Source organism: Stenella coeruleoalba (genome assembly GCF_951394435.1).
Source record: "Stenella coeruleoalba genome assembly, chromosome: 21".
NCBI classification, from domain to species: Eukaryota; Metazoa; Chordata; class Mammalia; order Artiodactyla; family Delphinidae; genus Stenella; species Stenella coeruleoalba.
The window spans coordinates 21,093,060-21,669,775 of NC_137167.1; the positions used below are offsets into that span (position 1 = coordinate 21,093,060).

At 37.1% G+C, this 576,716-nt stretch overlaps 1 protein-coding gene, 3 long non-coding RNA genes and 1 pseudogene across 12 annotated transcripts; 2 read left to right on the forward strand and 3 right to left on the reverse strand.

The window, feature by feature from the left end:
• Window positions 1-58,922: 58,922 nt before the first annotated feature.
• On the forward strand, window positions 58,923-408,352 carry LOC307179867 (uncharacterized protein). 6 transcript variants are annotated; one of them, XR_013825568.1, is made up of 10 exons: window positions 58,923-59,002; window positions 149,297-149,358; window positions 293,312-293,445; window positions 370,507-370,578; window positions 386,443-386,523; window positions 393,084-393,239; window positions 394,201-394,328; window positions 394,430-394,643; window positions 397,132-397,273; window positions 408,280-408,352. XR_013825568.1 is itself a non-coding variant. In XM_079909578.1 (6 exons), exons 1-6 carry the CDS (start codon window positions 139,435-139,437, stop codon window positions 393,093-393,095), a joined length of 390 nt encoding a protein of 129 aa, XP_079765704.1. In that variant the 5' UTR covers window positions 139,371-139,434; the 3' UTR covers window positions 393,096-393,339. The 6 variants fall into 6 exon arrangements, 1 of the variants encoding a protein (XP_079765704.1); XR_013825570.1 differs by lacking the exon at window positions 58,923-59,002 and adding an exon at window positions 139,371-139,463; XR_013825571.1 differs by lacking the exons at window positions 58,923-59,002; window positions 394,201-394,328 and adding an exon at window positions 139,371-139,463.
• On the reverse strand, window positions 407,259-414,987 carry LOC307179869. The gene is made up of 5 exons (XR_013825575.1): window positions 414,684-414,987; window positions 414,418-414,577; window positions 413,008-413,164; window positions 410,690-410,713; window positions 407,259-409,185 (listed from the first exon to the last, which is right to left on the reverse strand). It is a non-coding gene; the product is annotated as an uncharacterized lncRNA (long non-coding RNA).
• A 200-nt stretch (window positions 414,988-415,187) lies between these two features.
• On the reverse strand, window positions 415,188-472,467 carry LOC307179868. Of its 2 annotated transcripts, XR_013825573.1 has the most exons (5): window positions 472,284-472,467; window positions 472,109-472,201; window positions 470,900-470,984; window positions 464,820-464,944; window positions 415,188-415,700 (listed from the first exon to the last, which is right to left on the reverse strand). It is a non-coding gene; the product is annotated as an uncharacterized lncRNA (long non-coding RNA). The 2 variants fall into 2 exon arrangements; XR_013825574.1 differs by lacking the exons at window positions 472,109-472,201; window positions 472,284-472,467 and having other exon boundaries at window positions 470,900-471,210.
• Window positions 472,468-494,595: 22,128 nt separating this feature from the next.
• LOC307179695 (large ribosomal subunit protein eL33-like) lies at window positions 494,596-497,009 on the forward strand (annotated as a pseudogene). The gene has a single exon. The product of its transcript is annotated as a large ribosomal subunit protein eL33-like (transcript).
• An 18,513-nt stretch (window positions 497,010-515,522) lies between these two features.
• Window positions 515,523-564,890, reverse strand: LOC307179690. 2 transcript variants are annotated; one of them, XR_013825513.1, is made up of 7 exons: window positions 562,193-564,890; window positions 549,728-549,859; window positions 542,030-542,098; window positions 541,161-541,215; window positions 526,061-526,124; window positions 516,660-516,786; window positions 515,523-515,966 (listed from the first exon to the last, which is right to left on the reverse strand). It is a non-coding gene; the product is annotated as an uncharacterized lncRNA (long non-coding RNA). The 2 variants fall into 2 exon arrangements; XR_013825512.1 differs by lacking the exon at window positions 526,061-526,124.
• Window positions 564,891-576,716: the final 11,826 nt, after the last annotated feature.

Genomic DNA, 576,716 nt, shown 5'->3' on the forward strand with positions numbered 1-576,716 from the left:
ATTGGGTTTGAGACTGGACTGTCCATGACTGTAAACCATGTACGTACATACTGACTTAATTTGTTTCATGGGTTTTGATTCGATTCTAATTGTACAGTGGCAGTACCTGATTTTCTGAGAATCATGATTTATTTTTTTCAAAACACATGTCTATGAAAAGTTTAATTTCCAACAAGACCCCATACTCCACTCCCATTACTGCAAATGCCCAGTAAACTATATGGCATGATGGTGAGCACTTCTTGAGTTTGAAGACCAGTTCTGCTGCCGAGGTGTTGTTGAAACTTTGAGCTGAAGGTCAAATCATTTAACCAGAATGAAGTTGTCTTTTCTAAGTTTCACTTTTCTTGTGTAAAAATTAAAATATACCTCTCCTCTTTACCATCAGAGGATTTGATAACAAGGTCAAATGAGATCATTTCAAGTTGCAGAAGTCCAGAGTCTTGAAAATGGTTTTCTCCTCATTTCTCTACCTTAAATGCCGATTCCTTTGTAACAAATGCCTCTCTATGCTTCCACAGCATTTTTCTCAGGTGCAGACAGGATTATCTGATGATATGTTTGCCTTTTCCTCTAGAGTCTGTACTGTGAGCTCCCTGAGGGCGGGGATTTTGTGTCTTAAGTCTCTGGCATCTAGTAGAGTGCCTGATATGCAATAGGTCTCAGTTAATGATAGTGAATTGAGTCAAGTGGGGAATGCTTTGAGAAGGGCTTTACAAATATAAGGTACTTTGTAATAATATCGTCTGTGTAGGGCTCTGCATTGTACAAAGTTCTTTCACATATATTATTCATTTGCTCGTATTTGATCTTGATCTTCCCGGTGGTCATGTGAAGGCAGTTATTAATATCTTTATTTTGCAGACAGAATTTAGAGTAAGATAGGTTTTGGGGTAAGAAATGAAAAAACGATTTGCAGTTTATATGAACCTATGAACAGGAGTCCCTTGGTTATTGAGTGTCGGATAGTGTCATTTTGAGAAACTGAGGCACATTCTTTGGCACAATTGAAAGATGAATAATCATCTGGTTTCTACTCATTTTTAAACATCTTAATGAACTAATGAGAGATATGAATGAAATAATTCAGTGCTGTTCTTTTAGAATAATGAAAGCCCTATTCTGTCTTTATAATAAAATGTTTTAATGTTTAGTTCTTGTTTGTAATTTGCTCCCTTTACACTGATGGTTTCCACTTAATTTTGTATCTCTTTTATCCATAATCTCTTTACCTTTAAATGATCTTTTATCTTTCCTGGAAACAGCTGACAGTACTGTTTTTCAGTTCAGGACGTTTTCATAATTACATTTTTAACCTTGAGGGAAAAATTGTATACCTCATCAGATCCTCTGGCTCTGCAACTGAGTAAGTTTAACAGCTCCGAATACCACTTCCTGCTATTATAACTTAATTGTAAATTAGGAAAAATAAAACTGCTTTATGTTTTCTAACAATGTTAAATTCAGCTTAAATGGAAGCGTTTTATATAGTGTTTTAATGTTACCAGTAAGTAAGTAATACGGACGCTCTCTAGTGTTCATTTTCATTGAGAGACCTTGACCCACTGGACCAATATTCATAAACACTGATTTGATTTAATTGCTTTACATTTTCTGGTACAAAACCATTCCTCAAAGTGACAACACATTGCTGTTTTTGTTGTTGTTGTTTGTTTGTTTTACAACAATCTTTTGTTTGTAAATTCAAGACTTCTCAGTAGTGTATTTTAGTTGGGCTACTTTCTCGCACTTTGCATGCCAGCTGGGTTTTATGAATATGTGTAATTGGGGCTAACTTCAGTGGACCTACCATGTAGCTGCAGTGATTTCTTCCTTTGGGCAAATAAGCTACCACAACTGGTACATATAGAAAAGTCTCTGTTAATTTTGGTATTCACCAAACTTCCTTCTCTTTTGCAATAGTTTTATATTGGGCTGATTATTGCATTAGTCTCTGTCATTTTTCCATCAGAGAGGCAAAAAGAGGATATTGTTGAAAGTGTTAGCAGAAGGAATTCTGACTTGCACATTTACTTATATGAAAACATAGAGCATACAAGGCTCTTCACCATGTGATACACATACAATTAACTGTATGTTCTCTCCTCCAGTTCTTGTCCTTATAAATCTTATGCTTCAGGCAAACTGATATATGATGCTATCAACATCTCAGGTACTAGCATCCTCCTGCCTTTCTTCATGCTCCTTCCTCTCCAGAAATCCCTCACCTAGCCTTGTTTTTCAATGTCCAGTCCAAATAGCAACTCCTCTGCATTGGTTTTATTAATACTACTCTGTGCTTTCCCAACTATCCCTTACCCCCTGCCACTTCCACGTAAAGTAGGTTTAAATGTTCTCTCATTAATGGTAAGTACTGTTTTAATATATTATGATTATTTGGGTTCACGAGGTCTAATAGAACCACATAGAGATGAAATTTCCCTCTAAGCATAGCATTCCTTTCCCTGCATCCCACAAATTTTGGTATGTTAAGTTTTTACTATCATATTCAAAATATTTTTTATTTCCCTTTGTTTCCTCATCTTCTTTGACTTGGTAATTTTAATTATATTGCTGAGTTTCCAAATATTTGGGGGTTTTCCAGATTTTTTTAGTGTTAATTTCTAATTTAATTCATTTGTGGTAAGAGAATCACGAGTACTGTCATGATTTCAATTATTTTAAACTACTCAAGCCTTATTTCATGGACCAGCATATGATCTGTCTTTGTGACTATTTCACGTGCCCTTGAAAATGTGTAATAAGCTTTTGCTGTGTGCTATATTCTGTAAATATCAGTTAGGTTGTATTGATTGATAGGGTTGCTCATATCTTCTTTATTCTTACTGATTTTCTCACTACTTCTATCAGTTGCTGAGAGAGGAGTGTTAAAATACCCAACCATAATTATGGATTTCTGTTTATTTTTCCTTTCAATTCCATCTGTCTCATTCATGTATTTTGAAATTGTTTATAGATATATATACATTTAGGATTGTTATATCTTTTTTTTTTTTAAGCAACCATTTATTTTTAATGAAGGCGTTTTTTTTGGGGGTGGGGGGCTGCTCCATGATGCTTGTGGGACCTTAGTTCCCTGACCAGGGATCGAACCTGTGCCCCCTGCAGTGGAAGTGTGGAGTCCTAACCACTGGACCACCAGGGAATTCCCAAGGGTTGTTGTATCTTCTTGATTTATTATTTATTATTATGAAATGTTCCTCTTCACCTGTGTTAATAGTCTTTGTCTTGAAGTCTACACTGTCTGTTGTTAATATAGTCATTTGATTAGTGTCTGCGTGGTATATCTTTTCCTATCCTTTCTTTTTAACCTGCCTATATCATTATATTGAAATGAATTTATTGTAGACAGCATGTAGTTGGGATTTGTTTTTTATATGACAGTCTCTCACTTTCCAACATCTTTGCCATATCTGAGTCTGGTTCTGATGCTTTCTCTGTCTCTTCAAACTGTGTTTTTGCCTGTTAGTATACATTGTAAGTTTTTGTTGAAAGCCAGACACAATGTACTGGCTAAAAGAAATTGCAGTAAATAGACCATTAGTGACAGGATGGTAAGGTGTGGGGAGAAGCATCCTGTAGTCTTATGATTGTGTTTAAGTCTTTTGGTGAACCTATGTCCCTGGGCTGTGACCTTCACAGGTGCTTCTTAGTGCCCCTTCCATTGGTAGGACAGAAGTCTAGAAGGGGCTGAAGTTGGGTGTTTTCCTTTCCCCAGGTTGGTTAAGCTTGATAAAACCCCAATAGATTAGGTCTGGTAAGTTTCTCTTGAGGGAAGGCCTTGTTAAGAACAGAATGCTCTGGGCATATTTCAGAAAGGCTATTTTCCCCCTCATCCTGCCAAAAGCACAAGGGTTCTGTCCTCCAGTCTTAACTATGAGAACCTGATAGGGCTCACGGAGGCAAAATACAAAAGTAGAGAGGTACCCCTAATACCAGGCCTGCTTGGAGTCTTTAACTCTCAGCCTTGTCCAAACAGAGCCTCCAGCAATTTGTAACTTAGAGTTTAGGTTTTCCTGTCCCAGTACTGGTTCCTGTGGCAGTTTCTGCTTTGGTAATTCTCTGTATCTACTGGGCTGTCTCTCCAATTTTGAGGGCAGCAGTTTGCCCTGTGATTTCAATTCCCTGATAGATCTAAGAAGAGTTGTTGATTTTCTTTTTTTTTTCGGCTTTTTACTTGTTGAGGAAGAGTGATGACTTTCAGGCTCGTTACATGCTGCACTGGAAAGTTGAAGTCAGGTTCTTACTTTCAGTTGAAATATTAGGTCATTTACATTTATTTTAATTATTTATATGGTTGAGTGTAAGTCCACCATCTTGCTATTTATTTTCTATGTGTGCCATACTCTCATTGTTCCCTTTCCCTTTATTTTCTGCTTTAGTTTTGATTATCTTTTAGTGTTTTATGTCCGCTTTTAGCTTATTAGCTATGCCTCTATATTTTTAAAGTGGTTGCTCTATGGTTTATAAGATAGCTTTGACTTTATTATTTATTTATTGGCCATGCTGCACAGCATGTGGGATTTTATTTCCCTGACAAGGGATCGAACCCATGCCTCCTGCATTGGAAGTGTGGAGTCTTAACCACTGGACTGCCAGGGAAGTCCCAAAGTAGCTTTAACTTTAAACACTCTACCTTCAAATAAAATGATACCATTATATCATTCTATATATAATAAACTCACAACAGCAGTTCTCCCTTTTTGTTACAAGTGCTGTCTTAGATTAAATTAACTATTGAAATATCCATATATTTTTAGTGGTAGAGAGTGACTCTCTTTATAAAAGGGAACCGAAATTAACAAATGATAAAGTAGTATACTAAAGTCTAGCCCTTAAATTTTAAATTTAAATATAGAATTATCATATAACAGAATATAATGTATTGAGAATAAAACATATTAACAAACATAGAACCCATATATACACCATTTCTTAATTGTTTGTGTAGTATTTTCATTATTTTTTCACTCAAATTTAATACAACTTATACTTCAAGCAGGTACTTTTCAATGTCAGTTTTTTTGTTTCACGGGAATAATATTTTCCCTCTCTGAAGTTTTATTTGCATTTCAAATATCATTTTATTAGAATAATATTTATTTCATTTTTAAAAGGAATATAAAAAATAGGATGTCTTTACTATGTAGATTCAATGTAAAATTTCCTAAGCAATTTTACATTCAAAGTATATGGGAAAAAAGTTAAGATCAGCTCTAAACTTATATCTCTTTCTCAAGTAGCCTGATTAAATCTCACTGAATAAAATGACATTTTTTCCATAAATTGAAGAAAATGTCTCCACGAATCCCATCTGCATTCTATCCTGTGGACATTCTTTGCAATATAAAATTGGAGCGTTGTAAAGTGTACTCTCTCTACCACTTCTTATGCCTAATATGGCATAGTTTTTAATCTGCATTCTAGAGTTTCTTTTTCCAAGTGTATGATATTTTATCTAAATATTTTCTGAGAAGTGCTTTATTTTGTTAGGAAAGAATAAAATAAAGCTACAGCAATGTAAAGAATCTTGGCCAGAAAAGAATAGAAATACTTGCGCTGGTTCAGATACAAATCTGTTCTGTAAAATAATGTTCCAAAAAATCATATAAGAGTATTTTAACTTTTCTTTTTTCAATCAAAGTTAAAAAATATGAATTTAAGATTTGGAGTTGTTGAATGTCTTAAACCATATTGTCAAATGAGTTACATATAATGCCAAATAGTAAAACAAGTTTTTTCCTTGATTCTTTCTTTTTTTAATAGATCTGTATTGGAGTATAACTGCTTCACAATACTGTGTTAGTTTCTGCTGCACAACAAAGAGAATCAGCCATATGCATACACATGTCCCCATATCCCCTCCCTCTTGAGCCTCCCTCCCATCCTCCTTATCCCACCCCTCTAGGTCATCGCAAAGCACCGAGCCGATCTCCCTGTGCTGTGCTGCTGCTTGCCACCAGCCAACAGTTTTACATTTGACAGGTGTATATATGTTGTTGCTACTCTCACTTTGCCCCAGCTTGCCCCTCCCATCCCATGTCCTCAAGTCCATTCTCTATGTCTACCTCTTTATTCCTGCCCTGCAACTAGGTTCATCAGTACCATTTTTATTTTATTTTATTTTTAGATTCCATATATATGCATTAGCATACGGTATTTGTTTTTCTCTTTCTGACTTACTTCACTCTGTATGACAGACTCTAGGTCCATCCACCTCACTACAAATAACTCAATTTCATTTCTTTTTATGGCTGAGTAATATTCCATTGTATATACGTACCACATCTTCTTTATCCATTCATCTGTCGATGGACATTTAGGTTGCTTCCATGTCCTGGCTATTGTAAATAGTGCTGCAGTGAACATTGTGGTACATGTCTCTTTTTGAATTATGTTTTTCTCAGGGTATATGCCCGGTAGTGGGATTGCTGGGTCATATGGTAGTTCTATTTTTAGTTTTTTAAGGAACCTCATACTGTTTTCCATAATGGTTGTATCAGTTTACATTCCCACCAACACTGCAGGAGGGTTCCCTTTTCACCACACCCTTTCTAGCATTTATTGATTCTAGATTTTTTGATACTGGCCATTCTGACCAGCGTGAGGTGATACCTCATTGTAGTTTTGATATGCATTTCTCTAATAATTAGTTATGTTGAGCATCTTTTCATGTGCTTCTTGGCCATCTGTATGTCTTCCTTGGTGAAATGTCTGTTTAGGTCTTCTTCCCATTTTTTAACTGGATTGTTTGTTTTTTTGATTTTGAGCTCCATGAGCTGTTTGTATATTTTGGAGATTAATCCTTTGTCTGTTGTTTCATTTGCAAATACTTTCTTCCATTCTGAGGGTTGTCTTTTTGTCCTGTTTATGGTTTCCTTTGCCATGCAAAAGCTTTTAAGTTTAATTAAGTCCCATTTGTTTATTTTTTGTTTTTATTTCTGTTACTTAGGAGTTGGGTCAAAAAGATCTTGCTGTGGTTTATGTCAAAGAGTGTTTTTCCTAGCTATTTCTTTTAGAGAGGAAAAAGTGAGTAGAGATTAAAAACGGGATGTGATGGAAAAGCATAGAGATGGAGGGATACTGGAAACATTCTGGTTTTAGACCTGTGTGGTGATTACATGTGTGTCACTCTGATAATCATCCAGCTGTATACTTAAAGTTATGTAGTTTTCTGCATGTATTTTGATTAAAATGTTTATAGTAAAAAAAAAACAAGGTGTTTTCCCTATGTTTTCCTCTAAGAGTTTTATAGTGTCTGGTCTTACATTTAAGTCTTTAATCCATTTGGAGTTTATTTTTGTGTACGGTGTTAGGTAGTGTTCTAATTTCATTCTTTTACATGTAGTTGTCCAGTTTTCCCAGCACCACTTATTGAAGAGGCTGTCTTTTCTCCATTGTACGTTCTTGCCTCCTTTGTCGTAAATTAGGTGCCCATATGTGTGTGGGTTTATCTCTGGGCATTCTATCCTGTACATTGATCTGTATTTCTGTTTTTGTGCCAGTACCATACTGTCTTGATTACTGTAGCTTTGAGGTATAGTTTGAATTCGGGGAGCCTGATTCCTCCAAATCCATTTTTCTTTCCCAAGATTGCTTTGGCTATTTGGGGTCTTTCATGTTTCCATACGAATTGTAAAATTTTTGGTTCTAATTCTGTGAAAAATGCCAGTGGTAGTTTGATAGGGATTTCATTGAATTGATTGCTTTGGGTAGTATAGTCACTTTCACAATATTGATTCTTCCAATCTAAGAACATGGTATATTTCTCCATCTGTTTATGTCATCTTTGATTTCTTTCATCAGTGTTTTATAGTTTTCTGAGCACAAGTCTTTTGTCTCCTTAGGTAGTTTATTCCTAGGTATTTTTTTCTTTTTGTTGCAATGGAAAATGGGAGTATTTCCTTAATTTCTCATTCTGATTTTTCATTGTTGGTGTATAGGAATTCCAGAGATTTCTGTGCATTAATTTTGTATCCTGCAACCTTACCAAATTCATTGTTTAGTTCTAGCAGTATTCTGGTGGCATCTTTAGGATTTTCTATGTATCATGTCTTGTCATCTGCAAACAGTGACAGCTTTACTTCTTCTTTTCCGATTTGGATTCCTTTTATTTTTTTTTCTTCTCTGACTGCTGGGGCTAGGACTTCCAAAACTATGTTGAATAAGCGTAGTGAGAGTGGACATCCTCGTCTTGTTCCTGGTATTAGTGAAATGCTTTGCTTTCACCACTGAGTGTGATGCTTGCTGTGGGTTTGTCATATATGGTCTGTATTATGTTGAGGTAGGTTCACTCTGTGCCCATTTTCTGGAGAGTTTTTATCATAAATGGGTGTTGAATTTTGTCAAAAGCTTTTTCTGCATCTATTGAGATGATCATATGGTTTTTATTCCTTAGTTTGTTAATGTGGTGTATCACATTGATTGATTTGCATATATTAAAGAATCCTTGCATCCCTGGGATAAATCCCACTTGATCTTGGTGTATGATCCTTGTAATGTGCTGTTGGATTCTGTTTGTTAGTGTTTTGTTCAGGATTTTTGCATCTATGTTCGTCAGTGATATTGATCTATAATTTTCTTTTTTTGTGATATTTTTTACTGGTTTTGGTATCAGGGTGATGGTGGCTTCGTAGAATGAATTTGCGAGTGTTTTGCCCTCCACAATTTTTTGGAAGAGTTTGAGAAGGATCGGTGTTAGCTCTTTTCTAAATGTTTGATAGAATTCGCCAGTTAAGCCATCTGGTCCTGGACTTTTGTTTGTTGGAAGATTTTTAATTACGGTTTCAATTTCATTATTTGTGATAGGTCTGTTTATATTTTCTAATTCTTCCTGGTTCAGTCTTGGAAAATTGTACCTTTCCAAGAATTTGTCCATTTCTTTGTGGTTGTCCATTTTATTGGCATATAGCTGTTTGTAGTAGTCTCTTATAATCCTTTGTATTTCTTCAGGGTCAGTTGTGATTTCTCCTTTTCCATTTCTAATTTTATTGATTTGCATTCTCTCCCCTTTTTTCTTGATGAGTCTGGCCAAGGGTTTATTAATTTTGTTTATCTTCTTAAAGAACCAGCCTTTAGTTTATTGATCTTTGCTATTGTTTTCTTTGTTTCTATTTCATTTATTTCTGCTCTAATCTTTATGATTTCTTTCCTTCTACTGGCTTTGGGTTTTCTTTGTTCTTCTTTCTCTAGTTCTTTTAAGTGTAGGGTTAGATTGTTTATTTGAGATTTTTCTTGTTTCTTGAGGTGAGATTGAATTGCTATAAACTTCCCTCTTAGAACTGCTTTTGCTGCGTCTCATAGGTTTTGGGTCATCGTGTTTTTGTTGTCATTTTTTTCTAGGTATTTTTTGATTTCTTCAGTGCTCTCTTGGTTATTTAGCAGCGCACTGTTTAGCGTCCATGTATTCGTGTTTTTTACAGTTTTTTTCCTGTAATTGGTGTCCAATCCCATAGCGTTGTGGTCAGAAAAGATGCTTGATACGATTTCAGTTTTCTTAAATTTTCTGAGGCTTGATTTGTGACCCATGATGTGATCTGTCCTGGAGAATGTTCCATGTGCACTTGAGAAGAAAGTGTATAATGCCACTTTTGGGTGGAATGTTCTAGACATGTCAATTAAATCTATCTGGTCTATTGTGTCATTTAAAGCTTGTGTTTCCTTATTTATTTTCTGTTTGGATGATCTGTCCATTGGTGTAAGTGGGGTGTTATAATCCCCTACTATTATTGTGTTACTGTCGATTTCTCCTTTCATGGTTGTTAGCATTTGCCTTATGTATTGAGGTGCTCTTATGTTGGGTGCATAAATATTTACAGTTGTTACATCTTCTTCTTGGATTGATCCTTTGATCATCATGTAGTGTCCCTCCTTATCTCTTGTAACAGTCTTTATTTTAAATTCTATTTTATCTGATATGAGTATTGCTACTCCAGCTTTCTTTTCATGTCCAGTTGCATGGAATATCTTTTTCCATCCCATCCCTTTCAGTCTGTGTGTGTCCCTAGGTCTGAAGTGGGTTTCTTGTAGACAGCATATCTATGGGTCTTGTTTTTGTATCCATTCAGCCAGTCTGTGTCTTGGCTGGGGCATTTAATCCATTTACATTCTAGGTTATTATCGATATGTATATTCCTATTACCATTTTCTTAATTGTTTTGTTTTTGTTTTTTGGGTCTTTTTCTTCTCCTGTGTTTCCTGCCTAGGGAAGTTTCTTTAGCATTTGTTGTAAAGCTGGTTTGGTGGTGCTGAATTGTCTTAGCTTTTGCTTGTGTTAAAATCTTTTGACTTCTCCATCAAATCTGAATGAGATCCTTGCTGGGTAAAGTAATCTTGTAGGTTTTTCTCTTTCATCACATTAAGTGTATCCTGCCACTCCCTCCTGGCCTGCAGAGTTTCCGCTGAAAAATCAGCGGATAACCTTATGGGGATTCCTTTGTGTGTTATTTTTTGTTTTTCCCTTTCGGCTTTTAATATTTTTTCTTTGTATTTAATTTTTGTTAGGTTGATTAGTATGTGTCTTGCTGTGTTTTTCCTAGGGCTTGTCCCGTATGGGACTCTCTGTGGTACCTGGACTTGGTTGACTATTTCCTTTCCCATATTAGGTAAGTTTTCAACTATAATCTCTTCAAATATTTTCTCAGACCCTTTCTTTTTCTCTTCTGATTCTGGGACCCCTATAATTCAAATGTTGGTGCGTTTAGTGTTGTCCCAGAGGTCTCTGAGATTGTCTTCAATTCTTTTCATTCTTTTTTCTTTATTCTGCTCCTTGGCAGTTATTTTCACCATTATTTCTTCTAGCTAACTTATTTGTTCTTCTCCCTCAGTTATTCTGTTATTGATTCCTTCTAGTGTATTTTTCATTTCAATTATTGTGTTGTTCATCTCTGTTTGTTTGTTCTTTGGTTCTTTTAGATCTTTGTTAAACATTTGTTGTATTTTCTCAACCCACGCCTCCATTCTATTTCTGAGATTCTGGGTCATCTTTACTATCATTACTCTGAATTCATTTTCAGGTAGATTGCCTATTTCCTTTTCATTTATTTGGTTTTGTACGTTTTTACCTTGCTCCTTCATCTGTGACATATTTTTTTTGCCGTTTCAGTTTTATTTTTTTATGAGTGGGATTGTGTTCCTGTCTTACTGGTTATTTGGCCTGAGGCTTCCAACACTGGAGTTTGTAGGCTATTGGGTAGAGCTGAGATGAGGAACTCTATGAGACCTCCCTCCAATGAATATTCCCTGGGGTCTGAGGTTCTCTGTTAGTCCACTGGTTCAGACTCAGAGCTCCCACCACAGGAGCTTTGGCCAGATCTCTGGCTCATGAACCAAGATCCCGCAAGCTGTGTGGGGTGGCAAAAAAAAAAAACAAAAAAGAACAATAACAAAGTAAAAAATAAAATTAGACTAGGAAACTAACAGATATGTTAGAAAGAATATAAAAATAAAAATAGAGATGAATCAACCACCAGGTGGTGGGGGGAAAAGGCCTTGGCTGTGGAGGGCGTGGCCTAAACAAATGCGAGGTTTGAGTGGTGGACGGGGCCTATGCCTAGGACCCACAGGGCTGGAAAAGGCCCTGGGGACTGTGGGAGGTAGGGCTTAGGCTCAAGGAACAGAAGTGGCTCAGACGTGCCCCCCACCCATGTCTCAGAGAGCAGGGGACCTCACCTGGGAGCCCAGCAGGCTTCCTGGGCTTGAGTGGGCGGGGCAAATTACCTCCTCTCCTCTCCTGCTCCTCCGGTCTGGGAGGGCCCCTCCTGCCTGTCTCTCCTGATCTCCCCAGCCTCCCTCCTATGCCCCCAGGACCCATGCGGCCTGGATGGGGCTTTGGAGGGGGGTTACCAGCTTGGGAGCTCAGCAGGTTCCCCTGCCTGAGTGGGCCTGGCGATTACCCTCCGCTCCTTTCCTGCTGTTCTCAGAGAGTACCTCCCGCTTGCGTCTCCTGATCTCCCTGGCCTCAGGGGCGCCGATCCTGTCTGGCCTCCACTTCTCCTCCACGCTCCTCCCCCGGTTCACTTTGGGGTTCCTCCCGTCTCCTTGGGCGTCAGAATCCCCCACCAGTGTCTGGCAGGTGCCCAAGTTGTGGGGAGACGCTAACTCCGCGTCTTCCCACGCTGCCATCTTGGCTGCACCCTTCTTTGATTCTTAAACTGAAGAAAGATAGTGAACTCACCAAATGTCACACTGTAATCTGAGGCTACATTCTCAGAGTACTCTGGGTTAATCCCCATAATACAAGACAGTGCTGTGGTTTCCAGAGCTGGCCAGTTTTACTTTCAAGAGGGACCAATTAAAAAAAAAATTATTTTATATTGCGGTAAGATTGGTTTATAACATTAAATAAGTTTCTTGTGTACAACATTATATTTCTACTTCTGTATACACTACAGTGTGCTCTCTACCAAAAATACAGGTTTTATCAGTCACCATAAAGTTGATCTCCTTTATCCAGTTTGCCCTCCCCCCCCTTCCCTCTGGTAACCACTATGCTATTTTAAAGAGACTGACTTTATCAGTGTGTTTTGAAAAGACTGTTTAAATAAATCCAGGGCCTCTATATATTTGTTGACTCCAACTTTGGGTGGACCCTCAGTTCTGTTCTGTAATTCTTCCATGTTCTGTAGCCTTTTATATTTCCCTCAGTGGCTTTATCCAGACTCTCATGATTCTCCCTCAAGACCTAAAAATCCTCCCTCTCTCTCCACTCTTCTCCCCAGATGACATTGCTTCATACTTCAGAAAAAACAATTAAGCCTATAGAATCATACCTATAGCTGCATCCATCCCTATCTGTTTATCTCTGACTTTTGTCCTTTTTAAAGATAAGTCCTTTTACCTAGAGACCATATTCCCTTCCCACTCGCCTCAGAATATTTTCCTCCTATCACTTTTGTTCCCCTCACTACATTGTATTGTAAAGATCTGTTTATGGATCTTTCTCATTAGACTGACTTTTTGAGGGAAAGGACCCTGCTTTTTTGTTTGTTGGTGGTTTTCTCTTTGCATTCTTCAGCCCTAATACAGTTCCTAGAACTAATTCTTTCATTTGTTCTTATCTTTATAAAATATTTACTGGTATCCTGCTATGTGCCATGCACTGTTGTAGTCCCTAAGCATACTGCAGTGAACAAGACAAAGTCCCTATCATCATGGAGCTTACATTTTAGTTGGTGAGAGAGAGATATTTTAAACGAATACATACACACACACACACACACACACACGTTTGTGTGTACATATGAATATACATAATACATATATATGTATTATTATATGTCAGTATTAGTTATGTCTCTTAGTGTTAATTACTCTGCTAAGAACTAAAATAAGGTACTGTGATAGCAAGAGAGAGACTGGCTATTAAGATTGGGTAGTCAGGACTTCCCTGGCGGTCCAGTGGTTAAGACTCTGTGCTCCCAATGCAGGGGGCTTGGGTTGGATCCTTGGTCAGGGAACTAAGCTCCCATATGCCACATAGTGTGGCCTAAAAAAAAAAAAAAAAAAGATTGGGTAGTCAGTGAAGACTTTACTAAGGAAGTATTATATAAACTGAGGAGGTTTTTATTATTATTGTTATTTAAAATACCCAAATAACAAGAAAGAGCCTGATATGGGACAATCTGAAGAGAGAATATTCAAGTAGGAGGAGGAGCTAATGCAAAAAGTCCTAAGAGTCCTAAGGTAGAAGTGAATGTGGCTTGTTTGAACATATTGGGCAAAGATATAGAATATAAAGATTTAGAAGATGAAGTTGGAGAAAGAGGCAGGAATTGGACAACGTAAGATTTAGTAAGTCAGGGAAGGAGTTTCAGTTTTAGTAAGGAAATGTCATGAAAGGATTTTACAACATAGCCTAACATTATTTACATTTTATTTATTTATTTTTGGCTGTGTTGGGTCTTTGTTGCTGCGCACAGGCTTTCTCTAGCTGTGGCGAGAGGGGCTACTCTTCGTTGCGGTGCGCGGGCTTCTCATTGCGGTGGCTTCTCTTGTTGCAGAGCATGGGCTCTAGGTATGTGGGCTCAATAGTTGTGGCGCACGGGCTTGGTTGCTCCGTGGCATGTGGGATCTTCCCAGACCAGGGCTCAAACCCGTGTCCCCTGCCTTGGCAGGTGGATTCTTAACCACTGTGACACCAGGGGAGTCCTATTTACATTTTATTTTATTTTATTTATTTTATTTTGCAGTACGCGGGCCTCTCACTGTTGTGGCCTCTCCCGTTGCGGAGCACAGGCTCCGGATGCGCAGGCTCAGTGGCCATGGCTCACTAGCCGCTCCACGGCATGTGGGATCTTCCCGGACCGGGGCACGAACCCTTGTTCCCTGCATCGGCAGGCGGACTCTCAACCACTGCGCCACCAGGGAAGCCCCTATTTACATTTTAGAAAGAACATGCTGGCTGCTGAGTACAAATATACTGAGGAACGGTAGACTCTCGGAGACTGATTAAGAGATTATTATAGTCCTTTAGATGAGATATCATAGTAGCTTGAATGAGGGTAGTAGTAATGGAAATGGGATAAGCAGTCAGATTTAGGGTGTGGTTTGGAGGAAGAGTTAACAAGTTCCTGAGGATTAGATGTACTGTAAGGGAGAAAGGAATCGAGGATAATGCCTAGGTTTGGGGCTTGAGCTTTAGGGTGGATGGTGATCTTATTTGTGGAGATGATCCTCTCCACTGCTGGAAAAAAGAAGCAGCCTCTAAGCTACTTATGTTCCATACTACTTATGTATGCGGGGCCATACATTTGTACCCACAAATGAAGAGGCTGTTACCACACTGGTCCCACTGCCTGCCTTTAGAGAGACAGGATCCTCCCATCATTTGGTTCTTCAGGCCCCAGAAAGACTGTTATACACCTGTTCTCTCCTTGGTTTCATGGCACTGGCACCTGCGGGAAAGAACAGTCAACCTCTAGACCCATAACATCCATCTTGAACAGGCTCCGCACCTTTGCAGGAAACAGCGCTCAGCTCATTGTGCCTCACATCCCTCTTTACCTCCTTCACCCAGAAACCAAGTCCCCAAGTCTTCTGCGATCATTCAGGTCTTCAGCCTTGTACTATGTATATATCCACTAATTTGACTTGATTTTCCACACTTCCCTCTGCCCTTTTAAGCACATGCTCTACCATTTCTTTAGGATATTGTTTGGACTTTCCCTTCATTTTTTTTTACTCTAATTGAAACCTGTTTATCCCTTGAAAACACTATTTCGCCTGAAGCCCTCTAAATGAGGGCTGGTTTTCCAGGTCCCTTAGGGCCACACGTGGGGTAGGATTCTTTCATTTCTGTTTTCTCCCTTCCAGCAATTGTATTAACATACTTTGTTTTTCTGTTTTCTGTTTTAAGTAGATAAATGTTCCCTATTTCAATAGAAAGTCAATTCCCCCTCTTGCACACAGATACCATCCCCTCCCTGCCTTGGAAGGACATTCATTACACCAACAATCCCCCCCCCCCCCCCCCCCGCCCTTACTCATCTATTCAACATTTTAAATCTTGGAATTGGAACATTTTCATCAGCATGTCAACCTGCTGTATTCTCTCAATCAAGAACAACAACAACAGGGACTTCTCTCATGACACAGTGCTTAGGAATCTGCCTGCCAATGCAGGGGACATGGGTTCAAGCCCTGGTCTGGGAAGATCCCACATGCCGTGGAGCAACTAAGCCCGTGCGCCACAACTACTGATCCTGCGCTCTAGAGCCTGTGAGCCACAGCTACTGAGCCCGTGTGCCACAGCTACTGAAGCCCAAGTGCCTAGAGCCTGTGCTCCGCAACAAGAGAAGCCACCACGATGAGAAGCCCGTGTACCGCAACGAGGAGTAGCCCCCGCTCGCCGCAACTAGAGAAAGCCTGCGTGCAGCAACGAAGACCCAAGGCAGCCAAAACTGCAAATTAATTAATTAATTAATTTAAAAAATACTGAAAAAGAACAACAACAACAGCAAAAAACCCTTACCTTGACCCTACTTCTCCCACCAGCTACCACCCCATTTCCTTATTCTTTTTAGTGAAAATATCCACAAGAGTTGCTCTACTCTCTTTTTCCAGTTGTTCTCCCTCTTTAGTTCCCTCCTCCCCACTCTTTCTTTTGGAAACTTTTAATTTTGATCTACTTTCCACCATACATAAAAGTTAAATGAATAGTATGAGAAACTCCTATATATCCTATACCCGAACTCTCCATTTGTTCACATTTTTGCTCCGGCTTGCTTTATTCTCTTACCTAACTATCTATCTATCCATCCATCCATCCACACACATACACACACTCATGGCTTGTTTTTCCTGAGTCATTTGAGAATGAGTTGGGATGCTGTGCCCCTTAACCCTAAACTCTTTAGGTTTAGTATGTATTTCCTAAGAACAAGTACATTCTCTTTCAACACCGCAGTAAAGTTATCAAAATCAGAAAATTAAACTTTGGTACAACACTGTTATCCAATATACAGTCTACATTCAAACTTTGTCAGTTGTCTCAGTGCAACCCACGATCATGCATTGCATTTAATTATCATGCCTTGTTAGTAGCCTTTAATCTGGAACCATTCCCTAGGCTTCCTTTATCTTTGTTGACTTTGTCATCATTACTAAATGAACTCCTTTTAGGTGTTTTCTCTACCATTCTACTGAAACAATTCTCCTTAGCATGATCAGTAATATCCACAGTGTTAATTCTAGTGGTCAGTTTTCCGTCTCATCTGACAACAGCATTTGACACAACTGGTCCACTCTATCCTCCCTGATTGAAGCTAATAAAATCTATGAGGACCCACTGTCTTTTCATGTTTTTCCTACCTCCCTGACCTCCTCTTCTCAGTTTTCATGGCGGGTTCTTCCTCTGCTCTGCCACCCCTTACAGTTGGCTAGCCCCAAAGGCTCAGTTCTAGGGCATCTTCTCCTTACCTACACTCTGTTCTTAGTGGATCTTACACCATCTCAATGGCTTTGTATTCCATCTACATGCTAATCACTTCCAAAGGCATATTTCTAGCCCAGAAGTTTCTCACAAACTTCAGGCTCAAGTATCTGACTGCTTACTTGACATCTCCATCGGTGCTGAAACCTGTCTTCTAAAGTATTAGTGATGTTCAAATAGGCAATTCCAATGTTTCCTCAGTTCTCCTCTTTCTGGAGCTTTAGGCTGCACTTATTTCTGTTGACCAGTGCTTCTGTTTTAAAACTTCAGTTCTTTGGTGTTTGCTCTGTCACTCTTTTTGTTTTCCTCTTCACTAACTCTTTTGCTTAGTAACTTTCAGGTCTTCTTTTGACCCCCTCCTCCTAGCTTCCTATCAGTTTTGTCCTTAACTACTTTCTTTTCTCTTTAAACATTTTGGGTAATTTCAACCAGAATTTGTACTATCCACCATTTTTATATTGATCATTTCCAAATATCTCTTTAGCCTCCATCTTTCCTCTGAGCAATAAACTCATATATCCAAATGCTTGATTGACAGTTCAGTAGCTACAGAGCAAAAATGTCCAAAACTCATTATCATTTTTCCATAGCCTCCTAACTTCTCCCCCCCATCTCCTACATTAGTAAGTTTTATCTTAAATAGCCAGTCACTCAAGCAAGAAATTATGGAACCATCCTAAAGTTTTTCTCATCCTTTACATCCAGTTAGTTACCAAGCTTGGTTGGTGCGGCCTCATTGAAATCTCTTATTTCCCCCTTTCTCTTCTCACCATCTTAAACCGGACCCTTCTGTTCTCACTAAGACTATGGGACAACAGTCTCCTATTTTTCATGCTTCCTATTGTTAAAACTCTAAATACTGCTGCTAGAATGAATCCAGGTGTTCAAATCATAGGTTTATCAACAAAGCTAGTCAGCAAAACCATTTACTATTGAGAATGCTTTTATTTTAATACAACATTATTATTTTATTACAAAGACAGTAAATTTCTTTTAATTTAAATTAAAACACCACAGTAAAGTATGGTTTGGGAAACTTTGAATGTCCATTCTCCATATTACTAAGAACAAATTTACATTTGATTCTCTTTCACAAAGCCAAGCAGTTACGCTAAAATATCTAATATTTCTAAGTTTCCTAGAGGATTATTTCATTCAATTCTTAAGTAAAGAAATTTTTCATGTTTAAGCTATGTTTAGTGTTATCTGTTTTAACTATAAAACATAATTAGTTTAATGTGCTTCCCATGAGAAAATAATATAATTCTTTCAAGAAGGTTTCTTTGGTAGCATGAATAATTGAAATAATGAATTCCAGGAAACTGGGCCCAGGAAGGAAAGTTTCTTTTTATGTTTCCTAAGAAAATAATTCTTATGGTGAAAAATAGTTGACAAAATCTGCAAAGTTTTGTTTTCCTTATCTTCTCGATGTTTTTTTTCTGTTTTTTTAAAAAGTTAAATAAAGACAGAAGAGTGCCAGTTATCCCAGGAAACCAATGAAATATTTAAAAGAGAAATTTGGTTTTGGTGTCTGGAATAGGCAAATCCGTAGACACAGAAAGTTGATCAGTGATTGTCAGGGAATTGAGGGAGGTGGGATGGGGAGTGACTGCTGGTAAGTATAGGGTTTCTTTTCGGAGTGATGGAAATATTCTGGAATTGGATAGTGGTGATGGTTGCACCACTTTGCAAATATACTAAAAAAACACTAAAGTATGCAGTTTAAAAGGGTGAACTTTTTGGTATGTAAATTATATGTCAGTTTTTAAAATTTGTTTTGGTATCAAAATAATTACATTATGTTGAATTCTAAAAGCACCTTGAGCTCCTGCCAGATTGACAATCCTTTCAGCAATGGAGAACTGCTCCTCAAAGGCTCACATCTGGAGTACAGAGTCACTGAGTAGGTTTAACAATCCTATAAGGGAGTAAGAGTGCTCATTTGTTTACCGATATATATATATATGTATATATATATACTCCCTGACCAGGGATCGAACCTGTGCCCCCTGCAATGGAAGAGTGGAGTCTTAACCACTAGACCACTAGGGAAGTCCCTGTTTTACTCATATTTTTGACCCCAGGGCAGATACATTCAATTTCTTCATTTATCAAGTTGTGATATGAGTCAATGATGAAAAAATTAGAATTATGAGTTGTTAATAAAAGTGTGTATAAGAGCAATTGAAATGTTAAGCTATTTATATCCTGGATGAAGTGGGTAACATTTAATGATTCTTCAGGAAATCCTCTAAAAGCTTAACCTCTGGGTGATGTTAAAAAATGGCATAACTGGTCATTTTGAAGAAATATCACTAGAGCAGTTTTTAATGATGGCTATGCACTTTTTTCTAGAGGTCTTGATTCCATAAAACATTTTTTTTTCTTTCAAGTGACATCCTGAGAGAGTTTGCTTTATGTAAAAATTGTCATATAAAGGGACACATTAGGGGAGGTGAGTATTCATTTTCTAAATGAGTTCATTATAGGTTATTTTGAAAAAAGTCAGCTTCTCTAGGACTTTTAAAAATACATGTCCTGTCTCTCCCCACAAGACTGATTCTTCAGAAACACATCTAGTGTACATAAAGATGGGCAATTGCCTTATGCTGGGGACTCCCATTCACATCAAGGAGAATTGCTTTGAAATGCCACAGTCCATTTTACCATCCAAGGTAGACATAGAAACACTTCAAAGGAAAGATGTCAAACTCAATACCTTTCTCTGAAATCTTAGCCTTTTATGTTTTGCAAATTAAAGGATCTCACAGTCTACTGAAATATTTTTCCTAGTCCTCCTTCGTTTCTTGATCACCTCTGACTTAAATCTAAATAACCTTTCAAAATACAGTGTTGTCTTTCCAGACTTGGATAAAATCAACGCCTGTATATTTCTCATTTATGTTTGATGAGTTAAAATACTACTCTTGAGCTAACAATTTGCTCCTAACATTTAGTGAGGCAAAAAGACCCTCATGTAAATTTTTGATTAAAAATTGAATCTGCTATACATACCTACAGTTCAAATAAAGACAAAGAAGGGGAATTTGATATTGAAATAAAATAACTTTGACATCCCACAATACTTCTTTCAATTAAAAAAACTACAAATAAAATATATTTAACTTTAACATGAAATATTAAAAAATGCATATGGTAGCTAGCACCTCAGTTACTTGATATTCAGACTTTTAACAGTTGCACCTATTTAAAACAAAGACATAAGCCTGGACATAAATAGAAGATGATTTCAAAGAATAAGTGAAAAATATGTTGCAAGTATTTGAGCTTTAATTATTTATTAATTCATGCATTTCTTTATTATCATTTTTCTAAATTAAATTGATTGCCAGTGATGTGTCAGGTCTCAGGTACACAGTAATGAACAAATATAAATTATATAGAGAACTCACAGAACTTCCCACAGGTTTTCAAAACGAGCCTGTTGAATTTGAATTTTTTTTAAAAGTTCATGTAATTGATTTAACAACATGATTTCCCTTGGTGCTATTTAGTTCTTCATAGGCTACAGTGAATGGTAGATTAAATGTGGAGTAATTAGGAGTGAACAAAATGCTAGAAATTGACATATAAAAAAGCCCAGTAGCCTGGGGCCACTCAGTATAGGGATAATATTCATTCATTTGGCCATTAATTATTGTAAAACTGTATATTTTAGAAAAATGTATTCGTCATTCTGTTACTTAAAAATAAAGTTCTAATACAAACAAAGCATTATGAAATATTTTTAAAATGTTACCATTAAAGATTTTATTTTTATCATCCACATCTCAAATTTGATGAAATTTGTCATTTTAGATTTAGATAAGAAATTATCAGAGAATTTCCTGCTTCTGTCCTTTGAAATGTCTCATGAATCTTTTAAAGTTTTATTTTCCTTTTGACCTTTTCTCAGTGCTGATTATGTTTCTGTATTTAGATTAAAGCCCATACAGTGACATTTTTATAATGTTCTAGTTTGTTTAAATCAAAAATGGTATGTTGTTTTATAGATGATCATTTCTATTTTTTCTCCACGCAGTATCTGTTTTTTTAAAAATATATATTTATAAAATGCAATGTCAAGGTTAATATATTTGTTACTATTTCAGGATTTAAGTTGATGTTTCTGTGTGTAATTATTTTTATACCATCTCTTCTCCAAATTCCTTAATATTGTGCTCCGAATCCAAATGACACTCAATAAATGGTTGTTTACCAAGTGCAAATTAATCAAGAGTAGGGCTTTTGAAAATGAAATAAATGTTCCACAAAAAGGAACCAACACATAAATGCTGAGTACAGAGGAAATCTCTGAATTGTGAAAATGTGACACAGCAGGTGGTTTTTACCTTTTGACCTTCAATGATTCCAGTCACTGGAATTAATAGGCTGGGTTTTTGCTGAGCACAAAGCTATTTCTGTGGCAATATTTTACATAGGGCCAAAGAGCAAACTAAAAAGCAGAAAATGACTTTGTGTGATTTTCTGAGCAGCACAAAGACGTCATTGAATTGTTTCTCCTTGTGCAGTATAAGAAATGTTTAGCTCCATTGTAACTCTTCTTGTAAGCTTTCTGATTGTTTAGTCAGCAATGGAAGGTATTTGGCACACTTTTCCAGTGCTTCTTGCTTTATTTTAATAGATAATACTTGAGCATCTAACAACACTTGCAGCTCTGAATTTCAGAAGACATTATTTAAATTTTTGAAGATGCAGTACTGATAGGTTTCCCTGTATCCTTTGGGTATTAAAATTTTCAGTGACCTAGTGAAAAGAGATGCATTTATTTAAATGTAATACTTCAATCTATAGGTTTATACTTCATACTACTTAATATTTAATTCAGTGCTAGCTTTTGTGATCTAGAAAAAGTAAAAACTGTAAGGGAGGAAAGATTCATACAAAGAAGAATTACTATAACATGAAGGAGGATGCAATTAAACACCTGATTTAAGTGGAAGAGAAGTGAATGCATCAGGAGCTCAAAGAAAAAGACCCCATACAAGGCATGGAGTAGTCATCAAGGTTTTCCAAGGAGTGGTAAGTCTTGAACTAGATAGATCTTAACAGATGAACATAGTTGGACAGGCAGACGAGAGAGAGAAGGAAACAATTTGTCCAGGCACAAGAAGTGGAATTTAGTTTGGACAAAGTCTTGGGGGTTATCTGGTAGAGCGCTCTAAGTGGAACACGAACTTCCTTTAGTTCTCTGATCATTCTTGCAGTTGTTTTAGTTTAAAAATGACCTTTAAAGCCTCCTTTCAAGTCCAGTCAGTCAGAAAGTGCCATTGACTCCTCTTTTCAAATGTCACTCCTATCCATCCTTTCTTTTCCAGTCCTGCGCTGCCACTGTAATCGTGGCTCTTTCTCATGCTTGGTTTACTCCAAGAGCTTTGTAACACATCTGGCTTCTAGTGCATACCACCTCACATCTGGCTTCTAGTGCATACCACCTCACATTTATCCTGAATACTAAAAGGCACATGAGATAAATGATCTTAAAATGACTCTTTTCATCCTATCATCAACCACAGTTTATAGAATTGTCTTAAAAGCCTAGGATGTCATTTAAGACTCTCAACATACTGAACAAAACTGATTTTCCTATCACTTCTCCCACCCCTATAGGAATAGTCTTCCTTAGTGAGGCTAATCTATATTTCTCTCTAAATATGTTAGGCCCATTCCAGACCTGGTGATTTTTCTCATGCTGTGAATACATTCCTGAAATGCTTTCTAATCTCTTTTTCATCTTGCTAAATTGTATCCACTTTTGAAGGTACAAGTCTTTTTCTCCATGAAATCATCCAAGACTGTGCCAATTGTAGTGAATCTTACTTGCCTGAAGTCCTACAATGCTATTTAATTGACTTACATGGTATTTATACATATTGTGCTGTCTTGTTCATTAACTTTTTAATATTTGCCTATCCTGTCTCTCTATAATTTCCTCCAAGATAAGTACTGAATATCAATAACGTTTATATGAATATTATGCAACGTCTAACTGAACTCTGTATACAGTAAGTGCTTAATTAAACACTTAGGTCATTAATCAAGTGGTAACTGAAATTCGCTCTTCTATGTTAGGACCAAATTTGGAGAACTTTGGAAATTTCTTTTTATTACTGATACATGAACAAGTAGAGAGAGGTCAGTGTTTTCTAAGTTTTAACTTTCAGACTCACAGACTAAAATCCAAACCCTAAATCTCAAATATATAGAAAGTGTCAACATCATCTGAAGTTGTACAGTGCAAATTTAGTGAGCCAGAAATGGGAGAAAGAACTTTAATCTTTAGCACTAATGACAAGCAAACAACAATTTCTTTTTAGTACTATACTCTTCCCCTCTCCCATACCTTTTCATATGACCTTTAAGAATGGGAGAGGCTCTTAATGAAAGTACTATTTATTTTCTTTTGACACAGTCATTTTTGGGTAATGAATATGCATTAGTTTTGGTTTCCTTATTATCTGAGCCTATTTCTATAATTACGTCATTTAGTTACTCATTCAACAGTTATAGAGTACCTGTTATAGTACTTATTGCAGGCCAACGTCTATGGACAGAGATGGAGATATAGTAGGAAAGTAACACAAACATGCTTCTTGCTTTTGTGGAACTTATCACAAGATAAAGTGATATTTAGTCAAATAAGTGGTTGGTCATCATGATATTGAATTCATTTATACTTTAAAATATAAAATCCACTGCCATTTCTATATTTCATGATATCATTTATCATACCTTATACAAGATGGACCAAAAATTATAATTTGTGAAAAAGTTACTCCCAAAGCATAAAATAATGTAATGGTTGCTTTCAATAGGAATCAATATATATTCTTTTCATTTCTTTTTATTTTATTTATTTATTTTTTTGCGGTACGCGGGCCTCTCACTGCTGTGGCCTCTCCCACTGCGGAGCACAGGCTCAGCGGCCATGGCTCACAGGCCCAGCTGCTCCGCAGCATGTGGGATCCTCCCGGACCGGGGCACGAATCCGTGTCCCCTGCATCGGCAGGCAGACTCAACCACTGCACCACCAGGGAAGCCCGGAAGGAATTCTTAATGGAGGAGATTTATCTTTTTCCCTGGTAGAGTGAAAACCAAGGGTTTCAGTGAAAAGGGATACAAATTCATTGCTTTATTTTGCTAAATTAAAGGGATCTGCCAAAGGCAGAGTTTCTAGGAAACCAATTTGGTTTTTAAATTATTTAAGTATTATTTTTTGCTTTACTAAATCTATATTATCTCATGAGATACTTCTTTAATTACCTGATTTCAGTATGGAAATATACAGAAAGCCTTATGTTAAAGGCTGCAGCCCTTTTGCTACATAGCTGATCAATATTAACATGTACCCATAGTGGAGACTGCCAAAAAGAAGGCTGTCATTGAGATTTAATGGCACATACCCAGACTTACGTGCCATGAGCATACCCTTTCAGTAATGCCCAATTCTGCCAGGTATAACAAATTTGAAATCAATTCAACAAGCTTTATAGAAGCTTAAAGTGTGGCTGATTAAAACAAAAACACTAGGCTGGAGCATAGAGTTTTCTTTACATATCTCATTTGTAAACCTTGAAAGACAGTTTAAACATATATATTACTTCTGTTTTCTTTATTTCTTTTTCCATTTTACTTCAACAAAAAAAATAACTTTATTATGAAGAAGTATGTTAAAACATCTGACTGGGTTTTCAGAAGTATACACCACCTATTCTCATCAAGGTAATTAAAATATCTTATTTAAGGAGATATTTTAATGGCTTCAGGCAGTAAAAATATTGGGTCTGTACTAGTTATAAATATGTGAAGTATATGGTAAATATAATGTACATTGTCTTCAGAGTTTACACACGCCCTGTCTGCAAACCATAGGGCAGTCTTCCGTCTTGCAATTATTTTACGGCATCTTAATTAGTATGATCTGTTGAAAGCCTGGTCTTGGTTAATATTTATACAGATGTCTATGCTTAGCAGCCTCCCAGTTGTGAACAAATGTCAGTGAACTTTTGGTAAAACGTATGTAATATGGTCATTCATTTTGCATGCACTCAAACTATTTTACAGCATCACTACATGCATTATTTATATCTTTCTCCTATGCCTTGCTGATGTGAAATGAGCTCAGAGTCAACTGTTTACAGGCTAAATCTCTTAGTATGTGCTCTTGTAATAGAAAGGATGAAATAAGACCGATAAGGTATTACTAAGCAATAATCAGTGATAAGCTTTGATGATGGCATGTTTAGGAACAGCATTTTTTAGACTGGTCATCCACTCTTACTATGAGCATCGTTTATGTCATTGATGCCGCTCTGAGGACAAACTTGTTTCCAGGACAGACGCACATTTAAATTGGTGGAGTATGCCTATTTGGGGACCAGAGAGAAAGTTTCTGTATCCAAACAAATGTTTCTGCTTAGCAGTCTATACCTGAGGCTCTGCCATAGCTGAACCACTTCAATGAGGTTACCTGTAGTCACCAGCTGCTCTGGTTCTGGGTCTAGAATATTTTCTTGGTCACCAGAGCTTCATCTTTGTTCTGCATTTAACAAAGAATAATTGTAAAAATACACGATGTCTTTTTGGTTAGAAATTTGTTCTCATTCTCTGGTGAAATAAATAATTCTGTTACATGTGTTGGTATGTATATAGGTATCTCTGTGTACATAGCTTCATTTGTTTTGAAATCTGAAGCTGTTAGTGTTCACCTCAATATGAAAGGCTCTGTGTGTGTGTGATAGTGGCAGTACTTTTTTAGAAATAATCTGCTGTGGTTCGGTATTTCTTTGTCTTTTGTAAGGATTTTTTTTTCCCCTCCTCTCTCCGTGTGCTCTTTCACCCCATCACAGAAATTTGGGAAAGTGGAAATGGAGCAAAGGCGTAGAAGAGACAAGGGCAGTGTCAACAGGGGCTATTAGCAATAAAAGTCTGAAAAACAGCTGTTCAAAGTATTTTGCATTTAATTGTAACTTGATGTAAAAGCTATAAAATGCAATAGAAATATAGACCCTAACAGGAGGTGGTTTCCAGCGTTTTGTTTGTGTGTGTGTTTTGTTTGTGTGTACATTTGAATTAGTATTTCACATTTTCCTTTAAAGTCATATCCAACTATGGAAATTTGAATAGTGCCTTTTTTCCTCCTTTTATAATCCCTATGTCCGTATAATCCCTATGTCCATTCTAAACTCTTTTATTCTGGCTTTTAAATACAGAAAAACTGTCATAGAATATATCATCCTTATGTCTCAGGATCTGAGATTTCTGAATTATTATTATTATGTAATAGTATACAAACTGTGGAAGGAATACTATATTACATATATTTCATCTCCATATTGATGGTAAGGACAAAAGTAGACTATTCTATAAATTATTCCTTTTTCTCCCCCCTAGATGTAAGGAAGAAATGACCTTAAAAAACTCTAGAAATTATTTTATACTGTCTATGAACTTTTGAAAACAAACTCAGTGGCTTATTTTTTTTGGTATTTTCTTTAGTACAAGCATAGTCCTTGCTCAAAAATAGTCAGTGTTTGTAGTATGAATAAATAAACGATTGGATGGGTAGATGAATGAGCTATGCCTTTGGATCTTAGGAAAGGAGGGGCTTACAACCTGTGAACAAATGGGATAGTAGTAGTTTTCCTAGGGTCAACTACTTTAATAAGCACAATATCACCAAGTAGTCATTCATTTTGCCCGTTGCATGTCCTAGATTAATATTTCCTAATTAGAGGAAATTCTTTGGTTTCCACTGAGTGAATTCCTGTTTAACTTTTCTTGCCCTCATTGTGTAAGAAATGTCTCCAATGACACCCAGCTGCTCTTTGCCTAGAATTTGAGTGCAGAAACAAATTACACACTGGTCTGGGATGAATACCCTGCTAGGAGCAGACAGCTGTAATTAGAATGTGCCCCTATGTCAGGGAATTTGATTACAGATGAGAAAGTTATAAAGTTTTCATGGGAAGAAATTATCTGATAAAATAAAAAATTACCTGTATTTCATGGATATTCTTTCTCTTCTTATCCCACAAAGTTGCTAATGCTAAACCGTGTGATACAAAGGTACCTTAATAAACATGTAAAAATGAAATTGCCTAGCAGAAAATAAATTTTAAAATATACGAATCTTAGAAATTGAGACACAGATGTAGAGAACAAATGTATAGACAACAAGGGGGGAAAGCGGCAGGGGGTGGTGGGGATGGGGGTGGTGATGTGATGAATTGGGTGATCGGGATTGACATGTATGCACTGATGTGTATAAAATTGATGACTAATAAGAACCTGCTGTATAAAAAAAAATAAAATTTAAAAATTAAAAAAAAAATGAATCTTAGATCCCACAATAAAGACAATGGTTAAAGATAGTGGTGAGAAGCAGCCATTTCTTCTGCAATTGGTTTGCATATAATCTTTTTATGACACAGATATATATTAGAAGAGCAGCTCTTTTTTTTTTACTATTTAATTTTTTTAAAATTTTTAATTAATTAAAGTCTTTATTGGAGTATAATTGCTTTACAATGGTGTGTTAGTTTCTGCTGTGTAACAAAGTGAATCAGTTATACATATACATATGTTCCCATATCTCTTCCCTTTTGCATCTCCCTCCCTCCCACCCTCCCTATCCCACCCCTCTAGGTGGTCACAAAGCACGAGCTGATCTCCCTGTGCTATGCGGCTGCTTCCCACTAGCTATCTGTTTTACGTTTGGTAGTGTATATATGTCCATGCCACTCTCACTTTGTCCCAGCTTACCCTTACCCTCTCCGAGCAGCTCTTTTTTAAACTTCTTTTAAAATTTGTGTGGATGGGAACAACACATAACAGGAGCAGTAGTGGAGATGATTGAAAAACTTGGTGATGGGAAGTTATTTAAATATATTTCAGCTTATAAGAGGAAAACACACCATACCTACAAAAGACAAAGAGATGCATTTCCTTTTAAAGTTGTATGTTCTTTATGTGCTAGCCCCCATATGCTTCTGATCCTTTCCCTGACTCAACTGTAGTCTCCTTTCCAGCCAACTCCACCTTTTGTATATACTGAAGAATCCAAGTGTTGGGAAATTGTCCAGAATTTTCATATCCTGGCTTTCCATGCAATTGAAGGAATTATAAGTGGTGAAAGTGTTTCTGTTACTTAAATAGATACCCAGGACACTTAAAGCAGATCAGAAAATCCTTTAAGAACATTGGTACTTCAAGAATTGTGAGGAAAAAAACCCCCAAAAAACTAAAACTGAAACTTACAGCTTCTCTGTGGAATTGAAGAATCCCACTTTTCATCAAGGACTATAGAGAATTTGACACCTTTTAGAAGCCTATAAATAATGAACCTTATAAACATTAAGCATGATTAAAGACTCTATAGACATTATAAGGCATTAAAGGAAAAATATCAACCTGTAGTTTCAAATTGGAGAATTCTGACTCTTAATTGCTAATCCAGTAGTGGGAATAGAATAGAGGTGAGGTGTTGCGGGGAGGTATTCATAGATGTATGTGCCAGGCATCTATTGTTGTGCCTATTACCTGATACACTGTCAACTGCTACCCCCTGACCACCTACTGTCTGGGTGACACCAACTTCCTTGTATTACTTTTTATTTTCCTATTGCCCCTCATTAGAAATTTAGCTCTAGGACAGTGGTTCTCAATGGGAGATTCCCTCCCATCCCAGGGGATATTGGGGAATGTCTGGAGAAATTTTTGGCTTTCAGACAGTATAGGTGTTTGTATGTGTACTACTGGCATCTAGTGGTAGAAGCCAAAGATTCTGCTCAACAGTCTATGATGTACAGGACAGCCCTCAAAGACAATTATTTATCTGACCCATAATGTCAATAGTACCAACGGTTGGAAAAAAAACTTCTCTAGGCAGAAACAGCAAAGAATCATAATTTTATCACTTTGTGGAAATTCTGTCTCCTACCAAGAGCATTTTCATGTTTTTTTTTAAAATAAATTTATTTATTTTTATTTTTGGCTGCATTGGATCTTTGCTTCTGCACGCGGGCTCTAGTTGCGGCGAGTGGGGTCTACTCTTCGTTGCGGTGCACGGGCTTCTCATTGCAGTGGCTTCTCTTGTGAAGCACAGGCTCTAGGCACATGGGCTTCAGTAGTTGTGGCACCTGGGCTCAGTAGTTGTGGCTCGCAGGCTCTAGCGTGTAGGCTCAGTAGTTGTGGTGCATGGGCTTAGTTGCTCCATGGCATGTGGGATCTTCCCGGACCAGGGCTCGAACCCGTGATGCCCTGCATTGGCAGGCGGATTCTTAACCACCGTGCCACCAGCTTCCCCGCATTTTCATGTTTGTTGCAAGTTGAGTTCCTTGTAAAGCAGACTCTGAGATGGAAATTAGCAAACAAGGTGTTTTTTAGGGAATAATTTAAGGATTAGCACCTGTGGAAGGATACCTTCCTTTCTTCCTTTCTTACCTAGAAAGCAAGATTGGGCAGAAAAAGTTGAGCTGAAATGAAGTTCCAGTGAAGGAATTAACCAAATCTGCCAAGAGCTATGAAGTTGGGGTGAACTTTCAGAGTTGCTCCAAGTGGTGCGTGAGCAGGTCCTTTGTACCCCGCTGTTGGTCAGTCATTAGATGTGGGCTGCCCTGGATGGAGCCATGATTTGAGTGAAGCAGTGTTCTTCAACTGAAGCAATCCCCAGCAAGACTTGACAGCTGAGGGCCATCTTTCCAAAAAGCACTTCCAGCCACTGGGAAAATAGGTTCTTCCTGAAATGGGAATTCAGCTGTGGAATCCAGTGTCCGCCAGTTTCCTACAGAGTCCTATAGTGAAGCTTGCAGCCTATACTGCTATAGGGAGAGATAATCTTTACGAAGTTAAGATTCTGACTCTAAGGTTCAGTTTTTTGATGCTTTAAGAGAGTCAAGGTATTTCAAAGCCATTATACCTTTAATTAATATGATGACAAACAAAGTGCAACGCTTGTTTTGCAGAAGGTAGATATGTCAAAATTAAACTGGTCGATTAATAAGAAACAAAATAGAAAGACACAAGGCAAAGAAAACAAAAAATCATTTATTTACTACTATATGTAAAACCATGGTAGATATTTTAAAGAATGAGTTTTTCAGGTTATCTCCAATATTATTAACTGGTAAATACTAACGTTACCATATTTTTAACTTAAAGAAGTCATCAATAATTAAATCACATGTGATGTCAAAGATACCAACTCTGTTTTCTGGAAGCAAATATCATCTGTTTATAATAAAACTTTATTAATATATTACTCATATAAACACTAAACATGTTGGGAAAGACTTCATTAACAAGGGAAATATATAAAACAATACAATGCAATTCAATTCAGTAAATATTTACTGAAAAACTAAAATGCTCAGGGAAACACTAAATATATCTCAATGAGTAAGAGAGTAAGAAAGATGTCTTTTGTAGAGGGACATTCATAACCCAGCAATATCATAAAAGAGGTGCATAAAAAGTAATAAATACGATATACCCCAGGAGCAATATGAGTTGTCTCTGGAGGTTTAGAGAGAAGACTCACTGTATGTTGGATTAGGGTGATCAGAGAGAGTTCCAAAGAATGCAAGTATAGACAGGATTTTGACATATAAAAACGAAAGATATGCGAGGCTATCTCAGAAGAAAAAGCATAAACATGTGATTTAAACAAAGATGCACAGTTTGGGGAATAATATCAGCTCTATAGAGAATTATCTTTCCCACTTGACCTATCTATTTAATAAAATGAAAACTCCAGAATAGGTAGTTTGACAGTTGTAAGTATCTACTATGAAAAAGCAATATTTCTTTGGGTCAAAAGCCTCTTTTCTTCATCCTTATAAGGTTGTGCTTTAATGAGTACTTGTATTTTCTTAAATCCTTATAAATCTTTTTGATTAGATATGGACCTTCCATTGGGGAAGAATTTATGAGAGGTAAACTTTTTTGTTGGCAAGTATACACCTATCAGAACTAGGCTCAGACATTTTCAGGATGAGTCAGGTCAGAATAGGTTACAGTCAGGAAACCAGGAAGACCCGAAAGGGTCAGGAGAATGGCAGATGTTGCGATATTGGAATGAGACTTGGGGTTGGTTATTTAGGAAATCAGTACAAAGAGGTATGTTCCAAAATCAACTATGCTTCAATTAAAAAAGAGAGAGAGATGTTCTAAACATTAGGTCTGAAAAGCAGTTATTAGTTTATGGGGTAAATACAGATGTGGTACAAGCACTATTAGCCAAAGATACAAACCAAGTCTAAATTCCAGAGTAGCCATCTAACCAGTTGTTGAAGATTAGTAGATGAAGATTCAGCAGCAGGAAGTCAGTAAGTGTACACAAGAAGCATTCGTGTTGAGAACCCTGTCATTCAATTTGAGAATCAAAAAGTAGAATATTTGATTAGTAGGTATGAAGGAAGTATGTGTAGGAAATAAAGGGCCAAATTACCAGGCAGGTATTCAGGTGTCAAGAACAAGCCTGGAACATAATGCTCAAGGAACCAAGATATCAAGGAAAAAAATAGGGAGAGAAAGAGAGAGAAAAACTGGTTTATCAGCAAAATGAGGTTCTAAGCATCTCATTTGATTTTAAGGCTGAGATAGCAGATAATGATGGATGAGAGTGATCCAGAAAGCACTGTGGCAGATAGGCTCTAAGAGGCCCCAGTCTCTGCCTCCTGGTGTTCATGTCCTGGTGTGATGCCCTTCTCTTAAGTGTGGGTGGGAACCCGTGACTTGTTTCTAACCATAGCATACAGCAAGGGTGGTCAAATGTCACTCCATGCTTATGTTACATGAGATTTTGACTTCGGTCTTGCTGTCGTACTCTCTCTTTGGCTCTCTCCCTTGCTGGCTCTGATAAAGTAAGCTGCCATGTGAAGAGGCCCACGTGGCAAGAAACCAAGAGCCAGCAAGAACCAGAGGTTCTCAGTTTGACAACCTCCAAGGAACTGAATCCTTCCAATACTCGTGCAAACTTGGAGGTGGTAGAGTCTCAGATGAGACGCCAGCCCTAGTGGACACTGTGATTACAGCCTTGTAAGGGATGCTGAAGCAGAGGAAATAGCTAAGTGGTGTCCAGATTCCTGACCATATAAACAGAGGAATAGTAAATGAGTGTTGTTTTGAGGCTAAGTCATGGTAATATGTTACACAGCAATAAATAACTAATATAGGCGCTGAGTTGGTGGTGAGGCTAAGTGAATACGGGGTTAAATGGCCTCGGAGGCAAACAGGGACTGAGAACAAGGTCATGGCTGTGTGATCAGTCACAGTCAGCAGTGCAAGGTTGGGCCACGACAATTTTCCACAACCCCTCCTCTCTCCTTTTCTTGCTGGGATGACACCATTTTGTTGTATATACTTTCTGGTTGCAAGGCTATAAACCAACGAATGGGCAATATACAAAGATCTACTTCTCTTTTAAACAAATATCAGGTCCAGTCCCACTGCTGTTACATGGAAATAGAGTTTTGAGTAAAATCCAATTTTGTGGAATCCAATTTTAATAGCTGGAACAAAAAGAATTTCAGTGATGTTAAAAACACGTTCAGTGTTTGTAGTGAATTTAAAAATAAACTTTTTGTATGATGTTTTCAAGTCCTCATATTCTTGATTCCAGTTTCTTTTTCCTCCTCTAATCTGTAATGGAATCAATGATTTTTCATTTAGGCCCTCAGAAGGGCAATGTGAAAAGTCTTGATTCCCAGAGGGTATTATATTCTAATAGTTTACTGGGGTGAAAAAAGTAAAATGCTTTTTTCTTTCCTGTAAAAGAATACTATATTTTAGGAAATGAACAGAAATTAAGTGTTTATTAGATACAACCATCAGGGATGAAATCTGAATTAAGTTCCTTGTTCTACCGCTGATTCATTTTGTAACCTTGGTAAACTTCTCAACCTTTTTGGTGTGTGTGTGTGTGTGTGTGTGTGTGGTTTCAGAAATAAACACTACATAAATAGAAAAGGTTTTTGAAGATCTTTTCAGTGTATTGTGCCATGTTTGATTACTTATTTGAAAAAGTTAGATTGTAAGTTCTAACATAAGATCAACAACAACCATATATATATTAGTTCCTTGTTATAGAACTTTGTATTTTTCCATAAATAAAAATATAACCTTGGACTAGGTGTTTAAGATTAAAAGCTAATTTCTTTTGTTTAAAATTTAGTCACAGTAGTGGAACAGGTCATTAAATTCCTGCAACGTAGAATTGTGAACATTTAGAAATCCCTAATAATAAGATTTGTCTTATTTTATCTATTTTTATAAAGTCTTTCAATTAAAAAATTAGGTATCCTAATTATATATTTTAGTATGCTTTTAACTTTTTACTGTATTAGAGCTTGCTTTTGTTTATATCAAGGGGGCGCATTTTGCAGTATTGGGACATTTTTATGTGGTTGGAGAAGAGGAAAAAGAAAATGAAACTAGAAAACCTAATTAAAAATTGTCACTAAATCAAATCAGGAGTCATTTTTCACATAAACTAAAAGACCTTTCTGCAACAAACAAAATCTGATAAGAAATCTATAGTGACAAATAGCTTCTTTTCAAAGTATAGTGCAATTGGCATTCAGTGTTTTTGGAAGTTGGTTATAAACAACTTTAAATAAAATGCTCCTATGACTTAGGTTCTGGTAAAGACTTTTATGGAGCATTACAGAGAAAAATTCTCACAGACTAACAACCAAAGAAGGACAATTTTGAGATGATGTTTTATATAGAAGTCAAGCTAATGTGTATTTCAAGATTTTGGAAGGAGAAAAAGATGAAATAGTTAAACTTACAAAAATTACTACTAGCAAAAAACAAGAATTCTCTTGATTTTTAATGTGAAAGAATGCTATTTAAAAATGACTTAGCTTTATTTTAGAGAATAATTTTATTTCGGATAAAGTTATACATACTTTATCCAGTCTTTTTTTATACACAGTTTGTATGAAAATTATAAATGATAATAATATAATATATAAACAATTATTACATGTAATATATAAACAAAATTAAATGTAACAGAGATGACCATATATAATAATATGTGTATTTATATATTTATATACAGTTGATTCTCATTTATTCATGGCAGTTATGTTCCAGAAAGTTGCCACCAACACTGAATTAGCAAATGCTGATCCATTGCTCCTGAGAGGAATAGATGGATGGATAGTTAGATAGATAGGTATAGATAATAGGTATATAGATACATAGATAAATATAGATAGGACTTACATAGTTTATAGTCTTAAATCCTGGAAACAGCTCATCCTGGTACATTCTATTTTCTTTTGCTAATACCTAGAATATTTTTCTATTCTGTTTTACAAAAGAGAAAACAAGGTTCAGAAATGTTGAGGCTTACTTGAGGCCACTCCACTAACAAGTGCCAGAGTAGGGATTCAAACCGTGGTCCGAGTAACTCCTGAGCTGGACCTTCTCACACTACACTGCGCAGCACTGCCCCCTACCGTCCTCATCTCTGATCATCTCTATCACAGCGGAAACAAGGCCGAGGTAGCTTTGGTGACCTCATCTGCGAACATGTGAAACAGGGGAGTCAAAAATTTTTCTCTCCCTTTGTATGTCCATGATTGACCAAGAAAGCACCATTAGTATTGATTTTGGGGTTACAAATAAATTTTAGTGAGTAAACAAATTTGTAAATGTAGAATCTGTGAATAATGAGGATGGACTGTGGTTAATCCAGGAAGCTACTTACAGTCTTTACGAACCGTACCACTCAGGCATGGACTTAACCAGAATGGATGTGTGCAGTAAGTAAATGGCATGGCTCTATTGGCCTGTACTAGCCATCATCCTGAGTTACCCCAAAGTATCACAGTCGAAAAGCTTTCCAAAACATATTTCTGCTTTTCCATATAAGATTGCTTTTGTCCTCACAGCTGTTACACAGCAGTTCTACATCGTGCAGGTGTACTAGATAACTTCTCTTCCCTTATTTTTCAGCTTTGTGCAAATCTCTTCCATTTAATTTGAGGTGTACAAACCCTGAAAAAATATTAAACTATTGTTTTTCCCTTTTACTCTACAGCTCATTATATAACTTAAGTTATTTTCCCTTAAAATTCTTAGAAACTTGTATTTGAATTAAATGTAATAATGATTACAAGTATCTGAAGATAACTGGGTTTCAGTAAAAATAACTGTGAATCAGTAGGGTGATAAGTCTCAGATGAAGGGCAGCCGAGGTCAGTTCCATTTTATATGCTGTATTACTTTAAATACCTAAGATTACTTAGATTCATCCAGAAAATGCTTTTAATTTTTGATTTACAGGTTTTAAAGTCTAAGGGACAGCAATATCATCTACTTAATTTTTTTATTTTTAGGTGATTTCAATGGCAATTTTCAATTTTACATATTTACAAAAAGCTACATGTCATAAATCTTGAAGTGTGAAGAACAAATTTTCTCAATACTCTAAATTAAGCACTAGTAATTATTAGCAGGTCTGTGTCTAAAAATAAAGTCAATAACTTACAAATAAAACGTCAGTATTTCATTAATACTCTACTTGAAAACTTTTCTTCTGATAGCAGGAATTTGTAGTTTCTTTTCATCATTCACTTTCCAGTAAAAATGTTTTCCCTTGACATTGGGATTTTGATTTCATATATTCAATTTTAGTAGCAGAAAGGATATTCAAGAAATATTTCTGCTCTAAAGTGAGCAAGAAGTCTCAGGATAGAACTTGGCACTGATGCCACCCATCATCTAGAAGAGGTCTTTTCATTCAAAAGAAGACCAGGCATGCAAAAGATATCATTATTAGCTATTTTATTTGCATGGAGTGCACCAGGCAGCTAGAGTGCGGATACATCCTAGAAGTGATTCTCTGCTGATCTGAGAAATAACTAGGAATGCTGGTCACTGTGATAATCCCAGATACCCAGCACATTTCCATTAACCAGAATTACCTAGATGGTGATCTGGTGAATGTCTGTCAGTCCTTCTGCAGTACAGGGCTTAGGGCAATGGAGATGAGCCCTGAAGCACCTCCTGCTCTCCTATAATATATAGGTCACAGCTCCATTTCAAACTGTAAAAAGGACTTGGCAATACAGATGCTTTCTCTGGGCCGGGTCAGACCTGCATCCTCTTCTGGCCTATGTGGATTATATTTATAATTTTCTTTCTTTTAAAAAAATTTTCTGGCCTTCTCTATTGTTAATATCCACTCTGCTGAGCCATTTAGTGTCTTGTTTGCCTAGACCAGGTCTTCTCTAGAATTAAAGTATGTCAGTCACTTGGAGATCTTGTTAAATTAATAGATTCTAGTTCCATAGGTTTGGGGAGGGACCTGAAGTTTTCCGTTTCTTCCGTGCTCTTAGATGCTGCTGATGCTGCTGTACCGCTAGCCAATCTGAAGAATCTGGGCCTAGGCTATTCCACCTGCTTGTTCCAATCAAATGCTTTCCCATAACGCACTAAAGTGCTTCCTGTAGTCAAGAAGTTTTTCCTATAGAACCCTCAGAACCCCTGCACATCACTACCCCTTTCTTCCTTACAATGGTAACTTCTATCCTGACTTCTCTAGTTATAACTCTCCTGCCTACGCCCCACTTTGTTAGTGTTTTCCACATAAGCATTCATTCCTACACACTGTAATTTAGTTTTGCTTGTTTTCGTGAACTTTTAAATGAATGGTATTTAATAAATAAAATCACAATATGACATCATATGTGCCTGGCTTCTTTGCTCAAAATTATCCTTTGTGAGATTTATCTATATTATTGTATATATATTTTTTTCTTTCCTGGATAGTATTACATTGTAAGCATTAACACTGTCTATGTATCTTTGGACCCTTGATGAGTATTTGGGTTGTCTTTAGCTACTACCAATAATGTTGCAATAAACATACTAGTACATGCACTAGAATACATTTTAGTTTGGTATTTACCTAGGAGTGAAATACTTGACCTATAACGTATGTGGAGTATATATTTTTTGCAACTTCAGTATATAGAACCAAACTCTTTTTCAAAGTGATTAATTTGCTGACCCAGCTTCTGAGTATAAGAGTTCCTGTTGCTGTATAATCTTACCAACACTTGCTATTGTCTATTTTTAATTTTAGGAAAGTCAGAAGGGTATATAAATGGTATCTCCTGTGGTTTTAATTTGCTTATTACTGAGGTTAAACACTTTAAAAATACGTTTATTGGTCATTTACAATATCTTCTTCTGTAGGACTTTGTTCAAGTTTTCTATCAGTTTGTCAGACATTTTCTTATTGCTTTGTAGGAGTTATGTTGCTTTATATGTGTTGTAAATATTTTCTCCCACCTGTAGCTGGTTTTATCACTCCCTTAATGGTTTCTTTGGATACACAGAAGTTCTTAACATAGTCCAATTGAGCAATATTTTATTTTAAAATTCAGGCTTTTTTGGTCCTATTTAAGAAATATTTTCCTATTCCAGTCGTGAAATCTCATATTATTGATATCTTCTAGAAGCTTCACAAATTTGTTTTCATTTTTAGCATTTAATGTACTTGGAGTTAATTATTGTGTATGTTATGAAGTAGGAGTCAAGCTTAACATACTTTTTTAAACAGATATCCAGTTGACCCAGTGCCATTTATTGAAAAGACCATTTTTTCCATACTGCTACTTTTGTCATACACCAAGTGTACATATAAACATGGAACTGTCTATGGACTTTCTGTTGTAATGAATATTTAATTGATCTCTTTTTTAAAAATCCTAGTGCCAGTATAACACAGTCTTAACTGCTGTAGCTTTTTTTTTTTAAGTTTTTTTTTTTTGATGTGGACCATTTTTTTTAAAGTCTTTATTGAATCTCTTACAATATTGCTTTTGTTTTATGTTTTGGTTTTTTGGCCACGAGGCATGTGGGACCCTAGCTCCCAGACTAGGGATTGAACCCACACCCCCTGCATTGGAAGGCAAAGTCTTAACCACTGGACCGCCAAGGAAGTCCCTCTGTAGCTTTCTTTTGAGTCTTGATATTGGATAGAGTAAGTTCAAGAGTGCCTTGACTATTGTTGTCTCTTTGCATTCACATATAAATTTTAGTATCTGTCAATAAAAAAAAAAGCTTGGATATTTGTTAGATTGCATTCAATCTATAGATCAATTTGAAAGAAAAGACATCTTCACCACACTGACTCTTTCAATCTGTAAATATTTTATATACCTCTATTTATTTAGACTTTCTTTTAACTTGTTTCAGTAACGTTTTATTGTCCATATAGGAGTCCTGCATGTAAATTGTTAAATGTATTCCTAATTTTTATTCTTCCATAAATAGCATTTTAAACTTTCTTTGCCCTTAGAACATGTGTTTTTTTAGTTAGTTATTTTTGTCATAATATTTTAAAATTATAGATGTAAATAGTATTTTTAACCAATTAAATTTTCTTTGTTGCTAATAGACTTTGGATCTACTAATACTGCAACATTTACTTATTATTTCTAATGATTTATCAGATAGAAAATAAACTCAGATGTGTTTTTAAAGAGGTAGGTCAAAGCCTATCATAATTAACATCATTTAAGCTTATTATTCCATATTTAAGTTGCCTGTTTCTACTTATTTAAGTTTATGCAGTTGTAATAGAAGTACGTACTTTCTACAAGTTCTGTACTTAGGCATCTGAACTAAAAGATAAGACATATGATCCATAGCTGGCTCCTTCTCAAAGAGGTAAAGGTCAGTAATGCTAATAAAAGCAATAAACACTTTTATACTCCTCTTGGCTGATTTCTCCATCAGGTGATTGAATATAAAGCAATAACAAATTGGGATATAAACACATCAGTATATTTTGTGATTCCACAATAAAATATGGACCTGAGGGACCAATATGTGCAGATTTAAAAAGAAACCTGGCATGATTTAAAATAAATTGTAGGAGAATAAACATAACAAAATATCAAATGTTAAGTATGCAACTCAATGACTTTTATATACTTTAATTATATTTTATATTAGAAAATTTATTTTATATATCCATGTAGCCTCAGCACATATTAAAACAAATTTATGATACTACAGAAGTTTATCTTTTGTCTCTTCACCAATTGCATACTCCAGAGAAAATTAGTATTCTGAATGCAATCCCTGGTGTATTATACTTGGGTATCATACATTATCATTTTTTAATGCACTGCTGACTTCACTTTGCAAATGTTTTATTTAGAATTTTAAAAATTTATGTTCTAGATGGTCAAAAATTTCTTTTACTCTCCTTTTTTATCTGTTAAATATTTTTCAGTTTTATTGAGGTATATTTGACAAATACAATTGTAATATATTTAAAGTGTGCATGATTTCACATACATACACATTGTGAAAAGATTCCCACAATTGAGTTAATATATCCATCACCTCACATTTTTGTCTTTATTTTTTCTTTTACTGTTCTTGTCAGTTACATTATCTTTATAAACCAAGGTTAATTTTGCCTCACACAATGAGATAGGTAATTTTCCCCTATTTTTTTCTTCTCTGAAAATTTTGTATAAAATAAATTCTTCATAGACTAAATGTCTTTATTATTTATTATGTTATTTAGATTTTGTTTTTCTTGAATCAAATTTAACATATTTTCTAGAAAATCATTCCTTTGTTTAATTTTGAAATACTCATTTCAAGTTTTTAAATAATCCCATTATGAGTCTTTAAATCTTAAAGTATATCTTTAAAAAATTTTCTCGTATTGTATATTGTGTCTTTTCTTATTTTGTTATTCTAAGAGAGCTGTTATTCAGCTCCCTTAGAATGTTATATATCCATATCCCATATTTTCTGTTTCTCTGTAGAGCCCTGACTTCCCATTCCACAGTTTTATTTGCAGAGCAGCTAAATCCAATCCAGTGGAAGCTACACATTTTACCGCTTAAGGAAATGTATAGCTATATGAAAGAAAAAGCAGCGCACAAGTGATTTAAGAGAGGATGGTCCATACTTCCTCCCTGACATAGTGTTACTCTGGGTAACTGTTATACCAAAGTCATTATGTCAAGTTCACATTAAATGTTAAAGTTTCCAGCTGAGTTTAATAAGGGAGATGGAAATTCTAGTAAAGCTAATGGAAAGATCTGGAAGACTATTTAAAAAAAGAGAAGGATTTCCAAAGGGGAAAAGATGGTGGTAGTGGAGGGACTGCTCAGTTATACACAAAAAAGGAGAAAGAAAAAAAGAAACGAGAGTGATGAGATATGGTCAAAGCCACAGCGCTGGAGTCGGCATCACTCTAACAGACACGCGGAGTCCAGAAGGAAGGGAGGAAGGAGCCTTAAGATTCTAAAAAAACTGCTAAATTGAAGGAACACGGGGAAGCCAGTGTGAGCAGATAAGGAGGCAAGAGAGCCTAGGGATCAGAGGCTGAGGGCCTCCCGGTGGATCACAATTTGGGGCAATCAGGTGGGAGTTAAGATGTTACAGGCCACCAAGTCTGTGCCTTGAGAAGTGAGAGGAAAACTGAGAAGAGCTGAGAGACGGTGGAAGCCCTCTCTGTTTTTGCTCGACTCCCCTGGGAGTGCCAGCCTTCTGTTTCAGCTTCAAGGGTATTTTCATGTTTACACTCAAGGCACCATCTGTTATTTTGCTGCCTGACTCATTATGAAATCCCCTATGTGCTGGAGCCGCTGAAATCTCTGTACCTTTACTCCCTCTGGGAGTGAACGTAGTGAATGGCTAGGAATTTAGAGCTGCATGCAATTTTCTCTCTGATCCAACCTGTCCGTTGCCCTGGGTCACACTGGGTGATTGTGACCGCCCACATCTCCAACTGCTGGTCATCGGCAGGTTGCTGCAGGCTTCTGCCTGCCCTGATTAATGAGAGATTGCTTTGGAATGGTTTATAAGCAAATGCAGCAGTGGATACTGGAGGAATGTGACCAACACCTTGCTCTAAGGGATAAGTAAACTGGGATGTATCACAAGCATCCCAATTACATCTAAAGAGCTCAAGTAGGTATTGAAGATCTGCCCCCAACCGTATTATTTAAGTGTAGGGAAAAAAGACTGGGAAATTAAATCTGAGCTCTACTTTCTTAATAAATGCTTAGTCTCTGAACCAATTTTCCCAGCTCAATGTAAAGGTAAATGTTTACATACAACTGATAAAACTCATGTACAAGGGAGCTAGGGAAGGAAAGGATTAAAAGATTATTGGTGACAAATCTTGAAATTAGAGTGTAAGTTGAAGCTTCTTTATGCATCTTCTTTAGATTAAGAGTTTTATTTTTTTTTTAGGGCTGGAAAAAGGAATACAAATCATAATAAGCTAAGGGTTTCTAATCTAATGGCATTAGTTTTAGGCCAAGGGACCCGCAGCAGAGCCAGAATGTGTGGTGTGTAGCACAGAGGCCTCTAGGGCCTTCTCTGGGCTCCACATCTGTCAGCATGGTGCTCCATTGTCAAAGGCTTCTGTTGTGGTTTCTATCAAAATGGCAACACCGTTCTCTCTTGTAAGGATGGACATGGCAGCATCCTCTAAACCTTTAGACAAAAATACCTGGTTCTGATCCTGAGGAAACGGTGTAAGCATTTGACTCAAGTACTCAATGTATACCATCTCACTCTACCCCTGGGAAGACAACCAAGGATTTATGTAGGTATCAAAGAGGAGAACACATATAAATTTAGAAACTTCTATAATATATATCAGTGTGTACACTTGTACATTTATATATGTCACTGTAATGTATATATATGTAACATATACTTTATGTGTAATATATATGTAAAAATCTCAAAAGGATACTTTTGAGACTTTTGACCTGTATCTCTAACAAACAAGAAGCACAATTCTTAAAGAATCACAACTGCAGGATAAACATTTAATCTTTGAAAGAGGAGACAAACTCTGGAGCATAGTACAAAGAGATGAATGACATTGTCACAAAATTCTCACAGATTATCATGTTCTACCAGAAACTGTTTTCAGTTCATTGAATTTTCTAGTTTTGATCTGAGATTATTTTCTCTGAAATGGTAGAAGGACATGTTAGGCTCTGAAGACATCCATATCCCTTAAGAGTGACAGGTATCATTTGATTAGTTTGGTCTGTTTTACAAACTCTGGCTCCTACCTATTTACCACAGTACTATGTTACTATTTTTTCATTCAAGCATTCTATGGTACTTTCTGGACATTGGAGACTTTCGAAAACCCTAGAAAAGCAGCACATTTCCTTGACTTGAACAGAAAATTAGTTTTTATTACTTTTCCTGCTGCTTAATTTCTTAGTTTCAGGTCAACAGAGAGCAATAAAAAATAAGCAGCAAACTAAGGAAAAAAAATATATATCAGTGTTTAATGAATAAGTCTATATTTTCAATAGACAGATGGCATTGTGAATTCTAATACTTGCTAGGTTGCCTTCTGTGTGCTATTCTGAAAAGTAAAAAATTAACAGAAGCATTTTTATACTTTCCAGCAACATCAGCAGGAGTGTGAAATAATTCTTTTCAGTCTGCTCATCTTGTACTTGGTTAGTCTATCATGCTATATAAAGGCTATGAAAAAAAAAAAGCACACTTCAAGCATGTTGTCTGGCACATCCCAGACTGGGAAAGGGTACTAGACTGTTTGCTCAAGAATATAATTTTTCCCTTTGTCGTAATTAGCAGTTGGAAGACTGCAAGGCATAAAAATGGGGTGACATAGAAAAATAAATGCATACTCACCTGCAGCCAGCAGTGTTCTAAATTATTTTCTCTTTTTCTGAAACTGACATAGTCATGCTAGAAAAAGAATGATCTGACTTAAAAATGTGAGAGAAAATGTATGAACCAGAAATATAGTATGAGTATGAAGATCTTTCTGTGAACCACATAAGCATTCTTCACTCTCTACATTTTGTTTTTTATTGTCACATTTGAATAGTGTGATTATTCAGAATTTATTTAAAAAGAGAAAGCACTGCCTCTGACCTTTGAAAAGGCACTGCAGAAATATAGAGAACATTGTTATTTTGGTTTTAATTATTGTTACTAGTGATGAGATTTGTGTCTAGAATCAGATTAGAGTCTGATGACATCCAAAGGTTAGTGAAGCCATGATACCACGCCATTAAGTGGAATTGCAAAAAGTGCCATTCAATATTCAAATAGCATTTATTGAACATGTCTTCTATGGCAGGACTGCATTTGGCAGTTATCTCTAAGTAGGGTTACCAGTTTAGCAAAAAGCAAATCAGAATGAAACAAACCAATAACCAGAATAGGATGCCTGGTTAAATTTGAATTTCAGATTAACAATAAATTACTTTATCATTATGATCATATTCTTATTCCAGTATCATTCAAATACTGCATGGGCATACTTATACTAAAATGATTTATTTACTTGAAACTCATATTTAATTGAGCATCTTGAGTTTATCTGGCAAACTTGTTTCAAAGAAAATGTCGTAATCTCTGATGAGAAACTTACTGTATTGAGGAAGTCAATGTGTACGTATTACTGGTTGGAGCTGCAATAGAAACAGAGCAACATGCTTTACGCACACAGGGTAAGGTGTAAACTAACTTGATTGGCCCAGCCCTTTTTTTTTTCCTCACTAGAAAAATGCCTACAGCCTGATCAAAAATATTTTGTTGTCCTCCAATGCTGAGGTCTTCCAACCCTACGTAAGACTGATTTTTCTCCCTGCCTCTACTCTTGGTAAAGTCATGTTCTCAAAAACAGCACAGAATTGGAAGTGAATAAATAAAGCCAGTTCATCTCATCTGGCCAAGGCTGTGGAACTCTCCCTTCCCTGGGTTTGTGTAACTGGGAAACTTCTGGAGTCATGATAGCAAATACTGATTTTAAGCAGCATATAGTACAAAAGTAAAATTTCTAACTGATCTGGAAGTTGCATCTGGTGACATGCTTTATTTCTTACCTTTAAGAAATGGATTGTGCCATTAGAACTACATGTTTGTTTATCACCACCAACACCCACAGGCCCTAGCTGAGTCCCTATCCAAATGCTGAATTTCTGTCATGAACTCATAACCACCCAGTTGTTGACCCTCAGTGAGATGGAAGCTAGATTTAGAATCTCTGCAGTCTAGCCCTTGCTCTGCCTAATTTGCTACATGCCTCGATTCTAAATTAAATTAGTTGAAATAGATGCTTTCTAAAGATTTTGTAACTCTACAAATTCATAGCTTTAAAATTAAGAAATACAGATCTAACCCTCTATTTATCCTCGATTTAAAGCCGGGGCCCCCAAACTCAAATGCCTACAGGGGTCAGTTTGGTAACTAAACAAGTGACAAGCCAAACGGAGTCCACCGTGGCTTGGAGGCCATATGCAATTTCAGGCTAGTAGGTGGATCGTCAGCTCCAGACAATGGTTATGATGAGGGAATGAGGGCCTTTTAGGCTAGATCCTGAAAAGTCAGCAACATATTTACAGAAGATGAAAATGTATATTTTTACATGAAATATTCTGATTATTAAATGGGAGTAATTAATAAAATAATTTTAAAAATGGAGAAGAAAAATTCTGCCTTGTAGATGTGGTCTTTATACCTTGAGTTTGTCTCTGATTAAAAGCATCATTACATCTATAAGGTTTTTTTACGCCCCCCGCAGCTTTCAAATCACTGGAGTTTCTGTCCTACTTATTGCCTTTTTCTTATATTATAAAGTAATGTGCAGATTTTAAATAAATGCTCTAGAATTTGCATGTGTATATTAGTGTTGTCTTCTTCCAAATAGTTATCTTGTAGTAATAAGTATGATTAGCATCTACTGAGCATTTATTTGGTCCAGAAACTGTTCTAAGTATATATGTATATTTTCATTTCATTTTCAACAAAACCCTGTTAGATAAATGTTATTATCCTCTTACACAGTGTTTCACTTGATCATTGCTCTTTAACAAAGTACTCCAAAACTTAATGACTTAAAACAACAATTTATCATTTCTGATGATTCTGCAGATTGGCATTCTGGATGGTTCTTCTGGTACAACCTGGGAATATTCATGTGGCTGCCATCATCTGATGGCTCAACTGAGGCTGGAGGCTCTAAGATGGCCTGGATTACATGTCTGACTATTGACTGTCAGTTAGGGTACCACATGTCTTCTCCGCAGGATCTCTCATCCTTCAGTAGGCTAGATGGGGCATCTTCATAGCATGATGGTCTGATTTCAAGAAGGTGAAAATGAAAGCTGCAAAGTCGCTTAATCCTAGACCCAGGACTTGCATAATGTCACATCTATTATAGTCTGTTGGACAAAGCAATTCATAACGCTAGCCCAGATTCAGTGTGGGGGAGAAGACTACACAAGGGCATGCATTTAGAAAGGTGTATTTTATCCAAGGCTGTTTTGTAGCAATCTACCATATACAGACAACTAAACTGAGGCAGAGAATGTTGAATAACTTGCCTTAGATTATCCCGTTTGTAAGTAGCAGAACCAGGTTTTGAATCCATATAGCACTCTTGTGACTTCAGGCCAAAAGTTGTAATTCCAATAGCATTGCTATTTATTCAGTGTAACTTTCTTGAAAGCTAACACTTATTTAGAGATATGTTTTTATATCTTTGTTTCTAAAATCATCTTATAATTTTTCTTGGAATGCCCATTTACTTAAAAAGCTGCCTAGGGAGAGTTTTAAAGTTACAATTAATACTTAATGTTATGCACTTTGGTTTAAATACCAAGAAAGATAGAAAAACATGGATTCACATTTAGATCTTCATTTTTGCCTTTATAGATAGAAAAGGTGAGTTAAATGATGCAGAATTAGTTGCATCCATTTGTTCCATCTAGAACAAGGTGAGGGAGGGGGTGAAGGATGGTAGTAAATATATCTTCTATTTAAAAGAAAGATAAAAAACTGATCCGTAACCATAGATAATTCTGAGAAATACCTTATAAAAATGTTCTTAGCTTGTCTTTAATGGGGTTAGGTGTACCTTTTGAAACTTGAATGCATTATTGGAAATGATTTCTCCAAGCAAATAAAGATTTCATATCCTAGAAAATTAAATTGCTGACCAGCATGTCAGATTAGACCAATGTGATATTATTTCTTAACATTCTAGGAAAGGTATTGGGATATTTAAGCTAAAAGGACTGTTCATTGGTAAGGTGGACTGAGTGTTTTATTTTGAGATACTAATCAACCTACAAAGTTCAAGTTACAATACTTTATTAACTGCTCAAAAGTTGACCTAAACTTTTCTTTATCAACTCTTAGGAAAGCTAGCTTCATTTTGATTGGTCATCAGTTATTTATAAATTGCTTTCTCCAAATACTATTGCATATTTTTTGTGATTCTATTTAGATTTGTATTCAGGGGAACAAACCAATGAGAGAGTTAGATTGAAATGGGTTTAAAAAGAAGAAGAAGAAGAAGTAGGAAACTTCTAGGGCTGTAAGAATTGTCAAGATTTGTGAGATATCAGAGTTCACAATTTGAGTCAAAGACACAATACTTATTCACTTCTTGGAGATGAGAAAGCTTGTGCTCCTAGGATAAAATATAGGAAAGTCAGAGGCTCTGTGTTCTCATTCCAATGTCATTACTGACAGCTTTGAACTTGTCAAATAACTTTCCTTTATCCCAGTTTCTATCCGTTATAATGCCCATAAATACCTGAGCTTGCCTTAGTGACAGGGCAGGATATTTTTTGTTCTTCCATAGACTTAAAATAGCCTCAAGTGACCGGTGAGGAAGACTACAGGCCTCATAATGGCATTGCTCTGGTCCTACCTGTGTGTCATCTGTACAGGACAGTAATGGGTGGAGGTCAGGGTGGTGGTTCTGGTACTCCTGAAATTGGAAGAGTGAAAACAGTGTCCCCACAATGGACAGAATAGGGTGAATAGGCCATTTTTCCCCTCCACTGCTTTGTGAGTCTACCCCCTCAGGGAAAAGTCTAGATGCTTCTAGCCTGAGAGCATAACTTATGACTGAGGCAGATATGTTTTCGTATAATAGTACAAAGTAAACTGAACTCTTTCTTGGAAACTATGATTCAGTCTTGATATACTATTAAAGAAAACTTAATCCACCGTACAATACTCACACTCAAATTCCAAGACATGCTCACAGATTTTGAGGAAAACTAGTGTAGCTGCATCTGCACTTAAAAAAAGCAAAATCATGAAAACACCAGAAATCTTTAAACTAGATATTAATTATTCATTTATTCAACAGATACTGATTAAACAATTATTACATTTGGGGTACTATAATTGACATGGAGATACAGTCTTAAAACAAGACGTGGTCTCCAGGTTCATGGGACTCGTATGTGAGATGCTGCTTGCTTCAGAGGAGAAATCTAATACTTGCCAACATCAGTTGAGTGAAAACCGTCCCCAGGATCCAGAGAACAGTAGTCTTCATGTAATGTGATTCTAAACTACATCATCATAAACGTGGCAGTATATATACAGAGAATATTTTGTTTTATGTAACAGGGACGTGTACTACAGTTTATTACAGCCTCCGCACAGATAATTTTTCCTGAGATATTTCAAAGGACCAGCTTTAGGAATAAAAAAGAAAAGCAGCTGTATTTATTTGCATATATTTGCATGAACACTGCACATCCCATCCTTCACTGGAAATTAGAATTCTTAAAAGTTACCTCCAAGATGTAATTTCAAAGCTTTCTTTTCTCAATACTTTCTTAGAAACCTATTCATGGTTTCACAAGTATCCACACCAGAGGTTTGGAATACATATTTAAAAGCTTTTCCTCGCTAACCATATTAAAAAGATACAATGTTTACCTTTCATAAATGTCATAGATGTGCAAACCTGCTGAAATTTGAGCCCAGAGAAAGTGATAGCCAGAGTAATTACAGAGTATCTAGTGCTGGGGATGATGAAAGATAAAATAGTGATCCCACATCCCATCTTTCTTCTAAATTGGAGTCAAAGTTGTGATTCCATTTGCGTCAAAGATGTGATTCCATTTGTAAGTCCCTTCATATTGAGACAGACAACAACCCTTTAGTGTATTTTTGGATAGTTCAAGCATTCATTGATGGTCATTTCTCTTTTTGTTTTCCAATCATGGTTGTTGTAATAGTTAACAACAACAATAATAATAACAGCTATCATATATTATTTCCTTGATGTATACCAGTCACTTTGCTAAATGCCTTTGTCATTTTATTTAATTGATAGGGAAAAAAAATCCTATGAGGTGGGCAGTATATTTATGTTCAGAGAAAAAACCTGAAATTCACAGAAATGACTTGAACAAAGACATAGAGTTAATAAGTAGGCTAGCCAAGGTTCAAACTAGACCTGTTTGATTCCAAATATTGGCATGTTCACTTCTACTTACCATCCTGAGAAAAGCAATAGGCAGTAATTAAAATAGAACAAATCATGCGTGTAAGAAAAGCAAACCCAAACTATTAAGATAGGAATAGAGATAGGGTTAATATATATGTAAAGTGTCTATGTGAAAACATGATTCTTTACATAAACTATATTCACACAGAAATATAGATAGTAAAATAGATTTTTAAAATTCTCACTCTCTTTATTGAAAGCAGCAGTTTAAAAAAAAAAAGCAAAATCTGAATGATAGCCAAGTGTTGGATAGGTGGATATGTCTGGAATACTAAATCAGCCTTCCTGCCCCTTTCTCACTGGTTGCTCAGTATCATAATAAAGCATGTCCACTGCTTGAACTGAAAGTTTCAACGCTTATTGGTACCAGTCTGATAATTCTTAAATAAGAGAATCATAAAATTCACATGTTATAAAGAAGAAAATTAAAATAAGATTGCAAATCCAGGACTATTACATTACAACTTGATTTTTAGCCCTTTAAATCATTTTGCTTCAAAAGAAAGTGGCAATTTTCATAATTTATGAAGCAGTTGATTTGCTTGCACACTATGCTCAGACTTATCAAAAATATGTTCTTGTTTAAATGTAAATATTCTTGAAAAACTATAACAAATCACCAGCCTGAGAAGAGGTATGACTATCCTAAATAAACATTGCTTTTATGTCTTCAGTGCTCCCAAACCTACAGTTGTCTTCCCCATCAATTCAGAAATTTGGCTCCAAGTTCCTCTACAATCTGGCGTCCCTATACATGCCTCACCTTCTCTCCTTTCAATCAAGCCAGCATCTTACCTCTGATGCTTGCATACACATCCAGTTCCTGCCTCACACCATTGTTTATAACACAATGTTTATTTATAATATTGATACAATGTCTTTTCTCCTTTTCTTTCCCTACTGTAGATTCAGTCTTACCTGCGACGCAAGACACATTCTGAAGAGTTCTTTTACGTTTATAACCTATTACACTTATAATTGTTAGCACAAAGCTTATTATATTGTGTGTGTGTGTCTTCTGTCACTCAAACTGACCTCTCTATAATCTGCTCAGTAGCTCTAGGATGGAAATATATGACCGATATCACATTTTGCCATCTGATTTCTGCCTACAGAAGGCACTAGAGGGAGACAGGAAGTTATCCCTTTATCCCCTTGTTCTCTTTCCAGGCCTCCAGTAATTCCCTCTGTTAAAATGCTGGCATGGTTTCTCTTTTCATGACAGCGCTCTGACTGAAACACTCCTGAAAATGAACTTGAAATAAGTTCAAAAGATATTAAAAAATGGGAGTAATGCAGCACCACCTGAATATTCTATAGGAGAAAAGAGTGCAGTGTTTTAAACTGCAGGCTTTGAAGTTCAGCAGACCAAGTCTGCATCTTGGCTCAGTTGCTTGCTATGGTGTGAGACTGATATTTTGGAATATCTGTTTCCACACAGCTAAAATAGGAAAATACTTATTTTCTTGGGCAGAATCAACAGTAAATAAAATAGTAGATGTGAAAGACTTGGAACAGTGTCTGGCACATAATAAGTATTCAATAGTTGTATTTAACATGTTAGAAATAAAAGTTGACTAAAAGTGGATATCTGTGTTCAAATTGATACAAAGTCATACATTTATATTCTGTGTGTGTGTGTGTGTGTGAGAGTGTGATGTTTCCCTTTAAAGACTTAATAGATTGTTGTATTATTACTATATATTCAAAAGGATTACCTTATCAATTTTTGGAAAACTTAGCATTGAAATTGAATTCTAAAAGAATCTATCTAGTGAAGGCTCATTCACATATGTGATAGGTTCCTGTCTGCCACGTACTTGCTTCTCGCTGTCTCCTATTTTCTATTTTAATAAATTCCCTTTCTCTTAATTCATTTCCTTCTTCTCTATGTCAGGCATTTATTTGTATTTTTTAAGCTCTTAGTCTCTGTCCAGCATCGAGTTAGCAACAAGTCACCGAAATAAACCAGGGCTGCAGATCTCTTTCACATTTGATTTAATCATCCTTGACAGTCCCTACTGCATATTTTCTCACAGGAATGGATAAACTGCATCATACAGATAATAGTTTGAATTTTGGAGCATTTAAATTTTTTTGAAGTTTCTAAAAATATATATTATAAGCCTCAATACTTACAACGAACCTGTTGTGGAATTATACACGTTTTACAAATAAAGGAACAGTGGTATTTTGAGTACCCTTCTCAAGGTCAGATGTATTTATTGGAGAGTCAGGAAACCCAGTGAAGCCTTCTTTCTCACCATATAAAGTCATTTGATTATCTGCTCCATGAACTCTTAAGGTTACACAAATATGAGCTATTCCTCCTTGGCTACAACAGTCATTGAGGAAATGATTGAACTGAACTTTTATTTATGTCCAGTTTCTCTACTTTTATGTCTTGTTCTCAGTATGAGGGTTGAAGTGGGCAAAACATAGCATGTTTGAATCATCTGGGAGACTTATTTTTCCCAAATGATTTTGGAGAGTGTGTGTGCATGTGAGCATATTGGGGGGTAGCTAAGGGGCAAGGACAGTGAGGGTTGAGAACCTCTGTGTTAGAGTTGCCAAATGAACCCATGGAATGTCCTTACCTAAAAATGTTTTTAAACTAGAATATTCCTCTGCCTAAAATGGGTTAAATTATTCTCAATTAAAGTTAGAGAAACCAGTTTATATTAAAATAATTGCAGATACATCCATCATAATGTTTAATTTGCTTTAATATTGCTCTTCTATAAGCGCTTCAGAATAAATTTCCAGGATCACATGTTTATTAAAATGAGTTATTTCACTAGTTAATTTTTATGTTTTTCAAACAGCTAGATTAACAACAACACAATTAAAAGGATAATACAGTGCCATTTGTGAGGCAGTGCAGTATGTTAGAAATAGAACTCAACTAAAGATTAAGCAATTCAGGCTTTCTTCCCATTTCCGTTACTCATTAGTTTTTTGGCCCTTGAAAGACAAGTGCTTTCCAGTATATTATTTGTTGCATCTGTAAAATGAGGTGAATGAATGAAATGGAGTTTAAAGATCCCCCAGCACTAATTCTCTAATTTCTGATCTAAAAAAAAAATAGGTTTTCAAATACCAGATGAGTTCAAAGACATTCAGGGATGTAACTACTAAAACCCTGTTAACATATACATACCACACACATACACACACACTAATACACACATCTGAGTGGTTTTATGGGTTCATGTAAATGAAAAGTATAGATGATCATTATTTTATATATTTTATATCTCTCTGTCTCTATCTCTATCTCCATCTCTACTTCTATCTCTGTCTACACACAGAGTGATCAAACAAATTAGCCAGAGTGCAGTCTTTTGAATTCTAACAAACAGATGAAGGGTTTAATTTGTTACCTTGCTCCACTGCCCCCAGAAAATGGGTTCTCTATATAGAGCTGTTATTTCTAGCTTTTTCTTAGGAAGGAAAAAATAATAATTTCTGTAATGTTTTGAAGTAAATGTTTTTGGGATAAATGTATATATAACTCCATGTGTGTATATATCTTTATATATGTCAGATGAACCTGAGGACTTTTCAACATATGGAAAAATTTCTTAAGATCATATTTAACTAGAAATTTCTCTCTCTGATATATATATTACATATACATGTAAAAAATCGGTTGTATAAGCATTTAAATATTTAACATAAAATTTAAAAATTTCTTTGCACTTTAAAAATTATGATATTAAAAGTCAAGAATTCATTGCCTTTGTAAAATGTGATATAATGTACTTTATTACACTCTGACAAATATCTTTCATGATAGGAGTAACAGAGTAGAGCCACATTAGAAGATAAATAAATTATTTAATTAGTATAATAATCTGTATAATACAGAACCAAAAGTTTTATTTTGAATTATCCACACTTTTTATCCAAGCTTTATTTTGACACAAACATCTTTGAACACTCTCACAAGCGAGAATTGAAGATTCAGAAAGGGGTCAGAAAGGAAGTCAGTTAGGATGAGTGACCCCAGTTTGGTCTATTCCCAATGGTCCATGTGGAATAATCAAAGGTGATAAAGAATAGAATTCAGTGGAGAGCTCTGAACTCATATGTACAGAACAAGATAAGACTCCCTGTAGAACCCGGTATTAGTTTATCTCTCAAGTTCCTAAATCATTTTGATAGAACCGTTAGACTTCAGTATCAAATCAGATGCATTTATGAACACTATCTATTTGTTCAGCTTGCTTCCAATCTATTTCCTATTATATCTTTACTATTTTTAAGTGTACACAATCAAGAGTGTTAAGCAATGACAGGATAAATTGTAATGCTTTTAAAATGCTTTATTTGCATTTGGAGATCTTAAAACTAGGCATGTTAAAAATATGCTATGCTTTTTGATATAGTTCTTTATGATAGCTAGAGGTATCATTGAAGTAATTTGCTGTGACGTAGTCAAGAATTACAGCTTAAATATATTTTGTTTACAATATTCTACATAATATTTTATAATCATTCTATAGTTTTGTTTCCATTTGTGGCATTTTGTCATGGTCTTGTCTCATATAATGTGGATAGAAGACTCACTTTTTACAGAATATGAAAGGCAGTTAATTTCATTTAAAATACTTTTTGATAAAAGTCTGTGCTCAATTAAATTACATGTATATTCCTAAAAAGAACATCTTAATATTTTCTTTCTAGTCATAACATCTCAGTGCTCTACTACTTGTAGATTTTTGGTAAATATTTTGTGCTTAAGTTTGTAAGTTGACCTTTGCCAATAAATGTAGGCTAAGATCTTAAAGATCTTAGGAGTAAGGGTTGAGCCAAATAGAAGTTTTAATTCCAGCACAGGGACTTGAATTTTGTGTTGTTCTGGTTTCCAGCAAGGGTCACATTTTCCAAAGAAAGCAAGAAAAATAAGTTGATCTCTTACTCAGTAGTGTTAGAAATCATTTGTGGGAAGTATTTTTGTATCCAGATATTTCAAAGGAAGAAGGAAGAAGAGGGATGAAATCATTGAAAGATAACTCAGGAGATTTGATCAAAGGAAGGTTTACTCAGAGAAAAATGTGGGTGGAGAAGAAAGGGACAGTGGAGTTGAAAAAAAAAAGGTAAAGAAATGACAGGGAGATGTCAGGGAAAAATGTAAACTTTGGGTCTGAAAAGTTATTAATAAAATATTGTGAGAAATGCATAATGAAGAACAATGAAAATTGCTTTATAAAAAGTAAGTTTCATATTAATTTGAATGATTGTGGAAGAACTAATGCTTCACCCTGCAGACCTTGGAAACATTCCTGAGTCCAAGAGCTCTAATACTACACACACCATCTCCACTTGAAACTTGCTTTTATTACCATATATTTCATCCTTGCCTCCCAAGTTATTATGATAGTAATTGTTGAATTTCTCATTACAGAAAGCCAGCCTTTTATAAATGTTATATGTGGCTATTATTGGCAGACACAGTGTCAGTTTTTAAAGAAATATGGAAATTCTGTAATTTGAGGTGATTCATTATCTTTTTTATAATTTTAATGAATACAAGTGTCTCTTATTCATTAAAAATAGAACAACAGAAATATTCATCTAGTCGTTATCCTCTTGATCTATCGTTCCCATTAAGCTAAAGATCCAAGCAGAGCACCTGAAAGCACCTTAATTCTTTTGCAGAGATCATCATCACACAAAAATTATTTGCTTCTGGAGATCATTAATTTCTTTTTATGGATATGAGAATTTTTTTCTGGATTGAGGTAGATTAGCATTCCTTTTCATTCACCCCATTCAAGGAATTCTTAGTAATGAAACAGAGCTAAATGGCACACATTAAACATCAGTCATTTAATCTTGGGGGAAGGCAGTTCCAAGGAAAGTGAAGAGTAAGTTGAGAATAGTTCTCTGATCTCATTGTTGGAGTGACAGGGTATTTTGTTTTATTTTTTAGAAAATACATAGCTGTATATGTTACTTGTGCATATCAAGAGGTATAAAATGATCACTAATTACTCATCATTATTTAGATGCCGGAAATTCTGGGTATTGACACTTGTGCCCCTTGCTCATCTTTTGAGGAGCCTCCTGGCTACTGCAGTGTTGCCTCTTGGTGGTCCTTAGAATGACCAGTCACTTCCAATTAAATCCAAATCATTCTGCATGAACTGCTATTCTGACAGTTAAAGAAGGAAGAACTTCTGAAGATGGTTTGGCGATGGGAAAATATTTCATGTGATTGTAAAGAAAATACACAATTTGTAAAGAAGTAATCTTCACTTCTCACTTCTACTTTTTGTTAGTTACCATATGTACCAAATATAAGGCAATTGTCTTTCTGCAAAATTATCCTTCAAAAGACAGCACTATCTGTGTCCCTAAGAAGTCTCTCATATAATATGTCTCTCTCAATCATTTCATTTTGAACAACAAAGTTCAGGTTTACCTGAAATGATTTCAGACTTTGCTGGATTTTGATGTATATAAAATTCACTTTACCTAGTGGGTGAAAAACGAAGGAAAGGTATTTAAAACAGATTTAGTGATTATTCCTAGGGGTAAAGTCTCACAATTGCAAATGTGGATGTGGTTGTACACGAGTCTTTTAACAGTCACTTGAAAATAATTTGCAGAATGAAAGCCTTCGTCATTCCCTTATGGATCCTTTGGTTCCTGAGAACTTGGAAGAACAAAGTACTAAACCCCAACGCAAGAGTAGGACTGTTTTCAAAGAAAATGGTGCCTGAATTTCTTTCTTTTTTTTTTATAAATTTATTTATTTTATTTATTTATTTTTGGCTGTGTTGGGTCTTCATTGCTGCGCGCGCGCGGGCTTTCTCCAGTTGCGACGAGCGGGGGCTACTCTTCGTTGTGGTGCGCGGGCTTCTCATTGCAGTGGCTTCTCATTGCTGTGGAGCACGGGCTCTAGGCACGCGGGCTCAGAAGTTGTGACTTGCGGGCTCTAGAGCGCAGGCTCAGTAGTTGTGGCACACGGGCTTAGTTGCTCCGCGGCATGTGGGATCTTCCTGGACCAGGGCTCGAACCCATGTCCCCTGCATTGGCAGGCGGACTCTTAACCACTGCGCCACCAGGGAAGCCCCTGAATTTCTTATTGTGCATCTTGTCTCCTCTCCTCAATCTCATTTGATACGTAAGAATCAAGGACACACTTTTCTTGTTCTATGTTCCTATCTTTGCACATACCATTTTTTCCCTCAACCTTCTTTGTATTTTAAAGCAACTTAGAAGTGAAAAATTACATGCTGTGGAAAAGACTAAATAATACATCTAATGCCACTGTAAAGATAAGGAAGATGTAATGTTGTCTAAAATGTATGTGAAGAGTTTGAATGCGAGTGGAAAAGAACAACGTTTCTAAAGAAAGCTTTAATTTTCTAGTGCCATGTTGTCCAACTTGGTAGCCACTAGTCATGTGAGCCAATTTAAATTGAAATTATTTAACATGAAAGAAATGTAAAAATTCAGTTCCTCAGTTGCACTAGTCATGTTTCAAGGCCCAGTACTGCACGTGGCTAGTGGCTACCATATTAGACAGACTAGATACAGAACATTTCCATCGCAGAAAGTTCTGCTGGATGATGCTGTACCAGAGTATATCTATCTTTTTTTTTTTTTTTAGTAAATTTATTTATTTTATTTATTTATTTTTGGCTGTGTTGGGTCTTCGTTGCAGTGCACGGGCTTCTCATTGCAGTGGCTTATCTTGTTGCAGAGCACAGGCTATTGGCGCGCTGGCTTCAGTAGTTGTGGCCCACGGGCTAGTTGGTCCGCAGCACGTGGGATCTTCCCGGACCAGGGCTCGAGCCTGTGTCCCCTGCATTGGCAGGCAGATACTTAACCACTGCACCATCAGGGAAGCCCCAGAGTATATCTTTAAATATCTGGGTAATTAAAATAATTTGTATTATAAATAGACATTTGACTTTTTTATTTATATGCCTATATTTCAAGTTGATTAAAAACATTTTGGGATAAAATACGAATTACACTTGAGGTCATTTTGTATTTGGGCATGCATAGTAATATATTTAAAATATAAATTGACTGTGTTTATTTTATTAAAAGTCAGTGCCTTAAATTCTCAGTGCACTTTGTTAATTTTAGGACATCGCTGATACTGTCACCAAATTTTGAAAAGTAAGTATTAAAGTCACTGATTCTAAGGTAGCGCATGTAGGATTTCATATTTAATGAAAGTTTCACAACTTCCATAATCCCTCATTTCATTTCATCATGACATTTACTACTGTAAGCTTCTGTTCTACAAAAGGTCCCAGGGGCACCAAATAACATGTTATGTGAAAATGTAATATAGAACAGTAAAATTTCTATTTAAGAAAGGGTGAGAATTATACTGCCTTTAAAATATTTTCTCCCTGCACCTCATAAGCAATCTTGTAGGATTAGTGTTTTCTCCTACCAGTTGATACAGAGCGCAGCCTCTATACTGTGTCTTAATAGAATTTAGAAAAAATATGTGACTAGTTTCCAAATTGAAAAATATTAACCTGCCTAGCGTTCTAATCAGAAGTTCAGGAGGTTTTTTTGCAAGTAAATTTCTTTAGTTATATGGATTTCTGGAAGGAATATTAGCAAAAGCCTTTCACTGTAATGAATCTTCTGATTCCTCTCATGCTGTTGCTTGCCGAGTCTAAAATCCTCCTTAACTTTTGTTACATTTTGTTACATTAGTATTGTATAGCTAAAATCCTCTTTTCTGTTACATTTTGCTTTATTATTTGTGTGAAGAAGTAAGATGATTAACTTGTCAACATTCTCACTGTCTCCCTCTGCATCCGGATCCCTTAGCTTCATTTTACTCCTCTATTTTTGAATTTAGAAAGGACAACATTTGCACAGTGAAGTGGAAGTTCTATGCACTTCCTCCCCAGGGTGTTGCCCAGAGATGTAGAAAGGAAGCTGAGGAGGAAGTGACATCAAGAAATGTAGTGCAGGGCTTCCCTGGTGGCGCAGTGGTTAAGAGTCCGCCTGCCGATGCAGGGGACACGGGTTCGTGCCCCGGTCCGGGAAGATCCCACATGCCGCGGAGCAGCTGGGCCGGTGAGCCATGGCCACTGAGCCTTGCGCGTCCGGAGCCTGTGCTCTGCAACGGGAGAGGCCACAACAGTGAGAGGCCCGCATACCGCAAAAAAAAAAAAAAAAAAAAAAGAAATGTAGTGCAGGTGCAAGGAGGGCATTCTGAGGAGGGATATTCATTTATCAGATATTAATTGAGCCCCAACCATTTTACTGTGCACTGTGTAGGTTCCACCTAAAGCCATCAGCTAACACATAAGCTTCCATGACCCTGTGGAGTTAACTGTGAGCTAAAGGAGAGAGAGAATTTAATCATCCCACAAACACGTGCAGCAAAATGATTTCAATGACTTCTGAGTGTCAGCCACTGTTCTAGATTCTGGCAGATAGCAATGAACAGGCAGAAAGGACTCTGCCCTCAGCAAACATATGTTCCAGTGAGGAGAAGCCAACAAGTGCATGCAAACAACCAAACAAAGAAATAAACAAATAGAATGTAAACCTTGGAGAAGGGTTATAAAAGAATGATCTATAGACTGTTCAGAAGATGGAGCAGAGGTTTCTGACTTGCTCTGAGGGTTTTGGGGAGTCTTCTATTAAGAAGTAATATTTGAGCAGCACTTTAAATGCTGTGAGTCAGCTAAGATGAGGAAGTAGGAGGGGAGGAAGTGAGATTGAGATGAAAAGAACATCCTGAGTAGAGGGTACATCATGTGAAAAATCCTAGGAAGGGTAGGACAAGGCACATTGGAGGAGATAAGAGAAATTCGGTGTGGTAAGAGAAGGTAAAGAAACAGGAAGGGTAACTGAAATGACACTGGAGAAGTAAGCAGAGGACCGGTCATTTGGGGTCATAAAGGCCAAGTTAAGGAGTCTGGATTTAGAGTTTATTTCATGCGCAATGAAGCTTTAAAGCAGTGCAGGATGGGGTAGATTGGGATGGGATGGGGCATGAGTGGTTCTGGGGAGGTGAGTTAGGAAGCTTTGTGACATCAGATGAGAAATGTGGCAACTTGGCTTGGGGGAGTGGATTTTAAAGTTATTTTCAAATTAGAAAAGTTGACTGAATTATGTTTTTGGACTGGGAAGCATTAAGGAAGCCTCAGAAATAGCCAACCTTTGAGAGTAGAGCTCCACTCTAAAATGGAGAGGAGATGATTTTTGGAGAGAGATGGTTCTTCTTTCCTGTCCATCATTTTGGATACCATGGTTTATTGTAGATTGTAGATTGTAGACATTTCATCTCTGAAATGCCATAGATGTCTCACATAGCTGGATATATTGCCCAACTGTTTAAAACATGTTCAGTGTTTTACAAGTGCTATCTAATTAAATCCCACAACATTCCATGAAATAGATACTATTATCACTATAGATAATATTATCATTCATACTTAATGAAGAAATTGAAGTTTGGACAGATTAAATAACTTACTGATGGGATTATGTAACCCAGCATCCTCATTTTACAGATGAGGATTCTGAAACCAATAGATGAGCATTAATCTCCCTGTGGTAGATTGGTTTGTCTTTAATTCTGCACTCCCTCCCTCTGCCATGTGAATTTGCAGAATGAAGATCGGGGGATGACCAGCAGGAGGTGATCAAGGATGATGAAAAAGAGGCTGAGGACGGAGAGGATGACAGAGACAGAGCCAACGGTGAGGATGACTCTTAAGTGCATAGTGGGGTTTAGAAATCTTGTCCAATTATTTCTTTACCTGGGCACTTGTCTAAGATCAAAATTTTCACCAGATCCTCTCTCCTGGTATCTTCAGCACATGCTCACTGCTCTCCCCATCCTTGTCCTTTCCATGTTCGCTAATTGATACTGTCCTGCTCCCAGTCCCATTTTCACTTCCTTTGACACCCTTAGTAGTTATGTTAAGTCTCACCATGTAATTTTTGCTTTCAATTTTGATACCTCTTTATGACTTAACAATAAAAGGATGTATGATTTAAAATAAAAGTATATTTCTCCTTTCCTCTGATGTTGGGCTTGACCCCATAACTTCATTCGGCCAACACAATATTAGTAGCACTGTGCATAGTGCATGCCATGATAGCGACTTCCCTTCTGCCTTGACCCTGAAAGAGACAAAGGGAGCAGAACCAAACCTAGAGCCTAGAGCCTAGTCGTGCGACCTGCAGGCTGATGCAGAACTGCCCCAGTTGGCCTGGAGAGCACTCTTTTGAGATACGACTAATACACATTTGTGCATTCTTTATACATTGTATTTCAAATGAACTCATAAATTTTACCTAGAAGCAATTACTTTGTGAAATTTTATATCATGCTTTTCCACTTGTAATTATAAAGACTTTACCCTATTTCTATAGATCTTATCGTTTTTAATGGATGCTACATGAAGTGAATTAATCATAATTTACAATTTATTTCCTGAGAATATGTTCCATGCTTGTTCTGAGATAGAATTACTGACTTAAATAGTATAAAGACTTTTAATTCATGTTGCCAAATTGTTTTCCAAATGGTTGCAAAAATTTAGGATGTTACCAGCAATATGTGAAAGTGATTCTACTTCAGTGCTGTTTTAATGTAAAACATTTCATATTTATCACGTTTCAACACTTTCCCACATTTTAAAGCCAATATTTAGTTAAAATGTGCTATCTCTTTTGTGAATTGCATGTTCATATCTCTTTTCCATTTAACTAATGAATTTAAAATTTTTATTTTTTTTGTTTTTTTTCTGATTTGTGTGTTATTTTAAACATAAAAATCTCTTTTTTGTTGTTATCCTCAAATCTATTGATGCTTTTATTAGTTTATGAAATAAAAACTCAGGTAGAGATTTGGGGAAACAATGGTAGTATATCTGCAACTATCTTTAAAACACTTTAAATAGAGTTATTTTTGGTTTATGGTGTGAAGTATGGTTCTAAATTGATCCCCCCCACCCCAAATTGCAAAGCACTTAATTCAAACAATATTTGTTAAATACCCCTTCCATTCTGCATAGTTTTGTGATGCCTCTTTTAGTATATGCTAAGTTGTTATGCAGATCATTTTCTCTTTTTAGGTTAGCTCTTTTCTTTCCGATGGTTTGCAAAGCTATTCTTTAATGAGTTCCTTGAGAACAGAAAATATAAGTAACATTTCCTTTTATTTCTCAGTATTCTGCACAGAACACAGACAGTAAATGTTTATTGTTGTTGACACTGGAGTAAAATACGGAGAAGAAAAAAGTCTCTGCTACTCCATCCTGTACTCTGTATCTGTTCCTCTCACCTAAGTCAGCAGTAACACAAGGCATTTTCCTACATTAAGCAACAAAACACTGATTATGTGATAATCTTGATATATAAATGAATCTCACAGGTGGGTCCAGTTGCTGAACATTGAGACTTATTTTGGGACTTTTAAAGTGTACTGAATAGGGGAGAATATAGTCAGAGGATTTGGAAAAGATTCAGAACAACAGCCCTGGAAGAAAAAGATAATTGGAGTTTTAGAAAAGGCTGATGCAAAGAAGAAACACATAAAAATGGAATTAGTGAGGTTGCTAAGAACCATCAGTTTTAGTTTCTTTGTATGTCAAAGAACAGGAATAGTAAGGTAAAGCAATTTAAGATTCCATTTAATTTTTATAATTTGCTTATTGTTTTTATTTTTAAAAGTCCCTTTCTTTTTTCATGTAGTATTTATTAGTAAAAATTGTTTTAAACTCAAAATAAATTCTATTAAGGACGAAGGGAAAAGAGAAACTAAAATTCATTCTTAGTGTATCTGAAAGATGAAAGTCTGAGTGCTGATAACAAAGAAGTGGACCAGACAGACCAATCATCAAAGCCCAGAGAAAAATAGCAAGAGAAAGCTTTGGAGCTATCCCAGGAGCAGAAGTGGTGCTGAGATGAGAGCTTCTGGGAGGCCTGGGTGCATGTAGGATCTGTTTGCTATTTCCCTTCCTTTATGGATCCTTCTGTGTCCTTCTCTTCTTTCTTCTTCAGCATTTTCTGCCTGGTGGATGTGTCTATCTCTTGGACCTTCAATTTAAAATATCTTGCTGGGTGATATCAACTATATGCAAACCATCTTCAAATTTATGGCACTGAGTTTTCCTATTCAGTTCACTTAAATGTCTCAGACTTTGCTTCTGAGATAATTTTTGTGAGGGCCCCACAGGCAATTCAAATGCAGTATTTTCAAAGTCAAGTTCTTTATTCCTCGCCATTCTTGACCAGCTACTTCTCTATTCCCTTTCTTAATTAATAACTTCAGTAGCCACACAATCAGTCAAGCAAGGAATATTGCAGCTTCCCCAGTTTCCTGCTATTTCATACCTCAAATTCAAATGTTTTAACCCCATATTCAAGTCAGCCCTCCTCTTTGAAATGTCTCTCAGTTCAATCTTAACCATTTTTATGAGATGAGCCCTTTTTAAAGTCTTGCCTGGAGGATCACAATAAGTGCTTATTTTACTCATCTTAATCTTTTCCATCTCTGATTCATTCTTTCCACTGGATATGTATTTTTTCTAGAATACATATCTGAAATTGATAGTCTGTTTTTATTTTTATTTTTTAAAATTTATTTTTATCTTGCTTTGATTTAGTTTGGTTTGTGGCTGCACCATGCAGCTTGTTGGGATCCTCATTCCCCGACCAGGATCAAACCCAGGCCCTTGGCAGTGAAAGCGAGGAGTCCTAAGTATTGGACTGCAAGGGAATTCCTGATAGTCTTTTTTTAAAAAAAATTAATTAATTAATTGATTAATATATTTCTGCATTGGGTCTTGCTGCTCGCAGGCTTTCTCTAGTTGCAGTGAGTGGGGGATATTCTTCATTGCGGTGCGTGGGCTTCTCATGGCGGTGGCTTCTCTTGTTGTGGAGCACAGGCTCTAGGTGCACAGGCTTCAGTAGTTGTGGCACGTGGGCTCAGTAGTTGTGGCTTGCAGGCTCAGTAGTTGTGGCGCACGGGCTTAGTTGCTCTGCGGCATGGGGAATCGTCCCAGACCAGGGCTCAAATCTGTGTCCCCTGCATTGGCAGGTGGATTCTTAACCACTGTGTCACCAGGGAAGTCCCCCGATAGTCTCATTTTAAATAACCATTAATATCACCATTTTGTTTATTGTATAAAATCCAAAACTGACCTCCACCTACTTTTCCACCTTACTAATTGCCACATCCATTCATGCACGCTAAACTTGAGCCATGCCAGGCTATTTTCTTTCTTTAAATACGTTATGCAGTGTCAGTCTCCCTGACAACATGATTAATTCAAACAAACTCATCAAAGTAGAGTTAATCCTCTCACTTTTGTTCTCCCATAACACATTTTTTTAATACTGTGTAGCACTCAACATTGTTTTACAATAGTGCTGTTTATCTTCGTACATTACAGAAATACGCACTCATGGAAGGCAGGGCCAGTGTGATACCTCCATTTTTGCACCCTCCCATGTCGTCTATAAAATTTATTACGACAGTTTGCACATGGGAGGTGTCCAGTGATTTTGCTTTACTAAATTGAATCTCACCTTCTGTTTACCTAAAATATTCTACATTAAGCCCTAGCTCTCATCTGTTCTCTACAGGGCTTGGCACTTCAAAACCCACATGTATATGCACATAAAATAACTCAAAACGATACACAAAAAATTCCTAACATTGGTTATTTCTGAAGAGGGAGATTGGGTGGACGAGTACAGTGGGAAACTGGAACTTTTCACTGTGTGATCTTCTGTACAGTTTACAATATTATACTACCTACTTTATAATAAAAGCACATGAAACTCCACAGCCCCTGACACAGACCCAGTCACGCTTGTTTAAGGACTTGAATATACTTCAAGACAACTAATGTTGATTCAAGAGTACATTTCAAGAGTGGAGAATTATGCAGTTCTTCTTTTCTAATCAAAAAGTTTTATCATGCTAAATTCTAGAGGAATGAATGACATGAGAAGAGTTTAAAATTTATTCTTTCTTTAAAAAATAAATTTGTTTATTTATTTTTGGCTGCGTTGGGTCTTCGTTGCTGTGCGTGGGCTTTCTCTAGTTGTGGCAAGTGGGGGCTACTCTTTGTTGCGGTGTGTGGCCTTTTCATTGCAATGGCTTTTCTTATCGTGGAGCATGGACTCTAGGCACGTGGGCTTCAATAGTTGTGGCTCGTGGGCTCTAGAGCGAAGGCTCAGTAGTTGTGGTGCACAGGTTTAGTTGTTCCGCAGCATGTGGGATCTTCCCAGACCAGGGCTTGAACCCATGTCCCCTGCATTGGCAGGTGGATTCCTAACCACTCTGCCACCAGGGAAGTCCCTAAAATTTATTCTTGAATGTGCATATATCATATATATAAGATATTATTTCAGATTTTAAAATAGAAAAGGAGATAAAATTGGATGTATATAGCTAACTAATTGCTGAAATTTTAAAATATATTAAAAGATAACTGTTTGATTTTTATAATTACATTATAATTTGAGTAACTTCTATTTAAGAATTGAAAAAAAAAACCTCCCCATAAGGCAAAGAAGAAACTAATTGTAGTTTACATATCTCTCCCAAGATATATTGGGGCATTCATGCTTTTGTTTTAAAAAATAGTTATTTAGAAATATATATATATATATATATATATATAATCAATTTATGCATAATTTAAAATGTATGAACAGTAAGACCATGAAAATATTACTACACACAACAGAGTTAATTAGCCATAAACTTATCCTGAGCAAAAGTTCTGTCTCTGGATGGGTCTTATACATAATTTGTAACTTCAGTGATATGATCTTCCTTCTTCATTTTACCATACTATAATTAGAGATGTATGAAATATAAATTATACTTTTCATTTATTGTGCATGTTGAAGAATTACATGTCATAAAATCCCTTGACATCATCCTATTTTACCAACAGTGATTGTGGGATATAAAAGATGGTTCTAAGAGCAGCTTGCACTCCTTCTCAGAAGTTGACACTAATCTCTTGAGAGCAAATGTAGAAAGAGAAGCAATTACCAAGGAAACTATAATCTTTTCACTAGGCATGCAATGTACAGCCTAACTAAGCAAGTATTATTTCCCTCTGTAAGAGACTCTTCATTATTTTAGACACATAAAGAACATCAGTTCCAGCATTTTCGTGAGGTTAAAATTTTGGTAAGTCTGATATCTTTGATATCCTAATTAAAGCAGAGTTTGGATTCTTGAAAGAAAATAATTTCATTAAGACTGAGCTCTGCCCACCAGAGCAACAGTCATCTCTACCCACCACCAGTCCCTCCCATCAGGAAACTTACACAAGCCTCTTAGATAGCCTCATCCACCAGAAGGCAGACAGCAGAAGCAAGAAGAGCTACAATCCTGCAGCCTGTGGAACAAAAACACATTCACAGAAAGAAAGACAAGATGAAAAGGCAGAGGGCTACGTACCAGATGAAGGAACAAAGTAAACCCCCAGAAAAACAACTAAATGAAGTAGAGATAAGCAACCTTCCAGAAAAAGAATTCAGAATAATGATAGTGAAGATGGTCCAGGGCCTCAGAAAAAGAATGGAGGCAAAGATCCAGAAGATGCAAGAAATGTTTAACAAAGACCTAGAATTTTAAAGAACAAACAAACAGAGATGAACAATACAATAACTGAAATGAAAAATACACTAGAAGGAAACAATAGCAGAATAACTGAGGCAGAAGAATGGATAAGTGACCTGGAAGACAGAATGGTGGAATTCACTATCATGCAACAGAATAAAGAAAAAAGAATGAAAAGAAATGAAGACAGCCTAAGAGACCTCTGGGACAACATTAAACGCAACAACATTCACATTATAGGGGTCCCAGAAGGAGAAGAGAGAGATAAAGGACCCGAGAAAATATTTGAAGAGATTATAGTTGAAAACTTCCCTGACATGGGAAAGGAAATAGCCATCCAAGTCCAGGAAGCACAGAGAGTCCCATACAGGATAAACCCAAGGAGAAACACGCCAAGACACATAGTAATCAAATTGGCAAAAATTAAAGACAAACAAAAATTATTGAAAGCAGCAAGGCAAAAATGACAAATAACATACAAGGGAACTCCTATAAGGTTAACAGCTGATTTCTCAGCAGAAACTCTACAAGCCAGAAGGGAGTGGCATGATATACTTAAAGTGATGGAAGGGAAGAACCTAAAACCAAGATTACTCTACCCAGCAAGGATCTCATTCAGATTCAATGGAGAAATCAAAAGCTTTACAGACAAGCAAAAGCTAAGAGAATTCAGCACCACCAAACCAGCTCTACAACAAATGCTAAAGGAACTTCTCTAGGTGGAAAACACAAGAGAAGAAAAGGACTCACAAAAACAAACCCAAAACAATTAAGAAAATGGTCATAGGAACATACATATCGATAATTACCTTAAACGTGAATGGATTAAATGCTCCAACCAAAAGACACAGGCTTGCTGAATGGATACAAAAACAAGACCCATATATATGCTGTCTATGAGAGACCCACTTCAGAGCTACGGACACATACAGACTGAAAGTGAGGGGATGAAATAAGATATTCCATGAAAATGGAAATCAAAAGAAAGCTGGAGTAGCTATACTCATATTAGATAAAATAGACTTTAAAATAAAGAATGTTACAAGAGACAAGGAAGGACACTACATAATGATCAAGGGATCAATCCAGGAAGAAGATATAACAATTATAAATATATGTGCACCCAGCATAGGAGCACCTCAATACATAAGGCAACTGCTAACAGTTATAAAAGAGGAAGTCGACAGTAACACAATAATAGTGGGGGACTTTAACACCTCACTTACAGCAATGGACAGATCATCCAAAATGAAAATAAATAAGGAAACAGAAGCTTTAAATGACACAATAGACCAGATAGATTTAATTGATACTTATAGGACATTCCATCCAAAAACAGCAGATTACACTTTTTTCTCAAGTGTGCACGGAACATTCTCTAGGATAGATCACATCTTGGATCACAAATCAAGCCTCAGTAAATTTAAGAAAATTGAAATCATCTCAAGCATCTTTTCTGACCACCACACTATGAGATTAGAAATGAATTACAGGGAAAATAACGTAAAAAACACAAACACATGGAGGCAAAACAATACGTTACTAAATAAAGAGATCACTGAAGAAATCAAAGAGGAAATCAAAATATATTAGAGGGCTTCTCTGGTGGCGCATTGGTTGAGAGTCCGCCTGCCGATGTAGGGAACAAGGGTTTGTGCCCCGGTCCGGGAAAATCCCACATGCCGCGGAGCGGCTGGGCCCGTGAGCCATGGCCGCTGAGCCTGCGCGTCCGGAGCCTGTGCTCTGCAACGGGAGAGGCCACAACAGTGAGAGGCCCGCGTACCGCAAAAACAAAACAAATACTTTATGATTTCTCTTATCTGTGGAATCTGAACAAACAAACAAAAAAACAAGCTTCTTGATACAGGGAACAGATTGGTGGTTGTCAGAGGTGAGAGGGTGCAGGTTGCACAAGATGGACGAAAGAGGTCAAAAGGTAAAAAAATTAAAGTTTCCTTCCTGATTTACATAAATAAAAATAAAGCCTATGGCTCAAATTGCGTAATATATGTAACACAGATTTAACAATTACATAGGGAAGTAGAGTGGTGGCCATAAATACATAATAAAATGTCTCATTCAATGAATCACAAACATTTGTATATATTTCAGAAAGTCGTCTCCTTATAAATATGGCAAAGTTATCTTCCAAGATAGTGTTTCTTGATATTTAAAAAGATCACAAAAAATAGGTAAAATGGGCTGCAATCCGATAGGGGTAAATAAAAGATGTCCAAAGAATTTAGCTCTCTGCTTCTCAGGAATCCAGTCCGAATTGCTTCCCTAATTGTGCCATGGATATATATGCTTCCTCAACTCAGGATCCATCTCTATATCATTTCCCCTGAATGCATTTGGGAAGATGTTTCACCACAAAGCTGATGTGAATATTATCTATTTAAAGTTCATTTTAAAAAAAAAGGTTAAAAGGAACGAAGCATGAAGCAGTGCCTAGGGTATCGGTAGTTACTTAATTGAGAGTGACACTATTGTCAGAATTAATGCAAGGCCTGTGGCTTGTTGCTGTTAAACATACAAGTTTTGCACCTCAAAGAAAAGCTTCTTTCAACTGATCGAGTTTCTCAGGGATGGCTCCCTTTATTTTGCAGACTCCTAAACTTCAGTAAATGTGTTGGAAGAATTCTTATTTAAAGGCACATTACTGGGCTTCCCTGGTGGCGCAGTGGTTGAGAGTCCGCCTGCCGATGCAGGGGACACGGGTTCGTGCCCTGGTCCGGGAAGATCCCACATGCCGCGGAGCGGCTGGGCCCGTGAGCCATGGCCGCTGAGCCTGCGCGTCCGGAGCCCATGCTCCGTTGCAACGGGAGAGGCCACAACAGTGAGAGGTCCGCGTACAACAACAACAAAAAAAGGCACATTACCTTGAAAGAAATAAGAATGGAAAGTGCGAGAATATATTCATATGTATATGTGTATATACACATGAATATTCACTGCAGCACTATATGTAAGAGGCCAAAAGTGAAAGCTACTAGAACGGGAAAGTGACCTTGGACAAGGTACTTACCTCTGTTTTTTGTTAATCTGTAAAAGCAGGAATCATAATAGCACATTATTATTATTATTTATTAGGGTGGCTTTGAGGATTAAACAAGTATATGTAACACTTAGGACAGTGCCTTGTGAATATTAAGTGATATATAAATATCTATTATTAAGATGAAACTCAGAGCAACAAGAAAGGTTCTGTTGGTGTCTTAGGTTTCTGCTATGGTGGGAGCACGCTTTGCTTTTGTTCAGAACTATTTGGGGAAAACTGACAAAGGAGAAAAATCCATGTGTGTACTGCTTGTCTGATTGTGAATCAAAGAACATCCTTAATTGTCTCTCCACTGTGCCAGGCATCATCATTATCAAGCCAGACAGCAGCATTTATTACCTGCTCCCTGTGTGCAGGTGCAGAAAGGAGTATTTATTAAATGTCCATTTTCACATTGTGTCATGTTCTTTCTAAAGCTAGTCAAAAAGCAGAGTCCCTGCTCTAAAATAAAATCGTGACTTACAGTTGTATAAGAATGCAGTTCCTGTGGCTTTGAATAACACCCCGAACAGTGTGAGTTCCAACTTATAATTGTGACAGACATATTCTTCGTATTACTTAGCACTTAGAATGATGCTTCTGTAGACCAGTTAGCAGCATTATACTGTCAGGTGTAATGCAGTTGAGACTATAATATTGATCAGCTCAGTTAGTCTTGAATTCTCTGCAAACAGAAGTATTCACAGTCAAGGAACTTATGATTAGCTGGTGTCGTACTTCATCATTTTAAGAACCATTCAGTTAGAATAGATACAGTGCTGGCTAAGGTGCAGACAGGCGTGGAATGAGACATAGCAGGGCAAAGGAGATTTCTGAAAGGCTCTTTACAAGTGGTTCTGAATCTCAGTGTTTATTTCAGGGGCTTTGGTTAATACTAAGGTGGAGACCATGGCTGGAGACCAAATAGTGTTCTCCGTGACTTTGAGTTGAACTCATCCACTGTAGATCTTTTATAGACGTTGCACTAAGTAGGATCTTGATGAAGTTTCTGGACACAAGCCAGAGGACTTTGATTTCAGTTAAGGACTAATAGATGAGCTAGAGAAGTTCTTTCCACTTATTTATTTGTTTTTTGTGTGTGAGATATAAAACCAGTGATAGTAGTACCTGCTTCCTTACTAATGAAGAGACATAAACCTTTAGCTCAGATTCTATCTTTCAAACCAAGATATAATTTAATTTCTTATTTCTTTCACTTTTTAAAATATGTTGATTCTTTATAGATTTGAATGTAATTATCTTTTGAGATTATTAATTCTGTATTTCATAATTGTTATGCAAACTAGTTCTAAAACTGAAAAATTTGATTAGAATTCCAGAAGGAATTCCAATTTGTTGACTCAAGTACCTCCTTCTAGATATAATTTCCCTCTCCTTGTGTCCTAATTTGCATGTTAAGAACCTCTCTGAATAGAGAGTATAGTATTTTCAACATATCTGTTGAATCTATTCATTTATCCTTTCCTTTATTCAACAGATATTTAATGCTCATCTATTATTAAAATAATAATATTTTATTTATTAATAAAATATTAAGAGTAACATTTAATGCTCACCTATTATTAATCACCTATTATTAAAATTACCTATTACTTTTGTAGGAACTAGGAGTAGAACAGTGAGAAAGACATACCAGGTCCCCACTACCATAAAGTGAGGGCAGAGAGGCGATGGACAAGTAACCAAATACATGAACGAGATAATTTCAGGCGGTGATTAATATTGTGAAAATGATTAAATAAGTGATATTCCAGAGAGTTCCTAGGGGGTATGCAGCTGTTTTCTATAGCATCACTAACGAGGAGCATTTGTACTGATGTCCAAATAAGAACCCAGCTATGATAAGGTCTTGAGGGGGAAGATGATTCATCATTAGGTTGCCCTTTATTCAATAAATGTTTGTTAAAGGTCACAATTGGGGGCCAAATTGTATGACTTTATCCTGGAATGTCAGAATTGTATAAGTTGATGAAAAGAAAATATCTGTATATACTTACGTATATACATGTCTGTGACACGAACTCAGCAGCTCCTCAAATCTCCCTACATTAGTGAGCAATGTAAGTTTCACAGATACTTGGTGCTGAAGGAAGAGGAGCAAATCCATAATAAGCTTCATCAGTCATGTCTTTCCTTTAAAATCTGATTGTTCGACCATCATCACAGTTTTCTGGGGTTTTTTTTGCCCTTTCCCCACACAGCTTCAAATTGCCGTCTTCATCTCCTTCCTACTAAATTCCTTCCCTTATTCTCACCCTTCACATCTCAAATGGCTGCACCCTTTATTATTTAATCCTGTCCCAACTTCTAAATCTTTGTCTCTCCACATCTATCACTGGTGCTAACCAAACAAAGGGCCTCACGGAAGACAGAAAGATATTATAAAAAGTAATGCTTATTTTTCTACCAAGTCATTATATTCACAATCTCATCAGAAAAGGTCATCATTGTTCCTCCATGAGATGCCCCTTATTGAATCTCCTGGAGTCCTCACTTGGCTTTGGGGAGTGAGAGGAAATTGCAGGCCAATAACTCATGACTTCAGTGATTCTCTTCTCTTTTATTCCCTCTAATGTCTGTACATAGATTGTGAAGTGTGTGTGTGTGTGTGTGTGTGTGTGTGTGTGTGTGTGTGTGTGTGTTTTGGGGACAGGCAGGCTTGTATGCAAGCATGCACATGGATAAATGTGGCAGTGGGTGAGCCAGTTAGGAAACTTCTTTATAATAATATGGTGACTAGCATTTATTTAACTTGTCATCTGAAATCATCCCTGCATTCCTGAGATAAACTCCACTTGAGCGTGATATTTTTGTTTTTTGGCATATTCTTGGATTTTACCTGCTAATATATATTTTTAAAGAATTTTTGCCTTTATGTTTCTGAGAGATAATGGTTTATAATTTTCTTTCTTGAAATATCTTTATCTCATTTTGGGTATTAAAATAGTGTTGGTCTTATAAAATGAGTTGGGCAGCATTTCCTCTTCCTGTATTTTTTGAAAGAGTTTGTGGTTTGTGGAAAGATGGGTGGTATATTCTTCATAAACATTTTGAATAATTTACAAGTAAAGTCACCTTGGCTCAGAGTTTTTATTGTGTGAAGATTTTATTACAGCCTAAATTCCTTTAACAAATATTAGGCTATTTAGGTTTTTAATTTTTTTTTTTCTTGTACAGTTTTGGTCAGAGGAATTGTGCAAAGAGTATGTCCATTCCATCTAACTTGTCAAGGTTCTTGTCATAACATTGTTCATAATAATTTCTTATAGTCTTTTAAAATCTGTAGGCTCCATTGTGATGTCCTCTCTTTTATTTCTGATGTGGTAATTTGGCTCTACTCGCTTTCTAAAGTATTATAATTAGAGGTTTATCCTTTTTTTGGTTATTTCAAAGAACTAGCTTTTGGTTTCATTGATTTTTCTTTATTGTTTGTCTGCTTTTCATTTTTCTGATCTCCAATTTTATCTTTATTTTCTTCCTTCTACATAATTTAAGTTTAATTGTTCTTATTTTTCTACCTTCTAAGATTAAAGATTTTAAGATAGAAGTTAGATCTTTCTTCTTTTTCAATATTAGTATTGTTTTAATATTAGTATAGCAACAGTATAATAGTAAAAGATGTTATATACTTTTTGTTATATTGTTCATTATCATTCAGTAAAAAATGTTTACTAATTTCCCATGTGTCCTCTACTTTGCCCATGGATTATTTAGAAGTGTATTATTCAGTTTCCAAATATTTGGAATTTCTAATTTAACCCTATTGTGGTAGGACAACATGCTCTGTAGTATTTTAAGGCTTTTAAATTAATGAGACTTGGTTAATGGTTCAGCAAGATCTTTCTTGATATTGGGCATCTGTCCTATGAATATCAGTTAGATCGAGTTAATTGATAGTGTGATTCAAATTTCTGTACTTTTCCTGAGTATATCTCTATTTGTTCTATCAATTATTAAGAGAGGAGTGTTAAAGTCTCTGATTAAAACTATGAATTTTTAAATTTGTGATTCCAGTTTGTCTATTTTGCTTCTATTTTAAACTGGATTATTACTTATAAACATTTAGGATTTTAATGTGTTCTTGATGAATTGAAGAGCATCAAGAAGAGTCCCCCTTTGGGACTTCCCTGGTGGTCCAGCGGTTAAGACTCTGAGCTCCCAGTGCAGGGGGCCCAGGTTCAATCCCTGGTCAGGGAACTAGATCCCGCATGTGGCAACAAAGATTCTGTGTGCCGCAACAAAGACCCTGTGCAGCCAAATAAATAAATATATATAAAAAATGAGCCCCCCTTTAATCCTGGTAATATCTCTTGGCCTGATGTATACTTTGTTATTAACAGAGTCAATTCAACTTTCTTATATTAATGTTAACATGGTATACATTTTTCCATCCTTTTACTTTTAATGTACCTGTTCATTTATATTTAAAGTATATTTCCTATAGACTGCTTATACTTGTCACTTGTTTACTTTTCCTTAGTCTGAAAATGTATGCCTTTTTATTGAAATGTGTAGACCATTTGCATTTAATGCAATTATCAATAAGGCTATGTTCAAGTCTATCACTTACTCTTTGCTTTCTATTTGTAACATTTGTTTTTTTTTCTTTTTTTCCCTTTTAACTTGCCTTATTGTAGATTATTTCTTAGTATTCTGTTTTATTTCAACAATTGAATTTTTAGCTAGATGTCTATTTTGTTCAGTGAATGATCTAGTGTTTACAGTATACATATTTAACTTATCATGGTTTACATTAAAAATATTCCATTTCATGTATATTTAAGATGTATACTACCATACACTTCCTTTTACCCCTCGTTCTTGATGAACTCAATTTTTACTTTTACATATATTACTTTACTATTATGTTGGTTACATGTCAACTTGACTAGACCACAGGATGCCTAGATATTTGGTCAAACATTACTTTGGGTGTGTCTATGAGGGTATTTTTGGGTGAGATTAATATTTAAATTGGTAGACTTTGTAAAGCAGATTCACTTCCCTAATTTGGGTGGGCCTCATTTAATCAGTTGAAGGCCTGAGTAGAACAGAAAGGCTGACCCTCCTCCAAAAAAGAGAATTCTGTCTGTGTGAGTGCCTTTGAACTGAAACATCAGCTCTTCTTGGGTCTTGAGCCTACTGACCTTTGGACTGAAACTGTACCACTGGCTTTCCTGGTTCTCAGGATACATACATATATATCTGGTTCTTTTCTCTGGAGAACTCTAATAAAACGATTATACTTTTGCATATGTTACTAATCTGTCGATTCATTATTATTATTTTCATTTTAAATAATCACTTATCCTTTAAAAATTAATAAAAGGAAACTATATTTTATATTTACCTATACATTCTGTTTCTGACATTATTTATTTCTGAGATTTGAGTGTCATCTGATATTATTTCCCTTTCTCTTGAAGAATTTCCTTTAACGTTTCTCATAGTGCATATCTGCTGACAGTAATTTCTCTTAGTTTTCATTTGTCTTGAAGTGTTTATTTTGCCTTCATTTTTGAAAAATATTCTTACCAGTTATATAATTCTACTTTAGCAGTTTTTTGTTTTTTGTTTTTTAATCAGGACTTATTTATTTATTTATTTTTTGGCCACACCATGCAGCATGTGGGATCTAGTTCCCTGACCAGGGATCAAACCCACGCCCCCTGCATTGGAAGCATGGAGTCTTAACTGCTGGACCACCAGGGAAGTCCCAAATCAGGAATTTTAAGATATCTTTCCGTTGTCTTTTGTCTCACATTGTTTTTGATGAAGTCAGAGATCATTGCTGTCTTTATTCCCTTATATGTACATGTATTTTATTCTCTGATTGCTTTTAAAATATTCTCTTTACCTTTGATTTTTCAGAATTGTGATTATGATGTGTTTTAGTGTGATTTTCATTTTGTTTACCCTGCTCGTTGTTGAGATTTTGGGAAATAGGGTTCATAATTTTCATCAAATTTAAAATGTTAAGCCATTATTTAAAAAATATTTTTTTTACTCCTCTCTCTCTTCAGGGATCCTAATTATATGTATATTAATTCACTTGATATTTTCCTCCAAGTCCAAGACTCTGTTCATTTTCTGTTTTGTCTTTGTCCCCTTGTGCTTTAGTTTCAGTAATTTCTATTACTATAATTTCAAGTTCACCTATCTTTAGTTCAGAGTATCTAAAATAAAGTCTAGAGTCTTGGCACCACTTGGGAGAGGTATTTAGCTCCACTTTTCTTAAGCTTTATTTAGAAGATGGAAATGTTAATATTCTTTTATCCTCCGCTTTGAATACTACTGACCAATTTGGGGGCAATAGGAAAAGTTTCACTCAATATTTAATTTCATATATTCCTTGTATATAACTTCATTGAACATTATATTAATCACCCTAAACTTTGATTAGGTATTGGACATGAAATAGTGAATAATAAGACTCTGATCCCTATTGCCAGGAACCTTCAGTCTAAGAGATAATCATACAAGTAACTAAAAGTTCCCTAAAGAAAGTGATAAAGAATGCAGTAGCGGTAGAAATAGAGACCATAATCAACCAGCTAATAGCATTTTTTGAGTTATGGAAAACTTTCTAAAAGAGGAGGTGTTAAAGCCAAGACCTGAATGATAAATATGGAACAAGGTAAAAGGGGGAAGGGGGAAAGGAGAGATTCAGGTTGTGTGGATTATTTGAAAAAACCCAAGGGAACAAGGGAAGATATTTATTTTATAAACTCAGAGTTTCATAATGTAAAATTTAGGCTGCCAAGAATTATAGTAGTGGTAAAAGGGCTTGTTATGAAGCTTATAGAGTTTATAGAGTTATGCAATGACTAAACCATGAAAGACATTCTAAGCTGTGTTAAGGAACTTGTATTTTATCCTGAGGACAATGGGGGCCTATTGAATATTCTGAAGAAGAGAATGATATAACCAGATTTATATTCTAGAAACATAAATTGGACTCCAGCGTGGAGAATGGATTGGAAAAAAGTCAGGGGCAGAGAGATACGTAAAGAGGCCATAACATTATTCTAAGCAAAATATATAATAATCAAAAATACAATAATGGCAGTGAAAACAGAAGGAGTGGAAGAATTATAATTAGAAGGAAGAAAAGAGAAATTTGTATGATTGGATGTATGGGAAGTGGTAATGAAAAGAAGGGAGAAGTCGAAGATGATTGCTAGGTCTTCTGCCTGAACATGTGGGTGCCACTTATGAAGTAGGGAACACATATCAAAACCGTCAAGTTTTTGTTTGTTTTTTGGTGGGGGAAAGAGGTTGAGCCAAACTTAGACTTTCATTCCTTTATATACTTAAGTATTCAGGCATTTAGCGAATAAATCAGCACCTATTATATGCCAGGGACCATGTGGGTCACCAGGGATATAACCATAAACTGGCAGGCAAGATCTTGCTCCATGGAGTTTATATACTAGTCAGGGAGACAGAGAAAACAAGTGAACAAAAGAAAAATGTTTTTATAAATGTCAGGTGGCATGTTGAGTCTGAGGGGCCTGTAGGATATTTATTGATATGTGGATAATACACCCCAAATTTTACAGACTTATTTCCGTTTTCCTTTTTTGTTTTTCACAGATTTTCTCCTGCTTAAAGCAGCTTTTTCCTGTTCAGATAAGATCTAGCCCCATTTCTCTTCTATCCTTGAAATCCTTTCCAGCTACTTCATCCCACAGTGATTTCTCTTCATCCTCTGCACTTCTGCACTCACTATGTGTGCAACTCATTTGGTGCCTAACATTTGCCCCCTTTGCCATTATGTGACGTGTTACAGCAGGAGAGGCAATAGAGTGTAAGAAATAAGAGAATGAACCCAGGAGACAAACCAGTTGAGTTCATGTTCCAATTCCACCATTTCTCCACCATCTCTTCCTTTTTTTTCTCAGTTTCCTTATCTGTAAAATGTACATCATCATAATAATTTTACCCATTCTGTAGAGTTGTTGTAAGTATTGAATGAGTTAATATAGGTAAAGTACTTAGACATGCCTGGCATATAGTAATCATTATGTATTTATGTACTAGATTGTGTTATATATAAGCATTGTATTACATGTATTTGCTTTGTTATTATCATTATTACTACTATATAACTTACCTTAACTGGACAGTAAACTTCCAGGCACCTGGATACAGGTTTGGTATGTCTTTCTACACTAAGTTTCTAATGCTCAATGGATCTTTGATTAATATTTTGGAATGTGATTGTTTCATTCTAAGAGTTATTTCACTGAATAAAACCTCACATTATTAACATAATATTTTAGTGGGCATATACTGTTGCCTTGAATCAATAAGTGTTTCTAAAATTTTATATTTTTAATGAAGAAATCATAACAGGGATTCATCAGATGCAAAAAGAATTATTTTTCATATATATTTTATAAGTTGAAGGGAAGAAGAATTTAAAAAAATTGAAAACTCTCAAGTGCTTCCAAAGTGATGCAGTTTTAGAGCCTGGAGATTTGACAGATGTATAATTTATTGTAGAATACTGGAATAATGTCACTTGCTGCCTTCCCTTTTCCCTTCTAACTCTAAATGGGGACAGTGCTTATATAAATAATGATATGCAGCAGGGTTAAAGTTTGAAAAAGAGCATTATTTCAACTTGTATATAACTTATTAAGGATCTGGAGAAAATTCCTTGTGCTAGTAATGATAAGCCCTCAAAGCAGTTTTAAGAAAAAGTTACTTAAGTCCTTCTCTGCCAAGAGTGTAAACGTAGCTTGGCAAATGACAAATGGTTGTAGTTTCTGCACCGTTTATGACTTTATTAGTATTCTTTTCCCATGTGGCTTTGTATGAAAGCCAAATTTAGTTCAGTCAGTAGTATTTGAGACAGTTTTTTCAGTAGATGGAAATACATTATGTGCTCAAAAAAGGAGATAAATGCAGAAAAGTAGAAGACTATGGAAAATGTACAGTAGTATATAAATGTTTTGCTTTTGCACAAGATTTAAAAATTGAACTTTGAAGCAGAAACTTTCTCTACCCCCTGATGTAGATGGAGATTTCATTTTAGTTCAGTGTTGATATTTGGGGGACTTGGATTTACATTTAGAATATTATATTTTATTCTTTTTACTGGAATCATTCTCAAAATGAGAGGAATATATTTAAAATTTAACATAGCCCTTTTTATTCTCTCCTTCTCAAGTCATATGATATTTAGTATATGTCAGCCCAGTGAATTTCAAATTTTATTTTATTTTATAAATGTTAGCTTTTTAAATCCAGCCCTACCTCATATACCCTATACTTAGCTTTGTATAGAGATTATTTTGTCACATTTTTAATAGAAAACCCATATTTACTTATATTGTATCTCCTGAAACCAAAATATGAATCTTTCTATGGTAAACAAAACACATTGGCTAAGTTTTGATTTTCAGAATGATTTCACAAGTACAATCATTTTGCTTATACAATTCTATGGAATGCACATGACTGTTGTATTTAGCTATTTACCCTTGTGAATGAAGTCTGACTGGACTTTTGAGCTTACTTCTAAGTCTTTTGAATCGATTAATGTTTTTTCTTGTTTCCCATGAGCTGGCCAAACTTAGTGATCTATGGAGTTCACTAGGGGTGTATTCTTTTGAGATAATCCCAAAGTTCCAAAAAAAAGCTATCATCATCATTATCATCATGTATGTTACTACATCTATAACTTATTTAGGCTGTTGATGTAATGGATTACAATAATTGATTTTCTAATATTGAACCAGCCTTGCATACCTGGAATAGATCCCAGGTATGATCATTGTGTATAATTATTTTTATACATTTTTGGACTCAATTTCTAATATTTAATTGAGGATTTTGCATGTATGTTCTGAGAAATATTGTTCTTAGTTTTTATTTCTTGTAATGTTTCTCTGGTATTAGGATAATGCTGGCCTCATATTGAGTAAGTTAGGAAGTGTTCCTTCTGCTTCTATTTTCTGGAGCAGATTATAGAGATTTAGTATCATTTCTTCATTAAATGTTTCATAGAATTCGCTAGTGAAACCATCTGGGCCTGGTGCTTTCTGTTTCAGAAAGTTATTAATTGTTGATTTAATTTCTTTAGTTGATACAAGCTGGTTATTTTCTTTGTGTGAGTTTTGGTATATTGCGTCTTTCAAAGAATTTGAAATAATTTAAATTCATCTAAATTATTAAGTTTGTGGTTATAGAGTTGTTCATAATGTTCTTGTATTATCTTTTTTTTAACGTTTTTATTGGAGTATAATTGCTTTACAATGGTGTGTTAGTTTCTGCTTTATAATGAAGTGAATCAGTTATACATATACATATGTCCCCATATCTCTTCCCTCTTGGGTCTCCCTCCCTCCCACCCTCCCTATCCCACCCTTCTAGCTGGTCACAAAGCACCAAGCTGATCTCGCTGTGCTATGCGACTGCTTCCCACTAGCTATCTGTTTTACATTTGGTAGTGTATATATATACATGCCACTCTCTCACTTTCTCCCAGCTTACCCTTCCCCCTCCCCATGTCCTCAAGTCCATTTTCTAGTAGGTCTGTGCCTTTATTCCCGTATTGCCCCTAGGTTCTTCATGACCACTTTTTTTTTTTTTTTAGATTCCATATATATGTGTTACCATACAGTATTTGTTTTTCTCTCTCTGATTTACTTCACTCTGTATGACAGAATCTAGGTCCATCCACCTCACTACAAATAACTCAATTCCATTCCTTTTTTATGGCCGAGTAATATTCCATTGTATATATGTGTCACATCTTTATCCATTCATCTGTCAATGGACATTTAGGTTACTTCCATGTCCTGGCTATTGTAAATAGTGCTTCAGTGAACACTGGGGTGCATGTATCTTTTTGAATTATGGTTTTCTCTGGGTATATGCCCAGTAGTGGGATTGCTGGGATATAAGGTAGCTCTATTTTTAGTTTTTTAAGGAGCCTCCATACTGTTCTCCATAGTGGCTGTATCAATTTACATTCCCACCAACAGTGTAGGAGGGTTCCCTTTTCTCCACACCCTCTCCAGCATTTATTGTTTGTAGATTTTTTGATGATGGCCATTCTGACCGGTGTGAGATGATATCACATTGTAGTTTTGATTTGCATTTCTCTAATGATTAATGATGTTGAGCATCCTTTCATGTGTTGCTCATGGGAGCATCCTTTCATGAGCATCCTTTCATGGCAATCTGTATATCTTCTTTGGAGAAATGTCTATTTAGGTCTTCTGCCCATTTTTGGATTGGATTGTTTGTTTTTTTAATATTTAGCTGCATGAGCTGCTTGTAAATTTTGGAGATTAATCCTTTGTCAGTTGCTTCATTTGCAAATATTTTCTCCCATTCTGAGGGTTGTCTTTTTGTCTTATTTATGGTTTCCTTTGCTGTGCAAAAGCTTTGAAGTTTCATTAGGTCCCATTTGTTTATTTTTGTTTTTATTTCCATTTCTCTAGGAGGTGGGTCAAAAAGGATCTTTCTGTGATTTATGTCATAGAGTGTTCTGCCTATGTTTTCCTCTAAGAGTTTGATAGTGTCTGGCCTTACATTTAGGTCTTTAATCCATTTTGAGTTTATTTTTGTGTATGGTCTTAGGGAGTGTTCTAATTTCATTCTTTTACATGTAGCTGTCCAGTTTTCCCAGCACCACTTATTGAAGCGGCTGTCCTTTCTCCATTGTATATTCTTGCCTCCTTTATCAAAGATAAGGTGACCATATGTGCGTGGGTTTATCTCTGGGCTTTCTATCCTGTTCCATTGATCTATCTTTCTGTTTCTGTGTCAGTACCATACTGTCTTGATTACTCTAGCTTTGTAGTATAGTCTGAAGTCCGGGAGCCTGATTCCTCCAGCTCTGTTTTTCTTTCTCAAGATTGCTTTGGCTATTCAGGGTCTCTTGTGTTTCCATACAAATTGTGAAATTTTTTGTTCTAGTTCTGTGAGAATTGCCAGTGGTAGTTTGATAGGGATTGCATTGAATCTGTAGATTGCTTTGGGTAGTAGAGTCATTTTCACAAGGTTGATTCTTCCAATCCAAGAACATTGTATATCTCTCTATCTATTTGTATCATCTTTAATTTCTTTCATCAGTGTCTTATAATTTTTTGCATACAGGTCTTTTGTCTCCTTAGGTAGGTTTATTCCTAGGTATTTTATTCTTTTTGTTTCATTGGTAAATGCGAGTGTTTTCTTAATTTCACTTTCAGATTTTTCTTGTATTATCTTTTTAATGTCCATGAGATCTGTAGCAATGACCCCTGTTTCATTTCTAATAGTGATTTGTGTCTTACATCTATTACTTCTACTGCTTCCTTTTTCCTAGGGCATCAAAATGCATCATGTATCTAGAGTCAGAAGGGAACCCAAGAAATTAATGGTCATATGATCCTGTTGGTGGTGGAGGAACACAATCTATCTCATTTTAAGGATAAAGACATTAAGGCCTAAAGAGGACTAGTGAGCAGCCCAAGTCTGCTGGCTGGTTCCAGGAGAGCCCATGTAAGACCCAAGTCTTACTCAGTAACTGCACAAAATTTTCCACATATGCTTCCCTTTTCCCTCTTCTAGTATTTTTTTTTTAACCCCACATCTCCCATTCACAGAATTTTGTTTACATACTTGCGACTGGTAAACCTAAAAACCTGGACAACTGAGAAACCATTTTCTATAAACATTTAAAATGTTTCTCGTTCTCAGGCTACATCATGGGTCATGCCAGATTGATAGAAAGCTTCTTGAGTACTTGATTTAGAGGGCAAATATTATTTTCCCAGGTATTGATTATCTAACTAATAGCCGATACTTATTATAAAACACACACCATCCTTGTTCAAGAAATGAAAGCAGAAGCAGATGCTGGGGTGTCCCAGAATGAAAGGATTCAAGTTCATTACTTAATTCTAGCATTTAACGAATCAGTGGCTTTCACTCACCCTCTCTGAACTGACTATTTAGAAAATCTGAACCCATAACTCCCTTATTCATTATTAATGCAGCTCAACTTTCTTCATTGCATAAAGTACCATTTTTCATTTCTGTGTACCAGCCGTGTAGCAGGGAATGTGTGTGTGTGTGTGTGTGTGTGTGTGTGTGTATGTGTCGTAGGCTATGAGCTTCATAGGTTAAAAGGAATGTAAGGATTATAAGAGGGGACAAATGAGTAGACTGGAAGTGACTAAGAAGAGATGAATAACGGGAGGATGTGATAAGAATGCTTGATTATTTCCCCTGAGAAAAAGAAAGTCACAAAAAATTTTACCCACTTATTTCTAAATCTAGGAATAGCTGTTTTATAGAATAGGCAGAGAAAAGCTCCATAGAGATTCAAACAATTTAATTGGATTTGGGCTACAAACAGGAAAAAAAAAACTTGATTAAATAGAAATTTCTTGACAATTTATAAGATATCTAAGTTACAATACAGGCATGACAGACATCTTGGTTCTCCAACAATAGTTGCCTATAAGAAAAAAACTTTTGATTCTCTAAAATAGTTTATGTCTAATCTCATATTTGAAGGCAGGACATTAGAGGTACTAATGACGGAAAGATTTATAATGACAGATATTAGTGGCAGTTGCCTTGGAAGTTTCTCCCTAACCTAGCAGTTAATAGTTTTGGGATTAGTACACACATGATTCTCATCCCTGGACTTCACAATGGTGAACACCCTGCTCTGGTTTCCCTAAAATCCCTCAAACTGACTCAATATTTAATGTTGATAAAGTGTTGCTACTGTTGAAGATGATGATGTTGATGATAATGATGGTAAAAGATGATGATACCTTTTCAGGAACACTGAGTTTAAAAGGAATACACCCTCCATAAACTCCGTAAGTCCCTAAGCTTAGCCAGCCCCTGGGAAACAAAAAAAAAAGCAAATGATTTGATAGAGCAGGGTTTTTCTATCTTGACACTACTGACATTTTGGGCTGGATGGTCATCTGTTGTGGGAGGCCTGTCGTCTTCATTACAGAACATTTGGCAGCATCCTGGCCTCTACCATCAAATAGCAGCAGCACCCTCCCACTTATTCCACTCCCAGTTTTGAGAAACAAAGATGTCTCTAGACGTTACCAAATGTCCTCCCAGTGTTAAAATCACTCCTAGTTGAAAATCACTGATATACAGTTTAGATTGAGAGTCCAGGTCAGACTTCACTTTTAATGTACCGTTTAATAGACTCCCTAATTTGACTCAAAGTTACTATTACATCTCCACGAGTATTTTTATCTATAAAGTCAGGATTCTTATTCTTTGAGAGCTGTTTTTGAGTACCTGTTACTGTAAGTTCCTTTATGATTATGGCTGTTGTACTCAAGCAGTTTACAACTGAGTAGACAAAATGAGATATTCTTAAATGACTGGAATGCACCATAGTCTATGGTAAATAACATAGGAATGGATAATAACATGCACTAGGTGTTCAGGATGAAGCAAATCTAGTAATAAAATAAGCCTCAAAAGAGTAACATTTGAATTTTATCTTGAAGGTTTGGATGGGATTTTCAAGAGGTGAAATAGAGAGTAATACATTCCTGACAGTAGGATTGTCCTATGAAATGACATTGATCTTGAAGGAGTGTCTAGTCAGTCTGATAAGGTGACTTTATGCTTAGGTTGACTCCATGAGAATCTGACATTTAGATGGAATAAGCCTTCAGTGATGTATATGTGTCCACTCTCAAAAGACCAAATTATTTTTAACATGATAACAAAATCAGAGTTCTGAGTGCATAAGGCTGTGTCCTCCAGACTCTGCTGAATCACATTTAGCACTTTGTGAAGCATCTTCTCACTCAGCTGGCCACCTCTGTGGACAGGGCCCCTGCTCACTTTAATATTCAAAAGCAGTGGTAGAGATTAGAAATAATATGTATAACGAATACTCATTGTGACCCCCATCTCTGCTGACACTCCCCCTGCCTTTGGTAGTTGTAACTCTTTGGAGTATTTATAAATGACAAAGACCAGTCTGGTTGATAGAAGCTGAGGAAATCTCTGAGTGACATGGGGGGCACTCAGGCACCATGGAGTACCGTCAGACCCCCTCTTCCAAGCCCAAGACAACAGCTCAGTTAAGTCAATCTCGTGACAAACATCTAAATATTTCTGAATAGGTAAAATGATTGAGCTTATAAAGTGAGCCCCATCAACAAATTAGATGTCAACAGGAACATTATTGGTATTTTGCGTGGGACAGTTCTCCATTATGCAGATCTGTTCTGGAGATTATAAAGTGTTTAGCATTTGTGGGCTTTTATCCGCCAATATCTTTAGCAGTCTTGAGTCATTGTGACCTCAATTCTCTCATTTTCATGGCTTCTTTCATTATCGCCCCATTGAAAACCGCTGAATTGTATGTTTGACTTTGGGATAAGGATGTGGGTCAAATGGGTACCAGTTGGAAATCTTCCTTTTGTTCTTCATCTCCTCCTACTGCCTTATTAGCCTCTGGGCCAAGGGGGTTCGGGGGAAAGGACACACATATCCACACGTGATCATTGGGAAATCTCCAAATGGCTCCAGACGCAATTGACATTTTGGCGTCAAGGATACTAATATATTCTATTGATTGAAATATACACCGTTATTTTATACTACTAAAATAGAGAAAATGTGACCAATGAATCTGTGAAATAAATTTTTTTTATCACACAGACTTTTTTTTTCTTTTTTTTTTAACATCTTTATTGGAGTATAATTGCTTTACAATGGTGTGTTAGTTTCTGCTGTATAACAAAGTGAATCAGCTATACGTATACATATGTTCCCATATCTCTTCACTCTTGCATCTCCCTCCCTCCCTCCCTCCCTATCCCAGCCCTCTAGGTGGTCACAAAGCACTGAGCTGATCTCCCTGTGCTATGCGGCTGCTTCCCACTAGCTATCTATTTTACGTTTGGTAGTATCACACAGACTTTTAAAAAAATTTATTCTTATGAAAGAGCTCCTTGAGACTTAGACAAGATTTTTATGATGCATTATTTTTGTGGATTAAAAAAAGAACGTTGAGACTTCCCTGGTGGTGCAGTGGTTAAGAATCCGCCTGCCAACGCAGGGGACATGGGTTTGATCCCTAGTCTGGGAAGATCCCACATGCCACAGAGCAACTAAGCCCATGCACCACAGCTACTGAGCCTGCGCTCAAGAGCCCACAAGCCACAGCTACTGAAGCCCACGTGCCTAGAGCTCATGCTCCACAATAAGAGAAGCCACCGCAATGAGAAGCACGCGCACCGCAATGAAGAGTAGCCCCCGCTCGCCGCAACTAGAGAAAGCCCGCGTGCAGAAGCAAAGACCCAAAGCAGCCAAAAATAAATAAATAAAATAAATAAATTTATTAAAGAAAGGAAGGAAGGAGGGAAGGGAGGAAGAAAGGAAGAAAGGAAGGAAGGAAGGAAGAGAAAGAAAGAAAGAAAGAAAGAAAGAAAAGAAATTGTTATAAGCAATATAAATTAGGAAGGTATTCTCAACTTCTTCACATTGAGTATGACTTTTCTAAAAAGCATTGTCACTTAGTGTCCATTTTTTTCTACGTGATATTACTCACCATGACATCAAAAGACTGTTTTATTATCACCACTGAGATTTAGCAGTGTCTTCTGCCTTCCGTTGCATTTTTTGACCTGTTACAGGTATTAGTTTTGCCTGTATGTCAATACTAAAATATAACACGTCTCCATTTACCTGTGGATATGTTCTTTAAAGCTCTTTGTTGTTGATTTGCAAGAAAACATGGAATTTTGGTCGTCCCTCAGTGTCAAACATTTTTTCTTTTACTTATATCAAGTTTATCCCCATTTCTTTATTCTTGTGTCTTCCTGTGAACACATCTTTTTCTTTCAGAAACAAATTATAGTGCAGTCCTCCTGAAGATATTTTAAGTGTTAAGTAAACAAGAAAAGAGGCTAAAAGCAGGTAGCAGGAACCCAGTCGAGGGCCCTGTCTAGTGATCCAGGCTGGAAGAAAAGAGGAGGGTGAGTAGGGCTTCAGCCTCAGCAGAAGGGAAACTGAGAACCAAGGTGAGTGTTAGAGACAGCTAGTTCTCAACAGATTGCATTCACTCCTTCCCTTACAAAGAAATCCAGAAAGGTTCTTTGCAGCACTAGAACACTGGCCAGTGAAGGCCCTGAGTGCCCTCGATCGCAATGGACTTGCAGTGCGCTTGTTGGCATCTGGAGGTGGTCTTCCTACTGATGATGAGCAGACAACTGGGCTGGAGAGGGAGGGTCACGGAAGGGATTGGACCCATTCAATGTGCTCACCCCAAAGGCAGCTTTGGGCACCAAGGAAGACCCTAATTTAGTCTCCATCAACAACAAGTGAATAGTGGGCTGCATCTGTGAAGAAGACAGCAGTGCCGTCATCTGGTTCTGGCTGCACCAAGGCAAGACTCAGTGATGCAACTGTGGAACCTACAAGCTGGTGCCCCAACAGTTGGCCTACTGAGCCCCTGCATTAACACACTCAAAATGTGCTATAAAGTTCTTTCTTTCCAGTAAAGACTAGCCATTGCATTGGCTCTTCCCCCAACCGCCAAAAAAAAAAATGCCAAGTCTTTCTTGGGCTCCTGGCCTTTCAGCCAGAGGTATTTTCCATCGTTCCTTGACTCCAGGTGTCATCAAATATCTAAATGGAAACAGACAAAAGTGATGTGGTGGCCGAAGCATTTCTGAAATAAATGGAAGTTATAAGTGTAAAGTTAGTAACCATTAATGGAAAAAATGTAGAGGGACAAGAGGCTGCAAATAGACCTGTGAAGTGTGGGAGTAAAACAGAATCCAAACAAGATTCAGAAAATACATGGCAAGAAGGAGGCTGAAGGAAAGAGGTTAAATTGCATGAAAATCAGGTTATGCTAAAAGCAGAGAGGATGTTTCAAGGGTCAGAGAGGGTCATGGGCAGAGAGATAAAGGCAAATGAGAACTGGTTCTAGCTGCACATATTTCTGTGGTGGCGGAAACCAGGTCTTTCCGCGGAGTGCGCTAGGCTTATTATTTTGGCCTCCAAAATATAACTGGACTTAATATATACATCATGGCTTTATTTCACATGAATTAAGAAATTAGTTTATGTATTTTCATGTACTCCAAGCCTATTCCTGCTCATTTACCCCATTGCTTATAGTTTCATTACTCTTTTCATAATTAATTTTCTTGTATTATTTAACATGATTCAGTATAACTGAAATCAGGCAAAAAAGTAAGTGTCTTAATAAAAAGGTTATTTATCCAGACATGGGTATAAAGGTCTGCTTAATGCATCCTCAAAGCATTCCTTATATGTTAAGCTTGAATATTTCTTTAAGTGAGGGGCAAAGAAAGAAAAACTTATATTTTGAGGCTGAAATTATTAATGGAAAATAAAATTTTAATATTATTCAATCAGCCCGGGAGAGTTTCGACGTCATATAAAATGAACTATAATATTTTTTTGAAGTTGGCACCACTCAGTGGGAATATTCTCAGTTGAACAAACATGTAATAATGATGTATAACATTTATTAAGCCCTTACTCTGTATTAGAGACCGAGAAAAATGCTTAGTTCACTGCTGCACTTTGACCACAAACAATAGGCAGGAAAGCCAAGGCTTAGTAAAGTCAAGGGAAGTGTCCAAGTTTCCCAGGTGGTGAGTAATGAGATGGGGTTCAGACTCAGGCTGTTGGATTCTAAAGCTCGTTTAATTAACCATTATTATATATTGCTTAATTTGAAGACAGGTGTGTTTTTGCTATTAGCCTTTTATTGAGATTGTTAAAATATTTTTCCAGGTACCTTTTAAGTGTAAAAAATCGTCTTTTCATACTATAGAGGCAAAACACTAAATCAAGTATATTTCTTGAGAAAAAGGAAAGTGTCTGCTTTTAATTTTCTCAGAAAGGAGAATTTCATTAATGCACTAAAAATAGCCTTTGGATTTTATAAGGTAGTTGCATAAGGATATTATAGATATTACATGAAATTTATCTAGATTAATAATTTTATTTATTTGGTTAATTCTTTCAGTAAATGAATTGAAGTCCTATGTCATGTTAGGAGGTGTAGAGAGGAATTACAGTCTAGCTTTTGCACTGAGGTCCCTCACATTTAATATATAATGGAGATAACTTGTCAATTCTTTATTTTCTTCATTAGAAACAAAAGAAAAACAAATTCTCTAAATGTTCCATGTGCAAGTAATGCTTTTCAGGAAATTATTAAATAATCCTAAACTCTATCACATGACTATAATTTAAATAGTTACTAATACAACAGTACTTGCAAAAACACATTAAATTATCAAGAATATTATGAGATGAAGAAAATAACGTAGGAGACAAAGGCTTACATTACAGTGTATTGCTGTGCTGAACTATAAGTTCTTTGTTTATTCTTCTATCCCCAGTCCCTGCTGGACATGATATAGATGATACCCAATAAATACATCATTGAAAAATAAATAGGGATACAAAAGAGAATAAGAATTTCTAATGACTGGGAGAACAGATAAGTAGATAATTATAATACAGGGTGATAAGTGCTTTGATAGAGTTAAAGCAAGACAAGGAGTGGGGTCCTCACAGGTAATTTCCAGAAGATAATGCTTGAGATAAAGACATATATATATATATTTTTTTTTTTTGTTTGTTTGTTTGTTTTGTTTTGTTAACTTTTTGTTTAAAAGAAATTATTAAGAATTATTTTTAAAATACTTTTTAGCTGAAAAAAATTGCTTATTAAAAGTAAAAGTACCATTTCCCTCCTGAATTGCAGTTAATGATGTGAACATATCTCTTTGTTTGGGGCTCTAATAGTATAGTTTCATGTTAATAGTATTTTAGTGTCGTCTTCACTTTCAGGTAATTTCAATTGTCTTTAAATACAAATGCAGTATTTCCCTATAAATATCTTTAGTTTTCAGTGTTCTTAAAGGGAAAAGGCATTACACTTACAAGGCTTACTTAAAGTCTTAAATACTCCTATATAAAATTGAGCCAAAACAGCTTTAATAGAAGTGCAAGTCTCCTTTCTAAAGTGCATACATAACCTAAGCTCCTTGAGGGCAAAAATTTCATTTGATTTACATCTTCAAAAGGTCCCAGTACTATGCTTTGTTGTAGTAGATGTTCAGAATGTATTTATTGATCTCTATTGTTAGATCAGTGCATCTTCTTCAAGTGTTTCCACTGACAAGTGATAGATTGTCTATTCTGAGTAATTTCTTTCAGGATTATGTAAGTCACAGATTTTTGAGTTGATGTTTATTGTTGTCTCCAGCAATTAAAAAAGTTGAGGGCAACATGAAGACTAGAGTTAACAAAATAATACAGAATTACAGCATTAGAAAAGACAAAGTGTTCTGCTTTTTTTGTTTTCCAGTTTTTCTGGGATAAGGATTTCATAATTCTAAGCCCGTGAATTACTAAATTCCCTTAAAAATCTTTGAATAAAGTTGTTTTTAAACAGTGGCAATATATATGTACACACACACATAAAGTATACTTACTACTGGCAGAATAGTTAAAATATGAAAATGATATCAATAATTTATAATTTACATTGTTTACCTATTTCTTGTGCTCAACTAGTTATCTTTTAGGTCATGTTTTTTGATTTATTTATTTACCTTTTAGCATTCAAAGTTGGTCACTAAAGCAATTTTAACTTTAACTCAGTAAGACAGATTTAATGCTACAAAAGTTAAGGATGAAAATATTTCCTGAAGTATTATCTATTGGGAATTTGCTTTGCTTTATATCTGCAAGAACAGGCTCAAGATAATGTGAATATTTAATGTTAATTACATGTGATACTTAAAAAACCTACACACACTTCAGAATTTTATGGACACTGTACAAATCTCACAGGACCACGGGATGAAGTAACATAACACCCTCCAAAAGGATTCTGAAAATTAACATTTAAATAAAAGTCATGCCCAATCCAGTAGACGAATAGCCAAAGGAATAGTTCGTGTTTCACGTGGCTACACAACATAATTTCCACATCCTATGGAAAAGTACACATTGAATTTTATATCATCTGGTGATTAACACAAACACATTTAATTTTCATAACTAAAACAGACTCCATATGTTACCAAAAAGTTCTGAGTTTTAAAATCAATGCTAAAAGCAAAAACATAATAATAATTATTTTTTTCTCACATGGATAAACTGAGAAAAGATTTCTTATGATATAGTTCTAAAGGTTTTATATCTATCTGTAGGTCTTGGGGTCTTCATGGTTTCTAGCGGGCTACTGGGTGAAAGCTTTGAGACAAATTTTGGTTTAGAGATTGTAACCTTGGTAACTAATCAAATGGGTATGGCCTGAGGAGGCAAGAATTAAACCAACAGCCTAGAGAAGAGAAATCCTGCCTATTACAACTCTGGATCTTTGACTTCTTGCCTCATTCAAGACCTTATTATCTTAATAATCAAGTTTCTTCCTGTTATCTCCAAATTTTCTCTTTCCATCTGCTTGTAGTGGCTTTTTTTGTTTGTTTGTTTGTTTGTTTGCAGTACGCGGGCCTCACACTGTTGTGGCCTCTCTCGCTGCGGAGCACAGGCTCCGGACGCGCAGGCTCAGCGGCCATGGCTCATGGGCCCAGCCGCTCTGTGGCATGCGGGATCTTCCCAGACCGGGGCACAAACCCGTGTCCCCTGCATCGGCAGGTGGACTCTCAACCACTGCGCCACCAGGGAAGCCCTCCATCTGCTTTTTGTTCTCTATTTCAGACTGTATACAGATGAAGTTTTCAATAGAGCATTTGCTTCTTCAAGTTACTCTCCCATTTTTATCAAACTATTTAAAAAATATTTCTTAGACATCTTTACTGTACTTTGTAACCAGCACTTACCTTTTCATTCCCACATTGGCTGTCCTGTTTGGAGTTTCAGTCTAATCTTGGCATGGTTGGATTATAAGAATAATTTGTTTTTATTGATAAAACTATAAAAGGAAGTTTCATTATTTACAGTGTTAAGAGCAGTGGCTTTTCCCCTCAGTTTGCTGTTTTGCTTACATTTGTCTATAAAAGTTTATCAAAACCTCTTAGATGCTACTCACTATTAAAGTGGAGGACACACAAGTGAAAATGCTGGAGAAGCATATTTATCTGAGGTCACGTGAGCAAGCACAGAATAGTGCATTAATTCAGGCACTGCCATGAAAAGAAATTATAAAGAGGTGAAGCTCAGTTTTATATTTTTCAACAGCTTCTGTCATCTGAAAATTAGTGTTTTTTTCTGCACATGACTGTTTAAGCATGAATTTGTTTAGACAATGTTGACATCATGAAGGTCTGAGTTCATTGTTTTCACTGCTCTTCCATGGGTGCAAGTAGCACCTCACAGTCTTGGAATCATGGAGACGTGCATTTGGTGCAAGGCCTGCAATCATGTCCTTGCATTGATATAACAGAATACATTGTTAACTGCCACTGAGGCTGCTAATATGTCCCTCTCCTGGGCCACAGATTTCTACCCATTTTCATTAATCAAAACTCATAGATTCACCAAACAGAGCTAGAATTACTTTCGGAGGTCACTTTTGTCTTTTACAGACATGTATGGAACCCAGAATTCTTTCCATCTATTGTGCGTTAGAATTAAGAAGGACTTATTTCATGGGTTTCCTTTTCCTGGACAAAAGTTTATCAATATGCCTCAAAAGGAAAACCAAAAAAAAAAAAAAGAACCTTTATAATTAGAAGATGTTGCCTGGAACACTGTGAGAATGATTATCTGACCCATTTTTGGTTGCATTTAGTATTTATTTCCAAGACTCATAAGTGTATATGCTTTGATGCTTTCATTTTTTTGTCCCAGGATAACATTTAAAAAAAAGAATGATTCTAGTAAGTAGGTCCTGCTCAAATGTTCTTCCAACATTCTGAGGTGGACATATTCCAAAAGTTGATGATTATGAGGATTTTAGTACATCATTCACATCAAGTATTACGTAGTTCACCCTTTTATGAAGGTGGACTTCTAGACTGCAACCGCAGGTTTCTGCTCTTAACACGGAGGTTGTTTCCTATTCTAGGTAGAATGGTCACAAACCTGCTCTCAGAATTCTGTACTTAGATGAATGAATAGAAAGAAAATAGAAATTTCTTGTAAACTGTTTTATATTTGCCACCACATTATAAAACTATTACCAAAAGCTCTTTAACTTGAAAATATTTCTAAGCTCACTGAAAAGGTAAACATTTGCAAACTGTATTTTGTTCAATGAGTTCTTCAGTATGAAGCACCCTTTAGCTATCTTGTTAGCAGCAAGACAAAGTTTCTTGTAGAGCTGTTGAGTTAGATTCAATATCTTTTAAAAAGGGGATTATTGTAAAAAAAAGAAAAACCAAAGAGCACTAAGAGGCTCTTAAAAAAATACCGTTACAATAATGACACAAAATGTCATCTAGGGTGTTAGAATTTGTTTGTTTTTAAAAAATATTTATTTACTTATTTTTGGCTGTGCTGGGTCTTCGTTTCTGCGCTCAGGCTTTCTCTCTAGTTGCAGCCAGCGGGGCTACTCTTCGTTGAGGTGTGCAGGTTTCTCACTGCGGTGGCTTCTTTTGTTGCGGAGCACGGGCTCTAGGTGCGCGGGCTTCAGTAGTTGTGTCTCGTGGGCTCTAGAGCACAGGCTCAGTAGTTGTGGTGCATGGGCTTAGTTGCACCGCAGCATGTGGGATCTTCCTAGACCAGGGATGGAACCTGTGTGCCCTGCATTGGCAGGCGGATTCTTAACCACTGCGCCACTAGGGAAGTCCCTATAATCTGTTTTTTAAAATTTGTTACATCCTCTTATTCTTCCAGAAACAAAGCTGCCTAGGGCCCTGGTCCTGCTAAGTCGCCCCTGGAAACCACTCTTGCATTCTTGTACTGCAGACGTGTTCTTCAGGTAAAAGCTCCCTTTAGCACTGACCAAAAAGAGGGAGAAAAGGAAAAGAAAAACAGCTGAAAATAACTAGTCACACAATATTAAATGACTCATGATTTCATCATCAAAAAGGGCTACTTTACCTCTTTCACTGCACTGACAGCAAAACACCTCACTTCATAAAGGACCACAGGCCCGTTTGTTGCAGACCATAAACCTTTAGTCCTGTGCATAGGCCTGAAAATTGATGCTGGCCCTGGTTCAGATGGTAACGACCCTCCTGAACTCTAATCTGTGATACACACTGTCCAAATCCTGATAGCATCTGTTATTGACATCCTATAAGCAAACTTAAATCTGTAGACAGAAAAATGTAGTTCATTCTACTAGAGTGCCCTTCTGACAGATGGAATAATTATTTTTGACCCAGCTTTAGAGCTAGTTTTGTTATTTTAAACAGTCACATTGATAACTGTTTTATAATTTGCTGGGTTTTGATATTTTATGGGTGCATAATAACTGTCCTCATTTATTAACTTTATCACTGCTTTATAGAGGCATGAATACATTTCAATTAGATTTGTATAAAATGCTGAATCACAAATTCTTTTCAAATAGAATGAAATGGTCTGTCATCTTAGTTCAACCCACTCAGATAATTTGATCCATTAGGCTTATTACACATGTAAAACAAATTGCTCTAGTAAATTTGCATGTAAAATAGCATCAGTCCTAAAGGCTCTAATATAAACAATTAGTTCCGTGTTTTTATCTTGCAGAAACACTGGTTTCCCACACAACAAAAAACAACCTTGTAAAGTTTATATTTCAAAATTAGGGAGGAAACGGTACATGACACAAATAGTCCACCTTTTCTGCTTTCCTGTTCAACAGTGAAAAGTTCCCTAGACCATTTCGAATATATACTAAAGATATCTGCTTGCACTCATTAAAATCAGGGGCACTATAATTCCTATAATTCTGAGTTTACCTCATTATTCACATTGAGCAAAAATTCTACTGGAAATACCATTTAATTTTTGAAGGGTGCTAGGCTTATCTTAATATGCAGGTCTACACAACCTATATTTTAAAACTATAAAGAGTTCATGCACCCCTTATTGAAACAAACATTAGAATATGCTCTTGAAGAGTCTGGAAGGTCATGAAGCCTGAGGAGAGTTTATTTTTAAAAACATGGTAGTGGGCTTCCCTGGTGGCGCAGTGGTTGAGAGTCCGCCTGCCGATGCAGGGGATGCGAGTTCGTGCCCCGGTCTGGGAGGATCCTACATGCCGCAGAGAGGCTATAGGCCCGTGAGCCGTGGCCGCTGAGCCTGCGCGTCCGGAGCCTGTGCTCCGCAACGGGAGAGGCCACAACAGTGAGAGGCCTGCGTACCGCAAAAACAAAAAACAGAAAACAAAAAACATGGTAGTGTAGCAGTTTTTCCTTGACTAAAATGGGTTCAGAATATATGGGTCATTAAACAAAGGATATTGTATTTAGTTCTTTGAGCACCTTGATGACCCAGCGCAGATCCTCGAAGCTGATTACAGAATTCACAGTGGAATTTTGTTACATCAATTTCAGTCAGTAATTTTTCTAACCTGGAGTATGGTGTGGCATATTGATTGATTGATAGATAGATAGATAGATAGAGTTTACCCTCATTTGCATAACTGTGGACAGCTCTGACATGCTTTAGAAATTAGTATTAGAAAATCTTTCCAGCATTTAATATGCTCTCTAAGAAGACTTTCTTATTCTTCACAAATCTTAGCATAACAAAGTCAGTAACGGACTGACAGTAATATACAATACAATACACCTATAGGCACAATGTTGCACAGGAACTCTCTAGAACTTATTCCTCAGCAATGATTAACTTTAAGATAATTTTCCAAGTTATAAGTTTAAAGAAATATGTTTTTTTGGATTTGACCAGGAGTACATTTTTTGGTTTTATTATTATTTTTTTTAATGTGGCTGCTTTTTTTCCTCAGGATAAAGCTCTTTATCAAATCATTGTTTTTACTATTTGAAAATAGCAAGTAGTGTGTCTTCCCACTGGATACAGTCTGATGAGGCATACAATTTCCAGAGCTCTGTATTTTACAAACTAATTAGCACTAACTTCCTGCAACACATACTTGTTATGAGAGTAAAGGATTATGGCAGGAAGTTATCCATTTTATCATCTGCTTTCAGCAAGCCTAGTAAAATTGAAGATTTACTTCTGTTAAAAATACCCATTAAACATTTTCAACTTCCAAATTTGCTTTCTTAGAGCTTGAATAGCTAAAAAAATTCTCAGCAAGCAACAGTTTCAATCCAGGTAGCACTGGTTGATATTTGATGACATTTTTAAGATTGTTCCTAATTAAACCAGGAATTCCCTCCAGGTTTAACCAACTAGAGAATGACAAGAGAATCTATTATAATCTAAATAATTTTTAAGTTCTTTTTGAATACTCTGTCAAACATGGGGAACTAGGCATGGTTAAAATTATTTAGTACTTCTCTAGCTGGATGGCAGGATTTATATGTTTTGATAAAATGCAGTGCTCAGCTCAGGGCACAATTAGCAAATTTCTGGTTGGCTGATAGTGAAAGTGATGATGCCTAGTAGCAGCTTTTTGACTTCAGATAAAAACCAGTTAAGGGCTTCCCTGGTGGCGCAGTGGTTGAGAGTCCGCCTGCCGATGGAGGGGACGCGGGTTCGGGTCCCGGCCCGGGAGGATCGCACATGCCGTGGAGCGGATAGGCCCGTGAGCCATGGCTGCTGGGCCTGCGCGTCCGGAGCCTGTGCTCTGCAGCGGGAGGGGCCGCATCGGTGAGAGGCCCGCTTACCGCAAAAAAAAAAAAAAAACAAACAAAACCAGTTAAGTTTTTTCCATAGCAAATGTTTTTATTTGTTAAATAAAGCTAAAAGCCCATTATGGTCTTCCTTGATCAGTCCCTTGCTAGATTATATATATTATTTGGGACACAACTTTAAGAGAAGCTTAAATCGTTCTCAAAGATAAAGGTTGACAATGATCTTCACATACTTTAACTCATTTGATTCCCTTTCCACCAAGGTAACAGATAGTTAAAGAATATTTAATATCAGAAGTGGGATCAAAAATAATGTATGTTATCTTGCACTATTTTTGTGACCAAATTCATATATCCACTTGGATTTTCACAGTGTCTGGCAGGCAACTGACATATATCAGGACATAGATTAATTTCAGAGTGAACCAAGTGGGACTTTGGGCAAAATTTTGATTTATCAACAAACTTTTCCAAACTGTGTTTTAACAAATATTAGGGTATTTCCTTGCTCAAATAATTATGGAAGATATTTGGGTTAAGTAAAGTTAAACACATCTCTTTGCAGGACTTCTCAGAGCCTTTAGTACATGAATATGTATGGCAAATCTCTAAGGATGCCATATGGTTTGCATCTGCTGGTGCTGCCTTCAGGAGCAATTTCTTTTTTTTTAAATAAATTTATTTATTTTTGGCTACGTTGGGTCTTTGTTGCTGCGCGCAGGCTTTCTCTAGTTGCGGAGAGCAGGGGCTACTCTTCGTTGTAGTGAGTGGGCTTTTGATTGTGGTGGCTTCTCTTGTTGCTGAGCACGGGCTGTAGGCGTGCGGGCTTCAGTAGTTGTGGCACATGGGCTCAGTAGTTGTGACTCATGGGCTCCAGAGCGCAGGCTCAGCAGTTGTGGCTCACAGGCTTAGTTGCTCCGCGGCATGTGGGATCTTCCCGGACCAGGGCTCGAATCTCTGTCCCCTGCACTGGCAGGCGGATTCCCAATGACTGCGCCACCAGGGAAGTCCCCATAGCATTTTCAGAATGCCAGTTTCCTTCCTAACCACTTGGCCAGGTAGGCTTTCTTTTGGGTGAAGTTTCTCAGAGGGTAGCATTCTGATAAGCTGACTCTGATCCTTAGCCACTGGCTTGCCTCTGTGAGTTTGCCAGTCTGCTGAGACCGCCCCCCACCCCCACTTCTTTTCCTTCAAAATGTCTACGCAGGGTGGCCTAGTTACCATTTAGAGTTTATAACTTTTAATCTAATTTAATTTTATTGCTGCTAATTGTTATAGTTGGCTGTTATTCTTTGCAACTTTTCTTATTACTGAACTGTACAGAAAGAGAGCCTCTTAAATCTTGTGAAAAATAAGAACTGACATATGCTGAATCTGACAGTGATACAAGGTACTTGATTTGATTAGCATTTCTAAAACTTACATTGTCTTTTAATATTTCTCTAGCAGAGCATAATAAGAATTAACAGACCTAGAATAAATTGTTAGACAACAGTGCAAGGAAACTATAATCTCACATGTCACCAACTTGTGTCTCTTCCTAAGCAAAATGAACATTTTTAGGAATTAAACAAACACAGTCGATTTAAGTCGAGGAAATGAGGGTCCTTCTATCTTAAGTCACAGTGATGCTGTATTTTCCGAACTTGAGAAATAACTGGAACAGAAAGATTCTGGAAGGGACCTTGATGTTGCAGGAAATCGGTGAGATAGGGAAAAAAGGATAGTCTCTAGATCATTATTTTTGAAGGTGATTATATTGAGTCATCTAAAAAATCCAAGGCATACATCTTTAGCATTCATCAGTAGAGGAAGACTTCATGAAGCACACTAAATACTCTTTTTACTTTTGCCTATAAATTCTTAATACATTAAATTGTAGGTTCTTGATTTGATTATTTGATGTGAATATCTGCAGCACTGACAAATTCAAGAGATGCACTAATACTGTTCTCTTACCTTGCCCATGCTCATTGCTCAAATTACCAGGGTCAATTGAATACACAGAGGAAAAAAAATAAAATTTCTTATAGTGCTATTTTAAAATTCCATTTTTCCTCCTAGCCAAGTTGTACTTAAGAAATCAAATCTCTCCTTGCCTGTGATTTTCCAATACATGTGCAATAAGAGTGCTACTAAATGTAAAATTTTTACATTTTCTCCCCTGTATCCCAGCTACAGTGTTACATCGCTTTCTGATTGCAACCGGTAGCATGTCCACGCTCTAAGTACGTGACTCTGCATCTACTACCCAAATAGTAGGAACTTTTCCAGGATTCCTAAAGATGAAATAATATACTCAAGTGAAAAGCAAGCCTCTGTTTAAAGTCATGAGCCCAGTTCTTTATTATTGTTCAATCATGACACAACAAAAGGACACTTCCTGAATTAAAGAGCACTGTATGTACAAAGAAGGAAATCACACTGATGATTTCAGGAATAGTTACCTGAGGTCGAACTAATTATTATGACCAGGCCTGGCAAATTTTAGAAAGAACGAATTTGATGATCTATCTCAAAGTCTAAACTAAATTTAACTAATCAGATTTTGGGTCAGGAATGTGTTCTTGACATCAGTGTGTGGAGTGCTGAGCAATTAGCCAAATGCACTGTGGTGTGTTCACAACTTTTCCCCAAGAATTTGAAGGCAGCCTGTTGTGACCTGTAACTGTTGTGTTCTCTAGAGTGCGAATCCTTTGTTTCCAAGGTGGCCTTCGTGGTTGCTTTGATGAGTTTTCTTTGTTTTGACTCCAAGGACAGTGTGCATTTCAGCTTTCTTTCTTTCTTCCTTGTTAAAAAGAAAACGAACCCATCGTTAACTTTCTTAAATGCAAGTCTGCTATTGTTTCTACTCAGCTGAACTAATAAAATGAATAGCAATGGGAAATTTTCTGATGGATGCCTTCTGAATGATTACTATTATTGGATGCCTTTGAACTTATGGTAAATGGGGATGGCATGCTATCAGACAAACTTTTGCTATTTTTAGTATGTAGATAGGAAAGCACAAGAAAGAAAAAAAGTTTTTTTTTCCTTCGTAATTTAAAATAAAATAAAACCGGATTGTTTTGGCAGTTTTACTAGCCATTCATTTTTTTCTGTATTGCCTAAAACCAAACCAAAACAGAACAAAACAATAACCTGCTCTCATATCTATATATCAAGGATTAATCTTTACAGAGTTTCAGACTATTCTTTATGAATCTTCCAGACTTTATTGTCAATATATATTATTTTTTGGCAGAGTGAAATTTACTCATTTTTTCCTAACATACTTCTTTAATAATATCCATCCTCAAACTAATCACCAGAATTTTAATTTTTTAACAAAGAACTAATGCAGACACAACTATTATCAAAATCATCTTTGTTTAGCTAGTCATATTTTAATTGGTAACTTTGCAATGTCTAAAATATTCATGGAGTATCATTTGTAGTTTGGCCATAGGTATATGGTAGGATTAACCAGCTTTCAAACAGATTTAAAACAGCTGAAAGTAGCATTAAGTTAATTCCTGTGAGGCACAGAAGTAATTAAAAGGAATGAATGTTCCTGGTGTAGCTTATCAGCAATGCCTGTTATCTCCACCCAGAGAACACACCCCAAATCTATTCAACTCCATATTTCCACTACTTCCCCTTTAGTTCAAGGCATCCCATCTCCCCTTACACTACTGTAATTTCTACTCTCTGGTCTCCCTGATAAGACTCTTTTCCCTGCTTCAATTCTATCACAAACATAAATAAGATCCAACCACAGCCTAGGAAAACCCTCCATTGATTTCCTTTTGTACTTAAATCCAAATCCTGAATTTGACCCACGGTTAAACCTACACTTTCTTGCCTCCCTGACTTCATCTCACATCGGCCTCCCCCATTCTCCTTTTGGGAGCTTGGCTGACCTCCTCAAATATGCTGAGCTTTTTCCTTCCTGAGGTCTATGGCACTAGCTGCTTTCTCTGCTTAGAGCTCTCTTCCCTCAGAATTTTCCAGGGCTCACTCTTTTTTGTCAGTTCATCTCAGCTCAGTGTGATTTTTGGGAGCTTTACCTAACTGTCCAACCAAAAATAATACCCCTTCCAATTACTCCTTGTCTTGCTTTAACACTAGCATAGAATTTATCACACTGTATTACTCCGCATCATTCCCTGTCAATCATTTGTTTTTATTTTTCTTATACCATTTATCATTATGGTCTCCGAATTTTCAGTTTGATGTTTGTTTGCTATATGTCTTCTCCTGCAGAATGAATTTAAAATTACTTTGATAATCTTGTATCCTCAGTGTTTAGACTAATGTCTTGTACCAGGATAAGTTTATTAGATTGAATCATTGTGACACAATAGATTACTCCCTCCTTCTTGAACCTTCTCCTGGGAGTACTCTACATTTTGTTGTTGTTCTTGGGGGTTGAGGGGCAGTTTTTCTATTTTACTATCACTCTTTTTAGTTTTCTTTGATAGTTGCTCCTCTTTTCTCCAGCTTTTTGTGTTGGAATGGGCCCAGGTTCAGAGATTGCTCTTCCTTTTTTTTCTGTCTATGCTCACTCCTTGGATAAACTCATTCAGTATCGTGACTTTATAGACCATCTGTGGTAGGCTGAATAATGGCTTTTAAAAGATGGCCCATCCTAGTCCCCCAAATATTTGAACATGTTACCTTACAGGGCAAATAGAACTTTGCTGATATGGTTAAATTAAGGATCTTGAGATAGGAAGGGTACTATCTTGGATTATCCAGGTGGGCCCGATGTAATCATAAGGGTGCTTATAAGAGGGAGGCAAGAGGGGAATAAGCAGAAGAAGGAGATGAAACCACAGAAGCAGAAGCTGGAGGAAAACACTTTGAAGATGGAAGAAAGATCTATGAGCTGAAAGAGGCAGGGAAACAGATTCTTCTGGAGCCTCCAGAAGGCACACAGTCCCACAAACATCTCAGTGTTGGCCCCATTAAGACTCATTTCAGATTTTTGACCTTCAGAACTATAAGAAACAAATCTGTGTTGGCTTAAACCATCAAATTTGCGGTAACTTTTTACAAGGGCAATAGAAAACTAATAGGCTACCTATATGCGGATTTCTCTTAAATTTCTATTTTGAGCCCAAATCTCACTCCCAATATACATACTCATATATCTAACAGCCTACGCAACTTCTTCATTCATGTTTCCAAGAGAATCTTCAAACTCAGTATGTCCAAAACTAAACTGATCTTTTCCCCAAACATATTCCATGTGAGTTTTACCCATCTCAGTTGATGGCAAATCCATTTTTCCCGTTCCTCAAGACAAAACAGTGGAACTCTCCTCTTCCATTCCACTTCCACATCCATTTTTTAAGGAAATCTTATATGTTTCTACCCTCCAAATATATCCAGGGATCAAATATTTATCATTACCTCCATTGTTACAGCCTTGATTTAACCATCCTCATATATATACATGAATCACTTTGTTCTATACCTGAAACTAACTCAACATTGTAAATTAACTATACTTCAATAAAAAATGGTTAAAATTTAGTTTATATGTAAAAAAAGAATTATCTGAAAAATTAATAAAAATCCAGTTTACAATAGTATCAAAAAAGAATAAAATACTTAGAAATAAACTTAACCAAAGAGGTAAAATATCTGTACAATGGAAACTATAAAACATTGATGAAAAATTGGAGAAGAAACCAATGAATGGAAAGATAATCTGTGTTCATGGATTGGAAGAGTTAAATTGTTAAAATGTTCATACTACCCAAAGCCTTGTATAGATTCAGTGCAATTCGTATCAAAATCCCAATATCAGTTTTTAAAGAAATAGAAAAAATAATCCTAGAGAAAGAACAGTGCTGGAGGCATCACACTTCTTGATTTCATACTATACTACAAAGCTATAGTAATAAAAAATATGATACTGGCATAAAAGCAGACATATAGACCAATGGAATAGAATAGAGAGCCCAGAAATAAACCCAAACATCTACAGTCAACTCATATTTGACAAGGGAGCCAAGAATATTCGATGGGTAAAAAGGGTAGTCTCTTCAATAAATGGTGTTGGGAAAACTGGACAGCCACATGCAAAAGAATGAAATTAGACCCCTGTCTCATACCACTACAAAAAATTAACTCAACATGAATTAAAGACTTAAACATAAAACTTGATGTTATACATTTTCTAGAAGAAAACATGGAAAATACTCCTGACATTGGTCGTGGTAATGATTTTTTGGCTATGATGTCAAAAGCACAAGCTACAAAACCAAAAATAAACAAGTGGGACTACACCAAACTGAAAAGCTTCTGCACAGCAAAAGAAACAATCAGCAGAAGAAAAGACAGTCTATGGAATGGAAGAAAATATTTGAAAACCATGTATCAGATAAAGGGTTAATATTCAAAATATATAAGTAAGTCATGCAACTCGATAGCAAAAAACAAATAGTCTGATAAGAAAATGGACAGAGAACCTGAATAGACATGTTTCCAAAGAAGACATACAAATGACCAATAAATACGTGAAAAGATGCTCAACATCATTAATCATCAGGGAAATGCAAATCAAAACTATAATATCACTTCACACTTGTTAGAATGGGTATCATCAAAATACATGAGTTAAGATGTGTTGGTGTGGATGTAAAGAAAAGAGTTTTTGCGTGGTCATCAAAGAAATGTGAGGTCTTGCGTTATCCTGACAGAAGATTATGCGTTTTCTGTTGACTAATTCTGGACGCTTTTGGTTGAGTGCAGCTTTCAATTGGTCTAATCAGGAGCAGTGCTTGTTGGAATTAATCGTTTAGTTTTCTGCAACGAGCTCATAATACAGGACTCCCTTCCAATCCCACCATATACACAACATCACCTTCTTTGGATGAAGACCAGCCTTTGGTATGGTTGGTGGTAGTTTATTTCACTTGCTCCACGATCTCTTCCCTTCCACATTATTGCACAGTATCCACTTTTCATCGCCCATCACAATTTGTTTTAAAAACGGAATGTTTCATTATGTTTCAGTAGAGTATCATGTGCAGAAATATGATCAAGGTTTTTTTCACTTATGTGGAACCCAAACATTAAAGCAATTAACATAACCAAACTGGTGCAAATGATTTTCAGTGCTTGATTTGGATATTTTGAGTATGTCGCCTGTCTCCTGCGTTGTATAATGTTGGTGGTTCTCAATTAATGTCTCGATTTGATCACTATCAAATTCGACTGGTCTACCCAACTGTGGAGCATTGTCCACTGAGAAATCTCTAGCGTGAAGCTTTGCAAACCACTTTTTACACGTTCAATCAGTCACAGCACCTTCTCCATACACTGCATTAAATCTTTGCGTTTTAGTTGCATTTTTACCTTTCTTGAAATAATAAAGCACATTATGCCAAAAATGTTGCTTTTTTTCTTCATCTTCAATATTAAAATGGCTACACAAAAATTCACCAATTTTGATATATTTTTTAAATGCATGCTGATATGACAGTTGTCATGTACAATCTAACAAAATTGTTTTGAATGAAGTTAAAGACAACTAAGGGCTACTTAGAGCCATCTTACAGAAAAAAACTAACGAACCTTTTGGCCAACCCAATATATACATGAGTGTTCATAGATAGGAAATGGAAATGGCTATATATATGACGTGAAGGCTTGTTACCTCGTGTAGTTTATGTAATGTTTATATTTTCAGGACAAAATCATCTTAGTACATATTGATACGAATTATCTACATCAGTAAATTTGAATAATCAGTCTAGAAATGCTGGCATTTCTAGTGATGTCATCTCCTTGAAGGTGTGTAGAAAGTGAATTTTAGTTATAGTTCAAAAATGTTCTCTACAGTTTCATCTTAAACAATACTATGAAAAGTCAAACGTTTTCTTTCTACTTAAAACTTCAGCATTTACTTTAGCTATGCTGATGAGCAGATTATCAGAGTCTAAGAAATCAGGAGTTGACTTCATAATGTCTATAGTTTTTTTTGCTATCTGCAATGACTTCCTGTTTAAATGTGGGTTGGAGTAGTTCTTCACCAAGGAATAAATGTTTGAAAATTGGTATCATAGAGGATGAGGCATATGAGATATGCTTTGTTTCAGTGTGAATGTGAAATAGCACATTTTATTTTACCAATTCCCATTTTGGCTAGAGACTTCCAAGCCGGTGCCATTATATGTGTTAGAGTAAATGTTCTACCATAATAACCAACATGCTCTCAACATGCTCTCAAAATCAGGTTGATTTCAGTAGTTTACTTAATAGAGGTGGAAATAGGGAGTGCCCAGGTCTAAAACTTGTGAGAGAGACTGAACAGCACCTGGAAATATAAAGAGAGTGCATTCAGAGCATGTGTTTTTTGCTGAACTTTATCTTGAAATAAGGCATGAGGCCAGACCAGATGATGCTTAAGGAAAAGGTTTGCCTAACTCCTTTCCAGACAAGGACTCTTCCAGTATGGTGTAGGCATGTGAGAATAAGATATCTGGTATAGCTAAGTTAAAAATTTTAAACTCACTGGTCTTGAGACTTAAGAGAAATTGTTTAATATTTATAAATAGATTTCTTCAATTGTTGAATTGAGCTTCTTCAAAGAAGGATTGTTATTTATACTTGTGAGATCTAAATAAAAGATACATGTAAAGTAGCCAGTACATAATAAGAGTGCAATAGATGTTAGTGTTCTGTCCTGTCCTATTATTCATCTATATTTACAGTAACCTTGGGGAACTTGTATAATGCAGTGAGCAGCTAGGAGGGAAGTCTCTGGAGTCTATATAACAGAAACATACCCAAACAGAAGCAAAAATAACGAAAGCAAAAGAAACAAACTGGGTTTAAGTCTAGAATCGAACAATTAGTGATTTATTTTCTCTGAGACACAGTTTCTTCATCAATAACATAGTGATGTAATAGTGTCAATGCTCTCAGCTTCAGAGCATCAGGAAACCTGTAATTGAACAAAGCTGGTTCATTGACATGTTACAATGAGGAAGAACACACATCCTGGGGACCAGGGGACGTATCATTAAGAGAGTGTTAGAAAGAAATGATAGGATTTGGGCTTTTGCTGAGTGATTTTGGAAAAGGCTCAAAGAAGCAAAGTTTTGTTCTGGATTGGAGGCTTTTGGGAAGCAGAGGTAGTTCTCTGATTTGGTCATGACAGAAGGAATAGAGGGAGGATCAAGCAGTAATTGTTAAAGGAGCAGCAACCTCTCATTTTAGCCAGGCTAAGAGGACGTTGGCTTATTTTCGTGGTTTGGAAAATGCTCTTGTTTTTGTCTGGATTCAAGCTTGATTATGGAGTGGGGATATTTTTGTCCTGATCCATCCTCATCACAGAGTGATCCTACCGGATGGTTCTCTGTGAAAGAGTTTATGTTCACCAGGAGAATGTCCAGGCCAGCTCCCCGCTGTCTGGGGCTGCTTTTGTCTTTCTCAATAGTAATAACCATAGTATATTTTAATTAAAGAGAAAATCCACTTTAACAGCCTAAGATGGTGCCTGTTACTTCAAAATATGTTATCTATTATTATTTTCATCATGGATGCCAGGGTTTTCACTAAGATAGTCCTATTTTGAGATATTCTGTCTTGTTATGTTTAGACTTGATTTCTGATTCAGGAAATAGGGACTCATTTCCTACATCCTAAAAGAAGCCCTCAAATAGGACAATGACATCTACCATGGTTATTTCTCTCTTTCCTAGTTTCTAGCCCAATTTAAAAGACGTTGAGAAGATGATAATATTAGGTCTTATAGTGCTTTTAAACACTGAATTTAAATGTTATTCTTGTAAATAATATGAATTATGGGTAATCTCTGAATATATTAGTAGGTAAAAAGTATTGAATAGGGGTTAAGAGCATGGTCTCTGTCTAGACGTAGTCTGCCTGGGTTTGAATCCCGCCTCAATCTTGTACTGACTATATATCCTTCATGTAAAGAAAAAACACCTCTGTTTCTTCTTCACACACTCTCTAATTCTGACATGGATGTATAGATTTCCCACACATTAAGCAATTCTCTGACACCAGCTGGGTGTCCTACAATTTAACTCTATTCTGACACTACCTGGAGATAGGGTAAGAGCCCACAGGTTAAAGGCTCAAGTCCCACAACATTGTCCCCCTTGCCCACTTCAGATGCCAATTGCAAGTCCCAGGTTGTCACCTATATTTCGGACCAACCAGCTATAAATTGGGGTTCCCATTACCCCCTCCTTGGGTTTGATAATTTGCTAGAATGTCTCACAGAACTTGGAGAAATACTTACATTTACCTGTTTCTTATGAAAGGATACAGATGATGAAAGAGATGCATAGGGCAAGGTATGGGGTGAGGGGCATGGAACTTCCACGCTAAGTCTGGGTGCATCACTCTCCCAGCACCTCCACGTATTCAACAACCCAGAACATTCCAAACTCCATACTTTGGGGGTTTTTAATGGAGGCTTCATCACGTAGGCGTGATGCGTCATTAACTCAATTTCCACCCCTTTCCCACTTGCAGGAGAATGGGCGCTGGGGCTGAAAGTTTCAAGCTTCTAAATATGGCTTGGTGACCTAGCTCCCATCCTGAAGCTAGCTAGGAGCCCAGCACCTTATTAGAGCAAAAGACACTTCTGTCACCCAGGAAATTCCAAAGGATTTAAGAGCTGTGTCAGGAACTGCGATCAAAGACCAAGTATTAGAACAAAAGATCCTCTAAGTGCTCTTATCACTTAGTAAATTACAAGGGTTTTAGGATATCTGTGCCAGGAACTGGCGGCAGAGACCAACATGCATAATTTCTTTTATTTCACACTAGGAAAAGTTTTTTTTTTTTTAACCTTCTGTGCCTCAGTATCTTCAGATCTAAATGAATTACAAATACCTACTACCTAGAATCAGTGTGAAGATTAAAGGAAATAAAACATTGAAGTGTTTAGAACAAATGCCTGGGACATAATAAGCATTAACAGTAACATATAATAAATGTCAGCTCATTAGATTATGTAGCCTTTTAACTCTGGTCACTTCATCCAATGCTGAAAGAATTTTAGATGAACAACAAATATTCATTGCTAGCGGCTCTGTGCGAGAAATTGTATTAGATATGTAGAAATAGCTGCAGTACCTGCCTTCAAGGAGCTCACTATATAGGTGAGAAATGCATGAAAAGATATCAATAAATACCTAAGGAAGCCTATAAGAATTCAGTACAGATGTCTGTCTGTACGATAAGAATTGCAATGCTTTTGAGGAAAGAGAATTAACTTCTCACTGGAGTAGGCTGACAAAATGTACTGATACAGATGGTAGATGAGCCGAGTCTTTGGTGACTTATAGAATTTGCCCTCAGGGAGATGATGAAAGAGCACTCTAGGTTGTTGGAACTTCAAGGGTAAATATATGAGAATCAGATGATAAAAATTCCAACAACAACAACAACAATAACATAGCCACAGAAACAAAGTAGGACACATACTGAACATAAAACCAAGCACTCAGCTAAGTGCTTAAATTTATTATCTCATTTAATCTTCTTTATGACCTTATAGAAAAGGTAGAATCATTATCCCCATTTAGTGAGGAAAACAAAGCTTAGGCAGTTTAATTAATTTTTTTGAGGTTACTAAACTAGCAAATGCTGGGCTACTTTTTAACCCTGATCTGATGGACTCTATGTCCCTACTCTTAACCTCCACTGTTAGGTTTCCCTTAAATAATCTTTGTATACATTATACCATTCAAGGTTCCCAGTAACTAACGCAAATCGGTGTGACCGTGGTCAGATTATGCAAAGTATTTAATGCAATGTCAGAGAATTTTTATTTTCTCTTGTATAGAATGACGAATCCATTGCTATTTGGAGCAGTGAAGTGGTGTAATTTTTTTTTAAAGATTTTTAAATCAATAATCTTGTCTTTCTTATTTACACAAATATTCTTAAAACACTCCATCACTGCATTCCCTATTATTTTACATAGCCAAACTGAACTGATGTTTCTATAAAGGAAAGAGCCTAACAGAGTGAGGGAGAGATTGTATTAAAAAATGTTTCTTCCATTTGCATTTGCAGAAAAGCCTCCCACAAGATTGAAGTCCATATCATATAGGTATATTTTTTCGTGAGGCTATGAAGCATGTTTTTCTCAGGTTTTAAGCCTCACATTTAAGGATTCAGTCCACATACCTATGCCACTGAGAAAGATAAAACACCTTAAATCGTCACATTTAGTGATGGCTATCAAAGAACAAATACATCAAGAATTACTCACTTTAGTTAATTGTGCACAAAGTAACAAAGGGGCCAAAATTTCTTGGTTAAAAAAAAAGAGAGAGAAACAAGATGAAGTTTATTCCAAGCAATAAACCCATCTGTGTTCAAGCAACCAGCTGCTCCTTTTCCATTTGGTACTTACTGAAATGCCCATAATTGATTCATCTCAGGTTACACTTATACATCTGTAGAATCATTACTTTGGCTTATTTAATTGTCTTTGAAATTAAATAAACCATTGAACAACATAAAAGGTAAAACTCAAGGGAGAACAATGGATGTAGGCAAAGTTGTTCTTGAGTGGAAAATAAATTCCAAAAGTAAAGGACTTTTGTCAAATGGTCTGTAATAACCATTGCATGCCTTGTCAATCAATCATGAATTTAAATCCTCTAAATTTACATTTGTAGCACTTTGGATTATATTGCATTCACCTTCTGATAGGTTCCTCCATATTTCAGTTATCTTTTAAAATGTCATAAAAGCCAAGTTCGTAAAAGTAACACTATTTTCCAAGTGCAATTCTTAGCTACCCAGGACTGACTCTGATAGTTCAAAGTTGAATAGGAATCCCAAAGGCTGTTCCAAGTGGAATACAGATCTGCATTCCACACATTACACGCGTGGTTTGGAATTTGCTCTTCTGACTTTTAATTTGCATCTATTTAATTAACTTCTTGACTTCCATTTTTCTGGAATATTCACTTCTATGAAACCTTTACTAGGCTCCCAAGCAACCAGTAGTAGAACAAGATATTGGGAATGTGCTGAGTCTCCATAACTGGGGGAAGGAGCCAAGGATGTTATCATTCCTGTTGGTGAGTCTGTTACCCCCAGTGGAGGGCACAGGCCTTAGGTAGGAAAGACTGGGGTTTGTATCACTGCTCTGTCACTTACTGGTGGTGGGATCTTGGACAAGACAGTTATGTACTTCTTCTGAATTTTAGTTTCCTCATTGAAAAAAAACTCACCTCCTGAAATTGTTATGTGAAACAATGAATATATATTTTCAATATATATTCTCAAAATGCTTTGCACAGGACTAGCACAATAACACACATTTAATAAATGTGGACTCTTATTTCTTAAATTACTTCTCTGTACCTACAGTTCTGCACCCAGTTTCAGTGTGTGTGGGTTTTCTCCACAGCACCAAGCTATTATCTGGCATTAGCTGGGTGTCCTACAATTCAACCCAGTTCTGGCACAATCTACAAAGAGGCGGCATCAGATTCCACAGGTTAAGGATTCAGTTCCACAAGACTGCCCTCTGCTTCAGATGCCAGTTGTGAATCCAGGTTGTCATGCTTCTGACTTACTGGCTATATATCAGGGGTTCCCACCATCCCCTCCTTGGATTCCATTAATTTGGTAGAGTGGCTCACAGAACTCAGGAAACTAGTTTACTCACTAGATTACTGGTTCATTATAAAGTATATTAAAGGATTTGAAGCAACAGCTAGATGAAGAGATACATTGGGCAAAGTCCTGAACAAAGGAGCTTCTGTTCGTGTGCATTTGGGGCACAGGGGCATGTGGAAGTGTTCTGGTTCCCTAGCCTGCAAGGTCTCCAAACTCTGTCCTTTTGGGGTTTTATGGAGGTTATTATTACATTGGCATGATTGATTAAATCACCTGCCATTGGCAATTGACTCAAACTTCCAGCCCCTGGAGGTCAGGCTGTGGGATTAAAAGTTCCAACCCTCCATTCCTGGTTGGTTCTCCTGGCAACCAGCTCCCTTGGGTAGGTGCTATCCCAAAGCCACCTCATTAACATAACAAAAACCTTTATTATTCTTATCACTTAGGAAATCCCAAGGGTTTTAGGAGCTCTGTGCCAGAAGTAGGGACCAAGAGCAAATACATACTTCTTATAATGTAAATCACAATATCACAGTACTTCTTATTTTGTCTGTAACTCATTCAGCCCCCCTTTTTTTTTGTTATTTGTCTTTTCAGATGTTTACCTTATCTTCACCTAGATAGTAAGTTTCTTGAGGGCAGGCACATAGTTCCCTGGGTACTGTGGAGCATAATCTCCTGTATAAAGATGATTTTCTAAATCTTGTTTCCATTGATGGTGCTGATAAATATGTTTGAAAAACTTTTCCCCCAACTTGTCATTATTAATTAATTCAGCTTACATGGATGTTTTTATTATTCCTAGCCAGTAAGGTAGGTGCTTTGGAATATGCAGAAGGAGTTCTAAATATCTTAAAGATTCCTTTTATTCCCAAGGAATAGTTTAGACCCCAGAAATATCTGGCTCATTAAATGAGTGTTTACACATTTTCTGCATGAATTTGCTTAAAGATTCATAGAGCGACAACTTTGCACCAAATTATACTTCAGTGGCTTCCAGCATCTTTAAAACTGAGGAAAAAAAAAATCCCTTTTTTTTTGTTTTTTTTTCTGATACTCTTAAAATATAAAGGGTGGTTTCAATACTGATTTGAGAAAAGGAACAGGACTAACTGCAGAGTACAGGTGGGCTCCAATGAATGTGCAAACATTGCCAGGATAGACTAAATTCCGGAGCATCCCAAGCACTGTTTTATACAGAGAGAGCTACAGGAAATCTGCTCTTGAGAAGTCTTCCTGAGCCTGTATTTTCATGGGGAAGGGGGAAAAAAATGCACTGTGCTTGAAGGGTCCTACAAGGAGGAATCATCCCAGTGTCTCAAAGAATGGCAAGAACAAAAAATATCCAGGGCTTCCCTGGTGGCGCGGTGGTTGAGAGTCCGCCTGCCGATGCAGGGGACACGGGTTCGTGCCCCGGTCTGGGAAGATCCCACATGCCGCGGAGCGGCTGGACCCGTGAGCCATGGTCACTGAGCCTGCGCGTCCGGAGCCTGTGCTCCGCAACGGGAGAGGCCACGACAGTGAGAGGCCCGCGTGCCACACACACACACACACACAAATCCAACATGTCTGCCAAAACATCATGCCTTCCCCATGTTGAAACTTATATCTGCAGAGATTGTTTTAGATAGTTCTACAGTGTGAAATTCAAAAAGTGCACTGATTCTACTACATTCAGTCATTAGAAACCAGTTTTCTGCCGGGCCTTCTGAGATTTTTCTTCCACCTGCAAAGTTGTCATCCTATACTTCAGAAGGAAAGATTTGGGACAGAAGAGAAGGAAAATTTTACCTTTCTGCAGATTTCCCCCTAGAGTTAGTGGTTCACTTCAAAACACAGTTGTATTCCTCCATTAAGTGATCAAATTGATGCTTATATTCTGTGCAACTCAAGGCAACCATAATAATTGGAAGGGTGTCACTGAGGCTCTGTTTACATACTTACCCCTGCCCAATCTTTTTGTTCAATACTCATTTTTGAGTTTGCCCTCCAGTGCTATCTACCTTTCAGCACTGGATCCATCCAGAGTCTGCCCTTTCAGACACTCTAATTTTCCTGCATTTAACCTTTAAAAAATTGACAATTTTTCTTCTCTTTACAATTTTATGACTTTGAGTCCATAGAAAGCTGGAAATAAAATGCCATTTCCTTTCTCCAAATAAAAAAAGAAATTTCAAAAGAGAACAGAAAACGAATTGTTAGACTGTCAAGGTCTTCCACGTTAAGACATTGGTTAATGAAATCAAAACAGATCATAACGTATAGGTCAACTCATTTGCATTCAAGAGTTTCTTTAAAATAATGTGAAATAGGAGGATGTTCTGCAAACCCCAAATACAGGTTATTTTGAAATCATCTTCTAAAAGGTACTATTTATATTTAGCCATTGTTTAATAAATATTGACTTGCAGGAGAATGTTAGGAAATACAAGAGTAGCTAAGAATTATGACCTTTAAGTCATTATTATTCATCATATTTGTCTAGAAATATTGTCAAAGATTTTCACACAGTTTATTAATCTGTGATTGTTGAGTTCAGGTATACAATAATGGGCTCAATCTCAAGTGATAAGAATACATAAAATATAGAGTAGCTATATTTGGACACATGTCAGATATAATCTAACAAATGAGAAGATATCTGAAATCAAAACTGTCTTGGAAAAGTCTAGACTTTCTAAAGCATTCAGTTACTCCAAAAGAATCTATATGTGTGTGTGGTGTGTGCAGCTGTATTAAAACAAGCCATTCGTTCTAAGTAGAAGTCCTGTAGCAATGTTGGACAGGTAATTAACACTAAGGATGAAGACTTTGCTTAGTAATACAATGCTCACAAGAGGCCTTGTTAGGAACTCTGGTCCATTGTTTCCATCAGATTTTATCAATCACAAATTACAGGTAACCATTTCCCTTTTAGTTTTTCATATTTTCAAAAATCATTATGAAGTCAGATAAACAATATTTAGAGCTATTATTATTCTACATATTAAAAATTAGCAACAATTATGAGCATGTTATGTAGAACAAGATATTAGTAAACTGAGGTCCAGCTATGGAAGAAACTAAGTGGGCATCTGTAGTTGCTACAGATTTTTCCTCTCACCCCATTGTGCTTACCTTGACTTGGGTCCATTTTGTTGTTGTTACTTCATTTTTTTATTAACATGTATTGCTTTTGTAGTGTTTTGAGCAGGCAAGGATTATTGGGGTTGGGGAAAAGAAGGTCTTTCTTGAAATATACTCTCTTAGATTATGTAATTTGACTGTTATTTTTGTAGAGTACAGCATTTTTAATAAAACTCAAACAAGTGAAATCAGTATTATTCCTTTATAATAACTTATTAGTGTTCAGTTCTAACCTGATTTTTAGCAAGATAGTATTTGTCTAGTCTCTCTGTACAAGTATAGGGAAGTTTCTGCAGGATCTATGATCTCCAGTTTTCCAGTTATCTGTTCACATGTGTTATTAGATATTTGGTAATGGTATAAGTGTATAAAATTATAGGAGATTGGTGTTTGAAGGGTAATTGGAGCCTGTACACAGACAGGCACACGCACACAGGCATGTATACACATACATGTTGTATTAGCCTTCCCAAGGCAGAAGTCTTCCACTAGTTGCTTTTCCATATAATTTCCTCCAAATGAATTTTTAGGCCAACAGTAGTGGTAACTAATCATCCACGAAGCATTGCCTTCTCCAGTGCTACTTCAATTCTCCCCTCAAAAACCTCTCTGGGGAAAAATAAGGTACTGAGGCAGAAAAAACCTTAGACCTAGGAGCCTAGGAATCTAAAAAGACTTATGACACTTTTTTGAGAAAGGATTTGAGATCAATTTAACCTAATGCTACAGTTGGCTCCTGCCACTATTTTTGTTCTAAGGACAACATTCTGCTAAGGAAAGAGACAAGTATCTAAAACCTTCAATCATTCGTGAATAAAAGCTCTCCTATCGGGCAATGTTATCTGATCTGCCTTGGTGTCAATTCCTATTTTCTTTGTGCCTTGCTGATATTTTTAATGAAACACCTGATTATGATATTGTTCTTACTAAAAAGCCAGCTCTTTTATGCTCTAAAGAGTTGAAGAAATTTAACTTTTCTTTTAGCCAGGCTATATAAATGGTGTAGTAGTGAGCTTTTCATGACTGTGTAGGGAATGATGAATGGACCCATTTAAAGGCAATTCCCCTGATCTCTCTTAGCTGAATATAGAAGGGAGTGATCTAGAAAGTTCTCTGGCTTGGCAGAGAAACTGCTATTAAAATAAATTGGTTACCAAGCATTTATTATGTTTTATGTTTGCCTTTCATCATAATCCTTCATAATGTGTTTAAACAATTAATTGCCACAATATCCAATCTTCTGAGACTTGAAAAGGGACCCTAGGTAGATCAAAAGGGCTATTTGGGCAAGAGGAAGAAGAAGTTTTTTGTTGTGCTTGTTAATTAGTCACATGTTAATTTTGCATTTATTGAACATTCACAACTTAACGTGAATAACCAAATGTACTTAGAGAGACATAGTAGGCCATTATGATCTTTTCATGCACTGTGCATTCAAGAGCCGAGGGCTGTTTCTTGTTGGGGGCAAAGGGTGTGAGGCAGTGATTCTTGAGAGGTTTCCTGGGTGGAGAAAGGGTTGGTAAATATTTTGTACTTTTATGTAAAGAAATATATATATATACCATATATATTTTCTCTCTATAAAGAACTCTCATGTATTCTAACTCTATGCTAGTGTGCAGTATTCAAGATATCAGACCATCTGGCTCCATATTCTGTTTTACCTCATATTCCCAGTAATTCAATCAAGCTGAAAAATTTTGTTTCTCAAGTATACCCTTCCCTGTTCTGTCATCAGTAATGAAAATATTTATCCAGTGCTTAGTCTGCATAAAACACTTTATCTTATATAATTATCAAACTTTCTTAGGTGGAAATTGTTATTATCCCCATTTCACAGATGAGAAAAATTAAGGCTTGAAGATTTAAGGGACTTGCTAAAGGTCAAATAGTTAGCAAAGAGCAGAGCCAAAGAGTGTTCCAACCAAAGCAGTTTGATTCCAGAACTCTTTGGTCTCTCTGTCTGTCTATCTATCTATCTATCTTTCTGTCTGTCTACCTATCTAGCTACCTAACTATTCAGTTATCAAAGTATGAGGAAACTTGCTTTCTCATACATTTGAAGCTATTTGAAGCTATTTCAAAGCTATTTGAAGCTATTCTCAAACATTTAGTAATCCTTGTTTCTTGGGTCAGTAATCAAAGTTAAGAGAGAGATGCTAAAAACTTTCTGGAAACTCTCTGTACCTGGGTGGGCATGTTGATTGATCTCCCCCGCCCAATAGGTTGATTAGGGAGTCAGTCATTTTGTTGGTAGATATCCAAATCAATATCCATTGCTCATTTCTTTTGAGTCATTCTTTCTCCTCAGTGGTATTATCTAGGACGCCAGTGTCAGGGTGCAAGAGCAGGGGGCAGGGCTGTCTCTCTTCAGAATGCAGGCATGTATTTATTCTTTCTGTTTTTGGTATAGTAACTTACACCTTGTGCCCACAGACAGCTTTCTACAGAGAGTAAACCTCTCATCTGCCGTATTTCTTTCAGTACCTAGTACAGAACATTCAGCACATTTTGGGGAGCAACAACAATAATCAGGTGATGGTTATTTATATGTTTCCTGTTTATGTGATCATTATGGCACAGGAAGAAAAATCTTTCCCAGTAATTATATATTTTTTGTAGCTGTGCTTCATAATTAATTAATAAATAGGAATAAGGTAAAAAAACTGGATAAATTTTGCAATTTTTTAATGCCTACTTTGCATTAAACATACATCAACACTCATTTTCATAATAACCTGCAAGGCAGATATCACTATACCCAGTTTTCAACTGATAGAATAAAGCTTGGAGAAGTTTGTATTTAGGTAACACACACTTAATAAATCACTTTCACCTTATATGATGTCCTTTTATTTTGACCCTCTCAACAAATCTTTGTGATTATTTCTGTCCTTCTTTGACAAGTGAGAAAAAGAACTTGAGTGTTTCTCATGACTGTGATCTGTGAAACCCTGGGGGTCCCCAAGACATTTTCAGGGGTCCCCAAGACCTTTTCAGGGGGTTCTTGAGGTCAACCTATTTTAATAATGAGACAGTTTTTGCCATTTTCACTCTCATTCCTCCACAAGTATATAGCGGTGTTTCCAAAGATTGTATAATAAGTGATTATATCATCACTCTTTCAGATAATAAAATGTGTGCTTGTATATTCTTGTGTTTTAAAGACTTCTTAGTATTAACTTTTAGTAGGGTAAATCTTGGTAGATGTAGCCCACATAGACAAAAGCTCTTTGCAGTTCCTCAATAATTTTTGAAAGTGTAAAGGATCCTGAGACCAAGGAATTTGAGAACTGCTGCTTTAAAGTAATACCTTCCTTATATTCCACGGGAATACAATTGATTTTTAGTAGAAATGAATTGGCAGTACAGATATTCTTTGACCTTCTTAGTATACTGTGCCTCCCTGACATGGTATATTTTTGGATGTCAGAATCTTCTCTATTTTAGTAGAGAAATTTAACTTTCCTGGAGGATAGGCCTTTATGTGTCCAGTAGAACAATGTGTCCCACAGAACAGCCCTAATTACAATATATTTAGCTTAATTAGCAAACAATTTTTCATGAAGACCTACAGATCTCTCTTTTCTCTTTTGCATTCAATATTATCACAGAAATGCACCTTGGATTCAGTTTACTTTGGAACATTTGATATTGTTAAGACTTCACTGTGTGGCCAGGGATGATGCCTGTACACATGCCTTTCTTTGAGGCCATTTGTTTGTAGACCTAACAAAGTGGCTTCTATGGAAGTTAATCTCTTTGATATTCACAATATAGAAAAATATATCAAAACTTCTTACAAGGCAGTCTGAAAAACCTAGATATAAGAATTATTGAATCCTTTTAGGTCACTGTCTGATTATTGGGAGACTGTCTGGAAAAGCTGCTAAATTAGACACGTTTGTATGTGATGCACACCAGAGAAAATCGTACAACGGGGTTTTTTTCTAAGGTACTGGACTTTGATCTAAGTGTCTGTGAGCCAAACACTGTGTTTTCAGACATTTAGGCTTTATACTCTCTTGCAAATTAGGATGGAACTATTTTGCTGGTCTTAAATATATATATTTAACATAAGAATTATAATAAATTATAATATTTTAGAGACATTATCAGTTATTAGATTTTGAAGAGATTACCTTGAACTTCAAATTATATAGAGACCCCAAATTTTGACTCAGAAAAGATTAAATTGCAAGTAGTAAAAAAAAGAGTAAAAGTTGATGATTTTTAGTCTATCAGAGGTCCTTAAATCAACTACCTGAGAAGTGAGAACACTTCCCAACATCCCAGCTGTTTTATTTGCACCAAATTTCCTACAGTTCATGACTAATACTGATTGGGGGGCTTCCCTGGTGGCACAGTGTTTAAGAATCCACCTGCCAATGCAGGGGACACGGGTTTGAGCCCTGGTCCGGGAAGATCCCACATGCCACGGAGCAACTAAGCCCGTGTGCCACAACTACTGAGCCTACACTCTAGAGCCCATGAGCCACAACTACTGAGCCCACGTGACACAACTACTGAAGCCCGCGCGCCTGGAGCCCATGCTCCGCAACGAGAAGCCACCGCAATGAGAAGCCTGTGCACTGCAACAAAGAGTAGTCCCCGCTTGCCGCAACTAAAGAAAGCCCGCATGCAACAACGAAGACCCAATGCAGCCAAAAATAAATAAATAAAATAAATAAATTTATTAAAAAAAATACTGATTGGGGCAGTTGAATCGATTGAGCGGCAATCCCCATTAATCATCAAGACAGCTGAAATGAGCAGATCAGCCACAGGACAGTTTATTTCGTGTGTATGGACATAGCTTTAATTCCCAGCACAGAGAGTCTCAGAGAAATTTTCTTAATAGAAATATGTTTTTGACTGAGTACACATTAAAGAGTCATTTTCTCCAATGCTGTAGGGAACAAGAGCTTAGGGACATGGTCGCAGCATGTTGACACTGCATTTAAGGTTTGTAACAAAGGGCCTTATTCTTTACCCTAAGGGTTAGAAGTGAGCTCTGGTAAATCTACACCAGGAAAACATCTGCAGGTGTTTTTACAGTGAGGATAGAATGAGCCTCTGTCCCCTGAACGAGAATGAAATGCCCCTGTGCATTGTGATTGTAATGCTTTCTGAATTTTCTAAGTTTGCTCTCTCCACATCTGGTTACAAGCAAGGCCTGGATTATATAAGAGATGGATGCCTCCAAAGAGATTCCCAATTAAAAACTCTGATTCTCCCCTAGGAGTTTCTTGGATGAACATAAAGTCTGAAAGTTAGTGGCGACACAAACTAGGTGCTGATTGTGAGAAAACATTTGAGAAAGAGATGAGCAACATTTGCTGTCTGCATTCAAAATTTCTGAAATATAACACAAATATGAAAGAATATTCACAAAATATCTATGAGGGACGTTCTATATAATAAGATGATTAAACCTCAAGTTACAGCTTTAATCCATTAAACAATTTTTTAAAAACTACTGTAGAATCCACCAACACAAAAGAACTTGAGCAAGAGGGCAGAAGTTTATAAAAATGAAACTTGATTTTGATTTTTGTGAGCAGCTAATTTGGAATAATGTAAAACTTTTTTACATTATTCCCTTGAAACATCACTATTTCTGTGAAATCTGTAGGTTGGGGAGTCATCTTCTTTCCCCCTTTTAATTATATACCTTTTGAGAAAAATGACTTGTTTCTAAATTGTCAACTACTACTTGCTATCTTTTTTGAACTTACACTTGGCCAAATGTTCCTTAGTTGTTCTTTCTATAGATGCTGGATTTTGATTTCCTTTTGCCTCTGATTGGTACATAAGCGTTGTCTGCTATCCTCTCTCTCCCTCCCTCCCTCCCTCCCTCCCTCCCTCTCTCTCTCTCTCTCTCTCTCTCTCTCTCTCTCTATATATATATATATATATATATATACACACACACACATATATGTAATCTTATCAAAAGAGAAAATACTGAGAAGACTAATGAACACAAACAATTGATGTTTTCACTGTTGCCATGGCTCTCTAAATATAATGTTGAGTCACAATAGAAAAATGTCCAGTTCAGAAAACTTCTTCTTTCTATGGGTGAATGTCCCCTTTATTCTTGGACATGTCAGGAATTCTTTGAAGTCTTTTTGGAGCAGCCAGTCATCTGCAGGAAAATTTGGAGACTCAAGGTGGTTTAGAACGACTTTCTCATTTTGGACTGTTTCTCAATGCAAGTTCATGTTTACATGGTGGTATGATGTGTGAATCTATTTGACAAATGTGTCAAGCCTTCAGGGAGAGTTTTTTGAAGGGTGAAATCAGAGCCACTCTGACAAATAATTCAATATTTGCTCATCATAATACCACAAAATATTTTTATATTTTGTATATGTTAAACGTATTTCATATCTGCATCATCATATTAGCATAATATCAGATATATAGCAAACTGTGCATGGGAATCAATAAGCCAATATTGAATTTGTTTTAAATACTCAAAGCTTGTATTCAGATACAAATGGTGAACACACATATAAATTTGCAGATCTGAAGTCTTCTCTTTTTACTCTAATGATTTTCATTTTATTCAACATAAATAAATAATTCATCACTTACATGAATGAAGTAGGAGAAATGCAAAAGATAATTTGTTCATAAAAGAAGACTATCTTAGAGCAGCAAGAAGCGCTGTTTCTCCACCACAAATTAGAAGAAAAAAAAGTGTGCAATGGTTGAGGGAAAAAGAGAAGAGGGACGTGTATTCTGAGGTCCCCACATCTGGCTTCACGTTTGCACAGGAGAGTGGATACACAGAGCAGTTGGGAAGAGAAAAGTAGCTACAGTCTCAAAAATATCTCCTTGTCCCCCTAAAGTGGCAGAGAATCAATCAAATCTGTGGTTCAGTATGGGCCACGTGGAATGAGCCAACAGCAACCTTAGCTGTGACATGGATACTGATGATGTGGGAGCAGCTTCTCTCCTCACCAGCTCCACTCTCTTGACAACTTTTAGATCCTGAAAATGTCTGTGGCACATCAGGATGGACAGGATCCCTCAACATCATGATGATTAAGTGTCTGGCCTGTGAAGCAAGTGTTTACTATCATAAAGTTGTCTAGTTAAAAAATATACAGTTGAATAATAAATTTATATTCTTTTTTTTTTTTTTTTTTTTTTTTTTTTTTGTGGTACACGGGCCTCTCACTGTTGTGGCCTCTTCCGCCACGGAGCACAGGCTCCGGACGCGCAGGCCCAGTGGCCATGGCCCACAGGACCAGCCGCTCCGCGGCATGTGGGATCCTCCTGGACCGGGGCACGAACCCACGTCCCCTGCATCGGCAGGCGGACTCCCAACCACTGCGCCACCCGGGAAGCCCAAAATTTATATTCTTAATTAATGGATTTGGAGATCTGTGATTCTTTGGGGGCAAATATATTATTCCCACATTAGAGGATGGTAATCTGAAGTTCAGAGAGTTTGAATAACTTACTCAAGATCATAAAACTGGTAAACAGCAGAGCCAGGCTATGTTCACCTCAGTCTGTGTATGCCCAGTGGATCCATGATCCACTTACTGCATTTTTCTATAATCCAGGATTAGAGCAATAGTCTCAGATCATTAAACGGAAGCCACGTGAAGAGACAGTACACAGACAGTTGTGCCTTAGACTGAATCTAGTTTAAAAGAGGAGTGAGCAGTCTGCAGACCAAAATTGAGTTCCTTAATTCAGTTTAGAAGTAATAAAGCTAATGTTTTGGAGTTTCGAGTCCCCAGCTATTTCTCATCTGGATCAGAATGTTTAGGGTAAAGCGATATGATGAATATACCAGCATCTAACTATTCACTAACAGCACACATCAGCACGGTATTTGGAAATAGAATTAAAGACAGATTCATGGCTATAAAATCTACTCTTACTATCAGATCTCAGCCAGGTAGTTCAAAAAAATGTATGTAAAATTATGTAACATTGATATATGTATTAAAGACCAAGCAAATTCAATACTTTTAAGAAGCTTATAAGCTAAAGCTTTCACATCTCTTTCATTATAGCCCCAAAGAATGACTCTTTTTTGCTTTATTGCAAGATCATTTTGTATTCCCATCCTCTCTGAATTATTTGAAGAATATTTCTAGTTTATATTTTAGCACTTCTTTTACTTCAGAATTTCTAGTTTGCATTTTTCAAAGTTGTTTTTATTTAGGCTGATATTTATTTCTTATCTTAGCAACACTTCCTTATGTTAATTTGACCTTTTCATTTGTCTTTAATACCCTCTTCAACTTGAGTAGCTCCTATTTTGTTAACTTGACGGGGTCAATACGTGTTTAACCTATGTCTAGGGAGATTTGTTTGTTGTGATTTCAAACCTTATTTTAGTTCTTTCTGTCAGAGGCCTCAAATGAGGAAGGATCAGTTTTTTGGGAAGTGGCTATTATAGAAATAATGGAGCAGTAAATGAACATTATATATTGCAGTTTAGACCAATTCAGTCAGTAGAATATCTTTGTATGGGTGTATCTATTGTAAAACATCACAGCACACATTCTAAAAATAATAATTGCCATTATAATGTTTAACATTCAGTGTGCCAGGAAACTTTCTAAGAGGTTTATTTGTATTAAGGAATATAATCTCCATAATAATACTAAATACAGGTACTATTATTAAACTCCAATTTACAGATAAGAAAACTGAGATAGAGGTCACACAGCTAGGACCTGTGTGTGTGTGGTTAAAGGGTATGGTCAGTGAAATCATTGCCAAATCTTAATGGAAATGTTACTTAAGAGTCAGGTGAAAAGGTCAAGTTTGATTCATAATTAAAGGTATGGGGTCATTTTCCTCCTCTCCAGACAAAATTGCCCCAGTCCTTGATGGATTAGTACAAGGACCCTTCTTACTCTTCCAGTCTCCTTGGATGATGGCTCACTCACCTTAGGTGTGAGCAGAATGGATGGGCTGATTCAAAGGCCATCAGCTCTGTGATTCAGGGTCTCACTAGAAATTCATTCATCTGAGTCTAGGGCATGAAATACAAATGGCTTCCTTAAGACTCTAATTGACTCCCAGAGACTAAATCTAATGTTGAGCAGAATGCCATTCAGATTGGTAATTAAAATGACTGCAAATTCTAGTTGAAAATTTGGGGACTTCAGAATCAGAGAATCCAGGGAGCAAGTCTCAGCTCTGCCACCAACTACCTGTGTGACCCTGGACAAATAACTTCCCCTCTGATGTTCAGTTTCTTCATCCATCACATGGGAATGTCTACCTTTCAAAGTTTTGGGAGTGAGTAGAAACAAGTCATGCAAACACCCATGTACTTAGGTTCTCAGTAAGTTTTTTTTTTTTTTTTAGATATACATTTTAAAATAATAACTAGAATTATGACTTATATCATTATACGAGAACATATAAGATTTTTAGGAATTTCATGTAATTAATATTAACATATTTCCATTCCATTAACATACTTCCATTTTTTAAATATTTTTAAACTTAATTTTATTTATTTTTTTGTACAGCAGGTTCTTATTAGTCACCAGTTTTATACACATCAGTGTATACATGTCAATTCCAGTTGCCCAACTCATCACACCACCATCACCAACCCCCCCCGCGGCTTTCCCCCCATGGTGTCCATACATTTGTTCTCTACATCTGTATCTCAGCTTCTGCCCTGCAAACAGGCTCATCTGTACCATTTTTCTGGTTCCACACACATGCATTAATATACAAAATTTGTTTACTCTTTCTGACTTACTTCACTCTGTATGACAGTCTCTAGATCCATCCACGTCTCAACAAATGACCCAATTTCGTTCCTTTTTATGGCTGAGTAATAGTCCATTGTATATATGTACCACATCTTCTTTATCCATTCGTCTGTCGATGGGCATTTAGGTTGCTTCAATGACCTGGCTATTGTAAATAGTGCTGCAGTGAACATTGGGGTGCATGTGTCTTTTTGCATTATGTTTTTCTCTGGGTATATGCCCAGTAGTGGGATTGCTGGGTCATGTGGTAATTCTATTTTTAGTTTTTAAAGGAACCTCCATAGTGTTCTCCAAAGTGGCTGTATCCATTTACATTCCCACCAACAGTGCAATAGGGTTCCCTTTTCTCCGCACCCTCTCCAGCATTTGTTGTTTGTAGATTTTCTGATGATGCCCATTCTAACTGGTGTGAGGTGATACCTCATTGTAGTTTTGATTTACATTTCTCTAATGATTAGTGATGTTGAGCAGCTTTTCATGTGCTTCTTGGCCATCTGTATGTCTTCTTTGGAGGAATGTCTATTTAGGTCTTCTGCCCATTTTTGGATTGGGTTGTTTGTTTTTTTAATATTGAGCTGCATGAGCTGTTTATATATTTTGGAGATTAATTCTTTGTCCATTGATTCATCTGCAAATATTTTCTCCCATTCTGAGGGTTGTCTTTTCGTCTTGTTTATGGTTTCCTTTGCTGTGTAAAAGCTTTGACGTTTCATTAGGTCCCATTTGTTTATTTTTGTTTTTATTTCTATTACTCTAGGAGGTGGATCAAAAAAGATCTTGCTGTGATTTATGTCAAAGAGTGATCTTCCTATGTTTTCCTCTAAGAGTTTTATAGTGTCCGGTCTTACATTTAGGTCTCATATCCATTTTGAGTTTATTTTTGTGTATGGTGTTAGGGAGTCTTCTAATTTCATTCTTTCACATGTAGCTGTCCAGTTTTCCCAGCACCACTTATTAAAGAGACTGTCTTTTCTCCATTGTATATCCTTGCCTCCTTTGTCGTAGATTAGTTGACCATAGGTGCGTGGGTTTTTCTCTGGGCTTTCTATCTTGTTCCATTGATCTGTGTTTCTGTTTTTGTGCCAGTATCGTATTGTCTTGATTACTGTGGCTTTGTAGTATAGTCTGAAGTCAGGGAGTCTGATTCCTCCAGCTCCATTTTTTTTCCCTCAAGACTGCTTTGGCTATTCCGGGTCTTTTGTGTCTCCATACAAATTTTAAGATTATTTGTTCTAGTTCTGTAAAAAATGCCATTGGTAATTTGATAGGGATTGCATTGAATCTGTAGATTGCTTTGGGTAGTATAGTCATTTTCACAATATTGATTCTTCCAATCCAAGAACATGGTATATCTCTCCATCTTTTGGTATCATCTTTAATTTCTTTCATCAGTGTCTTATAGTTTTCTGCATAAAGGTCTTTTGTCTCCCTAGGAAGGTTTATTCCTAGGTATTTTATTCTTTTTGTTGAAATGGTAAATGGGAGTGTTTCCTTAATTTCTCTTTCAGATTTTTCATAATTAGTGTATAGGAATGCAAGAGATTTCTGTGCATTAATTTTGTATCCTGCAACTTTACCACATTCATTGATTAGCTCTTATTCATTGATTAGCGCTAGTAGTTTTCTGGTGGCATATTTAGGATTTTCTATGTATAATATCATGTCATCTGCAAACAGTGACAGTTTTACTTTTTCTTTTCCAATTTGTATTCCTTTTATTTCTTTTTCTTCTCTGATTGCCATGGCTAGGACTTCCAAAACTATATTGAATAATAGTGGTAAGAGTGGACATCCTTGTCTTGTTCCTGATCGTAGAGGAAATGCTTTCAGTTTTTCACTGTTGAGAATGATGTTTGCTGTGGGTTTGCTGTATATGGCCTTTATTATGTTGACATAGGTTCCCTCTATGCCCACTTCCTGGAGAGTTTTAATCATAAATGGGTGTTGAATTTTGTCAAAAGGTTTTGCTGCATCTATTGAGATGATCATATGGTTTTTATTCTTCCATTTGTTAATATGGTGTATCACATTGATTGAAGAATCCTTGCATCCCTGGGATAAATCCCACTTGATCATGGTGTATGATCCTTTTAATGTGTTGTTGGATTCTGTTTGCTAGTATTTTGTTGAGGATTTTTGCATCTATATTCATGAGTGATATTGGTCTGTAATTTTCTTTTTTTGTAGTATCTTTGTCTGGTTTTGATATCAGGGTGATAGTGGCCTCATAGAATGAGTTTGGGAGTGTTCCTTCCTCTGCAATTTTTTGGAAGAGTTCGAGAAGGATGGGTTTTAGCTCTTCTCTAAATGTTTGATAGAATTCACCCATGAAGCCATCTGGTCCTGGACTTTTGTTTGTTGGAAGATTTTTAATCACAGTTTTAATTTCATTACTTGTGATTGGGTCTGTTCATATTTTCTATTTCTTCCTGGTTCAGTCTTGGAAGGTTATACCTTTCTAAGAATTTGTCCATTTCTTCCAGGTTGTTCATTTTATTGGCATAGAGTTGATTGTAGTAGGCTCTTAGGATGCTTTGTATTTCTGCGCTGTCTGTTGTAACTTCTCCTTTTTCATTTCTAATTTTATTGATTTGAGTCCTCTCCCTCTTTTTCTTGATGAGTCTGACTAATGGTTTATCAATTTTGTTTATCTTCTCAAAGAACCAGCTTTTAGATTTATTTATCTTTGCTATTGTTTTCTTTGTTTCTATTTCATTTATTTCTGCTCTGATCTTTATGATTTCTTTCCTTCTGCTAACTTTGGGTTTTGTTTGTTCTTCTTTCTCTAATTCCTTGCTGTGTAAGGTTAGATTGTTTATTTCAGATTCTTCTTGTTTCTTGAGGTAGGCTTGCATAGCTGTAAACTTCCCTCTTAGAACTGCTTTTGCTGCATCCCACAGGTTTTGGATCGTCGTGTTTTCATTGTCATTTGTCTCTAGGTATTTTTTGATTTCCTCTTTGATTTCTTCAGTGATGTCTTGGTTATTTAGTAACGTATTGTTTAGCCTCCATTTGTTCGTGTTTTTTACGTTTTTTTCCCTGTAATTCATTTCTAATCTCATAGCGTGGTGGTCAGAAAAGATGCTTGATATGATTTCAATTTTCTTAAATTGACTGAGGCTTGATTTGTGACCCAACATGTGATCTATCCTGGAGAATGTTCCGTGCGCACTTGAGAAGAAAGTGTAATCTGCTGTTTTTGGATGGAATGTCCTAAAAATATCAATTAAGTCTATCTGGTCTATTATGTCATTTAAAGCTTCTGTTTCCTTATTTATTTTCATTTTGGATGGTCTGTTCATTGGTGTAAGTGAGGTGTTAAAGTCCCCCACTATTATTGTGTTACTGTCGATTTCCTCTTTTATAACTGTTAGCAGTTGCCTTATGTATTGAGGTGCTCCTATGTTGGGTGCATATATATTTATAATTGTTGTATCTTCTTCTTGGATTGATCCCTTGATCATTATGTAGTGTCCTTCCTTGTCTCTTGTAATATTCTTTATTTTAAAGTCTATTTTATCTGATATGAGTATAGCTACTCCAACTTTCTTTTGATTTCCCTTTGCATGGAACATCTTATTTCATCCCCTCACTTTCAGTCTGTATGTGTCCGTAGGTCTGAAGTGGGTCTCTTATAGACAGCATATATATGGGTCTTGTTTTTGTATCCATTCAGCAAGCCTGTGTCTTTTGGTTGGAGCATTTAATCCATTCACATTTAAGGTAATTATCAATATGTATGTTCCTGTGACCATTTTCTTAATTGTTTTGTGTTTGTTTTTGTGGGTCCTTTTCTTCTCTTGTGTTTTCCGCCTAGAGAAGTTCCTTTAGCATTTGTTGTAGAGCTGGTTTGGTGGTGCTGAATTCTCTTAGCTTTTGCTTGTCTGTAAAGCTTTTGATTTCTCCATTGAATCTGAATGAGATCCTTGCCGGGTAGAGTAATCTTGGTTTTAGGTTCTTCCCTTTCATCACTTTAAGTATATCATGCCACTCCCTTCTGGCTTATAGAGTTTCTGCTGAGAAATTAGCTGTTAACCTTATGGGGGTTCCCTTGTATGTTATTTGTCGTTTTTGCCTTGCTGCTTTCAATAATTTTTGTTTTTTTTAAATTTTTTCCAATTTGATTACTGTGTGTCTCAGCGTGTTTCTCCTTGGGTTTATCCTATATGGGACTTGATGTGCTTCCTGGACTTGGGTGGCTATTTCCTTTCTCATGTTAGGGAATTTTTCAACTATAATCTCTTCAAATATTTTCTCAGGTCCTTTCTCTCTGTCTTCTCCTTCTGGGACCCCTATAATGCGAATGTTTTTGCAGTTAATGTTGTCCCAGAGGTCTCTTAGGCTGTCTTCGTTTCTTTTCATTCTTTTTTCTTTATTCTGTTGCATGATAGTGAATTCCACCATTCTGTCTTCCAGGTCACTTATCCGTTCTTCTGCCTCTGTTATTCTGCTATTGATTCCTTCTAGTGTAGTTTTCATTTCAGTTATTGTATTGTTGATCTCTGTTTGTTCTTTAATTCTTCTAAGTCTTTGTTAAACATTTCTTGCATCTTCTGGATCTTTGCCTGCATTCTTTTTCCGAGGTCCTGGATCATCTTCACTATCATTATTCTGAATTCTTTTTCTGTAAGGTTGCCTATCTCCACTTCATTTAGTTGTTTTTCTGTGGTTTTTGTCTTGTTCCTTCATCCGGTACATAGCCCTCTGCCTTTTTGTCTTGTCTTTCTTTCTGTGAATGTGCTTTCTGATCCACAGGCTGCAGGATTGTAGTTCTTCAAGTTCTCAATAAGTTTTAGGTATAATTTTATCGAAAGGAAAAAAATTCCCACAAAATAGAGAAGCATTTGTAATACTTTATCCTAAACATTTCTTTCCAACAATACAATATTTAGAATTTTTTTTTCTTGAGACCAATGAATAACTTATGTATGGTGACCAACAATTTAATTAATGAGAGTGGTCCAAGCTAATCTTGGGTGACTGAAAGCCATATATTGTAATTCACATGTCATGGTCAGTGTTAAAAAATTAAACACACAAGTTTGCTTCAGAGGTCTTGTTCCAACAAAGTGGTTCTATCCTGGGATTCCTCAACTCTGTGAGTGCAAGAAGGTGGCAGTGGGGTTGAGTGAGCTTGTCTTAGCTTGGTCCACTATAGCAAAATACCATAGGCTGGATGATTTAAAGAGCAGACATTTATTTTCCCACAGTTCTGGAGGCTGGAAGTCAGAAATCAAGGTGCCGATGTGTCAGGTTCTGGTGAGAGTTCTGTTCCTGAGTTGCAAATGGTGCCTTTTCACTGTGTTTACATGGCCTTCCCTTGGTGCATGCTCATGAAAAGAGAAAGTAATCTCTCTCTCTCCCTCTTATAAGGACACTCTCTCTTCCTGTTCTTCTAATCTTATTTCTAATTCCATCGCGAAAGCCTCATGCTCATGACCTAATCTGAAACTAATTACCTCTCAAAAAGTCCCACCTCCAGTACCATCACATTGGGGTTTAGGGCTTCAATATATGAATTAAGTGGAGAACATAACATTCAGTTCATAACAGAGCTGTTTTAAACGTTTCCAAACAGTAAAGTGGCATTCATAGATTTACCCTCTATAAAGCAACTCAGGCTAATAAAAACCACAAAATTCTTTGCTATAATTTTATCAACTCTGTGTGGTAACAGATAGTTGTCTCACACTGATCATGAATTTAGATTAATATGTATGATTAATAAAACAGAAAAAATATTACTTAACAAAATGCAGTTTAATGGATAAAATGTTTCAAAATTCAGTGTCTTTGTTGCTGGAAAGAAAAACAGAATAATTTCAGGTCTAGTTGATAAAAAGAATGGTAGCATGGATTTAAGGGAAAGTAATCAGCACATGACTAAGACATGGTGATTGTTTGATACCCTAGCATGAGGATCTTCCTGGCAGTACTTAACCACATAACAAGAAAATTTTCCAATAAAGCATAAGGTATTTCTGAAAGAATCAAAATATGTGATCTATAAAGTTTGTGGTTCAAGTGACCAGGGAAGCCCTACTAGGACATTCTCAGTCTCTTAGACCTAAACTCAATGTTTAGAGTGTGGGTAGTCCCAGGGCATCCAGCTTTATTGTGGAGGTGGGCAGTAGAGAGAGAAAGGGGAATGCATATAGAACATGTAACTACAACAGAACAAAGGCAGAGAGCAACTGGGGAGGCACAGCTGGTACAAGTCACTAATTAGCAAATATTTCACTGAGTGAATGAGCAAAGGCATGTCAGATGAAACAGTGTTGATTACAACATAGTAAGGTGTTGTAGCATAGCCCAGTGTAAGAAGTATACCTTTGCAAGAGAGGGGAATTGAGAAAGAAAGGAAAGAGTTCAGGAGAACGGACAACTATTCGTATAAGGCTTTCATACCAGATAATCAAAGCATTAGTAATAAAATATCTTGTCATCAAGTAAATGCGTAAAGAATATCTAAGTTCCCTGATACATATGCAAGTAGCGTAATATCCCCTCTTGACAAAGTATTTGCAGAGTGTTGATCTAATCTTCCTTACTGCTTTTGCAGAAGACTGATGATAACCAATCCAGAGTGATGAGACTGTGACCTACTTCTAAAGATTTTTAGAAAAAAAGGATTTCTGCCACCAATATCCACACTTAATAATAACTTTATTTGTATATCCCTTACAGTTTACAAAGTGCTTTTCATAGATTTTCTGATTTAGATTTTCACCATTGGTGATACAGGAAGGACACAGTTTATTTCTATTCCAGACAAGCAAGGGAAGGCTCATCCAAAAACATGGTCAAGATCAAGTTGCTGAATAAGGACTAGAGTTGGGTCATTAATACAGGTCTTCCAGTTCCCAGTTTTGCAGCTAAATCCTAAATCTTGTTGACTGTAGATAAATACTGTCAAAAAGTACTTTTTGTTCCTAAACTAGATGTCTCATACAGTAATGAGGATGCAATTTTTCTTGCTTTTTAAAAAATGAAGATAGAGAATATTACTGGCAGATATCTAAGACATTTAGTTATTAAAAAAGATTAAAATTATCCAGCATAATTGTGTTAACCTTTCTTCTTAGGCCATATTTTCTAACTCTTTAATCATCTTAGGTGGGTCTCATTTCACTGTCTAATTATTAGAATTTGTGGTAACCAGTGAGATAAAGTTACTTTACTGTTTCTTGCAAAACACAATCTGTCACAGTAAGATAATTATGTGCAGAAAAAAATGAACAGTTAAGAACCTAACAGCACCTATCTTCTACAAATGAATGAATAAAAGAACTGCTGACAGTTAAAAGATTATTAAAATTGTTCTTTCACAATACAGTGGGGTGAATTAGAAGCTAACAGTAAAAATGTGCTTAAATATAAATTGCCACAAGCCATCTTAAAAAAATGTTATTGTTCTTATAATACTGTGGTTTTAAATTATAGTTCTTGTTTTCAAATGTTAAAATTGGAAACTTTATATCCTGGTACCGCAGCCTTAAATATCTTATAATATTGTGTGGTCATATGAAATCCTGCATATAAAAGCATTTTAGGTATAACACTGTGGAAATATGAGTTAAGGACAATAATTGTAGAGCGAATGCTTTACGTTTTACGCATAAGCCTTGCACATATATTGCTCACCCTATAAAGTATTATTATCTATATTTTAGCCAAGTAAACTGGAGTGAGAAGCTAGGAATCTCCTCCAAATATCACACAGCTCTTGTGCTGAACTCAGCGAACAGACTCAATCTTCTCATTTCAAATATGGGACTTATTCCATTTTTTTCGCTTTACCGTTCCAACTATTCCACATGATTCATGCAGCAATTTTCTACTATCCATCCCAGCTAAAAATGTAGGTGACATTCAATTTTAAAAGTTTTAGTCCCTTTTATCTCCTCTGTCTATAGTGACAGAATGTACAGAATGTCCTTAATAATAAGAATTCAACTTTTTTAGACCATCAGAATATTGATATGTAAGGTTGCTACACTTTTCTGTATGTTAGCTATCATCATCTTTTAGGTGCATGTGCTGGACTTTATTCTTTTTAGAAAGAATGTATTTAGTAGTCTGTATTCACTGCTGTAGCAACCTTTATCCAAAACATTGAATTATTTCTGACAAACGTGGAGAAAAATAGCTTCCTCACCAACGGAAACTCAGATGGGATTCAAGCATGCAATTCTTGCCCTGGTTTGAAGGCTTGCAGGAGATTACAATGACCACTAGTTGCATCCACAAGGGCTTGCCAGTTTTGTAAACCCATAGCCATAGAAGGTTGTTTTAAGGGGTCTTAGTTTAGCTGCTATAACAAAGTACCATAGACTGGGTGGGTTATCAACAACAGAAATGTATTTTTCACAGTCTGGAGGCTGACAGTTCAAGATTAGGGTGCCGGTATGGTATAGTTCTGGTGATAGCCCTCTTCTAGGATGCGGACTGCTTATTTCTTGTTGTATCCTCATGTAGGCGAGTAGAATGAGGAAGTAAACTCTTTGTGATTCTTATAAGGACACTTATTCCATTTATGAGGACCCCATCCTCATGACTTCATCTTAATCCTGATTACCTCCCAAAGGCCCCACCTCCTAATACCATCATGGGTATGGTTTCAACACATGAATTTTGGGGGGACACAAACATCAAGTCTGTAATAGAAGAACTGGAAGTAAGTTGGATTTTGTGATTGGTCAGGCATAGATTTTTGAGTCCCAGCTCTATCATTCCACTTACTCTGTGTGAATGACTTCAAAACTCAATATTCCTAGGTATAATATGGAACTAATAATTACTTAGAACTCATGCAAAAACTAGCAATAATATTTGAAAGCTACTAGCACTATGCATAGTATGCATTTAATAAATGGTGGCTATTATTATCTTTGAAGAATTTTATGCTAAGTTTCATGTGGTAGAACACTTACTTCTTTTGGGAACAGGTCACACAGAAGGTGTACACAATAGAACCCTCTGTATACTTATACCTCTAATCGCAACCCCTTTCTCCAAATGTACATGTGCGTATTCCTTTAAAAACTAAGATTATTTGGGTTCAGAGCTCCTGCTTCATAGGGTTATTGTGATGATTGCAGGGATAAGATATGTAAAGTGTCAAGAACGATGCCTAACGTTGCAAGCTTAATCATAGTTAACAATTAATGTCATTAGTGGATCTCCTATCCTTTCTTTATGGAGATCATCCCACCTCATTCTCTTTGACATCTTCTTTCGTCTTCTTTCCCACCATGCTACCCGTATGTTGCATATTTACAGTGTAGATCTGTTTTATTTACTAAATAACTCTTTTTCTTGTCTGCTGTCAGCAGTGGTCCCTATAATATACAAAGCTCAAACTTTCTGTCTCCTCTGTTGTGTCACTCAAATGTAACTCCTCACTCTTTTCTCTGACCTTGAAGAGTCTAGAATCTGTTTGTGTGGTGAGTCTTTGATTATTTGGAATATTTGCATTTTCTATTTTTTTCAACCGCTCAACAAATAATGAAAAAAGGAAAAAATTCCAACTCTGTGCTTGCAGTTCTTGTAGTTTAGGAGAGGGGATATCTCATAATCTTGTAATACAAGGCAGTATATGTAATACAAGGTAGTATATGTGACACAAGGCAGTATATGTGATACAAGGTTGTATATGTAATACAAGGTAGTATATGTAATACAAGACTATGTAATACAAGGTATCACTTGCTAAGTGGCAGATGAGTTGCACACACAGTGGGACTACAGAAGTTCAGGGGCTGAGGAGGTCATTGTGGTCTGGGGCAGCCAGGAAAGGTGGCATGAAAGAAGTAGGCAAAGAGCTGGCCTTCACTTGTAAAGGGTAGTGTTCACTCTAGTTGTGCAGCAATGCACAAGGAAGAAATGGATCAAACTTGTAATGTTTGGAGTAAATTCTCTCCTTAAGTGTTCTGCAGACACTTCCAACTCTTTGAGTTTAAACCTTAAGTGGTTGTCTCAGCTTTCTTTGTCTCAGATACCTACCCACCTTTCCACACAGGCACACAAACACATTCAGGTCTCCCAGTCTTACTGCACAGCACTCCTGTGTATCCAGTTTTCAATCTAGAAGCTGGTAAATGATCCATGACTTTGCTCCCTTATAGTTCTGAGTCTCTAATCAATCACAAAGTGCTATTGATTCTCCTCCTAAATATCTCTCCACTTCTGTGCATCACCAGTGCCACCACCCAATTGGGTCACTGTTGTTTTGTGCCTGGAACAGGCCCCTACTTGTTCTCCCTAAGTCCAGTCCCCACGCAGCACCTAGAATGACATTTCTGAAATATAAATCCAGTTGCTCTTTCTGCACCTAAACAGAGTAGCTGCTTTCAGGAAAGACATCGCCACAGTGGAATAGCTGTAACCTCTGTGCCTAGCAGTGTTGGGTCCACAGTGGCATTGCCCATGGTCTCGGTGGGTAGTGCCAGTTAAGGTGGGCAGGCATTGCATGTCCAGGGGGAAGTTGGACCTCTAGAATGTGAGTGGATTTCTCTCTGAGCATCTTTGATACTTTCTTAGAGGTTCCCAGATACACAACAGGAGATAGAGAATGTTTGAGGGGATTGGTTGATGCTCTTTAGCTTGACTAGGAAGGGCCACAGTAGTTTGAGTATTAAAGTCTTCTTATTTGCACTCACCAACTGGAGGCAAATGAGTTCAACACTAATATACAATTAGTGATTCAGTAGTTCTCCATGATCTATTTGTCCTGCATGGGATACTCTCCCATATCTGCCCACCCTGAAGTTCCTTATTTTCCTACAATACCCAGTTTATTTTATTTTTTTAAGAAGTCTTTATTGAATTTGTTACAATATTGCTTCTGTTTTATGTTTGGGTTTTTTGGCCCCAAGGCATGTGGGATCTTAGCTCCCCAACCAGGGATTGAACCTGCACCCCCTGCATTGGGAGGCGAAGTCTGAACCATTAGACCACCAGGGAAGTCCCCTTACAATACCTAGTTTAAAAAGACACTTTCTCTGAGAAAATTTTCTGACACCCCCTGCCCGCAGGCAGATTTAGGGACGCCTCTGTTCTCCCACAGTGCTCAGCTCCAACCTTGTGGCCGGGTTGTATCACAAAACTTTAGTCTATATGTGTCCTCCGTATATTGCTCACATCTGCTTGCTTACTGATACCCCAAGGGCCACCATCCTGCACATGGCAGTCACTGAAGAGCTGAGACAGACTTAGAGAGAAGACTTGTGTGAAAACTTGAAGATCAAGATTTTTATGCTCCCCAAAACCTGGAAAGTGTGTGTCTTTGGAAAAGGGGGAAGAGGAAGATTGGAGAGAAAAGGATTGTCTGTCCCAAGGGCCCAGGGCTGAGTATATGGGAGCTTTATAATTTGTGGTGGCATAGGTATGAGGGGAAACCTTTCCCCATCCATCCCCAGTTCACCGAGTAGGACCTGAACCACTTTAAGTTTTTGATGAAACAGGGCGAGCCTACTTGCTGAAATTCTGATGTCCAAAGGGTTACTGACTCATTCTGTAGATTTTCTGTGAACGTTAGGGGTACTGAATTAAGATACTGCAGCATGGAAGGAACATTAGGAGTTTTAAAACGTGAATGAAAGGAGTTAGGAAATTAGATATATTTGCTAGATGAATATGTTCTTGAGATGTGCTGTACAACACAGGGCCTGCAGTTAACAAAACAGTATTGTGCATTTCAAAATTTGTTAAGAAGGTAGATATCATGTTAAGTGTTCTTACCACACACAGAAACACAGACACACACAGACACACACACACAGACACATGGAAACAACTAAAAGAACACAAGGAAATTCTGGGAAGTGTTGGATATAGTATATTCTTCTTTGATTGTGGTGATGGTATCACTAGGTTTGCATATGTCTAGACTCATCAAATTGCACATATTTAGTATGTACAGTTCTTTGTATAGCAATTGTATGTCAATAAAGCTGTTAAAACGATATATTTACAATAATTATATACCAACTGAAGAGAAAGATGAAAGTAGAAGAAAATTACTGGCATCTTACCTTTGCTTGATGGCAACTTTGCCTTGATTTTTCTGATTACTAAAGAGAAGATGTCTAGAGCCCACCTCTATTCCTTTTTTATAACCCCCTAAATTAGCTGAAAATTTTTATACAGAAGCTTTAAGGCCAATTCTTGCACTTAAGCCAGGTACCAGCTATTGTCATTTCTGCTTCGTTTACTTGCACTGAGCCAGTCTCCTCCCTTCTTATCTACCTTTGATTTGAATTGTTTTGACTTGAATTGTGAAAGCAACTACTTTTTTTCTTTTCTATAAAAGTTTTTAAATTAATTAATACTTTTCAATTCATGGCTCATTTATACCATGGGTATAAAAAGATAAAGGCCTTTCTCTTGTTCAGTGACTTATGAATTTCCTTTTCCACATGTTCATCTTTGCCAGTCTTATTTTGAAAGAAACTTATTTTAAAAGGAGGATTTGGAAAATTAAGATATATATGTATGTATTCATTTGTGAGAATTTAGAAAGTAAAAAGGAAGAAAATAGTATGGTTAGCCACTTACTCTGTAATAAACATTATTAAGATCTTGAAGAATATACTTAATTTATTTATCATTGATGTGTTTGTGTGTATTTACAAAGTGGGATCATAATGTGCACAGATTTTTAAAATCTATTTTTTCCAAATAATTCTACAGTATATCATTAGTATTTTACAGCATGATTTTTAGTGATTGGTTCATACTCCATTTTACAGATGCATCATAAATTTAACTAACCTTCTGTTGTTGAGCATGGAAATGGTTTCCAGTTTTTTGCTACTATAAGCAACACTTGATGACTATCCTTATAGCTAAATCTTTGCTTGCTCTCACGATTTTTTTCCTCTGGATTTTTTGAGTAACTTTACGTTTATATTTTAAGGCTTTCAACACAGATTGCCCAACTGTCCTCAAGAAATGCTTTACTAATTGGTATTATTACCAACTGTGTATGAGAATGTTTACCTCCCCATTCCACCTCCCATTCTGTAGTTAGCAATTCTTGAGTTTGGTGAAAATCAGGACTTCTCTCCTAAGGAAAACTCCCATGTCCCATATAACCAGCTGTTAATTACATGTGAATCATGTATCCATCAAAGTCCTCCTCCTTCCCCCAGGACATTGAAGAGAGGCTTTTTCACTGACAAACCTCAATGTTTTGTTGTTTTTTTTTTAATATTTTTTTCATTATCTTTCCTTTATCTTTTGAATCTTAAGATCTTCCTGACACAAGAACAGAGGGATATATGATCAAAGAAAGAAAACATTGTCAGCATTAGTTTTCTTTCCATTTGCAAATTAAAGGGAGATACGTATAGAAATACATATGGAGCTCTAAGGAATTGAAAGTTACATGGAAAAATACAGTAATGAGCCAAGAATATAAATGGAAACCATGGAAATGCAGGTGACCTGCAGAGAGGGTAGCTATAATATAGTACTGATTACAGCTTCTGACACACACTGCAAGGGCCACTAAGAAAGTGCATTCTGAATGAATTTACAGCATTGATGACATAAACACACATACACATACACAAAGATAAGAGAGAAAAGACATCATGTGCTAACCATTGTGTGTGTGTGTGTGTGTGTGTGTGTGTGTGTGTGTGTGTGTGTGTGTAGGGGACAATGGAAGAATGTGAAACAAATTCAAGTGAGCATTTATTTTAAAATTCCAGAATTCCTTTCTTTTTCTGAAAGGATCAGATCATTGAAAAGACGTTCAAAATTAGCTTATCTGACAAATAGAGAATTGCTAGAACTCAGGTGAAGGATTCTGTTACAAACATAAATTTTACCTAATACAAATAAAGGTGGAAAGGACAGACGTAACATCACTAGTTAGCAGGAAGGGATTCCCTTGTGGTGTTCTAATAGAACTGACTTATACCTTCCATGTAGTATATTTTAGTCTATTATAATAAATTTTACTACACAAGTTCTTGAACTAGAGTTCAATATTAGAGAAAAATTTCAAGGAATTTATAATATTTTTAGAATGAAGAAAAAATCTGCAAATTTAAGTCTGTAGTCCCTGTAAGAAATTAGAATGGGTGCCCTTGAAGTGTAATTCTAAGTTCTAGACTTCTGCATCCTTAGAGAAATGAACAGCACATAATTTTAATCAGAAAACACATGAGTTGTGACAAGTGCTCTTTTGTTCAGTATAACCAATATGTGTAATAGTTTTAATCCTTACATATGTGAATACTTTGAAGGTAGGATTAATTCATAGAAAACACCAGTGGTGTTAACCATTTCCCGAAGTGATCATTTCAAAGAAGAAATCAAGCAAAAAATGTCTTATGCTTAAAATCTATTATTTGACTCTAACTCTGTAAAGAATGGGATTGTAGCAGTATTTTGCTATCAAGCCGCTGGTTCGTTCAGATTCCCTCCTTCCGTCCTCTCTTTGTGGCTCATGTTTGCTCAGTGACTGTGTCGAGGCCTTATGTAGTCCGTGGAGGCCTTGGTCACCAGTTTAACTGTGTATTATGGCAGACCCAGAGCTGTTTTTGAGGCAGATTTTGGCTTTGCCTTTCATAGGTACTGTCTGAGTTCGCCCCTCTGCATAGGGCACATTTGTGACCATGCAGTATGCAAATGCCCAACTCCACGGGGCACTGGTCACACTGAGCTGTGAAACATGGCTCACTATCTCTCCAGAGGTTTCAAAGGCCATCAACTTGGGCATGTTTCTTGGTTAATCTCACTGTTTTTCAGAAGAGAGCATTTACCACATCTTTCACTGGTTTGATTTCCAAAGCTAACTGGCATATGGGTGTGTACAAAACAGATGTAAGTCCAAGGTTAAAAGCTTGGAACTACCTGCTGTTTCTCTTGACATAGAAAAGAGCTCCAAAGAGGCAATAGGACCTTCCAGTCCTATTAAAAAAATGAGAAGGAAAATAAGAACAAGTGAAATGTTCTAGAATTGTAAAGAAGGTAACCCTTTAGTGATTTCAAGAGAGCACCTTTTGGAGCATGGTAAGAAAGTTAACCCTGATTATAGGAAGTTGAGGAGAGGATACATGGGAGAAAATAGAGTTAAGACTCATAAGCCACTCAGATTTTAGCAGTAAAACAAAAGTGAAAAAGACTGAAAGATGCAGCAAGATCTTGGGTGTTGTTCTGCAAATTTGGGGAGAATTTTGGGGTGTTATTGCACAGAAAGAAAGGAGAAAGAGAAAGTGAAGATATTGGAAAGGAAAAGAAAACACTGGGTGGGTGAAGGGTAGCGAGGCATCGCTGGCTTGGGAGGGCATGTCACTCCTAGCCCAGGTAGCATGGTGGGCCATGGAGAAGCACTTGCACCTCTCCTAGGAGAGGCCAGATTTTGGATGGTGTCCAGATGCCTCTGACATCTAAAGTCTTCTTTAGCTAAAAATGCATGTTATTACTAATAGCTGGGGTCTTTACTGGGGTACTGAAATCTGTGCTATTTTCCCCAAGCCTTTGGTTCTGGGGGACCACACAGAACTACAAACTGAGCAGTGCCTCATGTCAGGGAGGTTAATCATGTTGTACTAAAACATAAAAGAGATGTCTCATGCTCCCATGCACACAATTTGCTCATAACTCTTCCATCCCTTTCTGCAAAACACCATGGGGAGTATATCTTTCTGCTTTTACATGCATCTCAGATTACCCTCTAGTAAATTTTTTCCTTTCCCAGACTGCTGTTAGTGCTTACTCTGTCTATCCTGGTTTTGCCTGTAGAAGACATTCTCGGGAGAAGCCGGGAAGCGCACACTGAGGTTTGCTTTAGGGCTTGCGCTGCCCAGGGTGCTCCTGCCACAGGTCATCGGTCACAGTACAAGGGACAGTAATGCTCACTTTCAAAAGATAAAAAGTGTCTTTTCTGAGCACATTTTATACAGTCAAATAGAAGCCAGCACATAGCTAGTCATGTTTGGTCTTCTTCCCAGAGATAATTCTTTCTACAGCAATTTGAATGTGTGAATCTTATAGTGGATTTATTTTTTTGAAACACATTTGACAAGAGGCAGATGAGTGACAATGAGGTAAATGGGTCTCCTAGTTCAATCATTATAAAATGAAAGAACTTTCAATCTGGTGGGACTGTTGATTTTAATTGTATGGGAGGACTGCACTTTAGGAAGGATTCCTATTTATATTTCAAAGGAAGCAAAGCTTATTCTATGCTTTAAATTTCATAAATAAACATATTAGTGTATATAAACTCAAAGGAACTTCTGTGCTATCATCATCAACTTGGCAGGTGTTGAGTCCAGAAAAAATAAAGTATGGTCACATAAAATTAAGCCTTTTGATGTTTCAGCATTGTCTAGGCATGAAAAAAAAGTCCCCTGCCTCTTGAACTATAACTAAAAACCTGTTTATGAAATATAATGAGTCAAAAGAGAAAATGTGAGGTTAAAGAGAAATGTGAGTCATGGACAGTGAGGTGCTCCATCCCAAAGATTCATAATATGAATTTTTTTAGAGTTGTATTACTTCAGAGTAAAAGGAGACTGTGCGTATAAGTAGCCATGATATTCAACTGCTTGCCAAAGTGATGGAAATAAATCTGACATCACTTTGAAAGTAACACCTTGCTCTATTAGGGTAATAACAGCTACTGATGAGTGTCCATGATGAGCTAGACATTATGCCAAGCATTGACCTCTGTTAGCTTGAATTTACATAAAAACCTTAAAGGTTAGAAACTATCAACCCATTTCATCCATGAGGTGAGGCAACTGGGGTTCAGAGAGAAACTGTGGTCAGATACTTTGCATGTAGAAGTGCCTGGGCCCTAAAGACCACGATCTTTCCTCTGTCTCTTGATGCTCATTCTATTGTAGGATATTGCTGTCTGACAAAAGGTAAGGTACAGCGTGACAATATGCAAAGCAAAGTAAGTCAGTTGAATAGAAAATAGTCACTTTCTATTATAATTAAGTTAAAAAATTAAAAACGGAAAGATGCACTTTGAGATTAAGTCAAATGTTGAAAGAGGTGTTGATGTCTCCAAAAAAGCACTGCATTGAGATGTGGCTGGGGAGCCTTGAACAGACAGACGTTACCAGGAGAGAATAACTCTGAACCCCTTTTTTTCTGGTTCTCCTTAATTCATCTTTGAATTCCCTAGCAAATTACCTAAGATCTTTGGCTCATTAAATACCTATTGCAAGAAGAGAGCATGAAAGGAAAATCCCCACCCCAGACGAGGAGACAGCAGTAGTGGAACATTCTACTGCCACTTCCACAGTCTTGCCCAGGCAAAAAGTCTCCCCCGAATCCCCTTTCCACTTTTTCCTTACATATAAATGAATAAGCCTCTCTCATGTCAAAGATTTTGACAATAACTATGAAAAAGTAGACATAAATTTTTTCAAATTTGGCCTGAAATATTATCTGGATCTTTACAGAATAAGTTTGCCAAACCCCTGCTCTAGATAGATCAGGTGATTTTAGATTGGATCATTCTTTTTATGTTGCATAATCTTAACATAAATATAACTAACTTGGAAAGGCAATTTTTCCAGTATCCCCACGTGTAGGACAAAGACGATGAATGAGCTTATGTCTGGTACCTGTTTTCTGTGGCGGAATCTTATTAAATGCCTCAGCTGGCCTTTTTGAAGACACATAGAGATGTTTGCTGGTAGGAAATTAATGCTGACCAAGTTTCAGAGTTCTTAACTCTTATCTTTGTGTTCCAAACATGAGATCACCTGATAAATTATTCTTTCCAGAATTAGACCGGCAGGCCAATCCATCTGTTTTCTTCCTCAGAAAAACAACAACAAAGACTGACTCTTTTCTTTCATTATTCACAAGTGAAACGTCATCAACGACTTTATCAGACTCCTATGGTGAGAGTCCTAACATGCTCTGAACTTAAATTCAGCATCAGGCATGTGCGAACAAGCTTCAAAGGCAGTTTCCATCTTCCCTGTCCTTTTAGGATTACAGCCTTGAAATCCCTGTAGGATGTGAGGGCTTCTCTTAAGAAAAGTTGGGCTACAGTCTAAGTGTGAATGATGTTCATAGAGACACTGAAGAAGCCTGATGGTTGAAGTTGCGACCGAGCCTGCTCTGCACTCTTCAGACAGCCCGCAGGACTTCCTGTCTTGTTTAATGCACCAACGGGTCATTTCATGAAAAGTCACAAGTTGCAGTCACAGTGCTGTTATTTCCAACTGCTCGTTCACTTGCTAAAACACAGGCAAGAACTTCACAAATAGAATTTCCTGAGGCCAAGCTAATGGATGCGCTGATGGGCAGTACGATGAGGTAAGAATGACTACGTGTTGGGATCCGAATGACCCAGGTTTAAACTCAGATTCTGCCATTTCCTCTTTAATGTGGCAACAGTCACCTAAGTCCTCTGAGTCTCGGTGCCTCACCTGGAAAATGGCATATTTCCCCTGGGTTGTTTGAGGATTAAGTGTTGCAAATCTAGCAGCTGTTCAATAAACATTATTATATTATTTCCATCTACTAGGAAACGTTTTTTATGTTTTGGGACATATGATGCTTAAAACTGTACCACTAAAACACTGTATTCTTAAAAAAGGTCCAAAATCATACGTATATACACAAGCACATGCTACTTAACTTGTATGTAATGTAAACATAACCTTGACGTAACTTAATGGGGAAGGAACCTCCAGTCTAGGTCTAATAGTGTGATGATTCACCTCTCTGGCTTATAGTCTTTATCAGCAAAGTGAGAAAATGGAAACAAATGCTCTTGTAGGGTGGCATAAAATGTCCATTTCTGTGATATTTAGATCCTGTTTCCTTTATGGGAATGCTTGTGTATTCCTCACAGGTCTCAAAATCCATTCTCCTTATTTCCTTATTTGAAGCTGTACATATTACAAGTTGCATTTATGCTTGGCTTGGGAATGTCATTTTGTACTTTAATATGAGTGTTTGGAAATGTGCATTAAATAAAATGATGGAGTCCCACTCTCAGGCTTTTTCTTCTGCCTTCTGGTCAAAGCTGTCCCTGGCTTCCTATCCCATGTGGAATGGCTAAATCACATCACATCTCTTCCTGCTGACATGTATTGGATTAAGCTGGCCTCTTCTGTACTCTATTTCTCTCTCACTCTCTTGCTTTCCCTTTCTCAGTGGGTTTTCTCATCACTACTTTCCTCATTTGGGGAAGATAATGAAGTACTTTGGTTTAAACATATCCTGCTGATTTGCAGATGGCATATGGAAATGAAAGCCAGAGATACTGAACAATATTAACTATTAGCTATTCTGTTTAATTATATCAGTGTGAACCATGAAAGATAACTGATAATTGATCAAGTTATCTTCCAGAGAATAATTGTTATTTACACTTTGCTTTTGTCTACTTGTGGCTGATTTCCTTCACAGGACTGAAATGGGGTCTCTGTTCTCATGCTTTACTCTCTCTTTTTTATATCATGCTGCAAGCTATTATTATGAGTACAATAATGAACAAAATAAATCCTCTTACTGTAGGCAGATAATCTCTACTCCATGAGATAATTATCAGATCTCATGGGAATTTGTTCTTAAACTCACTTCATAACGATGGCTCTTTTCTCTGAAGATGCTTCATCACCTCTAATAGAATGTAATCACAAACCAGGGTGGGATGCGCAGTAGTTGTTTAAAATTCATCTCCTAAGAGGAAAGGAATGGGGTAGGTTAATTGTATCTAATGGCCCTTGATCTCCCAAGAGGGTAGTCCTTCCCACCTGATGGAAAAGCCAGGAAATCTAAGTAGCTTAACTGTTTTGTAAAAGGTGAGTGGTCCACTTGTATTATATGTCAAGGCTACTGTCTAAAGGAGAAGCACTTGGAATTGCATATTCCTTAAAGAAAAACTGACAAGCAGAATAAGGGTCAAAGCTAATACTATAAAAATAAAAGAGGAAGAAATCCCTTTGAATTTTAAATCATCTAACAGTCTACAAATATAGGTTTTTCACTTAATTATAGCAACTATCTTGAAGGTTTTACATATTGGCAAATATAGCAGATAATGAACTATTGATCCGAAAGAAGTTCAGGAAATGCAGAGCTTAACTAAATTGTCTATTTTCCATTGGAAGGTAAATTGATGTAGTAGGAGAAGGGGGGGCAATCTATTGATTCACTCCCCAAATCCCTCTGATTTGTACTGACAAAAGAAAGGGAAAAGAGCTGAATATACTCTATCTAAGCCTGGTTTTCATCTAAGGAATAATCCTGCATAGAGAGAAGTACTTGGACCTCCTCAAATCTGATATCATTGTCATGATAGCCTACCTGGTAACCTGTTTTGAGTTTTATCAGCACCACATGTAAACAAAATAGCAGCTGAATCTTTCACCTAGAAGCAGATGCTTGCCATGCAGTGCTAAAAGAAGTGCTGTGGATTTTATCTTGCTGATAAGAGACAGGAGTACAGATAATCTTTCCTAGGATGTTTTCCTTTTCACTCATGTCTGAAATAAAGTGAGTTGAGGCCAGGTTGTGGTGGAGATTCTTACTTCTGAGGAGAGGTGGACTACTTTACCTCTAATGCCCCAGCCAGTCTTAAAATTCTAAGCTGGATCCTATCAGAGTCAGCACAGTAAGCAAGGAGAAGAGAATCTCAATGAACTGGGAAAGAGAAGTTCATTATCTCCATTAGATTCCATTTTAACATAGTTATCCATGTACTTAACAAATATCCATTGTGCACCTACTATGTGCCGGGCACAGTGTCTGGTATTGTGGGATCAAAAGGTGAATTGGACGCAGTTTAATTACTTGGGAGAAACAAGCAAATCCACACCAAAATGTAATAAGCTCTATGACCAACATACAGCCACAATGCTAAGAGAAAACACAGGAGCATCTAAATTATCAAGGAAGGACGTTTCCCCAAGATCTGAGTAATTGGAACAACAGATCATGCCTTGTACATCCAGGAGGAATGTATGGAGGCTTGATCTGCATGACTCATTGGACAGACTCAAAGCAGGATCTACAGCAAAAATCGCAAATACTGAAAGTATCAGAGATGATGTTAGAGGAACAGAGGGCAGCCAGTCAGTGAGGGAACTTGTGCTAATCAAGGAGTTAACACTTTACTATCAGGAAAGCCCTGTGGAGTCACTGAAAGACTTAAAGTGGAAGACTGATATGACCACACATGTGATTTAAATACAGCCTCTGGCAGCTGTGGGGAAGGCACATGCGGGGAACCAAGGCCAGAGCAGGAAGAACACTTTAGAAAACATGGAATCAATGCAAGAAATGATCAAAGTCTGAATAGTAATCATTAACTTTAACTAAATAGGTGTCATAAACCAGTAGGATGCTAAGTGTTCTGTAAACACGATTTCATTTAATCCCCACAACAAACCTATGGAGTAAGTACCAGATACCCATTTTAAAGGCAAAGGAACTGAGATTCAGAGAATTTAGACACCTTGATTGAGATTGCACAGGTATTGGTAAACCAGAATTTGGACAAACAAAATCAGGTTTATTTAACTTCAGAATGCATGTACCAGGAAGCATCAGACAATACTTCCAAGGTCAAAGGTAAGAGGAACTTAAGTGTCAGTTCTACCGTCCACCAAAAAATATTCAGGTGCAGACACAGCACTTGGGGGAAGAGATAATGAGATATTTGTGGAAAATGCTGAATATGAGCTGCCTGTTCAACACCTGAAGAAAGATGTCCCCTGAGCAGTTATATATTAATATTTGTGTGGAGTTTAAGAGGGTCTGGGGTGGATGTCCATCGACAGGCCAAACACAGAAAGCCACATAAATGGCTACTCACTCACAAAGAGGTATAAAGTGAAAAGAACAGCAGGTCAAGACAAAACACTGGGAAACAGTATTAAGCAAAGAGAAGCCCATGAATGAAGTCAGAAGGGTATCCAGGATGAGTCCAGTGTAAAGTCAACCTATGAATGTTAATTATGCATTTTATGTACACAAGGTACTGCCTTGGGCCCTGTAGTTGATGCAAGAAAGCAGTGTGACATCAGGATTTTCCCTAAAAGTTATAAAAGTGACATTGGGAAGAAAGTCACACACACACACACACTGTTAAAATTATACAAAAATTCACAAAACCACTAAGCAAAGTAAGAAATATCATCAGGCAGAACACCATAAATTTCCTGTGAGTGGTTTATGAAAAAGGGTTCTAAATTAGGAGGATTAATAAATCACTGGGTGAACTGGGTGAATAAGAAGGGATTTATGGAAAATATAAAAGAATTGCTTTCAAATTTAGCCGTGCATCAGACTCAACAAGACATCTTGTTTAAAATGCAGATTTCTGGGCCTTTCCCTCAGTTAATCTGATTCAGGAGTTTGGAATTGGGCTCAGATAGCTGAATTGTTAACAAGGACTCCAGGTGATTCTGAAGAAGATGATCCATCAATCCCAACGTGAGAAATACTATCTTAGAGAATGTTAAGATGTGGACAGTGGTGTTGAGTGGTGTCTAGGGTGTGTGCTGGGGGAAGGAGTGAGTGTTTAAGGTGAAGAAAAGGCAAGACTGAAATCAAGACAACATAAGAAATGAAAGACTAATTTCACAGATAGTCAATAGAGATGGAAGTGCCAAACAGAGGCCTCCCTCACTAAGAGAACCTTGATTAGCATCGAAGAATTTGTTCTCAGCTGAAAAGATCTAGTTGGTACTTAACGTTGTGTCACTCGATAGAATTTTGCTTTCTGGAATAGATAATATACGTCACATTGCCCTTATTGTTGGAGAGTCTACAAGTTCTTCTGTAGATATGCTGAGTTGGAGGTCCGTAGGAAAAAACTAAGACATGAGAAAGAATGAGGTTGAAGTGGTTTGGTCAAAATCATAAAATGCTCCATAGCAAATAAAATGTATAGATTTGATCAAGTCATTTAAGTTGCCCCATAACCGTTTGTCAACTAGGCAGTCATAGCATTCTGTTTCATTTAGGCCCTTACTTTTGAGGATTATGACAGTTTCAGAAGACCTTTTTGCTTCCTACAAAGTGGTGTTTAAAACTCATGCTTAAAATACACTAACAGACATTAATTACTGTTAGTAATAACTCATGAAGTTACTCCTCCAAACTATAGATATATATGAAAATACAGGTAAAAAGTGGGAATTTAATCCAAGACTCTGACAATGAGTTGACATGCCTTTGCTTGCTCTTATTTTGACATTTATTTTATAAGATTTTGTCAGCAGCCCATAGACTTATTTGTTTCAAAAAACAACTATTTTGAGGTAAAAGAGAAAAGAGAAAAGGAGAGGAAATTAACAAAGTGCAATGTTTATTTTCCTGGCCTTTTCTGTCTTAAATCCTGATTCAAATACTCTTTCAAATACTTAATCTCTAATTGCCTGGGATGCTTGTCTTTAGCGTGTTTTGCATGGAAGTCAGCTTCTCAGCAAAATTCCTCTGTCTCCTAGTCAGAAGTCTCTTTGGATGTACATCTTCACCTAAAACAAAACCCTTCATTTTCTTTTACCTCCTGCTCGGTGTCAAGTTTCCTCTCCAGCTCTCCGATACTTCTTAGCTTGTCCTCTGTTAAATTGGAAAATGACTATTATCTCATAAAATGTTGTGCATCCAGGGCTTCCCTGGTGGCGCAGTAGTTGAGGGTCCGCCTGCCGGTGCAGGGGACACGGGTTCGTGCCCCGGTCCGGGAAGATCCCACATGCCGCAGAGTGGCTGCGCCCGTGAGCCATGGCCGCTGAGCCTGCGCATCCGGAGCCTGTGCTCCACAACGGGAGAGGCCACAACAGTGAGAGGCCCGTGTACCGCAAAAAAAAAAAAAAAAAAAAAAATGCCATTGTAAACTCTTCTAGCTTCTCACAAGAAGTCAGTCTCTGATTGTATTATGTTCCCTGTATATAATGTGTCCTTTTTCCCTGGCTGCTTGCAGGATTTCTATGGATTTCAGCAGTTTGACTATGATGCATGCCTAGGAGAGGGTTTTTGTTTATCCTGTCTGGGGTTCATTGAACTTCAATGATCCCTTTCAGTTGCAGTTCTCAAGAGTCATTCCTCTTCCAGTTTGTGTTTGCTTTGATAAACTTCCCAGTGCCTTTAATAACTTTTTTTAAAATTAATTAATTTATTTTTGGCTGCGTTGGGTCTTTGTTGCTGCGTGTAGGCTTTCTCTCGTTGTGGAGAGCAGGGGCTACCCTTTGGTGCAGTGCCCGGGCTTCTCACTGCGGTGGCTTCTCTTGTTGCAGAGCATGGGCTCTAGGCGTGTGGGCTTCGGTAGTTGTGGCTCGCAGACTCTTGAGCACAGGCTCAGTAGTTGTGGCACGTGGGCTTAGTTGCTCCGCGGCACGTGGGATCCTCCCAGACCAGGGCCCGAACCCGTGTTCCCTGCCTTGGCAGGCGTATTCTTAACCACTGTGCCATCAGGGAAGTCCCTCCCAGTGCCTTTAGAAAGTTGTTCTTTATGTTTGGTCCTGATTTAATCACTGCTATCTGTGGGAGGATTTACACGAACACTTCACTCTACTACCATTATACTGTAAGTTCTCTCTTACTAACCAGTTGGGGGAAAAAATGGTAGACACCTACCTCACACACTCACAGAAGTAAATCCACATGATCTGGGACTCAGTAAAACACCTTTATTTTCTCATCTATTACTGTGTTGTTTAGCCAGCAATAGCACTTTGAGAGACTAGTGAGGAGTAAAAGTTAGAATGCAGTGTATACAAATGTACTTGACCGTCAAATATTATTTTCCTCTTTGGAGTGATTTTTGAAGGTTTTGAAACTGTGGGTTAAATCCACTTCACCTGCCTTCACTAATCAAAGTCGTTTTAAGACTCGTGTGTCCTCCAAGCTGCACTTGCATAAACAACAAGATGTTTGCCTGAGTTGTTTTCTGGGAACTTGAAGCCAGTGGCATCTAGTTTGAGCTGAGCTGGTTAAGACTAGATAGGACCGTCGACTCTCCAGCTGGGCATCCACAGGCGTCCATTGCTTCATGATGTTTTGAACGTGCAGAGGCCTGCATCTTAGTTACACCTGCGCAGAGAGAAGATTACCCACCAATTCCCACATCTTTTCCCAATCACCTTTCGCCACGCCCCGCACGCTCCCCGTGCCTCGGACCACCCTGCTGTTTTTTTATTCCTTATCCCATAAATACCCCGAGCTGCCTGCTTGCTGGAGGCTGGTTTGAGATTTGTTCTCTCGTCTTCCGGTTTGGCTGCCTCTTTTTGCTGCAAACCTCGGTGTCTCCGCGTTTGGCTTGCTGTGCGTCTGGCAAGACGGATCTGGTTCGGTAACACATGTGGTGAGCCAGCCAAGAGGTGAGTCCAGGCGAACCTTTGGCCCACGGCTCGTCGGCCCCTTGCAGGCACTGAGGTCCGGTGGGCCAGCCCGAGCAGCTCCCTGGCGTGTCCGTTCCCACACTGACCCTGGGTTTTCAGGGAGGCACTGCTGACCTTCCGTGCTTAGTTTCATCTTGTAGCAAGGAGAGGAAATGGAGCAGGACCCTATGGTGCTTCCCCTCCATGCCCTCTGCCTGTCTTCTGTCTGTAGAAAAACTTTAGTCAAAGAATAAATTCAGAGAAGTGAGAAAGTGCAGAAGCAAAGGAAAACAAGACCAAGTAATAATAGTTTAGTCACTGAATGAAGTCGGGGACCATTAGTCCCTTCTCATAGGGCTATAGATAATATTCTGGGCCGTCTCCTTTGAGCTGTTTTATAGATACTGAAACCCCCACTAGGTGAAAGCAATTAACTACATGATGACCAGGCTGTGTAGCCATGACATAAGCTGCCACAGTTCTGAGAACTGGCTTCAAAGAAATGGGAACAAACTGACCCTGGAACTGAAGACTAACTGTACTTAAAACAATGAAGATGACGCTGACCAGACCACCACGTGCCCAATTTCAAGGTGACTGTCGGAGCTGACTGGGCTGTTTCTGCATGTAGCCCCCTCCCTCTGCCTAAACACCCCTGAAACTCCCCTTTAAAAGTGCTTGCCCAGGGCTTCCCTGGTGGCGCAGTGGTTGAGAGTCCACCTGCCGATGCAGGGGACATGGGTTTGTGCCCCGGTCCGGGAGGATCCCACATGCCGCGGAGCGGCTGGGCCCGTGAGCCGTGGCCGCTGAGCCTGCGCGTCCGGAGCCTGTGCTCCGCAATGGGAGAGACCACAACAGTGAGAGGCCCGCGTACCGCAAAAAAAAAAAAAAAAAAAAAAAAAAAAAAGTTGTGCATCCGGCATAGATAATAAAGATAGGCAATTAACAAAGAAGCCATCTTTTTATAAGCTCAGTGCTAAGATCGCTTCTAGTTTTGATAATCATGTGTACATGGGCATGTCAACGTTTTGATTTCAAATATCTTATTAGTAAACAAGACAGATATATCAGGTGATTCAGTCCTCTAAAGGCCAAGCAGAGAAATCATTATAATTCCAGAACAGTAGCAGTAAACACTTCCTTGTGGCCTTATTCCAATGTCACTATTTCATTTTAATGATAACTAGATCTCTGCTGTTCATTGTGAAATCCTTGAATGTGTTTAACAGCCTGCTCAGAGTGTATTGCATTTATGGGGGTGACCAAATGAAGCCTGAAAATGTATTGTAAGGAAATGGTGCAGATTATATGGGAGAGATTCCTTCTGATGTAGGGTTGAGCAGTAGCATGAAAAATGTAAAGGTTTGAATAGAACAGTGTTTAAACAGGTACAGTCATGCCTGTTATCATTCTTCATCATGTGTCTGCCCTATTTAGTATATTTCTCTTAATTCTTGATTAGCAGCTGTCAGAGCTGTCCCTAAAATATGATCACACTAATGTCATGGTTCAGATACCACTCTGCAGTTTGCAGAGCAGTTTTCAGTGAATCGTCTTTTTGATGTTCTCAACAACCCCAAGAAACCAGCATTTATTATGGTTACTTTATGTATGAGGAAAAGGAGGATGAATTACATTGACCCAAGATTGCTAGCTGAGTAAGGATGGTCTTCTTCCTCCCAGCGGAATGCCTATTTGTTTGTGTTTGGTTTCCTTTTGGCTGTCTCACATGCACTCCGTAGGCTGTGACTTTAACGTGTGGTCCTGTGGGCCAGCAGGGCCCTGCCCCCCTCTGTGGAAACTGTAAAGGGGCCAGATCCCCTTCTTCCTAGTGCCTGGCAGCAAGGGGGCGGCTCATTCATTACCTGCGCTGGGTCAATGTATTGAATTTGAGAAAAAATGAATCTTGAGAAAAGCAGAGATACAGGAACGATGAGGATATACTTCTGTTAGCTGTGTTTGCTGATGGCAGCGTTTGTTAGGTCCCACATACGGTAAAGCTAAATATTTAAACATTATAAATCCATCGAAGGACCTGTGTAATAATACAATATATTTCTATTCTTATACCTTGACAAATGTAATTTTCATTAAAACCAGGGTGGCCAGGATTGAATTAGAATTCTGAGATCCCTTGGAGTTGCGTGGTAGATTTTAAAAGCTTAGGGAGAGTGGACCTCTGGTGCTTGGCCCTGGTCTGCCGGCCCTCTCTCTTTCTCTTACTGCTCCTGGCTCTGTCCTGCTTTGTAAGGAGCTTTGTGCCCATACGTGTGGACACCCTGGGCTGCAGATCCAAGCTCCATTCATATTTCCCAACAGAAAGCTCTATCTTGGCCACCCCTGTTGGAGGCCCATTCTTGAGTGGGTAGAGCCTGTGAAGAGGCCTGCCCAGGCTCTGGAAGTAGGTTCAGGATATTTGTGCAGGGAATTCTGGGGTCCTGTGTATCCAGAGCATGGTCAGGAAGGCAGGGCTTGGGCTGTGGGTCAGCATGTTCCCTTAGCTTCATAGACTTTTGCTTCAGGAAGGTCACATTCAGAAAAGGGCCAAGGTGTGCATTTTAACCTTCCTGCCTGGACATGAAGGCAGTACTAGGTGGTGGTATCCCATTCAGGAAGTTGTTGCTTCTTGGCTTCTAGAATCCCTTTGGTTCTTGCTGGTTTTCTAAGCAGGTCTTCTTACCTTATTACTGTATATTCTCTGAGCCCCCTGCATACGCCTAGTCTATTCCTTTGGCTTAGAAGAGCCAAGCTCATTTTTGTTGCTTACAACAGGAAATCTTGTTTGACACAGTCTCTTTTTGTTTTTCACCGCAGGATGAGGATGGTATGGGGTCAGCAGTGGCTGGACAGTGATGGATGGAAACACCCTGAAAGCGGTAAGTACAATTTATCAGTCCATAATGAATATTCCACTATCCTTGTGCAAAAACAGGTAGGTAGGCATGCTCCTCTGCCTTTCTATATATTCCCTCAGGCTCACTATTTCTTACCGTCTTCCTTCAGGGTAACCTGAGTTAACCCCTCAGCTGAAATATGGAGGGAGTGACACAGTGCCTCGTGCTGGTTGCTGTAAACACTAAAATGCTATTTAGATATTTAAAAAACAATGAAAATTATCTTGCAGATTACCAAATCAACAGAAACCCATTTTAGGAAAAACTTGTAAATATAGATAAGCAAAAGGAAAGACATGCACCCATAATCACCACCCAAAGATAATCACTGTTATTAACAGATCATTTTCTGTGCATATCTTTAAGAAAAATGGTTCATACTGTACATACTCATTTAAAACTGTGTTTGTCCCCAACTCTGAATTATAAGCACTTTCATTTCAATAGTTATTCCCATAATGTTTTTTAAATAGGTAAATATTGTATCATTAAATGCTGTGAAATTGTCTAACCTAAAAATTATTTTGGGATGTTTTGATTGTCTTAAATTTTTACTATTAAAGACAGTATTAACAAACATCCTAGAAGTGAAATAATTATGTATATGTTTAATTATTGTCAAAGGATATATTTCTATAAGTAGAATATTCATTTCAAAGACTTTATAATTATAGTATTTGAATGCTATTTTAAAACATGGTAACCCATGCAAAGGGTAATTACATATTAAACAGCATTCATCTAGTATATATTTTGATTAAGAACTAGTAAAGTATGATTAAAACTTGGTATTATTCAAATCCTTTATATTAACTCAGTGTGTTACAATACATTTTGGCAAGATCTTCAAACAAATCTGGAGGGAAATGAAGATTTCTTTCATTTAAGAGTGACCCACTTTTCTGTTTCTCTTCTTTTTTAAAAACAGCTTTGTTGTGATATAATTTATATATCATACAGTTCACCAATTCACTTGTTAGTATAGTCATAGTTGTGCAGCTATCACCATAATTTTAGAAAAATTTTATTACCCATGAAAGAAACCCTGCATGCCTAGGCTCCACTCTGGTCCCCTATATTCCCCAGAACTAGGCAACCACTTACCTACTTTCTGACTGTTATAGGTTTACCTATTCTTGACACTTGATATCAATGGAATCACACAATATGTGGTCCTTTGTGATTGACTTGTTTCACTTAGCATAACATTTTAAAGGTTCATTTATGTTGTAACACGTATCAGTAATTTGTTCATGTTTTTTGCTGAATAATATTCCATTGTATGGATATACCCCATTGATCTGTCCATTCATCAGATGGACATTTGGGTTGTTTTTACTTTTGTCTATTATGAATAATGCTTCTATGAACATTTGTGTACAAATATTTGTGTGGATGGACATATGTTTTCATTTCTCTTGGGTGTAAGTGTAGGAATGAAGTTGCTTGATCATATGGTGACTCTGTGTTTAACCACAGTGGCAGTGAGGAACTGCCACTTTGTTTTCAAAATTGATATCAACTCCATTTCACAATGTTTATGTTGATGATTGATTTTCTTTTAAAATTCATTTTTTAAATAAAATAATCCAACTTTACCTCAGGACCTATAGTTGTTGTAGTTTTATAAAATTATTATGTTTCTAATAGATTTGATATAATTAAGCATTATCCCACTCTTGATGCTGAAAGCTCAGACTCTGTACACCGGTGCCAAATCCAATCTCAGAGATAGAGTTCTGGGTGAAGTAGAAAAGAATAGCTTTATTGCTTTGCCAGGCAAAGGGGGACACGGGGGTTCCTGCCCTTAAAAACTATGTGTCCCAACCCAGGGGAGTTTGGTGAGGAGGTTGATGGCAGCAGTTCAAGGGTGGGGTTTCCAACAAGATTAGGGTGTGTGCAGGGCCTGCACTCCCTTAATCTCATCTCAGGTGGCTGGTCTCCTCATCTTGATGAGCTTCTCTGGCCCCTTGAATCTCGCCTCAGGTGGTTTCTTGGCTGCTCCTCTCTTGATTAGCAACTGTTCAAATCTGCGCTTTAGAACTCAGGGAAGGTCATGGAGGCTGGAGGGGGACAGAGAGGCTTCCTCCATGCCCAGGAGCCTCACAGGGTCCTGCTTGGTTTCACTCTCTTATAAATTAATCGTTTTCTGTCTGTGGTTTCCAAGAATTTATTATTTACAGTTTTATCAAACATCATGACTAAGCTTTGGAAATGTTCTATTAATGAAGAGGCACTAGACATTCAGAACACTGTATTCTCTGATAGGAAAATTGATAAAGCATATATTTTTGAAAAGCTGATTTTAGCAGATCAAGAACTTAGATTTATCATAGATTTTTTTGTGTGTGTTTTAAACTTTTTATTAAGATTTTTAAAAAAATTCTTTTCACCCTTGAAATGTTAAGTTATACATGTTATAGTGGTAAACCAAAAACATTGACATGTATCTTTTTGATTTAATATATAAGTTACTTATTGTTGCACTATTTTACAGTGAATATGTTACAGTCACTCTAGTTGCATATTTAGTATCACATTATGCCTGTTATCACCTGGACTGTTTTGGGATTCCATTAAAGGGCAGTTTAGGGTTTTTATGCTGGGGTTTCACACACATGCACTCAAGACAGTAAGCTGGATGTCGGCTAGGAAGACATTTCTGGTTTTGCTTGGCCAGATGTCCAGTATCCAGCAAAACTCCTGATATTTAGTTAATTCTCAATAAGCACTTGATGAATAGTAAATCTACTTCTATACATTGTAAATAAAACCAAAATCAATGTTATTTTCTTAGTCTTCTCTCCTTACATGTGGAAACTTCTCTTGGGGAAGAATAAGATCAATAATATAGGAATATGGTCTAGTTTGTTTATTTTTATTTTTTTTTAAGCAAGTACATTTGATTGGGGTCAAACATTTAAGTCATTCATTCATTCATTCAGGAATCACTACTGAGTGTGTACATTAGTACTAACTTAGCCACTAAGTTAGGCAGTTGGGATTCATAGACCATATGATGTGATGTGGTCACCTCCCTCCAGGAGTTGCAAGTCTTCCCTGAGTCATGATATCCTCATCTCAGGGGTCATCTGGCTGCAGTAAAAAGAGGAGTTTTTACTGTTAATATATGACTCAGCTCAGAGGAGGACATCTTATATGAAGCGATGGTGATGTACTGTTACGTTAAATAAATACAACACAACTAAACATCTAATTGAATGTTGAAAGTTAAATCTTGCTGCAGAGAAAATAACTCTATGGCAATACTTTGAAAACAATATGTGGATAAATATGTAGCTTTATTTTATGATATAAAAGTGACATTCAACCCCTGAGGTAACAAACTTTGATACACTTGAGACTTTGAGAAAAAGCTGAAAGGCAGAATGGTGAATTTACTTTCAGAACAAAATCCACATGAATATATTGTAGGTCTCAGATGGATTTGCAGAAAATCTTGTTCTCAAAAGGATAAAAGTGTGCAAACTCCTTTGAATAAAAAAAAAATTCAAGAGAGCAGTATCTGTGGTGTAAGCTGGAACGGGTATTTCATCAGCAGAATCAGAGATGGCTCACAGGGCTCTGAAAGAATCAAGCTTTACATTGATATATATTCTAAGAGGATTTCAGTTCCCTATTGCATCAAGGACAAGACTGACTGAGATTCAGATTTAATCTCATGGTTTCTAGAGAATGGACTAAACAGATGACATGGCCCAACTGAAGGGTTCATAATAAATCTAAGAAAAGATTTGAAGAAATGTTAAAATCGTTACAGATTTGTTTTCATTAGCTTTGACCTTTGCCGCCTTAACTTGACCACTATCGGATCGTGTGGCCTTGAGCAAATTTCTCCAAGCATGATGGAGGCAGCTACATCCCAGGGTGATTATGTGGGTTAAATGGGATAATGTGTGTACAAGCAATTACCCAAGTGCAACTTTCTCATTGTCTGTAGCATATAATAAGCATTCAAAAACAATAATAAAGGACTTCCCTGGTGGTCCAGTGGTTAAGACTCCACGATCCCAATGCAGGGGGCCTGGGTTCGATCCCTGGTCGGGGAACTAGATCCTGCATGCCACAACTAAGACCTGGCGCAGCCAAGTAAATATTAAAAAAAAAAAAAAAAAAAAAAAAATCTTTAAAAAAAAAAAAACCAAAAAACAAACTAACAAAAAATAATAAATCGAGTACTTACTCTGTGCCAAGAACTTTTAAAATAATTTACACATATTGACTCATATAATCTTTTTATCGATCCTAAGAGGAAGTATTGTATTTTTTTTTTTTTTTTTTTTTTACAAATGAGGCACCAAAACTCAAGTACAGAAAGGTTCAGTGACTTACCTGAGGTCATATAGCTACTGAGTAGTGAGCCTAGGATATGAACCCAGGCAGTAGTTTTAAGCATAGTGCTATTGTTACTTTAGATATAAGGTTAGAGTCATACCACAAAATGTATATTTTAATGTAGAATTATTATTTTATACCTAAAAATTACTTTCTTAAACATTAATTTGTGAATAATAATAAATAGGAAACAGAAATTTAGAAAACAGGGTTATTTCACTGGTTTTGTAGTCATCCTTAGTAAGATAACTTCATGAAATGACATAATTTGTTTTCCAACAGAGTATTTGATATCTATTCCCATAGGTCACATATCATAATTATTGTAGTGTTTGAGTCAATTAAATTTTCTTGGAATTAAGTCTCAGTGATTCTAAAGACAGGTAACTTCATAACTCTAACAAATACATTATCCAAAAGCCAAGAAGAGTCAACACTCTGCTATATTATGATTAAAGGTGTCTGTCATGATTTAATCGCAAGATCTTTCAACCTCTCCTTTTAGTGTATTAATCACTGAAGGTCAAGCCTACACCCTAAACTTTAGGCCCTCGAAGTGCACTCCAAATCAAATTCTAGATTCACATCTAGAATGAGTTCCCTGGTGAAAGAAAAGATTACCACTTTAAAGCAAGCACTGACACTCTGAATCTGACTTAGGGCTTTGACTCTGTAATCCTTGGTATATGAATAGTGAGTCCTTTCTTTCTCAGAATTAGGTGATTTATTCTGCTAGGGCCCTAAAAAAATGCACTGTCTAGTGTGGCAGCCACAAGCCTATTGACACTGACATATGGCTACCCAGAATGGAGATGTGCTATAAGAGTGAAATACACATCAGAATAGAAAACCGAGTACCAGTCCCCCACAAAAAAAAGAGAACATAAAATAGCTCATAATTTTTTTTAATAATGAGTACATGTTAAAATGATAATATTTTGGATATACTTGGTTAAATAAAATATATTATTAAAATGAATTTCACATGTTTCTTTAAACTTTATTAATGTGGATACTAGGAACTTGTAAATTTTATACATGTGAAGTGCCCTGTATTTCTATTGGGCAGTGCTGCTCTAAGAACTCTGACTGGAAGATGCTGCTGTTATCTTGGAAGACAGAGAGCTGAAATCTGCAAGTTAGTGGTCTTGGGGTCCACTCTTAGCCACAGAAACAGTCAAACCTTAGGGACAAAAGACAGAGCTCTTCAGAATAGACCTGAGATCTCAGTAAAGTGCTTGAGCAAGCAGACAACTCTGAAGCTTAGGAAAAAGAAATAGACGGAGGTAAAGATTGAGACATTGGAGTTAACAATATACATAGTAATCAGAGTCAACTGAATAGATAATTAGCCAGAGAGAATGTAAAGATAGAAAAAGAATAGAGTTTAGGTTAGAGCCCTCAAAGATACCAATATATAAAGGACAGAAGTTACAGCAAGAACAGGGAGAATGCAGGTCAGATAAATCAAGGCAGGAATATTACCATGTCCATTTGACCAGGCTTGTGGATAAGATCAGAAACTCCTATAAATTAATTTTTTTAATTAGCTGATCTATCAAATGGTTAAAACTTAAGATACAAAGGTCCCTTGTTCCTTAACTATAACTAACTCTTTTACATATAAAGAATATCCTCTAACTAATAAAGTTAAGAGCAATTTATGAAACATTTATAATATTTGACATACTTGTCCAAAAGGGGAATATATAAACCAGTGAGAAGAGCTAATTGGGTTCAAATCAGGCACTGAAATATTCAGTAAGCAAGTTCCATGAGGGCAAAAATGATCTGAGTCATAAACAGTAAAGAAACTGAGTCCAGAACAGTAAATTGACTTGGCATTTGGGTGACTGTAAATTTAGGAAAAGCCTGAAGAATATAGAGTCTCTGTTTGCATAAATATAGCAATTCTTCCGCTTGGTATTTCTGTGTCACAAAAAAGTGCTAGCCAGATTTTATTCAAATATTAGAGGATGTGTTTGGAATCATTTGATTTGAAATATAAACTACGTGGCAGAGAGCAAGTTTGTGTGGGGAAGGGACCTCTGAGCAGAGGCTGGCAGTCAGCTCCCAGGATAGATGGACTCACGGATTGCTGACTGAGCTGTTTGTCATGGGCGGCCACGACAACAGTTGTCCGATGCCCAATCTGACAATAGATCTCTAGGTGGAGAAACAGGAAGAATTGATTACTTAAGTTTATTAATGGTTAATAAATCTCCTGAGCAATGCAGAGCTGGACAGTGAGGACTGAAAGTGGAATATTATACTACATTGAAGTTATTTTCTGTGAATAATGCAGTAAAAATAAGATATGTACTGCCTTTCAAAAAATGGTAAAGATGGTTGTTATTAATAATTCGTTTTGATGTGGTGTCCATTATTGCCCCTAAAACAGAGTTAGAGAAAGGTTTTCTCTTCACATATTGACTGAAGATTATTGACATCCAAAGTTAATTTTGATCAACTTTCTATTTAAATTCCTGTTTTCTTTTTTCTTTTTTTTTCTCCTTAGGGAACTATTCACTTACTGCTCCATTCAGCAGTGTGTTTCGTCACTATTTCTTTGTCTATTGGGAAAATCCACCCAAAATATCAAAATGTTAGTTTTCTTCAGCAGTATAAGACCCATGCCTAACCTTTTATAATCATATCTAATCTTTCTCTTTCATGTGTGCCTATTTCTTTTCCTTTCCTTTGAGAAGTCATTGATTTCCCCGTCATAAATTTTAAGGAAACCTGAGAACAATGACTAAATTAACAATGCATCACCAGATGGACGTTTGTCTTGGCACCTTTTCCAAGATAGTGAAATAAATACTCTTTTTATGACACAGAATCTCTTACACCAGAACATGAAATTGAACCAATAATCCAATAGCTTACTTATGTATGTGCCAACTAAAAACTGTCCCTCACTATCTAGCACTACAAGAATGAAGTCACTAGCCACTGTAGTAGCTGACCTTCGCCACACCCTGGAAGGAGTTCAGGGCAGAAATCAGGAATGAGGCACTTTGTGCTCTGGGAAAAACTGGCAGCACAGCCCTTCAGATGGTTAGGTATTTTTCAGGGAAGGTTTTATGAGCCCAATTTCTTGTATCTTCCCATATCTAGAAAAGCACTAAAATCATTGACGGAGACATCTGCTCCTCGTAGCAGCAACCTTCTTGTGACCAGCAGCAACCTTCTGCCAGAATGTGTGCTTGACTGCACGTACCCTCTTCACCAAAATCACATATATATGACCTCCCCCTGTCACCTCTTCAGAGCGGTTCCTTGGAGCTATCCAAGAGGCTGTCTCCTGCACCATAGTCCTCATTTTGCCTCAAATAAAACTTAACTACTCTCATGTTGTGCTTTTCTTTTTTCAGTCAACATATGGGATAGTGATTGCTCATTGAGATACTGGGAGATCTGTGCTTCGACACACAAAGCTATGTTTAAGTTTAACTTTGTTCAGTCCAAGACATGCTTAGTATGTTGTTAGAACCTTTGATTTGTGGTCCTTTCTTCCTACAACTCTTTGTTTTGTCTTATACAACTTTGTCCTTTTTCAAAGTTGTTTTGAATATTCTAGGCTATTTTCTTCATAAATTTTAGAATCAGTTTGTCAGTTTCTTAAAAAAAAAAAAGCCTTCTGGGATTTTGATTGGCACCTGAACTGAGTCTATAGATCTATTTGGTGTTGAATTGACATCTAAACAATACTGAGTCTCTGGTATATGAACACAGGGTATCTCCTCATTTATTTACTTCTTTGATATCTTTCATCAATGGTCGGTAGTTTGGGGTATGCAGATCTTACACATAGTTTGTTAGATTTATCCCTAAATATTTGATGCTTTTTGATGCCATTGTATCACTTACAATTGAAATTTGAATCCTTGTATCCTGGGATCTTGCTAAATTCACATAGTAATTCTAATAGCTTTTTTTTTTGTAGGTACTTTTTGATGTAGACAGTCAGGTTGTCTGAGAATAAAGACCATTTTATACCTTCTTTTCCAATCTGTGTATTTTTTTTTTTTTTTTTTTTTGCGGTATGCGGGCCTCTCACTGCTGTGGCCTCTCCCGCTGCGGAGCACAGGCTCCGGATGCGCAGGCCCAGCAGCCATGTCTCACGGGCCCAGCCGCTCTGGGGCATGTGGGATCTTCCCGGACCAGGGCACAAACCCATGTCCCCTGAATCGGCAGGCGGACTCTCAACCAGTGCGCCACCAGGGAAGCCCCTGATGCCCTTTTAATTAGCAAGTTTTTCCAATCTGGTGTTTTGAGTTCTCCGAATTGTTACACTACTCTTTTTTGGTGGTTATTTTTTCATCTTGTATAATTCTGCACATGCCTGTACAGACCTGTACTCAGCTGGAGTCTCGATAAGACCCGTGTGCAGATTCCCAGAGTTCTCTCTGTTTGCAGCTCCTTCTCCTTCCAATACTCTGTTTTGAGCAGTAAAGCCTGCTCCTCCACTCAGGAAAACCACTGGGCTCTGTTTATCCCCACTCCTCATATTGTGGCTTTGACACTCTCCCCAGGCATTAATCTGGGGCTCTCATAAAATAACCTCATTTGTTTTTCTTTACTCAGGGATCATAGACCTGTACTACTTCTTGTCCAAAGTGTGAAACTGTCTTCGAAAATGTATATTTTATGGTTTGCTAGTGGTTTTAGGTGAGCACATTAATACAATTCTAGTTTTTCCATTGAGGCCAGAGGTGGCAGTACTTGTTTAATTATTATAAGCCCTTAGGAGGACTATTTATTTTATATAACATCATTTTATATAATTAAATAGTAATCCAGCCACTATGTTAAACCTTATAAGGTTTATATTATGAGCTTTAATAGTTTGTAATGTGTATATTCTCTTGGGTTATCTAGTTCAGAAATTAAATTGAATGTAAATATTGTCAGTTTTGTCTCTTCCTTTTCTATTCTTTTACCTATTTTTATTTTATATATTTTTCATATAAATTAGAAAACTTATACTAAATGAGAAAACTACATTCAAAATGTGCTTTCAAAGAAAATGAAATTAGAAAAAAAAGTTGTATGCATGTTAAAGAAGTTTTCTTTTTTTGTTTTTTGTTTTGTTTGCACTGTGCTAAAAGTCAAATATATCTTGCAGTAATACAGTGTGGTAATTCATAAAATGTAAGTTAACAGGATTCTCAATTTAATATTTTTAAGGATGCTATTTTATTTACTTTAATATGTAAATGTATTTCATTATATTATTCCATTTTGTGATGTTATACAATGTTTGAATTTCTGAAATGAACGCTTCTTGCCACAGTTCTTTATTATGATAATTTTAATTTACTGATAACTTATTTAAGGTTTATAAATCTATGTTGCATATCTGAGGTAGGTATCTAATTTTTTGTCTTACAGTTGAGTAATTTCAGTATAACTTATATTCTCTTTAAGAATGTGAGTCATTTTCTAGTCTCTTTTATCCCTTGGTAAATATGCATTTATGATTATTTTGTCTTTCTGGTGTACTGAACTTTTATCATTGTGAAATGTTCCTCTTTATCTTGGTTAATAGTCTTTGCCTTGGAGTCTGTTTAACCTTGTATTGCTATAGACACTCATCCTTCTTATGTGTGTGTTTTACGTTGTATATTTTTGCCATCCAAAACCTATCTATTTCTTTATTTTTAATATGTGTCTCTTGCAGATAGCATATGGTTGGTTTCTTGCTTTTTCATCAATTCCAAAAATTTCTAATGTAATTGATATGGTCGGATCTGTTCCCTCTGATTTTTGTTCTTTATTCCTCTGATATTGCCTTCTTTTGGCATATATGAATATTTTAGAATTTAATTTTTAAAATTTTATTGAAATATAGTTGATTTCCAATGTTGTGTTAATGTCTTCTGTACAGCAAAGTGACTCAGTTATACACACACACACACACACACACATATATTCTTTTTAATATTCTTTTCCATTATGGTTTGTCACAGGATACTGAAATAGTTCCCTGTGCTATACAGTACAGAATTTAATTTTATTTTACCTATTGGGGTTTTTTAATAGCTATATATCTTTCTTAGTGGCTGCTTGAGGAATTATAATAAATCTTTAAATTCTCAAAGTTTACTAATATAGTACCACTTTACAAACAGTGTATGAATCTTGAAAATGCATAGTCACTTTATGACTCCCTTAACTTTGATGCTCTAGTTGTCATATGTATTACATTTATATATGCTATAATTCTTATCATACTAATATATTTTTTAATAGTGGTATATATTTTAAAAACTGTAAGATTTTAAACTAATCTTTCATATTCAGTCATATATTTATCATTGCTGATGCATCTTATTTCATCCTGTAAATTCAAGTTTCTTTCTACTTTTATTTTACTTGAGCCAGAAAAATGTCCTTTAGCATTTCTTACAGGATAGATTAGCTTAGTTTTTATTTTTCTAAAATTGTCTTTATTTTGTCTACATTCTTCAAGGATGTCTTCACTGGATATAGAATTCTTCATTGACAGTTTTTTCTTTTAGTATTTTAAATCTGTATTTCATTGTCTTATGGTCTCTGTTTTTCCTAGAAGCCTGAGATCATTCAAATCATTATTCATTTATAAGATATGTGTCATTTTTCCCTGGCTGCTTTCTAGATTTCTTTCTCTTTAGCTTTTACTAGTGTGTCTCTGATGTACTAAGGCCTCTGTGTGTATGTGAATGGGTATTTGTGTGCCTGAGTCTTTATCCCATTAGGGTTCACTGTTTGCTGAGCTTCTTGGATCTGTAGATTTATGTCTTTTATCAAAATTATGAAATTTTAGCCATTATTTCATCAAAAAATTTTTTTCTGCTCCATTGTCTGTTTCTTCCTTTTTCTTCTCCCTCTGGCATTATGTATGGGTGTATACACACACACACACACACATATATATAACATATGTGTGTATATGTATATTATATATAATATTATATATTAGGCACTTTGATATTGTCCCACAGTTCCCTGAGGTACTATTATTTATTACTTTTCTGAATAATTTTCTTTCTTCAGGTTAGATACATTATACTGAACACTTGCCAAGTTAACTAACTCTTCCATCTTCTCCATTTTGCTGATAAGCCCACCCAGCAAATTTTTTATTTCAGAAACATTTTACTTCTAGAATGTCCATTTCTAATAGTTTCTATCTTTCTGCTGAGATTTTCTACCATCAAGATATAAGATAGATTTCATAGTCACAATGAAAATAATTTGAATAATATAAGGGAAAGTACCAATGGAAGGTGTGTTAGTGGGGAGTGGGGGAAGGGGGTGATTTTAAGGCCACAGTATTATCCATGATTTACGAGAAATCTCAGGGAATTCGATGATTATAACATGAAATTTCACCTTGTGGGCTTACCCAATACAAAATTATGGTATGTTAACATTAAAAAGAAACTTAGCAACCATCTAGTTATAAATGTGGGAAAAGTTAACCAAGGTTATACAAGTAGTAAGAAAAGACTTGGCTCAAGGGCCTGTGATTATGGGTTGGTTACTCTTTCCTTTGCCCCAGTAATTCCCCAAATCAACTTCTCAGACTCCTACAGATTTAGAAGATATTTTCATTATTTCAAAAAGCCAAATATAACATATATTCACCCTCAGAAACATCTCACAAATTAAAAATGTCAGTGTATAAAGCTGATATGGAAGTGCAGTACTAATTATCTCATGGTATTAGGAAAAAATATTTTAAACCATGGATACAGATGAAAGGGACATGAAATAATGAAATAAGTCTTTGGTGGGAAATTTGGGAACTATTGCTTTATACCATGCATATAATCAACCTTATTCTAACATGAAAAACATAAGTTTTATCAAAATCTTCTAGTAGCCAATGTACAATATTATCCCATTGGTTTTGCAACAGTCTAAGAATTAAGGACTATTCATTAATACTAGGAGTCCATGCTGGTTTCATGTTCACTACAAGAGTCATTAGTGAAAACTACCTTTAAACTATTTATAAGCTGTCTCTAATAATAATTTAATGATGTATCTCACCATGGCATAACACTTCAGAATTGTTTTCTTTTAAATATGAACAACGGTCATGTCACCAGGCAACTAAAATAATGAGACTTCAAAGAATAAATGTTCTTTGAAAATAAATTTCATTTCATTTCAACCTGGAAACAGAAGATGCTGTCTGATCCAGGTAACAAAAGTTGTTGTGTGTGCTTTGAATAATTTCACTTGTAGGTATTAACATTTTGAATAGTTAAAAAAAAACTCATTGTGGTCTTTAAAATCATGAATTTACTAACAAACCTATGAATCAAATCTTGGTAATTATTTTTTTCTTAACGTTCCAACCTTCCTCTTTGTTTAGTTCATATATGAAGAGTCCAATTCATCTGCACTGTTCTTTACATAATATGGTATCTATATTATCTGTCACAGCTTTTGAGTTTTTAAGAGACATAGAAATAATTCAAATAATTTTATAAAGAAACAGTGTTTACTGTTTTAAAACAAGGTTATAGAAATTAGTTATTGATGAAATTTAAACTTGAAAGAGATTATTTTTAAAAGGATGGTGAGGGCTTCCCTGGTGGTGCAGTGGTTGAGAGTCCACCTGCTGATGCAGGGGACACGGGTTCATGCCCCGGTCCAGGAAGATCCCACATGCCGCGGAGCGGCTGGGCCTGTGAGCCGTGGACGCTTAGCCTGCGCGTCCGGAGCCTGTGCTCCGCAACGGGAGAGGCCACAGCAGTGAGTGGCCCGCGTACCGTAAAAAAAAAAAAAAAAAAAAGGTGGTGACTAACATTCATCATCTTTAATAAAGAATCTTTAAACAGAAGCTTAATTAAATCAACAAAAGGGAGAATTTCCTGACCAAGAGGAGTTGATACTGAAATTCATTTGGGTCTCATGAGATATATGTTAATAGGTTAGGTATTTTCCTAGTTTAGATGAGTCTTCCAACTTAAGATCTCATGGGCAGAAGTAATACATTTAAATTTTCATGAAAAATTAAATAAATGTAATGTAAATTTGAAGCTCGCCCAAGCTCACTGAAATCTTTAAGAATTATTTTTAAATTTTAGAACTAAGATGGGCTTTAGAGACTGTCCAGGCACTAAAATATAGAAAGTTAGAGCTACTAAAGGCATCTACAACATCATAAATCCCTCAGGTTTAGATAAGGAAATTAAAGTTCAAGGGAGTTTAAGAAACTTGTCCAAAATGATTTACGTGGTTTTAAGAAAAATTCTCATTAAAATTTTTCATTGCAATTTGTATCATTATTCCACATATAATGAGAAGAGTGGACCCAAATAAATTTTTAGCTTTCAACCCTTGAATCTGTTTCATAAATATGCTCTCCTTTATTGGATTCTGAATGAGCAACACACTTCTAGGTGCTGCATTGCTGGGAATCCAGATCCCACTGTTAGTTCTGTCCCTTTAACCATTCAGCTTCTTGGTACAATTGTGTGATTTTAGAACGAGAGCCTACTTCTGAAGATCAACCTCAGTCTGAACTTAATCTTAGGGATTTCATGGAATAAATCTATGGAAGACCTTAGATGTTCAAATATTAGTGTTAGAAAACAGATTTTCAGTGTCAGCTGGGAGCTTTTATACCTACAGAAACCACAGTCTTTCAGTTCTCTTTGTTTGGCTTGACTTTTATTTTAATTGTTTTTGAGCATCCGTTCTCCCAGGAAAGAAAGATATCTAGCATAATCTTCCTCAAAAAAGACAGGATTCAAACCTTATGGAAATAGTAGTGGTTAAAAAGGAGGACAATTTCTTGAATTGACTTGAGGGAGGTGGCACAGCTGTCTGGAGTGATGTTAACTATATTTAACATAAGTAATATATGGGTTCAACAGAAGGCTGATGATCATTTTAGTTTCTATGTGAATCCTTCATCAGTCACAAGAAAGTTGTTTAATTTGACAGTGGTTGAGCAATCTGTGATTCATAGCTCCATAGACAAGAGAGGATGTAATTTTCTGGTCTTTGAGATTATTGAGATCAATAAGCAAATTGTATAGGAGGCCATGCGTGTCTGAAATAATGAAGCAGAGTTGCCAGAACCGGTTTTCTCTATTCTATCTCTTTATTTCACAAAGTACTCTGAGAAAGCTGGGATTTGGAAATAAACAAACAAAAACAAATCAGCCCTGCTAGTTATTTATTTTAGGTGAGGCATACTGCATGTGAAAGAAAAGTGCATGATAAGAAGCCATTACTTTTCTAAGGTCAAAAACAATGAATAATGAAAACAATACAGAAAATGTATAAGATATGATGGTAAGTGTGTCTGCTGTAGGGGATTGAGTCCTGCGGATGGGAGCAGGCAGAGAGAAGATAGATATTTTACTCAAATATGGCATAAACTAGAGTCTGAATTATTATGCTTAAATCCTCTCTTCCAAACCAAGTCACCATATGCTGATTATATTCCACTTTTTTGCTTCATAAATTATGTAGCAAAAAATTCTGTGCACATACATCATATTTTGTTAAACTCACCTTCGAGTGGGTACATGCAACTTATTTTAAGTCCAAACTTAACTGTTTTTTTTACCCCCTCAGAATGAATTCTTTATTTTTATCACAATCTATTTCTTAATGCTTTAATTTCATTTTGGAGTTACCAATTACCTGTTCAAGAACAATTCTTAAGAAAAAAAAAATCTTCCTTTAGGGCCTATTGAACACATCAACTCTCAAGTTAAATGAGAAAATATTTTGAAAGTTGATTATATTTCTTTTAAACATCATATTGATGTTTCATGGATGTGGATTTTAAAGCAAATATCAATATCACTTATTTTAATCAGAACATCTTGCCTAACATTATCTATTCATAAACAAAATGTGACTGCCCAAACACACATCTATGGGAGTCACAAGTAAAATCCTAGGCTTATTTTAATGTGGCTGTGTGATATATACTTTCTAGAGAGGAAAGCAAGCTGCCTAGGCTAAAAAGTTGAGAGGAAGTTTACACCCCAAATTTCCTTTATTTTTCCTCAAAGAATCTAGTGATGAGAGCAAAATGGATACATTGTAAATAAGGCAATATGCATCGTATCTGTACTGCAAGTTGAAAGAGATGTTTGACATGACTTAGCCTGACTGTGTTCTCTTACTGGTGAAGAAACAAAGGTCTAGAGAAGTAAAGTGATTAACTCCAGGTCACAAAAGCTGCTCTAGGACTCAGGTCTCCCAATTATTGCCTTTTAATGGAAAGAACAGAGCCTGAGGATTCAGACAGAGCTGGGTTTGGAGGTTAGCTGTGTGACCTTAGATGCAAGTTATGTAACTTCTCTGGGCCAAAGTTTCCTCATCAGTGATTTAAAAAAAATGGGGATAAAAGTTCCTATATTTTAAGTTTGATGTGAGGATTAGAAACGTTCATAAAATACCTAATACAGGGCATTGTCGATCATTTGAGGGACTTTGTAATAATACATGATAAATATGAAGCATAGCTCAGCCTTGTCTATAGAGATGTGTTAGAATTCAAAATTCTACCTAGGAGATCTTTAAAGAGAGAAGTACCATGGAAATATAATAAACAATTCCAGTGCACAGAAAAAGAAACAACAAAATGAAAAGGAAGCAAAGAATGGGAGAAGATTTTTGCAAACCATGTATCAAATAAGGGGCTAATATCCAAATATATGAAGAACTCATACAACTCAATAACAGAAAACAAAGAAACAAAATCCAACTTAAAAATGGGCAGAGGAACTAAATAGATATTTTTCTAAAAGGTGCTTAAAATCACTATTCCTCATGGGAAATGCACTCCCATGTTCATTGCAAAAGTATTTACAATAGCCAAGATATTAAAACAACCTAAATGTCCATTGATGGATGAATAGATAAGGAAATTGTGGTATACATATGCAATGGAATATTATTCAGCCTTGAGAAGGAAATTGTGTCATCTGTTGTGCCCATGTCGATGGACTTAGACAATAAGTGAAATAAGTCAGAGAAAGAAAAATATCACTTGTATGTGGAATCTGAAAAAGCCAAACTAGTAAACACAGAGACTAAAATGGTGGTTGTCAGGGGCTGGGGGTGGAGGAATAGGAGAGATGTTGTAAAGTGTTTCCAAGAGCATTTGACGGACAGAGTATTTAGACATTAAAAAAACAAAAAGTTTCTTGGCGTAAGGTTACTAGGTTAATACAAAACTGGTTACAGGGCAATGAATCCATAACCTTTGGAGATATCTTTTCTACCAAAAAGAAATCTACCAAGTTAACTTGTTACCTCAAAGAGGCTGAACTCTTAATTAAATAAAATTAACAAAATCAAAACAGGTGCAATCTTCTAGAAAAGTAAATAATCCTTGTTTGAATCTGTTAAATAGTGTTCTGTATGACATTGAAAGGAAATGCCTTTTCCTATTTTTTCCTAGTTTTAAATACTTTTCCTCAGTATGGTTCACAAAAGTCCCCTTATAATTCTTTTATATTTTTCTCCCATCATGCATTACTTTTCTATTGCTGTCTTAACAACTTTACCACAAATGCAGGGGCTTAAAGTAACACAAATTTATCTTACGGTTCTGTCTGGTATAGGTCTCACCAAACTAAGATTAAAATGTCTCCAAGTTCTATTCCTTTCTGGAGGCCGTAGGGGACAATCTCATTCAGTTTCTTAGCATAATTGAATTTATTATGGTTGTGGGAATAAGGCTTCCATCTCTTACTGTCAGCTGAGGGTCCTTCCCATCTTCCAGAAGCTGTCACAGTCCTTGGCTTGTGGGTCCCTCTCTTCATCTTCAAAGCACAAATGGAGGATCAAACATGTTGCATCTTTCTGACCTAATCTTCTGCTTCCCTCTTCCACTTTTGAGGATACGTGTAATTCTACTTACCCATCTAGATAATTTAGGATAATCTCCCCATCTCAAGGTCTGAGCCCTTAATCACATCTGAAAAATACTTTTTGCCATGTAAGGTAACATATTCACAGGCTTGGGGGATTGGGAGGTAGATATCTTTTTGCGGGGGCGGGGGTCATTATTCTGCCTATCATACATTGTAAATGTATGTACAATTCAATGGTTACTAGTAAATGTATAAAGTTGTGCAACCATCACCCAAACAAATTATAGAATATATTTCATCACTCCCTCAAATTTTGCTTGTGCCAGTTTGTAGGTGTGTTTCTGATCCCAGCCCTAGGTAGCCACTGATTTGCTTTCTGTATTTATAAATTTGCCTTTTCAGGACATTTCATATAAATAAAATCACAAAATATTTAGCCTTTTCATTCTGGCTGTTTTTATTTAGCATAATTTTTTAAAAGTATTACCCATATTTAGCATTTATCTGTAGTTTCTTTTTATTGCCGACTATATTCCATTGATTGTGTATACTGTGTTTTGTTTATTTACCAGTTAGTAAACATTTGAATCGCATCCAGTTGTTGACTATGATGAATAAGCCTTCAATAAATGTTCCACATATGTCTTTGTATGCGAATACATTTTCACTTCTCTTGGGTAAATTCGCAGGAGTGGATCATAAGGCAATTTTATGTTTAATTTTTCAAGAAACTGGTATTTTTTCCCAAAGTTGTTACATTATTTTAAATTCCCTCTAGGGATGTATAAGGGTTTTTCCACCTGTTATTTTCTGATTTTTGATTATTGCCTATCTAGTGGGTATAAAGTGGTATAGTTTTAGTTTACATTTCTCTAATGACATAAAATGTTAAGCATCTTTTCCTGTGCTTATCAGCCATATGTCTATCTTCTTTTGTGAAATATCTATTCAAATATTTACCCAGTTTTTATCTGGGATGTTTGTCTTAATGAATTGTAAGGGTTCTGTATTTTGGATATAAGCTCTTTATCAAGAGGTATGATTTGCAAATATTTTCTGCCAGTGTATTTTCTTTTCTTTTTCTTTTCTTCTTTCTTTCTTTTATTGTGTGTTTTGAACCATTAAACTTTTAATTTTGATGAAGTACAATGTATCTCTGTTATGGATTATGCTTTTTTAAATTGAGGTATAGTTAACGTACAATATTATATAAATTTCAGGTGTACAACATAGTGATTCACAAGTTTTAAAAGTTATACTCCATACATAGTTATTATCAAATATTGGCTATATTCCCTGTGTTGTACAATATATCCTTGTAGCTTATTTATTTTATACATGGTAGTTTGGACCTCTTAATCCCTTCCCCTATATTGCTCCTCCCCTTTCCCTCTCCCTACTGGTAACCACTAATTTGTTCTCTACATCTGTGTGTCTGTTTCTTTTTTTGTTATATTCACTAGTTTGTCTTATATTTTTAGATTCCACATATAAGTGTTATCATACAGTATCTGTCTTTCTCTGTCTGACTTATTACACTTAGCATAATTCTCTCCAAGTCCATTCATGTTGTTGCAAATGACAAAATTCCATTCCTTTTTATGGCTGAGTAGTTTTCCACCGTGTGTTTGTGTTTTTGTGTGTATGTGTGTGTACGTGTGTGTGTGTGTGTGTGAGATCTTCTTTATCCAGTCATCTGTTGATTGACATTTAGATTGCTTCCATATCTTGTCTACTGTAAATAATGCTGCTGTGAACATTGGGATGCATGTATCTTTTGGAATTAGTGTTTTCTTTTCCTTTTTTGTTTGGATATATACCCAGGAGTGGAATTGCTGGGTCATATGGTAGTTCTATTTTTAGTTTTTTGAGAACCTGTTTTCCACAGTGGCTGCACTAATTTACATTCCCACCAACAGTGTGCTTCCCTTGCTAAATATTTCTTTGCCAGAAAAACTTGGCATGTAGAAATTTGGGAATTTAAGTGCTAACAAAGCAAGAATGCTGCAACTTTATTTATTTTCAGGATTTAAAAAGGTCACAATATTGCAAAACTGCCGAGTGGCTGGATAGAGTAGCAGTACAGTACTACAAGTGTGGAAAGATCGTTCAATTGATAGATTGGAACTGGAGACCAAGTAATTGGTGGCAAATTTTCTAAAGGCCCTTGTTTCTCCTCAGTGTGAATCTGCAGCCAGAGCACCTTTTCTGTAAGGAATAAATAAGTCAACCACAGATGCTGAATCCTTCTTTAGCACCATGGTAACAAAGATGAATAAACCCCTGATATGGCCCATTCATCTATCCTACGGTAACTAAATTTCCTCAAAGGTAATATTATTGCTGCTCTCCTCTGACATCTTACATGGAAGCCAGGAAATCCACAAATAGAGGCTCTATGAGTTTTGAAAGCATGCAAAGTGGGCTCGATCCCCGGAATTATCACTCTATTTTCCCATGACACATTTTGTAAACTAGTTTTAAATCACCTTACCTCATTTGTGATTCTGCTACAGTAATCTGCCCATGTATTTCTTTTGAAGTAAATTAAATGATCTGCTTAAAATGACCCCTTCTATTTTCACAATATCCCCTTTTTCCTTGCTTCTCTCCATCCCATATTCCTAAATACACTCCCAAATGATCCCTCCCCTTAGAATTTAGAATGTTATTGTTCTCCTAAAAGGAAGAAAACTGAACCAGCCTACAGGGTTGAAGTGCTTTGTAAAATTACCAAAACCATGTTTTATTTCATTGGCTGAGGTTTGGTTGAGAGGATGTGAACAGAGTGGGTCTGGACACACTGTGTCTGAGGCAGATCAGGGCTCTGGAGAATGAACCCTGAAAATGAATGACTAAGAAATGAAGACACCAGTTTCCTAGCAGAGAATTACCGGCTGTCATCCAAACTGAAGATTGCCCAGCAATGTATTGATAGTTAGGAAATCTGAAAGACAAGATTACCTCAGCTATAATTTTGCTTCGTTAATTTCTCTTACCAATTTATACTCGGCTCAGTGTTGTTGTTTAAGTTGAAATACTTTAAACAGTATTTTAAAAAGAAGTATTTGCTTTGGATAGATGTTTTTCTTTTAATCCACCTGTGCTGATTCTCTTATCAATGAAATTCTTAGTTATCTGATATGCTCTGAATCAAAGACACAACCTGATTACTTCTACATGCTTTTCTTCAACTTCTGATTTCACACCATTCTTTATTTAAGAATTTCTTTAAGAGAGCTCCGAAGGAAAATGACTCCCCCACAGGACCCAATCAAATTTCTATATCAATTAAGAAATTTGACAGCAGTTTTAACAGATTTCCCAGTTATTAATACAATCACTTTGTTAGAGCAACTCCTTCTCCTGCTTCCTTCAAACCTTTAAAAATTCTTCCCTTGGGTTATATTCAATAGAAAATTGAGTGAACAATTCAACCATTATCCATACAGCAATCTTTTTCTTTTCTTTTATATAACAAGCAAAACTAGAAATTTTAAGATAAATAACGATTTTCCCACCTAGAACAATAGATATAAAATATTCAAGGAAAACTTTTACATAAAATAAAAGAAAGCAATATCTTGATGGGGTGTGAAGAAAGTATTTCATTTGCAAAAGTTACTTCTTAATGTAGCTATCAGTAAGTTTTCACTTGTTCCAGCTCACAAAACATAATCCCTGCTTCCTGCTGAAATAAATATCACATTTGTTTTCGCTGATCTACTAATATAAAATCAGTAAAAAAAAGAAAAAAAAAGCTACTATGAAGCAAAACTCAGAATTGTGGGATGCATTTTTATGGGATTTTGCAAACTTAAAAAGCAAAGAAATTACAATTCTAAATTTTATAATTCTGATGTATTATGAGTTTGCAACAAAAATAATATATATAGTGTTCGGCTTTTTATATTTTATCAAATTTAAAATTTAATATCGTATACATGATTTGGTAACTGAATGACTTGTTAAAAATAATTTTAGAATTGAGGAAGACTAATATTTTATAATCAAATGTTTGAATAATTATTTGAGTAAAATATGAAAATCTCAGAAAAATAAAATTCTCAGAGAAGATGACCTTTCAAGGACAATTAAGAAGCCTTCAATATATAATACAGTATTTATTGAGTAGCTCTGTAGGGAGAGAAAATTATTTAAGAAAAAATAAATACACATTTTAAAAGCGCAGTTATATTCCCATATTTATTTTCAAGAGAAACTTTCCTCTCCTTGTTTTCCAGATGAAATCTATTGTCTAGTCTATCACTCTTGACATGCCCATCTCATTACACCTGCAGTCATGTACTATAAGCCTTTTTCCAACCAAGAGGGAAGGTGAGAAATTGCCTTTATAGTAGAATCAGTGCTGCAGCCAATAGGAGTGTTAAAACCAAAGGCAAGAGTCATTCTCCTACTCTTCCATCTGTCATTTCTACACCAGGTGTATCTTGCTGCCAGCCCACATGAAAATCCATCCAACTCTACCTTAACTTCTATCGTCTTGTGTGGCCATTGGCTATCTTGGTCATCAACTCATTTATTGTAACTAATATGCCAACTGCTAATAGAACTCTTTCATTCATTTGAACTCAGTCTGAATATTTATAAAATTATTTCATATACTTTAAAGGATTCCAAGATGTGTATATAATATCAGATTTTCACTGTGAGCTGTTAGAGTAGAAATATTACGATATCGAATTAGACTTCCAAGAAAGCATGATCCAGGTTACTACGCTGCAGAAACTCAGCTTTGTTGGCGATTTTCCTGGCCTTTGCCAAGGAACTAACTGGGTGTCCTCGGGCGAGATATTTAAACATTCTTCCTAAGATTCCTCAGCTTAAAAATGGGGATACTGTAAAATATAAACTTGAAGCATATGGCTATTAGAGGGCCCACAAAATAAATATAAATGAGAGTCGAGCACTTGTCATTATAACAGAAACTTTTCTTTAAGATCTAACTTAATTCATAACTCTTGGAACATATAACCTATGCTTGTGATTTCTGTGTTTTAATTTAGAACTACCCATTTTATGAAATTTCCATAGGGTGCCTAACTTGAATAAATTTCATCCAACTCTGTGGGGCAGTCACTAATTAATCATTTAAAATATTTTATGTTAAAAAATATATTTTATGTTCCGGTTAAGTTAAAATGTGTTTGGTTGGGAAATCAAAGGGGTTGAGCTCTTTGAGTTAAGGTAAGCTTGTTTAGTGCAGAAATAGCATTTGACATAAAGCCAGACCTCCAGGAGCAAGGATCCTAATGTGCTCGTCATGGAGTGAGTAGCCCTTGATTAAGAAGTTGCTGCTACCACAGGCTCATGATAAGCACAGAAGTTACAGACAGACAAACATCTTGAGATGATATTTGTAAAAAGAACGCTAAGGATTATATAACCCACCCGTACTGTTTCATGTTGTAATGGAAGAGCAAATATTCCTGAATCATTGCTTATCTTTTATCAGTTTGGCCATATCTGAGAAAGACAATGCCACCAGAGTAGAGTGGCAGCAGGCTACCTTGAAGGCGAAGGGGCTCCTCCGGCCATCTGGAGCACCTGTGAACCAGTTGCTTCTCTGTTTATTGTTCAAATCTGGAGGTAGGGGCAGAAAGAGAGACTGTCTGCTTCAGAGGTTGTGGTAGACGAGGGAACTACGGAGGAGTGGGATATTGTTGAGCCTCTGTGAAGAGAACCTAAATCTAAATTTACTTTTCCTTTAGTGAAACCTCTCTTCAGTGACAGCCATGAATTCAGTGGTTTTAGGACAGATTTTAAGAGATTATTTCCATGTGTCTGGACACCAACAAAACCTTAGGTGTCTACGGCAGGACTCCACCAAGCCTCAACCTGGGCCTGCAATGCAAGTGCTGAGTCCATAAATGAAGTAGCAATTTAAACTCATAAACAATGTGAGAAAAGAAAACAGAACTTTAAAGAAGCATTTTTTTAATACTGTCTTTTAATTTCCAAGTTAGTTTTCTTTACTTACGTTTATTTGACTGATCTACCTCTTTGTGTTGACAAACAAGATGTTTGTTCAAACATGTTCCTGAGCCCTCTGTAATTAATGGCATATCTCCATGGGAAAGTGCCTTTCTGCAGATCAGGTCTGCCGTGTGAGTAGCACTGCCACCTATTGGTATTTATCTCAAACTGCAGCTCAGGTTAGCACAGCCCTTGTGATTGTATGGCAAGTAGAAGAATTGCAAAACCAGACCATTCCAGAGTAAGAACTTTGGAGATTTTGCAGTCATTGATTCAATCCCCTAATTTTACTGCTGATGCACAGAGGGAAGAGAGGGTTTTGCATTGATAAGAAAGATCCCCAAATGGATAGTTGCAGTTTTTGTTGTCTTGGCTATACAGTAAATTGCCAGAATCTAAGAAATATTTTAGAAACTTTATATATTCTACATTTTATAAACTGACTTTATTTCTTTACACAAATTAAAATCCAGCAAATTATTCTTCAAAAAAATCAGACTTGATCTGAATATCAGATGGCAGCGGTTTCTTTTGTTTGTTTGTTTGTTTTGAGATATATATATATATATATATAATAGACAACTGGAGAACTGCTAACAATCATTTGTCTTGAGGGGCAAGGTATAAAATGCAGAACAAACAAGAAAGCACAGGCATTCAAGGCACTTGGCCCAGTAATTGCTATTTGAAGAAATAAAACACAATTTCCAAAATAACAAATGAAGATTTGAGAGTAAAGAAATATTAGATAAAACTATTCTAATCTCAAAAAAGATTTATTTATTTATTTATGGCTGCGTTGGGTCTTCATTGCTGCACATGGGCTTTCTCTAGTTGCGTCGAGCGGGGCTGTTCTTTGTTTTGGTGCGTGGGCTTCTCATTGCAGTGGCTTCTCTTGTTGCAGAGCATGGGTTCTAGGTGCGGGGGCTTCAGTAGTTGTGGCACGCAGGCTCAGTAGTTGTGGCTTGCGGGCTCTAGAGCACAGGCTCAGTAGTCGTGGCACACGGGCTTAGTTGCTCTGCGGCATGTGGGATCTTCCTGGACCGGGGCTCAAACCCATGTTCCCTGCATTGGCAGGCGGATTCTTAACCACTGCGCCACCAGGGAAGCCCGTGAGATGTATTTTTTAAGTAAAAAGAGTCATTGTGTTTATTTTAATAATTATTCCTACTTCTCTGAAAAAAAAAAGGAAAAAAAACAACCTTTCTTTGATGGATGTAGGTCCTTTTTCTCTTGAAATCAACATGTCAGCCGTACTAATGTCTTTAACCAAAAACCTGAAATTATACACTCTATGGTTCTACGAAAAGGAGGTCATGCATCATATATATTAAAAATTAACCCTGTGGGGAAGTTTTCAAATGTCATATTATAGGAAATAATTTTTAAAAAACCAGCTCTGGGATTCCAACTAGAGAAAACATAATACAGAGCAAGCGCTTGTTCTTGCTATAGATTTTTTCATACTTTATGAATCACATGTGCAATGCCATTACTAATGGCTATTGAAATCGTTTCCTGGGGGAACTCTTTTACTCTACGCCCCTTAGACACACTTTAATCCTACAGTCAAAACCTTCTCTCTGTTGCCCAAATAATAAACTGCAAAACTCTGAATGCGATGTGATTTATTTTAGACCTCTAACCTGAAATTTATGATATGAAAAGCTGACATTATCTCGCTACCTGAAGTAATGCATTCCCTTTTAAAATTTGTTTTCTGCCCAAGCAAGGGAGCTTCTTGATATATCCAATGTCATATGTGCAAAGCACTCATTTTCAAGCTAGCAAGTTATTACTAAGCATGTATTTATTTTTCTCACTGTACCAGTACTTTATGTTGAAGGTCACCACAAATATAGACCACATCATGACATTTTAAGAAAGTATTTGGAGCCATTTAAAGTCAATGACATACCACAGAATTATGTGAATTCCTGCGGGATCCCACCTTTCGGCAGTGAAGTTTGTGGTTTTTGCAAATTCTGGAAATAAATGGATGACTTGTTGGCATTTTTAGACATCCACATTACACGAGGCAAGAACAATTCAAGTATGACTTAATTGGCAAGAAGAGTCAAGAAACAGCTAATGCTCCTTTCACCAGGATTGTCTAGGAAAAGTAAGTTCTTTTCTATCTTTGAAATCCTAGCTCATTGAAATCATAAAGCATCAGAGTTGCTCCTAATTGAAGAGGAGGCAAGTTTCAAGCTGTTGTTTCGCCGAAATTGTTTAATGCTGAGTGTAGCAGCAAGAGGTTCAAAGTCTCCCTTTTCATCCTCAAGTATCTTAGACGTTTAGCTACAAGCACACCAGAAGCCTGAGGCATGGTTTTCTGCCAAACGCACTAATGACAGCAAGGTAGTAATTTTGTGGAAGGAACTGTTCTGTGACAGAAGAGCAGAGAAGTTATTTAGCCCAAAGGATAGCAGGTAGGAGCAGGACACTCCAGGAATGCAGTCTCAGAACTGGCAGAGAGTCAAGTTCTCAACAAGTCCAGAGAGAAAGGTCAAGAGGCAAAGTGGGAGAGACGCATGAGCGTTGGCTTAATCTTACGCATTCAACAAGGGTGCAGAGCCTTCTCCGGAAAAGAGCAACAACATCCCTCTCTCTCGTCAGAAATCCCTACTCTGCAGAAGCAGATAGTGACGTGTTCACACTGGAAGACTGGGCAGTGCTTTACAAGTAGCAAATTATTATCACTTCCTTTGGTGCTTATTAGACTAACATTAATCATAAATTCTTTTGGTGTGACATTATTTCCTCTTCTTTGTTCTCACAAGAAAACCTTAAGCAAGGTGTCACTTGCCAAACAAGCCGGATTGATTTATTTTTTGGCTCTTTTTGGTCGTGAGTGATTTTAAATGAAGACTCGTCAAGTCTATGAAGAAGAAAGTAGGCATCATTAAAGTTTGACTGAACTCTCTTCAACCTTGATTCATGCCCTCATATTTGCCAAATCATACCATCATTTGCATTCACATTTAAGTTCTGCCAAATGATGGTAGTGAACATTCAAATAATTTAGCATTTCTTTCAGTAGCTAGTATGTAAAAATCTTTCGTGCATTTAATAACATTTACAACCTTCTTTAGATGATCACTGCATATTTTTCCATATTTTACATTTCCTATTAAGTTCAACGATTTTCTCCTCCTTCCACTCCGTATCTTGTTTTCATAATAATAGGGCACATAGTTTAAGGCATTAAAACTAGCTCGTGGTGTTAGACAATTTTGGAAATCCTAGTTTGAGAATTAAAGAACTAACACTGGAGTAGTTGAAATTACAGTTTTATGTCATGGTCCATTTATTTAAATTAGCTAGATTTTAAACAAATGTTGAAATTTAAACTACCTTTTTTTTTCCTAAAGAGGATACCTCTCTTCTTTCTTTACACAGACATCAGAAATTTCATGGTATTTTCATGATAGAGAATACTTTTCTCTTAGCACAGTTTATTATTGTTACCTGCCCTTAAGAACTGCCTGCTATTAACTGCTACCATTGCAGAATAAAGTTTTCTTATTACTGTCTAGCTGTAGTGTTGATTAAAGTTCTTATTCATTTATATTATCTTCTATGTTGATGCCACATGACATTGTCAACAAAGAGGTATCAATATATATAGTCCACTTTTGTTTGAATTTTTTGTTGTGTGTTTTTCAAATAACAAATCACTGCTGCTTGGGTAGCTTTTTTTTTTAAGTTTCAAAGCTTTTGGTTGCTTTTTTTCAAAATTGAGAGATTTTACTTTGTTTCAATAAAGTACCTACACAATGACAATGTAAATTATGGAGCAAAATATTGCTCATTTATGGAGTTTAAACTACTAGACATTTATGCCTATATATCCCTGATATGAGTGTTAAGTTATACATGATTAGTTAAAATGTCTTTTATATCACCCTGTGGGTTATATAGAAGTCAATTATCAATCATTTAGAATATAAATAATGCTGTATGCAGCCAAGAAGGAAGCAAAAGTATGTAAATAACCTTTGACAGGTCAAGGTTAACTTATTCTATCATCTCTTCGTTAAAACTGTGGAATATTGAATATTATTCTCAGGCTAGATACTGGGAACAAATACGGCCCTTGCTTTTATGGAGCTTATAGTCTGTGGAAGTGATAGGTTTTAACCAATGAATAACACATAAATAATACAAAATATGTAATTTTAGGTGAGAGTCCAAGAATGATTGGGGGTAAGTCTTACGAAAAGCAATGGAAAAAGTGTTCCAGGCAGAGGGACAATTGTTCAAAGTCCTGAGAGGAAGAATAATACAAAATGAGACTGTGGAGCAGACAGGACTGACATATATATATTTAGTCAGAGTTATTTAAACAATTGGGAAGGCATTCCAGATGGTTTCCCTATACTTCAAACCAGTTCCCACTATTGACATCTTACATGAGTATAGTACATTTAATGAACTAATATTGTTAATTATTAACTGAATTTCATACTTTATTCAGACTTCCTTAGTTTTTATAATGTCCATTTTGTGTTCCAGAATCCTACCCAGGAAAAAGCACAGTATTTTATTTGTCTTGTTTCCTTTGGTTCTTCGTGGATGTAATGGTTTCTCAGACTCTCCTTATTTTTGATGACTTTAACAATTTTGAAGAGAGCTACTCGGGTATTTTATGGGTGGCCGTCTACTGTAACTTTTCTGTTTTTCTCATGATTAGGCTGGGTTATGGTTTTGGGGGGACGTTACAAAAGTGAAGTGGCATTGTCATCACATCACGTCATGGGCACATACTCAACGTGACTTCTGACTTTGACTTTACCTCACGGGGGTAGTTTCATCAGTTTTTTCTGCTGTAAAGTTATTCTCCTTTCCATAATCTCCTCTTTGCAAGGATGTCTCTCTGTGCAGCTCGCACTTGAGGAGTGGGGGTTATGCTGCACCCCCTCAAGATCAGAGTAGCTACATAAATTATTTGAAATTTTTCTGCTTATGAGATTTGTTTCTATTCCTCCATGTATTAATTGATTCAGGCATTTGCTTATATCAGTAAGGACTCGTCAATATTTATTTTATACTTTGGGTTATAATCCAGTTCTACTTTTCATTGCTCAAATTGTTCCAGCGCCGGCCATTGGGAGCCCTTTCAGTTGACCTTTGTGCCCTTTTGACATGCTCCCACCATGTGGGATTTAATTCTGGGGAGAGAGAGCACTTCTTTACTTTCTGTCACCACAAGGTGCTTCAGGTTTATCCTGTGTATTTCCTGCCCCAGTGTGAGAATCAGCCATTTCTCTAAGGAGCCGTGGTTCCTTTTATGGGAGAACGTACTAGAAAGCAAGATCTGGGCACTCAGTGTGTTCATTGCTACTGGATTGCCATTTATTTTAGGCCTTCTCAGCTGACAGAGCAAAGGTATATATGTGTATATCCTAATGCATGTCTATACACATGTATAAATATTTATATAGGTGACCATCTGTATGTATGTTCTGCTAAACATGAGGTAATAGTGATATCTTCAGCTCTAATCCATTAGTACATGCATCGTTCTAACCTCTGCTTGCTGACCTGTAAATTCTCACTCCAACTGTAAGAGACCTGACTGCCTCCACCCACCACCCATTTACATAGGTATTCAATTCCGGTGTTCATGTATAACAGCATAGGAGTTGTTACACTGTATGCCCTCAGGGGAAGTAATTTTATCAACTAGAGTAGAATGCTTGTGTGCAGTTTTTTTTCCCTTTAGGCTTAGGGGTTCCACTTAATTCCAGAGTTACTTAGGTCAGCATCTTTCCTCCCCCCACCCCCGTGTTACCACTTCAGTGAGGTAATTTCGTATATTTATAATATAGTTGGTTTCTTGTGTCATATTCTGCATTTAGTTCTGGGATCTCCAGCCTCCCGTTTTTAAAAAATGTGCATACATTAAGGTTTACTCTTTGTGCTATAAAATTTTATGAGTTTTAACAAATGCATATTGTTATCCATCCACTGTTACAATATCATACAGAATAGTTTCACTGTCCTAAAAATCCATGGTGCTTTGCTAACTCACCTCTCTTTTTCCCTCCTGGCAACCACTGATCTTTTTACTGTCTCTGTAGTTTTGCCTTTTACAAATGTCACGTAATTGGAATCATACAGTCTGTAGCCTTTCAGACTGGCTACTACTTAGCAATATGCATTTAACTTCCTCTATGGCTTTTTGTGTCTTGATAACTCATTACCGTCTATCACTGAATATTATTCCATTGCATGGATCTAGCTCACTGTTTATCTGTTCACCTGTAGAAGGACTTTCTGTTTGGGTCCAGTTTGGGGCAATTATGAATAAAGCAGCTATAATCATTCACACTTAGGTTTTTATGTGGATATAAGTTTTCAAATAAAATAGGTATATATACCTGGGGGCGCAATTACTGGATGATATGGTTAGACTATGCTTAGCTTTGTAAGAATTTGCCAAACTGTCTTCTATACATTTTTTTCATTTGCACCAAAAATGAATGAGCATTCTTGTTGCTATGCATCCTCACGATCATTTGGTAATGTGAGTTTTTCTTAGATTTTAGCCATCCTAATAGGTGTTGTTTTAAATTACAATTTATTTCCTAATGACAAGATATTGAGCATCTTTTTATACGTTTATTTGCCGTCTTTTTGGAGGGACATGACTGTTCAGATATTTTGTCTATTTAAAAAAAAATTTTTTTTTTTTTCTTACTGTTGAGTTGTGAGAGTTCTTTGCAGAGTTTGGATACATGTCCTTTATCTGATATCTGTTTTGCATGTATTTACTCCTAGTCTCTGGCTTGTCTTTTCCATTCTCTTGATAGTGTCTTTTGCAGAGTGGAAGTTGTAACTTTTAATAAGATCCAACTTAACGACTTTTAAAAATTGATTATGCTTTTGGTGTTGTATCTAAAAACTCCTTGCTGAAGTCAAGGTAACATAGATTTTTTTTCAAAAAATAAACTTATTTTCTAGAGTAGTTTTATGTTCACAGAAATATTGAGCAGAAGATATAGAGATTTCCCACATGCTCCCTGCTCCCACACATACGTAGCCTCCCCCCATTATCAACACCCCCACCAGAGTGCTACATTTGTTACAGCTGATGAACCTACACTGACACATCCTTATCATCCAAAGCCCATAGTGTACATTAGGGTTCACTCCTAGTGTTGCACATTCTGTGGATTTGGACAAGTGTATAATGACATGTATTCAGCATTACAGTGTCACACAGAGCAGTTTTACTGCCCTAAAAATCCTCTGTGTTCCACCTGTTTATCTCTCCATCCCTGTTAAACCCTGGCAGCCACTGATCTTTTCACTGTCTCCATAGTTTTGCCTTTTCCAGGATGTCATACCGTTAGAATCATACAGTATGTAGCCTTTTCAGATTGGCTTTTTCACTTAGTAATATGCATTTAAGGTTCCTCATGTGTTTTCATGGCTCAGTAGCTCATTCCATTTTAGCACTGAATAATGTTCTATAGTTTGAATATACTGCAATTAATTTATCCATTTACCTACTGAAAGACATCTTGGTTGCTCCCAAGTTTTGGCAATTATGAGTGAAGCTGCTATAAACACCCACGTGCAGGTTTTTGTGTGGACATAAGTTTTCACCTCCTTTGGGTAAATGCCAAGGAGTGTGATTGTTGGCTCTTACGTTGGCTCTTATTGTTGGCTTAGCTTTGTAAGAAGCCACCAAACTGTCTTCCAAAGTGGTTGTACCATTTGCATTCCCACCAGGAATGAGTGAGAGTTCCTGTTGCTCCACATCTTTGCCAACATCTGGTCAGTGTTCTGAATTTTGACCATTCTAATAGGCGTGTAATGATGTCTCATTGTTGTCTTAATTTGCATTTCCCTGATGACGTGTGATGTGGAATATCTTTTTATATGCTTATTTAATATCTGTATATCTTCTTTGGCGAGGTGTCTGCTAAGATCTTTGGCCTATTTTTTAATCCAGTCTTTTGTTTTCTTATTGTTGAATTTTAAGAGTTCTTTGTGTATTTTGGATAACAGTCATTTATCAGATATGTCTTTGTCAAATATTTTCTCCCAGTCTTCCTGGTTTATTTTTTTATTCTCTTGAGTCACATAGATTTTTCTCTTATGTCTTTTTCTAGAAGTTTTGTTTTACATTTAAATTGAAGATCCTTTTTGAGTTACCTTTTGTGAAAAGAGTGAGCTGAGTGTTTAGATTTATATTTTTTGCAGGTGGATGTTCAATTATTCCAGCACCATTTGTTGAAAGACTGTTTTTTTCTCTATTGAATTGCCTTTGCTCCTTTGCGGATAATCAGTTTACTATATTTGCATACAATTTAAACAATAATATTGAACTATAATTTCATCTCATAAACTCTGCTGGAGTTAAGTGTACAATTTAATAAATTTTATAAATTTATAGGCTTATGCAACAATCACTGTGATCAGTTTTAGAACTTTTCTTTCACTTTAAAAAGATCTCCTGTGCCCATTTTCAGTTTTTGGAGCCCCAGCCCTAGGGAACCACTAACCTAATCTGCTTTCTGTCTCTGTGTTTGCCATTTCTTGCTAGTATGACCATTTGCACACAAGTTTTTGTGTGGCTATATGTTTAATTTCTTGGGGTAAATTCCTAAGAGTAGAATCGCTGGGTCATATGGTATGGGTTATACTGTTATTTTCTATTTCTTGATAATTGTCGTTTCTCATTGTGGCTTTAATTTGAACTTCCCTGACTGACTAATGACATTGCAGGAGCATCCTTTTATATGTTTATTAGCCATTCACATGCCTTCTTTAGTGAATGTCTATACAAATCTTTTGCTCAGTTTTAACTGAATTGTTTATCTTCTTATAGATTTGTAAGAGCCTTTTATATATCCTGGAAACAAGTCTTCTATCAGATATATGATTTACAAACTTTTTCTCCCTGTCTGTAGCTTGTCTTTTCATTTTCTAAAGGTGCATTTTGAAAGCATAAAAGTTTTTAATTTTGGCAAAGATTAACTTATCTTTTTTTTTTCTTTCACAGATATGCTTTTAGGGTCACATCTAAGAACTCTTTGCCAAACCCAAGCTCATAAGAAATTTCTTGTTTTCTTCTAGAAATTTTATAATCTTAGTTTTGACATTTAGGTCTATGCTCCATTTTCAGTTAGTTTTTGTGTGTTGTGTGAGTAAAGTGTCTAAGTTTCTCTTTTCCTATGAAGTTATCCAGTTGTTCCAACACTTTCTTTTGCAAAGATCATCCTTTCCTCATTGAATTACATTGGTGCCTTTGTCAAAAATTAATCTTATATGTAATAGTTTATTTCTGGACTTTCAATTCTATTTCATTGATCTTTATTTCTATACTTCTTCCAGTACTATACCTTCTTGATTATTATAGCTTTATAGAAGTGTTGAATTCAGGAAGTGTAAGATCTCTAACCATGTTTTTATTTTTCAAAACTGTGTTGGCCTTTGGCCTCAGCAAATTCACCTTCCTCAGAGCTCCCTGTCTCAATCAATGGCCACACCATTCACACAGTTCTCAGACCAAAACCAGAGAATTATCTTTGTTTTCTCTTTTTCTCTAATACTTCATGATTAACCCAGCAAAAAATCTTAAAATGTCTACGTGACAGATAATAAGAGCCAAGAGTGGAAAAAATGGGTACTGGGAGATTAATTAAAAAACAATTAAAATATTTCCTGCAAAAGGGGATATGGTTCACACAGGATGGTGGCAGTAAAGATGTAGAGAAGTGAATAGATCTAAGTATATTTTGAAGGTTAGAACCACCATAATTTTGTAATGGACTGAATAGGGGCAAATGGATTAGCAAGAGTCTTTTACTGAGACAGGGAATCTGAATGAAGAATGGGTTTGGGAGAAAGAGTTCAAGAGATGAAAGGCACATATCTAAATATTACACGCTTTAAATATTAAACCTTGTGTATGAGCACTTCAAACTCAGATTCTGTAACTCAAAGCAGTGGTCATTTTTATAGACTCACCTTATTCAATCTCTTAGCAGTGTATGACACAGTTAATCAGTTTTTCCTTCTTTAAACACTGTCTTCATTTGGCTTAAAGGACCCTACTCTTTCTTGGGTTTTTTTCCCATCCCATTCGTGTCATCTGTTTCCTTTGATGAATCTCCCTCCTCTTCATGATGTCTAAAATTGGACTGCCCAAATTTGTTTTCCTTATCCTTTGTTTTTCTCTGTCTTTATTTACTCTCTGGTTGATAGCATCCAGTCTCATAGGTTTTAATTCTATTGCTGATAACTCCCAAATTGATATCTCCAGCCTTAACTTTCACTTGAACTACAGAATTGTATCTTCAGCTCCACTGCTATGTCTGGCAGGCAGCTTAACTTTAACATATTAAAACCTGAACTCCACTGTGGAGTCACTGACAGTCATAAGAATATCTATCTCTAAATCATTAAGAGAAGGTTGAAAGATATTGGCGACATCAAGAAAGCAGGAAAGGAACTTAAAATGATTCAGGAGAAAAATAAATTCTATAAATTAGTTTAACTTTCCAACTGTTTTACTGCTTCAAAAAGTGACTTTGCTTATTTGGAGTATTCAGTTTAGTGAAATAATTCTTTTCCTAGTGATGCTGCATGTGACTTTGCCCAGGTACCCATAAGATGTGTAATTAGAGAACTTTTCATTAGTATGACATAAAGATATTCTAGTTAAATAATAATTTTTTAGTTAGCATAAATGTTTGGCTTTTTAAATAGTGTATTGCTGTGTTATTTTACTCTTACTTTATGAAATTTTTTTTTCAAAGTAGTTTATGCTCATTGTAAAAATGTAGAAAGAATGGGGGGAAAAATCACCTGTAGTCCCACCAGCAAAAGACAAACACCATTAAAATGTATGTGTGTATCACTACAGGCTTTTTTACATAATTATGTTCTTCTGAAATGCCTCAGGTTACTTAATTTTTTATCATTAACTTAAAATTATTATTCTTTGTGTATCTAAACCTATGCAACATTTCAACAATGTATTTAAAAAAAATAAATCATTTCAATATCCCACGGGATATGGTTAATGGCTTTATCTATTTATACCATCCTTGTTTATTTAACACTGTCTGTAATACATTTTGTTTTCTTTAAATACTTTAGCAAAAAATTATCTCTGTTAAGAAAAAATAAAACTAATAGAATATAACATTTGAGTTGTATTATAAAATATTTATAATAAAAAACTTAAGTATGAAATATAAGTAGCTAATTATTCACAGCAGTCACTAATCTAGGGAAAAAAATACTGAATTCCAACTTAAAATGTATTAAAGCTACATAGATAAGTTAGGATTCCAAATGAAATACACAAATATTGTTTTAAAATGTTGTAATTTAATTGCTACATATATTGCCAAAACTGTAGATAGGATTCAGTAGTTCATGACAAAAGTGAAATTGTACATTGCCATTCAAATTAAATATTTTATTTCTTTTCCAAAGGCATTCTAATTAAATCGACATAATCTACTTATATATGGAAAAACGCTTTACCAAGCTTTTACTTACCAGAAATCTTAAACTTAAAAAAAAAAAGAAATCTTAAACTTTACATTTATGTATCACTCTCTCTCCCTTTGATTATAAACTCTTATCTTCAAACAAGTTCTAATGCTTTAACTATAATAGTGATCAGAACTGTAGGAAATAATTACTTACTTGATCTCTTAAATAATTTTATATTTAAAAGGCATCTTAGAGGTCATCTAGTCTCATTATCGTCTTTTAGAAATCCTTTCAGTGAGATTCCTGATAAACAGTCATCCAGCCTTGACTGGAACATTTCTAGTGGCTGGGACCTCAGAAATCATTCACTCCATAATTACTTATTCATTCTTCCATTGTTCATTCATTTAAACAGTATTTACTGAATATCTGCTGTTTACTTGCCAGTATACTTGACATTGAATACACAAGAGGAGTAAACCTGGAGAAACGTGAATTCAACTAGGATGTTTTGTTTTGACTAAGCTTATATATCTCTTCTTGCCACTTCTGTCTTTTCCTGATTATAAAAATGGTGGCTGTGAAGAATAATTCTAATTTTTTTTGGTTAAACATCTATTTACAAAAGTAAGACAGGAGAAAAAGAAGTAAATGTGAAACAAATTTGTTTTCCAAGACAGTCCTACAAATATTGGTAAAGTGTTTTCATTTTACTTCCCTTTACTTCCTTTCTAAAAATTGTGCACACAATCCCAAGTGCACAGACCTTACATTTCTAGGCTAAAAACAGCTTTAATTTCTTCACATGACACAGTTCCCAGTAGAGTTACCATATTTAAAAGTACCTTTTGTCTAAAATTGTCTCTAATATGTTTTTAAGTATGGTAACCAGAACTAAAAAGGTAACCATTATCTTTTAAATAGGGTAACCAGAACTAAACATAGATTTCCGAACACTGAAACATAGATTTTCCTGAACACTAGTAGCTGAGTTTAAACTGCAGTCATTTTGGAAGAGGGGGGAAGGAAAGTCAATCACACTACTCATATTGAGCTTGTTTTAGACATATAAAGTACTGTGTCTTATTCATAATACTGATGGAGTATTGATAAGCTAGGATTTTTATTATTTATTTATTCTCTGTTACTGCTAGGCAAGATTTTTCTTTATCTTTTCTACATTTCCTCTCACTGTTTTAATCTCATCACTTTAGCCTATTAAACTTCTGGAATTATGGTTTGTCATACAGTTACCCATGCTTCCTTGACTTCCTTGATACTCTATATCTTCAAGTTATTGATTTAAAAAAATGTAAACTGGGTTAGGACAGGACCATGGGCAAAAACTTCAGAAGGAAACAGATAATAAACCAATAATTAATCCTTCAACTTGATCATGAACTTTATCTTGATAAGGAAATGATAATCAATCCTTTTTGTGTCCCAAGCCACAAGAAGAACTCACTGTCCACATTTTTCAATCTTCATATGAAAAAATCTTGAAATATCTTGATAACAACCTGAAAGCACGGAGTTTCCAGCAATTTCTTCATTGATTAGTCCAATTACCCTGCTTAAAAAAGAAACTATTGTTTGATGAAATTTCTTATGCAACCTTTGCTAAATTATTTTTATCATTATTATTATTATTTTACCTTTATTTGTCAAGTATTAATGGACCACATACATCTTTGATAATCTGTTCTAGAATTTCATCAGGGTTATATCTATATTTTGTTTTCTTTTTTACCTTTTATTTACAATTGGTCTAATTTTATTTGGAATGATTTCTATAAGAAAGCACATATTTAGTTTTTTTTTTTTTCTGGACTGGAAGATAGGATTAGATCATCTAATCCAATTTTATTTTTAAAATGAATAAATTGAGGCATAGGGAAATACATTTTTGTCAGTGTGAATCTAATCTTACATTTCATTTAGTGAGGTCCTTCACCATTCGCCAAAGACAATCCTAATTTACTCAAAGAAGTTACCTTCCAAGTTGAAGGTACCCTCGGAATTCCCAGATATGACTTTCCATCATTATGAAGTTGAGCGTATTTCATCACTACAGTCAGGGGAGTTTATGACGGGCCTGACTCCATCTATTCCACATAACTTACATTAATAAGAATTATCATTAGATGAGAAAGGGATAAATTGGATAAAACCATTACATTAAGTATAATATACCAAACTGTTAACCTTACATCTGTTATAGAAAGACAGACCAAGAAAAGACAGATTTCTGTGATATGAGCTGAAGGGCAGACCCAAAATTTTTGATGTTTCCATGATACAAACTGGCCATAGAAAAGTTAACATTTTATCTAGAAGTAATTTGAATTTTGCAGAGCCTGTTTTTAGAGGTTTCAAATCAGCATTCACTGTATCATATTTTTAACAATCAAAATTAAAAACCTGTGGCAATTCATGTTTCTCTTTCTGAAATAAATTGCATTTCTGTCAGCTACACAGATATAGTATATTAATGTGATTAATTTTAAAAAATGAAAATAGACTGTGAATAAAGCAAACAAAAAAGACACAACCCTCAAAATGTGAATTTTCTTCTTGCTTTTTGTATCTGAAATTATACTGCCCTTTGCAAAACCAAGCTCTGTGTTACTTAGGCCAGGTCTACTGAAGAGGAGGATTGAGGCTTTTCTTTCATTTTGAAACAATCCAGACAGGGATTCCTGATCCCTTGAAAGCTATGCAAGCTTTTAATTTCCTTTGGTTATACAAAACTGATTTGAAAAATTGTAACGCATTTAGAGCAGAGAGTGGCATCCATCTTGGTTGTCAGAAAAGTAGACTAAGTCTTAGTGCCTGGAGAGCAGGAGACTGGCAGCACATAATTTCAAGATTAATCATTTTGTTCATATCTACAATAATAGCAATTTATTGAGTGTTTCGTGTATGCCAGGTCTCATTGTTTTTACTGAATTTTAAAATTTCACAATCAATAAGTGAATGCATTTCATTGTAAAGGGTTCAGTCAATACACATAAAATAAAATTCAATCTTGATAAACTTATTTTCTTACATGCCACCCCCCCCGTGTCTTGCCCCAGAATTGAGCATTGTCTTTATGGGTTTTATATATGTATTTTTTTTCTATAAGTGTGCTTTATATGTTACACATGTGTATATATTAATTATATATTATACTGTTTTGTGGGCTTTAAAAAATATATTGGATCTATTTTTATGTATTGTTCTTCAATTTATTTTCTCTTTTTTTTTAAATTTTGGTTTTGACTGTGTTGGGTCTTTGTAGCTGCACGTGGGCTTTCTCTAGTTGTGTCGAGCGGGGGCTATTCTTTGTTGTGGTGCGTGGGCTTGTTGCAGTGGCTTCTCTTATTGCGGAGCACGGGCTCTAGGCATGCAGGCTTCAGTAGCTGTGGCACGTGGGCTCAGTACATGTGGCATGCAGGCTAAGTAGTTGTGGCTTTCAGGCTCAGTAGTTGTGGCTCGCGGGCTCTAGAGCTCAGGCTCAGCAGTTGTGGCGCACGGGCTTAGTTGCTCCACGGCATGTGGGATCTTCCCTGATCAGGGATCAAACCCGTGTCCCTTACATTGGCAGGCAGATTCTTAAACACTGTGCCAGGGAAGTCCCTGTTCAATTTATTTTTCAGTTTAACAGTATGGCTTTGAAAATTCTTTGGCAATATGTTTAGATATATAGCTTGTTATTTTAAACAGTTGCATTGAACCATGAATCATTGTTTACCTAGCTATACTGATGGGCATTTAGAGGTTTCTTCACATCCCCAATTATAGACAATATATTTTTGCAGGACTTGAGTATTTATCCAGGGCTGACTCTAGGGAGTGGAATTGTTAGATGATAGTATATGCATTTTATATTTTATAATGTTCTACCAAATTTCTTGTGCAAAAGAATGCATTAATTTATACTTACCAGCATTGAATTTGAGTAGCTGTTTCTCTGTAACTGCACCAGCACTGCAGTCATTCTGTTAATTATTTTTTTATTCTGATGGATACAAATTGTTATCTTATTGCTGTTTCAATTTGCATTTCTTTGATTATTACTGTTGAGGATTTTTTTGCTTATGGTTATTTGTCATTCATATTTCTTCTTCTATGAATTATCTGTCCCTACATTTTACTCAGTTGTGAATTACATTCTTTGTACTTTTAAAAATTAATTTTAGAAGTTCTTTACATATTTAAATATTCTGGATATTATTTTACATATTTAAATATTCTGGATATTATTTTTTGTTGTTGTTGTATGTAATAATAATGACACTATGGCTAATGAGTCCACACACCATTCTAAGCACTTTATGTGGATTAACTAGTTTAATTCTTGCTGTACAATAAGCCTGGTGGGATTGTCCCCATTTTATAGATGAGGGAACTGAGACTAGAAAGCTGAAAAACCTTGCCTAAGGTCACTGTAGGTGGCAGAGCTGGGTACAAACTCAGATATATCTATCAAAGAAACCCAGGGTCGAATTTTCTTAACCAATGTACAATATTAGATGAGACATCTGATATTATATATGTTTCATGTAGTAGAATTTTTTTCTCCCAGTCTTTCTTCTGTTTCTAAACAGAAGAGTTTAAACAGAAGGAGAGTTTTAATATCAAAAGTACACTGAAACTTTTCACGGTACTTTTTTTTATTATACAGAAGTTTATATTTTATGTACCCAAGTTTGTTAGTCTTTTCCTTTATTGTTTTCCCGCTGTATTGCTTTAAGACCTTCTGTATTCTAAGGATCCATTATATATTTTTCCTAATAATATTATTGTTTTATTACATTTAGAATATATGATATATAAGCTGTAAATTTATTTTTATCCCAGAGTTGATAACCAAGTTTTCAAACCCTGTTTACTGAGTTTTCCCATCCATCCTTTTCCTACTATTTTGGAAGATTACCCTTATCATCCTTTGAGTTTGCACACATAGGTCTGTTTCTGCATTTTCTATTCTGTTGCACTGATTGTTTTTCCCTTTCTTGTAACAAGCTTTCACTTAAAACAGTAATTAAATGTTAATGGAATCACTGCCACAAGCTTATGATTTGCTTTTTATATCTTTAAAGGCTATTTTTTTACCTTTACCTTCCAGTTCTTAAAAAAAATTTTAAACTTGCCTACCATACAATGTATACAATGTATACATTTGTCTATTCCTCCGTCTATGTTTTCAAACTCATTCTTCCAAATGAAGCTTAGAATCTGTTTGTTGGATTTCTTTGAAAACATGCTAAATTTTTATTTTAACTGAACTGATTAAAATATTGGAAAATAGACATCTCTACTACATTGTGCTCTCTTAACCTGACATGGGATATGGTTTCATTTCTTTACACCTTCCTTTATGTTTTTAAATGCAATTTTATGGTTTTCTTTATATAGGACTCACATTTTTCTCATTAGGTCTATTCTTAACTATTTTAATATATGTGTTACTAGTGTAATGGGGCATTTTTACTTATGTTTTCAAATTGGCTATTGCTGATGTTTTGATTTTGGTCTACTTTCATTTTTTATGGTGGGCTGGCTGAAGTGACTTACCAGTTTGTTGACTGATTTTCTTGGCTTTTCCAGCTAGAATTTCTTTTCTTTGTTTCTCATTACTCTAAAACTTATGTATTTATCTTGTATTTTACTTGGCAGGACTTCCAGTACAGTGTTGAGTAGTAGTACTGGTGATAGAGGGTATTTATGTCTTATTGCTGGAATATTTAATGAGTGCTTCTAATGTTTCCTGCCAAGTATTATGCAGATTAAATGTTACTGGTACCTGCCTTTGTCAAGAAGTTTCCTCTACTTTTTGTTTGCTAAATAATTGTTTTATTTGTTTGCTGGTTTGTTTCTTTGTATTTAGGAAAGAGGGTGTGAGTCCCCCCCCCCAGTTTAATTGCAATATAATTGATATAACATTGTATCAGTTTCAATTGTATAAAATAGTGATTTGGTATATGTATATATTGCAAAGTGATCACCACAATAAGTCTAGTTAACATCTATCACCACACGGTTACAATTGTTTTTTCTTGTGATTAGAACTTTTAAGATCTATTCTCTTAGCACCTTTCAAATAGACAATACAGTTTTGCTAACTATAGTCACCATGACGTACATTAGATCCTCAGAGCTTATTCACCTTATGACTGGAAGTTTGTACATTTTGACCACCTTCACCCAGTTCCCCCACCCCACACACGCCCACCTGTGGTAAACACCAATCTGTTTTCCATACCGGTGAGTTCTTGTGTTTTTTAATGCCACATATAAGTGACATCATACAGTATTTACCTTTCTTTGTCTGACTTATGTCACTTAGCATGATCCTTCAAGGTCCATCTATGTTGTTGCAATGGTAGGATTTCTTCCTCATGGTTGAATAATATTCCACTGTATTCCATTTTCTTTATGCATTCTTCTGTTGAGGACACTAAGGTTGTTTCCAAGTCTTCACTATTGTGAATAATGCTGCAATGAACATGAGGGTGCAGATAAATCTCTTCCAGATAGTGGTTTTATTTCCTTTGGGTATATACCCAGAAGTGGAATTTCTGGATCATATGGTAGTTCAATTTTTAATTCTTGGAGGAAACTCCATATTGTTTTCTATAGTGGCTGTACCAGTTTATCCCCGCCAACAGTGCACAAGGATTCAAGAGGGTGGATTTTATCGAATAAGTCTCTAGAATCACTCATCCCTAAAACTCATAATAACTATGACAGGTCAGAGTGTGAAGTGAGATTTGAAGAGATTAGGTAGAAATGTAGAACCAACCTCTGTAATACTAGAGAACAGGGGAAAGCTCTTAGGAACCAAAGGAAACCAAGGAGAGGAAACTGTATTTTCCCTTCTTTCTGACCTTTCTCTCATGTTCCTGAGAAAAATGATGGAAGCCATCCTTAAGGGGACTCGGCATCTTACAACCCAAACTTCATGCCAGTTTAAGTCAAAGCTTCCGTAGTTGTATCTTTGCCTAAAGTTACAGAACCATGAGCAGGTCCGAGCAGAAGAAAATATCCATCGTATTAAATATGTCCTAAGTCTGGTTATTTCCAAACCTTGCCTGTTGTTTAAACTAAATGGTTGAGCAGTTGTAGCAGTTTAAACTAAATTTCCTTCCAGGACAATTTGGCAGCTGTCATATCGATATAATAGCAGGGTTCGTTTGGATAGAAATGTACTATTATCCAAAATTCAAATGTTTGGTAAATATCACTGATTTTGATAATATATTTTCTGCTTTATGATTTCCACAACTAAATATCATGCTGTTTGAGTACTGTTGTGAAATAATCTTTCTATTTTTTTTGTGGCCATCATTATCCATCATCTCTGCAGTTTTTGCATTTTTCTGTGAGACTCATGTTTTTAATATTTGCAATGTTTCAATACTTCAGTGTTCCCCTAAAAATGCCTCTTGTTTAGATGGGAAATATATCTTTACTTTTAGAAAAATTATGTTTAACAATCAAACCCAAAACAATCTTTAAGAAAGCAGAATTTCTAATAACTACAGAAGGATTTTCTTATTCTGTTTTAGTGTTATTTAACAGTTGAAATTTTACTTTACTTTGGGTAAGAAGCTATTCAATGTCCTATTTAGACATTCTGTGAAAAGAAGCCAATTATCCCAAGGTGGCTAAAATTTATTAGAAGCACCGTACAAGAAAGATAGAAAATTCCCTTGATTTTTTTCTGTCTTTGATCTAAATTATATCCTTAATAATACATATTTTACTGGACAAGGAAATTATTTCCTTTCCCAAGAAGAAGATCTTTCTAAGAATTCCATTGTCTTTGACTAAACATTAAGTGCTAATGCCTGAGGAATAGGGAACCTGGACAGTGGCATTTCTACAAATATTTATGACTATCTTACCCCATACAATGTTCCTTTCCTTCCTGCTGGTATAAGTGCAGCTGGAGAGACTGGCGTGATACACGAGTATCCTTTTAATGAGAAAATGCCATTGGAATGAATTGGCAAAAATGTAAACCATTCCTCAGAGATAAAAATATAGGTGGTAAATGTATGGCAGAGTATTTTGTAGTAATTAAAGAGATCCAGCTTTGAAAGATAGGTATTATATTTATTAACTTTGCATTTAGAGTAATATCTAATTCTAGTAAAACAGAAATGTTCATGTACTGCTTGTAGCAATGAAGGTGGTGCAATCTCTTCAGAGAGCAATTTGGTAACACATATGAAGAGCAAAAATAATGCACACCCATTGGTCCATAAGCCTCGCTTATGGGTATTTATTTTAAGTAAATAATTCAAAAGTATGAAAAATCTATTATATAAAATTATATTCATTTCAATATCGTTGATCATGATTTTAAAAAAATGAAGGAAAAAACCCAGAGTGTTCACACATGAGATTTGGTTAAGTAAATTATGGCACCTACATGAAATCCTCCACAATCTTATTTGTGAGAATTTACCCAAAGGAGGCACACTAAAAAAAAATCTAATTGCGGAGTAATCTTTATTATAGTCTAACTGCTGTATTGGAGAGGCAAGACTCATGGGACATAGCCAGATATCAACTTAATGTCTGCTCACTTCTTGTTATGGGCATTCTGTGGTACAATTTCTTCCCATCTTGTTGGATGACGATTAGCTCAGGTTCTATGATTCTCCAGTCATTCTTCGATAATGAAAAGTCTTACCAATACTTGACAAAACATAAAAATAGTCTATAAATTTCATTTTAGAAATTAATTTGTTTATTCTAGTAATGATGACTTCATATTTATTCAAAGTTACTATTTTTTTCCCCCTAATCTCAGTCCTGAAATGGGAAAGGGGAGCCCTGGTAGATTTCTTCTCTTTTCCTCCTTTGCATATCTAGCTTTCCTCCATCCTTCAAGCACTATCTTACACTTAATAAGGGACACAAAATGTATTATTTGACTGATATGAGAAGGCATAGACACTCCTTGGGCTTGGCAGGTATGTAAACAGATTCATCCATCGTAGAGTACTCACATGGCTTCTTCAAAGACCCTCTCACTTCTAGAGATCTCTTACTTATAGTTCTCTTGATATTGATGAAGCATCTTAATGATTGGTTGCTGGTAATTTCACTAACCTCCGAGGCATCTGGAAGTCTTTCTCTTTTTGACATTCTCTAGAGAGTATTTAAGATAATCCTCACACATCCTTAGAAGGAAAACCATCACCTTGGGGGTTGCAGCTTAGAACAGTGGCAACATCAAAGGTTTCTATGCATTATTTCATTTAATCTTCACGTCATGCTGGGTGTGCATTACTGTTTCTAGTTTAAAGATGAGGAAAGCATGGGTTAGGGAAGTAATTTGTGTGTTCACATGCTTATGTGCAAAAGTCAGATCTAAATCCAGAGCTTTCTGGCTCCAAAAGGTCTAGGAGTCAGTAGAGCTGATTTGGTTCCCACTTTGCATAGTACTTGTTATAGAAATGGGCAAAACTCTTTACATCTCTGGGTGTTAGATTCCTCATCTGTAAAATAAAATGATTGGATTAGGGGATTCTTCAAGTTCCCTTCTACTTTATTCATGTTTAATATCAGACTTTGGAGTATAATATCTTTCCTTTTAGAATCTGGTGTCACCAGGAGTCACATGCAGTTCATCAACTTTCAGAATGATCAGTTATATACCATGGCATGAACTATTAGGGAAAGTACCCACCACCATGCTTAGAAGCAATTCTTCCTGAAGGTTTAATGGGTTCATGGCACTGTAGTAGGAGCAATATAGAGTGCCAAGTGCAAGCCTATATTTAAGAATTCAGGAATATTGGCTCTTAGCCCTTTCTAAGACATTTCTTTCAAGTACATGGAGATGAATGAAGCAGATTGATCAAAGTGCTATCCTTAAGACTCTTTGTAGTATGATTGTGGCAAACTGTTCTTATGGGAGCATTCAGGGCCAAGTTTCCGTCATCTATATTTTATAATATCCACAGATTGAGAATTCTTTGCAATTCTTACTTTTATGTACATTACAAGCAGCTACAGTGGGAGAAATATAAGGTTATTACAGTTTGAAGAAAGACCCTTCAAGGACTTTTTTTTTTTTAAACACAGAACTATTGCTGCATTAGATACAGAATCAACACTATAATTAGAATAAATCAAAATGTTCTTGCATTGGTTTCATTTTTAGGAAATATTAATTGCATGCTGCTTTATGCTCTTTCTATATGATGGACTTCCTTAATTAGATTATGAGTTTTGGTTTGAAGGTCCAACCTCGGGGTAATTAAAACACTGGGTAATTAACCATATTTTCTGAAACTTACACTTGGAAAATATTTTTGTGGCTATATTTCCGTGTCTTACCTCTTTTATGAATGTATGATTTTTTCCTTTCTTATGAAAAAACGATGGAAAAAACAGATGATGGTCTGCTATTATAATAAGAAATGGTTTTTAATTTGTACGATGATGTTTTTGGTATATTGAGTGAGCTGCATCCATCAGAGGGAGTGGCTGGCAGTGGTCATTTAAAATCCTGCCCCTGTCTGCCAGGCTGAGCTTGGGCAACGGAGCCTTTACTTGTGCCGAGAAATGAAGTGTCATTTAACTGTTGGCATATTTCTAGTAAGTTCCTGGGAACTTGTAGGTGTTGTGTAGTAACACCCTAGACTTATGATTAATTATCATTTCTTATAAAAAGCAGCAAAGGTTTATCTGCTTGGGAAAAGAAAAAAGAGAAGTGGGGCGAAAAGAGGATGGAACATGGAGCAAGTGACTATGACATAAAAAACCAAAGTTCCTTACATTCTAAGAGAAAATGACAAAGGAGGGGAGTGAGTTAGATTATGGACACTTGTGAAATCAAATGAGGAGGGAAAACTTGGCAATGCAGTCTATAAAAGAGCAATTGACAGAGTGAATTTCATCTGGGAGAAAAAATGATTCATCAAGAGGATCAATGGATTACAGAAAATGGGACTTTCTTATAACTTACTGAAACCTTGGAAGAGTTTTGTCCTCACACATTTGGCATTACTTTCCCTGGAACCCAGTAGAAACAGGGGCAGCCGCACCTGGAACTCAACTGCATTTCAGAGCAGACTTCTAGTAAAACCCAAAGAATAGTTACTATTTTTCAGTAATTGCCCAGTAACTATTTGGTCCTAAGGTTGAGTGTAAAAGTGTACAAAACATACAGTCCCTGAGTACTAAGACCCTACATTACAACAGAAGAAAAGTCAAATAGAAATTATTTTAAGAAATCTAAGCACAGAGTAAGATGGTGACATACAGGGAGACCTGACTGTGAAACCCAGCTGGGACAGGTGAATGAGCCAGGCTTCCTGGAGGAGGATACATACAAAGCACCAAAAATTCTCTTCAGCATGAGCAGGGGACTGGCAGAAAAAGGAAATAACGTGAAGAAGAAGAGAGTATTCCATACTGAGGAAGAATAGGCCAAGACTTGGAAGTGAATGAAAGTATTGGCTGTTTGGGGAAAACTATTCAGAGATGATGGCTGAAGGATATAATTGGAGGGCACAACTAGTTAAAAGACAAGATAGGAGACATAAGTAGGGACCAGGGAAGGTTCAAAACCAAAAGTTATTTTATGGATTATTTATCCTGTGGCTTCTTTGACCTTAAATTAGGATTTCTGGACAAAGACAATATATACTTAGTTTTTATTTAAAAGTTAGTGTGATCCAGAACTTACCTCATTCTTTTATGTGCCTTAATTTCTACAGTTGCTTTCAACAAGAGCCATTTAATATGAAACATTTTAACACTCACCAAAAATAGATACTAGACCCCAAGAAAAGTTCCATGATTTGGATTCCTGACATTACTATGAAACTAGCTCTAGTGGTCTAATTTCTAGACCAAAAATGTTGCACTGAATATTAAAATCAAGAGGATTCTAGGAATCTGATGAGTTTGAACATATTCTGATTATACTTCCCTAACTTCAATCAACTGATCAGCTACCTCTCTTGGGCCCAGGAACTGTGGGTTCTGCAGGTCTCAGGGCCTTGTGTCTTCCCCAGAAACAATCCAGGAGAAACTACAGATACAGGGGGAAAAAATACATCAGGAGCAAAAACAGAAAGAGAGAGAGCGAAAGAGAAAAAGAGAGAGAGAGAGAGAAAGAACAAGGGAAAGGAAGCAAGCAAGAAAACATGAGAAACCCTGGAAGATTGAAGGCTGAAGGCGATTTTGAATTGGTGTGGGTTGGGAGAGTGGGTAGCAGAATCCTGGGATAGAGGATGGCTGGAAGTTTTAGCAAGAGAACAAAAGAATGGGTTATAGGAAAGCTTTCAAATTAAAAAATATATTTTCCCCAAGAGTGGCAGTAATTGGCAACAGTCCAGATTCTTATACATGTATCCTGATGTTATTCCAAAGTAGATGTAAAGTCCTCCTGGGTGTGGAGAAGTTTTGAAAAAGTTGTGGACTTAACAGCCTCCTTAGCTAAGATATTCACCTGTCCAACCTCCCACTTACTACCCTCAGGGCTGGTGGACTAGATCCTGGGGAAACTACTCTGTCCCATTGGAGCTTCATCTCTTGGTTTAAGCATAAACTTGCTGAGAGGGACAGTCTGGTGAATAGTCATTGATGTTGGTGATTCATTGGTGCCTAGGCTCTCTGCACTTGGTCTTATCCCCACCTTTTCCCTTAAACTTACCCAAGACTGGCACAGAATATGGCCTGGCCTTAGTTCTGGACACATTGCATGAGTTCATAAACCAAAATAAAAGAAACACAAAGAAATAAACACTATATACCCTGTAAATGAGAATTGTTAGAGCAGGTAGACAATTTTTTTTTAAATGAAAGATAAATATAGTTAATACAATAAACTAAGATATTAGCACTATGAAACAAGAACTAGAACCCATAAATACCATATAGGGGAAATATTAGATAAGAAAAGAGAATAACTGATATAAAGAATACAAAGCATGGGATAAGTAGTTTGATGGGTACAACTGAAGAGCAAATAAGTGAGCTTAAAAATCAGATTAATAAAATCTGTAAAGGAGAACAAGGAAGAATAAAGAGATAGAAAATATAAAAGAAAAGCTAAAAGATATAAAAAATAGAATAAATAAATTTTGAAACAGTCCCAAAAGGAGAGAAAAATGAAAAGAGAAAACATGTGAAGAGTCAATAGACACTTTTCAAAACCAAAGAAAGTTGAAAGACTTCAAATTGGTAGAATTTAGAAAGGGCCAAATGAAGAGATAAGGAAAAATTCACACCTAGGTGTTAAAATAAGAATGAAGAATTCAGAGGCAAAGAAAAATTAAAAGAATTTCAGCAAAAGAGACCATCTGCAAAGAAACAAAAATCAGGTTAGCAATAGATTTCTCAACAGCAAACTGAGAATAAGACAATGTAATGTTATTTTTAAAGTATTCAAGCATAAGAACAGTGAATCTAAAATAGTATAACTAGAGAGGTTGTCGTATAAAGTTGAACATTTAATGAAAGTATTCTCATACATAAAAGGCCTCAAAACACTTTTACCATGAAATGGCCCTCATTTAAAACACCTTTTGAAGAACAGAACTAGGAGATGCTAAAATAGAAATAGAAAGTAAGGATCAACAAGTATCCTAGTTAAACTTATAAAAATAAAAGTAAGAATGGGAAAAAAGTAAAAGTATATTGACAATAATTCAAAACTAAAATTCTAGATAATAATAGTGAGAGATAAGACAAAGGAAATATTAAAAATAATCCAGTTTTTGTTGTGTTAGAAGGAAGATATAAATATTTATAAATTTAGGAAATCAATAAGGACAAAAAAGAGTATGAGTCTTAAGATAAAGACAATAATCAAAATAATAGAAATAGAATATGTAACTTTTAAACCAGAAGGAGAAAATCTATTTTATTAAAAGTAGGCAAGAAGCAGGGAAAGTACAAAAAGAAGAATAAATAAAAAGTATTAGATGGCGGAGATAGGTGTTAATTTAACAATAATTACAATTTACATTTAAATTGAAAATGTGAATTAAGATGGCAGAAATAAGATCTAATTTCATAATAATTACATCAATTAAAACTGAGAGTAAACTGACTAATTTAAAAGACGAAGACTCCCTAATTGGATGAAGAAATATGTTGTCTGAAGCAGAGACAAACTGGAAACAAACAAACTCAGAAAGAGTGAAAATAAAAGGGTGGAAAACATATAACAAGCAAATATGAATCAAAGAAAGTTTGGCATTTTCTTGTACAATTTACATAGTGCTGAAGACAGGAGTCAGCCCTACAATGAAACCAAATGAAGAGTCAGACACAGTAGAGATAGGAAAGAATTTAGCAACAACCAAGGGAGATACAGGTGAGTCCAGATCAAGAACCCAGGAGCATCGCAGGGACGGGGTTGCAGTTTGTGTTAGAGCCACTGGCATGAGAAAGTGGCCACTGGTAGGAACAAAATGGACTTAATGGAGCAGCTCTGAGAAGTAAACATTGAGTTCCATTTGGGGAGTGATTATTATGGGGTATGTGAAGGCTCTGGGCTGCTCTGAGATGATCTGCTCTAGAATATCTAATACCTATAGTGACAGGGGAACAAGAATTTTAAAATACATGACTATGTAGTCCTAAATAAAAAAGAAAGAAGATGAAAAACTGAAGATAAAATGGTAAATAGGCAAAAGAAGAAAGGGAGAGCGGGAAAAAGGGAGGATGGAGGAAGGAAATAAAAGAATAGGTTATAATCAAGAATAAATTATGGCAAAACTAAAAGGCAAAACCCCAGGGTGTTTTGTTTTGCCTATAAAATAGCATTATTTCTGCTTTAGATGGCAACAGATTGTCTTGCATGTAGTCCTAAAAATTTGAATATTTGAATTTTTATTATTTATAGGTACGTCTGAGATGATGAGACTCCATTATAAGTAAAACAAAACAGAACATGTTTTGATTAGATAACCAATGCTGCCAATGCTTGGCTTCCTATCCTCGGCTCTACTGTGGAGCAGAAACACAGACCTTCAGTCCGTATAACCTTTCTCCTAGCTGTTCTGGAAGTTCCAAAGTAGGTGTTTTGTCTGACTGGACACTCCTCTTACTGGAATTGCCTCTGGCCTCATTTCACAATGGCATCTGTAACTGTCAGCCAAAGGGGAGAAAAGTCATAAAATTTTTGTTTTCTGAATAGAACAGAGGAAAACAGATATAAAGATTGACTCTACCAAAATTTCCTTCCAAGAAGGGGATTTATAGAGCATAGATTATCTTTCCTCATTGTAAAAAATTCCCATCTGAATGAAGGCAGAATCTCATTCTAAAATAAAACATGAAAGGTTGGTACAGAAAGTCTACCCACATAGAGATAGAGAGATCATTCCTTATCACTTTTGTTATTTTAACATTAATTTTTTTTTTTTTTTTTTTTTTTTGTGGTACGCGGGCCTCTCACTGTTGTGGCCTCCCTCGTTGCGGAGCACAGGCTCCGGACGCATAGGCCCAGTGGCCATGGCTCATGGGCCTAGCCGCTCCGCGGCATGTGGGATCTTCCCGGACCAGGGCATGAACCCGTGTCCCCTGCATCGGCAGGTGGACTCTCAACCACTGAGCCACCAGGGAAGCCCCTTAACATTAATTTTTAATAAATCTTTCATTTAGTATGTGGAGAAGATGCAAATATCTATCTCAAGTTGCCTTTTTGCAGCCAACATCAAGGAAAATATAAAGGAACCTACGTTGATCTGCCTGTTTTCCATCATTGCCTCTATTAATTGGATTTTCCTCTTTTAAGAGTCCATGGATGTTTTCAAGCTAGCAACTCTGGAATCATGATTTTTATTACTGGAAATTATTAATACTTAGTTTCCTATTTAATATTGCATAAGAGAAGTAGGTTGCTCATTCAAAGTAAATACCTGAAAGTAAATTTAATTTCGAGTGGTTTTAAGGTTTTCATAGTGAGATGCTTCAGAATGCCATCTCACGCATGGAGGTAGATATTAAGTGTGATATTTCATAAAGACAAATGGACACAGGGAATCAGTTTTGTCAGTAATGCTTTGTTGGGCTCTGCCCTTTTAAAAATGAGTGAATGACATTTGCTTCATGACCCATTTCTAATGGTAGTTTGGTCTTTTCAAGGAGGATGCCATTGTCATAGTTCAGAGGTATCAGGCAGTCATACCGTTATAGCACATTAAAAGCAAGTAGATAAGACTTAAATGTTAAATATCTCACAGAATAAAAGGCTACCAACTAATTATATAAAGAAATTATTTTCAGACAACAGATTGTAAAGATGGTACTTGGTAAGAAAATGTCTCGGGCTTCCCTGGTGGTGCAGTGGTTAAGAGTCTGCCTGCCAATGCAAGGGACACGGGTTCGAGCCCTGGCCCGGGAAGATCCCACATGTCGCAGAGCAACTAAGTCCGTGTGCCACAACTTCTGAGCCTGTGCTCAAAAGCCTGCAAGCCACAACTACTGAGCCCATGTGCCACAACTACTGAAGCCTGCGTGCCTAGAGCCCGTGCTCCGCGACAAGAGAAGCCATGACAATGAGAAGCCCGCGTACCGCAATGAAGAGTAGCCTCTTGCCGCAACTAGAGAAAGCCCATGTGCAGCAGTGAAGACCCAACGCAGCCAAAAAAAAAACAAACAAATAAATAAATAAAATTAAACAAAAAAAAAGAAAATGTCTCAATGGTCAAATGCTGTTTTAAAACATATTTATAATACTAGACTAAGTAAGCATTAGGAAGCACACAGTTTTTCTAATTCAAATACCATCTCATTGTAGATCATATGTTTTCATGCAGATAGTTTTTTTTATTTATATAAAGGAAGTACATTTGTCTCTTTTCACTTTGAAAGCCACTATTTTGCTTCATCTGATTTTGTTTCACTTGGGCTTTGGTTGTAAAATGTCTGGAAGAACAATGATTATTTCTCATTCGTGGTTATAAACTATTTCTATGTGATCTAGGGTGCAAGCCCAGTGATTTTTAAGATCTAAGAATCAAAATCCTATATTAGCTGGCCCCATCACTGTACTGGACTCATGAGTTATTTAATACCTCTAATCAAGGAATTTCTCTTCAGAAAAGAATATTTAATTCTCCATTAATGATGAGATTGTCAATTCAATTAAGCACGTTCATTTAGTGTTTTCTTTAATGTATTGCTACATTGTGGGTTGTTATGGAGAAGTATAAGATTTTTCGAGTAGGTGAAATAAACAAGATCAGTACATGTAAAAAGACTAATGAACAATTCAGGGTAATAACTGAGCACACATGATTATTTATCATAGAGAATTTACAGCGAGAGAATGATTCTCGTAGGTGAATGTTAGGGACGAATTTACGCAGGAAGCGGTTTTGGATGCTGGAAAAAATTATTTATTTCTCGTGTCCTACACTCATTCTTAGAGGCTGGTCATTCACAGTAATCCCAAGTTGTGTTGAGTTCCTAAAAAACTAATTCAGATATGATGCTGTGTGTAGGGTACAAATGACATACAGGCCAGCAATATCTGAAATGTAACCTAGACACAGGGAATGTATGCATCATATCTCATTCAGAGTTCCCTTGCATACCTCATATCTGTTGTTTGATCTTCGTATGCCCATCTTTTGAGTTGATCTGTTCTTTCTCTTCCTGGCTATCCACTATGTCTCTTAAGATTTCTAGCTCTATATTAAGACAGGGGTGATTTAGAATTCTGACCCTATTACTTATTTTTCTGTGACCAGGCTTGTACTTTACACAGTTTATTTTGGAGACAACAGGTAGAAGGAAGGAACTGGAGGTTGAAAGAGCAATTTTGAGGTCATTTCAAAACCCTAGGTGAGAGATTAAGAGCACAGTACTTGAATTTAGACACGGGGAGTAAAGAAGAGACTGATCCCATAAGCATTATGGAGAAGACTACCCAAACCTGGTGAATGATTAGATGTGAAAGAAGAGTATTTGCTTATCACACAACCCTAGTTAGTCCATTGTGGGTATCCTGGACTCTTGTTGCTTTGCTGCTTGAGACACAGCCTTTAGTCTGGAGGAAGCTGTGCCATCTCGCCGCTGCCTGTGCCTTCCTGCCAGAAGGAAAGAAAAGAAGAAAGAGACAGCGTGCTCCTTAAAAAACAAAACAAAACAGGTTCTGGCAGTTTTATACATTACTGCTATTGACTTCAAGGAAAGAAAATAGATACAGTCTTTATTCTGAGTGGCCACATGCCCATCTGAAATTCGAGGTTTCATTAAAGAGGAAAAAAACAGAAAACAGAAATGGAAAACAACTCCCAGTTGTCAAAAGAAAGAGGGATCTCCACCCCCAGCCACTCAGGAGACGAGGAGAATGATATTAAACTTGGATGCTTTCTTTGTTTTCTTGACCCAACAGTAGACAAGTTGATAGAGATCAACACAGACACATTTACACATATACACTGGCATATATACGTAGGGGTGTGTGTGTGTATGTGTATGTGTTTGGGGCAGTAATTTCTAGGCAGACCACTCTACATCCTAACTACATGTTGACTTAAATCACCCTTTTATAGGAAGCTAAAAAAGCAACAAAACATTTAGATTGAGTTTTAAGTACCCCATGAGAAACATAAATTCTCAAACCAAATGGTGTTTTAAATTCTCTTTGATTTAAACTATCACGTTATTTCCTTTAAGTGAGAGTAGAAATGATGGAACTTAGGAGGGAGAACAGAGCTGCTGGGGCATTACTGTAAACATGAAGTGCTCATAAAACATATAAGTAATATTATTTCAATCATTAAATTATTGAGAATATTATTTCCTGATATATCTTAATATTTGTTTGATATATATGCCTTTTTATCATTTCACAGTTTCTGTACTGCTCTTATCATTTGAAAATGCAGTGGTTTAATTTTCAAATCTATAATTAGTACACTAAACATTCCACAAATAAGATAACAATCTGCCAATTTTCTTTTTTGTAAAAATCAATTTCATACATACCAAAACAATGGAATAAACTAGGTTATCTTCTCTGTAGCTGTATTCTGTTGTATATCCTACTGAGTGTTATGGTCCTAGAATTTTATGGCTTAGTTGTTGTTGTTTTCTTTCCAAACACAGTTATTGCTTTGGGCCATTTCCTGCATTGAGGAATCATGAAGTGTGAAAAAGAAAACAGATTGAGGGGAGCTCTAACGTTAGAACCCAGCATGTTTGGGAAAGTAGCCTTAGATATATTTCAAAGTAGATGTGTTTGGGAAAGATAGCCAAACTTTAAGTCCTAGGTGGCAGAGATAATAACCAGACAGGTCTCTTATAACATTATTTTTTTCAGGGAGATAAGAATGTTAATGAGGGCAGTATGGGGATATCTGTATACATATAGCTGATTCACTTTGTTATACAGCAGAACCTAACACAACATTGTAAAGCAATTATACTCCAATAAAGATGTTAGAAAAAAAGAATGTTAATGAGGTCATAGAGCAGCTCAGTGATGGCATAATAAGTCATGCAGATATTGCACTGGAGAAAAGGAGTTTAAGAAAGGAAATAAGATTTTAACCTTTGGGTTAAATCCTTTGAAAGGATTTCGCCGTTACTCACACTAGTGTTCCTCATTTTTGACTAAATAGCAGGACCAATAGCATTTGATTCTGCAGGTTATATTCCATCAGTACTGATACTAAATTACTGCATTTCAAACTTCAGAACTTGCATATGAATACATGCTCTGGGTCACTTTGGTATAAAAGATCTCAGAAAGTTTATGATGTGTTATGGGGAGGAAAGGAGAAATCATGTTTCAGTTTAGAGCATCCATATTCTGACAGATCTAAATCAGAACCAGTTTTTCAACACAGAAATGCTTCTTCATTGACATCAAGACTGTCATAGGTTTCTATGCCTGTATTTTTATGGATTGTAAGAACAGAAAGTCACAGTATTTGGAATTTAGCAAGTAGTCAATGAGACTGGACAGGCATTTACATTTACCATTTCTAAAGACTATTTGGGGAGGCCTTTTAGAATATGTCTAATTTTTATCTGATAATTTTGGTCAGTAATTATATTTCATAATTCCAGTATCTAGCCTTCTCTTGCCTATTTGCCAAAACAAGTTTTGTATGCAGATGATGATTCATGTATATGAAAGCATTTTATAAACTAGGTGCTCTCTGAAAGTGAGTTACTATCATTTTAGAGTAGATACTAAACTTAAGTCTTGTACAATAAGAGGGCAGAGGCTGAATTGCATGTCCTCTTGTACGCAGGTAAAAGTGTAACACTAGACACTCAAACAATCTAGACTTCCCTTCAAAATTAAAAAGTGGTTGAATTAAAGATCCCTAAGTCTTTTTATTTTATTTTAAATTTATTTATTTATTTATTTTTGGCTGCATTGGGTCTTTGTTGCTGCGCGCGGGCTTTCTCGTTGTGGTGAGCGGGGGCTACTCTTCATTGCGGTGCATGGGCTTCTCATTGTGGTGGCTTCTCTTGTTGCGGAGCACGGGCTCTAGGCACACGGTATTCAGTAGTTGTGGCTTTCAGGCTCTAGAGCGCAAGCTCAGTAGTTGTGGCACGTGGGCTTAGTTGCTCTGTGGGATGTGGGATCTTCCCCTACCAGTGATCGAACCTGTGTCCCCTGCATTGGCAGGCAGATTCTTAACCACTGCGCCACCAGGGAAGTCCCAGATTCTTTTTATTTTAAATATTCAGGTGTTAGAACAGGTAAATCCACTGGAAGTTCAAATAGCAATGAGGTGAAATGGTTCAAAAAACCATAGCAAAAGATCCCACGTGCCGTGGAGCAACTAAGCCTGTGTGCCACAACTACTGAGCCTGAGCTCTAGAGCCTGTGAGTCACAACTGCTGAGCCCACATGCCACAACTACGGAAGCCCACGTGCCTAGAGCCTGTGCTCTGCAACAAGAGAAGCCACCATAATGAAAAGCCCGTGCACCGCAACGAAGAGTAGCCCCTGCTCGCTGCAACTAGAGGAAGCCTGCGTGCAGCAATGAAGACCTAACGCAACCAAAAAAAAAAAAAAAACCGAAATAGATGACGTACTGATACATGCTACAACATGGGGAACCTCAAATACTCTCTGCTATGCGAAAGACACCAGACACAAAGCACTCCACATTGTACAATTCCATTCATGGGAAATGTCCAGAATAGGCAAATCAAGAGAGACAGAAAGTAGATTAGTGGGTGCCCGGGGCTGGGAATAGGGCTCTGGGGACTAGGGAGTAATAGCTACAGGATACAGGGTTTCTTTGGGGAGTAATGAAAATATTCTAAGATTGATTGTGGTGATAGATGCACAACTCTGTAGTTACTAAAAGCCAACGATTGAATTGTGTGCTTAAGTGGATGAAATGTGTAGCATATAAATTATCTCTCAATAAAACTGTTTAAAAATTTTATTTGGCTTTAGTGGTGCCAAGGACAGACACTGGAAGTATCACAATGGTTCTCTTTTACTGGGATGTCAGTCTCTGGCTAAAGATTACTTGATTGTCCTCAGTAATGGAAATGATTATTAGTGTGGAAAGTATAGGACAGGGATTTATTTATCTCAGGCATTTTCTTACAGATCCTATCAACATTTTGCAGTGTCTTTACCTATCAGTGTAATTGTTTTTACTCACTCTCATTGGAAAATGAAGTTTTTATTGACGCGGCGTTTTACATTTCAACCTGTACTTGTTTTCTGCAACCACTCCCACCTATCACAACCATGGAACTGGACTTTATCCTAGCAGTAAACACTGATCTGGAAAAAAGGTAGTTCACAGCTAAGCAACAATAGCATGTGTATTTACATATATGCATCATCTAATTTTGCTCTTTCAGTTCTGTGAAGTGATTAGAGATGTTATGATCCCCAGTTTATGGAAGAAGGAACCAGGGACCAGAAAAGTTAAATGTCTTATCTAAAGTCAAATAGCTATTATGTTGCAAATCCTGGATCAGAATTTAATTCTATCTGATATCAAAAGCCAAGTTCTTTCTTTCACACTGTGCTGACTCTTACCAAAATGAGGAAACAGCTGCCCTTTTGGAATGCTCTGTACTTTTAAGATAGAGTTGTTATATAAAACATTAGGAAGCATTAGAAATAGTCCAGAAAGCTTGGAGAGAAACTGAAACTTGAAAAATCTACCGAACAAAAATTTAGGAAAAGTCCACCTAATTAAAGAATTTTTAGTTTTACAGAAAGATTCAATACAGAGATCCTCTAGAAAGAGACTTCTTCTGGTAGGCATTTAAAATATGATTTGATTTACGAAATCAGAGGCAGTTACCATGTTGAAATATGAATCAGAGAACATAGATTTAAGTCCTAGTTCTTCCACCAACTACTTGAGTAAATTGTGAAGCCTACAGGAGCCTTATTATTTCCTCAATAATAAAGCATGAGTTTAGAAATTATCTTTTATTCATTCATTTTTTATCCCAATCACTCATTCACTCATTCATCAGATATGTGCCCAGGTGTTCTTCTAGGTGGTACAAATTCCATAGTGACAAAAGGAACAAAATCCTGCTGTGAAGGTCAGCTGCTGACTTGCTCTCAACAGTTTCCAGCCTTCTCATACTCTGCTGTTTGTGGTAGGGATTGACATTTCCTTAGTGTCTCTTGCCCTCTGACTTCTGGGTAAGCTCGACCTATGGGAGGTATTGGCAGAAGATTAGAGAGTAGGAGGTATGGAAAAACCAAAGCATTTCTCCCATAGTTACCCTCCTTTAGTGAACCCTGCTCCTCCCAGGCAACCCCACCATGATTCTACTTCTGGAAATTCTATCTCCTTTCTCTGTTTCTACAGCCATGGAGTTGTATCAGCTTCCCACCGTTGCTAGTATCTCAGTGCCTCATGCTCCCTCTTTTTTGATGAAAAATATAGCATATAGAGCCAAGGAATCTACAAACCCCAAGCCAGATAAACACTAAGAAAAATGTATCAACATGCATCATAATCAAACTGTTGAAAACCAGTTAAGAAGAGAAATTCTTGAAAGTGGAGATCAAAGAAAACCAAAGATGAGAAATACACTGACTTTTTATTAGAAACAACAAAAGCAAGACAACAAGCAATCTTTAAAGTGCTGAAAACAAAAGCAGAAGTCCCTTTCAACCTAGAATTCTACATCTAGCAAAAATATCCTTCAAAATTGAAGGGAAAATAAATACATTTTTAAGAAAGAGCTGAGAGAATCAACCGCCATATAGCTAACCCTATAAGAAATGTTAAAAGAAGTTCTTCAGGGTGAAGGAAAATTATACCATATGAAAACTTGAGTCTTTACAAAGGAATGAAGAACAAGAGAAATGATATGTGTATGGGCAAATATAAAATACTCTTTTTTGTCTTTTAAAATCATTTTTATAACAATAGATTTTAAAAGCAAAATAATAAGTTATTTTAGGATTTCTAAAATATATAGAAAGTGAAGTGAAAGGTGTAAAAACAAATGATGGGCTGAATGGGCCAGGGGGTGGTTGGAAGTATAATGTTGGGAAGTTCTTACATTGTATACAGAGTGCTTTATTATTATTTGAAGTTGGACTTTGAGAAGCTAAAAATGCATATTGTGATTCTCAGAGCAACCATTAAAAAAGTAAAACAAAGTGTTATAGCTAATAAACAACAACAACAATTTTAAAACCTTTATGGTTCTATGCACACTATCTCAGCAACAAATCTATTTTATTTGTTAAAATACATCTGCTTAGGTTTTATTTAAACATTTGATTAATTCTTGAATCGTCCGTAATTCAAACATAAACTCATAAAGAGTATACACGTTTCTAATTCCAATTGGGGAAAAAACTGGAAGAAACATATAGGTAAAAAATTGAAGCCACTTCAGCACCCTTAGGTCATTTACTTCCACCTCCTCAAAGAATCCTGGTCACTTGACCATTTCAACTCTATTCATGAAAGTGCTTCTTCAATTACATTAACACCTTGGGATTCCTATATTTCTTATGTGATACTAAGCTGCCAACACCAGATCTATTAGCTCTTCTGAAGGTCTTTGATGTTTCCATGACTGTGTAGCTACAATATTTAGATGTTCTTTGGTTGGATAGGTTTCATTTTATTCAAGTAGAGGTCTGATTAATTTCAAAATTTCATTTTATTCAAGTAGAGGTCTGATTAATTTCAAATTTCACTGTTCAATGTACAGCACAAAATATAATTTTGACTTCCATCTGGCATATTGCCACAGGGTTGGAGAATTTCTAAGGTTTTGAGAAGAACTTAAGATCAGAATAGTGAAATAGGTATTCTCAGAGCCTCCCCAGAGAAACAAGTAAAAATATCAAAACTACAAATTGTTTGGATGGTATTAAAAAAGAAAAATAGAATTTTTTTCCTTAGAATTCTTACGTAACTCTTCTGTTGTTCTTATAAAGTTGAAGAACACATACGCATACATTGAGATTCATTTATGAAAGACAGCTGTATCTTTATTTCAACCTTGGCATAGTTCATTCTGAAACTTCAGTAAGACTTGAGACTACGGTTTTAGAGGTAACACCTCTACGATTTTGACAATATTTGATACTATCATGTATTCAAGAACTGTGTGAATAGGAAAGGATTAACCTTGGTTAATACAATACAAAGACTTTTCAAAATGAATCCCAGACTGATTATCATACCAAGGCAACATTCATTCATAGTAGACCAAGCATTTACTAAAAATCTCATTCATACTACATGTGGTGAGCAGCATCTTCATGCATTAAAGGCTCATATCTACATATGTATGTTAGAGTTTATATGCTAGTGTATTTGAGAGAGAACACTCAAGGTGAAAAATTGGGGGTATGTTGGAGAATGAGAGAGAGACAAAAAGAGAGTAAGTACAAAATGATTGAAAAATAATTTTACTTTTTTTCAACTTTCTGATTTGGAGTTTAAATCAGGAAACCAAAGGAACATGGATCAGGACATTGTAATTTAGTTTACCCTTTTGATATCTCCTTAGAGGATTAAGATGTTCATTGACATTTTAGAAGATACTGTGTGTGCTTGCCAAACTTGGCTTGCAAATTTGGTTAAAGAGAGGCTGAGATGAGAAGAAAGGAAAGGACATTAAAAGAGACAGAGACAAAGGAGAAAATCATAACTTGCTCTTTCTTTTATCCCACCCATCAAACAAAAGACAAATTTTCCTTGTTTTCTGAAGAGAAAAAATAATTGCTGGATAGTCTTAAAGCTCTTGATAATTTTCAGATGGTTGTGGTTGATATTTCAAATATGAAATAAAAAGTATGTGCTTGTTTATATGCACAAAAATGTGCTGAAGATATTGAACGAGGAAATTCATTTGATTCCAAATATATTTTCTTAAAGGAAATAATTCAATGAGCAGAATAAATGTAAGTAAATATATCATTTGCAAAATAATACCAACAAAAATTATGTTGTTTCAGAGAATATGGAAATTGAGGAGCTTCTCATATTTTTGTTAGTGTGAAACAGAGAATTAAAATTTTTCCTATTCTGCATTTGATTAATCAATTCATTTATTTACATTTGACCTGTATCTTGAGATTGAGCATCACTCACCTATAAATTTTTTGAAAACAAAATCCAGCATGTAATCATATACATGCTAAAACGATGAATTTTTCTAAAAGAGGTGCTAGAAATAGAAAAGACCACAATTTTGAGATTAGCTACTTTATCAGTTACTTATTATCACAGAAAAATAATGCTGTGTACCAAGCAGTCAAGCTCAATGGCTTCTACCAACAATCATTTATTATCTCTTGCAAGTTCTCAGGGTTGGTGAAACTAGGTAAGACAAGGAAGGGAAGTTCTAGTCCAACTCACATATATGCAGCCAGTTGAGGATTGGCTGTCTGGGTTGGGTTGGAGTCCCTGAGTGGGGCTCACTTCCATGTATCTTTTATACTCCTCCTGGGACGCAAAGATTGTCTGCAGTGGAAGCACAAAAGAGCAAGCAGAGACATGCAGGGCCTCTTGAAACCCAGGCACACTGTCAATCCCATCTCATCCTAGTGGCCAGAGCAGGTCAAATTGCTGACACCAGAGTCATCTATTGTGGAAGAGATCGCAAAGTCACAGGGCAAAGAGGTGTATACTGGGAAGGGTGAATAATTGAAGTAATTAATGAAATCTATCTTGTCTCTGCTACTGTAAGACACATTTGAGAATGTGACAACCATGAATAGCCCATTGATACTGAGAGGATCTACTTCTCAATCCTCTGCAACTTGATCCCAATATTCAAGGCCTTCACTGGGCATTCTCTGCTTTTTGTCTACTATTTTTGTGCCATCTTTAGAAATAATGGCATGCCCTCTAAGTGGACTGGTCACCAAATTGGATAGGATCACAGTACACTTGGTATTGGAGATGCTATTTGTACACTGCATCTTGCTACAATATCACTGATCCATACATCTTGTGTTCAGTAGTTATACTAGCTTCATTACTGTAACACTTTATTAAGTCTTTCTCTCTATCAATTCTGTGGTAAATAGAAAGTACAAAAATAATGCTTTTAAAGAACAAAAGTCTCTTTTATGGTCATCCCATCTTTTTACCTCCAATTCTACGGGAAAACAATGTCAAAGAAAAGAAATCAAGATTTTGGGATTAAAGAGGCAACAATGAAATGATTTTACTTATTAGGTTCAGAGGAATGGAAGGACAGAGCAAGGGAGATTCCCCAAAGAATTGCATTTTCATTTATATTTTATTTCCTTTCCCATATTTATCTTGTAACACATACAATTTAAAAGTGCTCATTTCCCTATGTGATGTTCAGATCTCCCAGAATAAACAGCAGTTGTTAAAAAAAGTCTTAACTACAAAGCCATCAGGATAGTCTGGCTCTCTTATTCATAAACTCTGCTCTAATTGTCACCATAAAATGGTGTAAGAGAAATCATCTTAGGAAATACATTCTCTTTTTTACTGTCTATTTTTTTGTGATTTTTTTTTCAGCAAATGAAATCTAAAATTATGCCAATAGCAGCAAATAAAATAACTATTTCAGGACTGACTGCTGCTTTCTAGACTTTTAAATTAAACATTTTCTACTGTAACACTTTTCAGTAGGTTAAAATATTATCTTCTATGATAGCTAAACAGTTTTACACTTAGTTCTCAAGCATCCAGAAATGAGTGTTAAGGTTTTTTTTTTTTTTTCAGTTATAAAAATGAGGTAATAACATGATTAACCCGTTTAGCAGCATTCCTCCAGTTAGGTTCTTTCTTTTCTTTTTTAACAATATGTCTTAAAATTATTGAGTAATACACAGTAGTGAAACATGTAAATTAAAATTTTTCATAAAAAGTTCAAGAAAATGTTAGCGTTAAAGGTGTATTTATGTATTTGTAATTCACTCAAAAAGTAGACTTTTCTGCCTAAAGCTGTAGGAGGTCATTTCTGAACAATAACTGGTATTTGAGCAATCTTGCAGTTTGCAGAGCACTCCAGCCCTACATACCTGTGGTTCAAGGAGGCGACTTGTTCAAAGTTACTTAGCAAGTAAGATACAGAGCCCACACCCACATCTTCTGATTTTTAAACTTCATATCTCTACAGAGAGTCTGCCATCTCCATAACCTTGTAATACCTCTCCACTCCTTATCTTTATTTTCCTCATTCACTTCTTATTTTTTCTCCAATTTACATAAATTCTGTAGCAGTAAATGGCATTGAGTTTCTAGAATATATGAAAAGTGTCTGATCTAAGCAGGGTTTGCTGAATTTTGTTGATCCAGACTATCTTTCCTGAAACTTAATTTTCTCACTTTTCATTCAGTAAAGTTCCTGAATCTCCTTAAAAAATAAATTTATGTTTTTCTGCTCTGAATGTTGAAAGGCTTCCAACAAGACCTGAAAGCACGGTATTTCATCTCCTGGAGTTTCAATGAACTTTTTTTTTCTTCGTAATAGCTCAGTGAAACTGGAGAATAATTACTTTTTCAGTTAATGTTAAACTGATGGCAATTTTAAACAAAAAGCTGGCAGCAAATATTATGTTAGCTATAGTGCACTGAGGAGTGGTTTGGCCACTTTGCAACTCACCTCTGAAACATCAGACATCCTTTGTCGTGCCAAGTGCAGCATTAAGAAAGAACACAACGGGGATAGAGGGGGATGTGGAACCTTTTTGTTTTCTAGTTGTGGAGTTCTGTATCTCCACAAAGTGTTGCATGAGCCTGACTTCCCAATCCTTTTTATAACCAGACAATCTGTTTGCAGAAACCCCCCAAATCCATTTTCTCACAGTCTAAAAATATGTACATATAAACAGGTTCATATTGATAAGCCATTTAGATGTTTTAATGTTTCTCTGGTTTGTTTAAAACTCTGGACAAATTCAGCCTTTTGTCACACCTTTTGAGATGTTTTAAGAAGACAAGAAATAATGTTTTCTGGCAATAAGCCAAACATCTGTACATATTGTACTGATGACTGACATGAAGGATTATAGAGGCAACTCATGCATATAACCTTAACAGATATTTCAATCAATCAGTGCACGTCAGAAGCTATACTTTTTTTTTTTTTTTTAATGAGCAAAAGTCTATGCTGGATCCTGTGGGCACATTTCGTAAAGATGAAACAGTTAGGGTTAAGACAGCTACATAAATAACTATATTTAATATATGGTAGGATGTCTTAAGTTTAATAGTAGATGCACAGATAAAGTGCTTTGTGGAAAAGAGGACGAGATCTCCTTTTTGTAGGAGCTGAGAGATGGTGAGGGAGGAATGGGGGCAAAGCCAGAAGACCTGGGTCAGAATGGGTGTGATGAGCTAAACCCCTTAGCTGAGGGTTTCTACCAGAGACACACCGGAGACCAGCAATCCAAAGAGAGATCAATTCTAAGTCATAAATACAGAGTCAGGAATGAAGATTACAGAGCTGGAAGCTCAGAGGTGGGAAGATCAGAATGAGAACATTTTGGTAACAAGTAAAGATGGGTGTCAGACAAAAACTGAAGGTTTTTTTTTTTTTTTTTTTTTTTTTTTTTTTTTTGCGGTACGCGGGCCTCTCACTGTTGTGGTCTCTCCCGTTGTGGAGCACAGGCTCCAGACGCACAGGTGCAGCGGCCATGGCTCACGGGCCCAGCCGCTCCGCGGCGTGTGGGATCTTCCCAGACCAGGGCACGAACCCGTGTCCCCTGCATCGGCAGGCAGACTCTCAACCACTGCACCACCAGGGAAGCCCTGAAGGGGTTTTTTAAACACCAAATTTGAGGTGCATGACTTGGTCCGCCTCCTTTTTGGGCAAGAGTATCACACTGAGGAGATGCTGCATGAGCACGAAAAGGTTATGCCCAATTTTGCTAGCACTGATGGCTGTTTTATTTATGTGTATGTGTGTGTATCTGAAGAAGGACTGAATTGTTTGTGCTACAGATTACATAATTACTACCATATTTATGGATGGAATAAAGCTTTATTTGGTCTTGAAAAGAGTTAGCAAATAAATATATGATTCAGAATCTAAAACTCACTTTAAGCTCTAAATTATCCATGATGGTTAGGTTGAGGCAATCAACTGAATAATATAATGTTTTAGTCTTACCTTTAACTGAGTAAATACAATTATAGTAGACATAGGGTATCTAAGTATATAAAGGAGGCAACCAGAAAATTAACATACTTTGGTCCTGGTTGTATTATCGTTTTTTTGGTTAAGAACTTTATTGTGGTATATTTTACATGTCATAAAGTTCACCCGTTTCAGTTGTACAATTCAGTGATTTTTGGTGACTTTGACAACTAGTGCTAACATCACCATAACGCAGTTTTAGGACATTTTCATGCCCCATCTAAGATCCCGTCTGCATATTTACAGTTATTCCCTTTTCCCACCTTCAGCCCCAGGCAACCACTAATCTACTATCTGTCTTTATAAATTTGCCCTTTCTGGATATTTCATATAAATGGAATCATACAGTCTGTGGTTTCTTGAAGTTTCTGGCTTCTTTCATTTAGCATAACGTTTTTGAGGTTCATGCATGATGTAGCATCTGTTAGTAGTTTGTTCTTTTTTTATCACCCAATAGTATTCCATTATAAGGATGGAATCGAATCTCAGAGACAGAGTTTTGGGTGAAGTAGAAAAAAATAGCTTTATTGCTTTGCCAGGCAAAGGGGGACACAGCAGGCTCCTGCCCTCAAAAACTTTGTTTCCCAACCCAGGGGGGTTTGGTGAGGAGGTTGATGGCAACAGTTCAAGGGTGGGGTTTCCAACAAGATTAGAGTGTGTGCAGGGTCTCAGGTGGCTGGTCTCATCTTGATGAGCTTCTCTGGCCCCTTGAATCTTGCCTCAGGTGGTTTCTTGGCTGCTCCTCCCTTGATCAGCAACTGTTCGAATCTGCCCTTTGGGACTCAGGGAAGGTCATGGAGGCTGGAGGCGGACAGGGAGGCTTCCATGCCCAGGAGTCCTACGGGGTCTTTCTCAGTTTCACTGTGAGCATTTATGTTAAAGTCTTTATGTGGATATATGTATTATTTCGCTTGGATAGATACCTAAGTGTGGAATCCCGGGTGATACTGTAGTTTTAAGTTTAACATTTTAAGAAAGTGCCAAATTGTTTTTGAAAGTGGCTGCAGTGGTCCTTTTATCTTTGTTTTTGAATTGAATTTTATTTATTTTTTTATACAGCAGCTTCTTATTAGTTATCTGTTTTATACATATTAGTGTATACATGTCAATCCCAATCTCCCAGTTCATTCACTGCTCCCCCCTCCCTGCTGCTTGGTCCTTTTATCTTGTTGTTGATGCTGAAAACAATATCTGCTATTATTGCTTCTACCTGGTGTTTATCTGTGGGCCAGGATTATGTCAGTTTATATATATAATTCTTTCCATTCAGTTCTCACAAAAATTCCATGTGGTAGGAGGCACCAGTATTATTATTCCCATATACGTCTTGGCTTTCACTCTGTTCATCACTTCAGTTGCTCCAACATTAGTAACCTGGTGTTTAACAAGCATGCCTAATACATCAAGGGGAAAGACCCCTGTGGTCTAAGTGACAACAGGGAAGTTTCAAAGGCTGTTGATATTAGAAGCCTGAGTAATTTATGAACAACTCTAAAATAGTGTATGGCTGGGGCTTCCCTGGTGGCGCAGTGGTTGAGAGTCCACCTGCCGATGCAGGGGACACGGGTTCGTGCCCCGGTCCGGGAAGATCCCACATGCCGCGGAGCGGCTGGGCCCGTGAGCCATGGCCGCTGAGCCTGCGCGTCGGGAGCCTGTGCCCCACAACAGGAGAGGCCACAACAGTGAGAGGCCCGCGTACCGCAAAAAAATAAAAATAAATAAATAAATAAATAGTGTATGGCTGAATTGCTGGAGATGAGTGAAGAGGAACCTTTCTTTCTTGGGTGGCCCATTTCTGCAAGAAATGTAGTGCATTTTAAAAGATGAGGAATCAGACTGGCACCTGAGAAGTACCGTGACTGGTACTGTCCCAAGCTGATTGTAACTCAAGCTTAGCTCATGTCAGCCCTGAGACTCGGTCGATGAATTCTAGGGCATGGGCCAGTTCTATTTATTGTTATATCCCTGATGACTAGATCATAATAGGAGCATGATGTGTATTTTGGTTGATTAAATGTGGCAACAAATAAATATACACTTTTCAGAGATGTTCTCAGAGGTATTAGAGTCAGATCGTGGTGAGTATATGCCAAATAGAAGCACCAAACCACAAGATTAATAGATTATGATTGCTAAAACTCTAAATCCATACTAGCAAGGTAAGCCTCACTCTGGCACTTTAAATTAGCCGTTATGAATTTCCTCTCAAGGCCAAATTAAATCTCTAGGGGTACTTTTATTGCATGCAGTCACAGTACTTTGTCTCATAGAAAAATCTAAGTTAACGATGGTCCAGTGATGTGGAACTTAGAGTACAGCAGACTTATTTAAAGACAGGAAAAAAGGCACATCCCTCCTGTGTGTATTGTATTAAATGAAACAAAATAGTATCTAGATAAAGTCATCATTTTTCATGCCAGTTAAGAGTTAGGTTTAGATCCTAATAGCTTCTCAAATATATATTTTTTATATTAAGGAGCTTTAACTTAGCATATACTTAATAATTTTCTTTATTTCTTTCTCTAATTGACTTTGAATGAAGACAGACAAACAAAGGCAGATAAATAATTAAGGCAAAGATGTTGATTGGTTGTGACATTGACATACTTCTTAATTAAAGCTACAATAAATCCAATGGTGGAAAGACAATGCACAACGGATATTTTCATACCCTGCTTCAGCATTTACTCAGGAAACAACTTGGCAACAACCATCAAAAGTCTTAAAAATGCTGCGCCTTTTGATTAGTTAATCCCTTTTCTTGAGATTTACCCTAAGAATATAGAGATAAATATAGGAAATATGGAAATACTAGGGGAAAAGCTCTCTGCAGAAAAATATTAATCACAGGCTCTTCTTTCCATTTTTTTTGGCAACTTATTTAGACAACAGTAGGGGGTAATTATGTATATATCAAATGATCCACTTGGTGGCATATAAGATAGCCATTAATAATGCTGATTATTACAGTATCCTGTGATGAACCATAATGGACAATAATATAAAAAAGAATGTGTATATTTGTATAACTGAATCACTCTGCTGTACAGCAGAAATTAATACTACATTGTACATCAACTATACTTCAATTTAAAAAAGGGAAAAAATAAAAATTATAACCAAAAAATGCTGGTGATTACAGCTATGTAGCACACAGGAAAATGTTCATGATAAAGTTGTACATAAAGTTGTTACAGCATCTTAAATGCATTGTAATAAATTTATTTATATATTTTTAAAGCATGGAGGAAAATATCCTGGAAAATTTTACCATAATACTAACAGAATTAGGGTCCTGTGATTAGGGACCCTGTCTCTTTTCTGTTTTCCAATTTCTGTGTGTGGTTATGTTATATCAAGGAAAACAAAAAATAGCAATGAAATTAATGCTTAAACTTTTAGTTAAAAATAAATCTTTAATTTTCTTTTCTTTACGGGTAAATAACTTTTATTGATTGTTAATCATGTGCCATATACCAGGCTTCCATATATCGTATTATTTAACTTGATTACTGTTTCACAGTGTGAATCATATTCTTACCTTCATTTTGAGTGGGAAATGGTGGGTTAGAGAGTTCATTGTGTTAAGTAAGGTTAGGTAAGGAGGTAAGTACAGCATTGAGTGAAATCCCAATCCTGGCCAATTCCCATCAGAGCATAACCTCTTAACCAGTGTACTTGTCTAACCTTAAAACTGGAACTGGGGATTGGGTGATAAACTTGAGACCTTTCAGATTAACTGTGTGAAAGAAAAAGAAGTATCTTCTAGATTTTGGTTTTGCATAAGCAGAAGTTTCCTGTGTCTGAAGTTTTTGCTAGTAGTGGGGTTAGTAGGCAAAATGAAATTGGATGCGGGGGATTGGAAGTCAGAGCAAGGGAAAGTTCTGGGCACGTTTCCTTTTAACTAGTTTTACTTTTCCACCCCAGTCAATTCTACATCACAATCACATGCTTGCCTGGTCTCAGGGATCACTGGGTTAGGTTTCTTGGGGACAAGAGAAGCTGGCCATATTTGGTATTTCTGGACATCTTTCCATCTTTCAAATAGAGTTTTTGGAAACATGCAGTCTGGGAACCAAGAGTAATATTTCCTGCTCAGTGAATTGTAAAAGGCAAAGTATTACTCTAGCTTCAACCCTGATTCGAGGGCCAGCGAGAGAACAGATCAAATGTGACCTTTCAAGTGGAACTTTCAAGGAGTGGGTTGGTGGTATTTCCTTTCTCTTGCCTTAAGATGGTCTGACTCACCGTGTCTGATCAGCTGAGGCAAAATCCTCTAAGAACAACTCTGAATGAGAATTACAGTATCAGCCTTTGTCTGACAGGAAAGAGATTTTCCTGAGCCAAAGTGTTTGGCCTGGAGATGAGCCCAGAACAGTTTTATGCTAGAGCAGTTGAGTTTGTCTCAAAAAAAATTTGTTTGTATTGACTGTTTGGAATTTGAATGGGGGATAGGAGGATCCAACTGGTGGCTGCGAAGTGTGACAGTGTTTATTTGAATTAGATGGTTAGAAAGGGACTCATATAGATTCTGGGAAAGAAGCTCGTTTCGTGTGAAAAGTCCACACTTTCAATCTCTGCGTGACTCTCCCACTCTCCTTTAGAATAGCTGTGACACTTCTGTTTTGGTTTAGAAACAAAAACAAAAACAAACAAGGAGACAAAGCGACTGTAATGTCTCCCACTATCTTCCTGTGATACAGCACAGTAGCTAAGAGTGCCTCATGCAATTACAGGAAGAGAACAGCACAGTTTCCATGCTGCTTGGAACAGTTTTAAATAGAGCCCAAAGGTACCGTGACCAGTTTAAGAAAAATGAAGAACTGAGTAGATTTGGGTGGAATAATGCCCAGAATGGGTACCGTCACATCACAGTGTAGTACTGTGCAGTGAGTAAAAACACAACCACCCTTTCTTACATGTGCCACGCTCAACCCTCTTCTTGAATTGCTAGAATTTCACCTAGTAAAGGACTTCGTGGCCATCCCCAAATTCATATATTTTGTGCTCTTCCTGCCCCAAAGAGGAGCAATTTGTAACAATTTACCCAGTAATAAATAAATGATCCTATTGTGATAAAACAAATAGCCTTTAATCATGGAATTTTTCTTGTATCCGTAATGAGCATTGATTGCCATCATGATTATAATACCTTGATCTCTTACAATACATTTTTAAGTAAACACTGCTACACTGCATGCAGCCAGAGGAAGATTTGAAGTCAATCCAGCAACAAATGTTCTCTTTCTAACCTTTCATGTTCTCAGCTGCCATTTGCTTTGAGAAGGATTTTAAACGAATATTAAACATTTCACAAAACTTGCTTTCTGTGCTTGATAATTTATTTCTTGTTAGAACAGTTTTTCTGGCTAATTAAGATGAATTGTTTGTAATGAATAGAAACCTGGCATTCATAGATTGGCTCGAACTTTGAATTCTAAATGACTAAAATAATAGGAACCTGGAAGGTAGAAAATGATTACTTACTGTAATTTGCTGGTCAAGAGAGTGTACATTCATGATTCAGATTACCACATATATTTGGGTTTTCTAAAGCAATGCCAATATTTAAAACAAACCTTGCTTGCAAATTGTGTTAAAAAAATAATTTTAAAAAGATCACAGATTCAACTCATGTGCATCTTGAAAGATTAGAATTTTTCTCCGAAATTTATTAGTTGACTTTCTTCAGAGATCTGTTTCTTTCCTTTAACTTTTTTTTTTTAAATATCTTTATTGGAGTATAATTGCTTTACAGGGGTGGGTGTGTTAGTTGCTGCTGTATAACAAAGTGAATCAGCTATATGTATACATATGTCCCCATATCTCCTCCCTCTTGCATCTCCCTCCCACCTTCCCTATCCCACCCCTCTGGGTGGTCACAAAGCACAGAGCTGATCTCCCTGTGCTATGTGGCTGCTTCCCACAAGCTATCTATTTGACGTTTGGTAGTGTATATATGTCCATGCCACTCTCACTTCGTCCCAGCTTACTCTTCCTCCTCCCCGTGTCCTCAAGTCCATTCTCTACATCTGCGTCTTTATTCCTGTCCTGCCCCTCGGTTCTTCAGAACCATTTTTTTTTTAGACTCCATATACATGTGTTAGCATATGGTATTTGTTTTTCTCTTTCTGACTTACTTCACTCTGTATGACAGTCTCTAGGTCCATCCACCTCACTACAAATAACTCAATTTCATTTCTTTTTATGGCTGAGTAATATTCCATTGTAAATATGTGCCACATCTTCTTTATCCATTCATCTGTTGATTGACACTTAGATTGCTTCCATGTCCTGGCTATTGCAAATAGAGCTGCAATGAACATTGTGGTACATGAATTATGTACCTTTTGAATGATAGTTTTCTCAGGGTATATGCCCAGTAGTGGTGGGATTGCTGGGTCATATGGTGGTTCATTTTTAGTTTTTTAAAGAACCTCCATACTGTTCTCTATAGTGGCTGTATCAATTTACATTCCCACCAACAGTACAAGAGAGTTCCCTTTTCTCCACACCATCTCCAGCATTTATTGTTTGTAGATTTTTTGATAATGGCTGTTCTGACTGGTGTGAGGTGATACCTCATCGTAGTTTTGATTTGCATTTTTCTAATGATTAGTGATGTTGAGCATCCTTTCATGTGTTTGTTGGCAATCTGTATGTCTTCTTTGGAGACATGTCAATTTTCGTCTTCTGCCCATTTTGGGATTGGGTTGTTTGTCTTTTTGAAATTGACCTGCATGAGTTGCTTGTATATTTTGGAGATTAATCCTTTGTCCGTTGATTTGTTTGCAAATATTTTCTCCCATTCTGAGAGTTGTCTTTTCGTTTTGTTTATGGATTCTTTTGCTGTGCAAAAACTTTTAAGTTTCATTAGGTCCCATTTGTTTATTTTTGTGTTTATTTCCATTTCTCTAGCAGGTGGGTCAAAAAGGATCTTGCTGTAATTTATGTCGTAGAGTGTTCTGCCTATGTTTTCCTCTAAGAGTTTTATAGTGTCTGGCCTTACATTTAGGTCTTTAATCCATTTTGAGTTTATTTTTGTGTATGGTGTTGGGGAGTGTTCTAATTTCATTCTTTTACATGTAGCTATCCACTTTTCCCGGCATCACTTATTGAAGAGGCTGTCCTTTCTGCATTGTATATTCTTGCCTCCTTTATCAAAGATAAGGTGACCATATGTGCGTGGGTTTATCTTTGGGCTTTCTGTATTGTTCCATTGATCTGTATTTCTCTTTTTGTGCCAGTACCGTATTGTCTTGATTACTGTAGCTTTGTAGTATAGTCTGAAGTCTGGAAGCCTGATTTCTCCAGCTCTGTTTTTCGTTCTCAAGATTGCTTTGGCTATTCTCTTACGTTTCCACACACATTGTGCAATTTTTTGTTCTAGTTCTGTGAAAAATGCCATTGGTAGTTTGATGGGGATTGCATTGAATCTGTAGATTGGTTTGGGTAGTATAGTCATTTTCACAATGTTGATTCTTTCAATCCAAGAACATGGGATATCTTTCCATCTGTTTGTATCAACTTTAATTTCTTTCATCAGTGTCTTATAGTTTTCTGCATACTGGTCTTTTGTCTCCTTAGGTAGGTTTATTCCTAGGTTTTTATTCTTTTTGTTGCAATGGTAAATGGGAGTCTTTCCTTAATTTCACTTTCAGATTTTTCATCATTAGTGTATAGGAATGCTAGAGATTTCTGTGCATTAATTTTGTATCCTGCTACTTTACCACATTCATTGATTAGCTCTAGTAGTTTTCTGGTAGCATCTTTAGGATTCTCTATGTATAGTATCGTGTTATCTGCAAACAGTAACAGTTTTACTTCTTCTTTTCTGATTTGGATTCCTTTCATTTCTTTTTCTTCTCTGATTGCTGTGGCTAAAACTTCCAAAACTATGTTGAATAATAGTGGTGAGAGTGGGCAACCTTGTCTTGTTCCTGATCTTAGTGGAAATGGTTTCAGTTTTTCCCTATTGAGAACGATGTTGGCTGTGGGTTTGTCATATATGGCCTTTATTATGTTGAGGTGAGTTCCCTCTCTGCCTACTCTCTGGAGGGTTTTTATCATAAATGGGTGTTGAATTTTGTCAAAAGCTTTTTCTGCATCTATAGAGATGATCATATGGTTTTTCTCCTTCAATTTGTTAATATGGTTTATCACATTGATTGATTTCCGTATATTGAAGAATCCTTGCATTCCTGTGATAAACCCCACTTGATCATGGTGCATGATCCTTTTAATGTGCTGTTGGATTCTGTTTGCTAGTATTTTGTTGAGGATTTTTGCATCTGTGTTCATCAGTGATATTGGCCTGTAGTTTTCTTTCTTTGTGACATCTTTGTCTGGTTTTGGTATCAGGGTGATGGTGGCCTCATAGAATGAGTTTGGGAGTGTTCCTCCCTCTGCTGTATTTTGGAAGAGTTTGAGAAGGATAGGTGTTAGCTCTTCTCTGTATGTTTGATAGAATTCACCTGTGAAGCCATCTGGTCCTAGGCTTTTGTTTGTTGAAAGATTTTTAATCCTAGTTTCAATTTCAGTGCTTGTGATTGGCCTGCTTATATTTTCTATTTCTTCCTGGTTCAGTCTCGGAAGGTTGTGCTTTTCTAAGAATTTGTCCATTTCTTCCAGGTTGTCCATTTTATTGGCATTGAGTTGCTTGTAGTAATCTCTCATGATCTTTTGTATTTCTACAGTGTCAGTTGTTACTTCTCCTTTTTCATTTCTAGTTCTATTGATTTGAGTCTTCTCCCTTTTTTTCTTGATGAGTCTGGTTAATGGTTCATCAATTTTGTTTATCTTCTAAAAGAACCAGCTCTTAGTTTTACTGATCTTTGCTATTGTTTCCTTCATTTCTTTTTCATTTGTTTCTGATCTGATCTTTATGATTTCTTTCCTTCCGCTAACTTTGGGGTGTTTTTGTTCTTCTTTCTCTAATTGCTTTAGGTGTATGATTAGGTTGTTTATTTGACATGTTTCTTTCTTGAGGTAGGCTTGTATACCTATAAACTTCCCTCTTAGAACTGCTTTTGCTGCATCCCATAGGTTTTGGGTCATTGTGTTTTCCTTGTCTCTTGTTTCTAGGTATTTTTTGATTTCCTCTTTGATTTCTTCAGTGATCTCTTGGTTATTTAGTAGTGTATTGTTTAGCTTCCATGTGTTTGTATTTTTTACAGAATTTTGTCCTGTAATTGATATCTAATCTCATAGAGTTGTGGTCAGAAAAGATACTTGATCCGATTTCAATTTTCTTAAATTTACCAAGGCTTGATTTGTGACCCAAGATGTGATCTATCCTGGAGAATGTTCTGTGAGCACTTGAGAAGAAAGCGTATTCTGTTGTTTTTGGATGGAATGTGCTGTAAATATCAATTAAGTCCATCTTGTTTAATGTATCATTTAAAGCTTGTGTTTCCTTATTTATTTTCATTTTGGATGATCTGTCCATTGGTGAAAGTGGGGTATTAAAGTTCCCTACTATGATTGTGTTTCTGTCAATTTCCCCTTTTATGCCTGTTAGCATTTGCCTTATGTATTGAGGTGCTCCTGTGTTGGGTGCATGACTATTTACAATTTCTCTATCTTCTTCTTGGATTGATCCCTTGATCATTATGTAGTGTCCTTCTTTGTCTTTTGTAATAGTCTTTATTTTAAAGTCTATTTTGTCTGATATGTGAATTGCTACTCCAGCTTTCTTTTGATTTCCATTTGCATGAATATCTTTTTCCATCCCCTCACTTTCAGTCTGTATGTGTCCCTAGGTCTGAAGTGGGTCTTTTGTAGACAGCATATATATGGGTCTTATTTTTGTATCCATTCAGCCAGTCTGTGTCTTTTGTTTGGAGTATTAAATCCATTTACATTTAAGGTAGTTATCCAAATGCATGTTCCTATTACCATTTTGTTAGTTGTTCTGGGTTTGTTATTGTAGGTGTTTTCCTTCTCCTGTGTTTGCTGCCTAGAGAAGTTCCTTTAGCATTTGTTGTAAAGCTGGTTTGATGGTGGTGAATTCTCTGAGCTTTTGCATGTGTGTGAAGGTTTTAATTTCTCCATCAAATCTGAATGAGATCCTTGCTGGGTAGAGTAATCGCAGTTTTAGGTTTTTCCCTTTCATCACTTTAAATATGTCTTGCCACTCCCTTCTGGCTTGCAGAGTTTCTGCTGAAAGATCAGCTGTTAACCTTATGGGGATTCCCTTGTATGTTATTTGTTGCTTTTCCCTTGCTGCTTTTAATATTTTTTCTTTGTATTTAATTTTTGATAGTTTAATTAATATGTGTCTTGGTGTGTTTCTCCTTGGATTTATTCTGTTTGGGACTCTCTGTGCTTCCTGGACCTGATTGACCCTTTCTTTCCCATATTAAGGAAGTTTTCAACTATAATCTTGTCAAATATTTTCTCAGCACCTTTTTTTCCTCTTCTTCTTCTGGGACCCCTATAATTCAAATGTTGGTGCATTTAATGTTGTCCCAGAGGTCTCTGAGACTGTCTTCAATTCTTTTCATTCTTTTTTCCTTATTCTGCTCTGTGGTAGTTATTTCCACTATTTTATCTTTCAGGTCACTTATCCATTCTTCTGCCTCAGTTATTCTGCTACTGATTCCTTCTAGAGAATTTTTAATTTCATTATTGTGTTGTTCATCATTGTTTGTTTGCTCTTTAGTTTTTCTAGGTCCTTGTTAAACATTTCTTGTAGTTTCTCCATTCTATTTCCAAGATTTTGGATCATCTTTACTATCATTACTCTGAATTCTTTTTCAGGTAGACTGCCTATTTCCTCTTCATTTGTTTAGTCTGGTGGGTTTTTACTTTGCTCCTTCATCTGCTGTGTATTTCTCTGTCTTCTCATTTTGCTTAACTTACTGTGTTTGGGGTCTCCTTTTCGCAGGCTGTAAGTTCATAGTTCCTGTTGTTTTCTTCCCCCTCTTGGTAAGGTTGGTTCAGTGGGTTGTGTAGGCTTCCTGGTGGAGGGTCTGGTGCCTGTGTTCTCGTGGGTGAGGCTGGATCTTGTCTTTCTGCTGGGCAGGACTGAGTCCGGTGTTGTGTCTTTTGGTGTCTGTGACCTTATTATTGATTTTCAGCAGCCTCTCTGCTAATGGGTGGGGCTGTGTTCCTGTCTTGCTAGTTGTTTATCATAGGGTGTCCAGCACTGTAGCTTGCTGGTCATTGAGTGGAGCTGGGTGTTGGCATTGAGATGGAGATCTGTGGGAGAGCTTTCACCGTTTGATAATACATGGGGCCCGGAGGTCTCTGGTGGACCAATGTCCTGAACTTGACTCTCCCACCTCAGAGGCTCAGGCCTGACACCCAGCCGGAACACCAAAACCCTTTCAGCCACACAGCTTAGAAGAAAAGGGAGAAAAAAAAGACAGAAAGAAAGAAAAAAAATAAAATAAAGTTATTAAAGTAAAAAATAAAAAAAATTATTAAAAATAAATTAAAAAGTAATTAAAAAAGAAAGAAAGAAAAACTACACTAAAAACAAAAACAAACAAACAAACAAAAAAATGGACAGACAGAACCCTAGGACAAATGGTAAAAGCAAAGCTACACAGACAAAAATCACAGAAAGAAACACACACACACTCACAAAAAAGAGAAAAAGGAAAAAAAAAAATATATATATATATTAAAAAAAAAGGAAGAGAGCAACCAAATCAATAAACAAATCTACCAGTGATAATAAACTCTAAATACTAAACTAAGATAAACATAAAACCACAAACAAGTTAGATGCAGGAAGCAAACCCGAAGTCTACACTTGCTCCCAAATTCCACAGCCTCAATTTTGAGATGATTCGTTGTCTATTCAGGTATTCCACAGATGCAGGTACATCAAGTTGGTTGTGGATATTTAATCTGCTGCTCCTGAGGCTGCTGGGAGAGAATTCCTTTCTCTTCTTTGTCCACACAGCTCCTGGGGTTCAGCTGTGGATTTGGACCCGCCTCTGTGTGTAGGTCACCTGAGGGCATCTGTTCTCCACCCAGACAGGATGGGGTTAAAGTAGCAGCTGATTCGGGGGCTCTGGCTCACTCAGGCCCAGGGGAGGGAGGGGTATGGAATGTGGGGCAAGCCTGCGGCGGCAGAGGCCAGGGTGACGTAAAAGCCTGAGGTGCACCATGTGTTCTCCCAGGGAAGTTGTCCCTGGATCACAGGACCCTGGCAGTGGCGGGCTGCACAGGCTCCCGGGAGGGGAGGTGTGGATAGTGACCTGTGCTTGCATACTGGCTCCTTGGTGGCTGCAGCAGCAGAGTTAGTGTTTCATGCCCGTCTCTGGTGTCCGCGTTGATAGCCACGGCTCGCACCCATCTCTGGAGCTCGTTTAGGCAGTGCTCTGAATCCCCTCTCCTTGCGCACCCCGAAACAATGGTCTCTTGCCTCTAAGGCAGGTCCAGACTTTTTCCTGGACTCCCTCCCGGCTAACTGTGGCACACTAGCCCCCTTCAGGCTGTGTTCACGCAGCCAACCGCAGTCCCCTCCCTGGGATCTGACCTCTGAAGCCCGAGCCTCAGCTCCCAGCCCCAACTTGCCCCGGCAGGTGAGCAGACAAGCCTCTTGGGCTGGTGAGTGCCGGTCAGCACCGATCCTCTGTGTGGGAATCTCTCTGCTTTGTCCTCCGCACCCCTGTTGCTGTGCTCTCCTCTGCAGCTCCGAAGCTTTCCCCCCTTCGCCGCCCACAGTCTCTGCCCGCGAAGGGGCTTCCTAGTGTGTGGAAACCTTTCCTTCTTCACATCTCCCTCCCACTGGTGCAGGACATGTCCCTATTCTTTTGTCTCTGTTTTTTCTTTTTTCTTTTGTCCTGCCCAGGTACGTGGGGAGTTTCTTGCCTTTTGGAAAGTCTGAGGTCTTCTGCCAGCGTTCAGTAGGTATTCTGTAGGAGTTGTTCCACATGTAGATGTATTTTTGGTGTATTTGTGGGGAGGAAGGTGATCTTCACATCTTACTACTCCGCCATCTTGAAGGTCTCCAAGGTCTTTAACTTCATACTTTCAGATTTTCTTCCTTTCCTCAATTCCTCATCTAACTGACATTTTATAAGGAAAGAATGTTGAACTGACCCAATTTAGTGACCCTGGTTAAATAACATACTTTTATTTTCTATAAAGGCATAGGATTGAACCAGATGATCTTCTAAGGTCCTTTTCAGCTCTAAAATTCCATAATTCCAGTTAGTGTTTTTTCATTCTCGTGTACTTTCATTGCCCTATGAGTAACCTTCACACCGAGGTTTGCTGTCTATGAAGATCCAACCCAGTGATTCTCAGATCTTATGAGCAAGAAGCACAGAATGGGAGGAGTGGTGTTAAATGGCCAGATTCCTTGGCCCTGTCCCTGGTACTCATGTTTAATAGATCCAGAGTTGTCTTAGGAACCAGTGTGTTAAGAGACCTCCTGTGTAGATTTTATGGCAGGTATCCTGTGGTCCATCCCTGTGGACCAAATGGTTGTTTGGTAAATAAACAACCAATAAACAACCAATTTGGTTGTTTATTTACCAGTTTTATTTACTAACACACCAGGAAGTTGCATATTATGCAAAAACCGGTTGACTTAGCACTGATCATCATCTATTACAAGCAGACAAAACATAGTTAATATCAAGAAAGCCGAACGTTAAAGAATTCTGCTTAGTCAAGATGTCTCTTTTTCTTGAAATAGCTTTTTAGAAAGGGATATAAAAAGGAGAGGACATTGAGACAAGAACTAAAACTTCAGTTCTAACTACTAGAAAATCATTTCTCAGTCTCTGGAGAAAAATATGGTTCAGGATCTAAGATTCCATGTGGCTTAGCTAGGTTTAAATTAAGACGGCTGATGAATTGAATGCGTAGTTATTTTAAGCCATCAAAATGAGCTGAATCATTTTGTTTTCATCCCATCACATTACATTCTAAAGCACTTTGAGATATCTGGAGTTGGGCTCCTTGGGTCTACTGCATGTCAGTACAACTCCTTCTTGCTGGCCCTGGGAGGACTCAGTAAACTCGACAACCCATGATCCTGAGGCTTATGGCACAGATTCTTCTCTGCTGTGTCCATGCAGGTTGTCTCTGTGGCCACTTGTGTGGTTGTGTTTCCTTTACCATTTTCTATAGGAAATCCACTACCATCAACGCTTTCCTGATTTTACAGACTTTCACTAAAGAGTTGAAGAGATTAGGGAGAGGCCATGTGTCATGCAGTCTCTGACTTCTTCACTCTGCCCATCTCTCTACTGTTCTCTCTCTCTTTGTTTAATCTTTAAAATAGAAATTGCTCTCTTGTTTCAGAAAGGACAGTATCCCTAACACACAACTTCTTTTTATCAAGACATGTTTTCTAGAAGATTTCAATGCTGCCTGAAAGAAATTTGGAAGAATATTTCTCCTTTCCCACCTTGTTACCTATGGGGCTTCCACCACACTAATAGATCTTCGTATCTATTATAGATATGGGTACTCCCATATCTATAACTTGTAATGCTAGTTTATTAATTTGTTTGTTTTTAAACTTTTTGAACCCCTTAATGGGCTACTGAATTGTATGCATTTCCAGGGGAGGGGGTGAGTAAGAACTATAACAATCTACTTTAGCCAAACATTTTGAAAAATAAAATTCTTAATAACATTTTTAGTACATTAGTGTCTTGTGGAGCAGTTTTAGAAAATTTCTCTTGGGAAAGATGGCACTGATTTTCCATTATGTGCTGATGGAGAATGTGAACCAGGAAGGAGATAGGAAGCACAGCCTGGCTTGGTGGGTTGCATTTGAGTTTCAGGCAAAGAAACAGGGTAAAATGGGACATTTTCACACACATACTTTGAAATGTACAATTTTCTCATCAGGATAACCTTATTCAGTGGTTCGCAACATTTGTGAATATGAAAGTCCCCTTTTCACATCAAAATTTTAAGTTTTTCCACATGATTAAATTATTGTACATTTTTTTCTATTGTTGAGAAAATATATTGCAATAAAAGCTACTATGATAAAAGAAGAATGAGATACAACTACATACCTGTAAGAATGGCTAAAATCCAGAACACTGACAACATCAAATGCTGATGAGGATGTGGAGCAACAGGAACTCTCATTCATTTGCTGGTGAGAATGCAGAACAGTATAGCTGCTTTGGAAATAGTTACAAAATTAAAGTTTCTTACAAAATTAAGCAGACTCTCTCTATATGATCTAATAATTGTACTCTTTGGTATTTACCCAAATGAATTGAAAACTTATATCTACACAAAAACCTGCACATGGATGCTTATAGTAGCTTTATGCATAATTGCCAAAACTGAGAAGCAATCAAGATATCCTTCAGTAAGTGAATGGATAAACTGTGGTACATCCAGACAATAGAACATTATTCAGCAATAAAAAGAAATGAACTGTTAAGCCATGAAACTTAAATGCACACTCCTAAGTGAAAGAAGCCAATCTGAAAAGACTACACACTATATGATTCCAACTATATGACATTCTGGGAAATGAAAAACTGTGGAGACAGTAAAAAGATCAATGGTTGTCAGATATTCAGGGGGAGGGAGGGATGAATAGGTGGAGCACATATATAGTGTAATTTTTAGGACAGTGAAACTATTCTATATGATACTACGAATGGTAGATACAAGTCATTATACATTTGTTCAAAATCATAGAATGCACAACACCAAGAGTGAACTCTAGTGTAAATTATGGCCTTTGGGTGATACTGATGTATCAATTCATCGATCGTAACTCTGGTACAGGATGTTGATAGTAGGGGAAGCTGTGCATGTGTAGAAGCAGAAGGTATATGGGAACTCTCTATTTGCTGTGAATCTAAAACAATTCCAAAAAAAAGTCTATTAAAAATTAGATCATTAAAAATATACTTACTATATGATCCAGCAATCCCATTCTTGGACATTTATTCCAGAGAAACTATATACACGGCACACACACACATGCACGCGCACACACACACACATACACACACACACACACACACACAGAGGCTACTCTGACCTTAGCGATCTAAGTTAATTTGCAGTCTGTTAATCAGAACAGCAGCTTGTGATTAGTTTGAAAACAGTGCTTGGTGCATGGTAGAATGGGGGACCCCTTGGAGGTTGCTGGAGACTGGCAGATTGGGAACCATTGCCTTATGGTAAAATGGCTTAATTTGGAATCCTAGCATCAAAGTTCCTGTCTGGCACAGGTTATATGCATCATTTTGAGATGCTGCACACAACTGCTATTTGCATATAGATATTTTCAGCCAAACTGTTCAATGTAGGAGAATGATCACTGAAACTCAGCATAAATGTCAGCATGAAGCACATATAGAACATCTTTCTTGAACTCCCTATTTTCAAAACTGAGGGCATGAAGCCTGGACACAGACATCTCAGGACCTCAGTCACTACTCACTGAGCCTCATGTGCTCTCCAACAGCAAAACACTGTGAGAAGCTCTTTGTAATGACCTAATATATTGTTTGAAATATTTTGTCGACATATTTGCTACTTTGGGACTTCACGTCATTTGTTTCTGCCCAGACTTGTATCTGCTTAATCACTTGGTAAACAATTTAATGCACGTTAGCATGCATTTATTGTTCTCATTATCATACTTGTAACAAAGATACCTTGTGTTGAGTACCTGCTATGTGTGTGCCAGGAGCTGTGTTGGTGGTTTATATATGTTATTAATTTATATTATTACCTACTCACAATAACCCTGCAAAATAGGTATGGTACCATTTTACAGATTTAGAGATTATAAGGCTAAAAGAGGTCAAGTAATTTGATGAGGGTGACAGAGGTTGTAAGTAGCAGAACTGTAATTTGAATCCAAGTCTGCCCAATATTTAAATAATAGTGATGATGATATGAAGATTAATTTCCATAGTTTTAAACAAGGACAAATTCTTTCATGATGTGTTTGTTTTTCATAACACCTCATAAGAGCCTCAGCTCTACACTAACCTGCCAGGATTGGAATCCTGGTTACACAGCTTACCTGCTCTGTGATCTTGAGCAAGCTACTAATATCTCTATGCTTGCATTACCCATCTTAAGATGAGGTAATAGTATACTTGTGTTGTAAAATTGCTGTGAGAATCAAATGAATTTGTGTATGTTAATATGTTTTGAATAGTGACTGGCCCATGGTAAGCACACAGTCTATATTAGCTATTATTATTATTAAAGACCTTAAAAAGCATTTTAGATGATATTACTACAGCATTGCTAGTGTAGAATGTTTATAGGTTTCCAAGTGCCAGTGACCACTGCTTGAAATTCTGATTACTCAGTATTCTCCATTCAGTGTGGAACTCCAACAAGGTCCTGCCCTTAACTGGTCTGATTGGATTCACCACTGAACACCTCCATCAGCAGCCTCAGGTTGCTGAGCGCCCTGATTGTAGAAATGGCACACATGTGGAAGGTGCTTAAAATGAAGCCTGTGGAGCCAAAGTTTTCTATTTTTGAAAATATTATGAAGCCTAAACTGCATAGGGTCCTTTTATTGCAGAGGATGTGAGATTATTCTTTTTGTTTGAATTTTATTTTATTTATTTTTTATATTTATTTTTTATACAGCCAGTTCTTCTTAGTCATCAATTTTATACACATCAGTGTATACATGTCACTCTCAATCTCCCAATTCATCCCACCCCCACCCCCCGCCGCCACTTTCCCCCGTTGGTGTCCGTACGTTTGTCCTCTACATCTGTGTCTCTATTTCTGCCCTGCAACCTGGTTAATCTGTACCATTTTTCTAGGTTCCACGTATATGCGTTAATAACGCTATTTGTTTTTCTCTGACTTACTTCACTCTGTATGGCAGTCTCTAGATGCATCCACATCTCTACAAATGACGCAATTTCGTTCCTTTTTATGTCTGAGTAATATTCCATTGTATATATGTACCACATCTTCTTTATCCATTCATCTGTCGATGGGCATTTAGGTTGCTTCCATGACCTGGCTATTGTAAACAGTGCTGCAGTGAACATTGGAGTGCATGTGTCTCTTTGCATTATGTTTTTCTCTGGGTATATATATGCCCAGTGGGATTGCTGGGTCATATGGTAATTCTATTTTTAGTTTTTAAAGGAACCTCCATACTGTTCTCCATAGTGGCTGTATCCATTTACATTCCCACCAACAGTGCAATAGGGTTCCCTTTTCTCCACACCCTCTCCAGCATTTGTTGTTTGTAGATTTTCTGATGATGCCCATTCTAACTGGTGTGAGGTGATACCTCATTGTAGTTTTGGTTTGCATTTTGCTAATAATTAGTGATGTTGAGCAGCTTTTCATGTACCTCTTGGCCATCTGCATGTCTTCTTTTTTTTTTTGTGGTACGCGGGCCTCTCACTGTTGTGGCCTCTCCCGTTCCCGTTGCGGAGCACAGGCTCCGGATGCACAGGCTCAGCGACCATGGCTCACAGGCCCAGCCACTCTGCAGCATTTGGGATCTTCCCAGAATAGGGCACAAACCCGTGTCCCCTGCATCAGCAGGCGGACTCTCAACCACTGTGTCACCAGGGAAGCCCTGCATGTCTTCTTTGAAGAAATGTCTATTTAGGTCTTCTGCCCATATTTTGATTGGGTTGTTTCTTTTTTTAATATTGAGTTGCATGAGCTGTTTATATCATTTGGAGATTTATCCTTTGTCCGTTGATCTGTTTGCAAATATTTTCTCCCATTCTGAGGGTTGCCTTTTTGTCTGTATGTGTCCCTAGGTCTGAAGTCGGTCTCTTGTAGACAGCTTATATATGGGTCTTGTTTTAGGCTCCATTCAGTGAGCTGTGTCTTTTGGTTGGAGCATTTAATCCATTCACTTTTAAGGTAGTTATCAATATGTATGTTCCTATCACCATTTTCTTAATAGTTATGGGTTTGTTTTTGTAGGTCCTTTTCTTCTCTTGTGTTTTCCCACTTAGGGAAGTTCCTTTAGCATTTGTTGTAGAGCTGGTTTAGTGGTGCTGAATTTTCTTAGCTTTTGCTTGTCTGTAAAGCTTGTGATTTCTCTGTCGAATCTGAGTGAGATCTTTGCCGAGTAGAGTAATCTTGCCGAGTAGAGTAATCTTGGTTCATCACTTTAAATATATCGTGCCACTCCCTTCTGGCTTGTAGAGTTTCTGCTGAGAAATCAGCTGTTAACCTTATGGGAGTTCCCTTGTATGTTATTTGTCGTTTTTCCCTTGCTGCTTTCAGTAATTTTTCTTTGTCTTTAATTTTTGTCAATTTGATTACTATGTGTCTTGGCATGTTTCTCCTTAGGTTTATCCTGCCTGGGACTCTGAGCTTCCTGGACTTGGGTGGTTATTTCCTTTCCCATGTTAGGGAAGTTTTCGACTATAATCTCTTCGAATATTTTCTCAGGTCCTTTCTCTCTCTCTTCTCCTTCTGGGACCCCTATAATGCGAATATTGTTACATTTAATGTTGTCCCAGAGGTCTCTTAGGCTGCCTTCATTTCTTTTCATTCTTTTTTGTTTATTCTGTTCCATGACAGTGAATTCCACCGTTCTGTCTTCCAGGTCACCTATCTGTTCTTCTGCCTCAGTTATTCTGCTATTGATTCCTTCTAGTGTATCTTTTCATTCCAGTTATTGTATTGTTCATCTCTGTTCATTTGTTCTTTAATTCTTCTAGGTGTTTTTTCTTTAATTCTTCTAAGTCTTTGTTAAACATTTCTTGCATCTTCTTGATCTTTGCCTCCATTCTTTTTCCAAGGTCCTAGATCATCTTCACTATCATTATTCTGAATTCTTTTTCTGGAAGGTTGCCTATCTCCACTTCATTTAGTTGTTTTTCTGGGGTTTTATCTTATTCCTTCATCTGGTAGAAAGTCCTCTGCCTTTTCATTTTGTCTATCTTTCTTTGAACATGGTTTTCCTTACACAGGCTGCAGAATTGTAGTTCTTCTTGCTTCTGCTGTCTGCCCTCTGATGTGAGATTATTCTTATCTGTTTGTTTACAATACTGGTACCTGGGATAACACAGTGTCAGTGTGGATAAGGACTCAAGGTAAGGTAAGTTTAGAAATAAGAATATGTCCTCATATTCTGTAAGAAAAATGTCTTAGAACCTCAAGGTTGCTCTGTGTTAGGTTACATAGTTTGAAATTACATTAGTTATAGAAACATCAACTTCGTTGACATCAGTTACATTTCTCCCTGAGAGGAAGATTGAAAACAGCATTATGACAGTTAACCAGAGCGAGATGCTATGTTTTTGACACAACCTGATGTTCATTCACTAGGGCTTATGATTCTGTTCAACATCACACATTAAAAAATATACTCATTTATACACATAAAACATATTTAACTTGTTTATGGCAGAATCTAGTAGACAAACTCTTTCCTTCATTAATCTGTTAAGATCAAAATTTACATTTCTAGAACTATGTTTTCAAATCATGACTGTTTACCCCCGGTTTGTACTTTTCTTTAATCTTAAAAATGTCTTTCTGTTTTTCTAACAGTAACATGAAAATACACAGTTACAATTGAGCTGCAACTCTGAATTCAAAGATGATTTTACACAGGCTAGATCTAATGTGACTGCAGCAAATAGCAGCATATGAAGTATATTTCGTTTTATGTCAGGTCATTAGTAACAATATGTATGAGAGACTTTAGGATCTTAGAAGTTATGACCCAGAATACTGTTTTATAATTAACTTACAATTTAGTATTTAAAAAATAAAAGTTTACAAGTAATTTGGAGAAAACATTCCAGATACTTAGGTAAACAGGCCTTAGCTACTTCATCTCTTATGTATGGGACAAAAGAAATATGCCATGTGAGATGTGTTTAGTGATGGAAGCAATAAAAGAAGATAAAACATTCTTAAACTGATAAATGTTCCTTAGGAAGGCATTAGGTGAGGCCTAGAACAGATGCAGACAGACTTTTTCTCTTTTTGTTCCCAGAACCCCTGAGGCAAAGCTTACATCAGAAAAGGAATGTGCATCTCATTAAAAATTGTTGCCTTGAATCTGTAGTAAATCTTTGATTTTTAACTCAAGAATGTAGTCCTCCTGCATCGTGACAGAGGAAGGAAGCAAAGTTTTTTTCTTCCCAAGTTAATTAAGAGTCTGCTGTATCTTTAAAGTGTTCTTATTCTTACAAAGAAAGAAAATGATGGAAAGTGTGTTTAAAAATAATAGATGCTTCTTCAAAGAAATTAACATAATACATTTGGGAATAAGATCACTGCAAAATGGAAATTTTAACTATCACATTTTAAACCCACATAGCTAGATAAGTATGCCTGGGGTATGTGAATTTAAATAAATATTCTGTTAATACCTGCTGCATTTGTGGAAACTTCTGAATACAGTAATGGACTCATTTAGATAGAGTATTAAATATAATATTTCTATTCTGTTGGACTGTGAGCTGGTGGAATATGAAATGAAAATTGTGATAAAAATGGCATCAGTAAAAACACATTTTGCAACAACAAAATGCTGTAAGATAATAAAATATTGGTAATGAATTCAGGAAATTGTGGTTTGTCTCTCTGAAAAGAGTTGATGGGCTCAATTTGGTTCTTAGCGCTTTTTCTAAGGGTGTCCACTGCATGAAAAACTTCACAAAGGAAACACAACAAAGGGGCCTGAACAGAGCAACCAGTTGATTTACCTATTTTTTTCCTCACTGCCTCTAGAATATCTGTAAAAGTCTTGCCAATTAGGCCTGCAAAGGAAACAAACACATGTGTTGTCCAATTGGAGGAGTAAGAAAGCACTGATGGCATAGAAAAGCATATTCCAAATTTTGCCAATGCTGTTTCTGTTAGTAATTATATTACAATCCATTTGGAATATATATATAGTTCTAATCCAGAATAGTGAATGAGCTATTTAGTACCAGTCTGCAAACTCTTTAGTACTGTTTGGCCCCTAGATATATGTAGAAATTGCAAGTAAGTGTTTAGAAAATTTTATAGCAATTTAACAGGATAATTTTATGTTTATTGATTCTAATAATAAAAAAGGGTGGTATTTTATGTCTTTTTTAAATTTCATTTTTCTAGTAGTTCAACTCTTATTTTATTGAACACAGTATCGATTCTGCAACAAACTGGATGAAAACAAGACAAAACAAACCTGATTCTTTACCATAAATAGTTGAGAAATCTAAGTTTGGATTCCAGCTAAATTGAAGCTGACTGGATAAAGCAGGGGGTCAGCAAACTACAACCTGTGGGCCTGATCCACCTGGGGTTTTGGGGTGTTTTTTTGGGCCCACAAACATATCTGTCTTTACATATGAATGCTTGCAACTGATTTGATAATAGGAAATACTAACTTTAAATCCCAACTTAGGCAAAATGTTATTACCCTCCAAAAAAATTCATTCTTCTCATTAGTAGATTTATATTTAACAAATGTACTTGATTTTTATTAAATTCTCAATTTCAACAACAAAAATGTGTGAAAAAATTTCTCCCTTATTATATATGTACATAAATGATACCTTGATTTTTTTTTTTTTCTGGCCCACAGGGCCTAAAATATTTACAGTCTGACCCTTTAAAGAAAGTGTTCACTACTGAGACAGACACATGTTTTTCAACTCATAAGAGGTCTTACAGATACAAAAAAAAGTATGTTCTTCAAGTTCATCCTATAAATGTTTTACATATACATGTAGTAATATAATTCAAATACACACAGATACTATTGTAAAGCAATCCAAATTAAGTTTTCTAAATTTCATGCTTTTTTCATTAGGCATTTTATTTTCATGTATTTATGTGCACATTTGCATCATAAAATAGCACATGAAACTTATTTTTAAAATAATAGAGGAGAGTATCAAATGAAAGCTAGAAGATTCCCTTCGATCTCTTGAAACATTTCTCTCTTCAATTCTGCTGGTGGTTACCACCACATTTTTAAAGTGCATGCTTCTTTACAATTTATCAATTTTAGATATTACCTCTTAATTCCCTTCCATATAAGAGGAGAGGTTTCAGCTAATTTACCACTACCTCCTCTCACCCTCTCTCTTCTTAAATTAAGGGAAGTTATTATTTTAGTTTTTCTATTGATATCATTAAATACTTTTAAATAATGTATATAAGTGCTTAGTTTCTCTTTTCTTAGCAGCTTTAAACATCCCTTGATGCCCCAACTTGTTAAGGCACCTATTTTTCCCTACATGTCTCTTCCTCAATTCATTTTCTCATCTTCTTTTAGCTGTACCTTGATACAGGCAAGACTGATAACATTTGCATTCAGATCTGTAAACATATCTTTTTTTAAGCCACTTTTAAGATTTGAAAATAGATATGTGACCTTTACTTTTTCTCCATATCCCTGGCACAGTAATTGCTTCAAGGACAGGCTTACAATTTGAGTTCGTCTGGTAAGATGCAATTCCAGGACTTTTAACTACTAGAAAAGAAACACTTTTTCCAATAGTCACAGATCTCTCCTTCAAAAACTATTAGATGCTTATTGAACCATCTGGATCTAGCCTTGATTTCTCTTGATTTTTCTCATATTATTGCTTTGCCTTTTTATTCTAGAGTCTGGGAAATTTCCTATATATTTTTTTCAGCTGATTAATATAATTAGCTCAGGGGATAATTACTTGACAACCTTAATTTTAATTTCTAAGAACTTTTTCTTATTCTCTGAAGGCTCTTTTCTCATAGCAACCTCTTCTTATTTTATAGTTATATGTGTTCTCAAATTCCTTAAGGAATTAGAATTGTTTAAAGTTCTTTCCTTATTTTTTTTTATATTATTATTTTTGTTTCCCCCAGGATCAGTTGTCCTTATTGTTTGTGGTGGTGTTTATCTTTCATAACCCTGGTATAACACAATGTCTGGTGTCCTTGGAGCCTGGACTGTGGCGGTGTCTCCAGTGGTGCCTTGTACCATCTTTTTGGTTAATGGATCATTGTAGGTAGGATTTGCAGAGCTGGGGTAGAGGCTATGTAAGACAAGAGAGGATTGCCCTCTGCACAAAGTGAATTCTCTTTTAAAGCAGCCACAAGTCAGAGGGCATTTCTGAGACAATGGGAGCAAAGAAATCCCTCAGTCTGACTTCACGTGGACAGTGGGCTCCATTTGGATGTATTCTAGCAAGAAGCAGATGTGGGGAAAATAGAAAGATGTAATGAACATCCTAATTGCCTGAGACATAACGTCAACCCAGATAGACTGACTTTCTAGGTAGATTTATGACTTTGAACAAACTGGCATGCAATGGAATAGCTGGGATCCACAGATTATCTCTGTATACAGATAGCATAGGGATACTGATTACTCCAGATAGGTTAATCCAAACCTACTGAGAGGCTCTAGTGTACCCAGCCTTTAATACAAAATGACACTTCTCAACACAAAAGAAAGATGGACCACTCCAGATACACTGCACACATTCCAGAACCCTTGGGTCCCCTGCCCACACTGCCCTGGACATACATCCTTACTGGGGAGGAGGTTGGACTGAGATCATTAGGAGCCCCCATGGACCACCTTTTATTTCCTCTTTCCATGTATAAAATATTTAGAAACATTTCTCCAGGTTTCAGCTTGGCAAGGATTTCACATGTTCATTCAAGCCAATGTGCATTTAAACATTTAGTGATCATGACAATACCATGCCAGTTTAGAAATGTTGGCAAAGATGGACAAAAGGTCAATAACAGTCCCCCCAAATTATATGCACTTATAGGGTGTAATCTTTTTGAAATTAATTTGACAATTTGTACTAGCATGCAAGTTTTTAAATATCTGTCATGATTTTGATGTTAATAAGGTGTTTAATAACAATTTTATACACCTTATTCTTATCAGTCTGCAATCAAGATTACTTCAGTAAAATTTGCCAATTCCTTCTGAAACCTGCTTTAGTCATTGACTGAATGTTACTCACCAAATACTATATTGAAAGAACAAAATGGTTAATTGTATTACCAATAAAATATGTGAACAACTAAATAGATATATTAATGTTACATTAGTAACAATTAAGAAATATTAGATAAAAAATAATGGCCATGAAGGTCTAATGACTGGCCTGATTATGGTAGCTGAAATCACTCTCACTTGGCAGCCAGGATCTATGTTAGAGATGATTAATTTCTGTGAATAAAACATTATCAATGGGCTTCCCTGGTGGTGCAGTGGTTGAGAGTCCGCCTGCCGATGCAGGGGACACGGGTTCGTGCCCCGGTCCGGGAAGATCCCACATGCTGCGGACCGGCTGGGCCCGTGAGCCATGGCTGCTGAGCCTGCATGTCCGGAGCCTGTGCTCCACAACGGGAGAGGCCACAACAGTGAGAGGCCCGCGTACCGCAAAAAAAAAAAAAAAAATTTTTTTTCGATCTCAGTTCACACTGTTAAAAACTTACTTGTTAAAACCAATATTAAAAAGGAGCAATATATTTAAAGCAGTATGAACACTCTATACAGTCAAGTTAGAAAGGATGAGTTGAATAGACCGTTCGTTGTGTTCACTCTTCTTTATTGCTCCTATTTTAAAAGATACAATCTTTAGTTCAAGTCTTAAATACTTATTGTATTAGACACCGTGTATAACCAAATGACCTTTGGTTTGAAAAAGCGTGGACAGATACGCAGCTGAACGAAAATGCATATTAAGCTTCTCACTTAGCATGTAAAAACTGATACACTTATGATATCTATATCCCATGTTCTTCTACATCCCGAGCAGCTGTCCCAATTCCTAAATGCCTTCTGTGTTATCATTTTTATGGTGCCTGGTAATCTCTCTTATCACTTGAAGCTATTCTTGTGAATCCAGTTATTGTTACCACACTAATTAGACTAAACCACACACTATGGTCTGTTATTTGAAATTATACATGCGTATTGTTTTCTGGGTTTGAATGACTTTTGTGACATTGAAATTGTTATAATCTAAGTTTTAAAAGAAAGAGAAAGTTCTAATGACTATTTTCTTTTTTATTTTTGATATATTGTCAAATTGTTAGGGGCCACGTGATGACTATAAATATATAGCAATCAGGAATTGTACAATGTTTTTATTTTAAACATGTAATTTGGTTTTATTATAAAATTTATCTAGACAACTAAATGAAAAAATAAAATCAATACAGTTTTCTCCATGTATGAGACTATTTGAATGAATATCTTTATTTTGTAATGTATGCAATCAAATAAAATATAGAAATAATATGTTCAGGATGTGTCATGATCTTAAAATTGCAGTAAAGTTGTATGATAACATGACATAAGGCATATCTTTTTCAGTGAGCATTTAAAAACAACAAACATTTTAAAAACATTTAGTAGGTTGGACATTTGTCTCCAAAGAAATAAAAACTGTTAATAAAGAACTCTGTTGCTTAATTAGATCTCCATTTAATTTGAAATTAAAGAGATACCCAGTAATATTCCTGACAATTTTTTTTTGTCAAGTACTTCTTGTTATTTTATTATTGGTAAATAATGGAAGAACAAATGATCCTCATTTTTTTATCTTTTTTTTTTTTACATTGTCATTCTTACAGTACTCTTTCTTTTTTGGCTAATTTTGTCATCGTTCAGTCTCCTGTTGCTCTTAGGTATTATAAATTTTTTTTTTAACATCTTTTTTGGAGTATAATTATTTTACAATGGTGTGTTAGTTTCTGCTGTATAAAATGAATCAGCTATACGTATACATATATCCCCATATCTCCTCCCTCTTGCGTCTCCCTCCCTTCCTCCCTATCCCACCCCTCCAGGTGGTCACAGAGCACTGAGCTGATCTCCCTGGGCTATGCGGCTGCTTCCCACTAGCTAGCTATTTTACATTTGGTAGAATATATACGTCCATGCCACTCTCTCACTTCGTCCCAGCTTACCCTTCCCCCTCCCCGTGTCCTCAAGTCCATTCTCTATGTCTGCGTCTTTATTCCTGTCCTGCCCCTAGGTTCTTCAGAACCATTTTTTGTTTTTTGTAGATTCCATATATATATGTTAGCATACAGTATTTGTTTTTCTCTTTCTGACTTACTTCACTCTGTATGACAGACTCTAGGTCCATCCACCTCACTACAAATAACTCAATTTCATTTCTTTTTATGGATGAGTAATATTCCATTGTATATATGTGCCATAATTTTTAAATCAGTATTTTCATTAAATTTTCAGTCTAAATTCTGACAGCTTATAGCCTTGATGAAAAAAAATTATGTATATATCTTTATATATATTTTTAATTTTAATATATAAATATATGTATCTGTATCTAATCTTATTTTCATATCCTGAAAAAATTATACTAAAGTGGAATGTAAAATGCTGTAAATAACCATCTTATTTTTCTCACACGTCACTTATTATAAATGTAGTTGAGCCTTTATAAGGAACAAAGCTCTTAATCAACCAACATGAAGAGGACACAGTAGTAATGAAGACTTTCAGATAAGTTAGGTACACTTACCGAATTAGGAGACTGTCACATGGTAGGGAAAAAAACTTGCTAAAAATCAAATGGCATATTACTAAAAGGGCTAGGATTATACAGAACAAACCCTTAATTTCCAGTGAGTTATTTAGAACCTACATCACACTGTTCCTATATATTGCAAGGTGGCTCTGTTGGTCAGCAGGCAACAAAAACTGATTAAATTAAGCAGAAAATAAGAAAGTGGAAGGATATTGGAGAACTGACAGACCAAGGTAGAGTCTGGAAATTCAGGCTTTATAACCATATAGTGACCAAAGGAGTTGCAGACTCAGCCAAGGTCAAACCACAGGAACATTGTGGGTTGACTTTGTGGGACACTTCATGCTCTTGCCAGCGGACTCAGTACTACTCCAGGGGTAGTACTGCAAGTTTTAAAAAGTTAACTATATTTAACCTAATTTACATAGAATAATATACACAATTTTAATGTGCAGTTAAATAAGTTTTGATAAATGTGTACACCTCTGTAACTACCATCCTGATCAAGACACAGAACATTTTCATGACCCAGAACATTCCCTTCACAGTCAACCCCCAATCCCACATCCCAGGCAATACCTAATCAATTTCTATCACTTTTGATTAACTTTACCTATTCCAGAAGGAAGGTCATATAAATGGAAGGGTACGCTGTGGAGCCTTTTGTGTCTAGCTATTTTCACTTGGCATAATGTTTTGAGATGCATCCATATTATTGTGATATTGCGATCAGTAAGTTGTTCCTTTTTAGTGCTGAGCAGTATTCTATTATATAAATATATAACAGTGTGCATACGCATTCATCAGTCGAGGGACATTTGGGTTGGTTCTACCTTTGAAATATGAATAACGCTGTTATCAATATTCTCATATAGATAGGCCTTTGTATAGATATGTGTTTTCATTTCTCTTGGGTAAATATATAAAAGTGAAGTGCTGTATCATATTGTAAGTATATCCTTTATATGAAACTGAAAGCTATTTTCAAAAGGCATTGTATCATTTCACAGTTCTGCTAGCAATGTTCCATTTGCAATTGCAGTTTTCACCAAAATTTCATATTATCACTCTTTTTAATTGTATCCATTCTAGTGGCTGTTACATGGATGTTACACAGTATAATATCATGGTTTTAATTTGTATTTCACTGGTAACTGATGATACTGAGCATATTTTCATGTCTTTGTTTCATGTGTTCATGTGTATTGGCCTTTGTATTCTTTTTTGGTGTGTCTATTTTTCTTTTGTTTCTATTTCATTTGGGTTGTTTCTTTTATTTTTGAGTTGTAAGAGTTCTCTTTATATTCTGGACATTAACACTTTGTCAGATATATGTTTAAATGTATTTTTCCCAGTCTGGCTAGATTTTAAAATTTTCTTTATGATGATTTTTAAAGAGCAGAATTAATTTGAAGTCCATTTTATCATTTTAAAAAACGTTTAGTGCTTTTTGTGTATTCTCCAAGAAATCTTTGCCAGTATCATGACAGTTTTCCTGTATGTTTCCCTTTTAAAACTTTGTTGTTTTGGACTTATATTTAGGTCTATAATACACTTTGAATTAATTTTTGTGTTGGTGTGAAGTAGAGTCAGGGTTCTTCTTTTTTTCTCCCCATTTGGTTGTCTAATTTTCCCACTATTTGTTGGAAAGTCTACTGTCTCTAATTAAATTACTTAGATGCCTTTATAAAAAATTAATTGCCCATATGTGTGGGCCCACTTTGGACACCGTGGTGTATTTCACTGATCCTTAGGCCAACACCAAACTCTTGCTTACTGTAGCCCTTAGTCTTGAAATCAGGTAGATTAAGTCTTCCAATTTTATTGTTGCTGCTGTTGTTCTTCTTCTTCCTTTTGTTTTCAGAAATTTTGTTTTTTTTCTATGTCCTTTGATTTTACATGAGATTTAGAATCAGTTTGTCAATTTCCAGAGACTAAAAAGAAGCCTCCTGGGATTTTGATTGGAGTTGTATTGAATTTATAGATTTTGGGAGAATGGACATCTTGTTGATATTGAGTCTCTCCAGTACTGTGCCCTGCAGCTCCCAGTGCCTTCAGCAGTCTCTGATCTCCACTTCTCATCTCAGTGCATCATCATTTTCTGTGTGGGCTCCAGCTCCTTGTTTTCAGCCAGGAAGTTGTTCCAGGCTGAAAGCTGGGGTTGGGGCTGGTTATGGGGCTCGTCTCCTGGATCCTCCTTCTCTCAGGGATCACATTCTTTTGCCTGGTATCCAAAGTCCGAAAATCATTTCCTCATGTATTTTGTCCCGTTTTCTAGTTGCTTGTAGAGACATTTACTCCAGCGTGACTGGAGGCAGAAATACCCCAGTGCTTGAATCTTCCCTGCCCGTCTTGTCAATGGATTTTCAAAGCTGCTTACCATGAATGCTGTGCCAACTGGGCCTTCAGCTATGGGCTTTAGTTTCTGCAACTGTAAAATGTGGAAAATAATAGTCTCTACCTCCAAAAGTTGTTGTAAAGATTAAATGAATAAAACATTTAAAACATGGTCTGAAACATAAGAAGTATATGAATATTGGGTGTCATTATTTTTGAATCACTCTCTCAAGATTCAAAAGTCTGGAACAGAACCATGCAATTGGCAGAGTCTAGTTCACGTGCTCTAATGGTTCCCCTGATTTCAAGAAGAGGGAGTATCTTGTTCTTTTGACCTCTTAATCAGGCAGTCTCTTGAGAAAGGAAGGGCTTGAGATGTTGGGTTCCAGAAAATTGAGAAGTATACATTGAGGAAGGGGTTTGAACGTAGAACCATGGAAAAGCAAAATCAATGAAGGTCCCTGTGAAGGTTTCTACTCAGCATTGTTTGCCATCAAACCATAATAAAATAATTATATATATGTATACATATATGTAGTAGCAAAATATATGTATATATATGAGCTCAAAGGCATTTTGCTACAGTCTACCAATCTATCTTTTATATGTTCCTCAAATTCTTTTTAAAAATTGTATGTGTGTGTGTTTTAACATACAGCAGAATTCTCATGTTTAATAAATGAGTGTCCCTCACAGAACAAATAATCATATTACTATGTTTAACAAATGAATAAAAATTTTCTTCTAGAATCCATTTTATATAATTCAAAAGACTTTTCTCATTAAATATATATTATACTAAAGCATATATTTATCTGTTAATTTTCTCTACTCTAAAATGTTTAGATGCTGCTTTGAAGGAATCCTAAGTTATACAATTTTTCAAAAGGCTTCAAACTAGTGGATAATGTAGAAGGATAAAGACATGATCAGAAACTAAGAAAGCTGACATGGAAAAAAAAAAAGATCAAAGCAATTGGGTCAATTCAGAGGAACCGTGCCAGGTTATTCCTGTACTTTTGCTTGTGTGTCTATTATTTGTAGATGTGTATGTGCTGAGAGTGAGGGTTGAGTAGGAAGGAAGAGAAAAAAAACAATGAAGGAGAGGAAAATGAACTTACCTTCAAATATATTGGGCACTTTGATCATCAGTAGGTAAGTCCACCATTGTCTCTCAACTTAAGGTAGCGGCTTGCTCTGAAAGACGTCAGTAACAGAATTTCCCTGTTCTAAGTGAGCTCTAGTTTTCCTTATCATGGTAGCAAAAGCCAGGATGAATCTCATCGCCTACTGTAAAAGCAAATAACCTCCCACTAGTAGATTCTGGCCAAATTGAATTGCTCTGGATCCTTTCACTTTTCATCTTGTTAACTATATGCCAATTGTATGTACCCCTTTGTCCATGAGTATTTTGTGGAAGCTGACCGCCTCACCCCATTAGAATTATAACACAATTTGGGCAAATGCAAATCATGGAGACATTTTCTGCAGATTTCTTGGAAAGAAGTTGGATTGTTTTTCTAAGAAGTATACTAGGAAAAAGAATCTTTCTTCCTACTGAATATAATTAAGTATGTCTCTCCTGCTAGCAGCTGAACTCCATCTTTTAAACAGAAGGAGAGGTTTAGATTAAAGTTAAAGCCAGTTTTGGATTGAAATAATACTGTAGAGATGGAAGAAATCTGTCTTTGGTAACATCATTGTGCCACTTGACCAAGTCTTCTGAGCCAGTGATTTCCCTTTATTGTTTAAGACAGTTTGAGTTTAATTTATCATTACATTGAGAGATTCCTAAATAATACACTCTCCTAGAATGACAGGCTCTATTCACTTTCTATATGAAAATATTTCTCAATAGAAAATTTCCATTTCCTTTTTTCCATTATTTTTAAGAAAAAAACACATTATTTGAAATCATAGCTCTTTGTCTACTCAAGTTCAAGTTCAGCCATTTTCTCACCTGATAATGTAGTTTCGGTTCTTTCAACTAGATCCCATGTCTACTTTTAAATTTTAATTGTTCTCTTTGTTTTCGATATTTCTCTCACATAACTAGGTGTTTCTTAGTTAACAATAGTCAGTTCTTCTCCCACTATTTCATTATATATGGACCTCCCATCTCATACCCTTATTTAGCAATGTTTCAATCGAAAATATAGAATCCCTGAGAGGTAATCAGATAGCTTCCTACAGCTACCATTTATCTTAAAAGCGTAAAGGACCAAAGGCCCAGTGAAAGTAAGTTTACGTGATGGAGGAGATTAGCATTAGAAAATGAGAATTAGGAGCCTTTGTTAAAGAGAAAATAAAAGCAACAATTTTTATAGTTATTATCATCTAGATTAGAAGTAGTATCACATTTTGATTGTTAATGAAATGAAATATATTCAGTTACAAGTTAACTCTATTTTCCAACTCTCTTGAAGTCTCTGTTTAATTTCTTAATTTCTCAATATCTAAAATTTGAGTGTATAATTGGAATATAAAATTGCTAGTTTTTACATTTTCATTAAAAGTGTTTTATGAAAACTTTTGATAGAAGAGTAGAGTTGAAAATTTTGGCCATAGACAGAGGAATAAACAATGACAAATTGCTAGGAAACAAAGTTACTAGCAATAGTTTTCCTAAAGCGATGACTGTGGCTCACAGTGGTCCATGAAAGTCTTCTAGGTTTTAGAAACTGATCATATATTTCATTGTTATACTAGTTTATCCTAACATTTCTATTATAAATATTTAATTTGTAATATTTAGGAAAAAACAGACTTCTTTATTATATTTCATCAAAGGTAATTTTATTCCTTATCAAAGATATCTACATTCTTCCCCCAATTCAGATGTTTTTCTTTTCCCAGTACAATCAGGGATAGGTAAGGAACAGTGGGCTGTAGATTCGTCTATTCTAATAAAATAAACACTAGTGGAAAAAAGTTGAAGGTCCTTTGCATTAGAGGTGGCTAAAGCCTGTCCAAGTAAATGTAAAGCCAGAAGAAAATTAGGACTGAGGCTGTAGCATGCTTCTATGATTCTGTGTCTATATCTTTGTGTGCACGGGTTTTGCATAACTTAAGCCAGAATAAGGAACCATTTTATAAATGCATAAGAGGGGCTTAAATACCCAAGGAAATAAAAGAAAATATTTGCTTTTTATGTATCTATATTTTGTGACGTTATCTTTATCTCATTACTGAAATTTCCTTGGTGTATGGAAAAATATTCAAGGTGGGATGTATTGTCAAATTTTGAAATATACTTTTTGACATTAGACATTTGTGTGATAATAACAAAGAGCTGTCTGTTACAGAGGGAAAAAGCCCAAATTCAGTAGAAAATGTATGCTACACGTTTTTCCAGTCATATACATGGATTTGTTTTGTCACCTCTCGGTCCTTAACTGATATGATATATATATATATATTTTTTTTTTTTAAAGTAGATTGTCAAATTGGAGGAAGGCTCTAGAAACAAGTGACCCAAAGTCCAACGGAATTACCTTGGTGAGTGGAAGTAAATGAAACACCTCTTTTGTGAAGTGCATGGGCACCTTTTTGGATGCAGCCGTAGAGCAGTATATACAAATGTAGTGAGACATTCTCCAGCAAGGAAATCTCTTCTAGAAAGGCATTGTTCTTGTCCAGTATCAGATAATGGATAGGATAATAAAAGTCCCCCATTTTTTCCTCTTCGCTTCCTTCAGTTTCTGTATTTTGTAATTAAAATAAAAAGATTAGCCACTATAGATAGAATTTCATTTTAATCATAATAAGGTATATTATTATAAAATCAGGCACTAACAGTACTTTTTCAATCAAGTTAAAATACTTGTTAATTAAAATATGTTTATGACAGATGCCCTTTTTTGTCCATATATATGCCCCCAACGCTGGCTGATCTTATATTTACTGCTAGTCTTAAAACTTTATGCATACTTGTGAGGAGTTCTTAATGCTTGTGAGCCTTTGCAAAAGAATGCATTACCGTGAGCCACAACTACTGAAGCCCGCGCGCCTAGAGCCGGTGCTCCGCAACAAGAGAAGCCACCGCAAGGAGAAGCCCGCGCACCGCAATGAAGAGTAGCACCCGCTCGCTGCTACTAGAGAAAGCCCGCGCAGCAACGAAGACCCAAACGCAGCCAAAAATAAATTAATTAAATAAATTAATTTTAAAAAAGAATGCATTAATGTTTGAAAAGGACAACGGAGTTGACCTTGGGAGCCGTCTGAAAAATGTTTCACAAATCCAAATAGGAGTCCAAAAAGTGAGTGAAGGGTAGAGCTTGAGTGATGAGAAAATGAGGAAGAAAAGCAAGGTGAAAATAGGAAGGGTGTCTGAGAACCTATTAGCAGAAACAAGTTAAAATAAATCATTAGGCACCCAGTGTGATTATGATGTAATGAGATAAATATTCCTGTGTGGCTTATGGAACTATCTTCTTACTTCAGAATCACACCATGCTCTTAAATCTGCTCACATTTGTCTCATGCTGATCTCCATAGGAACAGATTTCCCATTAAGCAAAACTAAAAATATGGAAGTCCCAAGTTATGAACTTCTCGAGGGCAGAAATGGTGTCATTCATAATGGTATATCCAGTCCTTAATAGAGTGTATGGCACATAGGGAAAATTCAATATATATTTAGTGAACAAATGTATTAATTTAAAATAGAAATGTAGATATAATTAAAATTATAATTACACTTAAATTTTAATATCCAGAAGTTCTCTCAATTGTCTATTTTTCTGAATTTTAATTAATTTATTCAACATGGTTAATTTATCTTACTGTGAAACTATTTATTAAAGATAAACATAATTTTAATTAGTTTTTCAGAAAATAAATAAAACTTTCTCAATAATTATTGAGCTCCATTCTTTTTACTAGCACTGAATGTTGTAGCAGAAAGGCCTTGGCTTTGGGTTCCTATTTCTGGGTTTGAATTTCTGATCCGCCACTTATGTCTTCCTGGGCAAGTTACTTAAAGTTTCTGAGCCTTTAAATGAGTACAAAATACCCTATAATTATTAGGGTATTAATATTATTGTATTATTAATTGTTAGAATTAAATGAAATAATGGGTGAGATGATATATAAATGTTGACTCCTCTCTTTCTTCCCTTCTGAATTTTGAGGAGATTGATGGATAGGCAAGAACCAGTCTTGTAATATTCAGGACAGGAATTGGTTTATGTTTAGTTGGAATTTATTATATGTCTCTACTTTTTTTTTAATGACTGTTTCTATCTTTATTTTTAAATTTTTATTTATTTATTTATTTATTTATTTATTGCTATACAGTAGGTTCTCAGTTATCTATTTTATACATAGTAGTGTATATATGTCAACTCCAATCTCCCAGTTATCCCACCCCCCCATCCCCCTTGGTAACGGAAAGTTTGTATTTTACGTCTGTGACTGTTTCCACTTGTCTCTACTTCTTCTTTGAGGATGTATCAGAAATGTGTTCTTTTCTCCTTATCTCCATTGATCAAAAATTATTACTGTTTTTTCTTTTTAGAAATCAAATGCCTTTTGTTAAAAACCAAAATTCAGTTGAGTAAATTTTAAAGATCTTATTGGTGATATTCGATAATTCATGAAATCGGGCAGCATCCTATCTAGCAGAAAGGAGCTCCAAGGAGCTGTACAAAATGAAAAGACTTTATGAGGCAGAAGAGAGTAGGAACAAGGTAGTTATACTAGACAGAAAAATTGGATTGGTTATGACAAGGTCACTTTCCTTGAGGGGATGGCAAGGTCTGTCAGGCAGATTAGCTAACTAGTGTCAATTAGGTGATTCCTGATTGGCTTAAGATTCTATTTCTCGAAGGGACCGAAAGCGTAATGAAGTCTAGGTTTGTGACGTGGGACTTATCATAAGTGAATCCATTTTGGGCCTGTTATCTTGTTTTTAACACTATTTATTTGCTAAGAGTAGATTTATCTAGTGAAAAACAGTGTTTGGGGATTATATTCCTGCAGAAATATATTTAAATAGTTTTCTAGAAGTAAAAAGCAAAAGTCTTGAAAACTAAATGTCATTATTGTTTTTCCTTGTCATTACCTATTTGTCCTTCAATGCCCAACTCAAGTATCTCATTTCCACAAAGAAGCCTGTATCACCTCAGTCAAAATTCTTTGTTTCCTGAAGGCCTTGAGTTCCTATTTGGTTTGTTTCCAGCCATATGTGGTGATATTTTTATTTAACTAATACATATATATTAGAGGCCAACAATGAGTCAGGTTGGGAATATAAAGATAAATAACACAGACAAGACAAAAGTATAAGTATTATATAGTGTTATAGTTACAATAGATACATTTATTTTGGCTCTACTTCTATAATTTAAATGGCTTATCTTTACTACATTTACAGAGGGTTGTGGAAAGCTTTGCCATATACCATTTTCCTATTATATTTTACAATGAAAAAAAATCCTACAACTGAATTTCAAATATTTTAAACAGTGCTGCTTAGAAAGACTCTAACATTCTCATGATTAATTTTCTTTCTGAATCAGATTTATGGCAGTCTAACAGTTACATAGAATTGAGACCAAATTTTCAAGAAGAGTCTTAGCACTTAATCTTAGCAAGGTCAAAACTAAAATGCTCAAAAATACATCAGATGGTTATCAAGCTTATGCTATTATTTTCAGATGTCATTAATTATTCTGTTACTCATTCTCTCTATTCATATAGAACAATTTTTTTTCAATTCAAATTTGAAACCAGTATTATTTTGCATGCATTGTATTACAGCAGAGTCTTTCATTTACCCTAACAGACTCTAGGAAACATTTAAAATTCTATAAATTACTTAGAAGTCAACCTCTTCCCTGTTGTAACCTGGATTTCAATATAATACATTTTAAAGACAAGTGTAATAAGTTAATATACATTGTATTCTTCATTCAAAAGTAGGTCCTCTTGGGACTTCCCTGGCGGTCCAGTGGTTAAGACTCTGTGCTTCCACTGCAGGGGGCATGGGTTCCATCCCTGGTCGGGGAACTAAGATCCCGCATCCTTCACAGCGCAGCCAAAAAATTAACCAAAAAACCCCCAAAACAACCAAAAGTAGGTCCTCTTGTGTATAATCATTCATTCACTTATACTCGTGCTTTTCGTAAACACAAAATGCATCTCTTGCATGTTCATCACCCCCAAATTCATAATGAACATAGAGTAACTATCAGTAGGTATTGATAATGAAGAATCCATTAATTCCTTGGTTATGCCTGCCTGATGTGCTTAATTTAAAATGCTTGACTATGTAAGTACTGTACTAACTTCATTTAATGTACTTTCTAAAATCCATTTTTAAAATATGCTATCTTAACTCATTACACCCAAGGTCTGTTTCTGCTCTAATAGCTAAAAATAAGTGATCGTTAGATCTTCCTTTTGTGTGAGTTGCCATGTAACTGTCCTCAATTTTTTTTATAATTAAAAAATGGTGATGTCAGTATTAAATTATATAATTAAGATAAAGAGACCCAGGGATATTATGAACAAAATTGAAATTAACATTAAGGGACACAGCTGACAGGGTTGCAACATTTTCTCTGGAACCTGTTCTCATGATGAAGGAAATGTGTGCAAGTAGCATCATCATAGGCAAAATCCAGTGAAAATTTTTTGTAATCAACCAGCTAGCAAAGGATTGAATGTCAGTCTGATTTATGAATTTATGGATTGCTTAACCATAGACCTTAATATTTAGTCACCAGGTTTTAAGTGAAATTTATGTATTAAGTTGCAGTCATTGCAGGTTATTAGAGGATATTAATAATTGACTTCCTCAGGGAGAAGATGTGTGGGCAAATCTACCATATTTGTATCAATCTGTATTAATACTAGGGAAGGACAAAACTAGACAAATTATAATTTTCCTTTCTCCACAAAGTTAGGGATGAATAGTCATTGAAGAGTCACTTTTGATGCCTATTTCTTGGCAAGAAACAGTCTTTTTAAGAAAGTTGTGTGTGGGTATATATCCATGTTATCACAATAACAATTTATTTTTTAATAGACTTGTGAATGTATATTGGCACTTCTGAAATTCACTTCCCCCCAAATGATAAAAGACATCTCGTTTTATTTAAATATATAATCGTTTTATTATTACAATTTTGATATTGGCAAAATAAAACCAAAAATTATCATTAGCAAAGTAATAAATGTACATGTGTGTGAACGGATTAAACACACTAGCAGCATCCTCTGTAGAGTTTGTGAAATTCCTACAGTGGTGGCTACCCTATTACAGTAGGCTAAGAAAGAAAGAAAACAAGCCTCTGCATTGTGCAATGTAGTTACAGAAATATTTAACAAGTGGAAACAAATCATGGCAAAGGGGATTCTTCAATTGCCTTTCAAAGTGGTATAGATACAGAATCTTACTGGCGTTATCATCTGCCATGAGTAATTAAACCTTTCTCTTCCAGCAGAAACTGGAAAAGAAATGGTCTAAACCAGAATGCTTAATTGTCTCTCTGTCCCAGAAAAGATCTGAGCCAGAAACTTAGAGAGATAAAGAAATTCTGCTCCAGCCTCCTGTTTCTCATCAGTATGTTAAGTGATGCGTTCCATTTTCAGCAATGAATTGTGAAGGTTACAATACTGAGGAGAGTGAGACAGGTCTGACCCAGGCATCATTCCTGCTCCTCCTGGTAGACCTTCCACATGTTTGCTTTCATCATTTCGGTTGAATGGCTGAACATCAATCACGCCTACATTCAAGTGTAAATATGAACGCATATTCCAGAATAAAATATAAAATGGATTTTGGTCCATTTGGTGACTTAAATTATATGCTCGATTGCTTCCATCCATTAGTGGGGATAATAGAAAATTGACTGAACATCTTTTCTATATAGGAACAATCAAATTAGGCTTTCCATCTGCAAAAGTGACTATCACAATTACTGAATGTGTTTAATGCCCACTATAAATCTTTCCTGAAAGTAGGGAAAGAATAAATAATAACTCTTAGAGGTATTCAGTGGCTGGGAAAAGGGAAATTAAATACCACAATTAATCAAAATTATAAGAAAAAAATTACTTGTGGGCTGCCCCAACTCTGGGAACCACAGTATCGTTTTATTAAGTAAACATAGGTTAGTTTCCTTAACAATAATCTAGTCACCACACCAGACCTTAGCTCCTAAATATTTATGAAAAATTTTCTAAGAAAGCAAGATGGATGTAGACTACACAAAAAATTCTTTAAAAAGATTCTGCTCTAGAAAACACTCAGAGCATATTCTCGAAAGGCCATCTTTTTAGTGGGAACTATAAAGAGCTTCTATAAACCAATAAAGGCATAGTGATCACATGCTCGTTAGGGGCATCATTTTGGTTATATGATGAAAGACCATGCTGTATCAACACACACAGTTGTACTTGAAGACTATCCTTCTGGGAAAAAAAAAAAAAGAGTTGTATGCAATTGAAAATTAATTATAGTTTCAGTTTAGCCTTCTCTGTCTCTCTCTCCTTATCTGTCTCTACCTTTCCCACAACAATCTAAGATTTTGTTTAGCATCTCTATTAAAAATACTGCAAAGACTAAGACATGGAGAAGAATTAAGTATTTCTTCCACATCTCTAGATTCATCTTTAAAACACAAGCAAGCTGTGTATAATTAAAGATGTCATGGAAACAATCTCCAAGAGCTTGACTTCTGCAATCTTGTAACAGGAGTTGTTTATAGATGATTGACCTCACTCCAAGTTTTAGCCACTCAAGGCTCATGGAGAACAATCAGTGTGAGTTGTTTGGTGTCACACAGCTGGAAGACAGAAGAGCTCAGCCTAGAGCACAGTTAGAACCCTGTCAATAAAATTTATTTCGAGGAGGATATAAAACATTGTGAAAACAAATGTCTTGATCTAAACCTATTTACTTCATTTTTGTTATGTAATACGTTTTTTGCTAATGCATTTTTTATTTTTTGCTATTTTGAGTCTCTTAATTTATGAATATATAAATTTGCTTTATCTGTCTTTACTTTCTACTATCTTTTTAGTTTGTCAAACTCATGTGTGATGAGGAACATTATATTTGCCAACTCAATAAACCTCCAAATATCCAGTTCAGGATGCTGTCAGTAAAAGCACACTTGCATGTGATATTCCAAAGGTCAGGGTTGCATTTTGTTCATATTTATATTCTAGCCACTAGTCATATGTGGCTATTTAAATGTAAATTTAAATTAATTAAAATTATAGTTAAAATTCAGTTTCTCCGTTGCACTAGCTGCATTTCAAGTGCTGAATAATTTGAAATAGCTCAGTCGCTCAAGTGTGACTAGTGGCTACTGTCAGATACGGAATATCACCAGCATCACAGAAAGGTCTCTTAGACAGTGCTGGTAGAGCTGAGTACTACAAAGAGAAACAGTATGTTAGGGAGAGATTGAAACTGGGTGGGGGCGCTGGGGAGAGAGATAGAGACAGTTGATAAATAGATTAGATAGATAAGGTAATTGTGTAAGAAGTTGGCTCAATACCACCTTTCTGAGGCTTATAAAATATGTATCTGATCCACAGTGTACGGAGCAGAGAAGCCATGACTTACTACAGGCACCCCCGTCACCTCAATTAATACAGCACGCCCACCGCAAGGTAAGTGCTTAGAAACAGAGGAAGAAATAGTGGCTTTCCAATTCTTTAGGCAAAAAGAAGACAAAAACAGCAGTAATGATAATTTAGGACATGGAGCCTCTGACATTTATATTATGGCATAAGGATATAAAAAACCGTCTGTATATCTGTGGTTTAAATCCATATTTATAACTTTCCCTTGAAGATTATATACTGCATTCTCATTATTCCCATCTTTCTGTCATTTTCTACTTGTTTTAAAATCATATTATTATATTATTCATAGAATGAATTTTAACATCTTACAAGCCGTTTAGCAGAGCTAATATACAGCTGTTATTAAGTATCACATATTACCAATGAGGATTATGATCCTTGTCTAATGACTACACGTAAGAACATTTTTTTATTTCTGAGAAATATATAAAAATTTTTAAATGAACCTATCAGGTTACATAATCCTTTCCCAGAGCTGAATAGTTCTCCAAAGAATAGTCTCAGCGTTTCTTTCTCAGCCCAGTTGGAAATAGCCCATAGAATGGTATAACTGTCTGCTCTCTCTTGGGAAGCTACAGTATCTAAAATTCAGGCTCAGAATCATCATAGATTCCTGTGGTACAGGGTGAGGTTTTCTCATCATACAATAAGGAAGAACATACACTACCTATATGACACACAAAATTCTTTTATTAAATATTCTCATAAATCTACATTGACTTTTTTCTTTCATCTTATAATTTTTAATTGTTATTCAAAATGTTAAATCATAGTAATGGGAAAGCATCTTACCTTTTCTTCAGGAATGATGGCACTCACATGATAATATACCCAATTTCAGAAAAAAGTTTCCATTTAGATATGACAGTATACTGAAATATTTTAAAAGCTCAACGATGTGACCCATGAGGCAAATTACACCAGTATTAGTGGGATACCATCCAGACTTCAGATCCATTTCCCTTCACAGCAAAGGATGCTCTCAATCTAAGGAAAGCTTCCAACTGATCTCTTTGTGTAAGGAGGCAAATTTCATTTTAGTTTTCATTCCACATGTTCTTTTCTGTATGGGTTATATGTATAAACTTTTTTAATCCAATTATTCAATTAAGAAATATTTTGCTATGCTAGCTATATGCTAATTCTGGAGATGTGGGAATGAATAAGAAAGTTATAGTTTATGATTTTATGGGGCTTAGAATTTAGTTGTGACAAACATCCAACACCTTCTTACATAAATATTTATTTTGTCAAAATTAGTATGATAATATCCTACATATATATCATATATATGTAGGATAATCTCATATACATATATTTAATGAAGGACAGTCACTGGTTGCAAGGAGAATATATAAAAGGTGGACCTAACCAGGCTGCAAGGTCAGAGGGGGCCTCCCTTGCAAGTAGCATTTAAGCTGTGTAGGTATTTCCATGTGAAAAACTAGGGAAGAGCCTTCCAAGAAGAGGGAAAGAGTCTAGAATGTTCTAGGAATTGAAAAGGTATGTGCCCAGAATGAAAAAGAAAGTGCTGAATTTTGCAGCTAGAGAGCAAGGCAGAGGCTGACAAAGGAGAGTGCAGGAGGTGGAGCATCTGGAGGGAAGGCGGAGGCACGAGGGTGGTTCTGTGAAGCATGGAGCAGACGCTTCTGAGAGGTTCAGGGAGTGACCTCGGCGGATGCCATCTTGGTGCAGAGTGGGTGACTTTGGTAAGCCATCGTGAAATGAGCTAGGAGTAAATGCGAGGTGGAGAAGAGGAGACAAAAACCGTGATTAATGCTTTTGAAAAGTTGGCTTTGAAAAGTGGAGAGAAAACAACAGTTGCAGGCAGTAGCTTTGTTCTTATTTTTAAGGATGGCAAATACTAAATTAGGTTTCAATGCTGATGGGAAAGGTCCAGTAGAGAGGGAAAAAATGGAGATAGGAAAAAAAAGAGAGAGAAGGGATAATCAATAGCATAAGAGAACGGAAAGAATTGCATTTTAAATAGTTATGTTTCTTTCAAATATGCATATATTTCTGGGAAAATATTCTACTCTGTCTTATCTTATGGAAATTCTCTTTGTAGTTCTCTCTTTTATAATTCTAATTAATTTACCTAATTTTAATATTTAGTCATTTGGCATTAAATTGTTTACTATGCATTGTCCCGAAACTATTCACAATGCTCTTTATTAATAATTGCTTATATTAACTTAGCATTCCCCCATTACTAATAAATTTCTAGGTTATATCATTGCTTACATAACTAATGAAGTTTTGGTTTAATTGGCCATTCTTAATAGTATGTATCTGTTCTTAGGTGGAACCTTGTTCTTGGGACTAAAAGAGCTCATGTTATGCAATGGAGTGAATCTTTTGATCCTCTGACTAGAAAGAGAAAAATAAAGCATAAAGGAAGGAGACTGAGGGAAGATGGCAGCTCAGTTAACCACCACTTGTGGTTGCTGGGACCAGCTGGGAGGAGGGTTGGGAGCTGTGAGCAAATAAAGCCAAGGGCTCCCTCTGGGCCTCTGGGTACAGAGTTAGAGCAGTACCTTTGTGTGCTAAAGGAAAGCCAAAGGAGCAGTGTCCAAGAGCTCTGGGTGACAGTCCTAGAAACAGATTGGCAAAGAGCTTTTCTGACTCATGAGAGCAAAGATGGCATCTAATCATTTGACTGTCTAATCATTGACTCAGGAAGGTCATGCTAATCTTCCAGAAACATGAAAAAGTCACTGGACCTGAATAGATACTCAGAATTCTCTCTACCCTTAATATCAGAGGATGTGAGCTTTGAATATGGAATATTAAACCACTCCCCCATCAAATGAGTTGTTATATATCAGAAGTCAATATCTAGAATGTATAATTTAAAAATATTTCATTGACAGGAGAAGAAGGGAAAGGAGGAAGGGCAGGGAGGGAGGAGAAAAACTTAATAACCTTTATGAATAATATTATAAAACCTTATTGAAATATAGTAAAGAATATCCAAATATATAGAAAGATAAAAAATATTTTGGATAGGAAAACTCTGCAGAATATCTTGGAAGTAAAGGTTGAATTTATAACGATCCGTGACCCAGCAGTTCTATTCACACATGCGTAGGCCAGAGAAACTCTGATACACAAATACACAAAGAACCATCATCATCATGCTCATTATTGTCATCACACTTAACATTTACTGAGTATTTACTGTCAAGGTGCAATTATAAGCATGTTGTATTAGTAACTCATTTATTAGGTTGCACCATATGAAAATGCTGATATTTGACTATTTTTGACCTACTAGTATTCTTCTTAATATTTCCATGAAGTAGATATTATTATCTCCATTTTCAAATGAGAAACTGAGGCCCAGAGAGATTAAATAACTTTGCCAGGTTTGCTTAGTTAGTGTGTGGACTGCCGTATACCAAATTCATGCAATCTGACACTGGAATCCATGCCCCAAACTGTGGTGCTGTACCACCTTTCAACCTGGAAAGAATATTCACAGCAACATACCTCAACATAGCAAAACGCTGAAAACAATATAAATGTCTCCTAACAGGGGAATAGATAAATAACTAGATGTGTAGTCACAGAATACAAAACACCAAAAGTGAATAAACCAGAGTTACTTATTTCCACATTAAGTGAAAAAAAGAGGTTCCAGGAAAATACATAAAATATGACCATTTTCATGAAGGTTATAAACATATAAGATGGTGTTATATATTGTTGAGGGACAAAGAGGTATGTGGCACACAGTTAAAGATTCATTCCCATGAATGACAAGCACCAAGTTAGATGGTGGTTAATACCTACATAGCAGGGTGCCACCCGGGAAAGGATGCAGAGGAAGTATCAGCTGTCTTGGTCATGTTTTAGTTTTAGTAAGGTGGTGGGTACATGAATGCTTGTGTTCTCATTCTTAGGCAATTCTTCAGTCAGAGAGAGAGAGAGAGAGGAAGAAATACCCACAAAAAGCAATTCTCAGAGAATGATATGAGGAATGAAAAAATTGATAAGAGCATTTACAGAGTGGGGGCAGTAAAAAAAGACCACATTAAACATTTCAAAGATGTACACAGGAAGTATGATATCCCATTCATGTAAAATCAGTCTGTATTTGCATACAAGAGGAACATGAAATAGAGATGCCAAGATCTTAACAGTGGTCATCCCAGTGTGATAACATTTCAAACTGATTTATACATTTTTTCTTATATTTTTGTGCAATTTTCAAATGTTTTACACTTTACTTATGCAGTCAGAAAAATATATAACAATGTAGAGAATGAAAAAGAGAATTGAGATAGGTAGATGGGAAGATATATGTGGAGTAGACCTTGAAGTAAGGCAGATAAAGGTAGGGGTCTCTCTCATTTAGGGGTGATAAACAGTATCCTCCACCAAGATCACTCAACTGGTTCAAATTCCATGTCTGATGGGACCATCTGATTAATTACTTAACGAGCTCCCTAGGAATGGTTGGGCTGGGACCCTGTCTTCTTCCCGGATGTGCTTATATCTTTGAAAAGCATGGAAGCCATTGTTTTTGTTTGTTGGTTGTTTTTTTAAATTTTATTGAAGTATAGTTGATTTGCAATATTGTGTTTCATTTCTGCGGTACCCATTGTTTTAAACTAGAATGGTTGGGTGTGGAGGAGGGAGGAGCATCTTTCAGGTCTGGGAGGGAGAATCCTAAATTCAAAGTTGAGAATAGACAGACTTTAGGAGGATAAATAACATGGGAGATGGATTATAGGAGGATAGCACGGGAGGAGGGATTTGAAGTTCTAAGTGGGGGTAGAATTTAGGAGAATAACATGAGGTTCTATCCTTCACTCATGGGAAGGGGTCTATTCTACACATGCCCCTTGAACTGAGAGTGGGCCTTGGGTTACCCTAGAGAAGACCAGAACCTGGCCAGGCTCTTTTTCATGAAGAACCGAGATGAGCACAGAAGCAGAACTACCTCGTTGCCCAGATAATGAAGTATGGGATGTGTTAGAGAGGAAGCCATTCTCTCTACCTCTACCTGGAGCCTGGAGATTCTTTGTCATCACTAGGATGGGACTTCATCAGCATCTGGAATCGGTATCTTGCAGGGTCAGTGAACTTCTCAAGAAGGGCAGATGAGAGGTAAAGCTTCCCCAGATGGCTTCCCAGGGAGCCAGAGCAAAATGCAAGTAAAATGTAAGGGAGGTTTGGTCTCCTGCTGACAGACCAGGTTGAGAGCAATTACTTTGAGAACTCCTAAAGATTACTGGAAGACATGGGGAAGCTAATTTCTAACAACAGGAAGATTGATGATTTGTTCATTACAAGAGAATGTATGTCATTGTATAAGTGAAAATATATGATGGTTAGAAGTAGGCATATGGATTACACTTATTTTGTTAAATTTGTAACTAGGTATTGTATAATGAAGAACATTAGTAGTGCTTTTTAGTGTTGTGAGGATTATTTTTTAGAGAGTTACTAGAATTGTCTTAGCTGGTTTAACTTTTTTTTTTTTTTAATCATGGAGTGAGTGAAAGAGCCGTAGTGTGAGGGACAACAAGAACTAGAGTAAATAGAAGAGAGACAGAGAGAGACAGAGAGAAAGAAATGCAGAAAGAAAGAACATCAGTTACACGCAGAAGCAGACAGCATGGGAAAGAGAGATGGAGACCCATAATAGCTCTTCAGTCTGTCATTATAGAAGTAAACAATCCTTAATAGTGAAAACACAGAGCTGAAACTTTAGAGCTGAAAGGAGGCTTAGTTTTCATAAATTCCAGAAAGCTCATTATACTGATTAGGAAACACAGTCTAAAGACTTCCTTAGAAGAACAGTATCAGAATGAACAGATTTCTGTTGAATGTCATCTGTTAACTTAAGGCTTAATATATGTATTGTTAGCATTTTCTGAATTGGGTTTTCAGCAAATTAGTTGCAAATGAATCATCCATAATTACCCGGGTTGGATTAAAGGAGAGTGTTTTCCTACTTAAAAGGTAGGCTAGGGTCAATTTTATGGCAGTATTATTTATGTTTATGCATAAAGACATCTGGTGGCCTGAAATTTCCATTTCCATTTCCATGCCTTTTATGTTTTCACAAGTTTGTACAACTTGAACAGAAATGCCTGGTTCCTGTTAAATTCATTAGAAACTGATATAAGGGTGAAAAGAAAGGAGGTAATGGAAAAGGTAGGGTATTAGAATTTAAAAGAAGGTAGAATAACAGAGCAGACTGTGGAAAACATGGGTGAAAAGAATTATCCTCATCTTCAGAATGCAAAAGCTAAGGCACAAAAAACTAAATCAGATACGTGCTCTACTATATAGTGATGTACGCCCCGCAGGAGGATGGGAAATGCTGTCTTATTGTAGCTTTAACTTGCTTTTCTCTGACTGCGAATGAGTTTGAGCATGTTTTCATATGTTATGCATTCATTGTGCTTCCTTTACTGAGAAACTCCTATTCTTATCTTTTGCCAATTGCTACATTTTTTGTCATTTTTAAAAATTCATTTGTAAGAATCCTTTATATGCTCTTCATACCAAACCTTTGTTGGTTTTGTGTTTTGCAAACACATTCTTCCTATTTGAGTATTGTCCATTCACTTTTTAATGATTTGTTTTCATGATCAGAGGTTCTTTATTTCAATGTAGTAGAATTATCAATCTTTATTTTATGGTTAGTTCTTTTATGTCTTTTTTTAATGTCCTATTCTGAGGTAATTAAGATATTCCTTATATTGTCTTTTAAAAGCTTGTGGTTTTGCCTGAAATAGGTAATTCTTCAATCTACCTTAAAGTTACACATGTAAAGGATGTGTAGTAGAAATACAATTTTTTTGATTTTGTATCTATAACTAAATGTGCTAACACCGTTTATAAACAGTTTACCATTGAACTCCAAGTACCATTTCATTAATGATTCATTAATGATCAGATTTCTATATGTGAGAGTTTATTTCTGTAGTTTCCATTCTGCTTCCTTGGTCTATTTGTCTGTCTCCAGACAAATCTCATGCCGTCTTAATTACCTTTGCTTTACAGTAAGGTTCCACATATCTGGTAATAAGCCCCCGTCTTCCTTGGCGTTTTACTGTGTAAATTTTAGAATCAGATTGTCAAATAATATGAAAAAAAATTTTTTTAATTGGCATTGTACTGAATCTGTAGATAAATTTGGGGAGAATTGACATTTTGATGATATTGAGTCCTTAAAGTCTGGACATAGTTTCTGATGGGAAAGACATTATTTTCCTAGCCCAATAGGCATGATTTTTTAAAATATTAAAATTAATTTATGTCTGAAGCAGAACTTAGTAAACCTGGATTTTAAACAGGGCGAGCATTTGTAAAAATTTGAAACTCTTCTCCAATTCTGGAGGCCAAGGAGCAGTTTACAAAACTGAGACACATTTTACAAAGCACTCCTTACGTGAGACACTTGTTCTTTGTAAAATTCACTGAGTTATAAGAAGAGAGAATCAGCTTTTATAATTTTAAGGAACTTAATTCATCTGCTTTGAGTTTATTGATACTCAACTAATATAAAAGCTATTTCTTATAGGCTGCTAAAAGTCTAAGGTCTTTTCAGTTTAGTTACAATTCCTGTATGGAATTACTTCTTTTTAAAAGCTACATTTTTCTTAAAAAATATATATTTTGAGTAACGATGTCCTCCAAACATCTTATTTATGAATTTCTGATTTTATGCATTCCTCTCACAGTGAGATTAACAAGCAACTGAACTTAAAAGGGTCAAAATTTCAGAAGCCCTTTGTCTTGAAATGCAGGGCCCCAAATTCACTTATAGAGTTCTTATTTTTATTGTTCATGTGTTTACATAAGCAAAGCTTCCTATTCCCTATATCCCATGGATAGAAAGCAGCTCTTCCAGCCTGGGTGAATGTGGAGTATGTCAACCAGCCTCCCGCTTCGTCCAAGGTGGCAAGTGGGCACAAGGGGCTTGGGCAGCTTGGCTGAGTTGACTCCACTGGAGGGCTCCAGCTCAGGTGAATGCAAGAAAGGACAATGTCATTGGAAAAAGAATTGGTCCCCCACTCATGCAGTGGACAAAGACCCAAGCTCTCTTACACATCCAAAGACAGGAAATTAGAGTCAGCCCATGGCACGAAAGCTCAGAGATTGAAAGAAAAAGAGTGTGGGAGAGCTGTGAGGTTTTCTTGAGGGGAAGTCCCCACTCCTATTAGTGAAATGGAGCCCAGTAAAACTCCTGTTCTCTGACCCCAGTGGGGAAGAGAAAGAAAGTGAGGAGAGTAGGAATAGGGTAGAAGTTCTCCCCCCAAAACCACCTGCTTGGAACCCTGCACCTTAGATCAGACTAAGCCTTTCTTCCTTGTGTACACCTGAAATTGATCACCATGTCCACACCCAGTGTGCATGAAAATAGCGTTTGCTGGTCTGTATTTGTGTCAGTTCTTCGCATGGCTACTTGTGTGGCAGCACTGCTTTCAATCTGTGCTAAAATTATTTGCTATGTCTTATGTTCAGTAGACTGAACATTCTCGGAGGGCATGGTTCACACCTGGTACATGTGTTTCTTCCCCTGCACATAAAACACTGCTCTATCTTGTGAGGAATCATGATCCAACATCACACTGGTCTCAGGGCCCCTCTGCACACAAGTATGAATGCAGGTCTGTGAATTAATGCATCCTAAGGGAAGTGAGGTTATGGCAAACAAGACTATGTGACATCATAGTTCGGAAAGAGACAGGGTAGTTCTGAGGCTCTAGCTCTCCGATTGTCCTCTGACTTAGTGTACATGAAACATACAGAGGAAAAACAAAAAATAAAACAAAGTGAACAAAATGATGGTGCACACAAACATATCTTGGAGATGTAGAGGGTATAAGACGTTTCTGTCATGGAATACCAAGTGTTTTCCATGAATTGAGGGCTCCAGAGGATGTAGCACAGTTTCATGCGGCACATTCAGAACCCTGGTTCTTGAGTGACTGAGGCACGCCAGTCACCTGGAAAGCACCATCACCTGAGTTGGTACCTTGAGAGTGTAAGTTGACCCCACCCTTGGCACTGATGTCAGACCCATCACTAGTTTCAGATGCCAACTGAAATCATGAGATGCTTTGTCTCTTCTTGCACAGAAACAGCTTCAGTCATTGGAAGAAACGAAAAAATGACTTAAGAACTTATTTGAAACATTTGTACATATAGGTGTGGGGAATTCTGAAGAGGACTGAGATCTCAAGGCTGGAGATCCATGGTGGTAAAAGGAGACAAAGAGGAAAAGTGCCAGTGGAATCCTAATATGGGGATGTAGCTAAAAGAAAATTGGTTTTACTTGCACATGGTAGATGCACAAAAGATACTTGTTGATAGCAGCCAATCTTCAAAATTTTATTTCTACAGAAAACCAATTCAGAATTCTCAGAAAACCATCGAAAAATTTAGTGATATAGAGGAAATTGAGTTTTACTTCTTAAAGCAAGTTTTCTGTATCTCTTTGATTGTTCCCATCAATTTTAGATTTGGATTTGCAGAAACAGATTTGTGGAGGCTCATTTATTCCTTCCTGACTCTATGGCTACAATTTATTCAACAAATCTGCGCCTTGGGTTCTGACTGTATGGATCTACCAACTAGATTTCCCCAGGGAGAAATAGGGAGAACTTTTATCTTGCATTGCATTCAATTAACCTTTTTCTTTGAAATACCATTATTAACTAAAGTAGTAAATATAAAATGCTAACTATATTAAATTATTTGCCAAAAAACAGATAGAACATAGAATATGGTTAAACAAATATCTAGATTTAAGTTCATTATATCTTTGGCAGTGGATGTGAAATGATTTCTATTACTGTTTAATCCAACCCTGGCTTTCCTTAATCATTAAAGAAAAACAGTTCATTTTTTCTCACTCTTCAGGCATCAGCAATTCCAGAGACCTGGTCTGTCATAAAACTTCTTGGCTACTTCAAATAACCAAATCACAAATCTTGCCTGCTTCAAATAGGTGAGATTTCACAGCAATTTAATAATATTTAATGGATTTCTTAGGCTTATCCAAAAGATGATTTTGGTTTGCCCAATTGACACTGTCAGTTAGCACTGGTATATTCTCCTCCCCATTTCAGCAAAAGGACCAGCTTTTGCTGGTCCTTACTTGCTTTTTGCATTGGTTATCTGCTTCCTTTCATTCTGGAACAAAGCTGGAACATTTAATAAATAAATAAATAAACAAACAAACAAATAAATAAATCTAACAGTTAAAGCATGTCCCTAAACCACAGTCCTTTATCTATTTCTTTTGTTGTTTTTAATCACAATCAGCAGATTTTTTTTTTTCCTGGTGCCCAAGCTACCATACCACTTACTCTAATTAAAGGCTTAGGCTTTTTATATGCTATACTTCAATAATTAAGATTATGAAACAGCCAGCCTAGGAGATTCATAACACATATTTAAACTTGTTTCTTAATGGGGCTTTGCATTTTTCCCTCTCTGGCCGTTGTAAAATTCAATCAGATAGAACCAGTTGTAAATGTTATATTCAGGTCCTTTCATCTATCCTCTCACTTTGGTCCTCACTTAATATGTCTATTTTTCTTATTTCCTCCATTGAGCAGAAAGAGTAGCCAACTTCTTTGTAGCTCAGAAAATATTAATGGCACTTTTTAAAGGTTAAATGATAACCATATAGGATTGTAAATTGCAGGTGGGGGTGTATGGTGTGACTAAGCAGATTATTTCACAGAAGGACTTTGGCTTTAACATTCTATCAGTTGCTAAAATAGAAAATATAATTTTGGGCTCTTTAGTTGTAGAAAACAATTACATATAAACCACTATTCTTTAAAAAAACCATTTTCTATCACAAATCAAAGGCACAAAACCAAAATATGTCAGTATTATCAGTATTTTGGCAAAATGCACTTTTTCAAAGTCTAAAGCTTGCACTGCTTTTTTTTTTTTTAAATGATAATGAAGTGGCTCTTAAGCCCAGTAAGAAACTCTCTTCAGATGGTCTATAACTTTAGAAATACTTTAAAACATCAATATTCTCTGCAGAAGTCTGATCTTTTCAAATTGCAAGTTGGAAAGGCATAACAAACATCTTCCTGATGGCCAAACTTTAGAAAAAATAAAAATTTGTAGTACAAATCCAGGAATGGTTGTTGTTAATCCTTAGGTTCTATACACACAGCTTTTAAAAGCTAAAAATTACAACATTTTGATTTAAAAAAATAAAGTTATAAGGCAGATATGTATCTTTTTCACAGGGAGACATTGTGAAATTAATAAATAGAAATATTCATGAGTAATTCTAGCTTAGGGCTAAACCTGCCATTTGATCTCAAAAATCAAGAGATGTTTAACATTACCTGTTGTTTGTTTTCTCCTCATTTGTTACATAGTTCTTATTTAATTTATTTTTTTAAGGTTTTTTTTTTTTTGATGTGGACCATTTTTTTAAAGTCTTTATTGAATTTGTTACAATATTGCTTCTGCTTTATGTTTTTTGGTGTTTTGGCTGTGAGGCATGTGGAATCTTAACTCCCCAACCAGGGATCGAACCTGCGCCCCCTTCATTGGAAGGCAAAGTCTTAACCACTGGACCGCCAGGGAAGTCCCCATAGTTCTTTTTAAAAAAGGGGAGTCATCTGAGTCTAGAATCTCTTCCTGCCCCTTTAGAACTCCAACATTTATGTGTCACTTCAGCAGTTTATGAATGCAGGAGCCATTATTTGTCTTCATATGACCAATTTTTCTTTCTTAGGGTAACTTTGGGCAAAATTGGAAGTTAGGTTGTCTTTGGTATTTTAAGTTTCATCCACTAACTAGCTTTAGCCTGGATGCCTGGAAACCGTCATGCTGCCCTCCCTGCCCCCACCTCCATTTGCTCCTCTGACCTTCCCAGGAAAGCCCCCAGCCAACCCCACAGCATGCCCAGTGCTGATGGAGACTGGAAAGATTTTGCTGTCCTTGAAATATCAGGCTCCTTATTCCACTATTATTCAAGATAAACTTTGGGTGGCCTTACTGTTTCTCATGATATACTTGCCGGTTCTGGGACAATTTCCAGACCTGGCACATTTCTGACTGTCTGGAGACCAAACATTCTGGTTTCTCCAGGGCTATCCCAACATAATTACTAATAGTGCCTCTTGCACAATCAGAAGTGTCCCTGTTTAGACAATAAATTTTATGGCTGCCTTAGCTATAGATCAATACTTATCTTCAATTTTTGTAAAAGAGCAAGTGGGTTGAGGCCTGAAAAGAGAACAGTGGTTTTAGTGATTAGAATATTTTGCTGGTCTTTGAGAAAGCAGATTAATTGGGGATTTGGGGGCTTGAACTGAAATGGAATGAGTTGAAAAGTGAATGAGATACGAGGAAAGGACCATAGCTGGAGAGAAAGGCAGGTTCTTTCACAATTAAAGCAAGTCAGACTCTACATTTCCAAAGTAACCTTCATCATTTCCTCCCCATCACAGCCTACCAGCAGCTCAAAAATTTTTTTCTTTGTTGAATCTCCTATCTCTCATTGTCAGTTCCCTTCAAATCTATTCAGGCTCTGCTCTAGAACCTACAGAATCTTGCTTCATTTTTCTTCCCCATACAATTAGTGTTTTGTTTCTATCTCTTCCAATTCTGTCGTAAGATCTGAATCAAAGATTTTCATTGATTTTGCCACTGCTTAGATTATTGTCATAACCTTCTTTTTTTTAATAAATTTATTTTATTTGTTTATTTTTGGCTGTGTTGGGTCTTCGTTGCTGCACACGGGCTTTCTCTAGTTGTGGCAAGCGGGGTCTACTTCATTGTGGTGGCTTCTCTTGTTGCTGGGCATGGGCTCTAGGCACACAGGCTTCAGTAGTTGTGGCACACGGGCTCAGTAGTTGTGGCTCGCAGTCTTTAGAGAGCAGGCTCAGTAGTTGTGGCGCACGGGCTTAGTTGCTCCGCGGCATGTCGGACCAGGGGTTGAACCCGTGTGCCCTGCATTGGCAGGCGGATTCTCAACCACCGCGCCACCAGGGAAGCCCTGTCATAACCTTCTAACTAACTAGTTTCTCCTCCCTTTTAATTCATCTTCCGTGCTATGGACTAGTATCAATATTTCCTGGAAAAATATGTATCATGTCCCAGCCTGCTTTAAAATTTCTGTCTGCTTACTATTGCCAATAAGATAAAGATGGAGCTGCTGAACAGGGAATAGGAGATCTTTCAAAATCCGGTTTCAAAGTACATTTTCAACTGTAGTCCTTGTCCTGTTCTTCACTGAACAGAAACTCAGGCCATGCTAAAGCCTGTTAGTTCCTAAAGACGCAAGTCTTCTTCTCTGTGTGTCTTTGCTATTTTCTTTGCTAGAACATCCTCTTCTTCCTTATTTCCACCCCCATCCTTCTATGTCTCATATATGTCCATATAGCCTTCAAGGCCCAACTCAAATGGTATCTTCACTCTGAAGCTTCTTCCAACTTTTTTTAAAGCAGAAGTTTGTGTTACTTTCCATTGCACTTTTAAAATGCCTTTATTCCATTGCTTATAGTCAATGTCCTATTTGGTGACTGTCTTACTTTCTGTTGTCAAACCTTTGAGGGCATCGGCCAAGTTTTATTTGTCTCTGTATGGACAAAACTTAACAAATTCTAATACATAATTAGACCTCATTATGTATTTGTTGATGAAGATTAATACTCATCATAAATTTCACCCAGAGTTCTTTGTACCTAATTTCTACCTTCCATTGAAAAGTACATATTTGTTTTAATGTTTATTTTATGTGGACTCTGGTTCCCTTCAGTCTTCTGTCTTTTTGTTTCTCAAACTTAAGAATTTGCAGAGTCCCAAGATAACCTCAAGGGTTCTGCTGATCCCAGTTGGAGGAATATAACATAAATTAATGTTGATATTTTAGGTGATCATTTAGAACTACAGTGATAATATACAACAATGTCTATGGTGGGTACTGAAATTTCGTAGCAATACACAATCATAAGATGGTCATCCAGATGATTCAGAAAATGCTCATATTAGTTTTCAAAACATTTTATCAAAATAATAAAACACAAAATAAAAAAGACTCTTACAGAGAATCCCCAGGTCCCTAACAGATCTCCGAATGCTATTTTGAGAACCACTACACTATGGAGTATTCCCTTCTACTTCTGTGCGTTGCCAGTTAATTATCCAGAGAACCCATCAAGGGTCACAAAATAAATGCTATGGATATTTGCCTACAGAGGGAACTTACCCCATCCTCACAGTCACACCTCACCAAAGAAGAGATAGAGTTTGACTATGGAACATAATTAAGACTAAAAGAGAAATGAGTGGAGAGGAGGAAAGAAGGGAAGCCACGGCAGCAAGGTAGAACTTCACTGGCTCTGGACAGAGGCTGAGCACACGTCCACCTCGCTGAATTTATCAGGGACACAGTACACCACAGGCTCTAAAAATCTGCCTTGTGCCCCCGGCTCTAATGTTTCTGCACCTTTCTGCTCAATCAGAAATTTTGATGTTCAATGTAAGAGTCTATTTCTTGCTTTAGGTGGGAACGTTGTCTCTAGACATTCTCTGTGAAAATACTGTGTTACAGGAAAAAAAAAAAAAAAGACCAAGCATGCTGTTTAATTTTCTACAGTAATTTGTTAGTTTAGATTGACTTCCTTTTAGCCAATACGATCTTCAGAGGTACGAGGATCTGAGGCTATGATTCATAATAGCAACAACATCAAATATAATAATACATCACATTTGTTAAGAGCCTAAGTGCCAGGGGATGTTCTATATTTTACATATACGAAATCATTTAGCCTGTAAAATAACTCTATGATTAGGCACTATTATAACTCTCATTTTGGCAATGGAGAGACTGCCAAGCATCACATCCATTGATTTTGCCATTATGTTCATCCGGTCTCTTTTCAATAGAACCCTTGGTCATGAAGAGGGCTAAAGACAAGAACAAGCTGCCTCAGAAGAAGCACATCTGTACAGTTGTAAATTCTGAGCATATACCTTATGAATATTTTTGTTCAATTTTACCAAAATAAACATTCATTCAATGTACATTAAGCTCAAACTTACAGGCACTGGGCTAGGGGCTGAGAATAGACAGATGCAATAGAAATAATAATTGAGAAATATATGTGAAAATACCTTGTATATGAAAAGCAATGTATCTTCAAGGAGCAATTTTTATGCAAAAGGCTTTAACTCCATCCCACAAGCTTCTAGTCTATTCTTTCTACCCCATCAAGGAATTTACCAAGCAAAAGCATTTTCACTTCAAAATAGGTTCTTTCTATTTCTTCTGTCTGAAGACCGAAACTCTATTTATTGCCTTCGTTTTGATAGAATTGACCAGAGAAATGTGCAGTATATTTAAATAGAACTTTCATTTGTCCACTCAAAAAATTTTGTTGAGCAGCTACTATCTGCCAGGCTCCACTAGGTGCCATTTAGATAACAGTGAGCAAGACAGAAATGGCCTGAGTCTCATGGAGTCTACTATTTAACGTATGCTTTGGTGGCCTACGACTAAGTGAAAAAACATCTGCTATAAATCAAAAAAGTTATTTATTCAAATTTCCAGCCGTAAGGTGGCACACCTCCAGTAATTTATTGTGCAGGAATCCCCCTTGCTGTGCATGTTCCTGCAAAGTCTCATTAGGACCTTTAAACTAAAAATATCTGATCCAGCTAAATTTTGGAAAAGGAAACTATTATTTGAAGAATTCGTCTTCAGCAGCTAAGTGCCTCAGGAAGTTAGTAATGCCCTGTGGAGCTTTATGCTTCCGGTCCTCTCATATGAACTCAGCAGAGGTTGGAACAGTTCTTAGTTATTAACATCTAACGGCTGTTTTGTGACTTCTCAGGTGCGTTGGACTCTGCCTCCCAAGTCCCAGGGAAAGGAAAGATACTTATTTCAATATAATTAACTCAGAGGAGATTCAGCCTAAAGGATAACTATTGCATATACTTAGCACTGAATGTTCCTACATCTTCCCTAAAACTTAAAGATGGATTTGTTGGACTGCTAATTGCTGGGAGTATGTGGAATAAAAGCCCCACGGAGAAGTAAAGCCAAGGACAGGAAGTATCTGTCACCACCATTCTCCTTCTGTGATTAGGTTATGGTCTCACCTCTGTCTGTATCCATCTTACCACAGAACACCTTTTGCAGACATACCCCTTGTGTTCCAGGTAAAGGCTCCATGAAACGCAGAAAAGAATGGCAACGAATGAGATTTCCAACCTGTGCTTTTTCTTTGAGGCAACTTCTCAGTCTGTCTTTTTCTCCTAAATGTTTGTACACACATGTCACTTTGCTAATTGAAAAGATACTTCCATTTTGATAAGAGTCTTCAATAACTTCCTTTTGACCACCCAAATTCTAATCTAGACTGATGAGAGGCTGTATGTAAATATCATGTTATTTTGTAGATACTGTGAAAACCTGTAAAAGTAATTTGTTTACATATTTATTCAGTCTCAAATATTCTCAAATATTTTTTGCAGACATGCTGTGTGTCAGGCATTGTGTAAAGAAGTGTAGGCATAGCAGTGAGCAAGACAGGTATAATTACTGCTCTTATGGAGTTTATAAACTCACACATACATTATTTACTCACCTATTTAACTAGTATGTATCATGTGCTAGGTCCTGTTTAAGTGATCTGGGAAGATTCCAAAATAAGAAATCATTCAAAGGTAAAAATGCAGGATCCCTGGACTAGGACAATGGCAGTGGGATCCTAAAAGGAAGGGAAAGTCTTCAAAGATAGTTTGGAGGTAGAATCAACATTGGATGATTTTTGGAGCTGGAGAAAAGGTAGATAATGATGGAGAGGAATTTAAAGTATTTCAAAGTTTCTACCAAAGGTGTTTGTGAGGATTGCTGCTGCCATGAAACCAAGTTAGAAGATGAAGGAGGAGAACTAGCTCGAGGGCAGGTTTAGGGGAGAGAAAACAGTAAGAATAGTGAGAGGAGAAGGAAAGCATTGAGTTTGACTTGAGATAAACCAGACTTGAGATGATACATCCACGCATGTCCTTTTAGATTCCAATGAGAGACTGCGAGCTTCTCGAATCTCAGAAAAGAACTGAGTTCTCTTCATTAAGTGCACATGTTAGATATTATTTATATTTTATTCCAAATCTTGTTCCCCAAAAGTTTTGGTAGTTTAAAAAGCCATGCAGGGGGCTTCCCTAGGGCACAGTGGTTAAGAATCTGCCTGCTAAGGTAGGGGACACGGTCCAGGAGCCCTGGTCCAGGAAGATCCCACATGCTGCGGAGCAACTAAGCCCGTGCGCCACAGCTACTGAGCCTGTGCTCTAGAGGCCGTGTGCCACAACTACTGAAGCAAAAAAAAAAAAAAAAAAAGCTATTCTTTCCTGTTGCTTATTTCTCTGGAGCTTCCTGGATCTCATCCTATCCAAAGTCTGGTTGTTTGACTTTTTCTTCATTTCTGTGAGCTAATCTAGACCTTTTCAAAAAAATTATTTTTTTCTTAAACCAGCCAGAGAGAGTTTTTCTGGTTTCAACCAAAGAAACCTAACGTGCTTTTTTTTTTTTTTTTTTTTTTTTTTTTTTGCGGTACACGGGCCTCTCACTGCTGTGGCCTCTCCCGTTGCGGAGCACAGGCTCCGGACGCGCAGGCTCAGCGGCCATGGCTCACGGGCCCAGCCACTCCGCGGCATGTGGGATCTTCCTGGACCAGGGCATGAACCCGTGTCCCCTGCATCGGCAGGCAGGCTCTCAACCACTGCGCCATCAGGGAAGCCCCTAACCTGCTTTTTAAAAGATTCCTAGTAGTAAGATATTACAAATCACAGAATATCAGTTGTATCACCAGCTGAGCTAAAATAACATGAAGCATAATGAAAGCCCTCTTCCTGGCTGGGCAGTTGGAAATCCTATGATACAGTAGCAAAGTGATTGGTTAACTAATTGCCTTGGAAATCAGTCCACATACTGCCTAGATAGAGATTAATATTATGGTAGAAAAATAACAGGATTTTGGCATGTGTTGACTAATTCTCAAAGGTTCTATAAAGAGACAAGTTTACTTTAGTTAAAAACTGAATCATGTAAAAGCATAAAGAAAAACAAAAGGAAAAGGTGAAAATATTTTGTTTTGTTTCTCAAAGAGTCCCCTTCTGGACTGTGGCTGGAAATTTGTGGTCACTGAGAGATTGAAGTCTTGGAGGGTGTAAAGCTGGGCTGATGGGCTGAGCTAAGTCAATGTCCCCAAAGTAATAAGATATAAAATAGAGCAGAGGATAAGATGGGACCTCAGGAAAGATAGATGTGTCAGACCCACCCAAGCACCTCTTGGTAAAGATCTTTACTATAAAAAGCCTAGACTGAAATGAAGCCTGAAGACAAGGTGTAGGTAACTTTGGACTCCTCACTTGAGGCTTATGTTCTAATGTTCTGGTATATGCCCAGATGAGCCCAATAAAGTGGGGCAGCTCCAGATGGAAAACCCATCTAATGCCATCTCAGATGTGATGATGAAGGTAAATAAATAAAGAAGATCCTTTCAGAGAGAAGAATTGGAAAAGACAGGTTGGCTAACCCAGAAGCTCTTTTTGCTGGTAGGGCTCCAATGCGTATTTGCTCTGGACCTGTTACCATTCTGTTCTTTCCCTTTGGCTCCTTTTCAAAAGAGGAGGAGAGATTTGTTTTGTTTTGTTTTGTAATTATGCTTTTTTATTTCCACCACTCTATATTATGTATATTGGTGTTGGTTAAATGTATAATTTACATATATTTAAATATATCATTTAACCATAAGTTGGTCCACCAGTAAAAGCTAACCTGGACTTGACCTAGAGGAATTCCTGTCACCCAGAGATCCTGACCTTGGATCTGGAGGCAGATCCTTCTTCAGAGAACAAGATTTTATGACCCCCTTCCTTGGGGAGGAAGTGAGTGGATTTTAGATGTATAATTAAAATGTGCATTAAATTTGGTATGGGCTTTTTGGAAATTTTGAAAAGAAGAATCAATGTGCATGTCAGAATGAAAAGTTCAATATTGTGAACATCTGTTGTTTTTGCCGATTTTATCAGTCAGTTTAAGCTAAGAGTTGCTTCTGTTACAAACCTAGAATTCAGTGGCTTACAACAAAGGCTTATCTGTTGCCCACATTGCTTATTCAAATGAATTAGCTCTGAGTCTGCTCTCAGTCATCTTCACTCCAGGACCCAGACTGATGGAGCTGCTCTTATCTGGGACACGGCAGTGGGATGAGAGAGCATAGCAGAACACGCCCACATTCTTGAAACCTCCACTCAGAAATGACACATATCACTTCTGCTCACATGTCATTTGCCAGCGTAAGTCACAAGCCAATGCTGACAACACTGGCGCAGGGATGGATATCTTCCTGAGAGGATAGGCATCATAAGGAAGAACTCTGAATAGTCTTCGTTTTTTCTGGTAATAGCACCCAAGTTTCTCTTGAAGAATAATCCCTTAGTGAATGTGGGCTTGACAGGGTTGACTGAGATCCAGAGAGGGCATGAGAGAGAGCTAGCATTAGCTAACCAGAGTTTTCCATTTCTCTGGCCAAAGCAAGTCCAATGAAATTCAGTTCCTGGATGGAGAAATTCTTTTTGGGTTGGAGTTGCTAAGAAGATAACCTGTAATCCTGGAGCTACAAGGAACCATCTAGGTGGAAAAAGAGACTAAGAATGCAATAAGCATAGAAGCAAACAAAACTGGGAGAGAGTGTGTTAAACTCAGGCCTGATGTCACTATTTCAGTCCATGTCCCCCTCCATGTCAGAAGGAAAAGGTCTACATCTGGAATTCCAAAATATGTAAGTCTGTATTTTGTTTTCCTAGGAGTCAACTTAGGTTTCTGTTACTTGTAACTTAATTTATAAAGGGAGGGGTGTTAGTGCCTGAAATACATTTCATGTAAATGGTTCTCTATACTTTGCTGAAGTGGCCCACAATTTTGCTTACAAGCTTCCTAGCTATCAACTCAAAGAGAAAAAATTTGATTAGTACACCATACCATTACTATACTATATCTATATTACAAGAAATTGCCCAATATATGTTAACAATGATCAAACATTGATATCTTCCTATGGCCCAACCCAATGCAATTGCGGTACTGCATAGTGAAAACAAACCAGTTGCACCGCAATCACAGTTTTCCTGAGAGTAAGTTTCCACCACGGGACATCGATAAAACTTGCCACACAAAGTGTGGTGCACAGACCAGCAGAGTCGGCATCACTGGGAATTTGCTATAAATGCAGAATCTTAGCTCCTACCCAGACCTAGTAAGTCAGAGTATGCACTTTCACAAGGTCCCCAGGTGACTTTTTTGCACATTAAAACCTGAGAGGTATTTATAGAAGATGTTATGTAATATGGTAAATACCTTCAAGGGTACTCCTATAATAAATGCATTAAAATATATATAAGATTGTACACCATTTTTCATTATAACTTAATGGCATAATGTCAAGTGAATCTAGGACGGGTGAAAAAAATCCTATGAGGTGGTCTTCGGAAGCAGTTCAGATAATATGATCCACGAATTTATTACTGATGTGTTTCCAAAGACCAAAGAAACTCATATAATCAACCAATTAGTCACCCCTGTCTTATTCCCTATATCATAATGAAGGGAATCCATAAACTTCATTGATTCAAATAAAATGTAGGGTTACTTTAAGGCATGGTCCACTCCCCACTTCAGATCTTTTCCAGTCTGCAGTTGACTTCATCTGACGGCGATCTTCCACTTGCGTTTGGATACAGATAGATATTCTGGGTCTTGCAGCTCACTGTGACTCCCAGGATAGCAGTAGCAGTGTTAGCTGGTGGCCCCAGTTCATCAGCCTGTCAGCCCCATCTGGAGAGATTTGGCCTGGACAATACTGGGAACTGGGGACCAACTCTCAGCCTTCATGCCTCCCCGTCACAGCCAGCCCCGTCACAGCCCTGTTTTTGCCTTCCATCCTGCTTCATTTTTCTCCCCCCTCTGCCCCACAAGATAGGAGGGTGGGTTATGCCGCTAACCCACGGACAACGGTCTTTGTGAGCACAGCTAAGCTGGCTTCACGTGGAGTTCCTAAGCCCAGGCACCAAACAGAGGTACACGGCATCTGGTGAAAATCATTTAAAAACTAATCAGATTTTTTAAATCTCTCTGCTTCAGCTCCTAGGATAAACTTGCAGTTGGGGAGATCTTTAAATACAGACTTAAGCTTCTAATTAGTGAAGGTAACATTTGGGTATAAATCCGCATAAGTAAACATGCTGAGCTCTTTCATTTGAAACCAACAAGAATAATGTTTCTTCTTTTCTGCTGTTGCTTCTTCTGACTTCTTTAGGGAGTTAACTTCAACGTCTCTGCCATTTGAAGAAAGGATGGCACTAGAGAAGCTTACTTTTCTGGGTTAGAATCTATTTCTGTATTTGATTGGGACTAAATAATGGGATGAAAATGATGGTGCAGATTTCTTTTCCTCACCATTAATATGAATGAGTATTTTGGACATGAGTTTAGATCCTTCTACCAGTACAGCCACTCAAAATCAGAAAGACCAAATGCCAAGAGCTTGACAAGTGTGTGTCTAGTCAATTTGCTTCCTTTTCTATTCCCTCTGCATTCATGGATGCTAAATCAGGTGATGTGGAGGTGTTGGTTCAAAAGCATCCCAGAAGCAAATGTGGATGAGCATGGTGGTCAAAGATGGGCAGTATTTGGGGTAATACTGACTTAATATTTTTAAAATTTATAGAACATCACTTTACTTTAATAATGAAGTAAAAATTTTCTGGGTAATTAGTTTTAACCAACATTTTTTCCAAACAACTGTGAATTCCGTGACTGAGGGATTGGTCTGAGAAAACTCTATGGATATTCTTAACTAATTAATGTAGCCATTTTGATAAACTCATTGGAAGAAATAAGACACTCATAACAGTAATAGAAGGAATATACAAAATAGGAATAGAATCATGTGAGAAATACTTTATAATTTATTGAAATATAAATACAGTAATCCTACATTTTAGAAATCAAATATACACTAATTTTAATAGCATCTATTGGCTCTAGGTATTTTTGTTGTAAACTTCTCTGCTATAGACATCTTTGCTGTAAGCACTTTTGCCACAAACATTTTCACTGCATAACTAATTGGATATAAGGCAATTTTGCCATAGGAGATAAAATAACAAAAATAAAAAAGAGAAACACTAAAAAGTAAATAATAAAACATGAGAAATGAGTATCAAAATAAAAGTACTTTATTACAAAATACAGAATATTCAAATACATTTAAAATGTGTATAGATTCACAGTGACTGTGCAAATAACTTTTACTTTGTGGATTGTACCTAAGCACTTATCTTCCAAGTTTTTATACTTTCTTTTTGCTTGTTGATTTATCTCCTTGTTTAACATTGCACTTTTTCTTTTTTGCTAAAGTTTCTTCCTTCGTTAAGAGAACTATCAATTTCCAAATACTAGAATGCATGTTTGTAACTGAGCTTTGTATTGTACTGTGAAAGCCCCTACACAGTTGAATGTTCTTGGCAACACGTTCATTGATAGATGTTTCAAAGTTTTTTTTTTGAAATGTGGGTTCAACTCTGTGCCTTTGAGGCCCTCTGCCTCTTTCTCCTCAAATGTAGTGTGTTTCAAAATAAGAAACCAACTCTTGTGGCAAATCTTTGTCGTCTGTCATAATTTTTGTATTGTATATGTCAGCCCAACTGTCAACCAGTTATTTTATCTTTTATGGCAAAATTGCCTTACAACCAATTAGTTATGTGGCAAAAAAGCCATAGAACTTCTCGCAGCAAAGATAGTTACAGCAAAGAAGCTCACAGTGAAAAATATCAGACATGGCATTTATCCTTTCTTCTTTCTTTTCTTTCTATGAGTTTTGTTCTTGTTCTTCTAGAGAATCTTGATAAAGTCATCTAAAAAAATAACTTGGAAGGTCCAAAAATCAGTGTTCTGGTGCATATCCTTAAACTCACAGAAATAATTATTTTGATGGGACCAACATATCAAAAGAAACATTACATACATCATTATATAGTTAGAAAAATATCCATGTTCATGCCTTATTAAAAATGCTTTTTTTAAGACAAAGGATACTGTATTAATCTTCAGTGCATGTTTTATTGAGCGCATACTATGTGCCATACCTCTGCTTCCATTGCCTCAGTTAAGTTTTATACCATCCTTTAGGAATTACTTTTCCTTTGAGGGGGGAGGGTCTTGGAGAAAGGTTCCTCTGGGCAAGCAACCATGACAAGGTTATATGATTTTCCAGATGAGGGTAGTGAACAAAAGTTCTCAAAGCAACAGATTAAATAACTGAAATGCAAAGAGATTCCAAGTGTAAAAGTAAAGATTTGATGGAGGACTCTCTAATACTGAAGCTTATATCTCTAGCAAGACCTCTTAGTTTCTTGAAAGCAAAGGATTATGTGTATTCACCTTTAATTGTTCAGTGCTAGCACAGCACCTGCTAAGTGTTCAATAAGTCTTGTGAATTTTCTCTTTTAATTATGTTTTCTTACTGTTCCCTCTGCTCCTTTCAAACCTCACTTCTGACACTTTAGGTCATTCCCTCATGTGAACAATTGCAATCATCCCTGAAGTCGTTTTCCTGTCTTTTATTTTTTACCTTCAATCAATCCCCCATGTGATTTATGCCCTGCCTACCTCTTCAGTACCTTCTCAGACTACCGTACTTTACAATGGACCCATGAAGCTACTTTGTGTTTCCTGAGCACCCAGTGCAAATTTTGTGACAGTACTCCTCCATGACAATAACTCCTCGTTCTCTTTGCTGAAATGACCTTGTCTACCTGAAAAAAAAAAAAATCTGACTTGTCCTTCAAACTTTATTTTAAAGTTTCCTTTACAGAATTGTTTGAATCTACCCAGAATTGGCTGGTCTCTTTTCGCTAGTGTAGGGTCTCGTACAAACACTGTTGCAGCGGATGTGACCCTGTGTTGTAATAACTTGGCTTTATGTCTGTTTCCTCTACGAAGCTGGAAGTTCCTGGAGGCAAGGACATCTTATTTGGCACTATATCCTTAGAACACATGCACTTGAGTTCAGTAAATGTTATTAAATGTTGAACAAATGAATGGATAAGTCTACGCTTCAGCAATAAGGCACTAACTAGTGCCAAAAGGACATTGTTTTCCTTAATAGAGGTTATAATCTCTGACAAAGAAGCTTATCTACAGACAGAGCATGAACTCACAGAACACTGAGCCTCTTGGCATGCTAGGAATAGCAGTGTGACACCAAGTATCTTGGGAAATTGTGAGCAGAATGACATATTAGCTTCTTACACTACCTAGAAATCCACACAGATTACACCACATTTCCTAAAATCAACATCGAAACCCCAAGCAAGAAATTGCTCAGTGGAATGGTATGATTAGGTCAAGAGAGCACTGTACACATGGAAGAAAATCTAAAAATAATGGCCTGAGAATTGACAGCATTTCCCTCTAAGATATAATTGTTTCAGAAGGATATTTCTTACTACTGGCATGTTGAATAAGCTTAGAATCACCGATCAAAGTTGGGTAGAACTTAGGACCCCTTGGTTTCAACTTCCCATTGCTGGAAAGATGCTGATCCAGATTCAAATTGAATACTTCCAGTGATGGGAATCTCGTTGTTTTGGAGGCAACCGTTGAATTTTGGGTTTTTCATGTTGAGTTGAAATCTGCCCTTCTGTAGTTTCATCCGTTGATCCTGGTTCTTTTTCCTGAAGCTGCATCTAATTGTTTTTCTATATGACAACTTTTCATGTATTTGGACACAGCTTTCATTTTTCCCAAAGCTTCCTTTTCCCAAGATTAGAAACACTCCATTTCATGTGCTAATTCCTTATGTGATGTTGGTGTAAAGCCTTTCAGCTCTCTGTGATCATATTCCAGTGGATACACTCCAGTGTGGTACCCAAATATGAGTGTAGCACTACAGATGTAGCCTAAGGACTGCAACCTATAAGAAGACGTTCCTCACTTTATCTGTTTATTATACTTCTTTATTATGATCAAATGTTGTATTAGATCCAATGAATACATAGATCAAAATACTGTATGCCAGGAGTTGTTTCTGGGGTTGGGTAGAAGGGCAAGTAAGACAGTCTTTGCTTTAAGAAGCCCACATCTAACACAAACTACAAATATTCTCTTAATAAATTGTGATATTTTATAAGTACTGTTTTTGAGGTATAAGCAAAATATGATCATCAAGTAACTCATATATTAGGTTTTTAGACAATTGAAGATTTATGCCTATTTTATATTCTTTTTTGTTCTTTTTAAAAAAATTTTTATTAGAGTACAGTTGATTTACAATGTTGTGTTAGTTTCAGGTGTACAGCAAAGTGAATCAGTTATACATATACATGTATCCACTCGTTTTTTTTTTTTAGATTATTTTCCCATATAGGCCATTAAAGAGTACTGAGTAGAGTTCCCTGTGCTATATAGCAGGTTCTCACTAGTTACCTATTTTATATACAGTAGTGTGTATATGTCAGTCCCAATCTCCCAATTTATCCCTCCCCCCACATCGCCTGGTAACCATAAGTTTGTATTCAGCACCCATGACTCTACTTCTGTTTTGTAAATAAGTCCATTTGTACTTTTTTTTTTTTAGATTCCACATATAAGCGACATCACAGAATATTTGTCTTATGTGTCTGACTTACTTCTATGCCTATTTTAGATGACTTGATATTCATCAAGATCACTCTAATTCCAACCATGTGCTGTTGATTTTTAAAGATCTAAATGTCGGACTTCATACATTTTCCCTAATTCCATCTTGTTGATTTTGTTGTAATTCCAGCATATCAAGGACTTTCACATCTTTATTCTGTCATCGAATATGTTAGTTTTACTTTCTCAGCTTTGTCACCTCTAAGCCTGAGAGTAACAGGAAAGTTGGCTGCTTTTTACATGAACAAAATGGTTTGTGTTCTGCTTTCCCAGCAGAAGTTATGTTTGGGAATTTGGTTAATGGGAAGTGGTAAGGCATATATTTAGAAAAGAAAGTTCATTCCACTCTAGACAAATATAGACACTTGGAATGCTATCCACCATGACTCACAGAAAGTGCAGAGGTTTCTCATCCTCAGCTACCACATGGTGTTAGCTGCTGGCATATGGTGAAGTCTGGGCCTGAGAAACAGACTAAAGGGAGACAATGGCTGATTTTTTTCACATTAATTTCTGATCACCAAAAGCCCTACTGCAAGCTGGAAGGTCCCCTTTACTCCAGCCACCCAGTGGAGCATGTAATATAATAAACTGTGGTATTATATAAGTACTACTTTTGAGGTATAAGCAAAAAAGTTTATAATAAACTTTTCCTACATCTCTGCTTGAATGACATGTTTCTAGAGCGGCCTCCCCTGACTACCCTATAATAAATAGTAACATCTCTGCTTCTGCACTCCCTCAGTCCCTTGCCCTGCTTGGTGCTTTCCCATGGCTCTTAGCACCCTTGGGCGTACTACATACATCTATGTGTTTAGGCTCTCTCCAGCCCTATATGCCCTATATGCCCACATGCGCTAGAATATAAGCTCTGTGAAAGCATGGGCTTCTACGGCAGTGCCTCCGTGGCTTTGAAGAGTACCTGACACTAGCACATGTTCTGCCGGTGTGTGCTCAAATAAATACTTGTTTAATAAATTAATGAATCTGGGGTAAAATGGTGGTAAGTTATTCATGTATGTAGCTGGCAAAATATTTAAAAAGGCAATGACAGGGGCTTCCCTGGTGGCGCAGTGGTTGAGAGTCCGCCTGCCGATGCAGGGGACACGGGTTCGTGCCCCAATCCTGGAAGATCCCACATGCCGCGGAGCGGCTGGGCCCGTGAGCCATGGCTGCTGAGCCTGCGCGTCCGGAGCCTGTGCTCCACGATGGGAGAGGCCACAACAGTGAGAGGCCCGCGTACCGCAAAAAAAAAAAAAAAAAAAAAGACAATGACAGAAACAACTGAGAAAGTCATGTTTACTTGATCCTTCCTACAAAGATGACTAATTATACAAAGAATTTTTAACTTCTCTAAATGAAAGAACTCTGTATGTACTTTTACTGTGTGCTGGTGTTGCTTAGTGATGTGTAGGTAGGAAAGAGTTTAGGAAAGAGTAGTGGTAGGTACCCATCACCAAGTACCAAGTAATGGGCTAATTCCTTAACATATATTTTTTCATTAAGCATCACAATATTCTCATAAAGTAGATTTTATGGTGCATCTCATTTACACAGAAATGGAGGCTCAAAGGACTTCAGTCATTTATCAACGATCCCCCCGACCCCCGCCGACTCAAAGTGCCAGAGGCCAAAACCACGTCTGCTTAAAAAACTTCTCCCACCTTGAAACGTTTACTCTAGAGTAATAAACAAAGAAAGATGTGTCACTTCTTTTTATGAAACTTTCTGGTACAGTTGCCACACAAGCTGGGGAGTTTTATCTCCAGGTGAGGCGTTTGTGATCCAGCCGATCAGAGTTCTGTAATGAGTATAACTGTGTAATCGAGATGGTTATGCTTAGAAAAGTGCCCACCAAAATGACAGCTGGATATTTTGTACTCCTTGCTTTGCTTGCAAATCAAATTTGCCAAGAAAGTCAGGTAAAGTCGTATTTTTGAGGCTGTCAGCATTCTTTACACTGGAAGCAAGTTACGTGTTTTCTATCACATTCATCACCCCTCAATAAAGATTTTGTCATTTAAATGGGAGAGCTGTGTGAGGAGAAGTTTGTACTTCTCTCTTGCTGGCAATTTTCTTAAGGTAAAATAAACTGCAAAGCTTGCTCTTCAGACCCTCTCTGAATCCTGAAACTCTCACAGAAGCAGTTTTCACCCAGGGGTTACCAGGAGGAAGTAAAGGGATTGCCCATAAACCAGACAGATATTACTGAGAAGGGACAGAAAACAGGATAGCACTGTGACATGGGCCCTTTGTAGAGCTATTCCTTCAGCTTCACCCGTGGCAAATTACCTAAGGTCAGTGATGTCTTTGGATATCTAAGCTTTTGGAAACCATTAGAGGGACATCGTGCAGATTTTGCACCTCTAGTGCATGTCATAATTATTGATCCCTCTCTCATACACTTTGTTAAAATGTATGTGGTTTGCACTTATATTCAGGTCATAACTTTCTTGCTTGGAAAACCCTCTCTTTCCTTACCTGTCCAAGCATCATGTGTTTCCCGTCAGCACCACTTTCACAGAGAAATAAAATGGATGAGAAGGAAGTAGGAAAAAGTTGACCCTCAGCAAAGACCACACCAAGGTGCAATTCTTAACACAATTTCTTCAGCATTGCCCTTGGAGGTCCCTTGCCTATCAACAGTTCTGTGAAGGATGAAAAGGTTCTCATGAACGCTGCTGTACCTTCCTCATCTCTTTTGGCAGACTTAAAAGTATTTGATTTAAGAAGGCTTGGGGGCTTCTCTGGTGGCTCAGTGGTTAAGAATTCCCCTGCCAATGCAGGGGACATGGGTTCGAGCCCTGGTCCGGGAAGATCCCACATGCCGCGGAGCAACTAGGCCCGGGCACCACAACGACTGAGCCTGTGCTCTAGAGCCCGCGAGCCACAACTACTGGAGCCTGCACGCCTAGAGCCCGTGCTCTGCAAGAAGAGAAGCCACCGCCGTGAAAAGCCCGCGCACCACAACGAAGAGTAGCCCCCGCTCGCCGCGACTAGAGAAAGCCCGCACGCAGCAACAAAGACCCAACTCAGTCAAAAATTAATTAATTAATTAATTTTTTTTAAAAAAAGAAGGCGGCGGCTTGGGTTTCCTCCCGATGGTCATCTCAGGCCCTGATCTTAGTTATGACAGGGAATAGATATAGGTTACTGTCCAACAAGAGTGTTGCTCTGGGCTAGTCTTCTCAAGATTTTGTGACAAAAGATGTTGAGCTTATTAACATATAGCTTATAGAGTATGAACAAAAATAAGACCAACTCCTGTGTAAGACTCATCCTCAGATCTCAATCTGGCAGCCCACTCAGGAAAAGAGTAGACCCAATCTGTTTCTCTTCATCTAAGCAGAAAGTGTAGAGAAAGATGCCCAGAAATCCTATTTCCCAAATAGGCATTGCCATCTTGAAAGCTGTGTAGCAGACCAGAGTCGTGCATCACGACTCCAAAGCCTTGATCACTAGGCAGAGTCATCCCAGAGGACCAGAATTTTCCAATGCAGGGTCAGTGGGAGAGGCTGCAATCACAGTCTCCTTTCCCTGAACCCTATTTTCCCTCCTTTACTACAAGATTTGAAAATGATAATAACATATCTAGTGAACAGAGTAAACACAGTTACTTCAAAACACTTTATTCATAAAATAAACACATTATTAAGTATCGACTATGTGTGGGATATTGCATAAACTTCTAGGAGTGATACAAGGGTAGAATAAACACAATACCATCTCCTTCAAAATCCTGAAGTTTTCATGGGGAAGGCAGACTTGAAACCAGAATTGCCAAGCGATCTCTCGTCATGCCATTTCGCTTCTATATCTGTGAAAGTTGTCCCCGCATCCTCTGTTTCCTTGTGACAAGTCCAGCTCTTTGTCCTGGCAGAGGAGATCGCCCGTGGGCTGTCTAGTCCAGGCTGCCTCTCCAACAGCATCTTTCCCTTTGTTCTGCTTGGCATCGTGGGCCTCAGCATCACCAGTCTGCCCATACTTTCTTCAGTGTTCCACAGTGTTTTCATCTCTGTTGCCCCCTTCATCTGGAATGCCTTTCCCTCATTTATCTCAAATAAGTTCACGTTGTTTAAAGACTCAATTTCAGCCTTCTTCTAGAAGTCTTCTGAGCTTCTTACATAGACTTGAACGTTCATTCCTCAAATCCCTTTAGAACCATTATTTCCATCAGGGTTTGAAAGAAACTTATTACAAGTTATTGTCTTCACACTAGAATGTGTGCTTCTGGAGAATGAACAGCTTCTATTGTCTCTGTTTCCTTAGCATGGATCCCAGGGCCTACTATCCCACAGACCTTAAAAATACTGTGAAAAAGTAATGATGATGCAAGATATTTAACAAAACAGAAAAAGAATGATGGTGTTAGATGCAGTTGGGAAGAAGGTCGAGTTCATAATGTATTGAAGGTTAGTGAAGCGTGGCTTGTAAAGGTGAATTTCCACAGTGCCTTAAAGAATGGGCAGGATTCAGGAAGGGAGGAAAAGTTTTTTAAGAAAAACATTCAACATTAAAGAAATCAGAGATGTCTGAAACATTCAACTGAATAAAGGGTTACAAAATAAGAGGGCCAAAACGGAGTGAGGTTGTTTATGGTGATTAAGTCTATCATGAAAAGATTGTTGTGTTTGTTTAGAAGACAACTGGGAGCCACTGATGGTTCATGAGGAAAAAAAAATTACATAGTATAATGCTTGTTTTAGGAAGGAAATTATGGTAGCAATGTGCAGGATGGTTTAAACTTCAGTGTCTTAGAAAACCAGGAAAGAAAATATTTCAAAAAGAATGTCGCCAGTGTGAAATTGAATAACTGAGAAGAGGCCATTGGTGGCATAAGAAAATCAGGAGCGTGGAGGGGAAGAATAAAAATATTACCAGGGTTAAGTAGAAGAGAGCAAATGGATTGCGACTGCAAGCAAAGTGGAAGAACTACCTTTGGAAATTAGTGTAGATACTACCCTCTAAGAAAGAAGAGAAGGAGGAGAAAATGGTTGAAAATACAGGACTCTGAGTTAAAGCAGGGTAGAGAGGATTTTAAGTTGATAATTCCATATTAAATTAGGATATCTTTTACATTTTAATTTAGGGCAAGGCAAAGTCTTGTGATGATGGTAAGGAGAGAGAAGGATGTGTTTTGAGTTTGAATGGAGTAGAAAAGTTCCAGAACAGCGCTGTCAGAAATAAGAGAAGGAGTTAATTAGTGTGCAGTAAAGAACTAACGAGACCACTGAGGTTTTGCCTGAAATAACATAGCGTAACGTATTGTTATTTTTTTGTGGAGGCAGCCACCGTGGTTCCGGTTTCTACTGCTGACTAACAAACCATCCCAAATTCTGTGGCTTAAATCAATGGTCATTATATTATATTCATAATCTCTGGGTCATAAATTAGGGCAGAGAAAGCCTGAGTGGATCTTTTGTTCCACGTGGCATTGACGGGTCACTTGATTTATCCAGCTGGTAGCTGGTGGGATCTGGAGAAGCCTTCACTCTCATGTCTGGCACCTTTGTAGGGATGGCTGGAAACTCATACACCTGCATCCCTCTCCATGTACTCTTGGGGTGTTTTACACGGACTGTCCATCAGATTATCTAGACTTCAAATAGAAAAGGCATTATCTAGGCTCTGCAGGTCTGGGACTGCAAACCAACACAGAATCACTTCCACAATTGTTTCTTGGCTAAAGTGGACCGAAAGCCTGCCCAATTTCAAAGAAAGGAGACCTGCACCCCACTTCTTGCTGGGTGGCACTTCTAGAATTTTGGGCTAGCTTTTTTTTTTTTTCCTAGCATGAATCATTCTGACATCCATCTAACATGTTTATTTTCTGTTTTCTCTCATCTCCCCTGGAATGTAAGTCACATAGATCAGGGAGTTCTGTCTGTTCTGTCTCAAGTATCTGGTGTGTAGTAGACAATAAGTATTTGTCATATGTATGATAGGAAAATGTAGACAGAGGAGCGGATAACATGGGCATGAAATACCCAGGGCTGTGGTCTCCCAGGAAGATAGGGAAGAATGACAAGAGGCTACGAGGTAATGGTTCCCTCCACATTTGTGAGGCTTACAGCATTTCCCGTCAGCATCAGTGGCTCAAGAAGGCTTGGTTTTCACCTCCAGGGAGCAACCATATCAACCTCTTCACAACATGTGCTCCAAAGAGCTCGTGAACAGATTTATGTTTATCCCAATTGGAAGTCCCTTCAGTTAAAATTATGGCATTGATGAGTTACTAATTAACATACAGTTTGGAGGAGTCTTCATCTACATTTCATAGAGTGGCTTCGGGGGTTGATGAATCCTCTGAAATCGTGTGGGCAAATGCATCATCTTAGGCCTTATCAATTTCTCAAAGGGAAATCTGAGCTCAAAACATTAAAAAAACACTGTTAGAATAAACTGTATTTGGACTTTACCTTTTAAATATAAGAAGCTAAGTCTTTCAAATACTATGAAGAAAAACAATCACCTGGAACAGGAAAAAGGACACTTCTAACATGAGCTAAGGCCACATATGTAGCAAGCAAATCGATGCAGTAATCTTTAATGATTCCCCAGGAGCTATTAAGTTTGATTTGGTTAGTGGCACGTGAACCTGGTAGATTTATGGGTAAAGTTATTCTAGCTACAAAGAGAAGCCGTGTCAAAAAGTCACTTTAAAAGGAAAAAAAAGATACTTTTGGAGATTTAGACTATAAAAAGATGTTTCCCAATTAGTGCTTAAAAGCCTCTAATTATAATGTGGTATTTCTTTTAAAACGTTCAAGTATATTTAACAATTGAACTTGAACTAAAATTATAACTCCATTATTTGAAAATACTCTCATACACTTTTCTTTCCTTATTTTCCATTCCATTACTTACTAAAAAGAAATCTTTAAAGTTTACTGTTGTCAAACTTTAACACATACCAACATAATGGGGATATATACAGTCAAGTATTTTAAAAATTGAATAGTTTATAAACTGAGGAGGCTATAAAGACATCAGGTAGATTACATCTAGTGACATAAAATCTATAGATAATATAGGTTTAAAGTGGTATAGGAATATTAAAATGCACAGGACTTTTAAAAAGTTTAGTTGTTTTCTTATTTTTAAGTGTAACTACTTAAAGGATATCACCATTAAGAATTTCTTGTCATGATCTAAATTTGAAGCAGGCTAGAAAGCTAAAGGCTTCATCTCAGTTGTAGCCAGAATCCTTTCTCAATGCCTGCATTTTGTCAAATGAACAACCGTGGCACCACCCTTGATTCCTTTCTAACCATGTAGATCTGGTACCCTCATCTTCTCAGCTGGGACCTCAGATTCTGCAGCCATCTGGGTCATATAGCTCAGGCAGGAAAAGCACAAATATGGTACAAACATGGGTCTAAAATAAACACACTTGCACACTCTGTATTTTGATTTATTCCTTGTACCCAATCTATAGCTCAAATTCTATCAGTTTTCCCCCTCCACTGAAAAGTCCACTGCCTTAATCTAGATCTTCCTGATTTTCCTCTGAGATAATACCTTTACCTCATTTTCCTGATGCTGCACTACTTTGTTTTTTCTTTCAAATGCTGCTGAGACACAAATCTCTGTAAAACAATCCATTTTTTCTTCAATTACAAATAATGATTTCTCATTGCTCAATGAATCAGTAAATCAATACTATGCCTCTTCTGTCTCTCATAACAATGCATAGAAGACCCGACCAGTTAGACACCGGTTAGTGAGAATTAGGTTGTAATTTATGATTGATTGGTTCACAATGAAAGATCCAACAAAAGGATAGAGGGAGACTTCTTGTTTTCTTTTGGTCTAGCTTAGGATCCAGGATCTAGGAGTCAGCTATGTCAAGACATAGTACTAGCACAATGTGCATAGAGTGAGTCTGATTCTGATGCGTGGCACAGAAATTAAAAGAGGTATTATACTTCTTGGGTCACATGAACTTATACAGGATCTAAGCACAGTTTGCTCTGGATCTAAGTATATATGCTGTGTGTGCAAATGGTAGAGAAACTTAAAAGTGACAGACCCAGCATCCGGGTCTTAGTTGGACATTTGCATAAGAATAATAATTACAAGAGGAAAGCATGCAAACTCTATGGTCAACCTTATTTTTATCAGCCACCAACATATACTTTCTCACCTAACTGGGATAGGCTCTTTCCTTGGCCCCCGAAATGGTAAGCTTACCTTCTAATCTGTATCTCTATTAATGCTGTAACGCTTCCTTTGAGATATCCCTTCATATCTTCTCCACCTAGCCAAGTCCTTTCATTCTACATTGTATTTTGTTTCAAATGCTGCTGAGATCGAGCTGGGTTCCATTTCCATTTCATTCATGAAACCATCTCCAACTTCTTCACATCGTTCTGATCTCTCTCTTCTCGGAACTAACAGTGAATAATGGCCGTGTCAGGTACGATTAGTTTCGTAAGTGGAGAGTAGGCAACATATCTTTAACTTGTTTTGTGTCTTATTTGTAGCCTAGCATAAAGCTAACAGCAATAAATAACCTTTCGATGATTGTTTTAATCAGAACTCAAATGTTCCAAAACATTACTAAACTTTGGGGATTTAATTTTTTTAAAAAAGGAAAGAGATAAATATTATAATAATGAAACCACAGAATTTAAGACCCAAGAGTAATGTTAGATATCATCTCATTTGACCTCCAAAATTAATGAAGGAGGAAATGATATGCCAATTTGCATAAAGCTAAGCACTAAACTAGTGACAGATGCAAGGCTAGAACTCAGGACTCCAGCCCCATTCTAATGCTCATTGCTAAACTGGACTATAGTATATAGCATACAGCATATGCAAAATTGAATGAAAATATCTTAACTATGCTTGTCTTTTGAGATTATGAATGACATGCCTCCTTGTAAGCTGCAAAATAAATAGTTTCAGTATTACTGTGGCTGACACTGCTGGTTGACTATCAAATATGCATTTCTCTTACTTCCTTTACTACTTTAATACATCTACACACAAACACATACAGAGGGGTGGCTATGTGCCTAGTTAAAATCTAAAACCTCCCAGTCCTCTTTGTGTTGAATGACCATTTGGTATGTGTCTTGCTAATAAGATATAATTGAAACTCTGCTCAGAAATGATTACATTTCCAAATAAAAAACAAAATCCTTATGTGGAGAAGGTTTTTGGATCATTATCTGTTTGCCTTTTTTATGTTTGGAATGCAGATGTGGTACTGGAAGTATAGTGGCCATCACGTGATCGTGAGAAGGAAAGCCATACCAAAGATTAGAAACAGCATGATAGGAAAAATCTGAGTCCTTGGTAACATTCGTGAGGGTCAGACTTGTCTTGAGTCAACTCCAGACTTCTGAATGGGAACTATAAATCTCTTCCTTGTCTAATCCATTAGTTATTAAGTTTCCTGTTACTTTTGCCTAAATACCCTCTCCCCACCAAAGATAAGATCACAAGATATGTAAAAATGCAATGGATCTAGTGACCAATTCAGTCATATTATTTGACTAGCCCTTTGGCAGTGACTTTGCTGCAGTGCTGCTTTTTAATACCTAACAGCATAACTGTTATTTTTAAATGGCTTAAATATGCTAAGCACTATTCTAAAGCCCTTTAAATATATTATCTTATTTAATAATCACTGCAACTGTATGAAGGTTGCATTGGTATCCTCATTTATACAGATAAAAAAGACAGTTTAGAGAGGTCAGTTATCTTGCTTATGCTCACATGGTAAGCAGTAGATGTCCCTGGGATACCAATGACTACGTTCTGTTCATCAGTCACACCATGTAACAAACCATGTGACGTGCAGCTCTGTGAATCGATGTATTGTTTTAAAATTTAAGATAGTTGATTAACAACCTTGTTTTCTTCTCTTTAATGAAATACTAGAGTTGTAGTAAAAACACAAAACTCGGACAATCTACATGTCATCCAAACAGAGAATCAGTTAAAGTTGTATAATTGGAAACCATTAACCTAATAATTTCACAAAGAATCCATTATATAACTGATTGATTGTATTCTTTGCTTTGGTTCTTGAACTTGGCCTCCCGTTGCACTGGTAATTATTCCAGGGATAGCAGCTTCAAACAAACAAATGAAAGTATTACATTCCACAGCTTTTCAGCACTTCAACACCAGCTCCACTTAAGTAGAATAACTTCTAGATTTGCTTTCCTCCTACAAAACCATGATTTAAGTTCAGGTTCCAAACCCCAAAATCCTTCAGGTAATTCATGTTTTCTGATCTTTTATTCTCTAGGGATTATTTTGTTCATTTGTTCCCTCAGAAAACAAAGGCAAGTGTGAAAATAAAAGGGGTGTCCCTCGATGAAATGATTAAATAAATACATATGATAATAAAACAAGAAAACTGATTACTTACATCATTAAATAGCCACTAATTAGAACAACTTTTAAAAAGATAATTATAAATCTAGTTGTATCTGCTCAACTGAGAGAAGTGATATTTTGAAGTCAATTGTAAATATACTTCAAGGTAAAAAATATGTTCCACTCTCTCATTAAGAGAGCGTGGAATTAATTATCCACTCACTAGATAATTAAGACAAAACATTTTTCTGGTTTGAACTTCTTGTATATTTGCCACAGTAAACTGCAGACACTTTCTCATGGCTATATGGATAGCAGATTTAGATTCTTTGTCCAATGGTCAGGAGTTTTGCATAGGAGTCAAAATAAAACTCCCCCAGATTTGTAGTTTCAGGAGAAAACTTAGAGACTATGAACCCAGTCTAATACCAATCAGATTAACTGACGATGAGCTTGTTTTTAATGTGCTGTAAGAATCTCCACTGAGATTCCTTCAGAAGGTACTTCATCACCTTCACTGAATTTTCAGATGTTCCCCATGATACAATTCCATTTGGCTGAACACACACCGTGTCTTTTGGCTGCTACATGACCTCCAGTGGAATTATTTTCCACTGGAGGTAATTCCTGCTAAAAAAAAATCCTGAATCCTGAGTCCCCAGGAACTTTTATCACTATAGCAATTCATTCTTCCCTGTTAGGGAGATATGAACTGTAAGACCACCATGAGTTAGCTTAGTGGAGAGACAATATTTACGAACAACAACAACAAAATAACAGGAAAATAGAGAACAGGCTATATCCATGAGTGAATTGAGTGACACAAATGAGAAGCGTGGTCAGACATCAGTGGGGAGAAAGGTCACTGCAGTCACAAACCCTGGGGACTGTGCATGCTGCCCTTTGAGTTCATTCCCTCATCCATTTGATACTCACTGGGGAACCACTGTGTGCCAGAGGCAGTGTTAGACTCTGACAGTAGAAGAGGCTGTGACCCCAAGGAGTTTGCAATCTAGTGGAGATCAGAGGAAAAACCAAGTAAGTGAGTAGTTGTGATGTGATGTGATAAAGACTGTGCTAGAGGAATGTGCAGCTTCCACGTGTCAGAGGAGAGGGCGCTTCAAAAGATTGGCAACATGATGAAGCATGTGCTGAGAATAAAAGAGAAGCAATTCATTGAATTAAGGAAACATTAGCTTTGGATAAATAACCGGAAGTGGGATTGCTGGATCATATGGTAGTTCTATTTTCAATTTCTTGAGGAACCTTCTTACTGTTTTGCATAGTGCCTGCACCAATTTACATTGACACTAATGCCGTACAAGGGTTTCCTTTTCTCCACATCCTTGCAGACACTTGTTATTTCTTGTCATTTTGATGATGCCCATTCTAACAGGCGTAAGGTGCTATCTCACTGTGGCTTAAATTTGTATTTCTCTGAATGTAAGTCATGTCGAGCACCTTTTCATGTGCCTGTTGGCTATTTGTATGTCTTCTTCGAAAAAACGTGTATTCGAGTACTCTGCCCATTGAAAAAATCAGATTGTTTGGTTTTTTGCTATTGAGGTGTATAATAAATGTAAACAGGATCTGGAAGATATCTGTACTGTCATTGCAGCGTTGCAGCAAGATATAGAAAAAACCTGTGTCTGTCAGTGGATGTATAGATAAGGAAGATGTCATACATATATATAAATATATATATGTATATATGATGGTATATATATATATATTCATATATATATATGAATATTATCCGGCCATGAGAAAGAAGGAAATCCTGCCATTTGAGACAACATGGATGGGCCTTGAGGGCATTACACTAAGCAAAAGAAGTCAGAGAAAGACTAATTCTGTAAAATATTACTTATATGTGGCATATAAAAACTGAACTCCTAAAAACAGAAAGTAGATTGGTGGCCACCAGGGGCTGGGAGGGGTGAGGAAAATGGGGAGATGCTGGTCGAAGTGTACAAACTTCCAGCTATAAGATGAGTAAGTTCTGGGGATCTAATGTCCAGCATGGTGACTACAGTTAGTAATACTGTATTATATACTTAAAAGTTGCTAAGAGAGTAGATGTTAAATGTTCTTACTACAAAAAAAAATGGTAATTATGTGACACGATGGAAGTGTTAGGTAACACCACAGTGGCAATCATTTTGCAATATTATAAGTGTATCAAATAAACACGTTGTATACCTTAAACTAACACAATGTTCTATGTCAGCTATATGTTAATAAACCTGGAACAAACAAAGAAATATTTATTGAGCATCTAGTCTGTGTGAATTCTTGTATATTCTTAATGAAATATGTTAAATTTGAGGGTGAAGTGCTTTGGGAGCTAAAAAAAAAAATTAAAATTTACTCTGCCTTTAGGATAGAGGATTTCAAGTAAAGGCTCCAAAAAGGAGAAGACAATTGAGCTGAGCACATTTTTTAATAGAGAAATTAAAGATCATTAGAATAACAAGTGCAGCAGTGTAAAAGAGCGACAGTGTGGAGAATAGAGGAATTCCATTCTGCCAAGATCGAAGGAGGCAGCAGTGAAGGGAGAGGAGGAAAATGAGGCTGGAAAGTTAATTTGGGGTCAGATAATTTAGGCCTTGTAGCTGCTTAATGAGAGAGCTAGAAGTCAGCCACCAAGAGGTTGATATGGAATCCATGAACATAAATAATGTCTTCAAGGAAGAAAGTACATATTAAAATCGAAGTGCTAAGAGTCGAGAAAGACTAATTCACTTCCTTTCATAAATGTACTTAGGAAGGCCAGGAAGAATTGCCTACATTAACTGCTAATTTAACTGGTCTTCACCTATGACACAAAGATTATTGATGTACCATCAGTAGGTCTCAGGCTTAGTGGTTTCCCCAGCAGTGGGGATGAATCTGCACTAAATGTCAAAGCTGCCTTGTTATCACTTTTTCAAGAAGGTTGGGAGTTATTGAGTTGTAGGTTGGGGCTTAGACACAGACAAAGTTCAGAAATAGGCAAAGTTGTTTAGTTTCCACCAAATTTAGTGAGAGAGAGAGAGAGAGAGAGAGAGAGAGAGCGAGCATGTTGAGAAGAGATGGCACAAAACAAATTAACTTCCCCTTTGAACTACGAATCGGTATACATTTCAAGAAAAATGTAACCTATTTCTAATTAAAATAATTATAACTCAGCAAAATTGGATTTGGCAAGAAATTAGAACCCCAATTCCTTACAACTTCTTTTCTAAACCTAAAATCTCTTTCATTTGCAGTTAGAGTTGATGCCTTGCCAGCCCTGAACCTGCGGGGACCGAGTTTTGTTCCCGGCACTGGAGTAGCTAACTACATTCTACTACGTCTAATTCTAAGGGAGAGAAGGTTCTTTTCAGATCATTCTGAATATAAGGCAAGTACATATGAACAGTAATTTCCAAAACACAAATGCACAACTGTGAGTCAATTTCATTATTCTGAGATGGGCGTCAGAGGGAAACACAGAACATGGAAAGAGTTTACTAAAATAATAATGAACAAAGCCTTGTAAAACAGCTACTTTGGTTCTTTAGGACTGGCTGGCTGCCTAGGAGGTGACCCTGGGCAGTTTCAGAAGCAAAGAAAAAGAGATTTGAACCAAAAGATGGTGAAGGGAATGGGGAGAGAGAGGGGAAGTAGTTATGCATTTCTGAACTGAAGCTGTGAATGTTCTTCGGTGACCTAGAACTGATTGCATATATTTATGTTTAATTTTAATATGCAGGAGTGGAACAATCGCTCATAATAATATATGTGACATTTCAAATTAACGTTTATTCTCCACCGATGGTTTTTGCAATATATTGTTGTTTTCATCCACGTTAATGAATGTGACAATCCATCAGTTCTGAGAATAAAAATATTTTGGCCCATATTCATCCTTAAATGAATTTATTAAAAAGCTCTGGATATTCCCTAGATATTCATATTGGGAACAACCGATTTTAATTTGTCTTTTGACATCTTCTCAGAAGATTCATTAAGCAAGGCAGCGGCTGCAAGAATTCATACATCAAGGATTTGATGCATGACAAGTTTTTTTGAAAAAGACTTAAGTCTTTTTCAGAATTCTAGAAAACATTTACCACCAAATAACTGCAGTTCATTTGCATTGGAAAAAAATGTATGTGCATTTGAGTCAAATTTAAAACAGTGCTGAAATCTTCAACTTGCCAAGATGCAAAGTCAGGAATGCAGTCTGTACAAGAAAGAAATAAAAATAATTTACAATGTAACATTTATCATTTCAGAAAAAAAGCATATTCAATATAAAAAATATCTGTGCTGTGCAGATAGTGCTGATAATTTCCATTATTTGTTTGGTAGTAGAGAGAGAATCATGATGAATGATGGATGGGAGAGTTGCAGTTTTCAGCAAATTCATAGTTTTACTGCATCTTAGCAGATGAACTTTAAATGAGAAGTTGTGTTGCTTACTTTGAAGTTTTTAAAAATAGATTTATTACAGATAACGTTACTATGGCATATAGGTTCCACACTGCATCCAGTGTCTCTTGCGTTCAGGACATTCATTTAAGCTCTTGTTATTTCCTTTTGTTTATTTATTTATTAATTTAATTGAAATATAGTTGAATTACATTATCATGTTAATTTCAGGAGTACAGCACATCTATTCAGTTATATTATTCTTCAGATTCTCTTCCCTTATAGGTTATTACAAAATATTAAGTATAGTTCCCTGTGCTATACAGTAGGTCCTTGTTGCTTATCTGTTTTATATATAGTATTATATATATGTTAATCCCAACCTCCTAATTTATCCCTTCCCCCCCCACCCTTTCTCCTTTGGTAGCCATAAGTTTGTTTGTTTGTTTTTATTTAACTTATTTATTTATTTATTTATTTTTGGCTGCATTGGGTCTTCATTGCTGGGCGCACGCGGCCTTGCTCTAGTTGCGGAGAGTGGGGGCTACTCTTCGTTGGGGTGCGCGGGCTTCTCATTGCAGTGGCTTCTCTTGTTGCGGAGTGTGGGCTCTAGGCGTGAGGGCTTCAGTAGTTGTGGCACACGGGCTTAGTTGCTCCACTGCATGTGGGATCTTCCTGGGCCAGGGCTCGAACCTGTGTCCCCTGCATTGGCAGGCAGATTCTTAACCACTGTGCCACCAAGGGAAGTCAAGTTTGTTTTCTGTGTCTGTGAGTTTTTGTTTTGTAAATAAGTTCATTTGTAATTTTTTTTTTTTTAGATTCCACATGTAAGTAATATCATATGATATTTATCTTTCTCTGTCTGGCTTACTTCACTCTGTATGACAGACTCTAGGTCCATCCATTTGCTGCAACTGGCGTTATTTCATTCTTTTTTATGGCTGGGTAATATTCCATTGTATATATGTGCCACATCTTCTGTAGGCACTCATCTGTGGATGGACATTTAGGTTCCTTCCGTGTCTTGGCTATTGTAAATAGTGCTGTAATGAACATTGGGGTGCATGTATCTCTTTGAATTATGGTTTCCTCCGGATATATACCCAGGAGTGGGATTGCCAGGAGCATATGATAGTTCTATTTTTAGTTTTTTAAGGAACCTCCATACTGTTCTCCATAGTGGTTATACCAATTTACATTCCCACCAACAACACTGGTCATTACACTTCAGCAGGCCTAGTGTGCTGGCTATTATCTGTTTGTCCATCCAGACTCAGTCTCTACCCTTCTGCAACACGTTTTCTATGTTAGGAGGCTGATCTTTAGAGGCTTGCATTAATGATCTCTCTTGCTCTCTGCCTTCTGACTGGGCTCAGCCAGTGGAAAAGTTGGGCAGATTATCAGAAGACACAAGAATCTTGAGATTGAGATTGGGATATTTATTCCCCAGTTCCTTTCCTACAGAGTAATGTCAATGGCTATGCTCCTATACAAAAAGCCACAGCTCCTTTTCAGCATCCCTCCCCTATAGCTGCAATTCCCTAACTTTGCTCCTTCGAGCCCAGGAGTCGTGATGGCTTTCTGCTGTTGCCAAGATGCTTCCACATCCCTCTTTGGTTTCTATAGCCCTGCCCACATCTCTGTAAATAGACTCTTTATTAAACTCTCCTCCAATATCCTGTTTGAATAGGCTAAGTGTTCCCTGCTGGGACCCAATAGCCTTGAACTAAGCCAGGTCTTATGCAGTGTCAAAATACAAACCATGACTAAGCAGTGTCTTCATCTACATTCTGTGATTAGGAACTTAGTGTGATTAGACCTTATACCCAAAGCAGTGCCTCCCTGTAATCCCTCAGGTATTGGCCTGGCCACGCTGCCCTCACAGGACATGTGTCAGTCCAAATTTGGCAACTTGTTTGTTTCATGTATGGTAATTTTTAATGATTGTTAGGACTAAACAAAATACTTGCATAATTAATGAAATTGAGAAAGTTTTGTAAATATATACTGAATTTAGATGATATGAAGCTTTTATTTAGTAAGTCGGGCATCCAATCAAAATTTCTCTAAATTACTAACCTAACTTGACAAAAACATTTTCCTTTAAACCTGAATAGCTGAAGTAATTAAATCTATGATGTGATTCTAGATGGGGCTCTAGGCTGCGCTGAACTCAAAGAAACGATTTGTATGGATTTGTATGACTGTATCGGGTCTCATCTTGCAACCGTGTATTTGTCACATCAATAACAACAAAACAACATTCAAAACAGCTTGTGTGGCCGGACATAAAATATTTGTCTAATAACAGACTCTTTCTTGTGAGGACTGTAAAATTTGGTTAACATAATTTCTTCATTATGACTTATGTGTTCATAATTCAGACATTATTACATTAATTTTTCTTGATTCCTAAATTTTAGTGTTTGTTTCAACTTTTAATTCTTAAGTATGCATTTATAATTGCAATCCTTTGTCATAGGAAATAGGCAATATTATCTTATAATAGACAAGTAATATGAAAATGAATAGTAGAATGCAGATATTTAGACATACTTATAAAAAGTATTGGGCTTCCCTGGTGGCGCAGTGGTTGAGAGTCCGCCTGCCGATGCAGGGGACGTGGGTTCGTGCCCCGGTCCGGGAAGATCCCACATGCCGCGGAGCGGCTGGGCCTGTGAGCCATGGCTGCTGAGCCTGCACGTCCGGAGCATGTGCTCCGCAACAGGAGAGGCCACAACAGTGAGAGGCCCATGTACCACAAAAAAAAGAAGTATTAATTTTCATAAAAATATAAGATAAAATTTTTAGGCAAAATAACCTACAATTATTCTTTATGATAAAAGTTCATTAATATATACTTGCTTGTTTCAAGGCAGGGCATATTGTAACAACAATATAATATCTAATTTTAGTAGGCTGCTTTGGCTTATGACTGAATATAAAGTTCTTTGAGATCCTCAGAAGAACAGAGATATAAAAATGGAAATTAGTAGAAAATCTATGATGCCCTGATTGTAAAATATATAATATTCTACTTATTCATATCCAATCACACTTCCTTTTCTCCAGTCTCATCTAATACAGGTCATAGCATATTTGTGTTTACATTGTGGAGAGAGGGGAACATAACTCATGAAATCTTTCCTGTATTCTTCACTTCTTTTAACTATTGGGAATGTCAGGGCTTCGTGAAAGACACTAATGTTGACATTAATTTCTATGTATCGTGCAGACATTCTTTATAAAACCAAACATTCTGGGTCTTCTAATTTGGTAAAAATTTTATTTACTCACATCATTTATTATTGCTAAAATTTTGCAACGTTATAATAGAAATTCACACTAAATTCAAGCAGTGAGCCCTCAAAAGTATTCAAACAACTCGGATTCCAAATTCTTGTCAAGTAAAATAAGTTGGAGGGCACAGACAAAAAGGGAACAAATTAGACTTTTCCTGTGGAGATAGAACACTCAGGATGCAATGAAATCAATCAAATTCCAGCAGCCACAGAAGCCTGGCACTAATGGAAACACTTTGTGTGTGTGTGTGTGTGCTCCTGAGATTTCATTTGAAAAAGCAAAGGAGTTTAATTAAATGTGGATTGAGACTCCCAACCACCATCAAACTCATATGATACGATGATAGATGTAAGTAGCTTTCTAGCTCTAAGGCTACACACTTAATCCATCTATATTTTTCAGCTGCCAGAAATTAAATAAATAAATAAATCCTGCACTTAACATTTACTTGATGCCTTGCTTTTTTAAAGACTGAAATGGCGAGTCAGATGAAGGAAAACATAGCTAAATAGGTCATGGTTGAGAGACCCCCATCTGTTCTGGGCCCCCTGTCTTACTCTTGCTAAGAGATTGGCCAACACAGTACGCTCACGTTCATGCTCACCGTATCAGTGTAATAGAGAGTCTCTTGGGGCTATTACTTCACTGCCCATATATTTTAAATGTAAATTAGAACACCTACTGAAATGGATTGAAAAGAAAAATCATAAGATCAATTTCACAGGCCAAAGGAGAGCAAGCTCATAATATGGATATTCAAACAATAGAGCACATAAAATAGCAAGGATATTAGGCAATTGGCCCAAAAGTTACATGTTCTGGATGACCTAAAGTCCATTTGCGTATGCCGCTGTGTTGCCATTGTAGTGCTTTGTTTTTTTCCTTCAGTAGTTTTAGGGCTCTGTGGAGATTCAACCTATGCAGTTTATAAAAAGCCTTCTACCATGCACCTTCAGTTAAAAATTGCATTAGCATAACAACAAATGTTACAGGTAATCACCTCAATGTCATATACTTATTGTAATCATCATCGAACTCTGTGGATCAGAGTCCCCATGCCCTGTGGCAGGAGTTCCTGGATGTGCCTCTGGGAGGGAACAGCCAGATGCCTAATGAGAATGGCCAGCGTACATATAACATTGTTTTGCTTTGTTTTTGTTTTTCATTCCCTGTGATCACATTCCCAGTAACATCCATTTTTTAAAAATTGAGGTAGAGTTGACTTACAATATTACATTGATTTTAAGTGTACAACATAGTAATTTGATGTTTTTATAGAATATACTTCATACATGGTTATTATAAAATATTGACTGTATTTCCTGTGCTGTACATTACATCCTTATAACTTATTTATTTTATACCCAATAGTTTGTACCCCTTAAACGTTTTCACCTCTTTTGCCCCTTCCCCCACCCTTCTCCCCTCTGTTTGGTGTATCTGTGAATCTGTTTTATCTGTTCATTTGTTTTATTTTTTAGATTCTACATATATGTGAAAACATACAGTATTTGTCTGTCTTATTTCACTAAGCATAATACTCTCCAGGTCCCTTCCTATTGTCTCAAATGGCAAAATTTCATTTTTAAAGTTAGATATAAGGCATAGATTTAGTGATTCTATGCATACACTTTGGAGTTATGTGCATCTGGGTGTGAATGATTGTACCGTTTGCCCGCCTCATAGATGGGCAAGTGACTTAACACCATGAAGCCTTTCTCGTCTATAAAAGGGAATGATGGCAATGACACTTAACCCACAGGGTGGTTGTGAGGATTAAATTAAATTACACATGTAGGTAGTCTAGCCAGCTGCCCAGGGCTATAGAAGGTAGCTGATTTTATAAGTAGCTTCAATGTTGTTTTTCTTCCTGCATCTCTCATTTGCTTCCAGTCAACCCTCCACACTGTTCATTTCTCTCTCCTGCTTTCCCACATGTGTCTTTTAGTCCACAGGACCAAGGTGCTGAGTCCTCCACGTCTAGACTCAGGCCTCCATTCCAGGGTCACCTCCCATCTGTGCCCCCACGAGCTCTGCCATCCAGACCCACTGAGGTTTTCACCATCTGCACCGCTGAAGGCCTCTCCTAGATCCATGTCTTTGTGTATGTTGCTCTCTCCTTTGTGTGAACGAACTCTGGCTCACTTTCTAGGACTGTACTCAAGTGTCACCTCCTCTTCTCCACGTAGGTTTCTTTTTTCTCTGTATTCACAATGACCTTGATGGCACTGATCTCCTTGTACTGTAATTACTGCCTATGTGTTCATATCTTTCACCAGATGACACTGATCAGAGATCAGCTACAAGTATCTCTGGATTCTTGTTCTTTTCACTTTCCAGCTCTTGTCCTAATGTACTGACAGTCATACCACAGGAGTTTAATACATGTTTGTTAGAGGCCTGGGCACCTGTGACACTGAAATAGGTAACAGCCATATGCTTCTGTTAAATTCAGTGTTGTTCAGCGTGGTGACGATAAGTTAACAATCCTGTATTGCATATTTGGAGGTTGCTAAGAGAGATCTTAAATGTTCTCACCACAAGGGAAAAAATTGTGACTATGTCTGGAGATGGATGTTAACTAGACTTCTTGTGGGTGATCATTTTATAATACATACAGATATCAAGTAGTTATGTTGTACACCTGAAACTAATATAACGTTACATGCCAATTATATATCAGTAAAAAATAAAAGCAAGACAAAAACCTTGATTGCCAGCCACCTCCCAGAAAACAACAAAATTCAATGTATGTTCATGCACTATTCACGAGTAAGACAAACCCTGCCCTCTAGACATTAAATGTTTTCAAGGAGAAATGAACATGTAAACAGATATAATTGCAATATAACATACAGTGAAAAAGGCTGTAATGGGAGCTCAGGTGAGGATCACTTACTTCCACATGAAAAACTTAAAAAAAGTGTTCTGAAAGAGTGGAAACCTGGGTTTCAAAAGAACATCTCTAGAGCATTATTGTTATTGTTTATCTTTTTTTTTCAAATGTGTAAGTACAGCAAATTGCAAAAATATGATCAGTGAGGATGTCTATGAACTTAATATTCTGGTTAACATAAGCCACTATATGTACAGATTATTAGTCTTGGGTTACAATTTTAAATAATTCATATTAACATATTCTTAGCATTAAAATTAAATTGACCATAACTGCATCTTTGATAGTTCAGAAGGCACTTTAGAATGCTGCAGTGGCTCAAGGTCAGTGTGAAATACTTGCAACACATAAAGAAAATGGTTATTTGAACAGTGTTTGGATTATCTTTAAGTAAGCATTTATTGAAATATCTAGAATTTTGCCACCCAATACATAGGATTACCTAGTTGAATGTCAAAAGGCCATTTGCTGTTGTAAATAACATAATAGCATACCTACTCATATGCCCTCTTTTCCTGCATCTCCTCCACATTTAAGAAAACAACTCTATAGGACTAGATGTGTGGACATGAGGAATTTCTGCAAAATTAGAGAGATGACCATTTTGTTAATTTTTATCAAATTCTTTTAAAAGTTTTATTAAATTGACACAGAATAAGTAGATGGAAAGATTTCAGAGTAATCACTAAGGTAGTGAATAGCTGGAATAAATTTCCATTAAGAGTTGCACTTCTGTTTTCATGTAATTCTTGCTGGGTTAGCAATTCTTTGAGAACTCTTTTATATTAAATGTCATTCATATACGGAGATAATTAATTCTTAACCATTTTTTCTTAGCATTTTTTTTCTGTCTACTAAATCCATTCAGGAAGTGTTTACAATTTATCTTTCCTTGAGACTCATATTTTTTCCTAAAAATTTTAGAGAAGATTACACATGAATATTTAGTCTACAACCCCATTACTAATATCTGTAGGAATATTGAGTCAACCAGTCATGAAACATTAAGTGGAAACAGAAGGAACAGTATCTTTTTATATTTTTGGATGTATGTATTATGGATTGTACATATTTTGGTTTGGATCCATGTGTTAGCCGTATGAATTTTGGCTAAATTATGCACCAAACTGAAAGTGAGGTATATGAAAAATAAACTAAGGAAATTACAGATCATTATGAAGAGTTAATTAACATCCATAAACTTGCTTCTTTTTACTTGCCTTTTGTAAGACTGACATTGCTATGTCTTCCTTCTCTACAATAAACATGGACACCCTCCTGAGCCTACTTCAGGATTCATCAGGAATAGGGACAATATACATGATTACACAGCAAATGAAAATTTTTAGTGTCACACAAAATGGATTGATTTCACTGCATTAATGTCACTCCTTCCAAAGACAACAGTAGCCCAAGCAGAGCATGAACACAAACAAGCAGAGGGCACCAGCTTCTGCTGCTGTGTTCCTGCGGCTCCTGGCAGACGCAGGCATCTGCTGCTCTCCGATTACAGCTACAAGCTTCCAAAAGCAGCTGTGGACGGAAATAAGTTTTAATTCTGAGTGAATACAAAAAGGACTCTTCTAAAAACATTCATTTTACAGTACACAGTAGCCTGGCTAAAATAGCAGCATTCTTTTTTACTCTCATTCTTATAAAAATGAAGACAATAATTGGAAAATACACAGTAACAAGCTATTATTCTCCCTTTCTATCTTAATCTGCTTCCAGAAGAGGGAGGTGAAAGAAAGCTCTTTTTGTGTGTGTATGTTTTATTTTGTTTTTATTCAATAAGGTAAAAATACTTTGTTTTATAGGTTTTCTTTTTAATTCCCATGGCTTAAAAATCAAAATGACATAAAGGATATAAGTGGGAAATAACCACATTTTGTGTTTCTTTTGTATCCTTCAGTGTTTCTTTATATATGAAGATATATTATTTCTCCACTTTCCTGCAAAAAATTGCATACTACAAAGATTGTTCTACACCTTCCTTTTTTGCCTATATCTTGAAGATTTCTTCCGTATTAATATAAATGAATGTTTGCGCAGTATTCCATTTTATAGATATGCAACTCTTTCTGCAGTAATTACTTTTAAGGTAGAAAAATGCAAGCTGTAAGGTTCACGCATTTCTTTAAAAATAAAAGCTTTTAAATTTGATGAGAATATGTTAGACCAAAGATGAAAAAAGAGTTGAAATCCACTGCTCTAAGATCATCAATGAATGGTACAGCCACAAATCAAGGGATGATAGCTTCATGTTCATATTGCAAAATAGTATTGGTTCCATGCATAAAAAGTAAGCACACACGTACACTTTATATACCAGTATGACAGTTGCTATCTCTGAATACAAAGATCATTCAAGAACCGGCCACAAAAGCAATTATTTAAAAATTTATTGAGATTATACTTTGCTTCGTAATACTGTATTATTTTTAATGACTTGTTATGTTAATGTTTTTTTCTTTCCTTCTAAGTTAATAAACTCTCTTCTATGTCTGCTGTAAATACAAGGCAGAGCTGAGCATTTGGGGAATTTGCAAAGGAGTTTAGTCTTTGTGGCAATACATATTTTTCTGGATATTTTTAAGGCTATGTTATTTTCTTGATATTCTTTCAGATTATCTGAACCACTAGTTCTCTCTGTAGAGTAAGTAAATTAAAACCGAGGTTGTCCACATAATTCTCAAAGAGACTTGATGATATCCACCCATAAATAGAGAAATGCAAATGAGAAAAGGACTTTTGGGACTCTATCATTTTACAGGTAATTCAACCAAGTGCAGAGCAGTTAAGCAAAATTGTCTAATGTAGAGCTGGGCCAGGATTTGGTTTCAGGAATGCTGATTCTGACTGGTCCTCTGGTTCTTAAGAGTCACTGCTTTATCAGTAAAGAGTTTGAAAACAAACTCTATAAGCACTAGGGCAGATAGAAGCAGGGGGACCATTGGCAGGCTATTGCCACACTCTAAGCAAGAGATGGTGGTAGCTTGCACCAGGTTAGCTAGCAAGCTTGAGAGATGGTTGTGTTGCAGACATACTTTGAAGGTAGAGCAAATAGAACTGTCTGATGGTTTGAATATGGAGTGTGAGAAGAAGAAAGATGTCAAGAATAACTCAAATTTTGGGGCCTGAGAAGTGAGAAGGATGGAATTGTTATCACCATTGGTGAGTATGACAGTGAAAAAAAAGATGTAAGAGGAAAATTAGGTGTTGAGTTTAATTTGCTATTGTCACAACCAAGGCATGTAACAAAGCATTACCAAAACTGAATTGATTTAAAGAAGTCATATATTCTTCCTCACCTGACTGAATTGGCTGGTGTTAGCTAGTAGGAACTAAGCTTGCCTGTGTGTGGCTCTAGGCTATGGGTTAGGACACAGTTGCTCCACTGTCTCCTTGGACAAGCAGGAGAATTGAAGCATGTTCTCAGGGGGCAGAAGACTCAATTTTCCTAAAGCCTAGGCCCAGAACTTGCACATTGCCACTTCCCACCACACTCCCTTGACCAAAGCAAGTCACCCTATCAAGCTCAAAATCAAGGGGCTGTTGCTAGATGGCCAAGTGCAAGGATATGAGTCTGGAGTTCATGGGAGCAGACTGGGCTGCAGACAGAAACTGAGGCATCTCAGTGGTGAAAAACAGAAACCATTTCCACTAAGATCAGGAACAAGACAAGGTTGCCCACTCTCACCACTATTATTCAACATAGTTTTGGAAGTTTTAGCCACAGCAATCAGAGGAGAAAAGGAAATAAAAGGAACCCAAATCGGAAAAGAAGAAGTAAAGCTGTCACTGTTTGCAGATGACATGATACTACACATAGAGAATCCTAAAGATGCTACCAGAAAACTACTAGAGCTAATCAATGAATTTGATAAAGTTTCAGGATACAAAATTAATGCACAGAAATATCTAGCATTCCTATACACTAATGATGAAAAATCTGAAAGTGAAATTAAGAAAACATTCCCATTTACCATTGCAACAAAAAGAATAAAATATCTAGGAATAAACCTACCTAAGGAGACAAAAGACCTGTATGCAGAAAATTATAAGACACTGATGAAAGAAATGAAAGATGATACAAATAGATGGAGAGATATACCATGTTCTTGGATTGGAAGAATCAACATTGTGAAAATGACTCTACTACCCAAAGCAATCTACAGATTCAATGCAATCCCTATCAAACTACCACTGGCATTTTTCACAGAGCTAGAACAAAATATTTCACAATTTGTATGGAAACACAGAAGACCCCAAATAGCCAAAGCAATCTTGAGAAAGAAAAATGGAGATGGAGGAATCAGGCTCCCTGACTTCAGACTATACTACAAAGCTGCAGTAATCAAGACAATACAGTACTGGCACAAAAACAGAAATATAGATCAATGGAACAGGAGAGAAAGCCCAGAGATAAACCCACGCATATATGGACACCTTATCTTTGATAAAGGAGGCAAGAATATACAGTGGAGGAAAGACAGCCTCTTCAATAAGTGGTGCTGGGAAAACTGGACAGGTACATGTAAAAGTATGAAATTAGAACACTCCCTAAGACCATACACAAAAATAAACTCAAAATGGATTAAAGACCTAAATGTAAGGCCAGACACTATCAAAATCTTAGAGGAAAACATAGGCAAACACTCTATGACATAAATCACAGCAAGATCCTTTTTGACCCACCTCCTAGAGAAATGGAAATAAAAACAAAAATAAACAAATGGGACTAATGAAACTTAAAAGCTTTTGCACAGCAAAGGAAACCATAAAGAAGACGAAAAGACCACTCTCAGAATTGGAGAAAATATTTGCAAATGAAGCAACTGACAAAGGATTAATCTCCAAAATTTACAAGCAGCCCATGCAACTCACTATTGAAAAAACAAACAACCCAATCCAAAAATGGGCAGAAGACCTAAGTAGACATTTCTCCAAAGAATACACATAGATTGCCAAGAAACACATGAAAGAATGCTCAACATCATTAATGATTAGAGAAATGCAAATCAAAACTACAGTGAGATATCATCTCACACCAGTCAGAATGGCCATCATCAAAAAATCTAGAAACAATAAATGCTGGAGATGGTGTGGAGAAAAGGGAACCATCTTGCACTGTTGGTGGGAATTTAAATTGATACAGCCACTATGGAGAACAGTATGGAGGTTCCTTAAAAAACTAAAAATAGAACTACCATACGACCCAACAATCCCACTACTGGGCATATACCCTGAGAAGACCATAATTCAAAAAGAGTCATGTACCAAAATGTTCATTGCAGCTCTATTTACAATAGCCAGGACATGGAAGCAACCTAAGTGTCCATCAACAAATGAATGGATAAAGAAAATGTGGCACATGTATACAATGGAATATTACTCAGCCATAAAAAGAGACAAAATTGAGTTATTTGTAATGAGGTGGATGGACCTAGAGTCTGTTATACAGAGTGAAGTAAGTCAGAAAGAGAAAAACAAATACCGTATGCTAACACATATATATGGAATCTAAGAAAAAAAAATGGTCATGAAGAACTTAAGGGCACGATGGGAATAAAGACACAGAACTACTAGAGAATGGACTTGAGGATACGGGGACGGGGAAGGGTAAGTTGGGACGAAGTGAGAGAGTGGCATGAACGTATATACACTACCAAATGTAAAATAGATAGCTCGTGGGAAGCAACTGCATAGCACAGGGAGATCAGCTCGGTGCTTGGTGACCACCTAGAGGGGTGGGATAGGGTGGGTGGGAGGGAGGGAGACGCAAGAGGGAAGAGATATGGGAACATACGTATATGTATAACTGATTCACTTTGTTATAAAGCAGAAACTAACACACCATTGTAAAGCAATTATACTCCAATAAAGATGTAAAAAAAAATAAAGGAACTGAGACATCGTTAGTGTACAAATAATATTTATGTATTTTTTTTGGCCGCACCCTGCAGCTTGCAGGATCTTAGCTCCCCGACCAGGGATCAAATCCACGCCCCCTGCAGTGGAAGCGTGGAATCTTAACCACTGGACTGCCAGGGAAGACCAGTATTTAATGCTTAGAGATAGGATGAGATTAGCAACTAAGTGAGTGTGATGGAGAAGAGGTTCAAGGTCTGAATATCTTGGAACTCAAAATTTATATAGTCAAGATGAGGAGGAAGAACTCGAAACTGAGACTGAAAAGTTGCTGCAAACGAGGTCGGATGAAAGCCCGGAGGGTGTCATGTCCTGGAAGCCAAATGAAGAATGCACAGTGAGGGAGAAAAAGTGATTGACTATGTTAGATATTGCATATAAGACAAGTAAGACTGGAGTTAGAAACGCTGGGGTTGTTGGTGACATTGATGAGAACAATGAGACAAAATGCTGATTGGACTGAATTTAATAAAAAATAGGAAAAGAGATTTGTTACAATGAATAGAAACATTTTCAAGTAATTTTACTATAGAGATGAGAAAGAAAATTGGGGGATTCAACAAAGGGTAAAGTGGGACTAAGATATTTGGGGGGAAGAATAAAAGCATGTTTGTATAGTGTTAGGAATGATCCAGTAAAGAGGGAAAACTGCTGAAATCAGTGTGATACAGTGAAGTGCAGAGGGACGAATTATGGAAGCAATGACCTTGAATAAAGGAGAAGGGCTAGATGTAGTGCCACACTTGAGGGCTTGATTGTAGGAACACACAGTTTATTTATAGCAGTGGTTCTCAGCCCAGGGAAATGTTGCCCCCATCCCCACCCCAGGGAATATATGGCAATATCTGGAGATATTTTTTGATTGTCACTATTGAGGAGTGCTACTGAAATCTAGTGGGTAGAGGTTGGAGATGCTGCTAAACATCTTACAACACAGAACACAGCTTCCCCACAGTAAGTATTATCTGGCCCATCATGTCAGTAGTGCTGAGGTTAAAAAGTCCTGATTTACAGTGACAGAAGGAAACAGAGTATCCGGGCACTGATGCTTGTGGGAGGCTAGATGTGGCCATGGGAGCTTGAGAAATTCTCCTTCTCGTTGTGTGGTGGTTAATTTTACATCACCTTGGCTAGGCTATGATTGCCTGTTGTTTGTTGAAACACCATTCTAGATGTTGCTGGAAGGGTTTTTTTTTTTTTTTTTTTTTAGATGTAGTGAACATTTAAATCAGCAGACTTTGGGCTTCCCTGGTGGCACAGTGGTTGAGAGTCCACCTGCCAATGCAGGGGACACGGGTTTGTGCCCCGGGTCCGAGAAGATCCCACGTGCCGCGGAGCGGCTGGGCCCGTGAGCCATGGCCGCTGAGCCTGTGCGTCCGGAGCCTGTGCTTCGCAACGGGAGAGGCCCCAACAGTGAGAGGCCCGTGTACTGCAAAAAAAAAAAAAAAAAAAAAAAAAATCAGACTTTGAGTAAAGCAGATCCCTCTGCATGATATAGGAGAAGTCATCCTATCAGTTGAAGGCCCTAAGACTAAAGTGTCCCAAAGAAGAGACAATACTGCCTCAATACTACAATGTAGAAACCTTGCCCCAGTTTCCAGCCTGTAAAGTTTGGACTCAAGGCTGCAACATCAACTCTGATCTTAATTTCCAGCCTATAGATTTAGAAACTTCTACAAGCTCCCACAATTGCATGAGCCAATTCTTTAAAATCAGTCTCTCTCTCTCTCTCTCTCCCTCCCTCCCTCCCTCCCTCCCTCCCTCTCTCTCCCTGGAGAACCCTGAATAATACCCATTCCTCCTTTTTTTTTTTTTTCCCCAGAGAAATAAGAAGCAAAATTGTTAGGTGAAAGTGAGCGTAATAGGGAAGTATTGCAGGTTAGAATGGATAAGGGGGAAGTCATTTGATTGCTTAGCTGTTTTAAATAACAACTGGACGTTAATGGTCATACATTTGAAATGATTGCAGTCAGCATGTATGTTTGCTTTAGTGTCATCCTATGTGACCTTGGCGGGGGGACAGATGTAGATTGTTCACATGTAGCTGTGCTGGGTGGGGTAAATAGAAAGGTAGATATGATCAGTGTTGGTTTTGCTAGGGAACTGAGATGAAAAAAGGGGAAGGGAGTTGAAGATGTGGGTATGGGAGTGATTATAAAAGATCGACCACATAATTTCATCTGGATAAAAAGGGAAATCAGAACAAGGAGTTAGAGACAGTGAAAAGGTGAGTCCTTTAAGGAAATGCAGGTTCTTGTGGGGTAGAAGAATTGTGTTTTAGAGAAAGTATTCTAGAACAATAAGAGGTAGTGGAGGGAGCATGTGATGCAGGCAATGAAGATTACGAGGAGTTTGACAAAGTCTAGGATATGACAATGAGAGGGAGGCAGACAAGAGCATTTGAAAGGAGGTCAGAGTGCCAAGTGGCCTGTTTTAGGAGGATTATCTATGTGGATATTGAAATCACTAAGAATAATGAATCTATAGTATGAGAAAGAAGGTCAGGAAGCCAGGAAGTAAGATCTTCCAGGAATGAGAGAAGTGAGCTGCCAGTCCTAGCTGCCTACAACTCAGAGTGGTAGTAGGTGGTCTGATGCCATTCGATTCCAAGCCTGGAGGTTCTATGGAGGAAAGAGGGAAAATCATCTAGAAGGAGCAAGGAGGAGCAAGAGTGTCCCCACCAGAAGGCCTATACGTGTTACATTTGAAGGAGAAAAACAGCATCACTCAGAAGGGCTGAGGGAAGAGCAGTGTCTGGAAGCGTAGACAAAATTCAGTAGAACCAGAGAGCAAATAATCTTTTTCTTTTGGTTGCGCGGGGTCTTAGTTGCAGCAGGCGGGCTCCTTAGTTGTGGCAGGCAGGCTCCTTAGTTGCAGCTCGCCGGCTCCTTAGTTGTGGCATGCGAACTCTTAGTTGCGGCATGCATGTGGGATCTAGTTCCCTGACCAGGGTTCGAACCTGGGACCCCTACATTGGGAGCACGGAGTCACAACCACTGCGCCACCAAGGAAGTCCCAGAGAGCAAATAATCTTTTCTGCCAGCTCCATTTAGAAAAGTCTCAAAAGAGAATCTTAAATTGGCCCAGCTTGGGTCACATGTCCATCCCTGGCCAGTTGTGTCCAGGAGAACAAGGTATTAAAATTGGCAATACTTACCAGCACCACATTTCTTGAAAGAGTTAAATGTGAAAAACATTAAAAAGAAAGAGAAAAGAGTAAAATTAAAGCAGGCCAAAGTAACAGGACACAAAAAAGCTGCCTTTTTCAAGAAAAAATGTATAATAATATAACATAGTCTGTAGTATGGGTAACAATACATCCTTATGTTACTTGGGAGTTTGGGAACAGGAAGAAGAAAGAAGTGAGGCAACATACTAAGAATATTAAAGACCCTGAATCTAAAATCCATAAATCCTAACTGTTCCTTGAATTTATTTTTTGTTTATTTTTTTGTGGTACACGGACCTCTCACTGTTGTGGCCTCTCCCGTTGCGGAGCACAGGCTCCGGATGCGCAGGCTCAGCGGCCATGGCTCACGGGCCCAGCCGCTCCGCGGCATGTGGGATCCTCCCGGACCAGGGCACGAACCTGTGCCCCCTGCATCGGCAGGCGGACTCTCAACCCCTGCGCCACCAGGGAAGCCCCTTTGAATTTATTTTATTATTCTTTACTCATTGACACACTGCTGTACTCCCTTTTAAATCGGTAGAGTTCATCACTGTAGACATATTCTGAAAGGTGGCTCTTTTTAGATTATGGAAGTAGTAAATTCAGAGGAAGTATTTTGATAAAGTAGGCAGTTGTGGCTTATTCCAAATCTGTATCATTTAAGTGCAGCAGCAGAGAGTTGAATAGGATTGCTCAGTGGATATTATGAAAAAAATTGATTGGTCAGGTTAGGCTATTATCACCTTCCCCAAAGAACTGGAGTTCTAATCCCATTGCATGATTATTCAGCCTCCCAGTTCACCTGAATATATGCACACAGCTTTTAATGATCAGCTTCTGAATAGGAGAGGGGCAAATTGGAAGAGATAGAAAGTCAAAGTGGATGTCTATTAATGCAACTCACAGTTCGAACACCTAGAGTGAAACAGGACAGCGATGGAAAAGAAGAAAAGTTAACAAAAGATGCCAGCCCCTTGACCTGGAACAGAAATCTCGGTATTCATCACAGGCAAGGAATTATACCACAGGAATCCCTTAACATTTTTAAATGCCTTTTCAGCAGATGTCTTAAATTTGAGTCTAGTCTTGACTCTAGCTAATTAGTTAACTGGGAGCAAGCCACTCACCATTTTTGAGCCTTGATGAATAAATTTCAAAAATTGTAAACTGATGTGAAACATTAATTATTGCTTTTATCATGATATTCTACGATATATGGTTATACGATATATGCCTGTATATTATATATATATATACATACATATATATATTAGATACATACATGGTATGAGCTGGGGATATTTAATTTTATTTAGGGTCTATGCACTGCTTATTAACTGTAGCCATAGGCGACAGCCCTGACCTCTCAGAGCTCATGTTTCTCCATTTGTACCTATGCAGAGTTGTTTGGAAGGTTACACAATTTTATATAATTTCTGCCACCTATAGGTACTCAAAACAAGAAATTAGTAATGTTTTATCTTCATGTAGTTTCATATTCCTTCGCTTTAAATGTTATCAGATATTTGAAGATTTGGAGTTATCTAAATCTTCTACCCTTCGTTTTTAGCTCTAAAATGCAAAAGAGGAATGATACTATATACATTTCCACTATCGGGCTTTATATCATTATCTCTGTACTGCTAGCACTGGATGGAATAGAAAATTTGAACTTATTGGGAAAAATTGTGACTCAGAAATAGGAATGAGTCATATCAAGTACTTCTCAGAAAAGTGTGCCATGAGAATGAATGGTTACACTTCTATAGCCACAGATCACTAGGCTGGAGGCAGCGTGTTCTTGTAACAGCAGTGATTTTTCTAAGTAGATCAGGATCTTCTGTCAACTGTGAAAGAAACCATCTTTAACTCTGTTTACCATCATTTCTGGCAGAAAAATGTGGAAGGACTCCATGATCTCCTACTAGGTTCCTTTAAAAATTAAATGATACTGGCAGAAATACAGAAACTGGATTGGCAAGCAACTGCCAAGCTCATGACGGTACATTTAAATAAATGATGATACACTTAAAATAAATATATATATGATGATACATAATTCAAGTGTTTTATTCTGATGTAATTTTAATATACCATTATGTGCTCATACTTCAGTGTAATTTCCATCGCATTTTTGTGTAAATTTTTTAGCACCTTTATTGTTATATAATTGATATACCATAAAATTAACCATTTGAAATTTACAATTCAGTGGTTTTTAGTATATTTACAGAGTTGTACAAGCATCACCACAGTCTAAGTTTGAAGCATTTTTATCCACTCAAGATAAACACCATATCTGTTCGTATTCACTCTGTAATCCTTCCTTCCCCACTCCCCCAGTCCTGGTCACTCGGCTAATATTCTTTCTTTACAGATTTGTTTGTTCTGAACATTTTATGTATATGGGGTCATACAATATGTGGTCCTTTGTAACTGACTTCTTTCACTTAACATAATGTTTTCAAGGTCCATTCATATTGTAGTATGTATTGGTACTTTATTCCTTTTTGTTGTCAAATAACATCCGGGTATTTATGTATCTATTCATTAGTTAAAGAATATCTGTGCTGTTTCCACTTTTTGCTACTTTGGATGATACCACTATGAACATTTATGTACAAACTTTTGTGTGGACATATATTTTTAGTTCTTTTGGGTATATACCTAGGATAGAAATGTTGGGTTATATGGTAACTCTGTTTAACATTTTGAGGAACTGCCAAAATAATTCCAAAGTGGCTGTGCCATTTCATATTCTCATCGCAGTAAATGAGGATTCAAACTTCTCTACATCCTTGTCAACACTTGTTATTGTCTGTATCTGTGTTTATAGCCATCCTAATGGGTGTGAATTATTATCTCATATGGTTTTGAGTTGCATCAATTTTAGTAGCATCAGAGAACTGTGGAAACACCACATACTAGAGGGACTGTGGTTCAGGAGAGGAGAGAACCTTGAAAAGGTGAGCTGATTATCTGCAAGGATATTTTTTGGAGAGCATTTACAATGTTGGATGTGATGGTGTGAGAATATGCCCTTGGCCTGTGTTGAAAGCCATAGGGGCAGGGAGCTACCATGAGAACAGGAATGAAGCAGATAATAGACTGAGTCTTAATAAACTGAAACCCAAGCTTTACTCAGCTCAGTTTTAAGGTGACCAGCTCCCCTCTCTATTTGTCTAGCAGAAGAATGTGTAAAAGCTCTCAAACTCAAAAAATTTTTAATATACAATATTTTGGTTTTAAAAATATTTCTGGGTTTACTAATATAAAGAATCAGATAATATATACCAAGGGAAAGAATCAACAGACCTAAAAAGACCTATAGACGACTCAGATGTTAGAATCAGCAGACAAGGGCAAGATAACTATGATTAATATATTCAAGAAAAAGGAAAAAGTGGGAAATCGATGAAAAGATGAAAATTTGCAAGATAATTGGACTCCATAAAATGAATAAATGGAAGTATTAGGATAGAAAAATTTACACCAGATATTGAGAACTCTATGAATGAATTTAACACAAGAATATAGAAATCAAATGTCAATATACAACTGAATATTTTTCTACACTCTTGGATATTAAATCATGTTTCTAAAAAATCCATGGGTCAAAAGCAGAAATAAAACTAGAAATTAAACATTTATACTGAATACCATTGAATACATAACCCATAAACCTGTGAGATGTAGCCAATGCAGAATTTAGAAAGAAATTTACTATTTGAGTGCGTATTTTAGAAAATAAATACTAAAAAAAAACAATGATCTAAACTTGATTTCAGTAAGCTGGGAAAGAAATCTAACCTACATAATGTAGAATGAAGCATGCAAATAAGCTAAGAGCAGAAATCACTAAAATAGAGGGACTTCCCTGGCAGTCCAGTGGTTAAGACTCTGCACTTTCACTGTGGAAGGCCCATGTTCAATCCCTAGTCAGGGAACTAAGATCCCACAAGCTGCATGGTGTGGCCAAAAAAAAAAAAAAAGAAGAATTTACTAAGAAAATAAATATACAATAGAGGAAAATTAACAAAGCCACAGTTTGGTTCATTAAAAATATTAATAAAAGTGATAAACTGCTATCAAGGCAAACCAATGGGCAAAAAAGAAAATACAAGTTACCAGTATCAAGAAAGAAAAAGAAAACTTTAGCATAAAAACTAGATTCACTAAAAAGAGAATGCAGACATGCTTTGAAAGAGTTAAAGTCAATGATCTAGTCAGAGTGTAAATTGGGTCTTGTCATTTTTCTTTTCAAAAATTTTTAAAATGTTTCCCATTGTTCTGAGGATGAACAAGGGCAAGTATGATCTGCTCTTGTACATAAATTCAGCCCATCTGCTATTACTAGACCTACTCTTCTCTCTTCAAGCTGTAGCCAAACAGGCTACTGGCATCTTTCAGTTCTTTAGACATACAGAGTTCTAACCAGTGTGAAAAGTTTTCAGAAATACTGGTGCCTCTGCCTTTGACTGGGTTAGATGAAGAATCTTGAATGGTCCCCTTACTTCTGGGAAAAGTTGAGGGTGTATTTTGCTATCTTGGTTTAATGTAATATGATTTTCTGGGGTATAAAATAGTCTGTAGCATAATCTCTAAATATATTATTGCAATGAGCCCTGTAATTTATTTTTCTTGAATTATAAAACTATTATATAGTGATTTAAAATATAGTCAATAAATACATAAAAAGAGAAAAGAGAAAAAAGCCAATCCAGAAAGATTGGATCCATAATCCAGTTTTATACTATATATTTTTATATAATGTAATTTAAAGTAATTTTCTATATTATTATACTTTTTATGAGTCCATAACATTCCATCGTACGGTAATATCATAAGTAATCATTTTCTTTCTGATGAAAATTGTTTTGAGTCTTTTCTATTGTAAATAATGCTTTGATAAACATCTTTTTTCATGAAGCATTTTCTGAATTTAGGATTATTTTCTTAGACCACATTTCCTAATTGTGTAACTACTAGGTCAAAAAATATGCACAATTTTGGAGTGATTACTACATAATACCAAATTACTCTCTAAAGAGTAGTGCTACTGCCCACTTCATTAGAAGAGTATGATAGTGCCTGTTCCTATGACTGGGTTTCCTCAATTTTTAAAATATTTTCTAATTGGGTAATAGAAACCATATTTTATTTTAAATAAAAACTTCTATTTATTTTATTACAAGTACTTTCTATAGAGGTTCATAGTTGAGTTGCATTTTCTTTTGTATGTACGTTTTTATTCATTTTTCTATTGCAAGAAAATTGTCTAACTGATAACTTTTCAGACCACTTGAGATCGTGAGCAGTTAAGTTACATAGCCCACATACATAGAACAGAAAATAATGAATAAAATGCCTTTTAGAAGAGAAGGGGGTATTAGTTTTCAATGAAAAGTACTTGAATTGACTTCCAAAATATTCATCAAGTAGTTTATAGAAACTAACAATTCCTTAATTTGCTTTTCTTTACCCTCCTCATAAAGCACTCACTGTATTAGGCATAGTTAAAAGCGCAAAGTTCCTAAGGCATGTCTGCGATGTACTGGGGAGAGGTTGCTGATAAAATGGTTAATTAGCAGCTTATCAAGATATCCATGTCACTGTGTACTGTCAAATGCCCATGGGCCAAATGTAAATTATTCATAAATTAACATAGGAAAAGCAAAAGCTAGGTCAGCAAGTTGAAGGTCTTACCTACCTGTCATACTAAAATGCTAATCAACCCATGATTATTAAAGATGCATATAAATAAAAATAATCTCTTCTGAACAAAAAAATGTACATTATAATGTACCTTAATTAGCTTAATGAAACTTCCAAATTAAATTTATAAAATTGTTAAAGATCACTCACAATTCCTCTTTGATAAATCTAAAATTTTTCTAGTGAAACCTACACAATGCAGCTTAAATAAAAAGAATTTCAGTTAGTTATGAAAAACACTACAGGGAAAACCAAGAAAAACAAGGATCATTGTCCTACATCTCTAATTCCTATGAACTTTTTCTAAATTCTCTTCCATTAGTATCATTTCTAAACACTACTTGCAATATTCAAAAAATTCATGTCAGACACATAGAATGCCATAAATGGCATTGGGGAAATCTCACAGAATTTATTTTCCACCAGTAACAAAGAGAAAAAAGACATTGTTCTGATTCATAAATGCTAACTTATACCTGCTTGGCAAACAACAGTACACCTGTACAACAATACAGATATCTGTCACTCTCAGATACTTTCATTTTTCATTAAGAATTAATTTTATTCCCATATGAGAAAAAATAATATTGGCGTGCAGTAGCTGCATTTTAGATTTTCTACTGTAGTAAACAGTTTATTATTAAGTATGTCAGATCATTTCAAATTAGTCAGTGTCCATCGTGTCCTGTACTGTACTGTTTCTAGCACTTACTAGCGACTAACATTATCACAACAAAAACAGCCCAAGTGCTGCTCTCCATGACATTGCAGTACTGGATATGTTGCTGATGGAACTGGGCTATTAGTTCATTAAGCATTCTGTTAACAGCTTACTGTGCACTCAGCTCTGCTCCAAGAAACTGACCAAAGTATTTAGGAGAGTATAAAAGATACTCAAATGGGTCCAAATCAAGAACTAACAAAAAATAGTGTGTTTTACTTATGGAGCATTTTTCACATGATCTATCCAGTGTGGAATTCTTTGATTTATTATCTATAAATTTGCTTTAGCCCTTACAACAATCTGGAAGAAAGTTATTTTTATGAAAATCACTTTATAGGTGAGGAAACTGGGGCTTTGAGGGGTCGATAATGTCACCAAGATCTTATAACTAGTAGTAAGTGTTGCTGAACCAGCTTTCTGGTCCCACAGCCTATAGTTTTTGCCATCGTGCTACATCTATAGTGTTCAAGAGCATGGTCTTCTTCAAGGTGAGGCCGTTGACTTCAGTGCCGCTTTACTCTGACAGCAAGATTCAACATGTTGTGTAAACTGCTCTCTCTATAAAGGAGTAAAAAAATAACCTGATCTCTTCCAGTAGCTTCCTGACTCCTGTTTCTGATCTACAAAGCAGTAGGAATCTTTCCACTCCTGCTTTGCACTCTGATTAATATTTCATTTCATTTCTATTGCAGTGAACCAGACAGTCAACTTTGGTCTGGTGCCCATCAGAGAAAGAGGGAGATGGTTTGTGTTAAAATTTTTGAATAATAATCTTAATGGGGGCTTCCCTGGTGGCGCAGTGGTTGAGAGTCCGCCTGCCGATGCAGGGGACACGAGTTCGTGTCCTGGTCTGGGAAGATCCCACATGCCGCGGAGCGGCTGGGCCCGTGAGCCATGGCTGCTGAGCCTGCGCGTCCGGAGCCTGTGCTCCGCAACGGGAGAGGCCACAACAGTGAGAGGCCTGCGTACCGCGAAAAAATAAATAAATAAATAATCTTAATGGAATGCAGAATAAAGGATCAAAACAGTGGGAACATGAAACCCTACGGAACAGCATCAGTATAACACTTCCACACATAGCAGACACTCAGCGTTGAAAAATTTCAATAACCTGTTGATGGAATTGTATTTCTAAGGGAACAAGTCTGCGCTTCCGAGTTTTAATGAGCATTCACAATGTTAAAACAATTTGCTTATTCCTCTTTAATTTATTCGTATTGAATAGAACTTATTCAACCAGTAGGAAATGTGCTCAGTCTTGTGACAGCTAAGACATAGAGGTGTTTGTGAACACTTTTGGAAAAGAAAGGTTCTGTCGATTAAAAGCAGAAGAGAAAGAAATCAGGGGTTTTGAGGATAGCAAATAACAAAGTAACCAAATCTGATAACCAAGAAATGAGACAGAAAGGGGGCTTTGAGAGAAATCAAGTGAACTTGATGATGCCCTTCTTGTCTCCTTGTTCAAATTCCCCTTTTTACCCTCAAATTCACAGAACTTTTGTGGAGGCCTTGGTTATCTCCAGTGTTTGGGATGGGGCTTGAGGCAATCTCATGTAGATTCCAGGGGCTGGGAAATGTCAGCTGATATTAGGAATACACAAGCACAACCAGAAGTGTGTAGCCTGCGTGTTAGGAGGTTACCTGGCAGAAGGGGGTGGGAAGAGAAGAGAATGATCACTTTCATTTATGATACATTTCAGTCCATACGGAGATGCCTTGCCTGCTGTTCAGGTGATTCACTGATCTGTCCCATCCATCTACCTCTCTGGGTCATAGATTCACAGTGTTTTATGGTTACCGGGTCTGCTGGACTCCAAACACAAGCCTCTTTTATGGATGAAAGGCAAATTTATAGACAAAAGGACAAATAGGATGCTTGGAGATAGCATCTTTTGGCCTTTATAATCTTTCTGGAAAATTCAAGTCTATAAAAACACTTCCATAATGTACGAACAATCCAGAACCAACAACATTACATCCAGTTGTTACAGGGCTCACGTAATAACACTGTGGCACCTCCAGTCCAGTAAAAGTGTTTGGACCTGTCAGCGCCCCCACTAGCTTTTGTTTTAAAAAATATTCAGCCAGTGTTTGTGGGAAAACACAACACAAAATGTCAGCAAATGGGTATCTTCGGTAGTTTTGTTTTCTCCCTGATGATTTCTAAAGATGGCCTGTACCTTTACACGTGGTTTATGGGTCCATAAAAGAATTTTCTTTCTTCTTTTGCTAATTTTAAGGAATGTAATTTCTTTAAAGTACAATATTTATCATAAAAGATCGAATAAGGAAATTCGATGGAGAAGGCAAAATATCCAACCTGTAGAAACATACTAAATAGTTCAGGAAAGTACATTTTGCAAAATTAATTGAACAATCTGCGGACAGGTTCCAGATGGTCAATCCTCCCTCTGCTCGAAGGCAGTGAGAAAGGCATGTGGGGGAAGGACTGTGACAAAAAACTTGAGGACGATAGTGCCTGTGGCTATTCGGTCATTAGTGAGAGTCTTTCCCTTGGCAAAATGGACAAGTACCATCGATTTTTATGAAATTTGAGACAGTTGCCAGAATTTAAGAAATTGCAACATTAAAAGAAAAGTTGGCTAAAGACTCTTACACTCATCAGGTGGGGAGTGATCATGGTCTAGAACGTGACATTTGTTCCTTAAATCCTACAACCAAGGGAGTTTTTGTAACAGAGTAAAAGTAACACATGGTGTCCTTATGTTAACAGCATTCAACTAGAGTCCTGAGAAACACCCTTGGTAACGAACATTTTGACCTTTGCAAATAATTCTCACTGTAATCATTTTGTGTATGAGCTCTGAAACCACAGAGCAGAGTTGCAATTCTGGCTCCACTCCTCAGTAATTGAGTGACTCTGGGCGTCAGTTAACCTCTTTGTGCCTCTGTTAATTCACCGATAGTGAGGATAATTATAGTATCTAACTCATCTATATGTGCAGGGATAATAATAGTATCTTCCTCATAGAGTTGTTCTGAGACTTAAGATGATGTGTGAAGCATTTCGAACAGTAGATACTTAGCAAGGCCTCAATCATATTAGCTATTAATATCTTTCTGAAATCCCAAATTTACAAACAAGCAAGCCAAAGTTCAGAGAAGCTATATGCTTCAAATGATGGCTCCAGGAAGTGACAGGGCAGTGAATAAGAACCAGATCTACCTGATTACAAACACTTATTCTTTTCTACATCATCATATCTTAGGTCTGCATATAGGTCCAAATAAAAGAAGCAAAACAAGCAGGCCCTTGGTTAGGTTAGGTGAATGAGAAGGGGGAAAGGAGGGCTGATTATGGTACAAGGGTGAGTTTATGACTCAGCAGTAAGGTTGTTTGAGCTGATGACTTGATCTGGGATATAAGTGTCAGAATGACTTAAAATGACATAAGAGTGGTTACATTTTGAAGCTATCCAAAATTTCATCTCACCTGGGTTGTGTGATATAGGATTGTAAACGAATCTCTTAATATTCTGTCATATTTTTGTCATTTGTAAATTCGAAAGAACAGATCAAAATCATCTTTTAGCCCCCTTTCACATTTAAATCTTTGACTCAGTTATATACGATTAGCGTTAGCTTTTTGTCTGATCTAAACTTCTTTCACGTTTTAAATGAATCCTTGCTACCTTATTCATGAACATTTATTGAGTCCTTACTAAGCATATAAACTATGACGATTATTATAAAAGTTAAAGAGATAAATTAGTGTTAATCCAGCTCTGAAGAATGTCACATTCTAGTAGGAAGGGCAAAGCATATGCACAAGACGTTCAATATAAGGTAGAAAGCAATTATTTCTCTTTTGAACATATAAGTGAAATGCTACTGAAATTCAAACCTTGAAAGATGTGGGCTCGGAGCAGGGTCTAAAGTTGGAATGTGCAGACATAGAGGAGAAGAGAGATATTTTGAACAAGTTTAGAGAACATGAACTGCATGAACCAAACAGCTTTGCTGGAGTGTAGGGGGGTGTGCATGGAGAAATAGAAAATGAGGCACGACCTCTTTATAATAGGGACTGGGTCCGTGGGGTCAGGGTAAGTACTTGAGAGTAACCTGGGGAGAGCAGGTGGCCATTGCAAGTTTTAAGCAGAGGATGACCAGATTAGAGCTATCTTTTTAGGAGAAGAATCTGACAGCAGATGATATGGCAGGGGAAAAGGAACTGAAGGAAGGTCAGCCAGGAAGGAATTGCCATTAATTTTTTTTTTTTTTTTTTTTTGCGGTATGCGGGCCTCTCACTGTTGTGGCCTCTCCCGTTGCGGAGCACAGGCTCGGGACGCGCAGGCTCAGCGGCCATGGCTCACGGGCCCAGCCGCTCCGCGGCATGTGGGATCCTCCCAGACCGGGGCACGAACCCGTGTCCCCTGCATCGGCAGGCGGACTCTCAACCACTGTGCCACCAGGGAAGCCCCATAATTCTTAATCTATATCACTGAATGGACAAATATGTGTCTTTGATTGGTGGACCTGGTTTAGCCCTTTACCAGCCCATTAATATACTAATTGAATGAGTAAATAATGCTTTAAGATTAGAAAAAAATGAAACAGTGCTCTGCTGACCCAAAATAAAACTCAATAGACTTGAGCTGACAAGGATTAAGGTAATCCTAACAAAAGTATAATAGCATTATAGAAAGCAGATTAAAGAACAGGAGTGTTTTTGTTCACATGACCAAAAATACCATCTAATCCATTAAAATGTCCATGTTATTTGCAGAATGGACCTGTTTAATATTTTATTTTTACTCATTTCCATCCATGCAATCAAAACTCCAATATATTTCACATCCAAGCTTGTGCTGTGAAATATGATAATCTGTTCAATCAATATTATAATAACACAGCCTCAAAAAATTTACACATAATCTTTCAGAGTTTCCTCCACAATCGATTTGTTGTATAATAGGTTGGTGGGTCCATTTACAACATTTCTCCCCTGCTTCAGTTCAGTTTGGGGAGTGTGTATAGAGGGCCCAAATTAAATAAAACTAGATGAGGTGAGTCATTTAAGCGCTACTGAGCACGAGTCTTTATTGGTGGCTATATAGGAGCCTGGTAAATATAAGGACTGTATTTAACAGGTCTCTTCTCCTTAAGCAGTTTATCTGACACTATTAAACATGAGTAAAGCATATTTTTTCTACTCATCCCAGGACTCTTGGTAAATGAGAACTTGCAAGCAAAACCAGAGCTTACAAAATTATCAGCTCTTATATAGTTGATTGATATTGCAATTTAAAAATCTGCCTAAATGTCTTTGTAGTTTCCATATCTTTTGTTATGTGACCAACTTTCTTGGAAAGAGGGAGAGATAGGTTCCGCAGACTCTCTCTTAGAACCAAAGAGACCTTACCTCTCTTAGAGAAATGCCTCTCCCATTCCATTTTTACCTGCTTTTTTATCGTGAGTCACAGCCCAGGCAAAGAATGTGAAGATTACCTGAGTGGTTGCTATGGAATGTCTTATACAGCTCACTGTCTAGGAGTAAATGCTTCTGGTGTTGAGCAGCTTGCCCATTTTGCTTCTCCACAGCCATTTAAATGCATTTGGGGAGGCCCTCTTATCTGGTTCAACTAAGTCTTCTTGCAGACTGGTTATTTGAAAAAGTTAGCAAATGGGAGTCATAAAATATGATCTTATATACTTTGATATTTTATCCATTTATCTGTTTATTTGGTTTTTAATTTATTATCTATTTAATTTTCACAGATTGGGGAAACAATTTCTTTTTTCTTCATAAATCACAGTCATAATGCATCTTTGTAATTTTAGAATTATGGTTTCTTTAGCATGAATTAGAGCTTAATGACAATTACACAGCAATATGGATGCTGAATTCTAATGAACTTTCTCCTCCATGCCAGTCTACTTCAGTTGTCTCACTCATGTACAATCAACAGCATATTTTAGTGGTTTGAAAGTTCAAAAGCCTTTAAGTGAATTTTTATTAGTTTTTATAGAAATAGCAACTCTTCCCTTTTGCACTCAAATTTTACCACTTATTTATTAAGCAGCTAATTAAAATATCTAATTATAATAATAAGTAAGCCTGGCATAAATAAATTTAGGAAAAATATGAGTAGCACTTGCTAAACATAGAACTTAACTAATTGGAGCAGAATTGCACCATGAGGGACTCCCCTGGCGGTCCAGTGGTTAGGACTCCAAGCTTCCACTGCAGGGGGCACGGGTTTGATCCCTGGTTGGGGAACTAAGATCCCGCATGCCCCACAGTGCAGCCAAAAAAATGAAATAAATAAAATAAAATACATTAAAAAAAAGAATTTCACCATGATAGTGGAGTATAACGACCAGCCACACGATTTCAGTGGGTTATGGCAGGGGTGTTTAACAGAATAAATAAAGAACGTTAATTAACTGTTGCGTTAGTTAAGTAAAGGTTGATTTCATAAGGTATTCCTCCCTAGAGTTGTCAACCCTTGGGCATCTTTGCTGACAAAGATTTGAATCTCTAAGGTAGTTGCTTACTTCAAGAACATATAATATATATGAGGTATCTTGACCCTGTGTAATTCCCCCAAATAAAGTTTCTTTCACCTTTTAATAATTGGTAGATTTCATAACAAACCAAATTGTAGCTGAGAACTACTAATTATTATTAGACACTTGAAACTTAGCAGATACTCTGCTCAGTGTTTGTTTGTTTATTTATTTATTTCCTTCCTTCCTTGGGGCTGCATTGAGTTTTCGTTGCTGTGCGCGAGCTTTCTCTAGTTGCGGTGAGCGGGGGCTACTCTTCATCGGGGTGTGCGGGCTTCTCATTGCGGTGGCTTCTCTTGTTGCGGAGCACGGGCTCTAGGCACGTGGGCTTCAGTAGTTGTGGCTCATGGGCTCAGCAGTTGTGGCTCGCAGGCTCTAGAGCGCAGGCTCAGTAGTTGTGGCGCACGGGCTTAGTTGCTCCACGGCATGTGAGATCTTCCCAGACAAGGGCTAGAACCCATGTCTCCTGCATTGGCAGGCGTATTCTTAACCACTGTGCCACCAGGGAAGTCCCTGCTCAGTGTTTTTAATCAGTTATTTTATTTAATCTTTTTAACAACTCTATGAATTTAATACTAGTATTATCAGCATTAGCAGATGAAGAAACTGAAGCTCAAAAATGTAAAGGTACTTATCAAGAGTCTCGCAGATAATAGGCAAGTGCTACAGATTAAAATTCACATTCCTATGACCATGAAGCCGAAGCTTTTTTTTTTTTGCGGTACGCGGGCCTCTCACTGTTGTGGCCTCTGCCGTTGCGGAGCACAGGCCTCGACGCGCAGGCTCAGCGGCCATGGCTCACAGGCCCAGCCGCTCCGCGGCATGTGGGACCTTCCCGGACCGGGGCACGAACCCGTGTCTCCTGCATCGGCAGGCGAACTCAACCACTGCGCCACCAGGGAAGCCCGAAGCCGAAGCTTTTAACCATTATACCATTGTTTACTATTGTCCCATTTGTTTATTCAGTTTTTTAAAAATCTGCGTTTGGGGATCCTTTTAATGGATTTCTCAGCAATTAGGTTCTCAACCTTCTTTTTTTTTTTTAATTTGGCCACACCATGGGTCTTGCGGGATTTTAGGTCCCCGACCAGGGATGAACCCGGGCCACGCAGTGAGTGTGCAGAGTCCTCACCACTGCACTGCCAGGGGAGCCTCTAGGTTTCTCAACCTCAGTTGCTTTGCTTAGTCTTTCTGTGAAGATATTAACCTTTAACTTCTGTGTCCAGTGTTAGTACTAATTTCTAAATTTAAATGATCAAAATTCACTCAGTTTTCATGGCAGTATTTTCACATCTTACTTATTTTTTAAGGATCCGAAGGTTCTTGAATTCCTGTTCTTTCTTTTTCCCCCTCTCCCTCCCATCCTTCCTTTCTTCATAAAAATGGTTCACGTGATGATGTTCATTAGTGTCCTAACTGGTCTCTCCTGCTTCCAGCCTATGTCCCAACAGTCTATCCAGAGCACAGTAGTCAGAGTAATTTTGCTAAAACAGAAGTCTGACCATATCACTGCTCTGCTCTGACCTTCCAGTGGCTTCCTGACTCAGCTGGGATGTAAATCAAAGTCTCTAAAAACACCTGCGGCCTTAAGGGATTGGCTCCGTGTCTGCACCTTCCTGACCTCACCTTCTACTCCTCCGTCCAGCCACCATCCTCCTTGCTCCTGTTGCACACGTCTGGCACACTTCTGCTGCTGGGTTTCTGCATCTGCTGATCCCCTTCCTGGAACCCACTTCTCCCACATGTCTACTCTCTCACTACATTCATTTTTGGTCCAAATGTTATCCTTTCATTGGGATCTTGGTTGCCCACTCTAAGTAATATTATATACCCCAGCATCTTCTGTTCCCCTTTCCCACTCACTATACTTTTCTCCATAATACTCATCACCTTCTGATAGTGTGTTTTTTTACTCATTTGTGTTGCTTGTGATGTTTAGGTCTATCTGAGCAAAATGTCTCTTTGTTCCACAGCTGCATGCTCAGAGCCTAGACCAGTGCTCAGCATAGAGTAAGGCTCTACATTGTGTTGGATGAATGACTATAAGAATAAATTATGATTTTAATAAGCATATTTTATCAGATCATAATGTATGTGGGTAGGAACCTGAACATGTTTAAAAGCATTTGTGAAACTGTAGGCAGTTTAAAGATCAGATATTTAGGCAACATTTATCATAAGATACAATAGTATTTTACTTTGACAATTCAAAATTGTTATTTAATCATAGGAAAGATTTTAAAATGCTGATATTTTGTCACCTAGTGATAGTATAAAGGAAAATATGTCTGTATAGCATACATATAAATGACATATATTTTATATATATATATATAGACACACACACACACATATATGCATACACACAGAGTCACTGCTCCATATTAGAATCTTAGGAAATATATTCTCGGGTTATATTCAGCAGAAAACATCACAGTATTCTGTCTTGTAGTAGCTTTATAATCTGCCAAACCAACTTCACCTAGGTCTGTTACAATTAAGGGACAATGAACAGGTATAAATGGACTGTATCAAGGAGTTCTTCAACTTAAAAGCTTGACTAGGAGGGAATTACATCAACCTGTTCTTAAGGTCGTGAGAGTCTTAAAAGAGTTCAGGTTGACTGAATTACACAGGTGAAGGAAACATTTTCAAATCATGCTTGCTATATGAGTTTCCCTGGGAATTGCCTAGACCAAAAATAAATAACCAGCCTTACCTTAGTTCAGAACAATGTCACATGCTTGCTAGGTTAGCAGACATGGAAAAATTATACCCACTGTGGCTGTTTAGAAGAAATATTCTGGTTTTCTCTTCTGTATTTTTGCCATAATAACTCCTACTCATTTGGTGAGACAGATGTATCAAATGTAATTTTAAGATCAATATTAAAGGGGAGGCATTTTCACTCACAGAACAATCCAACTGTGTCCACATCTGTCTTAGTAATACAAGGGTTTGAATTAGAAAATCTGTATGTTTCTTTCCAATTCTATTGTGGTGTGATTCTAAGAAATCTCAAAATTCACAATTTGTCTAATATCTTAAGTTTTTTTGAGGCCCAGACCATGTCCTCTACCTGTAGCCACACTATAGCCCTGGTCATAATTTTCCGTGAACTTTAGTTGCTCTATAATGTGATCTTTAGAAAACTACTAAACTAGTAGATCATATCAGCTATGTCACATTCCTAGTTTACTAACTATATTCGGTAACCTGACCAGAAAAACACCTTAAAAATCACTTCTCCAGGGCTTCCCTGGTGGCACAGTGGTTGAGAGTCCGCCTGCCGATGCAGGGGACGCGGGTTCGTGTCCCGGTCAGGGAAGATCCCACATGCTGCGGAGCGGCTGGGCCTGTGAGCCATGGCCGCTGAGCCTGCGCATCCGGAGCCTGTGCTCCACAACAGGGGAGGCCACAACAGTGAGAGGCCCGCGTACCGCAAAAAAAAAAAAAAAAAAAAAAAAAAAAAAAAAAAAATCATTTCTCCACAAAAGAAAAGTGCATTTGGTTGAAAACTCCACTTTTTGCATGTTCAATTCTGAGTCGCTTCTGGATAAGCAGATAAAATGTGTCTCATTTTTTTTCTTCCAGTTTTATTGAGATATAATTGACATATAGAACTGTATAAGTTTAAGGTGGACAGCATAATGATTTCACTTATACACATCATGAAATGAATACCACAAGTTTAGTGAATATCCAACACCTCATATAGGTAAAAATTAAAGACATAGAAAAAAATAAATTTTTGTCTGATAAAAACTCTTAGGATTTATTCTCTTAAAAATTTTCATATATAACATACTGTAGAGCTAATTATATTTACATGTTGTACATTACATCCCTAGTACTTATTTATCTTATAAGTGGAAGTTTGTACCTTTTGACAGCCTTCATCCAGTAGGCAGAAAAAACAACAATGTCTGTTTAATCGTGTAAGGGAGAGAGTCTGCCTCACTCAAGTTTTCAGTAAGTGGTAATATAGAAAGATTTTATTGAATTGAGCATGTTTCAATTAGTTTGTGTCAGCTTCTAAAGCTTTATGAACAATTATTGGAGAAAAAGTCTTGAAAATGGGTCAACAAATTTAGTGGGTTTTTTTGAAAGATGTTATAGATTTTTTAAAATGAGGCTTACTGCATCACTGGATCTGTTTCTGTTCTTGGATTTAGGCCCATGTAGGGCAGCCCTAAGTGCTCTTAGAGGGGAAATCAGCTTGAGTGCTTTCTACACCGCTCTTTATTAGCCATGCTGAACCAGTTATTTTCCTGCCTACCATTCCCTACACCCATATCTGGCTCCTTACCAAGTAAATACATTAGGGACAAAGAATTTCAGGCAACTCTTAACTAGTCATCTTTTATAAATCTCAGTTATACAAAGTTGAGTCGGGGGTGGGGTGGAAAAATGAGTGTTTCTCTTTCTAAGCATCACCCTACAAAGCACAGCGCTTTAAAGTTTAGGTGCTTAGATGTTGCCCTTGGCATTCTCTAGCTTTCGTACAGACCTCCTTTCTCTTCTTCCTCACCATCACCTTTTTCTCCTCAGTTCTTTCTTTGAAATCCCAGTTTTCCCCCATGCACCAGATGCATTATTCCATTTCTCAGCATTCTTGGAATCAAAACTCCACCCTTAGATTGTGTAAGCTGTTGCTTCTTCTATCACTGATTATAAGACAAAATTATTCTACCTTTTCATTCTACGTTCTCCTTCTACCTGTAAGTGGTTTCTTTTCTGAGTGTGGAAGGGACGGGAGTGAACTTCTAGTACCCTCAGTCTCAACTTGGAATTCATTCAAATTTAATTTCCACTCATCACACCCTTCACGATACAGCTAAAGATTCACCTCGTCTAAAAAGCATTCTTCACTGATCCCTCTCCAATTACTTTAGATTTTATTAGCCCATCTCTGAATTATTTGTTCATATTTTTAATAGTTTACATACAAATTTTGTATTTCCCCATGCATAAGATTAAATCAAGGAAAGAGACTTTGTTCTCTCATTTAGAAATTTACATTTAGAATCATAGAGTATTAGACCCGCAATTCACCTTAGAGATCATCCAGTTCAATGGCCTCATTGTAATGATGAGTAAATGGAATTATTTTATAGCCTCCCATTAACATATAACACAATGTACACAGTAAATATGCAACAAGCGCTTGTTGAATAAATGAAGCTCAGCTGCTCATTTAACTGCTCTCATTACCTTTATATGGTTGGGGGCATTTATTCGCTTCTATGTGAAACAGTGGTAAATGCTAAACAAATGGAATTTAAGTGAAGCAATCACAATAGGAGACAGATAACATTGAAGCAGGCGACTCTATTAAAGCTATAATCATGGCTGAGTGGTTGGGATTGGTGTGACATGCCGGTAATAAGATGACTCATAAAGAGGGAATTTCTAGTGGGGAGTGTGTGTTGCAAGGAACCTTCCAATCCTCGGCACATTAGTAAAGACTGATTTAATTGAAAGAGTACGATTTTAAAAGTTGAATGGTAGTCCTGAAGCATGCAGGAAGATGAAGTATTCATTCATTGTCTTGTATGCTCTGTTGTTAATTGGTAAAGTGGAGGACCAATTCTCTAGAGAGCATGTATTATGAATTATATTTACATTCCTAATTAGTTCTATTCTTTCCTATAACATGATTCTTCCAGGACAGTTCTTCTAATTGTTGAATCTTTACCATGCATTTATGGTTGTTAGAGAAACCATCCTTATTTCAAGTTCTGTGTCTGATGTTGGAAGCATTTAATTTAAGTATCTAAGTTAAAAATGCAGTTAATTGGTCTCTGGCTTAAGAGAGAAGATGCTTTAAGCCATGCTCAAGAGATGGGAATGATTGCCTAAATCTTTTTAATCATTTTCTTTCCTGGGAGAGGTAAACTTTAAAGTTCAAAAAAGAGAAGAAAGGCAGAATCAAAGTAGAAAGCTGTTTCAGACAAAGGGGAATGAGTATATATAGTTAATATGTCTGCATTAGAGAATTAATGACTGAGTAAATACAAATATCTAAGAAATGAGATAGCCAGAACATTTGGGATGCAAAGTAAATGCTATACACTATAGAAATACAATTTTTTAAAACTATAATACACATTCATGAAAAAATTCAAACACTGTGTAAAGGTGTTTAGAAGAAAGTAAAAGTCTCATTTCCCACATTTCATTTGAACTTCTCAGAAACATTTGTTATCAGTGTCTGTCGTTTCCTTTTCAAAACTTCCCAAAGATACCTCCATCTCTGTTTCCATATCTATCTACCGACCATCCTACTTACCTACCTTCCTACCTGTCTATCCATCTTTTAATTTATCTATCGCTATAGATATCAATCTATCTTTATGTTACTCTGTCTATGGGTACATACAGTTTTAACATAAGTGAAATTATTACACATTTCTCTCTGCAACTTTCCTTTTTGTTTTAAAAGCAATATACCTTGATAACTTTTCAAATTAGCAATCATATTTTATCTCCCATTTTTTTCATTGCAAAATATTCCATTATATGAGTGTACAATTTTGAAAATTTAATCACCTCCTTATTTATAGACTTATAGATTACTTTGTCTGGGAGGAAGTTCTTTGCCTCCACCCTTCTAGGTTCTTCTGGCTGGTCTAAAAATTAAATTGACATGAGCTAGATTAGCAGGAAAAAAATCCATTACCAGCTGTTCTCTGGGACCCCTTAACTGTGCTTTAGGAAAGGAGAAACGTCAATATTGTGAAATTAGAATATTTAAACTGGATTTTTGTTTTTTCTTGAAGGCGGTGTCATGGGCTACTTCCGTTGTACGGCTGGTGCTAAGTACAGTGACCAATTCTCTCTTTAAAAAGAAAAAAATCACACAAAAGTTCAATAACCTGTATACATGGGAGAGACCCAGGACAACTGAGTAACTTGCAAAAACGGCCAAAACCCTCACCTTAAATATGACCTTTAGCTAAAGACAAAAGAGGATGTTGGGGGTAGTGGTTTGGGACTTCAAGGAGGAGGAAGGCAATTGACATGAAGACAGAAAAGCGAATGTTTGGTGAATAAATGTTTTCTGGGACAGGAAGAAACAGTGGGACCCAGAGAGGAATTTTAACAAACAGACTTTGCTAGGTTCCTCCCCGTCTACACACCTGGTTCGTACTATAGTTACCTGCGATCGTAGTTCTCTTCCTGGGACAAATCCTCTAGCTACATTCTTTAGGCAACGAAGGGGTAGGTCACAGTTTCTTGTTGAGTCTTTTGGGCATTGACTGTTTTCAGCTCAAAACGATCCGCATGCCAAAGAGATATTTTGGAGTGACAAGTTTTCCTCCCCTGGAACTTCACGGTTTCTTGCAATGAACCTCCCTGGGCATATAGCTGTGATAAATTCAAAGCATTTTAAAGGCTCCTAAGAGGAGAAGTGAGCCAAGTTTTCGAGAAGGTTATATAGTTAGAGGAGAAATGAGGAAAAATGGTTTTAACCAGATGGAATATTGAATGCAATCAGTGTCAGAGCTGCACTAAGTAGTAATATATACATGTGAAAATTCTCATCCATTTAAACTATTTTTAGTTAAAGCCAAGAAAGTTAGAGAAATTTTCCATAGTTTAGAATCCACCTAACACTAATTATGTAACCCAATTCATCATTCTGAATATTACTAGTTTTTATGTTTAAGTTCAAATGAAAGGCACTCATATAGAATAGAAGTAGCATTTTTGTCTTGGCAACACTTTTCTTTTTTTAAAATCAGAGTCAGTGGTGAGTCTGTCCAGGAACTAAACTTTGTGCTAAATTTATTCTCTACTTAATTGTTTGTCAGAGCTTCTGAAACTACCAACGATTCTTTTCCTCAAGCTTTATAATTCCTGCAGACTTTAGGACAGAAAAATAATTCTAGGTTGGGAAAGCTAATTTATGATACTATCAAATCCATTTATAGTCCACTCCAGACCTGTAAGCTAGGATAAAGCTAATGATCTCTCTCACAAATGGTTAAACTGTTGTAATATTTGCAGAAAAACTTCATATTAGAATGTTTAACAGTGAATTTCATCTATTTAAGTGAAAAATTATGAGGGTCAAAATGGGGAGACAGATAAAATCTTTTTTTTTTTTTTTGATCTTTAAAGAAATTCTGAAAAATCTTTTAATCTTGTGAGGGTGCTACCCTTGCAGTAGGCACTTGGTACTGAGGGGTCTCTCTGTGGTTATGGGGGTGTGTAACTGTACTCCTTTGCCCTGCCGAGATAAGGGAGGGGTTTGACAGGAATTAAGATGTGAAAAGAGGTCATTTGAACAGGAAATTATTCACACAAGTCTAGACAAGACCTTTATGAGCACTAGAAAAAGAGCTAAGGATTGGAAACAGCATCTCTTTACTATTTAGGATGGTGGCTGCATCTAGATCCGTGCTTCCCAATCTTCCATTTGTGCATGAATTTATGGACCTTACTAAAATGCAGATTCTAGACTTGCCTGGTGGCGCAGTGGTTAAGAATCTGCCTGCCAATGCAGGGTACACGGGTTCAAGCCCTGGTCCGGGAAGATCCCACATGCCGTGGAGCAACTAAGCCCATGCGCCACAAGTACTGAGCCTGTGCTCTAGAGCCCACGAGCCACAACTACTGAGCCCACATGGCACAACTACTGAGGCCCGCGTGCCTAGAGCCCGTGCTCTGCAACAAGAGAAGCCACCTCAATGAGAAGCCTGTGCACCACAACAAAGAGTAGCCTCTGCTCACGGCAACTAGAGAAAGCCCGCGCGCAGCAACGAAGACCCAACGCAGCCAAAATTAAATAAATAAATAAATTTATAAGAAAGAAAGAAAGAAAAAAGAGAATGCAGATTCTGATTCAGTGGTTCTGAATTTCTCACAAACTCCCAGGTGGTGCCAAGGCTACCATCCTTTGAGTTGCAAGGCAGTCTAGGTATTAATGAGAAGATTAGTTGTGGAAATGGGAGGCAAAGCTGATTGAAAGTGGCAATTGATAGTGGGGGCAAGCAATTTCATTTCCTTGGAGGAGCTAGTGCTCATGCATAGCTTCAAAGGACTGCAAACACAGTTCTAGGAATGTTGATAAAATATTTAGCAATTTCTGTTACTCTTGGAGTGTTAATTTCAGTAGCTGAAGAAAATGGTTTTTGGCACAGTGTCAGAAAATGAACTTTGGTTGGGCCTTGCCAACAAAAGAATGTTGCTGTCCATCCAGCTCTGCAAGGATTGAGTCATTAGCCACTGCCGTTGCTGAGCTGACCTTGAAAGGAGTTCAGGGTGGAGATCAGGAATAAGGCACTGTGCTCTGGCAGATCAGGACATCAGATGGTTAGATATAATCAGGGGAAATTTTTATGAACCCGATTTCTCGCATCTTCCCATATTTAGAAAAGCACTAAAGTCATTAACTAAGATATCTATTCCTCTTGACTGACAGCAGCCTTCTACCAAGATGTAGGTTTGATTGCACATAGCCCTTCTCCAAAATCACATATATACTGACCTCCCCCACCTCTTTGGAAGAATTCCTCAGGGCTACCTGAGAGGCTGTCTCCCAGTCTATAGTCCTCAGTTAGACCCCCCAATAAAACTGAAACTCACAGCTCTCACGTTGTGTGCCTTTATTTCAGTCAACAGAATCCAGTTCTCAGAAAGCTATTTTGGTCTAGGGTTACAATTCCACTTCATTAGAGTCTGGAGGATGGATGGGAACTGAACTGAAAGGAACCAAGAAGAAAAGGGGCAAGAGAATTGGAAGGAAATGGCCCCAAAACATCTATAATCCACTGATCAATCATCAGAGAAATATTAGTAGCTCTTTGTGGGCAAAGATTAGTAACTTGCTAGAAACATGCATTCTCTATGTCTGCATACACAAATTAATTTCATTGAATTAAGGAGAATTCATTTGTTTAGCTATTCTTCTCAAGCTAAAGCCAAATTACTGATCTAATGCACTCTTTTTGGTAAAGCCATGTACTTTCAAGTTTAGATTGTTTCAAACAAGGAAGATGACGGAAATTGTATCATATGGAGCTATAATTCCTCCATATTTTGTCGTATCTCTTACTAGTGTTATGGCTAAATATGTCATGCAAACTATGTCTAAATATTCATTAATTTGACCATTTAGATGTGAATCTTTAAACCACTTGTATAAATAAATACAACCGATATGTTGTAGTCATATTAGGGCAAATTTTAATTAGAAGAATGAAGATCATTAGAAACTATAGAAAATCTTTTAAGTTCTGAAGACGGGAAAATCAAACTTTGTAAAAATAATAGAAACATATTTCCTGAGTACTTGCAGTTTTAAATGTGAATAGAGAAAGAAAATGTTAACATATAGGGAAAACAATGGAATAAAATATTTATATATAGTATTGATAGTCATATGAGCTGCAGTTTTTCCCTTTTTCTATTATTAATATCATTATTTTCAAAAAGCATAGCCAAAGCCTGGTATTTTATGATTGTTGAAAAAGCATATTTTTTTATTATCTAATACTCAAGGAGTTTCAAAATTGATTGCATTTGTTGAAGAGTACAAAAGTAACGTATTGATCTCAAAATGTCCTATTTTAAAACTTTCCCATTTTATATTTGTTTTTTATTCATGTGCATTTTATAATTAACTTTCATGTTTTGACCAAAGAATGGTGTGTCCTTCAGCCTAACCCCTGCTTTTGTTACACATGAATATATTTGGTGCTTTCCATATGGAATCACATTTTAAAATTAGATTTAATGCCTTAACTTTGGGTCAAAGCGTTGAGAGAGAAACACCAGGTAATTTGACTTCAAAGCCGCTTCTCCTGCTTTCTCTAAATAAGTTTATTGTTCTCAGACTCTTCTGGCAACATAATCAAAATGGCTTACACCATTTTGAACCACATTTAGCTCCTTTGAGATGTTAAAATGCTGAAGCTTGGAAATGTACCAAAAGCATGTTTAATTTTCCCCCCATTTTCGAACTAGATAGGAAGCAGTCAATCAACAGCATTAATTGGGTTCTCACTGGGTGCTGTGAGCGGCAGGGTAGATGATATGCAGAAGTGTTGAAAAACCCTGGGCAGTGTATTGGGTTTAGAAAGGATTTGCCTCTCTTCAATTTTCTAATGCTCCTACAAAGGAAGGAGTCCTTTTGTTGTCGGTAAAAATTCAGATGAGATGATAGAGAGGTGATAAACTGACCCAGAATCAACGGCTAATAGCAAAATTTAAATAGGTAATCCTAAACCCTCGATGATAAGGTTGAACAGTAAAAACCATAAAAGTAAAAAATAAATAAATAAATAAAATTGGCTCTCTATATCTGGAAATCCAAGTCAAGGAAGAAATAAAGACATAGCAACTGTGAATTCATGCAAGTGTTTGATGAGTGTTTTGTCTATGTTATCTATATATCTATCTATGTTTCTATGTATGTATGTATCATCTATCTATTATCATTTTACTTTGATTCAAAATAAGAACTTACAAAATGTTAACTTCCTCCTGACCTGGTAACTGTTTTGCGTTTATCCCAATATGGTAACAATAGAATCATAAAGGAAATATGCAAGTCTTCAGTGACTGAGGAGGGACAGAACAAGGTTACAAGCTGTGTCATCACCACACCCAAACGTTGGTATTTGTTTGAGTCGTCACACTGCCTTGATAAAAAAGAATGTGTATTTTGTGTGTGTGTTATGCAAATGAAAACGTCCACTGTTGTATTTGATTCACTTTATTTTAGTCAGTTAAAAATCAATAAATAAACAATGCAATATTTCCTGATTTTAAAACCACATTAAAAAAAATGTTTATACTATTCCAAACCATACCAGGAAACGCATAAAGAAATAATACTCTATAAATATTCTACATGTCCTTTATAATTGGCTTATTGGCTTCTTTAATTTCATTAATCACATTATTGCAATATCAGCAAGCAAATGTTGTAATCCGTTATCTTCCGTCTTTCAAGTCTATGGCCATTTCTAACTTTGCCACCCCAGAGTAACATTCCAAATGTTATTACTAGTAGGTGATTAAAACAACAACAGCAAGTGGGGTTCACGGTAGTGGTGTCAACTACCAAATTGCTGTTCTGTCTTTTCAGATTAATATATAAAAAGTGGCATTGCTAATTACTTTTTTAAAAAATAAGTTGTGTCATTGTAAGCATGATGTCTACATGATAATCCAGAAACATCACTTTCTTTCTCTGAAGTGATAAGAACTCATTATAGGCAATGTCTACTGCTAAAGCCCATGGACAAAAAACATTAAGGCAAAAGAAATACAGATAATTTCAAGTTCTGTTGTGTTGGTTTTGTAGGTTTGTCTTTATTTGCTTAAAACATAATATACAAATACTTCAAATCTTTGAGGAATCAGTCTCCACATTTTGTTTTTATTTTTTACTCTTGAATTTGTACTGTGGTATCTGTGAAAGAAACAAAATATAACTTAAATATATATTCTTCTTAATTTAATATCTGACTTGAGGAATTCTACTTCTGGGATCACATTACAGTATTCATCTCCTTTCTCCTTCTCTCTCTGTTCTTGTTTTTCTTTTTTTTTAATGAGTATATATTGAAAGAGATTTGCTTTTCCCTGTTTAGAGATGAGCGAGGATTAAAATGAAAAGTCACAATGAAATTCTGCTTTATTTTTTTTTACCTGTTTTGTCAAGGAACAAGAGAAGAAGACCCTCAAGTAGATCAGTATTTTTTTCCTTTTAAATATGTTGAACAAAGCCATTTTGATTTATTATTTTCCTTCAAAGGACAGGTGACATTTCCTGCAACACTAACTTTAGTTCATAATCCCCTTTTGGCAAGTCAAAGAGAATTACAATAGGAAAGATTTTCACAGTCAGACGCTCAACTAGAATAAAATGCTGTAGAGCACTTCACTTCAGCCAAACCAGCAAAATCCTTCCATTGCCAATTTTATTTTATATTTTGAAGTTGGCCTCTCAGAACAGATTTGATTCACACCATTTAAAAATAAATCTGGCTCTGCAAAGCAGAAAATTCAGGCTGTGTTGTCATAGTATCAGTATTTCCATTTTTATGCCTGGAGACAACCTAGACTTCTAAAAAGAGCTACGGTTCCTAATTCTATGGTAAAAGTAAAAACTAATTTTATTGTAAGTGTTCACATGATTTTTATATTTACTAAAGAAAAAAGTACCTCATTTATACAAGGCACATTAAACAATTTTTATGAGTGATTTACTTACATGAAAAAAAAATATATTTGTGTTAAGAGGTGATACCCTATGGCAACAATTGATTTTGAGATATATAGCTTAAATTAGAATTTGAATTCAATATCAATATTCCATTTTGTTTTCACTTTATCGTAACGATTTCATCATTACCTGCTTAAAAATCAGCTAAAGAATCAGTGGTGTTTGCCTGGTATTCGTGTGGTAGCTCGCCTCTGAAGATGACTTGACAATTCTGTCCATGCTCCCTGTACACACAATTGCTGTGAGCATCAAGCGGTAGAACTTTTGCTCCCTCCCTTGAATTCTGTGATGGCTTTGACTAAGAGGATGCAGAGGATGTGATGTTATGGGATTTCTGAGCCCAGACTTCAGAGTGTGATAACTTCCACTTCCTCCATCTTTGAGCCTTGAGCCACTATGTATGAAATCCAGACTACCTTGTGTGTATGTATGAGTGCATGTGTTTGTGTGTGTGAACGAGAGAGTGATAAAGAGAGAGACAGAGACAGAGAGTGTGTGGAGAGGACCTGGAGGACAAGACATCACAAAAAATGCAAAACCAGAAGTGTCACAGACAAGAGGAGTCTAAGGAGACATGACAACTGAATGCAACAAGGTATCCTGATGAGATCCTGGAACAAAACAAAGGACATTAGGTATAGATTAAGGAAATCTGAAAAAAAAAAAAAAACTCTGGACTTTAGTTAATAATTATGCATCATGACTGGTTCGTTAATTGTAACAAATGTACCATAGCAAAGCAAGATGTTAGTTATCGGGGAAACTGGGTGTGGGCTGTGTGGAAACTCTATACTATCTTCTCAAGTTTTTTATAAATATAAAACTTCGAAAAAATAAACTCAACTAAAAGCAAAAGTGTAGGAACTGGGAGAGGCATTAGGGAGGTAGACATGAAGCCACAGCTCCTCCACAACCGCAGAGAAACTGCAAGTGAGGCATCAGCAGAAGCACCCCGCAGAGCTCCAGCCGATCCACAGAACCAAGAGGCAACCAAACAGCTGTTTAAGCCTCTATGTGTTGGGATTATGTATTATGCTTCAATAGGTAAAATAACCAACATGCTACTTTAATTTGATTATGTCAGTGATGTATGCCTGTTTTATTATATGTAACTTCAGAAAAGGAATCACTAAGAATTTCAGTCCATCAGGAGGCATGGAGATGTCCTGAGAAGGGGCTGCTTTCTGGGAGAGCTGATGGCTTAGTTTGAAGTGTGAACACACAGGTTCTGGGGTCAGAAACCAGGTTCGTTTGTTCCATTTACCTCCAACTAGTAGAGTGTACTAGGAGTTACTCTTCCTCATTAACTAAGAGATTTTTCTCCCCTATTAAATGTGTTACTATGCTTATATCATAACGTAATAATTAAAAGAGATAATACACTTAGGTTCTTGACACAATTCCAGGCACATTTCTTGTGCATTAAATGTTAGATGTACTCAGCAGGCCACACTATCATGTTGTGTCTCCTCACTCATCCTTGAGGCTGCACGAGAGGCCCCTCTTCACCATTGCTTAGTTGCAGATCTAGGTCTAGTTCTGTTATAACCACGTCTGAGCAAATATTAAGCTCTCAGTTATTGAGTAATTAGTGTATGTCAAATATTTTACATATATTATCTCATTTAATTTTCAAGGCTACTATCTAAGATGGATATTATTACTTTCTGTTATCCAATGAGAAACTCATGCTTTAAACCATTTACATTACCTACCCAAGCTCAAATAGGTTGAAAGTGGTAGAGCTGGAATCTAAGTCCAGGATATTAGATTACAAAGCTCATGCACTCAAACATTTTTATTTATTCTATTTGCATAATTTAGTATTTTTTTTGCTCTTATTAATTCAATACTGCTCTAAAATGTGCTATTTTTAAGCTTGGAATTATTTTACTTCCATGAAACCAGCTAGATATTCACAAGTTTGATAGAGGTCAGAATTTTTTTTTAGTTGCTTTGCTGTGAAACCCTATCAGAAAGGAAGAGATGTAAATACACACACACACACACACACATATATATACATGGCTTAAATTGAGAAGACCTAGAAGTAGAATACTCAAGTAGTGGAAGGAAATGTTTTTATACTTAAAGAAAGAAAAATTCAGTACAGTTAAAGGTCAAGAAAAAAATCTCCCACAATACTGCAGTGATTGAGCTGAAGAATAAAATTAGGTTGTGATGAAGGGCAGCAAATGATAGTGATAGAGATATGAAAAGGAAAACAATAAATGAGGAGAAATACAGTATGGTCTGCTAATATTGGCAGTGTTCTCAAGAATTCAGCCTCAGTGGGGAGAACCAAAGTTACATAACTAATCTCTGATCATAATCTCTTAAGGGTTAATAAAGAAGGAACAGGAGAATTTCTACACAAATATTCCACAAAATAACATTTAAAAAAAAAAGCCTTCAAGTTGGTTATCTACAAAATACTCAGAATGCCCAAGTCCATCACTTTAGTAGCTGTATTTTTAAAAATGGGAAATGGTTTTCCTCCTGATAAAAATGGCATTTCCATTTCATCTTTACGCCTCCGTAACTGCTGCAGGAATAAGAAGAGAGAGGCAATAGGAGGTCAGGTTGACAGAAAACAGCCCTTTAGAAAAGAGAAAAAAATCATTTTTTGAAGGAAATCAAAATGAGCAAAGGAATAGTTATATTAGACAATCAACATTGAATATCACATTTGTAGTTTCCTGTAACAAGATGCACATTCTGCCTTATGTGGCTGTTTTATTTACTTCCATATATATATATATATATATATATATGGCTTGAGGTTTGTGGTAAGTAGAATAATGGCTCCCCCAAAGATGTCCATGCCCTGATCTCTAGAACTTATGAATTTGTTATGTCACAGGACAAAAGGGACTCTGTAGATGAGATTAAGGGTATAATCCTTCAGATGCAGAGATTACCCTGGATTATCCACCTGGGTCCAGTCTCATCACAAGAGCCCTTAAGTGGAGAGCACCTTTCCTGGTGGGTCAGAGAGATGTGACATGAGAGAGACAGGCTGCTTCTGTTGGTTTTGAGAACGAAAAAAGGGGCCATGAGGCAAGGGATGTGGCCTCTAGAAGCTGAGAATGGCCCTCATTTATAGCCAACAGGAAAACGGGAACCCGAGTCCTAGAATTGCAGGAAATTGAGTTCTGCCAACAGCCTGAATAAGTAAGGAAACAGAGACTCCAGAAAGGCACTCAGTCATGCACACCTTGATATTAACCCTGGGGATGAGCAGCAGACTCTCGATCTACAGAATTGTAAGATAATAAATTTGTGTTGTTTTAAGATTCTAAATTTGTAGTAAATTGTTACAGCAGCAATAGAAAACTTATACAAGGTTAATTATTATATCTTGTCCATCTTACATCTTACATCTGTCCATCTTACATCTTATATCTTGTCCATTTTTACAGAGCATACCCCAGTGCCTTATTTATATATATGTAACTATATTATATATAAATATTATACAATTAATTTTATGTACAGTATACATAATTATGTATAATTGTTAATAATTACTAAAGTTACCAATTAGTTATTTTCTAGTCCTAAAAATGAAACACAAAGGGGCATACCATTATCACTCTTATTTTACAGATAAGGAAATTAGGCTTAGTGAAAACAGAGGGTAAATACTTAGGCAATTCTATTTCTCTTTTAGATTTTCAAAGGTATAAAAATAACTTGTGAATGTGTCCACTATGACGGAATTAATTTAAAGACCCTTCACATAATAGTTCAGCTTGCCACCCACATCTATGTTAACTATATAGGCATTAATTATGGGCTAGACATTTTTTCATCAATGTGAAATTTAAACAAATGATACAATTTATTTTAAAAGCTAAAAAGCATTGATGTGGGTAGTCAAGAGATCAAGCTTAATGAATCAAACAAACTTTATATTGTTCATTCAAAATAGATCTTATGTATTCCCCAAAACACTCCCAGCCCAATTAACGTTTTATTCAAGCTAAAAAATATCCGATTCCAATAAATGGACTTTAATAAGCTCGTACTTTTTCCTTTTTGTGCTTCATACCTCCCAGTACAGAAAGAATGTTACAAATATATTGTTTAAGTGAACAATCAAAGGCATGTGGGTTAATTACTTAGCACAGAAGCTGTAGGATCCCTTAAAGATGTTATCTGTATGTCAGAATTGATGTTTAACCAAGGCCAACAGATATTTAGAATAGGAAGGAACCAGATGCAGTTTTATCTAGTGAATAACTCTAATTTGCTTGTCTGGAACCACGTTAGCATAGCACAGAGCTTCCTAGGATAATAACGATAATGAGAAAAAGGAGGAAGACACAGCAACCTCTGCGGATCACATTTTACACTCAGTGTCTCACTGAATTCCTCCCTAAATGCAATAGGCATCTTCAGTGACATTTTATAAGGGTGGAAATCCAAGCTTTGTGAGGTTCAGTATCTTGTACAAGAGTAAAGATAGAGCACATCTCTGGATACGAAGGTGTCTAAAATGAACAGGTTCTCTGTTTATACATTTCAACTTTTCATTATTTTTCTCATTTCAAAGGATTCTATCTTTAAATTGCTGCAGGTGTCCATCAGGGAGAAAAAATTAACCCAATTAGTAACTGTATAAATAACATTTTGTTGTTGTTGTTTAGCAGTAAGTGGCATTGATATGATACTTAAGTAAATTTTGGCCTTGGAAATGTTTCCATTACTTCTTTGCCTTTAGCTGCTGAGTCCTACATGTGCTGATCATGATTACTTTCAGGAGATGCCTAATATGTCACAAAGTAAAAACACTTGATACTCTATTTCTAATATTTCCAAATTATGATAATAATAAATGGGATGAAATCAGGGCTCTATGTGTATATATACATATGTATATCAGAAAAAAATCTAAAAATATATATCTGAAATACATATAATATATAAGGGCTATGCATGTATTTCAGTGATATATTAGAGCCATATATTTCTCAAATATATATTTTTCATATATATGACTTTTCATGTCTATATTTATATATACATATATATATATGATTGATGTATGGGATAGTTGTTTCAAAAGTAAGTTTCTCAATTAATTCACATTTTCAAGGTCCTTTTTATTCCACCTTTAAGGGATAGGCTCTGAAATAATGGGAAAGGGTATAAATATAAATATATATAGTTTTCCCCAGGTGTTTTACCTGAGAAAGTTATATTTATTATTTTCACTTTCTTAGAATCCAGGCTCACTACTGATCAATAATTTGATCATTGTGCTCACTCATTTTTCCCATTAACTCATATGATTAGTTCTTTTGGAGATTTCATTTTGAAAAGACATGTTTTTTTATGGAGTGTTAGTATGTTACTCCAGCAAGAACAGACATATGGGAACCAAAATGTACTTACAAAACTACATTCAACTCAACTTCACCTTTCAATGATGTCATTTGATTTGAAAAAATAATCACACCCTCTTTAACATATATAAATCTGCATTCCATGACATATAAATCTGAATTCCAAGGTGCCAAAAATGATTTTATTTCTAAATGATTAATATTTTGCAAACGATTCATTATACCTCTCTGTCTATAAAAATGAAAAGTATTTGTAAATGAAATCATAACACCCATAAGTAGATGATCCTATATTTTTATAGGTGTGAAAATATTCCAGGATTTTTGATAAAATAAATGAAGACAGAGTGATATTTAATAACTTATATATCTAAGGTGGAATAAAATGTTTTACCCACCATTTTAACACATGTACTTTTAAAAATGACATAACTTCTGCACATTTATAGTATAGTAAAAATTAGTGTTCATCTTTTATTTTTTTATTCATTCCCAAAATCATATATTGACCACTAAAACCTGTTCATAGGGTAAGAAAGTCTTATCTTCAAGCAGCATTTTGTTGGTGAGATGAATTTTGTTAAGAGATCTTCAGTGTTCTGCAGAGTTCTATTATTCTGTGTCCTGCTCCAGGTTATAAGAATCTCTCCCATTGTATTTGTTTCCTAAGGCTGTCCTAACAAGGTACCACAAACTTGATGGCTTAAGACAACAGAAATTTATCCTCTCACAGTGCCCGAGGACAGGAGTCCAAAGTTAAGGTGGCAAGATTGGTTGCATTAGGAGGCTCTGAGGGAGAAGCTATTCTGTGCCTCTCTCAGCTCCTGACGCTTGCTGGCAATCCTTGGCATTCACTGGCTTATAGACACTGTACTCCGGTCTCTGCCCCCATTTTCATGACACATTTTCTGTGTCTTGGTGTCTTCTCCTTATTGGATTTAGGGTTCATCCAAAATCCAGAAATAATCTTGAGATTCTTAGTATAATTACATCTATAAAGATCCTTTTCCCAAACAATGTCATCTTCCAGGCTCTGGGGTTTAGGACTTGGACATATCTTTTTGGGAGCCACTATTTAGTCCACTACACTCATCCTTAATATGTATGGCTCTTTGTTCTATACTGTACACTCAATCATTGGCCATCAATCTTATATGTGTCCTGCCTTAAGGAAGCAATAAAATATAGTGGTCAAAAGCATGGATTCCTGAGCCAAATTGCCTTTGTTCAAATCCTGGCTCTGCTATTTTACTAGCAGTTAACATTAGATGAATTACCTTACTCTGCCTTGGTTTCCTTACCTGTCAAAGGTACATAATAATACTTAATGCATAGAATTTTTGTGTAAAATAAGTTAATACGTATAATCACAGACACATATAAGTGTTGCCAATTACCATATGGAACAACTGTTTTCTTTAGCAGGAGCTATTATTTTGAAATGTGACTGTACTCACAAGAAAAGTCAGTGGGATTGCTAGTTCTGCAGAATTGCACTTTGACGGGAGAGATGAAATCCACGATTTTAGGTCAAGAACTTGACAAAATGGCAGGGATGGTTTAAGTATAGAGCCGGCTCAGAGAAAGAAGGTTTCTTATAACAACTCTGCCCCAAGAGAGAACCTTCTGGCCATTGAGGGTTGCAGAGCAGGAGGTGCCAAGTCATGGGAGAGAGTGAGGAGAAAATAGTTGTTTCTGTTTATGTATGTTGAGTTTGAAGTAACAGTAGTCGTGTTTAGCCAGCAATTAGAAAGTACAACAAAATCTTGGGAGTGAAATTTTGTTAGTTATTCACACAGAAATAAAGGACAGGACTAAGGAGGAAAACTTAGAAAAAGAAAAATAACCCCAGAGCACAACAAAAATCTCAGAAAGCATCCAGGCGAGGAAGACAGAAGAGGGAGAGTTCCCACTAAGAAAGATAAGAACAGGTATTTAAGGATAAAAATGAAATGACAAAATATGCTATCTCATAGAAATTAGAGGAAGGAATTTCATGAAAGGGATACAAAAAGAACATATCAAATACTTTAACAGGGTCAAGGATACTGGAAGACATTAGCCTTTTCTCAATTTGCAATTAGAAAGTCAGTATTGAATTTTAAATGAGCAGTATTTGTAGAGATTTGGAAAATCCACTGAGATTTCAAAAGGTTGCAGGCTGCATGAGTTGAGGAATTGGAGCCAATAATTACTCCAAGAGCTTAGCAATAAAAGAAATAAGATAAAAAGTTTGGTAGCAGGATTTATTCTAAAAGTAAGATTTTTGACCATCTTTGAAGATAACGAAGATGAAGCTAACATAGTGTACTAACTGAAAGGATAAGAGAGAGGGGACATAATTTTTGTGAAGGCTTAGAGGATACAGGAGGGGAGGGACTAAAGGAGAGGGATGGAGACCTCAGGTCTGGAAATGATTCCGTTCAAACAGACAACAGATATTTATATGGCCTAGAGAAAGCATATTCCTGCATTTTTCTTCATTGCTTCAGAGAATATTTATTGAGCCCCTACTACAAGATAAGCACTAAATAATAGACACTGAACAATGAAACAGACCAAAAACTCCTTCATAGACCTCACTTCTACTTTTTAATGTGAGCTTAGATCTAATTTATAGAATAATCAAATAGCATTTGACATTTAAAAGCTCTGCTTAAACACTTAAAGTTGAAGATGGTGTCACCTAGGTTGAATGGTTGATTAGAGCAGAAGGTTAAAAGATCTTGAGTTGTTAATCTAGAGTAGAGTTCTAGCTAAAGCAAGGTTTCTTAATCTCCGCACTGTTGACATTTGGGGCTGGATGATTCTTTGTGTGAGGGGCCGTCTTGTGCATTGTAGGATGTTTAGCAGCATCGCTGGTCTGCCAGTGGCAACCCCCAGCCCCCAAGTTGTGGACAACCAAAAATGTCTGCAGAATTGCCAAAAGTTCCCTGGAGAACAAAATCAGCCAAGTGAGAAGCCTGAGCTAGAGAAATATCATGGACATGGCTGACAGAGGTCTAGCTGTGGAGAGAGGAAGAACAAGCTGTCCGGAATTATGTGGATATAGAGAGGAGTGAAAGGAGAAGAGACCATAATGATGGTGCACAGCAGATTCAGTGTGAATGAGGGGAAAGGGGAGTTGACACGATAGGGGAACATGATGGCTGATTTTACATGTCAACTTGACTGGGCTAAGGGATGCCCAGATAGCTGGCGAAATAGGATTTCTGGGTGTGTTTGTGAGGGTGTTTCCAGATAGGACTGGGTGTGTTTGTGAGGGTGTTTCCAGATAGGGTGCAGGGAGTGAGAATTCACTCTCTCTGCCTGAGCTGGAACATCCGTCTTCTGCCCTTGGGTATCAGCACTCCTGGTTCTCAGGCCCTCAGATGGGACTGAATTACATCACCAGCTTTCTTGGTTTTCCAGCTTGCAGATGGCAGACTGTGGGATTTCTCGGCCTCCGTCCGTAATTGCATGGACTAAGCCTCATTAGAAATCTCCTCTTATATCTCTCTCTATACATACAACCTATTGGTTCTGTTTTTTGGAGAACCCTGACTAATACAGGATGTTGCCAGTAGCAACATCGATAGAACTTGGAAATCAGATGTGTGTGACCTGAGTAAAACATTTACCTGCTGAGTCTCAACTGTTTCCTCTGTAAAATGAGGGTGATGTTACAGGTTGGTTGGTTTCGTTGTAGAGTTAAATAAAATTCTGCATATTAAATTATTTCATACAATGAAATGTGATCTACAAAGAAAAGCACTTTTATTAAGTTTGAACATAAGAGAAGAGAAGAGAAGTCAAAGGGAAGGCACAGTGCTTTAGCTATTTCACGTGAATTTCATATGAATGCTTTTGCACATACTTAACACTTCAAAGATGAGTAGTTTATAAAACCTCAACTTTTTTAGATTTGTTTCTAAAAAACTTTTGAATGCTTTCAATGCTCTCTGCATAATCATGATGGAAGACAGAATTTGGACAAAATAAGACTAGAGAGTTTTGGACAGTGGCCTAAAATTATGTATTCTTTTTGTGTCCTGTGAATTTAGAAATAGGACATTTCTGGTTTCTTTTAATGTGTTTAAATGTGTGTAAAGTACAGCTATATTTGGGCCTGAAAAATCCTGTGTTGTTACCACCCTTGTGGTCTACATGGACTAAAAATATTACTTTTCCAAAAAGGTTTCAATGCCTAGATCCTGCCTGACTTTTATAGTCAACATATAAACTCCAGATAATATAGGTTTATGACAGAAATGCTGACAGGCTTTTAGGTCTACCAGTTTTAACTTTCTGGCCCTGACTTGCAGCCCTGCCCAACACCACTGTGAAAGGTTATTCAGTATGATCTCTCAAAAAGGAGGACTCTGGGAAGGTGAATTTGGGTGAAATCACACCATTAGAAAGATGTATTGGCATTTAGATTCGTTTGATAAGGTACTCTCTTGGTCCTAATTCTAGGTGGATGTCAGTCAGTCTGTATGTAGTTTTAAATGTCACCTTCTCCAAATGGCCATGAAGAAATGATTAGGAAAATCCTTTTAAAAACGTGTATAAAATATTGCAACTATTCCTTTTGACTAAATCTGCCTTCGAGCCTCTACATATTCCCATTCCCCCTATGATCCACTGGCGTCATTATTGTCTTATTGCTCTTCTGATGTGTTGTTGTTTGTACTTCATGGGTAGAGAAAAAGCTTCATTTGGGCTTATACTTGGCATTAGGGTTCATACTTGTTTATGTGTAATTGCCCTGAACAGACCTCTGTGTGTTAAGAAAACCATCAGAATGGCAAGACCAAGGATAACAAATTTCATGAAAGTATTAGAAAAATTCTTTATGTTACTTTCTTTCCTAGAGGTTTTTTTAAATATGAAAACTGGTTATATGTACATACTAAAGTTGAACAAATTCAATAAATTCTCATTTTCACACCCTTTCCATTAATATAAACCTATTTGAACTTCAGAATTGGCACCAAACTACAACAGTTACCAATTTTTAATCTTTTGGAGTTTTGTGTGCATGGCAGAAATGAGCATTGGAAGGTAACAAATCAATATAGAATGCTTTGTAATATAATTTCCCAAATCACTTATTAAGATCTTTTCTCTAAAATATGAAAGACACAATTTCCATATGCCCATAAAGGATGCTACAGTCATTTTTCTAGTTTGTCTTTCTTGCCTGTAAAGTTGTAAAATAATTCCCTTATTTGTCAGTGAAATGACAGCAAAATCTTTATTACTGTAAAGGATTTTACTGAAAAGATGAACATTAAAATAAACCAGAAACACTGAAACAATTTTTTCAGTGTAATTCATGTTTCTGCCTTTTTAAAATGGTCATATGAAAGGAGAAAGATAATGAATATCCTTGGTGGGATATTTTTACTATTCAGAAGATGCATTTTCCATGTACTAAATCTCTTATCAAGTAAAATTTTCTATAGCCTCAATGCAGAGGGTTCTTTTCAATTATTTTTTGAAGTTCTTATGTTTGGATTTTGGCATTCTAAACACAAAAGCCTTTTTATAGGTTCTATTCCTTTTTAAAATCTGCTATATTATTCCGAGCATTGTATATATTGCCCATTATTTGTTTGCAGACCTTCTGGGCATTTTCCCCAGTACCATACAAATTGGATCCCAAGAGATTTTTCTATTGAGTACCTCTTTCATTACGGTGTCTTCTATTTATTTCTAAAAACATGCTAATATTGGGTAGAACCGAAAGATTGAGTGTATGCCATGATTACATTGCATGAACACATTTTCAAGAAAAAAGATAACTGCAATTTTTAGGCCAACTGTATGTAAGCCAGGAATAGGGATGCAGTGAAGTAGGGAGAGAATGTACTGTGACTTAGATTTTTATGGAAATTCTGTAATTTTTTTTTTTTTTTAATGTTGAGCTTTGTTTGCACAGTCCTACAGATGCCAGCCTTTCTTGGCAGTTTTGATCTGCTCTATTTTAAGCTGCTGTTTCTATTCCTGATTTCTAAGATTATGGTAGTGTGTGTCTGTGGTGTCTGTGTATATGCATGTACACATACACATATTGGGGAGGTGGGAGAGAGAGAGACACACAGAGACAGACAGAGAGAGGGAGAGGGAGAAAGAGAGGGAGAGGGAGAAAGGGGAAGAGAGAGACAGGCAGAGGGAAAGCGAGCTCAGAGGTGAGGCAGCAGAACTCACGTCTATTTTATACAAGCTTTTTCTACAACGTTTGTCACTTTATCCCAATTATTTTTCTCTGCAAGGGCCCGATGTTATTTTTATCACCAAAACGTCCAGCGTTTGAAGATGCTGCTGTTTATAATCTGCAACTTATATCTTAAACATAATTTATCTCTGTCACCTAAATTCTAACACTATAATTGGCTTAAGTTCATCAGCATCATTAATAATAACAAGCTTTAGCATGGTTAAATATTGCATTGTATATTATAACCATTTTATGCATTACATTGCTTCTAAAAATTTGACAATCATATAGTTTTTCAACAATTCTGACCCAGCTCCTCTTCAATATTGCTCTTGATTAAAAGCTAATTTTTCCACCTGAATACATGTTCCCAGTATCCTGTGATTGAATTAATCTCTTTCTACCTATATTCTCTCTCTCAATTGATCCTGTATCCTTTGAATTATTTTCAGCTTTCATATTTAATCTCCATGTATAATTCACTATTGTTCAATGAATCAAAGTTATTTTAATGGGAAGTGATGGAAATATAACTCAGAATAACTTATACAGAAAAGGAACTTCATTGGCTCCTGCAGCTAACAAATCCTGCCATGGAACTGTCTTCAAGGAAGAATTTATGCAGAGGCGCTAACTAGCGAGGAACTAACTGGCTTTTGGGGGGGGGGTGGCTGGCGGTATCAGCAGAGTCGGTTCTCACTACCAGGAAGGAGTAGTTTACCACTTACATTGTTTAAAATCGTTGGTATGCAATAATAACAAAAAGCACAACTTGGCTTATTTTTACACTTTTAGGGATTCTTTTTTCTTGATATAATTAATCTTTTATTAATAATATATTATTATTTATAATACTAATTATCTATTAATTATGTATTAAGCATTTACATGAATTTAAAGTAAAGTATAAAATAAGGTATATTCAGAGACTTAAATCTTCCATCCTTGTCCTGAACACCCTATTCAGTCTGTCTCCCTTTAGGTAACCATTGTTTCTTTTAAAAAATACAAGCGGGTATATCTATTTAATTTACACACACACATACATATAGAAACACATATATATGATATATATGTTATAGAATTCTCTCTTTTCTACAACAAAGGGAACTATACAATAAGCACTGTTTTGTGTCTTGTTTTTCTTCACATTATGTTCTGGTGATGTTCCCATGTCAGTTAATAGCTTCCTCATTCTTTTTTTATAATTGCATTACATTGTAGTTTATTGTGCAGTGGTAACTTACACGGCTGGGCCATTTTCTTTTAACTAAATAAATAGCTGCACTAATAATAAACATAAAATTTAATTGTAAAGCAAAATTACTTTAAATATTATAAGTAACATAAAAATATATGCCTTTATCCCTACAACAACTCCCTTTATGTAAGTTCCTATTTGGACAATATTTCTACTCAACTGTAATCATTGTTAAGATTTTTTAGAGCAATTTCCTCTTATGTAATTTCAAATCTAAATCCCAAAGTGTAAAACAAATTGAGGGCAGTTTTCCCTTTCTTCTGCCAGCAAAGAGCTTCCCCTTTAATTGGTGTTGATGTCTCTGTTCAAAAAAGTTACACCCCATTTTTCTTTTTTAAAATCAAAGACTTTACTGAAGGGTTTATTTAGTTGTTTGACAACTTCTGATTTTGTTTAAGAATCCTGGTCAATTAATGTCCAACTTCATCTTAACTTCTTACCGTATAAAGTTATCTGTGGTTCCCTGAACGTGCTGCTACCCTTTGCCCAGGTCACCCTCTCATGCTTACCTACTGGGCTCCTGCTCTGAATAACCTCCGCTGATCTACCCCGTCCTAGGCAAAATTAGGGGCTTCTCCTTAACACTCTAAAAACACTGTGTGCATATGTCACTCTTAGCACTTATCACACTAAGTTATTTACTTGCCTGCTCCCCTCCTATCTGAGTTCCACTCGAACAGGACTATGTCACTCTTCTCAACACCTTCAACACGCAACACAGTACTCGGCAGGGTAGGTGCGTTAGAAAGTTGTATGTACGGATGGTTAATTGTGTCACATTCATTTTTAAACTTTGATATGCCTAACACAATGCCTAAACATAGATGAAATATACAGCGTCCTTCTTGAACTGCAAAGTTTAAACTCTTAAAGGGACATTAGCACCTATTTAGGTTCACTTAGCATCAATACCTCTATTTTTACTTAATGTTATAAAAAGAGACCTTACCAAAATTGTTCAGTTATAGAAAACAGTTATGGAACAGAGTCTATGGGTTTGGAAACACTCACAACAATAACAACACGTTACCCAGAGATAATGAGATTTTGTTTATCTCTTTTTCTTAGCCTGCAGTTATAGTATCCTTGCTAGGTCATTCTGCCATGCATTCTAAAATGTTATCTCTCATTGAGTTGAATAGAATGCAGAACTTTCCTTCTGATTATAGGAACAAAATTTTTTCTAAAAAAAATGGTTTAGAGATAATTGGAGGGTGACTATGTTCTCAGATATTTTTAGAATAAATAACATTGATAAAATAAATATAACTTATTCTTGGTAGATAGAATACTTCTGGAATTTAAGCATTTTAAATGTGATTTTCTTAGATCATTCTAACAAGATTTTATTACCCTTTTTTCTTCTGCCTGAATGTTCTGTTGCTCATCCTGAAATATCCTCATAAAGTTTATAAAATTCTTGCGTTAATTACTTGCACTTCAGAAAATAGCATCTGGTTTGTAAACTATGAATAGTAGAAATATATTGTCAAGAGCAGAATGTACACTTTTTCTATTTTAAAAAATAGATTGAATATGAATATGCTATATGGGAATGTATAATACTCCACATAATAACTTCATGATGGAAGTGAGCTATGTATTTCCTTCTAGAAAGACTGAGGTAAAGTATTCGCCGTGCAATAACAAAGAGATTTTTTTTCTTCAGAGAATCTATATCATTTGGTCACCTATGCCCTCTTCATAATTCTCTATTTGAAATGACTAATGAAAATAACAGTTCTTTGATACTGGTAAAAGTTAGTTTGTTGACTGGTGTTTTCTTAGACTTTATAGGTAGTAAAAGAATAATCCTAACTTTTTACCTTGAAATAAGAGTTAGCATCAGCACAACATTTTGTTGTTACCTTCTTTCTGAGACTAAGTTTTAGAGAAAATTTATTTTTAGGAAGTTCAAAAGAGATGATATGCCATTAGATGATAAGACATGCCACTACATTAGCTACATATTGATACCACCACTGATGTAAATGACTACATATAGTATTTTAATATGCTGCTCTCTTGCTGAGGCTCATTCAGATTTTCTTATAAATATGTTGGATTTCTTCTGATTGCCCTTCCATAGCCACCCACCACCCAGCTTACCTGCTTTCTACCCCTACAGTTCCAAGGGATACAAACTAAATCAGGGGGTTTGCTTCCTGACTTCTTTTTTTTTTTTTTAACATCTTTATTGGGGTATAATTGCTTTACAATGGTGTGTTACTTTCTGCTTTATAACAAAGTGAATCAGTTATACATATACACATGTTCCCATATCTCTTCCCTCTTGCGTCTCCCTCCCTCCCACCCTCCCTATCCCACCCCTCCAGGCGGTCACAAAGCACCGAGCTGATCTCCCTGGTTGAACTTGACCGATGGGAGGCATCAGTAGGAAATCGTGGCAGAAGGAAAGTGAGGTCAGGCTCTTTATTTCTCTGGCTTTCTTGCTGCTAGGTATCCATGGGCTAACTCTGTATGTCCAGGAAAGACCACAGCTCCTCTCAGGCAGCCTTCTCTGTACAAGAGTCCCTTCAGATTTTGGTAATAAAGTCCCCTCTGTGCCCCTTCAGGCCTAGCCCTGGAAACAACTTCTTGCTTCTAGCCCCAACTATTATGCAATCCTTTGTAGCTTCTCTTAAACCCCGTCTGCCTCTTTGTAACTACGGACATGTCTTGTTTTATTGTGCTTCACTTTATTGCACATTTAAGTTTTTTTATAAATTGAAGGTTTGTGCAACCCTGCGTCAGACAAGTCTCTGGGCACCATTTTTTCCAATAGCATTTGCACACTTCACGTCTCTGTGTCACACGTTGGTAATTCGCCCAGTATTTCAAACCCTTTTTCATTACTATTATATTTGTTATGGTGATCTGTAATCAGTGATCTTTGGTGTTACTATCGTCATTAATTTTTTGTTTTGTATTTTTAAATTAAGGTATGTACATTTTTTAGGCATAATGCTATTGCAGACTTAATAGATTACAGTAAAGTTTGAATATGACTTTTAAATGTGCCGAGAAGCTAAGAAATTCTTGGTACTCGCTTTATTGCAATATTTGCTTTTTTGTGGTGATATGGAATCAAATATTGTAGGTTTGATATTGTAGGTTTGATACGTAGGAATCAAACCTACAATATCTCTGAGATATGCCTGTAGTCTTCTATTAAACTCTTCTCAAAATACCCAATTGGAGTGAGCTGTCTGTTTCCAGACAGGACTCAGACTGATACATACACTATTTTTGCATATCTCCATTGATATTCAGTCCTTGAATTTCTCTGGAGACTCATTAGTGTTCGTATGTATGGTGTCAGAATAGACATCTAATCGTAAATTTTCAGACATCCATGGCACACGTAAAAATGAGAAACAGCCATACGAGATGGACTGTCTGCTATAGACTTTGTAGTCTATAAACTTTATTCAGAAGCAGAATATCTCACTCAGAGTCACGTTTCTCATTTTTAGGACACAATAATAATTAGCTTGTCTCTCTGTCCTACCTAAGACATTTTATAAACTACGAATTGGAATGAAGAGCTTAAAAGCACACTAACAGCAAAATTTAAAACAGCAAGAAAGGTGACAGGAAATATAAATAGAAGACACAAGCCTTAAAAACACAGCCGTCTACAGCACAAGGAAAAAGTAAACATTTCAAGACACCTTGATAGACGCTGGAAACGTCATCACATTCTAACCCAAAGGACAACTCACATCCATAATGGTGATCCCAGGCTACATTGTCCTGTGCCTGAGAACACAGGAAGGCATAAAATATACCTTAGAAAAATCCTGTCAGTGATAATTGGATTTTGTTAAAGTTTTTTTTTTTAACTTTAAGTAACAGTATTTAAATATCTGGAGAATGAGATGAATTTATATCAGAATTTTACACACACGTATAGCATGAAGAGCCTTCCTTATCATAATTGATGAAAACTCCATCTATCCACTTGTTCAAGTCAAGACCTTTGAAATCATCTTTGATTTCTCTCTTTATTTCATACCCCACGTCTATTACACCGAAATCATCTTGGATTCAGAATATATCTTGGATCTAGACCCTCAACACCTTTTAATCTAGACCTTCACCACCTTCTTGCTACCTTTTTTAAGGTGATGTCATCTTTCCTTGACTTCAGTGGCCTCGTAATGGTCTCCATGCTTCTACTCTTTTCCCCATAACATCTGTTGTCAACATGTGAGCCAGTGTTCATTCTGAGGATAGGTCAGAGCAGGTCACTCTATTCAAAACTCTTCTATTGATAATTTGGAGTAAAAGCCCAAAACCTTGCAATGGCCGCAAGTTCCTACACGATTAAGTCCCTCTACTACCTCTTTGAGCACATTTATTAAAACTTCCTCTTCATTCTTCCAGACACACTGGTCCCTTGCTGTTCTTCATATATGCCAGGCACATTCCTGTTCTGGGGTCTTTGCAATGGCCATTTTTTTCTGCATGTATCTTTCCCTAATGACTCATGGCTAAATTCCTCACATCCTTTATGTGGTTTCACTTAAAATCCTTCTCAATAAAGCCTACATTGACCACCTGATAAAAATTGCACTATCATTGAAATTTTCATTCTCTTTGCCCTGTTGTATTTTTCTTTTTATTTTCCAAAGAATTCCCACTTTTAAACATACCATACAAGTTACTTATTTTTATGTGCAAATTTATCGTCTATCTCCCTGCCTCTGGAATATATACTCTTTAAAGGTGATGTCTTTGTTTTGTTCACTGATATAAGAGTTAAAAACTGCCTGGCACATCGTAGGTGCTAAAATATTTAATACAATGTAAGAATCAATTTAGAATTGCTTAAGAGGTTTAAACTTTTTATCATAAAAGGTATAATAAGTGTAAATTAATATTATAATTTTAATAATTCATGTCAATCTATGAAGCTAGTCTTAAGAATTCTCATCTTTTCAAATATTTTAATTTTGAACAAAAGCACATTGTTATCGTGGTCTGATATTTTATTATGTTGTCCTGGAAATTTACTGGGTTTTTTTTTGGAACATCTGCTTAAAATTACACTTAAAACAGAGTAATCTCTCCTCTTTATCACAAAACATATAATTGCCATACTTAAAGGATTATGTAATATTAATCAATTTGATGTTATATATACTTAAATTAATACAAATAAGCTATATGATCCATAGCATTAGAATGTTAAAGAACTAATGTATATTGAATTGCTAGCGTGTACGTTTAAGACGTGTATCCTTAATTCCACTATTAAAATTGGTTTGTGTTTTCAGCCTGGTGCTAGGTAATTTGTATATGCTGTTTCAATGAATTATCTCAACAATTCTATCAAGTAGGTAAAATGATATGTATTTTATATGTGGGAAAACTAGAATAAGAAGAATTAAAGTCATCTGCTTCCAGCAGCATTAATAGATGTCAGAGAGTGCACGATCTCAGAGCCTGTGTGATACCACCATACTGTGAGAGGCCAGCTGTGCTAATTTATGTAGGAGGCTAGATTCAAACACCATTTTTAACTAAGGGACACTCCTTTCCAAAAACACAAGTTCTCGCAATGAAAGGAATGCAGTTCCAGAGTAATGTACATAGTAGCTATTTTTGATATTCATTTCAGAAAGTCAGGCATTCGGAACATAACTTGTTCTCAGCTTTTAAGAAACTTTTGGCCGCTCTTCATCCAAAACTTTGGCTTCACTTTTATCGCATGACATAATAAAGTGCAGATAATGTAAAAGACAAGTTCTTCATCCACGGATGTGAGGAGACCAACCACTGATGCCGACTCTTCCAGGGGGGTGCAAAGCACACACATACACCTTTTCAGGATAACCTGAAAATTCAGGTTATCCATGTGAATATAAAGTTGATGTAAAAAGTAATGAAAAAGAAAAAGTCTAGTCATATTCACAGAGTTGTTAGGCCAACCCCTAGAAATGAAACGTTTAAATAGTAGAAATCTATAATTTACTCTAACTGTTGTGAAATGTCACTGAGGAGGTCTCCAAACAAATATACTTTGTGGTGGGTAAATTGTTATGAAAAAGATGAGGGGGGAATTCTTCCATTTTAAGATGCTGAGAGCAGCAGGATGTGTAGCCACTGGCTGCTGTTTCAAAGCCATAGAGGACCTACAGGGTGATGATCTGGCTCTGCTGATACAGTTCCTGGATTTTATCTGCACTTATTTAAAAGTGAGTCATTCCTGATGCATATTGACTCTGAAGTTAATGGTGAAGGATTATATTTCAAAATAAAGAAAGCATTTTTTTTTCCTCAAAGCATCTTGTAACCCTAAAAAAAAAAAATTAAAATTGTTAAATTAAATTTTGTTAAATTAAAATTGAACAAGAAAGAGAATAAGCTAGTTAATAGTAAAAATGAGAAATAAAAGTCATATTTGGGGGTCTATTTGTATTACTCAAAAATAGCAAAACAGATCCGAGACATTTTTTGAAATAAGTGTGATTTTTTTTTTAGGATTTATATTTCCTAACTTAAAAATATGATGATCCATGAATTTTCAAATTTTTGAGATTTCTGTTGAAAGAATTGCTTTCTCCAAGCATTTTTCCAGTCTTTTGTTTAGAAATAGCATTGTTGACGTATAGTTCACATACCATAAAATACACCCATTTTAAGTGTACAATTAGTGGTTTTTAGTATATTCGCATACTTGGGCGTCCATCATCACAACCAGTTTTAGAGCATTTTCATCACCCTTAAAAGAAAACCCTGTAGCCTTTAGTTATCACCCCTTCCCCCAATCATCGCATCCCCTGCAGCCCTAAGCAACTGTTAATCTACTTTCTGTCTGTAAATTTGCCAATTCTGGACATTTTATAAAAATGGAATCATCCATTATGTGGTCTTTTATGACTTTTTTTTTAACATCTTTATTGGAGTATAATTGCTTTACAGTGTTGTGTTAGTTGCTGCTGTATAACAAAGTGAATCAGCTATATGCATACTTAGCATAATGTTTTCAAGGTTCATCATGTTGTAAAATATATCAGAATTCATCCTTTTTTATTGCCAAATAATTCCATTGCATGGTTTTACTACTTTTTATTTTATCCATTGATCAGTTAAAGAAAATTTGGGTTCCCACTTTTTGCTGTGATGGAAAATGCTACTATGAACATCATGTACACATTTTTGTAAGGACATGTTTTCATTTCTCTTGGGTATAGATCAAAGAGTAGAATTGCTGGGTTCTATAGTAACTCTATGTTTAGCCTTTTAAGGAATTGCCTATGATGCATATATTATACATTTTAAATTATCACACAGTTCCTTTTTAGTTTGTTCAGCTTTTTTTTCTTGTTGTAAGGGCAAAGGGTGACAACTTCCAAGCTCTTTACATGTCCAGGCTGAAACTGGAAATCCTGATACCCTTATCCTCTTATCCAGAGACCTATTTGTCTTTCCCAACGATGGATTTCTGTGTCCTTGAGGCTATGTGGCCGGAACTGGGAAGGAGAGCTAAGCTTAGCTAAGCTGAGTGTGGTTTTGATGAACTTGAGTTTTCTCTTTTCTGAGATTGTGTCAAATATACTCTACCAAGAATCACTCTATTCCCTGGGGATGATTTGTCTTCAACTTGAATACCAGTTCAGCGTGGAGCCTCCATATTTTTGTTTGTTTTTCCCTTAATACCTTGGATATCCCCTGTACCACCCATCATAGAGTGAGGCAAGTTTAGGGCAGAAACCACAATTTTATGCATGTTTCCTTTTCCTTTCTTTTTAATTTTTTTCTTTCATTCTTTGTCTTTCCCGTTCTCTGTCTTTCTCCAAAATCTATGGTGAAGGTGTTACATTTGTTTGTTTGTTTAATTCCTGCTAGTGGGTTGTTTTTTTTTTTTCCTGATTTTTAAAATTTTTGTTAATCATTTATTGGAATTGGGAGATTCTGTATCTACTGTCATGGAGATGTCTACCTGGAAGTTTGAAAGAAATTTTTCAAGTAGAACATTTTGGCTAGTATTTGCAAAAATGTTTAGAATATTTTTACATGGGAAGAAAAAAAGAAAAAAAAAAAGATTTTTTTTCTTCAAGTAAAAGACAACCTGGGAGGGAGAACTCAGTGACAGATCCCTTGACTAGTGGTTAGTAGATGCAGGGCTCAGCCTGGTTGTGCCACCGACCCTGATGCTGTGACTTAGGACAGAGGCATCTACATCCTTCAAATACTATTTGAGCATCTATTATATTCCCAGCATTGTATCACTGGGGATTCATTGATGAGTAAAACAAATTCCTACCCTCAAGGGCTTGCAATCCAGAGTTAAACATTCCTTTAAAATAGAAATTAAAATAAGGAGTTTCACTGTTTCTTAATCTGCTTAAAGCTCACATTCCCATCCCATCTTAAGAGAGGCTTGCCTAAATACTGAGTAGTATAGGAAATTTTGCTTTAATGTTCTTTGATTCCCAAGGACAAGAATGATAGAACTTGAACAAGGTATGTGATGAAAAAAGAAAGGATCTCTGTCATGGTGGACTTAGCTAAAGAAAACATAGAGCTGATAGGTTTGCACTTAAAATACTTTAAAAGGAATGGGAAGTCCATCAGCATATTATGCTGCATATTATGTTTTCTTAAGTTACTGAATAAGACATTAGAAAATCTGATGTCCTTGAGCTCTATACTCTGCGGTTTCTTGGCAACTTAGAGGAAGCAACTTTTCATTGCTCATCCACTTAATACATTTTTTTCAAACTTTTTTTTTATTGAGTTGATGTACAATATGTGTTTCAAGTGTACAACATAGTGATTCACAATTTTTAAAAGTTAACTTCCATTTATAGTTATTATAAAATATTGGCTATATTCCCTGTATAACACATTTTTCAGTTTAAACATTACCAAGCTTGCTACTGTATTCCATAATTTTCAGTTCTGTAATCATCGAGAGAAAATATTACAATGGTTTAAAATGACAGGTAAACAAAGGATGGAAGAGGTTTTATTAAATATCCTCCTAATTCAGGGACAGAAGAGTACATTAAGAATTATTGTTCCTGTTCCCCAATTTTTTTGTGCCCAAATGGCTGAGCATTGAACTGCAAGAGAAGAAAAGGTGAAGGATTTGATTGGGGCTCCCTTCTCTTCCCTGTGCAAAAGCTGCAGTTAAGAACACAGAGGGGGGAAAGGAGTATCTGTTAAGAGTATTTAACTCTAAGGAAGAGTACCCTGGACCTTGTTTCTGAAGCTTCTTTACCTTCATGTTATTTATTTATTCCACATACAGTTCATTAGAACTTCACTTAAAGATGAAGAGATATAGCAAATAATAGTATCTTTCATCTAAGACCAGAACATTCCAAGCCTTTTCAAAAGGTATTGCAAGAGGAATAACGTATTAGCTGTGAAGGCCTTGCTTGCTTGTGTCTCAAGTCCTAATCATATAAGTTAAACACCAAGATGCCTTGCTATGAAGTCTAATAATCAATTTATTTATTTTTTGCATATATACAATTTCTTCACTGTAATATTGCTAGCAGAGCACTGGAAATAACTCAGATGTCAAATATCAGAAAAAAAATTATTGAATTACTGTATATCCATACAATGAAATTCTGTGCAGCTAATTAAAAATTAAGGATGTGCCTTCTTATTCTCAGTATGTGTGTGTGGGTGGGGAGGGTCAAGGCAGGTTTTGAATTTGAATTTAAAGAATGTCTAAGACATTTGCTATCATAGGAGAAAAAATGTTCTGTTGATGGCTTAAAGTAAAACAAGGAAACCAACCTCCCACTATGGCCACTGAACCTTGGAGCAATACTGAGCTTGTCTTTAGTATGCATATCTCCTAGCACTAGATAGGTCTTTGTTCCAAACTTGTCTTTAAAGCTACCTGGAGCAGCACAATATCCAGAGAAGTGATATTCAGAGCCTCAGGAGACAGCATTTTATCCAAGTGCAGCTTCTGGAAACAAAATGCGTTTAGAGGATTTCATCTGATGTTGGGAATTTCCAGGTAGGCCCAGCTGCCTCTGCAACTCCTGAGCCCATTTCTACTTGAAATGTCTGCCAAACCACAAGCACCATGATCACGGTTAATGTTCACTGAGCTCTTACTCTGTACCAATTGTATTATATCTACTGATTTATTTATTTCTCATCATAATCTCACAGAGGAGGTGAAATTATTGTCTTTGTTTTAAATATAAGGTTAAGTGAAAGTAGGTGACTTATTTAGGACCACAGGCCCAATAAGAATTGAAGCAGAACTGAAGTAGAGGTAGTCTGACACTAGAGACCTTGCTTCCGAGGCTAGGATAGGACCTATCCTATCCTCTCTGAGGCTCAGTTTCAGACCAGGATTCTATAAACACTCTTCAGAGGTGCTTGTGGTTTAAGAAACCTGTTAGCCCAGATCCTCCCCCAGCATAGTATGGCGATGCAGCCAGCTCGCATAGGAATTTGCTCAGAAATGCCTCTAACGCTAGGTAGGATTATCTGGTTTATGTTGAAAGGTTTTGTGCTGGGTTACTTTCAGATGTGTCACTGAAGCATCATTAAATGATGCCACACAATCATAGACTCTGGGGACCTAACAGCACCTGCAGACATTCCAAAAGGCTTCACGATTTCTTTTCCTGCATCCTACCCACTAGCCAAATGATTAATTCACTCTTACCACAAAGACTCATGTTCTTCTTGACTTTGTGAAGACTCATACATATGCCTGTTTTTTGTTATTTTTTTTTGCGGTACGCGGGCCTCTCACTGTTGTGGCCTCTCCCGTTGCGGAGCACAGGCTCCGGACACGCAGGCTTAGCGGCCGTGGCTCATGGGCCCAGCCGCTCTGCAGCATGTGGGATCTTCCCGGACCGGGGCACGAACCCGTGTCCCCTGCATCAGCAGGTGGACTCTCAACCACTGCGCCACCAGGGAAGCCCCATATGCCTGTTTAAATGTTGCCCATCCTCATGATTCCAAAGATAGGCAAGCTTTCTTAGTTTTCCTAAGTGGAAGTAACAGTTCCTTCTGTGTTTTCATTGTGATGTTTGCCATTCATTATCCTCCTCATCTAAGAGCTATTTTATTCCTTCTCTTTCTCTTCCCTAGCCATAAAGTCATGTTTTTCATACCAAATTCGGTCTTTTGTATGCCATGGTGCCTTGCCCGTAGTAGGAGTTCAGCAAACATTTTTTAAAAGAAGTAAATCAAGAATGAATGAAGTGTGTTGAGGAGGCATGTTGCAGGGGAATGTTAGCAAATTTTAAGGGAGAGGTTGATAGAAGCAAACATTCGTGCAGCAACTGAATACTTTGGCATTGCATCCATCAAGCAAGGCCATTACTCAAAGGATGTGATGCTTATTTTTATGTAGCATTGCCAGATGCATATGAAATTCCTCTAACAGATCTTTGTGGGGATCTAGCTATCATATTCCATTCCAGTAAAGGTATATGGAAACATGACTAATAGGACAAAAATAAGATAAAATCAGCATGGGGTGTTTGGGGTAAAATAGCTCTCTTCGCATGTGGACATATTTTGGGGGTTGCACAAGGAAACTAACAGAGAGATGAGATTCCTCCACCTAATTTCACTTTCTGTTTCCATAGACACTCGCCACACTTTCTTTCCTATCAAAGGCATGGGTAATTCCTACTTTATAGAACGCATGAGGGAATAATTTATCTAACTATGACTTCAGGGATACTATAGTATCTCTAAGCCTTCCTTGGATTCCTTCAGAGTTGTGGGAGATGCAGATTGGGCTGTTGTTTAGGACATCAGACTCTCAAGGGTTTAATCATTGTTCTCCAGTATCTGAATCTCAGCCTCTTTCTTCTGGACACTTGACTGTCATATGACCATAGATGACAGCTCCTTTGTTATTGGCATCATGTAAAGTTATGTACAAAGCAGAAGGTAAATGTGTATATTGATAATAGGGGGTGTCCTCTTCTCACTCCCATCCCATCCTGATATTAACGTACTGAAAGGTCTAATTTTTTTTCAAAGACTGCTTAGTGGCTTTCAAATCAGAGCAAGGGATGGTAAGTGATGTGTATGAATGTCATCAAAGTGTTGGAAAAGTTGCCTGCAATGTTCCCACTGCAAGGAGAGAACACTTCTCTAAGTGAGTTCCCAGGATTCCCTTCTGCTTACACAGGGCTCGACTCACACCAAGAAATTTACTTCTGCTTTTCTAGGCTGACCATTCCCTTCCCACTGATACATTCTTTCTATAAGTGGTGTTGACACTGTTTCCATATCCCAGTTCCCATGCCGGGGAGATATCCTATGTGGGGAGGTATCCTCATGGACCACTTTAAATAATTTAACCTTCTCAAGCATAAACACTGGCTCCCTCATGTGATGGAATTGACACTGGAGTGCCCAGTTACCCTCCCCTCTTTTGCCTTTTCAAGTAACACTGTCACACTCAGCCAGGCAAGTCTATTCTTATGACTCCCTTAATTTTTTATTCTGCATTTCAACTCCTTTCCTTTATACATTTCTCCAGGGCTAAAATAAATTATTCTTCTTTGTTTTCTAAGAATCTTTCTTTTTCTCCTTCAGAGAGCTCTCAGAATCTCATTTCTTAAGGTTTCCCAATTAAATATAGGATAGCAATTTCTCTTCATTGTCCTAGCAACTAATTCCCATATTGCAAATAAGCCTTCAAAACTGAGATATACTTGTAAAACTTCTCTATTCTAATTTGTGCCTTTGTTGGGATGTCTGTGTTTCTATATTGACTGGACAGGAGATAATGAAAGATTTCAAATATATAAGATTTTCATAAAATTCTTAATCACATTTGGCTGGATACTCTGTATTGGTTCATTCAAACTCCCTTCTACTTTATCTGGGGAGGTTGGAAAGCTAAAAGGTGCACTCTGCATACTCCTTTGCTGCTAGGATTCTGGACTGATGCACCTGTGCGACACTGGGAAGACAGGAATGAGCAGAGTCCCTCTTCCTGAAGGTTTTGGATGGTGTGGCTGGCAAAAGCAAGTTCATGGAAATATGAAGTTCCTCGAGCACCAGCCAGTGACCATTACGTGGAGTCTTGGATGTTGAGACAGTGGTGGCAGAGGAGTTTTAGCTTCTTATTTCCAGCAAAGCTCCAGTGTGGTGACCTCAGAGATAGTTGTTCTGTGTTGTTTTGTGTGTGATTCCAAGAGAGAAAACCCCTTGGACCTTCTACAGATCTTGCAAATATCTAACTTGCTATGTGGGATACCTTCCTGCTTAAAATACCTGGAGTTCTTTCTAGTTCTGGCCCCTAACTCTAACTGATGCATTCCTCCCATGCTTGTGTAGAAAATGTAACATCCAGGGACCTCCAGACCCATCCCCCTAGAAGGTCTCCACCAGTCTCAGCAGCCTCAGCACTCAGCAGTCCTGCCAGACAGTGTGTCCTCATCATACCATCCGGAATCCATCCCAGCTTCCATATTTCTGTGCTCTGAACAAGCCCTTCACTTTTAGTCATGACCCACCCCCTTCTCCCCCCTCCTCCCTGACTCCCTTTCTTGTGCCACAAGCTTAAGAGTCTTCTTCGGTTTCCTTAAGCCATTAGCGCAAAGTGAACGACTTCTTCTGCATTGGGTGTACAGTTCTATCACTGAACTTTTCACCCGACCCCACAGGAGGCCTTGGGATTTCTATCTCCTCTTCTAGACTGTTAGTTCCTTGAGCTGGGGTACCTCCTACCCCATTTGTTCTTAAACATTTAAAAAATGGATACTAATTACTTGTTAGCATTTTGAATGAGTAAATGGAAATTATTCATGGCTTCTCAATGGCTTCATAGTATTTCTGTCTCCCTTATGCTCGGTACACTTTGCAGCTGCATATAAATTATAGTGACCTATTGGATGGCAGTGTCATCCACCAATGAATGAAGTAAAGCATCAAATCTTTCCACCCTCACAAACAGTATTTACACATATTTTATGGCTGTTTTCACACTGATTTACCCCACTCAAAGCATATGCATTTGAATATGATCTGCTTTATAGCATAAATTCTCAGAGGAGAGAATTGAATCTGTTTAACTTGTTTGATATAGATACTGTGGCTGAGTCTTCAAAAATATACTAGAGGAGGGATTGGTTCAAGATGGCAGAGTAGAAGGACATGCTCTCACTCCCTCTTTCGAGAACACCAGAATCACAACTAACTGCTAAACAATCATTGACAGGAGACACTGGAACTCACCAAAAAATATACCCCACATGCAAAGACAAAGGAGAAGCCACAATGAGATGGTAGGGGGGTGCTATCACAATAAAATCAAATCCCATAACTTCTGGGTGTGTGACTCACAAACTGGAAAACACTTATACCACAGAAGTCCACCCACTTGAGTGAAGGTTCTGAGCCCCACGTCAGGCTTCCCCACCTGGGGGTCTGGCAATAGGAGGAGAAATTCCTAGAGAATCAGACTTTGAAGGCTAGTGGGATTTGATTGCAGGACTTCAGCAGGACTGGGGAAATAGACACTCCACTCTTGGAGGGCACACACAAAGTAGTGTGCACATCAGGACCCAGGGGAAGGAGCAGTGACCCCATAGGAGAATGAACCAGATCTACCTGCTAGTGTTGGAGGGTCTCCCACAGAGGCGGAGGGCAGCTGTGGCTCACCAAGGGAGAAGGACACTGGCAAGAGAAGTTCTGGAAAGTACTGCTTGGCGTGAGCCCTCCCAGAGTCTGCCATTAACCCCACCAGAGAGCCTGTAGTTTCCATTACTGTGTCGCCTCAGGCCAAACAACAAACAGGGAGGGAACCCAGCCCCACCCATCAGCAGACAAGGGGATTAAAGTTTTACTGAGCTCTGCCCACCAGAGCAGCACCCAGCTCTACCCACCACCAGTCCCTCCCATCAGGAAACTTGCACAAGCCTCTTAGATAGCCTCATCCACCAGAGGGCAGACAGCAGAAGCAAGAAGAACTACAATCCTGCAGCCTGTGGAACAAAAACCACATTCACAGAAAGATAGACAAGATGAAAAGGCAGAGGGCTATGTACCAGATGAAGGAAAAAGATAAAACCCCAGAAAAACAACGACATGAAATAGAGATAGGCAATCTTCCAGAAAAAGAATTCAGAATAATGATAGGGAAGATGATCCAGGACCTCGGAAAAAGAATGAAGGCAAAGATCGAGAAGATGCAAGAAATGTTTAACAAAGATCTAGAAAAATTAAAGAACAAACAAACAGAGATGAACAATACAATAACTAAAATGAAAAACACACTAGAAGGAATCAATACCAGAATAACTGACTCAGAAGAACAGATAAGAGACCTGGAAGACAGAATGGTGGAATTCACTGCTGAGGAACAGAATAAAGAAAAAAGAACAAAAAGAAATGAAGACAGCCTAAGAGACATCTGGGACAACATTAAATGCAACATTAGCATTATAGGGGTCGCAGAAGGAGAAGAGAGGGAGAAAGGACCCGAGAAAATATTTAAAGAGATTATAGTCAAAAACTTCCCTAACATGGGAAAGGAAATAGCCACCCAAGTCTGGGAAGCGCAGAGAGTCCCATACAGTATAAACCCAAGGAGAAACACGCCAGGATACATAGTAATCAAATTGACAAAAATTAAAGACAAAGAAAAATTATTGAAAGCAGCAAGGGAAAACCGACAAATAACATACAAGGGAATTTCCAGAAGGTTAACAGCTGATTTCTCAGCAGAAACTCTATAAGCCAGAAGGGAGTGGCATGATATAATTAAAGTGATGAAAGGGAAGAACCTACAACCAAGATTACTCTACCCAGCAAGGATTTCATTCAGATTCAATGAAGAAGTCAAAACCTTTACAGACAAGCAAAAGCTAAGAGAATTCAGCACCACCAAACCAACTCTACAACAAATGGTAAAAGAACTTCTCTAAGTGGGAAACACAAAAGAAGAAAAAGACCTACAAAAACAAACCCAAAACAATTAAGAAAATGGTAATAGAAACATACATATTGATAATTACCTTAAACATGAATGGATTAAATGCTCCAACCAAAGACACTGGCTCGCTAAATGGATACAAAAACAAGACCCATATATATGCTGTCTACCAGAGACCCACTTCAGACCTAGGGACACATGCAGACTGAAAGTGAGGGGATAGAAAAAGATACTCCATGCAAATGGAAATCAGAACAAAGCTGGAGTTGCAGTACTCACATCAGATAAAATAGACTTTAAAGAATGTTACAAGAGACAAGGAAGGACACTATGTAATGATCAAGGGATCAATCCAAGAAGAAGATATAACAATTATAAATATATATGCACCCAACATAGGAGCACCTTAACACATAAGGCAACTGCTAACAGCTATAAAAGAGGAAATCGACAGTAACACAATAATAGTGGGGGACTTTAACACCCCACTTTCACCAATGGACAGACCATCCAAAATGAAAATAAATAAGGAAACAGAGGCTTTAAATGACACAATAGACCAGATAGATTTAATTGATAGTTGTAGGACATTCCATCCAAAACCAGCAGATTACACTTTCTTCTCAGGTGCGCATGGAACATTCTCCAGGATAGATCACATCTTGGGTCACAAATCAAGCCTCAGTAAATTTAAGAAAATTGAAATCATATCAAGCATCTTTTCTGACCACCACGCTATGAGATTAGAAATGAATTACAGGGAAAAAAACGTAAGAAACACAAACACATGGAGGCTAAACAATACATTACTAAATAACCAAGAGATCACTGAAGAAATCAAAGAGGAAATCAAGAAATACCTCGAGGCAAATGACAATGAAAACACGACAATCCAAAACCTATGGGATTCAGCAAAAGTAGTTCTAAGAGGGAAGTTATAGCTATACAAGCCTACCTCAAGAAACAAGAAAAATCTCAAATAAACAATCTAACCTTACACCTGAAGGAACTAGAGAAAGAAGAACAAACAAAACCCACAGTTAGCAGAAGGAAAGAAATCATAAAGTTCAGAGCCGAAATAAATGAAATAGAAACAGAGAACAATAGCAAAGATCAATAAAACTAAAAGCTTGTTCTTAGAGAAGATAAACAAAATTGAACAAACCATTAGTCAGACTCATCAAGAAAAAGAGGGAGAGGACTCAAATCAATAAAATTAGAAATGAAAAAGAAGTTACAACAGACACGGCAGAAATACAAAACATCCTAAGAGACTACTACAAGCAACTCTATGCCAATAAAATGGACAACCTGGAAGAAATGGACAGATTCTTTGAAAGATATAACCTTCCAAGACTGAACCAGAAAGAAATAGAAAATATGAACAGACCAATCACAAGTAATGATTAAAGATCTTCCAACAAACAAAAGTCCAGGACCAGATGTCTTCACAGGTGAATTCTATCAAACATTTTGATAAGAGCTAACACCCATCCTTCTCAAACTCTTCCAAAAAATTGCAGAGGAAGGAAAACTCCCAAACTCATTCTATGAGGCCACCATCACTCTGATACCAAAACCAGACAAAGATACTACAAAAAAAGAAAATTACAGACCAATACCACTGATGAACATAGATGCAAAAATCCTTAACAAAATACTAGCAAACAGAATCCAACAATATATTAAAAGGATCATACACCATGATCAAGTGGGATTTATCCCAGAGATGCAAGGATCCTTCCATATATGTAAATCAATCAGTGTGATACACCATGTTAATAAATTGAAGAATAAAAACCATATGATCATCTCAATAGATGCAGAAAAAGCTTTTGACAAAATTCAACACCCATTTATGATAAAAAATCTCCAGAAAGTGGGCATAGAGGGAACCTACTTCAACCTTATAAAGGCCATATATGGCAAACCCACAGCAAACATCATTCTCAGTGGTGAAAAACTGAAAACATTTCCTCTAGGATCAGGAAGAAGACAAGGATGTCCACTCTCACCACTATTATTCAACATAGTTTTGGAAGTCCTAGCCATGGCAATCAGAAAAGAAAAAGAAATAAAAGGAATCCAAATTGGAAAAGAAGAAGTAAAACTGTCACTGTTTGCAGATGACATGATACTATACATAGAGAATCCTAACAACGCCACCAGAAAACTACTAGAGCTAATCAATGAATTTGGTAAAGTTGCAGGATACAAAAGTAATGCACAGAAATCTCTTGCATTCCAGTACATTAATGATGAAAAATCTAAAAGAGAAATTAAGGAAACACTCCCATTTACCACTGCAATGAAAAGAATAAAATATCTAGGAATAAACCTACCTAGGGAGACAAAAGACCTTTATGCAGAAAATTATAAGACACTGATGAAAGAAATTAAATATGATACCAGCAGATGGAGAGATATACCATGTTCTTGGATTGGAAGAATCAATATTGTGAAAATGACTATACTACCCAAAGCAATCTACAGGTTCAATGCAATCCCTATCAAACTACCAATGGTATTTTTTACAGAACTAGAACAAAAAATCTTAAAATTTGTATGGAGACTCAAAAGACCTGGAATAGCCAAAGCAGTCCTGAGGGAAGAAAATGGAACTGGAGAAATCAGACTCCCTGACTTCAGACTATACTACAAAGCTACAATAATCCAGACAATATGTTACTGGCACAAAAACAGAAATATAGATCAATGGAACAGGATAGAAAGCCCAGAGATAAACCCACACACCTGTGTTCAACTAATCTATGACAACGGAGGCAAGGATATACAATGGAGAAAAGACAGTCTCTTTAATAAGTGGTGCTGGGAAAACTGGACAGCTACATGTAAAAGAATGACAATAGAACACTACCTAACAGTATACACAAAAATAAACTCAAAATGGGTTAGAGACCAAAATGTAAGACCGGACACTGTAAAGCTCTTAGAGGAGAACATAGGAAGATCACTCTTTGACATAAATCACAGCAAGATCTTTTTTGATCCACCTCGTAGAGTAATAGAAATAAAATCAAAAATAAATGGTACCCAGTGAAACTTAAAATCTTTTGCACAGCAAAGGAAACCATAAACAAGACGAAAAGACAACCCTCAGAATGGGAGAAAATATTTGCAAATGAATCATCGGACAAAGGATTAATCTCTAAAATATATAAACAGCTCATGCAGCTCAATATTAAAAAAACAAACAACCCAATCCAAAAATAGGCAGAAGACCTAAATAGACATTTCTCCAAAGAAGACATACAGATGGCCAAGAAGCACATGAAAAGCTGCTCAACATCACTAATTATTAGAGAAATGCAAATCAAAACTATAATGAGGTATCACCTCACACCTGTTAGAATGGGCATCATCAGAAAATCTACGAACAAATGCTGGAGAGGGTGTGGAGAAAAAGGAACTGTCTTGCACTGTTGGTGGGAATGTAAATTGATACAGCCACTATGGAGAACAGTATGGAGGTTCCTTAAAGAACTAAAAATAGAATTACCATATGACCCAGCAATCCCACTACTGGGCATATACCTAAAGAAAACCGTAATTCAAAAAGACACATGCACCTGAATGTGCATTGCAGCACTATTTACAATAGCCAGATCATGGAAGCAACCTAAATGCCCATCAACAGACGAATGGATAAAGAAGATGTGGTACATATATACAATGGAATGTTACTCAGCCATAAAAAGGAATGAAATTGGGTCATTTACAGAGATGTGGATGGATTTTGAGACTGTCATACAGAGTGAAGTAAGTCAGAAAGAGAAAAACAAATAACGCATATTAATGCATATTTGTGGAACCTAGAAAATGGTACAGATGAACCGGTTTGCAGAGCAGAAATTGAGACACAGAAGTAGAGAAAAAACGTATGGACACCAAGGGGGGAAAGCTGCGGGGGTGTGGTGGTGGTGGTGTGATGAATTGGGCGATTGGGATTGACTAATAAGAAAAAATTTATATATATATATATATGTGTGTGTGTATATATATATATATATATATATATATATATATATACACACACACTAGAGGATAATAATTTAAATACTCAGGCTAAGTGGGACATTCTATTAGGGGCTTTTCCATTCCGTGCTTGAACAAAGAAGTATCCCTATTTGTTGGTTCATTTGTATGAAGAACAAGTAGTCAAAACTGTCTTCTACTGTAAGGGTAAAAGTTACAGCAGATGGCTATTATACTACTTCTGAACACTGGTATTTCCTTTTATGGGGGTTAATGTTTGAACGTGGCATGAGAATTATTACAAAACTTATGTTAATACTAAAATGTGCAGCTAACTTTCTGTGTAAAATTTTATTTTCTACTGAATTTGTTATTCTGTCTGATCATTAAAAAATATGTATTTATGGGAATGCCAAAGCAAGGAGCATATAAATTTATTTCTCTTTGTGTAACAGGGTGTGAGGGAATTTAGTTTTTCTCACAGTATGTACTTTTAACTTTTTTTAAAAAGTGAACTTTTTGAATCTTTCTTTTTATTGGAAGAGATGTTATTCCAAAGAAACATTAATTTCTTTTAAACTGAAAATTGTTACCACCGTTTCATGATTTTATGTTTTCTTTATATCACACCCAAAGTCAAAAGTCAGTAATGAGTGCAAAGTATTTATTAAGAATGAAGGTATAAAATAGGGTTATAATGGAATACTGACAAATTTTATACAGTTTTCATAACCATTGCTAAGCTCCCTAAAGAAATATCTATTCCCACCAGGAGAACCCACACACTGAATGTGTTTATGTAAATGGGTTATTTTCACATGAAGCTCATTCCAAGCTACTTTTACGAACCAGAAATCTTTGCATCTTTGAGAATGAAAATTGAAATTTGTCCAGTTATTGGGCAATATGGACACCGTCAACATCAACACTCACAGTGAATTTTGGTACATGTACGTTAACTCCTTATCTACTAACTGTAGGGCTTTATTTTAGAGACTTTTTTTTAATAATATCCAGTTTTAATTTTAATTTTTAATTAAGTTTTTTTTTTTGGCTGTGCCACGCAGCATGCGGGATCTTAGTTCCCTGAACAGAGATCGAACCCATGTGCTCTGCAGTGGAAGCACAGAGCCCTAACCACTGGATGGCCAGGGAATTCCTAGAGATAAGTTATATTCTATGACTTTAATATTAAGCAAATTGAAAATACTCTTTTAAAACATATTTCTTTGCATTTAAACATATAAATGGTTCAGCATTGCTGTGTGGCCACTCAAGGAATAAGATGACCCCCCTCAGAAAATTTGATTTGTACATCAAGACTGATAGCACCATCCACACACCAACAGAGTATGAACCGTTTATTTCTCACATAATGAGACATTTTAAAGAGAGGAGTGAAAAGGTCCCAAGTCGACCCCAAAAATCGCTTGAGAGAGAAAGAAAGAAGCCTGGCCGGGGGTTTCTGTGGTGGTTAGAGGGTCAGCGTATGATGGTTATTTTGAGTGGTATGAACTTCCTCTTGGTGCTAAACGAGAGCACTGAGACTTTCGTGTCATCTTGTCCAAATGTGAGATGTACGAGGGAAGGAGAGTGGGGGTCGGATTAAAACCTGTCAGCAGTCAGATATCAAATATCAAGTCAGAATCTTTAATATAATTATGCTTGGAATTTTCTTCATTTACGTAATATTGAGCTCCCTTCGGAAGTTAGCGATGCTTTGTATCACACAACTTGACAAGCATAGCAGAACAAACAAGAGCCTTGGATATAGATGCCCCGAGTTCACATTCTAAGTTGTTGCTTGTTTGTTTTCTTTTCCCAGGGCTCTAATGAGAAACTGATAAGAATAAACGGATGGAGAATGCCTGGTGCACCTGAGAGATGGTCAATAACAGTAAGTCTTAGTATATTTTGCTTGAGATTTTTCGTAAGCGTTGACTCCTCTGGCATTTATGGCAAATTTGGCTGCCATAGCTACAGAACAAATAAAAATAAAATTTCACCTTTGCCAAAGATAAACAAAGAGGAACACTAGTTAAAATGGTAAGGACAGATTTTAATCAGTCATAACTATTGCAATAGGGAAAAGAGTCCATCATGAACTGAACTCAACTTCGATTTGTACAGAGATGAATGGGCGTTCTATAGAGAAAATGTGGGTTTAGGGAGGGGGCGATCAGGGGCTTGGTGAACAGAGTCTGGTAAATGAAAAATTACGAAAAGCGGAAGTGGAGGTTGGTCCGTGTGAAATCACGTGGGTTTGCTAACTGGTGCTTGTCGAAACGTTGAAGTTAGGCTCCTATTTTCCCACAGAGACTGAGAGACAGGGGCTGATCTTCAGGTGTTGGCTGGAACAGTGAATTTCTTTGGCAACCTTGAGTTTTCTCAGGCAAGCACGTTAGGGGTGGCTCAAGTCTTCCCAGGGATGCAGCGTTGAGCTGTTAGAAACTGTTAGTGTCTGTTCGTCTTTTCAGGCCAACCTGGCGGCCTATCAAGAGGAGAGTTCAGCGGGCCCTGGTTAGTCTGGTCAAGGAGAGAATCTTTATCGCCTTAAAAAGGAATATTAGAGGAATAGTTTTTGGAAATGTATACTAAACTTAAAAACTGCTAAAATTATTTACTAACATAAGTTTAAAAATTCTTAGTCTTCTTTTGAGATAAAAATCTCAGCATATGGAGTCATTCATACCAAAATGAGGTTGAAAAAGTATATGAGATTTATTCTTTTTTTGGAGAAGGGTTTACGAAGGCAATTTAAAAAATTTATTTTGAAATAATTATAAATTCACAGGAAGTTGCGAAAAAAATGTGTAGGAGGTGTCAAGTACCCGTCACTCAGTCTCCCTCAGTAGTAACACCTGACATCGTTATAGTATAATACCAAATTCAGGAAATTGACATTGTACAATCCAAAGAGCTTATTCTGATTTTATGGGTTTTATTCTTAGGCAGCAAAGTTAGTATTTTAATTCTATAGTGATATGCTGCCCCTGGAATGCAGAAAAAAAGACCCTTCAGTCATGCTAAGCTTTGTCATGTACCCATGACTTGAGTTGTGCTCTTTTCGGTACTTTTAGTTCTGTCATCCCCGTACACAAGGCTCTATCATTTCTCTCATTCTTTTGCCTTATTTTGTTTTACTTTTTATTTTGACATAACTTGAGACTCTCGTAAAAGTTGCAAGAATTGCACAAAAATTCCCATGTGCCATTTATGCAGATTTCTCAAGTATTCATATTTTACCACGTTTGCTTTACCCATCCCAAACATGCACATACACACACACACGTGCACACACATATTTTTACCTGTTTTCTTCTAAATACTTCAGTGTTTATTTCAAAGCAAAGACATCCTTTTTCCAACCCCAGTACAATTATAAAAATCAGCAAATTAGCATTGACACAATACTATTACCTACTTTAAATAACTTATTCAGATTTTGCCAGTTCTCCCAATGATATCCCTATACAGCAAATGCGTTCAGTTGTCACGATTTTAATCTCCTTTAATTCTGGAACACTTCCTCAATATTCTTTTGTTTTCTGTGACACTGACATTTTTGAAGAGTACAAGCCAGTTATTTAGTGGAATATCTGTCAATTTAGATTTGTCTTCTTTTTCCTCATGATTAGAGTCAGGATATGCACTTTTAGCCAAAAATACTCATAAGTAATTCTGTGTTTTTCTCAGTGCCTCAGATCCGTAGATGGAAGAAGTTTATTTGTGACATTATTGGTTATATTAACTTTGATAACTTGGTTTAGGTTGTTTACACAGCTTTATCTAGTATAAAGTAATTATTTTTTTCTGTTTGTATTTACTAAGCCTGTGAGAACATAACCTTGTCTCCCTCCCTTTCTCCCAGTCCTTTAAGGTTCAACTCAAATATTGCTTCTCTACCCAACATATTCTCCACTGTATACCTATATTACTAAGAACTTAACTTCATTATAGTATTCGTTATATTGAAAAATATTTTTTTTCTATAGTACCTAGTAGGTTAGAAACCTTTGCCATCAGAGACTTTATCATATTCATCATTGTATGTTCTAGAAAAATAATAGGTTCTCAATAACTATTAATTGAATTGAACAAATGAATTCCAAGAGGCAGAATTAAGAGGTATTATCTTCTCTGTTTTATAAAGAAGAATACTGACGGTCAGCAGAGGATGATGATTTGTGACAGCATTTCTTAACATAGCTATTGATTAGGTAACAATGAATATTATTGAGCTCATTTTCTGGGAGTTCAAGAGGCCACTTTAATTCACTGTAACCCAAGAACAGAGAAGGCAAGAGACTTTTTACACCTAGGTCCACAAGGCTCGATGGATTCGAAAATGTTTTGTGACTGTTGATCGTGCACAGGGCATCAGTTAGCGCTACAAAACAGCCCACCTACCACTTAGTGAGCTGCAGTAGCACTCGGCATTCTCTTACACCCTTCTGTGGGTTATCCGGGAATCAACCCATCCAGACTGAGCCCAGCTGGGCTGGCTGCAAGCTTTGGGTTGGATCCAGTTGCGCTCCACTTAGCTCTCGCTCTCCTCAGAGCAGCAGACTCTCCAAGACCAGAAGAGCAATAGGCAGAGGCCGTAACATGTAAGGCCTCCCAGGGCTGGTGTGCAGAAGCAGCGCGTGTAACTAACTTCCATCTACTGTTTGCTAAAGCCAACCACATGCCACACACAGCCTCGCAAGGGCAGGTCAGTACACTCTGTGTGGATACGAGAGGGGAAAAGAATTAGGAAGAGTAATGGGAGCAATAATGCAATTACTGCAGAAATACAAACCCAGGGATAGATATATGCCAACTTCAAGTTGAGGAGGGACACACCAAGATTGCAAACCATGTGAGAGATCTCCTGAGTGTCCAGGTGCCTGGGCGCAGGCACATGTGTCTGCCTGGCAGGTACTGGCTTCCCTCTGTATTCCCTGTGCTCTGCTGAGCCCATATTCTCATTAGATCCAGAAATCTCGTCTTCTCAGTGACTACATACGTGTGCTACCTAAGGCATTTAAACATTTGGATGTTACCATATGCCCAAGCTAATTCACACAGTTGTTGGGAGAATAAAAAGTCACACAAGAGAAAATACTGAAAAGTTACAAGTACCATACTAATAACGTCTTATTGTTATTACTAGTCTTTTGCTCTCCAGTCCAGATGTCAGTTGCTCCCCAGAGAGCATGAAGATGCTCATTCCCTGAACAGGAGAACTTACTTTCTGAGTAGAGACGCATCAAGGTTTATGTTAGCTTGTATTGGGCAGAAATAAATGAATTCGTCCATTTCTGTAATTCCAAGGAAGAACACTGGAAAATGTCCTGGATATCAGGTAATTTTTCAGCAATTAAAAAAGAGGAAGAGAAAGACGGAGAGAAAGATGAAGAAAATTCCAAAAACAAAGCATCCTTTCCTAGAGTTCTGGTTTTCAACAAATATTTAGAACTGAATTTTTAACACATGTTTGCTGAGGGCTACTTGAAAAACAACTTGTATTTCCAAATACAATGCAATCAAGTAAAAAGCATAATAAGTTCGGGTAAAATTCACTAAAGGTCTCTACCTGCTTCACGAAGAGCAGATAAAAATATCTTTTCTTCAGATGTGCTCATGCTTGGGCCATTGTTCAATCCATAACTATAAAAGTCACGGTCTGCTTTTACGGTTCTGTGGGTCTTTTTGGCAACAGAAAACAAATGTTTAAGTCTTTAATATGAGAATGTGAAATAACTGCTTTGTTCTGTCATCTAGTCCTGACAAGTGTTTACATCAAAACAAAAAATACAACCAAACAATCATTTGCCAGGTTTCTTTTATCAGGAAAAAAAATAGAACAACCATTCTTAGTTTTAAACACAGGAAGTGTAAAGAAACTATTTGATACGTAAATAAGAAGAGAAGTACATAGAGCTGAGTGGATGCTTCTGTAGATCACACACTAAAGAAAGGTGTTTACTGTCTCCACATTCTCATTTACCGCCCCCCGCAAAATGTGTACCTTCATAGCCTTCAAATTAAAGATTTGCTTTCTGTGGTGCCAACACTCTGTTCTATTTATTACCAGCCATCTTTTATTCTTAGCCATTTTCTTTGCTTTCTTTTTGGGGGAATGACTATGTGAAGGAGAATAGTTTCAGAGTTTCTAAGAAGCTTCTATGAATAGATTGGTCACTGGTAGAACTAACTGTGCCTAAATTTGATATGCGCAGACACCATGCTCAGAGTAGCTCTCTTAATTCTCATTTCATTCTCAAACTTAAATGTTTCCAACAGGTACCATAAGCACATGTTCAAGACTGACTTGAAACATTTTCCTAGATTTCACTTGGGTGATTTGCATTTTGCAACAAACATATCTCATACGAACATGGCAGCAAATATAATGCTACAGTGTGCGAAGCATGCAGGTCTTTCCCTGTTTAATCTCAAGCTTCTCTCCTGTCTGAAAGTCAATATTCACACCAATCATTTTAAGCATATAGTATAGTTCCAGAGCCGAATAAACCTCTGGGGAAAATGCAGAACAAATAACATTCTGGTTCTCTTACAGAGAATGAAATACCTGAGCTTCTAGAACTATAACTAGATCTCAGGAAGTTTGTCTTTTTCCTAATCTTTTTTAAGTTCCATGTCATTTGCCATGTGAGTCTTACAGATGACGGGCTGTGTAGGAATAGTCTGAGGTCTTTCTTTCAGAATGTTTCGCAGTTCCTACCACCCTCCTTCCCTCCTTCCCTCCCTCCCTCCCTCCCTCCTTTTCTCCCTCCCTCTTTTTTCTTGTTCTTTCTTTCCCTCCTGAATTTAATTATGAGATCTGATTTGCCAAACAACAGATTTGTTATATTCCTTAATGTTTATATTTTGTTCATAAAAAGATTTCAAATTTGTTATCATAGAATAAGTGAGAAGAAATCTTGAATCCATTTAAGTCGTTTTCCAGGTCAGTATTACATGATGATATGTAGCCTGCTCACATTGCCTTTTCTGTGTATCATTTTTTTAAATTGCCATGCACTGCTTGGTACCATGTGCTGGTATAATTCTCACAAAGTCAATCTACATATATTCTGGATTTCACTAGTCAAGGTTTCTGATATTATATAATGATGTTTTAAAACGTAAAAACAGTGGATTTACTGTCTCTTTTTTTTTATTGTGGTTAAAAAAACACATAAAGTGTACCATCATAACCATTTATAAGTGTACATGGTTCAGTAGTGTTTAGTATATTCACATGGTTGTGACACGGATTTCCAGAACATTTTCATTTGCAAATCTGAAGCTCTATACCCATTAAACAATCCCTCTTTTCGTCTTCCCAGCAGCCCCTACTAACCACCATCCTATTTTCTATTTCTGTGAATTTGATTACTTTAGATACCTCATAACAAGTGGAATCGTACAGCATTTTTTCTGTCTTATTTCACTTAGCATATTGTCCTCCAGATTCACCCGTGTTGTAGCATGTATCAGAATTTCCTTCCTTTTATGTTCATCCATTCCTCCACTGATGGACATTTGAGTTACTTCTACTTCTTGTCCATTGTGAATAATACTGGTATGAACATGGATGCACGCGGATTGACTATCTCTTGCAAAGGACAGAACTGTATGATAAGACCTTCAAAATGTTGAGTTATCTGAATTAAATATAGCGGGTATTTTCTCAAGTTCTGCAATGCACACTAAAGAAATATTTCAGATTAAATACCTTGCCCTACAACTTGTAATGGAGAGCAACAGAAATAATTAGATTAAAAAATTTTAATTAAACATATCTTTTACTTAGGTTTTACCTACGTGGCTCAAGGCCATTCTTAAACTTGAAAGAGAAATGTATACAAAGGAGGTATATTTGAAGGGTTCCGGGGTGCCCTCCTCCCCAGTAGAGGCTAAAAGCTAATCTTTACTTTTGATACTCACTCCGCTGAGAGGAAGGATCTGGTTGTTCTCCATGGCTTCCTGATAATGACTGTTACTTGGTCATGCACTTGCTCGTGCTTTTCTGAATGCAGGAGTGCCAGGAGTCATTTTAGAAGCCTAGTTCTTTGTTGTGGCTCCTGATTCATCCTAAAGACTCTTTTACCAGTGATATCTGTGACCCGTGACTAAACTTAAGGAATTCACAGTAAGGTGAGAGGTACATAGAAAGTGCTGGTCTAAACGTTATTCAAAGAAATGCTCACACCTGCTTTGGGAATATTATGATAACTGTGCATGCAGTGATTATACCGTAATGCAATGATCTGTTTTCTTGTTGGCTTCACCTTCTAGACCGTGAGCTCCTTGGGAACAGATTCTGTGCTTTATTCAACTATGTTTCCCATGTATACTTAACTATAACAAATCATAGAGCTTGTGAAGTGGTTTAGATGCTATAGAAAAGTGATAGTACCAGGAAGCACTTCTTTTGATGTCTCATGATTCATATATATATATATATATACACATATATATATGTATAAATCATACAAATTAACTTATTAATTGAGAATTTTCATTGGTATGTGTGCTTAATAAAAAAGTAAAAGTTATTTCCTTGACCCTGCCTTTGGTAATAATCCAGGACTATTAGAACCTCATTTATTCTCTCAGAGCAGTATCACCAGGGAGCCACACTTTCTGACAAGAGAAAATCCTGTCTTTACTGGGAATGCTACAACCACTGTGTCATAAATCAAAAAGCTCTAATGGGTTGGGGGAAGGGAAGCTTCTGTAAGGAAACATAATTAAACCACTCTTTGAAGGCAGTGTGTGAAGGTAACTAAATCCATTTATCCCTTCCATGAACTCCACTCTTATGTGTGTTTGCTAAGGCTGTATCAGAAAACCAATTACAGATGTAGCTTCTGCACCTTGCTTGCTATCACTGAGGAACAGCTAATGTCCTGTAAATACTACTCTGCTATCTCATTAATTGAAGAAACACAACTCAAAAGGGAAGTGTATTTACTTCCAAGCTAATTAAAAGAAATATCGAAAAGTCTGGGGACTCCGTACTAACCTGCCTGCCTTTCAGAAAAAGTGAATGACCTCAAACTTCCACTTAATGCTCAGCTATATAAATTCTCACCAGGAAGTTCCGAAGGGATCAAGTTAAATATTTTAGATAAAAGGTTTGTTCTGTAAAGATTTATAATTAAAGGAAACATTGTCTCAAACGTAAGAGAAATATTTATGTCCTTAGACAAAGGAACTTCAAACTAGTTAGCCAAGGAACATGCAAGCAGTCTAATAAGTGTCTTTTGAAGGTAAAAGTGAAGACTCATGAATAATTCAGGTTCAAACGGGATAAGAGGCAATGGAACTACTCCTCACCTACAGGTATCTGGGGAAGACTTTGTGACCAGGTGCGATTTCAAGAGCTTTTTGGGTGATGAGAATATTTGAATTGGTGGTTTCGTTGCAACACATCCTTTATTCTTAAAAAAAAATACAGATACACTAAAATTTTAGACAGTATGCAGAGACATTCTGAGAAGACAAAAGTTCAAAAACACTAAACCAAATTTTCTTCAAGAATAAATTATTCCACAAAGCACTGCAGTGGAAATTTACTTAATGATCTGAAATAGTAAACGTGCATCCCACAGTACCTACACTGTGAGTGAAAAGAAAATGGGAGCACTTACAGGAAGAATGAAGGAAACCTAGTTAGTAGAAAGAAGGAAATAATAAAGATCAGGGCAGAAATAAATGAAGTGAAACTAAAAAGATTGTAGAAAAGATCAATGAAACTGAGAGCTGGTTCTTTGAAAAAACAAAATTGAAAAACCTTTAGCTAGAGTCTCTAAAAAAGGAGAGAGAACATGCTCAACTAAAACCAGAAACAAAAGAGGAGAATTACAACTGATATCAAAGAAATACAAAGGGTCATAAGAGACTACTATAAACCATTATACACCAAGAAATTGGACAACCTAGAATAAATTAATGAGTTCTTAGAAACATACAATCTTCTAAGACTGAATCAGGAAAAAATAGAAAATCTGAATAGAGTAATTACTAGTAAGGAGGTTGAATCAGTAATCCAAAAAACCCCAACAAACAAAAGTTCAGGACTTCACTGGTGAATTCTCCCAAATGTTCAAAGATTTAATGCCTAGTCTCCTCAAACTCTTTCAAAACACTGAAGAGGAAACACTTCTGAACTCATTTTACAAGGCCAGCATTACCCTGATAGCAAAATCAGACAAGGATACTGCAAAAAAAAGAAAAGTACAAGCCAATATCCCTGAGGAATATAGATGCAAAATTCTCAACAAAATATTAGCAAACCAAATTAAACAATTTCTTTAAAGGCTCTTACACTGTGATCAAATGGAATTCCAGGGATGCAAAGATGGTTCAACATCCGCAAATCAGTTAGTGTGACATATCACAGTAACAAAATGAAGAATACAAATCATATGATCATCTCAATAGATGCAGAAAAAGCATTTGACAATTCAACGTTCATTTATGATAAAAACTCAACAAAGTGGATATAGAGGGAATGTACTTCCACACAATGAAGGCCATATATGACAAGGGTACAGCTAATATACTCACTGGTGAAGAAATGAAAGCTTTTCTTCTTAGATCAGGAACAACACAAAGATGCCCATTCTAACCACTTTTATTTAACACAGTGTTGGAAATCCTAGCCAGAGCAACTACACAAGAAAAGAAAAAAAAAATCCAAATTGGAAGTGAAGAAGAAAAACTGTCACTATCTGTTGATGACAGATTGTATATATAGAAAACTCTAAAGACTCCACACACACAAAAAAGACTGTTAGGACTAACATGGGTGAACCTTGAAGGCATTATGCTTAGTGAAATAAGTTAGACAAAGACAAATACCATATGATTTCACACATATGTGGACTCTAAAAAACCAAACAAAGAAAACAGAACAAAACTAATAGATGCAGAGAACAGATTGGTGGTTGCTGGAGGGGAAGGCGTTGGTGGGTGGGCAAAATGGGCAAAGGGGGTTAAGAGGTACAAACTTCCAGTTATATATATACATAAGTGAGTTCTTCCAGTTATAAAATAAGTAAGCAATAGGGATGTAATATACAGCATGGTGACTACAATCAATAATATTGTACTGAATACTTAAAAGGTGTTAAGAGAGTAAATCTCTCAAGTTCTCAACACAAGAAAAAAGATTTGTAACTTCCTATGGTGACAGATGGTAAATAGACTTATTGTGGTGATCACTTTACAGTGTATATAAATATTGAATCATTATGTTGCACACCTGAGCTAATATAATGTTATATATCAATTATACCGGGAAGATCCCACAAAGAAAAAAAGAAAATGGAATTACTTATACTCCAAAAAAAACATATATATTTTCGGTACGGGGGCCTCTCACCACTATGGCCTCCCCCGTTGCAGGGCACAGCCTCCGGATGCGCAGGCTCAGCGGCCATGGCTCACGGGCCCAGCCGCTCCCCGGCATGTGGGATCTTCCCGGACCGGGGCACGAACCCGCGTCCCCTGCATCAGCAGGCGGACTCTCAACCACTGCGCCACCAGGGAAGCCCCAAAATATTTTTGATGTAAACTACCAACAGTCAAATATTCAATAAATTGCCAACATCCAAAATATAGAATATGATTATAGCTTAGGTTAACAGTCTTAGGTTAACAGTCTTTTCAGTATCCTCATTAAAATCACAATGGTCTCCATGGAAGGGACTCTCTGGGTCCCAGTCTCATTAAGGATGCTTTGAGCGTGCAAGTCTATCTTAATTTTCTCAAATCATTTTTAATGAGTTACTTACAAAAGCAAACAACCAATATATTTACCTGCTCCTACCTCTCATACAACATGTACCAGAATATCAACAGAGCAATAAAATACTGAAAAATTGCAAATGGATAACTTGGGATGGGTTTTCACTCCATGTTTAACAATTAAAGGTATCTTTAATGTTTTCTTCAAATTCTTAAGAGATTTAAAGTGTCGTTCTCAGGCAGTCAAAGCACATGGTAAGTAACTAGCAAGAATGTCCACGAAAAGTTGTGATAATAAGAATGGTCACATGGCATTCCTATAAATTTGGTAAATGAGTCCTGTCAGGAATAAATCCTGGTAGTAGCTGCTTTGTATGCATAACTCACCCTTGCTTGGAGGATTATGTTTTAGAACGTCATGACCTTACTGAACAGTAATAAGAACTAGTTAGATAAGTCTCTCCTCCTATGACACAATAACTTCAGTCAACTCTTGGAGTTATGTAAAAATTAAGAAGGGTAGGCATCAGTATAGAGATTTGTCTAATTTTCTGTTATTTAATCTTTTTTTAATATATCTTTTAAAAAATATTTATTTTATTATTTATTTATTTGATTGTGCTGGGTCTTAGTTGCTGCAGGCAGGCTCCTTAGTTGTGGCATGTGAACTCTTAGTTGCGGCATGCATGTGGGATCTAGTTCCCTGACCAGGGATCAAACCAGGGCCCCCTACATTGGGAGCTCAGAGTCTTAACCACTGCACCACTGGGAAAATCCCTCTGTGATTTAATCTTTAGCTCCTTTGCCTTCTCTCAGGAAAATTTCACGGAGGGTATTTCTTGGATCCTTTCCAATTAAGCCAGGTTTTTAGACCCACTTAGTGGAAAATATAGAAAATATTTCAACAACTCATGTACTGTATACTTTTATTTGTACAGTACTTATTTCTAGTTACATAAGAAAAAATAATTGAGAGGGAAATCAAATGCTTAAATGTGGAAGAAGAGAGGAATCCATTTAGGTTTCTGGAACAAAACCTTACCTTTTGATTTATCCATCTATTATGAGTGCTTTGGCCAGTCTCAGGTTCCCCTTCTTAAAACACAAATACTTCTTGCATTGGGATATATGTTAGTACCTTTTATTCTGCACAGCATTTCTATGAAGAAGACCTTACCTCATTTCACAGTTTCAAACTGGGAGACCCAAACCCCAGTTGAGTGCTGAGAGTTAATTCTATCTTCTGACTACCAGAAGTAGATTTTTAACCACTATGCCTGCCTGAATGTTTTCAAGGGAATTATTTAAGGAAATGGGAATTTTAATAGAGGAATTGACATGGATTTGGAATTCCAATTTTCCTCATCTCCTATCAAAACAAAAACTATAGTTCTATTCAATTCAATTAAAATTTATAGGGCATATCCTATGCTCAGGGCAGTGCACTGAGTACTGAAAGCTACAGATACATGAGAAGATTCAGTCTCTGTCCTCGAATAATTTATATCTAGCATGAAAAAAGGAAATATGATTAAATCAACCAATCTTCAACTATCCAATGTATAAGGCAAGCACTGTATCTTGTCCTATATAATATGTCCTTAGAGAAACATGAAATGTTGTAGGGCTGGGGGGAAGGAAAAAATCATATTCCAGTGAGGAAGGAGGCTGATAGAGATGAGGTGACTCAGAGAGAGGAGAAATACAAAAGAGATGGTGGTGGGGAGTCACAAACAGGTTTTCTTTGCTTCCGCCGCATTGCTTAAAAGAAATAGAGCTCTTCTTCTGGCATATCTGTTTCCTGTGTAAGTCGGCTTTTTGTGGTAAAGTCTTCTCCACCCAAAGACCATGTTAACAATGATGACAAACGTAGGAAAGATTGGGGAGGGTTTGCAACAGCTGACTTAAGCCTGAGGCAATGTGTCAGAACTGAGGAACCAGGAGCCCATGATGTTTAAGGTACAAAGGAGGTAAGAAGCCATGACCTCCTCTCCCTGCCTTCAGGCTCTGTGTGCTTCTGAAATCTCCCTGGCCAATCTTCCCTCTCTCCCACACCTTCCAGCAAAGCTCATAGCTATTTGGATGGAGGCTGGAGTTCATGGTAGACAAAGGTGAATATTGTTTGGGGGCTACGTGGCCCTTATGAGTTGTGTTGAAAGGATTCCGTGAGGCAGGAGGAGAGATAAGACAGGACAAGAAAATAACCCAAGGGAAAAAGCGAGAGAACTAAGTTTAGAAAGGGAAAAAGAGTGCAGAATGAACTGGTTTGAGAAGAAAAAAAGAGAAAGTTGGAAACCCGGGGACAGTAGGAAGTTTCTACTTGTGAATAAGAAAGAAGACTATTTTCCTACTTTGTAGTACTCTTCAAAATACACAGAAAATGACCCTCAGTTTTCAAATCTGTCCTTGGGATTGCTTCTTTCTAATAGTTTCTTATACACAGATTTTCTCATTTGAAAATTAGTTTATCTTGGTAACGTTTACCACTTGCAAACTTTATTTTCTCTTCTTCATTGTGCTCTGAGAAATTCAGAGATCATATTACCCCATGAAATCACATATGCAGCATCACACTGTGTCTTTGAAATGTTGCTTATAGAGCTTGCAGATAGTTCCACTACAAGCAGAGAACATAGGAGGTCTTAAATCTGTTGGGGCTGCTATAACAAAATACCACAGACTGGGGAGATCATAAACAACAGAAATTTATTTCTCACAATTCTGAAGGCTAGACGTCTGAGATCAGGGTCCCAGCATGGCTATGGGAGAGCCCTCTTCCAGGTTGCAGACTTCTCATTGAATCCTCACGTGATGGGAGGGATAAGGTAGTGCTCTCAGGTCTGTTTTAGAAGAGACCTCCTAATACCATCACCTTGGGCATTGGGTTTTCAACATATGAATTTTGGAGGGACGGAAACACTCAGACCATAGCATAGAGAACTCACAAAAGATTATTCACCTCCAGCATGATTTTCCATGCTTTAAAACAGCTCATATAACTTCCTAAAAGAATAAAATAAGGAATACAAAAAGAGAAAGGCACGAAATTTGTGATGGAGAAGATTAAATAAGAAGTGAACTATTTGAAGATATCAAGGGATTCTAACTAAACTCTTTCGGTTCAATATAGAATTTATTAATAATTATACTTGCTAAGTAAGGAACCATTTTGAGTTCCCACTAAGTGATAAACATTTTTCACTGTTTGGTGATTTTGTTGTTTTTTCTCAAAATCTGTATAAATTGAATGATATTATTCTCATGTGACAGCTGAACTTAGTAATTAAAATAGTCAAGCTTGAATCTAGCATTGTCTGATTCCTAAGTCTTTGCACTTTTGTACTCCCAAGGTAGCTAACTCAAAGGTCTGCTGGACTCAGGATATGTAAGGGGAAATTCAGAGTTGGGAATCCTCAGGTTGGGAGAGAATGGAGCTTAACAGCGTTTTACCTACATAATAAAATAAAACAAAATTTTTTTTTAGATATTAAGTGTAGCCCCCAAAAGGACAGAAAGAGACAGATTTGCCCTGAAGGTCACCATTTTGTGACTGCATCATGACATACTATTTCATTGATTTACTTGCTCTAATATAGACACGCTTTTGAAGCAATTTTCACTTGGGTTTAAAATTTGTTCCTTAAATATAAGTCTGTGCTTATCTCCTTTCTATAATGAAAAATAAATGCGTTTATGCTTAGCAGAAGAGTAGCTTTGCCAATAAGCAGATACACCAATGGCTTTCAGATTATTTTCCCCACTAATATCCTTGCTAATATCTCATAAGAAACAGTGGCTGCACTTGAGTTTGGCAGAATGCCACAAGGAAATACAACACCAAATGCCTGGAGTTTAAAATTTCCACATGGAGCTTCCACTATAACCACCATGCAGTAATATAAGCCATGATAGACAGTACCAAATGCCTAAGTTGGAAACCTTATATGTGTGCTGACATTATCATTGCCCTGGGACACTCTGGGTTTCAGACAGAAAATAAAGAATTACCACTGCATTAGAAATACACAAATGTGAGTTCAAAGGCAGGGGGAAATAGATGTGGATGAGAAGACAAATGTGTGATAAGAAAAGTACACAGATTCTTTGCACACTGAATCAGCTTTTGAAGAACAGTTGTTCTTTATATAAAACATGCCTCTTTAAGGAAGATTAAGACTTTATTTACACATTGGGCAAGATTATTGAACTTCCATAAAATATCTAATTTGGTGAACACTGCACTAGACAGAAATGTCCACTAGAATCAGATGTGCTCTTTTTGTTCATATCCTTTGCCCACATTTGATTTGTTTCTGTGTCTAGAATCAAAGACAGTTTTGTTGACTAAGCAAGGTTATATGGAAATGTGACAAGAAAGGAACATTCCATACAATTTACTATTTTAATTACACAAAGGAGAAGACAATAAGATTTGTCGGCCAACAGTAGTTTCAGAATGAAAAGGGAAAGAACGTTGAGGAAAATATACTATGTTCTTCACTACTGTGATCACTAAAACAACATTTTTTCTTTGGCTTTTTTTAGGAAGTTTTATTTTTAATAATAAAGGATCTTATAAGGATTTAATATCCAAAATATATAAGGAACTCATACAACTCAATAGCAAAAAAGACAATCTGATTGAAAAAAGAGCAGAGAGAACTTGAATAGACATTTCTCCAAAGAAGACACACAAGTGGCCAAGAAGTACATGAAAAAGGTACTCAACATCACTAATCATCAGGGAACTACACATAAAAACCACAAGGTATCACTTCACACCTGTCAGAATAGCTATTATCAAAAAGACAAGAGACAAGAAGTGTTGGCAAGGATGTAGAGAAAAGGGAACCCTGGTGCACTGTTGGTGGGAATGTAGATTGGTGCAGCCACTATGGAAAACAGCAAGGAGATTCCTCAAGAAGTTAAAAATAGAACTATCACACAATCCAGCAATTCCAATACTGGCTATATATCCAAAGGAAATGAAATCACTATCTCAAAGAGATACACCTCCTCCATATTCATTGTAGCATTATTCACAATAATCAAGACACGGAAGCAACCTAAGTGTCCACCAATGGATGAATAGATAAAGAGAATGAGGTATATATGTATGAATACTATAGAATATTATTCAGCCATAGAAAAGAAGGAAATCCTGTCATTTGTGACAAGGTGGGTGGACCTTAAGGGCATTATGCTAAGTGAAGTAAGTTAGAGGGAGAAAGACAAACACTGTATGATCCCACTTATATGTGGAATCTAAAAACATCAAACTCATAGAAACCGTAGAATGGTAGTTGCCAGGGGCTGAGTGGTGGGGGAAATAGGGAGATATTGGTTAAACTTCCAGTTATAAAATGCATAAGTTCCAAGGATCTAAAGTACAACATGGTGACTGTAGTTAACAATATGCTGAAAAGTTGCTATGACAGTAGAGCTTTAGTGTTCTCACTATAACAACAACAGCAACAACAACAGAATAGTAATTATGTGAGGTAAAGGTGGAGTTAACTAACCTATTGTGGTAAACAATTGTATCAATACACCTTAAGCTTATACAATGTTATATGTCAGTTACATCTCAATAAACAAACAAAACACCAGATAATTTTCACAAGCAGCTCAAACTTAACATTTCCAATCAAGCTTTTATATTTTTCTCATGGAATATCGCAGTAACCTTCTAAGAGGTCTTGCCACCACTATTCTCTCTTCACCTCCAATATACCTTCTATATTGCTTCTAGAATGTTCTTTGTAAAACAGAAAGCCAGGCATGTCACTCCACTATTCAGATGGAGGCAGATATTAAACGCTGCTTGATTCCTTAACATGGCATATGTGTATTCATAATCAGACGCCCTCTCACCCTCCTAATTCCTACCATATATATCCCTTGTCTCATGGCCCCTCCCCTCTCTCTGGTTAGATTATATTATTGCAAATGTAACCATGTCATACTTTATTCACTTCCTTTTCTTTAACATGCTCTGCCTCTTTATTTCAAGATATTCTATCTCCTGAGTTGCCACTCTACCTCAACCTGGGGAACCTTTGCAAACCTGGGGAACACCTACTCACCCCTCAAGGTACAGTCCAAATATCACCTCCTTTCTAAAGCCTTCCCTAGCCACTCATTATTACTTCTTGGGTTTCTCAAAACAACTTTCACTAAAGCAACGGTCCTTTAAGATGTCTTGCTGTTTCTCCCTACTAAGGTGAGAAGAATATAACTTACTAAAGTCTTGTCTAGTAGTTGACTGGGCCTGGCTAATACCAGCTTGTTAGATATGATCATTAAATATTCAGGAATTTTGCAAGATGGTTGTTAAATTTTTAGTAGTTTAAAATCAACCCTGGTAGGAGAGTTTACACACAAAATTGACAAACACTACACATAAAGACTCTTTTTTCTTTTTTTTCCTCAGAGAGGTGGTTTGTGAGCATGGCTGGGTTTGTCTCCATAGACTAGCAGAGCTCCTAAGTATTCAATAGCATTGCTCGAGTTACTAATGTGATTTCAATTGGCTGACAATTACTTGGGCATAAATAAAACAAAGAATTATAGAAATAATGGTGGAATTTCATACACTGTCACAATTTGAATTACAATCAGATAACAAGAAACAAGTATGGATTTCAAGTTTATAAATACTTGGAGATTTTATTCCAAGACAACATGATCTGTAGGTCCAGGTAGAGTGGCTCAAATACAGGAATGTAGGCTTATTAATCTTTGTGTCGTTATACATCATGCAGAATCTGGCATATGGTTGATCCTTATTAAATTCTTATTAAGCAGATTTCCACATGAAAAAACAGTATATTTCTGTATCTGAAGCTTTGGCTGTTTTTATCCACTCATATAGAATCACTGCTAGAAACTGGCAGCACCCATATGGTAAAATTTTTGTTCAGAAACAAAAAATTAAGCTAGTTAAAAGCAAAATAAAAACTTTTCGAAAAAGGAAAAATCTGAAAAATAATTGCTTTTTCTTCAGAGGTGTTGATTTTTGAGAATATTATATATTGAGCATTTTGTTCATTTGCTTATTTTTAGTAACTATTATTTATATTTATGTATAGTAACTATATTATATATAATAATCATATTTATATATTATATTAACTACTTACATATAATTTCATACAGTAAATATATATATATATAGAGAGAGAGACAGTGTAACTATAATCTTATAAGCAACTGAAGTTACTTATAGTATATTGTAAAAAATTATTTATGTACAGGGTAACCAAAAGTTTTTCACATACATTTGTGTTTAGGTTTTTAGTCATTTCAAAAGTCATATATAACTTACATCACTGGTTGTCAGTTTTCACATCAGTATCACCAGAGGAGCTGTATAAAACAGTGACTCTCACTGCATACATGATGAAACCCACAGAGCCATATGGGAACCAGCCCAGGGTTAAGACTACCATTTTAGATAACCTTTGTCCAATACACTTATTTTACAGGTGAGGGGTAATGTCAAAAGAGGTTGATTTTATTTGATTATCTTCATACAACTGGCTAAGGGCATAGCCAGGATTTTAAGTCAGGTCACTGACTTTTAAGTTGGCATGTTTAATAGTATATAAGCTTCGGTGTGTGTGTGTGTGAGAGAGAGAGAGTGTGTGTGAGTGTGTGTGTGTGTTGGCTGTAGAGAAGCTAAGAATGCTATTCAGAAATTAGTAAAGACTAAAGAACAAAAGAAGAAACATTTTAAATTTATGGTATCTATTTAGCAATCCAGTCATGAGCTGGGTGCCCACAGAGGAGTTATCACTAAGAATGACAAAGAAGTTACAGACCCAAACCCACAGCTCGTATTCAGGTGAATGAATAGGGACTCTCCCAGATTTTTTATTTTTTTGGTGTGTGTGTTCTTTAACCATTACTGTTTTGGTTTTTTAAAAGTAATTTTGAATTTCCCTCCATAACATAGGAAGATCACTTTCTGTATTGTTTTCTTATTTCTAATTTCATATTTTTATGATTTTGCAATGTAGAGGAAAAGCATTAATAAGCAATTTTATCAAACTATCAAATTTTACCATTGGTAGACAGTGAGGGTTTGAAAAATAGTTCTTAATGTATAAATGATTTTATCACACTTGATAATTCCTTTCTACTAGCTGTCCCATTTCCTTCATCTCTAACAGAAGAAATTTTGGAAATCTATTTCAGCTAAATTTATCTGATCATTGAAAACTCTTATCTGGGTGTATTTTTCACATATCTTATTTTGGGCGAAATATTTATCTCCCCCCAAATTTCCCCTTGATTATTCAGAAAGGTCAAGATATTCCTTACAATTTAGGTTAAATATGCCTCACAGCTTAAATTTTATTTTTTAATTAATTAATTTATTTATTTTTGGCTGTGTTGGGTCCTTGTTGCTGCACGTGGTCTTTCTTTAGTTGCGATGAGCGGGAGCTACTCTTCGTTGCAGTGTGTGGGCTCAGTAGTTGTGGCACACAGGCTTAGTTTCTCCATGACATGTGGAATCTTCCCAGACCAGGGCTCGAACCTGTGTCCCATGCATTGGCAGGTGGATTCTTAACCACTGCGCCACCAGGGAAGCCTTAAATTTTAAATTTATGGCCAAAGAATACAGATTCTCACTCAAGTGATATTGTAGTTTATGCTAGTGGATAACCAGTTCCAAACATTCATAGTCCCTTGTCTTGTTTTTTGTAACAATGACCTCAGTGGGATTAATTTCATAATTCAAGAGGTAAACTTACTGGAAAAAAGAAAAGTATCTTTAAGTTCTTGTTAAGGGTAGAGACCATATCATCTTTATCTCTTCAGTACTTAACACAATGCTAAGTACAAATAAATTGTCAATAAATGTGTATCAAGCTGAACTACATTAAAAAAATATGATCCAAAATCAAAAACATTTTAGCTCTCCTACAGGATTCATTTTTTCTCAAAATGTCTTTCAGTTTATACCCTGCATAATTATATTTAGCGGGTAGTTCTACAATATTATTTATATTAAAAATGTATATTGGGACTTCACTGGTGGTCCAGTGGTTAAGACTTCACCTTCCAATGCAAGGGGTGTGGATTCAATCTCTGGTCAGGGAACTAAGATCCCATGTGTCTTGGGGCCAAAAAACCAAAACGTAAAACAGAAGCAATATTGTAACAAACTCAATAAAGACTTAAAAAATGTATATCTACTTATTACCTTATTAGGTTATTTAAAAATAAAAATAAATGGTTTAGGAAAATAAAGTTTTTCTTCTTTTAATACAGAGACAATTTCAGAATCTTCTTCCAACTACTCAATGTTTATTGACCCCTGAAACTATTTTTGCACTAAAAAAAAGGTCCAGGACCTAAAATGCTTCAGGAAAATAAATTAGGTACAAGTACGCCTTTATTACAAGTCCCAAATTGTAAACTATAAGAAAGCACTGTGTACTGTTGTCCAATATTGAGAGACAGGGAGGCTTACTGAGATTCTGAAGCAATGTACTTCTTCCTTTAACAGTTGCTCTCGTGAGATTCTTGTGAAATAATGAAGAATGGAATTAAGTAGTCATGAGATGGCTACCACAAAAAACTTATATTTATTTTAATGAATTGTGAACTGTTTCTATACCTCAGTGACAACTAAATAAAGATTAGTGATTGAAAACATAAAAGGTACAGAAGAAAATGGAAAATAAAACTATATTGGAAAATTTATTTAATTCATTAGTTAAATAAAATAAAATTTTTAAGATACATTGAACTATTATTTTAAATTCTTAGAAAAGATTAAGAGATTTTATATAATTCTGTTAAATTATCATCCTTTATTAATTATGTAGTTTAATTCTGCAATCAACACCTTCAGTTATAATGAACATCTTAAAACTTGACTCTAGAAATGTTCATAATAAAACGCTTTGAATACCCAGTGATACAAATGTGATATATACTTTTAATTATATTTGTCTCCTAATTTTTCCTCTATTGTTCTAGTAGATGCATTGCTATATTTGGTATTACTTTGGGATGTATTTTCAAGTTTCAAATGTTCAGATATAGGGTTATACAGATTTTCAGATACTAATGAATATTTTATTCCCAGATATTTAGATGCATTATATCATGCAATTTACATTGTAATAATAAGATGCAATAAAACTGAACACAAGAATCAAGTGCCTGTCTATCCCAGACAGATCATAAAATTTTTAAAAATGTTTATAAAGATGAGAATTTTAAATGTAGTCTAATGATACAAAATTTTCTTACAAGAGTTTTATAGATACCTAACCAACAATTTGTTTTACTACCGAAATAGGTATGACTATATACAAACTAATATTACTGTATGCGGTAATATTACTTGTATGCAGAAAGATGATGATAGAGATAGATAGATGATAGATATAGATAGATGATAAATAGATAGATGATAGATATATAGGTAGATAGATGATAGTTTTGTTAGTCAGCCTTAGTCTTTCAAATCAGAGGTAGAAGTCTAGAAATTTATTCTACTTCCTGCAAATTATTTTTGTTTTGTGTTGATTTGTATTCATGGAGTACACAAAAAATGTGAGGTCAAGCTGATAGTAGCTACTCTGCCACTATTCTACTAGTTAAACTTAGTGTTTAGCTGAACACATGGCATAGATTAGGTGCTCAAAATTGATGAATCAATTGCTAGGTATATGACTGTTTAGGTGGTTTCGAATATATTGGTATATATTGTCGGCCTCCTTAAATACTTCTTGAAAATGAGTTAACGTCTATGTTATGCATTTTGAGATTTAGGCTAAGTAATTTGTTCGAAATAGTTCTATGAGTAAAAGTAGAGCAATATTTTGAATAATTTCAAACCTGAAGTGGTTTTTAATAGAAAAATAATCTAGCTTGGCTAGGTAAATAGCCAGGTTATAAAGATTTCAGAGTGTCGGGGAGAATCACTGACACTACATGCTTTTAAAATTCTGTCCAAGGATTAGAGAAGAATTTAATGAAAAGTGAGAGTGAGTTAATCTCTTTAGTATTTATGATATATAAGAAAACCACATTTTCAGAAACTAAAGTGAAGTAAAATAGAATGGATAATTTTAATAATAATGTACGTAATATTCTCTAGTGGATGTTTTCCTTTTGTGTTGAACTTACTATAGATTATTAAATTTGTTTATGAATCCTATTTATAAACTCTTCAAGTTTTATGTCTATAATTTATGTCATCTTTGTTCACAGCAGCTCTCAAGTCCTTATGCTCCATCCTTGTTTAACCTAAGGATGGAATAAAAACGTTTCCGGTATCCTTAAAGACTTTGAATGATTTTACCATTGTTCTGTAGGACAGATTAGGGAGTGGATATCTGCAGATTTCACAACATGAAGATTTTCATCCCATTCAGACTGTATTGGGCTACTTGGAGGGCAGTGTCAGATCCCTGACAGCAGATATTAGAGCTAGTGGAATGATGAGTCAGAGTCCTTACTTTAAGGGCTAGAATTCTTAATCTCCAGTTGTGCCCAGGAATAAAATAGAAACCCTCACTGAAACCTAAGTTACGGTCAGGGGTCTCAGATACCAGGCAGTAGTTGCCCCACCAACTGCCAGATGGTTTCTGCTACATTGTTTTGGGAAAGTATCGCTGGTCTACCTCTTCAGCGCTGATTCACCTGACTCAGCACAAAGATCTTTACAGCATCCCTCTCTGACAGGATAAAGGGCAGGGGCACCTTTCCTAGGGAACTAGAAGAGCCAAGTATGGTTCTTAATGTCCTTCATCTCAACCTTTAGGCTATTTGTCACTGCTTCTGCTAGACCGAACAGAGACACAGAACCCTAGGCACAGGAGTAATGAAGAGAACTTTCACAATGGCAAAAACAAAATCGAGTATCTCCCCATGAGGGACAGTCAACAGCACAGCAAAGCATTTCACTTTTGCATAAAATTATTGAGATCTTGTAATGTTATTTTACCTGGCTCATCTGGAAATCTGTCAGGGTAGCCACGAAACTGTCAACTCTACTGTAGTTACTTTGGAGGCACTGATTTTTCTGAAGGTTGGGCCTTTATTATAGTGGTGGTGGGAACAGAGGGAGGTTATTGACAGAATAGTAGTAATAGTAAAGGCAGAGTTTTGTACGCATTACTAAACCAAAGACAAGACAGATCGCTTCATGAAGAATTGTTATTCCATTTCTAAGGATGAAAATAAGTTTTAGCAGATGAGGCTTGGGTGTCAAAAAATTGGGATTTCTAGGATGATATTAAGGTTTATGGGACCAATAATATAAGAAAATGCTTCAGAAATCCCAGAGTCATATCAGAATATTTAGAGCAAATGGTCACTATGGATATAGTAAATAATGCCACCGCTTAGGAGAGAATTGCTGTGGGATTTATAATATTTACAGCTTGCAAAGAACAAGGAGTCAGACTGCGTAAGATGCTGCTGTGGTTGTCACAGTGGACAAAGCCCACAGAGATTCTTTCATACTCACTGTGGCAACATGGAGATACCTAGCGTGACTTGCTTAAGAAACCAGTGGTTCAAAACCGATGAAGTAAACATTATTTGCATTATACAGAGTTCATGAAAATAAAATTAAAAAATAAAATCATAGTGTACATTTGATTTGCATTTTCTCTGTACTCTCAGTATTATCCCTAGACTGTGGGATTTCAATGGCCTGGAGCGGAAAAATTCAAAAGCTTTCCACAACTGGAAACAGTGTGGTCAGGAGCCTAAAGCATTCCGAAGTGATTGGAGAACTGACTTCTCATCAGATCCAGGGTGCTAAATGACACCTCTTAGGTAATAAATTTCTGCTTTTGAGTTTAAGGTCCTACAGGGCAGGATAATTCTCTTTGCATGGTTCCTAGAACAGCTCTCTGCACATTTGCACATTTAATCAGCACTACGTGATAATGAATATAGGATTTTGTAGCACAGGATCAAACTGGTCCTGAGAGAAAAATATCTCACTCTCGGAGCAAAGCGCTTTCTTCTGAGTTGTGAGTAGCATCTCCCTGAGCTTATCCTCAGGTAAAGAGCCACTTTCACTTCCCTTGAACTTCCCCAAGGTCAGACTCAGGAATGACTAACAATAGAAGACAGATTACATGGTCCACTTCACTTAAAAACCGAAAAAACTAACAGTGGTTCCTGAAGGGTCACCCATCCATAAGGCCATTTTTCAAGAAAGTCATGCTGCTTCCAAACTGTCACAAACTGAGAAGCACTCAAGGCCCAGAGGTCCTTAAAATATCTTGAGAGACTATTGAAAAGACAATTCACCTCTAACGTCTGGGTCATAATTCTTTCTACTATGTGAGAGAATACAATACGCACTACGTATCCACTCATTAGACTCACATCGCCACATGCAGTCAGGAGTCCTGACAAAGCTGTCAGGGTCCAAGGGCAGCAAGCCCAGTGCCAGTGTGGGTGGGAGGTGGGGGAAGGGAAGGAGGGTGTGAGGTAGGATTCCTAAGGCCAGTTCTAACCTCCTCTTCCTCCTTGGTCCCGGCCTAGACTGCCAGTTTTCAAATTTGACTAATTCTATGAGCTACCCAGTGTCCTTCCAGTGGTTTCCTTTCCTCTGTAAATTAACCATTTTCTGTTTACTTTTCTTAACTCAAGAACCCTGATGAGTAAACATGGGTACTTTATGAATGTCTTCATTAACAAGATGTATTGATAAATAAAGGGAACATTAGAACTATATTTATTACAGAATCCCATTTTTGTTTGAAATATATTAATACATTCACAGGAAAATAGAAAAAATAACACTTTCATCAGCGTGTGACATAATGAGAGTCCTATTCGATGCCTGGCCACTTTGGGTTCCTTGTGTTCAGAGACCTGCAGCTAAGAAAAGGAAAAACCAACGTGGCCAAGGTAATTGACTGAGTGAGAGTAGGGCTGCGGGTCACAGCGGGGTGTGGAGGAATGTGTGGGGAACCCAGGTGGGCCCCTTGGGTTCTCTCTTTGTCCTGCAGGGCTCAGAGCATCCTTCCCAGTAAGCCATGAAGGCAAGCAGCAGTGCCGGTGAGGAAGAGGGGAATCGAGGATGCGCAGTGGAGACAGGGGTCCCGGCCATCCTCTGCGAAGCTGCCTTTAGGCACAGAGGCAGTTGCTGCTTCTCAAATGTGTACGAAGAAAGGCAGTGGCACCAGGGCTTGACTGTGAAGGACAAAGAGGACCACTGCATAGGTAGGACTTCAAGGTAGGACTTGTTGCCCCAGATGCTACGAGTCCTATCAGAGACGGCCTCTGTTTATAGCCTCTGTCAGGCTTTGCTTCAGCCTCAGAGAGCTGCCTCACCCAAGGTCACATCCCTCCCAGGGTAGCCCACGTCTTATGACTAACATGATAGGACAAATGTCTGACCGTTTTACCCCAACACGGAAGGATTCTGATAGGTCATTTTCTCTCTGCCACTGGCCCCAGGCTGCTTCCTTCCCATCAGTGTTGATGCGAAAGACACAAACAACCTGCATCCTAAACTCCGTCTCACATTTGTTCCCCAGGAAATCTAACCTGTGACATAGGACTTACAGCACAGGAGACCTTGAGGTCCCAAATAAAAGTGATTCCTTTTATTCTAAGGAAAATGTGAAAACTAAATATCACCACTGGTCATCTGAGGAATTACACTATATATATATATATATATATATATATATATATATATATATATATATATATATATATATGCTTAGCTCACTTAGTGAAATCACTTCACAGGCACCCGTGTACTCTGCTCTGTTCAGTGGGGGGAATGACCTCCAGCTAGTCATCTTGTAAATGGGTCTGATGGTCATAAATGGGACTAGGTAGGAAGGGAAATACCCATCTGTCATTGAACCTGAAAACAAAACATTAACCCAAAATTCCCAAATGACACATCCTATGAATAATAAGGCTATTTCATCAACCACTGATTATTCCACTTACTACAATACACCTTTGCCAAGGCTTCTCCCTAATGAGGAAGGATGCAACAACATGGAGAAATTTCAGAGCCCCAAGCCTGAGTTCTGTGCTTGGATTTAATACCTTGTCCAAGCTCCTTCCTTTAAGCAAACTGTGAGCCCCTCTTTGAAGCTTTGGGGTAACGGGAGAACTTGTTTATCTATTGTAGAAGAGCATGCAACCTCCCAGGCTGGACAGGCCAGTGCCCAGGTGGCACTGAGCGAGAAGCTGTGAGTTGCTTGAGCTGAAGATGGCAGCCCTTTTGCAGCTTCCAAATTACTGCCAAGATCTCTTCTGGCTGCTGCAGCCCAGATGTTAGAAGATTTCTCTGTGTTTGATCCCAAGCCTAGATACTCCTTTATAAATTTCACGTGCATTCCTTTAAATCCTTAAATGTGTGGACTGAACGAAAAATAGCAATGAACTTGGAGTCAGATATTCTGGGTTTAAATCTTAATTCTGCCACATAGAAGCTGATGAATTCAATATATTTTCTCAGTGGCAAAAAAAAAAAAAAAAAAATAACCAACCCAAGGATTTTTAAGGAAAATTTAATAATAAAAATGTAGTTAAAAACACCCTTCCCAGGACCTGACATCTATTACAGCTCAATGTTTACCAGTTTTTTAGGTAAATTTGGATTCTCAGCCATAGAACTACATTTTTTTTTTTGCCCTGGCTTTATTCTTCCCCCTTACCTCCTAGTTATTTATTTATTCAACTTGACTTTAGAATTTTAAGTAAAATCCAGACTTAAAATTTACACATCAAGATTTATTTAAGATTATGAAAATTAAAACAGTTCCAGAAACTAGATTATGCCTTTCTAGCATTAATTATGTTACCATTTTATGATACAAACAATAAACATTTTTAAAGATGTGATTACATTAAATGCCTTGGCTTTTCATGTCTGCAAATAGTTTTAATAATTTGCATAGCATAATAACAGGAATAATCTATTAGTTTCCTTCACTGTTTCTCTGTCCTGGTGAATTTTGTGATTATGTATAATAACATAAATTCTTATGAAAGGTATTCTTGTTTTTAAATACTTGCTCTCTCTCCCCTGGGTAAGGATTAAAATTAGGCTTGGCCCTGTGACTTATTTTGGCCAGTGGAAAATGAGTAGCAGTGATACATGCCACTTCTTAGAGAAAGCCTTAAGGTCCCGTGAGTGCTTTGCAATTTTTTTCTCTCTGCCAAGGCCATAAAATTTCCAGGTAGAGAATGTTCCAACATCCTGACTTGGAGCTAGAATCTCTAACCTTCCAAAGCCCAGAATTGCCAAGGTGGAAAGCCCAAAGTCTCCTAGTGGGTTATCAAGAATGATGGTATGCAAGGTCACCCTGCTTCCACCCTTGGGTTCCCCAACCAATGTGTTTTCCTTATTTGGGACACAGTCCTATTTAAGTTCTTTGATTCAAGGTGGATATTGCATCCTGAAGGAGTGTGACCCATCCTCAGAAAGTAGCACCACTGAGCTGGTGCTTTAGCTATACCTTCAGGGGGCCATTCTAATGCTCCATTTTATCTGCAGCAGTCTGTAATATGACTAATGGACCCCATGATATGCTGTTTCAAATCTCCTTTGCTGTAAAGTGAGCCCACTTTATGCTGAATCCCATGCCAGTAGATGACTTTGTAAACACTTGGAGTAGGAAAGGCAAATCTAAAGCTGGAATATATGTCTAGTTCTGTGATAACAAACTGTTTGCTCTTCCAGGGTGGAAGGGTCCAGTGTACTCAACTTGCCACCAAGTGGCCGGTTCATTTTCTTGAGAAATGGTGCCATAATTGAGTCCCAGTGATGGTCTCTGTTGCTGGCAGGTTGGACATCAGATGGCAGAAACAGCTAATCAGCCTTGGTAAGTAGGAGTCGATACATAGCCTCCACTTCTTCCACTATGACCTCTCTAAGCTGGCAGCCCTTTCTGTCACTAAGTACATGGGCCGGATTAGTATTTCCAGGTGTGGAATATGCAGCTTCCAAAACCCGAAGAGGCTTACCAGGTATTGTGTTTTGTAATTCATGGAGGGACGTGCCATGCAATAATTTATCTTTTACTTTGGCTGGTGTGTCTTGGCATGGTGCCCAGGATCTCTGGCTGCCTACAACTTTTAGTGATGAGGAAGAATTCTGATCATTCATAAGGTTTATATCCCACGCCCTGGAGCCCATATGTCTTAACAGGGCTTCCAACATACTGGCCCCTTCTTGCATATCCGATTTGATTAGCATGATACAGCAGCTCAGTGTGATAGTCTGCAGGCTGTCCAGACAGTTCTGAGCACGGCACATTATATTAACAGCAGAAGGAGAGGGAGTTAACAAAGCCCCAGGGCACAACTATAAATGTATACTTTTGTGTATTATAAGTGAATGCAAATTGCTTCTGATTTTCTTTTCTGATAAAGGTAGAGAAGAAACTCGTTTGCCAAGTCAAAGGGCACATGCCCTGTACCTCAGGTCCTATTAAGCAGAGATGCAACATCTGGCATGGACACTGCAGCTGGGGCTACTCCTTATGGCCTGCAGTCATCCTTCGGGTCCTTCTGCTTTCTGCAGGAGCCAGAGCATTAAATTAAATGGTGACATCATCCTTTAGACCTTAAGGGAGGCACTAATTTCTGCTATTTTCCCTATCACCCAGGGTGCAGTACTACTTTGATTCACTATTTTGGCAGTGTCAGGGATGACTTTTAAGGGTTTTCATCTGGCCCTCCCACTATCAAAGCTCTTATTCTCTAGGCAAAGGGCCCAGTGTGAACTGTCCCAAATACCAAGCATACCTATCCCAATTCTTCATTTGAGGGCTGGGAAAAGGACGTGTGAGGGGTGAGCAGACCGTGCAGACTCATGGCGAGCCTGGTCACAGAAGGAGCGCTGTACATTATCCCCTGACCTCACATCCCCCCATGCTGATAGAGGACAGCATCCCACACAGAAACAAATACAGCAAAGAAAGCTCAAGCCGTTCTAATGTTCTAGGCACTGAAAAGCAAGGATTGTGACCAACGTATCTCAAGCACCTGTAAAAAAAATGATCTTGGGCTGTGGAAAACTGTGAGATGATTCAAGCAGTGACACCAGTAATGATATTCAGACCCTGATGTTAAAGATGCACATGAAGAAAATGGCTAGCTGGCTTCCCGCTCCCTCTGTGCTGAGTGAGTCTTAGGGTATCATCCTCTCCTGACCATGGGATGCGTGGAAAGTCTGCATGAAATTTCCATGAGTTCCTTTTGCATCCCCAAATTTAGAACCGTATGACAGCTGTCCTCGAAATCGCCAATGCAATCCTTCACTATAACTAATACCATCTATATAGAATCACCTTTTAATTCAATACGGCAAGGAGTAACAATGGAGAAAATTCGGTGTAGGAGAAACACTTGTGGAGGAAACAAAGAGGAGAAATAGAAGAGCAGAAAACTTGAGTTTAGAATAAAAGAAAGCTAGAAAAATAAAAATTCAGTAAGTGTACATAAACGCAATATTGCTCAGGGATAAATGCATTCTGCTATTTTAGGCATTTCATTTTATTTTATGCTCTGGGCCTTTGTGGACACATTTAGGAAATCTCATTTGGTGGACAGTGGCCTGTTTCCCAAAGTTTATCAGAATCCTATTATACTTTAATCTTCTCCTAAAGCATTTATCCTTGGCTTTGCATTGTCCACAGATCCAGTTAGAACACTTTCAACTCAATTTACCAAGTATTTAATAGCAAGACTGAGTAGAATGAGATTGAAAAGGAATTCTAACGCACAAGTTGTCATTAGGCTACTACAAATACATGCAATTCGTATTCTAAAGTTTTCCCCTTAAGATTGGGATGAAATCCTAACTGTTACTGTAACAGCAATAATAATAACCAACATTGGTTTACTACATTTATTTTTATTTATTTATTATTATTTCTTTTTTGCGGTACGCGGGCCCCTCACTGCTGTGGCCTCTCCCATTGCGGAGCACAGGCTCCGGACGTGCAGGCCCAGCGGCCATGGCCCATGGGCCCAGCCGCTCCGCAGCACGTGGGATCTTCCTGGACCGGGGCATGAACCCGCGTCCCCCGCACCGGCAGGCAGACCCTCAACCACTGCGCCACCAGGGAAGCCCCACTACATTTATTTTTATAAAACTAGTTCACAACCATCATTTTATTCTTTTCAATAACCCTTGGAGGGCAGCTAAGCATCACCACATAAATTCTTGATACATTATTGATCTGACTTTGGAAGATGTGAAAATAGCCATCTATCTTTGTAATACTGATAAGAAAACCTAAAATGGCTTCGGCAGTTTGGAAAACATAAAGTTTAAACTTCAGTTCAGTATCTTAGTATTTCCTATTAACCCAGTCCCATGATATCGAACCATATTTTTCTCATCTCAAAATATTCACCCTTATCTATCTGTCATGGAACAAAAATTGGTTACTCTTTTTACAAATATGAAGGAAGAAGAAAAACAATCATCAGCTAAATTTTCTGACAGTCAACATCTATTTGTGCATGCGACACAACTGTGCTGAATCACTTTATCCATCCCAGGATGGCTCTGGACACTGCTTTGGGTGGCTGTTATATGTCTCATTATCCTATCAGATGGCTTCTCCTCCCTTCCACTTTCCTGCGGACACTTCACTGTAGTGGACCTCTGCTGACCACATGACAAATGACGAAGCAACAAGGAAAGTTTCATTAAACTCTCTAGAAGCCTGAACCATCAAACAGGTTTTTTTGGAAAATGCAGACCATCACTATAATAACTATAATAACCATCACTGTAATAACTCAGCATCCTCTAAACACTTAGCACACTGACATGCACCCCCAGGAGCAAAATGTCACGAGGAATTGTTTTAGAAGCAACTCACCCCAAGATTCTCTAACCCCAATCAGGTGCTTTAAAGTTACCATGATGCCAACACAAATTTATACTCGCTTTGCCTGGAAGGAACACCTTAATGTCTATTTTTCTGTCTAAAGAGATTGCTAGGATCTTTAGATTCTAGCCGTTGTTGACTGAGAAATCTACTGTGGACGCAGTGGTGGCTCTTGTGACAGACGGAGCACCTGACGTGGTGGATGCCTGGCTGAAGCCACTCCAGGTCTTAGCGGGCTCTTCCTCACCTCACTGGCCCCTCTTCTCTTTAACAGAAAGCTGTTGCCTGAGGAAGTGAAAGGTTTCCCCTTTCACACATCTCTGAGATATCTCTGGATGTGCCCCGAGCTTTTTCCAAAGCCCCCAGAGCAGTGCTACACCTGTAAGGGTTGCTCTTCTGCACCAGAATTCCCACCCTCTACCCTAAAGCGCGTTCGAGGGGTCTGCTCTGAGTCTGTAAAAATAAGTTTATATTTTAAAAAGGCTTTCTTAAAATCCTTGATATTTTTAATGATACTGAGTTTTGGTGAGAATATTACTTCTCAATCAATCCCTTTTCTTTCAAAATTTCCTGTCACCTTCTGTGACTCTCTAAGGTACTTTTATTCCCTTCTGCCATCAAGGGTGGGCTGGCTGCCAGGCAAAGTCATAAATGTCCCCATCTATGTGGGAAGATAGATTCAGTTTTTACATGATCCAGGTCAGAAACTTTTCAGTATGAAAGAGAAGAGTTGACTCATCACACCAAGTGTACTAGGCAAAAATGGGTTTGCTTATTTTGGTTCACTTTGGCTCTGGGCCAAAGTGCAAAGCACGAAATAAATTTTACTATCACTGTCTGAACGTGCGTCCCGTATAGCAAAGGCTGTGGTGGCAGATGCTACTCTTTTACTGGAGAGTGTGATCCTAGGGGCACAGGAGTGGGTGGAAAAGGGTGGTGGGTGCGAGCAGAGAAGAGCAGGAGAGATGCCCCTTCCCTTCCTATCAGTCCCTGATCACTGCTCAGCCTCCCACAGGCCTGTTCCCACCAAGATCCATGGCTACCTGACTATAACTGTCCATGGAAGATATGTACACATATTCCAAAACATTTATCCATGTCACTTTGTAAATGGTATTCTGAAACAGACTTAATATTCGAGCAATGCAGTCATCATTTTAGAAATAACATGGCATATCTTTTTAAACCCCTGATTAATTGTTCGGGCTTGATGAAATCAACAGACATGAATTAACACAAGATTTAAGGCCCAACAGGCAACCTCTTCTCTCCTCCCCCAACCACAACACCCGGAGGAACTAGGAAACACTCCCTAGAAAACAGAAGGTATTCACAGTTGTAGGAATAAAAATGTGGAACAGGAAAGGACATATGCCATGTTTCTAAGGACAATATAGAATCCCTTGTTTGCAGTGACCCCTACAAACTCTTAAAGAGGAAAAGGACATCTTCTGATGTCTTATATTCATCCGCCAAAGAACTGATGTGTTCAATCCATTTATGACTATAATACTTGAATTAGAATCAGGTGAACGGTCATGATGCAATTCAACAGTAATCTCAGGCTTTTCTCACAGTGTTTTTCTCAGTTGAGGAGTTCTGACTTGTTATTTTATTATTCACACGTAACATGTAATGTAGTTATTCCGTATATAAACTCAGGAGGTAACATTTGACCTCTTTTGTCATGTTTGTTTTTCAAATGAGGAAACATCTGTGAGCCATACATCATCACTCTTTTTCCTGATTTGCAAAAATCACTTCTACCCTTTTTAAGCTGAGATACCCTCTGGTGAGATCAAATTTAATGAGATGACCTCTCTTGCATAATTCCCTTCAAAGATGTACAGAGAGACACTCTTTTACTACATTTATAATTACAGACCAATTTTATAGAATCCTTAGCAACATTGCCTGGAAGAAAATTCACACAGATTGATATATGTGATGAGAAATTATTCCCACAATTTTGGGTTCTCTCACTCAATCTGCTCATGGCAATGGAAAGCATTTATATGGAGGAGGGAATTCTAAAACAGTAACAACTGGATGAATGGATCATTTGTCAGAAATGCACTACAACAGTAAGGTTGTTGGTTCCACCATGGTGTCTGCAGGAGGGTGATGTGTAAAGTAGCTCAAGTACTCTGACCCTGGGCTAAGGGAGCATCCTCACATCCCTCCGTCCTGTTCATGCTGTCTCTCCTCTATTGACTATCGCTTGGTAGGAGGAAGGGCGTGAGTGCTGGAGGAGGGAAGGTGGCTGTGGATGGGACCAGGGAACATGATAGGGTCGGTAGCATGGCAAAGCTCAAGGACAATTACTTTGTGATGAAACAATGGCTCCCCTGCTTTCTATAGTGTGTTTGATAGCCTAAGGGAATGACCCTTGACATTTCTGATTTATAAACAGCATCTCTACCTGAGAAAACTCCTGGTGGGTGGCAAGGGGGGCGGATATCACACAAAATCAATGTGTGAAACATATCAAAGAGAACAAGTTACCAGGAATAAGCAGAATGCTTGATGAAGGTGGAGCAGGGTTGGCTGTTAAAAGGCTGCTGTAATCTTGTCTCATCCTATTTCAGTGAAATCCTTGCTCAGAGGAATAGATAAAAGAAAGTTGAGTGGGATTTTGAATGTGGTAAAGACTTTATATTTGATAGCCTTAGCATGTTATTATCCCCCACGTACCTCCTGTATATCTGCATAGTTGTGGGACTTTTTTTTAACTATCAGAAGTAAAAAGTGAGTATTCATTTTTGTATTAACGTAGAACAGCTGAGTTACTAAGTTCCATGTGGCATGCTTTGAAAAAGAGTATCTTCTCAAAGTTCACTAAAATCTAAAATGGATTAGAGGCCTGATTCCTTTGAATATTATATTTTAATTCTCTGCTAGTCATTCAATCCCCCCCCAAAGGAGTTTAATATATAACTAATTTTAGAATTTAAAAGTGATTAAATACCCAATTAAACTGAACAGTGAAATATAATTTAACAGAAATTAACAATGTGTGAAGGATAATATTCTGGAGTTTTTTTTGAAGTTTTATGATTTTTGTTTGCTTCTTTTTTAACACGTGAATCATTTCCCTGTATTACATTTATTTATTTATTTATTTTTGCGGTATGCGGGCCTCTCATTGTTGTGGCCTCTCCCATTGTGGAGCACAAGCTCCGGACGCGCAGGCTCAGCAGCCATGGCTCACGGGCCCAGCCACTCCGCAGCATGTGGGATCTTCCTGGACCGGGGCACGAACCCGTGTCCCCTGCATCGGCAGGCAGACTCTCAACCACTGCGCCACCAGGGAAGCCCATCTCTGTGTTATAAGTACAGGGACTTCACAGTCTCCCTCTGAACACTACTGTGATGGCAAAAGTAGTTTCTATGGGTTAAGCTCCCCTAATCAGAAGACCAAGTAGAATAAATACAGATACACACACACACACACACACGTATATATTTGTAATCAGAAGACCAGGCAGATTGAATACACATGCATATATTATATATACAATGTATTATATAACTATCACCTATGTTTTCACAGGCTATAACCTAAAGAGATTAAAATTATCCTCATAAATAGTTATAAAATCAACATTTCCTAGGTGGTGCTTATACCTCGAGGGTCTGTAACAAAACTCAGAAAGAGGCCAACGTAGCCAAGGGTGTCTCCTTCAGAGATTGTGTGAATGGCAAACAGAATAACTTTTCCCCACTTGTGTATGATACAGCTAGTGTCCCTCACCACTCAGGAGTCCCACTCCCTTCCGGGTATTGGCCTCATGGCTTCCTTGACCACAGGTTACAGTTTTGCCTGTCCCAAGGCCTGGATCACATTTGGTTATTCAGCATGCTGTTACTGTCCCTGTATGGGCTGCCCTGAACTTAGAAGGCCACGTAGAACTTTAGTGAAATTCTTTTTCCATACATTTTGTGGCCATCTCCCCTCTTAAGAGCTTTAACACAAGTCTCTGGTATGGGTAGGGCAGGGAGAAAGTGGAGCAAGAAAACCACAGAAGCAAGATCTCTCACTCTGACTCACTCTCCTGGGACCTGACTTGTGCTCTTAGAAACTCTCCCCGCTACCATGGATTTTTTTTTGTCTCTTGTACATGACCAAACACATCTGAATTTTCTGGGGAACCAGGCTTAGGTTCAAAACTTGAAATACTCTCCCCCGTTACCTATTTTTCTAATATATGGTGATGAGAAAGGGAAATACATCTACATTGATGCAATTTTACCACCGAGACACTGTATTCTGCTCTAAGGTCACATATCAACTGTATCGCCAAATGCCAAGCCCAGCTGATTAAGAAAATTGATAAACACATGCAAAACAATCCTTTATTTCTCTACAGTCATGCAGTCAAAAGAGGTGATATCCCACTTTGCAAATAAATTCAAGTTCCAAGAAGAGTACTGTTAGTAATTTATGCCTATGGATGTATCTACTTATAGCAAAATAGCTCCTGTTTTGCACCTCTTATGCTGTGCTTTAAAATCCTAGCACTCATTCAATTCAGTCTTTTATTTCTTCCTACATTCATTTACAGAAAATTTTTAAAATATGTCTACTATGGTGTGAGTACTTCTTTGTGCTAAGCTAGTTTCTCCAGAAATACAAGTGATCACCATGCAGTATCTTTAACTAGCACAGTTTAATTTATCTGCAGTCCCTCACAGAGGGTGAGGTCCTACAGCAAAGAGTAGGTTTTGATGTGACTGTTGGAAATAGGGCTTTTACTAGACACAGATTTCTTCCTGCGTGGGGTACTACATGGAGGGATTGTGGTTAAATAAAGAATACCAAAAGCATATGAGAGATGCTGTATGCAGGGAAGAAGGTGGTACGTGGTAAGAAAAGGGAAGAAAAGGTGTAAGATGAGCTTGCCAAGACCACAGTGGAGAGACATAGAGTTGAATGCCTCTGAGGCCAGGATAAGGTGACCAACCATCTCCATTTATCTGGCACTGGAGAGTGTCCTTGGATGTGGGAGGTTTAGTGCTCAAACAAGGATAGTTGCTCATTCTAACCCTAAACCAAGTAGAAACCACCAAATACTAGTTGGGGTTGTGACAATCGGTGCAAAGATAGGAAGCTTATGAAGTATATGTACAAAGCAAGGACTAGAATATTCTCATTGGATATCAGGGTTTTTTTTTTTTTAAATGAAAGCTTCTTTCTTTCTTTCTTTATTTTTGGCTGTGTTGGGTCTTCGTTTCCGTGCGAGGGCTTTCTCTAGTTGCGGCGAGCGGGGGCCATTCTTCATCACGGTGCGCGGGCCTCTCACTATCGCAGCCTCTCTTGTTGTGGAGCACAGGCTCCAGACGCGCAGGCTCAGTAGTTGTGGCTCACAGGCCTAGCTCCGCGGCATGTGGGATCTTCCTGGACCAGGGCTTGAACCCACGTCCCCTGCCTTGGCAGGCGGACTCTCAACCACTGCGCCACCAGGGAAGCCCTGGATATCAGTTTTATTTCTACTTTCTTATTAGGACCATCCAAAAAGTCCCTTAGCTCTTAGAACTTTGTACTGCTTGAAAATAACTCATCCCCTAAATTCAGTTGATGATTCAAAAAATGGTTAAGGAAAAATATCATGGCTCATTAACTCACAAAATTAGTTGAAAGGGCTCCAGACACCCTTATAATGCAGGGAAATTTACTTTTTCTATTATTCAAAGTATTGCCTTTTAGCTCAAATAGCTAAAACTTTGTACATTATTGTGATTTATCAAAAATGCTCATATTACACTCTTTTAACAGAATAAAATATATTCTAAGATCACTCATTTACTTTTGCTTACTTATCACTTCAAGCATTAAGAAATGTAATTAATATTTATGTCGGGCCACACAGTTAAAAAATGTATTAAGGTATTTCATTTTATTTATATATCAAAAAAGGTTTTTTGTTTTTTCAGGAAAAACTTAATATCATCCAAGTAAATCTCATTGTGTCTTTTATCAAAGACTTCACATTCAGCTTAATTTTATTGTCCACATGTGGGCTTCAAATTGCTTTGTATTTATAAAAAACTACTTTTTTCTAAATACAAAGTATTGATGTCACCTTTTTACAAATTAATTAATTTTCGTAAGGTAATTTAGCGAATTAAATACTCTTAAGTATCGATATTATTGACAGTTTTAAGATGTCTGATAACTATAAGCAGTGCCTAAAGTTTAAGGAACAGGCAAAAAGAGTTGTTATGCAAATAGTCATATTCATTGTGTAATAAGGAGTGAAGAGCTTCCCTGACACCCTCAGCTGACAAGATTATCTTTTTTTTTAATAGATCTTTATTGGAGTATAATTGCTTCACAATGCTGTTGTTAGTTTCTGTTGTACAACAAAGTGAATCAATCATATGCATACCAAAGAAGACATACAGATGGCCAAGAGGCACACGAAAAGATGCTCAGCATCACTAATTCTTAGAGAAATGCAAATCAAAACTACAATGAGCTATCACCTCGCACCCCTCAGAATGGCCATTATCAAAAAATCTAGAAACAATAAATGCTGGAGAGGGTGTGGAGAAAAGGGAACCCTCTTGCACTGTTGGTGGGAATGTAAATTGATTACAACCACTATGGAGAACAGTATGGAGGTTCCTTAAAAAACTAAAAAGTGAATTACCATATGACCCAGCAATCCCACTACTGGGCATATACCCTGAGAAAACCATCATTTAAAAAGAGTCATGTACCACAATGTTCATTGCAGCACTATTTACAATAGCCAGGATGTGGAAGATTATATCTTAAAGCGTGAGATCTGCCCATTTTTACTCTGTCCTCCGTCTGTATATGTTCATTGTTATGGAATGCTCCAGCCATTCAGCTATGGAACCTAAATCCCTATGGGGCTTGCTACGGTGATGAATGATTCATGATAACTTAAAGACATGAGATTTAGCTTTAAAAACATTCTCTTTTTATTGAATCATTAATAATTGTGATTATCTAGTTTTCACATAAACCAATGTCCCCAAACAGAAAGGCAAACTGATGCACTGAATCTGAAAGAAAACTCATCAAGCCTTCCAAACTTATTTCCATGTTTTGTTTGTGCTTGTTATGATTCAGGAACTTTTTTAAAAAAATGTTTTTAGGTTGTAACCATTTGACTTTAACTTACTGAGTAACTTGGTCCAAAGAAAGGCCAAGTTATTTGGTCAAAAGAAAGGCCAGAATAGAAAGGAAGAGGCACAATGGCATCCTTATCACTGTATATATTCGAGGTGAATTTTTATTGATCGCTGGGAGTCAAAACAAGTTTTTAAAAAATAGGAGGGAAATATGTGGAAGAACTTTGTGGACCAGGAGAAGACAGTGACCTCTCTCTACTACCAAGTAATGTCAGGTGTTTGATTGATTATTGATGATACTCATCTTGAAGCCACGGAGAAAGCTTGTGAAAAATGCATTTGCTAGTCCAGCTTCATCTACTCCGGGAGTAAGTTTTTGTTTTTGGTTAACCAACTTTTCTTCAAGAAAGAGAAAACAGAACTATATGTAATATATGGGGTTTTTTGTTTGTTTTTTTGTGTTTTTTTGGTGGTACGCGGGCCTCTCACTGTTGTGGCCTCTCCCGTTGCGGAGCACAGGCTCCGGATGCGCAGGCTCAGCGGCCATGGCTCACGGGCCCAGCCGCTCCGCGGCATGTGGGATCTTCCCGGACCGGGGCACGAACCCGTGTCCCCTGCATCGGCAGGCGGACTCTCAACCACTGCGCTACCAGGGAAGCTCTAATATATGTTTAATCAACTGTTCTTCAACAAAGAGAGAACAGTATATGTAATGTATGTTTAACCAACTTTTCTTCAAGAAAGAGAACACAGAACTATATGTAATATGTGTTTTCAAAACCCTCATCTATCCACTGCATGATCCTCCTGCTCAGTTTTGTGAATTTTATTCTTTTGTGAATAATATTTATTTTAACAATTTGTCTCATTTTGAGCAGGTTCCCCAAATGAGGATATTTTAGGAACGCGATCACAAAGCAGAAGAATCTGAGGAAATTGACAACAGGGAGTATGTTCGCTCACTCATGAACTTCGTTAAGTATTGATTAAGCACTTACAGCATGCCGAGCACTGCTGAACCGGGATATAGTGGTAAACAAGAGGAATAAGGTCCCTGACCTCAAATAGCAACAGATCAGTAAAGATGACGTTGGGGAGTTTGCCAGTGTGCCACAGCAAGCAACAACGATAAAAACCTTTTTCAGGTTGTGCTCAGCCTGAAAGTTGCGTCTTTCTGCCCCAAACAGCTAAGGCTGTCTATAAAGTCACTCCTGGTGACACTGAAGAGTGAAGATGCTCAGAGCAGAGGACCAAGGTCAGCAGACTCTTCCCAGGTAAGAGAGAGAAAGACATCACCTCCAACAAGCTGTGGTCCGGGTTTGCAGGTGCACATTGGAAAAAGGCTTCTTTAAGACACTATTTATAGGATGAATCAGCAGTGGTTACTAGGAAGCAACTGAGATACAGTTGAAGCATCTGTGCTTAACTTTTGAGTACTTCAGACAGGGAGGCTGGAAATGCCACACCGGCACGATAAAGGCTCTGAAATAAGTGCAATGTGAGGTCATCTATATGGATGGGGGCCCCTTCCCTTTAATATCCAAGTGAAGTGACTCAAAACTCCATCCTCTACAGGAACAGAATTTTTCTTTCTCACTCCTCCGTGGTGGGTCATCTTCCTCTAGGACTTGAAAATAAGATTGGCTTTGTCTCGTCTGCTTGAGAATCGGTCTGCCTTCAGCCTGTGGGCAGAGACCCACACATTGGAATTAGGTGCAAAGTCTTAAGCTTCTTTCTGGGCTATCATCATAGAACTGTGCTCTCAAGGAGATTCTCATCTTCAGCTGAAAATAAGGTGAAAGTTAAGGCTTATTTTTCTCTGGGAGGCAAAATAGAATAGTGGTTAAAGGCTTTAACTTCTGAGTCAGAATGTCCAGGTATGAATTTTAGATCTGCCAAAATTCTATGACATTAAGCATCTAAAACCCTAAACTTTAGTCCTCTCCTCAGAAAATGGTCCTGTTAGTTGTATTTACCTCATAAGATTGCTGTGAAGATTAAATGAGATGATGCATGCAAAGAATTTGGCACAGTGCAGGATACAGAGTAAGCATAAATAAGTATTAGAAATTATGTATAAGGACCTTATCTACCACTCTTTAATTTTCTTAGGGAAGTCTGAGTTGTTTATGTTCCACTTTGTTAAGAAAGAGAGAATCTGGGTCTAACAAACTGAATTAATGACTTTGAGCAGAAAAACTCAGATTGGTTTTAACTGAAAGTTTCCAACAGTTGGAACATATTTCATGTCTTCAGAGTGTAAGGTAACTGGAGATGTTTTAACTACAGCATTCTGAGTCAGTCCCCGTTTTTCCCCCCAAACACACAATTGTCCTCTAAGATTTAAAAAAATTCCACAGCCAAAGTTATGTCATCTTGAAGAGACAAAGACCTCTTCTCTTAGTCTTTTTTATTTTGCATAAATTGTTCTAAAAGTTAACTCTCATCATTATGAAAGCAGAATTATTAATGGACTCTTGAAGATGCACATAAGGAAAAATAAGCCCATGTTCATATTTCTCATCTGGCTTCAAAGAGAGATCATTTGGTCATAGCTTGGAGTCAGCCATCAGCTCCACCATGGAAAGAAATGACCTATTTCACTTTGGTATTTCTCACTGGAGATTAAAATATATAAAAGTTTAAAGAGTCGTGTCTGGATAGATCTATACAAAGAAATCTATATAAATATAGAGGTGTGTATATATATATATATATATATATATATATATATGCTTAATGCTATAAAACTATATAAAATTATGATAAATGTATTTCAAATGCATGCATTTTACTTACAACTTAATATATTAAAATTCTATAAACATTTTGTTATAGCTTTTGCTATGCCATTTCCAGGAAGAAAATACAATTTCAGAAAAGTCATCTTAGATTTGTATTCCATGAATGCTTCACTTTTTTTTTTCCATCTGGGTTGAAAAATAAGGGCAGACTTAATTCCATTCAACCGTGTCTTTAAACAACTCTTGGAGCAATGAGATTATAACAATGGAAAGTCCTAAATTGATGAGAGACTGTTCCTCTCTTTACTTCCCCAACCCTGATTTCTCAGGACCCAACCAGGACAGCAAACGACCCCTTGGTAGGGTGAGGGCTTGAGTATTTATAGGATGGGGCTGCTGCTAGGAGAAGTTACTATCGCTGTCCTTGCTGGAAATGAGCAGGTTCCGGAGTTGTCTTCTGCTTTCAGTCATCCCAACCCGCTCGGCCCCCAACCCGGGAAATGGCATTGCTAACAGTTTGATTATTTCTGAACTTCATACTTACCCCTTCATGATTTAGTTGTTTATGCTTCCAGAACAGTTGAGGAAAACAGAGTGACACATAGAAAATAATTAAATAATAGCATCATATTACAAATTGATGCAATGTATAACTAAATATCAAATTCAGTGCTAAATTAGGAAATTGGTTATGTAAGGACTGAGCTATTCTAGAGAATGTTTGATCTTTGAATTCAGAGAGTTGCCTGGAGATTGGTGCAGGTGAGCACAGGTGAGGGAGAAGGGCTTGATAAGTGTGTGCTCATTGGGAACTCAAAGAATATATTTGATGGGACGGGTGGAGCCTGCTTGGAGAGGGGATGGATTGACGACCAGATAGAGGAGTTTGGGATTGATGATGTAGAAAATAGGGAAAACTCAAATGTTTCTGAGCAGGAAAAGCCTGACGAAAAGCTGAATGGCAACATTAATACTAAAATCTCAGTTTTCCAATGTGTAAACACTGACGTGTTTGCGCACTCATATATTACAAATATATTGTGCAAGGAAAAATTTGTTTGAGGGAGGTAGGAAACAAACAAATGTGTTATTGACGTTAAGTGAGAAACTCAAATCTTTCAATTTTGCATTAACGTTAAAAGCATAAACCCTTCTTTTCAAAGTTTGCTTATAATCCAGTCATGTGTTAGTTCTGCCAACAGCTATGACAGCTCCAGGTACATCATGAAAACAACAAAGGTAAGGAGCACAGGAGCTACTGTATCTGTGAGCATTTAGGTAAAATAGACACTGGTACCACTTTATTTTGGGTGTGGAATTACATTCTTATTTCCGAAGTCCTAAAATGCACAATCTAAAGAAATCTAAAGGAGCCTACAATCTAATGGGATCCAATAGACAGTTTAGGATAACTTGCTGTTCATGGAAGCTGTGACGGATGCTGGCTCCCAAGAGGGGATGCTGGGCACAGCACACACGTGGATGCTGAACCAGACTGAGGTCTATGACAAGCAGAGGAATATGTGGCACCAAATTCTTTGTGAGCCAGGAACAAGAGGCACCATCTTCACATTGTGAGGTCTGGCTCACCCCTCTATTGGCTAAAAGAGGACTCTGGCCAAAAATAGAAAATGGGAAGTGATTTTCTGGAAAGCTTGCTTTATATTCATATTACTACATTTATCAGGGTTTCTAAAATGCTTAATAAATTAATTTTTTTCTGAATACTTTTAAAAAGTTTTAATTGGATGGCATGTTATAAAAACATCACACATAATATGTATATATTTTAAAAATTAATTTCTTACACAGTTGTCAAAACACAAATTTTGTAGTTTAGTTCCTTAATGTGCCTAAGATGAAAATTTCTTTAAACAGGACAAATACTAACAGCCATCCTCTGCTTCGAATGCTTTCTGTTTTCCCCGTATTAGAGAGGACGACTAGAATTCATGTTCTCAAATCAAGGCAAAAATATCTTTGAAACAGTATGAGTATTATGTAGGTTTTCCCTTTTAGTGCTCTTTTTAAAAGGCACTGCAGTTCATTTTTAAAAATTAAAGTCCACTGACATGTAGAATGATCATAAAATAGATGTTTCATTGTTAGTGTGGAAAGTTTCTATAACTGGGTTTTAATTAAGTTATTTTAAATGGATATTTCAAAACCTGAGTGGGTGTGTTAATATATGCAGCTGGTAATGTCTTTTCTCCTATTGACTGTCAGTGAATTAAACTTTTATCAAGATTTGCCCCTGTCATTTCTTCCTCAACACCCCCCCCCTTTTTTTTCCCTACGTAGGCATTCTGGTGGCAACCATGAAAATACTCCTAACCAGGAAACAAAACTGTGAAGCCTATTACCAGGCTTCAAATCAAAACTTCCACTGTACATCTTTACATATTACGTCCACATTACTTAGGATGTCAAACAGCATTGATGCTTCAAAAGGAAGCCTATCGTATGTCATCTGAAGGTCAGGCACAGAAGACATTGCTATGAACACAGATCCTTTAGCTTTCATAACATGTTGGAGAAGAGGAAGGAGCTGGTGGATACAGGGAAGTCGGCTTGCTAGGGAAAAGTCAAGTCCCTCAATCATTTCATCCTGTTTTTATTACTGGGAACTCAGGGTTCTAACTCGGTACCACACAAACTCTCTGGAACCCACGCCAGATGGCTAGAGATGAGATTTGGATGAACTAAGAAGACTCCTTGCTCCCTGTTGCAGGGACTGATTTGGTAAGACTGCCCTTTCCCAAGAGTGTCCCCATGGCTGGCCCACATGCCGGACCTTCTGACTCCAAACTATGTTTGCAGTTCACGTAACAGGCTCAGCAGACTTCAGTTCTAACATGCTACCTGGTAATCTCTAGGAGCTGCAGCGAGTTCCCAAACCAGACATCCACTGTGGCTCCAGCCTTCTTGTTCGGGTCCACATCTCCCGTGCGCGTAGCCCTCTCACACTTCCAGCCCTCTTCTTATAGTTTATCTTCAGCATCACGCTGCTTCTGAGGCGCTGGAGAACATTCAAGAAAAGGTAAGGCATCTGTGACTTGGATACACATCAATACTGATATTCTCTCATAGCTTAAAAGGGCTGTGCCAGAGTGTCAAGAGGACACGAAGTAGCCATACTACTCTTTAACCCACTGACCAAATTTGGGTGCTTCAAGGTAATACGTTCCGTTCTCATGCCTAGATGCTGCACTGGCATCAGCATGCTTACACCTCAGTATATTTATGATGATAGAAATATACTGATCTGTAGAAATGAGTTAGATGACTAAAACCTGAGAATATAAGGGAAAAGAAGTGCTGTCTTGGATTTAAGCTGCAAACTCTAGAATAACATGTGCAGTTTCAATAAAACAATGTGCTCTGCTAGTTGGTTTGATAAATTGGTTAAGAGCAGGAAGGCAGGAGCAGGGCTAACTAGGTTCACATCTTGGTTCTACAACTTTTACGACTTGTGTGAGGTTTGGAAGAATTCCTGAACTTCTCCAAGCCTCAGCGTCCAGCTGTGAAATGGTAATGTTGACTCTCTCCTGTGATTGTTGTGAGAATTTACTGAATTATTACATGATTAGAAAAGCCTCAAGAAGTCCTACCTGTTACTGTTATCGGATCAGGCAATAACGTTTGAATGGAACCCTGTTTGCAAAATAACTCTGACTCAGTGAAAGGCAAGTGAAGCACATGTTCAAAGAAAAGCACATTCATTCTACCTTCATAACAAATAAGGATATGGCAAATACTTTAATGTACAAATCACAGAGAGAAAATGCAAATTCAATACATTCCAAATACATCTGTTCAATAAATTGTGTTCTACCCAGCTTCTAGTATCTGAGTGATTTCAACATTCCCTTTTAAGTGGCTTCGTTTGTTAAACCTCAGAAGCTGGTTTTACAAACTTGTTCTTCTGTCTCTTATTCTCAAACTTCCCATTTTTACCAAACCTGTAATGCCTACCAGCCCTGCTTTGATCTGTCAGTGCTGTCCTTACTTTCTTCCTACATCTTTACTAAGACAGGGGTTTGGAAACTAATATCTCCCAAAACTTCAAAACAAATATTTCACAATCCTCAGAAAAACGCCCACATTATCTGTATTAAAATGGCACTCGGCCTCAGCACAGAACCCAGAATGGACAAAGGAATTGGAAAGTTTATTATTTAAGGTAGGCTGGAAGAAACGACACATGCACAACCACTACAAAATGAGACGAAGTCCCTGATACTTAGCTACAGATGTAGACGTGGTTCTTACCAGGTGGGGTCTTGCTAGAATAGAGCATCTCAGTTTCCCAGTGTTTCACAGCTTTTTCATGCCCATTCAGGAAAGACATGCTGAAAATTTACACACTTATGGGCAGACATCAGTGCCCCTCTGGATTCTTGACGGAAACCAATGATCAACAAGGCTACACCTTCAGTTAGGAGAAGAGCAAAGAGTTGTTAGAATGACGTTCCTGATGTGTATCTCTAACCCCACAGCAGTCCCGTTTCCACCTCCAGCTTTTCTTTATCACTTACTCTGCCATTGTATTGGCAATTTGATTCTGAATTTCTGGAGTCTAGAGTCTTCAGGGGCAGCTTGGCCCTGCTGACACTTGATTTTGGACTTCTGGCCTCCAGAGCCGTGAGAGAATAAATTTCTGTTGTTCTAGGTCACCTGGTTTGTGGCAGTTTGTTACAGCAGCCTTAGGAAACTAACATACCCCATAAGTCTTACAATTCATTCTGTTTAACAGGAGCAATATTTAGTTTTACTAATAAGCAAAATTATTTCACTAAGACAGAGGTTATTTGTAAATAAAGTTACTTCACAAACACAATTTAAAATTATAGTTATTATAGGACAACAAAATATATTTTAAATAATATTAAAATTATTTAACAAACTATTGAATCATAACGAGGAGATAATGTATAATCAGGACAACAACCTCCCTATAATCATTGTTTGGCCATTTGACATGAGCTCAACATCCAATATAAATATTTTCCCAGCTATTCTGAGATGGGAAGATCCTGGCATGAATTTAATTTTTCAAAGTTTTGTTTTCTAATCATCCATGGGAATGATAATGTGTTTTTTCTTTAGATACCAAAGTGAAGTACAAATCTACAGAATACTATATTGAAAACAGGAAAAAACCATCTAATGGGAAAGGGGAAAAGAGGCATTAGATTCCTAGGGCTCCAGACTAGACTCACCACCCACGGTCTCTTTCGCAACTCGATGGGAATGTTCTCTTCGGCTGTAGCCCGTTAACTAGCTGATCTTCTAGTATCTCGGGCTATAGTAAGAGATTCCATCTTCCCACAGGGGGACATGCAAACGATAAACCTACAAAGACCTAGAAAATTGACCAAAACACTGGAGCAGGGTATGATTTAGCCAAACTCACTCAATTTACAGAGAAAAGCTATGGCCCAGAGAGATGATGTGAATTCCCTACTGCTGCATAGCCAGTTAATGCATCCTTACCGCTAATAAGTGCAGGACCAAGGATGCAGTAGGACTGGACTGCTTAGTAATGCACAAGCCTGCCAAGGAAAAGAAAAAAAAAAAAATCAAAACAGCAGCAAATACAAAACACTACAAGATTTTAAAATGCTATTTTTGGTCACTGGAGGAAACTGATTTCTGCTTTCGATTCCATCTCTCTGTCCCTGAAGTGAATAAGAAAGAGAAGTTCATGTTTCTTTTGAAAGCTATGTTGTCTGTTCAATAAAGTCTGAATAGTAAGAAATTAGGTTCTGCCCTGCCCTCATCTGTATTTTTCAGCTGGGTATATATTCCCGAACTATGTCACACATCTGCAAGTAAATTAATCCAAGAGAAAAGAAAATGGTGTTTAAGTCCAAAGCATTTCTTAAACATAAGCATTTGGTCCAATGGCTCCATTTTCAGAGCACTGATAACAAAATCCATACATTTAAACATTAAGAAAATAATAATAAGGAAAACCTTTTACTTTTTTTAGCTTCTTCTCCATGACATTTCTTGAGGGTTTAGGCATTTGGCCCCTAATTTTATTTTCACTCCACGGCTCTGACAGCTGAGCCGCATAGCTTGGCATTTAAAAAAAATCAGTATAAGTGGTTGAAATATACAATTTCCTTGGTTTGGGAAGCCTCGAAATATCTGGACACTTCCTTCCCAGCCATCTTTGTTGGTTTTATTGACACGATGGGTCATACAGCTTTTTGATGAAAGATGAATCAGAAAGAAAAGAGGAATATAATTATCCAGTTTTGGGTCCAGTGGAGTGGAGATGAACTGGATCGCTCAGTGCAAACCCGAATTCCTGTCCTCTCCCCACAGCAGGACATGAATGTCAACTGAGGCTGCTGATTTCATATTCTTGTCATTACTCAGACAGGAAAGCAGTGTTTTGTTTTTGAAGCATTGCCACTGTGTTTTCTGTAATCTTTATAATCATTTACTTCTAATCGCCTCTCAATCCTGCAAATTTAGTCTTCAGGTTCAGTCAGATCAGTCAGACCATCATCCTCATCAGACAGTGCTTGTCTTAAGCTTCCCAACTGAATGCTGTCACCTTGGTAGCCTCGCTTCCCCAGGCCATTCTCAAATCCAGCCTTATCTCAGTTCCAGCCCCTTTGTAAACAACCTTCAGGTGAGATTTTTAGATTCCAAGCAAATTCGCGGCTGCATTCCTGCCTTCCTTTAGCTATATCTATGCTGGCTGTTACTTCTCACAGAAATCACTCGCTTCTTGGCATAGAGTATTGAATAGCCTCAGAATCTTTAGATACTGTTTGGGGACAGAGGCAAGACCCTGCCTCCCTTTAAGCTCCAACAGAAGCCATAGAGAGCCATTTTCTTAACTACATTTGAAAACACAAAAAAGCAATGCCTAGAAATGCCTCCATTTGCTGAGTTTGTAAATTGTGAATGAATTGCATATGTTTTCCATTGTTGTGGAAAAGGAAAATCTAAATTTTAAATATCTGCTCCTCAAAAATAAACGCAAGAAGGGATAATCCAGAGAAAATAAAATGAGAGCAATTTGCAATAATTTTTTTTCTCTACAAGGCCTAACGCAGGGCTGCAGTATAGCTGTGTGGGCTGTGCGGGTGAAGGAGTGGGTCATATAGCAAAGGTGGAGCTGGGAGCGGTTCTCCCTGGCGTTGTTCACTGCAGTGGCCTCAGCTTTGGAGGAGTAGGCAGGTCGGGGAACAGATCCCTTCTCAGCTTAAACTTGACTGAATTGTGCTAATTGTCAGTTAGTGCAAGAGCCCTGGTAGAACACCCTCAAAGTAGCCTCAAGATGGGGAAGGACCCACCCTCCTATTGAATTGGAAGTCTAGGGACTGACATGTATTTTTTCCCAGTCTCTCAGTGTATTCTGCTTGGAACTGGGTTCACCCAACATTTAAGGCCCCCTTGCCCTTTTAACGTAAAGACATGCATATGTTATTTATCTCTTTTCTCCATTCTTGTATATTCCAACCTTTCCAGGTTATTGCCATTATTTATGACTCTACTAAAATGTAAAACTGGCTTCAGAAATGTCAAACAGAATAATGGGAATGGAGAAATCAGAGACAGAAGTCAGCTATAACCAGTCCCATAGTTCCTGCTTCTACGTGGCAAATGTGACTTATTTTCTTATATAGAGTGCTTTTGTGGCTATGGGAAAATGCCATTCTTTAAAATGCAAACACACACACACACACACACACACACACACACACACACACACGCACGCACACACACACCAACTTGTCCACAGAGGTAAAAAGGCCATTTGCTAAGATGTAAGTTTACTGAATTAAGTCTGTATTTAGTACTGCCTCAGTTTCATATTAAAGGGCTTACATGCTCTTTTTGGAGACAATATTCAGTACAGTCCTATGTAAGCTCATTTTGATAGGCTATATTTCAATCAAAAGGAAAAAATAGAAAACAAAATGAAAAAGAAAACAAAGCTAAATTATTCAAAATGGAAAAATTTTTGCAAAGCAATAAATACTGGTAAGTAAGGATTACAAGTCAAAAATAATTGACCAAATTTCTGTTATCATTGTAAGTTAAAAAATAACTATGAAGAACTGGGGAAGTGGGGCCCCCCTAAGTCTAGCTGTGAATCTTTTTCTAACTAACCATATAAAAATAGACCAATTTCTCAGTATTATGTTATCTCCATTTCATCTGGGAGAAAGAGAATTTGAATAGACAATCTCTAAAGTCTTCTGAGACTCTTAATTTATATATACTTTTAAGTCATATACAAATTCAGACTGAAAAATATCAGAAGAGGTTAAAAGTGCATGATTGTGAAAAATTCACCTATTATTTTTAATAATGGTATTTTTCTTTTAAAAATATGATTATGTTCATAGATTATAACCTATTTCTAATTTACAAATTTATTTTTGTGTCTAATCTCATTTGGAATATTATTAGAAATCCACAGGGTAGATGCCATTAAGCTGACTTTTAAGTGTAAACACTGATACACAGAAAAGTTAAGAGTAAAAAGTATAATGTATAAAGTATAATCCAAGTTTTCTGAGTCCTTCATACTATGCTTATTCTTTTAAGCCAAGCTACTTCTTCAAAGGTGCAAGAGACATAAATAACTTTTTAGAGAACCACTGAATACATCCCTAAAATACTGAGATTAATTTCAGTAAATCTGAGGGAGATAGTAGAAAACAGAAAAGAAACTGAGCTCTGAAAGACTCACAGTATCACGCATACAAATCTCTCCCATATGCAGGGGCAAGAGTGAGAACAGGCTGTTAAGATCGATTATGAATATATGCTGTCTTAGCTTGGTTCCCTGGAAACAGACTCTAAATTGGAGACTTGTGTGCTTGAGATTTACTGGGGATTGGTCTTGGGAATTATACATGCAAGGGAGTAAAAGAAGTGGGATTTAGCACAGGGCAAGGCTGAACCATGATGCAGTTGCAACATGGACCTCAAATGATTCTTCAGGGAGTTTTAGAACTGAGATCCCTACAGAGCTGTCCTCTAGTGAACAGTCCTTTATATGCCCTCATTGATCACCATTGGAGGCAGGCTTCCCCTGGGATGGAGACATGACATTGGACTGGGGGATTCCATTTTGCCAAGGGAGATTTTCACATAAGCACTCAGCTATGAGATGTCAGCACCCAACAGTCCCAGTGGCTAAGGTATTCAGTTCTCTCAGCTAGTAAATGAGGACTATAGTAAATAGGTTTTAAGGAAGGGATATAAGCAAATTGGCCTTCTAAAAGGCATGTAAGAAGCACGCAAATCGGACTGGATTAATGGGACAACTCAAAGGTCTGAAATAGTCTTTGGCATTCAAGAGCAAGTTGACTTTCTCACCTGTCAACTTGACAGGTGTGGATAATCAGGTTTTTATGGAAATGGCATATGAGGTTAAAATTATCAAATTAAAATTTCCTTATACATTTTATCCCTATATTATATTTCTATTGTAGTACTGTTCAAAAAGTTATATGTTTTCTAAAAAATGGAGTACTAAGCAATCATTTTATGTCTAAGCCCACAAAATACATTAATTTTCCCCAAAGCTAACCTTTTTTTCTCTAGGGTTTTGAATAACAATAAAACACTTTGAATGCATTTATCTAGACTATTTGAAGGTTTGTTTTTTGGTTTTATTTTTGCGGTACGCGGGCCCCTCACCGCCGCGGCCTCTCCCACCACGGAGCACAGGCTCCTGATGCGCAGGCCCAGTGGCCATGGCCCACGGGCCCAGCCACTCCGCGGCATGTGGGATCTTCCCGGACCGGGGCACGAACCCGCGTCCCCTGCCTCGGCAGGCGGACTCTCAACCACTGAGCCACCAGGGAAGCCCTGAAGGTTTTTAAAATATTTTTCAAAATGTGTTACCTTTGTTTCTCTATGTGTTTAACTTCTATTCTCTCTGACAATCTTTCTTTTTTTTTCCTCTCTGACAATCTTATATCTAGCTGGAAATCTAAACATTTCTTTCCACTCAAGAAATATATTAAACTGCAAAAACATGATATCCAGGGTCTGAACAAGACAAAACAAACCAACCTTGAGATATTCATGAACTTCAAATCATTCAAAATTCACAAATCTGTATACATTAGGCTGCAGGAATTTTAACAATACGTGTAACGTGACATGCTGTCTGCTTTACATCTAGACAAAATAAATAAAAACGGTAATGGTTTTGTGGAAATCTTAATACATGTGAACATTATAAGATACATTAGGTAGGAAGTCTGTTATGAACATTAAAACAGCATCTTATGACTTTTGCAATAAAGAACCTGACCCAGATATCGGGAGAGTACACATGATCACATCTCTTCTATTTTCTCAAGCATCCACAATTTAGACAGTTCCCGGTAAAGAGAAAATGTGATTGATTTTAATGCCATTTTCTTTCAGTCACTGCCATTTGGATACAGACTCTATGCATGAACCTCTTCCTCTACTTACCTTTTAAATATTGAAGTATCTCACAGCTAGGTTCTAAGTAGTCTTTTCTGACTCATACACACTCTGCTCCAGTTGATCTCAACTATCCCCATGAACGTAGATACCATCTGTAGGCTGAGAAATACTAATTGTACCTTTAACCCAAAATGCCCTCCTAAATCTAGGCTTATATCCATTTGAAATCTACAATGAATGCCTCTTAAGCATCCCAGATAGGTTGATTGTCCCAAATATGTTGTCTGACCTTCCCAGACATATCCTGTCATGGTCATCTACATTTCAGTGAATGGTGCTGTCATTCATTTAGTTACCAGCCAAGAACCCAAGATTCCCCTTTGACCCCTTCCTTCTCTCGTCCCTCACAACCACTCCTCAGCCTCTCTTGGTGCTTCTGTCCATATCGATCTTATACTCAACTACTTTCCTCCACCTCCACTCTCATCACCCTGGTCCAACCCACAGTTACGTTGTTCCTGGATTATTCATTCACTGCTCTCCTGAAGTCTACTTTTGCCCTTTTCAACCTTCTCAACCATGAAGCTGAAAAAATAATTTTTTTAAATGTAGGGCTTCCCTGGTGGCACAGTGGTTGAGAGTCTGCCTGCCGATGCGGAGGACGCGGGTTCGTGCCCCGGTCCGGGAAGATCCCACATGCCACGGAGCGGCTGGGCCCGTGGGCCATGGCCACTGAGCCTGCGTGTCCGGAGTCTGTGCTGCGCAACTGGAGAGGCCACAACAGTGAGAGCCCCACGTACCGCAAAAAAAAAAAAAAAAAGTAAATCCTGGGACTTCCCTGGTGCGTTGGTTAAGAATCCACCTGCCAAGGCAGGGGACAGGGGTTCGATCCCTGGTCCAGGAAGATCCCATATGCCATGGAGCACCTAAGCCCGTGTGCCACAACTACTGAGCCCGCATGCCACAACTCCTGAGCCCACATGCTGCAACTACTGAAGCCCGTACATTTTAGGGCCCACGTGCTGAAACTGCTGAGCCCATGTGCTGCAACTACTGAAGTCCGCACACCTAGAGCCCATGCTCCGCAACAAGAGAAGCCACCACAATGAGAAGGCCGCACCCTGCAACGAAGAGTAGCCCCCACTCGCTACAACCAGAGAAAACCCAAGCATAGCAACAAAGACCCAACGCAGCCAAAAATAAATAAAACGTTTAAATAGATAGATAGATAAATAAATAAATAAATGTAAATCCTATCCTAGGAGCAAGACACTACCCACTAAAGTCTTTCAGTGGCTTCCCATGACTGAGAGGGCCCTACATGGCCTGACCCCTGCTTTTCTTTCTAGTCACCCCATTTCCCCAGCCACTGAACTCACTGTTCCATTCATACACCAGACTTTCCAATCTCATGATCTTCAAAGTTTCTCTTCTCTTGTCTTTTCATATGACTGGATCTTTCTTATCTGAGTCTCAGTTTAAACCTTACTTCCATAAAGGGCTCCCTACTCCAAACCATCTTAAAGTAAATTCTCTAGATGTTTTTCCCTCTATTTTAAAGACCTAATTATTATTAAATAAGGACCCAGAAATACCATTTTTGTTCTTTGTTACACTTTTCACAGTCTGGATTTTATCTGATTATTTGTTTTTCTCCCCGAGAAGAGTATGAGTCTGAGTCAGGACCTGTTCAAGTTAGATTCCCTGAACACAGTGCCTGTCCCATAGGTGATAAGCCAAAAATATTCTGGAGTGAATAAATGCATGGATGAATGAAATTTGGAATTTGAATTAAAATATCAACAGTACTAAAATTACAAATTCCCTTCTAGAAATTATTTTCTTAGAGCTTAGTAGGTAAGCATAACAGTAGAGATGTTCAACAGCCACCATCTTGGAACAAAGTTCTTCTTAAAGTCACAGTATGGAAAAATATAGGGAGTAAAATATTTCCATGAGAAAAAAATAGACCATTTGTAATAAGGTTGCCACAAATTTCAGGCTGTCTCAGAAGGAACTGGCTCTCTCCAGTTGAAGCCAAGCCAAGGACAGTAAATAGAGTGTGTGATATATCTCAGAAATTGTGTACATTGGCAAAGGTGGAGAAAGACAATTTTTCAACTGCTGCTTCTATTATATTTGGGCACAGGATAGTATCATTAGTCTTTTTCTTCCTTTCAAGAACGACACAATTTACAATTTAAGAAACTCGTTTTATTTCTAAAAATAGGCTCTAATTTTATAATATTCACATTTAATAAGGTGTGAATTAATAGCCCCTTAAAACGATGTCATAAATTGGACATTTATTAAACCCTCCAGTTTTATTTAAATTTGCAACAAAATCACTATTGTAATTAAAACACTCGGGCTTAGCCTACCCTGGCATCGTAAAAGAAGACAAACTAGTAAAACATATTTTTATACTAAAATAAATAAGTAATCTTTGGTAACTCGTTTTATAATTTGGAAACAAGGCTAGTTTTCTTCTTGAAGGGAGGAATTTTATTCTTACCTCTGACATTATCCCTATTTACTGGGGTTTCAACTTCATTGCCAAAACTCCAATCCCCATTCATGATTTTGACAATGATGTATTTTGCTTTCCTGAGGCAGAGACAAAGCTATACGGCCACCAAACCTTTCTCCATTTTCCTTCTGGGCACACCATGAGACTGTTTCCCAGTCTTGCTTACAGTTAGGGTGGAGCTATATGACCCATGTGCATAGAAGTGATGTACACCACTTGCAGGTTTGACTTCTATAACACCTTACAGGATCCTGTTTCCTCATCTGCTGGGCAAAGGTGGAGGCTTCCAGTGGAGGAGTCCAAAGATTTCAGATCCACAGCAAAGAAGGAACCTACGTCCCAGAGTAACTTCATGGAACAGAGACACCATCCTTCATCTTGACCATGCTGACTGGACTCTGACGGATGCAAGAGTTAAACCTTTATTTTGTTAAATAAATGAGATTTTTGGACCAGTGTCTTTATAGAAGTTAGCTTTTCCTAATACATCTGCAAAACTCCACTTTTCTATTTAGTTAAAAGTTGTGACCACTTATTGTTTTATTTTTTTAAATTAATTAATTAATTTATGGCTGCTACCCTTCATTGCGGTGCGCAGGCTTCTCACTGCAGTGGCTTCTGTTGTTGCGGAGCACGGGCTCTAGGCACGCGGGCTTCAGTAGTTGTGGCATGCGGGCTTCAGTAGTTGTGGCACGCAGGCTCAGTAGTTGTGGCACGCGGGCTTCAGTAGTTGTGGCACGCAGGCTCAGTAGTTGTGGCACGCGGGCTTCAGTAGTTGTGGCACGCAGGCTCAGTAGTTGTGGCTCGCAGGCCCTAGAGCGCAGGCTCAGTAGTTGTGGCGCACAGGCTTAGTTGCTCCGTGGCATGTGGGATCTTCCCAAACCAGGGCTCGAACCTGTGTCCCCTGCATCGGCAGGCGGACTTTCAACAACTGCGCCACCAGGGAAGCCCAGGAATACAGTTTTTGAAGGCAGTCCCTTAATTTAGGACCTGACACTCAATAAAGAGTGACTTAAAAATATGTGGTAGCATATATATGGTAAAACAATACCTTTACTTCTTGGAATATTTATCAGGCATAATGATAAGATAATGAATCAGAAAACAATATGCCAGAAGGCTTTTTTTAAACATAATTTGATCAGTTTATCACTATAAAAGAATCTGTTGTATCAAAAGAGTTATCAGACTGATTAACATGGGGAACGCTGATATGTAAAAAAGCTTTACAATGTAAAGATCCTGCTATATAGTGTACAGTTGTGAACATATCAGAACCAGCAATAAAATAGAGATATTCAAAGGAGATCCTTTTGATTTCAGGGAGAATTCCCTCTTATTTACGATTATATGGGTTAAAGGAGGATTCCAATATTTAATGACAAATTAGGAGAGAACACACAAGGAAATTCACAGTCAAATTATAAGAAGAAAATAAAGTTAAATGTCAATGCACAGTAGGAAAAAGTATTTTATGCTATTATTTACAAATTGTAGATACAATTTTTGTTTCAGTTTATTTTCTAGGGACTAAAATAAACTAATACAAAAATCAAACTAATAAAAAATGTTTAATACTTTAAACATTTTTTAAAGTGTAAAATATTAACTTATAAAATCTCCTGATATAAAAATTAAACATTGGGCTTCCCTGGTGGCGCAGTGGTTGGGAGTCTGCCTGCCGATGCAGGGGACACGGGTTCGTGCCCCGGTCCGGGAGGATACCACATGCCGCGCAGCGGCTGGGCCCGTGAGCCATGGCCGCTGAGCCTGTGCGTCCGGAGCCTGTGCTCCGCAATGGGAGAGGCCACGACAGTGAGAGGCCCGCGTACCACAAAAAAAAAAAATCAAACATTCTTCCACAGTAAAGAAATTATTCATATTTTAAATGCATGCAGAGCAATGAATATTTGCTTTTTAAGTGTAGAATACCTTTTAAGGCTCTTGAGAAGCATGCTGTTGCACATATTTTATTTTACCAAGTTAGTCCAGAGCATTCATCTTATATCTTTCCATTGAATTCTTCTTTGAGAAACTTTTCTGATGGGCACTGAAATTTTCCTTTCATCTTATAAAAAAGCACATGTAGATTTTAAAATTAAATGTTAATATTATCATTAGTTCCATAATAATCAGGGATCAAAAGTAACCTCTCTCTCCTCTTCCTTCTTTCTCTTCTCTTGATACAATTAAGAGCATCTTGAGAGTATCTTATTAAATACTTTCCTATTAGATACTCACAATATGACTTTAATTGTATTTATAATCAAGAACAATTCTGTTTCTCGTGAAGTTCTCACTAGGTACTTTAGGAATTCTGAATCCAAAGAGTAGTCATCCTTATCATTAATTGCATTCATAGACTGTGCCTAAAATTCCTCATTTTACCATAGTGGAATGTGAAGGAGGGCAAAAAGCCTTTCAACAACAACAGCACAGACAGGAGAAGCTGACCCATAAATCAGCATTAGTTCCTCCACCTGAAGCAGGAGGTGACCCTCACTCAGCCATAATTACTATGAACAGCCACTATAAGACGCAACGGGAGAAGGCTCAGTGAGGAATTTAGGAGTTATGGTGTGGATAGTACAAGTTCTTCTGTCTAATGATAGAATCTCAAAGGAGCTCTAATCAACTCCTATCTCTGCAGTGCCTTATGAAACATCCTTTCTACAGCCTGAAATATTTTTCCCAAAATAGAGCTATTTCTTTAAAAAGCAGACACCTTATGCCCCAGCCCCCCAAACAATGAACTTTCCACTGACAGTTTTCCCAAGTGGTACGACGGCTTCATGGGTATCACACAATCCCTTGGAAATTTTGTTTTTTTTTAATTTTAATTATTGGTGCATCTGGAACAAAGTTAGCAACTACATGGTAAATCAATTTCAGATTATTTATAAGAAATTCTGGGAGACAGACATCACATATACAGATAAATAAGCATCAAAATAAATAACATGAAAACAAAGTGTCCGGATGTCAATATTTTTTTCACTGCAATCGCTCTGATTAAAAATGCAGGGAGGACATTTCTAGTACAATCAAGAGATTTTTACAGTCTCTTCACTAAAATAATTCAAGATTTTTGGTTAGTGCTTAGAAATGAAAAGTTTCTCAAAAACCCTTATCATCAAAAATACAGGACAAGCCAAAAAACATGATATTTAAAAACTCCTTAGAGGATTTCTAGGGGCCCACTCCAAAGCCACTGAGCTTAATATAATAACTTGAATAGTTGAAAGATTTTATATGTATTGTACAGTGTCTTAGTTCACTAGGATTGCTATGACCACAAACCATAAACGGGGTGTCTTTTAAACAACAAACGTTTCTCACAGTTCTGGCAGCTGGGAAGTGCAGGATGAAAGCACTGATGGATTCAGTATCTGGTGAGGGCCCCCTTCCCAGATTGTAGATGGCTGTCTTCATGCTGTAACCTCACATGGTAAAAGGGTGGGGGAACCCTCTCTGGCTTTTTTATATGGGCACTAATCCCATTCGTGGGGCTCTACCCTCATGACCTCATCACCTCCCGAAGTCCCCACCTCCTAATACCATAACCTTGGGCGGGGGGCATTTAGGATTTCAACATAAGAATATGTGGGGGACAAGCATTCAGTCCATTGTAACAAGGTTGTAGATTGGGTCAAATATGGAATTTTAAATTTACCCTGAATGAGATACAGGGGAATCTGACTGTATTGAAATTGGAATTGACATAAACCATAAAAGAAGCAGACTTAGAAAGGAAGTTTGTTCCTAACAATATGAGGTTTTTAGAAGCCCAGAGTTGTCTCTCCTTCCAACCCCATGGGAATTGTGTGATGTCACTTTCCACCAAGCACAAACCCAGTCTATGAACCATCACTGTCACTGCCATCACCACTGCCACCACTGTTGCAACTCCCTTTTGGGGAGATGGCTGCAGACCTCAAGGGAGCAGTGCACACGCCCAGGGCATGAGGAAGTGTGCAGAGCATATTAGCACAGTGCATTTAAGGAAATGGGAGGGTTTACCATTCATTCATTCAACAAGGATTTATGAAGATCTTCTGTGTGGGACACTCCATGCTGGATGCTGGGTATAGCGGTGAACCAGTCAGACACGGGCTTTGACTCTGTACTTATGCTCTACATATCACACGATAGATATGTACAACTCCAGATATGGAAAGTGGTACGACAAAAAGATAAAGTTACTCTGTGTATTAGGGGGATTGATCTAATCAGGGAAGTCAGGGAAAGGATCTTGGGGGGAAAGATAGTTCAGCTAAGAGCTAAAGAATGAGCAGGATCTAAGTAGGTGAGAAAGGAAAGTAGTACCTTCCAAAGAGATAAAGCATTGTGTGCAGAACCTGTGGCAAGTCTTGATCAAAGGGAGCCTGGGTAGCTAGAGCGAGGAATGAGAGCAAGTGTGGTTTGGGATGCAGCTACGGTGGTAAATCCATGGACTATGTTAAAGAGATTTGTTTTTTATCCTACAATCAGTACAAATCCATACGAGCACTTTAATGGGGGAGTGGCACAATCAAATGTTTTTATTCAGAAATTATTACACTGGATACTGAATAGAGATTTCTTAGAAGCTTTGATAAATATGAACTACTAAACACTGATATATACAATTTGAAATATATATATATAATTTGAAAAGCAACAGGTAATGACTAGGCAATTCATTTTCTGAAACTGCAAACTAAATTCAACTGCTTGGGCCTAGAAGAATCAGATTTTACTTCTTAATACATGTACCAGCATGCCCCAAACTCTTAGTGACTAAATATGACACCTGTAAGATTTCTTTCATGATATTTAAGAATCAAAGATTACAGAAAGTGTATGTATACATACCATTATCAAAAATTACATTCATGTTTTAAACTTTCAGAATTGAAGTTTTGAAGAAACCAAACACAAAATCTATATGAGTGGAATTCCCTGGTGGTGCAGTGATTAAGAATCCACCTGCCGATGCAGGGGACACAGGTTCGAGCCCTAGTCCGGGAAGATCCCACATGCCGTGGAGCAACTAAGCCCGCGTGCCACAACTACTGAGCCTGTGCTTTAGAGCCCGTGCACCACAACTACTGAGCCTGCGCTCTAGAGCCTGTGCACCACAACTACTGAGCCTGTGCTCTGCAATAAGAGAAGCCACCGCAATGAGAAGCCTGCACACCACAACGAAGAGTAGCCCCTGCTCACCACAACTAGAGAAAACCCGCATGCCGCAACGAAGACCCAACGCAGCCAAAAATAAGTAAATCGATAAACTTATTTTTAAAAATCTATATGAGCAAAATTAATATTTTATGGAGAAATTCAAGAAAGACCTTATTAGATTGATTACCTTCTCTCCCACAAATGTTTGTAACTCCCTGAGGACACGGAACCAAGCTACTACTGACAGTCCCCTAAGTGACCGCCACTGTACTCTTCAGGCCGTAGGAGGTTAGTGAATATTTTCTGACCTAGTGAGTTTTCTAAGTACTAATATATTCTACCTTAGAGGAGCATTTTGATTTAGTAGTTAGGGTAACAGCTATGCACTAGGTGTTTTATGTTTTAGAGAATGGAAATGTCTAAACCATGATGTTCCAACTTTAGTAAGATAAAAAGAATTTCCTGTCTAGTAAAAAACATGTTTCCCAATAAAATAATTGACCCTCACTGAAATTACTGTTCAAAGAACTAGGAAGCAGAGAATCAGTCATAAGTCTGGAATGGTTAAAAAGAGGCTGCTGAAAGCACAGCTGATTTATAGTGCTTGGACTCGAGGTGGAAGTTTATGGACAAGACACTTTCTGTCATGTATTTTCCCAGTGACAGGGCATTTACAGACTAGTCAAGTGTTACTGAGCTGAAGAATATGACTGACCTACATCCCAGGGAATTTCCATGTGGGGCACTGGATAGCCTGGCTATGAGACCTTTAGAAGCTCTCCTCCCACTCTCTTGGAAGCAAAAGCAAATTCCAAGACAGTTAGTGCTTTCCCTTTGGTTTAGGAATATCTGGGTTGGGAGGTAGGATCCCAGACATGTGCTAGCCTGGAGGACTTGAACCGGGACAGCATGGCTCCAGGAAGGCCCAGGGAGAGAGTGTAGACTCATCTGGGGCCATCCCACTTTTAAACTACACCCAGAGAACTTCTAGAGTCAAGAATCCTTCAGGATATTCTAAAGTCCTACAGATAAGTGTTGAAGCAATTACATACTGTTCATTTTACAGGTATGCATTCCAGTGTTTCCAATACAGAGCTCCCTTTAGAGCTACTGATTTGCCCAAGTCAAATGTTTATCTCTTTGAACTTCAATCCTAGAAGCAGACTATTTAAATCTCTAATGCAAAGGCTTTCAGAGAATGGAGGTATTGTACCTTTTATAGTAACTTCTGGGGCTTTGTGATTACACACATTTTTTTTTTTTGGAGGGGAGTCAGGGGAGGAAAGAAATAGATGAGAGAGATTAAGAAGTACAGACTTCCAGTTGCAAAATAAATGAGTCAAGGCATGAAATATACCCTGTGGGGAATATAGTCAATAACTATGTAATATCTTTGTATGGTGACATATTGTAACTAGAGTTATTGTGGAGATCATTTTGAAATGTGTAGAAACAGTGAATCACTATGTTGTATAACAAGAACTAACATGCTGTAGGTCAATTATACTTCTTTTTTATTTTTAATTTTTATTGGAGTATATGTGCTTTACAATGTTTTGTTAGTTTCTTGCTGTACAACAAAATGAATCAGTCATATGTATACATATATCTACCCTTTTTTCGATTTCCTTCCCGTTTAGATCACTATAGAGCACTGAGTAGAGTTCCCTGTGCTATACAGTAAGTTCTCATTAGCTATCTATTCTATACATAGTTGTGTATATATATATATGTCACTCCCAATATCCCAGTTCATCCCACCCCCCCTTCCCCCCTTGGTAACTGTAAGTTTGTTCTCTACATCTGTGACTCTATTTGTTTCGCAAATAAGTTCATCTCTACCATTTTCCAGATTCCACATATAAGTGATATTATATACTTGTTTTTCTCTTTCTGACTTACTTCACTCTGTATGACAGTCTCTGCGTCCATCCACATCTCTGCAAAAGGTACTATTTAGTTCTTTTTATGACTGAGTAATACTCCATTGTATACAGGTACCACATCTTCTTTATCCATTCCTCTGTCGATGGACATTTAGGTTGCTTCCATGTCCTGGCTATTGTAAATAGTGGTGCAATGAACGAACATTGGGGTGCATGTATCTTTTTGAATTATGGTTTTCTCTGGGTATATGCCCAGTAGTGGCCTTGCTGGGTTATATAGTAGCTCTATTTTTAGTTTTTTAAGGAACCTCCATGCTGTTCTCCATAGTGGCTTTATCAATTTACATTCCCACCAACAGTGTAGGAGGGTTCCCTTTTCTCCACACCCTCTCCATCATTTATTGTTTGTAGATTTTTTGATGATGGCCATTCTGACCGGTGGGAGAATTCTGACTCATTGTAGTTTTGATTTGCATTTCTCTAGTAATTAGTGATGTTGAGCATCCTTTCATGTGTTTGTTGGCCATCTATATGTCTTCTTTGGAGAAATGTCTATTTAGGTCTTCTGCCCATTTCTTGATTCAGTTGTTTGTTTTTTTAATATTGAGCTGCATGAGCTGCTTGTATATTTTGGAGATTAATCCCTTGTCAGTTGCTTCATTTGCAAATATTTTCTCCCATTCTGAGGGTTGTCTTTTTGTTTTGTTTATAGTTTACTTTGCTGTGCAAAAGCTTTTAAATTTAATTAGATCTCATTTATTTATTTTTGTTTTTATATTCATTACTCTAGACACATTCTTAAAGAAACAAAAACTATTGTATCATAACAATTTTAAAACATACAGAAAAACAGAAAACAACATGCAAAAAAGACATATACTTATCATCCAGATTCAACACCTGTTAACATTCTGTCTTTTCTGTTAATCTAGATCTATACTCTATATCCAAATCTATGCTTGTATCATTACTTATGTTTATCTTTTTGGCTATATCATTTAAAATAATTTACAGATATCATGATTCTTTCCCCTAAATTCTTTAGTATGAGAAGAAATGCTCTCCTAGTATGATCATCTACCTAACAAAATCAACAATTCCCTCATAACATCAAATACCTGTTCTATATTCCAATTTTCCCAAATGTCTGTCCACCAGGATTCAATCAAAAAGTACTCAATACCTACATTTGTCTCTTAAGTCTTTCTAAATCAAGTAGTTTCTCCCTCTTTTTTCTCCCCAAGCTATTAACTTTTTTAAGACATCAGACCCAATGTCCTATAGAATGTCTTACATTCTGTGTTTGACTGTGTTTTCATCTATGATTTATTGTTTCTCTATCACCTGTAGTTTCTATAAGCTGAAATTTAAAACTAACATCATGATTACATACAACTTAAATACTTTTGTGAAAAATAGTTCGTGGAGGGCTTCCCTGGTGGTGCAGTGGTTGAGAGTCCGCCTGCCGATGCAGGGGACACGAGTTTGTGCCCCGGTCTGGGAAGATCCCACATGCCGCGGAGCGGCTGGGCCCGTGAGCCATGGCCGCTGAGCCTGCGCATCCGGAGCCTGTGCTCCGCAACGGGAGAGGCCACAACAGTCAGAGGCCTGCGTACCGCAAAAAAAAAAAAAAAATTTCATGGAGAAAATTGGTTTTCTTGTTGCATTTAATTTACAGAATGTCTGAGTTGTTCATGATTAAGTGGTGCCACTGAATTAATGTCATTAGTCAGATCTTTCCACCATAAATGTATGCTTTCTCCTTTGCAATTAACAAGTAATCTGTGGAGAGATACTTAGCATTATGTGAATATTTTTTTACCAACATTTCCCCAAAAAGTGTTAGCATCCATTGAAGTCTCTTCCCTTAGGTTTTTCATTAAGATTAGCAAATGGTGATTTTCCAATTCTACATTTTTTTACATTTATTATTATTATTCTGTAAATAAGTAAAAGCTTTTTATCAACTAGGGTCACTTTTTTAAAATCCTTGAATCTACAGTTCTTATTGAAGAAACATGATATTCTATTTTGTTCTCATCTTTTAATTACCAATCTTCAAAGTAAGGAATTGGTATATTATTCATCTCCAGTGGTGATAAATGAGTTTGTTTGATTTATAGTGTCTTTTCTTAGTATTACTATTAACTCAATGATATGTATTTATATAATAGATTCCAATGAATTATAGTTATTATTATTGATGTTTGAACTCTCCCAGTTTGGATCAGGAGGGGTCACTTCAGGCTGGCAACTGCATCCTTTTAACACAACCCATTTGTCCTTGAATAGTTCTTTCTCAGAATATGTAAAACACTCATGGTGTTAAAGGCTCAGGCTGTCACCGCACCCTGCCACCTCCCTCCCACTCCCTCCTTTAGAACCAGCCATTTCCTAAGGGTCTCTGCTTCCTTCAGTGTGAATAATAATTAGAAAATTAAATCTGGGTGTGAGGAGTGCTGATTTCCACAAGGAACATTATTTTTTCTGGATGTTTTTCAGTGGAGAGAGCTAGAAAATTTATCTTGTAAAATTATATTTTTATTTGTTATTTTCAACTTTTAACATTACATGGTTCTGTTTGACTTTAAAAATTTTTTTTTTTTTTTTTTTTTTTTTTTTTTGCGGTATGCGGGCCTCTCACTGTTGCGGCCTCTCCCATTGCAGAGCACAGGCTCCAGACGCGCAGGCTCAGCGGCCATGGCTCACGGGCCCAGCTGCTCCGCGGCATGTGGGATCTTCCTGGACCGGGGCACGAACCCGTGTCCCCTGCATTGGCTGGCAGATCCTTAACTACTGCGCCACCGGGGAAGCCTCCCCTACATTTTTTAACTTTAAAATACATCTCTAAGAATAAACAGAGTGTGTCGTATGTTCTGAAGTCATTCTGATGTGAACACATATTTCGAAAATCTTGTAAGTGCTACACATTTTTTATTTGTCTTATAAAAACCATCTCTTTACATTTCCTTTCTCTTGTTTTAGTGCAGACCTTCTAGTAGCTTCCAGTTAACCTGTAGTATGAAATCTAATTGAATTTGGTCCTCCCAACCATTTATTCTACATTTCTATAATCTCTATTACCTGTAAACCAAGACTCCTCCCTCCAAATAAAGAAAAATTTAATTCTGTGACACTCCAAACCCGATGCCAATTCTTTTAATTACTTCCTCACTTTCAGAACTAATCCAACATCTTCCTCCAAAATTAACAGGATCTTCTCTAGTAATACCAGCAATTATATATTTTGAAAGACACTTGATAATATTTTTATGCTGTTTGACATAGGTGTTGTGAATAGAAAGTCTTTTTAAACCAATCACAACATGACACCCAGATACTCAGAAGTTAAGTGTTAGGAATAATCCACTGTTGAGCTGGAAAAGGGAAAGCCTTGAGCTGAACCAATTATTCTGACAACTTAGACAGGAGAAGGAACTTAACTAAAGAATAGTTCTACAGTGGAGAAAGTGGGAGAAATTTGGCTAAAATTATCCCAGTTGAGTGTCTAGTTTGATCAAATCCTCAAAATAATGGCTGGGTTTTCTATTTCTTTCTACCTGACACCATGGGCTTTTTGCAGTCTTTGAAGCATTGTGGGAAATAATTTAGTAATGCATTCTTGTCCATTATAAGATTTGCAGTGTTTTTCACCATGGCTTTGGGTGTTTTCTTTCTGTAATAACTTTGACCCTCACCTGATATTTATCATTTACTCGATTGATGATCTATTTCTCACACAAACAATTTTGGGGGAAATTTTATGAAGCAGAAAACTTGCAGTGCTCCATGTAAAGTTCTGATATTTCCATAACCTTCACTAATAGTCTGCCCTGATTCTTGTGAGAAATTAACTTTTACCTCATTCTAAGACTCAATAACAAGATAAAATGAAGTTAAAAATAAGTTTAATTTACCTGAGAATGTTATCAAAGTATGCTAGATACCCGAGTCACATTCTAAAAATAATGTGAACAGAGTTGATTACATATATTAAACAAGAATATTTAATAAAATTTGTACTGGTGTAGATCCTTCTAGATCTTGAACAACATACTGTAAAATACTAATTTACTGTCTTCTATGCGATAGTTTGACTGCATTCTGTTTTATTTAATCTCAGAATGTATACTTTAGACAAAAAGAACCCTCAGATGGAATAAATAATATTGACTAAAGGGAAAACTGAACTGTAGTAATTTTTAAAGGAAATATAAGTATACAGAATTTAACTGCATGCAAAGTCTTTAATCTTAAGTGTTTTCAAATGGATACCTTTGTGTTTCATTGTATGCAATATTTCACTTTCTATGTGCATTTTAAGGGCATCTAATTTTGAAGAAAGCAAACAGCTACATGGAGAAGAATATGTCGAGATGTTTACTGCTGAGTATCTTGGGAGCTGGAACACTGACCTTGAAGATTCATTACTAATAATGAAAAGGTGGCATTATTTGTGGGTTCACATTAGGAATATTGAAATCTAAGAGCAAGTTGTGAAGCTCAGATTCTTTTAAAATCCCAAATTTAATTTTTCTTTGGGATTTAATATTAACAGTAGACAGAAGAATCAAATGGAGGAGACTGAAGATCATCTATGTTAGTTTGTTTGAGAGAGAACTAGACATTAAAAGCGTAGTGAAGCAAAAGAGAAGAAATGAATTAAATTCACAAAATACTATGATAATGTTCTTCAGCTGCTGAAGAACACAAGCAATAATGTTTCCAGCCACAGACATCTTAAATAAGAGCATTTGATACGTGACAGCTGTGGCAGTCAGATAAGAAAAGTATTGTGAAACACTAGAGAAGTAATTTTCCTGCAACTTACTTAGAGTAGCCAGGGCTATAAAGGTGCTGGGAGAGGGGTGTGGGGGGCATAGAAAAATCAACCCCAGACTTGGAGAGAAAAAACTCAATACTTATTTTGTAAACATTATACATTGAAACAGTGATACCATTATTCCACTTCATTTCCCATGGTTTTGAAATATAAATCAGCCCAGTGAAGAATTCTCACTGATACCAAGATGCGTTTCTTGGTAGTTGTCAAATGTTGTGAGACAGCTGTAAAACTGCTAAGAGTAATTCAGTTTTAGCAGATTCTAATGACATTTGTGTTGACAGAATAATATTCATGGCATGTAGCTGGACAGAGCCTCGTGGAGATCTAATAACCTCCTGGCCTAATGTCAATGCCTATTATATCTCCCTAAAGAAGCGAGGAGAGTTATTTGAAACGAGGTACAGAGACACACTGTCTTCTGTTTCTGAAATTTCCACTGGGCATCTAGCCTAGATATCAGTGCATTTACAAAGTATTACACACTTTAAAAAGGAAACACAAAATCTAACTATAGACCAGCAAATTGCTGGAGCATCTTTAAACTCTGTCCTCTCCCCAAGACCGCTGAGTACAGTTACAAGAGCAAGAAAAGGGGGAGAAGAGGAAAAAAAATTTACCCTTCTATGAAGGATAGGCTATGAAATCATAGGGAAAAAATGTTCTGACAAAATACAGTGTATAATCTTTTCAAAATACCCTGGATGCCCCTTTACCCTGAGTGCTTCAACTGTGAAAATAATATGACTTAAAAATTGTAAAATGCATCTTTTAAGAATTTGAGTTTTAAAGTAGATTAGCTATAACACTGTGGCTATTATTCCCACAGCTTCCCTGAGGGGCTAAGCTTACTTTCTCACGGAAGAAGTAATGCTGTGTATTACAACTCCTAGAAAGAACTCAGCCTGCTCTTGAAATAGCTACGTAGTATTCCAAAAATAAGAATTTTATGACTATGGGAATCCCAGGGTCAAAAATTTTGCCACCAGGGACCATAGTCCCATGCCAGCTTGCTTCCTCTTCTTTGAGGGAAGCCAGTGACTTTGATGCTGCTCTAAAGGCCAGTCTTTTTCAGAGGTGACCCAGAGGGCTTGTGGATCAGATAGAACGAAGGGGTATTTGCATAGGTCAGCAGAAGTGGAAAGAATAGAGAAGAAAATCAAAATGAAAGTCAAAAGAAAACCCAATTTATTCTGGAACATGTAAAATCAAATATGGAAAAACTGGGAAAGCCTAGTTTCTCTATACAGCTAATGCTGTGAACCAAAATATGTTTTTTACTAATTCTTTTAAAGGGTCTGTTAAATCATCTGGCCTTAGAAATCTTCCTTTATCGTTTATTTTTCTTTTCACGATATACCGGTAGAGTGCTTGGGATGTAACTTAAGTGAAAATAAATTCAGGAAGACTCGGTCGCCCCTGCCTGAGGCATATACTTCGTTTGCTCTGTTCACCTGGCACTTGTCACATACTGCCTTACTTCCTGATTTTATAGATTTGTCTTATTTCCCTTAATAAGGCATAAAATTCTTGAGCACAGGGATCCTGTCTTATTCAACTTGTCTCCTTCAAAGTGTGATAGATCCCAAAGGAGGACCAGAGATGGCAAGATAAACTGGATCCACAAAAGCACAGCCCGAAGAAAACAAAATCACGTCACAGAGAAATGCCCTTCATCTTCTCCTTCTCAGACACTGATGACTATTTCTACAGAAAGAGCATGAATATCCTGACAGAAAATTGGATGGATGTGGCCATAGTAATGGATTCCATTTTTAGAAACAAACACATAAAATTTTTAATATATTGGGACTTCCCTGGTGGCACAGTGGTTAAGAATCCACCTGCCAATTCAGGGCACATGGGTTCAAGCCCCGGTCCGGGAAGATCCCACATGCCGTGGAGCAACTAAGCCCATGCGCCACAACTACTGAGCCTGTGCTCCAGAGCTCGCGAGCCACAACTACTGAGCCCGTGTGCCACAACTACTGAGCCCATGTGCCACAACTACTGCAGCCCGCGTGCCTACAGCCTGTGATCCACAATGAGAAGCCACCACAATGAGAAGCCCACACACTGCAACTAGAAACCCACACACGGCAATAAAGAGTAGCCCCCACTCACCGCAACTAGAGAAAGCCCACACACAGCAACGAAGACCCAACACAGCCAGTAAATAAATAATTTAAAATGTAAAAAAAATTTTTAAATATAATTTTACTCTTATTTCCCAAAATAAATTGTATATTTAACCTCAGGGTTGCAGGGTGACAACCACAGTTATACATGTTTGGAAGTAAAAAATGTTTTTTCTATAATAGGCTAATATTTCTTCCACACCATTCAACTGGGAAGTAGAAGAAAAGAATACTTTCACTTGTTCATTAAGAGTGCATGTCATTCTTCTAGTATTTAAAGAGTAACTGCACTAACTGCCCCTACTTCAGATAAAGACTCGGTCTTTTTGATTGCAGCTCATGCCACCCTCCCACGAGCATGTACACAGCACACATATGTGCACACAGATACATACGCATAGCTCCTCCACAAGATGGTGTCCAGGTGAGTGAAGAGGAAATTGGATGCCTTTTTAGCAAAGGGCAGAGAGAGACTTCAGTCCACAAGCTTTTATTTGCAGCTTCACTTGTCTTTGTTCCGAAGTACCAGTTGCCACTGTGGCTTGTTCTAACTACTCTGGAAGGACATCCCTTGGTGACTGGTGCTGTTGGTGCCTCTGAGTCCGAGCCTCAGCCATGCTGAGGCACCTCATGGGCCTCCGCCCAGCAGTGGATCTCTCACCATGGTGCTGCACTGGCAGACTTGTTGGCCCTTAGCTCAGGGACCTCCTGCTTCTGAATCCTTTCCATGACACACAGAAGCTTGAAAATGCCAACTCAGACCCACTTTCTGCCTCAGTCAACAATGCTGCTTCCACAGCTCAGTGGCCCTGATACAGCTGCCCCTTGGCAGATGGGCCCTGGGGCTTCACGCTTTTTATTATGCTGGTGGCAGTTCCTCTGCGGTCTCCATTGTTAATATGGGACCTGCATGTGAACAGCCTTCTCCCAAAGTTCGAGTTAGAAAAAGGAGCATAAATCCCTTTGATTTGTTTCCCCTTCAAATGATCTAAGAGCCCCGGCCTTCCCTTTCATTCTAGAAGAGAGAATTGAAAGAGAAACACACCTACTTCCTTTTCTTATCCTTTTCCTCGTCACCATTTCACCATCATTTAAGGAGCAGACTTCCCCTCTCTTTTGTCTTCTGGTTTAGAAGGAATTCACACTATATCACATCCTCTTCTTTCTCAAGGTATATTTGTTCTGCTTCCTTCCAGAGGCCTTGAGGGTGGACAAGGTGCAGAGAGAGAGGCTGGATAACGAATAAAGGCTTTGCCAAAAAAAAAGTTTCCTCATTATATAGCAAATGAGTGGCTTTACAATCGGGTCCAAAAAAGGAAAACACTTGGTGAAACTGAATTATCCTTTTAACCACAGGCGACATCAGAAATCGCAGCGGAATCTAAAGCAGCCAGTGTCAGTCCTTCTCTAGATGTTTGTATCAGGATTCTCACCACTGTGAAACAACTCTTCCCATAAGGGTGGTTGAACACAGCTGCAAAGTCTGCTCTTGAAGGCATGAGGTATTCAACCACAAACATTTTTTTCTCAAAATATCATAGTGGTTGTATCATGAAAAAATCATTCATATGATATTACCTTAAATGTTTAAGAATAACAGTGAAAAATAGCACTGCAGTATTAACTAATAACAACCACGAAAAATTTTCAGAAACACTGAAGAATTTAGTTGGATTATGCCCAATTACACTATCAACTGGAAAATATTTTTGTACAGGAATAATATGAAAAACATGGATCTAATCCAGAAAATCTACTACCTAATAAAATGAAGTAACACCTTTTAAGAATTTTCAAAATAACCTTAATTTAAGACCTAACTCCATGGCAGAGTGAGAAGAGGTGAGTCTAATTCTAGAATCAGTACTATTTCCTTAGTTCAGTTCCATTCAGCTAGTGCCGTCAGCACGATCTGTATGCTTTTTCCCTGGGCCTAACTCTCAGTTTAGCTAAATGTTTATTGATTCTTTGCTAACTGTCCAGCATTCTGATAAGCATCAAAGATTGAGCAGTCCCTGCTCACAGGGTGCTTTATAATCAGTAGGGAGAAATAAATGTACAGTTAATGATAATTCAAAGTACAGGAGGGCACATGTCACAAGAACAGTATAAAAAGATTAGCTAAGGACCATGCAGATTCCATTACTGATGTTTCTTTTCAAGTTTTATTTTAAGAACTTTATTTGGTATGTGTTGTTAGTGGAGTTTATCCAGACTACAACAATTTTAGAATATTACCTTAAAAGTTTATTTATTGACAGGAAGTCTCTTAGAAGAGTAGCTGGTTAGGGAGAAGGAGGTAAAGACATTAACTTGTAGGATACAAAACTGATAAAACTATTATTCTTAAACCTCCATATATTATCACAAAGGAGAGACTATAGGAGCAGTTTTATTTTTTTCTATAAACAACCATCAAGATACACTTCACCTGTTTAAAACATCTATTCTCCATCAAATAAACCCTTATAATTTATTTTAACCTGTTTTTATCTGTATTGTTGTATAGGGAATATAGTATTTCCCTAGATTTTATATTCACTTAAGAGTTTCGTGGCACTTGTTATTAACTGTTCAGATTGACATATGTAGACCTAGGAGAAAGATAAGTGACTGTATTCTGCAGCACTAAAAAATATAAAAATAGGGGCTTCCCTGGTGGCACAGTCCTTGAGAGTCTGCCTGCCAATGCAGGGGACATGGGTTTGTGCCCCGGTCTGGGAAGATCCCACATGCCGTGGAGCGGCTGGGCCCGTGAGCCATGGCCGCTGAGCCTGTGCGTCCGGAGCCTGTGCTCCGCAACGGGAGAGACCACAACAGTGAGAGGCCCGCGTACCACAAAAAATAAATAAATAAATAAAATAAAAAATAAATAAAAAAGAAGAAAATAAAAGAAGTCAATGTCATTGTGCCAAGTTACCAGATGGAAGAAAATAATAAAGATTAGAGCAGAGACTAATGGAAAAGAAAACAGAAAAACAATACAAAATATTAACAAAACTAAGAGTTGGTTCTTTGAAAATATAAACAAAACTGACAAACTGTTAAGCTAGAGTAGACAAGAAAAGAAGAAAGATGATCCAAGTATATAAAATTATAAATGGAAAAGGAGACAACTGATACCACAGAAACACAAAAGATAATAAGAGACTACTATGAACAATTCTACCCCAACAAACTGGACAACCTAGAACAAATGGATGAATTCCTAGAAATATACAACCTACCAAGACTGAATCATGATGAAATAGAAAATCTGAAAAGATCAATGAGTAAGGAGTGAAGGAGTAACCAAAAACCTGCTAATAAAGAAAAGCCCAGGACCAGATAGATTCACTGTACAACTCTACAAAACATTTAAAGAAGAATTAATGTCTATCCTTCTTAAACTCTTCCAAAAAATTGAACAGAAACATTTTCATACACATTTTATGAGGCCAGAATTACCATTATACTAAAGCCAGATTAGCACACTAAAAGAAAACAAAATTGCAGCAATTTGCCTAATATAGATGCAAAAATTCTCAACAAAATTGTAGCAAACTGAATTTAATAGCATATTTAAAAGATCATACACCGTTATCAAGTGGGATTTATCCCTGGGATGTCAGAATGCAAATCACCCAGTGTGTTATACCACATTAATAGAATGAAATAAAAATCATACGATCACCTCAATGGATGCAAAAAAAGCATCTGACAAAATTCAACATCCATTCATGATAAAAATTCTTAACAATTTAGGTAGAGAAGAAACGTACCTCAACATAATAAAGGCCGTGTAAGACAAGCCCACAGCTAACATCATACTCAACAGTGAAAGATTAAAAGCTTTTCCTCTAAAATCAGGAACAAGACAAAGGAGCCCACTCTCACCACTCCTACTCCACATAGAAATGGAAGTACTAGTCAGAGCAATTAGGCAAGAAAAAGAAATAAAATGTACCCAAATTGAGAAGGAAAAAGTGAAATTGTCCCTGTTTGCAGATGACATGATCTTAAATATAGAAAATCCTAAAGAATCCACCAATTTTTAGAACTAATACCAGAATTCAGTGAAGTTGCAGGATACCAAACCAACATACAAAAATCAGTTGTGTTTCTGTACACTAACACCGAACTATCTGAAAAAGAAATAAAACAATCTCATTTACAATAGCATCAAAAACAGTAAAATAATTAAGAATAAATTTAAACAAGGAGATAAAAGATCTGTACACAAAAAACTATAAAACACTGATAAAAGAAATTGAAGAAGGCACAAATAAATGGAAAGGTATTTTGTGTACATGTATTAGAAGAATTAATATTGTTAAAATGCCCATACTACCCAAGGCTATCTATAGTTTCAACGCAATCTCTATCAAGAATCCAATGGTATTATTTACAGAAGCAAAAACAATCCTAAAAATTATATGGAGATAAACATAAGATCTTGAATAGTCAAAGTAATCTTGAGAAAGAAGAACAAAGCTGGAGGTATCATGCTCCCTGATTTCAAACTATTTACAAATCTACAGTAATCAAAACAGTACAATACTAGCATAAAAACAGACACATAGACCAAAAGAACAGAGTTGAGAGCCCAGAGACAAACCCAAGCATATATGGTCAATTAATTTGACAAGGAAGCCAAAAATACTGTATTGGAAAATGATAGTCTCTTCAATAAATGATGCTGGGAAAACTACATCTTAACACACAAAAGAATGAAACTAGACCCTTATCTTACACCACTCACAGAAATTAACTCAAAATGGATCAAAGACTTAAATGCAAGGTCCAGAACCAAAAAACTCCTAGAAGAAAACATAGGGGAAATCTCCTTGACATTACTCTTTGCAAAGATGTAATGGATATGACACCAAAAGCAAAAATAAATAAGTGGGATTACATCAAATGAAAAAGTTACACAACAAAAGAAGCAATCAACTAAATGAACCTACAAAAGAGAAGAAAATATCAATATCTGCAGACTATATATCTAATAACAGGCTAATATCCAAAATAGATAAGGAGATCATACTTCTCAATGGCAAAAAACAAAAAGTCCACAAATAATAAGATGGACAAAGGACCTTAATAGACATTTTTCCAAAGAAGATATCTGAATGACCAACAGCTATATGGAAAAATGCTCAATACCAGTAATCATCAGGGAAATGCAAATCAAAGTCACAGTGAGATAGCACTTTATACCTGTTAGAATGGTTATGATCAAAAAGACAAGAGAGGGGCTTCCCTGGTGGCGTAGTGGTTGGGAGTCCGCCTGCCGATGCAGGGGACACGGGTTCATGCCCCGGTCTGGGAAGATCCCACATGCCGCGGAGCGGCTGGGCCCATGAGCCATGGCCGCTGAGCCTGCGCGTCCAGAGCCTGTGCTCCACAACGGGAGAGCCCGCAACAGTGAGAGGCCCGTGTACCGCAAAAAAAAAAAAAAAAAAAGACAAGAGAGAAAAAGTACTGATGAGGATGTGGAGAAAAGGGAACCCTTATCTGTTGGTGGGAATGTGAATTGGTGCAGCCACTATGGAAAACAGTATGTAGGGTCCTCAAAAAATTAAAGATAAAATTACATATGATCCAGCAATCTCACTTCTGGGTACATATTTGAAGGAAATGAAATCACCATCTTGAAGAGATATCTGCACCTCCATGTTCACTGCAACATTTTTTACAATAGCCAAGACATGGAAATAACCTAAGTGTTCACTGATGAATAAATTGATAAAGAAAATGTGATATATATATATATATATATATATATATATATATATATAATGGAATATTACTCAGCCATAAAAAAGGAAATCCTGCCATTTGAGACAACGCAGATGAAACTAAGGAGCATTGTGCTAAGTGAAATAAGTCACACATTGAGATAAATATTGTATGATCTCACTTAACATATGGAATCTAAAAAAGCCAAACTCACAGAAAAAGAGAACAGTTTGGTGGTTACCAGAGGCAGGGAGGGATGTGGGAGCAATGGGTAAAGATAGCCAAAGGGCACCAACTTCTAGTTATTAGATAAACTTTAGGAATGTCATATAGAGCATGGTGACCATAGTTAACACTACTGTATTGCATATTTCAAAGTTGTGAGAGAGTAAAGAGTAAATCTCAAAATTGCTCACCAGAAAACAGTGGCAATTACATCAGGTTATGGATGTGTTAACTAACCTTATTGTGCTAATCAGTTTGTAGTAAATACATACATCAAATCATTATGTTTCTACATCTTAAACTTACACAATGTTATATGTCAATTATATATCAATAAAATTGGAAAACAAAAACTCACCAAATTGCATACATTAAATATGTGCAGTTTATTGTGTGCCAATTATACCTCAATAAAATTGTTAAAAATGAATAAGTAAATTCTTTTTCAAAAATAACGGGAAGACTGTCTCAGGAAGAGAGAAAGGAATGTGCAAAGCCATGGAAGCTTGAGAGAGGAGTTCCAGGTCCCTCAATTAGCATAAATTTCAATGTAACATCAGTATAGGTGTGGGAGGAGGACCCATGAGGAAAGAAAGGACAGCAGAGTGGAAAGATCAGTCCTAAAACTTTGGTTCCTCTTAGAGGTAAAAAACTTTCATCTGTTTATGCATTTCTATTCCACTTTGCTCTAGAAAGAAATTCTGGCAACTTAATAATTTACAATGAAATGATTCTGTAGATCTTTCCATAAGCCCATAAATTGGATGGGCTCCCCAGCAACACTACCATATGCAATTTCTTTGGTGGAATGTGAAAAGCTAGAAACCAAAAAGGAAACAGTTATTAAATGTAATTTTAACAGACTCCAATTTGGAAAAATATGTAATGAGAAACAAAACAGAAATATTAAAAATAGTCATTACTTAAGTAGGGAATCCTGGATTGAGAAAAGAAAGTGATGTCACATACATTACTCTTAGTGTTGTCATAAAACCAGGCCAAACAATAAGAAAAAAATCTGTAGACAGTAATCTGTCATGAGTCAGAGGAAAGTCTCAATCATCCATGAACATTTTTCCAATTCTAATTGATTTAATTCTGTGAATACTGAGATTTGTTTAAAGAAACACAACAATACAGGAAAGAAGCTAGATGGAACTTGCCAATAAATAAAGTATGCCAACTTCTATGCCAAGTTATGTTGCCAATATTCTTTAAAAGCAAAGCCCAGAATTACTATTAAGTGATAATTAAAAGAAAAACACATGCTCAGGGCCAGCCTGATTTACTGGGGGAGGGTAAATTTTGACAGCCTTGTACTTCATAAATTTGTGAGTAAGTCTGTTATACAGTGGACTAACCCAGGCTAATATATACATGCTTTAATTGATTAAAAATGCCAATCTATGCTGATCAACTTACTGTTTCTCTTGCCATAAATTTAATCATTAATTCACTGTGAGTCACTACATAACATAAAATACATTTTTAATTATTATAAATCCATATTTTGAGAGAAAACTAAATCTAGCAATGTTCCAGCAAACAAAAGAAGGAAAGGAATAGAGCCTTAAGAATAATCTCTCTGACAAGTTTTAACCAAAATGGAATAACTGTAGAGACTTTTCTTTATCTAAAATTAATGTCAGTCTAGGGACTTCCCTGGTGGCTCGTTAAGAATCCGCCTGCCAATGGAGGGACACGGGTTCGAGTCCTGGTCCAGGAAGACCCACATGCCACGGAGCAACTAAGCCAGTGCACCACAACTACTGAGCCTGTGCTCTAGAGCCTGTAAGCGACAACTACTGAGCCCATGCGCCACAACTACTGAAGCCCACGTGCCTAGAGCCCGTGCTCCGCAACAAGAGAAGCCACTGCAATGAGAAGCCCACGCACCGCAACAAAGAGTAGCCCCCCTCACCGCAACTAGAGAAAGCCCACGCGCAGCAACGAAGACCCAATGCGGCCAAAAAATAAATTAATTAATAAATTTATTTTAAAAAATAAAAATTAATGCCAGTCTATACAACAAATAATCTCACGCACTAGCATGGGCTTATACCGTTCTGATAAACCCAGAGAATAATGGGGAAGTCACCAAGTTAGGCCATTGTCTCTGGAAATATTTGACTTCTATAATACTTAGTCCACTTACACTTATAACCAACCTATATGCCTTTTTGCCATATGCCATTTTTATAGATGTGCTTAATACCGTGATTTTTTTTTTTTTTTTTTTTTTTTTTTGCGGTACGCGGGCCTCTCACTGCTGTGGCCTCTCCCGCCGCGGAGCACAGGCTCCGGATGCGCAGGCCCAGGGGCCATGGCTCACGGGCCCAGCCGCTCTGCGGCACGTGGGATCCTCCCGGACCGGGGCACGAACCCGCGCCCCCTGCATCGGCAGGCGGACTCCCAACCACTGCGCCACCAGGGAAGCCCAATATCGTGATATTTTTGATCCTAAAGTTATTTGAACTGTATTTCAAGGCCCAGTTCACTGTACCATGAGTCCAGCTCACAGGAGTAGATAGAAAAAAGAAAGAGGCTCTAATTTCTCTCCTTTAATTCTCAGAGCACGTTAGAATAACTCCAGGACCTGGTGTCACAGGGGAAAATGAAATGGTACTTTTTGTTTCAGATAGCCGCTTGAACACCACTATGGAAAAATCTTCACCATGTAGGGAGAGTTGCAAGGCTGTGATCTGGGTGTCCTGCAAACTCCCCATTTCTAAGATTATATTTTGTTTTACAAATGAAAGTTTGTTTCATAAAAAACAGTACAGCTCTACTTGGGCTTGTTAAAAGACTACATTCCACAGCGGCTACAGAAAATGGATGCAGAAATCAGAGCCCTGGGGTTATTTGCCTGAAAGGATCTGGAGAAATACAAAACTGCTTTTATAAAAGTCTTTCTAGAAATCAGACTGCTGTGATTAGGATGTGAAAATTGAGGGGTTTGCTTTCTAATATTTCCATTTCCATGCTCCCTTCTGGGTCATGACAATTAATTGGCCTACTTGGGGCTAAGTGCAGCCAGCTCTGTGATAATTGCTAAAAAACCTATCCTGGAGCCAAAATAACTCCTTGGGAATTTCACTTTTCAGTCAATGAGAGACTCCAGGACAAATACTTAATCTCTGTCTGATACATCCCTCCCAGTTACCTTTACAGGATGACTAAAGGGTCCACATGTTGGCAGTGGCTTTTTTTAAACCTTGTGAATAATAATAAAAAAAAAATGTGTGCAGTCTGAAGTTATATTATTAAACATTAGAGTAGCAAAATCTTTTGAGAGCTATAGTATTGAGTCTTGCTGACTTTCATCTAGTTTGCCCATGACTGAAGTGATCCATGTGGATTAAGGCAATAATTCAATCTGAATGTTTGCTTTGTATTTTAAAAACAAATGAAATGTTGAACCGTTGTCAGGTGTTAGCTTGATCTTTATTGTAACTCTTTGCTAAGATTATGAGGATTACACTGAGCACTTGAAGTAAGATTTGAATAGTGACAAATACCAGGTTACTATTATCTGGTTTCAGCATCAATCAAAGAAGTGTTAAATAATCAGATAATGTCTCCAAGCTCTCAAAAAAACGAAATCCCTTTATGCTAATCCACACATGCTACTAATCATGAGGCAACCACAGAAACTACCCAGAAAACAGTATATATGGTTGCATTCACAGATCCTGTATTCAATATAAATTAGGAATTAAGATACTCTGTTCTGATTCATCCGCATGTCTTATACCTTTAGGCAAGAAAAAATACCTATGGGTTGCAGGATCTCCTCTGGCTTATGAAACTCACTGTGAGATACCCATTCTTGCTTCTGGTGATTCCTTCCTATTTTTCACCTGTTTTTGGACCCAACTTAAAAAATGAAAACATAGTTATTATAGAATCATGGTATTTTGAGTCTAAATTAGATCTTCAAAATGGTTTAATCTAATCCATTCACTTTATAGATAACAAAACTGAAGCCTACAGGATTATAGTTCATTTTTAGTAGAACTCAAAACTTCTGATCCAGAGCTCAATTATATTTTTATGACACCAAATTAGTTTTTTGTTTTGGAAATTTATTGTCTGCCTGCTCTCTAAATTATCATTATTTATGAAGAGGAAGACACTTAGAATTTATTAACAAAGCTCTAGAACATTGCTTTCCATTTTCACTTGATGATATGGGTGCCTTTACGAACATTTTCAGTGAGAAGCAAGGATTCTAAGCATACCAAAAAGTCAACATGTTTACTTTAGTATACGGTTGATCCTTGAACAACATGAGTTTGAACTGTGCCGGTCCACTTATATGCAGATTTTTTTTCAATAAATATATTGGAATTTTTTTTGAGATTTGTGACAATTTGAAAAAACTCTCAGGTGAAATTTGTGGCCCAGAAATATTGAAAAACTTAAGAAAAATGTCATGAATGCACAAAATAAATGTAAATAGTAGTCCATCCTTTCATAGACAGAAGATGTGTAATATTTAATATGAAATACTGAAATTAGCAAACAATAATTTTAAACCAAGTATAATAAATATTTTTAAGAATTTAAAGGAAAAGGTGGCATAGTAAGTAAATATATGAGGAATCTCAGCACAGTAATTAAATCTATTATAAAGAATCAAATGGAAAAGTCTAGAACTGAAAATTACACTATCTGAAATAAAAATTCATCAGATGAACTTTACAGTAGACTGGAGACCAGAGAAGAAAGGACAATGAAATTAAAGACAAAAAATTAGAAATTATCCAATTTGAAGAACAGAGAATAGAATATTTTTTTAAAGTGCAGTTACTTGTGGAATGACATTAAGCAATATAATATTCATGTATGTTTTGTGCCAGAGAGAAGTCAAAAAAATTCTTGAAAAAAATGATATCTCAAATTTTCTTCATATTCGATAGAAACCATCAACACAGATCCAAGAACTGCAGCAAACCCAGAACAAGATTAATGCAAAGACAGCCACATCTAAGCACATTTAATCAAACTGCTGAAAATAAAAAATAAACAAAATATCTTAAAAGCAGCCAGAGAAAAAGACAATTTTTATAGAGAGGAACAATGATTTAATTGAGAGCTTACTTCTCATCAAAAACAATAAAGTCCAGAAGACAATGGAATGGCATCTTTAAAAGGTTTTAAGAAAAAAAAAAACTACCAGAATTATAATATTCTGTTTTCTAATAAAAGTATCCTTCAAATTATGAGTTAGAGATTCAAATAAACAAAACCTGAGAGAATCCCCAGTAAATCTTCACTACAAGAAACAGTAAAGGAATTCTTCAGAATAAAGGGAAATAACACCTAAGGAAAACTTGAAAGGAAACAAGAGCAAATACCTGAAATGGTAAAGATGTGGGTAAGTAGAAAAGATTTAACAGAAATGTGTCTTCAAATTCAGGGGCTCACTGTTGTGGTTTTCTGTCTCTGACCCTCAGGTTTTAATAATTTCAGTTACCTTTGCCTCCAGAGCACAGTGAAGCTCTTATTATCTGCTTGGGCTATTGCCCTGAGGGAATAAACCAAGGTAATTCTCTGATTTCTTTTTCTCAAGTACTCTCTGTGCCCTTGCTCTGCAATGTATTCAAAGAGCTGTTTTCTATATTTTGTCAAGGTTTCACTTTGTTGTCAGCAAGAGAGTCTTACAAGCTAGTCAGTCATGGCTGAAACAATAAGTCAGCCAAGCAACCTTTAAGGAGGAAACCAAAGCTAAGGAGCTTAACTTTGTATTTCCAGACATTACAAAGTTACAGCAATTAAAACAATATGGCTTGATGTAAGGAGAAAAAAAATACACAAATTGCACATAATAGAGTCCAGAATAGACACACGTAGATGGAACTAAATTTATGGCAAATGTAGCACTTGATCTCAGAGGAAAATGCACAGACCTTTCAAAAACTGAATTGGAAAAAAAAAAAATATATATATATATATATAATCTGTACACCTAATTCACATTATATGCAAGAATCAGTTTAGATGAATTATAGATCTAAATGTTAATTATAAAAGAATAGAGTTTCTTGAAGTAAACACAGGAGGATATTTGAATGATCTTGGTCTAGGCAAAGACTACTTAAAACTGAACACAAAAAGCATTAAAGATAAAGGAAAATATTTTAAAATTAAATTACATTAAAATTATAATATTCTGTTCAACATCAGTAAATCAAACAACACCAATAACAGTGAAACTACAGAGTGAAAATTGTGTTTAGTTTTGGTTTTGGTTTCGTTTTCCCACAGTTAAGGATACAGATAGGGCTAAACACCTATCAGAATAAATATAATTTATTTAAATTTAATATAAAAAATTATAGTAGTTAAGTGTTGTCAAGGTTATGTAGGAACAAGGACTCTCACATATTTTTTGATAGGAGAGTAAATTAGTGACACCACTTTGAGGAACAATTTGGCAGGGTCTATTAAAGCTAATATTAGTGAAACATCTAAAACTGAGAAATTCCACTTCTAATATATGTCTAAGAAAAATGTACACCTACATTTATTAAAAGATATGTATAAGAATATTTATAGTAACATTATTTATAATAACCAAAAATGTAATCAACCCAAATGCACATCAATAGTATAACAGATAATTAGACTTACAGATAGTTATACAAAAGAATACCATCCAACAATGAAAATGAACAAAATCATGCTACTCACTGTAATGTGGATGGATCTCATAAATCTAATATTGAGCAAAAGATGACAGAGAGAATCAGGCATACAAGAGCACTTATGTATATAAATTTATATGAAGATCGAAACAGGCAAAAGTAATCAGTGATGTTAGAGGTCAGGATAGCGGTTATTTGGAAAGAGAATCAGAGACTGGGAAGGAATAAAGAGGAAATGTCTAAGGTTCTAATATTTTTGACCCGGATAAAGGTTACAGAAGTTTATAACATGAACAGTCTTTGAGCCCTGTTTTCTGGTTTGTATGTTTGTATATAAGCATACTGTGCTTTGATACAAGAAGCATCTTACTAAACATGAAGTTTGGTAGAACAGAAGGTGTGGGTACAATGATGAATTGGCAAGAAAGGGCAACAACAGCAAGGTTACAGAGATAATTGTTTTGAATTCAGTTTTTCTAGGGCAATAGCTTTCAAACTCTTTTAAAGCCAAAAACTCACATTGTGTGTGTGTGTTTATACTTACTTAGGTATATATAGAAAATGAAAGAGAACGTTTACAAAACGGTACCACACCAATAGCAACACACTCTGGTAACTTCTATTCTAGGTACTTTTCAATTATCTTTCTCAATCTGAAAAAGATCATCTACAAAAAACTATGGTGGCAACATCATTTTTATTGGAGAAAATTTGAACACTTTCTCCATGAATTTGGGAATAAGACTAAGATGTTCACTAACACCACTACCAGTCAGCATCGTACCAGAGGTGTTATCCAGTTCACTTAAACAAGGAAAACAAATGAAGTTATAAAGATTGGAAAGAAAGTAAACTTAAATCACGTCAGGATTGTATATGTAGAAAATCCAATGCTTGGTTGGGAGATTCTTCAAAACCAGGATTGTCCAATTCCCTAGTTTATCTTTTTTTGTTGTTGTTTTTTTTTTGCAGTACGCGGGCCTCTCACTGCCGTGGCCTCTCCCGCTGCGGAGCACAGGCTCCGGACATGCAGGCTCAGCGGCCATGGCTCACGGGCCCAGCCGCTCCGCGGCATGTGGGATCTTCCCAGACCAGGGCACGAACCCGTGTCCCCTGCATCGGCAGGCGGACTCTCAACCACTGCGCCACCAAGGAAGCCCCTTAGTTTATCATTTTAATCAATAATCTATAATATCTTTATTTTCAGCTAATGAAAACATAGCATGTGTTCAATACATACTTTTTTTGAGGTAGATACATACAATGAGTGAGAGTGAGATTCAAATTCTAATTGTAGGTAGGCTTTGAACCAAAATTGTAAATTTTCATAACATGGTTTTAATGTCTAAAATCATTTACAGTTTCAAATCTCTTTATCAAATTTTCATACAAACTTCTTCTCTGAATGAATAAATTTCTTAGCATACAGACATTAATACTATTATAGAACTGTTAAAACTAATAATTCAAATGCCCAGTGAATGCCTAACAAAGTTAGCTTAACTATACTAGGAATGAGTATATCAGTTATCAAATGCTAAGTACAGACTTAAGTATGTAGAATAAAGCAAATACCTTCCAAAGATTGTCTTTCCATCTTTAGCTCTATTCTGCCTTTTATTTTCATGTTATCAAGTAAAGAAATTAGGTGTGTATGGGTATCTGTGTGAGTGTGAATGTGTGTGTGTGTGTGTTTGGGTGTGTGTTCTGCAGGTAACACTGGGTGATTCTACGAGTGCTCCACAGCCAAGACGTTTCTAGGGCAAAGGAGCTGGAACTTTAGTACCTGGTTGCCTCTGGGAAAACTACCTTGGTTAACAGGAATTGATCCAACAGGCTTTTTGGCTAGCATCCAGCTCAATAGCAGGTCACATTTTTCAAAAATGAGTTTTTAATTTTGTATATTTATTTATTTATTTTGGAACTCCACTGGGACTTTTCAGGATTTAAACTTGTATTACTTTTTAAATATATTCTCCTAAGGATATTTAAAAGTTCTCTTTCATGTACAGCTTCAAATTGAGTTCAGAAACTCAAGGCAAGGATATTCGGTGTGTCTTAACCCTTAAAGTTAATGACTTCTAATTAACCCAGCAAGAAGCTAATGACCTGTAATCACTTGCCAATTGATTCTTTTTTTTTTTTTTTTTTTGGTAAAATTAGTCTGGGTGAAACTGAGAGGGCTCTGGCTGGTGGGGAAAAGCAGAGGAGGATCCATGTTTAAGAAGTCACTCACAAGTGAGTTCTGAAAGATATTCAGGGTAATGGGAACCATATTTGTGGTCTTTTGCCAATTATTATAAGACCTATGAATGGTGTTGTAAATAAAATGCACGTATTGGAGACTCTATAACTGAAACAATGAGGCAGTCGTTATCTAATGTCATTTCAGTGACCTTAGTGCTTATCACTTGCAACAATTCAGTTACAAAAAGAGGAATACACAGCAAAACTATGCATCAGATAATTGATTTTATGAGATACTTCACTTACAAAGATATATATATACTTTGATGAAAGCTGTTCTATAAGAAGATGGCAGAACATGTATGGTTATGAATCACATAAACATTTATTAAGAATCTGCCTTTGAGCCAGAATCTGGGCTATCCATTGGGCATTGAAAGATGAATAACCCACAGACCCTTTCTCCAGGAGTTTACACTGTCCCAGATTAATGAATAATCACCTAGAGCAAGGAACCCTATGACAAAGAAATACTTTACAGAGTATAAATTTTGAAAATGCATGCATAATCCTCTCAGGTCCTTCATACAGAGCACACATATATTTTTATACCTCTTAGAATTTGCCAGTTACTAGCAATATTGAAGTTCAGGAGGCTGACAAAGGAATCTCAACACAAGGAAGATTTGATGGAACAGTGGTATTGGCTAGCCTTATTTGAATTGTAAGAAATGTTCCAGAGAACATTCAAAAGCAGTCCCTACAATTCCAGCTATGGAACGAGATATCTAGTTTAAGACTAACACTATTCAAAAGCATTATGCGTTAAAAAGAGTGGTTTGTGACTAGGTATAATTGGTTGTAACAGAGTGATAAGACACTGGAAAAAATTGTCATTATTCATTACTATTTTTCAAGATAAGAAAACATACAGAGAAGCCTGACATTATGGAACAATTTTCACAACCATGATGTAAAAAGCTGTACCAATAAGGAGAAATTTTTTTTTTTTTTTTTTTGCGGCACGCGGGCCTCTCACTGCTGTGGCCTCTCCCGTTGCGGAGCAACAGGCTCCGGACGCGCAGGCTTAGCGGCCATGGCTCATGGGCCCAGCCGCTCCTCAGCATGTGGGATCTTCCCGGACCAGGGCACAAACCCGTGTCCCCTGCATCGGCAGGCGGACTCTCAACCACTGCGCCACCAGGGAAGCCCAATAAGGAGAAATTTTAAAATAAAATAAAGCAAAAAAAAAAGTACAGTGCTTCAAACACTATCTTTTTTCCCCCTTAGAGCATGGTTGAGAGCAATTCAGCCCTACAATTTTTTTCCAACAGAGAAACAAGAAGGTCAGGGTTATCAGCAGCACTGGGCTCACCAAGCCACGGCCCTTTCTGCCTCTAAACGTGGTCAATACCTGCTTCCTCACCAGTCCTGCAGTGAGTCACCCACTGACTCACTCACTTTTAGCTGGCACCCCTCTTTTTAAGTGCCTGTCAAATATCCTACTTACTACTATGGCAAGAAAAAAATCATCAGAGTAGGAGAGTAAAGGAAAAAAAAAGTAGATGTTGTTGTTTTAGACCAGAGCCTGGCCTTTCTTCTGGTTTCTCTTCTCATCCCCCAAAGCCATTTTCTCCTACTGCTCTCTATACGATGCCTCTCAGCACCACAAATCTCCAGGCGATCTAGTTTGAAAACTCAGGTAAGTTCAACCCTACCTGCTATTTGTACCAGTAAAACACAGCATGTTATCCTTGCAAATAAATATACATAAAGATCATCAATTAATCTTTCCTCCAAACTACACAATCCTCTGAGTAAAATTAATAATTACAGACACACTTATGCTCTATTAGCATGAGTAAAATGTTTATGGAAAGAACCTTAGCTAAGTAGATGCAAATGATGGTAAATCACAGGCACAGAATCTTTACTTTGCTGTTTCCTCTGGAAGGAAATTTCCTAAGATCTTTCCCTGCTTTCTTCTCATTTTTGAGGGCTCAGTTCAGATGCCATCTACTGAGAATGGCCATTCTTAACTATCGCCTTTCATGAAACACCCCAAACTCCCTTTTCCACATTACCTTGTTTAGTTCTTACAGCACTTTGATTTTTATTTATTGTTCTTTTGTTAATTGGCTGTCTGTCTCTCCCATTAGCCTGTAAGCTCCATGAGAGCTGAGAACTTGCCTTTCTGATTCACCTCACTATTTCCAGTGCCTAGAATCATGCTTGGCATATAGTAGGTACTCATGAATATCCAATCAGTGGACGAATGAACAAATGAAATGCTCATGTTTTTGTTGTAAAGGAAAGGATTATATAGAAAAAAAAGGTGACCACCTGCAAACCAAGCGCAAGACTAATTTTACATGGAAGTATTTGTAGTTTACCAGGCAGCACTTATTACACACTTGAATTTTCAGACCTGTATGAATCTTCCTGAAATTGTACATATAATAACCATCTTTATAAGTGTGGAGAATATGCAAAAGACCCCACACATAACAATGGCAAATGCACAGTATTACAGTGAAGTAAAATGGCTTCTCTATGTGACAACTGGCTCAAAGTTAAATTTCTAAGTAATTGATTTAGAATCGTTACCTGTTTTTTTAAAAATGAATTTGCAGATTGAGACACACTAACTCTATCCACATTGTAAACTCATGAAACATAGCAATTATAAATTGATCAAAGTAGATGAGAGCAATAAAAATTCATAACCTAGTTCCCACATAGGTAGGTCACCTATGAACAACCAATTAAGCAATATAATACAAAAGAACAGGAATTATCCATTTTCATCTATATTCTAATTGTGTTAAATGTTGTTGCACAATATGATTTTGAATTCTCATTGAAAAGAAGACCTTAAAAAATGAATGGTATTTTCTTAGCCATAAAATCAAAATCTGAGTTGCATGACTCTTAAAGTACTTTTCCTGGCTAATCCACTTTTTGCTATTAAAAGTGTGATAAATTATTATATGATTCAAAACCATAATATAACTAAAGGAAATGATCGTTTGAAAGGATTTTGATTGAATTATGTTTCAAATTATGTCTCAAGAGTACTTGCCTAAAACACATTATTTTTCTCCGTATTTTTAAGTGTCAGATCTGCTATAAGGCAGAACTTTAGGTAGCAAGCTAGAAAAATTCACTTGTAGATTAACAATAGGCGTTTTCATGTATTTTGGATAGAACAAAGCTGTCTGAATTCATTCTGTATTGATTAAGAGAAAAAAACAGTATATAAAAATTATGTTTTGTAAACTCTACACCTTTCCTTGGTCTTGCCACTGGGGAAATTTTTGTTTTATGTTAAACCCCAGTGATGAAGAGCTATGTGATTCATTTCAATATCTGTACTCAAAAAAAAAAAAAGAAAATTAGATTAAAATATAATAAGGAAATTTCAGAACCAGGGTTCATTTTACTGTAAGAGGTGGACAGATGTGGGGGAATGTGGATTTGCTAACCTAGAATCTTTTTTTTTCACTGTAAAGATAATTAATTCTCTTTCTATACTGTAATATCGTTCAAGTCAGACCTGCAAGAAAAATTGATTCTGAAAATCTGACATAGCCGTGCTGGAATTCCATAGGATTACCTTGAAGATTTACTATCAAGAGCACGTCCTTACACAGCTGAAGGTTTGGGAAAATATTAAACCTATAAAAGTTAAGTGTCAAAAAAAAAAAAAAAGTTAAGTGTCAATTTGTTAAAATCAATGACACAAAATTAGAACAATTTATCGTGAAACAACATGGAGACTTGTAGATATACATCTAGTACAGTCAAGTATTCAGTCATTACAATGTAAAGCATTTTGAAATATTTTTAAAACCAAATTTGTAGTCACAACAATTTCTGAGCCTCTTTTTCACTGCACTAAAAATTTGTTTTAGTTATTTTCCCAAAGATGCTTATAAAGTGCACCAATACTCTGTGACGTGATCAATAAATGCTGATGATTGATTGATTGATGTCTTGGTCCTGGACAGAAGAGTTTCTAAGTCACCCGTGCCTTCTTGCAAGACAAAGACTACAGTACGGAATTGTACATATTATAAAGTCACCCCTCTGAACTTGTGTGTAATTCATACCATCTATGTAAATTCTGAAAATTTTCTGTAAAACAGACAAGGCCATGGCTAAGTTCAATGTATATTGTGCAAGAGAGTATTATTTAAAAGCTTTTACAATAAATGCTGGAGAAGGTGTGGAGAAAAGGGAGCACTCTTGCACTGCTGGTGGGAATGTGAATTGGTACAGCCACTATGGAGAAGAGTATGGAGGTTCCTTAAAAAACTACAAATAGAACTACCATATGACCCAGCAATCCCACTACTGGGCATATACCCTGAGAAAACCGTAATTCAAAAAGAGTCATGTACCACAATGTTCATTGCAGCTCTATTTACAATAGCCCGGAGATCGAAACAACCTAAGTGTCCATCATTGAATGAATGGATAAAGAAGATGTGGCACATATATACAATGGAATATTACTCAGCCATAAAAAGAAACGAAATTGAGCTATTTGTAATGAGGTGGATGGACCTAGAGTCTGTCATACAGAGTGAAGTAAGTCAGAAAGAGAAAGACAAATACTGTATATGCTAACACATATATATGGAATTTAAGGAAAAAAAAGGTCATGAAGAACCTAGGGGTAAGACGGGAATAAAGACGCAGACCTACTAGAGAATGGACTCGAGGACACGGGGAGGGGGAAGGGTAAGCTGTGACGAAGTGAGAGAGTGGCATAGACATATATACACTACCAAACGTAAAATAGATAGCTAGTGGGAAGCAGCCGCATGGCACAGGGAGATCAGCTCGGTGCTTTGTGACCACCTAGAGGGGTGGGATAGGAAGGGTGGGAGGGAGGGAGACGCAAGAGGGAAGAGATATGGGAACATATGTATATGTATAACTGATTCACTTTGTTATAAAGCAGAAACTAACACACCATTGTAAAGCAATTATACTCCAATAAAGATGTAAAAAAAAAAAAGCTTTTAATTGAGAAAAATTAAATAGTTTACATTATTTATATTTTCTAAATTCTCTTGTGTTTCTTTCTCACAACCACTGCTGAACATAAATTTGCCTTTCCTTAATGAAATCACTTCTAAGGACATAGTCATTTGAATATGACTTACTTTAAAAAAAAAAAAAAACCAAGTCCAGAAATGATATTGCAACTTCACATTCTCATGACACCTTGGTCAAAATCCTGAGAAAATATTGACAAAGTTATTATTTTAAGATATTAAATACCAATAATAATATGTGTGGCAATCTAGCTAAATAGCACACTAAAACCCACCCTGTTAAGAATGTCAGGAAAAATTAGTTCAGGGAAAACAACAAAAAATTTTAGATTAATTTAAAATTATTGAGTTATATCCAGACTCAGTCTTTCTTCTCTCCTCTAATTTTTACATATTTTTAGAGAATCCTGATGATATAAAGATGAATGAAAGCCAGCTCATAATAGAGCCCATTCTTCAGTCTATTGGAAGAGATATATGTGAATAATAATAAAGATACGAGCTATGATATGTGGAAACTGTAGCCCTCATACATTGCTGGTGGGACTATAGAATGGTGCAGCCAGATTGGAAAAGATTTTGGCAGTTCCTCAAAATGTGAAACATAGAATTACCACACTATCCAGCGATTCCACTCCCAGGTATCACCCAAGAGAAATAAAAGCTTATATCTATACAAAAACTTGTACACAAATATTCATAGCAGCTTTTATTCATAATAGCTGAAAATGGAAACAATCCAAATGTCCATCTACTGATAAATGAATAAATTAAACGTGATATATTCATACAATGGACTATTACTCATCAAGAAAAAAAATGAATTACTGATACATGCTACAACATAGCTAAACCTCAAAAGCATTCTAACTGAAGAAGTCAGTGACAAAAGACCACATATATTTATCTGTTTTTACGAAATGCCCAGGATAGGCAAATCTACAGAGCAAGAAAGTAAATTAGTGGTTGTCTAGGGGGAAGAAGCGGTAGGTGGAGGTGGAAGGGAGGGAGCAGAGTCACTGAGAATGAGCAGTAGGGTTTTGGGGCAATAAAAATGTTCTAAATCTAGATGATATGGCTGCACAATTCTGTGAATATACATTTAAACAGGTAAATGTTATAGTATACAGCTTATAGATCATGTATCAATAAAGCTATTAAAATACAAGGCAATATGTTATAAAATAAAAATAAAAAGCAAAGCACTCCTGAGGATGGAAAAGAGAATAAGTAATTCCTTGTGTGGTAGGGCAAGGGACGAAACGGAATATTCGAGGTTTCCCAGAAGAGAACATTTTTAAGCCAGATCTTGAAGAATTAGTAGAAATTCTCTAAGTTGAGAACATTTATCATGTTAGACAGAGAGGCGAAAGCATGAACACAGGAAAAAAACATAGTTTATTTGATGAATGATTGAGTAGCGGGAGGACAGATAGACTTATGGGAGGAAAGGCATTTGGAGTGATAGGGAATGGTAGAAAATAGACTCAAAAGACAGGTAGAGAACAGGACTCCTTAAAGCCCTTTAGGCCATGCTAAAAAAAAAGAGATACATTTCTTTGTATTTGACAGAACGCTATTGAAGCTTTTCTTAAGAAAATTAGCATACTCCTTTTTGTTTTAGAGAAATAAAACACAACTCTTCTAGATAAGATTTCCATCTCTGATCAAAATTGTCTATGGAATCTAGGAATTAATAAGACACTCATTATAAGACACTGATTTTGACTGCTCATCAACTGAATAAGTAGGAAGAGCGGAACTCTTCCACTTTCTGAGAAAGATTTCTTTTAACTTTGCGGTTCAAGAGGGAGCTGATATAATCTTACAGACAAACCTTCCTGGCCACAGGTCTATCCAGGGATATTCTTGAGCCAAGTAAAGTCAATCATAGTAACCATGACACGGTCCAAAGTCTTTGGTCCTTTGTCACCATTTTTTTTTTCTCTAATTGGGACTAAGAAATGAGATCCCCTTTCTGTTTGATTGTTTGATGGTAAAACTGAAAAGATAAGGTAATCCAAAAGTCACTAATTTTATTGGTGCCAGTGTCATAGAGAATGTCTGTTTACGAAAATTAAGTAGAAAAGCAAAAACTGGCAGCAGTAAGAAACGAGGGGCATCCTGATGGTATTCAAATCCATGGTTCTAGCAAGCTCCGAGGCCACACCCTGCCCCTCTTGGTAATGGGAGCCTAATTTCCTCTTTTGGGTGAAGCTGGCTAAAGTTGAATTTCTGTCACTTGTGGCAAAATATTTCAAACAGTAGTAGAGTTAGCCAGTTTAAGCAGTAGATACTTGCTGGCTTATTTGATGCACCACAATTTATCAGTCACCTGATATCTATGACCTTCTGGTTTGGCTAGAACGTGGATATTAAACTCAGAAGCAAGAACAATGTGTATGTGCTGTGAAAGGGGAACTGAAAAGGGAAGAAATGAAAAAGTTTCATAAATTTTTAACGTCCGTTCCTAGCCAATAGATGGATGTTATCATATCCTAAATGGACACATTTACTCTTAGAAAGTCATTGGCAACTAAGAATGTAGGTCAGAGATTCCAAATATCTAGGATGTGTGTCAACTCTCCCTCCATACTTTTGGCAGGCATGGCTAGCTGACAACAGAATTTTACTAAACCTGGATGTGCCCTAGAATTCTTCATGAACAGCTCTCTAGGAAGCCACTGACAATTAAGTAGAGTCTGCATGCAAGATAAAATCTACTTGCCAGCCTGGATTAGGTTAGTGATAATTATCTTAATAAAATCATTATGACCCCTTTTCTCTCTTCTCTATAAAGTTAAACCTTACTATCAGTTTAAGACAGAAAGCCTGCTTTCAGGAATCTATTATTCATGTATTCCACAGTGTCATTTTAAGCAAGGGGTCACCTTTCCCAATGTATGTGCATTTTAATCCTTTACTACAAACATTGGATGAAAGGATTTCCTTTTGGTGATAAAGAATTTCAGGCATCTGAGAGCAAATGGAAGAGTTATTTTAGGAAGACTTTTTCCCAGAGTTCCTGAAAGCCCACCATGTGTTTGGGGCTAATCCCCCCTTTTCGGAAGTCATACCACCTCTATTCCACCCACCAGGCCCACTCTAGACAAAGAGAATTTGAGAGAAAGTTTGACCTGGTTTATTAAATGAACTGCCCGTAGTTCATTTTATAGAATAGTTCAGAAATCTGTCAAACCTGATTTCAATATCCCTCAATATTCTATAGACCTAAAGTTAAAAATAATATGTATTTTTTCTACCTGGTACATTCTCTGATTTCTCTTAGCCAAGGTAGGGGTGGGGGGATATCAACCAGCTGCTTCTAGAAGCTAAGCTCCTGAATCCTTGCAACAACTGTCGGGAGCCTGTTCTCTTACACACACACACACACACACACACACACACACACCCCCCACACACCCCTACACCCACCCCCACACCCCACCCCACCTCCACACCCTCCCCACACACACACCCCACACACACCCACACACCCCACACACACACCCACACACACACATCCCACACACACACACCCCCACACGACTATGACAAACTAAGGAAATCATATTAATTTAATTTAAGGCACATACACACATTTATACCAAAAGTGGAAATCCAGAAAGTGTGCATGGAGTGAAAACCTCGTCTCCTTTTTCCCCTCCTAAAGAAGTCCCATTGTTCTTTGTCTTTCTCACGAAGTTGTCAAAAACAATGAAGAGCCTGAGATTTTATCCTAACTAGAAGCTAATTAGGTAGCTCACCAAAGTTCCATGGATTCTGTCAAAAGTCATGAGACTCAGAAGTCAGTGACAAACGACTTTGTTATTCAAGAAATAACAGTAGCCAGAATAACCGCATTTTCCTGCTCCAGTTCCACAAGCCTAATTCCCAAAGGGCAACTCAAAGAGGTTCAGGTGACATTTGTACCTGCAGTGGGTTGTATTAGAGGAGAAGAAACCTGGGTTTAGGGAATTCAAGTCTTTTATAATGGGCAGTAAACGTGTCTGCCCATTTGTGCTACAGGAATATATTATGGTATGGTATGGTATGGTATGGTATGGTATAATATAATATGGTATATATAGTATCTTTATTATTATTATTATTATATTAAGCAAATCTGTCTTTTGCTCTAGAGACACTATCTGTATCTTCCAAGGCTGGTTAATATTTAAAAAAATCCTTAGAAAAATAGCACAAGAACAATAGCAGTCAGTGCCTCTGCTCACAAGACATGTAAAAATGAGACACGTGGAAAATTATCTCTCAACAGATGTGTACAACAGATTCTTATTTGTTAAGTCAATATGGGTTGATTATATTAAAAGTCATAGAAGTCCAATTAAATTAATAATGATCAATAGATTTCATGATAAATGTTCTCATTGAGAATTTCTGAATGTAATATTAACTGATTATTGTCATGTAATGGTAAAAAATACTGTCAATGTATAAATTCAGAAAATCAAATTTCAAAAGGAAGTAGTGGCCATTTTATCCCTATCTTATTCCAAGAGTGGAACGCACATTGAAAACAATCCGGGAAGAATTTTATAATTAGAGCAGCAGCTTCATCAATCTGAAATCAACCATTTAAAGATGGTGTAGTACATATTGGACATTGGTTTGCCTTTGTGACAAATGTGTAAAAAATATTTTTATTTTAATTATGTGTGACCCAGAAAGCCAGCTTTATTTTAGATAAAATAGGTAACTGACTAAAATAAGCATCATATATTTATGCCCTCAAATGACAGCTCACTTCAGATTTTATAACGTAAATCTATAATCAATAGTAGTTTAAAAGTATGCTACTGCTAACTAGAAATAAAATTTGACACGCACTCCCCTTCAATCACTTAATAAAGTGATTGAAGTAATTCCAATATTTTTACTATAAACTTGTCAGGTGTGTAAAATGCCATTACCATGCACATGACTCACATAGAAGCTGTGCTTACCACTGTGGAACAGGTGATGATCTCACTTCCAAACTTGCTTCTGCTCATGAAGGGCCCTCATCTCTCACTTCAGGCACAAATTGGTCCCTGCCTTCCCCTATAACTTCAAGGTCTTATCTTCCCTAGGTTGGCATCTCACAAGGGACCCTAAACAAGGGAGGCATTTTTAGGAGCCGCCATAGAATTGCTGTACATTATTTGAGTGATACGCCAGTTGGTAATCCGGCATGAACTTGATCCAAGGCCACATCTGGTGGGCGTCAGACTGGATTGAACCTTTCGGGCCACCTGAGCTCCATGCTATTATCCAGGACTGTATCCATGGTTTCAAGGCTCTAAAAACTCCAAACTCTAATAGTTTCCTTTAGCTCCTGTGCTCCCGACTTGTCTATTCCTTTCCAAGCATATGTTTAAGGGACCATATACCAGGTCATTACAGTTCAATTGAAAGACTTTGTAGAGGCAAAGTTGCCTTTCTTTAGAATGAGCCTGCGTAAGTAGATATTCAAATATTTCCTCTCTGTCGTACTCCTTGTTAACACACTAATGTTTCACTTGTCATCAGGCCGGCCTGTGCCTTGTGCTAACAATTCCTTCATTCTTTTGTCACTGCACGTAAATCTTCACCCTGTTCAAATTAGCCCATTTCAACTTGTTCTCCTCGAGTGTGGCTCCCTGATCAACACATTGCTGTCAGTTTCCAACATGGAAGAAAACCAGCATGCCTTCCACCTTCCATGAGGGTTGGTTCAATTTTAAGAACGCTGATAGCCAGCAGCTTAATGACCACTTTTGGGTTTTTTTCTCTATTTCCTGCCTGTCTAAGCAGCAGAGTGTATGAGACTGAATGAACCCAGTAAATGTGGTACTGGTTTGTATTTTTCTTGAATGAAAAGCCATAATTAGTTTGTTTCCTTTATACAGTGTAAAACGAACAAGATGGATTAGAGTGGTTGCTTCAAGTAATGATGCAATTAAGATGTGTGTGCACTGCTAAGTGAATTCATAATCTTTAGGAAATTCTTTTCAGTTATGACTAGTGCATCGTAAGCAATGTTTTAGCTTTTAAAACCTCAACAAATGTTTATTTTTTTCCTTAACATGCCGAACTAGACTTTATTGACATACTGGCCTACAAATGTTGGTGTTTAAATTTTAGCTGGCTAGAAATGCTCTAGAAAGGTTCATAATCAAGCCTGAAAATCTGAATTACCTAAAGAGCACTTGTTAAAAACTGCCCTAATGCACTCACTGAAACTAACAGTCGACAGCTTGGATTTTATGTATTTCTTGCTTCTAAGAGCTTGCTATGAATTAAATCTGTATGGCCTGACAATAACATTATCTGAACATTCAAAACTAATTACATTGCTGCAAATATTCTGCAGGAAGCTAAATCAATATGAAATTCAAAAGTGCACAGCAAGCTTATTTGCTTCATAATATACTTATTTACCATTTTTAAATTATAGCATTGTGATTTTTGAAATTCCATCCTAATTTGGTGGAATGATGAAATTTCATCATTCCATCCTAACTTGTCTTTCATTACTACCAAAACATAATCAATCAGAAATGCACAGAGAATTTGTTCATTCAACAATTATAACCACCATTCAATAATTCATATCTAATGAACCAGAAAATATTCTCACGTGTATTATAATTATCTTTGTACATGTTTTATATTACTCTATCTCATTTTCATCAGCCAAAGAACCTAGTTTAGTACATTGAACATACATACACACATATTTGTTGAAGGAAGTGCTGGAGGGAAGCGGGGAAGGGAAGGAAGCAAAAGGAAAGAGGGAATACCCACTTTTAGATTTTTTAATTAATTATTTTACACATTTTCAAAAGTTAAATATAAGTTTAATTGTAACTGGGCAAGGGTATCATGAAAAGGTTCTGATTTTTGCAGTGAATCTTTAAAATTATTTCAACCCTCTGCATAAAATTTACTTTTAGAAGAAGTTGAGACTATGATGGTAAATACTTTATCTCAGGGATAAGTTAATAGAAATATTTCCTGGTTTTAACATCCTAATATTTTACAAAGGCGTTTGGTATTCTCTAAATTAAATATGTTTAAGTATACTTACATTTTATAAACAATTAACTAATCCATATTTTCCCCAAATGTGAAACCATTCCATCACCATTTTCAAATATGTTTACTTAGCTTTAACTTAAAAAGAAGTAATATAAAGACCAATATTTGTGCTAATGATAATCAAGTTCTTCAGTAACTATGAGTTTTCACAAGATTTTTTTGGCAGGGGTTCCTAAGATTTTGGTCATCAAAATAAGGAAGGTTTTCTTTCCTTTTCTTAACTTTGAGGTATTCTATCTTTCTCTTGTACTTGTAACTCAAGCTTTGGAAATGGCATCTTGTGGTTAGCCTCAAAGTGAGCATCTTATACCTTCAACTCAAATTATATTTATGTTGACCAATTCTAAATTTTAATTTCAAACACAGCTGTTTCCTCCAAGCTCCAAATATCTCCAACTGCCTAATCAACATTACAGTTCAAAAGCTGTGTTATTTTCACTTAAAAATGAACTTAGATGTCAGTGTATTACTCCTTATCTTTCTGTTTGGATCAGTGGCACCTATACCCCATGTGACACATGCCTGAAATAATTTTGGACCCTCCTGCATGGTGACAACCACCTTTTCTCTAAATTGTGCTGGAATTGGACTTTTCTTGGGAAAGAATTGTAGTCACAGACTGGAAGGCTTGTGATGCTTTAACGTGTGAAAATAATCACCCACGTACTTCTTCCTGATTTAAGGATGTTAGATACAGACTCAGTAAGAAGCATGTTATTTAAAAGCAAAGCTCAAGAACTGTAATATGATCTTTTACCTTGTGTATCAAGTGATCTTGAATGTCCAGGTGACTACAACATTGAGAAGCTGTACCATATTCAAGAGCCAGCAGCAAGATGCCACAAAGTCCTTTTGTATCTCCATCAGGATTTACAAGTGTTTCTGACAAAAGATGAAAGGTGACACCATTTGAGATACACCATAAACTAGTGAAGATTCAGTCCGCATGCTGCACTTTCTCTAACTCTCTTTCAAGCCTTACTCATCAGTTATTGATTGTTGACCAATGTATTACAGGTGATCAAATACTTATCCCTGAACATAAACTATTCCAACTATTCCAAATAATTCCAAACTATTCCAAGGATTTTCTACACTTTTCCAGTATTTCATGGAAAGACTAGATTTCCAGGATTCTTGGTGTTTCCAAATTCCATGATGTCCTCTGTAACTTGCTCAGCGAACAAACCTGATGTGTGAGATGCTTATCACAAAACAAACTTATTTGAATTATTGTTTTCATTAACTTTTCCAGAACTCTATTTTATCCTACTTTCAGATTAAGAAAAAGAAAAAAAAAAGCGGTCCCATTATTTTCTGAACATTCTTAGGTAATTTCAGTGTCCAATGGTGACTTTTAAGACATAAAATACAAACTAAATTTTTAACAAAATAGAATATTAGAATGTTTAGTTCCATGAAATAATCAACAGTTTGACCTTCATTCAAAGATATTCTCTCTTCTGTCATTAGCTAAGGTAAGGGAAATGATCAGCCTCTTCCCTTCTCCCTCTCCCTCCTCCTTTCTCAGTAGCTACTACTTCTGCCCTCCCAGGTTCAGGGCAGGAAGGATTGGAGGGTAGGAAGACAGATCAGGAAAATCCTTATTGAATTGGTAGGCAGGTTTCATTCTCTGAGTCTGGAAGTTGTTTGAAGAAAACTCTCTCCTCTTTGCAAGTTATTAGGTTTTCCGGAGCCTCCCTTTCCTTGCTCTACCCCGCCCTCTGTTCATTCGTAGGGATCTCTGACTTGTAATTCTCCTCTATTCTGGCCGCTTAGTCCTTCTGTAGCTTTTCAGAATTCAGAGGTTGAACTCTAGCAGTTCTCTTCAGGCGTATGTACAGAGGGCTGTGGGGAGTGGGGACAGGGCAGGAGGAAAATAATTAAACCAACCATAATCTTATTTCCACCTTGTTCTAGTCATCAGTCAACTCAGCCTTTGAGTCGGGAGAAAAGAATTGTAAAAAGACATTTTGAGATGAGACATTGAGGACACAAGAATTATAAAGGAAGTTTCAATGGGCCCTACAGGAGAATTACTTCCACTCAGCGTATAAAAAAGGAAATAATGTGATTCAAGTTTTAGACTCACAAATTAATTAAACTTGCACTGTGTTTCCTAAAAACTCTGAGGATCTGTGAATCTATTAAAAAATTCTAGACTATTTTTTCTTCCAGCAATAGGAAGATAGATGCTGCTTTTTTTGCAGTCTTAGAAAGTAATAGTAAAAAACCCAAAAGTTTTCGTTTTATCCACATTCACCCATGGCTGTGTGGATCTGACCTAACCTGCTCACTGGTAGAATTCAGTCTCAGCCTCCATTCTGTCTGTTACATGGCATTGTAAAGCTGAAATTGCCTAAGACCTTGAATTTAAATTCCAAGCAATAGTTTGGAAAATCCCACAATGGCAAAAAATTTTGGCAGCAAGCATGGAAAAGTGCGCTTTGTCAGGACAAAAGGACAGACCTGACCCCTGGAAGTAGTGAGACGCTCTTCACAGAACGTTTCCTTTTTTTTTTTTTTAACATCTTTATTGGAGTATAATTGCTTCACAATGGTGTGCTAGCTTGTGCTTTACAACAAAATGAATCAGTTATACATATACATATGTTCCCATATCTCTTCCCTCTTGCGTCTCCCTCCCTCCCACCCTCCCTATCCCACCTCTCCAGGCGGTCACAAAGCACCGAGCTGACATCCCTGTGCCATGCGGCTGCTTCCCACTAGCTATCTACCTTATGTTTGTTAGTGTATATATGTCCATGCCTCTCTCTCGCTTTGTCACAGCTCACCTTTCCCCCTCCCCATATCCTCAAGTCCCTTCTCCAGTAGGTCTGTGTCTTTATTCCTGTCTTACCCCTAGGTTCTTCGTGACATTTTTTTTCTTAAATTCCATATATATGTGTTAGCATACGGTATTTGTCTTTCTCTTCCTGACTTACTTCACTCTGTATGACAGGCTCTAGGTCTATCCACCTCATTACAAATAGCTCAATTTCGTTTCTTTTTATGGCTGAGTAATATTCCATTGTATATATGTGCCACATCTTCTTTATCCATTCATCCGACGATGGGCACTTAGGTTGTTTCCATCTCCGGGCTATTGTAAATAGAGCTGCAATGAACATTTTGGTACATGACTCTTTTTTAATTTTGGTTTTCTCAGGGTATATGCCCAGTAGTGAGATTGCTGGGTCATACGGTAGTTCTATTTGTAGTTTTTTAAGGAACCTCCATACTGTTCTCCATAGTGGCTGAACCAATTCACATTTCCACCAGCAGTGCAAGAGTGTTCCCTTTTCTCCACACCCTCTCCAGCATTTATTGTTTCTAGATTTTTTGATGATGGCCATTCTGACTGGTGTGAGATGATATCTCATTGTAGTTTTGATTGCATTTCTCTAATGATTAGTGATGTTGAGCATTCGTTCATGTGTTTGTTGGCAGTCTGTATATCTTATTTGGAGAAATGTCTGTTTAGGTCTTCTGCCCATTTTTGGGTTGGGTTGTTTGTGTTTTTGATATTGAGCTGCATGAGTTGCTTGTATGTTGTGGAGATTAATCCTTTGTCAGTTGCTTCATTTGCAAATATTTTCTCCCATTCTGAGGGTTGTCTTTTCGTCTTGTTTATGGTTTCCTTTGCTGTGCAAAAGCTTTGAAGTTTCATTAGGTCCCATTTGTTTATTTTTGTTTTTATTTCCATTTCTCTAGGAGATGGGTCAAAAAGGATCTTGCTGTGATTTATGTCATAGAATGGTTTCCATTTACATGAAATATCTTTTTCCATCCCCTTACTTTCAGTCTGTATGTGTCTCTAGGTCTGAAGTGGGTCTCTTGTAGACAGCAAATATATGGGTCTTGTTTTTGTATCCATTCAGCCAATCTGTGTCTTTTGGTGGGAGCATTCAGTCCATTTACATTTAAGGTAATTATTCATATGTATGTTCCTATTCCCATTTTCTTAATTGTTTTGGGTTCATTATTGTAGGTCTTTTCCTTCTCCTGTGTTTCTTGCCTAGAGAAGTTCCTTTAGCAGTTGTTGTAAAGCTGGTTTGGTGGTGCTGAACTCTCTCAGCTTTTGTCTGTAAAGGTTTTAATTTCCCCATCAAATCTGAATGAGATCCTTGCTGGGCAGAGTAATCTTGGTTGCAGGTTTTTCTCCTTCATCACTTTAAATATGTCCTGCCAGTCCCTTCTGGCTTGCAGAGTTTCTGCTGAAAGATCAGCTGTTAACCTTATGGGGATTCCCTTTTGTGTTATTTGTTGTTTTTCCCTTGCTGCTTTTAATATGTTTTCTTTGTATTTAATTTTTGACAGTTTGACTAATATGTGTCTTGGCATATTTCTCCTTGGATTTATCCTGTGCTTCCAAGATTTGATTAACTATTTCCTTTCCCATATTAGGGAAGTTTTCAACTATAATCTCTTCAAATATTTTCTGTCCCTTTCTTTTTCTCTTCTTCTTCTGGAACCCCTATAATTCGAATGTTGGTGCGTTTAATGTTGTCCCAGAGGTCTCTGAGACTGTCCTCAGTTCTTTTCATTCTTTTTTCTTTATTCTGCTCTGCAGTAGTTATTTCCACTATTTTATCTTCCAGGTCACTTATCCATTCTTCTGCCTCAGTTATTCTGCTATTGATCTCATCTAGAGTATTTTTCATTTCATTTATTGTGTTGTTCATCATTGTTTGTTTCATTTTTAGTTCTTCTAGGTCCTTGTTAAATGTTTCTTGCATTTTCTCTATTGTATTTCCAAGATTTTGGATCATCTTTACTATCATTATTCTGAATTCTTTTTCAGGTAGACTGCCTATTTCCTCTTCATTTGTTAGGTCTGATGGGTTTTTATCTTGCTCCTTCATCTGCTGTGTGTTTTTCTGTCTTCTCATTTTGCTTATCTTACTGTGTTTGGGGTCTCCTTTTTGCAGGCTGCAGGTTCATAGTTCCCCTTGTTTTTGGTGTCTGTCCCCAGTGGCTAAAGTTGGTTCAGTGGGTTGTGTAGGCTTCCTGGTGGAGGGGACTAGTGCCTGTGTTCTGGTGGATGAGGCTGGATCTTGTCTTTCTGGTGGGCAGGTCCACGTCTGGTGGTGTGTTTTGGGGTGTCTGTGGACTTATTATCATTTTGGGCAGCCTCTCTGCTAATGGATGGGGTTGTGTTCCTGTCTTGCTAGTTGTTTGGCATAGGATGTCCAGCACTGTAGCTTGCTGGTCATTGAGTGAAGCTGGGTGCTGGTGTTGAGATGAAGATCTCTGGGAGATTTTCGCCATCTGATATTATGTGGAGCTGGGAGATCTCTTGTGGACCAGTGTCCTGAAGTTGGCTCTCCCACCTCAGAGGCACAGCACTAACTCCTGGCTGCAGCACCAAGAGCCTTTCATCCACACGGCTCAGAAGAAAAGGGAGAAAAAGTAGAAAGAATTAGTAGAAGTAGAAAGAAAGAAAGAAAGAAAGAAAGAAAGGAGGGAGGGAGGGAGGGAGAGAGGGAGGAAGGAAGAAGGAGGGAAGGAAGGAAAAGAGAAAGAAAAGATAAAGTAAAATAAAATAAAGTAAGATAAAATATAATAAAGTTATTTAAAAATAATTATTAAGAGCAAAAAACAAAACAGAAAAAAAACAGACGGATAGAACCCTCGGAGAAATGGTGGAAGCAAAGCTATACAGACAAAATCTCACACAGAAGCATACACATACACACTCACAAAAAGAGGAAAAGGGGAAAAAATCATAAATCTTGCTCTCAAAGTCCACCTCCTTAATTTGGGATGATTCATTGTCTATTCAGGTATTCCACAGATGCAGGGTATATCAAGTTGATTGTGGAGCTTTAATCCGCTGCTCCTGAGGCTGCTGGGAGAGATTTCCCTTTCTCTTCTTTGTTCTCACAGCTCCCAGGGGCTCAGCTTTGGATTTGGCCTCGCCTCTGTGTGTAGGTCGCTGGAGGGCGTCTGTTCTTCGCTCAAACAGGACGGGGTTAAAGGAGCCGCTGACTCGGGGGCTCTGGCTCACTCAGGCCGGGGGGAGGGAGGGGCACGAAGTGCGGGGCGAGCCTGCTGCGGCAGAGGCCGGCGGGACGTTGCATCAGCCTGAGGCGCGCCGTGCGTTCTCCCGGGGGGAGTTTTCCCTGGATCACAGGAACCCGGCAGTGGCGGGCTGCACAGGCTCCCCGGAAGGGAGGTGTGGATAGTGACCTGTGCTCGCACACAGGCTTCTTGGTGGCGGCAGCAGCAGCCCTAGCGTCTCATGCCTGTCTCTGGGGTCTGCGCTTTTAGCCGCGGCTCGCGCCCGTCTCTAGAGCTCCTTTAAGCAGCTCTGAATCCCCACTCCTCGGGCACCAGGAAACAAAGAGGCAAGAAAAAGTCTCTTGCCTCTTCGGCAGGTCCAGACTTTTCCCCCGACTCCCTCCCGGTCAGCCGTGGCGCACTAACCCCCTGCAGGCTGTGTTCACGCCGCCAACCCCAGTCCTCTCCCTGCTTTCCGACCGAAGCCCGAGCCTCAGCTCCCAGCCCCGCCCGCCCCGCCCGCCCCACCCGCCCCGCCGGGTGAGCAGACAAACCCCTCGGGCTGGTGAGTGCCGGGTTGGCACCCATCCTCTGTGCGGGAATCTCTCCGCTTTGCCCCCCCACCCCGCACCCCTGTTGCTGTGCTCTCCTCCGCGGCTCCGAAGCTTTCCCCCTGCGCCACCCGCAGTCTCCACCCGCGAAGGGGCTTCCTAGTGTGTAGAAAGCTTTCCTCCTTCACAGCTCCCTCCCACAGGTGCAGGTCCCGTCCCTATCCTTTTGTCTCTGTTTATTCTTTTTTTTTTTCCCTACCCAGGTACGTGGGGGTTTTCTTACCTTTTGGGAGGTCTGAGGTCTTCTGCCAGCGTTCAGTAGGTGTTCTGTAGGAGTTGTTCCACGTGTACATGTATTTCTGGTGTATCTGTGGGGAGGAAGGTAATCTCCGCGTCTTACTCTTCCGCCATCTTCCCAGAAGTCCCAACTAACATTTCGCACAGAACGTTTCTTAAAGTCAAAGCATGTACTGGCTGGTTAGAAACTCCCCTCCAACCAAGTCTCTTGGAAGGTTAAAATTATACCAATTCAATGTCAGAGCTTTCAGTGCAGGGTTGATATTGAAGTGTGGTATTTAATTCAATGGGATGGAATTTTCCGGTACAATTAAATCCAAAGCTATGGCTAATGTGACTATAAAAAGGGCATTTGATTATCCAAGTACTGTGACCCAGAGAATATGTTTATTCATTTAAAATGTTCAAGATATTGAGAAGTAAATTGATAAGTGATTTGTTAACTGAAGCGGGGAGGGGAATAGTAGGAAGAGGATTAGCAAAAGGCAAGAAGAAGATTAGAAGAAAATTAGACTTTTAATCTCTTTCTATAATTTTTTCTTTGTTTTTTATATATATTTAAAAGCCTTAAAATGTGCTTATTCATGGACTCACCAGAAACAAATACATAAAGAGAAAGAAATCCAATTGACTTTTAATTGTTGGACACCAAATTATCAATTCAGAAAAATTTCTAGGAGAAATATAAAATTAGGTACTAATGTAAGCACACATGTCCTCTGCATCTTGTGAAGCTACAACATAGCCCAGAGAAGCTGAGCACACATTAACCAGGGCCAAGATATAGCCAATCAAGACCATTAAGCAGCATGAAGTCAGTCTAGAAAACTACAGGTCTGGATGGGGACTGCTTATACTTCTTCCTAAGATAGATATTACTTGACTACTGCTATGAAATTTGAATTTATATGTTCTTTCCATTATCTTCACATTATCAATGTATTTATATCCATGCCCTACATACTGTCAACCTATTAAAGTCTATAGTACTTCTTGCAAAGTCAGCCATGTTATTAGTAGCTTATTTATTTATTTAATAATGATGATTGCTAATAATTTATTTCATGATGCTCACAACAAAAACTTAAATTTTCATTTTTCATATGGAAAAATAGGAAGCTTAGTTTTTTCAATTAAGTTCCCCTAGGCCATTTACACAACTAGGAAGTGTCAAAGTCAGAAATTGAATACATACATGTCAACTTCATTCAGGGTGCGTGATCAATTGCTCTTTATTTTCTCCCCCTTTGGGGTTGGCTTCTCATCCACAATGCTTGTCCAGCCCTACCTGTCAAAGGAAAGTGTTCCCTTAAATCAATACTCACTATAGTACTTGTTCTTAAATAATTTGGCCAATTTCCATTGCCTACCTAGTGAACTGCATCTTTTTTTTTTTCTTGGCTGCTTTGGGTCTTCGTTGCTGCGCGCGGGCCTTCTCTAGTTGTGGTCAGCGGGGGCTACTGTTCGTTGCAGTGTGCAGGCTTCTCATTGTGGTGTCTTCTCTTGTTGCGGAGCATGGGCTCTAGGCATGCAGGCTTCAGTAGTTGTGGCACATGGGCTTTGTTGCTTCGCAGCATGTGGGATCTTCCTGGGCCAGGGATCAAACCCCTAGTCCCCTGCATTGGCAGGCGTATTCTTAACCACTGCACCACCAGGGAAGTCCCGTGAACTGCATTTTTAAAGAAGCTTCTAAATACCTAGAAGAGCAAGGCCTAATTCTATCAAGCAATTTTCTATCTGGATGCACTGGAGCCAATGGGCAGGTGAAATATTGGGGACTAGATTTTCTCTCATATCACATTATATAAACAACTTTTAACTCCACCAAAGTGGAAGGAAAGGCCATCTTCTCTTGTAGTTTCTCTCCTGTCTTGGGACTGTAACGTGCACAAATATAAATTTCCTGGAGGGACGATAATGACAATGATAGGCAAGAACATTGAATAGAAAACTCTTCCTATGTAATTGTTGAACATTTAATTTTTATTTAAAATCCCTATTAGTATGTAAAACTCAACTAAAATCTTTTTAAAAATTATATAGAGAACAGCATACATGTCTCAAGCCAGGCAATATCTTTATTAACAAATTTAATTTCCAGCAATCAAATAAGCCATCCTCCTCAAAACATCATTTAAAAAATCCAGTTGTCTTGCTTCAGCCATTTCATTAGCTGATGCCCACAAATGAACTGACACCCTTAGAATTTTTATAAATTTTATTTGCAATATATATTTTAGCTGAGCGATTTTTCCTCATGACCTAAAATAACCTAAGGGCTCAACTATCGTTCTTCATATAATACTGACTTCCCTTCTGTCAAAGATAGAAATCCTTTCACCCTGTGATATGCTGGCTTCCACCCCTTGCTACCAAAACTCCCAGGTTCCTAAAACATCAGTGGGTCTTCTACCTGAGGCTGCCCTTTGCGGTAATGCACTCTTTTGAGTCATCTGTCTTTACTTTCCTTCCTTTGCTTGTCTCCCACTCTAGTGTCAGTTAAATATCACCTGGCATTCATATGACATTACCGTGATTGCAAGATTTTGGATGCCATCTAAAGAGTTTCCATATTTTGCAACTCCCCTGTAGATTAGCTCCCATTGCTGGGAAACACTGTGGCCTCCTACTTTCTTCACTAATAGCTGACACTCATCACAATCGAGGGAGTCAGATCTGCCGGAAGAAAGTGATTCCATCTAGGGTGGAATAAAATAACAATGTTGCTAAGTATACCTACCACTTATTGAGTACTTACTGCATACAAAGCGACATGCTGAGTTCATTTCTTCCTCACAGTGATCTTATGAGAATGTATTCTTTTCCTTAGAAATTTCCAAAGTGAGGAATTAAACACAGAGTAATGAAGTCATTTGCCCAACATTACACACCAGCAAACAGTAGAGTGGAGATTTTAACCCAGGCAGCCTCACTCCAGAGCCTGCTTGCCCAGCAATATTATGAAGTGCCCATAGTAGTTTGGGTGGACAGTACCGAGAAGGCATAGTGGTGGGCAGCAAAGCAAATGAAGATGGATGGGTTTCTGGATGTACAGTGTTAAGTGTGGCCCAGGCTCTACAGTTGTTTGAAAAGAATAAAAATCAGCGTGAAGGGGATATCAAAGATGAACGCTTTCAAGACTGCAAATTCATTTTATTCAATCTCAGTGTGTAAGAATACAGATGGCTGCATAATTTAAGCCGGTCTATGTAAATGATTAGCAAAAATAACTCAAGCCTTGGCCTTTGGAAAAATTGTCAATGTGGTTTCAGATGCTTGGAACCTGTGCTCCCTGGACTAAGCCAGGCAGGGTCCCTTAGGTGAATTAGTGCCATTCTGTGAATCACCACCCAAACGTGTAGGCTACATACTGTATTTCTATTTATTAAGCAACCATGAAAGACAAAGCTGCAGGGAATCGCCAAAGCACCAATAAACAATAAAAGAAAGCCCCACTGTTGTTTTGTTCACATTTCAGTTTTCCCACATGCCCCTCCTCTCAAACTGAAAAATTGCCGTTCATCCCCATGTTGACTTGAATGAAATATGGTAATCTGTAGGGATCGTTTTCTTTTAGAAACAAATAGCAATGAAGCTTGCTATTTAAATCTTCCTTCCATTGATGCACTTGAGTATTTAAATTGCACAGTTAAAAGTAATGAGCACTTGGTACCATTTTCTGTCTGCATCAAACTGTTCTCTCCCATTATCTAAGAGAAGTTATTTCATTCTAAGCTTCTCAGATGTAATAGAAGAGACTTTTTACCTGTTTTTTCTTCTCATAATTCCTTGGTTCTCCCAAGTCTTAGCCCAACCACTTTTAGTTCTTGCATGCTTTCTTTAAATGATAAAGAGCTCCTTGAAGCTGTCTCAGCAATAATGCCTTCTGCTTGCTTTTAAAAGAGCTGTCAATATTAGTTAGGTCCCCAACACAAGTGTTTTCCCTATCATTCTTCTTCCAAATCAGTGATATTAACTTCTTCTGCTGTGAAATTCTTTATAAAATAGTAAAAAAAAAAAAATCATATTTTATTTGTAGCTCAATATGTGACTTGCTATTCTGCCACAGCAATGATTTCCAGTCAGAAGTGTCACAGTGAAAGAAATAATGATTTAAAAATAAACTTGCTGGGCTTCCCTGGTGGCGCAGTGGTTGAGAGTCTGCCTGCCGGTTCAGGGGACAGGGGTTTGTGCCCCGGTCCGGGAAGATCCCACATGCCGCGGAGCGGCTGGGCCCGTGAGCCATGGCCGCTGAGCCTGCGCGTCCGGAGCCTGTGCTCCACAGCGAGAGAGGCCGCGGCGGTAAGAGGCCCACGTACCGCAAAAACAAAAACAAACAAACAAAAAACAAACAAACAAAAAACAAACCCTAAAAATAAACTTGCTGATGTTCAGTGACCAAGGCTTTGAAGTGTGGCTTCACCCAACCACTAATTCTCAACATGAAGAAGGATTGACCCTTGGAGATCTCAGTTTGGATACATTGTCTGTTTTTCAATTAGATTGTGCTGTGTCATCCCTCCTTGGGCTGGATACACTGAAACGTGAGGCAGGGGAATGGCCCATCCCCATTGGTGCCCCGAGCCAATGGCTCAGTTTGTACTGAACCGTGTCCATCTGGCTGATGCTCTGCTCACCATCCGGCTCCCTAACACGCTGGGCCCCCAGCTGGTCTTGCTCACTGTTTCAAGGAGTAGCGGGGAAGCAGCACAGCTCACAAGCTTCCTCTGTGAAGAACGACCTCTGCACGTAACATACACGAGACCTGCTCACACCCAAGGGAGTCCAGCCACCAAGAGGTGTGCACCACACACCTCTTACCTGACACTAACGACTTTATATTGCACTACGGTATGCTTTCTTTAATAAGAAAACTTTTTCTAAAAAAGGAAAACCAAGTATAAATCCAACAGGAACTCACCATTTTTTAGAATATGCTAGTATATAGACATTGAAATGACATAAAAGAAGAGATTCGTGAGTTTTTGCTTTTTATTTTTTAGCATCTTTATTGGAGTATAATTGCTTTACAATGGTGTGTTAGTTTCTGCTGTATAACAAAGTGAATCAGCTATACATGTACATATATCCCCATGTCTCCTTCCTCTTGCGTCTCCCTCCCACCCTCCCTATCCCAGTCCTCTAGGTGGTCACAAAGCACCGAGCTGATCTCCCTGTGCTATGCAGTTGCTTCCCACTAGCTATTTTACATTTAGTAGTGTATATATGTCCATGCCACTCTCTCACTTCGTCCCGGCTTACCCTTCCCCCTCCCCATGTCCTGAAAGATCAGTCTTATGGGAGTTCCCTTGTATGTAAGTAGTTGCTTTTCTCTTGCTGCTTTTAAGAGTCTCTCTTTAACTTTACTTTTTGCCATTTTAATTAAATTCATGCCTAACTTTGCCCTTGACGTTCATGTCCCAGTGACCTTCTGTGGTCCATTCTTCTTTCTTTTTTTAACATCTTTATTGGTGTATAATTGCTTTATAATGGGTTGTTAGTTCCTGCTGTATAACAAAGTGAATCAGCTATACATATACATATATCCCTATATCTCCTCCCTCCCACCCTCCCTATCCCACCCCTCTAGGTGGTCACAAAGCACGGAGCTGATCTCCCTGTGCTGTGTGGCTGCTTCCCACTAGCTATCTACCTTATGTTTGGTAGTGTATATATGTCCATGCCACTCTCTCACTTCGTCCCATCTTACCTTTCCCCCTCCCCGTGTCCTCAAGTCCATTCTCTACATCTGTGTCTTTATTCCTGTCCTGACCTTAGGTTCTTCAGAACCATTTTTTTTTGTAGAATCCATATATATGTGTTAGAATATGGTATTTGTTTTTCTCTTTCTGACTTACTTCACTCTGTATGACAGACTCTAGGTCCATCCACCTCACTACAAATAACTCAATTCGTTTCTTTTTATGGCTGAGTAATAGTCCATTGTATATATATATATATGCCACATCTTCTTTATTTATTCATCTGTCAATGGACAGTTAGGTTGCTTCCATGTCCTGGCTGTTGTAAACAGAGCTTCAGTGAACATTGTGGTACGTGACTCTTTTAGAATGATGGTTTTCTTAGGGTATATGCCCAGTAGTGGGATTGCTGGGTCGTATGGTAATTCTATTTTTAGTTTTTTAAGGAACTTCCATACTGTTCTCCATAGTGGCTGTATCAATTCACATTCCCACCAACAGTGCAAGACGGTTCCATTTTCTCCACACCCTCTCCAGCATTTATTGTTTGTAGATTTCTTGATGATGGCCATTCTGACTGGTGTGAGGTGATACCTCATTGTAGTTTTGATTTGCATTTCTCTAATGATTAGTGGTGTTGAGCATCCTTTCATGTGTTTGTTGGCAATCTGTATATCTTCTTTGGAGGAATGTCTATTTAGGTTTTCTGCCCATTTTTGGATTGGGTTGTTTGTTTTTTTAATATTGAGCTGCATGAGCTGTTTATATATTTTGCAGATTAATCCTTTGTCCATTGATTCATTTGCAAATATTTTCTCCCATTCTGAGGGTTGTCTTTTGGTCTTGTTTATGGTTTCCTTTGCTGTGCAAAAGCTTTGAAGTTTCATTAGGTCCCATTTGTTTATTTTTGTTTTTATTTCCATTTCTCTAGGAGGTGGGTCAAAAAGGATCTTGCTGTGATTTATGTCATAGAGTGTTCTGCCTATGTTTTCCTCTAAGAGTTTTATAGTCTTGTCACATAATTTTTTGATCAATCTGGAACTGATTTTTAGCTAACTTCCAAAACCAGTCCACTGATCAACAATTTCATTTCTGTCATACTTTAATATTTCTATATATATATATGGTTTCTTCTGGATTCTTTGTTCATTGCATTCATCTATCTGCCTTTTTCTGCATCGATATCCACTATATTAATAATAATAGCCTTTTAGTAAGAATTATATTTGGTAGGGCAGGTATTCCTGACCCAATCTTCTGCTGCAGGTGTGATTGATCATTACGGCCCTTTGCTCCTCACATATACCTATGGTTAAATCATATTGCTTCCATGAAAAACTGTTTTGAAAATTTTACTGGCAATACCAAGAACCCCTCGATCAATTTGGGGGGAAACTGACAAATTTATGATACTGAGCTCTCCCTATCAATGTACATGGTCTGACTTTCCATTTATTTAGGTCTTCTTTGATGTCTTTTAGCTAATGTCATACTATTCTTTATAAGAGACTGTTACATTGCTTTTAGTTTTATTCCTATGATACATTTTTCCTGACCTTGTATGTAGTATCTTTTATTTAGCAATTCTAAACATTATTTGCTAGTATATAAAAATAAAATTGACTTTAGTACCTTGACTCTTCTACTTAGCCATGCTATTCAATCACCTTATTAATCTCAGTGGTTTGCGGAGTACTTTGGGTTTTCTCCTTCCTTTAAGATAAGGATGGTGTAGTAGTGCACACTAGAAAAGGCTGGGAGAAATGAACATTCACTTTAGATCTGAGATGTATGTGATAAGCTGTATAATACTGATATAGAGAAAAATGTGAACAATGCATAAGCCACCCAGGCACCCTCAAACTAGGAAGTTTCTGAAGAGCTTGTGTAGAAGATGTCTGGGTGAATTTCTTTTGAGTTGTCTATTCATTGTTCAACTTTGAATCAAACTATTCAAGAGCTTCCTCCATAGGTTTGTTACTCTCTGCCATCTTCTTTTTCAAAAATTAATTGTTGACTAATACAGTAAAAACGTATTTTTTACCTTTTAAAGAGTATATTAGGACTTCCCTGGTGGCGCAGTAGTTGAGAGTCTGCCTGCCGATGCAGGGGACACGGGTTCGTGCCCCAATCCGGGAAGATTCCATATGCCGTGGAGCGGCTGGGTCCGTGAGCCATGGCCGCTGCGTCTGCACGTCCGGAGACTGTACTCCGCCACGGGAGAGGCCACAACAGTGAGAGGCCCGTGTACAGTTAAAAAAAAAAAAAAAAAAAAAAAGAGTATATTAAATGCAGTAGTACATGGAACAAATGTTATAAAGTAGACAAAATGATAGCACTTTAGATGAATACAAAGTGTTTTGAAAACATCCCTATGTCAAGTTCAATTTCTTGCAACAATTATTCATTGAGGACCTTCTACAGGCAAAACCTTGACCCATTAAGAAAAGTATTTGTTTGGTTATCCCGTGCTAGGAAAAATTAAGAAGATAGTAAATTTAACTAATATAAGCCATCAATCTTAGAAACAGAAATAACCCTCACCCCCATCTTTACTCTGTAATAGGTTTATCACCCTGATTTATTGGATAATTGCCTAATCCCTCTTGCATATGTAGACAAGAATTCATCAACCTGAGGTACTTAAATGTATTCATTATTGAAAGAAAACTTCAACTAGCTAGCCATTACGTCCTAATTGATTAGCTATGGTCATCACTCAACACTTTCTAGGGAAAAGTCATACAAAGGAAATGCTTATGAGAATTCTTTTTCGACTCAATGAAAATTCTAATATTTTTCAATTCATGTCTAAAACATGGAAATACTATGGTAATATTTAGCCTACCTCAACCCAAATAGTTCTAGGGATATAATTTCTGGCTCTACCTCTTATGAGAAGCAAATCCTTGTAAGCATAAGAAATTCCTGAACATGTCGTAGATTTTCAGTAATTGTTATCTTTACCCTTGCCTTCTCCTTTCCTCCCTGTGGTGGGTTTGGGAGGGGTGGGGAGGTTGTATCTTTTAGAGGAGATAACACTTTGAAGACTCAATTAGATTTAGGTATTTAAAAGATTTAAAATATTAAATGTTCTTCCACTTAGTTCTTTATTTGAGCTACTCAAGTCTTCTAGACTTGTTACATCTGCTAGTAATACAGAAATATATTTATTTATAATCAATGCAAACAATACTGAAGTATATTTGGTAAAAATGCAAACCCTCCACTGTTGCCACCAATCTTTTTTCCCTCTCCAGAAGGAATGAAAACAGTGTACTTTGTAACTTTAGAATGTTTTTCTATGCATTTACATAGATACATTCATAAATGGATAAAAAGTTAGGACATTTAGGACAAACAGTTTTGTTGTTTTAATACAAATGGAATCATATAAATATTTCTGCAAAATTATTTTCTCATAATAACATGTCTTAAAGATGTTTCCATGTTTATATTTTCAGGTCTTTACCATTGAACTGCCACAGAGTAGCTTTTTATATAGTTTGGGATATTATCTAGCCATTCACTTACTGGTGAAAATTTATAATATTTACATCTATCTGTGTATATATTTTATTTTATATTTAAAATTTTTTTATTGGAGTATAGCTGATTTACAATGTTGTGTTAGTTTCAGGTGCACAGCAAAGTGATTCAGTTATACATATACATATATCCACTCTTCTTTTTAGATTCTTCTCCCATATAGGCCCTTACAGAGTATTGAGCAGAGTTCCCTGTGCTATACAGTAGGTCCTTATTAGTTATCTATTTTATATATAGTAGTGTGTATGTATGTATTTTACATCATCCTGGTGTGACTATCCTTATACATGCCTCCTTTTACAGGAGTGAACAGTATGTACTAAAGATACTTGGACATTACATTTTCCCAAAGCAGGGAAAAAAAACCCTACCAAGTCCTCCCCACATACACATTCTTACATTAGCAGGACCAGAGACTCAGGGGCCTAGAAATTACGTACCTCTTCCCTCAACATACAGAACATATTCAGAAGATTCCTTTAAATTCAGTTATGTGTTTTTCAATATGTCCCCCTAGTAAATTCTCATGGCCATGTACTCTGTCTCTTCCCATATCAATTACCTCTGTCAGATTCTGTAAGATTTGTTCTCTAGATTAGTTATGATTTCTAGTATCCCAGCATTGCCTCATGTGTCGTACAATCAATGATGTAGCTGGCAGGAAAAAAATTGCTTAAATTTGGCTGAATGCAGGTTAGCTGAAACCCAGCTATTCACCTCCAGAAGTTTGTTCAAAAATTAATATGTATGAGAACTGTTAAAAGTGAATATATATAGGAACTGGTTTTTCAAGTATTCTTTTATTAAATATTGTGCAACCACCTATTATCCTTTTAAATATCTGTACAGACCATTTTCTAAAATGCAGTGTGTATTATATAATATGTAAATATTTATATTTTATTTGTTAGTAGAAATGATATAGCATTAATTTTTAACTTACCATAATTTATTCAGGCTATTTTGTTTCATGTTGTGGAAAGTTTAAACTTTTGCTATATGTTAGAGTTTTCTAAGTAAAATCTTTCTCTAATTTTGCAATACCAATTTTCAGGCATTATCTGCTTATTTCCCTATTTTTTACCTGTATTTCTGACCCAGTCTTAGATAACTATGTCCACTCTTTCAGTTTTCATAGAGAAACATGAAACAGAAGTGGCTTAGTTTGAAAAAAAATACTTGCTTAATTTTTTCCCTTGCACAAAAAGTGAAACATAGTCAGATAAGCAGAATAGGCATAACTGTCTTTAAATTGTTATTTTTAAAGTAGAAAAATCCCATCCTTCAAGTTTCAGTTCTTTTTTTTAATTATTTTTTTGAATTTTATTTATTTTTTTATACAGCAGGTTCTTATTAGTTATTCATTTAATCCATATTAGTGTATATATATCAATCCCAATCTCCCAATTCATCACACCACCCACCCCCACTTTCCCCCCTTGGTGTGCATACGTTTGTCCCCTACATCCATGTCTCTATTTCTGCCTTGCAAGCCAGTTCAACTGTATCATTTTTCTAGATTCCACATATATGCATTAATATACAATATTTGTTTTTCTCTTTCCAACTTACTTCACTCTGTATGACAGTCTCTAGGTCCATCCACGTCTCTACAAATGACCCAATTTCGTTCCTTTTTAGGGCTGACTAATATTCCACTATATATATGTACCACATCTTCTTTTTTTAAAAATTAATTAATTTATTAATTTATTGATGGCTTCGTTGGATCTTCGTTGCTGCACACAGGCTTTCTCTAGTTGTGGCGAGCAGGGGCTACTCTTTGTTGCAGTGCACAGGCTTCTCATTGCGCTGGCTTCTCTTGTTGCGGAGCACGGGTTCTAGGCATGCAGGCTTCAGTAGTTGTGATGCATGGGGTTAGTTGCTCTGCGGCATGTGGGATCTTCCTGGACCAGGGCTCGAACCCGTGTCCCCTGCATTGGCAGGCAGATTCTTAACCACCGTGCCACCAGGGAAGTTCCTTCAATTATTTTTTAATTAATGACTCATTATTAGCTTTTATTCTATTTTTCCATATTTTAACAGAAATGTATGCTTTATTTTAGAAATAGAAAAATGTAATTTTTTTATTTTGAAAATACAATTTTTTAATATTTTAAAATAGAAAAATACAAAAGGAGCACAAAAAACCCTAGAATTTTACCTATCCAAAATATCTATTAACATTTCATTATCTGTACAGATTCTTTTCTAAAATACAAAGTATGTTTTATTATATATTATATAAATACTTGTGTCTTACTTTTCAGTAGAAATGGGATCATACCATTATTTTGTAACCTACAGTTATTTAGGCAATTTACCAAATGTTAGATATTTATTTTATTCTAACATCTTCTTATCTTAAACAGAGTGTGCAGGAATAATTTTAATATGAATTAGAAATGTAAAAGCAAAAAGATAGAGCATAAGGAGAATTGGTTAAACATGAAAAAACATGACTGAAATGATGTTAAATATTAAAAAGCGAAAAAGCAGAAAAAGGCCTATGAACTGGAGAAGAATATGTAATGATGTATGGAGGTCTGCAAAGTGCCCCATGGCGCACCAAAAATAACTAAGACTAAAAAAAAACAGTGTCCAGGAATTTTCATTTAAACCCCATCATCATTTCAGCCAAAATGACCTGCTGACCAACTTGCTTTTAACTAAATTGCTTTCAATGAAATTCTGTTCTATAAAATTGCGTTTGTCCACATTGCTTTTTCTAAGTTTTTTTTTTTTTAATGGTCAAATTATATCTTGCTATTAGGACAGAATTAGGAATCTGGAAGTCATTTTTGACCCATGCTTAGTTCTTTCCTCTACCTCTGCACCTCCATCCCCCCATCATCTTTATCCTCAAATTTCATCATGGATCAGTTTCCATCCCAGAACCATGAGATTCTTCCTGTGAATGTAAACGTTGTTTGGAAGATGACTTTCTTCATACCATACCTTCAGAAATACTCTGGAGTTATGGCTTTTTAACCATAGAATATCTAACTCTAACTCTCCTAGTTTTAGGATGTTCCCTTCAGTCCTTCTTCAAACTAAATTTCATGTATCATGTTTTTACCTCTCCTTGTAAGATGAAGACTAAGCATTTTAAGTGAACTCTTGAATTGGTGCTATATACGCAATGAACAATTCAACTATATCAACTAGGCTACTCTATTGCTCATTGCAAAATGTTTATGATAGCACACTCTTTCCATATATACCGAGAACACTCTATTCCCCTCACCTTATGGCTTCATCCTCAAATTCCCAAAGCTATCTATGTTAGTCCCATAATAGCAATGCAATAGAAAAAAACCCCAAATTATCAATATGCCTGTATTTGCAGCCCTTCTCACCTGAATTCCAAAGATTCTTGTTTAAAAGGCAATCTACTGACCTCTTCCCTGTAGCCCCAAGTCCAAACAGCAAGCTGTCTGTGAGACTGTGCTTTCCCAGTAGCTGTACCTAGAGTAAAGGAAGGGTAGAGGGTTTGGTAAGAGTGAGATGTGGTGGACAAGGTGCATGAGAGTGTGTTGAATGAGGGTTAAGAGGTAGGGAGGAGCTAGTGAAATAGAGGAGCGGAGTGGCATGAAGGAACAGGAAAGTTTTACTTTTGCTTTGTGTGTGTGTGGTTTTCATAAATGTATAATATCGAAAGAGGAAATTATGTTTGAAAGCATTTATGGTAAACTTCCTGTGTCACAGGTAGAATAAAATGCCTGGCTGGACTTGTTAAGAAGGTGAAAAGCAAAAATGATGCCTCAAGGTTTCTGGACTGAGATTTGTGTTTCTTTTTTTTCTTTTCACACAAACCCGTGCCCCCTGCATCGGCAGGCAGACTCTCAACCACTGCGCCACCAGGGAAGCCCTGTGTTTCCTTTTAACATGATTTTTGCAGAGCCTGAATCATGTGGAGACATAGCTTATAAATATGATCACCTGGTCAAGAACTGAATAAGTTGTCCTGACCACTTCACACAGGTAAAATTAGAATAAAAACCATCCTCCGCTTGATGACAGGCTCCCAGGGAACACTCTAATACCAAGGGGCAAGTCTGGCTCCCTTGCCATCATTTTTACTTCATCCATCTAACAGAAATTGCACAAAAACCACCAACTACATTCCATCTCAAATTTCTCTCAAGTCTATAATGAACTCGTATCCTATTTTGCATGAATCCCTTTCAGCCTAACCACATCACACTCAGCATCTCACCTGAGAATGTAACACAAATCTGTCATCTGAGCAATACTGAAATCTTGCTGTAACACAACTAGCTGCAGTGTTTAGGAAATTGCATTGTTTTGGAGAGAAAACCTGAGAAATCATGATCCATCTAGAAATACCTCTATACCTTACAGCATCCTTTTATCACTACCATGCCAAGAGGACCAGAACTCACACTGGCAGTAACAGGAAGGGAATAACACTGGAAATATATCGGATGTTGGGTTCAAGTGCTATGACAATGGCAGCAAGATTTTGCACATAATTTCGAAAGAAACCCTACCATAGTACAATATAAGGCTATCCTCAAGAATTCATCTGGACCTACTTTGTAACCTCCCTGTGTCTCTCACTTTCCTTGCCACTTTTGTCTGTTATTATTCCTCAGAAGCATATCTTTATGTTTTCCCTTATTTGAGTTGCAATACCCTGTCTTATGAAGGTTGTCCTGGTCCTTAGGTTCATGCTTCCCCTAAATCTACCTATTCACTCTTTACTGTTACATTCCTGGCACCTAGGACAATGTTGGTACATAGTACATGTGCTCATTTGATGGTGCCTCTATCCTATGTGTTCCTTACTCCTGTTTCAGTTCCAAAAGCTAAAACAGTGCCCCCTAAAGTAGCATAAAGGATCTGCACTAACTTTAATCATCAAAGGAAAACTATTCATAAAAGTTCATAATAGTTAAGTTAAAGATAGGAGAAAGTGCAGAAAAATCCTCTGTGAAGAAAAATAAGGACCAAATGATGTTTTTCAATTGTTTACAATGCTCTCTAGGAGCTGAAGTTTGTGAAAAAACCGTAACTAGTGGTTTCTAAGAAGGTGGTTACCTTTGTCAGGGTGCTCAGGAAAGGCCCCTGTGAGGATATTTTAGTAAGAGAACCAAATAACGAGAAGCAGAGAACCATGCACAAACTTGAGAGAAGATCATTCCAGGCACGAAGAAGAGCAAGTTCAAAGGCCCTGAAGCAGGGGTGAGCTCAGCATGTTCTAGTGATAAGGACCGGCAAATGAAGTGATGGTAAGAGGTACTACCCAAATTAAAGAACATTAAAAAAACAATTAATATTTAAGGATGAGATATGTTATTTTTTCATATCAATAACCTGGAAATTGTGAGATATGCTGTCCAGAGATTTGAAAGAAAGAAATTAGTTCCTTCACCCACAGTAATATACAAGGAAACATTTACTAGGCATATGTTATGTAAGTTTCCTTAATTTACAATTTTTAATAAATTTTATTGAAGAATAGCATACTTATACAGAGGTGCCCAAAGCCTAAGAGCAATCAGTACACATATTCATTTAACAGTTGTAATTATGTACCTGGCCATGTTCTAAGCACTGGGTACAGGGGCGAAATGAAAGATATCACACATCTTTCATGCAGCACTTATCTGAAAGGCAGGAGATAGAAAATAGATACATAAACAAACAAATAAATAAAATCATTTCTCATGTTGGTCACTGCTATGATGTGAGTATAGCCGGGTAACTATAGTAACAACTCACTATATTTGGCCTTACTGATATTAGAATAGAAAAAGAAAACTACAACCTTGGTTTTCATTTTTAGTATATACAAGTATCACCTGAGGAACTTGTTAGGCATTCTACCCAAGGCTCCACCACAGAAACTAATTCAGTAAGTTTGTTGGGGCCTGGATATCGGCATCTTAATTAACATCTATGGAACCTTAAGCAGCTGAATGCATAGGGAAAAACATTTTAAAAGAATGATCTAGGGGCTTCCCTGGTGGCACAGTGGTTGAGAGTCTGCCTGCCGATGCAGGGGACAAGGGTTCGTGACCCGGTCCGGGAAGATCCCACACGCCACGGAGCGGCTGGGCCCGTGAGCCATGGCCGCTGAGCCTGCGCATCCGGAGCCTGTGCTCCGCAACAGGAGAGGCCACAACAGTGAGAGGCCTGCGTACTGCAAAAAAAAAGAAACACGGCCAATGAATGTTTAAGTATATAAATGGAAATAATTGTTGTAAATTAGAGTAATGACACGTGTAAATGACAAAATATATGACACTATAACTGATAAAATTTTGATCTCAAATACAAACACTCACACACACAAATATATAAAGTTACCAGCCACAGTCTGCTAAATAAGTGCTTATAATTTAAAAAAAGCTTACCCATAATAATAGAAATCACCAACCATATTAAAAAAAAACATAGAAACACAAATAAAAGCAATTTTGTTACCATTGCATGTTGCAGTTAAGACTTCAAAAATAAATTTCAGTAATACACAATGCTATCTCAACTTATGGCAGTGTGTACTGGCTCATTCCTACTTCAGTGCAATCTGGTTAGGTGCAAAAATACTTCTGAGAATCAGACTACATGAATAATATTGTAATAAATAATATATTAAAAGGCTCTAGAATTATATTGTTACATGGAAATATAAATATTCTATAAATTTCAGGAGTCAAAATGAGTATATGTTTCAACAAATTGTGTGTGTAAAAATATATGCATAAATATTAACAAGAACTGAAATAGAAATTTATAGGATGCAAAATATTTTTGCTTTTCATGTTCACCGGTGTTTTGTTTTTCTAAAAGTTTCTGAATTATCTTAGGCAATAGATAATTAAAATTCTTATCAATAGAAAAGAAGCCTTATCTCATGTGAGGAAATGTTAATTTGTTTCTTTCTGTTAATGAGCCCAGAATCAGTGTCCTGTGACAGTTATTTATTCATTTCTCTCTGGGTGACACAACCTTCAGAATAACATTTACTTCTTGTCTTCCTGGCATCTCAATCTAAAAACCTAAGGAAATAAGATCACATTTCAGCATTTCCCTCACTAAAGATTTTTATTGGTCAAGAGAATTGCTGTTCTCAAAACAACAAATGACACTCAATATGGAAAATCGTCCATCATTTTCCAGATTTGGGAGTCCCATCTTGCTAGCTTCACCAGATGCTGTGCCCTTGCCTCTACTGGACTTAGATTCGCATCCACTTACCTGTGATGAGTCTTATGTTTCCAAAGGATAGGATAAAGGGTATGCCCTCAACAAATACAACTATTTGTCCCTGGCTGGGCATCTGACCCAAATCCTATCTCTTCACCAATTGTTAGTTCAACCTGCCAGCTGCGGAAACCTTAAGATGGGAGAAAATATTTGCAAATGAAGTAACTGACAAGGGATTAATCTCTAAAATACACAAATATCTCATGTAGCTCAATATCAAAAAAAAAACAACCCACAACCCAATCAAAAAAATGGGTGGAAGATTGAAATAGGCATTTCTCCAAAGAAGACGTACAGATGGCCAAAAAGCACATGAAAAGATGCTCAACATTGCTAATTCTTAGAGAAATGCAAATCAAAACTGCAGTGAGGTATCAACTCACACCAGTCAGAATGGCCATCATCAAAAAATCTACAAACAATAAATGCTGGAGAGGGTGTGGAGAAAAGGGAACCCTTCTACACTGTTGGTGGGAATGTAAATTGGTACAGCCACTATGGAGAACAGTATGGAGATTCCTTAAAAAACTAAAAATAGAACTATCATATGACCCAGCAATCCCACTCCTAGGCATATACCTAGAGAAAACCATAATTCGAAAAGATACATGCACCCCTATGTTCACTGTAGCACTATTTACAATAGCCAGGTCATGGAAGCAACCTAGATGTCCATCAATAGAGGAATGGATAAAGAGGATGTGGTACATATATACAATGGAATACTACTCAGCCATAAAAAAGAACAAATTAATATTATTTGCAACATGGATGGACCTAGAGATTGTCATACTGAGTGAAGTAAGTCAGACACAGAAAGAGAAATATCATATGATATCGCTTATATGTGGAATCTGAAAGAAGCGTACAAATGAACTTATTTACAAAACAGAACTAGAGTCACAGATGCAGAAAATAAACTTATGGTTACCAGGGTATGATGGGGGGGAGGGATAAATTGGGAGATTGGGATCGTCATATACACATTACTATAAATAAAATAGATAACTAATAAGGACCTAGTGTACAGCACAGGGAATTCTACTCAATACTCTGCAATGGTTTATATGGGAAAAGAATCTACAATAAGAGTGGATATATGAAAAAAAAAAAAAAAAAGAATTATACTTGTCCTTTTCCTCAAGGCCTAAAAAGAATGGAAGAATCTAGATCCTAGCTTCACAGTACTTGAAACCTAACCTGACTTTTCTAAATTCTCCGTAAGGAAAGGGGTTTCAAAAGCAAAGGGAAAGATAAAATGTATAACCTTAGACATTTTTCATTGTTGCCTAAAGATCTGGTACTCTGTGAGAGCAGGGCTGAAAGAAGGCATTGGTCGGTGACCAGACTGTGTAATCTTAGCATTTCAGAATTCTCCCTGAATATAGATGTGAGGGGAGAAAAAGCTCATCAGTGTTTGCCAGTCTGAAAATTGTTTTCCAAATATTTGCATAATAATGCCTATACTGGTCTCATAGCATCTCTAAGATTTTTTTCTTTTAAATATCTTACTTTCCCTCTTTGTTTCAAAAAACGTTTAAAAAGATTTATATAGTTGCTTAACACACTCCAAGTTATCTGAGAAACTTTTTAGACTTGAGTAGTGGGAGGAGGTGAAAACAATTTGTGAAGTATCTGATTGGGAAGGGCACCTAGAGAAAAAATTTAAAGTACGCATGTAAATAACATTTATATGAAAAATTTAAAAGACTATCATCATTTTTCCCAGACCATGATATTGCTCAGCTATATGATTTTTGCTGGAACATAAGGAAGTGGACAAGCAGAGGGAAGCTTGGAACTTAAAAAGTAAGTTACAACTTTGCCTGATAGTTTCTAAGAGGAAATTATTTATGTCTCTTTTAATACAGGGATAATAAGGGGAAGTGGAAGTCTACAGAAGATAGAGGAAAAGGCTATAAAATTTTTGATACTTGAATAAGTTATTTTAATTCCCAGATGAGGATCCAGTGACAAGTACCATAAAATCAGGATGACCCAATAAAGACTCGTGATGAGCTAATTTTACTCAAGAATGAGGAAAAAATCAGCATGAATAATAACTGAAGATTAGAGGAAAATGTATTTAATACACTTAACTCTGTAAAAAAAAATTCTGACCTAAATTATATATTATTCATTTAAATGCACAGTATTTAAATGCACTAGATAGTAATTCTCATAGACACTCAGTATAGCTTTGTTAAGCACTCTTTGTGTTTTAAAAGAGTAGGAAAGGGGCTTTGGTTTAAATCTCCCAGTTAATCATGCTCATAAGGAAGGAAGAGGTTAGCTCGGCTATCTCCACACACCAGGTGGATAAATATGGACATTTGAAATATAATGCCCAGAAGATAAAATTTTTAAAAATCCTTCAGTTGTAGCCTACAAAATACATAAAAACTTTAAAAAATATTAGTGTATATATATATCCAAACTGTCTTTAGGTTTTCAGCTAGATCAGTTTTGCTAGCTGGTAACTTTAGAAAATGTAGGAAAGCCCACCTAACAGCTGCTGTTATGATTATGATTCCTCATCTTTGAAGCATACTTTCAGTGAATAGTATTCTAAGCTCTATGTTAGGTTTGATGAGGAAGTTAATTACATTCTTGAACTTCCCTGGATGGATTCAGATGTCACAATCTATTTTTTTTCATGGTTTGGGCCAGAGATAGAGTCAGAAATATGTTCACTGTGACCAGGAAAAAGATCTAATCTCTCAAATTAATATTTTTAATAGTATTTATTACTGCTTAGCAGTAATTCTTCTCCCAATTTGCTTCCACATATGGACATGGAGTATTTCCCCCTTTTACAGCCATTCCTCTTCTACAATGTTTCTATCAAAAAGTCATGTTTCTAAGGGCTGCATCTGGAGTTCCAGTGTTGAAAGTGTTTTCATCAGAGAACAGATAACCAGCAATAACTTCACTTGCCTTGTGATGCTCCATCTTCTACAGAAGAATCTATCTTCCCTCACAAAGCATATTCTATAAGATCCAGCACTAAACACGTGCTAATATTAAAGAACAGAATCTCCTACTTAGATAATCAGTACTTTTACTCCTATTTCTCATTTTAATTCCTATACTCAGATACTCCTCTTAAGTGCTTTCATACTAACTGTTACCTATTTGGTTTATAAATTGTAACGTCTGCCACGAAAATACCAGACATTTCTCATGCACTTTGGGTTCCATTTAGGATGTTAGGATTCTCTTTGTAGTTGAATTGTGAAAATATTATTTGTAGATTTATATTGAACTTTGAGTTTTGTGGAATCATATAAATCAAAACTATTTACCCCATGGCCTGACCATAGAATTTAGTGGGTATCATTTAATTTTTCAATTTTAGCCCTATATTTGACAAAAGCATGCATTTATTAATAAGTTTCCATCAGTAACAGTGATATGGTATATTTAGAATCTTTCTTCTGGATTTTTTTCTAGTCATATTTTCTTCTAGCTGTAAAACCAGACAAAATTCTAATCCAATCCCATTTCTTTTATTTACAAACAGTCAAAATTTGAACATTACTTAAACTCTCTCACTTTGTTTCCTTAATCTGTGTAATAAGCGTAATACCACTGTCATAGGCCATTATAAAGATTCAATGACTATATATAAAGTAGATAACGAATAAGGACCTACTCAATACTCTGTAATGACCTATATGGGAAAAGAATCTAAAAAAGAGTAGATACTCGTATATGTAAACTGATTCGCTTTGCTGTACAGAAGAAACTAACACAACATTGTAAATCAACTACACTCCAATAAAAATTTAAAAAAAATAATAATTAAAAAAGTCTTAAAATAAATAAGATACAAGGATGTAATGTATAGCATAGGGACTATAGTCAATATTTTATAATACCTTTAAATGGAGTATAATCTATAAAAATATTGAATCATTATGTTGTACACCTGAAACTAACATAATATTGTAAATAACTACACTTCAGTAAAAAATACAGTAATGTAAAAAAAAGATTCAGTGAGAGGTTATGCTCAGTAAACATTACTTCCCTTAATCTAACATTTTAAAACTTTTTTTATAATTAAATTTTTTAGAGGTAATAGTAGATTCACATGGAGTTGTAAAAAACGATACAGAAATTTCTTCTTACCTTTTAACCAATTTTCCTCAATGGAAACATTTTTCAAAATTGTCGTACAATATCACAGCCAGGATATAACATTGATAGAAGCCACAGCTCTTGTGCACATTTCCCCAGTTTTATCTGTGCTACTGTGTGTGGGTAGCGTGTGTGTGTTTAAAATTTTATTTTAAAGTAATTTTAAACTTATGAAAAGCTAAAAGAATAATACTAGGAGCATTTTTTATTTTTCCTAAATCATTTTAAGTTGCCAACCTGATGCCCCATCGCCTACCAAATATATAAGTATGAATACCCAACAAACAAGGCCATTGTTCCACATAACTGCGCTATTACCATCAAAATCATGAATTTAACATGGGTACATTATTATCTAATCTACAAAGTTTATTCAAGTTTCACCATTTTCCAACAATATCCTTTCTAGAAAAGAATCCAATTCTATTCAGTTGGCACATCTGTTAAGTCCTGTTCACATTGGATCTATTCTTCCATCTTTACTTGACTTACATGATTTGACACTTTTAAAAATTGTAGGTCAGTTATTTTATAGTATGTCCCCTCAATTTGGGTTTGTCTGATTTTTCTTCATGACTAGATTCAAGTTAAGTATTTTTGGCAGGAGTATCAGAAAAGTAATACCAAATTATTCTCACTGCATTCTATCAACTGATAAGCAAATTCACTGTGTGCCATTGCTGGGGATATTAAACATTAGCACGTGATCAAATAGTTTCTTCCAGGTTTCCCCAGTTGTAAAGATCCTCTCTTTTACCTTTATAATTGATAAGCATTTTGCGCAGAAGTTCTTTGAATTTATAGAAATATCTTGTGCATCATTTAACTCTCACCAAAATGTTTTACATGCATTGATGTTTTTGGCTGAGTTACTTATTACTGTGATAACTGCCAGATGATTTTCTTATTCTGTAGTTTTCTCCTCAATTTATTAGTTGGCATTCCACTGTTACGAAAATCTTTCACCTCTGCTCATTTAGTCATTCATTCACTTATTCATGCATTCATATCTGTATGTACTGGTGGATTTCTGTTTTATTCAATTGATTATAATATGTTGCTATTACTACTTATTTTAATGCTCAAACTGTCCCAGATTTGACCAGTGCGGATATCAGGCTGGTTTGTGTATCTTTGGACATGGTTCTATCATATGGGGAACATTTCTTTATTTTCTGGTACATCAAAATGTTCTTGGCTCATCCGTTTCTTCCCTTCCCCAGTCCAGGAATCGGAAGTTTCTCCAAGGAGCTCTGGTTCCTTTTAGTGGAGAATGGCATTTATAAAGCAAGATCTGAGTGAAAGATATGCTCATTGCTACTCGAGTATCTCTGCTCCCAGGCTCTCTCAGGACAGAGCTAGGATATATATGAACTATGTTATATACAATTATATTATCTATCCCCAGATCTTCCTTCCTTCCTCCCTCCTTCCCTCCCTTCCTTCCTATCTTCCTTGCTTTTTTCTATTTGTCATCTATTGAAAACTATAAATTCACATTAATATTTCCATATCTAATCTAACATTACAGGGCTCATTCTAGTTTTCTTTTTTTCCATATTTGTGACTCCCTTTTCTATCAGCAATAAATCGGACTCAATTTTTCTCAACATAAATAACTATTTGATTATTTACCTTCATAGGTACTCAACTCATATCAAAGCTACCGTCACCCTCCTCTCTACCCTCCCCATCTGTCCGCCACCGGTGTGACAAACTTCTCAAGCTGCTTACTTTCTGAATACCTTACACTAGCAACTACCACTTCACTCCTCCTCATGCATGCCATTCTCACCCCACTCAATCTTCAGTCTTTCACATAAGATGCCACTACGCACCTCCGCCTTCAGACATCTTCCTCAACTCTCTCATCCTCGAATAACCAGGCCAGGCTGCCACCAGTGCACCCAAGCCTCCAGACACTCTGGTACCTCACTCAGATTCTCAAAGCCTCCCTTAGGCACTGCCCATAACACTGTATGGATGACAGTTTTTTCACATCTTCACCTAGTAGTTTGTTGACCAAATTAGGAAGAAAGGAATGGAGGAAATGAGGAAGTAAAGGAAAAAAAGGTGCACAGAAAGAAGGAAAGGAAGGATTTTGTTTTAAATCAGGGATCTATAGACCCCGATCTTACACTATACATAAAAATCAACTAAAATGGATTAAAAACTTAAACATAAGACCTGAAACCATAAAACTCCTAAGAGAAAACACAGGGGAAAAACCTCCCTGACATTGACCTTGGAAATGATTTTTTGAATACGACACCAAAAGCTTAGGCAACGAAAGCATAAATAAACAAACTAAAAATTTCTACATAGGAAAGGAAACCATCAACAAAATGAAAAGGCAACCCATGGAATGGGAGAAAATATTTGAAAACCATAAATCTGATAAACCATATAACTGAAAACCATATATCTGATACCCAAAATATGTAAGAAACTCATACAACTCAGTAGCAAAACAAACTCAAATAAAAAATGGGCAAAAGAGCTGAATAGACATTTTTCCAGAGAAGATATACAAATTACCATTAGATATATGAAAAGGTGCTCAACATCACTAATCATCAGAGAAATGGAAATCAAGATCATAATGAGATCTCACCTCACATCAGTTAAATAACCATTATCAAAAAGACAGAAAAGGGGCTTCCCTGGTGGTGCAGTGGTTGAGAGTCCGCCTGCCGATGCAGGGGACAAGGGTTCGTGCCCCGGTCCGGGAAGATCCCACATGCCATGGAGCGGCTGGGCCCGTGAGCCATGGCCGCTGAGCCTGCGCGTCCGGAGCCTGTGCTCTGCAACGGGAGAGGCCACAACGGGGAGAGGCCCGCGTATGGCAAAAAAAAAAAAAAAAAAAAAAAGACAAAAAAGGTAACATGTGTTAGGGAGGATGTGGAGAAAGGGGGACCCTTATATACTTTTGATGGGATTGTAAACTGGTATACCAATTATGGAAAACAGTATGGAGGTTCCTCAAAAAATTAAAAATAGAACTACCTTATGATCCAGAAATCCCTGTTCTGGGTATATACCCAATGAAAATTAAAGCAGTACCTTAATTTTATGCTCCCATATCCATTGCAGCATTATTCACAATAGCTGAAATACAAAAACAACCTAAGTGTCCATTGATGAATGATTGAGTAAAGAAGTGTTTGTATGTACATACAATGAAATACTCAGCTTTAAAAAAAGGAGATTCTGCCATTTGCGACAACATGCATGAAAATGGAAGACATTATGCTAAGTGAAATAAGCCAGAATCAGAAAGAAAAATACTGCCTGATCTCATTTATATGTGAATCTTAAAAAAGTTGAATACATAGAAACAGAGTAGAACAGTGTTCACCAAGAGCTGGGAAGTGGAGGAAATGGGGAGCTGTTGGTCAAACGGTATGATGTTTCCGTTATGTAGAATGGATAAGATCTGGAGATCTAATTACAGCATTGTAACTATAGTGAATGGTACTGGATTGTGTACTGGAAATTTTCTCAGAGAGTGGATTTCAGGTGCTCTTACAACAACAACATGTTAACTGTGTGAGGAGGTGGATATGTTAATTAACTTGAATGTAGTAATCATTTCACTATATATATGTCTATATCTCAAAACACCATGCTGTGCACCTTAAATACATACAATTTTTATTTAAAAAGAAACAAATAAAAATAAAAGTAGAATTACCTTGAGATCCAGCAATTCCACTTCTAGAATTTATCCAAAAGAATTGAAATCAGTATCCAAAAAGTTTTAGTACCCCTATGTTCATTGCAGCATTATTCACAATATTTCCAAGTTGTGGAAACAATTAAAAGTCCATTAACAGATGACTGTGTAAAGAAACTATGGAATATACATCTAATGGAATATTATTTAGCCTTAAAAAAGACAGGAATTCTGCAATGCATGACCATATGAATGAAGCTTAAGGACAAACTAAGTGAAATAAGCCAGTTACAGAAGACAGGTATGGCTTGATTCCATTTGTATGAGGTATCTATGAATAATCTCTAAATAGCTGCTGTACAATATTGTACCTAGAGTCAACAATAACATATTGTACATTTAAAAAATTTTTAAGAGGTAGGTCTCATGTTAAATGTTATTTCCGTAATAAAAATTTAAATTTAAATTAAAAAAATACTTTCATTTTTCAACCATCTTGGACCCTGTGGAGGCCTGCTGGGAGCAGGACTTCTAAAACAACAAATATGTCTGGAAGGCTGTGGTCCAAGGTCATTCTTGGTGGCTATAAGCAGTGTCTGTGGAACCAGAGGGAGCACACAGGTCTCCTGAAAATTGAAGGTATATATGCTTGAGATGAAACTGAATTCTATCTAGGCAAGAGATGTGCTTATGTATACAAAGCAAAGAACAACACAGTAATTCCTGGTGGAAAACCTAAAAAAAACAGAGTAATCTGGGGAAAGATAACTTGTGCTCATGGAAACAGTGGCATGGTTCATGCCAAATTCTGAAGCAACCTTCCTACTAAGGCCATTGGACACAGAATTCGTGTGTTGCTGTACCCGTCAAAGATTTAAACTTACTGAAAAATAAATAAAAGTGTGGATTTGTTCCCTTGTAAAAAATAAAATAAAAAAATAGAACCATTCTGATCTCAGTGTCTAGCATAGGACTGTACTGATTGAATACAAGGTAATAAATATTTGATGAATAAGAAAAAATTTTTAAAAACCAATCAAGAGATTTATTTATCACCTATATCAATAGAGATATGAGAGGAAAATTGTTCTCTTTTTAACTGGCAGTGTGGTTGTGTAAGGGAGAACGAGTAGTGAAGGAAAAAGTTAATTTAGGATATTTAAAATAGGCCAAGAGTTGCCCCCTGAAAAGTTTACAGAATTGTCACAATTTGGCATTAGAGTCCACAACCACCTATAAAAATTAATAAAAAGACATCTTGATTAAAACATTGTCAGGAAGCCAGAAGGGGAGCTCTCCACCCTACAAGGATTGCAGATCCCGACAGGAAGAAGAAAGACGTCCTCTTCCGTCTGGCAAGAGCTCAGCCAATGAGAGACTGTCACAACTCAGCCAACGAAAAGCCACTATACTTGGCACTCTCAATTCCTCCAATGGACTCTTTGTTTAGTACAGCCCTCCCAACTTCCTCTTCTCCTCTTTAAAAGAGTTCTCCTCTCCTTGCTGCAGGGAGACTTGTGAGTGGCTCACCGTTGCAATTCTTTGCTGATCCTGAATAAACCCATTTTTTGCTGGAGAAATAACTGGCAGTCTGTTTGTTTAAGGTCAACACTCCCCATTTTGTGCTTTTCTGTCTCACATATTGTGGACACCTAGCACCCTCATGGACTCTCCCCACCTTGCCTCCACCTATTAGCCAAGGATTTGAAACTCATTCTCATATTGTAAATAAGCAAAAGCCAATTTTTTTTCCTTAGATAATGAATATGCAGAGACGAGGTGCTAAGTATTCTTTATCTACCTCACATCTTTTTCTAAACAGATGGCTTCTCTAGGCACCAATCTTGCCTTTCTTCTCCATCATGCTTAAATCTGAGGTCATGGCTCGGTTTTTGACCTGTATCTCATAACTCATTCCTCCCTAGCTCCATTTTTGACCTATATCTCATATCTCATTCCTCCCTATCTCCACCAGACCATGCTCTAGATAGTATTCATAGCTAGTTCTTGCTTCTTAATAAACGAAAAGATAGAAGGAAATGACTTCTCACCTGCCCAGGGGAAAAACTGATTGCAGACACTATGGGTGAAGTATGGAAAAATGAATCAATGATAGGGCCCTTTGTGTCCTTTCTGACATTACGGAGGAAGACAGGCTACAGAAGACAAGCACAGGTAGGACAGCGCACCAGTTTGTCTGGCAATGGATCAGCGGTGCAAAAGGCAGCAGAGTTTATACACAGAGACCACGATGAGACCCCAGAGAAGTGGTTCTGAGAAGCTTAAACATATGCTCCTGTTGCCTCTGCTGATGGTGTGGTGATCTCACACTCAGACCTTCAGTCAGACTTTCTTTAGATTTTCCTTCCCCTACAGTTTCTCGGCAGTGAGGTGTTTCACTGAACGTCTGGAGTAGCAGCATAGGAAAGTGTCATAAAAATGGAGGAAATTAAACGAAACATGCCCGGTAGGAGCCGAGCATGAATGCACCAGTTCTTGTTCTTCATTGCTGTTCTTTCCAGATGTGGAGAATTTTCGTGAAATGGAAGAAATAAAAAAAGAATGGTTAGTGGTGTCTAAAAATATGTAATTGGATTCAATGACTATTGTGCTGGAAAGGTGTTTTTCAGAAGTACTTCCTGGAGAGAAAAGACATAGGAGAAATTATATTTCGCCTGGCCTGGCAACATTATTTTCCACGCTGAGGACTGTGAATGTTTTATCTGGCTGTCATCCTATTGGCTTTGCTGAAAAATTTAACCCTTTGAACATATGTTAAGAACCGAGTGCCAAGGTAGCTGTTCAGTGTCTCCACCTCAGCTTCTAGTTGGCTGGCATTGCTGCATATTTAAAAAAATAAGATATATTGCTGTGGAATACAGGGGAATATTTTCTTTATGGATAGAACCTTAATGGAAATGTGGAAAAGAGTCACTAATGTCTTAAAAAGTTTCTTTGTATTTAAGTTGCTTGAAATCTTCTTACCTTTCGCTCAGTGCTGTTGACTGGGGTTTTTACCTCCTGCTGTTGACAGGGTTTACCTTTTTGAAGGAAAGTCATTTTCTCGATAATTTTCTCAGTGGTTCTAATACCACTCATGATGAGTGATTAAACTTCACTTGGTCTTTTTCCTCTTTCTAATTCCACTCACAGACAGTTTTCCTTACCTGAAAGGGGAAAAAATTGTACCTTGATCTTTGAAACTATTTCATGGAGTTGCATATGCCCTCAACAAACTTCCCTACTTTGTACCCCTCATAGTTTTCTTGATAGGATAATTTTCCAGCCCAAAGTCTGAAATAAAAGAACATATAGTTTCGATCAAAGGAAAAGGAGAGAGGCATCCTGCTGTAGCAAAGCAACTTTGACATTTTCCTTCTATTCAGAATGTTTGATTCATTCTTCCATTTAGTATCTATCTAGTGAAATGTACTAGCTATAAGGTAGATAATTACACTTTTCAGGTGTCATTACACATTTTAGGTGTAAGGATCTCTTAGACACATTCTCTGTCCTCAGACATTTAGATTCCAGTAGGTAAGAAAAGATATTTTTAGAATAACCTAAAGGCTGCAAGAGAAGTACCCATTAAGTGCTAAAACTGAAAAGACATATGGGAAGCATGAATCAGGGAGTTATTAATTTTATTTTATGAATCAGGGAGTTATTTTATGGGGAAAGTTCCATTTGATTTGGGACAGGAACACTGGTTGAATTTCCATGGGTGGAGATGGGGTGGGAGGAATTCAAACAAGGAAGAATGGTATAAACAAAATCGCTGACAAGGAACTGACCAATATACTTGTTTGTTTGTGTCACATGTTTCTCATGTAGGGAAGACAACGAAAGTTCTCCACACCGGTACTGCCTTTCATTTCTCATGTGTTCCTCCTAGTTCTATGCCTCAACAGGGCTCCATGGAAATGTGAACGCTTCCATGTGTCCCCCCACAAAGCTGTCTACTTAAACTGAAGTTTATGCCCAATCCACCAACCCTCAAGGTCTGAGAATTACACATATGTGATGAGGAAGGATACAAATGAACGTAGCCCCCAAATGAATTTTCAGAAGTAGAGACTCTCAGTAATGGAAAGGCAGTTGGGCCCGCTGAAAGCTTTTATGGGTTTTTTTTTTTCTCTCTTACTACTACCCATCCCCTGCTTAAATACCTCTAGTTGCATGGGACTCAATACTCTAAAGAGAGTCCATTATTCCTTCTGAAAACTTTACTACAAATTTATTTTTCACATGTTAAGTGGAAACCTGAACTTCTGCCCTCCAGTTCTTTTCTCCAGGAGCACTGCTCCCCGAAGCAGTCAGGCTGTGAGAAAATCCTCTTCTGCTAGAGATGAACTCTGTTTTCCTTATGTAAATTACCTACAGGTTTCTCTATAGGGTGACACACATCCACAATAATTCCTACTCTCCAACCCATGATTTGGAACGTTGGATGGATTATTTTGTGTATTTACTCCTAAATTCCAAAGACCTCAAAAACACTTGCTAAAATAAAGCTCTTACCATTAAGAATGAATCATGTGGAGAGAAAAGAATACAATCCACGCCCTTGGCAAAATAATAATAATGATAACGAAAATGATAATAATAATGGCTTTATAAACCTCTTTTTTAAAATAAATTTATTTATTTTTATTTTATTTTTGGCTGTGTTGGGTCTTCGTTGCTGCGCGTGGGCTTTCTCTAGTTGCAGTGAGTGGGCTTCTCATCACGGTGGCTTCTCTTGTTGCTGAGCACGGGCTGTAGGCGTGCAGGCTTCAGTAGTTGGGGTTCATGGGCTCTAGAGCTCAAGCTCAGTAGTTGTGGCACATGGGCTATGTTGCTCCTTGGCATGTGGGATCTTCCTGGACCAGGGCTCGAACCCGTGTCCCCCGCATTGGCAGGTGGATTCTCAACCACTGCACCACCAGGGAAGCCCAACCTCTTTTCTTTATGGCCCATTCTCTTATGGAACCAAATAGCTTGGGTTTGTAGAGCCTTTGTTCCAGAATGTTTAAAAAATGGCAATACAGTAATTCAGGAGGCAGGAGTGGCAGTGTTTTCAGGAATTATTTACCATAGCCTGGCTGTGAGAGCCTATTTTGTGAAGGGAGATAATATTAGTTAGGACATTGGGGAAAACCACTGATTGTCAAAAGTACTGTTGAATCTTTTATAAAACCTAAGCTCGGAGACCAAAATCCAGAATGGTTCCAAGTTTTGCTTTGGCTACAGGAGCTTGTCTGCATCTCTAAATAAAACAAAAATAAACGTAACAGTTCTGTATTTCTCAATGTCTTGGTGAGTAATGCTTGTCTGTTGCCAGATATTTAGTCAAGCTGAGTCTTCCTATAGAAAGTCCAAGATGCTTTGGGTGCTTTTAAGACTGTGTCCCCAGCTGGCTAGTGAAATTCCTTTCTCTAAAGTTTCAGAGGAGTTCCTGGATACCAAATCTAATGGCCTCTTCTAAACCAATTCTCTCTATTTTTATAGAGTTATACAACCTCTCTTTGAAATTCTATCCTCCTCATAGATGTAAACATATCAAGAAGAGCTAGAAAAACACAGGGCTGCAATTCAGAGCTTGGATGCTTTGGAAACTAGTTGGCTGATGACATTTTTAGAACTCTTTTTACAAAAACTGATAAAGAAGAAGGCATGTCTCTCATTAAAATTATAGATTTGCTCTTCAAATTTTTCTCATTTGGAGTTTATTTTGTAATATGCTGTGAGGTAGGCTCAAAGTCATTTTTCTCTACATAGTCAATTTTTCTAATGTGATTTAACAAATACTCTATCCTTTACCACTGATTTTTCATGCCAGCTCAACATATACCACATTCTCATATTTAAAAGGATTTGCTGAACAATCTATTCTCAATTCAATTGCTCTATTTATCTTCTTCATGCTAATGCCATATTCTTTTAATTAATATAGCTTTGTGACATCTTAATACAATAGTTTGGGTTTCTTTTTTCAGAATTGCCTTACCTAATTGTGAGCCTTTGATTTTCAATATATTTTTTAGAATCAGCTTTTCAAATTCCCTGGTAAAATCTTGCTAGAATTTTAATTAGGAATATTGAATAATCAATGTCTACATTAATTCGGAGAGAACTGACAACAAAGTGGTGTTTCTTTCCACTTATTTTGATCTTCTTTAAAGTTCATAGAGTTTTTAAAGCGTGTGTGTGCATGCATGAGTATGAAGGTCTTATGCGTTCTCTGATAAGTTAAACTCAAGATATTCACATAAATGGTGTTTAATTTTGTATTATGTGTTAATTTGTTATTGTTGATGTAAAGAGGTGCTATGGATTTTTAGGTTGATTTAATTCTTGGAAATCTACTGAATTCTTATTAACATAAATTATTTTCTGTGAAGCTTTTCTATGTAAGTGACTGGAGCACCTTCTAATAATAGTTTTTATCTCTTCACTTCTATTCTTACCTTTTGGTCCCTTTTTTAAAACGTATTTTTATTTTTTGCACTGGCCAGAACCTCCAGCACCACCTTACCTATTTTAACCCTTAATTCAAATGTTTCCTTTTGATCCATTTATTTAAACTCATAACTCCCACCCAGTACTCTCTTTCCCCATTCCTGTGTTATTTTTCTCCCGGTGCCTAGGAGAGTGCTTGGAGTATAGTGGGTGACAAACAAGTACCTGTTGAGTGAATAAATGTTGGACGGGAGGAGTGGTAGGGGGTATTCTTTCTTATTCCTTAAATTAAAAAAAAATGTATCTAACATATGAAAATTTCTATAAACATAGCTTTTTTATGTAAAAAATGTTTTCTTCTAGTCCTAGGGTTCTAGTGTGTTTATACTAAAAGTTTAACTTTATCAAATGATTTTTCAGCATCTATCACAAAAGAGGCAGCATAAAGAGTGATTAAAAACCTAGACCTGGACGCTGGATTCAGATTGCCTGTATTTGAATCTCAGCTTTGCCTCTAATTAGTGCGATGAACTTAACTGGCCTAAATAATCTCCTTCAGTTTCATCTTTAAAATGTGGATGATAATACTACCTACTTCATAATATTATTATGGAAATTAAATTAGTTAATATGTGTAAAGCCCTAGAACAGTGTCTGGTGCAGTATGAATGCTTTAATAAATGTTGTTAAATAAATATTATAATAATCATGGATTTTTTCTCCTGAATTCATTTTATGGCATTTTACTTTATAGGGTTTTTTATTATGAAAATCTTTACACTTAAAAAAAAAATCAGGCTTGATCTCGTTGAATTCATTTTTTACTATTCTATTGGATTTAATTACACACAGTTGTATTTAGGATATTTGCAACTTTTTTAGAAATGAAATTAACATAACTTTTATTTCTGCAGAGCTGAATTTTTAAAAATATGGTACTGGTCTCATGAAATGAATTGGGGAGTTTTCTGTCCTTCTATATTTTCTGAAACAACTCATGTAAGATACAGATCATCTATTTCTTGAATTTTTGGTAAAGCTTACTTATAGAACATTCTGGGCCTAGTTTTACTTGTGGGAGGAGAATTAGTGAGAAAGTGCTTGAAAATGAAGGTTTCAAGAACTTTAACGCATATATATCCTACTATTTTGCTAAAATCTATTATTGTGTAAATTATATCTAATTTTAATTCACTATAGTGAGAAAATATAATGTGCATAAAGTTGTTTCTTTTATGGAGGCTCTATTTTGGCCTAGTACATACTCAGTTTTAGGAATATTCACCTGTGCTCTTTTATTCTATGTGTGTTTGTGTTTGTTCACAATAAATTCTCTCTCCATATCCCTCTGTATGTATATTATGTATGTATGTACATACGTATGTAGAAATAATTTAAACTGTATTTTAAAATACTATAACCTCGTTTTTAATCTCATATTTTTCTGAGAGAAATTTTTTAAATACCTTGTTTTGTTTTGTTTTTTAGTTTTTGTTTTTTTGCGGTACGCGGGCCTCTCACTGTTGTGGCCTCTCCCGTTGCGGAGCACAGGCTCCGGACGCGCAGGCTCAGCAGCCATGGCTCACGGGCCCAGCCGCTCCACGGCATGTGGGATCTTCCCGGACCGGGGCACGAACCCGCGTCCCCTGCATCGGCAGGTGGACTCTCAACCACTGTGCCACCAGGGAAGCCCTAAATACCTTGTTTTTAATCTCATGTTTTTTCGAGAGAAATTTTTAAAATACCTAGTGGGATCTTATGCTAGTGATTTTAAAATCTAACGTGAAAGCACTATTATTTGATGTTAAACTCATTTATATTTATTCTAGGCACCATTCTATTAAGACAATTTTTTCAACACACACAAAAATGTATATGCACAAACACACACAGAGTTTTGCTTTATTTTTACTTTTTCTTCTGTCCTAGTGTCTATCTGATATATTGAAATTTCTTCTACTGATTTAAAAGTTTATTTTCTATTTTTACTATTCTGGTGATTATTTGAATTTAGGCCTACATTTACCCAATAAATTCCTAAAGCTTCTCAATATTGTATATTCCCACTGATAACAACCTTATCATTCCTGATCTTCCTTATTACTCTTCCTCTTCCAATATCCTTTGGAGTTTTAGTCCCAAAGCCTTTATTTAAGTTAAATTGACCCTTGAACAACATGGGGGTCAATGGAGTCAACCCTCTGTGCAATTGAAGATCCACATATAACTTACAGTTGGCCCGCTGTATACGTGGTTCCTCCTTATCCTTTGTTCTGAATCCATGGATTCAACCAACTGTGGACTGTGTAGTACTGTAGTGCTTACTATTAAAAAGTCCTCGTAATAGTGGACCTGGACGTTCAAACTGGTGGTGTTCACGGGTCAACTGTAATTACTTATTTAGATTTACTAAATAAGATTTGATAAATTCTTTCTTGAACTTATTTCATCTCTTTTTCAGGAACTTCTTTTATCTTTAGCTACAGAATATTCCTACAAGACTTTTTTCAAATGGGGATCTGTTTCCTAAACTTTCGTCAAACTTTATATTATTTACATAATTATCTTTATTTCATCTCACATTCAAATGACAATGTGAGCTGCATATAAAATTTTAGATTGAAAGTTGCTTTCCTTCAACATCTTGATAGTATTATTCCATTGCCATCTTTTATCTAATATTGTTCATAATTGGAACAATCCAACATAGTATCGAGAATGTATAGATAAGATAAAATAGGAACTATGTTCAGAGGACAGAACTATATTCCCACAATCCGAAAGAGAGAATTCTTTGCAATAAATTGTTCAACTACTGCCTGAAATGTTTTGCCCTTGAAAACAGGGAATCTGCATCTCTGTTCTTCAGATTCCTATTCCTAATATCTATAGAGAATTTATATGTAAGTCATAATAACATGTGTAAAATTTTATATATACTATTAATAAAGAAAATAAAGCAAACTCTTTCAATATTCCCTATTAATTAGTGTTCTTGCTTTGATCTAAGAAAATTAATAAATATATAAATCAGAATACTCTTCATCAAGTTTTAATTCCAGGCTAATTTATTAACTAACCATTTCTTCATCCTTGTGGCTGCATACACTATTTACTTGCTACTTTAAAATAAATTTAATCAAGTCCACAAACTTAAGTTTTATTTTTGAAAGATATTATCAGCAGCTAAGAAATTGAAATAGTTCATTTCAATGATTTCTATAAAATGTTTACCTGTATTCCCTTCGGTTTAGGTTTATTTGAAGGAAAAAGTGATATTCTGCAGTTTTAGATCATCTCTAAATACATCCAAAGTCTTCAAGAAATTTAAATCAGACAAGTTTAAAAGTTAAGTACAATACTAAAAATGTTAAAATTCTAAATAAGATACTTTTTTGTTTTTAGTAAATTTATATAATTGTTTTGATTATCCAAAAATGATATAAATAAGGACTAATTCATTTAATGAAACATTGGACTTTAATTTCCAGAGTCACATATTTTTGTTTATCATAGTGGGAGATGGTACCAGTCAGCTACAAACATGACCCCAAAGATTTTCACCTACTGGTATTTATACCTTCATGGAATGCCTCTCATTGATTGTGGGTAGGACCTGTGACTTCTAACCAATAAAATATGACAAAGGTGATGGATGTCACTTTCATGATTATATTGTATTATGTAAGACTCTGTCATTGTAGATTGTGGGCCTGATGAAGTAAGTGGCTATGTTGGAGAAGCCCACATACAAGGAATTGTAGGCAGCATCTAGGACCTGAGGGCAGCCTCCAACTGACAGCCAGTGAAAAGCCAGGGAATGTGAGTTGGTCATTCACCCTCAAGAAGACAATTCTGCCGGCAATCTGAATGAGCTTGGAAACAGAGTCTTCCTTAATTAAGCCTCCAGATGTGCCCAGTCAACACCTTGAAAGTCTGAACAAAGGATTCAGATAAGCTGTGCCCAAACTCTGACCCACAGAAACTGTGAGATAATAAATGTATGTTGTCTTAAGTTGCTAAGTTTGTGTTAATTTCTTAGGCAATGATAGAAAATACACATATGATAATACATAGATGTGATAAATGGAGGAGACTAAAGTTTGAGGAATTTTAATTGTTTACTTTTTTTAGCCTAGAGAATGCTAAACACAAAAGATATTGTTATGATCCAGTGAAATGAATACGATAATAGAAAATGAAGGCAACTCTGCAAATTGCTTATCCAAAATGAAAGTGAAATTAACTTTGTCTCAGGTGGACTTCAAAATTGGAAGGCAGAGAAGGCTGTTCACACATAGATAAAGAAGGCTCTTGATCATTGGTATTTGGCAAAAGCCACTTAAAATCAATTCATATATCAGAGACTGATGTAACAGTAAATATTGGGGAGTGGGCTGGGGAAAGGCTTTACCAAGACTTTCTCAGTAAAAGTCAGAAAGTTGTAAATTATAAAATAAGTTAATTTTACTTTTAATAAAAATAAGATTATAACATGTTAGTTCTAAATAAAATTAATCAAATGTTAGTAGATGGATTGGGCTTTTATTTTTTCTCATAATATTATATTATAGAGGTATAGGATTTCCTACTTCATTTATTATTCTGTAAAAGAATTCTTAGTTTTCATCAATTTTTCCCGTGATCTTTTAAAATTCTTTGATGGTTAAGTCATTCTATTTTACTTACCTATTATTCATCAACTTTGTTTCCTTTCCTTTTCTTCAGTTATTAGCTAGTCTAGATGGATAGACTTTCATTTGTCATTGGGTTTGTTGTGATCTGAGCAGTTCTTTCATATCACTTTTATTGACTACATGAAATATTGCATCTTTTACAATAGTCACCCTTTTGTTTTGCAAAAGCTTTATATTATTTTCCATTGTATTACTGAATATCTAACAATTTGAAAAACCACTCCCTGTCTCATGGCAAAGACAGATTGTAATATTAAACCTCAAATGTGAAATCTACAAGAGCAAGGATTTTGTCTGCTTTTTGTATAACAATCTCTTTCAAGATCTTAATGCAAAAACCTTAATTTCTACTTTGAAATCTACTCCACCTTCTATTTCTAGCCTCATTCAGCCCACAATGTCCTATCCTTTCTAACTCTAGTCCTCTGGAAAAATATACATAAGTAAGTCCATGATCTAGACTTTCTTATAGTACTTACAGTTGGTACCTTGGTACAGTTGGCACTTGGTACTTGGTACAGTTGGTACTTACTTGGTATCTTCTTAGAGTTTCAATCCATCTCATACAGTGAGCTCTATGAACCAAGAGAGAAGGAAAAGCTTCAATACTTTATTTTTAAGTGCTAACTAATAAAACCAAGAAGTGTATGTATATATTTATTTGTTGTCTTCTTATGGTTATAGGTCAGGTTTACCACATCTATAACTCTATCAACAAGATAAATCAATATAATGTATACGTTGAGTATAAAGTTATTCACCTTTCCTCTGCAATCTTCCCCTTTGTCCATTTCCACATTTGCTATCTTCTAGTATTTGACATGGTGCCTGGCACAAAACAGCTTCTTAATAAAGAGTTGTTAAGTAAAATAGTCAAATACTCTCAAGCAAGAAAACTAATAATAATTTTTATGTTTTAAAATACGGAATTATGCATAAATATTAGTTATAATAAATTTCTTCATGCCACCCTGAACAAATGCAAATTTAGGTGTAAAACAATGTCACCGAAAAGAGGAAGGATTCCAGGGAAAGTTTTGTACTTTACACTATGTGTTAAAGGAGGTTGATGTGATATAACTCTGTGGGGTTCGTTTGTATTTGGTAAGCAAGTGACAGGCATATACGTGGAATCAATGATTTTTTTTTTTTTAAATACGGGCACGAATAGACATGATTTTTTAGTGATCAAGTATGAGCAATGGCAAGGCAAACTTGATTACCACTGGCTCAGGGAAAAATCCAAGGCTTCCTAGTAGATAAACTTACATATATAGTTCATTAGTTTCGTTGATTAGAACACAGCAAGGCCCCAATCAGAAGCTGAATTCCTGTGGCAATCAAATCATCTTCACTCTATACCATGGCAAACTCTTAACTCCCAACAGTAAATCTGAGTTGTTGGTCTCAAGATGATCTGAATGAGAAGAGGGTGCAGTTTTAAACCTGTCAAATCAATCACAGCTGTAACAATTGCCATTCTGGGCTATGAAGACTTTTCTGCAATTACAGCTAATCCAAAAGAACAAAACAAAACATTTAAATAATTTTTTAAGTAAGGTACTAGGGTAGGATTTTTGTTACCATTGAACTGAAAATACATCCACCAGAGCAAAGTGACATCTTTGTTAAAATCTTATTATAACCCATTAGATTTGCTTTTAGGGTAATTAAAACAGACTCAGTTGTCATATACAAAATGGAAATGGCAGCTACATTATTGACTATAAGGCAAAATAAAGAATAATTTATATGAATAAATTGGATCCCAAGCCCAATTTATACAGAAAATTTCAATCCAGGAAAAGAGTTACAATACAATGAGTCTTCTTCTCTTTAGCCTTCATGTAACGTAATAATAAGGACATGAGTGGGTTTCCTTTGTTTTTTTTTCTTGTCGCTGTTGTTCTTTTTTTAGCCAAACTGCAACTGGATTGTTCTCATCAGGTAATATGAAAAAGTTTATTCTGGTTATTTTGTTCAGAAGGAATAACATCACTTGTTGCCATTGGAAGTTCAATATGTTACAAATTTAGTATCACTGAGCCAAGAAAAGGCAATAATCTGACCAAATATTTGCCGTTGTGAGACTACTACTATTCTATCTTTTCCTGGAATATCGACAGGGACAACAAAGATTATTAAACTTTGTGACAAATATACAGCAACATAGAGCAACTTAGTTCATTTCAAGAAATTTTGATTATAAAAAATCAGAAAGGCAAAAGAAAAAATATAATTAAATGTTAGAATAAAATTTAAATGTTTATAATAAAGTAGTTTAAAGAGTACTTATTGAAATTTAAAGCTTTACTGTTACATCACCAACATTTACATATTATATTTAAACACTGAATTTTTACAATAAAATATCTGATAAGTAATTGAATTATTTTCTACATAAATGTTTTGTTATAAGTGGGTGTGGGCTAAAATTTCAATCATTTCTGTTAAGAAATGAGTTTTGTTTCAAGTTAGCAAATGCATACCAGTCCTAGTAGAGTCTGTCACAATTCTTTTTTCTGGTCTAGGATCACACATTGCTTTTAGTTTTTAATGTCCCTTTAGTCTCTGTAATCTAGAATGGGGCTTCATTCTTTCTTTGTCTTTCATGGCTTTGATATTTTTGAAGAGTATAAGTCAGTTATTTTGTATGCTGTCCCTCATTTTGGGTGTGTCTGATGTTTTCTCATGATTACAGTCAGTTTATGCATTGCTAGCAGGTGTACGGACATAAGTGATGTCATACCGTCCACAGTGCATCATATCAGGAGACCCATAAATGGACACGTTTTAAAGAAGAAGTTTAACAACCATTCTGCCATCTTAATGAATAAGCAAGTTCCTCTTTTTCTATGAATGTTTCCATAATTTTTTCATATTTGTAATTACAGAATGATATAATTTTTTATTCTGCTTCCTTTTCCAACATTATAGCATTTTTATGTCTCTGCAGAACTTTATAATAATTATAATTTTCACGTAATAATTGCATAATATGCTGCTAAGCTGAAGTGTCATATTTATTTTAACAGGTTGTCTATTAAGCATTCAGGTTGTTTCAACTGCTTCACTATATTTTTTATTAAGTGGATAAAAACCATATATGTTGCACTGCTGATGAAGTTACTAGGTTTAACTGGACAAAAAATTGTGACAAAATATTATGCTAACATAAGTGAAATTCTATATTCTCAAGTCTTCAGCAATAGCCCCCTTTTCTCAACCAACAGACTTACAAATGGGAGCTTTGCAACAAGCAGAATCTGGCAGAGAATAAGGGTGGGACTGACATGTATTCATTCCCAACCCTAGAAAATAATTTTAAATGTAGGCTACATTATTTTTCTTGATGGACTACAGAATAGCTTTGTATACAAATGTGCTTGGGGGGAAATATAATTTAAATTGGCTTAAATATGCTTAAATTTTTTTTTTATAAAGAACTAACTCATTATGGAAAGTTTAGATATATACCTGGGAATTTTACTCGTGCTTTCTCCAACTTTTACACTAGAAAAGAAAATGTCTTAGAGAAGTTTTTGTGTACTTACACAGGTGGAGAGAGAACGATGTTTTACATACGGCAGTTATTGTGAATGCAACCAGAATGCTGTCAGGTGATCAGATATAGAATGCTGATGTTCTGTAGTGAAGCCTTACAGATCCTCCATACAATATGAGATTTTCCATTAGTGCCAGCAGTGAGCGATTTGGAAGATTTCAGAAATTAAACCTTGAACCAGAATGCCAAGCATCTTAATGCAGTGCCAGACTCCCAGGACAGAAGGTTGGAGGGAAAGAAGAAAGGAAGAGAGAAGGACGCTATTGGTGATCTCTTCTTAGGCTGCGCAGTTGCCTAGGTTCACAGAAATTAATTGACTGCATTTCCAAATGGTGTCCAACCACGAGCTTGCAAAAGAGCCTATCAGAGAACCATCTGCTGAGTGGGAGGGAAAGAATTCGCATAGCTCTTGCTGGTTATATCACTGCTTAATTTGACTCTTCCCTGTATCTAGTCAACTCATAATTATCTGCTCTAATGGGTCTCAGAGGGAGGGATGGGAATGGGTAGCTGTGACACAGATAATACTGAAGAGCAAAGACTGCAAAATATTTTCCATTAGGCTTTTGCATATATCATGTGCTTAAGAAGGAAGTATGTTTATCTTTCTAATTATGTTTTGCTTAGACTAATTTTCTTTTTTTAATTCCCATGCCAATGTAAAAGCTATTTCATATTACATGGATAGTAGGGGAAAGCAGCCTAGGTTTTAAAATCTTCAAGGGAAAATTCCTGAAATTGGTAAACTGCAAACCTGAAACATGTTTTTCTGAAAATGTGGCCTCTCCGGTGTTCCCGTGCCTCAGTTCAAGCCTTCATTGCCTCTTAACCGGACTCCCCATTACTGCAGTCCAAAGGGAGCACAGTGGCCGTGGAAGGGAGTGGTGCTGAGTTAACTCCACTGTCCTGACTGACCCGGAGTTTAGGTGCTGGGGTTGGAGGGGAGTGTTCCCTTGCTCATCAGCACTAATTCCTCAAGGATTCCATACTCTGTACCCAAGGGCCTATGAGTACTTTAACCTACTGAAAGAAAAAGTCCAGATAGTGCAGTGCAAATGGCAAATTTTGGCTCCAGTGATGCACAGACAGGTAGATCCAGGTAACGCCATGTCAATGGATGGCCTTTCTAAGAGCAATGAGAATAGGCAGCGTGGCTTCTCAGCACGGGTGAGCTGTGCTGCTCAGTACCTGGGGTGGATGTTCTTGGGCTTTGTCTTCGCTCAGTGGAACTGGAGACAGCTGTGCTTGACTCTGCTCCAACTCCATTCGTCTGCATGTGGCCAACCACCCACCCAGCTTCCCCACCCCAACAATCACCCCTGTTTGGTGATCAGGCACCCAAACAATCACCTCTACAACCACTGCATTCCCACAGTCAGGCACCCTCTCTGGCCCTGCCCTCCTCCAAAATACCAATCCATCCAAGTCTCCTCTCCTAGGACACCTCATCTCGGTGGAAGTGACTCTTACTGTGTACTCCTGCCCTTATTCCAGTTTAAAGTTTTTAAATAAACTTTAGTCCTTGCCTTAATAAGGTCCTGCTGTTGAGTCTCAAGATTCTTACCTTCTTTCCATAAAATACAACCTTTGCAAAGGAACTTGTTTTGTCTTTCAAAAGTATTGATGGGAGGGTTGGTGAACTTCAAAGAACTATTCTGGAGAAAAAGAAACACGAAATTTTACTTTTTTGCCTCTTTGCATTTCTGGTATACCAACCCAAACTCTCCTCTGGCAGGCAGTTGGCTATTGCTCATCATCTAGTAGACAGGAGGTCACTTACAAGAAAATTTAGAAAGAAAAGCATGGGTATAAATATGTAATCTGTTAGTTCAGTAGAGGGATTGTTCTAGAACAGATCTCTCTATGCTGTTCTCCTGTTTAAAACCCTCTGGTGACCTAGCATTCATGGCATTAAAACTGCATGTCTTATAGCTGCAAAATTTCCAACTGGTCTTTCTAGTTTCATTTGTGCCACTCTCCTACTAGGCCAAACACAAAAATCTATTTTCCATTCTCCAAAGGTGTCATGTGTTCAAGTTAATATACTTTTAGAATAGTGTCAGTGTTAAAAGAAGATGGGCTTGTAGCCTGAATATAGGCTCCAGGGCCACATCCACCAAACACATTGTTTTGGTCAAGCATCTAAAACTTTATTATCCTTGAAAAAGGCAAAACTGAACACTACCACTCACCCTGCCTTTTTGGTCTATTTCTTTATGAATTTAAAAAGACAAGGCTGTCCCTGAAAATTGCATGATACTAAAGTGCTGCCCACATTTTTCTGTGGATGTATAGTTCCCTGGGCTTGTGGTCATAATTAACGTGGATGAGAAGGATTACTACATTTCTCTTCTCCATGCCCCTTCCCTACGCCAAAGGGAAGGTGATTTTTATTACAGATAAATTCATATTTTTTCCTTTCATTTTAATTTTATTTATTAAATTGGCCTACAATATTATGTTAGGTTCAGGTTACTACATAGTGATTCAATATTTTTGTGCATTACAAAATGATCACCACAACCCCTAGGTCCATCCTATTGCTGCAAATGGCAAGATTCTTTTTTATTTAATGGCTGAGTAATATTTCTTCATTTTACTCCTCACATATTAGAAAAGCCTGTTGGCTTCTCTCCAAACTATATTCAAAATTGACCACATCTCCACCACTGCCCCTCTAGTCCCCTGGACCCCAGCACAGCTGCCTAAATGAGCCCCTTTTCACTCCACTGACCCTTTAAGGTCTTCCTCACAAAGGAGTCAGAGTGATCCAGTTAAAATGTGAGTTATATTACATCACCTGTCACTGAGCACCCTTTAATAGCTCCCTCCCATCACACTATAAATCAAATCCAATCCAATCAAATCCCATGCCGTAACTCATCCTACGATGTGCTACCTGATCTGTCCTGCCACCTTTTCAGTCTCATCTTCTACTTCATTTCCTGCCATTTCCCCCTGCTCATAGCACTCCAGCATCAGACCAGCCACTTTATTTTTCCTCAAAACACCAAGCCCTGCCGTGGGCCATTTTCAATTATCTAGAACCTTCCTCCAAAACTACTTATACAATAGGATTTACTTATTTGTCATGCTCATTGCTCATTTTTTATTTCCCACCTGTAGAAAGTAAGCTCCCCAAGGGCAGAGTTCCTTGCTTTATTTACCGGTATATCGTAAGTAGCTAGCTAAGTAGCTCAACACATTTTTGGTGCTTCTTAAGGGTTGGTAGTTGAATGAAAAAATATTGGTTCTTATTGTTGATACTATCAATAACACAAGCTACGCTTAACTCTACACACATACACAACAGTCACACAGCTCCATTGCTTTTCAGCATCAAACAAAGGACAACCATCACAGATTTAACATCTTTGAATATCAATCTTGTAAGGTAAGAATGGAAGAAAAAAATGATAAAGTTAATTACTTTTGTACTGGGTTAGTCAGTCAGGCTTATGTAATTAAGGTTTCTCAAAAATGTTCTCCTTTTCTAATAAATGATGAAGTCTAATATTTACATTTCAGGCTTTGTTTCCACAATAATCCAACTGAATATTTATCATCAGTATTCAGTGAATGTTTTATAGAAAAGTAATAAAAAGATGCCTGCTTAGACATTTCAGAAAGCCATTTCTATATGACGAAAATTACAAGCTCTTGGGGACTCAATGAAATGAATGTGATTTTATCTATTACTAGTCCAAAGAGGGCCAGTTTGTTACGTGGAGTTTTTGCTCACTCTCCTGAGGCATTCTGGTTTGGCATTTTTCATTCAGAATATTCAGATGAGTCCATTCGAGACCATGTAGGTTACATTTTTGATTATGAAACTGCAGAGCAAGTAAGCAGAAGAGTTGACAGCATGGGGACCCTTTAATGATAATTCCTGCCCATGTTAGCCATGGTTTTCCCATCACTGCAACAATGTTCAACTGTGTAATCAGTTATAATTTAATTCAGTTCAGGGTTAATATCGAAGTCTGAGCATTTCTCTAGTGCAACACCGCTGAGGATTAGCCAAAGCTGGATTCTAAGTTCAGAGACCAGGAGCAACAGAGGAGAGAGAGGGAGGATGAAAAAGGACTGCCAAGATAAAGGCTGGCTCGCATGGGTATGTCTGCTTTATCCCCTTCACGTTTATAAAATTCTGGAAGACCAGTTTATTTTGGAAAATTAATCTTTAGTATACATCACATTTTGCAAAAACAATGGTTTATATAAAAACGTCTATACTAAAGTGGCCATGGTGTACATTGTAAGTGCGTATATATTATGTAAGGCATAAGGAGAGAAATAAAATCTGCTTCACACTTCTTCGCTTGGGCAGATTCCAACAACCACCCAGCCGAGCAATAGGCTATTTGAGCTCTGCTTTGTTTTGCTCCTTTTGGAAGCAGTGAAATTTGTATGATTAAGATATAGAGAAGCCCTCTATATCAGGTGGTCATGTGCTAAAGTAAGCACCACTGTTCTACATTAGTTAGTAATTCCTATGGGTTTTGTCTCATTAAGTGGGAAGCCATCCTTAATAAAAAGCAGAGAAAAGCATCAATGTCACCTGCTCACCTTGGTTGAAAGAATACAAGCCCTGGATTATGTTGCTTGGGTTCAAATCCCATCTCTGCCACTGACTAACTAGACAAGTTTGGGCATGTTACTTAGCCTTTCTCTGCCTCTAGATTTTCTCTGTAAGGATAATCATAACGCCTTCCTTAAAGGATATCTTAGGATTTAACTCAAATAGTGCTGTAGTAGTCTGCTTAGGCTGCCCCAACAAAATACTGCAGCCCAGTAGCTTAAACAACAGACGCTTATTTTCTCAAAGTTCTGGAGGCTGGAAGCCCCAGATCAACATGCTGGCACAGCTGGTTTCCGGGGAGGACTTTCTTCCTGGCTTGCAGACAGCAGCCTTCTTGCTGCGACCTCTTCTCTGTGTACAGGCGCTCCTGGGGTGACTTCCTCTTCTTAGAAGTACACCAGTCTTACTGAACTAGGGCTCCATTCTTATGAGCTCATTTAACCTTAATTACTTCCTTAGTGGCCCTGCTCCAAATACAGTCACAGTAGGGGTTTAGGGCTTCGACACATGAACTTTGGGAGGACACAATTCAGTGCAGAGCAACTACAAATTCAGTGCCTGACACATAGTAACTTCACAATAAATGCCGGCTCTTATTATGTGATATGCTTTTACTCTTTTCTCCGATGTGTATATGACTCCTACTTTCAACATTCATCACTTTGGCTGGTTAAAAAGTCCAGTTTATAAGTAGAGGGAAATTTACATAAGTAATCCCCAATGAATGCATTTATTTAAAATGACAGTGTAGTTTTGTTTCTAGTGGGATGATCTGAATGCAGACATATACACCTTACTCATTAATTTATGTAATTTTGTAAAAGGCACTTGACTGTAATCTTGTACAGTACGTCATTGCCCAATGTCAGCAGACTATAGTCTGTGGGCCAGCGCTAGGTCTGTGGCTTGCTTTTTTTATACATCATGTGAGCTAAGGATGTTTTTTACATTTTTAAAGTGTGGCAAAACACACACACACACATACACAAGAAGACTATGTGACTGACACTTTACAGGGTTCACGAAGTTGAAAATATTTACTATCTGGCCCTCTACTGAAAGGGATCACTGCCTCTGCTACATGGAAGGAGCTGAATTTGAGCTCTTCAAATACAACCATTTCTCATCATGCAAACGCCTCGGCTTCACCTCGGCTTTTCTCTATCCTGAGCAAGGTTTTACTAGTTACCCCCAACATTTTCTCTTTATCTTCCATATTTTGGGGAGAAGTAGTTCTACAGTCTCTGGCCTGTCTCACAAACTTCTGAGAAATGTGCTAAGTATAGTTTCACCTTTTCCTGGTTCCTGGGACCCGCTGATGGCCTCAGACGTGAGTAAGGATCATGGCGTTTTTGAGCTGCTTTTTCTATTTGATACCTCTTACGGTCAGGAAGGATCTCTCATTTCTTGCTGTTGTTGTTCTGTGCCTCTTTAAAATCTCCTGCTTTCCATCTGCTGTGGGCTGGGAAAAGAAGGAGAAAAAAGAAATCATGATTGAAGAATACTTTGTATCTATCAGGTTTCATTAGATTCTTTTCATATGTTAGGTTCTTTAATTCTCATAACATAACTTTATGGTTAGATGCCATTATTTCTGCTTTACAGATGAAGAAAATGAACCTCAGTCAGCTTCAGAAGGGTTAATTTTCTTGAATTCAAGCCCAGTCCTTCTGGCTCCAAAATTTAAGTCCTTTCATCAAAGAAACCAAAAAACCTGGCTGACTTGAATTGTAAGTAACATAAGGGCAAACAGACTAAAATGATGCTTTCATAAATAAAGTGCCCAGTGCTGAAGTGTCCTGAGACTTCTGTTTTGTTTTGCTCTTCGCTCTTAGCTGTGTTACAGATAATTCAGTTGTCTGACAAACAACTTCCAAATTAGTGAGGTGTTGTGATGACACTTCCCTTGTTCAAATATATCCTTTGAGACCATTAATTCAATACACTCATTCAAAGGTAAATATTGAGAAAGTGTGTGTACTTATAACCCTAGAGAACGTCCAAAAATGAGTATGGTTATGGACTTATGGCTCATTTATAGTGTTATGCACATAACTCTCTCTTTATAGGTATGAATGTATGCGAACACACACACAGACACACACACTTATTCAGGCATGCACCTTGGAGACCCAACTAGAACATTTCTGCTCACTTCTGTTTTACTCTTCCAGCCTTTCCCCCAAGGCAGGTTTTAAGTTAAACTCCTGGGATGCATCTGACGTCCACTCTTCCTCCAAGCCTCCTATACAACGTAGGTCCTTGTACATAACTCTGCCTGCCTGAAACAAACAGGAGAAACTGAATCATTATGAAGATACATGTTCACTGAGAAAGCAGAAACCCAAAGTATAGGATTTAATAAACAAATTGTTTTGGAGATCTTTTTAATTACCTAATACCAGACTCTAAAATATTTTAATTTCTATATCATTATTACATAAATGCTATATATGATTGTCTTTGCACAATAACAAATACTTGAATAAAAAGAGAAAGAGCAACGTCAGTACCATATCAAGCTAACCATGAGGTTTAGCTTCAGGCAGAGTCTGACAGTCTCACCAGAGCAGGGAAGAAATTCTGGGCTTTAAGGGATTAGAGATATAAGGCAACTGTAATGGCACACTCGGTTTTTCTTCCCAAAGTTTTTGAAAAGCAGCTCACAATGGAAAGTATGAGATATTTATTGAGATGGAAATTTACTTTAGTTCTCTTTGCATATTTCTTTCCCTGTGACAAGCAGGTGGGTCTCACTGTTCTCTCCTGTCACAAGGAAGGCTTGAACTCCAGATGGAAAACAGAAGGTGGTTAAAATCACTCCTTTCCTGGAATTTGGGTTCTAAAAGCCCAAGCTCTTTTAGAGTGCTTTGCTAAGGGGAGCAAGTAGGATGGGAGGTAGTCTGAACAGCTAAGAGGAAGGACAGAAGATTCCCTTATAGACAGGCATAAAAATCGCTGGATTCCCCAAACAAGAGTGACCTCTGCCTCACCCCAAGAGTACCTGCAGAGAGGTGGAAAGCCTTCACAGAAGAATGGCTGCATGTCCTCCAGAGGAGGATGAACTCTACGGACTGTGTCTTGGAGCATCAAGAAAATTCCTAAGTTGGCTACATGAAAAGTCCCACTGGTTGGGACTAACAGGATACTGGGTGTCACATCACCATGCTGGCCTAAAGATAAGAGAGTCGTTTCCCCAATTCCTAGATACCTCAAGACATGCTCATATTCTTGTGGAACCTGCAGAAGGACAGAGGCCTCCAGGAATAACTGAGATGGAGTTTCAAAGGCAAATTTATTTTGAATTAAAAACAATAAAGAACTATGGTCTAACTTCTGTTGCTGGGTTTGTGGACAAAAGTTTCACACAAGTACGTCCCAAAGGGAATTCTCTCCACACATTCAAATCACAGGGCTTTTCCAGCCTCTCCTGGGGCTGGGGCTGCGGTGAACTGGGCCACCATTATTTATGCCAAGAAGGCCACTGCTGCCTGAGCGACGCAGTTCAGTGTGAGTGGTCCCCGGTCTGCAGTGATCTCCTCTGCCTGGCATGACGAAACACCACCTTCTCTTCTGTGTCTTTCATCTCCCCTGTTACAACTTCAGTGTGATGGCAAAGGGGACCCTTTAGTATCGTTATCAGCCCTTAACTCTAAGTACACAAAAAACTTTTCTAGCTTTTCCTGGTCTTTTAAGTAACACCGCAAACAAAAACCAGGACTCGGGCTTCCCTGGTGGCAGAGTGGTTGAAAGTCCGCCTGCTGATGCAGGGGACATGGGTTCGTGCCCCAGTCCGGGAGGATCCCACATGCCACAGAGCGGCTAGGCCCATGAGCCATGGCCGCTGAGCCTGCGCGTCCAGAGCCTGTGCTCCGCTGCGGGAGAGGCCGCAACAGTGAGAGGCCCGCCTACCGCAAAAAAACAAACAAACAAACAAACCAGGACTCACTTTCCCCACAGCAGAGCAGCAGTGCCTCAGGCAGGATTCTGTGAGCGGCTGACTCTTTTCTCTGTCCGTGATACATCTTTCAGGGCTCCTCTTCTTCCCACGGTCTCATCCCTCAGCTGCCCTGGGCTACCTTTCCCAGCAGCTCCCCACCCCTGAATTTTCTGCAACTCACTTCTCAGAACAACTTTCTTTGCTGAGTCTAATTTCTTTAGGACTTTATCCTAGGACAGGAAGAAAACTGAGGAGTAAAAAAGGGAGGAAACAAGAATCCTAAGGTTCCAAATGCCAAAAATGCAAATTGAAAAATACTTCATTGGTTCATGGACTCCAAAGAATATGTTTATTAAAAATGCGAAGAAGGGAAGGGATAAAATTAGGCTATAGGACATCCACCACCTCTTGCCTTTGCTTCAGTCTCTTTTGCATGAAAGTAGCTTTTTCTTATGACAGAGACTTGGCCTTATGACCACTAACAGCTCCTGAATTGTATGTGTTATAACTTCCCAAACTAAAAGGGGAGTGGATCTTTTAGTTTCAGTAAAGTACACAGACACACAGACACACACACACACACACACACACACACACACACACACACACACACACACACACACACACACACAACCCAAACTAATAAAAAACTCAGAAAGGGTTTCTAATTGGCTTGGTTTGGGTCACATATCCATTCATATACCAATTAACTGTGACCAGAGGAAAAAGAATGATAACTGGCCAGTTTGGATCATGGTGGATCTTGTAAGAACATAGACTCTCCCAGTTTAGCACACAGAAGTATTTTCTAGGAAAATAAGCGTTCCTAGAAGATAAGAGCATAACTATCTCTATGGTAATATTTTGGGGTGTCTAGTGAGCCAGACACTAGAACAGATTTTGCACATGTTATTAAAAGGATCAGGAAAAGCCAGAAAATATTTTGTGTGTCAATTTAAAGTTAAGGGCTGATAACGATACTAAAGGGTTCCCTTTACAGTCACACTGAAGTTGTAACAGGGCAGATGGAAGACACAGAAGAGAAGGTGGTGTTTCGTCATGCCAGGCAGAGGAGATGACTGCAGACTGGGGACCACTCACACTGAACTGCATCGCTCAGGCAGCAGTGGCCTTCTTGGCGTAAATAATGGTGGCCCAGTTCACCGCAGCCCCAGCCCCAGGAGAGGCTGGAAGAGCCCTGTGATTTGAATGTGTGGAAAGAATTCCCTTTGGGACGTACTTGTGTGAAACTTTTGTCCACAAACCCAGCAACAGAAGTTAGACCATAGTTCTTTATTGTTTTTAATTCAAAATAAATTTGCCTTTGAAACTCCATCTCAGTTATTCCTGGAGGCCTCTGTCCTTCTGCAGGTTCCACAAGAATATGAGCATGTCTTGAGGTATCTAGAAATTGGGGAAACGACTCTCTTATCTTTAGGTCAGCATGGTGATGTGACACACAGTATCCTGTTAGTCCCAACCAGTGGGACCTTTCATGTAGCCAACTTAGGAACTTTCCATTGCTTTGAAGGCCAAAGACACTTCTGTAAATAAATAACAGGATTGAAGGACTCAGATTCAACCATAATCACAAGATTACTTCTAAAAGCATTATTTACATATTGACCTTCTTTTCCTATTTATAAACTTGTATCTGGTCAAGGAAATGAGTGGAAAATCCAGAAGACTGTGGAGAAAATAAACATTAACACTTGTAATATGTATTCTTTGAAAGATTTTCCTCTACCTAGATTGCTTTTATGTACAGAGGTGATATTCAAAACACTGAATCACCAGCACAGCTGCATAGCTCACCAACCAGTCAGAACAAATGCTGGGTGATAATGAATAAGGATCTTGAACCCTCCTTCCAAATCCCTATCCAAGGCTTTAGCTCATAATTACTTTATCTTGAGGAGGTCCAGGGTTGCCATATTTGGGAGAAGCCCTGTGTATGGTGGTGGTGGTGGTGGCAGAGGTCTTGGTGCAGTGGCTATTTACCAACAGATATAGAGGTCCTTCGACAGTTTAACAACTGGTATGGCTGTATGGCCATCTGTACCAGTACATACTGATGGAGTTATTAGCCTGGGACATGTCATAATTCCTTACAGTTTGTGTTTTCTTCACTTAGCAAAATCTAGTGAACATTTTCCTATGGCGAAATATATTCCTATATGTGAGAACTTTCTAACTCATCTTTGGTGATGAGCTGTAAACACGCCAAGATAATGATCCCTTAGTCTTTTGCAGTGGCTACGTGGGCATGTACCACCAGCTTCCAGAACCAGTCACCTCAAGCCAACTCTACTGTTTACCCCAGTATGTTATAAAAATACTGTCATTTTCTCCATGTGTCATGATGTGAAAGGGTTGGGAAGAACTGTTCTACAACATGGCTTTTCACAGGAACATATCATCCCATTATATGGCTATAATATGGTTAACTTAACCAACCTGCTATTAGTGGATTTTCATCTTGTTTCTCTTTTTTTCCCAATATTTTATTTTATTCCTAGAGGACATGGTTATACGTATGTCTGGTTATTTTTAAATATTTTATTCATGTATTTATGTATGTATGTATCTATTTATTTATTTATTTTGGCCGCGCTGCGCAGCATGTAGGATCTTAGTTCCCCGACCAGGGATCGAACCCAGGCCCTTGGCAGTGAGAGTGCGAAGTCCTAACCACTGGACCGCCAGGGAATTCCCTATATGGTTATTTTTTAAGACAAGTTCCAGAAAGAAGAATTTTGATATATTGGGTCCTATTTAAGACTTGGACACAGAGTATAAAATTTCCCTGCCTTTCTATGAGTTCCTAAGAATACAGGTTCTAGATCTAGATTGTCAGCGTGTGCATCCCTGTTTCATCACTTTATTAGATGTATGACTCGGTGACTCTGTGCTTTAGTCTCCTTGATGAAAATGGAGTTAATCACAATATTTTCCTCACTTGATTGTTGTGAGGACCAATGAGTTAATATATATGGGGCACTTAGAACAATCCCTGGCTCATTGTTATTCATTAAATATTAGCGATTTTCTTTAGCAGTAGTAGTTTCTGTTAATTTTAAAGTTTTACAGTTTTCACTCACCTTAGAAATATATAAGAGTATGTTTCCTTGGGAACCCTCCTACACTGTTGGTGGGAATGTAATTTGGTGTGGCCACTATGGAAAACAATATGGAGGTTCCTCAAAAAACCAAAAGTTGCCATGTGATCCAGCAATCCCACTCCTGGGCATATTTTCATAGAGAACTCTAATTCGAAAAGACACATGCACCCCTATGTTCACAGCAGCACTATTTACAATAGCCAAGACATGGAAGCAACCTAAATGTCCATCGACAGATGAATGGATAAAGGAGATGTAATATACATACATATATATATATATATATATATCTACAATGGAACAGTACTCAGCCATAAAAAAGAATGAAATAATGCCATTTGCAGCAACAGGGATGGACCTAGAGATTACCATACTAAGTGAAGTAAGAAAAAGACAGATACCATATGTTATCACTTATATGTGCAATATAAAATACCATACAAATGAACTTATTTACAAACTAGAGATAGACTCAGACATAGAAAACAAACATATGGTTACCAAGCAGGAAAGAGGGTGGGGGGATAAATTAGGAATTTGGGATTAGCAGATACAAACTACTATATACAAAATAGATAAAAAACAAGGTCCTACTTTATAGCACAGGGCACTACATTCAATATCTTGTAGTAAACCATAATGAAAAAGAATATGAGAAAGAATATATATATGTAACTAAATTACTTTGCTGTACACCAGAAACTGAATCACTTTGCTGTATACCAGAAACTTTACAACATTCTAAATCAACTATACTTCAATTAAAAATATTTTTTAAAGAATATCTTTTCTCCCACAATCCCAAAGGAACTGTGAATTAAATTCTTTATAATTATTTCTATAATATCAATATAATTTGCTTTTAGAAAAATGCAAAATTACAAAATTGAGATTTATGAGATGACAAATCTTTGGTAGACATATGTTTTGTGTTTTGCTCACTTTCTATAAGTTTGTTTGGCCAATTCAGGGATTTTTTAAACATGGAAAACTTTCTGGGAGCCCTAGGCACCTATTACCCCATTCTGGGTAAAATGAAAAATAGAAATGCCAAAGCAATCAGAGCCTCACAGCCGGATGCTCTCTAGACAGAGAGTTTTACAATCTTGGCTGCCCACTGTAATCACCTGGGACATTTTAAAAGGCACTCGTGACTGGACCACACCCCCAGAGATTGTAATTTAATCGGCCTGATTTAATTACCTGGCATAGGGAGTGTTCCAAGCTCCCCAGGTGATCCTAATGTGCAGCCAGGACTGGAAATCATGGCGCAGGTGGGCACCAATTAATTCAGGATTATTTGGGTGTGTCTGTGGGGCTGGCGCTGGAGAGAATGACTTTCATAATCAGTCGACTCTCCAGGCCAACTGAGTCACTTGCCACCAGGTAAGCTGGCTACAGAGCCTTCTTAAACTGGAACAAAAACATCCAATTCAGCTGGACATTGCAATATCTTGAAATTTTTTGCTCTGGACAGTTACTTTCACTTTCAAAATTTTCTTTTTCTTAAAAATCATCCCAAATGTTAGCCCTGCATTTGGTGGTGGGAAAGATCACAACATAACAGATATTTCATGTTCTTGACTATGTTTCTTCTGTGTTTTGTTGCTACTGATGAAGCAAGCAATCACAAAAAGATTAATTGCACACGAAACAGCCTGGATAACATGCACCCTGGGTACAATGGCTTTGCTCTTTTGTCTGCTTTGAGTGTTAAGTGTCTTGAAGTTCAGTATTTTAAGGAAAGAATACTTCACTTGGACTACAAACTATAAACTGAAATTGTCCTTGAACTGGGAATATTCAACCACAATGTGATTTCAGTGGAAAGATTTAAGAGCAGCTTCAAAGAAGTCAGAAACCTAAGGACGAGAAGATGCTGATGTGTTAGGAAAGTCTACAATATTTGCTTCTGTGGTTTTGAAGATGTAAATAGAAACAGCTATGGCAAAGAACTTCTATAATTAGGTTTCATCCTGATTCCAAAAGTTGCTTCTTACAGAGCTTTTAATAGTATGTGAAAACCACTGTTTAAAACTCTGGGTTTGAATTTCCTGCCACTCTAATGAAAAAATTAGTATTTTCAAGCTTTGGGGGTTTTTCTAAAGTCATGCGCTAAACAAGCAGAAGTCCTCTGTTGCCCAAAGGTTTTGGCGGAGGGTGGACGCTCTGGTAATTTTCTTCTCCCCGGGCACAGTCTTTCTCTAAGAGTCAGAGAATGCATTTAAATCAGAAATTAAATGGATTACGGGTGGGTGTAGTTATGGACAGACACTGGCACTTGGACCAAACAGATGTGCTCTTTCAACATGGTGACCATACCCAGTTCTTCCAAAAGCACAACAGAGAACAACCTTGCTCAGTTAGTCATACTTCCCTGAAGGGCCACCACCTAGAGTGGCATCTGCATTCAGCAGCGAGATGGGACAACCACATCCTACCCTGGAAAGGGAACCCTTATCATTTTCCCTCAATCCAAACTGCCAGGCAGTATCAGGTCCCTCTCACGAGCTCACCAAATGTGCTGTTTCCTTACTTGTTTTACCGCTCTGGTGAATTCTTTGTAGGTCTAAATCCTACAGGATATAAATCGAATCTGGAGAAAGACTCTGAATAAGCCTCCACCACCTCCAACCAAATTTTATCCAGGTGCAAAGTAGACCACGTGAGAATAAGAGAACCTAAATCCTGTCTATAACTGAAAGAACAGAGTATTATTGGCAAGTGATCAAGGAACATTTATGGCATTCTTGAGTTCCATTTAACATTTTGCTGAGAAGTTTCAGGAAAAAATTTAATAGCAATGGTGACTGATGGAATCAAATAAGTGAATCAAGTCAAACTGCAGTTGTGTTACTCTTTACATACCAGGGAAAAAAAAGTTAGTTCTGGATTAGTCTCTTGGATACTAGATAGGGAAAATCTAGCCTGGTGTACCCCATAATTTGCAGAGATGGCAGTGAGCCTTGGCATATATCCTATAGAAATTAGTCAAATAAGATTAGTTCTGGGTTCCTCCAAGAACTCAGGATGCTATTTGATGATCACTGTGGGATTCTCCTGGACTTGAGTTTACCCAATAGGACCTGAAAAACTTCCAGCAGTGGTTCTCAAATTTTATTTCTCATAATTCTCTGTAGAGAATTTAAAAAAAATTATCCATACTCATAGCCTATCTCAGAATGTCTGAATCAGAATCTCTGGTGGTATGTATTTTGAAGAAATATTCATAGGTGTTTTTGATGCACAGCAAAGCTGAGCATGTCTGAATTTAGGTGAATAGAAGGGATCAAGTTTCCCACGGGAAACTAGCTCTTCTGAGGGACTAGAGTTTTTTTTTTTTTTTTTTTTTTTTTTGGGACTAGAGATTTTTTAGGATTGTTCCAGATCATCTCGGCAGTCCTTTCAGGGGAACTCAAATCATTCAAGATATTCTAATGAACAAGATTGGTTACAGAAAGGAGAAAGGACACTCTTTAATTGTAAGGAGCCTTTGAACATCAAAGAGCTGTGCACTTGAAAGCATTATTCCAATCAACTTTTTTCCACAAGAATTAAGTTTGGAGATGATTTTTATTTTTGCCTTGCAAATTTTACAAAAAAGCATGATAACTCCTTCAATTAGACAAACTTATATTTTCTGTAATACATGCTTCATGTAAATATTTTCCTGTTTTTATATTTGTCATATTATATATCATTCCCAAGAATGCTTTCATTAGAAAATATTTTCCAAAATATGATCATACAGTTCATAAATAAATTTTATACAATTTATTTGATGAAAAGGAGTATCTGTAGCAGGAGAAATTTGGACTAATATTTATTGATCTCCTCATATACATTTATTTAATTATGGAGTGGTTATTATTCTTCTCATTTTACTGTTGAAAAAAATTGAAGTTCAGATTAAGAGGAATCTCCAACACTGTACAGTTGTTAAGTTATAGTGTCAGTATTTAAACTCAAGTCTGGCTGATTCCATAGTTCCTATTTACCAAATTGCATTATACGAGGACAGTCAATAGAGAAGTAGGTGTCCTTTCTTAATCCTTCAAAATTCATCTGGAGTGTTAGTCTGTATTCACAGCATGGCCATAAAGATTAGACAACTGGATATCTACTAAGACTTTTTCATCTTTCTTATTTTCCAATTTTTCACAAAGGAGTATATAGATACTTTAAGGAATAATTAAGGGGATCCAATTAAAAAAAAAATCTACTGTCTTCTTAACCAACTAAGAAATAATACAAAAGAGTAGGTAGGTGGGAACCAAATTTTTGCCTTTATTGTGGACAGTTTAGGCTGAAAGATATGGCTTAACTCATGAGGAAAGTGGGGCTCCTAAAACTGAATTACAGTTTTAAACAGACTTATCCATCCGGCACAGGCAACCGCCAGAACACTGGAAGCTTGAAGGAACAGAGTTAAAGGTATGCCTTCTGTAGCCAAGCTTCTTTTCAAGAGAAAATTCTAGATCTCTCCAAACTCACCAGTCAGATAAGCTGCTCCACCGGGGGCAAAGAAAGTCCAGCGCTGCTACACCTATGAATCTCCCTTCAAATGGGAGAAAAAAAAAAATCAGAATTAAAGAAAAAGTGCTTCTCCTGGTCAGAAAACTGTGCCAGGAAGATTTTCATATGCTTAATAAAAATGTGTAAGGACACATTTAAAGTTAAACTTCATTTGCTGAGTCAGAGGAAGAAGCAAAAACCTAGCAAAACAGCTCCCACATCCACATATTTACAGACCGGTTCACTGAAGAGGGAAAATAAAAAGCCTCAGGTGGAAAGTCATTTAGTATCAATGTTTCTAGTATGTACTAATCAAGCACATATTCAAGTCAAGGGTTTGAGGTGACGTGAATACTATCAGTGTCAGAGAAGTTAATAATGCGGACTGAATAATGCGGTTCTACTGAACTTTAAAAAAATCTTGCTTTGTAGTTCCTCCATCTCTTTGGTAAACTTTGCCTTAAATTTAGGTTATCTTTGAGGACACATTCCTCACCATAAGTCCTTTGTTCTGTACTAAGACTGAGAGACTGCAGAAACTATAGCGTTATCCACTTAGTTTTAGATATTCTTTTGATTCTTCTTTAGTCTCTTTGAAGAAATATTTCCACCATTTAATATTTGTAAACATGTGGGGTATTTGTTCAGCTGGTAGTTCATTTACACCAGCACACATTAATTCATAATTAGTGTGAATTTAATGAGTTAAATAATTTCTAACAACTTCTTACTCTTCATGAGTTTTTAATTTACACTTTAAAAATGATGTGTAAATATGAAGGCAGATTTCTGAATAGTTTAGGCCAACCTTCCTACCCCATTCTCCTAAAATATTTTTATATCAGATTCCTTAAATTTGAGCCAATATTTGTTTGATTTAACATCTCAAAAATCAGAGAAATACTAGAGCTGGAAGGCACTGGGTCTAATATCCTCATTTTGTAGATAAGGAAACTTGGACTTAAAAAAATTAAGTGATATGACAAAGATCACAAAATAACTTCTTTAGTAGAGCTGAAACTGGAGTTAAGTTCTTGCAACCCCAGAAAGGGCTTTTCAGAACCACTTCCTTTATTTTCCAATTTATTTTCATACTACTAATGTCTAGCTTAAAAATTCTACCTCCTAAGATGATAGTTCTCAATCCTACTTGCTTTGTTTTGCTGTTTAATTTGATAGTGGTTTTTATTTTTTTAAAAAAAGTCTGGTGTGATTCTCCTGAGGAGGAAAATGTTCTTTTATTGTCCCTTTTATACTGTAATATAAAAAAAATTTTAATTTTTAAATCACATATCAAAATTCTTACAAAGCATTTGGCTTATCTCCATTCAGCTCTAATTTTAATAGTCAGTTCTAACTTCATGAAGGATCTGCATGGGCACTTTCCATTTCCCGAATGTTTCAGTTCTTGGCTTTGTTTTCCCAGACCTGGTATTTCATTCGGATTTGACTCCCATCACCTGCATTTTGCAGAGGTCCCTTTGCCGCTTCCAAGCGTATGTGTCAGATTGGGAGAAATGTCCTTGCCTGTTTCTTACATCAGAAGGTGTTTAAGTGCATTTCCCAAATAAGAAGCCCTGTTTTCCACCTGGCTGCTGCGAGTAACTTCAAAATCTCTGGGGATGACCATGTCTGTTCTGGGAGGTTCTCCTTGGAGTCTGATTGTGTAAAAAAAATCTGCTTCTTTTCCGGACGCACTTGGAAGTCTCTCTTTTGTTCCCACTTGATTATAAAACATGTTCAGCTGCTCCACATCAGAATAAAACATTACTTTCCTACCCAAAGATTTTTGCATTGTCCAAGGCTGATTAGATGGTCAGATTTATCGTCCAAAATTTGAAATCAGGTTTTGTGCCTCTTAGCAATGATTTCCATCAACACGATGCAGCCATCATACTTTTCCAACACAAAACATATGAATCAGGGCATAAATGTTTAGAAATATCTTGATGTAAAATAGACCGTAAAATGCAGCATAGCGTAGCATATGTCGACACAGCGGGAAACAACGGGTTCCAAAAGAAATGAGCCTAATTTTCTGATCCACTGGTGTGAGAGTGACTGGACTTGGAGGAGGCACAAAAGAAGCCATCTGAGGATGTAGCATGCCAGAGGAAAGGGACATTTTGATGATCCTGCCCTTCTCAGGAGCACATACACTTTGATATGAGACCCACTTTGATGTGAACACATAGAGGACAGAGTGTGGGAAATGGACCTGTTTTCCTATGTTTCCTCCCACTCATTTCATGGCTGCAGCAGTAATGCCCCATGTCCACAGTGGAGGCTTCATCAACAACTTGCAGGCTCTCAGGACGAGGAACAGTGGGAGTCCTCATCTACGAGTCAGATCTACTCTGGCTAAAGCATCATGTAACTGAGATAGGATTACATTTTTAGTGTTGAATTATTGACTGATGTCTCCCTTCCTTCTACATGTATGGACCCAGCCTAGCAATGTGAATCAGCAATCTAAAATACATGGTATAAATGTCTCTCCCCACCCCATTTTTTATCTTTTCACAACCTTCAGCCAAAAAAATAAAATAAAATAAAGAACGGAATTTCTCAGGAACTGTTAGGGAGCCAAAAAATATGCTAGATGCATTAGGTTTATGTCAGATGTAGGATCTAAGGGAAACAAGAAATCCAGGAAAGGTTTAAAAATCAGATTGAGTCTGAGAGGAAGCAGTCTCTGGCTTGGCGCCTTATGGACGGCAGAAATGATGCAGGGAGGATTTCCCAATTAGATCTGATTTTCCCTGACAGCACCATAAAACCATGTCTCCACACAGCAGTAAAACTCATATTCCACTGATCACTCAGGTTCTTTATTGCTGATTAGGTTTCCTGAATAAGTTCAGTAGTAGCCCTAATGAAATAGCTTCAAATTTGTTGGATGGAGAGAGTTGGAGCCTTGTTTAATAGTACCGTTTCAGTTAAGATTTTCACAACTCTTGCCAAATGGAAACTGAAATAAAGTTTTAGCATATCCAACCTGGCTATTTTCATGACAGACAAGTTATTGGTCTTGAAGCCCCATCAACATAGCAGCATCATATAGGGAAGGTCACTGGCATATGGGAAAGGCCAGCAGATCTGGACTATGGACGTGATCTGTCCAGAACCATTCACTTCATTCCATGGTCAAGAGTTTCCTTGCTGCCTGTAAAATGGGAAGTTGAACTAGAGATCTCCTCCAGGTGTAACCACTATGGTCCTAGGAACAGGACAAAATAAATGTCCTAGGAACAGGACAAAAAAAATCACATTGAGTCTGGCTTCCTTCATGAGAACACTTCAGCCCAAACAATCACAATTAAAATAGCATGTGAGAAATTAGTGTTTTGGGTACCACTATTTATCAAGCAAATGGATCAAATGTCTTATGGACATTTTGGATAGGACCAAATAAATATCAAGGGCCTACTGGCATGAACCAAGTGTCTTATAGATGTTTGGGGCAGGACCAAATATCCTGCAAGGGGAAAGGAGAGGAGAGAGGCGAACACTGACTTGAAGTCGAGAGTGTGGACAGCAGGTCCCTGAACCAGTTTGTACAGAGAACATCATTGAGAGAAAGCAGTCCCTGTCCCCCTTCCACTGCCATTACAACCAGGGGGTGGCTGCTGTGCAGAGAGGGGGCTAAGGGCAGCGTGCACAGCTCTGATGGTGCTGGTCACCCCCCAAGCCCTGGACAAATGCAATGTAGGCAGAGCCCTGTCCTGGTCCTGTCAGATTTCTCCATGAAATCCTCTCTTTCACTCTCTCTTCTCTCCTTCATGACCAACACAAAACACCCAGATGTTAGTCCCAAAGAAATCAGTTTCCCCTCCACCAGGAACCCAGTCTCCCAATTATCCTCTTCTTGTTCATTATAAAACATTCCATTCGGAGATATTCACGTGATTACAATAATTTGCCCATGAGAATATGAAAAGTCATCTTTAACCCTCCGGTTGGTGGCTGTTTATACCCTAAAGCACTTCTGGCGTTCTACTCAAGAGGCATTCTCACTTGTAATACATGGAGGACGGTACTTCTGAGCAGCGGGTTTTATGGCACCAGAGTGCCGTTCATCCAAACTCCCGGAAGGAATGAAACAAAGAAGTTAACTTTATCTCATTAATCTTCACAAATTAGCAAGGCAGGCTTTATTTTTTCTACTTTTTATAATAGACTGAAATTCAGAGGGGTTAAATGACTTGCCCAGAGCTTAGTAACTCCATGTTCTAAACACTCAACATGTCTTTGTACTTTATCACATCAGAATTTTTAATATGAAGTTTCAGAAGTGTTAATTTTGAAGGCAAATTAAGAGTCTTTTCTATTTATGATGTTAGAACATAGGACTGTTCTTCTTAAAATAACAGGTGCTTTTTATCTGGAAAGACCTGAGTTTGAATCCCAGCTAACTTGATCTGAGACTAAGTGAAGGCCCTTCAGATGTTTTGAGAATCATTCTCATCTCTCCAGTGAAGGTAATGGAAAGCCAAACGTGGAAGCAATGTGGAGTGTACACTTGAGGACATTTAGGTTAGAGGGAGGCAGACTATTGGGCGGTTTTGTAATAACACAGGATGCTGAGTTAGGGACACAGATCTGGAGACAGAGATCAAAAGATGTTAGAGTAATAATACAGGACACTGAATTAGTGCTACAGAGCTAGAGCGTCATAGATCTAGAGGTAGAAGTATTATCTTGGTAGCCAATTTGATGGTTAGTTTAGGCCTATTTCACAGCTCAGAAACTGAATTAAGGGAACCAATTAGTCTACTTTTTCAGGTCTTATTATTGACAGTCTTCAGATAATATTTTTTATTTATTTATTACCATTTTATTTCTCCCAAAAGGAAAAATCATGCCAAAGAGCAAGTTAAGACAAGATTGGTTATAACAAGACAGTTTTCTGTGACTGAGCCTCTCAGGAGAAAAATCACGACAGAGAACTGGATTCAGAAACCTGTTGGTCCAGTCATTCTGTCTAGAACTCAGAGAGTATTGAAGATTTTCCCGTGTGATGACTTTCTCAGCCACAATCCAACTAGATCTGTATCAATTAATTGTATTAATCAATTCAGATAAATTTTATGTAACTCGGTTCCTTCAAAGAATGTGGAAATAAGTAAATGACCTATTGTACATTACCTCCATTCACTCCTTCATCCAAAAAACTAATGATAACTAAAGGTTAGGCCTTTGCTGGGCATTGGAGATAGCATGTCCCTACCCGCTGGGCAATCAGAGAGTTCATGTTTGCAGAGAGGTGTAATAGGGGCACGCACAGAGTACGGTGGAAACATGAAACCTGAAAAAACTAAGACCTGCAAATCAGCAAAGGATTCTGAGAGGAGATAAGTTTTGAGGGTTGTATAGGAACTACCAAGACAAAAGGGAAGGCAAAGAGAAGGTAGAACATAGGCAAAGAAAGGAAGAGTGAAACAATGTGGCATTTGGAAAACAGGAAATACTGCCAATGTTCCCTGGGGAATAGGACAAATGTCTCAACTCCTTCCACTCTCTCTCTCTTTCAGTATACATAAGAACACACACACAAAAAAAAAAAAAAGAGTGTGTTTTGCCCCTCTATTCTTGACTCTGTTCTGAGAAACAAAACCAGTAAGATACATACACATATATGTATTGATATGTATTAAGAGTGGAGGGGGGAAAAGCATTTGTTCAACTTTTTTGAGGTTTAATTACCACATAAAATTGTAAGATACTTCAAGTGTACATGGTGAAAGGATTCCTCCCATCTAGTTAATTAACACATTTATCACCACACATATTTACATATTTACCTTTAAAAAAAAAAATCTTGTCTTATAGCTGAAAGTTTGCTCCCTCCTTTTACCAACGTTTCTCCATTCCACGCCCACCCCAGCCCTTGGCAACAACTTTTCTGCTCTCTGTTTCTATGAATTTGACTTTGTTTTTTCTTTTTTAGATTCCACATATAAGTGATACCATGCAGTATTTGTCTTTCTTTATCTGGCTTATTTCACTTAGCATAATGTCTTAAGGGTACATCTATGTTGACACAAATAGCAGGGTTTCCTCCTTTCTCATGGCTGAATAATATTCCATTGTGTGATATATATATATAGATATATATATATCCCACATCTTCTTTATCTACTCATCCATTGATGGACACTTAGGTTGTTTCCTTGCCTTAGCTGTTGTGAATAATGAACCTGGGAGTGCAGATATCTTTTTGTATCCTGTTTTCATTTTCTTTGGATATATACCCAGGAATGACTTGCTGGATCATAAGGTAGTTCTATTTTTCATATTTTGAGGAACCTCCATACTGTGTTCCATAATGGCTGTACCAAATTACATTCCCACCAACAGTGCACAAGGATTCCCTGGAGAAAAGGCATTCTTGATGATAATTTTGAATCAGATCATACCATATCTGAAGCTAGTCATCCCTGGAATGTCCCAGTTGAAGAGCCTATAAATTTCTTTTTTAAGAAAAATAGCATTAGTTTGATTTCATTTACTTACAATTGAGGGATTATTGATAGATACATAAATAACCCAAGCCAAAAAAAAAAATCACAAAAGTTATTTTCTTCTTTCATAAATATTCCTAAAAGCACTGAAGGTGTCTAAGTCAGAAAACCATTCATAAAGGCAAAAATAACATTCATTACATATACACCTATATAAACACTACCTCTATATTTGAAGCTGCCAAGAATTCCAACCAAATAGGACAGGTACCCCTAGGCTTTAATGCACCAGAACTGTTTCAATTCGTTGCTTTTCATAAGAAAGATTTTATTTCCCCAGCTGATCAGAGAGTATTCTTGGAGAAAAATCTGTTGATATTCCCCTTGCTGAGTTTTAAATAACCTGAGTATGTGTGATATATCTTTTGTAGTGGGTACTTCAGAGAAAAAACACTGCTTTTAAATCTCATGCATGCCCCAAATGTAATGTGAAATAAATTCCACGTGAATGAGCTCCTGCCATGTCTAAATACTGAATTGTAATATGCAAGTTTCTCCGAGACGGGCCATTTTTTTTGTGGTCTTAAAAGCATCAAAGCTAAGAGGATTGATAAATTTTAAGTGTCTCTAGCAGATTTCGTGTAAAGCTGTAAGTTTATATCTCCATGCAGCTGTAGTAGCAAAAACATGAGTAATTCATTCTGAGGTTTCCCCAGGAACTCAAGCCTGTTCAATTAACAGGGTGTATTTCACTCAACACAGGAAAGCTGTGAATAAAAATGTTGATACCGACAGCCTTCAGTCTGCCCTCCAGGAATTTGTATTTCATCTTTGAGATGAACCTAGTGTCACAGAGTGTAGTCTCTGAATTTTTCCATCTTGTTTCGGCATGCTTCCAAAGCTCTCAGATTGTAATTAGAAGCTTGAAATCAATCGAATCTCTGTTTGGTGGCTCACTGCTATAGGGAGTAAAGAGCTGAAGTCTCCTTTGTGATTCGCTCATCCCTCAAGTGTGAGGGGTCTTTTTTGAACTCCCAAAGAACATCTTACCTTCCCTAGAGATCCTTGTCAAGCTCAATAGGAATCGAATTAAAATGCCAAGATCAACTATCATTTACTGAGCACATCCTACATGCCAAGCACTTCACCTGACTTTCATATATCATTTCTCTTAATTTACACCATAATCTTCCATGTATAGGTCTTGTCATTTCCAACTTAAAGAGCCTGAAGATCAGTGAGGTTAATTAACTGAGCTAAGGTCACAAAGTCTTTAAAGGAGCCAAATTCAAATGCTGAGCTGTCTGTCATCAAAGACCCTGTTCTTTCCACTATACTGTGCTTTCCTAAAAAAGTGCCTTCAGGGCCTCATCTTGAAGCTGTGAAGTAATACATTGGCACAAGTACAGTTATAGAGGCTCTGGCTGGCTTTCTTCTCCCACACCTCAGATCTTTCTGTGAACTACTAAAGCATAGTCTGTAACCTGAGAAAAAGTCTTCCCAGAGGCCCTTCACCTGCAATCACTGAAGATAAGAAAGCATTCCATACCCACGCCACTCTTAACACAATCCACAGAGGTCACCCCTTCACTGTTACCAGAGTTTCATGACTGAGCAGAAAGGTAACCAGTGGACCAAAGGGACATTCATTTAACATATAAAACTTGCAAGTATCAGCTCCTGAGTAACAGTCACGTACCATGCACTGGCTGCTGTGTATGCCCAATATGAATCGAAATATGCAAAACAAACAGTTGAGCATACAAACTTTTTTCCCAAAACAAGCCATTTGCAGCTGCAAATGCAAATTGAGGCCATAAAGGCGTGAACTGAAAAAAAAGCGTTAGGACATTCTTGTTTTATCTTTTCAGCTCCAAGAACTTCACAGCTGCTCTTAATGTGTGCCTGAATATGTTATGTGTGTGTTTTGAAAGAAGTAGTGTACTACCTTTCTTAAAATCCTCTATGAATGGCAGATTACGGCAGAAAGGTTTTTTTTCAAACACCTAAGCTTTCCTAAAACACTGGATCTTATTCTCAGAACCCAGTGTGTTAGGAATAAAGTAAGCCAATGTCATTTATTCTTAAAAGGAAATGTGTCATTTCTTTCAAACTTCTTAAGAGTTTTTTCCTTTAATTTTATTTTCCTCTGGAAAACATTTATATAAAACATTAGATTTTATAGATTTTTAAAATTTTCCACTCCATGCTCTTACCAGTTACATGCCATTGAAACTGGGCAGTTTTATTGGTTAAAATAACAGAATAAGAATGTATCAATACTATGTAATGACCTATATGGGAAAAGAATCTAAAAAAGAGTGGATATATGAATATGTATAACTGACTCACTTTGCTGTACAGCAAAAAGTAAGACAACATTGTAAATCAACTACACTCCAATAAAAATTTTTTAAAAAGAATGTATTATAGTGTTAAATTCCACTATAGTAAGCCATGTTTTTTTTAATTGTGGCTAAATACCCCTAACATAAAATTTGCCATGTTAACCATTTTTGAGTGTACAGTTAAGTAGTATTAAGCACTTTCACATTGTACTTAATCACCGTTATCCATTTCTAGAACTCTTTCTATCTTTCAAAACTGAAACTGACCCTATTAAACAATAACACCCCGTTTTCCCCTCCCCTCAGTCCCTAGAAACCACCAATCTATTTTTTGTCTCTATGAATTTGAATACTCTAAGTGCCTTATATAAGTGGAATTATGCAATATTTATCTTTTTGTGATGGAATATTTCACTTAGCCTAATGTCCTCAGGCTTCATCCATGTTACAGCATGTGTCAAACTTTCTTTTTAAGGCTGAATAATAGTCCATTGTATGTATATGCCACATTTTAACCATTCATTTGTTGAGGGACACTTGGGTTGCTTCCTTCGGCTACTGTATACAATGCTGATATAGTCATGGGTGTACAGACATCTCTTCAAGATTCTGCTTTCACTTCTTTAGGTATATGCCAAGAAGTAGAATTGCTGGATCATATGATAATTCTTAATTTTTTCAGGAACTGTTATATTGTCTTCCACAGTGACTGCACCATTTTACATTCTCACCAACAATGCACAAGTGTTCAAATTTTCTGTATTCTCACCACCTAGTTTCTGCTCTTTAAAAAAATTATAACCATCCGAGTGGGCATGAGGGGGCGTCTCACTGTGATCTGATTTGCATTTTCCCTTATATGATCTTTCCCTTAATGATGTTGAGCATCTTCTCGTGTGCTTTTTGGCCATATGTATATCTTCTTTGGAGAAATGTCTATTCAAGTTCTTTGCCCATTTTTAAATCTTGGTTGTTTATTTCTTGTTGCTGAGTGTAGGAGTTTTCATGTATTCTGGATATTGACCCCTATCAAATATATGACTTGCAAATATTTTTTCCATTCCATGTGTTGTCTTTTCACTCTATTGACTGTGTATTTTGATGCAGAGTTTTAAAAGTTTGATGCAGCCCAATTATCTATTTTTCATTGTGTTGCCTGTGCTTTTGGTGTCATATCCAGAAATCATTGCCAAATCCAATGTCATGAAGATTTTCCCTTAAGTTTTATTCCAGGAGTTTTATAGTTATAGCTCTTCCACTTAGGTTTTTGATCCATTTTGACTTAATTTTTGTATATGGTGTAAGGTAGGAGCTCAACTTCTTTTTTTGTATATATATATATATATACATACACACACACACACACACACACACACACACACACACACATATATGCCACCAATTCTCATTACTCATGGAAGTTTTGTCCTATACAGTCATTTTAAACACTGAATTAGGGAATCTGAACCGTTGCTCTAAGAGAAATACAAGGTTAGTCTCCTGAGAGCCTGTGGTCACGTTTTTGTCACCTAATCAATACATAGCCTTGTATTATGTGTGTTTCTGTTTAAAGACACCCTATTCAATGTACACTGTTGATTTATTAATGTTGAGCTCAGAGCCAACAGCACTATGACTCATGCCCACATGAAGCTTAACACACGGGTTTTCTCTTTAAGATACAACAACTCTGCTCTTAGGAATACTAGAATGCACTTCAGCCCAATGTTTGGGGGCCATTTTAAACAGAAAGATCACCAAACAAAAAAAGAAAATTAAAAATGAGGAAAATGTGGCACTAAACAGACCATGAAAACGACACTTGTGTTCAGTATGAGAGGAGAAACATGAAGGCAGTGCGTCGCCTTGTTTCACTGCAGTTGGGAACATATGCGCAGATGGACTCAGATGTTTTGCTGCTCTGCAAATGATGTGTCTGCAGATGCCTATGAGAGCACCACACGTATTGATGTGGGGATTACAAATACATTTTAGCGAGTAGGCGAATTCGAAAAAGCGAATCTCTGAATCATGAGGATTGTGCAAATATGTATTTCTGCTTTGCTTCAGGAATCCTTATCTCTCTGACATCCACTGAGAGAAAGAACTGGATGTACAGAAGCCGGGAGGAAAACATGTATGTGCTTAGTCTTGGTCCCTCATCAGGGATTTTGATATAATTTATTGGGCCTTCCCTCCCCTCCCCCAGCAAACTAACTTACCCTCTCTCACCCACAGGCATAATTTCAGAAAGCACTGAGAAAAAGATGTTTATTCTAATCCTGAAATTATACTCTATGTGGTTATTTGGTCCAAATCATTAAATTTTCTAAAGATGGCTCAGGTTGACTCGAGTATCTAGACACTTAAACAAACACCTACCTGTTGCGGAGATAAAGGCACCTGACTAGCAAAACCCAATGTCCTTAATTAAACATTCGAACAGGTGACTCAGGGACATTGCCTGGCTGCCATGTAGCTTCCTATAGGATGAGACTATCTAAGCAACGACTGTGAGTTCTGGGCAGCTTGGCTGTGAGGGATGTTACTGGAAATGAACAGGGATGCGGTATTACTATGGTCACTTCTCTTAAACTGCACTAACCTGAGGTTGCACACGTGAGTCCCAACAATTCTGAAATACTAATAAGATCCCAATCTCTGAGAATTCAAGGCTGAGGGCACACATGGGCCTGTGGTGAATCCAAATTAAAGATAACCTTGTGGAGGCTCTGGGGCTCTTCAAGCCGCCTTCTCCTGTTGAGACCTCCTTCATGCCTTTCCAAGGAAATGAGTTGATTTTTTAAAAAACTAAAATGGGGTTTTCTGTTTTTACTTCATATTCCTAGCATTCACAATGAATGCCCGTGTATGTCTATGTATATGTGCATTGAAAGATATAAAATATATTCGTATTGTGTGTCCATTTTTCTTCCCTCCATGTGTCTAGATCTCAGGATTTTATCACTACTTTGTTTGAGACTCGGGCCTCCTTCAACAGAAAAAGACTGTACCTTCTGGTGTTCCTGTGGGTTCAACTGTGTCCCCCAAAAGATATGTTCAATTCTTAGACCCCAATACCTGTGAAGGCAACCTTATTTACAAACAGGGTCTTTGCAGATGTGATCAAGTTAAGATAAGGTCATACTGGATTGGAATGATATTCTCATAAGAAGAGAGAAATTTGGACACAGAGACACTGACACCCAGGGGAGAAGAAGACAGAGACAGAGATTAGAATGATGCATTTACAAGCCACAGGACACCAAGGATTGCCACCAATCATCAGAGGTTGGGGAGAGGCAAGGAAGGATCTTCCCCTAGAACCTTCAGAGAGAGCGTGGCCCTGCCTACATCTCTATTTCCAATTCCCAGCCTTAGAACTATATGAGAGAATACGTTTCTGTGATTTTAAACTACCCAATTTGTGGTAATTTGTTAGATCAGCCGTAGCAAACTAATACAAATGCCTTTTCTGGAAATAGTACTGCTTGTATAATGCTTTGTCCCTTTCATCCCTGAGAATTACTTTGTAATTAAATGTGTCATAGAGAACATCTATATCATTTTCTCATTTTATGGATATGGAAACTGAGATCTGATAACATTATTTGTTGTAGATCACAGAGATATAAAGGGGAAGAGTCAAAAAAAAAATAACACAATCTCCTGACTACTTGATTTGTATTTCTTTTCAATGCACACACTTGCAAAGAAATTTTAAACTAATGGTTGAAAGAACGAACACATAATTCTTTATCATCCTTTTAAACTACGGTTATAGATTTAGCAGCAATCAAGAAATATACTCAGAGCTACAGGAACTAGCATCTCACTGTTCCAAATGTAGCTTAAGATTCTGCTTGGTTCAATTAATAATTGTTAAATACAACTTATCACATTGTCTTGGATTTTGCTCCTCATTATAATAGCATTTGTAACTGGATTCAGACCTGCATCATTTAACTCATGATTCTAGCAGATTAAACACTTTCTACCTTCCTTTTCCCAAATGTACCCTTCACACACATACACATGCAAACCTACAGTAATGTTTAGACCTTGATTGACGCATATTAGGTATATGTGAAAATCTATACATTTATATATTTCCCAGTGAATAAGATCTATTTCTCCCCAAATTATCATGTATCTGAAGAGCAAATATTAACAAGGGAAGGCTCAGCATCAAAGATAAAAGGTGGGGCAGTGGTTGAGAGTCCGCCTGCCGATGCAGGGGACGCGGGTTCGTGCCCCGGTCTGGGAGGATTCCACATGCCGCGGAGCGGCTGGGCCCGTGAGCCATGGCCGCTGAGCCTGCGCGTCCGCAGCCTGTGCTCCGCAACGGGAGAGGCCACAGCAGTGAGAGGCCCACGTACCCCCGCCAAAAAAAAAAAAAAAAAAAAGATAAAAGGTGGGAGGATACACTATCTGTAGTGGTGGCAAGAAGCACCACGTACCATCACGTCAAAAACAGGAATTTCAGAGCTTATTGGTCATTTCATTTTCTTAAAACTGAACAGTAAATCTTATTTCACAAGGCTGATTAGAGATAAAATTTGAGTTATTTTATTAACACTTTATTTTAAGAGATAAAATTTGAGTTATTTTATTATATTTTATTTTGCGTGGGCCTCTCACTGTTGTGGCCTCTCTCGTTGCGGAGCACAGGCTCCGGACGCGCAGGCTCAGCGGCCACGGCTCATGGGCCCAGCCGCTCCGCGGCATGTGGGGTCCTCCTGGACCAGAGCATGAACCCGCGTCTCCTGCATCGGCAGGTGGACTCCCAACCACTGCACCACCAGGGAAGCCCCTTTATTAACACTTTAGATCATCTAGTTATTCCTCTTGTTCACCTGTTAGTAGGTATGTAATATCAAGAGTAATCAATGATATATTTACCTTTCTGAATGCCAGAGCATGACATTGACTTTTCTTCAAAATAAGTATTTTCTGTATAGTTACTGCTGCTTCTTGGTAAGCTGTCTTCAAGAATTATGGTTACCTTCAGAGAAATTCAACTGAATTTCTTTTATGTGCCTTATGTTTTAGTTACCAAGATTCATTAAAATTCAGTACCACCTGTGCTTTTTGGTATTGCAAGTATGGTGGGACTTATTTTTAAATTAAATTTGTTGTGTTTCATTGCTAGATATGTACCAGTACTCACTGACAACAGCATGTATTTTTTAGCCATGCAACTTTATAGCAACTTCTTTAGTTTTTGTATAATATTACTATATAACCAAGTCTTACAAACTCTTTCTTGTTTATATGTATATAAACATATATATGTATGTATGAATATGTATATTCAATATATATTTATATATGCTACTCCAAAAATACTTTAAAATTAGTTCAACGCATGTACGACAAAAAGTTCTTAATTTTTTTTTTCAAAAAATTATCCTTGTGTAATCAAGAAACATCTTACACTTCAGCTACTCTTAAACACTGGCAAATTGATACTTTGAATAGTCTACAGCTACGCTAATATGGAGGCTGTTAGCCACATGTGTATTCAATTTAAATGAATTAAAAGTAGATAGAAATGAAAATTCAGCTCCTCAGTCACACTAGTCACATTTCTGCTGTTCAATAACCACGTGTGGCTAGTGGTTACCTTATTAGGCGGTGTGGATATAGAAAATTTCTATTATTGCAGAAAGTTCTATTGGACAGTGCTGGTCTATAGCATTAAAAGTTAAAATTTAAAGTTAAAAAAGAGATTATTTGAAAAGAATATGAATGTGGACCACTTATGTATTCCGGAGAATTGATTTTAGGACTCTCTAAAACAAAGACCAAAAGAAAAGGGAAAATAAAGGATCTAAATGTTTTTGCATTTAGATGCAAATATCCAGATGCCCTCCTACATCCAGTTCTTCTGTTTCTTCGGTTTTGGTTCTCTGAGTGCTGAATCAAGTTGATGTATACCTAGCAGCTATATTTTCCATTGCCTTTTCCACCTATTTCAATAATTTGCATGCTTTCTATCATATAACCAGCCTGTGTAACATGGAGTGATAATCCTTAGCTACATTGCTTAGAGTGCTCATTTCAATTAGGGATTTAGCTAGTTTTCTGAAAACATCCAGATCAAATTCTAAATTCCCTAGTACATAAAATATAGTAACATGTGAACATTATATACAGTCTCCTTTTATTCATGTTATAGATAAATGTTAGGTGGATATAAGGATAAAATACACTTAATTTATATGTCTTAAAATTATATTTATAATTTTTTAATTAATGACTTACCATTATTGTTAATTCAAGTTGAACTTTAATTTTTATATAAAGTTTTAATCCACACCTGGAAAGAGGAAGGGAAAACTTAAGAAAATTCATACAAAATAACACTTCTGCTACGAAAAATAAATTATTTAAACTGAGTGAAAAGAGCTAAATATGGGCCCTCATTTAAATTTAAATTTCCCCTTCCTGTCATTCATTTCTAGGTTTTAGTTTCAATGTGAATATTAGATAAGAAAAATGAACAAAGCACGCCCTTAAAGATTATTAAATAATATGTCATAAAAATTGCTCAAGGTCAACTCTCAAACACCATAGGGAAAGCTGCTAGCTCTTCAGGGAGCTTCTGACTAACAAATAAAATAATAGTTTCAAAGATGCAAGGGTGCCTCCAGCCAAAAACAGGAAAAAGGGCTCTCCCACAGAGATTATTGTTGTAATGGCGTGTGCTCCTGGGAAAGAGATGAACTTTAATAATGTAACAAGTCTGTCAAAACCTCACAGTAATGTCCTTTGGTGTCTGGCCAGAAAGATGTACTGTGTCTAACAGTTGAAATACTACCCCTATTTCTTTCCCCAGTCATCAAAACAAAAAGAGTTTCACTTCACTACTTCCCAGTGGACAGTTCTTTGTTATAAAAATTAAAAACAGGACACAGAACACGTTCAAATTGTAAAGCTCACTAAAGTTACATTAATTTAACAGGACAGATTATGAAATTGCCTAAGTGTTACAAGAATGCTCATTCAACTACTGTGCACCAACCTACCCTAGGAGAAGACTAATGCTTGTTGTTACACAAGCAAAGATAAATGTAATTTATGAAAGTACTAAGGAAGAGGAGAGGGGCTAGCTGGGTATCAATTATTAATACCTTTTAAAATTCTGTTTCCACTTTCTTTTCAATCTTTTCTGATTTCTTTGTCATCTTCAGCTATATTCCCTGGAAGATTCAGAAAGAGAAAAAACAAAAGGATGAGCAAGATAATTAAAAAGAAAGTATGTGTAGTAGAGATAGGAGTTGGTTATAGGGTAAATTTCACATAATTAATAAATTGACCATATGTGTATTGATATTTTACCCTATCTCCAGCACCATGCTATGCCCTAAAAACGGCACTGATTTCAGCAGATTAAATCTATTTTGTAGTGAGGATATATACGGTTTGCCCTAAATAACTTCTGGAATCAACTAGGGCATTAGTTAATTAATCAGAACCTATGAATAATTATATAATAAAAAGTATATTTAGTGCCACATCATCTTGTATAGACACGTCTTATCATGTAATAATAGTTCAATTATAATTCAAAAAAGGGAGAAAGCCACAATTAGCTGGATTCACCTTGATGAAGGAAATAAGAATTCATTTGGCCCTGATAGACTGTTTACATACATAGAGAAAGAAAGTGGGGAGGAGGGTCTTTGAGGTCTACAAAGAAATGGAGTCAAAAGTGAGCATCTCAGCTGAGAAGACAATTCAGTTTTTACTGGAGAAACAGGATTTTGCACATGCATTGTATAGTTATGGAAAATCAGGTCACGAGGATCAGTCAGAGGTCCATATCAAGGACCCAAATATGCCTTCCAAAGCAGGCAAGACTTTCTAAGTTACATGGCCGATTAGGCATTTGCAGGCGCCCTCTGTTGCACTAGGGCCTCAATGATATAAAAGTTCAGAAGTACAATAAGGAATAAACTTAAACTATGATAAACAAAGATGCAATTGAGGGTCAACCATAATGAGTGACCTCAACGGATTTTGGAAGTTGTTGAGGGGCAGGGTGTACACAGCCTACTCTACTGCTGTGCCGCTGAGAGGCTGGAGAGCAGGGGAGGAGTCAGTCCCCCCATGAGGCTCTGATGGGGTGCCAGGCTCCAGTCTGCAGGGACTGCTGAGAGCTGAGGTTGTCGTTGTGCAGCTGAAGAGAGTGAGATGAACTGAATCAGCACTTAACATCACTCCATCCTTATCCAAAATGGAAAGCAAATAAAAGCTGACATCACCCCAGTGTCAAAGCCTAGAAGTTCTTCTCTAGAGAAACAGAAAATGTTTCCGGAAAGCTGCAGCTCCCAACACGGATGCTGACATTCCAGAGTAAATCTCTCTTTGTTCTGCTATTGGGGGATTTGGAGTCTGACAGCTAGCTCCTTGTCCACTTACTGGAAAGAAGCTTTACTAATCAGCATGACATCAGCTCTGTTCATATATCCCGTCATATTTTTGAGTCAGGCAGGAGACCTGGCTAGAAAAGAGCCACAAGTGCAATTCCCACCAGATTCCCACCCGCGCATTTGAGTGTGAGTTCCACAGCAGTTATGTGGAGCTGCTTGTGAGCATCTCAGCAACATCACTGCTTCTCTTTATGCACAGGCGGGAAGCCTGGAAAAGTACATTTCCTAGACTGACTCAGTGGGAGGCACCTGCACAAGATCTGGAAGGCACAAGAGAACAAGTCATGGCTTCCGCAGACAGCGGAGGTGAGTGTTTGCCAACACCACTCACAGGTCCTCTTGTGAGCCACTCACTGCTCTGATCCCCGTACTTGCTCATTTTCTGAAGACCAGGAACAACTTTCTGGACCTAAAACACCACCAGTGCTTCCTATGGTTTTGTAAACCTCTAATTTCCTGTGTTCAGTTACTTCTTGTTTCTCTTTTTCTGAATGAAATTTGTCCTATTCAGAGATATATATGAAGAGACTCATGTACTACTTTTACTTTTATACATAAAAGTAAAATAAATTAAAAAAATCAACATGAAAGAATAGCTGGCACTAGAGTTAAGAGAGCTAATTTAGAGAAGAGAAGAAGATACCGGGAAAAAATAACTAAAAAAATTGGATTCCTCTTCTTAGACAATTTTTACAATAAAATACATCCTTGAAACAAAACAAGATATTACAAAAAATAAATGGAGAATAAAAGATATTTAAATATAATAGCTGAAGTAAATGACTCAACAGAAAGATTTACAAAACAAATGTGAAGAAATCTAAACTAAAAAGCTTAAACACGGCAAGATTCAAAGATACAAAAGAAAACAGAAAAAAATTTAAAAGAAATTATCAAAGAAATGATAAAAGAGAAAAGTCCAAAATCTAAACAAATGCTCTAGGAGATTTTGAGGGTTTTGGTGGGGTTTTTTTTACACTTGATCTTGATCACCTAAAGGTTATTTTCATTCCTTAAACAAGTAATCTCCTTACCCCATCATTAAGACCCATTATTGCCAGTACATTTGTTTTTCAATTTCAGCAAAAATTTAGTGTCTTAACACCTCTGCTGTCTTATCCAGTCTAGATTCCCTGTGATCACATCACATCAAGCATTCACTTAGCAAGGGACCTTTCATGTCTCTTTTTCCTTTTGTACCATTCACTGGGACCAAATCACGACCTTGGACCAACCCAAGAAATTTCCTTCTGTTCCTACGCCACGCTGGGGAGGAAACCACGCAATCAAATAGATGCAGTGTAGTAGTACACCAGAGCAGATCATTCTTTTCCTGAGAGCTAATGATTAAATATTCAGAAATCTTGCAAGTCAGTTGCTAAACCATTGACATCACCCACGTCGGGAATGTTTATACCAACAAAACTGGCAAATGCCACAAATCAGGGCATTTCATTTTTTTCCAAGGAGCCAATTTACAGCCCACCACTGCCACGTTTCTGCTCTCCAAACCCACCTGGGCCCTCATCTCTCCAGATAATCCTTTCCAGTTTCATCATCAACTTTCCACTCAATTCTCCATGAATTATTTTCTAAAACTCCATTCTCCTCAAACGTCTCACTCTAAACCTCTTTCACTCTGGTCACATTTCCTAATGAAAATAATTACACCAGTCCCCAATTCTCTCAGTGTCCTGACACTCCTACCCCACAGTTTCCCCACATTCTTCCATTCTAATCTTTTCCTTCTTCCTTCTTGTTACAAAGTTTTCCCCTTTCACCTGGATCTCATCCCCTTTTGCCTCTTGAGAAACTTTTGTCCAACTATCTCTTTTTTTTCCTGTGTATATATTAGTTTCTTCTCATTAGATTGTCAACATTCTCAAATTTCTCTAATTAGAAAAACAATATCCCTTAGCCCCCCTGCATCCATCTCCAACTATTATACTCTCCTTCTTGATCTTAGGACCAAACCAGGCTTTCTGAAGGGCACCTCTCCATCCGCTGTGCCTGCTACGGTAGCTCTGGAGCCAGACAGCTGCAGGTGAGATTCAGTGTCTATCTCTTACTATTTCTGCTGCCTTAGACAAGTGACTCCAGCTCTCTGTGCCTCAGCTTCCTCATCTGGCAACTAGGGAACACCGTCATACTTATCTTAATAAAGGGGTTGATACAGCTAAAGCACTTAGGTAAGTTCCAGACACACAGCAAATAGAAACTGTCAGTTAGGCACTAAGAACCATTGTTTCTACTCACCTCACTGCCCTCCACCCCCAGGTCATCAGCGATCTTCACGTTGCTAAGTCTAATGCACATATTTCAGTCTTTATGTTTTCAAACTTTTCGGCAGCATTTGACCTTGAATCCTTGGGTAATTTCCCCTTCCCTTCGGTTCCCTGCCACACCATCTTCATTATCTTCTAACCACACGTACTATGTTCTCCCCATTCTAAAAGGCTAGTGTATCTGATTACGCCATGTTTTTCCTTGACCCTGTGCTCCTTGAAAATGTCCTAAGTCAACTGGCTCACAAAAAATGTTTTTGAGAATTTTATCATTATTATTATGAATAGCAATTACTGTCAATAGATAGAGATAGGTGAGTGACAGAGAACAGGTTTGAACCAATCCTTACTATGGGTTGTGTAAGCTAAATCCCAGTTTCCTGTCCTGCTTGGTGTCACTATACTATTCGTAAAAGGTTCACTGGCAGGAAAGTGACATGTTACAGGTAACATCCAGTTCATATTATAGTTTGTATCCTCTTAAATAATAGTCAGACACAGAATCATTCATGAGTCAGGCCTCAGGCCTCATCCCTAAGGGATCAGGTAATGTGGATTGCATCATACCTACACCCATGTTCTTACAAGGATGGAAATGTCTCCAACATACTTTTGCCCATCCATACTTCCTGAACACCACTAATTTCACCCAGGCAAGCTTCTTTCTAACACCCACTATGTTATCCTGCACACCTCTGATTTCACCAATGAAAACTCATTTCTAAGGTTAATTATGCAAAGTAACAAGCCCCTCAGTTGTTGATGGGAGATAACCAAGCTGAAACACTTGTAGGAGCTGCTTGTGAAGAATGACCTTCCTCATCAGCTGAACACCCCCTGAGGTGTTTGTTCCTGATTAGAGCAACTGGCTGTCCCATCTAACATGGAGAATATCTCACCAGCTCCAGGAAGGTTTTGTAAAGTAAATCATAAGCATCATAACGGGTCTCGTCATACCCTTTCCCAAAGCGAACCATTCTTCTTCCTGCACCTCCCTCAGCCCCTCTTCTCCTGGAGAAATTCCGTAAGTATCCCAGATCGCTATTTAACGTGACTTCCTCTGGGATGCCTCCCCATCTCCAAGTGGTAAGTGCCTCAACTGTGAGCTCTGCTCCACTCTGCTGTGGCGTTGTTGCATTTTATTGAAATTGTTTATATACTTATCTTTTTTTCTCTTTAAAACTCTACATTCCTAATAGCTAGCATTTATTGAGCCCTGTGTGTCCAGCACTGTGTTCATTCATTTACATGCGTTAATTTACTTACTTCTTAAAATTGTATTATAATGTAAATCCTATTATTATTGTCCACATCCTTATTTTTCCAGTTTTATTGAGGTATAATTGATGAGTAAAAAGTGTATATATTTAGGGTGAAAAAAAAAACCCTCTACATTCCTTAAAAGCAGAGACTGGGTCACTGATTTTCTGTTTATTCCCAGGGGACCGCCACACGCCGGGTGCCATGTAGGTGCTAAGTGAGTGATCTTAGAATCGATGAAAGGGAACAAGCCTAATAGCTTATATTGGAAACTGCTATTTTATTCACAATTATCAAACATTTTGAATGCCTATGATGCAAAACGACATGTACGATGATCTGGCAATATGAAGAGATATAAGTCAGGAGCCCCAATCTTCTGAATTCACATTCTAGTTAGTTAGATAGATACACAAAATAGGCAATGGTAATAGAACATGGATAAAGATGTATATCCCCACTTTCAGGGGCAAAAACTGACTGTCAAGTCAATCAGGGTAGTACCATCCTCTTGTTCTTAAAATTGGTTCCCTTATCTAGGCCTAAGTCAGTAAGTTTTGACATTACCCTGATCAGACCTTGCTTTAGAAAAGGGCACATGACACATTTTAGGCCCAGTGAGACACAAGGGGAGTTTGCCTGGGATTTCTGAGAAAGAAATCTTACTCTTTCAGAGCTTTCAAGAGAAACATTTCCTCTTCCAGTATGTGTGATGTACCCATAAAAGCCTGGAACTGCAGCATTTTGCTGCTAAGGAGGCAGTGAGTCTTACAAAAATCTAACACAATAAAAGGCAAAGGGGAGAGACAGAAAGAACCAGTTCCTTTGTACACAATGATGTGCTGCTGAATCAAACCAGCCCTGAAGCTGTGTCTCATATAGGCTTTCCATTATAACTGAATTTTCCCTTATCTCAGTTTTCTCCCTACTTTCTATTATTTATATTTGAAAACCATTAATTCTAAGTGTGAAAACAGGACACAGAATCCAGATTCCAAGATTTGTATTTAATTTACTCCTCAGTATGCACTGGCTAATAAAGCTGCCGTTTTGTATGGCTAAACAGTATGGCTAGTCACTTAAATTAGACTAATTAAAATAAATACACTCAGATACTAGAGGTCTGGTGGAATTAATCAAACCACCTGTAGTTTTGGCATCAGGTGAACACTCAACCTGGTTTGAACTACCAGGTATTTGCTTATTAGATATTTAGTTGTAGAAGAAAAAGAACTGGGGGGAGAGAAAGATGATAGCACATGAATCTTAAGGAGGAGACTGAAATGGAATAACCAACCTTCAAAGGCAGAATGCTGCCTTCTGTAAGAAAGAAGTTCTGTACAATTCATAGAATGGAACAGAAAAAAATTCAAGAATAACTATAAAATCACTGCAAGATGATTAGGAGCAAAATTTTTTTAAGGCAGGATTCAAACATATCTACTACAGAGTGACCTATCCTCCAGTGCGTGAGGTTTAGCTGAATTCCTTATACGACTGGAGGTCAAATAAAATGTATGTTTCAAGTGCTTTGAGAAGTCATCTTTATGCTTGTTTGGAAAATTGAGCACAGCAACAGCATTCAGAAGTAAATCCCAGCCCTACAACCTGCATAGAAAGAAGGTATAAACTGAATCTTATTATTTCCGCTGCTTCTCTGTTTCCTACACAATCCAAGGTAACTGAAAAGAATATTTAACTCTTACAGATCATCAGTTTATTTCAAGAAATTTCCAGAATATTTTGTACGTGATCATTTTAGAACATTCCTGTCTGACAATTTCTCCTTCCATAAAAAATGCCTGATTTTACAGCCTCCGTTCAAAGTGTTGAAAGGATTATTCTTATGCACTAAATCCCACTGCCAACCACACTTGGTCTGTTACCCTAGCAAGCCGCGTAGGTACAATGTGAAATAAGGCCAGTGAATGCCATAAGAGCTCGTAAGTTATGGCAAAGAAAAAAATGATGGGTTCACATAAAAGAAGACAGAGAATAGTCTTAAAGCAGGGTTCCTCAATCTCTGAACTATTAACACTTTGGGTCACTATTAACATTTTTTGTTGTGGGCGGTTGCCCTGTGCATTATGGGTTATTTAACAGCATCTCTGGCCTTCACTATTTAGATGCCAGTAGCCCCCAGTTGTGACAATCGAAAACATCTCCAGGCATAGCCAAAAGGCCCCTCTCCTGGTTGAGAACCACTGGTTTAAGTAAAATCATTTTCAAATGAAATGATGGTAAGCTGGTGCTTCATGAGCATTATCTAATTTTTACAGGGCCTTGAAAAGCAGATACTATTAGTTCATCTTAAATGGAAATGGAATTAGTGTGAGATGGAGCAAACAATGACCCAAGGCCCAACAACGGTCCTGGATTCAAATGCTGAATGTGTCTGGTACTGTTCTAGGCCCTGGACATTGAACAGTGACCAAGACATAATTTTTGTCCTCAAGAAGCTTCTAGTGCTTTGGCTCCTGGCTGACGGGTGGAATGGAGACAGTGCTATGGGAAGCCATCTGAGACTCTTCATGCAGCCTTGGAACTGGGAGGAGAAGTGGTCAGAGGAAACTTTCTGGAGAAAGACCTGAGGGGTGAAATGGGATTAGCCAGATTAAGGAAGGTCAAGATGGGCTTTGGAGGCCAAAGCAGAGAAAAGCATTCCAAGGAGTGCAAACAGGATTTACAAATGCCAGGAGTGAAAAGAGAACGTGGCACGGTTCAGCATGGCTGAAGAAGGGGATGGGGAAGAAATGACAGTACTCCTCCAAGTGTCTTAGAGCCAAATGATGAGCCGGAAATAAGATCAGTTATTTTCTACGATCCTTATCACATGTTGGAAAAAGCTTACCTGTGCTTCCAAGGAAATCCTGGTCTACACATATGGATCAGCCATGGTGTTGGTTTGATAATAGAATTAGTGCTGTGTTCTTGACTAAGCATTAAAAACGAAATAAAAACACTAGAATGGGATCATCTCAACCTGTTGAAAATAGAAAATAGTAGAAACTCAGTAGGCATTAATGTTATTTATTTAATTTTATTCGTGTTATTACTTATCTCCATATAGCTTGGAACTTTTTTTTTCCAGAATATTCTCACACACACATCTAGTAAAAATATATAAGATTTCATCAAACTTCAGAGGCTGTCTAAACTGTGCTGCTCATAGTATTGAGCAAGAGGCACCTCAGAGGTCTACTCAGAGCCGAAGGGAATTGGATTTCCAGAAGCTTCTGTCACCCAGAGCTAGTTTAGGAGAACTGTACTGAGAAAGCAGACGTGTGAAACAAGTCCAAGAGTAGACAGTTATTTACAGCGTGCTTCAATTCACTTCAAGACATTGTATGTGTGCTTCATGAGCATATTTATATATTATATTTAAATTAATTTCCTCCCAATGAATGTAAAGAAAACATTTAACTGGGTCTCAAGATGTAAGAGAGCCAAACCTTCTCTTTGGTGTTTTTTCACTGTCTTCAACTTCTATTTTTAAGCTATGAACTTCATCGTTACACCTACTGGATTTAGGAGACTAAGGTGTAGTGTGGCTTAAAAAAAGCACTGGCACCACAGTCAAGAGATCTGGGTCTCTCGATATTTTATAAATAGCATGATTGACACTGTGTTACCATAGATAAGTCACATGAATGGATCGACGTACGTCCTGACAACTTCACCAGGTTGTCGTGGGGATAAAAATAATGAAATCCTATGCAAGTGCTTTAAAAAGTGAGATGAGTAATGAAAATATTTCGGGGTGTGATGTGTGCATTTTATGGCTCCCAAATTCTAAGCGACTACATTTTTAAATGTTTGAAAGCTTCCCTTTGCCTCCACGAAAGAGAGAGAAGAACCACAGGAATAGGACTTTTGATGACCTTAGAACAAACCCAGTCTCTGCTAGATTTCCGTGGATTCCTTCATCAACCTCCTTCTCAGGCACCGGCACCATTTTTTTCCTAATGCCCCATCCCCAGCCATCCTCCTTTCTCTCTACAAGATCGCTATCATTATAATGTCAATAGATACAGTTTCTTCCGTATTTAAAAAAAATAAAATGCATCCCAAACCCTTCTTTGACTTCACTTTCCTCTTCAGCTACCACCTATTTTTTCTCCTTCACAGCTAAATATCTTTTAAAAGTTACTTATACACTCTTTCCTCTTCTTCCATTAGTGTGTCAATCCACTCCGATCTGCAGTCTGTCCCTAGGTTTCCTAGCATTCATGTCACTAACTACTGAGGGCGTTTTCACTCCTCAGCTCACCGCACCTGCCACTCATTCAACACTGCCGCCCCTCCTGTTCCGGAAAAGCTCTCTTCCCTGTGGTCCATTAGGCTTTCCTCCCCTCTCTCCACCTCTCTGCATGTTCTGCTCCCCTCGCTGAGTCTTGCAGCTCCTCCTCTATACTGGATCACTAATGTTTGGAATTCGTCAAGAGTCTTTCCTTAACCTGATTCTATTTTTATCATATAATTTTTCCCAAATAGGTATCATTTGTGGCTACAGTTGCAACAAGCATTGTGGCAGAGCTCAGTGACCCCCGTAGATGCTTTCTTCTCTCCCACAGCAGCCTAGGAGAGAGAATTCCCTTGTAACACTAGCCTCAGTTTGCAATGATATCTCTCAGTCCCCCGCTGATGAACAACTGTGCTCCCCATTCTAGTCCAAAACTAATGGGAGAAGAAACCATATCTGTTTTACTCACTGTTAAATTCCCAACGCCTAGCAGAGTTCTTGCCACATAATGGGCACTTAATAAAAATGCATTAACTGAGTGATTAAGGGACTGAATGTAGAAATGAAGGAATGGTAAAATTATTATGGATTGTAGGCTACAGTGGGACACCCAATGTTTTCTCTATTTCTCTGATTATAAAAACAGTGCATGTTCCCTCAACGTATTCAGGTCTCTATTTATATGTCACCTTTGGGAGAGGTCTTCATTGATTGCCCTAGCTAAAAATTTCCCTTTTTCATCATCTGCTCTCTCCTTAGACCCTGATTTATTTTTTGTAGAACTTAACACTATCTGACATAATTGTGTGTGTGTGTGTGTGTGTGTGTGTGTGTGTGTGTGTAAGTATTTATTTTCTGTATCCCCAGACTAATCAAGTGGTGAAGGGGAAGGGGATGATGGCAGCGGTATGCCCTAGGAAGAAAGAGTATTTTATCACTGACATTGTTTAGAATTGAGTGATATTAAAAAATGACTGACTTTTGGTGGGTTATTTTTTTTTAGTTCTCTACAGACAGTGCACCCTTTATTACCTGCATTCATGATGGACTGCTCCCTCTGTTACACCCTTAGTGCACCAACGTAAACCACACTAGAACAGAGATAGCTTTTGGTTTTTTTCATGGATCTTTCCCATGTTAGATAAATGAAAGGTCAGTATAAGCATTTTGGAAAATAAATATTAACATTAAAAAATAGACAAAAATAGCCACTCATAATCCCTTCATTGAAAGGTTTAAATGGGTTTTTTAAACACTTTAACATGTTTTCTTCCACTTTTTCTATGTATTTTTTAACATAAGAGCATGAAATGTACTCACATACCTGCAATTTAATTTTTTTTCCTTAATAATTTTCAAGTAGTTAAGTGAACACAATCTGAAAGCAAACAGCCACAGTTCCAATCCCTAATCAGACACTTACAGTCCTGTGAGCTCTTAAGTCACATACTTAACATCTTTGAGCCTCAGCTTCCTGATTTTAAAAATAGGCTAATCACATAACTGCCTCTTTGGGTTGTTACAAAGATTAAGTGAGGTCATCTATGTGCCTGGTTTGTGGTAAGTGAATGTTAGTTTGGGGATGTGCAGCCTCTAGAATGGTCGGCAGTGATCCTAGCCTCTGGGCATTTGCATCCTTGTGTAATCTCCTGCCTCTGAGTTTGGACTGTGACTCAGTGCTGGAGAAATGACAAGTGAGGCACAGCCAGAGAACAGAATATGGCAAAAGTAATAGGGATGTCACTTCTGAGAACTGGTTACAAAGAGACTGTGGCTTCTGTCTCGTACACCCTGTCTTGCTCTCTCCTTAAACTCCAAGGGAAGCCTGCTGTCACAGGTGAGCTGTCCTAGGAAGAGGTTCTTTGTGGCAAGGAGCTGCCAACAGCCAGCAAGAAACTGAATTCTGACCACAGCAGGAATGAGCTTGGAAATGAATTCTTCCCCTGTTGAACCATCACGTGAGACCACAGTCACAGTCCAAATGGTTTACAACATTGTCAGAGACCTCGAAGCAGTGGCATTCAGATTAAACCTTGCCTGGATTCCTGATCCACATAAACTAAGAAATTTTAAAAATGTCTGTTGACTTAAAATAATTTCTGCATTTTGGAGTAAGGTGTTATGTAGCTTTTATGAATGGGCAATTTCAGATATTGCAGAGTGTGGAGAGTTCTCTGGAATGTAATGCTTTTCTTTCCCAGCAAGTTTTTGAAAAAGAGATATGAAACAGGACTGGGCAATGGGAAATGAATATACCTTTTCTTTTTATTAGTAAAAGTTAAGCTTCGGTATGTGGCTTAGTGTGATAGCCAGATAATCTTTCTAACTGGATCTCAGAGGTAGGCAGACTTGGAACCCTGTCTTGGACAGCACCGGGGGAAAGAGCCTTTCCCATGTGTCTGGAAAGAACAGAATCTAGAGAAAGAGTCTGCTACTGGGGAGAAACAGAAAGAAGTCTTCTTCCAGCAGCCAGATACCCAAAGGAAAAAAGGGTAGAGCAGATCATGTCCAGCTTTGCATCCGAAATTTACCAGTTATTCCAGGGGCAGCATGAGTAATGGCACAGAGTAAACCCAGGAGGCGACTATCATGGAGTTCCCTGCACCTAGAGGGAACTTAATCAGTATTGGTTAAGTAGTACTCCCTAATTTTAACCTTTACAAACTACTTATGAATATCACTGTAATAGTTGTATCATATTCATCATGTGGTTATATTCCAATTTATTAAACTAATCACAACTTGTTAGAAATTTAGATTATTTCTAGTTTTTAGTGTTATAAGTATTGCTGATGTGAATGTCTTTCTCCTTATTTCTTCAGCATAACTCCCCAAAAAGACAGTTGCTAACTCAAAGTTTATGAGCATTTACATGTATATTGTTAAATTGGTCTCAAAGGTCTGATTAATTTCCACTCCCTTCAGCAGAGTATAAAAATGTGCTGACACTTGAAGCCTTGGATTTTAGACTTTATTTAATAATCTGTGCTAATTTATAAGTGAATCATATCTTGTCCTTACTTGAATTTACATTTCCTTGATTATTAGTAAGGTTGAAGACTTTTCACTGTTAATCGGCCATTTGTATTTCCTTTCCTCTAAATTATCTGTGTGTCTGGTGCTCGTGGATCTGCTGGCGTCATCTACCTCTGTCCTTAGGGCAGACACTCAATTGCCTCTCTTCTGGAGCAGTGTGATCCCACAGAGAAAAGGGCCTGGGAAAATGCACTGAACGTTTTGGATTATTCTTAACATTTCTATAATTCCCTTTTTTAAAACAATTTTTCTAGAGTGTTTCATACTCTATTATGGCTCATAATAACACTGAATGTAGCATGATACATATCAGGTTTTGTTCCAAGGGCTTTGTATAGATTAATGCACTGAATCCTCACACTGACCCTATGAAGTAGCTACTATTTTTTTTAATAAACAAATTTATTTATTTATTTATTTGTTTATTTTTGGCTGCATTGGGTCTTCGTAGCTGAGAGGAAGCTAAGGAGAAAAAGTACTGAGTATCTGTTTTGCCCCAGGTAAAACAGATAACAGGTGGCAGAGCTGGAATCTAAACTCAAGAGCTTCCATGCCAGGGTTCATGAGCTTATCCACTAATCCACCCAGTACAACACCTTGGTTAACCCTACAGGATAGCGGACTCAATTTTTCCTAACAAGTCATCCTCAATAAATAACGTGTTTGCACATTAAAATGATAAGGATTCTACCTCACTCTGATAAGGTTTTAATAATAAAGTGATTGTTTTCAAAATTGAAGAGCTTCTATTTACAATAGCCAGGACATGGAAGCAACCTAAGTGTCCATCGACAGATGAATGGATAAAGAAGCTGTGGCACATATATACAATGGAATATTACTCAGCCATAAAAAGAAACAAAACTGAGTTAACTGTAGTGAGGTGGATGGACCTAGAGTCTGTCATACAGAGTGAAGTAAGTCAGAAAGAGAAAAACAGATACCGTATGCTAACACATATATATGGAATCTAAAAAAAAAAAAATGGTTCTGAAGAACCTAGGGGCAGGAAAGGAATAAAGACGCAGACGTAGAGAACGGACTTGAGGACATGGGAAGGGGAAGGGTAAGCTGGGACGAAGAGAGAGAGTGGCATGGACATATATACACTACCAAATGTAAAACAGTTAGTGGGAAGCAGCCGCATAGCACAGGGAGATCAGCTTGGTGCTTTGTGACCACTTAGAGGGGTGGGAAAGGGAGGGTGGGAGGGAGGCTCAAGAAGGAGGGGATATGGGGATATATGTATACGTATAGCTGATTCACTTTGTTATAAAGCAGAAACTAACACACCATTGTAAAGCAATTATATTCCAATAAAGATGTTAAAAAAAATTGAAGAGCTTTATTTCTTTCTGATTATAAACGATGTGTATATTTTGATGTTTAAAGTGTTCAGGGAGTGCAAAAAGAAAAATTATATAAGTTCATCCTCCAGAAGCAGAAAAAGTACTGTGTAAAAAAATGAGAGTAATTTGAAATTCTATTTTCATATTGTTGCAACAAAATCTGATGGGGTTTAAAAGCATAAAATCCTACTTGCTGTAAAAGATTTTCACACCATCCTTTGACTATATATATTACACTGTAACATTTAGATGTTACCAAAGAAACATATATATTGGGGGAAATTTAATTATTTAGGTACAACCATCTTAAATTCAATTATAGAAAGGAGATTTCACTTAATTCAAGAGATGAAACAAAGCATTTAAAAACAGCCCAGATAATCTAGGATATTTGTGTTGCTTCCTGTAATCCTATTTCCCCTTCTATTTAGAACACTAATTTTTCCATTTACAAGAAAGAACTTACCACACATTTAAGTTAATCAAACTTACATAGTAAATCATGGGTGAATACAATTTAGGTGTACACTGATCCCTGAAGCAATGCTATTAAAAACTGATGACTTCCACTTTACTGAATGCTCTAAAAATTATGACAAATATTTAAAATCAATTAAGATTGATTTCTGGTTAATGGGACTATTCAAAAATCATACAATCCAAAAACTAAAAGGATAAGCACACTGTTCACATTTATTTAATTTTTAAAATTTAAACAATAATTTTTAAAGTCTAAAATAGTCTTTACTCGAAAACCCTTTTAAACTAAACATTGATTATTCTTCTAAAATCATTAATTATCTCATGCCTTAATTGTCAGTGTTACAAAGTGGGAATTGATCCCAAATATATATTTTCTGGTCCTAAATTAGCAGCTATTTCACCTGTTTCAAAATACTGTGAAAAATTACACTTCACAATGTAGGGACATAATCTATTCAAGGCAAGCACCATATCTTTATCCTCTTGTGTAACAATACACCTGGTTCATAGCAGACATGCAACCTATAATTGTTGCTATGTTTTCTATTTAAAGGTAACTATATTATATCTGGAATATTTTCTGTTTCATATCAGTATATCACTAAACTTCTCTTTCACTAGGTGTTCAAAATGCACAGCCTTAAGAAAGACAAAAAATATGATCAACTATTTTGGTAGCAATCAAATGACTCCTCTGTACTTGACCTCTTTTGACTCTCTTTGATTAAAAATCAGATATTTGATTGGACTTAAACTGTAGGGTTTTTTCCTTTCTCTGTTTTTATTTTCTCTATCTTCCGCCCAATGTGGTTAAGTACTGAGCTATAATAGAGTTGCACGATACAGAAAAAAGGACAGAACTAAGGTATATCCTAACTTTACCTCTTACTAACATGTAACTCTGAGCAAATTTCCCATTTGCAAAATAATAGGATCTAATATTATTTCCTCATAACACCACCTAACAAAATCATGATACTATGTATCGTCATAATATTTAATAGCTGCCACAGTCCTTGTCTATTTTTAGGGATTGTGTAATTTCTTTTCAACGTTATTTTTATTTCTAATTATTCAAGGTAATCAAAGATGTGCTTTTTTTGAAAATAAACTTCCACCAATAAAAGAAAAATTCTAAAAATGTGGATGGGAAAAACCTATAAACATTTTGGAAAAGTTCACAAAGAGTTGAAATGTTCCAAATAGATGACATGATGATGAGATATTAGGTGACAGTGAGTAAGTCCCATCTTTTCTATTTCTGGTTTTGTTCAGGGCCAGCCAGGGAACACGAGGGAATCAACAGCTCACGTGATCTTACACTGCCTACCTCTGTCGCTGGAACAGAAGGTCCTTTGATACGTCTCTCGTTACTTAGAGAAACTGGGTGCGCTCTAGTCAGTGTTAGGCTAGGCTGTAACATGGTGTGGGGAGGGGCTCATCCTGGCATCGGGATGCTTTGGATTGTCTCGTCAGCCCAGCAGCCATGGAGGACATTCTGTGCCGAAGCCTGGACCATGGTGCCTCAGAGCAGCTATGCCCAGCCTATGCTGTGGATAATCACAGACTCCATTCCTTCTCTGATGGTTGGCCTTCTGTCACATCTACACCGAGTGTTGCTTAGTGTTGGTGTTGAAACCAAGTTGTATAAGCCCTAAGACTCACTGATTTTTTTAAAACTGGCTGTGCACATTGACATGAATCAGAATACTTTGCTGGGCAACAACAAAAAAAAACCCTGGCCAATATATACGTTTTACCAACTTACAAACTAAATTGATGATTTTTTTCCTTAAAAAAATAATAAAACCAGAAAATAATGCAAGCAGAAGCAAAACTATATGTGTTCTAAAACTATTAGTCAGTTATCAAAATACTGTTCAAAATGAAGCCAGACTAAACCCATGCTTTATTAAGTAGAAGTCCCTCAGTAACCCAGCTGCCTCCAAATGGAATTCTGTCATGCACCCCTTCCGAGCTCTCCACGTTCAAAGACTGAAAACTCATCAAAGTCTGATGGGATTGACCTCTCCACCATGAAATCTTGTATAATGTTCTCAACTGCAATTCTCTCTCCCATCTGGGAACTTATTAAAACATATTATCAAGACTTCTTGTGACAATCTTTATTAAAACAATATTAACAAGGCATGTGCATTTACAATCCCTAAATCCCTACTAGGTACAGCGTTCATCTGAAAATACCAGAATGCCCTACCAACAGTCCTGAAACAAGAGGAGCTTCCCTCCACCAAACAGCAATTCCAGAAGTGGACAGCTGCTGGGATCTTGCCTGACATTGCCTTCTCAGTGACTGGATAGGGGAGCAACCCTAAGCACCGTGTTTTCATGCAATAGTGTGCAAAGGCACTCAGCAGGGGACAGCATGGAAGAGAGAGTCTCCTTGCCCCTTTGTATCTTTGTAGGGAGGCCCTAGAAGTCTTCCTCTTTTATCTCATTGCCCAGTGGAGGTCATGCCTACTTCTGGAACATACCTCTGTACCTTAAGATCAAAGTACTTGAACCAAATCAGGGTTCTGGTGAGAAAGAAGGTCAAAGGTAGGGTACTTTTGGATAGGCAATATACTGTACCTAATTTAGATCAACATATGTCATACAACAAACCTATAAGATAAGGGAAGATTTTGATTTTTTTAACAGCAGCAACAGCAAAAATCCCTGAGGTTCAAATACAGTAAGTAACTTGTCCTAGACCATACGACTAGACAGGAGTGAAACAGGACTGAAATTCAAGTTTCACTCGCTCTAAATATTAGTTTCATTCTTAAGTTCATCTATTACTTCCCCTTTTTTTTTTTTTTTTTTTTTGCGGTACGCAGGCCTCTCACTGTTGTGGCCTCTCCCGTTGCGGAGCACAGGCTCCAGACACACAGGCTCAGTGGCCATGGCTCACGGGCCCAGCCGCTCCGCGGCATGTGGGATCTTGCCGGACCGGGGCACGAACCCGTGTCTCCTGCATCAGCAGGCGGACTCTCAACTGCTGCGCCACCAGGGAAGCCCTATTACTTCCCCTTTTGACTGTTAAATAATTTAACTGGAGTATGTTTGTTTCAGCTTTGTATGTGTACAAATTTATTGTATAAATAAAAAATAACTCCCTCAACTCTATTCGGTAAGATATTAATTTCCATAAAGATATTGAAAGACTTAAGCAGAATTTACAATAGAAAGAGAATGGAACATCAAGAACTAGTAAAGTTGAATATGGAGTAGGTAGGGAGCCATGGGACTTACTGTATTTTAAAATACAAAGCCAGCTACTAGTTATATGGCAAGAAAATTATTGCTACTAATAACGAATGACAGTAATACACCAGCAGTTAGAGATCCTACAAATAGTCTTTTCTGTTAGCTTAATGATGTAGGAAACAAGATATTATTTATTCTAGTTTTGCTATTGGCTTCTACATTTTACTAGTAAATTGTCTTAACAAACTTTAGGATCACTTGTGATAATCTAAATGGCGGTAAGAGACATCAACATTTACCTAAGATAGTGGGTGACCCAGAGACATTTTACAATATAATGTTTTTGAGGCAGATTTGTTTTGCTTATACTAGTGTTAAAATGAGTTTGCTATTTTTAAGCACATTTCAGCTGGTCTAAATACAGAAGAGTCCCTGAAGGAAGCCATATTTAAATTAACTCTCCTCGGTATAGTTTTAAATTCTCACATTAACTGATTTTGCAATTTTTCTCACTGCCTGGTAAGGGCAAGTAATTTTGTACATTAAAATACTATGTTTGAAATTGGCACCGCTCTTAGTTACTGCGAGGATTTACCCAGCAATTATTTGTGCAATTATTTGTATTTTTTAAAATAAAATATCTTTCTGTTGAAGGAGCACTTGTGACGTAGACTTCCATCATTAGAATTAATTAAACATCAAGAAAAATCAGTGTGCATTCACAAAGAATCAGTGTTGTTTTTCACTTCCATAAAGTCTCATGTTCAAAGCTAGGATTTATGTAGAATTTCATTTAGAAATATATCTATAATCACTGTGTTTCTAACTTCAAACTGAACATACCGCTTCAGGCTGCAACATCTTACACCTACACATTACAGCTGCCTTAGTTCTCTCATCTCTATTTCACTCTCTTCTTACCTTTAATTAAAATGCATTAAAGAAAGAAAAAAGAAACAAATGGTTGTAGAAAGTAGCATTTGAATGGGAACGATTTCTCTAAATACTGCTGTTCAGGCAATATACGGCATGGTGTGCAGCTTCATGGAGTATACACACAAGATAACATAAATATTACTGATTATGATGTTGGATGGAGTGAAAAGGACTCGTCCTGGGATCTGACTTCCAGATGGAACTTTTCAACATGTGAGCTATAGCATCTCCTGAATCTTTCACTTTTTGAAATCATTTGTGTTTTCATAAAATTTACAAATGAGTATAACTTGTTACTTTTCTATTGCTGCTGTAGAAAGTTACTGCAAATTTAGTGGTTTAAATAATACAAATGTATCATGTTAGAGTTCTAGAGGTCAGAAGTCTGAAATGGTCCCTCTGGGCTAAAGATAAGGCAGTGGAAGGATTTCATTCCTTTCTGGAAGCTCTGGAGGACCATCTGTTTCCTTGCTTTTCCAGCTTCTAGAAGCGGCCCTTACACCTTGGTTCAGAACTAACTCCCTTCCATCCTCAAAGCAAGTGGCAGCCAGGCAAGTCACATCCGATTCCTCTGACACTGACTCTTCTGCTTTCCTCTTCTGCATTTAAGGACCTTGGTGATTACATGGAGCCCATCTGAGCAATCCAGGATCATCTTTCTATCTTAAAATCAGCAGATTAGCAAATATAATTTCATCTGCTACCTTAATTCCCATTGGCTATGTAATTTAACATAGTCAAAGGTTGCAAGGATTAGAACAGGGATATTTTTTAGAGACCGTTTTTCTGCCCACCGCAAATATAAACAGATATACCCCACTCTAATAAATTAGAGGTATAAATGTTCAGTACTCCAACATTTTCACTCATAGATTAGACATATTTAAAGATTATAAATGATGCATATTTGAACACGTATATAACCTATGTATAGAAATAAATATCACTTTTTATAATAAATATACTGGCATATTGATAAATATCCCTAAATAAAACAAGTCACGTGTTATATGTACAATAGTAAATCTAAGCTCTTTGCTTCACTTCCCTGGTTTTTGCCTTGGCTCCTGGATCATACTTTATCAACCTACTTGTTCTAACGAGGGGTTGACCATCAACCTCTCTTTCAAAAAACAAAGGCATATAATCACATTTGTACACATACAAACCCACGTACAAGCACACACCCACACACCTCATCAGGTTTCTGAATCAATCCCATCTGAGGGAGGGAATGTTTTTTCACCCTGATTTCCAGGGGTTCACCTTTTAGTTGCTGCTATTAAATCCACTCCCATGTTGCTTCCTGGACTGAAGCCATTCTAATCCCAGTGATGCCTAATTCCGGTAAGAAGGTTATGGTTATACCTGCACATCAAAGTCTGAGTCCCTATGTCCCTTCAGTATAGGCACACACCGCGCATCCGGGTTCACCTTTCAGTATAGGTTCACACTCTGAGGAATCGTACAGCCTACCTCATATTTTGATTCTAGGAGGATCCTAAAATCCTGACTGCACGTGGACTACATTGGTTTCAGAATGTAAGATCTTGCACACTCAAATTAATTTGTGGCATGGCTATTGAGCAGAAAATCGTATTTATTACACAATGAGTTTTGTTCTATTGGGAACGGAAGAGGAGTTACACTGGCAGAATTCACTGTGTCTTAAATAAGTAACATGCTCAACCTAAAACAGCTGAAGAATGTTGAGCTTCTTAGGCAGCTAAATTCCCTAAAAATTTTATTCTTTGAGACATTAAATCATTGCAATAAATATTTACTAAACACATATTGTATACCAGGCTTAGCTCTAGGCACATGGGATACATGAATGTACAAAAGAAAAAACGACCCCTGTCTAACATGTGTCATGTTGCAGAGCAGAGCAGTGCGTTCAGGAAACCTCACATAAAGGGCTTTGTCATCATAACCCATAGTGCAGGAAGGAAGCAAAGGCAGGCTGCCTTTCTCATGGTCTGGCTCTTCCCTAGGCTTCTTGTCTTTCAACTTGTATTTTATAATTTACCTTTTTCTGTGTTCTTTCATTATAACTTACCCATCACTAGAATGTAAGCTCCAAGAAGGCAGGAAATTTTATCCATGCTGGTCACAGCTGCATCTTCATGGCTCAGAACAGTGCCTGGCACACAGTAGGTTCTCAAGAATTTATTTGTGGAATGAGTGAATAAATAGGCGAACTTTGCCTTTTGGTCCACTCCTGGCTGCTCTCCTCCTTGGCTCCTGTGTCACACTTTATCCAGTTTCTGTGGTCTAAGTCTTCATTGGCAGATGCTGAACAAAGGAAAGGGAGTACTAGTATTTTTTACCTTTAGCTCTCATAGCCTTTGTTTCTTCACCTGTACAATGAGGGTGATAAAGGTTTTATTACTTATCTACTGCTGTGTAATAAATGAACCCCAAATTTAGTGGCTTAAAACAATAACAACAAAAGTGTATTATTTCACATAATTTTTATGGGCCAGGAATCTGGGAGTGGCTTAGGTGGGTTCCTAGAACCAGGATCTACTAGTCAAGGTCTCTCATGAAGTTGCAGTCAGGAAATTGGCCAGCACTGTAGTCATCAGAGGCTTACCTGGGGCTGAAGGGTTATTTCTTGGGTGGCTCACTGGCAAGTTAATGCAGGTTGTTGATAGAAGTCTCAGTTCCTCAATTTGTGGTCCTTTTCATAGCACTACCTAAGGGGCCTAATGACATGGAGATGGCTTCCCTCCAAGAGTGACCCAAGAGTAAGCAAGGCAGAATCCACATGGCTTGTGTGATCCAGCCTCGGAAATCACACACCATCCTTTTTACAATATTCTACTTAGTTACATGGGTCAGCCCTGTTCACTCTAAGAGGGGAGTACACAAAGGCACAAATACCAGGGGGCGAGGATCATGGGGGATCATCATCTTCAAGTCTGGCCACCAGAAGATACCTGACAAGATGGTGGTAGCATTTAAATAAGTCACACACGTAAAGCACCTGGCATGGTGCCAAGCGCACAGTAACTAGGAAATGTCGGTTCTACTTGGTTGCTCAGGCTTCACTGAGCTTTTTTTTTTTTTTTTTAATCGTGGTAGATTATCGCTCAGTGCTTTCTGTAGACGTCTGCCTTTGTCTATGGAATTCGTATCTCTTTCTCATCTATTCATTCATTCAACAAGTCTGCTGTCCTCAAATACTAGAGACCCGTGACAAGCTTAACCACCTGAATTATACATTTTTGGCACTAACCACTTGGTGAAATATGACCCAAAATGGCTGGTCTGCCACTGTGGTATTAGAATGTGCTATTTCCTGGCACCTGTGCAATGATATTATCTCCCGGATTTCCAGGTTACACCTGGTGTCTGTCAGTGGTAAGTAAGTTGGTCATCTTCTCTAACCCGCTCTGATAACTTTGACCCTTTCAACATTACCTTCTATGCTTCCAACCTTTCTACACACAGAGAAAAATCTATCACGGCCTCAGCTTGGGTGTCATGAAAGCAGACTGCTGTGGTCTGAGTAATACAGAGCTGTGCAGAAATAAAAGGGATAAACAAGCAGATGAGAACAAGTCTTTGACAGATGACTGAAGACCAAGCTGAGAAGAGAGAAAAAAAATCCTTCTAAAATGAACTTTTCATCAAACCTGAGAACAATTAGTGGGTGAAGAAGAAATTTTGTAAACCTCATTCCTCTTGATTCTTTTCAAACTATGAGCTATTTATGAGTGCTCTCCCAGAAGCATTATTTTGCACATTTGAAGAAGCTAATCATAAGCTTCCCCCGAAGCCAGCACCTGCTCAATTCTATATTGCCAGCAAGGGTGTCACAGGAGTAGAGGCCTCACTCCAGGGAGTTAGCAGCAGATTAAACTTCAGCCGGAATGTTGGGAGAAGCTGGTATGCTGAGTCAATACCAAGTACCAGGTTTAATTTGATGTTTTCCATGCACGATGAAAATTGCGGGTTTTTTCTAACTGTAGAACTATTGCCTCTTCTGCTTTCTTTTATGGGTTCCCTGTAGAGTGTGTGTTATGCTCTGATATTTGAAATTGATCGTGCAGGTTCTATTTCGAGGGTGATAATAAACCTGGTACAAAAGCTGGGGTTAGTGAAGGTGACTATTAACCTTTCTTCTAATACAGTCGATCGATTTTGCCTTGTGGCACCAACAGATTCCCAGTATGATCTGCTGATGTCTTCAATTTAAATATCACCTATAGATGAAGAATTAGAAATGGAAGAGAAATAGTTGTCTGAATTTTTGCAGGGAGAGCTAAAAAAGAGTTACCCCTCATTGTGTCCAGACTATTATAAATTTTGCCACTAAGGAATTCATAGGCAAATTAAAACCCTTTATTATCTGTCATGTATAGAACATCACATTTCTCATTTACTTATGAAGGTAAAGATCAACATACTAAAAAACTTTAAGCAATTTTAAGATCAAAATGATTCTTGCCATTGTGTGGCAAAAAGAAGTTTTGTAATTAGATAAACCAGACTTACTGTGCTGTCTTGGGGAGGTAACTTAATTTGAGCCTCAGTTTCTCTATCTGCTAAGAGAACAAAGAATTCCTGCATATTAGTTCTGTGAAGGTCAAATTATTTATCATCTGCAGCACCTAGAAGAATACTAGGTGGTTGTTGAATACAACGTGAGTTCTCTTCTCTCTTTCTCAGAATGGTTTTTACAACATATGTACAGATTTTCAATTCGTTTTCCATTTCTGAGTCTAAAGAATCTCAGGTTTTATCCTCATTTGCTACAACAGATTTCCTTCAGATAATGCACTGGCAAGGTGACAGATGAGTTACCCAGTGTTTGATTGGGAAACACATCTCTGAACTTCTTACTGTCATCTTAAAATGTGGGTGTAGATTGGATTACAACTGGTTTGGCATTATAAAAATATATATGACAATTATAGTTGCTCTACATGGGAGCTTTTACTGGTGCCTTGTGACCTGTTTACTATTTCAGGTTGAAGTCCAATAAATTTCATTTTTGTAATAAAAAAAGTCTTCATTTCCAAATGATTAGCCAGCTAGAAAAACTATAAACCTCCTAACTCAAGACTTGGGTAAGAAAGAGATTTGATGCTCCTTGTAAATTCTCCACTGCAAACAAAATCAACATTTGTGTGATATAAGAATCACATCTTGGGACTTCCCTGGTGGTCCAATGGTTAAGACTCTGCACTTCCACTGCAGGGGGCACAGGTTCGATTCCTGGTCAGGGAACTAAGATCCTGCTCGCCAGGCAGCGCGGCCTAAAAAAAGGAAGAAAAAAAGATTAAAAAAAAGAATCACGTCTTGACCAATTATCGATCATTACATACATGGCTTTAAATTTCTAAAGTTAGGATTATAAAGATATCCAACAAGGACCAAATGAGAACATGACACACGAGGGTAGCCTGACCTTAGAGCTACTTAGGAATTACTGTGTAAAGGGAACTTTGATTTCATGGGTTGAGAATAAGTATGCATCTTGATAGCTTAAAGCAACATTACAAAAGTGGACCCATGCTGTATCAGTATACTTACTCTTTTGTCCACGTAGAAAACCAAACCTCTTATTGTTTATATCACACCTTTTGGGGGGTAGGAGGAGGAAAAGCAATTTATTTAAGAAATTAAAAAAACAACATTGAAAACAACTCGAAGCCCCAGGAAGCTAAAGGACATGGTAATAATTGTGCCTTCAGAATGAGGTAGCAAGAGCTGTCTGTTTTACTGAAAATGACTGAGTTGGATAACAGTTGTAAAAAGACTCAAGTGTTTGAACATTTTACTACCTTAAACATGGGAAAGACAAACCCAATTAGGTTTTTCCTGAAAAATCTCTCTTGTGCTAAAGAAATTAATACACATCCAAGGCTATGGCATATGTATATTGTATTTGGAAGTATCCTGTTGTGTTTAATGCAAATTCTTAAAGTAATACATTCAAGGCATTGCATGCATCTCACCCATGGTGTAAATCTGGATTAAGCAACAAAACAGAAGGCCTGCTTTGTTCATGACATGAAACATATAATTTAACAGTCAATGAGTAAAAACTGCTAATGGACTCAACTCGGTAAAATGTCGTTTTACACTAACCCTTAGTCAGTCTCCCTGAGTTTGCTGTGCCTATGAATGCCTGGAAGGGGATGGAAAACCATGGCCTTCCTCGGCATGGAGAGCTGACAGGGGTTTGACTTCCTGATCAGCTCATTTTGTAATATTCCTTTCTCCTTCAATTTTCTGTCTTTCATGTTCTAAAACACTTTTTCTCTCTACATATAGAATTTCATTACTAAACGGTAACTTGATAGTATGTTTCTTGAAGGAATGGTTTGGGGGGCTACAGGCAGTTAGGAAAATGTTTGTGTAAACATTTTGTTTTCTTACCAGAAACTGGTTTGACAACTTAAGTCTGGCTGTGTTGTAGGCAGATTTTATAAACTCAGGGTTGGGACTGCTAGAGAGGCCAATTTTATTGCTTTGGCCTTAGTTCTGGAAAGGATTATTTAGATTTTTTTTTTATTAGTATTGCCTGAAAATTTCACAATCCTCTAGGAGTTAAGTACATGGACTCTGATTTTACATGAGCCAGACCTGACTCTGACTCCTGATTCCGGCACTGCTTATGTGACCTCTGCCACCTTCCCTCTTTAAGCCCTAGTTTCCTCATCTGGAAAATGACATCATAATAGTATCTATTCCTCATGTTTTGAGGATTAGATTGGGTTTCCTTATGCAGTACAAAGCACATGTGATTACTGCATATTAAGTTTGCAGAACTTTTTAGCTTTTTCTGCGTTTATTCTCTGTAGATGTCGGTTTCGCTCAGTTCCTTCCTGAAGAGCTCTGAGCAGCTTTCTTGCCTCATCAGTCTTACTCTGTGAAAACCACTCTTCCAGGTACACAACAAAAGAGATCTGTGACTTTCCAGAGCTCCCTCTCTAGTGGGGGTAAATATGCACAAAAATAGCTTCAAAACAACAGTGTAGATGATAACCGTTAGAGCAGAAATATAAGATTGTTAACTTTAGGAGTACAGGAAGAAGACCCGGCTGTATAATTTTCGAGTCCAGTGCAAAATGAGAATGCAGAGGCCCCTGTTCAAATTTCAAACAGCAAGAGCAGAGCATTAAGCCAAGCACTGACCACTTCTGAGCTTGGGGCCCTGTGTGACTGTGTTTGTCCCACACCTATGCATCTGGTCCTGACTGGATGGGCATATTCATTTCAAGCAAGAAAATTAGAGATCTATTTGTTGAAAGATCTAGCAGCTCAACTAGACCTTGAAGAATGGAAAGAACTTTGAAGAATGGGTAGAAGAGTCTGGGCAAAAGAGAAAATTTGTGTCAAGCCCCCATGGAATTAAAAATAGTTAGTTTTTTTTTTTTTTTTTTTTAAGAAAATGAGACTTATTGGGGAAAAGGAAAAGTGATTTGTCAATAGGAAAGGAAGGGAGACGGGGAGATAGTAGAACTAAGTTTGAATTTTCTGCTAAGAATAAAGTAATCCAAAGGATTTTGAGAATAGATACAAGAGCAGATCAATTTAGGAATATGTCTCTGGTGGCAGAAAAACAGAAGAATTGATTTTATGAAGGAAGTATAGGCAGTAGGAACTTTGCAGGTGAAAGTGACAAATTCCTTAACGGGGAAGTGGCAACAGTTCTTCCGTTTCTTTCTGTTTTTCTGCAGTCTGATGTATGCTTTTTTCTTCTCCCACACGAAGCAACGATCTGTTTCTGTGTTGAGGACATCTTCAATTATACAGTGCAGGCCAAAGAAAAACATAATGGAATTTTAACCAGATTGCTTTTTCTCTGTAGACAGGTTTTCAGGAACATCTCCATTCTGGTTATAGAAGGAGAGCTTGAAAACACCGCAATGTGCATTAAAAACCTATCACCTTTTCTTGGCCTTTCAAACAGAACTGTATTCCAGAAACACCATGTCATTTTGTATTCCAGGCAATGCTTTTAAGACAACATGGGTAAATCCTTGCCCTATCCGTTGCTGAATAGAAGTGCGAGTCTGTGCGCGTTTGTGTGTCTGCCCTCATGCTGACTGTCTTCAACAGTGGGAATTAAAATCTTTTTCCTTCCTTTTCTGTTTTTTTTTGTAATAACTCAGCCTCAAGTCAGAGGTACATGTTCAGCCTCCCCAAAGTGCTGCTGTCATATAGAAGGAGTTCCTTAATTTATCACGTCTTAAGGAAAGCTAAAAAGTTCAGGACGACAAGGACAGGATCAGCCATCCTCAGAGTGGTGAATGCACGTGGGGGGCTGTAGTTCAGTATCTACAAAACACAGGGAATACAATCTTATCCACATTGCAGATTCCACTGAAACGGGAGAAAAGGGTGAATATACATTAATGTCAATGGAAATTATTAAAACTAATTACAAATTTTAAGGAAGAACTCTCTCTAAGGTAAAAATTCAGAAATTGTTTTTTTCTTTTGCTCCTCCATTAACTTTTACTATCTCTGTTAAACTGGGCAAATGACCTAAGTCTCTCCAAGCCTCAGATTCCTTACCTGTGAAAGGAATAGGTACTTGCTAAGGTCTCTTCAGCATTCGAACATAAGCCTTGACATTCTCTGGCTCAGTGAATCTCCGTCTCGGATGCCTCTGTAGCGGGTAAGAGGGAAGGGGTCACATTCCTGCCCAAATATGTGCCCACAAAACGCCCATACCCTTGAGTGCAGCACTTACCTCTCTAAATGTCTATATTTCTTAAACAAGGGTAGTTACCCTTGTTATTTTCTCCGGGATAATGTGCAGATTACAGGCAATAATTAACATTCTTCTAGCCATGTGCAGCCAGTTTAGGATTGAGTCAGCAGCTGCCGGTCAAGCTCAATCAGACTGGGGGGCGGGGAAGGGGGCAGTGGGAGGGGAATGCATATTCAGAGACATCATTAGAAGCATGCATTTCCAGGGCTCTAAGAATGGGGCTGAGCAGCCCTTTGAATTAGAATTTCCTCTGTAGGTCTATTTCATAATTCCAACCAGACTTGAATACTGTTTCTTCATTTTAGTTGCTTTTTAAAAACCCTGACCCTTCACTTTTTGCATCTCTAATGTGCTACACACACATATACACACGTATATACACACACACATACTAAAAGAATGTCTGATAGTTGCGCTGAAGTAATTTTGCTATTTGGAACATGCACAGCAGTAGGAGCTAAGCGGCGTGACCCTTGGGAAATCTCTATTGTCTGGAGTCTGGATTGTTGGGAAAGAGCTACATCAAAATCCCATATTATGCCAGATAGTGAGGTGAGTAATGTGGTGGGGAATCTCAGATGGTCCAGGAAACAAACCTTTGTCCAGTGACCACAGCTGCAAGAGGCGTGGGTTGTGAGAGTGTGAGTATGAGAGAGCTATAGGCGTTTACTGCTTTCCTGGAGAAGGGCTATGGGGTGAGGATGGGCAGTTTCCTTAGAGCATTTTCCACTCAGTAAATGGAGAATTTACTTTTAGACTTTTAGAAAATACCTCCAAGTAGGTACCAAGAATAACTCCAAACTTCTGTCGTTGAGCTGCAGGAACAGAGCAAGAAGTTGTTTTGTTAAGGGGCAAGAAGACTGTAACTAATTGTTTAAAAATGCTAATAACCATGAGGCCAGTGATGCAACGTCCTTAGATTTTTTAGTCACTGGAATACGGGAGTGCAGATATCTACTGATAAACAATAATAATAGAACCACGTGCCAGCTACCTGCCTCACAGTCTGCACTCTCACATGTATTATTCCTCCCTTTTTAATGTATATTGCAAACGAAGTTCAAAGTTGTTTAGTGATTTGCCCCAAGTCACTTAGAAAGAGGCAGAGCTTATAGATCCCACGGCTTAGAGGGTAGCTTTGCTGCTCGCATTATAACACTTTACCTCTCAAGGAAGGGTGGTTTTACTAGAGGCCAAGATTTCTCATTTTCTTTAAATCACTCATGTTGTCGTTTGTCTCATTCTTCTTAAAAATAGTATATGTCAGTTTTAATATGTTTTAATTAGAATATTATTCACAGACATGAACACAATGGGGAGACATTTCTCTCTTGCTTCTACTTCTTGGAATTTCTTCTGAAGAAGATAATAATACCTTTGAATTTATGATTATTTTTGTTTTCTTTCATTTTTGCCTCTTACTATGTCTAGTATGGCTACATAGAACCAAAATGCAAGAATTTTTGTAATTCAAAAATTTGCAGCAGAAGGGACAAAATGGTTTGTTCAATCCAAAGAAACACTGATACTTGGTGAACTTAGCAAAATGCACAAAACATTAGTTATGAGTTTTAATTTCTACTCCATTACCAATTCAATCATATTTTTACTGGAGTCAGTGGGTGAATCTGAATTAAAGAAACATCAAAGTTTCTTAAGTTTTGTTTTGCCTGTGTTTATATCTCGTATTGTTGTACACCTGTGCACTCCTGTTTTTTTAAGAAGCTACAACGTATAGGCATCTTTCTCATTTGAAAGGAAGGTTACGTTCATTTGAAAGGCATGGGCTGCCTAGAGTACTTCTCTCCTTTTACCATCTTGCTGTAGAAGGTCATATGCCTCACAGTGTGTATCCCTCTGTTACAATTTGCTTCCAACTGAGCAGAAGGGCTGAGCCAAGTTCAATGTGTCTAACAAACCTCTAATGGGAACCAGAGGCTGCAGATGCTGGCAGAGTCAGAAAAGCACCTGATCCCTCTTTATTGGCATGTTGGGGCTAATTGTGCTAATCGATGCTCCTTGGATTCCTTGCTTCTTCTCTGATACAGCACTTTATAATCCTTTCAATTTCATTGAGCTGCTGGAGCTCCCTGTGGAGATAGGAGATAGCTCAGAGACACGCAGATAGGTACGGTCAAGAAGAAAGTCCTCGAGGAAACTGCTCTGAGTCAATCTGTTTCTTTTGTGATCACTGTGGCAATGTTACAACAAAAAGAAAAAAGGACAATTTAATTCATCAACGAATTCTAAACACAGACTAAGTAAAATATGTCAAAGACAAATATAATGTGATTTCACTTGTATGTGGAAATCTAAACAAAACAAATGGACAAACGTAACAAAACAGAAACAGTGTCAGAGATACAGAGAACAAACAGGTGGCTGCCAGAGGGGAGCAGGGTGGCGGGGATGAGGGAAATAAGTGGGTGGAGGTGGGGGTGGGGAATCGGAGGAAGGCAGTCAAAAGGCACAGACTTCCAGTTGGAAGATAAATAAGCTCTAGGGATGTAATGTGCAACATGATAAGTATAATTTATCCTGAAGAAAGATAAGTTTAAATAATTCTAAATCTTTAAATGTATTATTTAACAACACTGCTGTATGTTACGTATGAAAGTTAAGAGCAAATCCTAAGAGTTCCCACCACAAGGGAAAAATTTGTTCTCTTTTTCTTTTCTTTTGTTTCTATGTGAGACGATGGGTGCTCATGAAACTTACTGTGGTCACCATTTCACAATGTAGGTAAGGCATGTCATTATGCTGTACACCTTAAACGTATACAGTACTGTATGTCAATTACATCTCAATAAAACTGGAAGGAAAAAAGTGTTCGTAATAAAAAATAAATTCCAAACATACAAAAGAGTTTCAGCGATATAAAAAGAACTACCTCATCCCTGGGTCTACTCTCTTTAACACTGTGACCAGGACCAAATACTAAAACCTCTGTGAGATATAGCTTTTTCTTATGTTAAATGGAAACTGACAAGAATTCCCCAGCCAGATCTGATAATAATCACATAAGATAACATGTGTGAAAATTGGGGGACATACTAAAGTGTTGGGATTTTATTGAAGCATCAGAATATTCTTAGGTTTTTTAAAAAGTGGCCACATTAAGGAATTTTTTATTTTTATATGGTGGCTTTGACATCATCTGAACAGTTTCAAAATAATGTCATAAGAAGGCACATGTGCCACAAAAATAAAGTTAATGGCAGGTTGTATATAAATGGCATTACTTTCCTTCTTAGATTATTTTTCTCTGTTGCTGTTTTACTTTTTTGATAATTTGTTTACTCTCTTGATGACATACATGGAACCAAGGTTATTTTTTTCTTTGTCTAGCTTAAAATATACAAAACCAGTGTGCAATACTTACTTATGCATTCTTCCCTCAGTCAGGTGTATTTAAAACAATTTTAGTTTCTGATCCCTGCTCTTATCGGAAAGCTCCTAACAGAAATACAGCCCCAGGGGGAGATATTCAAACTGATATGTTTGTGTAGCTCCCATTAGTGATCTGAAGTATATAAAATATGTATTAAAAGGTTTCCCTATGCTCCACTCACCCCTTCATGACCTTTGCTCAAACAGGGTGCACCAGCTGGCTGCCCTGAGGGCTCAGCAGCTAAGCTACATAAAGAAAGCATTTTTTGAAAAGGGTAAAGCAAGGTGTTGAACTCAGGCTCTTGGTAACCTGCAACCTCACTCCAAGACTGCACTGCTTCAGAGGCACATAAAACGCATTCCTCTTTCTCTCCTCTTAACTTTGCAGGCAGCAATGATAAGAACCTAACAAGAACTGCCTTTTTATCACTAGAAAATGCTACAGTGGATCCAGAGAAATCAGAAGTTAGAGGGGTCAAGCTGGGCACCGGAATTGTTCTCTCTGTTACAGGAACTATTCTCTATGTTTTGATCCAGCGTTGGCTGTGTTTCATTCTTCGTGTTGACGGAATCCGAGGGAGGGCAAATGGGGCAGAGTCAGATGAAGCAAACAAAAGGTTCATTTTACAGTTGTGGCCTGTTACTGATTGGTGCACAAGAGCTTTTGAACTATCACCCTGATGTTCAAGGAAAACAAACAAACAAACAAAAAAACAGCAAACAGGCTGAATTCTATAACCATTTTCCACACATACACATCTGAATAGAATTAATTAGCCCTCTTCATTTTCACACATTTTAAAGACTCAAACTTAGCTTTGTCTAACCCTTAGAAGTTCATTCGATTTATTTCCCAAGCACAATGTTTGAAAATGTGAATTCACAGTATACTGATATGAGAACTTGTTTTCTACTCCTGTGAATATTTAAATAAATAAATGAGAAGAGATAGAGAAAAAGAGAAAGGGAGGGAGGAAAGGAAGAAAGCAGTTAGGGAGGGAAGAAGAAAGAGAGGAAGGAAGAAAAGAAAGGCATTCTTGGTATGAAATAAAAAGCTTAATGTCAATTTCCTCTACTTTGGGGATGTTCCAAGTTGATGGAAGATGGGTGATAGAAAGGAACGGGAGGAAAAGCAAAGACCATAAGGATGTTAGACTGTAATTTTTCAGTCAAAGTAAAACATAATATTTGAAAGCAAAAATTTGTTATCATATGAAACTACAGTCAAAATCTTTGTAGAACTCTCCATATATTTCAATCTCAAAACCCATGAAACTTTAATATGCAGAGAAAAATAGGGTAGAAAAAGGAAGATGATACTATACCTCAAAACTGTCTCTCTTATTAAAACCTCACCTTTGGAGAGGTCTACATGACAGCAAGTGAACATCTGGAATCTGCTGATTAAATGAATATTTCTTATTTTAATCCAAATACACAGCATTTGTGCAGTTATATAAAAGTGTATACTGAGAAAAACTCTGCAGCACAGAAACCATATCTCCTCTTTGGAAAATGTGTTCTCTTGTCCTTTATTTTTAGAGACCCAGGCTGCAGAACTGGTTTATCATCGTGACTTGGAAAAGGTCATAAGAGACAGCCTTGTTACTATATCCAGGTGTGGCACAGAGCACAATGTCAAGACTATGCCCTAAGATTCATAAGATTCTCCCAGCATTGCAGGACTAAAAACTGGATAGACCCCATTATTGAGTATACACAGAAGCATGACTATGACAGCTCTTCCAGTTGGGTGGCTACATCCAGGATGTCTGGTGAAGACCCGGAACACAGCAAAGCAGAGTAAAACACCCCACAGAGGGCATGGTATTCTTTCAGGGATTCTAAACACTGTATGTATCTTCCTAAGTGCCTAATCTGCTACTGAAGAATGATTTGGCTTCTGGAAGTAATTTAGTTAGAAAATAGGGGATGACGATCAGGCTAAGGACAGTCTGTAATTTAGGGTCAGACTCCATGGCCCAACATCGCAATTTCTCAGTAGTTTATAATTTTTGCTTCCAATCTTAAACTGGAGAGAGTACAAGTGTGAGAAAACAAATGACCATTTTTCCTTCCAACATTCTAAATACTTCATCTGGAGTTAGGTACATTTTTGAATTTTCATTGTGTTAGGAAAGATAACATTATCTTAAATCATTTCTCTGTCTGTGTGCCTAATCATCAGATTGGCACAAAGAATCTCCATGTTTTTCATATCATTTTGTAAGTTTATCACATGTGTACATATATATGCATGCACGTGAATTATGTATATTTATTTGTAAGTCATATCAATTGTTGTAATACATTTGAAGTTTAAAAACTTTATATTTGGGCAATATTACATTAAGTAAGAAAAAGTTATATACCCTCAATGAATAGTGTTTCAATTTTTGCTAAAGAGACTATGGAAAAAGTCAAGTGAATCTTTGATAGGCACAATAGTGTTTTAATTATGAACACCAAAGGACCTCGTAAAATCAACAGAGGTTCAGAGAGCAAACTGTTGTGTTAATGCTAATCATATTCTTATCTAACTTACTGAAAATGTCTTACCATGATATTATGTACCAATACAGTTGTAAAGTGGCAAATCTTTAGAAAATGGCAAGTTGCCGAATAATAATAACCCAAGAAATTATGTATCATCTGAGGTTTGGAACCGAAATGAAGTACACAATTTGTAATAACCACCTGCAAATTTGCAAAGCCACCACACAATCATAAAGTGTGATCAACAATGTGAACAAAGGGACTTCAAAAATGAAAGAAAAATTAAGGCAGGTATATTCTTTTCCAAGAAAACAAAGGTAAAACTGAAGTGTGTGTTTTGTATATTTGTATTATAGAAAACAAACTGACCTCAAAACAGTATAAATGACTTGTGGAAGTTAATGACTGTCATCCTTTTGCCCCTCCCCCTCCCCCCAAACACACACACACACACACACACACACACACACACACACTTTTTTCTCAGCAAATGCATGGGGCTGTGAGGATTTTTCTTAATTGAGGTAAAGGGTCTAAAACACCTAGAACCCACAGTCTTTTTCCATTTATGTACAAACCTTTACATTTTGTGAAGTTAGCAGTGTCGTTGATCAAGTCATCAGCATAATGAAACAGTTGGTGTATTGAGCACTTCAGGTAATGGAGTCATTAACTGTACTGGGAAGGAGTACATAGGTTACAGGCTCCCATCACTGTACATATTGGAGAAAAACAGGTTTTTTAAGTTATAACTTTTTATGGTCAATGTAGTTATCAACTGTAATCATAGAAGTATTAACGTGGCATAGTATTTTGGTATTGAAATGAAATGCAGCATTACATAAAAGTAATGCTGTTTATTTCAGGAAGAACTCTGTCTAACCAAGATAATTTCTACACATCTTTAATGAAGGAAGCTTAGCACTTCCCTTGATAATTATTCCTACAGTCTAACAATAGCTCTATTCAAAAGCTTTTGTTATATGTAGTAAAATAGTTGCTCCAATTTTTACCAGTTTCTCCCTGAAGAGAAATAATTGATTCTTTGAAAGCTTTAAAAGGCTTTCAGATGAATGTTTCTGTCTTATGACAAGTGAGGAGATCTCTGGGACCATGGCCTGGTCTCCATGCAGTTCACATGGGTCATGTCAGTTAGTCTATTACAGTGGAGAAGGGAGAAGAATCCCATATAAATTGCTAATTATGATCAAACCAGTCACAAGTAACATGAAACAATTTGAAAAATGAAAAATAAAATGTGTCTAGTTGTCCTGATTATGTAATTACACCAATGTGTCTAAATCTATAACCAAGTATCTTTTTTATTACTCCCTATTGACCGGGGAGCACATGAAGCTATAGAGATTATTTTAAGGACAATAAGACATGATTTTGTCCAGAGTTCCAAAGGACACCTGAATCTCGTCATGGCCCAGCCATCCCTTCTCCAGTGGGATACCTAATGGTACAAATAAAAGGGAAGTCAAAATGTCATTTAATTATTAACTAGGCTAAATCACAAAACCCAGTTATTTGGTAAAGTGAACTGAGCAGATGGTCGCTTCCCCCAAGAATGAATCTTACCACCAGATGGGCCACAAGAAACTAAAGCAACCAGTGTTTACATAGAAAGAAAAGAAGGGAAAAAAGATATCTGCTGGCTTTCTTGTCCAGCCAGCTCTAAGGAGTAGGAAACCAATGAGACACACTTACATAATAAGTAAATTTGGCCAATCAGATTTGTATTTCATCCACTTTACAGAAAACAAAAAAGTGATGGGTAGAGGGGCAGGAACCTTAACTCCTCCCTTGCAAGACACAGAGCGTTGAAGAAGTCAGGCCTATTCTCTTACCCAGTATGTAGGATAAAATTCTCCCTCGGTATCTGCAGGGGATTGGTTCCAGGACCCCAGGGGATACCAAAATCCCAGATGCTCAAAAATGACATATTTGCATGTAA

Coding starts and splice junctions, on each gene's coding strand:
- LOC307179867 (XM_079909578.1), top strand. CDS start 139,435: ATGGATGCGCTGATGGGCAGTACGATGAG. Junction 149,359..293,311: donor ATGGAAACACCCTGAAAGCG/GTAAGTACAATT, acceptor TTTCATTTGCAG/TTAGAGTTGATGCCTTGCCA. Junction 370,579..386,442: donor CTGAGAGATGGTCAATAACA/GTAAGTCTTAGT, acceptor CTTTATTTCAAG/ATATTCTATCTCCTGAGTTG.